The 576,716-nt window shown below is 46.1% G+C and overlaps 3 protein-coding genes across 4 annotated transcripts; 1 reads left to right on the top strand and 2 right to left on the bottom strand.

The window, feature by feature from the left end:
• Nucleotides 1-80,862: 80,862 nt before the first annotated feature.
• LOC147964612 (uncharacterized) lies at nucleotides 80,863-83,527 on the bottom strand. The gene has a single exon (XM_087527286.1). The coding sequence runs from the start codon at nucleotides 82,503-82,505 to the stop codon at nucleotides 80,868-80,870; it is 1,638 nt and encodes a 545-aa protein (XP_087383412.1). The 5' UTR covers nucleotides 82,506-83,527; the 3' UTR covers nucleotides 80,863-80,867.
• Nucleotides 83,528-231,250: 147,723 nt separating this feature from the next.
• Nucleotides 231,251-232,952, top strand: LOC125517561 (zinc finger A20 and AN1 domain-containing stress-associated protein 4). Its single transcript, XM_048682764.2, has 2 exons — nucleotides 231,251-231,406; nucleotides 232,095-232,952. Exon 2 carries the CDS (start codon nucleotides 232,111-232,113, stop codon nucleotides 232,636-232,638), a length of 528 nt encoding a protein of 175 aa, XP_048538721.1. The 5' UTR covers nucleotides 231,251-231,406; nucleotides 232,095-232,110; the 3' UTR covers nucleotides 232,639-232,952.
• An 883-nt stretch (nucleotides 232,953-233,835) lies between these two features.
• On the bottom strand, nucleotides 233,836-239,045 carry LOC125517560 (uncharacterized). 2 transcript variants are annotated; one of them, XM_048682762.2, is made up of 13 exons: nucleotides 238,747-239,045; nucleotides 238,011-238,592; nucleotides 237,713-237,915; nucleotides 237,362-237,559; nucleotides 237,192-237,263; nucleotides 236,761-236,856; nucleotides 236,198-236,277; nucleotides 236,029-236,104; nucleotides 235,741-235,951; nucleotides 235,371-235,564; nucleotides 235,188-235,293; nucleotides 235,008-235,097; nucleotides 233,836-234,761 (listed from the first exon to the last, which is right to left on the bottom strand). In XM_048682762.2, exons 1-13 carry the CDS (start codon nucleotides 238,970-238,972, stop codon nucleotides 234,031-234,033), a joined length of 2,865 nt encoding a protein of 954 aa, XP_048538719.2. In that variant the 5' UTR covers nucleotides 238,973-239,045; the 3' UTR covers nucleotides 233,836-234,030. The 2 variants fall into 2 exon arrangements, with proteins under 2 accessions (XP_048538719.2, XP_087383410.1); XM_087527284.1 differs by having other exon boundaries at nucleotides 238,011-239,045.
• Nucleotides 239,046-576,716: the final 337,671 nt, after the last annotated feature.

The following is a 576,716-nucleotide window of genomic DNA, read 5'->3' as shown; positions in this document are numbered from 1 at the left end:
AAGACAATGATGTGTTGGACCAGTTCCAGTTGCTGTGACAACTGTACATCTGGTTGGAGCGGCTAGGTATTTAAACCTTAGGACACACAGTCCCGGACACCCAGTCCTGAACACGCAGCTCAGGACACCAAGTCCTCACCGTATTCTCCTTGAGCTAAGGTCACAAAGTCCTCGCCCAATCACTCTGGTAAGTCTTCAAGGTAGACTCCCAAACCTTCACAGACTTCGTTCACTAGCAATCCACAATGTCTTTTGGATGCTCTAAACGCGACACCTAACCGTCTGGAGGATTCACAGTCCTCAAGTGTAATAAGTCTTCAGATCACACAGACAAGAAGACTTAAGTGATGCCCAATTTACTCTGGCTCTGGGTGGTTAGGGCTTTTGTCCTCGCTGGGAATTTTCTCTCAAAGGCTTCGAGGTGGGTTGCTCTCAAACGACAAAAGCCGTGCACTGAATTTTGAGCAGCCAACCGTTTATGGTTGTAGGGGGTGGGCTATTTATAGCCACTTGGCAACCCGACCTGATTTGTCCGAAATGACCCTGGGTCACTAAGGAACTGACACGTGTCGCAACGGTCAGATTTCAAACTCTCATGGCAACTTTACTTGGGCTACAAGCAAATCTGATTTGTCCGGCTCTGGACAAGATTCTCTCTCATTGTCTTCACTCGAAGACATTGGTTTTTGGTTTAGGCATCACTTCAGTCATTCTGACTGGTTCTCCTGGACCCCACTTAACAGTACGGTGGTTCCTATGACTCAACACAAAAAGAAAAGGAACTACGAAAGATCTAAGTCTTCGAGCTCATAGGCTTCATAACGTGTCTTCTTTTGTCATAGTCTTCAATGTGAATATCTTCATATACCACCTTTGGCTTCAATGTCTTCATACATTTTTAGGGGTCATCTCTGGTAGTAAAACCGAATCAATGAGGGACTTCTACCTGTGTTATCCTGCAATTCTCACGAACACATTAGTCCCTCAACTAGGTTTGTCGTCAATACTCCAAAACCAACTAGGGGTGGCACTAGATGCACTTACAATCTCCCCCTTTTTGGTGATTGATGACAAACTAGTTGAAGTTTTCAACGGGGAATATAGTCTGTGAAATTGTAAAGGATAAGGAATTGTCTTCATAAGTTGCAAGGGCTCCCCCTGAAGATGTGCATATAAGTTAATTTGCTTTTGGAATGCAAATGCACATGGCAGGTTGTACTTGGAGATCCACTTCAGCTTATGATGACAATCCACTATGCATGTGAAAGTATATGAAGATAATGACATGCATAATGGAAAATGGACGTCTGCAGAATGAGCTAAGTGCGGAATTTATCGTCGCACATGCGGAATTTATCTTCGCAAAACAGGGTGGCAAACAAGTAGCAGACGACCATCTGGTTTAAGTGTTACAACTCATAAGAACCAAATGAAGCAAAAACGAGAGTTGTAAGCACGAAGCAAAATATAGCAAAACATAAAGCACCCGCCCATATGGACCTGCTTGAAGACTATCAACCCATATGCTTCTGCCCCTTTTGTCAGCAAGGACCAAAAAGGTTTGAAGACATAGAGTGTCTACTCGTTCCCAGGAGCAGCAGGATCGTTGGAGGTGTGTGGCGGTGCAGAAGAGCTTGGAGGTGCTGAAGCAGGTGGCGGTGATGTAGCATCGTCTTCTTCATCAATGATTCTGGCAGTGACTGTGGCAGCAGATGAAGAAAACTCAGAGTCTTCAAGTGATGGTGTGTTGCGCATCACAGCCCTTCTAGGAGGTGTGGTGTCAAACTTGAATCGCTCTGTGAAGCCATCCTCTTCAAGTTCAGCTTCAGTACATATCATTGAGAGCCCTTTCCAGGTACGACGACAGGTTTCATGAGTGACGAAAGCATTCTTGGTGGCAAGATTTCGAAGTCGATTAACATCCACCAAGAGGCTTTTCATCTGACGCTTTAGCCAGTCGTGATGCCTATCTTGTTTTTGATGAAGGGCCACAAGAAGCTCTCGGTCAGTGAGAACACGAGTCCGCTTCTTGGGTCTTGAAGCAGGTGCACTATCAGTGGCTTCAGTTGAAGCAGGGTGTGGCGCACGTGTAGTGCCAGCCAAAGGATACACCCTGGAGATGGCTTCAACACCTTCATCGTTCTGAGTGAAGCTCTGGTGTTCTGCATTCTGAAGACTCAACGGTTGCTTGGCAGGCTCTGGATATATAGCTTCAATAGAGGTATCCACATCTGGCAGGAAGATTCGATGGTTTCGGGCTGAGGGCTGATACGAGATCGCAGAGTGCAGTTTGATCAGCCTCATCACCCAAGGAGCATAGAACTTAAAACCAAATAAATCTGAGCCTGACGCTGCAAGTTGGCGTATGAAGAAATCCTGTGCGTTGAACCATTTGCCATGAAGGATACAGAATATCGTAGTCTTCATTGCACCTTCGATCTTGGCAGTTGGAGAGTGCCCTTTAATAGGCCAGAGAGTCCGCCGGATGATGTGATATATGGTCCTGGGCAGGAACTCAAAGTCTTCAACAAAGAACTCTGTTGGATAAGGAGCATCGTGGGGCAATGGCTTCATCATTGAGAGCATCTGACTCATATTTGGTTCAGGCCTCTGGAATATGCTCTCAATAGCTTCAACATGTAGTTGACAGCCTTCCTCGTAGAATTCGCCAGGAGTGGGCAGGACGGTAAGCTCAATGATATCAAATGCATTGGCTTCATGATGGACATTGCCGGTCATCCACTCCAGGACCCAAGTCTTCGGATCTTTGTTGTATCCTTTAATATGGAGGGTGGCATAGAATTGAAGCAGAAGCTCTTCATTCCAGTGCTCTTCATCTGTGACAAACGGCAGCAGACCCACTTGCTTAAAGCAATCCAAAGCTTCCTCTAGACATGGCAGACCAGCAATGGCTTCAACCTCAAGGCGCTTGTGCGGGAAGATGCGACCTTGGTTGTATAGGATGCTTGAGTAGTAGCTGCGCTGAGGATAGCTCCAGAACCTATCTGATACAATCCTTTTCCTTGAATAGGGGTTCTTGGAGCTGTTGAAGAACGTGTTATCTGCCTTGAAGCTATTGATATCAAAGGAGCCAGGTGCTGATGCAGGACCTGGGAACCTTGGAAGCCTTGGGACTGGCTTCTGGACATGAGGCCTGTGCTCAACATGATAATCAAATTGAGGACCAGCAGCAGACTCAGGAACAGAAGTGTCTGGATCAGTAGCTTCGCTGTCTGCTGAAGCTTTTGGTGGGGAGGGCTCCACATTTGCTTCAGTGTGTGTTGTGGTAGCCTCATTTTCAGCCGCCACTTGTGTAGTTGGAGGGTCAGACTTAGGCACGTTCTCCTGGAGAACTGCTTCTTGGTGTAGCGGGGGAGTAGGATCTTGTGGTACTTCTTCATTTTCTTTGGCTGATGCAGCCGGAATGTCTTCAGCACGGACTTGAGGCCTTGGACCTTTGCGAAGCCTGCGGAACGCAGACGACGCCTGTGGTGTTGGAGCGGGCTGGGCCTCAAAGTCTTCCTCCTCTTGAGGGCGATCCGCCCATGACGCATCTTGTGCAATTGGCGTCAGGGGATGACCAATGCTGATGAGTTCGCTTTGTTCATACTGAGGAAGGGCTGCATCATCTTGTACATTGTCCTGATGACCAATGTCTTCAGCAGCAATTGGGTCGGCTGCTGGTATGTCTTCAGCTTCAGGAGCCTCTGTGGAAGCAGGCTCATGAACTGTCAATTGTCTTTCTGCGTTGGGGTGAACCATAGAGATAGGTTCAACTATCAGGGGCTCTGTGGGAGCAGCCCGAGATTTCTTGATCTTGCGCTTCTTCTTGCTGGGGGCAGTAGGAGAGGCTTCAGAGCTTTTCCTTTTCCTAGCTTCAGCCTCAGCAGTTCTTGTCTTCTTCAGTTCTGAAGCAGTTGACCGGCTCTTTGGCTTCGAGCCAGTCGTTGCAGTTTGGAAGACGATTGGAACTGCTTCTTGCCTAGGTGCCTCTGGTTCAGCCATAGCAGGCTTCTTCTTCTTCTTCGCGGCCATCTTGGGGTTGATGCCAGGACGCCCAAGTGCCTTGCGCTTCTCGGCCTCATTGTAGGCCTGCACACATCGTTCTGCCAGAGACTTCATCCGCTCACGTGAACCTTGAGCTTCTGCACGCTTCTTCAGAAAATTTTCCTTTAGCTCATGCAGCATGGTCTTGAAGCTCTTCACTTCTTGCACGCTGAGCTTGGCCATATTCTTCTTGAACTGAGCCTTTTCATGATCAATTTTCTGCTTCAGCTCAACAATGCGCTGAGCAATGGCAAGTTCTGAAGCGATTGCGCCTTGAAAGGCGACGCTGAGGCCAACAGGCAGCTGCAGATCTTCGAAGCTTATGTCTGGTGTGGCAAACCATTCGTCGATGAAGCTGTGGATGATGGCGACATCAAAGAGAGGCAAATTGTTGAAGATTTCAGCTTCCTCTTTGCTTTTGATGAGCTGCTCTAGAGCGTCATCTCCAAGATCTTCATCACTTGATAGATCAATGGCTTCGCTTCACAGAATGGCAGCAACTGTGAGTTCTTTGCCGGTGTGTGGCTGAGGCACCTTGTCCTTTTGGGGCTTGGAGACGCGGGATACGTCTTCAGACTGCACACTGTCTTCAGGAGGTGCAGTTGCCAATGGCTTCGCCCTTGAGACTTTTGAGGAAGGGGCCGGCTTTGAAGCTTTTGGCTTCTTCGACTGCTTTGGCTTCGGTTCAGCAGGAGCTTCATCAGACTCAGAGTCAGCTGGAGGGTCATTCACGGCAGTCCCTTGGACTAAGATGTGGGTGATGAGGCCCTCAAGGTTGGCAAACGGACCGATGACATTGGGTTCTGCGTAGCGTGTGCCATCTGCCCTTGGTGCGGAGGGGCCAGGGTTGAAGTCTAACCCAAATTTCTTCTTGTTCAGCTTCGCAGATTGTTGGGCAAACTGGAAGTTGCGCTTGAAAAGATTGTCGTCACGACACCAGAGGAGTGACGACAGATGCGCATCATCAGGCTGTGGTCCTCGAACCATGCATGGGTAGAAGCCTTGAGCAATGGCTTCATCTCTGGTCCTGGGTATGAGATTCTTGTAAATGATGTCCCCCCATGGTTTCTTGATGGCACATTTCTCAGCATACTCCTGAGTGACGAAGCGGTATTTGAACCACTGTTCTGCCCAATAGCGTCGAATCCATTGGATTCGGGTCTTGCGCTGCCCATAACTCTCTTCTGGATCTGTTTTATACATTTCTGCCAGGTCTTCAGGTAGATCTTTGGAAGTACCCTCACGTCTCTGTCTGCCCCCTTCCTTGCTGCTGCTTCTGAAGCCATAAACTTTAACTTGAAAGGCTTCAAAACTTTCAAAGGCTTCAAAGGCTTTCTTTTGCTGGACCAACAGGAACTGGCTTCAGGAGAGTTTATGTGATGCTTTAGGAATTCTGCAAATGAATGCAGACTATGAAAACCGAAGGATTCTCCCACGAACATGTACCTGTGACAGCATTAAGGTGCGAGGGAAGGGGAAGAGGTCATATGCATTCTCAGAAGGTTTTGAAGATTAATCAGTTTATAAGACATTGACCTCATCGTGCGAAGACATTCACTCATAGATAAGAAGTTGGTTCCAGATTTGTACGAACCCATAGATCAGTACAAGTGAGGAATCTAACTACTTTATGAAGCACAAGTGAATATACTAGGCATGTTATGAGATGCAGATAGAGAGATCTAACTTGTGTGAAGAGAAACTTCTTATGGTATAAAGTGACAGAACCATGAGATCAAAAGGGGCTGTAAAAAGAGGTTTTATTTACCACACTTGGAACTGCTAGACGGAGTGGGAGATGATGCCGAGTAGTTCAGTCCTCCGTGCCCTAACTTGGCGATGGAAGACACCTACGGCGACGGCGGAGAGAACGATGTCCGCGATCGGCGTGAAGACGGCGTCGGAGAAGTTGCGGCAGCGAAGCGCTTCGTCGCCGGCGTCGTCGAGTGCTAGCGGTGGCGCTAGGGTTCGTGCTAGGGTGGAAGAAGGAGATAATGACCGCGGTAAGTGTGAATTTATAGGCTCAAGGGCGGCACTGTGCTATTACACAGGTGCCCCTGGCGATTCGCATCTGAGGAACGCGTGGCCAGTTTGCGGAAGTTTTGGGTTTGTTCCACGTCCCACGCACGCCTGAATTATCGGGCGGTCGTTCCTGCTTCTCCGGATTTTATGTGGAGGAATGAGCATTGAAAACGGACTTTATGGTTATCTCTTTATCTTCTGCTGACAAGGACACAGTGAAGACATTCAACAGTTTCAATAGAATGCATATGACTTGGAGAGATAGAATTTGAGATAGAAAGCATAGAGAGATTAGGGTCCGATCACATTCACTTAGTTCAAAAGATTCAACCAAGAAGACATAGCTATAAGTGAATGTTGTAGAGGACAGAACACTAGTATGTATATATCTATATAATCAACGTAGTGAAGATAATAATGAAGACATGTTGAGTTCGAAGCCAAACCAAATGTGAAGATATTGCAAGGTAACGCCATGAGTGAAACACTTCAAAATAGAATGTTTGGTGGTGGTGTTACCCACCGTATAGGAAGTATTAGACCCAGACACGGCGCACAATTATCGTGGCGCTCCAAAGTCAAATTCCGCATTAATGTATTCACACTTAGAATGTATGTCTTCATTGATTGAAGATATACTTTACTTTATGTGTTGCACATCTAAGTCATCATATGCATAAGTGTTAGGATGTGTGCCTGATCACAGGACATTTGAGGATTCCAGGATATTTAGCTCACACCGTAACTTGCGAAATCTCTTCTCACCCAAGGGCTTGGTGAAGATATCTGCCAATTGCTCTTCAGTGTTGACGTGTATGATATCAATGTCTTCCTTCACAACATGATCTCTGAGAAAGTGATGACGAATTTCAATGTGCTTTGTCTTCGAGTGCTGAACTGGGTTGTTGGCAATCTTGATGGCGCTTTCGTTGTCGCAGTAAAGTGGCACTTGCTTCAAATGAATGCCATAGTCCTTGAGTGTTTGCTTCATCCACAGAAGCTGAGCGCAGCAAGATCCAGCAGCAATGTATTTAGATTCAGCAGTGGAGAGAGATACACAGTTCTGCTTCTTTGAAGACCAACATACAAGTGATCGTCCCAGAAAGTGACATGTGCCTGAGGTAGACTTGCGATCAACTTTGTCACCAGCATAATCAGCATCCGAAAATCCAACCAAATCAAACTCTGAGCCCTTGGGATACCATAATCCTAGAGTTGGGGTGTGAGCCAAATATCGAAGAATTCGCTTCACAGCTAAGTGATGCGACTCCTTTGGTGCCGCTTGAAATCGAGCACACATGCAAACACTAAGCATAATATCTGGCCTAGATGCACATAAATAAAGCAAAGAACCAATCATGGAGCGGTATACCTTTTGATCGAACTCTTTACCATTGTCGTCAGGACCCAGATGATGTTTGGCTGGCATTGGTGTTGTGAAGCCTTTGCAGTCTTGCATACCGAACTTCTTCAGGCAATCTTTGAGATACTTCTCTTGAGATATGAAGATGCCATTGCGTTGTTGTCGTATTTGAAGACCAAGGAAGAACTTCAGCTCCCCCATCATGGACATCTGATATTTCTCTTGCATCATATATCCAAACTCTTCACTATACTTCTGATTGGTGCAGCCGAAGATAATGTCATCCACATATATTTGGCACACAAAAAGTTCACCATCATATGTCTTCGTGAAAAGAGTGGGATCCAGGGAGCCAGGTATGAAGCCTTTGCTCTTCAGGAAGTATTTGAGTGTGTCATACCAAGCCCTAGGGGCTTGTTTGAGGCCATACAGTGCCTTGTTGAGCTTGTATACCATGTCAGGATGTTTTGGATTTTCAAAGCCAGGCGGTTGTGCAACATAAACTTCTTCTTCAATCTTGCCATTGAGAAAGGCACTTTTCACATCCATTTGATATAGAAGTATGTTATGATGATTTGCATAGGCCAGCAGTATGCGTATGGCTTCAAGCCTTGCCACAGGAGCGAATGTTTCATCGAAGTCAATGCCCTCCACTTGAGTATATCCTTGAGCAACGAGACGAGCTTTGTTTCTGACAACTTGACCATGCTCATCTTGCTTGTTGCGGTATATCCATTTGGTGCCTATTATGTTGTGCTTCCGTGAATCAGGACGCTTGACCAGTTCCCATACATTATTCAGCTCAAACTGTTGAAGCTCTTCTTGCATAGCTTGAATCCATTCAGGTTCCATGAAGGCTTCTTCTACTTTCTTGGGTTCTGATATTGATACGAATGCGAAGTGCCCACAGAAATTTGCTAGCTGAGTTGCCCTTGAACGAGTGAGTGGACCAGGTGCATTGATGCTGTCAATTATTCTGTCAATCTGCACTTCATTGGCAACACGAGGATGTACAGGGCGAAGACTTTGCTCTTGCTGATCTGTGTTGTTGTTGGGAGGAATGTCTTCAGGCTGAGCATTGTCTTCATGTTGATCAGGTGCTGAGATGATAAGTTCTTCTTCAGGATGAGCTTTAGAAGGCATAATCTCTCCAGTTCCCATAAGCTTGATTGATTCACTAGCTGGAACTTCATCTAGCACATTTGGCAGTTGCTCTCTTTGTGAACCATTTGTCTCATCGAACCGCACATCCACTGTTTCAACTATTTTGTAATGAAAGAGATTGAAGACTCTGTAGGAGTGCGAATCCTTTCCATATCCAAGCATAAAGCCCTCATGTGCTTTTGGTGCAAACTTTGAGGTGTGGTGTGGGTCCTTGATCCAGCACCTTGCGCCAAATACTCTGAAGTAACTGACATTTGGCTTCTTGCCAGTTAGGAGTTCATACGATGTCTTGTTCAGAAGCTTGTGAAGATAAACACGATTGATTGTATGGCATGCAATGTCAATGGCTTCAGTCCAGAATTTTCTTGGAGTCTTGTATTCATCTAGCATTGTTCTGGCCATCTCAATGAGTGTTCTGTTCTTGCGTTCGACGACGCTATTCTGCTGTGGCGTGTACGGAGCTGAGAATTCATGTGTGATGCCCAAGGTATCAAGATATGTATCAAGTCCAGTGTTCTTGAATTCAGTGCCATTGTCACTTCTGATGTGCTTTATCTTGGCGCCAAAATTGTTCATAGCTCGATTGGTGAATCGTCTGAAGACATCCTGCACTTCAGTCTTGTAAAGGATTATGTGCACCCAAGTATATCTAGAGTAATCATCAACAATGACGAAGCCATAGAGGCAAGCAGTAGTAGTAAAAGTTGAGTAGTGAGTGGGACCAAAAAGATCCATGTGGAGTAGTTCGAAGGGTTGTGTAGTAGTCATGATTGTCTTCGAAGGATGTTTTGCCCTTGTCATCTTCCCTGCTTCACAGGCACCGCATAAGTGATCTTTCTTGAACTTGACGCCCTCGATGCCTATGACATGCTTCTTCTTCGCAAGGGTGTGGAGGTTCCTCATGCCAGCATGCCCAAGCCTTCGATGCCAAAGCCAGCATTCTGAAGCTTTTGCAAGAAGACATACTGCAAGTTGTGGCCCTGCTGAGAAATCTACCACATACAAATCATCTTTCCTATACCCTTCAAACACCAGAGACTTGTCAGATTCCATTAGTACTAGGCAACGATATTTTCCAAACATTACGATCATGTTCAAATCGCAAAGCATTGAGACAGACATTAAGTTGAAGCCAAGGGATTTAACAAGCATGACTTTATCCATGTGTTGATCCTTTGAGATTGCAACTCTACCTAGACCCAATACCTTACTTTTACCAGTGTCAGCAAATGTGATGTGGCTCTTGTCGGATGGACGTAAGGTTGAGTCCATAAGAAGGCTTCTTTTGCCAGTCATGTGATTTGTACACCCACTGTCAATAATCCATTCTGAAGACTTTGAAGTCGCTGGTGTCGTACCCTACAGTGCAGTTAGGGGGATAGGCTTCACGAAGAGAATTGTGAAGCAAAAACATTTGAGGAACCAGTGGGTTATGAAAACTTAGATCCAGATTAGGACTAATAGGGAAAGTAGCATGCGATTCAGGAACGAAGTACATAATGATGCCATTCGGGCATTTTATCTTGCGCCCTACAAGATTTTTAAGGTCCCCAGCAATAGCGTCAGAAGATTTTGTTTTTCTGCTGGAGACCTTTCCCTGCAAAAGAGAGTTAAGCTTTCTTAACCACCCACATCTTCAAGGGTGGCTTAGAAGCAATAAGTCTAAGTGCAGCATCTGAGAATTTTGGCTTTGAAGCCTTAGCAAACAGTCTTGCAGGTGGACAATAATACTCATGAGAATAAGCAGAATAATTTTTGGTCATATGAACATGACGGTTCGATGAATCGCTCTCATATTCATATGCCTGAGTATGGTTTCCCTGCAAAACATTTGTGTTAGTGTGACTCAGGTGAGTCCTTTGTTTGTATGAAGCCTTTGGACCGTATGAAGCCTTTGGTCTGAGGTTTGTCTTCTTCAAGTGAGGTGTCATGAAGACATTCATAGGAAGATTTTCCAGACACTTTTTCGGAGCCCAGATCTTCTTCATAGGTGGTCCATTCCTGCAGTTAGTACCAATGTACCTGGCAAACACTTCACCATTCTGATTCTTAAACAGTTTATAGTTTGCATCAAAGGATTCATCAATGATAATGGGGTTAGCACAAGTGAAGCCAGATAAATTGGATGGATCTGCTGAAAGTTCCTTTGCAGCAACCCATGTGGTTTTGGGGTACTGCTCAGGTTTCCAGTAAGAGCCATCTGCATTCATTTTCCTTACGAACCCAACACCCTCTTTCCTAGGGTTTCGGTTCAGAATCTGCTTCTTGAGGACATCACATAATGTCTGATGTCTTTTAAGACTTTTGTACATCCCTGTTTCAAGCAATGTCTTCAACCTAGCATTCTCATCAGCAATAGCAGTGGTATCCTCAGCAGAGGGGTTAGTTACCACATCAACAGTTGAAGATATTGCAACAGCAGTAGCAGTGGAACATTCAGCAACAGAAGTAGCATTATCACGCTCAATGCATTTAAGACATGGTGGTTCAAATCCTTCCTGAGCGGAACTGATCTGTTCGGCGCGAAGTGACTCATTTTCCTTTTGAAGATCTTCATGAGCCGCTCTCAATTTCTCAAGTTCTTGCTTCCTTTGAAGATAATCATAGGAAAGCTTTTCATGAGTTGTTGAGAGAGTATCAAGACGATCTTCAAGTTCCTGATACTTAATGTGAAGATTTTTTATGTCTTCAATTAAGGATTCAGATCGAGTCATTTCAGCACCCAACAGATCATCGCTTCTGTCTAACAGTTTTTGAATATGTTCCATAGCTTTCTGTTGTTCAGTTGCAATTTTAGCAAGTGTTTTGTAGCTGGGTTTTGAATCACAGTCAGAGTCATCGTCACTAGATGTTTGATAGCGAGTAGTGCATGTGTTTACCTTGGCACCGCGTGCCATGAAGCAGTAGGTAGGAGTGGAGTCGTTCTTGTCATTTGCGTCGGTGTCGGTGATACAGTCATTGTCTTCAGTGTTGAAGATGGACTTGGCGACATATGCTGTAGCCAGACTCGCAATGCCAGAATCAGACTCCTCCTCAGACTCCACCTCTGCCTCCTCAGAAGCGGACTCCTCCTCTGAATCCATTTCCTTGCCAACAAACGCACGTGCCTTGCCAGATGAGCTCTTCTTGTGTGATGAAGACTTTGAGGAAGACTTGGAAGAAGACTTTGAGTATTTCTTCTTCTTCTTGTCGTCAGACTCATATTCCTTGCTCTTCTTCTTCCTTCTGTTCTCATTGTCCCACTGTGGACACTCAGAGATGAAGTGTCCAGTTTTCTTGCACTTGTGACATGTTTTCTTCTTGTAGTCATGAGCAGAAGCTTCATCATTCCTTGAGCTTGATCGTGAAGATTTTCTGAAGCCTTTCTTCTTGGTGAATTTTTGGAACTTCTTCACTAGCATTGCAAGTTCCCTTCCAATGTCTTCAGGATCATCAGAACTGCTGTCAGATTCTTCTTCAGATGAGGAAACAGCTTTTGCCTTCAAGGCACGAGTTCGCCCATAGTTTGGACCGTAGATATCTCTTTTCTCAGAAAGCTGAAACTCATGTGTGTTGAGCCTCTCAAGTATGTCAGACGGATCGAGTGTCTTGAAATCAGGACGTTCTTGAATCATCAGGGCTAGGATGTCAAACGAACTATCAAGTGATCTCAGCAGCGTCTTGACGATTTCATGTTTGGTGATTTCAGTGGCGCCGAGGGCCTGAAGCTCATTTGTGATGTCAGTGAGCCGGTCAAATGTGTGCTGGACATTCTCATTGTCATTTCGCTTGAAGCGGTTGAAGAGGTTGCGAAGAACACTGATTCTTTGATCTCTCTGGGTTGATATGCCTTCATTGACCTTGGAGAGCCAGTCCCAGATCAGCTTGGATGTCTTCAAGGCACTCACACGGCCATACTGTCCTTTTGTCAGATGACCACAGATGATATTTTTGGCAGTAGAGTCCAGTTGAGTGAACTTCTTGACATCAGCAGCAGTGACACCTTCTCCAGCCTTGGGAATGCCGTTCTCGACGACATACTATAGGTCGACGTCAATGGCTTCAAGATGCATGCGCATCTTATTCTTCCAGTAGGGATATCCAGTTCCATCGAAGACGGGACACGCAGCGGAGACTTTGATTATCCCTGCAGTCGACATAGCTAAAACTCCAGGTGGTTAAACCGAATCACACAGAACAAGGGAGCACCTTGCTCTGATACCAATTGAAAGTGCGTTATATCGACTAGAGGGGGGGGGGTGAATAGGCGATTTTTATGAACGTCTTCAAAACATGGGAGTTATGAAGACAAACAGTGAAGATTATGCCTATCACTATGCAGCGGAAGTTAGATTACACTAGGCTAGCCATGGTCAAGTATTCAATAGAGTGAAAGCACAATGACAAACAGCTGCAGTGTAATAAGGATCAGGTAGGAAGAAGTTATGAAGCCAAACAGATCATACATTCACGTTGTGAAGACAAAAGATAGAGCAGGCATGCAATGGCTTCACAATGAGTAACAGTAAGAAAAGGAAGTGAAGATGAAACCAGTGACTCGTTGAAGACAATGATGTGTTGGACCAGTTCCAGTTGCTGTGACAACTGTACATCTGGTTGGAGCGGCTAGGTATTTAAACCTTAGGACACACAGTCCCGGACACCCAGTCCTGAACACGCAGCTCAGGACACCAAGTCCTCACCATATTCTCCTTGAGCTAAGGTCACAAAGTCCTCGCCCAATCACTCTGGTAAGTCTTCAAGGTAGACTCCCAAACCTTCACAGACTTCGTTCACTAGCAATCCACAATGTCTTTTGGATGCTCTGAACGCGACGCCTAACCGTCTGGAGGATTCACAGTCCTCAAGTGTAATAAGTCTTCAGATCACACAGACAAGAAGACTTAAGTGATGCCCAATTTACTCTGGCTCTGGGTGGTTAGGGCTTTTGTCCTCGCTGGGAATTTTCTCTCAAAGGCTTCGAGGTGGGTTGCTCTCAAACGACAAAAGCCGTGCACTGAATTTTGAGCAGCCAACCGTTTATGGTTGTAGGGGGTGGGCTATTTATAGCCACTTGGCAACCCGACCTGATTTGTCCGAAATGACCCTGGGTCACTAAGGAACTGACACGTGTCGCAACGGTCAGATTTCAAACTCTCATGGCAACTTTACTTGGGCTACAAGCAAAGCTGACTTGTCCGGCTCTGGACAAGATTCTCTCTCATTGTCTTCACTCGAAGACATTGGTTTTTGGTTTAGGCATCACTTCAGTCATTCTGACTGGTTCTCCTGGACCCCACTTAACAGTACGGTGGTTCCTATGACTCAACACAAAAATAAAAGGAACTACGAAAGATCTAAGTCTTCGAGCTCCATAGGCTTCATAACGTGTCTTCTTTTGTCATAGTCTTCAATGTGAATATCTTCATATACCACCTTTGGCTTCAATGTCTTCATACATTTTTAGGGGTCATCTCTGGTAGTAAAACCGAATCAATGAGGGACTTCTACCTGTGTTATCCTGCAATTCTCACGAACACATTAGTCCCTCAACTAGGTTTGTCGTCAATACTCCAAAACCAACTAGGGGTGGCACTAGATGCACTTACAATCTCCCCCTTTTTGGTGATTGATGACAAACTAGTTGAAGTTTTCAACGGGGAATATAGTCTGTGAAATTGTAAAGGATAAGGAATTGTCTTCATAAGTTGCAAGGGCTCCCCCTGAAGATGTGCATATAAGTTAATTTGCTTTTGGAATGCAAATGCACATGGCAGGTTGTACTTGGAGATCCACTTCAGCTTATGATGACAATCCACTATGCATGTGAAAGTATATGAAGATAATGACATGCATAATGGAAAATGGACGTCTGCAGAATGAGCTAAGTGCGGAATTTATCGTCGCACATGCGGAATTTATCTTCGCAAAACAGGGTGGCAAACAAGTAGCAGACGACCATCTGGTTTAAGTGTTACAACTCATAAGAACCAAATGAAGCAAAAACGAGAGTTGTAAGCACGAAGCAAAATATAGCAAAACATAAAGCACCCGCCCATATGGACCCGCTTGAAGACTATCAACCCATATGCTTCTGCCCCTTTTGTCAGCAAGGACCAAAAAGGTTTGAAGACATAGAGTGTTGACAAGCAGCAGTAACAGGCAGACGCACGCGCACGAGAGGTCGAGGGTGCAATGCGCGAGGCCGCGATTGGACGGGAGCAGCTAGCGCGCGGTGCAGGTGCAGTCGGGCACCACCAAGCGAGGTAGGGACTCGCGGGTGCGACCAAAAGGTCAATCGGGAGCACGACCACGACGAACTCGTGTCCAAGGCGGACGACGGCTTCAACCTCGAGTAGGGGAACGACTACGGTGGTGGATACGCGCGGGAAAGAGAGAGGGGAAGGGATTAGATGCTCACAACGAGCCTGTAGACGTGCAAAGCGGGCTCGGGGAGGGCTCGACGGCGCCGTAATCAAAGACGAACGCCGGCGGTGATCCAAGGTAAACGGAGCTCGATCCCGACGAGGTAGGGGCTCCCGGCTTGAGCTCGTGGTCGAGGAGGACGTAGCTGTCGCTTGCAGAGCTTCTGGACACCTTGGCGCGGCGAGTGGAGGCCGGTGACCGCGGGATCGACGAAGAGCTTGGCGGTGGTGGTTCGACCATGTATACGTAAGAGGAAAGCGGCGCGAGGGGGAGAGGGAAAGAATGCTAGGGTTCGGCCTGGGTGGTCAGGGGAGGAATTGTAGGCTTCGGGGGAGGAGCTGGATGGCCGGCACGTGGCCATCCATGGCCATGGACGTGTGAGGGGAAGCCACCCAACCTCCTGTGAACAGGAGGTGGAAGATGAGAGGGGGAGTTGGGCTGGTTTCAGTTAGATGGGCCAAGTAGGGTAGATTTGGTTTGTTGTTTTGTTTCTCTTATCTTTTATTCATGCTTTATACTGTTATGTTTTATTTTCTATTTAATATAGTTTTATAAAATATAAAATTAGTTCCTAAAATAGTATTACTACTTATTCTAATGCCACAATAACTTGCTACCCAAACTAAGATAGTTTCGTAATTATTTAATATTTGAAAGTATTTAGATAATAGTTTTCGCTACTGTTTTATTCATCTAATAGTTTAAATATTTTATAAAGGTGAGGTTTCTACACCATAATTAACTATGCATTATTTGGCTCACTCCGAACATTTTAGTTTTATTGTTTGAAAAAATTTGATGTTTGACAAAAATTCAAATTCAAATTTGAACACTTTTGATCCAATGCGAGATTAGCAATAGTAACCACGGTGACGTGGCATCGTTAACGTGGGATTACTGCCGCCTAATTATCTGGGCGTCACATCTGCTTAGCTGAGATGGCATGCCAAGGCCGATTAGTTGCTATAATATCCTGCCATATATTTATTGTGACGTAGATTGCCATGGTCTAGTAGCCAATCTGTTAGGTGAAATAGCTCTACACCGTTTTATACTAGATCTTTGTTGCTGCGATGGCCTTCGATAGTTTGATGGCTGTGTGCTCGGCCTCATTGACTGCTGAAACAGCCTGCCATAATTTGGCACTCAAATCTGTTTGCTGAATTAGCTTTACATATATTTCGTTACTTAGATCTGCTCGTCCAAATATCTTGCCATAGCTTTAGACATCGACCTAGGTATTTTTTTCTGGACTTCATAAAAAAGCATATATATTTTTATTGTAATATCTAGTAGAAGAACTAATTTGTATTTCTAACAGATGGACAGGACTTGGATAACTTCTGCTCGAAGATTCTCCGCTGCATATGTTGAGGGGTTGAAAACTCCATGAACTTTATCAGAGCTGAGTACGGTGGTCCGGAATCAGACGTGCTCTGCTCGTGTAGCAGTTGTATGAATTCAGTTACAAGACCCCAGTCAACTATGCAAAATCATCTACACTTGTATGGGATGTCGGTCACATATACTAGGTGGGTTCATCATGGTGAAGCTGTGAACGCCAATGTTATTGACTACGTGGAAGCAGCAGATCACCATCTTGGTCTGCCTGATGCTCAGGTGGAAGAGGAGGAGGAGGTGGTGGTGGCGGAGCCAGTGAGTTTGACCAACATTGAAACAATGCTACGAAATGCTCGTGCATTCCGTGAACTTTCACCTGCAGAAGAAAAATGGTGGGCCCGCATGTTGGATCAATGCAATGTTGCTGTCACCCCAGGAAATAAGCTGTCAGTATTCTCAGCTGTGGTCACCTTTCTTCAGGTGAAGACGTCTGAGCGGATGACCAACAAATCATTCGATGCGATGTTGGCTGCTTATCGCAAATCTTTCCCAGATGCGTCTGAGCTTCCACACACCTATAGTAAAATGAAGAATTTCCTTCGTGTAGTTGGAATTGGATATGATATGATCCATGTTTGTAAGAATAATTGTGTTCTGTTCCGGAAGGATTATGCCAACTTAAGTGAATGCCCGAAATGCGAATCATCAAGATGGAAAGATGGCAATGTTGTGAAGAGGATTCCTCATAATGTTCTGAGACATTTTCCAATTACACCAAGATTGTAGAGGTTGTTTCATGATGCTGAAACAAGAGAGGATGTACTGTGGCATTCTAGGAACCAGGAGTACAGAGATCAGAATGTAATGAGCCATCCATCTCATGGTAGTGAGTGGAAAAGCTTCAATGATAAACACAAAGAGTTTGCTGCTGACCCGAGAAACATTAGACTTGGCTTAGCTTCAGATGGATTTAACCCATTTGGCCACCAGAGCGCCACATATAGCATGTGGCCAGTGCTTGTTATCCCTTACAACATGCCTCCAAATGTCTACACCAAAGAATCAAACTACATGATGGCCTTGCTCATCCCAGGTCCAAAAAGTCTTGGAAAGGATTTTGATTTTTTCATGGAGCCTCTTGTGGAGGAACTTCAACAGCTATGGAAGGGTGTTCTCACTCGAGACCTATATAGCAGCCCACCAGCTGATTTCTTTCTGCGTGCTGTTATAATTTAGTGCGTCCATGATTATCCGGCTTTGGGCACTATGTCAAGGCGAACGACACATGATTACAATGCATGTGTTCGCTGTGACAGGAATCCTCTATCATACGCAATACTTAGCAAGATCTGTTACATTGGACACCGTCGTTTCCTTGCCAAGGACAAGCCGCATCCTAGAAAATATTGAAGACATGTGTTCAATGCAAAGCATGAAAACCGTGATGCACCAAAGAGGCTCACCGCCGATGAGTTGCAAGTGGAATTAGAGAAGGTCAGGCATATTACACCAGGAAACCATCCTGGTAATGGTAGCGGGAAAAGGAAGTGTGGCAGGGTAGAAGAGAGATTGTTGTTTACCCGCAGGTCCACTTTGTGGGACTTGGAGTATTGGAAAGATTTGGATCTGCGTCATAATCTTGATGTGATGCACATCGAGAAAAATATATGTGACAGCATTATCGGCACACTTCTTAATATTGAAGGCAAGACGAAAGATACCCTAAAATCTAGGATTGATTTGACACACCTAGGTATCAGAAAGGATTTGCAGGTGCAAGATGAAGGTAAACCACGGGATATGGCACCAGCTGTGTACGTCTTGGACAAGGTAAAAAGAAAAGAATTCTGTGAGGTCCTGTCACGTGTGAGATTCCCACATGGATTTGCTTCCAACCCTGAAAGGAGAGTCAGTGCAGATGGAAACAAGGTACAAGGGTTGAAAACTCATGGCTGCCACGTCCTACTTCAAAGGGTTTTACTTGTTATCCTTAGAGGATTGGGCCGCCCTGACTTATACAGAGAAGTTGCAGAGTTGGGACAATTCTTCAGGGAACTCTGCAGTAGGAATATCAGGATAGATGCTTTGGAGTGTCTTACAGACAAGATACCAACTATCCTATGCGACCTTGAGAAGATATATCCTCCAGCCTTCTTTGATGTGATGGTGCATTTGGCTGTTCATCTACCTGATGAGGCACTACTTAGAGGTCCAGTACAGTATGGCTGGATGTACCCTATTGAAAGGCGGCTAGGCACTTTCAAGGGCTATGTTAGGAACAGAGCTAGACCCGAGGGTTCCATTGCAGAGGCCTACATTGCTACAGAAGCGTTGACATTCTGCTCAAAATACATTGAAACAGCTGATCAGCTTAGCACAGAGGTGGGTGAAGACAATCCCGGGCTCAATGTTTTCGATTATTCTGTTCGAGTTACAGGGAAGAGTCAACAAGAGGACAAACCTAAAGATTTGGACAAAATGGTTTGGTATGTGTTGAATAACTGTCCTGAGATACTACCTTATATCAAGTAAGTGCAGTACTGCAGCTTATACATCGTAATCTACTAAACTTGCAGCACATTCTTATATATTTAGATGTTTGACGCGATCACTATGTTGTGCAGCATCTACAAAGAGGAGTTACTGTCGCAAAATCCAAGAAACATTGACAAACTGGTTATGGCAGGATTTGTGAAATGGTTCAAGAACCATGTAAGCTTTTGAAGTGCACTGTCAGTTTTTTTTAATATATTGAGTACATAAGATGATCAGCTTGTCTATTTTCTAACCATAGGTTAAGAAGATGCGGGAGGATGGGCAGGCAGTTGATGATGCCCTTTACTCACTAGCAATGGGTCCTGATACTCGGGTAAGACATTATGAATCTTGCGTTGTTGGAGATGTGCGCTACAACACCCTTGCACGAGACGAAGGCAGGAAGACACAAAATAGTTCCATCATGAGCACGGATACGTGTGACAAAGAGACAACTGAAATGTATGCTAACATAACAGACATTGTTCAGTCGCAGTATATCTCCAGTTTCGAGGATCATCGGTGTGTGGTTCTGTTGTGCTGTCGTTGGTATAACCTGTTTTCCAGGATCGCAAAACCTAGAGCTGATGATTATTTCAAATCCATCAATGTCAAGGCGGCGTACCAGACCAACGAGCCTTTTATTTTGGCAAATCAAGCAACACAGATATTTTTTCTTGGAAGACACATTTGCACATAGCGATGACTGGAGAGTATTGCAAAGGTTTGAGAAGAGGAATTCGTTTAATGAAGTTGCACAACAAGATGATGCTTACACTGCTCCTGATGTACAAGATAACACAGATGTTCCTAATATCTTTGAGAACCATCACGTCAATGACGCCGGCGAAAAGATTGCCTGTCGTGCTGTGGACATACAAGAGTTGATCAAGAAGAAGCCAACGTTCGAGGACATTGAGGACGAAGAAGAAGATGACACCGTGGGGAATTACGATTCAGACTGATACACATGGCAAAGATGTTGACACTGCTGCTGCGGATGATGATTACATTGCTTTTGTCGTATTTGCCTGTCAGAAGACGTTTTTTTATCTACTATGTGAAATTGTGTTTGCTATGATAACTGAAACCTGATGAACATGTTGTTTAGTATTTTGCTGTGAGAACATCACTTGTTATGTGTGCTGATTTGTGTTTGGTGATTGTATGACAACTAAAACATGATGACATTGTCGTTTAGTTGTACTCATCTTTGGCTGTGAAACTTGAATTTGATGACATAGTTTGCTGTTGGACTGCAATTTGCTCGACGTCTTCGAATGAGAACAAAGCTGACCCGACAGGGCCTCTGCTATTTATTTATTTATATGAGAAAAAGGGGTACCCCTGATTTTCGTTAATAGAAACCATTAGATGTTCACAACACTACGCCCAGCCTACTACACAGGTTTCATTCATTACTAGTTTCAGCAAAGTGCTCATGTCATAGCCACTGAATACATCACGAGTGCTACATACACTGCAAATAAAGAGACAATCATCCTACAGAGCACATCGATTTTTCCCATTATCTTCACAAGCTCTTACATCTCCTCATTGTTGTCAAGGCCGTTCAGCAGCTGTTGCTTGGCCATGATCAGAGGAACTGCATCTTTAACCTTCTGCTCTGCATCTTCCTCTTCTGTCATTCCTTCAGTTACTTGTCCAACACCCCAACCTGCTGGTATTGGGATTCCTCGGCTAACCAAATAATCAGCGTAGTTGCATTCCCCCACATCAGCAACTTCCCAGAAATACAAATCACACGAATCTTCCCTTTTCTGCACGAATCAAATTGGAAGATCATCAACCAAACTATTAAAAAAATCAGCAACTGAAAGCAGCAGAACAACACTTAAACATATTATTACCCCATGATTCGGGCATTTGTAGAAGACTCGGCCAGGGTTGCGGATTGTGGTTGATATGTGACGGATGACTCTGCGTGATTTGCAGCAGTGGCACCACACCAACGGCAGCGGGTTGCCATGAGCAATCGGCTGCGGTGCGCGTGCCGGCGGGGGTGTGATGAGACCCACAGGCGATGGTATGGGTGGCGACTTGGCGCATATCTGGTTGTTGCCTGCTGAAGAGCAGGTGGACGAGCAGCCAGCGGACATGGTTGCTACGACCAGAGCTTCTGATGCTAGGCAGAGTAAGTAGAGAAGAGGAGAAGCGAACGTTGGATATGTCAGTTTCATTACTTGCAGAGTAGCATAGCACCATATATAGTCATAGTCTAGGTTTGGATTCAAACCAGCTACAGGAGCACGTCTTTCTTTTTTCTAAAACTCGGCAACGTCTCTTTACTGGTACACTAGCTTGTTCTGTACACCTTCCCAAGTCTTTGATTTTCTTTCTATATATAAAAAAGTATGCTACTTGGTGTTCGCTTAGTCAACAAACGATTGTGCCAACCTTGACCGTTGGATTGACATTCAACGTCTGTCGCGTTTCTTCAGTCTCTTCTTCCTCGAGCCGCCAAAGCCAAACCAGCGCCGGCGGGACCGCCTGCTCCCGCCTCCCACGGCTGGCTGTGATCTTCCCCGACTCCTGTTCGTTCCCGTCCGAGGCCTCACCATCGTCCTTGAGGGAGTCCTGGATTAGGGGGTGTTCGGGTAGCCGGACTATACCTTCAGCCGAACTCCAGGACTATGAAGGTACAAGATTGAAGACTCCGTCCCATGTCTGGATGGGACTTTCCTTGGTGTGGAAGGCAAGCTTGGCGATGTGGATATTCAAGATCTCCTACCATTGTAACCGACTTTGTGTAACCCTAACCCTCTCCGGTGTCTATATAAACCGGAGGGTTTTAGTCTGTAGGACAACTTCATCATACAACAATCATACCATAGGCTAGCTTCTAGGGTTTAGCCTCCTTGATCTCGTGGTAGATCTACTCTTATACTACCCATATCATCAATATTAATCAAGCAGGACGTAGGGTTTTACCTCCATCAAGAGGGCCCGAACCTGGGTAAAACATTGTGTCCCTTGTCTCCTGTTACCATCCGGCCTAGACGCACAGTTCGGGACCCCCTACCCGAGATCCGCCGGTTTTGACACCGACATTGGTGCTTTCATTGAGAGTTCCTCTGTGTCGTCGCTTTCAGGCCCGATGGCTTCTTTGATCATCAACCACGATGCAGTCCAGGGTGAGACTTTTCTCCCCGGACAGATCTTCGTCTTCGGCAGCTTCGCACTGCGGGCCAACTCGCTTGGTCACCTTGAGCAGATCGAAAGTTACGCCCCTGGCCATCAGGTCAGGTTTGGAAGCCTAAACTACACGGCTGACATCCGCGGGGACTCGATCTTCGACGGATTCGAGCCACAGCCAAGCGTGCCGCACTGTCTCGATGGGCATGATATAGCTCTACCGCCGAACAACGCCTTGGAGGCCGCACACGCATCGGTTCCGACCATTGAATCGGAGCCCACTGCGCCAATCGAGGATCAGCGGTTGGACGCTGCCTCAGGGACTGCGATCTCAGAGGCGATCGAGCCGAACTCCAGCCCCGCACTTCGCATGGCCCGTGACTCCGAGGAGCCGGATTCCTCTCCGAACTCCGAGCCCCCCGCGCCCCCGCCGATCGAATCCGATTGGGCGCCGATAATGGAGTTCACCGCCGCGGACATCTTTCAGCACTCGCCCTTCGGCGACATCCTGAATTCTTAAAGTCTCTCTCTTTATCAGGAGAGCCCTGGCCGGACTACGGTCAGCAAGGTTGGGATACGGACGATGAAGAAATTCAAAACCCACCCACCACCCACTTCATAGCCACTATCGACGACTTAACCGACATGCTTGACTTCGACTCCGAAGACATCGACGGCATGGACGACGATGCCGGAGACGAACAAGAACCAGCACCTGTAGGGCGTTGGAAGGCCACCTCGTCATATGACATATATATGGTGGACACTCCAAAGGATGGAGATGGCGATGGAACAACGATGGATGATACCTCTAAGAAACAGCCCAAGCGCCGGCGTCAGCGGCGCCGCTCTAAATCCCGCCAAAGCAAAAACGGTGATTCCGGCACGGGAGATAATACTACTCCAGATAGCGCCGAAGAACACCCCCTCCAGCAAAATTTGGCACAGGAGGATAGAGAAGCCAGCCCTCACGAGAGGGCGGGGGACCAAGAGGTTGAGGATGATAATTATACGCCTCCCTCCGAAGACGAGGCAAGCCTCAACGACGACGAGTTCGTCGTGCCAGAGGATCTTGCCGAAGAAGAGCGTTTTAAACGCAGGCTCATGGCCACGGCAAGCAGCCTCAAGAAAAAGCGGCAACAACTTAGAGCTGATCAGGATTTGCTAGCTGACAGATGGACTGAAGTCCTTGCGGCCGAAGAGTATGAACTCGAACGCCCCTCCAAGAGCTACCCAAAGTGTAGGCTGCTACCCCGACTAGAGGAGGAAGCACCTACATCACCAGCGCACGACATGGCCGACCGGCCACCTCGTGGCCGCGACAGAGAGGCCTCTTGGCCCTCCACTCAAGCCATGCCCCGGCACCGCGTCAAGCATACTAAGGCACGGGAAAATGCGCCCGACCTGCGCGACATCCTGGAGGATAAGGCAAGGCAAACAAGATCGATCTACGGATCGCGCAGGCGCCCCACGGCACGTGACGGTGATCGTCACTCCGGACGCAATGAATCCGGTCGGGCCGAACTCAACAGACAAAGCTCCTTCGAGCTGCGTCGTGATATAGCCCAATACAGAGGCGCCGCACTATGCTTCACAGATGAAGTAATGGATCATAAAATCCCCGAGGGCTTCAAACCCGTAAACATCGAATCGTACGATGGCACAACAGATCCTGCGGTATGGATCGAGGATTATCTCCTTCATATCCACATGGCCCGCGGTGATGATCTACACGCCATCAAATACCTCCCACTCAAACTTAAGGGACCGGCCCGGCATTGGCTTAACATCTTGCCAGCAAACTCAATCGGTTCTTGGGAGGACCTGGAAGCCGCATTCCTTGACAACTTCCAGGGCACTTATGTGCGACCACCGGACGCCGATGACCTAAGCCACATAATTCAGCAGCCAGAAGAATCGGCCAGGCAATTCTGGACACGGTTCCTAAAAAAGAAAAACCAGACAGTCGACTGTCCGGACGCAGAGGCCTTAGCGGCCTTCAAGCATAATATCCGTGATGAGTGGCTGGCCCGGCACCTAGGACAGGAAAAGCTGAAATCTATGGCAGCCCTCACGACACTCATGACCCGCTTTTGCGCGGGAGAAGACAGCTGGCTAGCTTGCAGTAATAACTTAACCAAGAACACTGGTAATTCGAATACCAAGGACAAAAGTGACAGGTCATGTCGGAACAAACAAAAGCGTCGCGTTAACAGCGACAGCAACGAGGATACGGCGGTTAATGCCGGATTCCGAGGCTACAAATCCGGTCAACGGAAATAGCCATTCAAAAGAAAAACTCAGGGCCCGTCCAGTTTGGACCGAATACTCGACCGCTTGTGCCAGATACATGGCACCCCCGAAAAGCCAGCCAATCACACCAACAGGGATTGTTGGGTGTTCAAGCAGGCAGGTAAGTTAAGAGCCAAAAACAAAGACAAGGGGCTGCATAGCGACGACGAGGAGGAGCCCACGCCGCCGAACAATAGTGGACAGAAGGGATTTCCCCCACAAGTGCGGACGGTGAACATGATATACGCAACCCACATCCCCAAGAGGGAGCGGAGGCGTGCGTTACGGGACGTATATGCGATGGATCCGGTCGCCCCAAAGTTCAACCCATGGTCCTCCTGCCCGATCACCTTTGATCGAAGGGACCACTCCACTAGCATCCGTCACGACGGCTTTGCCGCATTGGTTCTAGACCCAATCATTAACGGATTTCATCTCACAAGAGTCCTCATGGACGGCGGCAGCAGCCTGAACCTGCTTTACCAGGATACAGTGCGAAAGATGGGCATAGATCCCTCGAGGATCAAGCCCACCAAAACGACCTTTAAAGGCGTCATACCAGGTGTAGAAGCCAACTGTACAGGCTCAGTTACACTGGAAGTGGTCTTCGGATCTCCGGATAACTTTCGAAGCGAGGAGTTAATCTTCGACATAGTCCCGTTCCGCAGTGGCTATCACGCACTGCTCGGGCGAACCGCATTCGCAAAATTCAACGCGGTACCGCACTATGCATACCTCAAGCTCAAGATGCCAGGCCCTAGGGGAGTAATCACGATCAATGGGAACACTGAACGCTCCCTCCGAACGGAGGAGCACACGGCAGCGCTCGCAGCAGAAGTACAAAGCAGCCTCTCTAGGCAGTCCCCCAGTTCGGCCTTCAAAAAGCCGGACACTGTCAAGCGCGCCCGGAGTACCCTACAACAAGACCGCCTGGCACGTTCCGAGCTAGCATAGCAATGCGGCCCCAACCCTAGCCCTCGCGATATAGCAAAACCAGCGCTTCGCGTACATAACTACGCTCTTGAAATACCATGGGAACCGGGGAAGGGGCACTATCACGGCACGCCCGAAATACGGCTTAAACCGCACCAGGGGCTGCCGGATTCCTTCTTTTTTTCTCTTACTCTCAGGACTCCATACTTCGGACGACCTGTTCGGCAATTCAACTGCCGCACAAATGATGCAAGATCCAGGGAAGCAGACAAGCCACGCCGCATTATGGAACTCCCAGATGAACGTCATGCTGCGCCCGTCCAGGATACGGCACAACGGAGACACATGCGCAGACATGCAGTAGGGACCTGTTTCAAGGATTCTTTTCAGATTAAGACCCTGCGTAAACCTTTTTTACTGTCTCTTGTTGATACACATCCCCTGGTTCTATGACCAAGGAGGAGGCTGGCGTCTTGGCATGTGGCCACGTCAGAATTCTTGCGCGTACCTGGACACTAGGGGCTTATACCTTAGAGCGTCACTTAGCCCGCTCTCATAAAGACCGAATACCTTAGGGAGTGTTCGGCGTCGCGAGTTTGGCCTTATATGCATCAGCTCCGAGTCATGATTTTGGTCAAATGTTGGGTTGCCTGGCTCCTGTGTTCGGCCGCCTTACGTTCCGCTCTATCGGCTAAGGCGGCACCAGGAGAACTACTGCGATTGTGCCCTGGTTCGGCCAGGCGAGCACCTCAGTAGAGAAAGCTGAAAACCGACTGTCATGATATGGCGTGAGACTGGTCAACCACTCGATGACTCTCCGGAATCTATAGGATTCCCCCGCATTAACGAAGGGCCATTTCCCGGCCAGGCACATACGCGCCCCGAATTCGGGCGAGCGCAGTTGCCACCAGGGGCTACCTAAATAGTCCCATTGTCAAGCTCCTATGGCTAAGTGAAAGTGTTAAAGCATTATAGTCCGGTTGCCTAGCTCGCTGCGCTATCACCTCCTTTGTAGGACCAAGACGTTGGGTTAAGTGTGAAAATGCGCCTTCTGCGAGCACCCCCGCACTATGTGCGTGGGGGCTAAAGCCAACGACTGCCATCTTTCAGATTTTGTATGTATATCTTAAAATGGCCGCACAAGAGGTGTTCCACATACTTGCAGGCACAAGTATAAAAGGATACTACAATTCATCAAAATATTACTTCATAATTACATATGCTATCAGAACATAGCATCCTTCGAGCACTGCATCTCTATTACACGAGCGCCTTCAAGGACTTCCGGAAAATAGTGCTCGGAGGGTACTCGGCTTTGGTCCGAATCTCGGGATGCAACAACGGTGGTCTCCATCTCTGCCCAGTATGTCTTGACACGGGCAAGAGCCACCCGTGCGCCCTCTATGCATGCTGACCTCTTCATCGCATCGATACATGGCACCGCGCCAAGGAATTGCTGCACCAAGCTGAAATAACTCTTCGACTCTAATCTCCCCGGTCACAGATGACCCATGACGTACTTCATGGCGAGTCCAGACAATCTATTCAGTTTGGCCCATTGAGCCAGACGATCGTCCACTGCCAGTGGACGCTCTGGATTGTGGAACTGCGACCAGAAAAGCCTTTCCACCTCGCGATCTTCTTGATCTCGAAAGTGTTCGGTCGCATCAGCAGCACTCGCTGCCAAATCTAGATAGGTGTCCTTCGCACTCCACATCCGGTCCAACGGAGCAAACTTCGGATCGCCAAACTTCCTCCGCAGCATAAAGGGCTTTCCAGCCGCAATCTGTCCGGCCTGACGCAGCTCCTCCTTCGCAGCTGTCATCGCAGAGCGAGCGTCCTTGGCATCAACAACGGCCTTCTCTAAGTCCGTTTGTCTCGCCCGGTCTTCTTTCTCAAGAGACTTGCAACGGTCAGCAGCGCTTTTTAACTTCACGGCCATCTCGGCCATCTCCTTCTTGCTTCGGCAGTGAGCAGCCTGTTCGGCTCTCAGCTCTTCAAGTGCCTTCTCGGCAGCCGCATCACTTGTCCTGGCTTATTCCTTAGCTCGGGCAAGTTCCGCCCGGAGACTCTCCACGGCGGCCGCACCACCTGCGTCAAGCACACACATTGTAATATACTAGCATAAAAGCTTCTCTTACTAGATGCCGCCCGAGGAATTGCATACCTTGAGCATCATCAAGTCGCTCGTTGACGAGCGCGATGTCGGCATCTGCCACGTCAAGTTGCCGCTTTAGTTCGGCAAAATCATCAGTTCGTCTCGATTCCGGACACTTCGCCACCTATATACAAAGGCAAAAATTAGACCTGGGATTATGATCCTCTGTGCGCCGTCAATTTTGACAACGCACAGAGTCTCAGGGGCTACTATCTACACAGGGCGCATCTTGTTTATGCGCAACTGACAAAGAAGTACATTATCGAACGTACCTCAAAACCCGTCAGCAAACTTCTGACGGCCTCGTGCAATCCGCTTTCCGCGGACGAAATCCTTCCAATCACCGTACCCATCAATGCACGGTGCTCCTCTGAGATAGAAGCTCGCCCCAACAGAATCATCAGCTCCTCCGACCACGCACCAGACGGTGCCGGACTCGTCCTTCGACCTCCATCGAAGGCAGGACGCGGAGAACCTTGGGGGGCCATATGGCTACCTTCCACCCCTGCCGGATTCGGAGAAACCCTCCGCGACGACACCTCAGGGTCGCCCGCCTCGCTAGGAGGTACGGCAGGGGGAGGCGTTCCACTCTCCATCATCTCCAGAAGAAGATCCCCCGAAGACGAGCTCTGCTGAGAAGGGCTGAGGTTCGAGCTACAAGGTAAAATTTTGGTTATCTTCTCAGATAAAAAGTAAGGATTTCTCTCATCCCTCTAAAGGAAAATCTTTCTCTACTTACGGCTTGCTGGAGGGCTGATCCCTTTGGGGGGCGTAGTTCCCGAGGATCTCCCCGGCGCCGGACCCTCTGACGAGGACTTCTTCCCCCGCTTTGAGGCCATGGTCTCCGGGTCGTCAGAGGCGGCCCTCTTCTTCCCCCTAGGAGAGGAATTGTCGGTTCCTCCCTTCGGAGCAGCCTCCTTTGAGGAGGCCATAGTTTCCTTGTCCTCCCCCTCACTTCCCTCCAAAGGCACGATCTTCAACATCCTGACTAGCACGGGATCCGGCCTGGTCTCAGGAAGGGGAGCCAGACACCTGATCAGCTTCGCCTTCGCTACCCACTCCTGTTTAAAAGGACAGCTCTTTTAGGGGCGAGTCTATGACAATTTTACGAATAGCGAGTCCGGGCACAAGGTTACTTACTTGAGTATCCGGGAGATTGCAGCTTAAACTTGCGTCCTCGGTCAAATCCGGACACATTGCTTGTGATCGGAAGAACATTTTATACATCTCCACGGGCGTTGCGCCCATAAAATGCTGGAGAGCTCGTGGTCCCTCCGGATTAAACTCCCACAGATGAAGGGAGCGACGTTTGCCGGGCAATGTTCGGCGAATCAGCATGACCTGCGTCACCTTGACCAGGTTGAGGTCTCCTTCTAAGAGATCCCTAATGCGGCCCTGCAATAGGGGCACGTCTTTGGATAACCCCCAATCTAATCCTTTGTTGACCCATGACGCTAGCCGTGGTGGGGGACCCGAGCGAAATGCAGGAGGCGCCACCCACTTGGCGCTCCTGGGAGCGGTGATATAGAGCCACTCTCGTTGCCACAAGCCGAGCTCCTCTTGAAAGGAGCCCTTGGGCCATGGAGCATCGACATTCTTACTTATGACGGCACCTCCACACTCTGCGTGCTGTCCCTCGATCATCTTCGGCTCCACTCCAAAAGTCTTGAGACATAATCCGAAGTGAGGAGTAACACGGAGGAATGCTTCGCACACAACGATGAATGAGGAAATGTGGAGGATGGACTCCGGAGCTAGGTCATGAAATTCCATCCCATAATAGAACATCAGCGCCCTCACGAAGGGATCCATCGGGAAGCCTAAACCCCGAAGGAAGTGAGACATGAACACTACGCTCTCACCAGGCTGGGGACTGGGAATAGCCTGCCTTTGAGCAGGAAACCTATGCGAAATTTCGGCGGTCAAAAACTTAGCCTCTCTCAACCTTAGCACGTCCTCCTCCATGACGGAGGAGGTCATCCATCGGCCTTGAAGGTCAGAACCGGACATTGTCAAAGGTCCGAAGCGCCTGGAATCTGGAGCCTAGGGCATTGGAACTCGAGGCGACAGGCGAACTTGTTTTGAGATTGGAGAAAAGCTTGGTCTCTTTATAAGAGGTTGAATACCAGGAGCCCTCCCCGTAACCGTTTGGGACTCGCCTTTAATCGAGAAAACATGCTAACGAGCACGATTGGGTTACCCACATCCGTATTGATGAGAATCCCATAAATAAAGGGGACACGATCTCTGCTTTGACAAGACGTGCCAAGGAAACCGCCTCGCAAAACACGCTGAGGTGGAAAAGCAAAAACGATTCGAATAAAGGCTTGGCCGTAGTGTGATGTCACGCTGCGGAATACGTCAGCAGATTAGATTTGTGTTAATATTATTCTCTCTATGGCAATACGTGGAAGCTTATTTTGCAGAGCCGGACACTACTCTTGGTGTTTACAAACTTTTATGAAGAATTTGGAGAAGGAACCCGCTTTGCAATGCCGAAGACAATTTGCGCGCCGGACTCGTCGTCATTGAAGCCTGGTTCAGGGGCTACTGAGGGAGTGCTGGATTAGGGGGTGTTCGGGTAGCCGGACTATACCTTCAGCCGAACTCCAGGACTATGAAGATACAAGATTGAAGACTCCGTCCCGTGTCCAGATGGGACTTTCCTTGGCGTGGAAGGCAAGCTTGGCGATGCGGATATTCAAGATCTCCTACCATTGTAACTGACTTTGTGTAACCCTAACCCTCTCCGGTGTCTATATAAACCGGAGGGTTTTAGTCCGTAGGACAACTTCATCATACAACAATCATACCATAGGCTAGCTTCTAGGGTTTAGCCTCCTTGATCTCGTGGTAGATCTACTCTTGTACTACCCATATCATCAATATTAATCAAGCAGGACGTAGGGTTTTACCTCCATCAAGAGGGCCCGAACCTGGGTAAAACATTGTGTCCCTTGTCTCCTATTACCATCCGGCCTAGACGCACAGTTCGGGACCCCCTACCCGAGATCCGCCGGTTTTGACACCAACAGTCCTCCTCCTTGGTTCGCTCGCCGCGGCGCCGCCCTCCGGTGTTGTCAACATGGTCAACAACCGAGAGGAATAAGGAGATGACTGTACATGGTGAGGATGACAGTAGGGACCCAGCAGCGCACGCAGTAATTTTGTTTTTTCGGGACGGAGAAGGGTATCAACTGGGTTGTGCGGGACCCGTGGCCCGTCTAGCCCAGGCTTTTATTTCATATGTTTAGCACATTACCAGCACAGTTTGTTTTTTTTCCTTTCTGAAAATGGCTAGCCAGCTATTTTGTTTTTTGCAGAATAACCAACGTAGGCCTACTTGCTTTTCTACGCCCTGCTGGGCCGGAAATCTTTCAAGACGAGGAGGGATGCATTTTGCCCAGAAAATGGGCTATAAGTAATAAGAAATGGGCTATAAGTAATAATAAATGGGCTGTAAAATGAAAAAATACAGCAAACAGGCAATTAGTTCCAAAATACAGTTTTCTTTCGGATTTTGATATTTTAAATTTCATTGTTTTTGTGCGGGTAAATTTTCATTGAATTTAAATTAAGGTATATTTAGATTTAAAATTAATTTGAATCTGGCTAGAAATTTCGGGTTGTATGCTGTTTGGGACAGATTTGGAGGCTGACTTGTGGGTCTACTAGGTTGACATGTACTTTGGCTTTGTCAACTTAGTCCACAAACGATTCTAGTAGCAGTGACCGTTGGACGTTAATCCAACGACCATGCTGCTTCATCAATATCTGATCTTCTTGCTCCAGCCGCCCAAACCAGCTCCGGTGGGACTCCCTGCTCCCGCCTCCCGTGGCCGGCTGTGCTGCCGCACAGGCCGCACCGCCCCACCCTACTTCATTGCTAGCCAGGCCATTCCTCTACTCACCCACACCTCTTGTTATTTTCCGGTGACGGCAGCCGGACCAGTAAACCCTTGTACTCCCCACCGCGTGGGCAACCATTGCCGAGTCTTCCCCGGCTCCATGTCGTTCCCTTCCTAGGCCTCACCGTCGTCCACCGCCATGGTGCTCTCGACGCGGCCTGGTCAACGTGGTCAACGAACGACATCCATCGGTCGTGGACTATACGCGCAAAATAATGATTCCTCCACCTGACAGCTGGGACCCACCGGAAGGGCCTCTGTATTTCGCAAAAAAAACGTTCCCCCCGCTGACATGTCGGACCCACCAGCTATATCTTCGCACGCAAGGAAGTGCCTCCTTATTACGCACAAAAAATGAATACCCCCGTGCTAGCTGGGACCCACCATTGTGGGAGGCTGACTTGTGGGCCTACTAAGTTGACGGGGACAGAGGGCTTTGTCAACTTAGTCAATATGAACGAATCTAGTTCCAGTGACCGTACGATGTCCATCCAACGGCCGTAGTGCTTCTTCAACCTCTGGTCTTCTTGCTCCAGCCACCCAAAGCAGCGCCGTTCGTGCCGCATGCTCCTGCCTCCCGTGGCCGGCTGTGCTGCTGCGGAGGCCTCACCGCCCCCTACTATTCCCACCGCTGGCCAGGCCCTGCGGCGATGGCAGCCTCACACCGCAGCCGAACTAGGGAACCCTCGTACTCCGCTCCACGCGGGCTTCCACTGCCGCGTCTTCCCCGGCTCCGCGTCGTCCCCTTCCTAGGCCTCGCCGCCGTCCACCGCCGTGGTGCTCTCCGCGTGGCGTGGTCAACGTGGTCAAGGAACGACTTCCATCAGAAGAGTACTGTACATGGAGAGGCTGACAGTTGTGTCCACGGCCACAACCCAGTTTTTTTGTGATTTGCCAAGTAAGTCACTTTGTCAGGCCTGTTGGGCTACAAATCTTTCAAGACGAGGAGAGCTTTCATTCGGCTGGCCAAGAAAATGGCCCATCAGTAATGAGAAATGGGTTGTACATTTTTAAAACACATCAAACCAGCAATTAGTTTCAAATATCTTTTTTTTTATTTCGAGATTTTAAATTACATTAATTTTTATGCGTGGAGAATTTGTTGGATTTTATATTGATATACATTTATTTTTAAAATCAGTTTGAATGTGAGTCGAAATTTCGGGATTAAAAATAGTTCGGACCGCACCGAAATATGCAAAATTTCGTATAATTTTTTAACCGTGGCCACAATATGGGCTGTAATGCTAACAAAAAGAATATGGGCTCCAAAAAAACCTTAAGAATTAGCAAATGGGCTGTAAATTATTAGAAATAATGGCAGATGGGTTGTATGCTATTTTCCACAGATTTGAGGCTTTCCTAAAAAAAAGGTTGACGCACAAGCAGTGATTGTTGGATGTCCATCGAACGGCCGTCGTGCTTCTTCAATCTCTGCTCTTCCTGCTCCAGCCGCTCAAACAAGCGCCGGCAGGACTGCCTGCTCCCTCCTCCCCGCGGCCGGCTGTGCTGCCGCGCAGGCCTCACCGCCCCACCGTACTCCCATCGCTGGCCTAGCCATCCCTCTACTCACCCACACCTGCTGTTATTATCCGGCGACGGCAGACGAACTAGTAAACCCTCGTACAGTCGTACTCTCCTCCGCGTGGGAAACAACTACCGAGTCTTCCCTGCCTCCGTGTCGTTCCCTTCCTAGGCCTCGCCCTCGTCCACCGCCCTAGTGCTCTCGGCGCGGCCTGGTCAACGTGGTCAACGACCGACATGCATCTGAAGTGGACTGTACATGGAGAGGCCGACAGCTGGGTCCACGGCCGCATGCAAGGAAATGCCTCCTTATTACGCGCAAAATAATGATTCCTCCACCTGACATCAGGGACCCACCGAAAGGGCCTCTGTATTTCGCGAAAAAACGTTACCGCCGCTGATAGCTCGGACCCACCAGCTATGTCTTCGCACGCAAGGAAGTGCCTCCTTATTACGCACAAAAAAATGAATACTCCCCCTGTTAGCTGGGACCCAGTATAGTGGCAGGCTGACTTGTGGGCCTACTAAGTTGACGGGGACGGAGGGCTTTGTCAACTTAGTCAATATGCACGATTCTAGCTCTAGTGACCGTACGATGTCCATCCAACGGCCGTAGTGCTTCTTCAACCTCTGGTCTTCTTGCTCCAGCCGCCCAAACTAGCACCGGTCGTGCCTCATGCTCCTGCCTCCCGTGGCCGGCTGCGATGCGGCGGAGGCCTCACCGCCCCCTACTACTCCCACCGCTGGCCAGGCCATCCCTCTACTCACCCACACCCCCTATTATTCTGCGGCGACAGCAGCCTCACACCGCAGCGAACCAGTGAACCCTCGTACTCCTCTACGCGTGGGCATCCACTGCCGCGTCTTCCCCGGCTCCGCGTCGTCCCCTTCCTAGGCCTCGCCGTCGTCCACCGCCCTGGTGCTCTTGGTGCGGCATGGTCAACATGGTCAACGAACGGCTTCCATCGGACGTGGACTGTACGTGGAGAGGCTGACAACTGGGTCCACGGCTGCAGCAAGGAAGTGCCTCCTTATTACGTCCAAAATAATTATTCCTCCACCTGACAGGGGGGACCCACCCGACGGGCCACCGTATTTCGCGAAAAAACGTTTGCCCCTGACTGCTGGGACCCACCAGCTACATCTTCGCACGCAAGGAAGTGCGTCCGGGCAAAAAAAATGATTCGCCCCCTGACTGCTGGGACCCACCAGCTACATCTTTGCAGGCAAGGAAGTGCCTGACAGTCGGGACCCACCTGGTCGAAGCGTACGTAGTGTTGTCATTCTGGTCGCAAACGTGTACGTACATATAAACTGGTGGATGTAGAGGCGCGCACGTGTCGTAGTAGAGGCGCGTATGTGTCGTAGTAGAGGCGCAAACGTAGCATGTACATGTACATACATCGGCCAGGGTGCAAGAAAAAGAAAATACGGCCACGTATGTGTACATACGGGCGGGGTCTCGAACGCCTACTCGCGCATACGTACGGCCAGGGCTCGTGTACATGGCTGGGTCAGAACGGAGAAACAGCGTCGTCGTCGTGTTCATGGGGAGGCAACGGAATGCGTCGTGTTCATCGGGAGGCAACGGAACGCGTGGGAGCCAACCGGCTGGGTCGGAATGGAATTCCTGGTCGTGTTCATTGGGAGGGCTTGGACGAAACAGGCGATGGAAACGAGGCCTGGCGTACCGCACAATGGAGGAAACGGACCTCCTATGTTCGGAACAAGGTCCTGTTGATTGGGAGGGGTCTGGCGTACCGCAAAATGGAGGAAACAAACCTCCTACGGTCAAAACGGGGGTCCTGTTGATCGGGAGGGGTGTGGCATACCGCAAAACGGACGAAACGGACCTCCTACGGTCGAAACGGGGTCCTGTTGATCGGGAGGGATGTGGCGTACCGCAAAACGGACGAAACAGACTTTTGTTGGAGCACTACGGTCAAAACGGGGGTCCTGTTCATCGGGAGGGGTGTGGCGTACCGCAAAACGGGACTCCACGGGATATTGTTCATCTCCACCGTCGACCTCCTCCAGCCTCCACGGGCTACCGTCGACCTCCTCCAGCCTCCACGGGCTCCTGTTCATCCAGCCTCCACCGTGCGCTACTCCACCGGCTACTATTCAACCACCCCTCCACGGGCACCCCTCCACCGTCTACTGTTCATCCAGCCCTCCACACCACGGGGTCCTGTTCAACCACCCCTCCACGGGCACCCCTCCATCGTCTACTGTTCATCCAGCCCTCCACCACACCACGGGGTCTTGTTCATCCAGAGGCAACGCCACTGCTCATTGTTCATCCAACCCCCCCCCTCCCGCAATGCTCACTGTTCATCCCAGAGGCAGCATCGATCGGCTTCAGTTAGCAGCAGTAGCAAAGGAATCGCTCGATCGGGTTCAGTTAACAGCCATCGATCGCTCGGGTTCAGTAACGCGTAGCCTATAGTGCAATCGCTCGGGTTCAGTTAGAGCCCAACGCCTCGCCGTACATGTACGTACAGCGGTCAGGGTGCAAGAAAGAAAATACGGCCACGTATGTGTACATATGGGTGGGGTCTCGAACGCCTACTCGCGCATACGTACGGCGAGGGCTCGTGTACATGGCTGGGTCGGAACGGAGAAACCGCGTCGTCGTCGTGTTCATGGGGAGGCAACGAAATGCGTCGTGTTCATCGGGAGGGCTTGGACGGAATAGGCGATGGAAATGAGGCCTGGCGTACCGAAGAACGGAGGAAACAACCTTGTGTTCGACCGGCCACGTTCGGAACGGGATCCTGTTGATCGGGAGGGGTCTGGCGTACCGCAAAACAGAGGAAACAGACCTCCTACGGTCTAAACGGGGGTCCTATTGATCGGGAGGGGTGTGGCGTACCGCAAAACGGACGAAACGGGCTTGTGTAGGAGCGCTACGGTCGAAACGGGGGTCATGTTCATCAGGAGGAGTGTGGCATACCGCAAAACGGGACTCCACGAGATACTGTTCATCTCCACCGTCGACCCCCTCCAGCCTCCACGAGCTACTGTTCATCCACCGTCGACCTCCTCCAGCCTCCACCTGCGACTGTTCATCCAGCCTCCACCGCGCGCTACTCCACCGGCTACTGTTCAACCAGCCCTCTCCACGGGCTCCTGTTCAACCGCCCCTCCAGCGTCTACTGTTCATCCTACCCTCCAGCGTCTACTGTTCATCCTGCCCTCCACGGGGTGGCCCTGTTCATCCAGCCCTCCACGGGGTCCTGTTCATCCAACCCTCCACGGGGGCCTGTTCATCCAGCCCTCCACGGGGTCCTGTTCATCCAACCCCAACCGGCTCGATCGATCGGGGTCCTGTTCATCCACCCCCACCGGGAACTGTTCATCTACCCCCCCTAACACTCACTGTTCATCCAGAGGCAGCATCGATCGGCTTCAGTTAGCAGCAGTAGCGAAGGAATCACTCGATCGGGTTCAGTTAACAGCCATCGATCGATCGCTCGGGTTCAGTAACGCGTAGCCTACAGTGCAATCGCTCGGGTTCAGTTAGAGCCCAACGCCTCGCTCGGGTTCAGTTAGAGCCAACGCCTTGCACACACGCGCGTACGTGTACGAGAGAAACGCGCATCGCTCGGCTCCCGACCTCCCACCGTAACCGGGAACTCCCCGAAATTTTCCTCCCCCTCGCTTCTACCACGGTTTTTTCCGTCATGGACGACCCAAAGAATGTCATGCAGCTGCGTCTCCGGCCTGCCCAGGACGAAAAGCCCATTTTCTGTCATGATTTTTTGTCATAGAAGTAGGAGCCCACCACATCTATGATGATACCAGGTTTTGTCACAATTATCGCCATAGAAGTGTCATATGTATGACAGAAAAAAATTTCGTTCGGCCCAAAATGTCATGGATGTGTGTTTTTTTGTAGTGCTAGATGCACTTACAATCTCCCCCTTTTTGGTGATTGATGACAATATAGGTTAAGTTTTCAACGGGGATAAACATATGAAGTGTAAATACCGATACTGAGGAATTTGATTGCAAGATATAGAAGAACTCCCCCTGAAGATGTGCATAGTGAGGAATTTTCTTTTGAAGCAATGCACATTTGAAGAGTAGAATCATGGAGATCTCCCCCTATATCTTGTAATTCATACACACATTTAACATATGATATGAAGAATTTGAAATGCATGATGAACTATGGTGACTGATGTGATTCAGCATGCGTGCATTAGCATATATGAGGAAATAGCATGCAGAAGAACATAGCAAAAGTATCAGACCACCATCGGGTTTAAGTTTACAACTCGATCCAATAAATCTTCAGAAGAACGAGAGTTGTAACTTAGAAAAAACACCCATATAAAGATACCCGCTTGAAGACTAACTCAAATTTCCAACCCTTTGTCATCGAATGACCAAAAGGGACGAAAAGTGAGGACTAACGCCCCTGAAGAATATCATCACTGAGTCGATGAAGGAGCGCCAGCATTGTTGGGGTCGGTTGTTGAGGTAGAGCCTTTCGCAGTGTCGTCCAAATCTTCATGCTCATCAGTCTCACGCGATGAAGAATATGAGCTGGCTACCAAGGAAGGAACTTTGGTCTTCTTGAATTTCTTCACTGGTGGTTGAGACCATTCAAAGTCCTACTTGAAACCCATTTGCTTCAGATCTTCATCACCATAGAGATGAGACAAAACAACTCAGGTGCGACTGAATACTTCATGAATGTAGAAGTGGTTTTTCTTCACTGCATTCTGTGTAGCAGTCATGTTGTGAAGAATAGAACCAAAATGACGCTTAACCCATTTCTGGTTGCGATCGACCTTCTGGTGAAGACTAAGGAGAAGCTCACGATCAGTCATCACCCTTGGAGCTATGCCTTGAGGATTTTGCTTTGAGGCATTGGCGGCAGAGTCATGAGTGGCAGAGTCATCATTGGTGGAATAAAATGCAGCTTTGCGAAACTGACCATCCAAAGGACGAATGCCTTCAACAATAATAGCAGTAGCCTTGCCCTTTTCATCAGTTGAGGAAAATGTCCACTTGAGGACTTCTATTGGGGGCAAGTAACTGACGTGATTCTGCAAATCAGCCTTGTAGTTGATTGAAGACCTTGATCTGAGGAATCTCATAATCCAGGGAGCGTAAGGCTTCAATTCAAAAGGAGACAGTGCAACGTTGGCCAGATTCCTCCTGAAGAAATCATGGTAGTTGACAGGGATGCCATGAATGATGTTGAATAGCAGATTCTTCATGATACCAACGACCTCTTCTTCATCTGAGTCGTGGCCCTTAATAGGACCCAGAGTCTTGGACAAGATGCGATATACAGTTCGTGGTACATATAGCAATTCCTTCACGAGGAATTTGGTCCTTGAGGCTTGACCGGGCTTTAGAGGCTTCATCAACACTTGCATATAATAGTCAGTAAGTTCAGGTTCATGATATATACAACACACACCTTCAAGGAGAGGACTGACAGGCAGGGCATGAAGCAATTCAGAGGCCGGTGCTTTGAAGTGAGTATTCTCTGTCATCCGGTCCAATACCCAAGATTTCACATCTTCAGCATTTCCTATGATGTGCAGCGTTGCATAGAACTGAAGAATTAGTTCTTCATTCCAGTCACATATATTAGTGCAGAAGTTGAGCAGTCCAGCATCGTGAAGAACACTGAGGACTGACGTGAAGCAAGGCATTGATTCCATGTCCACATGAGGAATACGCGCATGGTCGAAGACTTTGTCCTTATCAAAAAGTAGTGAAGAATAGAAGTTTGCTTGGCTGGCAGTCCAGAAACACTTCCTTCTAAGATGAGCAGAGTCATATGGGTTATAATCTGTGAAGAATACGTGCACATGGAAGAAGTCAGCAACCTTGATTTTTTTGCTTCTTGGAGAAGGGATTCTTCGGCTTGGGCTAAGGAGTGTCAGTCAAAGTCATCATAGCCTCAGGAATCACATTCTCAGGAACCACAGGCTGAGGAATTTCAGTTTCAGTTGCAGCCTGGTTCTTATTTTCTTCAGTAGCTTTTTCATCATCGCTAGTGTCTGGAATTTCTTCACTAGCATTATCATCAGCGTCGCTAGTGGCTGGAATTGCTTCAACAGTATTTTCATCAGCGCTAGTGGCTGGAGGTCCTTCAGGAACACGAGGTTCTTCAGAGCCCGCAATAACTTCAGTGTGCACAGGGGACTGAGGGATTTGTTGGAGTGGGGTGAAGAGCGGAGAGTTGGGGTGCTGACTATCCCAATAGTCATCATTTAGCACTGGAATGGAGCACCCAATATCCACATCTTCCTCATTCAGTTCTTCAATGCCTGCCTCTTCAGCTGTGAACTGAGGCATAGGCGATGAGATGATTGGAGTTGAAGGGATATCACCCGCTTCAGTTTCTTCGTCTATCTTCTTTGTAGAAGCAGCGGAAGGAACGTCTTATCCGATCCGCTTGGGATCTCATAATCTTCACCAAAAGGAATGAGTTCCTTTGATGGCATGCTTGAAACTGGAATAGCATCAATTGGATTCTCGTAAGAGCTTGTCAATTTCTTCATCTTCTTTGGAGCCGAAGACTGAGATGAGGTAGATGCTTTCCTTTTCTTCACTGTTGCTCGCTCCGCAGCTTTGGTTTTCCTCGCTTCTGATGCAGAAGGAAGAACTGAGCTTGTTGTTGGTGTGGGAGAAGTGGAGGAAATAGGTTCTGTTTCTTCAGGCGCAACTGATGTAGTTGCCCTAGTTGGTTCAGATTCCTCAAGCTTAGCGGTTGATGCCTCAGTTGGCCTGGCTTGTTCTTCAGGTGCAACACTAGTGGTTGCCCTGGCAATGTCATCAGCGGCTGGAATGTAGTCATCAGCCTTAGTACTCAAATTTTCTTCAGCAGCCTAATTGTCATCAGCGGTGCTGGCATTTCCTTCAGTAGGCTGAGTCGATGCTTTAGCCTAAGGAATTTCAATGTGCGTTTGAGTAGCAACATTGGAGGTGAATGTCTTTGCCAATTTCACAAATCTGACTTTTGGCGCCCTTCCAGTCAGCATGGTAGGCATCAAATTAATCACTTAGGTTTTTGATCTCAGCTTGAACAGCCACAAGTTCATCAGTTGTCATCTTGACAATGTTCTTCTTCAGATAGCGCTCTTTCTTGTACTGCGCTTTCTTCAGCTGCCTAACCTTTTCAAACTTCCATTTTTCTTCGCCTATGAAGGTGGTCAACATGTGACTTTGGCCATAAGTCAGCTTGAAGTCTGGCATAGGAGTGCTAGGGTCCTTGTGCTAGAGATCAATGTATTCAAGGATCAACTTTGGATCCAGTAGGAGAGGAATTTCACTTCCTTTGGCTCTAGCGGCCCTCTGTTGTCTGTCTCTGATGCTTTTTTCAAGTTCTTCATCATCAGCTTCGTCATCAGAAGATGGTACCTGAAAGGCGACCTGCTTCTTTTGAGGAATTGGTCTAGTGCCTCGTCCAGCAGTGGCCTTAGTCTTCAGCAATGTGGGGCCAGTTGAGGAATGCAGAGGAGCTGAAGAACTTGCAGAGGCTCCTGAGGCAATAGATTTTCCTGTGGTCCTTTGGCACGAGGCGAGATGCACAGGTGCTGAGGACTTTGCCAGAGGAGCCAAGGGTTTTGGAACTTGAGGAACTGGGGCAGCTTGAGGGATTTGCCATGAGGGCTTAGTGGAAGAGCTTGGCCATGAGGGCATTGAAGAAGAAGTGCCTGGCTTATGTGCGGGCTTCTTAGGCATGGCCTTCTTAGGCTTGCTAGCAGAGGCCTCAGCGGTGGCAACAGTAGAGTCTTCATTGAATTTCATCACTGCTTCTTTAGCCATTTTGGCTAGTTTTGCTTGGCACTTGGCCCATTCATCGGGATAGTCCTCACCGTGCTTGAGGCTGGTGGGATCAGCTTCTTGGCCAGGTGCCAGTGGAGGTCTTGGGAAAGGAGGGTGAAGAGCGAATTTCTTCATGTACTTTGGACTTACATACCTATACTCCCTCCATTCCCGTGCCCATCTCCTCTCTATCCTTTGTATGCGCACCTTGCGCTGATTTTTGTCCTCCTTTCCATGTGCGGTCTCACCAGGAGTGCAATAATCCTTGTAAATGTCATCAAGGATCTCAAAAGTTGTGTTGACTTCCAGCTTCTTTCCTCCCTTCTGAGGTTTCTTTCCATCAGCCATTTTCTTCAGCTGAGGATTTTGAACAGTTGAATTCTCTGAAGAGGTATGCAGTTTTTCTTCGAGGAATGCTGCAAATGAGTTAAGTTGATAAGAACCTAGTGATTCAGCAGCAGACATGTGTACCTGTGAACAGAGTATAGGTGTGAAGAATTTGGAGAGGTCATATGCGTTCTTAGAAGTTTTTGCAAAAAGAACAAGTTTGAGGAATTTGACCAGATGTGTCTTGAGGAATTTCACTAAGCGTTCTTTGACTTAGGTTCCTGAGTTGTGTAGATTGAAAATCCACACAATTGAGGAATCTTGAAGAAAAACATGGCTTAGGAAACAGATCAAGAACAGATGTTTATGTGGGGTGTTTAGAGTGTGAAGATTGAAGAATAAACACATTTTGAAGATTTTGACGAAATCACTAGAATCAATAAAGGGCAGTAAAAGTAACTTTTAATTACCCTTGATGAAGAAGACGATGAACTGGGAATGTAGATTGGAAGTTCATCAGTGCAGATCTTTGACGCCCTAACTTGGCAGAGGAAGACGGCTACGACGGCAGCGGAGTGAAGAAATCCGTGGCCGGCACGAGTACGACGGCGACGAGGTCGAGGTAGCGAAGCTCTTCCTCACCGGCGATGATGAAGTAGCGGAGGTGCTAGGTTTTGAGAGCTCGAGCGAGCGAGTGAGGTCGAGCGGAGTAAAACAGACTGAGGAAGGGAATGGGTATTTATAGCCACGGTGAAAAATTGCTCGTCCGAGGAAAATGGACGAACGTGCCCCTGACCTTTCTCATATGTGCGACATGTGTCACCCACGTACTATGAGGTGGAGATCGTGTGAGATCGTGGGTGAATAGATAAGTATTAACATGGAATGTGGAACGGTTTGAGCGGCAAAAGCCAAAAATTCAGATATGAATTTTTTTAATGTTTCATTCGCAAATTCTTCAGTTGAAAAGGACACAGTGAAGATTTTGAACGGGTTTCAAATAGAACGCACATGAAGAATTTGTGAACAGACTGGGTTGAGTTTAGCATAGAGGGGGAAGGGTCCGATCACATTCACTTAATAGAAGAAGCAACTTGAAAAATAACAATAAGTGAATGTTGTAGAGGACATAAACTCATATATATATAGCCAATGAAGAAAAACGACGGAATCAATGAAGACTTGCAAAGTTGAAGAATTTGAACAACTGAGGAATTTCAAAAATGAAGAAAAACTCAAATTGAAGATTTTCAACTTTTGTTGGTGGCGTGACCCACCGTATAAGAATGATGATTTCAGATGCCGCGTACAATTGTCGTAGGGCTGTGAGAATCAAATTCTTCGTTAATTTCTTCACACTTAGAGGGTTAGTCTTCATTGATTGAATAAAAACGTTACTTCGTGTGTTGCACATCTAAGTCATCAATTTTGCATAAGTGTTAGGATGTGTGTCCTTTTCAAAGGACATTCGAAGATTCTAAGATATTTAGATCACACCGCAACTTGCTAAATCTCTTCTCATCCAAGGGCTTTGTGAAGATATCGGCTAGCTGTTCTTCAGTCTTCACGTGCTCGATGGAGATGTCGCCCTTCAACACATGATCCCGAAGAAAATGATGACGGATCTGAATGTGCTTTGTCTTTGAGTGCTAAACTGGGTTATGCGCAATCTTGATGACACTCTCATTGTCACAATAGAGTGGCACATTCTTCACATTGATGCCGTATTACTTGAGAGTTTGCTTCATCCATAGCAATTGAGCACAACACGATCTAGCAGCAATGTACTCAGCTTCAGCAGTAGAGAGTGATATGCAGTTCTGTTTCTTCGGAGACCAACAGACCAAGGATCCTCCGAGGAAATGGCATGTGTCTGATGTTGACTTGTGGTCCACACAATCACCAGCATAGTCAGAGTCTAAATATCCAATGAGATCAAAATCTGATCCCTTGGGATACCATAATCCCAAGTGTTGGAGTGTGAGCTACATATCAAAGAATATGCTTCACAGCCTTATGGTGTGATTCCTTCGATGTAGCTTGAAAGCGGGCACACATGCAAACACTAAGCATAATATCTGGCCTAGATGCACATAAATACAATAAAGAACCAATCATGGAGCGGTATACCTTTTGATTGAAGTCAATACCGTTTTCATTAGTGCATAGATGGCCATTTGTGGGCATAGGGGTTTTGACGTCTTTGCAATCTTGCATGTCGAATTTCCTCAATACATCCTTGAGGTATTTTTCCTGAGATATGAATATGCCATTGCGCTGTTGATGAATCTGAAGACCTAAGAAGAATTTCAGTTCTCCCATCACAGACATTTGATATTCTTCACTCATCATGTAGGCAAATTCATCACTGTAACGTTGGTCAGTACAGCCAAAGATGATATCATCAACATATATTTGGCACATAGATAATTCATCATCATAAGCTTTGGTGAAAAGAGTTGGGTCAAGTGAACCAGGTTTGAAGACTTTCTTCATGAGGAATCTACTATTCTTAAGAAGTTGATCCCCACTCCAAGCAATTCTCTCTACATGCACATTGTCCACATCATCATGCATGCCACATAAGCTTTTAGTTCCAAACACCAACCAATCCACAGACAATAATTCTCGGTCAGCCTGACCATCCTTTACTTGGGAAGTTAATTGTAAACTCAACCAGCCCATTATCTCCTTCAGGCTGAAGAAAGGAAAAGAAACTATACTGGTTCTTCATATCCCATTATTGAATGTCAATGGCTCTTTGACTTCTCATGGAAACAAATTTAGGAGTAACAGAGGCATGCATCCCATTAGACGAGGGGCTATTCCTGTCCACTGTTGTCCTTAAGATGCCCTCTCCAATTCTTGGATTTGTCCTTTCCTTTCCCATCCCGCAGTCTCTCGCTCGAAACAATGGGTGCGCACATTTAGGCTCCTAGGCCAGCACTGTGAGGAGCGACAACATGGCTGAAGACATTACCCCGGACGTGGACGGCAGCCATGACGTTGAATATGGAGACAGCGAGGTGGGACGAGAGGGTGAGAGGATGCATGTCGGCATCACCGGCCCAGTTAGACAGGAGGCACGATAGCGGGGCGCCACCGCAGCTGAGGATGCCACCAGTGCCACGCTTTGTGAGAGCGCAGGGGAACACCACAGATTGCTTGAGCTGGGCCATCTGGCCAGCCTTCTCCCCCGAAGCTCATGTGGCCTAGCAGGTCATGCGGTTCGCCTCAGTTCTTGCTTCTTTTCTTCACTCATCTACCCGATCTTGGTCCCCTACACGAACACTAATATATTTTGTATCAAGCCTCTTGGTCATGATGTTTTTACATTTATCTTCTCCCTATATTAGTTTTCTCATTTAAATAAATTATGTGATAATATTTTTTTAGTTGATGGTCTCCTTTCCACTGATATGAACAAAGTACTTTTGATCATCTAATAAAATACTATGATCACGTATAAAATTAGATTTTCTAACTTCTCCCCTCTCTTTTGAGCTCTTTGTCACACAGTAACATCCCGCTGCAACACATGGGGTATTATATAGTTCCTTCAAAGTATCATACCACGCCCGAGGGGCCTGCTTGAGGCCATAGAGGGCCTTATTGAGTCTAAAGACTTTGTCGGGATGCTTTGGATCCTCAAAACCTGGGGGTTGAGCAACATATACTTCTTCCTAAAGCTTACCATTGAGGAATGCACTTTTCACATCCATTTGATATAAGATGATATTATGATGGTTAGCATAAGCAAGCAATATACGAATAGCTTCAAGTCTAGCAACAGGTGCAAAAGTTTCATCGAAATCAATTCCTTCAACCTGTGTGTAGCCTTGAGCTACAAGTCGTGCCTTATTCCTCACCACAAGGCCATTTTCATCTTGCTTGTTGCGGTAGATCCATTTTGTGCCGATGATATTGTGCTTGCGAGGGTCTGGTCTCTTGACAAGTTCCCAGACGTTGTTGAGCTCGAACTGATGTAATTCCTCTTGCATAGCTTGAATCCACTTGGGCTCCAGAAATGCTTCATCTACCTTAGTGGGCTCTGGTGCACTGATGTCGCTGATGATTTTCTCAATCTGCACTTCATTAGCGACACGAGGATGAGCTGGTTGATGATGAGGAATTTGCTCAGCATTTTCTTCAAAGCCATTTTCTTCAGGTGCACCAACATGATGTTCTTCATGTTCTGGAATAACTTCTTTAGCAGATTCTTCGGTAGGAATGACATCCTTAGTAGCCTTGAACTTAATAGATTCCTCAGGAGGTATTTCATCTGTCATAGGAGGTAGGTGCTCTCTTTGCGAGCCATTAGTCTCATCGAACCGCACATCTACAGTTTCAACAACCTTGTGGTGATAGGTGTTGAAGACTCTGTAGGTGTGCGAGTCCTTACAATAACCAAGCATAAAACCTTCATGTGCTTTTAGTGCAAATTTAGAACTGTGATGAGGATCTCTAATCTAGCATTTAGCACCTAAGACTTTGAAATAACTCACATTGGGTTTCTTGTTAGTGAGGAGTTCGTATGCAGTCTTCTTGAAGAATTTGTGAAGATATACTCTGTTGATGATGTGGCACGCAGTATCAATTGCCTCAGGCCAGAAGCGAGGAGGCATCTTGTACTCATCGAGCATAGTGTGGGCCATCTCAACAAGAGTCCTGTTCTTGCGCTCCACGACACCATTCTGCTGAGGAGTATAGGGAGCAGATAACTCATGAGTAATACCAAGTTCATCAAGATAGTCATCGAGACCGGTGTTCTTGAACTCAGTTCCATTGTCACTTCTGATGTGCTTGATCTTCACACCAAAGTTGGTTGAAGCCCTCGAGGAAAATGGTTTGAAGACTTCCTGCACTTTAGTTTTGTAAGTGATGATATGCACCCATGTATATTGAGAATAATCATCAACAATGACAAAGCCATATAAAGATGCAACATTAGTAAATGTGGCATAATGAGTAGGGCCAAAGAGATCCATGTGAAGCAATTCAAATGGACGAGTGGTAGTCATGATGGTCTTTGAGGGATGCTTGGCCTTGGTCATCTTTCCAGCTTCACAAGCTCCACACAAATGGTCCTTGAGGAATTTGACACCCTCGATGCCAATGACATGCTTTTTCTTCGCGAGCGTGTGCAAGTTCCTCATCCCAGCATGACCAAGTCGTCTATGCCATGGCCAGCCTTCTGAGGCTTTTGCAAGTAGACATGTAGCAGGTTGTGGTCCTGTAGAGAAATCAACAATATACAAATCTCCTCTCCTAAATCCTTCGAAGACTTTGGAATTGTCAGCTTCCATGATCACAACACAACGATACTTGCCAAAGACGACAACCATATCAAGATCACAAAGCATTGAGACAGACATGACGTTGAACCCTAAGGACTCGACAAGCATGGCTTTGTCCATGTGTCGATCCTTTGAGATTGCAACCTTACCTAGACCCAATACCTTGCTTTTGCCTTTGTCAGCGTAGGTGATATGCTTCAGATGCGATGGAGATAAGGGAGTGTCCATCAATAGATTCTTGTCACCAGTCATGTGATTTGTGCATCCACTATCGAGGACCCACTCAGTGCCTTTGGGTTGATCATCCTACAGATGAATTAGTGTAACTTATGAACTCATATACTTCATTAGGAAGAATATGACATCAACTCATCAGATCAATTTCATCAAGCAATAGAATAGATATAGCAATGTGAGGACATGAGAAATGAAAATTCATTTCTTCATGATTAGCTTGCGTCCTTTCAAGCATATTCAGGTCTCCAGCAAATTCTTCACACGTTTAAGTTCGTCTGGAGACCTGACCCTGCATAAGAGATTAGTTCTTTTTCTTCACCACCCACATCTGAAGGGGTGGCAAAGAGTTCATCATTCTGCGAGCTCCATAAGAGAAAGGTGGCATAGATGCCAGTCCACTTCGTTTCGCATAAGAGGGGTTAGGGTAAGCATACGAGTAAGCATAGAAATTCTTCGAGGATTTATGAACATAATGATTTGAAGAATAGTGCACATATCCATAATCCTTAGCCTTTCCTTGCGAAATAGAGGTGTTAGCACGATGATGTTCATGTGAGGACTTTGATCCTTTTGAGGAATTTGGTCCGTATGAGGACTTGGATCCATATGAAGAATTTGGTACATATGAAGAGTTTGATCTGGGGTTCCTATTCTTCACAGGTGGTGTCATGATGACATTCACCTAAAGAATTTTAAGGCACCTTTTGGGAACCCAGATTTTCTTCATAGGGGGACCGTTCCTGCAGTTAATGCCAACATATCTAGCAAATACTTCACCATTCTGATTTTTGAACAGTTTGTAATTGGAGTCAATGATTCATCAGAAGAATGTGAAGATTCACATGTAAAGCCAGATAAAGTAGATGGATCCGCTGAAGGTCCCTTTGCAGCAACCCATGTGGTTTTAGGATACTACTCAGGTTTCCAGTAGGTCCCATCAGCATTGAGTTTCCTCTCAAAGGCAATACCCTCTTTCCTAGGGTTCCTGTTGAGGATCTGCTTCTTAAGCACATCACAAAGAGCCTGATGCCCTTTGAGGCTTTTGTACATGCCTGTCACATACAATTCCTTCAGCCCTGCATGGTCATGATACTAGTAGCATCCTCAGACGAGGAATTAGTGATAGCAGAGGCATGTGAAGAATTTGCAGCAATAGAAGCATTTGAACATTCAGGTGAAGAATTAGCAGATTCACGTTCAATGCACTTCAAACATGGAGGATTAAACTCTTCCTGAGCAGCGCTGATTTGTTGAGCAAGTAATGAATCATGCTCCTTCTGAAGATCTTCATAACTCACTCTTAACTGCTCAATATCTCGCTTTCTTTGAAGAAATTCATAAGAAAGCTTCTCATGATCAGATAAGAGAGTGTTATGATGACTCTGAATATTGTCAAATTTGGACTAAAGTCCCTGAAGACTTTCAGCCAAAGCTTTAGAATGACCCATTTCTTCACCCAACATATCATCACTTCATCTAGCATGTTTTGAACTTTTTCCAAAGCTCTTTATTGTTTAGTGGCAAGGGAAGCAAGTTTGACATAACTGGGTCCAAATTCATCACCAGATTCATCATCACTGGACTCAGATAAGTAGCATTCAGTTACCTTGTCACCTTTTGCCATAAGGCATGGTGCAGAGGATGAGGATTCTGGATTGAAAGTCATAGCCTTGCGCGATTCCATGAAATCCTCAAACCAGGGTTCATGGTGAGATCGATGGCCTTCATAGACCTCAGAGAGTCGGCCCCAGATGAGCTTCGCATGGCAGAGATGCATAACGTTCCTGAACTGATTTTGTGACAAGCCGGAGCAGATGATGTCCTTCACCGTGAGGTTGAGTAGCGTGTACTTGCGAATATCATCAGCCTCCGCCATCTTGCATAGGCCAGTAAGACCAATCTCAGTGACAGTCCAGAGTTAGCTGTTCATCGCCATGAGGCACTTCTGCATCATGGCCTTCCACTTGGGATAATCATGACCGTCAAAGATGGGGCATGTCACAGTCTTCATTCTTGCGGTCGACATAACTAAAACTCCAGGCGGTTAAACCAAAATCACACAAAACAAGGGAGTACCTTGCTCTGATACCAATTGAAAGTGCGTTAAGTCGACTAGAGGGGGGTGAATAGGCAATTTTTATGAATTCTTCACAAAGGAATTTCAGGGTGAGGAAATTCCTGAGTGAAGAACTACTTGCAGCGGAATAAGTGCTCAGATGCGTACATGACATAACATAAACATGGATATCATGATGAAATAAAAACATGAACAGAGTACAAAAAGCATAAGCACATGATAAAACAGGATGAAGACAAACAGACTGAAGAAATTGAACTGAGGAAATTGAGAAAGTCTTCAGTCAAAGCCTTCAAACAGATATGAACAAGCACACAACACAGTAATGAGGAAATGAAGGGGTTGAGAAAATAGAACCAGTAAGCTTGGTGAAGACAATGATTTGGTAGACCAGTTCCAACTACTGTGACAATTGTACGTCTGGTTAGAGCGGCTAGGTAATTAAACTTGAGGACACACAATCCTCACCATATTCTCCTTGAACTAAGGTCACACAGACCTCGCCCAATCACTCGTGGTAAGTCTTTAGGTGACTTCCAAACCTTCACAAACTTGGTCATGCGACAATCCACAATTTCCTCTTGGATGCTCTAGACCATGACGCCTAACCGTCTAGAGGATGCACAGTCCTCAAAGGTAACAAGCGTCGGTTCCACACAGGAACAATCTCTTCATTGATGCTCAATCACTTTGGTTTGTAGGTGTTTGGTTTGGGGTTTTGGGTTTTTCCTCACTTGATGATTTTCGCTCAAAGTCCTCGGAGGATGGGATGCCCTCAATGACAAGTGTCAATTTCTCGCGGAGCAGACAACCAGCTAGTGGTTGTAGGGGGCGGCTATTTATAGCCTAGGGAGCAACCCGACATGATAAGACATAAATGCCCTTCAATGATATGACCGTTAGGTGGGTAGATATTTTGGGACAGTTGGCGCGTAGCACAACAACGGTCGGAAATTTGACTATCCAATTCCTCAGGGCTATCATGTTCCTCACTTGTAGGTAATACGCACTGGCGAATTCCTAACTCCTCAGTCAGAACAAATTCCTCAGAGACCAGAAGAACTTCGTCTTTGTCACTGAAGAAATTGACTGAACTGTATGAGATTTCTAATGGCTTCACTCGAAGGGATTGGTAGGTGTAGGATTTTGAGATGAGCATCACTTGGAAACTTTTCCTTAGTTTTACCTCGACCCCCTTTAACAGTACGGTGTTTCCTATGACTCAAGAAAGAGAAAATGAAACTACGAAAACAAAAGTCTTCATGCTTTATGTTCCTCATATGAATAACAAGTCTTCACGGTCACACAAATTTCTTCACTTTCAAAGTCTTCAGAAATCCAAAGTCTTCAATTGAAGACATTCATTTTTAGGGGTCGACTTTCTCTGTAAATATCAAACTCCTCATAGACTTATAGACCTGTGTACACTCACAAACGCATTAGTCCCTTAACCTATAAGTCTTCAATACACCAAAATCACTAAGGGGCACTAGATGCACATATAGACTAATGCCCTTAAGATCATCAAGAGTATATCCAATAGCGGCACGGTGCTTCTTGAGAGTTTTCAATAATTTCTTTTCTTCATGCCCTGAAAGGTTAGCACTAATAACAGGATATATCTTCTTTTCATCAAGATAAGCATATTTCAGAGTATCAGGTAATTGTTTAAGCTCAAACACGGGATCACCCTTAGGTGGAGGAGGATCCCCAAGTATTTCAATAGGCACATTGTGTTTCAAAATAGGTCCTTGATTAAAGAATACTTCATCTATTTCCCTTTTTCATTCATAAACATATCATTTTCATGGTCTAGCAAATATTGTTCTAAAGGATCAGCAGGAGGCACGGCACTAGAAGCAAGACCAATAATTCCATCCTTACTAGGCAATTCTTTATCATGGGGTCGTCTATGAAATTTAAAGAAATTAAAATCATGAGACATATCCCCTAAACCAATAGTAACAATATCTTTCTCGCAGTCTATCTTAGCATTAACAGTATTTAAGAAAGGTTTACCAAATATAACGGGACAAAAATTATCTTGTGGGGAACCAAGAACAAGAAAATCAGTAGGGTATTTGATTTTGCCACACAAGACTTCAATACCTCTAACAATCTGAATTGGGGATTGATACGTCTCCAACGTATCTATAATTTTTGATTGCTCCATGCTATATTATCTACTGTTTTGGGCAATATTGAGCTTTATTTTCCACTTTTATATTATTTTTGGGACTACCCTATTAACCGGAGGCCCAGCCCAGATTTGCTGTTTTATGCCTATTTCAGTGTTTTGAAGAAAAGGAATATCAGACAGAGTCGAAACGGAATGAAATCAACTGGAGAAGTTATTTTTGGAAGGAAACATACCTAATGGACTTGGACCCCACGTCAAGGAAGGAACGAGGTGCTCACGAGGGTGGGCCCCCCCTAGGGCACGCCCCCCTGTCTCGTGGGACCCTCATGGCTCCCTTGACGTACCTCCTGCACCATACATACCTACGTGACCTAAAACTACCAGAACGCACAATATAGATCGGGAGTTCCGCCGCTAGAAGCCTCCGTAGCCACCAAAAGTCAATCGGGACCCTATTCCGGCACCCTGTCGGAGGGGGGAACCCTCACTGGTGGCCATCTTCATCATCCCGGTGCTCTCCATGACAAGGAGGGAGTAGTTCTCCCTCAGGGCTGAGGGTATGTACCAATAGCTATGTGTTTGATCTCTCTCTCTCTCTCTCTCTCTCGTGTTCTTGAGATGATACGATCTTGATGTATCGCGAGCTTTGGTATTATATTTGGATCCTATGATGTTTCTTCCCCCCTCTTCTCTCTTATAATGAATCAAGTTTCCCCTTTGAAGTAATCTTATCAGATTGAGTCTTTAAAGACTTGAGAACACTTGATGTATGTCTTGCCATGGATATCTGTGGTGACAATGGGATATCACATGCCACTTGATGTATGTTTTGGTGACCAACTTGCGGGTTCCGCCCATGAACCTATGCATAGGGGTTGGCACACGTTTTTGTTGTGATTCTCCGGTAGGAACTTTGGGGCACTCTTTGAGGTCCTTTGTGTTGGTTGAATAGATGAATCTGAGATTGTGTGATGCATATCGTATAATCATACCCACAGATACTTGAGGTCACATTGGAGTACCTAGGTGACATTAGGGTTTTGGTTGATTTGTATCTTAAGGTGTTATTCTAGTACGAACTCTAGGGCTGTTTGTGACACTTATAGGAATAGCCCAATGGATTGATTGGAAAGAATAACTTTGAGGTGGTTTCGTACCCTACCATAATCTCTTCGTTTGTTCTCCGCTATTAGTGACTTTGTAGTGACTCTTTGTTGCATGTTGAGGGATAGTTATGTGATCCAATTATGTTAGTATTGTTGAGGGAACTTACACTAGCGAAAGTATGAACCCTAGGCCTTGTTTCCACACATTACAATATTGTTTACGCTCACTTTTATCACTTGCTACCTTGCTGTTTTTATATTTTCAGATTACAAAAACTATTATCTACTATCCATATTGCACTTGTATCACCATCTCTTCGCCGAACTAGTGCACCTATACAATTTACCATTGTATTGGGTGTGTTGGGGACACAAGAGACTCTTTGTTATTTGGTTGCAGGGTTTCTTGAGAGAGACCATCTTCATCCTACGCCTCCTACGGATTGATAAACCTTAGGTCATCCACTTGAGGGAAATTTTCTACTGTCCTACAAACCTCTGCACTTGGAGGCCCAACAACGTCTACAAGAAGAAGGTTGTGTAGTAGACATCAAGCTCTTTTCTGGCGCCGTTGCCGGGGAGGTGAGTGCTTGAAGGTATATCTTTAGATCTTGCAATCGAGTCTTTTAGTTTCTTGTTTTATCACTAGTTTAGTTTATAAAATAAAAAAATGGAATTGAGTTTGTCTCATACGCTTCACCTTTTTAATATCTTTCGTGAGTATGATGGAAAGGATAATTGTGCTCAAGTGCTAGAAGAAGAAATCTATAAAATGTTTGGCACTAAATATTTGAATGATGAGCATGATTGCAATGTTTTTAGTGTGAATTCCTTGAATATCCATGATTCTAATGATATGCAAAGCCACAAGCTTGGGGAAGCTATGTTTGATGAAGATGATATTTTTTGTCCCCCAAGCTTTGATGAGCAAATTTACTATGATGAAAGCATGCCTCCTATCTATGATGATTATTGCGATGACACGTACGCTTTAAAGAATAATGATAACCATGAAACTTGTCATCTTGATCTTAATTTTCAATCACGTGATAGTTATTTTGTTGAGTTTGCTCCCACTACTATTCAAGAGAAGAATTTTGCTTGTGTGGAGAGTAGTAAATTTTCTATGCTTGTAGATCATGAAAAGAATGCTTTAGGTGCTTGTTATATTGTTGAATTCATTCATGATGCTACTGAAAATTATTATGAGGGAGGAACATATGCTTGTAGGAATTGCAATAATATCAAGTTTCCTCTCTATGTGCTTAAAGTTTTGAAGTTATGCTTGTTTTACCTTCCTATGCAAGTTGATTCATGTTCCCACAAGTTGTTTGTTCACAAAATCCCTATGCATAGGAAGCATGTTAGACTTAAATGTGCTATTCGTATTCTTCATGATGCTCTCTTTATGTTTCAATTCTTATCCTTTATGTGAGCATCATTGAAATCATCATGCCTAGGTAGGGGCATTAAACGATAGCGCTTGTTGGGATGCAACCCAATTTTATTTTTGTCCCTTGCTTTTTGCTCCTGTTTAGTAATAAATAACTCATATAGCCTCTGTTTAGATTTGGTTTTATATGTTTAATTAGTGTTTGTGCCAAGTAGAACCTTTGGGAAGACTTGGGGGAAGTCTTGTTGATCATGCTGTCAAAAACAGAAACTTTAGCGCTCACGAGAACTGCTGTCATTTTTATTTGAAGAGAGAAATTTAGTTAATTATTTTTTCAGATGATTAATAGATAAATTCCTCAGGTCCAGAAATTTATTTGATAATTTTACGAGTTCTAGAAGTATACGTTTGATCCAGATTACTACAGACTGTTCTGTTTTTGACAGATTCTGTTTTCGATGTGTTGTTTACTTATTTTGATGAATCTATGGCTAGTAAAATAGTTTATAAACCATAGATAAGTTGGAATACAGTAATTATAACACCAATATAAATAAATAATGAGTTCATTACAGTACCTTGAAGTGGTGATTTATTTTCTTATACTAACGGAGGTTACGAGTTTTCTGTTAAGTTTTGTGTTGTGAAGTTTTCAAGTTTTGGGTAAGGATTCGATGGACTATGGAATAAGGAGTGGCAAGAGCCTAATATTGAGGATGCCCAAGGCACCCCAAGGTAATATTCAAGGACAACCAAGAGCCTAAGCTTGGGGATGCCCCGGAAGGCATCCCCTCTTTCGTCTTCGTTCATCGGTAACTTTACTCGGAGCTATATTTTTATTCGCCACATTATATGTGTTTTGCTTGGAGCGTCAATTTATTTTGTTAGGATTTGCTTGCTGTTATTTAGAACAATGTTTTGCATATTTTATTCCAATAAAAGAGGCATTTATGGTCTTTACTATGCCTATGTTACAAGTATACATGTTGCTGTTTGAAAACAGAAAGTTTACCGCTGTTGCAATAATTCCCTAGAAAATTCAGAATGTGATAAAATGTTGAAACCTTTTGCATATTAAGCTCTGATAAATTTACTACAGTTAGAATTTTATTTCATAATTTTTTGAGCTAGGGAAGTATGGATGTTGCTGCTTTCTTTACAGACTATCCTGTTTAGGCAGATTGCTGTTATGTTTGCATTGTTTGCATATGTTTGCTTCTTTAATGATTCTATTTGAGGATAGGACTATTAAATATGTAGAGGAATTTAGTATGCAATGTTTAATAATAATTTTAGTGATTTGCTACAGTATAGTATGATAAGGTTTTTACAATAGTTTATACTAACTTATCTCACGAGTCCTTGTTGAGTTTTGTGTGGATGAAGCTTTTGAGATTTAGGGAGACCGCGATATGAGAGGAATTAAGGAGACACAAAAGCTCAACCTTGGGGATGACCAAGGCACCCAAAGATAATATTTCAAGAAGTCTCAAGCGTCTAAGCTTGGGGATGCCCCGGTTGGCATCCCACCTTTCTTCTTCAACAATTATCGGTTAGTATCGGTTGATCCTAAGTTTTTGCTTCTTCACATGATGTTTGCTATTCTTAGAATGTAATTTTATTTTGCTTTTCTTGCTGTTTGAATAGAATACCAAGATCTGAAATTATTAAATGTTATAGAGTCTTCACATAGCTAAATAATTATTTAACTACTCATTGATCTTCACTTAAATCTTTCGGAGTAGTTTGTCATTTGCTCTAGTGCTTCACTTATACCTTTTAGAGCATGGTGGTAGTTTTATTTTGAAGAAATAGATGAACTCTCATGCTTCACTTATATTATTTTGAGAGTCTTAAATAGCATGGTAATTTGCTTAAAATCCTAATATGCCAGGTATTCAAGAATAATAAAATTCTCTTATGAGTGTGTTGAATACTATGAGAAGTTTGATACTTGATAATTGTTTTGAGATATGGAGATGGTGATATTAGAGTCATGCTAGTTGAGTAGTTGTGAATTTGAGAAATACTTGTGTTGAAGTTTGTGATTCCCGTAGCATGCACGTATGGTGAACCGTTATGTGACGAAGTCGGAGCATGATTTATTTATTGATTGTCTTCCTTATGAGTGGCGGTCGGGGACGAGCGATGGTCTTTTCCTACCAATATATCCCCCTAGGAGCATGCGCGTAATACTTTGCTTTGATAACTTCTAGATTTTTGCAATAAGTATGTGAGTTCTTTATGACTAATGTTGAGTCCATGGATTATACGCACTCTCATCCTTCCACCTTTGCTAGCCTCTCTAGTACCGCGCAACTTTCGCCGGTACCATAAACCCACCATATACCTTCCTCAAAACAGCCACCATACCTACCTATTATGGCATTTCCATAGCCATTCCGAGATATATTGCCATGCAACTTTCCACCGTTCCATTATCATGACACGTTCATCATTGTCATATTGCTTAGCATGATCATGTAGTTGCCATCGTATTTGTGGCAAAGCCACCGTTCATAATTCTTTCATACATGTCACTCATGCATCATTGCACATCCCGATACACCGCCGGAGGCATTCATATAGAGTCATACTTTGTTCTAGTATCGAGTTGTATCATTCAGTTGTAAATAAATAGAAATGTGATGATCATCATTAATAGAGCATTATCCCAAATAAAAAAAGAAAGGCCAAATAAAAAAAGGAAGGACAAATAAAAAAAGGGAGAAAGGCCATAAAAAAGGAAAGGCCAAATAAAAAAATAATGTAAAAAGGGGCAATGCTACTATCCTTTTTCCACACTTGTGCTTCAAAGTAGCACCATGTTCTTCATATAGCGAGTCTCATATATTGTGCTTCAAAGTAGCACCATGTTCTTCATATAGAGAGTCTCATATGTTGTCACTTTCATATACTAGTGGGAATTTTACATTATAGAACTTGGCTTGTATATTCCAATAATGGGCTTCCCCAAATTGCCCTAGGTCTTCGTGAGCAAGCAAGTTGGATGCACACCCAGTAGTTTCGTTTGTTGAGCTTTCATACATTTATAGCTCTAGTGCATCCGTTGCATGGCAATCCCTACTCACTCACATGGATATCTATTGATGGGCATCTCCATAGCCTGTTGATACGCCTAGTTGATGTGATACTATCTTCTCCTTTTTTTCTCCACAACTACCATTCTATTCCACCTATAGTGCTATATCCATGGCTCACGCTCATGTATTGCGTGAAGATTGAAAAAGTTTGAGAACATCAAAAGTATGAAACAATTGCTTGGCTTGTCATCAGGGTTGTGCATGATTTAAAAATGTTGTGTGGTGAAGATGGAGCATAGCCAGACTATATGATTTTGTAGGGATAACTTTCTTTGGCCATGTTATTTTGAGAAGACATAATTGCTTTGTTAGTATGCTTGAAGTATTTTTATTTTTATGTCAATATTAAACTTTTGTCTTGAATCTTATGGATCTGAATATTCATATCACAAGTAGGAAGAATTACATTGAAATTATGCCAACTAGCATTCCACATCAAAAATTATCTTTTTTATCATTTACCTACTCGAGGACGAGCAGGAATTAAGCTTGGGGATGCTTGATACGTCTCCAACGTATCTATAATTTTTGATTGCTCCATGCTATATTATCTACTGTTTTGGGCAATATTGGGCTTTATTTTCCACTTTTATATTATTTTTGGGACTAACCTATTAACCGGAGGCCCAGCCCATTTGCTGTTTTATACTTATTTCAGTGTTTTGAAGAAAAGGAATATCAGACGGAGTCGAAACGGAACGAAATCAACTGGAGAAGTTATTTTTGGAAGGAAACACACCTAATGGACTTGGACCCCACGTCAAGGAAGGATCGAGGTGCTCACGAGGGTGCCCCCCCAGGGCGCGCCCCCTGTCTCGTGGGGCCCTCGTGGCTCCCTTGACGTACCTCCTGCACCCATATATACCTACGTGACCTAAAACTACCAGAACGCACAATCGATCGGGAGTTCCGCCCGCCAGAAGCCTCCGTAGCCACCAAAAGTCAATCGGGACCCTGTTCCGGCACCCTGTCAGAGGGGGGAACCCTCACTGGTGGCCATCTTCATCATCCCGGTGCTCTCCATGACGAGGAGGGAGTAGTTCTCCCTCGGGGCTGAGGGTATGTACCAGTAGCTATGTGTTTGATCTCTCTCTCTCTCTCTCTCTCGTGTTCTTGAGATGATACGATCTTGATGTATCGCGAGCTTTGGTATTATATTTGGATCCTATGATGTTTCTCCCCCCCCCTCTTCTCTCTTGTAATGAATCGAGTTTCCCCTTTGAAGTAATCTTATCGGATTGAGTCTTTAAAGACTTGAGAACACTTGATGTATGTCTTGTCGTGGATATCTGTGGTGACAATGGGATATCACGTGCCACTTGATGTATGTTTTGGTGACCAACTTGCGGGTTCCGCCCATGAACCTATGCATAGGGGTTGGCACACGTTTTCGTCGTGATTCTCCGGTAGGAACTTTGGGGCACTCTTTGAGGTCCTTTGTGTTGGTTGAATAGATGAATCTGAGATTGTGTGATGCATATCATATAATCATACCCACGGATACTTGAGGTGACATTGGAGTATCTAGGTGACATTAGGGTTTTGGTTGATTTGTATCTTAAGGTGTTATTCTAGTACGAACTCTAGGGCTGTTTGTGACACTTATAGGAATAGCCCAACGGATTGATTGGAAAGAATAACTTTGAGGTGGTTTCGTACCCTACCATAATCTCTTCATTTGTTCTCCGCTATTAGTGACTTTGGAGTGACTCTTTGTTGCATGTTGAGGGATAGTTATGTGATCCAATTATGTTAGTATTGTTGAGGGAACTTACACTAGCGAAAGTATGAACCCTAGGCCTTGTTTCCACACATTGCAATACCGTTTACGCTCACTTTTATCACTTGTTACCTTGCTGTTTTTATATTTTCAGATTACAAAAACTATTATCTACTATCCATATTGCACTTGTATCACCATCTCTTCGCCGAACTAGTGCACCTATACAATTTACCATTGTATTGGGTGTGTTGGGGACACAAGAGACTCTTTGTTATTTGGTTGCAGGGTTTCTTGAGAGAGACCATCTTCATCCTACGCCTCCTACGGATTGATAAACCTTAGGTCATCCACTTGAGGGAAATTTGCTACTGTCCTACAAACCTCTGCACTTGGAGGCCCAACAACGTCTACAAGAAGAAGGTTGTGTAGTAGACATCAGGGATATAGTATCTCTATTAGCAAGCTTAATAGTAACATCAATTTCTTCTGTCTTAGCAGGTGCAATATCATTCATGATTTCTTTATATATGGTATGAGGAATTACACTCACACTAGCACCCACATCACATAAGCCATGATAACAATGATCTCCAATTTTAACAGAAACAATAGGCATACCAACAACAGGTCTATGTTTATCTTTAGTATCAGGTTTAGCAATTCTAGCAGCTTCATCACAGAAATAAATTACATGTCCATCAATATTATCCGCCAAGAGATCTTTAACCATAGCAATACTAGGTTCAACTTTAATTTGTTCAAAGGGTGTAGGTGTTTTAGTATAACTCTTACAAACCACAGTTGAAGCTTTAGCATGATCCTTTATTCTAACAGGGAAAGGTGGTTTCTGAATATAAGCAGTAGGAACAATAGGATCAACATTGTAAGTAATAGTTTCTTCTTCAGCTTTAATAGGTTTAACTACTTTAACTTCGATGGGAGGATAATATTTAAACCACTTCTCCTTAGGGAGATCAACATGAGTAGCAAAAGATTCACAAAAAGAAGCTACTATCTTAGAGTCAAGTCCATATTTAGTGCTAAAATCACGAAAGCATTGGTATCCATAAAAGATTTACCACAATCAAACTTAAGGTTTATACCTAACTCTTTACCTTCGTCGACATCCCAATCTTTAGAGTTTCATTTAATTATTTCCAATAAATCCCATTTGAATTCAATATCCTTCTTCATATAGGAACCGGTACAAGAAGTATCGAGCATGGATCGATCATTATGAGACAGCCGAGCATAATTTGTTTGAATAATAACTTATCTTAAGAGCTCATGATTGGGGCATGAATATAACATGGACTTAAGCCTCCCCCAAGCTTGAGCAATACTTTCTCCTTCATGAGGCCAAAAACTATATATATAATTCCGATCACGATGAACCAGATGCATAGGATAAAACTTCTGACGAAATTCCAATTTCAATTGGTTGTAGTTCCATTATCCAATATCATCCAATAGCCTATACCATGTAAAGGCCTTTCCCTTCAAAGATAAAGGGGATACTTTATTCTTGACAACATCCTTGGGCATACCTGCAAGCTTAAATAATCCACAAGCTTCATCCATATAGATTAGGTGCATATCGGGATGTAATGTTCCATCTCCTACATAAGGATTAGCTAGCAGTTTCTCTATCATACCCGAAGGAATTTCATAATAAATATTTTTAGTAGGTGCAGTAGGTTGAGGAGCAACTAATTGTGGTTCTGGTCGAGGTGAAGATACCCTGAACAAACCCCTCAAAGGATTATTTTCCATAGTAACAAGTGACAGTAAATTTCAGCACACTATATAAATGTTTCTTTACCAAATTCCGCTTACCAAAGGCGCTTCACTCCCCGGCAACGGCGCCAGAAAGAGTATTGATGACCCACGAGTATAGGGGATCTATCGTAGTCCTTTTGACAATTAAGTGTGTCGAACCCAACGAGGAGCAGAAGGAAATGACAAGCGGTTTTCAGCAAGGTATTCTCTACAAGCACTAAAATTATCGGTAATAGATAGTTGTGCGATAAGATAATTTGTAACGGGTAACAAGTAACAAAAGTAAACAAGGTGTAGAAAGGTGGCCCAATCCTTTTTGTAGCAAAGGACAAGCCTGGACAAACTCTTATATAAATCAAAGTGCTCCCGAGGACACATGGGAATTGTTGTCAAGCTAGTTTTCATCATGCTCATATGATTCACGTTCGTTACTTTGATAATTTGATATGTGGGTCGACCGGTGCTTGGGGGTTGCCCTTCCTTGGACAAGCCTACCACTTATGATTAACCCCCCTCGCAAGCATCCACAACTATGAAAGAAGTATTAAGGTAAACCTAACCATAGCATGAAACATATGGATCCAAATCAGCCCCTTACAAAGCAACGCATAAACTAGGGTTTAAGCTTCTATCACTCTAGCAACCCGTCATCTAATTATTACTTCCCAATGCCTTCCCCTAGGCCCAAATAATGGTGAAGTGCCATGTAGTCGACGTTCACATAACACCACTAGAGGAAAGACAACATACATCTCATCAAAATATCCAACAAATACTAAATTCACATGATTACTTATAACCAGACTTCTCCCGTGTCCTCAGGAACAAATGTAACTAATCACAAAGCATATTCATAATCATAATCAGAGGAGTATTAAGTATCATTAAGGATCTGAAAATATAATCTTCCACTGGATAAACCAACTAGCATCAACTACAAGGAGTAATCAACACTACTAGCAACCCACAAGTACCAATCCGAGGTTTTGGGACCAAGATCGAATACAAGAGATGAACTAGGGTTTGAGGGGAGATGGTGCTGGTGAGGATGTTGATGGAGATTGACCCTCTCTCGATGATAGGATCAATGGTGATGAAGATGGCGATGATTTCCCCCTCCTGGAGGGATGTTTCCCCGGGAGAACAGCTCCGCTGGAGCCCTAGATTGGTTCTGCCCAGGTTTCGCCTCGAGACGGCGGCGCTTCATCCCGAAAGCTTCTTCTTCCAATTTTTTCCAGGGGCCCACAAGGTCGGGGGGCGCGCCCTCCACCCTTGTGGGTGGCTGGTGGCCCCCCTCTGGTTCTTTCTTTTCCCAATATTTTTTATATATTCCCAAAATAAGCTCCGTGAAGCTTCAGGACTTTTGAAGTTGTGCAGAATAGGTCTATAATATTTGCTCCTTTTCCAGTCCAGAATTCCAGCTGCCGGCATTCTCCCTCTTCATGTAAACCATATAAAATAAGAGAGAAAAGGCATAAGTATTGTGATACAATGTGTAATAACAACCCATAATCAATAAATATTAATATAAAAGCATGATGCAAAATGGACGTATCAACTCCCCCAAGCTTAGACCTCGCTTGTCCTCAAGCAAAAGCTGATATCGATAAATATGTCCACATGTTTAGAGATAGAGGTGTCGATAAAATAAAATACGGACATGAGGGCATCATGATCATCTTCAGAACAACAACATATAATGCCATATAATTTCTTATGCTAAAGTAACAATTCATTCACAAGATAGAGTATGAATCAAAAACTTCATTGAAAACTAACTAACTATGATCTCAGTCCTTGAAGCAATTGCAATTTATCATAACATTGGAAAGAGTCAATTAAAGAGCTTTTCAGCAAGTCCACATACTCAACTATCATTTAGTCTTTCACAATTGCTAACACTCACGCGATACTTATGGGTTCAAAGCACTTATGGGTTCAAAGCTTCAGCCGGACAAAGAGAAAGATATGGGCTTATAGTTTCGCATCCCAACCTTTTACCTCAAGTGTATCAATAATAATACTTTATGAAAACCTACATCCGAGGGGATATATATATATATATCCCGATCTCTCCAACATATAGTGCTTGCCAAAGGAAGGTATAAAAAGGAAAGGTGATGATCGCCATGACTCTTGTATAAGGGTAGAAGATAAAAGTAAAAGATAGGCCCTTAGCAGAGGGAAGCAGATGTTGTCATGCACTTTTATGGTTGGATGTACAAAATCTTAGTGAGATAGAACGTCACTTTATATTGCCGCTTGTGATAAGGACCTTTATTATGCATTCCATCACTTTTATTTCTTCCATATCACAAGTTCGATGAGAGAATCGATGGTGATGACGATGGCAACACTTTCCCCCTCCCAGAGGGATGTTTCCCTGGCAGAACAGCTCCGTCGGAGCCCTAGATTGCTTCTGCCCAGGTTCCGCCTTGAGACGGTGGCGCTTCGTCCCGAAAGCTTCTTCTTCTGATTTTTCTAGGTCAAAACACACCATATAGCCAAAGATGGGCACCGAAGGCCTGCCAGGGGGCCCACAAGGTCGGGGGGCGCACCCTCCACCCTTGTGGTTGGCTGGTGGCCCCCTCTGGTTCTTTCTTCGCCCAATATTTTTTATATATTCCAAAAATAAGCTCCGTGAAGTTTCAGGACTTTTGGAGTTGTGCATAATAGGTCTCTAATATTTGCTCCTTTTCCAGTCCAAAATTCCAGCTGCCGGCATTCTCCCTCTTCATGTAAACCTTATAAAATAAGAGAGAAAAGGCATAAGTATTGTGATATAATGTGTAATAACAACCCATAATGCAATAAATATTAATATAAAAGCATGATGCAAAATGGACGTATCACCTACAAATAATTTCTTCTTATGTCCTCCACTAGATAAGAACTTTGGAGTGACTCTTTGTCGCACGTTGAGGGATTGCCATATGATTCAATTATGTTAGCACTGTTGAGAGATTGCACTAGTGAAAGTATGAACCCTAGGCCTTGTTTTTAAGCATTGCAACACCGTTTGCGCTCCATTTTATCACTTGCTACATTGTTGTTTTTTTATGTTCAGATTACAAAAACCTATATCTACTATCGATACTTGATACGTCCATTTTGCATCATGCTTTTATATCGATATTTATTGCATTATGGGCTGTTATTACACATTATGTCACGATACTTATGCCTTTTCTCTCTTATTTTACAAGGTTTACATGAAGAGGGGGAATGCCGGCAGCTGGAATTCTGGGCTGGAAAAGGAGCAAATATTAGAGACCTATTCTGCACATCTCCAAAAGTCTTGAAACTCCACGGGAATTATTTTCAGAATATATAAAAAATATTGGGCGAAAGAAGTACCGGAGGAGAACCACCCACCGTCCACGAGGGTGGGGGGCACGCCCTACCCCTTCGGCACGCCCCCTACCTCGTGGCCCCTGGTGGCCTTCTGATGCCCATCTTTGGCTATATGGAGTCTTTCGTCGAGGAAAAAATCATAAGCTAGCTCACGGGACGAAGCTCCACCGCCATGAGGCGGAACCAATCTAGGGCTCTGGCGGAGCTGTTCTGCTGGGGAAACTTCCCTCCGGGAGGGGGAAATCATCACCATCGTCATCACCAACGATCCTCTCATCGGGAGGGGGTCAATCTCCATCAACATCTTCACCAGCACCATCTCATCTCAAACCCTAGTTCATCTCTTGTATCCAATCTTTGTATCCAAACCTCAGATTGGTACCTGTGGGTTGCTAGCAGTGTTGATTACACCTCGTAGTTGATGCTAGCTAGTTGGTTTACTTGGTGGAAGATCATATGTTCAGATCCATTATGCATATTAATACCCCTCTGATTATGAACATGAATATGCTTTGTGAGTAGTTATATTTGTTCCTGAGGACATGGGAGAAGTCTTGCTATAAGTAGTCATGTGAATTTGGTATTCGTTCGATATTTTGATGAGATGTAAGTTGTCATCCCTCTAGTGGCGTCATGTGAACGTCGACTACATGACACTTCACCATTGTTTGGGCCTAGAGGGATGCATTGGGAAGTCATAAGTAGATGATGGGTTGCTAGAGTGACAGAAGCTTAAACCCTAGTTTATGCGTTGCTTCGTAAGGGGCTGATTTGGATCCATATGTTTCATGCTATGGTTAGGTTTACCTTAATACTTCTGTTGTAGTTGCGGATGCTTGCAATAGGGGCTAATCATAAGTGGGATGCTTGTCCAAGTAAGGGTAGTACCCAAGCACCAGTCCACCCACATATCAAATTATCAAAGTACCGAACGCGAATCATATGAACGTGATGAAAACTAGCTTGACGATAATTCCCATGTGTCATCGGGAGCACCTTCCTTTATATAAGAGTTTGTCCAGGCTTGTCCTTTGCTACAAAAAGGATTGGGCCATCTTGCTTCACCTTATTTACTTTTATTACTTGCTACTCATTACAAATTACCTTATCACAAAACTATCTGTTACCGTTAATTTCAGTGCTTGCAGAGAAGACCTTACTAAAAACTGCTTATCATTTCCTTCTGCTCCTCGTTGGGTTCGACACTCTTACTTATCGAAAAGGCTATGATAGATCCCCTACACTTGTGGGTCATCAAGACTCTTTTCTGGCGCCGTTGTCGGGGAGTGAAGCGCCTTTGGTAGGTGGAATTTGGTAAGGAAAAATTTATATAGTGTGCTGAAATTTACTGTCACTTGTTACTATGGAACATAATCCTTTGAGGGGCTTGTTCGGGGTATCTTCACCCCGACCAGTAGAGCAAAGAGTTGCTCCTCAACCTACTAAACCTACTGAAAATGTTTACTTTGAAATTCCTTCGGGTATGATAGAGAAACTGCTAGCTAACCCTTTCACAGGTGACGGAACATTACATCCCGATTTGCACCTAATCTATGTGGATGAAGTTTGTGGATTATTTAAGCTTGCAGGTATGCCCGAGGATGTTATCAAGAAGAAAGTCCTCCCTTTATCTTTGAAGGGAGATGCATTGACATGGTTTAGGCTATGTGATGATATTGGATCATGGAACTACCAACGATTGAAATTGGAATTTCATCAAAAGTTTTATCCTATGCATCTTGTTTATCGTGATCGTAATTATATATATAATTTTTGGCCTTGCGAAGGAGAAAGCATCACTCAAGCTTGGGGGAGGCTTAAGTCAATGTTATATTCATGCCCCAATCATGAGCTCTCAAAAGAAATGATTATTCAGAATTTTTATGCTCGGCTTTCTCTCAGTAATCGCTCCATGCTCGATATTTCTTGTACTGGATCTTTTATGATGAAGACTATTGTATTCAAATGGGATTTATTGGAAATAATTAAACACAACTCTGAAGATTGGGACCTCGATGAAGGTAAGGAGTCAGGTATAACACCTAAGTTTGATTGTGTTAAATCTTTTATGGATACCGACACTTTCCATTAATTTAGCACTAAATATGGACTTGACTCTGAGATAGTAGCTTCTTTCTGTGAATCCTTTGCTACTCATGTTGACCTCCCTAAAGAGAAGTGGTTTAAATTTAATCCTCCCATTGAAGTAGAAGTAGTTGCACCTATTAAAGTTGTAGAAAAGACTATCACTTATAATGATCCTGTTGTTCCTACTGCTTATATTGAGAAACCACCTTTCCCTGTTAGAATAAAGGATCATGCTAAAGCCTCAACTGTGGTTCGTAAGAGTAATACTAGAACACCTACTCCCTCTGAGCAAATTAAAGTTGAACCTAGTGTTGCTATGGTTAAAGATCTCTTAACCGATAATATTGATGGGCATGTTATTTACTTCTGCAATGAATCTGCTAGAATTGCTAAACCTGATACTAAAAATAAACATAGACCTGTTGTAGGAATGCTTGTTATTTCTGTTAAAATAGGAGATCATTGCTATCATGGCTTATGTGATATGGGTGCGAGTGCAAGTGCAATACCTCATTCCTTATACAAAGAAATTATGCATGATATTGCACCTGCTGAGATAGAAGAGATAGATGTTACAATTAAGCTTGCCAATAGAGATACTATTTCACCAGTTGGGATTGTTAGAGATGTTGAAGTCTTGTGTGGGAAAGTTAAATATCCTGCTGATTTTGTTGTTCTCGGCTCCCCACAAGATGACTTTTGTCCCATTATATTTGGTAGACCCTTATTGAATATTGTTAATGCTAAGATAGACTGCAATAAGGGTATTGTTTCTGTTGGTTTAGGTGATATGTCTCATGAGTTTAATTTTGCTAAATTTCGTAGACAACCCCATGATAAAGAATTGCCTAGTAAAGATGAAATTATTGGTCTTGCTTCTATTGTCGTGCCTCCTAGTGATCCTTTAGAACAATATTTGCTAGACCATGAAAATGATATGTTTATGAATGAAAGAAGGGAAATAGATGAAGTATTCTTTAAACAGGGACCTATTTTGGAACACAACTTGCCTGTGGAAATCCTAGGGGATCCTCCTCCACCTAAGGGTGATCCTGTATTTGAGCTTAAACCTTTACCAGATACTCTTAAATATGCTTATCTTGATGAGAAAGAGATATATCCTATTATTATTAGTGCTAACCTTTTAGAGCATGAAGAAAAGAAATTATTGAAAACTCTGAAGAAGCACCGTGATGCTATTGGATATACTCTTGATGATCTTAAGTGCATTAGTCCCACTCTATGTCAGCACAAAATAAAGCTGGAGAAAGACGCTAAACCAGTTGTTGATCACCAACGATGGTTGAATCCTAAGATGAAAGAAGTGGTAAGAAAAGAAATACTAAAACTTCTGGAGGCAGGTATAATTTATCCCGTTGCTGATAGTCAGTGGGTAAGTCCTGTCCATTATGTCCCTAAGAAGGGAGGTATTACTGTTGTTCCTAATGATAAATATGAATTGATCGCACAAAGAATTGTTACAGGTTATAGAATGGTAATTGATTTCCGAAAATTAAATAAAGATACTAAAAAGGATCATTACCATTTACCTTTTATTGATCAAATGCTAGAAAGATTATCCAAACACACACATTTTTACTTTCTAGATGGTTATTCTGGTTTCTCTCAAATACCTGTGTCAAAAGAGGATCAAGAAAAGACAACTTTTACTTGCCCTTTCGGTACCTTTGCTTATAGACGTATGCCTTTTGGTTTATGCAATGCACCTGCTACCTTTAAAAGATGTATGACTGCTATATTCTCTGAATTTTGTGAAAAGATTGTTGAGGTATTCATGGATGATTTCTCCGTTTATGGGACTTCTTTTGATGATTGCTTAAGCAACCTTGATCGAGTTTTGTAGAGATGTGAAGAAACTAATCTTGTCTTGAACTGGGAGAAGTGCCACTTTATGGTTAATGAAGGTATTGTCTTGGGGCTTAAAATTTCTGAAAGAGGTATTGAAGTTGATAAAGCTAAAGTTGATGCTACCGAAAAGATGTCGTGTCCTAAGGACATTAAAGGTATAAGAAGTTTCCTTGGTCATGCCGGTTTTTATAGGAGATTCATTAAGGACTTTCCTAAAATTTCTCGGCCTCTGACTAATCTCTTACAAAAAGATGTTCCTTTTGTCTTTGATGATGACTGTGTAGAAGCATTTGAAATACTTAAGAAAGCTTTGGTTTCTGCACCTATTGTGCAGCCTCCTGATTGGAATTTACCATTTGAAATTATGTGTGATGCTAGTGATTATGCTGTAGGGGTTGTTCTAGGACAAAGAGTTGATAAGAAATTAAATGTTATTCAATATGCTAGTAAAACTCTTGACAATGATCAAAGAAATTATGCTACTACCGAAAAAGAATTTTTAGCAGTTGTATTTGCTTATGATAAGTTCAGACCTTACATTGATGATTCTAAGGTGACTGTTCACACTGATCATGCTGCTATTAAATATCTTATGGAAAATAAAGATGCTAAACCTAGACTTATTAGATGGGTTCTCTTACTACAAGAATTTGATTTGCATATTATTGATAGAAAGGGAGCTGAGAACCCCGTTGCAGACAACTTGTCTAGGTTAGAAAATGTTCTTGATGACCCACTACCTATTGATGATAGCTTTATTGATGAACAATTAGCTATCATAAATGCTTCTCGTACTACTCCATGGTATGCTGATTATGCTAATTACATTGTTGCTAAATTTATACCACCTAGTTTCACATACCAGCAAAAGAAAAAGTTATTCTATGATTTAAGACATTACTTCTGGGATGACCCACATCTTTATAAAGAAGGAGTAGATGGTGTTATTAGACGTTGTGTACCTGAGCATGAACAGGAACAGATCCTACGCAAGTGCCACTCCGAGGCTTATGGAGGACACCATGCTGGAGACAGAACTGCACACAAGGTATTGCAATCCAGTTTTTATTGGCCTACTCTCTTCAAGGATGCCCGTAAGTTTGTTTTGTCTTGTGATGAATGTCAAAGAATTGGTAATATTAGTAGACGTCAAGAAATGCCTATGAATTATTCACTTGTTATTGAACCATTTGATGTTTGGGGCTTTGATTATGGGACTGTTTCCTTCCTGTAATGGGTATACACATATTTTAGTTGCTATTGATTACGTTACTAAGTGGGTAGAAGCTATTCCAACTAGTAGTGCTGATCATAACACCTCTATTAAGATGCTTAAAAAAGTTATTTTTCTGAGGTTTGGAGTCCCTATATACTTAATGACTGATGGTGGTTCACATTTTATTCATGGTGCTTTTCATAAAATGCTTGCTAAGTATGATGTTAATCATAGAATTGCATCTCCTTATCACCCACAGTCTAGCGGTCAAGTGGAACTGAACAATAGAGAGCTGAAAATAATTTTGCAAAAGACTGTTAATAGATCTAGAAAGAATTGGTCCAAGAAACTTGATGATGCATTATGGACTTATAGAACTGCATATAAAAACCCTATGGGTATGTCTCCATATAAAATGGTTTATGGTAAAGCTTGTCACTTACCTCTCGAATTAGAGCATAAGGCATATTGGGCTATTAAAGAGCTCAACTATGACTTTAAACTTGCCGGTGAGAAGAGGCTTTTTGACATTAGCTCACTTGATGAATGGAGAACCCAGGCTTATGAGAATGCCAAACTGTTTAAAGAAAAGGTTAAAAGATGGCATGACAAAAGGATACAAAAACATGAGTTTAATGTAGGTGACTATGTATTGTTATACAACTCTTGTTTAAGATTTTTTGTAGGAAAACTCCTCTCTAAATGTGAAGGTCCTTACATCATCGAGGAGGTCTATCGTTCCGGTGCCATAAAAATCAACAACTTCGAAGGCACAAATCTGAGGGTGGTGAACGGTCAAAGGATCAAACATTATATCTCAGGTAATCCCATAAATGTTGAAACTAATGTTATTGAAACTGTAACCCCAGAGAAATACATAAGGGACACTTTCCAGAACGTTTCAGACTTCGAAAAGGAATAGGTACGTGGTACGGTAAGTAAATCGACTCCAAAACAGTTCTAATGGCAATTTTTCTCCGTTTTGGAATATTTAAGAAAATAGGAAAATAAGAAGCAGTCCGGGAAGGACACAAGGCGTCCACGAGGGTGGAGGGCGCGCCCTACCCCCCTGTGCGCGCCCCCTGCCTCGTGGGCACCTCGTGTGCTCTTTGGACTCCATTTTCTTGCACGATACTTCTTTTGGTCGGCAAAAATTCACTATATAATCTCCCGAAGGTTTTGACCACCGTATCATGCAAATATCTCCTGTTTTTGTTTCGAGCTGTTTTCTGCCAGGGTTGTCAAGGCCAGGCATCATGTCATGTCCCTCCTCCTCCAACAATGAGGGAAACGATGCTTGGCTAATGAAGATAGAGCTGAAGAGAGAAGAACCCGGAGAGATCAACAAGGATGATGGGATCAAGAAGGCCATGGGGGATCAAGTTCCGGCAGTAGCAGAAGAAGATATCCTTCAACCTCACCACATTCTCTTTACCCCAATGGAGATTAAAGCTTTCAAGATGATCGAGTTAGCTCGCATTCCAAACAAGTATCTCACAGGTGAGAATACTTTGTTGAAGGAGCATATCATCACACTCAAGGGCATTATCCGCAAATTGGAGGATCTCCTACGCTCGATGTGCGACTATCCATCATCGCCAACACCTTCTTCACCAACAAAGAAGAACTGTGCATCGGGTATGGGCACTCCCCTTGGCAACTGCCAAGCTTGGGGGAGTGCCCCGGTATCGTATCACCATCACACTTTTATCTTTACCGTTTTTCTTAGTTCGATCCTTTTGGTAATATCTTGATCTAGTAGAATAAAGTTTTGATATGATCTAGTTTTTAGTTCTGCTTTATGATCCTTCTATGTAATCGAGTCCGGGAGCTATATATAATAAATATTAGTGTTGAGTCAAGGGCTTGATTATTTTGCTATGATCTTGAGGGAATAAAATAAAAGAAAAAGAAATAAAGAGATCATATGGATCTTATGGAGAGTAATGACTTCACATATAAAGAGTATGAGGAATAAAAGTTGTTGAGAGTTGACAAACATAGTTTTGGTCATTATTGCAATTAATAGGAAGTAATAAGGAAAGAGAGGTTTTCACATATAAATATACTATCTTGGACATCTTTTATGATTGTGAGCACTCATTAAAATATGACATGCTAAAGAGTTGAGGTTGGACAAGGAAGACAACGTAATGGCTTATGTTTTCTTACATCTGAGATAAATTATATTGTCATGGATCATCCAACATGTTGAGCTTGCCTTTCCCTATCATGCTAGCCAAGTTCTTTGCACCAAGTAGAAATACTACTTGTGCTTCCAAATATCCTTAAACCCAGTCTTGCCATGAGAGTCCACCATATCTACCTATGGATTGAGTAAGATCCCTCAAGTAAGTTGTCATTGTTGCCAGCAATAAAAATTACTCTCTAAATATGTATGATTTATTAGTGCGGAGAAAATAAGCTTTATACGATGTTGTGATGTGGAAGAAATAAAAGCGACGGACTTCATAATAAAGGTCCATATCACAAGTGGCAATATAAAGTGATGTTCTTTCACATTAAGATTTTGTGCATCCAACCATAAAAGAACATGACAACCTCTGCTTCCCTCTGCGAAGGGCCTATCTTTTATGCTTGTCTTATATTTCATGCAAGAGTCACGGTGATCTTCACCTTTCCCTTTTACATTTTATCCTTTGGCAAACACAATGTGTTGGAAAGATCCTGATATATATGGCTAATTGGATGTGGATTTTCATGAACTATTATTGTTGAAATTACCCTTGAGGTAAAAAGTTGGGAGGCAAAACTATAAGCCCCTATCTTTCTCTGTGTCCGACTAAAACTTCATAACCATAAATATTGTGTGAGTGTTAGCAATTGTGAAATACTAAATGATAGTTGAGTACGTGGACTTGCTGAAAAGCTCTTATATTGACTATTTCCTATGTTATGATAAATTGCAATTGCTTCAATGACTGAGATTATAGTTTGTTAGTCTTCAATGAAGTTTCTGATTCATACTTGAGTATGTGAATGAATTGTTACTTTAGCATGGGAGATCATATGACAATATTTATATATGTTGCTGTTATAAGAATGATCATGATGCCCTCATGTCCGTATTTTATTTTTATCGACACCTCTATCTCTAAACATGTGGACATATTTTTCAATTTCGGCTTTCGCTTGAGGACAAGCGAGGTCTAAGCTTGGGGGAGTTGATACGTCCATTTTGCATCATGCTTGTATATCGATATTTATTGCATTATGGGCTGTTATTACACATTATGTCACGATAGTTATGCCTTTTATCTCTTATTTTACAAGGTTTACATGAAGAGGGGGAATGCCGACAACTAGAATTCTGGGCTAGAAAAGGAGCAAATATTAGAGACCTATTATGCACATCTCCAAAAGTCCTGAAACTCCACGGGAATTATTTCCAGAATATATAAAAAATATTGGGCGAAAGAAGTACCAGAGGGGGGCCACCCACCGTCCACGGGGGTGGGGGGCGCCCTACCCCCCTAGGCACGCCACCTGCCTCGTGGGCCCCCTGGTGGCCCTCTGATGCCCATCTTTGGCTATATGGAGTCTTTCATCGAGGAAAAAAATCATAAGCTAGCTCACGGGACGAAGCTCCGCCGCCACGAGGTGGAACCAATCTAGGGCTCTGGCGGAGCTGTTCTGCCGGGGAAACTTCCCTCCGGGAGGGGGAAATCATCACCATCGTCATCACCAACGATCCTCTCATCGGGAGAGGGTCAATCTCCATCAACATCTTCACCAGCACCATCTCATCTCAAACCCTAGTTCATCTCTTGTATCCAATCTTTGTATCCAAACCTCAAATTGGTACCTGTGGGTTGCTAGTAGTGTTGATTACTCCTTGTAGTTGATGCTAATTGGTTTACTTGGTGGAAGATCATATGTTCAGATCCATTATGCATATTAATACCCCTTTGATTATGAACATGAATATGCTTTGTGAGTAGTTACGTTTGTTCCTGAGGACATGGGAGAAGTCTTGCTATAAGTAGTCATGTGAATTTGGTATTCGTTCGATATTTTGATGAGATTTATGTTGTCATCCCTCTAGTGGTGTCATGTGAACGTCGACTACATGACACTTCACCATTGTTTGGGCCTAGAGGGAGGCATTGGGAAGTAATAAGTAGATGATGGGTTGCTAGAGTGACAGAAGCTTAAACCCTAGTTTATGCGTTGCTTCGTAAGGGGATGATTTGGATCCATATGTTTCATGCTATGGTTAGGTTTACCTTAATACTTCTGTTGTAGTTGCGGATGCTTGCAATAGGGGTTAATCATAAGTGGGATGCTTGTGCAAGTAAGGGCAGTACCCAAGCATCGGTCCACCCACATATCAAATTATCAAAGTACCAAACGCGAATCATATGAATGTGATGAAAACTAGCTTGACGATAATTCCCATGTGTCCTCGGGAGCGCTTTCCTTTATATAAGAGTTTGTCTAGGCTTGTCCTTTGCTACAAAAAGGATTGGGCCATCTTGCTGCACCTTATTTACTTTTATTACTTGCTACTCATTACAAATTACCTTATCACAAAACTATTTGTTACCGATAATTTCAGTGCTTGCAGAGAATACCTTACTGAAAACTTCTTATCATTTCCTTCTGCTCCTCGTTCGGTTCGACACTCTTACTTATCGAAAAGGCTACGATAGATCCCCTACACTTGTGGGTCATCAATACTACACTTGTATCACCATCTCTTCGCCGAACTAGTGCACCTATACGATTTACCATTGTATTTGGTGTCCTGGGGACACAAGAGATTTATTGTTTTTGGTTGCAGGATTGTTTGAGAGAGACCATCTTTATCCTATGCCTCCCATGGATTGATAAACCTTAGGTCATCCATTTGAGGAAAAATTGCTACTATCCCACAAAACTCGGCGCTTGGAGGCCGAACACGAGTCTACAAGAATAAGTTGTGTAGTAGACATCATAATCCAGCAAAGACAGAGTGGAAGAAGAACGGGAAGGTTCTGCCCTTCTGCAGGGCGGTCGAGTGCGATGTCGGCCAGATCTTCGTCGCCCCGTGCTTGTTGTGGGTGCTAGCCGTCATTGGCCGCACTTTATCCAAGCCCTCATCATTGAGGATGATGAACCTCAGCAGTGCCGGCCCCGGCCCCGGCGGGGCCGACGGTCCCGACATGGCTGCCTTCCCCTTTCCCTTCTTGGCGGCCCTGGGCACAGATACATCTCCAATGTATCTACAATTTTGATTGTTCCATGCTGTTATATTATCAATCTTGAATGTTTTATAATCATTTCATAGTCATTTTATGTCATTTTTGGTACTAACCTATTGACATAGTGCCAAGTGCCAATTGCTGTTTTTTGCATGCTTTTTACATCACATGAAATCAATACCAAACGGAGTCCCAATGCAAAGAAACTTTACGGAGATTTTTTTGGACCAGAAGACACCCAATGGGCCAGGGGATTGGATGATTTGCCCCACTTTACAAGGGGTTGGATGATTTGCCCTGTGATTGTCTCAATGACAGTGGCCCCGGGCCCCACTCGGTAGCCTCTCAGGGGGGGGGGGAAATGATCTTATGGAGAAGTAAAGTGGGGTAAAAGATCCAATTTCTCCAATGGGCCAAGGCATCACCTGGGGGTGCTCCGAAGGGAGCACAACCCACCAGGGCATGCCAGGAGGCCTAGGCGCGCCCTGGTGGGTTGTGCCCACCTCGGGTGCCCCCCGGACCACCTCTTTGCTCTATAAATACCCCAATATTCCATAAACCCTAGGGGATTCGTCGAAAATCAATTCTAGCCGCCGCAGAGTCCAGAACCACCAGATCCAATCTAGACACCATCACGGAGGGGTTCACCACTTCCATTGGTGCCTCTCCGATGATGCATGAGTAGTTCTTTGTAGACCTTCGGATCTGTAGTTAGTAGCTAGATGGCTTCCTCTCTCTCATTTGATTCTCAATACAATGGTCTCTTAGAGATCCATATGATGTAACTCTTTTTGCGGTGTGTTTATTGGGATCCGATGAACTTTGAGTTTATGATCAGATCTCTCTTTTTATATCCATGGAAGTTATTTGAGTTTCTTTGATCTCTTATATGAATGATTGCTTATAGCCTCATATTTCTTCTCTGATATTTGGGTTTTGTTTGGCCAACTTGATCTATTTATCTTGCAACAGGAAGAGGTGCTTTCTAGTGGGTTCGATCTTACGGTGCTTGATCCCAGTGACATAAGGGGAACCGACATGTATGTATCGTTGCTACTAAGGATAAAATGATGGGGTCTATCTCTACATAGATAGATCTTGTATAGATCATGTCATCGTTCTTATTGCATTACTCCGTTTCTCCATGAACTTAATATACTAGATGCATGTTGGATAGTGGTCGATGTGTGGAGTAATAGTAGTAGATGCAGGCAGGAGTCGGTCTACTAATTTTGGACGTGACGCCTATGTAATGCTCATTGCCTGGATATCGTCATGAGTATTTGAAGTTCTATCAATTGCCCAACAGTAATTTGGTTACCCGCCGTTTGCTATTTCTTCTCGAGAGAAGCCACTAGTGAAACCTACGGCCGCCGGGTCTCTTTCTCATATTATTTGCCTTTGCGATCTACTTTTCCTTTGCTTTTATTTTCGGATCTATTAAACCAAAAATACAAAAATACCTTGCTGCAATTTATTTTATTTGGCGTTCGATCTATCATTATTTACAACTCTCTCACGTCCGTTTACAAATTTCTGGCACCGTTACCCGAATGGGATTGACAACCCCTTTTACACGTCGGGTTGCGAGTATTTGTTATTTGTGTGCAGGGGCTGTTTACGTTGTGTTGCTTGGTTCTCCTACTGGTTCAATAACCTTGGTTTCATATCTGAGGGGAATACCTACAGCCGCTGTGCTGCATCATCCCTTCCTCTTTGGGGAAATACCGACATAGCTTCAAGCGACATCAAAAGGAATTTCTGGCGCCGTTGCTGGGGAGGATCTTCAACATATACCAGGTTCCTAATCACAAACCTCATATCCTCGCAATTTACATCATTTTCCATTTGCCTCTCGTTTTTCTCTCCCCCACTTCACAAATATTTGCCGTTTTTATTCGGCCCTCTTTTTCGTTTGCCGTTTTCTCGTTAGATCTATCCTTTGCTTGCAATCATGAGAGATTTCGGTATGGCACCAACAGATGATGGCCTAACTCCTAAGATTGGACGTATGGGCAGTCTGGATGCTAAAACTTTTATCCTGGGGCATGGGAATGTTATGGGAAAAGAACGTATCCAAGAATTTTTCAATTGTGTTGGAATTTAAGTCTTGATGATGCTCCTATACTTAGGACTACTAGATCTTATGCGGATGCTATTTCAGCACTAGTTTTGAAACTTGAAAGCAAATTTATCTGTACTCATCCTACTTTACAAAGATTGTTTTTTGAGCTTCCCATTATAAAGAACTAGCGGAGCTACCCGCGCATTTGCGCGGCTAGACTATTTATTTATGATTACATTGGTTTGGACTTTTGACTTTATTTGTGCATTTAACATTATGGTGTGATATTTTAGCATTCATTACATATTTTAGCATGAAATTATTTTTTCTTTGTATGTGCTAATTTTTTCCATTATATGAAAATTATATATGATAGATTTATTTCGAAAGATTTTTATTATATTTGTGAGTGTGTGTTAGAAGGTATTAAGTATTGTGTTTTTTGTTGCAAACCAGCCTATGGTTATATAGTTAGGAGTGCAGTGGTATTTCCAACTTATTGGCGTTCAAATCCTTGACTTTGACACTATTGCTGATAAGTCGAGTTAGTCTCTTTAATCCACTCGTACGGTGTGCTTGCCTGCCCTCATAGGAGTGAGTGTATATGTACATGTATGAGTGTCTGTGTTTGTATTGTGTTAAAAATATATTTTTTATATAGAATTAAGAATCGAACCATTTAGCTAACATAAAAACTATTGAAAGGAAATGCCCTTTCTATTTATGTATTCATTTTGTTCATTTCATGAAAATTATGCATGATAGATTTAAACTTTTTTGTGACTGTCTTTTACTCCATCCGTTTTTAAATATAAGTCTTTTTTAAAGATTTCAATACGGACTACATACAGATGTATATAGATATATCTTAGAGTGTACATTTACTTATTTTTGCTTTGTATGTAGTCCATATTAAATTTTTTAAAAAGATTTATATTTAGGAACGGAGGGAATAGAAGCTTCGAAATATTCTTTTATATGGAACTGTACGGCTATGTGTGAAGTTGATTCCATTCGTACTCTATTCTTGACTGGACCAAAATATCGTCTAGAAAAAGACTGGACCAAAATATCGTCAAGAAGGCCTCTAGCACAGCTCTTCTCCCCTGCTTTTCAGTGGCAGCACCATCGCATGCGCTCGTCGCTGGCTCGGCTGCGTACCGCCGCCAACCATAGCTTCAGCGGATGGAAGATGTATGCCGCAGCGTCTCTCCCGATCTCTTTTTCCGAATGGATTTGAGGGAGCCTTCAGCCCTTCACAGGTAAAATCCCTAATTTTTGTGCATCTCACATGAGGTAAATGCCATCCCAGATTAGAAATTGTTGGGTAAAATCTCCATGCCACAACCACGCTCAAGATTTAGTAAAGAAGATATTTAAATCTCCTTGCTGCAGGAACTTTTTCTTGGATCTGCTACAAAATAGATTGAGAATTGGGGACTATTCATTAGAGGGATTAGAGTTGGTATCGTGATCTTCTGGAAGTATGTGGTATGAGAGAGATGATGTTATATTCAGTAGAGTTGATATCCATTGCCAAATGAAAAAGGTACGATCTGTATTTTTTGCTCTCAGAGATTACTTCTAAGTTTATATAAATATTAATGTAGAAAGAACTTATGTGTACAAACATGATAGAGTTAGTTCACGGATACAGAACTGATGAACAGAAATTTATATATTTTATTGAAAGATTAAAGATCCATATGTACGCTTACATTTATTCGCTCGAGGAGGCTAATGCCTATGTTTTTAGAGAGGCAAATTGAGGAGATTTGGGGAATCGGAAACTATTTGTGAGAGAGATGTGAGTGTTAGATTGTGAGAGATTAGTAATGGCTATTTAGGGGAATTAATTGGTGAACTTTCTATAGGACGTTTTTAAAAGATTTGGATTTTGAGATTAACCGTGAATATATTTTAGTTGTGGGTCGTGGCTATAATGTGGGAGATTGCGAAAAGCTTATTGTAGGTGGAATCCATTGGTGATTTCATTGTTTCATCTGCTGCGATATTTTTTGTGTTAAAAATATTCAAGGATAAATAACTAATTTTAAATTTAATATTTTACAGAAAGATCAAACATATATATCTATGGATTAATAATTATTTAAAAATTTAACATGCCAACCAAGTAAATGTGTTGTTCAAAATGTATGGTAAGGTTGTCTGTGACTCTATGTAATTATACATGAATTGTCTAATGACTTGAGGAACTGCACTATCAATTAAAAAATCTCTCTGTAAACAATATTCTTTGCGACATCTTCGGTTGGACACTCTTCGTCATCGATCAGCACCTTCAATCCTTCCTTGTTTGTCACTCTTGATAGTGCCACATATAGTTGTCCATGGCAGAACACTTGCTTAGGCAAATATATGCCTACCTTGTTTAAGGACTGACCTTGGCTCTTGTTTATTGTCATTGCGAAGCACACTGATAATGGATATTGCCTTCTTTTCAGCACGAATGGCCATTTTGAGTCGCTTGGTGACATGATGATTCGAGGTATGTATACCTTATCGCCGACATGTGTTCCTGTGATTATTTGTGTCTCGATGTATTTGTTTCCAAGTTGTGTAATTGTCATTCTTGTACCGTTGCATAAGCCTGCTGCTTGGTTGATGTTGCATAGGAGCATGACCGGCAAACCTACCTTCAGTTTTAACTTATGGTCTGGTATTCCTGGGGACGTTAAGGTGTTGAGGAGCTCAGTAGGCTGCATGTTCATCATGATGTTGGTATTTGTCGTTGCCTTGCACACTGTGTCCAGGCTTAGGTATGTCACCTCTTCACCTTGTATTTGGCTCATTATGTGGTCATTTATCTCCTTGACTGTATCATTTCTTGGACATAGTATTGCTCTTTCTTCTAGGTAATCCCGCTCACGGTATTTTTGCAGCAAATTTGGGTATATGCTTTTGACGATTTGTTCTTTACGATTTTCTCCTTTCTCTAGCAGTAGGTCTTTTGGTATTTTTATCCAATCCTCTCCTTCATCAGATGTTGTTTTGCCATCGCCAATCTGTAGTATCCACTCTGCAAATTCAGCGACCTTTTGCTTTTGTATTGGATCATCTGACAAACACTTCAGTCGCATGTTTTGTGTTAACTCAAATATTTCAAAGTGTTTCCACAGATATGACCTTTTGATTGAAGCATTTACTATCTGCTCTGTCCTTCCTTTGGTTATAACTGGCAGGATTTGTCTGAAGTCGCCTCCTAGTATAACTGTCATTCCACCAAATGGATTTTCATCGCTGTTTTCATTAGTGAACCTTAGAATATCTCTCAGGCTTTTGTCTAGTGCCTCGAAGCAGTGTTTGTTTGCCATAGGAGCCTTGTCCCACAATATAAGTGAGGTCTTCTTTAGCAGTTCAGCCAAATGCGAGCCTTGTTTTATTTCACACGTTGATTCTTCAGTGATATTAAGTGGAATATGGAACCTTGAGTGTGCTGTTCTTCCACCTTGGAGAAGCAACGCTGCAATGCCACATGATGCTACCGCAAGCACTACCTTCCCCTCTGATCTTAGATTTGTCGTTATTGCTTTCCATAGATAGGTTTTTCCTGTGCCACCGTAGCCTTCGACAAATATCTGCTTTCCTAGGCCTTTGTCGACTGACTCCATTATTGCATCATAGGCCTTTTTCTGGTCTTGGTTAAGATTGTTTAGTATGATTTTGTGCTCATCCTTGAGTTTGTCCATGTCGTAGTTGACCTTTTCGTTTATTAGTCTGTTCCCAAGTTCTTCTAGCTCTGCGGCATTTGGTAGTTCTATGTCTGGATAGTCCTTTAGTGACTTTCCTACTTGCCTCATCAGTTTTTCTATCTCAATCAGACCATACGCTTTCTTCTGTGTGTTTGTAAGCCAAAGTGTTGGAAAGTTTAGAATAGTCCTTCTTTTGTATTGCATATCTTCACACAACGCCTCCCATGTTGAATCCCACAATACCTTTGGGTTTGTGACTTCGCAATGGGACAATATGGTGGTGAATAACTGATGCAGTTGTGTTCCGGAAGCCCAACTTGATGCTTCATTGATACAGTCAGTCCACTCGGTGTCATCATCGAGAAATCCGAGGGCTTGGCATGCTGATTTGTATGTTGGGTGAATGACTCCATCAACGGTCCTAATGTCCTCAAATGATGTGCATCCTTTCTTGGTGTTTAGAAGCATCCTCATATGATATCTCTCGCCACTTGCGGGATGTGCATAGTAGATTCTTCCAATTGCGCAGTCCCTTTTTCGCTTCTGCCAACATTTTGTTTCGCTTTTCCATACAAACTTTGTAGGGAATTCTGCGTAAATCAATCCTTTTCCTAGATCATATATTTTATTTGCCTCCATCCACTGAGTGAACTTGGTGATTTTAGATCCGTCCCTTGTTAATATCTTTTCAAGATCAGTGGAGTCTGGAAAACAACTTGTTGCTCATTTTCAAGATGGAAAGGTAGCCTCTCAACTGCTGGATCGCGATACTGAAGATCAAACTGAAATATCCTCCAGCATGCTTCTGATGTTGATATGTATCTCATCTCTAGGTATTTCTTGATCTCGTCAGTTTCGTTTGCCGTGCCACTTTCCTTGAGCAAGGCTGTAACATGGTCGTCATCTTTATGGATATACTTAAATAGGTACTTGATTGATCTGGACCTATTGCACCACTCAACATTTATGTGAGCTTGATACTTGACCAGAAGGTTCCGGTTGTATGGCACGACAAATCTGTTGTCGAGCATCACCCCTCCCTTTTTGATCTGCCTTCCGTCATCCCTCCTTTTATATACTGGAAATCCGTCCTCGTCAATGGTAGTGCTGACATTGTATATTTTTGGGAAATGCTTGGTGCATCTATGGTCCACCATGCATGGTGAGTTTTTCTTAGCCTCTCCCGCACGGGCCATGCATCATGAAGTTCTCAACAGCTTCAAATGCCTCTGGATCCTCATCCTTGTTTGGGATCTCAGCGCTTATTATTTTGTCGATTTGCGATGGTTCCGGGTACTTGTCTTTGTCCTTCAAAAATATTAGTATGTGCGCATGCGGGAGTCCTCTCTTCTGGAATTCTATTGTGTAGATGACTGCAGTTGATTAATAGTTTGTCAGATTTAGCTTAAATTGGAATGCATGTTACTAAAGAGCTAGAATCTGACGGAGTATAAGATGATGCATGTTTCTAAAGAGCAACAGTCTGACGGACTATAAGATGATGCAAGAAAGAGTAAAGATTGATAGTCAATGGGACTTACTTGCAACTGTTTCTCCAAAGTATTTCTTTTCTTTTATGTCTCTCATTAGCTCCTTTAGTTTGATCATAAATACTCTGTCCACAATGTCTGGCCGATCGGCTGGCTTTTGGCCACCTCCCACTTCATCTAGCATGTATTGGATCTCAGGCCACTTTGCATTGCATGTGAATGTTATAAATAGGTCTGGGTATCCAGCCCAACGGCATATTGCAAAGGCATCTTGCAAATATTGTGCCTTGTTTCTTCTACCACCTGTAAAAGATGAAGGCACAATTATCCTCTTTCCAACTTGCTCTGTTCTTGTGTCCCCTTGCTCAATCGCATCCTGCAATCCACTGTAAAGTTCAGTTCGTAGCTTTCCTTGATTGTGTCGGATCCAGTTTAGTCTATTTTGCTCGATACATGTGTATACATCCACCCAAAATTGCAGTGACAAATGCCCGGACTTGAGTAGTAACATTCCTTGATCAGGACGTTGCTGTAGGTAGAATGCATAGTAGTCCAACAACGTTACGTATTTCCTGCTGTTTGTACCTCCTTTTGTTTTCTTGTAGGGTATCTCAAGTTTAAAACCATCTTCTCCATATGGGAACAACAACGGATATTGCATGGACATGAATTTCGGGTGGATCTCTGATATCCTTTGCGGCTCCATATTTTTGTACTCAACAACAATGTCACGTCCTTCACTCTCTCCGGTTGGATCTCTTACTACCAATGCTGCAACTTCAGATGCGGATGGAAGGTTGTGTGTTCCGTTCCTTTTGCCTAGTATCCGAAGTGTGTAATCATGGTAGTCTCCTTCTTGGAATCTATCTCTTGCCATTCTGAAGGTTTTTGCGAGGATGTTGTTGTCGTCGAGCATTATTTTCAGTTCTTTGACGATGTTGGGGTCCACTGTTGATTTTTTATCATTGCATCTTGACGCATTTATCCTGTTTTCCACCTCATTTTCGGTATTATAGATGTATAGCTGTGCAAACCGAGGTTTGTCTGTACGTTGAGGCAAAAGAGTTCCGATATGGTGGTAGTTTTGTCCATGCAAACGAAAAACATAAGGTCCTTTGCGAGTGTTTATTTCCTTGTCCACAGCTCCTCCCATCGATGTGAATGAAAACATTGAGTTGTATGACCTTATATTTTCTTTGAAGTTTACCGAATCCTGCCCTTCACTTCTTAAGAGGTTTCCAAGGTATGGTGGAGGTTCTCTTAGTGGCGGCAGATCGATTTTCCATTGTTTGCAGCATATTCCAAAAGAGGGTGCCGTAGTTCCTTTGTTTGAATTTAATCTTTCTTCACACCATAGCAATGCTTTGCAATATTGGCATTTGTATGTTGGCCTTCCGAAGTTCCATGGCTTGCTATTAGCACTTGTCGAGGTTCTGGTTCTGTTGTTGTCTCCAACATTGACTCTAGTGTTGTTTTTGTTGGTTTCGCTTCTGGCGCGCTTCAATTCCCTATCTTCTTCAGAATTAGCCTTTCTCAATCGTTTAGGAGCCTCTGTGTTCGCATTTCTTCTTCCCTCTGCAGTCCTTGTCCGCTTTGTACTCCTTGAGTTTAGAGGTTGTTCTTTCTTTCTTTTTGTCTGGTGAGCTGCTGGGTCTAACGTATGTTGGACTCTCATATCTGCAAATGTGATTTCGTCAGTGGGTATAGTTTCCTTAACATAGTATCATGTAATATGATTTATTTTGTAATCCCTCCGTAAAGAAATATAAGAGCGTTTAGATTACTAAAGTAGTGATCTAAACACTCTTATATCTCTACAGAGAGAGTACTTAATAGTGTTTTGCTTTTGCAGGCATGCAAGTGCATTTGGTGATGACTACTAATGGACGTTGTCACATACAGTACATGTGGAGATTAATGTTGTTTATCTGGTAGGGAACTAAAAATCAATAATTGTTCAACCATGTTGCTCTTTTTGTAGCTTTCACATTATTATCATGGTAGTGTTAGGATGCATGAAAAAAAGAGCTTTATAGTTCAGTATGAGAAGAGTTTTGACGCAATGTTGAGCTGAGATCAAAATGCAGGCACACACATGAAGAATTGCATCGGGATATTACCTGAGGTTGATGGTGCTGATGTTGTGTCTTCAGTTCGTTGGACGTTTCTTTGTGCCTGTGATCGTTTGGGTGTCGCCGGCGTATATTGGATGCAAGTTGCTGGAGTTGTTGCCATACCTTCAATTTGTCGGCCGTCTCGTGTGTTTGATCTTCCCGACATCATGAAAAAGTAGCTATTGAGAAAGTGCATCATGGGTCATTTATGAATGTATGTCTTGTAAAATTATGGTTGAATGATGTTTATGTGATATAAGCAGAGGGATGAGTGTATGTGACCATATACCTCTTGTTTGTTTTCTGAGACTATGATCTAGCAATTTGACTAATGTAGATCACCTGAGGAGAAAGTTTTTGTGAGAATATGTTGGCTGATAAGGAAGCTAAAATAATGCACAGATTAAAGAGAGAAAATATATAATACCCTGGAACCTTTGCCTGCTTAGTCGTCGAGTTGCTTCGAATTTGAGAAGACGGATCAGTCGGCGATGAGGCTTGTTGTGCTAGTAGGACGTGATATGATGCACTTTATATAATGATATGGTTAGATGTTTTCCTAGACGTGTAGGATTAGGAATCATGTAGTGAGTCAAAATCGGACAGTACAATACGGATTGTCTTTAAAGGAAATTTAGCTTGAATAAATAGTAGCTTTTTTTGAGCAACGACTAATAGTTAGTCCTACACCAGCAACTTCTGATTAATGAGCTAATTTGGGCTGGTGCTTGGCTGTCAGAAAGCTGTCTAGCTCCCCTAAAAATGTACTGTATTTTATTCGCACTTCAACTCTCCTGCTGCAGTGCTGTCCAAATAAAATAAAATAAAATTCCTGCTACGCCGCTTATTATCTTCTCACACTTTTTTTTTGAAACGCGGTCCCTTAGAGCCCGATTCATTAAAAAAGGTCGAAGAGAAGTACCCAGTTAATTAACGGAAAACCGGGTGAATACCGTCAACGTGCCCGCAAAAACAAGGCACACAGGGCGACCTGGCAACCCACACAAGAACGCACACACGCCGTCGAAGAGAAAACCACGAACAAGCGTCGAGGCCTGCGTCGGTCGATGCCAAACAGTCCACCGCACACGCCGACGACCAGGCAGCTCCGACTCTGTCTACGAGCATTGTAGGGGGAAAGCGTTGGGCCTGTGTCGAGCCGGCACCGGAGCCGACCACCCGTCTCGTGTCATTTTCGCCGCGGAAGCACCTCCTCTGCAGCTCCGACTTCAGGAAGAAAAATGAGGCCCGACAATCCCTCGAACACGCCGGATGAGACCGACTACCAAAGCTCAGCAGCCGCCCAACTTCGCTTGAAGCCGCCATCGTTGCCACACTAGAAGTCGCGCAACATCCACATTGCCGGACAGACAGCCGCTGACCGCAATGCCGCGAGCGTCCAGCCCAAGGAAAGTGCAAACGGGATCCAATGCTCTTCAAGGCGACGCCCCAAAGGAGGAAGCGACGATGTCGACGCCGTCGCCCGACCTGACTGGGCCTTAGGCTTTCACCCGAAGAGCTGGAACCGAGGATGTGCAGGGGGTGGACTCCACGGCGGCGCCTCCAAGGAGGTGACACGACATCTGCGGACGCCGACGCCGTCGGCCGGTAGAAACCTGGCAAGCCTTCGCCCGGAGCACCGCCCAACACCACATCCTCACGCACTGCACCTCCGCTGACCCGCACACCTCCCACGAAGCCATCGCGCCATGACCAAGCAGAAGCCACCACCACACCACTGGTCTCACCGACCGAAGACACGAGCAGGGCAGACAGCACACCTCGACGACGTCTTCAAGAAGAGCGCGACACCGGAGTGCGTCGCCGTCGCCGGCCCCGGCCAGAAGCCCGAGGCAGAGCTTTCGCCCGGCGCTGCCACACCGTGTGCCGAGCCCAAGCCCGGCCGGACCACCAAACAGCCTCTCGCCGCAACGAAGCAGCCAGATCCGGAGAACCCAGGGCCGGCCAGAGCCAGCCACGCATGCCCGGAGCTGCCGCCCCCCGCCATCCGCCGGATCCACAGCACCAGGAGCTGCCGGAGCACCACCAAGACGCCGCCGGGCCGAGCACCACCATCCCGCGGGGACCGTGGCGCCGCACATCGCCACACCAGGTCCACGCTTGGCCGCGCCCACCCACCACCGGAGCCGCGCTAGCCCGCGCCGGAGCGAGCCCATCGAGCAACACCCGACAGAGCACCAAGTCTGGCCGAGCCGAGCAGCATCACCGCCTGGAGCAGCGGAGCAGCGCCGCCCCCGCTGTCGAGAACGGCGACCGAGGGGTCCCGCTGCCGCCGCGCCGCCAGGGCTTTGCCCGGCGACGCCTCTGGCGGCGGCAAGAGGAGAGGGAGGCGCAGGGGGACCTGCTCGAGCCCACAGGGGCGCCCCGGTGCGGCCCGGCGTGGCCGCACGGGAGCGGGACAGGAAGAGGGGGAGGGCCGGACTCGAACTCCTCCGCGGGGAGAGGGCCGGCGAAGACGGCGCCGGGCTTCGGGATGGATGGAGAGAGGACGCCCGGAGGGTCCCGGATCTATGCTTGGCTGGGCCTGAGGTGGCCGGAGGGAGGAGATCAGCCGGCGGCGGTGGCGCCTGCACCTGCGCGAGCGCGAGACGCCGCGAGCTCGGGAAGTTTCTTGGGAATTATGAAAGCCCTTATCACACTTCGTATCAATGGACTATTCCTCTTCCGCACAGTTCCTTCTAAAAGGATATTCTTTGGATGAGCAAATCGCTTCCGATTAGCTTCTGGCGACCTGCTGGGCTAAGATTCTCACTGGATCCGCTCTTGCGCTAAGGAGGGCATGCGGTGGCGCGGCCGGCGGCTGCACGGAAATGTCGGCACAAGCAAGCTTTCGCGAGGTGAACCAAGTAGCTATCAACCTGCATGGAGCAGCGCCGCGCAGCAGGCACTAAGGAGCGGAACCTGGGTGCATCAGTGGCGCAAGTAGGAGCGCAGGTTTGGCCTTCAACTATCTTGCCTAGTCAGTACCTAGTTCAGCTAGGTGTGCGTCTGGCCCAAATACATTTTGTCTGCAAAATAATTTTGGTCGGATCTTTTGAGGGTTAGTGAGAAAAAAATAAGCTTAAGTCTGTGAGTCCCCATCCATATGCTTGTCCGTGATGTAATAATATACGCCCCGGATAAAAGCTCAATCCATCTTTCTGTCGTTTTAAATTTCATTGTGGCTTCATATGGAACAATTCGCAGTCGATGATTTTGATTACTTTTTTCATAGTATTCTAGATGGATTTCCAACTCAATCTTTTCAAATACAGTTGAGCATTTTTGTTCTCATATATTCTAGGCCATGCTAGTACATTGTAGTTTTAGCAAATGTTGCAGGCACATTAGAGCTTTGACCAACCACACAAATGCCATGCTACATTGATTAAGATCAAAGGAATGTACTGGTCATTCTCTCTTCTGAATAGTATACAATACTTGAATTGTTTGAAAACAAAATGTCATATTGTTCATACATATTGATCATATATAAAAACACACTAAATATTCCAGTCCTCGGATACATTAAAATAATAAATATAGGATAAAGTACTGTCCTAAAAAATTTCTGGAAAAGGTCCTTCCTCTCTTGGGTCTTGTTTGGTGTACTTGATCTTTGAGTTGACGATTACATCGTCTTGATGCTATTAGTCTTCTTGGTCAAACTTCGTGTCATCCTTGTGGAGCCTTCATGTTCAACTTTTGTCTTCTTGTTTTTTGCATGAACACTTCTGGTGCTTTTGGGCGTTGCCTTTTCTAATTTTTCAGATATACTATTTTCCACTTCTTCATCTTCCGAGTCTGATAATACAACAGATCTTCGCCTCCTTTTCCCACCATCGACACTCGTTGATGATTTTTGATGTTGATGCTCCTTCTGATGTACTGTACTCCCATTGCTTTTATCTTCTGGCTCCTCTTTCACAGGGACCAACTCACATATGTTTTTGCTAAGTTCACACTTGCTGATTTGTACCTGCAAAAATCACATAAATGGATGAATTAAGAGATGAATTTATGTAAAGAAAAGCTTGTACAGTGAAGTATTCAATCACCTTTTTGACTGGCTCATTCAGTTTCTTTGTTTCTCGTTTTAACATGTTGTCCACTTCATCATCCATCAAATCCTGTTGAGCACAATGGATTAAGAATTGTAAATACTTGCTTCAATAGTTCCATATAAAAGAGTATAATAATTGGTGTTTAAATAGATTTGATAGTTTAATAGACCACTACCTCTTCAGCTTTATCCTCTAAGTATCGCTTCTCAAGCTTCTCATCAGGCACAAATATTTTCTTTACTGCATAGTTCTGCATGCCTAGAGTGAGGTTCTTATTGTTGAGTTTGAATCAAAAGATAAGTCTTTGTCCACATAATTCTTGTATAATCTTTGGGACTTCTTCAGATTTTCCATCTAAGGAATCCAACAGGAATGAGACTGATGTATTGAGCATTCTTTCAGCCTCTTCATCAAATAAAGTGCAACTTGTAGTAGCAGTGCGATCACTAATTTGAAGCCGAATACGATACCTAGAATCACATTTCATTAGTGTAACACAAATGTGATATTACATAATGATGGTGAAATCAAGAGAATATGCTTACCTAGGTGTTAAACCTTCTGGATACGTATCACAATTCTTGCAATAATAATTATGTGATTCTTTCGTAGCAGTTTTGTTGCAAACATCACATGACATGTACCACCATTGAATATTTTCTTGTAACCGATCAATTGTAGCTATTGTTGTGAACACAAAGTCCTGAAAGTTGATGAAGAAAATATAGCTCTTTAAAGAATATGCGGTCACTCATACAAATATGTCAAATACATCTGTAGGTATTGGAGGCTTCTACAATATCATGTCTTAGAAGAGTTTTGATTCATTACCTCATCTGTTGGGTTATCGTGCCTAATTCCAGTAAGTTCTTTTAAGGTTATCCTTCTATAAAACATTTGATCTTCTAGTGTCCCTTGAGTACTTTTATCTATCTCCATCATTTTTGGTAAAGTTTCTTCGGTGGAGTGGCTATAAAAAAGTTAGTAAATGAAGATATATTATGAAATTCTATATGACCAGAACCTACAAATTGTGCTTAATACCTGCCACGAAGTTCCCAAGTCTCGGGTATATCTAGATTCGTATATAATCTTGTGGCGCTAGTTGACTTCAGGCACAAACCTATTTAATGAACAATAAATCAGTTAGATTTATTATTTTGGTATGAAAAAAGACATGTAAACAGATTCAACTTACCATTGAATTCTTGCACCATTGTTGAGGTAACAATAATAATTGTTTGATTGCCAATTACATCCTCACTTAAATGATGAGCTAATCTTCCCCATAATGATACTCTGATTCTATCACCCCTGAATAATTCATTCCAAAGTAATTAATGGTAATAATAATGTAAGTGGAAGAAAACAGCCTTTACCCTTTAGTGAAAAGTTGATACATGGATATACACTTACTCTGGCATTAGAATTTCAATCTGACGTACATCTGCAGGTGTTTTCTTCTTTGTTATCCTTGATTCTATTGGCTTAATCTTGGTAAGTAACCCAATGACATCTGCAAATTGGAAGATTAAAGACTTCAAAAATTAGAAAGTTATTCATTTGAGTTTATTAATACAACCACCAAGAAATGACATCAAATTTAAATTGTCCACTTGGAAGTAAGAATATGACTGTCAACATACCTGAGCATTGTTGGTCTTTTTCTAGACGTTCTTGTAGGGCATCTTTGCTAGCAAACTCAAAGTAGTAATCTGGAAAATTATCCGATGAACCTTTCATCTCCTTTAATTTTGTGTTGTATAAAAAGTAATTTTAATTTCATTGCTGACTGGTCGATATTTTGTCGAATCTACAACTTTAAAATTGCTAAAAGCATATATAGAACCCTCATTGATCTTTGCTCTGTAAGTGTCTATTAGATTCTTCCAAATAGTAGCATGAACTGTATGGCCCTTCAAAATTCAATGAAAGAAAAATTTAGTAGTAATTTTAACAATAAAACAATCCCCATTGTTAATTATGTGAAGAAAATACCTGCTCATCCATCAAGATCATATCGATGCTTATAAGTTCATCAGTCGAAGGATTGATCGAGTCCCACATTCTCATTAGTTTGGCTTTAATATTCCATGCCTGTCCTCTTGTGGTTAACTCACTCAACTTCGTGTACGCCATGGAGATGTTGCCTTGAAAACAATTTTAGAAGGAGTGGTTCATATGGTAATGCAATAATGAAATTTGGTTAGAAAGAAGCGTTCTAACTAATGGTTAATGAACAGGAAAACATGGTGTTCATAAGGAGGTTGCAAAGACATGCAGGGATGGAAAGATGTAAACAGACCTCAAGATTTAAGCTATATATATTACCCAAACTTGATGTGTCTGTCGTTTCTTCTTTCGTCCTTCGATGTGCTGGGTGTCCCGACGTATGTCGCCCCTTCGATTTGTGTGGATATGTTGTTGTGTGGATCTCCCTTCAATGGGTGTTCTGGCGTCTATTATTCCGTGGGTGTTCTGGGGTGTTTGCCCCAACCTTTATATTAGGCAAAGGTTGCTGAGTTTGAATTCTGTACGGATGACTTTTGCAATAGTATACGACCGTATCCTTGACTAATAACAATCCGTTTCAGAGTCTTCCACGTGCAATAGTATATGTCCGTGTACACTTGCCTAATGTTACATGCAATAGGACATGTCCGTTTCAGTTTTTTTTTCAGGTGCAAAAAAATTCACGTGCAATAGTACACGTCCGTGTGCACTTTCCTAATATCAACTCGTTTTAGATCTTTTCTAGAAAAAAACACTTATAGATCTTCGCCGTTGATACATCTTAGCTTTTACAGTGCCAAATCATCACCGTTGGTATTCTATCGTTTTAATTATATAATAGATAGATATTGGTGTTAAGGTTTGTGATTCCCTATGCAAGCATGAAAGCAAATAATTATGCAATGAAATTATATCCTACTTTTGGTGCATTATTCGGTGTTAATTATGCTTAATGCTCGCTTATGAGATTATTCGTTTTTCGGTTGGTCGCTTCTCGATCTTTTGCTAGCCTTCATTTTGCACTAAGTATGATCACTACTTGTGCATCCAAAAACCTTTAAACCAGTTTTGCCACATGAGTCCACTATATCTACCTATATGCAATATTATTTTGCTGTTCTAAGCAAATTTTTATGTGCCATCTCTAATTTTCAAAATAAACTTCTCTTTTGTGTGTTCGTACCGCTCGTGGAGCGATGAGGGGTGGCTAATATTTTCCATGCTAGATGTGTTATTCTCACGATGAGTGTTTATTCACTTGTCATTGCACGAGAGTAAGGCAAAGGTATCAGGGATGCCCAGTCCCGAAATGAAAAATGAATTTACTTTATGTTGTCAAATAATAAATTCCTTGGGAAGTGTTGGTATGGAAGGCACCCGTGGATACAGTTAGCCATGGAAAGTGAAAGTATGGTGGAAAAAGGAATGAACTTTATTTTCTGTTTGGGAACCGCCTATGATATATCTAGCATGGAAAGTGTTGGTAACTCTAAGTCGTTTTCGTTGGTGGGAAGGATACACCTCCCAAAATGTTTTTATCTCTAAGTTTTTCGCTTTGAGCTCTGGCACCTCTACAAATCCCTACTTCCCTCTACGAAGGGCCTTTCTTTTACTTTATGCAATTTTTATTTTGAATTTGAGTCTCCATCTTCTCTTATAAAGCACCAACTAGGAGGCACTATGATTGCACTTGAGCATTGGGTGTAGTTAATACGCGAGTGTGTTTCATGAATGGATCAATGAGATTGAGCATGATGGGCTAGGGATAGCTTATTTTAGCGTTGATATTTTGAAAGACATGGTTGCTTGTTGATATGCTTGAGTATTTAAGTTATCATGTCAAAACTAGACTATTGCTTTGAATAATATAAAATTCCAAATATCCATGCTATAAAGAAAAGAATATAAGATGACATGTTAGGTAGCATTCCACATCAAAAATTCTGTTTTTATCACTTACCTACTCGAGGACAAGTAGGAGTTAAGCCTGGGGATGCTGATACGTATCCAACGTATCTACAATTTTTGATTGTTCCATGCTGTTATATTATCAATCTTGGATGTTTTATAATCATTTATATCATTTTTTGGTACTAACCTATTGACATAGTGCCAAGTGCCAGTTGTTGTTTTCTGCATGTTTTCTACATCGCAGGAAATCAATAACAAACGGAGTCCAAATGCAACAAAACTTTACAGAGATTTTTTGGGACCAAAAGACACCCAATGGGCCAAGGCAGCACCTGGGGGTGCTCGGAGGGGAGCACAACCCACCAGGGCGCGCTAGGAGGCCCAGGCGCGCCCTGATGGGTTGTGCCCACCTCGGGTGCCCCCCAGACCGCCTCTTTGTTGTATAAATACCCAAATATTCTAGAAACCCTAGGGGAGTCGACGAAAATCAATTCCAGCCGCCGCAGAGTCCAGAACCACCAGATCCAATCTAGACACCATCACGGAGGGGTTCACCACTTCCATTGGTGCCTCTTCGATGATGCGTGAGTAGTTCTTTGTAGACCTTCGGGTCCGTACTTAGTAGCTAGATGGCTTCCTCTCTCTCGTTTGATTCTCAATACAATGGTCTCTTGTAGATCCATATGATGTAACTCTTTTTGCGGTGTGTTTGTTGGGATCCGATGAACTTTGAGTTTATGATCAAATCTATCTTTTTATATCCATGGAAGTTATTTGAGTTTCTTTGATCTCTTATATGCATGATTGCTTATAGCCTCGTATTTCTTCTCCGATATTTGGGTTTTGTTTGGCCAACTTGATCTATTTATCTTGCAACGGGAAGAGGTGCTTTGTAGTGGGTTCGATCTTATGGTGCTTGATCCCAGTGACGGAAGGGGAACCGACACGTATGTATCGTTGCTACTAAGGATAAAACGGTGGGGTCTATCTCTACATAGATAGATCTTGTTTACATCATGTCATTGTTCTTATTGCATTACTCCGTTTCCCCATGAACTTAATACACTAGATGCATGCTGGATAGCAGTCGATGTGTGGAGTAATAGTAGTAGATGCAGGCAGGAGTTGGTCTACTAATCTTGGACGTGATGCCTATGTAATGATCATTGCCTGGATATCGTCATGAGTATTTGAAGTTCTATCAATTGCCCAACATTAATTTGTTTACCCGCCGTTTGCTATTTCTTCTCGAGAGAAGCCACTAGTGAAACCTACGGACGCCGGGTCTCTTTCTCATATTATTTGCCTTTGCGATCTACTTTTCCTTTGCTTTATTTTTAGATCTATTAAACCAAAAATACAAAAATACCTTGCTCCAATTTATTTTATTTGGCGTTCGATCTATCATTATTTACAACTCTCTCACGTTCGTTTGCCAATTTCTAGCACCGTTACCCGAAAGGGATTGACAACCCCTTTTACATGTCGGGTTGTGAGTATTTGTTATTTGTGTGCAGGGGATGTTTACGTTGTGTTGCTTGGTTCTCCTACTGGTTCTATAACCTTGGTTTCATATATGAGGGAAATACCTACCGCTGCTGTGCTGCATCATCACTTCCTCTTTGGGAAAATACCAACGTAGCTTCAAGTGACATCAAACACCATGGCGGTGGAGATATTGGGAGCAGATTGGGCGCAGTAGGAAGGAAGAGAGGAGCAATGCACAGGAAGGCACATTTGTGGAACATTGCATGGAAAACAAAAAATTTCTATGCACATGCAAGATCAATCTATGGAGATGCATAGCTACGAGAGGGGGAGAGTATCTTCATACCCTTGAAGACCGCTAAGCGGAAGCATTTATCAACGCGCGGTTGATGTAGTCATACACCTTCACGTTCCGTCCCGATCAAGTACCAAACATATGGCACCTCCGCGTTCAGCACATGTTCAACTCAATGACGTCCTTGCCTTCTTGATCCAGCAAGAGAGGCGAAGTAGTAGATGAGTTCCGATAGCACAACGGCATGGTGATGGTGGTGGTGAAGAACAATCTCTGCAGAGCTTCGCCAAGCACAACGGAAACTATTACGAAGGATAAACTAGATGGGACGGGATTGCCGGCACACGCCTTCGTGAATCTTGATGTGTCTTGGGTGCTAGCCCTGCCCCTCTATTTATATGTTGAGCCCTGGGGTCGAAACTTGGAGTTAAAGCCCCCTCAAAGTCGGTTTTTCCCGAAAGGCAACAGTCCTTCTCGGACTCCAGGACTAGACACCAGGGTTCCCGCAAAACTTCCTTTTGCACTTACCAAAAGCCTCATGGGATTTACCCCTTGCCCAAAATAAAGTGTTCTCGCACCAGAACATTTTGGGAAAAATCTAAAACCCCTTCTCGTGAATTCCAAAACCCTTCAGGAGACCAAACACTATTATCGCATATATCAATCTTTAACTCCAGACTATTCCGGAGCTCCTTGTCATGTCCGTGATCTCATACGGGACTCCAAACAACATTCGGTCACCAACATAAATAAATCATGTAATACTATATCGTCAACGGACGTTAAGCGTGCGGACCCTACGGGTTCGAGAATGATGTAGACATGACCGAGACGCCTCTCCGGTCAATAACCAATAGCGGGACCTGGATGCCCATATTGGTTCCTACATATTCTATGAAGATCTTTATCGGTCGAACCTTTATGACAACATACATAATTCCCTTTGTCTGTCAGTATGTTACTTGCCCGAGATTCGATCGTCTCTATCTTCATACCTAGTTCAATCTCATTACCGGCAAGTCTCTTTACTTGTTCCATAATACATCATCTCGCAACTAACTCCTTAGTCACTTTGCTTGCAAGCTTATTGTGATGTGTATTACCGAGAGGGCCCAGAGATACCTCTCCGATACATGGAGTGACAAATCCTAATCTCGATCCATGCCAACTCAACAGACACCTTCGGAGATACCTGTAGAGCATCTTTATGATCACACAGTTACGTTGTGATGTTTGATAGCACACAAGGTATTCCTCCGGTATCCAGGACTTGCATGATCTCATAGTCGAAGGAATATGTATTTGACATTAAGAAAGCAATAGCAATAAACTGAACGATCATATGCTAAGCTAACAGATGGGTCTTGTCCATCACATCATTCTCCTAATGATGTGATCCATTATCAAGTGACAACACGTGTCTATGGTTAGGAAATCTTAACCATCTTTGATCAACGAGCTTGTCTAGTAGAGGCTTACTAGGGACACGGTATTTGTTTATGTATCCACACATGTATTTAAGTTTCTGATGAATATAATTCTAGCATGAATAATAAACTTTTATCATTATTAAGGAAATATAATAATAGCCATTTTATTATTGCCTCTAGGGCATATTTCCATCAGGCACGTTCTGCGAGATGGGAAGCAATGATGCGCCTGTGCCCTGCGCGGGCGGGCTTTATGACCAAGACGGCAGTTACAGATGCGCTGCAGGGCAGTGGAGGCGTCTCGTCCCATCATTGCTACCATGCGCCCCTACTTGCACTACTGTAGGATGCTGCTAACACGAAACTACGATCAGAGACCCTTCGAGAAACTATATGCGATGAAATAATCGCAAACGGTGGTGTATGAAAACCGTCAAAAAAGGTGAAAATGTTTGAGATGGAGGATGCATCAAACGCGGTTCATATTTTAGTTGCGTGTGCGATGAAGGGCATACGATTCAGTTCAATTAACTATTTGCGATGAGGAGGAACAAAAGAAACGGGCAGCCAGATGAAGGCATGTGCGATACACAACTTATGGTTCACTCGGATGGACTGTTTGTGATTAGGCAACACAAAAGAAATGGGCAGCCCGGTGAAGGTGTGTGCGATATATAGCATATGGTTCACTCGGATGAACTGTTTGTGATTAGGCAACACAAAAGAAACAGCGAGCTAGATCAAGGTGTGTGCGGTATACGACATGCGGTTCACTCGGATGAACTGTTTGCGTTGACACAAGAGAACAGAAACGGTTCAACTTAACAAGACGTGTGTGTTGTGCGATGGGATTACATGTGGTTCGCTCAGCCGTTGTCGTCAATGTGTGACCTCTGTGGCAACCGTTCGCTCCCCAGGTGCCTCTTCGTGTACTGTGGCAACCGTCCACCGACTCTTCGCCTTTCCCTCTCGATTTGGAACTGCTATCGCACGCTAGCTCTTCCTCCCTCCTCCATTTGCTTTCACCCTTCCTTCTGCCATTGTTGATCCTCTTCTCCATGGAGGGAACAGGCCGGAAATGACCCCATTATTCTTGCCCCGATCTGAATGATGACACAGTGGAGGAACTCATTGATCAGTGCGACGTCATCACCTCGGCTAGCATGGCAAGTTCATTTAAGACCATTCTTGACTCAACTAATAACATCATTACAAGGAACCCAAGGGTTCAGGAGCAGTTTGATCTCCCCTATCTTCTTCGCCGTGACCCTGCTGACTGGCGCGGGGACGAGGGAAGCCTCGCCTTGTGTAAGTTGATGCCGCCTGATTATGATACGTATGATGTTAAGATGCCATCGCTTGAGGGAAAGGCTTGGGCAGGCACAAATGGAGATTGGGTTGTTTATATTGGGTACAACTGCGAGTGGGAACTTGTGAATGTGTACACTCGTCACTGGGTTCCACTTCGAAAAATCTCAGACGATTGCCAGAGGTTGAGTACACCGGTATTCTACATGAGTTCAAATACGATCATGCTGACTGTCGTCTATGGAAGATAGCAATTTGTCGAGTTCCCAACCACTCTTGGGGTTATAGGAATGCTTATGTTGTCGCTATCTTCGACAAGCTTGTTGCCATCCTTCATGGTTCGACTTGATGGATATTGCTCAAAAATCAGTTTCTATACATGGATGAGTACTGTGATGCAATTCAATACGAGGGTGTTGTGTTTGCTGCCACCACTCGAGGCACTGTTTTTGCATGGAATCCTCATGATTTCGGTACGTTTGTCTTCCACTGTAGTTATAATTGTTTCACCCACATGCATGCGGGTTAGCTAGTTTCCCTTTACTAATTAACCTTCTTGTGTTTCCAAGGTCTTGTGAACATTCCACCACCTATACTTGAAAATTTTATTCACGAGCATGAGGACGAGCAGGACCCATATACTCAGTGGCGCCTGGCAACTTATTCCGATGGATCACCTCTTCTTGTCTGTATACGGGGCACTGCTAATGTTACTAATGAAGCAGGTGTTGTCTTGTATGGTCGCACTCTCTGGAACTATTTCAACATACGTTGTAGGGTATTCCGGATGGATACTAGTGTACTAGAGCCAACACCTTCTCCCTGGTTCAGTATTGAAAGTCTTGGAGGAAACTCGCTCTTCTTTGGACAAAACTATCCAATGATGGTGGAAGGCGATCCAGCTGCTATTGACACAACGTTACTACCATTTAGGAGAAGCAACCATATCTATACCTCGGACATTACTATGCTTCCCTACCATCCCAATATGGGTCCCAACATAGGCCGCTTCAGCCTCGATGATCAGTCCTGCGTTGGTCTCGAGATTGACAGTAGCTGGCCCTTCCCAGAGAAGCACTTCTGGTTTAAAGCAAGCGATTCCAATGCTAATGAGTGGTTGAGCTGAAGTTCATTTCATCGCTTTGTTATTTGTTGTGTGAGAAAAACTTTACTAGAATTGAATGTTTTGTTGGAAATGATCTATAATCCAACGTGTATCCTCGTTGTCGTTGTGGGTTGATGATTTGTTGTATGTAATCAATGGTACATTTGCATATGCGTCCATGAACTCACGCCTGCTAGTGGTGTCCATATGAACAGTGCTAGTGATTTTAGTTGCAAAAATTAGATAGTGCTAGTGATTGGTAGCTGCATATTTTGATAAACCGCAGTGTTACAAGGTTGACAAATGGCAATGTTACTAGATAAACAAATGTCAATCTTTCCAGTTTGAGAAATGGCAACATACCCAAAATGACAGATATGCAAATCTTACCCAATTTTTTGTACGTGGTTGCACACGGGTCATGCAAAACAATCGTTTGCGTTGAAGGGATGCAAAAATCCTGCTCGGCACATTTTCCCTTGGCTTCCTGGGGAAGCTGTCGGTTTGCATACGGGTGTTCTAACTAAAACGTTTGCGAGAAGTGTTTTATATTTAAAAACTGTTGATGTTTTTTAAAAGAAAATCATTTGATAAGTCTGTACATTAAGAGAGAGAGAAACACAAGTTCGTTCAAACCATATCTTTCATTCAGTCACACTGCGAATTTATATTCATATGATCGGGAATTCGAGATACAATATTAAACACCAAAAAAACTATTTCCGGCGGCGGCGGAGGCGGCGTGCCGTGCCGTCATTGTCGTTGTCGTCCTCCGGGACGCCGTTGTTGAAGTCTTCAAGGCAGCACAAAATGTTCTTCACTTGTAAATCAAACGTCATGTCGTCGCGTGATCGACGGGCGGGGCGCGGGAGGACGACAACTGGCGTCGCTGAGAGGTAGCGGTCGACAGCAGCGTCCCATGCCGCTGAGGGGGGGGGGAGCGCACGGGCACGGGCATGGGCGCGGCGGGTGCAGCCAAACACACGGGGACCGGCGCCGCCGTGGGTGGAGGGCGCGCACGGGCGCGATAGGTGCAGCCAAACGCACGGGGGTCGGCACCACAGTGGGTGGAGGGGTGCGCATGGGCACGGGCACGGGTGCTGGTGCTGGCATGTACATGAGCTCGCACGGGTCCGCGGAGACCTCGCTAACACCTGCGGCTTCCAGCTCTGCGATAGTGCTCGGCGACCAGCCCGTTAATGCTACGGGGATGGTCGCTGGCGCGGGCGTGGGGATGGGAGCTGGGACGGGAGCGGGAGCAGCAACCGCCGCGGCCAGCTCATTCTGCGCCATGTCCATGAGGCCCCATTCCTCCTTATTTTCTATCTCCTCCGGCTCGGAGTCGACTTCACCAAACTTGAGGACTAGTGGCAGATGATCATTCTGCCCATGGTGGTGGAGGTCTGCGAGGGGGGGAAGGGAATGGGAGGCGAACAGTAAGGCCGTCCGTATTAAACAACGGCTCGGGCGCCATTAATGGAGAGGAAGGCGGGCGGCCATGGAAGTCAAAGGGCTCGCTTCCTAGTGAGCCTATGCGGTGTACAGCTCGCCCGCTTCCCAGTGAGCCTACGCATTGGAGGACAGCTTGCACGCCTCTCGGTCAGCCTGCGCACCGGACTGCGCTCGCACGCCTCCTGTTCAGTCAAGGTCCAGCAGCTGTCCACACGACACCTCCTACAGCCATAAAACCAAGACACGTGGCGTCACGTGAATGGTTAACGGAATGCACACGGTTTGAATTATACAAATGTTTGAGATATTAAAGTGGTAGCTATTTTTTCAAAATGCCTTTGTTGGCTGTCATTATTCGAGTGCACCTTCTCTCCAAATGGACACGAAAAATACCACATCATGCCGGGTGCCATTCCATGATAGCATGCCAAGTTTCATGAATTTCAAACGAGTTTTGGATTTACTAGAATTTAAAAACCAGGCATCTCAATGTTTTGTTGGCAATCAACGGTGCCCTGGTGTTTGAAATTCATTCCCATTTCTTGCATGGGACCTAAGCATGCACCCAAGGACACATATTTGATTTTTCAACCAATTTATATGCACTGGAGCATGTGCATGTAGTTCAAATTTGAATTATGCACATAAATGCATTGAAAAATCAGTTAATGCATAAAAATGTCCAAAAGAACCCCCCAAAATCACAAAAATTGACACAACACTCTTATTCTATGTTGATACGAGAAATTTTTTGGAAGCAATAAGAGGCAGTGGATATCGTTTCGTCCCCAAAGATGGGACATTCCCTACCGAAACCATGATGCTTGTTGTGAGAAGCTCTGGTTTGTGAGAAGCATATACCCAAACGTACCCCAAACGGGACACAAAATTTACCACGACATGTTGATGCCGCTCCATGAAAGCAAGCCAAGTTTCATGAATTTCAGACGAGTTTTGGATTTACTAGAATTTAAAAACGAGGCATCTCAATGTTTTGCTGGCAATCAACGGTGCCCTCGTGTTTGAAATTCGTTCCCATTTCTTGCATGGGACCTAAGCATGCACCCAAGGACATAGATTTGATTTTTCAACCAATTTATATGCACTGGAGCATGTGCATTCAGTTCAAATTTGAATTATTCACATAAATGCATTGAAAACTCAGTTAATGCATACAAATGTCCAAACGAACCCCGAGAAATCCCAAAAAAATTGACACAACACTCCTGTTGTTCTATGTTGACACGAGAAATTTTTTGAAAGCAATAAGAGGCAATGGAAATTGTTTCGTCCCCAAAGGTGGGACGTTCCCTACCGAAACCATCATGCTTGTTGTGAGAAGCTCTGGTTTGTGAGACGGATATACCCGAACCTGCCCCAAATGGGACAAATTTTTTAACACACCATGTTGATGCCGCTCCATGATAGCATGCCAATTTTCATGAATTTCAGACGAGTTTTGGATTTACTAGAATTTAAAAACCAAGCATCTCAACGTTTTGCTGGCAATCAACAGTGCCCTGGTGTTTGAATTTCATTCCCATCTCTTGCATGGGACCTAGAAATTCACCCAAGGACACAGATTAGATTTTTCAACCAACCTTAGTGCATTGGAGCATGTGCATGTAGTTCAAATTTGAATTATGCACATAAATGCATTGAAAACTCAGTTAATGCATAAAAATGTCCAAACGAACCCCAAGAAATCCCAAAAAATTGACACAACACTCCTGTTGTTCTATGTTGACACGAATTTTTTTTTGAAAGCAATAAGAGGCAATGGAAATTGTTTCGTCCCCAAAGGTGGGACGTTCCCTACCGAAACCATCATGCTTGTTGTGAGAAGCTCTGGTTTGTGAGACGCATATACCCGAACCAGCTCCAAATGGGATAATTTTTTAACACACCATGTTGATGCCGCTCCATGATAGCATGCCAATTTTCATGAATTTCAGATGAGTTTTGGATTTACTAGAATTTAAAAACCAGGCATCTCAACGTTTTGCCGGCAATCAACAGTGCCCTGGTGTTTGAATTTCATTCCCATCTCTTGCATGGGACCTAGAAATTCACCCAAGGACACAGATTAGATTTTTCAACCAACCTTAGTGCATTGGAGCATGTGCATGTGCATGTAGTTCAAATTTGAATTATGCACATAAATGTATTGAAAACTCAGTTAATGCATAAAAATGTCCAAACGAACCCCGAAAAATCCCAAAAATTGACACAACACTCCTGTTGTTCTATGTTGACATGAGAATTTTTTGAAAGCAATAAAAGGCAATGGATATCATTTCGTCCACAAAGGTGGGACGTTCCCTACCGAAACCATCATGCTTATTGTGAGAAGCTCTGGTTTGTGAGAAGCATATACCTGAACCTGCCCCAAATGAGATAAATTTTCTAACACGACATGTTGATGCTGCTCCATGATAGCATGCCAAGTTTCATGAATTTCATACGAGTTTTGGATTTACTAGAATTTAAAAACCATGCATCTCAACATTTTGCCGGCAATCAACATTGCCGTGGTGTTTGAATTTCATTCCCATCTCTTGCATGGGACCTAGAAATTCACCCAAGGACACACATGTGATTTTTCAACCAACCTTAGTGCATTGGAGCATGTGCTTGTAGTTCAAATTTGAATTATGCACATAAAATGCCTACAAAACCCAGTTAATGCATAAAAAAGGCCAAACGAACCCCAAAAAATTCCAAGATTGAACACAACACTCCTATTGTTCTATGTTGACACTAGAAATTTTTTGAAAGCAATAAGAGGCAACAGATATCATCCCGTCCCCAAAGGTGGTACATTCCCTATCGAAACCATCATGCTTGTTGTGAGAAGCTCTGGTTTGTGAGAAGCTTATACCTGAACCTGCCCCAAATGGGACAAAATTTTCACTATGGCATGTTGATGCCGCTCCATGATAACATGCCAAGTTTCATGAATTTCATATGAGTTTTGGATTTACTAGAATTTAAAAACTAGGCATCTCAACATTTTGCTGGCAATCAACAGTGCCCTGGTGTTTGAATTTCATTCCCATCTCTTGCATGAGACCTAGAAATTCACCCAAGGACACACATGTGATTTGTCAACCAACTTTGGTGCATTGGAGCATGTGCTTGTAGTTCAAATTTGAATTATGCACATAAAATGCCTAGAAAACCCAGTTAATGTATAAAAAGGCCAAACGAACCCCGAAAAATTCCAAGATTGAACACAACACTCCTGTTTTTCTATGTTAACACTAGATTTTTTTTGAAAGCAATAAGAGGCAACGGATATCGTCCCGTCACCAAAGGTGGTACGTTCCCTATCGAAACCATCATGCTTGTTGTGAGAAGCTCTGGTTTGTGAGAAGCTTATACCTGAACCTGCCCCAAATGGGACAAAATTTTCACCACGGCATGTTGATGCCGCTCCATGATAGCATGCCAAGTTTCATGAATTTCAGACGAGTTTTGGATTTACTAGAATTTAAAAACTAGGCATCTCAACGTTTTGCCAGTAATCAACAGTGCCATGGTGTTTGAATTTCATTCTCATCTCTTGCATGGGACCTAGAAATTCACCCAAGGACACATGTGTTTTTTCAACCAACTTTGGTGCATTGGAGCATGTGCTTGTAGTTCAAATTTGAATTATGCACATAAAATGCCTAGAAAACCCAGTTAATGTATAAAAAGGCCAAACGAACCCCGAAAAATTCATTCACATTTCTTCCATGGGACCTAAGCATGCACTGAAGGACACAAATTTGTTTTTTCAACCAATTTGTATGCATCGGAGCATGTGCATGTAGTTTAGTTTTGAATTGTGCACCTGAAATGGCTAGAAAACCAGCTTAATGTATGAAATGTCCAAACGAACCCTGAATAATTCCAATTCTTTTACGACACACATACAATTGCATGTTTACTGCAGATAAAAGGTTTAGCAATTCAAACACCATCCGTTGCCGCTGTGACCCCATTTTGTAATTCAAATCAAGTAGATCACACACAGTTTATTCTCACCAACCGTGTGAGATGTAGTACAAAATATCTTGGAGCACCGTCGATGTATAGTACACATATGGCTTACGTGAGAAGGTGCGTCGGCTACAGTCCACAACCAGCGTGTCAAGCACACTAGCTCGCTCCCCCAAAACTCCCGCCTCTGCATCCCTCGCAATCTCGAAAATATCTACTGCCTGGAAGGTTTTAATGTTTGATAGCACACGATTAGTATGTGCGGACCGTGTGCGATGTCTGTTACTCCCGCTCTGCTTCAGTCCCTTGATTCAAATTTTCAGTAGCCCCGGCATTTTACTCCCGCCTCTGCATCCCTCGCAATCTCAAAAATATCTGCTCGCCCTTGATCCAAATTTTCAGTAGCCCTGCCTTGTTACTCCCGCCTAGTAAAATTTTCAGTTGCCACAGTATTTCCTCAAACACAACCTCTGCTCACACAGACACACACAATCCTCGAAACCATTGGTAGGTCGCCGCCATCACCGGAGCCTCCATCCTCAACCTATGCCTATGTGTCGGGGAGCTCGAGTAGCCAATGGCCAAAAAGAGGTTTATCGCGGCCTTTTCGCCCGACGACGCCGAGGTGGCCGCCGAGGTGTCCCCGTCGTCCTCCGCTGGCCCGATCCGCCATCGTCGGTCCCCCGATCTGACCGCCGCCACGCCCCTACGCCAGTTCGCGGACTTCCTCGTCCTCCCCTGGACCCGACAGCCGACGAACTCCTACTTCGGGGTCCGGCAGCGCCGGTGGGGGACGTGGGTCGTCGAGATTATAGATCGGGAGACCCACACTCGCCCGTGGCTCAGTAGCTTCCACACGGCCGAGCTCGCGGCCATGGAGTACGACCGCTGGTAGGTCCGCTACCACGGCGCGATGGCTAGTCTCAATTTCCCCTTCGGCACACGTCCGGTCCACCTCATTCCATCGGAGCCAGGGGTGATGAGCTCGGCTATGGCATGGGAGGACCGCGAGGCGTGGGAGCGTCTCAAGGCCGAGGCCGCCGCCGAGGCCTACATGCAAGAGCTCTGCCGCAGCACCCGGAGCTCGTGGAGGCGGAGCGGGCGATCTTTGCCGGAGCGGAGGGCGGCAAGGTTATCGTGCTCTCCTCCGATGACGAGGTCGAAGGCGGCGAGGACGGTGGCGTGGAGGGCGACGAGGTTATCGCGCTCTCCTCTGATGACGAGGACGAAGGCGGCGGCGACGGCGGCGCGGAGGGCGTCGAGGTGGGCCCCAAGGATGAGGAGATCGACGTCGACGAGTGGAGGAGTGCCTTCCCCAATGACCCCGACGACGGTGCTGGCCCGGACACGGCTCGCGGCACACCGTGCGTGACGAGGAAGGATTGGCTCGACCTCTACTTCGACCGAAAGTAGTTTAGCTTAGTTTAAATTTAGGTTTTATGTTCGGTTATGCAAAACTATCCATGTTAATGTTTGAATGCATGCTACTTTCGGTTGAACCTGCTTTGAACTTGATCAAATTGAAGTTTACAACCTTAAGTTTAGGGGATCGACTAGAAAAGACCAAAAATCGCTGGAGTATATATATATATATTATCCACTAAGGGTTTTAGTCCTTTAACTTTTTAATGATCACCTAGAGATGTCCTTATGACTTGTTTATTTTAGTTCTTCACAATGTGATGCTCTATATGTGCAACTATTTGTCGTGCAGTTCAATTTCATCAATAACAGTTTCAACAATACCACAATGAATTACGATATTTGGTTGCTGTGAAGGATATTGCAGTTAACATGCCTTTTCGTTTTTCAATTGTTGTTTAGCAACATGCATTGTACTGAATGATTAAATATGCAATCCCAGGCTACATAGCAACAAGGAAGAGTGTTACCTTAATGTTCTGATGATGTCTAGATATACATGTAATAAAATCTTATATAAAGGGATGGATGGAGTGTTGTACTACATCATTTTTCAATTGCTGTTTAGCTTCTAATATTAACTTGGTGCTTTTAGGTACATATATCATTGCCAAAGATCCACACTTCAACCCTTTCTACATATGGGGCTGATAACCCACAAGTATAGGGGATCAATTGTAGCCTCTTTCGATAAGTAGGAGTGTCGAACCCAACGAGGAGCTAAAGGTAGAAAAATATCCCCTCAAGTTCTATTGAGCACCGATACAACTCTACGCACGCTTAATGTTCACTTTAGCTAGAACAAGTATGAAACTAGAAATACTTTGTAGGTGTAACGGCATAGGTTTGCAAGAATATAAAGAGCACGTAAATAAAAACTAGGGGCTCTTTTAGGTAAAGAAGCAATAAAGTTAGTATAGCGAGTGTGGAAAAGTGGTGGTAGGAGTTGTGAAATTGTCCCTAAGCAATTGACTACTTTACTAGACCGATAGCAAGTTTTATGTCGGAGAGGCCACTGCTACCATGTCACCCTGACTTGGAATTCTATGCACTTATGATTGGAACTATTAGCAAGCATCTGCAACTACTAATGTTCATTAAGGTAAAACCCAACCATAGCATTAAGATATATTGGCCCCCCTTCAATCCCGTATGCATCAATTTCTATGCTAGGTTGAAGCTTTTGTCACTCTTGCCCTACAATACATAGTCCTATCAACATACAGCTAACCCTATGGTGTGATCCACGCGCACGCTCATATGATGGGCACCAAAGGACAGCAACATAACCACAAACAATTTAAACCAATCATAGCAATTCACCAATTACCGGTAGGACAACGAAAATCTACTTAGACGTCATAGGATGGCAACACATCATTGGATAATAATATGAAGCATAAAGCCCCATGTTCAAGTAGAGGGTACAGAGGGTTGCGGGAGAGTGGACCACTGTGGATAGATGGGGGGAGGTGATGAAGATGACGGAGGTGTTGGTGTAGATCGCCATCACACGATGATGGCCCCGACGGCATTCCGACGCCACCGGGAGAGAGGGGGAGAGGGCCCCCCTTCTTCTTCTTCCTTAACCTTCTCCCTAGATGGGAGAAGGGTTTCCCCTCTGGTCCTTGGCTTCCATGGAATGGGAGGGGCGAGAGCCCCTCTGAGATTGGATCTCTCTCTCTCTCTCTCTCTCTCTCTCTCTCTCTCTCTCTCTCTCTCTTCTGCGTTTTCTGATTCTGCCCTTTCACCGTTTCTTAAATTCCTGGAGATCCGTAACTCCAATTGGGCTGAAATTTTCACACGATTTGTATCTGGATATTGACTTTCTTGTGGAGAAATAAGGGCACCAACCGCCTTACGGGGTGGCCACAAGAGCCCAGGGCGCGCCCCTCACCCTCGAAGGCCCCTCAGGCTTCGTCTCGCGTTGATTCCACTTCCCAAAATTCACATATATTCCAAAAAAAATCTCCGTCAGTTTTTATCCCGTTTGGACTCCGTTTGATATGGATTTTCTGCGAAACAAAAAACATGCAACAAACAGGAACTGGCACTAGGCGCTGGATCAATATGTTAGTCCCAAAAATAGTAACAAAAGTTGCCAAAAGTATATGAAAGTTGTATAACATTGGCATGGAACAATAACAAATATAGATACGGCGGAGACGTATCAGCATCCCCAAGCTTAATTCATGCTCGTCCCCGAGTAGGTAAATGATAAAAGCTAATTTTTTATGCGGAATGCTACCTAGCATAATTGTGATCATGTAATCTAATCATGGCATGAATATTAAGACACGAGTGATTCAAAGCAATAGTCTATCCTTTGCCATTAAGACAACAATACTTCAAGCATAATAACCAAGCAATTATGTCCTCTCAAAATAACATAGCCAAAGAAAGCTCATCCCTACAAAATCACATAGTTTGGCCATGCTTCATTTTCGTCACACAAAATGCTCTCATCATGCACAACACCGATGACAAGCCAAGCAATTGTTTCATACTTTAGTATTCTGAGACTTTTTTAACTTTCACGCAATACATGAGCGCGGGCCATGGACATAGCACTATGGGTGGAATAGAATATGATGATGGCGGTTGTGTGGAGAAGAAAAAAAGGGAGAAAGTCTGACATCGACGCGGCTAATCAACGGGCTATGGAGATGCCCATCAATTGATGTCAATGCGAGGAGTAGGGATTGCCATGCAACAGATGCACTAAGAGCTATAAGTGTATGAAAGCTCAAATTGGAAACTAAGTGGGTGTGCATCCAACTTGCTTGCTCATGAAGACCTTGGGCATTCGAGGAAGCCCATCGTTGGAATATACAAGCCAAGTTCTATAATAAAAATTCCCACTAGTATATGAAAGTGATAACTCAAGATACCTCTATATGAAGAACATGGTGCTACTCTGAAGCACAAGTGTGGTAAAAGGATAGTAACATTGCCCCTTCTCTCTTTTTCTCTCATTTTTTTGTTTTTTGGTGGGTTTTTTGGCCTCTTTTTTTATTTGGGCTTATTTGGCCTCTTTTTTTAAGTCCGGAGTCTCATCCCGACTTATGGGGGAATCATAATTTCCATCATCCTTTCCTCACTGGGGCAATGCTCTAATAATGATGATCATCACACTTTTATTTACTTACAACTCAGTATTACAACTCGATGTCTAGAACAAAGTATGACTCTATATGAATGCCTCCGGCGGTGTACCGGGATGTGCAATGATCTAGCGTAGCAATGACATCAAAAAACGGACAATCCATGAAAACATCATGCTAGATATCTTACAGTCATGCAAAGCAATATGACAATGAATGCTCAAGTCATGTATATGATGATGATGGAAGTTGCATGGCAATATATCTCGGAATGGCTATGGAAATGCCATAATAGGTACGTATGGTGGCTGTTTTGAGGAATATATAAGGAGGCTTATGTGATAGAGCATATCATATCACGGGGTTTGGATGCACCGGCGAAGTTTGCACCAACTCTCGAGGTGAGAAAGGGCAATGCACGGCACCGAAGAGGCTAGCAATGATGGAAGGGTGAGAGTGCGTATAATCCATGGACTCAACATTAGTCATAAAGAACTCACATACTTATTGCAAAAATCTACAAGTCATCAAAACCAAGCACTACGTGCATGCTCCTAGGGGCATAGATTGGTAGGAAAAGACCATCGCTCACCCCCGACCGCCACTTATAAGGAAGGCAATCAAAGAAACACCTCATGCTTCAAATTTGTCACACATCGGTTACCATACGTGCATGCTACGGGACTTGTAAACCTCAAAACAAGTATTTCTCAATTTCACAATTAATCAACTAGCACGACTCTAATATCACCACCTTTTTATCGCAAAACTATTACAAGGAATCAAACATATCATATTCAGTGATCTACACGTTTTATGTAGGATTTTATGACTAACCATGTGAATGACCAATTCCTGTCATCTCTCTAAATAGGGTGAAGCAAGATAGTTTAATTCTTTCTACAGAAGATATGCCCATGCTCTAACAAATATAAGTGAAGCAAAAGAGCATTCTACAAATGGCAGTTTTCTATGTGAAGAGAAACAGGCAATCCAAACTTCAAATGATATAAGTGAAGCACATGAAGCATTCTATAAAGCCATACTCAAAAAATATAAGTGGAGTGCAATGAGCATTCTGTAAATCAACCAAGGACTATCTCATACCAGCATGGTGCATAAAAGAAAAGTGAAAACTGAATGCAAAAGACGCTCCAAGATTTGCACATATCACATGAACGAAACGAAGACGAAAACATACCGATACTTGTTGAAGAAAGATGGGATGCCTTCCGGGGCATCCCCAAGCTTATACACTTGAGTCTCCTTGAATATTTACTTGGGGTGCCTTAGGCATCCCCAAGCTTGAGCTCTTTCCTCTCCTCCTTCTCCTCACATCGATACCTCCTCGATCTTCGAACACTTCATCGACACAAAACTCAACAGAAAGCTCGGTAAGATCCGTTAGTATAATAAAGCAAATCACTACTCTAAGTATTGTTGCTAACCAATTCATATTTTGTTTTTGCATTTTAGCTACTGTAATATAACTTTTCCATGGCTTAATCCACTGATAGAAATCGATAGTTTCATCAAAACAAGCAAACTATGCATCAAAAACAGAATATGTCTTAAACATGACAGTCTGTAGTAATCTGAACATTCACCATACTTATGTTACTCCAAAAATTCTTAAAAAATTAGGAAAAATAAACAATTTGTATAGAAAGACAGTGCAAAAAGTTTTAGAACCGTTTGATGTTGCAGTAAAAAAAATGTAAAATCGCGCACTACAGCCCAAGTTTCTATCTTGCACCGCACGAACCAACAAGCAATGTAAACATCCTAAAGGCAAATCTTGACACATTATTCTTGTTTTTAAACTTTATAAAAGCACACAATAGAAATAAATGACTCTCTAAAACTTCCGGGTTGTCTCCCTGGCAGCGCTTCCTTTGAAGCCATTAAGCTAGGCATATAGTTCTCAAGTAATGGATCCACCTGGATCCCAAAGTATATCAAAGCCAATTTTAATTAACAATGATTTGTGATTTAGTAGTGAGCACAAAGTAACATATGTCATGCAATGACGAAGTCTAACTCTCTTCCTATGCATCGGCATGTCATAAAAGAACAATTCATGCACACATAGTAAAGGCCAATGCATAGTATAAACATTTTCTTGCAATTTTATCTTATTGGAAACATGGAGAGGCGGAGATGTAGTTCCTCTCTCATAATAATTGCAAGTGGGAGCATCAAGCACATGCATATTATGTCTATCAAAATCATCATGTGTAGTAGTGAAATGCAACCCATCAATATAATCCTTAATAAGGGCAAACATCTCCGATATAGTGTAGTCGGGAGAATTCAAAAAGATAATAGGACTATCATGCGTGGGTGCAATAGCAACAATTTCATGTTTAACATAAGGAACTATAGCAAGTTCATCTCCGTAAGCATAATTCATATTGGCATCTTGGCCACAAGAATAGCAAGCATCAAGTTCATCAAAAAGGGATATTTCTAACGAATCAACGGAATCATAGCAATTATCATGGCATTCATCCTTCGGTAAGAACGAAGGGACATTAAATAATTTATGAGTTGGAGAGTTACTCTCATTAGAAGGTGGGCACGGGTAGCTAATACTATCTTCCTCCTTTTGTTCTTCGCTCTCCTCATCATCTTTTTCATCCAATGAGCTCACAATTTCATCAATTTCTTCTTCCATAGACTCTTGCAAAATATTAGTCTCTTCTCGGACAGTGGAGAATTTCTCAATAAATTCATCAATATCATAATTGTATTTATAATTCTCATAGAAATATTTAAGGATAGCTAAATTTTCAGGTTTATAAACTGAATCATCAAAATCTTCAAACTCTTTAAACAAAGATTCAATTTCACAAGCACCCTTAAAAGCAACAAATTCTTCTATTCGTTCCACATCATAGTAATCATATATACCATTAGCATGAGAAGATAAGGTTTCATTATCATTAAAATTGCATGAAAATGGAAGGTGTGGAGCCTTCATCCTAGAGTAACAAGTATAATCATATCTCAAGCATAGTTGCCGAGCATACCAATGCAACATATAAATTTGATCCCATAATAGTTTCCCTTTTTGAGTCAAGCAATAATCCCTAAAGTATTCATGTTGATCCAACGTGTCTCCCATTATATAATTGAATGGGGTTTTCTCAGGATTATTGAAGTAGTGCATAATATCTTTCACATAATGAGCATCGAGGGTTTTAGGAGGTTCCCCATCTCCATGAGTAACCTAATTTGTTTTGGTATTTCGTGTTCCATATCCATAACTAAAGATAGAGAAAAACTTAGAACAACAGATAAAAATTACTTAGTGATAAAGCACACAAGTACACACGAGAATATTCACCCCACGCTATAACTCCCCGGCAACGGCGCCAGAAAAAGGTCTTGATAACCCACAAGTATAGGGGATCAATTGTAGCCTCTTTCGATAAGTAGGAGTGTCGAATCCAACGAGGAGCTAAAGGTAGAACAAATATTCCCTCAAGTTCTGTCGACCACCGATACAACTCTACACACGCTTAACGTTCGCTTTACCTAGAATAAGTATGCAACTAGAAATACTTTGTAGGCGTAACGGGATAGGTTTGCAAGCATATAAAGAGCACGTAAAAAAACTAGGGGCTGTTTTAGGTAAAGAATCAATGAAGTTAGTATAGAGAGTGTGGAAAAGTGGTGGTAGGAGTTGCGAAATTGTCCCTAAGAAATTGACTACTTTACTAGACTAATAGCTAGTTTTATGTGGGAGAGGCCACTGCTAGCATGTCATCCCTGACTTGGAATTCTATGCACTTATGATTGGAACTATTAGCAAGCATCCGCAACTACTAACGTTCATTAAGGTAAAACCCAACCATAGCAGTAAGATATATTGGTCCCCCCTCAATCCCGTATGCATCAATTGTTGGGGAACGTAGTAATTTCAAAATTTTTCCTACGCACACGCAAGATCATGGTGATGCATAGCAACGAGGGGAGAGTATGATCTATGTACCCTTGTAGATCGCAACGGAAGCGTTGACACAACGTAGAGGAAGTAGCCGTACGTCTTCTTCCCGATCCGACCGATCCAAGCACCGTTACTCCGGCACCTCCGAGTTCTTAGCACACGTTCAGCTCGATGACGATCCTCGGGCTCCGATCTAGCAAAGCGTCGAGGAAGAGTTCCCTCAGCACGACGGCGTGGTGACGATCTTGATGTACTACCGACGCAGGGCTTCGCCTAAGCACTATAACGGTATGATCGAGGTGGAATTTGGTGGCAGGGGGCACCGCACACGGCTAAGGAACGATCTCAAGGATCAACTTGTGTGTCTTGGGGTGTCCCCTGCCCCCGTATATAAAGGATGAAGGAGGGGAGGCTGGCCGGCCAAGGAGGGAGGCGCAGGAGGAGTTCTACTCCTACCGGGAGTAGGACTCCCCCCCTCAATCCTATTCCTAATAGGATTCCTTAAAGGGGAGAGGGAGAGAGAGGTGGCCGGCCCCTCTACTAGTCCTAATAGGACTAGGGAGAGGGGGGGAGGTGCAGCCCTACGTGGGCTGCCTTCTCACCTTTCCACTAAGGCCCATGTTAGCCCATTTGGCTCCCGGGGAGTTCCGGTAACCCTCCCGGTAATCCGGTAAAATCCCGATTTCACCCGGAACACTTCCGATGTCCAAACATAGGCTTCCAATATATCAATCTTTACGTCTCGACCATTTCGAGACTCCTCGTCATGTCCGTGATCACATCCGGGACTCCGAACAACCTTCGGTACATCAAAATGAATAAACTCATAATAACTGTCATCGTAACGTTAAGCGTGCGGACCCTACGGTTCGAGAACAATGTAGACATGACCGAGACACATCTCCGGTCAATAACCAATAGCGGGACCTGGATGCCCATATTGGCTCCCACATATTCTACGAAGATCTTTATCGGTCAGACCGCATAACAACATACGTTGTTCCCTTTGTCATCGGTATGTTACTTGCCCGAGATTCGATCGTCGGTATCCAATACCTAGTTCAATCTCATTACCAGCAAGTCTCTTTACTCGTTCCGTAATACATCATCCTGCAACTAACTCATTAGTTGCAATGCTTGCAAGGCTTTAAGTGATGTGCATTACCGAGAGGGCCCAGAGATACCTCTCCGACAATCGGAGTGACAAATCCTAATCTCGAAATACGCCAACCCAACATCTACCTTTGGAGCCACCTGTAGTACTCCTTTATAATCACCCAGTTAGGTTGTGACGTTTGGTAGTACCCAAAGTGTTCCTCCGGCAAACGGGAGTTGCATAATCTCATAGTCATAGGAACATGTATAAGTCATGGATAAAGCAATAGCAACATACTAAACGATCGGGTGCTAAGCTAATAGAATGGGTCATGTCAATCAGATCATTCAACCAATTATGTGACCTCATTAATCAAATAACAACTCTTTGTTCATGGTTAGGAAACATAACCATCTTTGATTAACGAGCTAGTCTAGTAGAGGCATACTAGTGACACTCTGTTTGTCTATGTATTCACACATGTATTATGTTTCCGGTTAATACAATTCTAGCATGAATAATAAACCTTTATCATGATATAAGGAAATAAATAATAACTTTATTATTGCCTCTAGGGCATATTTCCTTCAGTCTCCCACTTGCACTAGAGCCAATAATCTAGATTACGCTGTAATGATCCTAACACCCATGGAGTCTTGGTGTTGATCATGTTTTGCTCGTGGAAGAGGCTTAGTCAACGGGTCTGCAACATTCAGATCCGTATGTATCTTGAAAATCTCTATGTCTCCCACCTGGACTAGATCCCGGATGGAGTTGAAGCGTCTCTTGATGTGTTTGGTCCTTTTGTGAAATCTGGATTCCTTTGCCAAGGCAATTGCACCAGTATTGTCACAAAAGATTTTCATTGGACCCGATGCACTAGGTATGACACCTAGATCGGATATGAACTCCTTCATCCAGACTCCTTCGTTCGCTGCTTCCGAAGCAGCTATATACTCCGCTTCACATGTAGATCCCGCTACGACGCTTTGTTTAGAACTGCACCAACTGACAGCTCCACCGTTTAATGTAAATACGTATCCGGTTTGCGATTTAGAATCGTCCGGATCAGTGTCAAAGCTTGCATCAACGTAACCTCTTACGTTGAGCTCTTTGTCACCTCCATATATGAGAAACATATCCTTAGTCCTTTTCAGGTATTTCAGGATGTTCTTGACCGCTGTCCAGTGATCCACTCCTGGATTACTTTGGTACCTCCCTACTAAACTTATAGCAAGGCACACATCAGGTCTGGTACACAGCATTGCATACATGATAGAGCCTATGGCTGAAGCATAGGGAACATCTTTCATTTTCTCTCTATCTTCTGCAGTGGTCGGGCTTTGAGTCTTACTCAATCTCACACCTTGTAACACAGGCAAGAACCCTTTCTTTGCTTGATCCATTTTGAACTTCTTCAAAATCTTGTCAAGGTATGTGCTTTGTGAAAGTCCAATTAAGCGTCTTGATCTATCTCTATAGATCTTTATGCCTAATATGTAAGCAGCTTCGCCGAGGTCTTTCATTGAAAAACTTTTATTCAAGTATCCCTTTATGCTATCCAGAAATTCTATATCATTTCCAATCAGTAATATGTCATCCACATATAATATTAGAAATGCTACAGAGCTCCCACTCACTTTCTTGTAAATACAGGCTTCTCCGAAAGTCTGTATAAAACCAAATGCTTTGATCACACTATCAAAGCGTTTATTCCAACTCCGAGAGGCTTGCACCAGTCCATAAATGGATCGCTGGAGCTTGCATACTTTGTTAGCTCCCTTTGGATCAACAAAACCTTCCGGTTGCATCATATACAACTCTTCTTCCAGAAATCCATTCAGGAATGCAGTTTTGACATCCATCTGCCAAATTTCATAATCATAAAATGCGGCAATTGCTAACATGATTCGGACAGACTTAAGCATCACTACGGGTGAGAAAGTCTCATCGTAGTCAATCCCTTGAACTTGTTGAAAACCTTTTGCGACAAGTCGAGCTTTGTAGACAGTAACATTACCATCAGCGTCAGTCTTCTTCTTAAAGATCCATTTATTCTCAATTGCTTGCCGATCATCGGGCAAGTCAACCAAAGTCCATACTTTGTTCTCATACATGGATCCCATCTCAGATTTCATGGCTTCAAGCCACTTTGCGGAATCTGGGCTCATCATCGCTTCTTCATAGTTCGTAGGTTCATCATGATCTAGTAGCATGACTTCCAGAACAGGATTTCCGTACCACTCTGGTGCGGATCTCACTCTGGTTGATCTACGAGGTTCAATAGTATCTTGATCTAAAGCTTCATGATCATCATCATTAGCTTCCTCACTTATTGGTGTAGGTGTCGCAGAAACAGTTTTCTGTGATGTTCTACTTTCTAATAAGGGAGTAGGTACAATTACCTCGCCAAGTTCTACTTTCCTCCCACTCACTTCTTTCGAGAGAAACTCCTTCTCTAGGAAGTTTCTGAACTTAGCAACAAAAGTTTTGCCTTCGGATCTGTGATAGAAGGTGTATCCAATAGTTTCCTTTGGATATCCTATGAAGACACATTTCTCCGATTTGGGTTCGAGCTTATCAGGTTGAAGTTTTTTCACATAAGCATCGCAGCCCCAAACTTTAAGAAACGACAACTTTGGTTTCTTGCCAAACCATAGTTCATAAGGCGTCGTCTCAACGGATTTTGATGGTGCCCTATTTAACGTGAATGTGGCCGTCTCTAGAGCGTATCCCCAAAACGATAGCGGTAAATCAGTAAGAGACATCATAGATCGCACCATATCTAGTAAAGTACGATTACGACGTTCGGACACACCATTACGCTGGGGTGTTCCGGGTGGCGTGAGTTGCGAAACTATTCCACAATTTTTCAAATGTACACCAAACTCGTAACTCAAATATTCTCCTCCATGATCAGATCGTAGAAATTTTATTTTCTTGTTACGATGATTTTCAACTTCACTCTGAAATTCTTTGAACTTTTCAAATGTTTCAGACTTGTGTTTCATTAAGTAGATATACCCATATCTGCTTAAGTCATCTGTGAAGGTGAGAAAATAACGATATCCGCCACGAGCCTCAATATTCATCGGTCCACATACATCGGTATGTATGATTTCCAACAAATTTGTTGCTCTCTCCATAGTACCGGAGAACGGTGTTTTAGTCATCTTGCCCATGAGACACGGTTCGCAAGTACCAAGTGATTCATAATCAAGTGGTTCCAAAAGTCCATCAGCATGGAGTTTCTTCATGCGCTTTACACCGATATGACCTAAACGGCAGTGCCACAAATAAGTTGCACTTTCATTATCAACTCTGCATCTTTTGGTTTCAACATTATGAATATGTGTACTACTACTGTCGAGATTCATCAAAAATAGACCACTCTTCAAGGGTGCATGACCATAAAAGATATTACTCATATAAATAGAACAACCATTATTCTCTGATTTAAATGAATAACCGTCTCGCATTAAACAAGATCCAGATATAATGTTCATGCTCAACGCTGGCACCAAATAACAATTATTTAGGTCTAATATTAATCCCGAAGGTAGATGTAGAGGTAGCGTGCCGACCGCGATCACATCGACTTTGGAACCGTTTCCCACGCGCATCGTCACCTCGTCCTTTGCTAGTGTCCGCTTATTCTGTAGTCCCTGTTTCGAGTTGCAAATATTAGCAACAGAACCAGTATCAAATACCCAGGTGCTACTGCGAGCATTAGTAAGGTACACATCAATAACATGTATATCACATATACCTTTGTTCACCTTGCCATCCTTCTTATCCGCCAAATACTTGAGGCAGTTCCGCTTCCAGTGACCAGACTGCTTGCAGTAGAAGCACTCAGTTTCAGGCTTAGGTCCAGACTTGGGTTTCTTCTCTTGAGCAGCAACTTGCTTGCTGTTCTTCTTGAAGTTCCCCTTCTTCTTCCCTTTGCCCTTTTTCTTGAAACTAGTGGTTTTGTTAACCATCAACACTTGATGCTCCTTCTTGATTTCTACCTCCGCAGCTTTCAGCATTGCGAAGAGCTCGGGAATAGTCTTGTTCATCCCTTGCATATTATAGTTCATCACGAAGCTTTTGTAGCTTGGTGGCAGTGATTGGAGAATTCTGTCAATGACGCAATCATCCGGAAGAGTAACTCCCAATTGAATCAAGTGATTATTATACCCAGACATTTTGAGTATATGCTCACTGACAGAACTGTTCTCCTCCATCTTAAAGCTATAGAACTTATTGGAGACTTCATATCTCTCAATCCGGGCATTTGCTTGAAATATTAACTTCAACTCCTGGAACATCTCATATGCTCCATGACGTTCAAAACGTTGTTGAAGTCCCGATTCTAAGCCATAAAGCATGGCACACTGAACTATCGAGTAGTCATCAGCTTTGCTTTGCCAGACGTTCATAACTTCTGGTGTTGCTCTAGCAGCAGGCCTGGCACCCAGCGGTGCTTCCAGGACGTAATTCTTCTGTGCAGCAATGAGGATAATCCTCAAGTTACGGACCCAGTCCGTGTAATTGCTACCATCATCTTTCAACTTTGCTTTCTCAAGGAACGCATTAAAATTCAACGGAACAACAGCACGAGCCATCTATCTACAATCAACATAAACAAGCAAGATACTATCAGGTACTAAGTTCATGATAAGTTTTATGTTCAGTTAATCAAATTAATTAAGAACTCCCACTTAGATAGACATCCCTCTAATCCTCTAAGTGATCACGTGATCCAAATCAACTAAACCATACCTGATCATCACGTGATATGGAGTAGTTTTCAATGGTGAACATCGTTATGTTGATCATATCTACTATATGATTCACGCTCGACCTTTCGGTCTCTGTGTTCCGAGGCCATATCTGCATATGCTTGGCTCGTCAAGTATAACCTGAGTACTCCGCGTGTGCAACTGTTTTGCACCCGTTGTATTTGAACGTGGAGCCTATCACACCCGATCATCACGTGGTGTCTCAGCACGAAGAACTTTTGCAACGGTGCATACTCAGGGAGAACACTTCTTGATAATTTAGTGAGAGATCATCTTATAATGCTACCGTCAATCAAAGCAAGATAATATGCATAAAAGGATAAACATCACATGCAATCAATATAAGTGATATGATATGGCCATCATCATCTTGTGCTTGTGATCTCCATCTCCGAAGCACCGTCATGATCACCATCGTCACCGGCGCGACACCTTGATCTCCATCGTAGCATCGTTGTCGTCTCGCCAATCTTATGCTTCCACGACTATCACTACCGCTTAGTAATAAAGTAAAGCATTACATCGCGATTGCATTGCATACAATAAAGCGACAACCATATGGCTCCTGCCAGTTGCCGATAACTCGGTTACAAAACATGATCATCTCATACAATAAAATTTAGTATCATGCCTTGACCATATCACATCACAACATGCCCTGCAAAAACAAGTTAGACGTCCTCTACTTTGTTGTTGCATGTTTTACGTGGCTGCTACGGGCTTAAGCAAGAACTCATCTCACCTACGCATCAAAACCACAACGATAGTTTGTCAAATAGACTCCATTTTAACCTTCTCAAGGACCGGGCGTAGCCACACTTGGTTCAACTAAAGTTGGAGAGACAGTCTTCCGCAAGCCATCTATGTGCAAAGCACGTCGAGGGAACCGGTCTCGCATAAGAGTATGCGTAAGGTTGGTCAGGATCGTCTCGTCCAACAATACCGCCGAACCAAAGTATGACATGCTGGTAGGCAGTATGACTTGTATCGCCCACAACTCACTTGTGTTCTACTCGTGCAAATAACATCAAACCATAAAACCAGGCTCGGATGCCACTGTTGGGGAGCGTAGTAATTTCAAAATTTTTCCTACGCACACGCAAGATCATGGTGATGCATAGCAACGAGGGGAGAGTATGATCTACGTACCCTTGTAGATCGCAACGGAAGCGTTGACACAACGTAGAGGAAGTAGTCGTACGTCTTCTGCCCGATCCGACCGATCCAAGCACCGTTACTCCGGCACCTCCGAGTTCTTAGCACACGTTCAGCTCGATGACGATCCTCGGGCTCCGATCCAGCAAAGCGTCGAGGAAGAGTTCCGTCAGCACGACGGCGTGGTGACGATCTTGATGTACTACCGACGCAGGGCTTCGCCTAAGCACTGTAACGGTATGATCGAGGTGGAATTTGGTGGCAGGGGGCACCGCACACGGCTAAGGAACGATCTCAAGGATCAACTTGTGTGTCTTGGGGTGTCCCCTGCCCCCGTATATAAAGGATGAAGGAGGGGAGGCTGGCCGGCCAAGGAGGGAGGCGCAGGAGGAGTCCTACTCCTACCGGGAGTAGGACTCCCCCCCTCAATCCTATTCCTAATAGGATTCCTTAAAGGGGAGAGGGAGAGAGAGGTGGCCGGCCCCTCTCCTAGTCCTAATAGGACTAGGGAGAGGGGGGAGGCGCAGCCCTATGTGGGCTGCCTTCTCACCTTTCCACTAAGGCCCATGTTAGCCCATTTGGCTCCCGGGGGGTTCCGGTAACCCTCCCGGTAATCCGGTAAAATCCCGATTTCACCCGGAACACTTCCGATGTCCAAACATAGGCTTCCAATATATCAATCTTTACGTCTCGACCATTTCGAGACTCCTCGTCATGTCCGTGATCACATCCGGGACTCCGAACAACCTTCGGTACATCAAAATGCATAAACTCATAATAACTGTCATCGTAACGTTAAGCGTGCGGACCCTACGGTTTGAGAACAATGTAGACATGACCGAGACACATCTCCGGTCAATAACCAATAGCGGGACCTGGATGCCCATATTGGCTCCCACATATTCTACGAAGATCTTTATCGGTCAGACCGCATAACAACATACGTTGTTCCCTTTGTCATCGGTATGTTACTTGCCCGAGATTCGATCGTCGGTATCCAATACCTAGTTCAATCTCGTTACCAGCAAGTCTCTTTACTCGTTCCATAATACATCATCCTGCAACTAACTCATTAGTTGCAATGCTTGCAAGGCTTTAAGTGATGTGCATTACCGAGAGGGCCCAGAGATACCTCTCCGACAATCGGAGTGACAAATCCTAATCTCGAAATACGCCAACCCAACATCTACCTTTGGACCCACCTGTAGTACTCCTTTATAATCACCCAGTTACGTTGTGACGTTTGGTAGTACCCAAAGTGTTCCTCCGGCAAACGGGAGTTGCATAATCTCATAGTCATAGGAACATGTATAAGTCATGGATAAAGCAATAGCAACATACTAAACGATCGGGTGCTAAGCTAATAGAATGGGTCATGTCAATCAGATCATTCAACCAATGATGTGACCTCGTTAATCAAATAACAACTCTTTGTTCATGGTTAGGAAACATAACCATCTTTGATTAACGAGCTAGTCTAGTAGAGGCATACTAGTGACACTCTGTTTGTCTATGTATTCACACATGTATTATGTTTCCGGTTAATACAATTCTAGCATGAATAATAAACCTTTATCATGATATAAGGAAATAAATAATAACTTTGTTATTGCCTCTAGGGCATATTTCCTTCATCAATTTCTATGCTAGGTTGAAGCTTCTGCCACTCTTGCCCTCCAATACATAGTCCTATCAACATACAACTAACCCTATGGTGTGATCCACACGCGCGCTCATATGATGGGCACCAAAGGACAGCAACATAACCACAAGAAATTTAAACCAATCATAGCAATTCACCAATTACCGATAGGACAACGAAAATCTACTCACACATCATAGGATGGCAACACATCATTGGATAATAATATGAAGCATAAAGCACCATGTTCAAGTAGAGAGTACAGCGGGTTGTGGGAGAGTGGACCGCTGTAGATAGATGGGGGAAGGTGATGAAGATGTTGGTGAAGATGACAGAGGTGTTGGTGTAGATCGCCGTCACACAATGATGGCCCCGGCGGCATTCCGGCGCCACCGGTAGAGAGGGGGAGAGGGTCCCCTTCTTCTTCTTCTTCCTTAACCTTCTCCCTAGATGGGAGAAGGGTTTCCCCTCTGGTCCTTGGCTTCCATGGCATGGGAGGGGCGAGAGCCCCTCCGAGATTGGATCTGTCTCTCTGTCTCTCTCTGTTCTACGTTTTCTGATTCTGCCCTTTCACCGTTTCTTAAATTCCCGGAGATCCGTAACTCTGATTGGGCTGAAATTTTAACACGATTTGTATCCGGATATTGGCTTTCTTGCGGAGAAACAAGGGCACGAACCGCCTTACGGGGTGGCCACGAGGGCCCAGGGCACGCCTGACCCCCTAGGGCGCGCCCCTCACCCTCGTGGGCCCCTCGGGCATCGTCTTGCATTGATTCCACTTCCCAAAATTCACATATATTCCAAAAAAATCTCCATCAGTTTTTATCCCGTTTGGACTCCGTTTGATATGGATTTTCTGCAAAACAAAAAACATGCAACAAACAGGAACTGACACTGGGCACTGGATCAATAAGTTAGTCCCCAAAATAGTATAAAAAGTTGCCAAAAGTATATGAAAGTTGTATAATATTGGCATGGAACAATCAAAAATTATAGATACGACGGAGACGTATCAGGGGCAATGAGATATTCATGAACTAGCATCAAGTGAGTAAACTGATAAAGATTGTTACTAAAATGGGTCAAAAGATGTCAATCGAACTATTTGTTTACACTTTATGCAAGACAACAGTGAACTGCAGGATGGTAAGTAAGAACCCTGTAGCCTTCTTTTTACTGCCCGTAATGAGTTGTGTTAGATGACAATATCTGAATCTTTTTTCTTTTCAGTGGATCCTGAAGCAGTTTACTCAAGATTACCTCTCAAACTACATGATTGGCGGCCGGCCATCACAAGGGGTTGGACTAGAGTCCTGCATGCCTTCTGCATCCAGGAGAGCACAATAGAGGGCCATTCCTCTTCACCTTGTTCAATAACTGGAATGTCTGTCGCCTCTTTCTTTACCATCTGTAATAGTACAAGTATAGAACCCTGGTACATCATTCTTTATTTGGTGCTTCTGTAATTCTTCAACACATGTACCTGTGAATCGAATAATGCATTGGTTGTTTGAACCTAATGGATATGAATAAAGCTATAGCCTACTTTCAAGTTTAAATTAGGTACAATTTTAAATAGCATCAATTAAATTAGGGCGAAATTACATTGTGCAGGCCATTACGGCACACATGGTTGGTAAAACACAAACGTTTGCGATATATGCTACCTCTTGAGCACTGCATTGGTTTTCCCTTGAAGAGGAAAGGGTGATGCAGCAAAGTAGCATAAGTATTTCCCTCAGTTTTTGAGTACCTAGGTATGAATCCAGTAGGAGATCACGCTCAAGTCCCACGCACCTACACAAACAAATAAGAACCTCGCAACCAACGCAATAAAGGGGTTGTCAAGCCCTTCACGGCCACTTACGAGAGTGAGATCTGATAGATATGATAAGATAATATTTTTGGTATTTTTATGATAAAGAGAAATAAAGATGCAAAGTAAAATAAACGGCAAAGGAAATAACTAAGTGTTGGAAGATTAATATGATGGAAGATAGACCCGAGGGCCATTGGTTTCACTAGTGGCTTCTCTCAAGAGCATAAGTATTACGGTGGGTAAACGGATTACTGTCGAGCAATTGATAGAATTGAGCATAGTTATGAGAATATCTAGGTATGATCATGTATATAGGCATCACTTCTGCGACAAGTAGACCGAAATGATTCTGCATCTACTACTATTACTCCACACATCAACCACTATCCAGCATGCATCTAGAGTATTAAGTTCCTAAGAACAGTGTAATGCTTTAAGGAAGATGACATGATGTAGAGGGATAAACTCATGCAATATGATATAAATCCCATCTTTTTATCCTCGATGGAAATAATACAATACATGTCGGTTCCCTTTCTGTCACTGGGATCAAGCACCGCAAGATTGAACCCAAAGTTAAGCACTTCTCCCATTGCAAGAAAGATCAATCTAGTAGGCCAAACCAAACTGATAATTCAAAGAGACTTGCAAAGATAAACCAATCATACATAAAAGAATTCAGAGGAGAATCAAATATTGTTCATAGATAATCTGGATCATAAACCCACAATTCACCGGATCTCGACAAACACACCGCAAAATAAGATTACATCGAATAGATCTCCAAGAAGATCGAGGAGAACTTTGTATTGAGATCCAAAGAGAGAGAAGAAGCCATCTAGCTAATAACTATGGACCTGTAGGTCTGAATTAAACTCCTCACACATCACCGGAGAGGCCATGGAGTTGATGTAGAGGCCCTCCGTGATCGGTGCCCCCTCCGGCGGAGCTCCAGAAAAGGCCCCAAGATGGGATCTCTCAGGTACAGAAGGTTGCGGCGGTGGAATTAGGTTTTCGTGGTGCTTTGATACGTCTCCATCATATCTATAATTTTTGATTGTTCCATGCCAATATTATTCAACTTTCATATACTTTTTGGCAACTTTATATATTATTTTTGGGACTAACATATTGATCCAGTGCCCAGTGCCAGTTCCTGTCTGTTGCATGTTTTTGGTTTCGCAGAATATCCATATCAAACGGAGTCCAAACGGGATAAAAACGGACGGAGCTTATTTTTGGAAAATATGGAAAATTCGGAAGGAAAATCAACGCAAACCAGTGCCCGAGGTGGTCACGAGGCAGGGGCGCCCCCCCCCTAGGGCGCGCCCCTACCCTCGTGAGCCCACCGTAAGGCGGTTGACGCTCTTCTTTTGCACACTTGTGCTTCGAAGTAGCACCATGTTCTTCATATAGAGAGTCTCTTGAGTTATCACTTTCATATACTAGTGGGAATTTTCATTATAGAGCTTGGCTTGTATATTCCGATGGTGGGCTTCCTCAAATGCCCGAGGTCTTCATGAGCAAGCAAGTTGGATGCACACCCACTTAGTTTCAGTTAGAGATTTCATACACTTATAGCTCTAGTGCATCCGTTGCATGGCAATCCCTAGTCACTCACATTGATATCTATTGATGGGCATCTCCATAGCCCGTTGATACGCCTAGTTGATGTGAGACTATCTTCTCCTTTTTGTCTTCTCCACCATCATATTCTATTCCACCTATAGTGTTATGTCCATGGCTCACGCTCATGTATTGTGTGAAAGTTGAAAAGGTTTGAGAACGTCAAAAGTATGAAACAATTGCTTGGCTTGTCATCGGGGTTGTGCATGATGTGAATATTTTGTGTGGTGAAGATGGAGCATAGCCAGACTATATGATTTTGTAGGGATAACTTTCTTTGGCCATGTTATTTTGAAAATACATGATTGCTTTATTAGTATGCTTGAAGTATTATTGTCTTAATGTCAAAGGATAGACTATTGCTTTGAATCACTCGTGTCTTAATATTCATGCCATGATTAGACATATGATCAAGATTATGCTAGGTAGCATTCCACATCAACAGTTATCTTTTTTATCATTTACCTACTCGAGGACGAGCAGGAATTAAGCTTGGGGATGCTGATATGTCTCCATCGTATCTATAATTTTTGATTGTTCCATGCCAATATTATTCAAATTTCATATACTTTTTGGCAACTTTTTATATTATTTTTGGGACTAACATATTGATCCAGTGCCCAGTGCCAGTTCCTGTCTGTTGCATTTTTTTGGTTTCGCAGAATATCCATATCAAACGGAGTCCAAACGGGATAAAAACAGACGAATCTTATTTTTGGAAATATGGAAAATTCGGAAGGAAAATCAACGCGAACCAGTGCCCGAGGTGGTCACGAGGCAGGGGGCGCCCCCCCTAGGGCGCGCCCCTACCCTTGTGAGCCCACCGTAAGGCGGTTGACGCTCTTGTTTTGCCGCAAGAAAGCTAATATTCGGAAAAAAATCACGGCGAAGGTTTTAGGCCAATCAGAGTTTCGGATCTCCATATATATACGAAATGGTGAAACAGAGCCAGAACAGAACGCAGAACCAGAGAGAAACAGAGAGATAGATACAATCTCGGAGGGGCTCTCGCCCCTCCCATGCCATGGAGGCCAAGGACCAGAGGGGAAACCCTTGTCCCATCTAGGGAGGAGGTCAAGGAAGAAGAGGAAGAAGGGGGCCCCTCTCTCCCTCTCCTTCGGTGGCGCCGGAACGCCGCCGTGGCCATCATCATCATCACCGCGATCTTCACCAACACCTCCACCATCTTCACCAACATCTCCATCACCTTCCCCCCTCTATCTACAGCGGTCCACTCTCCCGCAACCCGCTCTACCCTCTACTTGAACATGGTGCTTTATGCTTCATATTATTATCCAATGATGTGTTGCCATCCTATGATGTCTGAGTAGATTTTCGTTGTCCTATCGGTGGTTGATGAATTGCTATGATTGATTTAATTTGCTTGTGGTTATGTTGCTGTCCTTTGGTGCCCATCATATGAGTTGCGCGTGGATCACACCATAGGGTTAGTTGTATGTTGATAGGACTATGTATTGGAGGGCAAGAGTGACAGAAGCTTCAACCTAGCATAGAAATTGATGCATACGGGATTGAAGGGGGACCAATATATCTTAATGCTATGGTTGGGTTTTACCTTAATGAACATTAGTAGTTGCGGATGCTTGCTAATAGTTCCAATCATAAGTACATAGAATTCCAAGTAAGGGATGACATGCTAGCAGTGGCCTCTCCCACATAATACTTGCTATCGGTCTAGTAAAGTAGTCAATTGCTTAGGGAAAATTTCACAACTCCTACCACCACTTTTCCACACTCGCTATATTTACTTTATCGTTTCTTTATCTAAACAACCCCTACTTTTTATTTACGTACACTTTATTATCTTGCAAACCTATCCAACAACACCTACAAAGTACTTCTAGTTTCATACTTATTCTAGGTAAAGCGAACGTCAAGCGTGCGTAGAGTTGTATCGGTGGTCGATAGAACTTGAGGGAATATTTGTTCTACCTTTAGCTCCTCGTTGGGTTTGACACTCTTACTTATCGAAAACTGTTGCGTTCCCCTATACCTGTGGGTTATCATGCTCCTGGATGTTTGGGGGGTACGTGGATATATATAGGAGGAAGAAGTACGTCGGTGGAGCAACGGAGGGCCCACAAGGGTGGAGGGCGCGCCCAGTGGGGTAGGAGCGCCCCCTGCCTCGTGCCTTCCTCCCTTGTTTCTTGACGGCCACTCCAAGTCTCCTGGATCACGTTTGTTGAGAAAATCACGTTCCCGAAGGTTTCATTCCGTTTGGACCCCGTTTGATATTCCTTTTCTTCGAAACTCTAGAATAGGAAAAAAACAACAATTTGGGCTGGGCCTCCGGTTAGTAGGTTAGTCCCAAAAATGATTTAAAAGTGTAAAATAAAGCCCATTAACATCCAAAATAGATAATATAATAGCATGGAGAAATCAAAAATTATATATACGTTGGAGACATATCAATATACACCATAATCCAAGACGGTTCACAGAGAGGAAACGTGTGCAAGCAGGCACACAATTGCCGTTTGCAAAGCGTGTGTGATGTCAGACACTATTGCATACGGTGCGGCAAAACTAAATGTGTGTGATTGTCGACCTATCATACACGGTTGATAATCATGAACTGTTTGTGATGTGCCAGACATCGTAAATCTCCCGTGCCTAGAATCTGCCGAGAAAGCCGCCGTACCTGGAATCTGCCTGGTTTTTGGCAAAACCACAAAACTCCGACTGCGATGGCAATGGGAGCACAAACGAGTGGCAAGGATGAAGCATTTGGGATATTCGAGATATCGGAAACGGTTATACAGGGACAACTATATGCATCAAGGCTCCATATCCCCGATGGTTTCTGGGTCGTGTGGGAAGGACCCCCCTATCGCCCACACTCACTTGGAGACAGTTCCATATGTCGTCACGGAAAGGGGTTAAAAACCGCTTGTTTAGGACCGACGCGCACCAGTGTTGGGCTTGGCAGTTTTAGGCCCAACGTTGTTTCGTCCCCCAACGGGCGGAACATGCACTCCGCATGTCTGGGGGCTATTGTCTGCCTGGTGGGAACCAGGGTACCACGGGCCTTATGCCTACGACCCAGGAAGGGCCCCTTGACCCAACTCAAGAAGACAGCCCACCAGTGGGCACCGTGAAGCCAGCAGCCTCGCGAGGGCCTCGCCATGCGAGGGGCTTCTCCGACGAAGGACTTCCCCAAGACTACCACCACAGTAAGCAGCCCCGCAAGGCTCCCTTGCGAGGCGCCTCCCCGCAAGGCTTCTCAAGGAGCCCACGTTGCGCGGGTCACATGCCCATCACATGGGTGACATCGCCACGACAAGGCACCCGCCTGTGCGGCTAGGGCAGTTTCCCCTTTCGTGCTAAGCCAACACCTGCGCCTACCTTCCCCAAAGCAAGTCCCAAAGGTTTCCCCTTTGGTAAAAGAAGACCAAGACAATGGCGCGGCAGGAGGGAGGTCATTGTGGAGCCCCTGGCGCGTCATGGATAAAAGCTTTGGCAGGCGAAGACCACCTTGTTGGGTTTCGTAGTAATTTCAAAAAATTTCCTACGCACACGCAAGATCATGTGATGCATAGCAACGAGGGGGAGAGTGTTGTCTACATACCCAACGCAGACCGACTGCGGAAGCGATGACACAACGTAGAGGAAGTAGTCGTACGTCTTCACGATCCAACCGATCAAGCACCGAAACTACGGCACCTCCGAGTCCGAGCACACGTTCAGCTCGATGACGATCCCCGGACTCCGATCCAGCAAAGTGTCGGGGAAGAGTTCCGTCAGCACGACGGCGTGGTGACGATCTTGATGTACTACAGCAGCAGGGCTTCGCCTAAACTCCGCTACAGTATTATCGAGGTATATGGTGGCAGGGGGCACCGCACACGGCTAAGGAATAGATCACGTGGGTCAAATTGTGTGTCTAGAGGTGTCCCCTGCCTCCGTATATAAAGGAGTAGAGGGGGGGAGGCTGGCCGGCCAAGGAGGGAGGCGCAGGAGGAGTCCTACTCCTTCCGAGAGTAGGACTCCCCTCCAATCCTATTCCAACTAGGATTCCCCAAAGGGGGAAAGAGGGAGAGGGGGCCGGCCACCTTCTCCTAGTCCTAATAGGACTAGGGGAGGGGGAAGTGGCGCAGCCACCTTAGGCTGCCCCTTTCTCCTTTCCACTAAGGCCCATGAAGGCCCATATGGCTCCCGGGGGGTTCCGGCAACCTCCCGGTAACCCGGTAAAATCCCGATTTCACCCGGAACACTTCCGATGTCCAAACATAGGCTTACAATATATCAATCTTTACGTCTCGACCATTTCGAGACTCCTCGTCATGTCCGTGATCACATCCGGGACTCCAAACAACCTTCGGTACATCAAAATGCATAAACTCATAATATAACTGTCATCGTAACCTTAAGCGTGCGGACCCTACGGGTTCAAGAACAATGTAGACATGACCGAGACATGTCTCCGGTCAATAACCAATAGCGGGACCTGGATGCCCATATTGGCTCCTACATATTCTACGAAGATCTTTATCGGTCAGACCGCATAACAACATATGTTGTTCCCTTTGTCATCGGTATGTTACTTGCCCGAGATTCGATCGTCGGTATCCAATACCTAGTTCAATCTCGTTACCGGCAAGTCTCTTTACTCGTTCCGTAATACATCATCTCACAACTAACATATTAGTTGTAATGCTTGCAAGGCTTATGTGATGTGTATTACCAAGAGGGCCCAGAGATACCTCTCCGACAATCGGAGTGACAAATCCTAATCTCGAAATACGCCAACCCAACATCTACCTTTGGAGACACCTGTAATGCTCCTTTATAATCACCCAGTTACGTTGTGACGTTTGGTAGCACCCAAAGTGTTCCTCCGGCAAACGGGAGTTGCATAATCTCATAGTCATAGGAACATGTATAAGTCATGAAGAAAAGCAATAGCAACATACTAAACGATCGGGTGCTAAGCTAATGGAATGGGTCATGTCAATCAGATCATTCAACTAATGATGTGACCTCGTTAATCATATAACAACTTATTGTTCATGGTTAGGAAACATAACCATCTTTGATTAACGAGCTAGTCAAGTAGAGGCATACTAGTGACACTTTGTTTGTCTATGTATTCACACATGTATTATGTTTCTGGTTAATACAATTCTAGCATGAATAATAAACATTTATCATGATTATAAGGAAATAAATAATAACTTTATTATTGCCTCTAGGGCATATTTCCTTCAGTCTCCCACTTGCACTAGAGTCAATAATCTAGATTACACTGTAATGATTCTAACACCCATGGAGCCTTGGTGCTGATCATGTTTTGCTCGTGGAAGAGGCTTAGTCAACGGGTCTGCAACATTCAGATCCATATGTATCTTGCAAATCTCTATGTCTCCCACCTGGACTAGATCCCGGATGGAATTGAAGCGTCTCTTGATGTGTTTGGTCCTTTTGTGAAATCTGGATTCCTTTGCCAAGGCAATTGCACCAGTATTGTCACAAAAGATTTTCATTGGACCCGATGCACTAGGTATGACACCTAGATCGGATATGAACTCCTTCATCCAGACTCCTTCGTTCGCTGCTTCCGAAGCAGCTATGTACTCCGCTTCACATGTAGATCCCGCTACGACGCTTTGTTTAGAACTGCTCCAACTGACAGCTCCACCGTTTAATGTAAACACGTATCCGGTTTGCGATTTAGAATCGTCCGGATCAGTGTCAAAGCTTGCATCAATGTAACCTTTTACGGTGAGCTCTTTGTCACCTCCATATACGAGAAACATATCCTTAGTCCTTTTCAGGTATTTCAGGATGTTCTTGACCGCTGTCCAGTGATCCACTCCTGGATTACTTTGGTACCTCCCTGCTAAACTTATAGCAAGGCACACATCAGGTCTGGTACACAGCATTGCATACATGATAGAGCCTATGGCTGATGCATAGGGAACATCTTTCATATTCTCTCTATCTTCTGCAGTGGTCAGGAATTGAGTCTTACTCAACTTCACACCTTGTAACACAGGCAAGAATCCTTTCTTTGCTTGATCCATTTTGAATTTCTTCAAAATCTTGTCAAGGTATGTGCTTTGTGAAAGTCCAATTAAGCGTCTTGATCTATCTCTATAGATCTTAATGCCTAATATGTAAGCAGCTTCACCGAGGTCTTTCATTGAAAAACTTTTATTCAAGTATCCTTTTATGCTATCCAGAAATTCTATATCATTTCCAATCAGCAATATGTCATCCACATATAATATTAGAAATGCTACAGAGCTCCCACTCACTTTCTTATAAATACAGGCTTCTCCGAAAGTCTGTATAAAACCAAATGCTTTGATCACACTATCAAAGCATTTATTCCAACTCCGAGAGGCTTGCACCAGTCCATAAATGGATCGCTGGAGCTTGCACACTTTGTTAGCTCCCTTTGGATCGACAAAACCTTCCGGTTGCATCATATACAACTCTTCTTCCAGAAATCCATTCAGGAATGCAGTTTTGACATCCATCTGCCAAATTTCATAATCATAAAATGCGGCAATCGCTAACATGATTCGGACGGACTTAAGCATCGCTACGGGTGAGAAGGTCTCATCGTAGTCAATCCCTTGAACTTGTCGAAAACCTTTTGCGACAAGTCGAGCTTTGTAGACAGTAACATTACCATCAGCGTCAGTCTTCTTCTTAAAGATCCATTTATTCTCAATTGCTTGCCGATCATCGGGCAAGTCAACCAAAGTCCATACTTTGTTCTCATACATGGATCCCATCTCAGATTTCATGGCTTCAAGCCACTTTGCTGAATCTGGGCTCACCATCGCTTCTTCATAGTTCGTAGGTTCATCATGATCTAGTAGCATGACTTCCAGAACTGGATTACCGTACCACTCTGGTGCGGATCTTACTCTGGTTGATCTACGAGGTTCAGTAGTATCTTGTTCTGAAGTTTCATGATCATTATCATTAGCTTCCTCACTTATTGGTGTAGGTGTCACAGAAACAGTTTTCTGTGATGTACTACTTTCCAACAAGGGAGCAGGTATAGTTACCTCGTCAAGTTCTACTTTTCTCCCACTCACTTCTTTCGAGAGAAACTCCTTCTCAAGAAAGTTTCCGAATTTAGCAACAAAAGTCTTGCCTTCGGATCTGTGATAGAAGGTGTATCCAATAGTTTCCTTTGGATATCCTATGAAGACACATTTCTCCGATTTGGGTTCGAGCTTATCAGGTTGAAGCTTTTTCACATAAGCATCGCAGCCCCAAACTTTCAGAAACGACAACTTTGGTTTCTTGCCAAACCATAGTTCATAAGGCGTCGTCTCAACGGATTTTGATGGTGCCCTGTTTAACGTGAATGCGGCCGTCTCTAGAGCGTATCCCCAAAATGATAGCGGTAAATCAGTAAGAGACATCATAGATCGCACCATATCTAGTAAAGTACGATTACGACGTTCGGACACACCATTACGCTGTGGTGTTCCGGGTGGCGTGAGTTGCGAAACTATTCCACAGTTTTTCAAATGTACACCAAACTCATAACTCAAATATTCTCCTCCATGATCAGATCGTAGAAACTTTATTTTCTTGTTACGATGATTTTCAACTTCACTCTGAAATTCTTTGAACTTTTCAAATGTTTCAGACTTATGTTTCATTAAGTAGATATATCCATATCTGCTTAAATCATCTGTGAAGGTGAGAAAATAACGGTATCCGCCACGAGCCTCAATATTCATCAGACCACATACATCGGTATGTATGATTTCCAACAAATCTATTGCTCTCTCCATAGTACCGGAGAACGGTGTTTTAGTCATCTTGCCCATGAGGCACGGTTCGCAAGTACCAAGTGATTCATAATCAAGTGGTTCCAAAAGTCCATCAGTATGGAGTTTCTTCATGCGCTTTACACCGATATGACCTAAACGACAGTGCCACAAATAAGTTGCACTTTCATTATCAACTCTGCATCTTTTGCTTCAACATTATGAATATGTGTATTACTACTATCGAGATTCAATAAAAATAGACCACTCTTCAAGGGTGCATGACCATAAAAGATATTACTCATATAAATAGAACAACCATTATTCTCTGATTTAAATGAATAACCGTCTCGCATTAAACAAGATCCAGATATAATGTTCATGCTCAACGCTGGCACCAAATAACAATTATTTAGGTCTAATACTAATCCCGAAGGTAGATGTAGAGGTAGCGTGCCGACCGCGATCACATCGACTTTGGAACCGTTTCCCACGCGCATCGTCACCTCGTCCTTAGCCAATCTTCGCTTAATCCGTAGCCCCTGTTTCGAGTTGCAAATATTAGCAACAGAACAAGTATCAAATACCCAGGTGCTACTGCGATCATTAGTAAGGTACACATCAATAACATGTATATCACATATACCTTTGTTCACCTTGCCATCCTTCTTATCCGCCAAATACTTGGGGCAGTTCCGCTTCCAGTGACCAGTCTGCTTGCAGTAGAAGCACTCAGTTTCAGGCTTAGGTCCAGACTTGGGTTTCTTCTCTTGAGCAGCAACTTGCTTGCCGTTCTTTTTGAAGTTCCCCTTCTTCTTCCCTTTGCCCTTTTTCTTGAAACTAGTGGTTTTGTTAACCATCAACACTTGATGCTCCTTTTTGATTTCTACCTCCGCAGCTTTCAGCATTGCGAAGAGCTCGAGAATAGTCTTGTTCATCCCTTGCATATTATAGTTCATCACGAAGCTCTTGTAGCTTGGTGGCAGTGATTGGAGAATTCTGTCAATGACGCAATCATCTGGAAGATTAACTCCCAATTGAATCAAGTGATTATTATACCCAGACATTTTGAGTATATGCTCACTGACAGAACTGTTCTCCTCCATCTTGCAGCTATAGAACTTATTGGAGACTTCATATCTCTCAATCCGGGCATTTGCTTGAAATATCAACTTCAACTCCTGGAACATCTCATATGCTCCATGACGTTCAAAACGTCGTTGAAGTCCCGATTCTAAGCCGTAAAGCATGGCACACTGAACTATCGAGTAGTCATCAGCTTTGCTCTGCCAGACGTTCATAACATCTGGTGTTGCTCCAGCAGCAGGCCTGGCACCCAGCGGTGCTTCCAGGACGTAATTCTTCTGTGCAGCAATGAGGATAATCCTCCAGTTACGGACCCAGTCCGTGTAATTGCTACCATCATCTTTCAACTTTGCTTTCTCAAGGAACGCATTAAAATTCAATGGAACAACAGCACGAGCCATCTATCTACAATCAACATAAACAAGCAAGTGACTATCAAGTACTAAGTTCATGACAAATTTAAGTTCAATTAATCATATTACTGAAGAACCCCCACTTAGATAGACATCCCTCTAATCCTCTAAGTGATCACGTGATCCAAATCAACTAAACCATGTCCGATCATCACGTGAGATGGAGTAGTTTCATCGGTGAACATCATTATGTGTTGGAAATATGCCCTAGAGGCAATAATAAATTGGTTATTATTATATTTCCTTGTTCATGATAATCGTTTATTATCCATGCTATAATTGTATTGATAGGAAACTCAGATACATGTGTGGATACATAGACAACACCATGTCCCTAGTAAGCCTCTAGTTGACTAGCTCGTTGATCAATAGATGGTTACGGTTTCCTGACCATGGACATTGGATGTCGTTGATAACGGGATCACATCATTAGGAGAATCATGTGATGGACAAGACCCAATCCTAAGCATAGCACTAGATCGTGTAGTTCATATGCTATAGCTTTTCTAATGTCAAGTATCATTTCCTTAGACCATGAGATTGTGCAACTCCCGGATACCGTAGGAATGCTTTGGGTGTATCAAACGTCACAACGTAACTGGGTGACTATAAAGGTGCATTACAGGTATCTCTGAAAGTGTCTGTTGGGTTGGCACGAATCGAGACTGGGATTTGTCACTCCGTGTAAACGGAGAGGTATCTCTGGGCCCACTCGGTAGGACATCATCATATGCGCAATGTGACCAAGGAGTTGATCACGGGATGATGTGTTACGGAACGAGTAAAGAGACTTGCCGGTAACGAGATTGAACAAGGTATTGGATACCGACGATCGAATCTCGGGCAAGTAACATACCGATAGACAAAGGGAATTGTATACGGGATTGATTAAGTCCTTGACATCGTGGTTCATCCGATGAGATCATCGTGGAACATGTGGGAGCCATCATGGGTATCCAGATCCCGCTGTTGGTTATTGACCGGAGAACGTCTCGGTCATGTCTGCATGTCTCCCGAACCCGTAGGGTCTACACACTTAAGGTTCGGTGACGCTAGGGTTATGAAGATATGTGTATGCAGTAACCCGAATGTTGTTCGGAGTCCCGGATGAGATCCCGGACGTCACGAGGAGTTCCGGAATGGTCCGGAGGTAAAGAATTATATATAGGAAGTGCTGTTTCGTCCATCGGGACAAGTTTCGGGGTTATCGGTATTGTACCGGGACCACCGGAGGGGTCCCGGGGGCCCACCGGGTGGGGCCACCTGTCCCGGGGGGGGCACATGGGCTGTAGGGGGTGCGCCTTGGCCTACATGGGCCAAGGGCACCAGCCCTACTAGGCCCATGCGCCTAGGGTTTCCATGGGGGAGGAGTCCCACTAGTGGAAGGCACCCCTAGGTGCCTTGGGGGGGAGGGAAACCTCCCTTGGGCAGCCGCACCTAGGAGATTGGATCTCCTAGGCTGGCGCACCACCCCCCTTGGCCCTCCTATATATAGTGGGGGAGAGGAGGAACTTCATACACCAGCCCCCGGCGCCTCCCTCTCTCCCCGTTACGTCTCTCTCTCGTAGTATAGGCGAAGCCCTGCTACTGTGACGCCCTGCATCCACCACCACGCCGTCGTGTTGCTGGATCTCCATCAACCTCTCCCTCCTCCTTGCTGGATCAAGGCATGGGAGACGTCTCCGTTCCGTACATGTGTTGAACGCGGAGGTGCCGTCCGTTCGGCGCTAGGATCATCGGTGATTTGAATCACGACGAGTACGACTCCATCAACCCCGTTCTCTTGAACGCTTCCGCTTAGCGATCTACAAGGGTATGTAGATGCACTCTCCCTCCCCTCGTTGCTAGTCTCTCCATAGATAGATCTTGGTGATACGTAGGAAAATTTTGAATTTATGCTACGTTCCCCAACAGTGGCATCATGAGCTAGGTCTATGCGTAGTTTCTATGCACGAGTAGAACACAAAGTAGTTGTGGGCGTTGATTTTGTTCAATATGCTTGCCGTTACTAGTCTTATCTTGATTCAGCGGCATCGTGGGATGAAGCGGCCCGGACCAACCTTACACGTACTCTTACGTGAGACCGGTTCCACCGACAAACATGCACTAATTGCATAAGGTGGCTGGCGGGTGTCTGTCTCTCCCACTTTAGTCGGATCGGATTCGATGAAAAGGGTCCTTATGAAGGGTAAATAGCAATTGGCATATCACGTTGTGGTCTTTGCGTAGGTAAGAAACGTTCTTGCTAGAAACCCATAGCATCCACGTAAAACATGCAAACAACAATTAGAGGACGTCTAACTTGTTTTTGCAGGGTATGCTATGTGATATGGCCAAAAGGATGTGATGAATGATATATGTGATGTATGAGATTGATCATGTTCTTGTCAAAGGAATCACAACTTACATGTCGATGAGTATGCCGGTGACAAGATGATCATGGAGCCCCAAGATGAAGATCAAAGGAGCTATATGATATTGGCCATATCATGTCACTATTTGATTGCATGTGATGTTTATCCTGTTTATACATCTTATTTGCTTAGAACGACGGTAGTAAATAAGATGATCCCTCATTAAAATTTCAAGAAGTGTTCTCCCCTAACTGTGCACCGTTGCTACAGTTCGTCGTTTCGAAGCACCACGTGATGATCGGGTGTGATAGATTCTTTCGTTCACATACAACGGGTGTAAGAAGTTTTACACATGCAAAAACACTTAGGGTTAACTTGACGAGCCTAGCATGTGAAGACATGGCCTCGGAACACAGAGACCGAAAGGTCGAGCATGAGTCGTATAGAAGATACGATCAACATGAAGATGTTCACCGACGTTGACTAGTCCGTCTCACATGATGATCGGACACGGCCTAGTTCACTCGAATCATGTAATCACTTAGATGACTAGAGGGATGTCTATCTAAGTGGGAGTTCATAAGATGAACTTAATTATCCTGAACATAGTCAAAAGGATTTTGCAAATTATGTCGTAGCTCACGCTATAGTTCTACTGTTTAGATATGATCCTAGAGAAAAAAAATTAGTTGAAAGTTGATAGTAGCAATTATGCGGACTAGGTCCGTAAACTGAGGATTGTCCTCATTGCTTCATAGAAGGCTTATGTCCTTAATGCACCGCTCAGTGTGCTGAACCTCGAACGTTGTCTATGGATGTTGCGAACATCTGACATACACATTTTGATAACTACATGATAGTTCAGTTAAACGGTTTAGAGTTGAGGCACCAAAGACGTTTTGAAACGTCACGAAACATATGAGATGTTTTGAGGGCTGAAATTGGAATTTCAGGCTCGTGCCCACGTCAAGAGGTATAAGACCTCCGACGATTTTCTTAACCTGCAAACTAAGGAGAAAATCTCAATTGTTGAGCTTGTGCTCGGATTGTCTGAGTACAACAATCATTTGAATCAAGTGGGAGTTGATCTTCCAGATAAGATAGTGATGTTTCTCCGAAGTCATTACCACCAAGCTGCTAGAGCTTCGTGATGAACTATAATATATCGAGGACATATATGATGATCCGTGAGATATTCGCGATGTTTGACACTGCAAAAGTAGAAATCAAGAAGGAGCATCAATTGTTGATGGTTGGTGAAACCACTAGTTTCAAGGAGGGCAAGGGCACGAAGGGATACTTCATGAAACGGCAATTCAGCTGCTGCTCTAGTGAAGAAACCCAAGGTTGAACCCAAACCCGAGACTAAGTGCTTCTGTAATAAGGGGAACAGCCACTGGAGCATAATTACCCTAGATACTTGGTAGATAAGAAGGCTGGCAAGGTCGATAGAAGTATATTGGATATACATTGTGTTGATGTGTACTTTACTAGTACTCCTAGTAGCACCAGGGTATTAGATACCGGTTCGGTTGCTAAGTGTTAGTAACTCGAAATAAAAGCTACGGAATAAACGGAGACTAGCTAAAGGTGAGCTGACGATATGTGTTGGAAGTATTTCCAATGTTGATATGATAAAGCATCGCACGCTCCCTCTACCATCGAGATTGGTGTTAAACCTAAATAATTGTTATTTGGTGTTTGCGTTGAGCATAGACATGATTGGATTATGTCTACCGCAATACGGTTATTCATTTAAGGAGAATAATGGTTACTCTGTTTATTTGAATAATACCTTCAATGGTCTTGCACCTAAAATGAATGGTTTATTGAATCTCGATCATAGTGATACACATGTTCATGCCAAAAGATAGTAATGATAGTACCACCTACTTGTGGCACTGCCACGTAAGTCATATAGGTATAAAACGCATGAAGAAGCTCCATGTTGATGGATCTTTTGGACTCACTCATTTTTGAAAAGTTTGAGACATGCGAACCATGTCTATTGGTGTGTATGCATGAAGAAACTCCATGCAAATGGACCGTTTTGTACTCGCTTGATTTTGAATCACTTGAGACATGCAAATCATACCACATGGGCAAGATGACTGAAAGCCTCGTTTTCAGTAAAATGGAACCAGAAAGTTACTTGCTGGAAGTAATACATTTTGATGTGTGCAGTCCAATGAGTGCTGAGGCATGTAGTGAATATCGTTATGTTCTTTCTTCACAGATGATTTGAGTAGATGTTGAGTACATTTACTTGATGAATCACGAGTCTGAATTATTGAAAGGTTCAAGTAATTTCAGTGTGAAGTTGAAAGATCGTCGTGACAAGAGGATAAAAGATCTATGATATGATCATAGAGATGAATATCTGAATTACGAGTTTGGCACAGAATTAAGACATTGTGGAAATTGTTTCACAATTAATACAGCCTGGAACACCATAGTGTGATGGTGTGTCCTAACATCATAACTGCACCCTATTGGATATGATGCATACCATGATGTCTCTTATCAAATTACCACAATAGTTTATGGGTTAGGCATTAGAGACAACCACATTCGCTTTAAATAGGGCACCACATAATTCCGATGAGATGACACCGTATGAACTATGGTTTAGAGAAACCTAAGCTGTCATTTCTTAAAAGTTTGGGGCTGCGATGCTTATGTGAAAAGTTTCAGGCTGATAAGCTCGAACCCAAAGCGGATAAATGCATCTTCATAGGACAACCCAAAATAGTTGGGTATACCTCCTGTCTCAGATCCGAAAGCAATAAGGGATTGTTTCTTGAATCAGGTCCTTTCTCGAGGAAAAGTTTCTCTCGAAAGAATTGAGTGGGAGGATGGTGGAGACTTGATGAGGTTATTAAACCGTTACTTCAACTAGTGTATAGCAGGGCACAAAGAGTTGTTCCTGTGGCACCTACACCAATTGAAGTGGAAGCTTATGATATTGATCATGAGACTTAGGATCAAGTCACTCCCAAACCTCGTAGGATGACAAGGATGCGTACTACTTCGGAGTGGTACGTAATCCTGTCTTGGAAGTCATGTTGCTAGACAACAACGAACCTACGAGCTATGGAGAAGCGATGGTGGGCCCGGATTCCGATAAATGGCTTGAGGCCATATAATCCGAGAGAGGATCCATGTATGAAAACAAAGTGTAGACTTTGGAAGAACTACTTGATGGTCGTAAGGCTGTTGAGTGTAGATGGATTTTAAAAGGAAGACGGACAATGATGGTAAATGTCACCATTAAGAAAGCTCGACTTGTCGTTAAGATGTTTTCCGACAAGTTCAAGGAGTTGACTGCGGTGAGACTTTCTCGCTCGTAGCGATGCTAAGAGTCTGTTGGAATTATATTAGCGATTACTGCATTATTTATGAAATCTTGCAGATAGGATGTCAAAACATTGTTTCCTCGACGATTTTCTTGAGGAAAGGTTGTATGTGATACAACCAGAAGGTTTTGTCAATCCTGAAAGATGCTAATAAGTATGCAAAGCTCCAGCAATCCTTCTGAGGACTGGAGTAAGCATCTCGGAGTTGGAATGTATGCTTTGATGAGATGATCAAAGATTTTGGGTGTATACAAAGTTTATGAGAAACTGGTATTTCCAAAGAAGTGAGTGGGAGCACTATAGAATTTCTGATGAATATATGTTGTTGATCGGAAATGACGTAGAATTTCTGGGAAGCATATAGGGTTATTTGGAAAGTGTTTTTCAATGGAAAGCCTGGATTAAGCTACTTGAGCATTGAGCATCAAGATCTATAAGGATAGATCAAAACGCTTAATAGTACTTTCAAATGAGCACATGCCTTGACGTGATCTTGAAGGTGTTCAAGATGGATCAGTCAAAGAAGGAGTTCTTACCTGAGTTGTAAGGTATGAAGTTAAGACTTAAAGCTCGACCGCGGCAGAATAGAGAGAAAGGACGAAGGTCGTCCCCTATGCTTAAGACGTAGGCTCTACAGTATGCTATGCTGTGTACCGCACCTGAAGTGTGCCTTGCCATGAGTCAGTCAAGGGGTACAAGAGTGATCCATGAATGGATCACAGGACAGCGGTCAAATTATCCTTAGTAACTAGTGGACTAAGGAATTTTCTCGATTATGGAGGTGGTAAAAGAGTTCGTCGTAAAGAGTTACGTCGATGCAAGCTTAACACCTATCCGGATAGCTCTGAGTAGAGATACCGGATACGTATAATGGAGCAACAATTTAGAATAGCTCCAAGTAGAACAGTTATTTGGATTAGCTCCAAATAGAGCGTGATAGCTGCATCTAGGAGATGACATAGAGATTTGTAAAGCACACACGGATCTGAAAGGTTCAGACCCGTTGACTAAAACCTCTCTCACAAGCAACATGATCAAACCTAAAACTCATTGAGTGTTAATCACATAGTGATGTGAACTAGACTACTGACTCTAGTAAACTCTTGGGTGTTAGTCACATGGCGATGTGACCTGTGAATGTTAATCACATTGCGATGTGAACTAGATTATTGACTCTAGTGCAAGTGGGAGACTGTTGGAAATATGCCCTAGAGGCAATAATAAATTGGTTATTATTATATTTCCTTGTTCATGATAATCGTTTATTATCCATGCTATAATTGTATTGATAGGAAACTCAGATACATGTGTGGATACATAGACAACACCATGTCCCTAGTAAGCCTCTAGTTGACTAGCTCGTTGATCAATAGATGGTTACGGTTTCCTGACCATGGACATTGGATGTCGTTGATAACGGGATCACATCATTAGGAGAATCATGTGATGGACAAGACCCAATCCTAAGCATAGCACTAGATCGTGTAGTTCATATGCTATAGCTTTTCTAATGTCAAGTATCATTTCCTTAGACCATGAGATTGTGCAACTCCCGGATACCGTAGGAATGCTTTGGGTGTATCAAACGTCACAACGTAACTGGGTGACTATAAAGGTGCATTACAGGTATCTCTGAAAGTGTCTGTTGGGTTGGCACGAATCGAGACTGGGATTTGTCACTCCGTGTAAACGGAGAGGTATCTCTGGGCCCACTCGGTAGGACATCATCATATGCGCAATGTGACCAAGGAGTTGATCACGGGATGATGTGTTATGGAACGAGTAAAGAGACTTGCCGGTAACGAGATTGAACAAGGTATTGGATACCGACGATCGAATCTCGGGCAAGTAACATACCGATAGACAAAGGGAATTGTATACGGGATTGATTAAGTCCTTGACATCGTGGTTCATCCGATGAGATCATCGTGGAACATGTGGGAGCCATCATGGGTATCCAGATCCCGCTGTTGGTTATTGACCGGAGAACGTCTCGGTCATGTCTGCATGTCTCCCGAACCCGTAGGGTCTACACACTTAAGGTTCGGTGACGCTAGGGTTATGAAGATATGTGTATGCAGTAACCCGAATGTTGTTCGGAGTCCCGGATGAGATCCCGGACGTCACGAGGAGTTCCGGAATGGTCCGGAGGCAAAGAATTATATATAGGAAGTGTTGTTTCGTCCATCGGGACAAGTTTCGGGGTTATCGGTATTGTACCGGGACCACCGGAGGGGTCCCGGGGGCCCACCGGGTGGGGCCACCTGTCCCGGGGGGCTACATGGGCTGTAGGGGGTGCGCCTTGGCCTACATGGGCCAAGGGCACCAGCCCTACTAGGCCCATGCGCCTAGGGTTTCCATGGGGGAGGAGTCCCACTAGTGGAAGGCACCCCTAGGTGCCTTGGGGGGGAGGGAAACCTCCCTTGGGCAGCCGCACCTAGGAGATTGGATCTCCTAGGCTGGTGCACCACCCCCCTTGGCCCTCCTATATATAGTGGGGGAGAGGAGGAACTTCATACACCAGCCCCTGGCGCCTCCCTCTCTCCCCGTTACGTCTCTCTCTCGTAGTATAGGCGAAGCCCTGCTACTGTGACGCCCTGCATCCACCACCACGCCGTCGTGCTGCTGGATCTCCATCAACCTCTCCCTCCTCCTTGCTGGATCAAGGCATGGGAGATGTCTCCGTTCCGTACGTGTGTTGAACGCGGAGGTGCCGTCCGTTCGGCGCTAGGATCATCGGTGATTTGAATCACGACGAGTACGACTCCATCAACCCCGTTCTCTTGAACGCTTCCGCTTAGCGATCTACAAGGGTATGTAGATGCACTCTCCCTCCCCTCGTTGCTAGTCTCTCCATAGATAGATCTTGGTGATACGTAGGAAAATTTTGAATTTATGCTACGTTCCCCAACATTATGTTGATCATATCTACTATATGATTCACGCTCGACCTTTCGGTCTCCGTGTTCCGAGGCCATATCTGTATATGCTTGGCTTGTCAAGTATAACTTGAGTATTCCACGTGTGCAACTGTTTTGCACCCGTTGTATTTGAACGTAGAGCCTATCACACCCGATCATCACGTGGTGTCTCAGCACGAAGAACTTTCGCAACGGTGCATACTCAGGGAGAACACTTCTTGATAATTTAGTGAGAGATCATCTTATAATGCTACCGTCAATCAAAGCAAGATAAGATGCATAAAAAGATAAACATCACATGCAATCAATATAAGTGATATGATATGGCCATCATCATCTTGTGCTTGTGATCTCCATCTCTGAAGCACCGTCATGATCACCAACGTCACCGGCGCGACACCTTGATCTCCATCGTAGCATCGTTGTCGTCTCGCCAATCTTATGCTTCCACGAGTATCATTACCGTTTAGTAATAAAGTAAAGCATTACATCGCGATTGCATTGCATACAATAAAGCGACAACCATATGGCTCCTGCCAGTTGCCGATAACTTGGTTACAAAACATGATCATCTCATACAATAAAATTCAGCATCATGCCTTGACCATATCACATCACAACATGCCCTGCAAAAACAAGTTAGACGTCCTCTACTTTGTTGTTGCAAGTTTTACGTGGCTGCTACGGGCTTAAGTAAGAACCAATCTCACCTACGCATCAAAACCACAACGATAGTTTGTCAAATAGACTCCGTTTTAACCTTCGCAAGGAACGGGCGTAGCCATACTTGGTTCAACTAAAGTTGGAGAGACAGTCGCCCGCAAGCCACTTGTGTGCAAAGCACGTCGGGAGAACCGGTCTCGCGTAAGCGTACGCGTAATGTTGGTCCGGGTCGTCTCGTCCAACAATACCGCCGAACCAAAGTATGACATGCTGGTAGGTAGTATGACTTGTATCGTCCACAACTCACTTGTGTTCTACTCATGCATATAACATCAACATAAATAACCAGGCTCGGATGCCACAGTTGGGTTTCGTAGTAATTTCAAAAAATTTCCTACGCACACGCAAGATCATGTGATGCATAGCAACGAGGGGGAGAGTGTTGTCTACGTACCCAACGCAGACCGACTGCGGAAGCGATGACACGACGTAGAGGAAGTAGTCGTACGTCTTCACGATCCAACCGATCAAGCACCAAAACTACGGCATCTCCGAGTTCGAGCACACGTTCAGCTCGATGACGATCCCCGGATTCCGATCCAGCAAAGTGTCGGGGAAGAGTTCCGTCAGCACGACGGCGTGGTGACGATCTTGATGTACTACAGCAGCAGGGCTTCGCCTAAACTCCGCTACAGTATTATCGAGGTATATGGTGGCAGGGGGCACCGCACACGGCTAAGGAATAGATCACGTGGATCAACTTGTGTGTCTAGAGGTGTCCCCTGCCTCCGTATATAAAGGAGTAGAGGGGGGAGGCTGGCCGGCCAAGGAGGGAGGCGCAGGAGGAGTCCTACTCCTTTCGGGAGTAGGACTCCCCTCCAATCCTATTCCAACTAGGATTCCCCAAAGGGGGAAAGAGGGAGAGGGGGCCGGCCACCTTCTCCTAGTCCTAATAGGACTAGGGGAGGGGGAAGTGGCGCAGCCACCTTGGGCTGCCCCTTTCTCCTTTCCACTAAGGCCCATGAAGGCCCATATGGCTCCCGGGGGGTTCCGGCAACCTCCCGGTAACCCGGTAAAATCCCGATTTCACCCGGAACACTTCCGATGTCCAAACATAGGCTTCCAATATATCAATCTTTACGTCTCAACCATTTCGAGACTCCTCGTCATGTCCGTGATCACATCCGGGACTCCGAACAACCTTCGGTACATCAAAATGCATAAACTCATAATATAACTGTCATCGTAACCTTAAGCGTGCGGACCCTACGGGTTCGAGAACAATGTAGACATGACCGAGACATGTCTCCGGTCAATAACCAATAGCGGGACCTGGATGCCCATATTGGCTCCTACATATTCTACGAAGATCTTTATCGGTCAGACCGCATAACAACATACGTTGTTCCCTTTGTCATCGGTATGTTACTTGCCCGAGATTCGATCGTCGGTATCCAATACCTAGTTCAATCTCGTTACCGGCAAGTCTCTTTACTCGTTCCGTAATACATCATCTCACAACTAACATATTAGTTGTAATGCTTGCAAGGCTTATGTGATGTGTATTACCGAGAGGGCCCAGAGATACCTCTCCGACAATCGGAGTGACAAATCCTAATCTCGAAATACGCCAACCCAACATCTACCTTTGGAGACACCTGTAATGCTCCTTTATAATCACCCAGTTACGTTGTGACGTTTGGTAGCACCCAAAGTGTTCCTCCGGCAAACGGGAGTTGCATAATCTCATAGTCATAGGAACATGTATAAGTCATGAAGAAAAGCAATAGCAACATACTAAACGATCGGGTGCTAAGCTAATGGAATGGGACATGTCAATCAGATCATTCAACTAATGATGTGACCTCGTTAATCATATAACAACTTATTGTTCATGGTTAGGAAACATAACCATCTTTGATTAACGAGCTAGTCAAGTAGAGGCATACTAGTGACACTTTGTTTGTCTATGTATTCACACATGTATTATGTTTCTAGTTAATACAATTCTAGCATGAATAATAAACATTTATCATGATTATAAGGAAATAAATAATAACTTTATTATTGCCTCTAGGGCATATTTCCTTCACACCTTTTGTTAGGATAAGCACCGACGTGTGTCCCCTTTTAAATTTCCGCCCTATGAAAGCCCTTTCCTGCTCATATTTTCAGGAAAGAGGCTCGAGGCACCTGTAAAAGGGGCAGAGAAACCACTGTAGCATCGAGTCCTGATCAAACTCTAGCGCCATTGCTAACTCCCAAAGAGCTCTGGCTCATCTTGTAGCTCCAAGAGCTCCGTCCGCAAGCAATACAACCAAGCAGGAGTTGGGCTTTACACTGCACGGTGGCGCGAACCTGGGTAGCTCATTGTGTCCTTGTCGTGCCTAGCTCATAGCCACGTAGACGCAAACCAAGCCCCTCGAACCAGGGTTTTGGAGGATTTCCCGTGGTTCAGAATCATTCCTTCGATAATTTTGAGCACTGCAAATTGTAACGTCCCGGATGTAACATTCCATAATTGTAACTCCAACTCTTGCCCTCTGCAGTTGGGTTTTGTCTTTGTTTTGCATTTTGTTCAAGGCATGCATTTCATCTCATGCCATCATGTGCATCTCTTTTGCATTCGTGTTCGTCCATGCATCCGGTCATTTTCCCCGTTGTCCGTTTCGGAATCCGACACTCACACATGCACTTGTTGCACCTCTCAGATCTCGTTTTGTGAGCGACAGAAAAACGTTCTTGGAACGGGCCGAGATTTTTCGAGTGGCCTTGGTACATCACCGATAGGCCGCCTGTCAAATTTCGTTCCATTTGGAGATCATTTGATGCCCCAACGGTTAACCGTGTAACCACCGAAACCCCTCTCTCTTTGCAGCCCAGCACCCCCCCCCACAACAGCCCACTAGCCCATCTAAACCCCCTTCATGCTCTCCGTCCTTGGATCATGATCGTGTGGGCGAAAACCGCACCTCAATAGCCCTCTCCTAGCTCCCAGAATCTATAAATAGGCCTCCCCTCCGAAATTTCAGGCGAAACCCTAGACCTTCCCCTTCCTCGCGCCGCCGGACACGTCCGTCCGCTAGCCCGGACCAATCAGAAGCCGCCACCTCACCTCCCCCACGCCCAATTCGCCACCAACTGCCCGGGGCCCAGATCCGGCCCGCCTCGGGCCGAACCGAGCCGCAACGGGCCTGCAACCGCCGCCTCCGTGCGCTGCTGCCTCCGTCACGTCAGCCACCACCACCACCTCCGCCGCCGTTGTGCGCCTTTCCCGCCACCGTGCTCTGCACGCGGCCACCACCTCCCGCTCCGGCCGCTGCACCTTCTCGAGCTCGCTGCCCCATCGCCACCAACCATCGCCCGGGCGCCTCCTCGTTGTCGGCCCCCGTCTCCGGCCAGATTCGGGCAGGAGCCGCCCGGATCCGGCGCTCCGCGCTCGTCCCCGACCTCCTGCGCGCTCGCCGGAGCCGTGCGTCCGCCGCCATTGCCGGCCTAGCCTCGACCTCGCGCTAGGACATCCCCGTCCCAGATCCACCGGATCTCGCAAACCATACACCGTCTCCGTGCCGTAACGCTTTGTCCCAGGTCCTCCGCGTCCACTTCTCCACGAGGTTGAATTTCTTCTAAGTCCTGAGATTCCAGTATCATGTGTGCCCCTTTGCCATGTCATAACCCCATGCTCGTAACTCAGTTTCACGTGCATGATATATCAAAATGTTCTTCTCGTGTTGCTCTACATGCTAGTGTCATTTGCATGCATGTTACTGTCCATATTGACACCCTAATCTTTGTTGCAAAAGTGCTAAATGGTGTTATCTGCTGGAAACTATCATAACTTGCTGACTTGTCTTTTTCATAGCATTTTGTGTGTTTATCTTTTGAGCATCATGTCAACATGTTTTAGGAGCATCTTCATGCCATCTTTACAGTGGTGCAATCCTTGTATTTTTATGTGCCCTATGGTGACTAGCACAAGCATGCCAAGTAGGCCACTTGATGTTGCTGATTTCAGTGACCTAGTTTTCCTGCTAAGTCTTTTCCTGTTACATTAGGTTGCCATGTTAATTTGTTGCTACAAGTGAATCCATGCATGTTTTGATGAAGTTCAGTAAGGATGTTTTGAAGATATGGTTATTCTCTATTGATACGTCTCCAACGTATCTATAATTTTTTATTGCTCCATGCTATTATATTATCTATTTTGGATGTTAATGGGCTTTATTTTACACTTTTATATCATTTTTGGGACTAACCTACTAACCGGAGGCCCAGCCCAAATTGTTGTTTTTGCCTATTTTAGGGTTTCGAAGAAAAGGAATATCAAATGGAGTCCAAACGGAATGAAACCTTTGGGAATGTGATTTTCTCAACAAATGTGATCCAGGAGACTTGGAGTGGGCGTCAAGAAACAACGGAGGAAGCCACAAGGCAAGGGGCGCGCCTACCCCACTGGGTGCGCCCTCCACCCTCGTGGGCCCTCCGTTGCTCCACCGATGTACTTCTTCCTCCTATATATATCCACGTACCCCCCAAACATCCAGGAGCACCACGAAAACCTAATTCCACCGCCGCAACCTTCTGTACCCGAGAGATCCCATCTTGGGGCCTTTTCCGGAGCTCCGCCGGAGGGGGCATTGATCATGGAGGGCCTCTATGTCAACTCCATGGCCTCTCCGGTGGTGTGTGAGTAGTTTATTTCAGACCTACGGGTCCATAGTTATTAGCTAGATGGCTTCTTCTCTCTCTTTGGATCTCAATACAAAGTTCTCCTCGATTCTCTTGGAGATCTATTCGATGTAATCTTCTTTTGCAGTGTGTTTGTCGAGACCCGATGAATTGTGGGTTTATGATCCAGATTATCTATGAACAATATTTTATTCGCCTCTGAATTCTTTTATGTATGATTGGTTAATCTTTGCAAGTCTCTTCGAATTATCAGTTTGATTTGGCCTACTAGATTGATCTTTCTTGCATTGGGAGAAGTGCTTGGCTTTGGGTTCAATCTTGCGGTGTCTTTTCCAGTGACAGCAGGGGCAACAAGGCACGTATTATATTGTTGCCATCGAGGATAGAAAGATGGGTTTTATATCATATTGCATGAGTTTATCCCTCTACATCATGTCATCTTCCTTAAAGCATTACTCTGTTCTTATGAACTTTATACTCTAGATGCATGCTGGATAGTGGTTGATGTGTGGAGTAATAGTAGTAGATGCAGAATCGTTTCGGTCTACTTGTCGCGGACGTGATGCCTATATACATGCTCATACCTAGATATTCTCATAACTATGCTCAATTCTATCAATTGCTCGACAGTAATTCGTTTACCCACCGTAATACTTATGCTCTTGAGAGAAGCCACTAGCGAAACCTATGGCCCCCGGGTCTATCTTCCATCATATTAATCTTCCAACACTTAGTTATTTTCTTTCTCGTTTATTTTACTTTGCATCTTTATTTCTCTATATCATAAAAATACCAAAAATATTATCTTATCATATCTATCAGATCTCACTCTCGTAAGTGACCGTGAAGGGATTGACAACCCCTTTATTGTGTTGGTTGTGAGGTTCTTATTTGTTTGTGTAGGTGCGTGGGACTTGAGCGTGATCTCCTACTCGATTGATACCTTGGTTCTCAAAAACTGAGGGGAAATACTTACGCTACTTTGTTGCATCACCGTTTCCTCTTCAAGGGAAAACCAATGCAGTGCTCAAGAGGTAGCAAGAAGGATTTATTGATGTGTCTCCTATTAAATCTTTGTTTTGCAATATGAATCTTGATAATGATGGGACTGAAGATGAGCCACCTTTACCTAGAAGGCATTCCAAAAATTCGGAGTTTTTAGATCTTGATGCAAAAATTGTTAAAAGTGGGATTAAAGAGGTCAAAACTTTAAATATCAATGAACCCACTATTTTGGATTTCAAGGAATTTAATTATGATAATTTCTCTTTGATAGATTGTATTTCCTTGTTGTAATCCGTGCTAAATTCTCGTCATGCTTATAGTCAAAATAAAGCTTTTACTAAACATATCGTTGATGCTTTGATGCAATCTTATGAAGAAAAACTTGAGTTGGAAGTTTCTATCCCTAGAAAACTTTATGATGAGTGGGAACCTACAATAAAAATTAAAATTAAAGATCATGAGTGCTATGCTTTGTGTGATTTGGGTGCTAGTGTTTCCACGATTCCAAAAACTTTGTGTGATTTGCTAGGTTTACGTGATTTTGATGATTGTTCTTTAAACTTGAACCTTGCGGATTCCACTATTAAGAAACCCATGGGAAGAATTAATGATGTTCTTATTGTTGAAAATAGGAACTATGTGCCCGTAGATTTCATTGTTCTTGATATAGATTGCAATCCTTCATGTCCTATTATTCTTGGTAGACCTTTCCTTAGAACGATTGGTGTAATAATTGATATGAGGGAAGGGAATATTAGATTCCAATTTCCATCAAGGAAAGGCATGAAACATTTCCCTATAAAGAAAATTAAATTACCATATGAATCTATTATGAGATCCACTTATGGATTGCCTACCAAAGATGGCAATACCTAGATCTATCTTCGCTTTTATGCCTAGGTTGGGGCGTGAAACGATAGCGCTTGTTGGGAGGCAACCCAATTTTATTTTTATTTTTTTCTTTGCTTTTTTCTAATGTTTAGTAATAAATAATTTATCTAGCCTCTGTTTTGGTTGTGTTTTTTGTGCTTAATTAGTGTTTGTGCCAAGTAGAACCGTTGGAAAGACTTGGGGAAAGTCTTTTTGATCTTGCTGTAAAAACAGAAACTTTAGCGCTCACGCTGCCATTTTTATTTGGAAGGTGCTATTTATTTAATTATTTTTTCAGATGATTAATATATAAATTCCTCACGTCCATAAATTTATTTTAGAATTTATGGGGTTCCAGAAGTTGCGTTAGCTACAGATTACTACAGACCGTTCTGTTTTTGACAGATTCTGTTTTTCTTGTGTTGTTTGCTTATTTTGATGAATCTATGGCTAGTAAAAGATCTTATAAACCATAGAGAAGTTGGAATACAGTAGGTTTAACACCAATATAAAAAAATAATGAGTTCATTACAGTACCTTGAAGTGGTGTTTTGTTTTCTTTTGCTAACGGAGCTCACGAGATTTTCTATTTTGAGTTTTGTGTTGTGAAGTTTTCAAGTTTTGGGTAAAGATTTGATGGATTATGTAACAAAGAGTGGCAAGAGCCTAAGCTTGGGGATGCCCATGGCACCCCAAGGTAAAATTCAAGTACACCAAAAAGCCTAAGTTTGGTGATGCCCCGGAAGGCATCCCCTCTTTCGTCTTCGTCTATCGGTAACTTTACTTGGAGCTATATTTTTATTCACCACATGATATGTGTTTTGCTTGGAGTGTCTTGTATGATTTGAGTATTTGCCTTTTAGTTTACCACAATTATCCTTGCAGTACACACCTTTTGAGAGAGACTCACATGATTTGAAATTTATTAGAATACTCTGTGTGCTTCACTTATATCTTTTGAGCTATATAGTTTCTGCTCTAGTGCTTCACTTATATCGTTTAGAGCATGGTGGTGGATTTGTTTCACAGAAACTATTGTTCTCTCATGATTCACTTATATTATTTTAAGAATCCTTTAGAAAAACATGGAAATTTGCTATAATATAAAAACTTTCATACAAGTGCATTGAATACTATGAGAAGTTTGATACTTGATAATTGTTTTGAGATACGGAGATGGTGATATTAGAGTCATGCAAGTTGAGTAGTTGTGAATTTGAGAAATACTTGTGTTGAAGTTTGTGATTCCCGTAGCATGCACGTATGGTGAACCGTTATGTGATGAAGTCGGAGCATGATTTATTTATTGATTGTCTTCCTTATGAGTGGCGGTCGGGGATGAGCGATGGTCTTTTCCTACCAATATGTCCCCCTAGGAGCATGCGCGTAATACTTTGTTTGAATAACTAATAGATTTTTGCAATAAGTACATGAGTTCTTTATGACTAATGTTGAGTCCATGGATTATACGCACTCTCACCCTTCCACCATTGCTAGCCTCTCTAGTATCGTGCAACTTTCGCCGGTACCATACACCCACCATATACCTTCCTCAAAACAGCCACCATACCTACCTATTATGGCATTCCCATAGGCATTCCGAGATATATTGCCATGCAACTTTCCACCATTCCGTTATTATGACACGCTTCATCATTGTCATATTGCTTGCATGATCATGTAGTTTACATCGTACTTGTGGCAAAGCCACCATTCATAATTCTGCATACATGTCACTCATGCATCATTGCACATCCCGGTACACTGCCGGAGGCATTCACATAGAGTCATATTTTGTTCTAAGTATCGAGTTGTAATTCTTGAGTTGTAAGTAAATAAAGTGTGATGATCATCATTAGAGCATTGTCCCAAGTGAGGAAAGGATGATGGAGACTATGATTCCCCCACAAGTCGGGATGAGACTCCGGATGAAAAAAAAGAACAGAAAAGAGGCCAAAAAAAGAAGGCCCAAATAAAAAAATGAGAGAAAAAGAGAGAAGGGACAATGCTACTATCCTTTTTCCACTCTTGTGCTTCAAAGTAGCACCATGTTCTTCATAAAGAGACTCTCCTATGATATCACTTTCATATACTAGTGGGCATTTTTCATTATAGAACTTGGCTTGTATATTCCAATGACGGGCTTCCACAAAATGCCCTAGGTCTTCGTGAGCAAGCAAGTTGGATGCACACCCACTTAGTTTCTTTTGTTGAGCTTTCATATACTTATAGCTCTAGTGCATCCGTTGCATGGCAATCCCTACTCACTCACATTGATATCTATTGATGGGCATCTCCATAGCCCGTTGATACGCCTAGTTGATGTGAGACTATCTTCTCCTTTTTGTCTTCTCCACAACCACCATTCTATTCCACCATAGTGCTATATCCATGGCTCACGCTCATATATTGCGTGAAGATTGAAAAAGTTTGAGCACATCAAAGGTATGAAATAATTTCTTGGCTTGTCATCGGGGTTGTGCATGATTTAAATATTTTGTGTGGTGAAGATAGAGCATAGCCAGACTATATGATTTTGTAGGGATAACTTTCTTTGGCCATGTTATTTTGAGAAGACACAATTTCTTAGTTAGTATGCTTGAAGTATTATTATTTTTATGTCAATATTAAACTTTTATCTTGAATCTTTCGGATTTTAACATTCATGCCTCAATAAAGAAAAAATACATCGAGAAATTTGTTAGAATGCATTCCCCATAAAAAATTCTTCTTTTATCATTTACCCACTCGAGGACGAGCAGGAATTAAGCTTGGGGATGCTTGATACGTCTCCAACGTATCTATAGTTTTTGATTGCTCCATGCTATTATATTATCTATTTTGGATGTTAATGGGCTTTATTTTACACTTTTATATCATTTTTGGGACTAACCTACTAATCGGAGGCCCAGCCCAAATTGTTGTTTTTGCCTATTTTAGGGTTTCGAAGAAAAGGAATATCAAATGGAGTCCAAACGGAATGAAACCTTTGGGAATGTGATTTTCTCAACAAACGTGATCCAGGAGACTTGGAGTGGGCGTCAAGAAACAACGGAGGAAGCCACAAGGCAGGGGGCACGCCTACCCCACTGGGTGCGCCCTCCACCCTCGTGGGCCCTCCGTTGCTCCACCGATGTACTTCTTACTCCTATATATATCCACGTACCCCCCAAACATCCAGGAGCACCACAAAAACCTAATTCCACCGCCGCAACCTTCTGTACCAGAGAGATCCCATCTTGGGGCCTTTTCCGGAGCTCCGCCGGAGGGGGCATTGATCATGGAGGGCCTCTATGTCAACTCCATGGCCTCTCCGGTGGTGTGTGAGTAGTTTATTTCAGACCTACGGGTCCATAGTTATTAGCTAGATGGCTTCTTCTGTCTCTTTGGATCTCAATACAAAGTTCTCCTCGATTCTCTTGGAGATCTATTCGATGTAATCTTCTTTTGCAGTGTGTTTGTCGAGACCCGATGAATTGTGGGTTTATGATCCAGATTATCTATGAACAATATTTTATTCGCCTCTGAATTCTTTTATGTATGATTGGTTTATCTTTGCAAGTCTCTTCGAATTATCAGTTTGATTTGGCCTACTAGATTGATCTTTCTTGCATTGGGAGAAGTGCTTAGCTTTGGGTTCAATCTTGCGGTGTCCTTTCCAGTGACAGCAGGGGCAACAAGGCACGTATTGTATTGTTGCCATCGAGGATAGAAAGATGGGTTTTATATCATATTGCATGAGTTTATCCCTCTACATCATGTCATCTTCCTTAAAGCATTACTCTGTTCTTATGAACTTTATACTCTAGATGCATGCTGGATAGCGGTTGATGTGTGGAGTAATAGTAGTAGATGCAGAATCGTTTCGGTCTACTTGTCGTGGACGTGATGCCTATATACATGCTCATACCTAGATATTCTCATAACTATGCCCAATTCTATCAATTGCTCGACAGTAATTTATTTACCCACCGTAATACTTATGCTCTTGAGAGAAGCCACTAGCGAAACCTATGGCCCCCGGGTCTATCTTCCATCATATTAATCTTCCAACACTTAGTTATTTTCTTTGCCGTTTATTTTACTTTGCATCTTTATTTCTCTGTATCATAAAAATATCAAAAATATTATCTTATCATATCTATCAGATCTCACTCTCGTAAGTGACCGTGAAGGGATTGACAACCCCTTTATCGTGTTGTTTGTGAGGTTCTTATTTGTTTGTGTAGGTGCGTGGGACTTGAGCGTGATCTCCTACTGGATTGATACCTTGGTTCTCAAAAACCGAGGGGAAATACTTATGCTACTTTGCTGCATCACCCTTTCCTCTTCAAGGGAAAACCAACGCAGTGCTCAAGAGGTAGCAAGAAGGATTTCTGGCGCCGTTGCCAGGGAGATTCGCGCCAAGTCAAGTCAAGATTTTACTCCCAACAACGAGTCATTTCTGGCGCCATTACCAAGTCAAACATACCAAGTACCCATCACAAACTCTTATCCCTCGCATTACATTATTTTCCATTTGCCTCTCATTTTCCTCTCCCCCACTTCACCCTTGCCGTTTTATTCACCCTCTCTCTCCGTTACCCTTCTCTTTCCGTATTTGCCACTTTTGCACGTTTCTTGTTTGCTTGTGTGTTGGATTGCTTGCTTGTCACGATGGCTCAAGATAATACTAAATTGTGTGACTTTACCAATACCAACAACAATGATTCTCTTAGCACTTCGATTGCTCCTCTTACCGATGCTGAATCTTGTGAAATTAATGTTGCTTTGTTGAATCTTATCATGAAATATCAATTCGCCGGCCTTCCTAGTGAAGATGCCGCTACCCATCTAAACAACTTTGTCAATTTGTGTGATATGCAAAAGAAGAAAGATGTGGATAATGATATTGTTAAACTTTAGATATTTCCGTTTTCGCTTAGAGATCGTGCTAAAGCTTGGTTTTTGTCTTTGCCTAAAAATAGTATTGATTCATGGAATAAGTGCAAAGATGCTTTTATCTCTAAGTATTTTCCTCCCGCTAAGATCATCTCTCTTAGAAACGATATTATGAATTTTAAGAAACTTTATCATGAACATGTTGCACAATCTTGGGAGAGGATGAAATTAGTGATACGTAATTTCCCTACACATGGTTTGAATCTTTGGAGGATTATACAAAACTTTTATGCCAGGTTGAATTTTTGCCTCTAGAAATCTTTTAGATTCGGCCGCGGGAGGAACTTTTATGGAAATCAATTTAGGAGAAGCTACTAAACTCCTAGATAATATTATGGTTAATTATTCTCAATGGCACACCGAAAGATCTACTAATAAAAAAGTGCATGCAATTGAAGAGATTAATGTTTTGAGTGCAAAGATGGATGAACTTATGAAATTGTTTGCTAATAAGAGTGCTCCTACTGATCCTAATGATATGCCTTTGTCTACTTTGATTGAGAATAATAATGAATCTATGGATGTGAATTTTGTTGGTAGGAACAATTTTGGTAACAACGCGTATAGAGGTAATTTTAATTCTAGGCCGTTTCCTAGTAATTCCTCTAATAATTATGGTAATTCCTATAAATATTCCTATAGAAATTATAATAAGATGCTCTCTGATTTTGAATCTAGTATTAAAGAATTTATTGCCTCGCAAAAGAGTTTCAATGCTTTGATTGAAGAAAAATTGCTTAAGATTGATGAGTTGGCTTGGAACATTGATAGAATTTCTCTTGATGTTGATTCCTTGAAACTTAGATCTATTCCACCTAAGCATGATATCAATGAGTCTCTCAAAGCCATGAGAATTTCCATTGATGAGTGCAAAGAAAGAACCGCTAGGATGCCTGCTATGAAAGATTGCTTTGTGAAAGCATGTTCTTCTAGTTTTCATGATAATAAAGATGAAGATCTAAAATTTATTGATGTGTCTCCTATTAAATCTTTGTTTTGCAATATGAATCTTGATAATGATGGGACTGAAGATGAGCCACCTTTACCTAGAAGGCATTCCAAAAATTCGGAGTTTTTAGATCTTGATGCAAAAATTGTTAAAAGTGGGATTAAAGAGGTGAAAACTTTAAATATCAATGAACCCACTATTTTGGATTTCAAGGAATTTAATTATGATAATTTCTCTTTGATAGATTGTATTTCCTTGTTGTAATCCGTGCTAAATTCTCGTCATGCTTATAGTCAAAATAAAGCTTTTACTAAACATATCGTTGATGCTTTGATGCAATCTTATGAAGAAAAACTTGAGTTGGAAGTTTCTATCCCTAGAAAACTTTATGATGAGTGGGAACCTACAATAAAAATTAAAATTAAAGATCATGAGTGCTATGCTCTGTGTGATTTGGGTGCTAGTGTTTCCACGATTCCAAAAACTTTGTGTGATTTGCTAGGTTTACGTGATTTTGATGATTGTTCTTTAAACTTGCACCTTGCGGATTCCACTATTAAGAAACCCATGGGAAGAATTAATGATGTTCTTATTGTTTAAAATAGGAACTATGTGCCCGTAGATTTCATTGTTCTTGATATAGATTGCAATCCTTCATGTCCTATTATTCTTGGTAGACCTTTCCTTAGAACGATTGGTGTAATAATTGATATGAGGGAAGGGAATATTAGATTCCAATTTCCATTAAGGAAAGGCATGAAACATTTCCCTATAAATAAAATTAAATTACCATATGAATCTATTATGAGATCCACTTATGGATTGCCTACCAAAGATGGCAATACCTAGATCTATCTTCGCTTTTATGCCTAGGTTGGGGCGTGAAACGATAGCACTTGTTGGGAGGCAACCCAATTTTATTTTTATTTTTTCCTTGATTTTTTATCATGTTTATTAATAAATAATTTATCTAGCCTCTGTTTTGGTTGTGTTTTTTGTGCTTAATTAGTGTTTGTGCCAAGTAGAACCGTTGGGAAGACTTGGGGAAAGTCTTTTTGATCTTGCTGTAAAAACAGAAACTTTAGCGCTCATGATAATCGCTGCCATTTTTATTTGGAAGGTGTTATTTATTTAATTATTTTTGCAGATGATTAATAGATAAATTCCTCACGTCCAGAAATTTATTTTATAATTTATGGGGTTCCAGAAGTTGCGTTAGCTACAGATTACTACAAATCGTTCTGTTTTTGACAGATTCTGTTTTTCTTGTGTTGTTTGCTTATTTTGATGAATCTATGGCTAGTAAAAGAGCTTATAAACCATAGAGAAGTTGGAATACAGTAGGTTTAAGACCAATATAAATAAAGAATGAGTTCATTACAGTTCCTTGAAGTGGTGTTTTGTTTTCTTTCGCTAACGGAGCTCACGAGATTTTCTATTTTGAGTTTTGTGTTGTGAAGTTTTCAAGTTTTGGGTAAAGATTTGATGCATTATGGAACAAAGAGTGGCAAGAGCCTAAGCTTGGGTATGCCCATGGCAACCCAAGGTAAAATTCAAGTACACCAAAAAGCCTAAGTTTGGTGATGCCCCGGAAGGCATCCCCTCTTTCGTCTTTGTCTATCGGTAACTTTACTTGGAGCTATATTTTTATTCACCACATGATATGTGTTTTGCTTGGAGTGTCTTGTATGATTTGAGTCTTTGCTTTTTAGTTTACCATAATCATCCTTGCTGTACACACCTTTTGAGAGAGACTCACATGATTTGAAATTTATTAGAATACTCTGTGTGCTTCACTTATATCTTTTGAGCTATATAGTTTCTGCTCTAGTGCTTCACTTATATCTTTTAGAGCATGGTGGTGGATTTGTTTCATAGAAACTATTTTTCTCTCATGCTTCACTTATATTATTTTAAGAATCCTTTAGAAAAACATGGAAATTTGCTATAATATAAAAACTTTCATACAAGTGCATTGAATACTATGAGAAGTTTGATACTTGATAATTGTTTTGAGATACGGAGATAGTGATATTAGAGTCATGCAAGTTGAGTAGTTTTGAATTTGAGAAATACTTGTGTTTAAGTTTGTGATTCCCGAAGCATGCACGTATGGTGAACCGTTATGTGATGAAGTCGGAGCATGATTTATTTATTGATTGTCTTCCTTATGAGTGGCGGTCGGGGACGAGCGATGGTCTTTTCCTACCAATATGTCCCCCTAGGAGCATGCGCGTAATACTTTGTTTCGATAACTAATAGATTTTTGCAATAAGTACGTGAGTTCTTTATGACTAATGTTGAGTCCATGGATTATACGCACTCTCACCCTTCCACCATTGCTAGCCTCTCTAGTATCGTGCAACTTTCGCCGGTACCATACACCCACCATATACCTTCCTCAAAACAGCCACCATACCTACCTATTATGGCATTCCCATAGGCATTCCGAGATATATTGCCATGCAACTTTCCACCATTCCGTTATTATGACATGCTTCATCATTGTCATATTGCTTGCATGATCATGTAGTTGACATCATATTTGTGGCAAAGCCACCATTCATAATTCTTCATACATGTCACTCATGCATCATTGCACATCCCGGTACACTGCCAGAGGCATTCACACAGAGTCATATTTTGTTCTAAGTATCGAGTTGTAATTCTTGAGTTGTAAGTAAATAAAGTGTGATGATCATCATTAGAGCATTGTCCCAAGTGAGGAAAGGATGATGGAGACTATGATTCCCCCACAAGTCGGGATGAGACTCCGGACAAAAAAAAAGAATAGAAAAGAGGCAAAAAAAAGAAGGCCCAAATAAAAAAAGAGAGAAAAAGAGAGAAGGGACAATGCTACTATCCTTTTTCCAAACTTGTGCTTCAAAGTAGCACCATGTTCTTCATATAGAGAGTCTCCTATGATATCACATTCATATACTAGTGGGAATTTTTCGTTATAGAACTTGGCTTGTATATTCCAATGACGGGCTTCCACAAAATGCCCTAGGTCTTCGTGAGCAAGCAAGTTGGATGCACACCCACTTAGTTTCTTTTGTTGAGCTTCCATATACTTATAGCTCTAGTGCATCCGTTGCATGGAAATCCCTACTCACTCACATTGATATCTATTGATGGGCATCTCCATAGCCCGTTGATACGCCTAGTTGATGTGAGACTATCTTCACTTTTTGTCTTCTCCACAACCACCATTCTATTCCACCATAGTGCTATATCCATGGCTCACGCTCATATATTGCGTGAAGATTGAAAAAGTTTGAGAACATCAAAGGTATGAAACAATTTCTTGGCTTATCATCGGGGTTGTGCATGATTTAAATATTTTGTGTGGTGAAGATAGAGCATAGCCAGACTATATGATTTTGTAGGGATAACTTTCTTTGGCCATGTTATTTTGAGAAGACATAATTTCTTAGTTAGTATGCTTGAATTATTATTATTTTTATGTCAATATTAAACTTTTATCTTGAATCTTTCGGATTTTAACATGCATGCCTCAATAAAGAAAAAATACATTGAGAAATATGTTAGAATGCATTCCCCATCAAAAATTCTTCTTTTATCATTTACCCACTCGAGGACGAGCAGGAATTAAGCTTGGGGATGCTTGATATGTCTCCAACGTATCTATAGTTTTTGATTGCTCCATGCTATTATATTATCTATTTTGGATGTTAATGGGCTTTATTTTACACTTTTATATCATTTTTGGGACTAACCTACTAACTGGAGGCCCAGCCCAAATTGTTGTTTTTTGCCTATTTTAGGGTTTCGAAGAAAAGGAATATCAAACAGAGTCCAAACAGAATGAAACCTTCGGGAACGTGATTTTCTCAACAAACGTGATCCAGGAGACTTGGAGTGGGCGTCAAGAAACAACGGAGGAAGCCATGAGGCAGGGGGGCGTGCCTACCCCCCTGGGCGCTCCCTCCACCCTCATGGGCCCTCCTTTGCTCCACCGACGTACTTCTTCCTCCTATATATATCCACGTACCCCCCAAACATCCAGGAGCACCACGAAAACCTAATTCCACCGCCACAACCTTCTGTACCCGAGAGATCCCATCTTGGGGCCTTTTCCGGAGCTCCGCCGGAGGGGGCATTGATCACGGAGGGCCTCTACATCAACTCCATGGCCTCTCCGGTGATGTGTGAGTAGTTTATTTCAGACCTACGGGTCCATAGTTATTAGCTAGATGGCTTATTCTCTCTCTTTGGATCTCAATACAAAGTTCTCCTCGATTCTCTTGGAGATCTATTCGATGTAATCTTCTTTTGCAGTGTGTTTGTCGAGACCCAATGAATTGTGGGTTTATGATCCAGATTATCTATGAACAATATTTTATTCGCCTCTGAATTCTTTTATGTATGATTGGTTTATCTTTGCAAGTCTCTTCGAATTATCAGTTTGGTTTGGCCTACTAGATTGATCTTTCTTGCATTGGGAGAAGTGCTTAGCTTTGGGTTCAATCTTGCGGTGTTGTCGGATTTCGGGTTCCGGTAAACCCTTGAGGTTCGAACACTGGGGTGCGCGCGGAGATTTCGCCTCCTACCTACCTGCGCCCCTCCGCCTCGCTAAGATCTAAGCTATGGGAAGAACAACACGAGAGACACAGGGTTTATACTGGTTCGGGCCACCATTGTGGTGTAATACCCTACTCCAGTGTGTGGCATGGTGGATTGCCTCTTGGGCTGATGATGATGAACAATACAAGGAAGAACAGCCTCGCGAAGGTCTGTTCTTGGCTGGGGCGATGAACTGCTGGGAGGAGTTCAGTCACCCTTCTCTCTCTCCCTGATTCTCATTCTCTCTCTCTCTCTGATTCTCTCTTGTTCCTCTCGATCCTGTGGGGGGCTGGTCCTATTTATAGAGGCCCTGGTCCTTTTCCCAAATATCGAGTGGGAAGGGAGCCAACAATAGCGGGCTAATTTGAAGGGGGACAGCTAGTACCAGCTATCCTGACAAAAGTAGTCTTCGCCTGCACAAAGCTCTGGTGGTGACGCCGTCTTGGGCTCCACGATGACCTCCGTCTTGCAGTCCTCCTGGTCCTGGTCTTGTTGCACCGAAATGGCAACCTTTGCCTGATTCCTCGGTACTCCGCGACTGCGCTTGGCCCCTTTGCACCAAAGAGGAAAGGAGGACACTACACGGCACCCGCCTGGCGCCCTTGGTCGAAATGGCTTGCGTCACGGGCACCTCGTGAGGTACCCCGCCTTGATCTCTCCGCCTCCTCGCGAGCCAGCCTCGTGAGGCCGTGCCTGAGGAAGCTCCGCATCGTTCGCCCTGCGAGGCTTGGCCCCTCGCGAGGGTCTTGGGTCTGTGTTGGTGAAGATGGGCCGTGCTGGGTCCCCCTTTGAGCCACGCCGCAGGCTGCAGGCAGGCAAGTCTGGGGACCGCCGTTCCCAGAACTCCGACAGTAGCCCCTGGGCCCAAGGCGCGCCTGGACTTGGCCGTGCAGGGAGGCGGAAGGGCAAGAGCGAAGCGACCGGGCCCTAACAGCCTGCGGCCTTGGGCGCCGTGTGGCGGTTGATTGGACGTGAGCGCCTTAGCAACCGTGCGAGTTGATAAAGGAGCGGCATCTACCTAGGCTTTGCTTTTTGCTTTCTCCGGTTTCTGCTCAGATCCCCTTTCTTGCGCCTCTCTTTCCTTCCTCCAAAATTTCCAGATCTACTCTGACCGCGTGACCTAGGAAGCCATGGCGCCTCGTCAGCCCCCGACCGTAGCTTGGTACTCGTCTGCCCTGGATTCGCCGAACGTGTCGGAGGCGAGCCTCGCCCGGTTGCGCCGGATGGCGGCGGCGCGGGGCATCGACGGGGCGAAGGTGTTCAAGGCCGGCTCCGCCACCCCTGAGGGTCAAGGGAGCACCTTCTATCCGTTCTTCGTAAGTGCCATTGCTGCTGGCCTGGTGCCTCCCTTCTCCGAGTTCTTCTTCTCTGTCCTCCACCATCATAAGCTACGGGCTCTGCATCTCCACCCCAACTCTGTCCTTCTCCTGGCAATCTTCGCCTATTACTGCGAGGCTCACGTAGGGGTGCAGCCCTCAGTGGCCTTGCTGCGCCACTACTTCTACCTCCGGACCTCTCGCGGTCCTGCTTCCGCGTGCGCGAGCTTCATCGCGTACGGTGGCGCCATTGCCATCTCGAACCCCGGGAAAAGGATTGAGGGCTTCAGGAGAAAGTGGGTCTTGGCGGATGCTGGGCGCATCCACCCTCGGCTGATCTTGCCCACGGAGCAGCCCACGAGCTCCAGCGATTGGGGTCGAGCGAAGCTCGTGGACCCCTGCGCGAAGCTGGTGTTGGAGAAGATGGACGCAGATTTGAGGCCGGCCAACATGGCGGCGGCGAAGCTGACCGGCGCGTCGCTGCTGAGGGAATTCCTGGAGCACCAACTGGCTCCGCTTCGGCAGTACTCACTTCCGATGTGGAGGCCCCATCCGAGCCCAGCGGCCTTGGCCGACGGAGATCTGGCTGCGGTCCCCCAATCTCTGGTCGGGGGCGATGTGGCGAGGTTGGAGGGCGCTCCTACGCCCTTGTTCCTCCGCGACGACTGGGAGCAGGTAGTGGAGTCCATGCCCGTTTCAACGGGGACGGGCCCGTGCCCATGGAAGCTCCCGAGGAACCGGTGGACGTACCCTCCAACGACTCCAGTGAAGAGGAGGAGGGAGGGGAGCGGGAAAAAGGGCCTGACTCCGAAGCGACTGACGGAGAGTCGAGGGCTCCCCTCCCCCGGCGCAGGTCCCGCATTCTCCGCCTCTCTCCGAGCGATGACGACGAGGATGACGACGAGGATGATGACGAGCATGATGGTGGGAGCTTGCCCCCGATCCCGAAGAAGGACAGGACCGAGCTGATCTCCCGCGGGTCTGCCCCGTCCCCGAGGCGGACCGCAGACGCACCTTCCGCTTCCAAGCTTCCCGAGGTTGACCCTTCCAGCCGGCTTTCAGGCTTCAAATTTGGTCGGAGGCCGCTCGAGCTCACTGGCGACGACCCATAAGTGTTTGATTCTTGTCTTTATTTCTTGTTCTACTTCTGAGGCTTGTCGTCCGCATCTTTTGGATAGGCTGGCGCCCGCAGCAAAGAAGCTGAAGGGAGCTCCTGAGGTTCCATCCATGGCAGCGCCTCTGTCCGTGAAGGAGGGTGACTGCGACGCACGGGCTTCTCCTGCCCGGTCGTCCTCGCGAGGCCTGGCTGAGCTGGCTGGGGCGAGCTCGGCCCCCACGGTCCAAGTGACTCCCGAGGTGTCCTTGCCTGCCGCCGCCACTATAGCCGTTGGGGCACAGCAGACCCGCCTCAGGATGCTGTGGCCGCGCAGCCGCCTTCTCCTCCTACTCCACCGGCTGCTGTCTCTCCGACTCCTTCTGCCGTTCTGGATCGTGCTGTTGCTGAGCTGGACTGACTGCGGCAGGATCTTCTTGGCGCCGACCCTCGCTTGGTGGCCGGGCGGTTGGAGCTGGCTTCAGGATGGGTTCGCTCCGACGCTTCGATTCGGGCGGCGCTGGTCCAGGCCTTGACGGCTTGCGATGAGGAGAAGCAGGCCGTCCTTAAGGCGAAGGCTGCTCGTGACGTAGCCCTGGGGGAGGTGGTCGACGTCCGTGGTCGCTGCAAGGCACTGGAGGACGAGCTGCAAGGCCTGCGGGACCAGCTCGCGAAAGAGGCCCGCCTTCGCCAAGAGCAGGAAGAAGGCGTGAAGGCTCGCAAGGCGGTCATCAAGGAGAGGGAGGTCAAGCTCAGGAAGCGCCGCGACCACCTAGGCGCGCTGGAGCAGGAGTTGGGGGCGAGGAAGGCCGAGCTGGACGACAAGGCCCTGGTTCTTGCCGAGGACCACGTGGCCTTCACGGAGATGGAGGCGAAGGCTCGCTCCTCGCTGAGGACTCTTTACGACAGCGGCCTGGAGAGCCCGCTGGCTGGCACCGAGGACGGCCCCGCCAAGCTTCTTCCCTTCCTGGTTCGCGCTCCTGAAGATGTCGCCCTTGGCCTTGGCCCCACGGCCGAGGCCGAGGCGCGTGTCCTGTCTTCTGCAGCGCTGACGCGGGTCCTCACCCACATCTACCTTCGTGATCCCGGCGTCGACCTCGAGGGCCTGCTGGAGCCAATAAGCGGCGAGCGTGCCGCTGTCGCTGGGTCGTGTGGAGGCTCTACTGGGGAAGTTCCGGGCCTTCAGCACCAAGCCGAAGCAAGGCGCTGCCGACCCCACTTCTCCATGAGGCGCACCCACTCCGCGCTGCTCCACCGCCGACAAGTGACTCCGTTGTGGCTCATGTCCTGCCTTTAATTCCTGCACATGTATCATGCCTCGGGGAGGCATTTAAACTTGCGTTTGGCATTGAGACAACAGTGTGGACTGTGATATTTGCTTTTGAATTCCTTGAAATTTGCGCTTTTCCTTCCTACTTGCTTATGTTCTATGCCGGCAGAGCCCGGCCCCGCGCATACCTCACCCAGCGTTAGTCCCGACCGGAAACCAGGACGGGGCCAAGGAGTGAGGGTCTACGTGACAAGTTAGGCTCCTGAGTTGCGATGCTCAGGACTCCCCCTTGGCGCACGAACAGCAAGTAGGGAGGTGTGATGTGGGTGGATCTACCGTTCTACGTCTGCAGAGCCCGGCCGCGCGCATACCTCAACCGCCGTTAGCCTTTCGGAACTAAGGAGTGAGGGGCTACGCGACCAGTTAGGCTCCTGAGTCGCGATGCTCAGGAGTCCCCCTTGACGCTCAAACGGCCTTCGTACCTTGGCTCCTCTCGGGGAGAGACGCGTGACGAACCAGGCCCTGGGGGGGCCTGGCTGGGCGGCATGCGTCTGGGCGTGACCCAGGCGCAGCCCCCGTGCCCAGCCCCCTCGCGCGCCACTCCCGAGGGGAGGCGTTACGATGAGGCTAGACACTGAGCTCTGGGCTCCCTGAGGTTGATGCGGCCCGGGGGCCACCCTCAGTTGTTTATCACCAGCGCGGAGCATAGCGCTTCCGTATGTGTACGGGCATAGCCGCTCCTCGGCAGTGTCGTCAGCCAGCGCGGAGCATGGTACTTCCACTGGTACGTGGGAGGGGGCCCCCTCCGGGAGGAGCCCCCGGGGCATGTACAGCCCCGCCCTGACACGTGGCTGGCACGGTAGGGCTTGGCGAGGTGTATCTGGGCACCCGTGGGCCAGCGCGGGACCCACGGGGCCCTACCTCTAGGCGGGTTGCGCCTGGCACTGGGCCTTATCTTGTGATGTGTCCCTGCAAATTTGGTTAGATGCCGGCACTCTACGTCCTCGGGTCCCGGCCCTCGAGCTGGTCTCAGCCGTCGCTGGTATGCCAGGTCGCGATGCCGTGGACAAGGCCAGAGGGTGAGGGCTGGAGAGCCAGTAAGAGCCCTGAGTCACGATGCTCAGGTACCCCCCCCTTTAACGTGCAAGTGGTCGGCATGGAGAAGAAGAGGTGCCGTGGACCGGCATCAAATAATCAAGCATGGTGGGTATAACGCATAACCGGAAATAAATGCAAATGAGATACATGCCGCTGGGTCTGGCCTGAGCGACTTGGGGATGATGCAGCCCGAGGGGCGCCCCCAACAAGGTAAGCTAACAACATGAAATAAAAGGGATACATGCCGCAGGGACGGACCCATGCGGCCTGGGAATAATGCAGCCCTGGGGGGCGCTCCCAGCTGGAAGTGAAACTTGAAAGATGTCACCTGATGACGTTGAGGACGAAGGGGTGTTGGTGTAGCAGACTCGGTGGGCTGCGGAAGCCGATCCTCACGAGCCCCCAGGCCCGGGGGCCTCGGGAGGCTCCGGAGGTGCTGGCGGCTCCCCACGGACCATCTCCATCTCTGCCAGGGCTGCGGAACGCCTGGCCTCTTGTGCCTCCATGATGCCCCTCATGAGGCGCTGGTACGTGGCAGCCGCCTTCGGCAAGCCGTAAGGCATGCGAAGGTAGCTGTGGGGTGGACCTCCGCAGCGCCCCACTCACGAGGGCCAGAGGCGCTCCAGAGAGGCGACTCGGTTGAGCCCTGGTATGTCGATGCAGACGCGCAGCCCACCATCCTCGCCTGGATGGGGAGCCACTGCTGGTAGACGGCGGCCGCCTTTCATGACCCTTGACTCCTGTAGCTCCTGAATGGCCTTGCTGACGAACTCCTGAGGGTCTGGCTCTCCTTGCCTTACTCCTTCTTGAGGGAAACGTGCTTCGAAACATGCCTCCATGTGGTGCCCAAGCGCCTCCCTCGTGACCCTAGCCAGGTCGGTGGCCCTCCAGGGGAGAGCCCCCGAGCCCTGCCTGAGGAGGGCGCCGGGCGCACTTTCCTATGCGATGGAAGGAGGTTCCCCCTGGGCAGGCACGGGCCCAGAGGGGCCTGCCTCCTGAGGGGCCGGGCCGGACGATGTCTTCTTCTTCTTGGGGGCGGTCTCGGGAAGCCTCCTGCTTCCGCGATCCGGGTCTTCCAGTGACGCGGCCTGAAAGGCTCGTTCTAGGGAACACACTGCGTCCTTCTCTTCACAGGGCACCGTGATGACTCCGCCACTTCCTGGCATCTTGAGGACGTTGTAGCCGTGGTGAGTTACGGCCATGAACTTGGCCAGCGCTGGGTACCCAAGGATGGCGTTGTACGGCAGGCGAATGTGAGCAACGTCGAAGTCGATGAGCTCGGTGCGGTAGTTGTTGCGTGCCCCAAAGGTGACAGGGAGGCGGACCTGCCCAATCGGGACCGTGGAGCCGTCGGTGATTCCGGAGAAGGGCTTGGTTGGCAGAAGCTGGCTGTAGGGCACTTGGAGATTGTTGAATGTTTCCACAGACAGGACGTTGAGCCCTGCCCCGCCATCGATGAGGGTCCTGGTGACCACCACATTGCTGATGATTGGGGAACAAAGCATTGGGAGGACTCCGGCTGTAGCCGCACACTTGAGCTGATCTACTGAGCTGAATGTGATGGCGCACGCCGACCACCTGAGAGGGCGTGTGGCTTCAAGCCTGGGGAGGACTGCATTCACTTCGCGGGCGAACTGCTTGAAGATGCGTTGAGAGGCTGGGGCCTGAGCCCCGCCCAGGATGCAGGCGATCGCGCGCGGCTCCTGGAAGCCCCCAGCCCCCTCATCTTGGTGGCGGTCCTCGTTTCTCCTTGGCTGCGGCGGCAGCGGAGGGAGGCCTGCGTTGCCTTGCGGGCGATCCTCGCGAGGCTGATCCCTCCAGTCTCCCTCGCGAGGCAGGTCTTGCCAGCGATCCTCGCGAGGTTGATCGCGCCACCCTTGGCGCGGGCCACGGTCTTCCCAGCGTCCTGCGTTCCTTCCTCCTCCTCGACCGTAGCCCCGGTCACCGCGGTCGGGGCAACGGCCGATCCTTCCTTCCCGCACGGCTCGGAGCTCTTGACATTCGTTGGTGTTGTGGGTGTGGAGGTCATGGTACACACAGTACCGGCTGCCCTTGGAAGGTTCGGGCTGATCACTGCCCCGCTTGGTGTCTGGTTCTGCCACGAGCACGGCAGCCCCCTTGCGCTTCACATCCTTGGCCTTGGGCTTCTTCTCTTCTGGGTCTGCGGCAGGCAACTCGAGGAGGGAGAGACGCCCTTCCTCAGCCCTGGCGCACTTGGTTGCCAAGTTGAACAGCTCCAAGGAAGTGCACAGGTCTTCATGCATCGCCAGCTCCTCCTTCATCTTGACATCACGCACGCCGTCGGAGAAGGCTGAGATGATGGCCTCCTCAGTCACCTTGGGAATCTTGAGGCGTGCGTTGTTGAAGCGCTGGATGTACTTCTGCAGGGTCTCCCCGGGTTGTTTCTTGATGCGGCGCATGTCGCTCACGGCGGGTGGCCGGTCGCGAGTACCTTGGAAGTTGGCAATGAAGCGGGTGCGCATCTCGTCCCAGGAGGAGATCGTGCCTGGAGCCAGGTTCAGGAGCCAGGTGCGGGCCCCGTCCTTGAGTGCCATGGGAAACTAGTTTGCCATGACCTTCTCGTCTCCGTTGGCAGCTTCGATGCCCAGCTCGTAGAGCTTGAGGAACTCCGCAGGGTCAGTCGTGCCGTCGTAACGAGGAGGCAGGTCTGGCTTGAACTTGCCGGGCCATGCGACGCGGCGTAGCTCGGTGGTGAAGGCACGGCAGCCTGCTGTGGCCACGGGAGGCCTTGGGTGACGGAGAGCTTGGTCTTGCATGTCCCCACGCGCTGCAGCTAGGTCTTGACGTGCGGGAGCAGGAGCATGGTCACGACGTGCTGGAGCAGGGAGCACCCGGGCAGCTTCTTGCGGGCGAGGGACTTCCTGGCACCTCTGCTCTTGCTGTGCTGGCACTTGACAGAGCGGGTTCCGCCCAGGGGCCACGCGCCTTGGAGCCATGGCGCCTTCTTGAGGAGGAGGCGGCCGGGGCGCCGCCGGAGCTTCATCGCCCGCGCGGGGCGGGGTGCGGTGCAGCGGAACGGACGGTGCAGGAGAGCCCCCTGCGGCGCGGACGAGCTCGGCGACGCGGTCGAGCCATTCTTCGTAGACGTCGTCGACGGGACGGTAGCGCAGGAGCTCGTTTGCCGCGATAAGCGCAGCTCGAGCCTCCATGGGTGCGCAGAGCGCGCGGGACGAAGAACCAGCTGGGGTGAGCGAGGGAGTTGCGGTGCGGCCGTCCTGCCGCACGGACGGATGCTGAGACGATGCTTGCTGCTCGTCCCCCGTCGGGCCGGTGGCGGCGTTGATGGCAGGTGACGGGGAACGGCGAGGACGCCCGCCGACAGGAGCCGTCTGGGCGACGCGGGAAGCGAGGGCGGCCCGGCGCTCGGCGCGGGCCCGACGAGCGTCAGACATGGGCGTGATGGTCGGAGGAGAACGGGGTGGTGGAAGATGAATTCTGGCGCACCCCTACCTGGCGCGCCAAATGTCAGATTTCGGGTTCCGGCAGACCCTTGAGGTTCGAACACTGGGGTGCGCGCGGAGATTTCTCCTCCTACCTACCTGCGCCCCTTCGCCTCGCTAAGATCTAAGCTATGGGAAGAACAACACGAGAGACACATGGTTTATACTAGTTCGGGCCACCGTTGTGGTGTAATACCCTACTCCAGTGTGTGGCGTGGTGGATTGCCTCTTGGGCTGATGATAATGAACAATACAAGGAAGAACAACCTCGCGAGGGTCTGTTCTTGGCTGGGGCGATGAACTGCTGGGAGGAGTTCAATCACCCTTCTCTCTCTCCCTGATTCTCATTCTCTCTCTCTCTCTCTCTGATTCTCTCTTGTTCCTCTCGATCCTGTGGGGGGCTGGTCCTATTTATAGAGGCCCTGGTCCTCTTCCCAAATATCGAGCGGGAAGGGAGCCAACAATGGCGAGCTAATTTGAAGGGGGACAGCTAGTACCAGCTATCCTGACAAAAGTAGTCTTCGCCTGCACAAAGCTCTGGTGGTGACGTAGTCTTGGGCTCCACGATGACCTCCGTCTTGCAGTCCTCCTGGTCCTGGTCTTGTTGCACCGAAATGGCAACCTTTGCCTGATGCCTCGGTACTCCGCGGCTGCGCTTGCCCCCTTTGCACCAAAGAGGAAAGGAGGACACTGCGCGGGCTGGCACCCGCCTGGCGCCCTTGGTCGTCATGGCTAGCGTCACGGGCACCTTGTGAGGTACCCCGCCTTGATCTCTCCGCCTCCTCGCGAGCCAGCCTGGTGAGGCCGTGCCTGAGGAAGCTCCGCGTCGTCCGCCCTGCGAGGCTTGGCCCCTCGCGAGGGTCTTGGGGGTCTGTGTTGGTGAAGATGGGCCGTGCTGGGCCCCCCTTTGAGCCACGCCGCAGGCAGGCAAGTCTGGGGACCCCCGTTCCCAGAACACCGACAGGTGTCCTTTCCAGTGACAGCAGGGGCAGCAAGGCACGTATTGTATTGTTGCCATCGAGGATAGAAAGATGGGGTTTATATCATATTGCATGAGTTTATCCCTCTACATCATGTCATCTTCCTTAAAGCATTACTCTGTTCTTATGAACTTTATACTCTAGATGCATGCTGGATAGTGGTTGATGTGTGGAGTAATAGTAGTAGATGCAGAATCGTTTCGGTCTACTTGCCGCGGACGTGATGCCTATATACATGCTCATACCTAGATATTCTCATAACTATGCTCAATTCTATCAATTGCTCGACAGTAATTCGTTTACCCACCGTAATACTTATGCTCTTGAGAGAAGCCACTAGTGAAACCTATGGCCCCCAGGTCTATGTTCCATCATATTAATCTTCCAACACTTAGTTATTTTCTTTGCCATTTATTTTACTTTGCATCTTTATTTCTCTGTATCATAAAAATACCAAAAATATTATCTTATCATATATATCAGATCTCACTCTCGTAAGTGACTGTAAAGGGATTGACAACCCCTTTATCGCGTTGGTTGCGAGGTTCTTATTTGTTTGTGTAGGTGCGTTGGACTTGAGCGTGATCTCCTACTGGATTGATACCTTGATTCTCAAAAACGGAGGGAAATACTTACGCTACTTTGCTGCATCACCCTTTCCTCTTCAAGGGAAAACCAACGCAATGCTCAAGAGGTAGCATCTATCCATCCATGCCTTTGTTTGCAATTATGGGGTGCTTTAGCTTGTCATTACCATGTGATCATTTTGCCCAATAATATTGTCGTCGGTCTGTTAACAGGAAGTTCATTTTTTCCATGTGCCTTGCTAGTGATCCATGCACCCTATGGCCATGCTCTTGCCATGTTTAGCTTCATAAATGTGTCTTCTTACTGTTGGTTGCTTTGTTATGCCATGAAATGCTTTGTGGTGAGTTGCACAAGCTTGCAAAGTTGCTATCATGAGTCTATTTCTGCCATGCATGATTTTCCTCTTAAGTCTGAAACATGTCCATATCACTTGCCATGTTTGCATTGATGCTACCATCTTTTCTGTGGATCTTTGGCTCAAGTTCAGTAAGGGAGTTTTGTTATTTGCCTTTAGTAGTAGCATGCCATGGTCAAGTTTGCCATGATAGATTCCTGTAGCATGTAGTTTACTAGCTCTAAACATTGCTACCTAATGTTGTTTCTGCCATGTTCAGTGTTTTCACTAAGTCTGTTAAACTATTGTCATTTGCATTTTTGCCATGCTGTTTAAGACTTGTTCTATTGAGTTCTAACAGTAGTTTAGTGTTCATGATTTATAGAGATTCACATGTACTCCACTGCCATGTGTTTTGTTTTTATGTAGGAGTGTTTTAGCATATTTTCATGATGCATCTTAAGTGCTATGTTGCTATTAAGCGCGGTTTTGCATTGTTCTTGTTTTGCTCGTCATTTGCAAACCATGCATCCGTTTCCAGTGATCTTTATATCGATTTCAACCGAAATCTCCCAACCTATCCAGTGTCATTCTTGGTTTGCCGTGTTAATGCCATGATCATCCTTTCCCTTCCGGAGTACCCATATGCATTGCACATCATACCTTGCATTCCATGCCATGTCTTGCATCATGTTGCTTGCGCATTGAACCGTGATTGATTGTTGTTCCGTTGCTTGTGTTCTTGCTTTGAGTAGAGCCGGGAGACGAGTTCGTGAACGAGGATCCTGTCGAGTACGTTTACGAGGAGCAAGCTTTCGACAACCCTGAGAACTTTGCAGGCAAGATGATCACTACCCCCGATATCACTTCTATCTTTGCTTGCTAGTTGTTTGCTCTATCGCTATGTCGCGCTACCTACCACTTGTTTATCAAGCCTCCCACATTGACATGTCAAGCCTCTAACCCACCTTCCTAGCAAACCATTGTTTGGCTATGTTACCACTTTTGCTCAGTCCCTCTTATAGCGTTGCTAGTTGCAGGTGCAGTGCAGGTTGTTCCATGTTGGAACATGGATATGTTGGGATATCACAATATCTCTCATATTTAATTAATGCATATATATATACTTGGTAAAGGGTGGAAGGCTTGGCCTTTTGCTCAGTGTTTTGTTCCACTCTTGCCGCCTTAGTTTCCGTCATACCGGTGTTATGTTCCTTGATTTTGCATCCCTAACATGGTGAGGGTTTATTGGCCCCTCTTGACAGTTCGCTTTGAATAAAACTCTTCCAGCAAGGCCCAACATTGGTTTTACCTTTTGCCTAATAACAACTAAAATATGCATAGGGAGTAATTAAACCGAGGATTCTTAATCAACAACCCGGGCCAGTGTTCCTCTGAGTGCTGGTCCAACCTGGGCGATGTCCGGCGCCCCCTGGGCAACCAGGGTCTCAGCCAACCAGACGTCTTGCCCATCCGGTGTGCCCTGATAACGAGATATGTGCGACTCCTATTGGGATTTGTCGGCACATCGGGCGGTCTTGCTGGACTTATTTTACCATTGTCGAAATGTCTTGTGCACCGGGATTCCGAGTCTGATCGGAGGGTCCCGTGATGGAGTATTGTCTCCGCGGATCGTGAGCTTGTCATGGGCTAAGTTGGGACACCCCTGCAGGGTTTAAACTTTAGAGAGCCGTGCCCGCGGTTATGTGGCAGATGGGAATTTGTTAATATCCGGTTGTAGAGAACTTGAAACTTGATGTAACACCCACGATGCGGCTATATCTCCCACGTGTCAGAGCACGACTTAGAGGCATAACCGCATAGTAGGCATGTCGCAAGAGGGGTAATCTTTACACATCCCATGTACTGAATAAGAAGGGGATAAAGAGTTGGCTTACAATCACCACTTCACACAATACATAAATATATCATTACATCATCTAGAATACAATCAAGGTCCGACTACGGAACCAAATAAAGAAAGACAACCCCAAATGCTAGATCCCCGATCGCCCCAACTGGGCTCCTCTACTGATCGTCCGGAAAGGAAACATAGTAACGTCACGAATCCTCGTCGAACTCCCACTTGATTTCGGTCGCGTCCCCTGTACTGGCATCATTGGCACCTGCATCTGTTTGGGAAGTAATCTGTGAGTCACGGAGACTCAACAATCTCACACCCTCGCGATCAAGACTATGTAAGCTTATGGGTAGGAAAAGGTAGTGAGGTGGAGCTGCAGCAAGTACTAGCATATATGTGGCTAACTTACGCAAATGAGAGCGAGAGGAGAAGCAAAGCACGGTCGAGAAGCTATAAAGATCAAGAAGTGATCCTGAAACTACTTACGTTCAAGCATAACACGAGACCGTGTTCTCTTCCCGGTCTCCGCCGAAAAGAGACCATCACGGCGACACACGCGGTTGATTCATTTTAAATTAAGTTAAGTGTCAGGTTTTCTACAACCGGATATTAACAAATTCCCATCTGCCCATACCACGGGCACGACTTTCGAAAGTTCAAAACCCTGCAGGGGTGTCCCAACTTAGCCCATCACAAGCTCTCACAGTCAACGAAGGATATTCCTTCTCCCAAGAAGACCCGATCAGACTCGGAATCCCGGTTACAAGACATTTCGACAATGGTAAAACAAGACCAGCAAAGCCACCCGAATGTGCCGACAAATCCCGATAGGAGCTGCACATATCTCGTTCTCAGGGCACACCGGATCGTCCAAACTTCCGGTAGGCCAGCCCAGAGTTGCCCCTGTTGGCCACCGGTGGCTGACAAGTTGGACCAACACTTAGAGGAGCACTGACCTGGGGGTTTAAAATAAAGATGACCCTTGAGTCTGCGGAACCCAAGGGAAAAGGGCTTAGGTGGAAAATGCTAAAACCAAGGTTGGGCCTTGCTGGAGGAGTTTTATTCAAGGCGAACTGTCAAGGGGTTCCCATTATAACCCAACCGCGTAAGGAACGCAAAATCAAGGAACATAACACCGGTATGACGGAAACTAGGGCGGCAAGAGTGGAACAAAACACCAGGCATAAGGCCGAGCCTTCCACCCTTTACCAAGTGTATAGATGCATTAAAGTAAACAAGATATAATAATGATATCCCAATAATAAACATGTTCCAACAAGGAACAAACTCCATCTTCACCTGTAACTAGCAATGCTATAAGAGGGGCTGAGCAAAGCGGTAACATAGCCAAACAACGGTTTGCTAGGAAAGGTGGGTTAGAGGCTTGACATGGCAATATGGGAGGCATGATATAGCAACTGGTAGGTATCGTGGCATAGCAAAAGAGCGAGCATCTAGCAAGCAAAGATAGAAGTGACCTCGAGGGTATGGTCATCTTGCCTGCAAAGTTCTCCGAGTTGACGAAAGCTTGATCCTCGTAAGCGTAGTCAACGGGTTCCTCGATCACGAACTCGTCTCCCGGCTCTACCCAAGACAAGCACACAAGCAAAAGACCAACAATCAATCACGGTGCAATGCGCAAGCAACATGATGCAAAACAAGGCATGATATGTGGGATGTGATATGCAATGCATATGCGTGCTTCGGAAAGGAAAGATTGAACCAGGCATCAACTTGGCAAACCAAGTGCACCGCTAGAAAGATGAGTTGATTTCGGTCGAAATCGATATAAAGATCACCGGAATCGGATGCACGGTTTGCAAATGGCAAGCAAAACAATAAGGGCACAATTCTGCGATTAACAGCACGATGCCATCTAGAGTGCAACAAGAAACTAAGCTATTGCACTCCAACATAACAACAAAGCACATGGAAGTGATCTACTCAAGATGCTTGATAAAAGATGAACACTGAGTTGTGGCTAAATCACACAAGAACAAGTTCAAACAAGCATGGCAAAAGTGCAAAAGATATCAGCTTCACAGACTTAGTGAAAATACTAACATGCCAGGAATTTACATCAGGAAGCAATGTTTAGAGCAAGCAAACAACAAGCTACAGGAACATATCATGTCAATACAAGGAATGGCATGAATCTACAAAAAGCATAGCACAAAAGTCCCTTACTGACCATAAGCCAAAAAGGATAAGAAGATATTATGGCACCCATGTAAACATAGCAAGTTTCGTTCACCGATTCAGACTTAGCAGAAAACTGAGCATGGCAAAAACAGAGTTATGAAGGCATCTTTGCGAGCTCGATTCACTCAACACAAGGCATTTCATGACAAGATAAGCATAGCATCAGCAAGATGGCATGTTCAAGAAGCTAACCAAGGCAAAAACAAGTTTATAGCATGCTTGGATGAACTACAACAACCATGGCAAAATTGATCAACATGTAACAAATCTGCCAGGAACATTTTATAGCAAAAGTAGAGCAAGATTGAAACATGCTAGGTCACTCCATAATTGCAAACAGGGGCATGGATAGATAGAGCATAACCATATGTCAAAATCATCCTTACTGAAGATACTCAAAACAAGCATGAATCGCTCTATAGCAACATGAATACATGGCATAAAAATAATAGCAGAGCAAAGACTTAGTGAAATTATGAGTCCCTGAAATCAGCAATATCACGAGAGCTACTTTGAATGCTTGTTCTAGTCACCACAAAGATCAAAAAATGCATGGCATACACCCCTGTAAAGATGGCATGGCATAGACCAAAACACATGTAGATCTCATGACCATATGCAGCACACAATAAATGTAGCAAAAATGACAAATCCTCATACTCATATAAGAATCAGCACCTAACATTTTATAGCACTCTTGCATCAACTATTTAGGCATCAATATGGACTCAAACAAACATGTCACAATATAACGAAATGAAGAACACATCATGGTGAACACTTTGATATATCATGCGCATGAAACAGAGCTACAGTGATGAAGTTATGATGCGTTGAACAGAGCAATAAAATATGAGGGGGAAAAGACTTCGGGAAAATTAGACCTCCAAAAAGTGGATCTAGGGTTTGCACGTCCTTCGAGGATGACCGGGGAGCTCGCCGGAGTAGGAGGTCACGGAGGCCGGAGTAGGAGGGGAAGGACGTCGACGGATCGGGGCGGCGAGATCCGGCCGGATTCGACGCGGCGCGGCAGCGGGCGACCGGAGCGGCGACCAGCAACGCGTGGGAGGCGGCGGGCGGTGGAGTGGAGCGGCAGCCGGCGACGGCGTGGAGCGGCGGCCGGTGAGGAAGTGCGGCGGCGGCGCGGGGCGGCGCGTGGCGGGAGGAGAGGCGGCGTTGGGGACGACTGGGCCTCGGGGGCCTGTGGCGGGCCGGCGGCGCTGGGGCAGCTCGGGGCCACGTGGCGCGCTCTGAGTGGCTCGGGGCGGCGGCACATTTTGTCCGGCCGGACCGGACGTGTCCGGCGGCGCGGGGTGGAAGAAGGCTAGGGTTTCGCCCGAATTTTGGAGGGGGTGCACATATTTATACCTAGAAGGAGGTAGGAGTGTCCAAATGAGGTGTAGTTTTCGCCCACGCGATCGTGTTCGAATGGCCGAGAGGATGGAGGGGGTTTGGATGGGTTATTGGGCCACTTTGGAGTGGTGTTGGGATACAACACACACGAGGCCTTTACGGTTCCCCGGTTAACCGTTGGAGTATCAAATGGACTCCAAATGGCACGAAACTTGACAGGCGGTCTACCGGTGGTATACCAAGGCCGCTTGGCAAATCTCGGTACACTCCGAGAAAGTTTAACAACCCACTCACGAAAAGACGCAAGAGGGGGACGCCGGATGACATAGGAGTGTCGGATTGCAAAACGGACAACGGGGAAAATGCTCGGATGCAAGAGACGAACACGTATGCAAATGAGATGCACATGATGGTGATGACCCACAAGTATAGGGGATCTATCATAGTCCTTTCAATAAGGAAGAGTGTCGAACCCAACGAGGAGCAGAAGGAAATGATAAGCGGTTTTCAGCAAGGTATTCTCTGCAAGTACTGAAATAAGTGGTAACAGATAGTTTTGTGATAAGATAGGTTGTAACGAGCAACAAGTAACAAAAGTAAATAAAGTGCAGCAAGATGGCCCAACCCTTTTGTAGCAAAGGACAAGCCGGAACAAACTCTTATAATAGTAAAAGCGCTCCCGAGGACACATGGGAATATCGTCAAGCTAGTTTTCATCACGTTCACATGATTCGCGTTCGATACTTTGATAATTTGATATGTGGGTGGACCGGTGCTTGGGTGCTGTTCTTACTTGAACAAGCATCCCACTTATGATTAACCTCTATTGCAAGCATCCGCAACTACAACAAAAGTATTAAGGTAAACCTAACCATAGCATGAAACATATGGATCCAAATCAGCCCCTTACGAAGCAACGCATAAACTGGGGTTTAAGCTTCTGTCACTCTAGCAACCCATCATCTACTTATTACTTCCCAATGCCTTCCTCTAGGCCCAAATAATGGTGAAGTGTTATGTAGTCGACGTTCACATAACACCACTATAGGCTAGACAACATACATCTTATCAAAATATCAAACGAATACCAAATTCACATGACTACTCATAGCAAGACTTCTCCCTTGTCCTCAGGAACGAACGTAATTACTCACAAAGCATATTCATGTTCATAATCAGAGGGGTAACAATATGCATATAGGATCTGAACATATGATCTTCCACCAATTAAACCAATTAGCATCAACTACAAAGAGTAATCAACACTACTAACCTACTAGCACCAATCCCGGACTTTGAGACAAGAATTGGATACAAGAGATGAACTAGGGTTTGGAGATGAGATGGTGCTGGTGAAGATGTTGATGGAGATTGCCCTCTCCCGATGAGAGGAGCGTTGGTGATGACGATGGTGATGATTTCCCCCTCCCGGAGGGAAGTATCCCTGGCAGAACAGCTCTGTCGGAGCTCTAGATTGGATCCGCCAAGGTTCTGCCTCGTGGCGGCTGAGTCTCGTCCTGAAAAGTTCCTCCTTATTTTTTTCTCGTCGAAAGACCTCATATAGGAGAAGATGGGCGTCAGAGAGCCACCAGGGGGCCCACGAGGTAGGGGGCGCGCCCCCACCCTCGTGAGCAGGGTGTGGGCCCCCTGGTCTTCATCTTTGGCGTGGATTTTTCTTTATTTCTTTTAAGACGTTCCGTGGAGTTTCAGGACTTTTGGAGTTACGCAGAATAGGTCTCTAATATTTTCTCCTTTTCTAGAGCAAAATTCCAGCTGCCGGCATTCTCCCTCCTTATGTAAACCTTGTAAAATAAGAGAGAATAGCCATAAATATTGTGACATAAAGTGAAATAACAGTCCATAATGGAATAAATATCGATATAAAAGCATGATGCAAAATGGACGAATCAACTCCCCCAAGCTTAGACCTCGCTTGTCCTCAAGCGAAAAGCCGATAACAATAAATATGTCCTCATGTTTAGAGGTAGAGGCGTCGATAAAAATAAAATACGGACATGAAGGCATCATGATTATTCTCATAACAGCAACATATATAGATTTTGTCATATGATTACTTATGTTCAAGTGATGATCTATTCACAATGCAAAAGTATAAATCATAAACCTTATTAGGCTCCGGCAAACTATAATCTCAGTCATTGGAGCAATTGCAATTTATCATAACATCGGAAAGAGTCTATGTCAGAGCTAAAAAGCAAGTCCACATACTCAACTATCATTTAGTCCTCCATAATTGCTAACACTCACGCGATACTTGTGGTTACAGAGTTTTAATCGGACACAGAGAAAGATAGGGGCTTATAGTTTTGCCCCACAACCTTTTACCTCAAGGGTAATGTCAACAATAATGGTTCATGCTCCCCTACATCCAATTAGATATATATATATATATATCATGTTCTTTCCAACATGCTGAGCTTGCCAAAGGATAAAATGAAAAAGAATAGGTGAAGATCACCATGACTCTAGCATAAGGTAGAAGATAATAATAAAGGACAGGCCCTTCGCAGAGGGAAGCAGAGGTTGCCATGCACTTTTAGGGTTGGATATATAAAATCTCAATGCGAAAGAACGTCACTTTATATTGCCCCTTGTGATATGAACCTTTATTATGCAGTCCGTCGCTTTTATTACTTTCACATAACAAGATCGTATAAAGCTTATTTCTCCCACACCAATCAATCATACATATTTAGAGCAATTTTTATTGCTTTGCACCGATGACAACTTACTTGAAGGATCTTACTCAATCCATAGGTAGATATGGTGGACTCTCATGGCAAAACTGGTTTAAGGGTATTTGGAAGCACAAGTAGTATTTCTACTTGGTTCTGAGAATTTGGCTAGCATGAGGCGGAAAGGCAAGCTCAACAAGTTAGAGGATCCATGACAACATACTTTATCTCAGATATAAGAAATACATAACTCATTACGTTGTCTTCCTTGTCCAACATCAACTCTTTAGCATGTCATATTTTAATGAGTGCTCCCAATCATAAAATATGTCAATGATAATATATCTATATGTGAAAACCTCTCTTTCCTTATTACTTCCTATTAATTGCAACAATGACCAAAGCTATGTCTGCCAACTCCCAACAACTTTTAATCATCATACTCTTTCTATGTGAAGTCATTACTCTCAATAAGATCAATATGAACTTTTTGTTTCTTTTTATTCTTTTTCTCTTTTCTTTTATTCACCCAAGATCATGGAAAAATAATCAAGCCCTTGACTCAACACTAATCTTTATTATATATAGCTCACAGACTCGATTACATAGAGAGATCATAAAGCAAAACTCAGAACTAGATCATGCCATAAACTTTATTCTACTAGATCAAGACACTACTAATAGGATCGAACTAAGAAAAACGGTAAAGATAAGAGTTGTGATTGTGATACGATACCGGGGCACCTCCCCCAAGCTTGGCAGTTGCCAAGGGGAGTGCCCATACCCATGTGATTATGTCTCCTTTGTCGGTGAAGAAGGTGGAGGTGACGGATAATCGCACATCGAGCGTAAGAGGTCCTCCAGCTTGCGAATAATGCCCTTGAGTGCGACAATATGTTCCTTCAACAAAATATTTTCTTGTGAGAGATACTTGTTTTGAACACGAGCTAACTCAATCATCTTGAAAGCTTCGATCTCAGTTGGGGTAAGAAGGTTATGATCAATTTGAAGGGTGTCTTTTACTGCTGGAGCTTGATCCTCCGTGGCCTTCTTGATCCTTTCATCCTTGTTGACCTTCGTGGGTTCTTCCCTCTTCAGATCTAGCTTCATTAGCCAAGCATCGTTGTCATCATTGTTGGAGGAGGGAGACGACATGATGCCTAGCCTGGAAAACCCTGACAGAAAACATCTCGAAACGAAAACAGAGGAGGTTTGCGTGATACGGGAGTCAAAAACTTCGGGAGAATATATAATGAATTTTTACCGACCAAAATACGTAACGTGTAAGAAAACGGAGTCCGGAAGGCACACGAGGTGATCACGAGGTAGGGGGCGCGCCCAGGGGGGTAGGGCACGCCCACCACCCTCGTGGGGCCCTCGTGTCCTTCCCGGACTGCTACTTATTTTTCTATTTTTCTAAATATTCCAAAACGGAGAAATATTGCCTTAAAATTGTTTTGGAGTCGGTTTACTTACCGTACCACATACCTATTCCTTTTCAGAGTCTGAAACGTTTCGGAAAGTGTCCCTTATGTATTCCTCCAGGGTTACGGTTTCAATAATATTGGTTTCAACATTTATGGGATTACCTGAGATATAATGTTTAATTCTTTGACCGTTTACCACCTTCGGATTTGTGCCCTCGAAGTTGTTGATTTTTATGGCACCGGAATGATAGACCTCTTCGATAAAATAGGGGCCTTCCCATTTAGAGAGAAGTTTTCCTACAAAAAATCTTAAACGAGAGTTGTATAGCAATACATAATCACCTACATTAAACTCGCGCTTTTGTATCCTTTTGTCGTGCCATCTTTTAACTTTTTCTTTAAACAACTTGGCATTTTCATAAGCTTGGGTTCTCCATTCATCAAGTGAGCTAATATCAAATAATCTCTTTTCACCAGCAAGTTTAAAATCATAGTTAAGCTCTTTAATAGCCCAATATGCCTTATGTTCTAGTTCGAGAGGTAAGTGACATGCTTTTCCATAGACCATTTTATACGGAGACATACCCATAGGATTTTTGTATGCAGTTCTATAAGCCCATAATGCATCATCAAGTTTCTTGGACCAATTCTTTCTAGACCTATTAACAGTCTTTTGCAAAATTAATTTGAGCTCTCTATTGCTCAACTCTACTTGACCACTGGACTGTGGGTGATAAGGAGATGCAATTCTATGATTAACATCATATTTAGCAAGCATTTTACGGAAAGCACCATGAATAAAGTGTGAACCACCATCAGTCATTAAATATCTAGGGACTCCAAACCTTGGGAAAATAACTTCCTTGAGCATTTTAATAGAAGTGTTATGATCAGCACCACTAGTTGGAATAGCTTCTACCCACTTAGTAACGTAATCAACAGCAACTAGAATATGTGTGTATCCATTAGAGGCAGGAAAAGGTCCCATATAATCAAATCCCCAAACATCAAACGGTTCAATAACAAGAGAATAATTCATAGGCATTTCTTGACGTCTACTAATATTACCAATTCTTTGACATTCATCACAAGACAAGACAAACTTACGGACATACTTGAAGAGAGTAGGCCAATAAAAACCAGATTGCAATACCTTATGTGCAGTCCTATCTCTAGCGTGGTGTCCTCCATAAGACTCGGAATGACACTTGCGTAGGATTTGTTCCTGTTCATGCTCAGGTACACAACGTCTAATAACACCATCTACTCCTTCTTTATAAAGATGTGGGTCATCCCAAAAGTAATGTCTTAAACCATAGAAAAACTTTTTCTTTTGTTGGTATGTGAAGCTAGGTGGTATAAAATTAGCAACAATATAATTACCATAATCAGCATACCATGGAGTACTATGAGAAGTACTTATAACATTTAATTGTTCATCAGGAAAGTTATCATTAATAGGTAGTGGGTCATCAAGAATATTTTCTAACCTAGACGGGTTGTCTGCAACGGGGTTCTCAGCTCCCTTTCTATCAACAATATGCAAATCAAATTCTTGTAGCAAGAGAACCCATCTAATAAGTCTAGGTTTAGCATCTTTCTTTTCCATAAGATATTTAATAGCAGCATGATCAGTTTGAATAGTTACTTTAGAATCAACAATATAAGATCTGAACTTATCACAAGCAAATACAACTGCTAAAAGCTCTTTTTCAGTAGTAGCATAATTTCTTTGAGCATTGTCTAGAGTCTTACTAGCATAATGAATAACATTTAATTTCTTATCAACTCTTTGCCCTAGAACAGCACCTACAGCATAATCACTAGCATCACACATAATTTCAAAGGGTAGGTTCCAATCAGGTGGCTGAACAATAGGTGCAGAGACTAATGCTTTCTTAAGCATTTCAAATGCTTCTACACAATCATCATCAAAGACAAATGGTATATCTTTTTGCAATATATTAGTCAGAGGCCGAGAAATTTTTGAGAAGTCCTTAATGAACCTCCTATAAAATCTAGCATGACCAAGGAAACTTCTTATACCTTTGATGTCCTTGGGACACGGCATCTTTTCAATAGCATCAACCTTGGCTTTATCAACGTCAATACCTCTTTCAGAAACTTTGTGCCCCAAGACAATACCTTCATTAACCATAAAGTGGCACTTTTCCCAATTCAAGACAATATTAGTTTCTTCACATCTCTGCAAAACTCGATCAAGATTGCTCAAGCAATCATCAAAAGAGGAACCATAGACGGAAAAGTCGTCCATGAAAACCTCACAAATCTTTTCACAAAAGTCAGAGAATATAGCCATCATGCATCTTTGAAAGGTAGCAGGTGCATTACATAAACCAAAAGGCATACGTCTATAAGCAAAAGTACCAAAAGGGCATGTAAAAGTAGTCTTTGATTGATCTCTAGCCGACACAGGTATTTGAGAGAAACCAGAATAACCATCTAGAAAGCAATAGTGTGTATGTATGCATAATATTTCTAGCATTTGATCAATAAAAGGTAAGGGGTAATGATCTTTCTTAGTAGCTTTATTTAATTTGCGGAAATCAATTACCATTCTATAACCTGTGATAATTCTTTGTGGAATCAATTCATCTTTATCATTAGGAACAACAGTAATACCTCCCTTCTTAGGGACACAATGGACAGGACTTACCCACTCACTATTAGCAATGGGGTAGATTATACCTGCCTCCAGAAGCTTTAGTATTTCTTTTCTTACCACTTCTTTCATTTTAGGATTCAGACGTCGTTGAGGATCACGAACTGGTTTGGCATCTGCTTCCAAATTTATTTTATGTTGACATAGAGTGGGACTAATGCCCTTAAGATCATCAAGAGTATATCCAACAGCAGTACGGTGCTTCTTCAGAGTTTTCAATAATATTTCTTCTTCATGCTCTAAAAGGTTAGCACTAATAATAACAGTATATATCTTCTTTTCATCAAGATAAGCATATTTAAGATTATCAGGCAAGGGTTTGAGCTCAAACACGGGATCACCCTTGGGTGGAGGAGGATCCCCTAAAATTTCAACAGGCAAGTTGTGATGCAGAATAGGTTCCTGTTTAAAGAATACTTCATCTATTTCCCTTCTTTCATTCATGAATATATCATTTTCATGGTCTAGCAAATAGTGTTCTAAAGGATCACTAGGAGGTATGGAAATAGAAGAAAGAACAATAATTTCATCCTTACTAGGTAATTCTTCCTCACGATGTTGTTTACTAAATTTAGAGAAATTAAACTCATGAACCATATCATCCAAACCAACAGTAACAATATTCTTAGTGCAGTCTATGGTAGCATTGACAGTATTTAAGAAGGGTCTACCAAATATAATTGGACAAAAGCTATCTTGCGGAGAAGTAAGAACAAGAAAATCAGCAGGATATTTAGTTTTCCCACACAAAACTTCAACATCTCTAACAATTCCAATTGGTGCAATAGTATCTCTATTAGCAAGTTTAATAGTAACATCAATATCTTCTAACTCAACAGGTGCAATTTCATTCTTAATTTCTTCGTATAAAGCATGCGGTATAACACTAGCACTAGCACCCATATCACATAAGCCATGATAACAATGATCTCCTATTTTAACAGAAATAACATGCACGCCTACCACATGTCTATGTTTATCCTTATCACCAGGTTTAGCAATTCTAGCAGTTTCACCTTCGAACTGAATAACATGCCCATCAATATTATCTGACAAGAGATCTTTAACAATAGCAATATTAGGTTCTACTTTAACTTGCTCGGGAGGTGTATAAGTTCTAATATTGCTTTTACGAACAACAGTTGAAGCTTTAGCATGATCCTTTATTCTAACAAGGAAAGGTGGTTTCTCAATGTAAGATGTAGGAACAATAGGATCATTATAAGTGACAGTCTTTTCTTCAACTTTAATAGGTGCAGCTACTTTTACTTCTATGGGAGGATGATATTTAAACCACTTCTCCTTAGGGAGATCAACATAAGTAGCAAAAGATTCACAGAAAGAGGCTACTATCTCAGAGTCAAGTCCATATTTAGTGCTAAACTTACGGAAAATATCGGTGTCCATAAAAGATTTAACACAATCAAACTTAGGTGTCATACCTGACTCCTTACCTTCGTCGAGGTCCCAATCTTCAGAGTTGCGTTTAATTCTATCCAATAAATTCCATCTGAATTCAATAGTCTTCATCATAAAAGAGCCAGCACAAGAAGTATCGAGCATGGTGCGATTGTTTTCAGAAAGCCGAGCATAAAAACTTTGCATAATTATTTCTCTCGAGAGATCATGATTGGGGCATGAATATGACATTGATTTAAGCCTCCCCCAAACTTGAGCGATGCATTCTCCTTCGCGAGGCCAGAAATTATATATATATAATTGCGATCATGATGAACAAGATGCATAGGGTAATACTTTTGATGAAATTCCAGCTTCAATCTTTTATAGTCCCACGATCTCATATCATCACATAGCCTATACCATATCAACGCGTCTCCCTTCAAAGATAAAGGGAAGACCTTCTTCTTAGCAACATAATCAGGTATACCTGCAAGCTTAAATAATCCACAAACTTCATCCACATATATTAAGTGCTCATCAGGATGCTTTGTTCCATCTCTTGTAAAAGGATTAGCTAGCAGTTTTTCTATCATACCCGAAGGATACTCATAAGGAATTTCATTTTCAATAGGTTCAGTAGGTTGAGGAGCAACTCTTTTCTCTACTGGACGGGGTGAAGATACCCCGAACAAGCCCCTCAGATAATTACTTTCTATGGTTACAAGTGATAGTAGCAGCACACTATATAAATTTTTCCTTACCAAATTCCACCTACCAAAGGCGCTACACTCCCCGGCAACGTCGCCAGAAAATAGTCTTGATGACCCACAAGTATAGGGTATCTATCGTAGTCCTTTCGATAAGTAATAGTGTCGAACCCAACGTGGAGCAGAAGGAAATGATAAGCGGTTTTCAGCAAGGTATTCTCTGCAAGTACTGAAATAAGTGGTAACAGATAGTTTTGTGATAAGATAGGTTGTAACGAGCAACAAGTAACAAAAGTAAATAAAGTGCAGCAAGATGGCCCAATCCTTTTATAGCAAAGGACAAGCCGGAACAAACTCTTATAATAGGAAAAGCGCTCCCGAGGACACATGGGAATATCGTCAAGCTAGTTTTCATCACGTTCACATGATTCGCGTTTGATACTTTGATAATTTGATATGTGGGTGGACCGGTGCTTGGGTGCTGTTCTTACTTGAACAAGCATCCCACTTATGATTAACCTCTATTGCAAGCATCCGCAACTACAACAAAAGTATTAAGGTAAACCTAACCATAGCATGAAACATATGGATCCAAATCAGCCCCTTACGAAGCAACGCATAAACTAGGGTTTAAGCTTCTGTCACTCTAGCAACCCATCATCTACTTATTACTTCCCAATGCCTTCCTCTAGGCCCAAATAATGGTGAAGTTATATGTAGTCGACGTTCACATAACACCACTAGAGGCTAGACAACATACATCTTATCAAAATATCAAACGAATACCAAATTCACATGACTACTCATAGCAAGACTTCTCCCTTGTCCTCAGGAACGAACATAATTACTCACAAAGCATATTCATGTTCATAATCAGAGGGGTAATAATATGCATATAGGATCTGAACATATGATCTTCCACCAATTAAACCAATTAGCATCAACTACAAAGAGTAATCAACACTACTAGCAACCTACTAGCACCAATCCCGGACTTTGAGACAAGAATTGGATACGAGAGATGAACTAGGGTTTGGAGATGAGATGGTGCTGGTGAAGATGTTGATGGAGATTGCCCTCTCCCATTGAGAGGAGCGTTGGTGATGATGATGGTGATGATTTCCCCCTCCCGGAGGGAAGTATCCCCAGCAGAACAGCTCTGCTGGAGCTCTAGATTGGATCCGCCAAGGTTCCGCCTCGTGGCGGCTGAGTCTCGTCCCGAAAAGTTCCTCCTTATTTTTTTCTCATCGAAAGACCTCATATAGGAGAAGATGGACGTCGGAGAGCCACCAGGGGGGCCCACGAGGTAGGGGGGGCGCGCCCTAGGGGGGGTGCGCCCCCCACCCTCGTGAGCAGGGTGTGGCCCCCCTGGCCTTCATCTTTGGCGTGGATTTTTCTTTATTTCTTTTAAGACGTTCTGTGGAGTTTCAGGACTTTTGGAGTTACGCAGAATAGGTCTCTAATATTTGCTCCTTTTCCAGACCAGAATTCCAGCTGCCTGCATTCTCCCTCCTTATGTAAACCTTGTAAAATAAGAGAGAATAGCCATAAGTATTGTGACATAAAGTGAAATAACAGTCCATAATGCAATAAATATCGATATAAAAGCATGGTGAAAAATGGACGTATCAATGGCATGATATGAAATGCATGACATGAACAAAATGCAAAACAAAGACAAGAACCCAACCACGAATCTCATAACTTATAGCCAAAAATGGCAAGAGTCAGAGTACAAATATGGTAAGTTACATCCGGGGCGTTCAACACTCCACCACTACGAAAGGATCTCGTCCCGAGATCTAGGACTGAAAGAACTCCGGATATTCGAAACGGAGGTGGTCCTCGCGTTCCCAGGTGGCTTCTCGGTCGGAAAGGTGTGACCACTTCACTTTTAGGAATTTGATAGACTTGTTGCGAGTCCTGCGCTTGGTTTCTTCAAGAATTGCAACCGGCTGCTCATGATAAGACAGGTCTTCTTGGAGATCAATCTCTTCGAAGTTGATGGTGCGGTCAGGAGTCTTGAAACACTTGCGAAGCTGTGACACGTGAAACACGTCGTGCACGTTTGCGAAGTTGGATGGAAGCTCAAGTTGATAGGCGAGGTCGCCTCTTTTTCCAATGATCTGGAAAGGACCCACGTATCTAGGGGCAAGCTTCCCTTTGATACCGAAGCGACGAGTACCTTTCATTGGAGAGATGCGGAGGTAGACATGGTCTCCTATCTCGAAAGCCAAGTCACGATGCTTGCTATCATAGTAACTTTTCTGGCGCGATTGCTCGGCTTTGAGATTTTCTCGAATGACTTTGCACATTTCTTCAGCTTCTGTGATTAAGTCATTGCCAAGAAGTTGGCGTTCACCAGTCTCTGACCAGTTAAGAGGGGTACGGAACTTTCTGCCATAGAGAATCTCGAATGGGGCCTTGCCCGAACTCGCTTGGAAGCTGTTGTTGTAGGAGAACTCGGCATATGGAAGACAATCTTCCCACTTCATACCGAAAGAAATGACACAAGCCCTGAGCATATCTTCAAGAATTTGATTGACTCGCTCGACTTGTCCACTATTTTGAGGATGAAAGGTTGTGCTGAAGCGAATGTTGGTGCCCATGGCCTTCTGGAAGGAATCCCAGAACTTAGAAGTAAAGATGCTTCCACGATCTGAAGATATCAACTGCGGAATGCCGTGCAAGGAGACAATCCTGGAGGTATATAGCTCTGCCAACTGAGCTGCTATGATAGATTCTTTGATAGGAAGAAAATGAGCCACTTTTGTAAGCTTGTCGATGACAACAAAGATAGCATCATTTCCACGTTTGGACTTGGGAAAACCCGTCACGAAGTCCATCTCAATATGGTCAAACTTCCATTCCGGAATGGCAAGAGGTTGTAGGAGACCAGCTGGCCGTTGGTGTTCTGCTTTGACTCTTCTGCACACATCACATTCATTAATGAACTGAGCAATTTCTCGCTTCATTCGAGTCCACCAATACGACTGCTTGAGGTCATGGTACATCTTCGTACTTCCAGGATGAATGGATAGAAGGGAATTGTGAGCCTCATTCATAATGACTTTATGAAGGTCACCTTTAGGAACAACAATTCGATCCTCGAAGAATAGAGTATCTTTGTCATCAAGGCGATAGCACTTGTACTTGGGTTGGCTCTTGGCAATCCCATTTTTCACCTTCTTCACCATTGCATCAAGAAGTTGTGCCTCACGAATTTGATCTTCCAAAGTAGGAGAGACTTGGAGATTGGCAAGGAAACCTTGAGGAACAACTTGGAGGTTCAATTTGCGGAAAGTTTCACAAAGATCCGGTTGGAAGGGCTTGAGAATTAAGCTATTGCAGTAAGCCTTCCTGCTCAACGCGTCTGTAATGACATTGGCCTTGCCTGGAGTATATTCAATACTCGGATTATACTCTTGAATCATTTCGACCCAACGAGTCTGTTTGAGGTTGATGTTGGGTTGAGTGAAGATGTACTTGAGGATCTTATGATCAGTTAAGATGTCCACTTTCCTTCCCAACAAGAGATGTCTCCATGTTAAAAAGCATGGACAACTGCCGCCAACTCGAGGTCGTGAGTGGGGTAGTTCTTTTCGTTGGGCTTCAACTGGCGAGAGGTATAGGCCACAACTTTCTTCTCTTGCATTAACACAGCACCGAGACCTTGCAGGGAGGCATCACAGAAAACTTCGAATGGTTTGGATTCATCAGGAGGAGTCAAAACAGGAGCTGTGATTAACTTCTCTTTTAGAGTGTTGAAAGCCACGTCACATTCAGACGTCCAGACATACTTCACATGCTTCTGGAGGAGGTTGGAAAGAGGCTTTGCAATCTTAGAGAAATTCTCAACGAATCTTCGACAATAGCTTGCAAGCCCAAGGAAACTGCGGAGCTGCTTGACATTCTGAGGCGGTTCCCAATTCACAATTGCGGACACCTTCTCAGGATTAATAGTTATGCTCTTGGAGGAGATGATATGGCCAAGGTAGAGAACCTCATCGAGCCAAAACTCACACTTTGAAAACTTCGCATAGAACTGATGTTCTCTGAGTTTTTCCGGCACCAATCTCAAGTGCTTGGCATGATCCTCCTTGTTGTTGGAAAAGACCAAAATATCATCGAGATACACCAAGACGAGATCATCTGTGTAAGGGTTGAAGATGAAGTTCATCATGCGAGAGAACATTGGAGGAGCATTGACAAGGCCGAAAGACATGACAGTATATTCATAAGAACCATAGCTTGTTCTAAATGTTGTCTTGGGGATATCTTGTTCACGAATGTGAATCTGATGATAGCCCATATGGAGGTCAAGCTTGGATAATGCTTGAGCACCTTTAAGTTGCTCGAAAAGTTCATTGATGTTGGGAAGTGGGTACTTGTTCTTTATTGTCTTCTTGTTCAATGGGCGATAGTCGACACAAAGTCGGTCCGTGCCATCCTTCTTCTTGACAAAAAGAACACCACACCCCCATGGAGATGAACTCGGTCGGATCAGACCCATACGCTCTTGTTCATCGAGTTGTTTCTTCAGCTCCTTCAACTCTTCTGGTCCAAGCTTGTAAGGACGTTCAGTTGAGACCCGCCCAGGAGGGGCCGGGTCAGCCCCAATGGTGGGTTACGCAAGAAGCCCAGTAAACATTCAAGATTGTAGTTTATTAAGACTTATAGAAGGCCCAAAGGCGGTTCAAGGCCTGATATTATGAACCGCCATATGTAAGGAAAGACTTGTAAAGAAAGGCATGTAAAGGAAGTCACCGAGCCGGACATGATTATAAGCCGGCCGGTACTCTGTAGGCCACTAGGCGTCAACCCATGTATATAAGGGGACGACCCGGTGGCGGCTTGGGGCAAGAAACAACAAGTCGATAACCAAGCCGGCGAGTTGAGCCTCTTGGAGATCGTAACCTCAGCAATACCAATCCCAACTAGACGTAGGCTTTTACCTTCATCGTAAGGGGCCGAACTAGTATAAAACTCTCTCGTGTCCTTTGTCCCGATTAACCCCTTTAAGCTTCCTAGTGCGATGGCCCTACGACTAAGTCCTTGTTCTAGGACATCTGCCGTGACAATTCCATGACAGTTGGCGCCCACCGTGGGGCCAGCGCACGGTGGATTTGAGTTCTTGAAGGGCAACTTCGAAGGGCTCAAGGGATACGTTGTGGGCTGGATGACCAAGAGTCGTCGCGGCAAGCTCTACATCGACGACAAAGGCTGGGGCCCCGAGGCCGGCTCAATTGAGTACGGGTACCGGGTCCCCTTCGGCGGAATTCACGTCTTCATCGGCCGGATCGGCGAGTCAGGCCCTGAGCCGGACGTCCACACCAATCTCATCGAAACGGCTCAGCGCGCAAGAACCACCCGTGTTCAATCTGTCGTGAAGCATGCCTTCGTAGGCTGCGTCCACGGTGGTGAATACTCTAAAGGATCGATGGAGGGCGGTGAGACGGTCGTCTGTTCTGACACTGCATCATCAACGGGCGAGACAGACTCTTTGTACCAGCTGCAAGACGGCATGCTCGGGGGCTGTTCCGATGGCAGCAGTATTTCGGACCCTCTTGAGCCGCCGAATTGGGCCGGAGTCTTCATGGCAGGGACACAGCCTGGGCAGAACTCTACAGCAGCGGCAGCAACAACTACCGGGTCGGCTGCAGCCGGGTCAGGAGACCCCGCGCGCCCCCCGGCTCAGATTCTAATGGAACTCATGGATAAACTGACGACCCAGTTGACCGCCATGGTAGAGCCGGTGGATAAAGCCCAGCATGACGCAGAGGTGGCACGCGAACGTGAAGAGATGGTGCAAGCTAAGGAAAATCTAGCCGTAGAGGAAGTCAGGATGGCAGCAGAGCGGGCGGCTTTGGATGTTCGTGCTCAACAGCTCCAAGCGGAGACCTTCCGGCTCTCGGTGGATCTTAACGCGTCAAACGAGGTCTTGAGGAGGAGGCATCAGAAAACTCAGTCACGTCTACCTCTGACGCTTGATCCTAGGAACCTATTCCATACACCCGGGGCTAGGGGAAGCAACCCTCCAGAGGCAAACCGGATCACGGCACCCGGCACACCGGTTCAACCGCGTGCCATGGAACCACCTCATGTAATTACCGCTCCACCTCATTATGTACCAACACCGCCGGGTCACTTCTCCAGCCCTTTGGAAAACCTCATCGCAGCATCGGCTCGTTTGGCGGCTCTCCCGATGGAAGGCGACTCACCGGCGGCGGTTGAAACGCGGAGTGAGGGAGTCCTGGATTAGGGGGTCTCCGGACAGCCGGACTATATCCTTTGGCCGGACTGTTGGACTCTGAAGATACAAGATTGCAGACTTTGTCCCGTGTCCGAATAGGACTCTACTTGGCGTGGAAGGCAAGCTAGGCAGTACGGATATGGATATCTCCTCCTTTGTAACCGACCTTGTGTAACCCTAGCCCCCTCCGGTGTCTATATAAACCGGAGGGTTTTAGTCCGTAGGACAACATACAATCATACCATAGGCTAGCTTCTAGGGTTTAGCCTCTCCGATCTTGTGGTAGATCAACTCTTGTAATACTCATATCATCAAGAATAAATCAAGCAGGACGTAGGGTTTTACCTCCATCAAGAGGGCCCAAACCTGGGTAAAACATCGTGTCCCCTGCCTCCTGTTACCATCCGCCTTAGACGCACAGCTCGGGACCCCCTACCCGAGATCCGCCGGTTTTGACACTGACATTGGTGCTTTCATTGAGAGTTCCTATGTGTCATCGCCGTTGGGCTTGATGGATCCTACGATCATCGATAGCGATGCAGTCCAGGGTGAGACTTTTCTCCCCGGACAGATCTTTGTGTTCGGCGACTTCGCACTGCGGGCCAACTCGCTTGGCCATCTGGAGCAGATCGAAAGTTACGCCCCTGGCCACCAGGTCAGGTTTGGAAGCTTAAACTACACGGCTAATATCCGCGGAGACTTGATCTTCGACGGATTTGAGCCCCTGGCTTGTGCGCCACGCGGTCACGATGAGTACGATCTAGCCCTACCATCGGACAGTGTTCAAGAAATCGCACCGGCAGCCGCTCCGACCCTAAATTCGGAGCCAGTTGCGCCATCCATGGACGGGTGGATAGACCCCGCCACGGAGGCCATATCCTCTGTGGCGATCAAGCCGAATATCGACCTTACCCTTCATGAGAGCCGTGTTGCTAAACTGCCGGATCCTTCTCCAGCCACGGACTCTGAACCGCCTGCGCCCATTCCTGTCGAATCTGATTGGGCGCTGATCATGGAGTTTACCTCCGCGGATATTTTTCAGCACTCGCCCTTTGGCGACATACTGAACTCATTAAGGTCCCTCTCCTTGTCAGGAGAGTCCTGGCTGAACTACGTCCGGCAGGAATGGGATGCGGATGATGAAGAAATTCGCCGCCCACCCACCACCCACTTAGTAGCCACTTTCGACGACTTAACTGACATGCTCGACTTCGACTCCGAAGACATCGACGGTATGGACGACTGTCGGCGTTTTGGGAACAGGGGTCCCCAGACTTCCCTGCCTGCGGCGTGGCTCAAGTGGGGGCCCAGCGCGGCCCATCTTCATCAGCTCAAGCTCAAGACCCTCGCGAGGGGCCAAGCCTCGCGGGGCGGACGACAGAAAGCTTCCTTAGAGGCAGCCTCATCAGGCAGGCTCGCGAGGAGGTGGAGAGATCAAGGCAGGGGCACCTCGCGAGGAGCCCATGACGCAAGCCATGACGATCGAGACCAGGCAGGCGCCAGGCGGGTGCTGGCCTGCGCAGTGTCCTTGTTTCCCCTTTGGTGCAAAGGGGGCAAGCACAGGCCAAGGCATCGGGCAAAGGTTACCATTCTGGTGCAACGAGACCAAGACCAACAGAGCGGCAGGACGGAGGTCGCCGTGGATCCCAAGACGGCGTCATCACCAGTGCTTTTGGCAGCCGAAGACCACCTTTGGTCAGGATAACTTGGACTAGATGTTCCCCTTCAAAATGGCCAATTGTTGGCGCCCTTCCCGCTCATTATTTGGGGAGAGGCCCAGGGCCTCTATAAAGAGAGCTAGCCACCACAGAATAGAGAGAGATGGATGGATAGAGAGAGATGGATGGATAGAGAGAGATGGATGGACAGAGAGAGGGGGAGGACATCTAGAGATCTGATAGAGCCCTAGCATAGAGAGAGGCGACTGAACTCACCCAAGCAGTTCATCGCACCAGCTCAAGAACACCTCTCGCGAGGCTGTTCTTCCCTTGTACTATTCATCATCAGCCCCTGAGGCAATCCACCACACCACACACTGGAGTAGGGTATTACACCACAACGGTGGCCCGAACCAGTATAAACCTCGTGTCCCTTGTGTCGTTCGTTGTTTCTAGCTTAGATCACGCGAGGAGATTGGATGTAGATCGGTAGGGGAGAGATCTCCGCGCGCACCCCAGTGTTCGAACCTCAAGGGTCTGCCGAAACCCGAAATCCGACATTTGGCGCGCCAGGTAGGGGTGCGCCGGAATCTTTCTTCCGCTGTTCGCGTGTGATCTTCCGTCGTGTCCATGGCTGACGCTCGTCGGGCTCGCGCCGAGCGTCGGGCTGCTCTCGCCACCCGCGTCGCCCATACGGCGCCCGTCGGTGGACGCCCTCGTCGTTCCCCGTCGCCTGCCACCAACGCCGCCACCAGACCGGCGGGGAACGAGTAGCAGGCCTCGTCCCAGCATCCTTCGGTACGGCGGGAGGGCCGCACCGCTACACCATCGCTGACTCCAGCCGCTTCATCGTCCCACGCATGACGTGCCCCCACGGACGCGCATGCCGCGCTGATCCTGGTAAGGGAGCTCTTGCACTACCACCCCGTCGACGACCTCTACGAGGACTGGCTCGCCCGCATCACCGAGCTCGTCAGCACCGCAGGGGGCTCCCCTTGCCGTCCTTCTCGCTGCCTCGCCCTCCATTCCGCGCAGGAGGCGAGGATCAGGAGGTGCCTCCACCACCTCCTCCCCAAGAAGGCACCCTGGCTCCAAGGCGTGTAGCCCCAGAGCGAGACCCTCCACATCCGGCGCCTGCGCAGCAAGAAAGGAGCTGCCAAGAGATCCCTCGTCCCCAAGAAGGTGCTCGCACGCTCCCAGCACCGGCGCGCCAAGATCGCGTCCCTGCACCTCCACGCCAAGACCCCGTGCTGCTCCAAGCGGCGGCGCGCGGTAATCCCCAGGAGCAAGCCCAGTACTAGCAAAAGGCACCGGTGGCCACAGCAGGCTGCCGCGCTCTCACCTCCGAGCTACGCAGTGTCGCATGACCAGGCAAGTTCAAGCCTGACCTGCCCCCTAGCTGCTCGGGCCAGGCCCAGCGGCGTTTGATTTTCCCGTGTCTACTTAAAATGAATTTGCTCTTTCGCGCTTAATTGTCACCTGCTGCTTATCATGGACTTCTCCGCTTTCATGCAAAGCGCTTGCACATTAAAAGGGGGGGTACCTGAGCATCGCGACTCATGGGCTCCTGCTGGCTCTCCAGCCCTCACCCCCTGGCCTTGACCCACGGCATTGCGACCTGTCATGCCAGCGGAGGCTGAGCTCGCTCGAGGGCCGGGACCTGAGGACGTAGAGCATTTGCATTCTAACCACCCTGCAGGAACACACCATTGACAGGCCCAGAGCCAGGCGCAACCTGCCTCGAGGTAGGGCCTCGTGAGTCCCGCGCTGGCTCACGAGTGCCCAGATACACCTCTCCTAGCCCTACCATGCCGTCCACGTGTCAGGGCGGGGCTGTACACGCCCCGGGGGCTCCTCCCGGAGGGGAGCCCCCTCCCACGTACCAGTGGAAGCACCATGCTCCGCGCTGGCTGATGAGACTGCCGAGGAGCGGCTATGCCCGTACACATACGAAAGCGCTATGCTCCGCGCTGGTGATAAACAACTGAGGGCGGCCTACGGCCGTACCAACCTCAGGGGGCCCATAGCTCAGTGTCCGGCACCATCACAACGCCTCCCCTCGGGAGCGCCGCACGAGGGGGCTGGACACGGGGGCTACGCCCGGGCCTTGCCCGAGCGCACGCCACCCAGCCAGGTCCTCGGACCTAGTCGTCATGCGCCCCTCCCTGAGCGGAGCCAAGGTATGGAAACCCGTTTGAACGTCAAGGGGGACTCCTGAGAATCGCGACTCAGGAGTCTAACTTGCCCCGTAGCCCCTCACTCCTTAGTCCCATCCTGGTTTCTGGTCGGGGCTAACGTTGGGTGAGGTATGCGCGGGGCCGGGCCCTGCCGACGCAGAACGACCAATCCACTCCTTATTCCCCCTTTCCTACTTGTTGCTTGCGCGTCATGGGGGACTCCTGAGCATCGCGACTCAGGAGCCTAACTTGCCACGTAGCCCCTCACTCCTTAGTCCCGTCCTGGTTTCCGGTCGGGGCTAACGCTGGGTGAGGTACGCACGGGGCCGGGCCCTGCCGACGTAGAGCGCGAGCAAGTAGGAAATAAAAATGCAAAATCTAGGAAATCCAAAGCAAATATTACAAGCCATAGATTGTTGTATGATGCCAAACACAAGTTTAAACACCTCTGCGAGGCATGGTGCATGTTGCGGGAATAAAAACAGGACAAAAGCCGTGAAGGGATCACTCTCAGTGGTGCTGCCGCCTGTGGTGGAGTCGCGCTGGGCGACCCTGCCTCCTGGGGCCGCGGAGCTGGCAGCACCGCGCCCGGGCAAGATGCTGAAGGCACGGAACCTCCCCAGCAAAGCTTCGGCTTGGCCTTTCACGGCCTCAGCGGCAGCGGCGGCAAGGTCGCCGCTCACGGGTTCCAGCAGGCTGTCGAAGTCGATGTCGGAGTCGCGCAGGTAGACGTGGCTGAGGACATGCGTCAGCGCCGCAGAAGACAGGGCACGCGCCTCGGCCTCGGCCGTGGGGCCAAGGCCGTCTACGACATCTTCAAGCGCATGGACCAGGAAGGGAAGCAGCTTGGCGGGGCCGTCCTCCGCATCGGCCAACAGCTCCTCCAAGCCGCTCTCATAAAGCGTCTTCAGCGCGGCATGAGCCTTCTTCTCCATCTTCGCGAAGGCCACCCGATCCTCCGCCAGGACCTTCGCCTTGGCGTCTAGCTCGGTCCTCTCCACCTGCAGTGACCGCTCCAGCGTCTCCAATCGATCGTGGCGGTCATCAAGCTTGGCGTCCCAGTCCTTGATGGCAGCCTCCCGAGCCTTCATCTCCTTCTCTTTCTCCTGGCGGCCGTGGACCTCCTTGGCAAGCTCGCCGCGCAGGCCTTGCAGCTCGTCCTCCAGCGCCTTGCAGCGAGCCTGGGCGGCCGTAGCGTCGCCCAGGGCAGCGTCGCGAGTGTCCTTGGCTTGGTTGGCGGCCTGCTTCTCCCCATCGGAGGCCGATGCGGCCTGGCTCAGCGCTGCTCAGACGGAGGTAGCGGAACGGGCCTAGCCAGAAGCTAGCTCCAGGCGCCCGGCCACTAGGCGAGGGTCCGCGCTTAGAAGATCATCCCGCAGTTGGCTCAGCTCGCTGGCGACCTGGTCCAGGACGGCGGCAGAAGGAGCAGAAGAAGCAAGAACTGGTGGAGCGGGCGAAGAGGATGGCAGCGTGATCACGGTTTGGTAGGAAGGAACCCCCTGGGCCTTGGTTGCCCCGGCTGCGGCATCGAGCGCAGTCGACTCCAGGGTCAGCGGGGCCACGGGGGCTGACTCCTCACCAAGGCGTCCCAGTCAGCCTCGCGAAGACGATCGGACGGGGGAGGCGCGAGCCTCGCCGTCATCCTCCCCAGTGGACGAAGGCGCCGTCCCGGCAGATGGACTCGCCCGAAGCAGGGCCGCAGAAGCCCCTCTCAACCTCTTCGCCGCAGGCGCCAGCCTGACAAAAGAATATGGACGTCAAGACTCGGTGGCAGAAACCAAGCAAAGCACGAATCGAGCACTTACTGGTCGTCGCTCGCGGACTCAAGCAACCTCCGGCCAAACTTGAAGCCCGAGAGCCTACAGCTGGGGTCAGCCTCGGAAGGCCCGGAAGCAGAAGGCACGTCGGGAGGGCTGGGGCTGGCCTCAGACTGCCCAGGGACCAGAGCGGACCCTGGGGGAACCATCCCCGACCTGCCCTTCCTTGTGAACAAGGGAGAGTCCTCCCCTCCTCGCCTGGCGCCGGCATCGTCGTCGTCCGGCATGGAGCGGAGGGCCCGAGACCTGCGCCGAGGGGAGGACTCTCCCGACTCCTCGCCAGTCGCCTCAGAGTCAGACTCTTCCTCCTCCACCTCTTCTTCCCCCTCACTCCCGCTGGAGCTGCCGGAGGACACATTCACCATCGCCAGCGCCGCAAGACCCTTGGGAGCTTTCGTGGGCACCAGCCCCTCACCATTGAAGGTGGGCATGGCATTCACCACCTGCTCCCAGTCGTCACGAAGGAACAGGGGGACGGGGACGCCCACCGGGCTCGCCACGTCTCCCCCAACCAAGGAATGGAGGGCCGCGACCAGATTCTCGTCGGTCAGGGCCTCAGAGCTTAGGCGCAAGGCGGTGTCCGCTTCCCCAAACCTCCACAACGGGAGCGAGTGCTCCTGGAGTGGAGCCACCCGGTGCTCCAAGAACTCCCTCAAGAGCGTGGCCCTGGTCAGCTTCGTCGCCCCCAAGTTGCTTGGCCTTAGGTCCGCGTTCATCCTCTTCAGCACCGCCCTCGCATGGGGGTCGACGAGCTCCGCGCGGGACCACGCGTCAACAGCCTTGGGCTGCCCTGTAGGCAACACCAGACGGGGGTGGATGCGCCCGACGTCCACCATGATCCACTTGCTCCAGAAGCCTTCGATCCTCTTCCCAGGCTTCGAGATAGCATTGGAATTGGAGTATGCGATGAAGCTCGCACATGCAGAGATATGGCCACCAGAAACCCGGAGGGAAAAATAGTGACGCAACAAGGCCACCGAGGGCTTTACCCCGACGTGAGCCTCACATAAGTAAGCAAAAATCGCCAGGAGAAGAACAGAGTTGGGGTGGAGATGCAGAGCCTGCAGGTTGTACTGGCGGAGAACAGCAAAGAAGAACTTAGAGAAAGGAGGCACCAGACCAGCGATGATGGAGCTCACGAAGAATGGATAGAAGGTGCTCCCCTTGCCTTCAGGCTGGTCGGAGACGGCCTTGAGCACGGTCGCCCCCTTGCTGCCCTACGCCACCGTCATCAGGCGTGTGAGGGCGAGGTTCTTCTCCGGCAGGTTCGGGGAATCCAGAGCCGGCGAGTACCAGGCCTCGATCGGGGACTTGCGAGGTGCCATGGTGTGCCGGATGAGGAGGATTCAGACAGATCTGGAGGATTTCGGGAGCAAGAAGGAGGAGAGTGAGAAAGGGGATCTAGGGCGAGGCGAACAAGAACAAGGCAAGTAAGTCTGGCCCGGGCACCCCTTTTGTCAGATGGACAGTTGCCGAGGCATTGTGGGGAAGCGCAGACGCCCACATCCAATCAATCGCCAAGTGGCGCCCAAGGCCGCAGGCTGTTGGGGCCCGCGGCGCTTCACGCTCGCCCCTTCGCTTCCCTGCTAGGCCAAGCCCGGGCGCGCCTTGGGCCCGGGGGCTACTGTCGGCGTTCTGGGAACGGGGGTCCCCAAACTTGCCTGCATGATGAAGAAATTTGCCACCCACCCACCACCCACTTAGTAGCCACTTTCGACGACTTAACCGACATGCTCGACTTCGACTCCGAAGACATCGACGGTATGGACGACTGTCGGTGTTCTGGGAACGGGGGTCCCCAGACTTCCCTGTCTGCGGCCTGCGGCGTGGCTCAAGTGGGGGCCCAGCGCGGCCCATCTTCATCAGCTCAAGCTCAAGACCCTCGTGAGGGGTCAAGCCTCATGGGGCGGACGATAGAAAGCTTCCTCAGAGGCAGCCTCATCAGGCAGGCTCGCGAGGAGGCGGAGAGATCAAGGCAGGGGCACCTCGCGAGGAGCCCGTGACGCAAGCCATGACGATCGAGACCAAGCGGGAGCCAGGCGGGCGCCGGCCTGCGCAGTGTCCTTGTTTCCCCTTTGGTGCAAAGAGGGCAAGCATAGGCCAAGGCATCGGGCAAAGGTTACCATTCTGGTGCAACGAGACCAAGACCAACAGAGCGGCAGGACGGAGGTCGCCGTGGATCCCAAGACGGCGTCATCACCAGTGCTTTTGGCAGCCGAAGACCACCTTTGGTCAGGATAACTTGGACTAGATGTTCCCCTTCAAAATGGCCAATTGTTGGCGCCCTTCCCGCTCATTATTTGGGGAGAGGCCCAGGGCCTCTATAAAGAGAGCTAGCCACCACAGAATAGAGAGAGATGGATGGATAGAGAGAGATGGATGGATAGAGAGAGATGGATGGACAGAGAGAGGGGGAGGACATCTAGAGATCTGATAGAGCCCTAGCATAGAGAGAGGCGACTGAACTCACCCAAGCAGTTCATCGCACCAGCTCAAGAACACCTCTCGCGAGGCTGTTCTTCCCTTGTACTATTCATCATCAGCCCCTGAGGCAATCCACCACACCACACACTAGAGTAGGGTATTACACCACAACGGTGGCCCGAACCAGTATAAACCTCGTGTCCCTTGTGTCATTCGTTGTTTCCAGCTTAGATCACGCGAGGAGATTGGACGTAGATGGGTAGGGGAGAGATCTCCACGCGCACCCCAGTGTTCGAACCTCAAGGGTCTCCCGGAACCCAAAATCCGACAACGACAATGCGGGAGACGAAGAGGAACCACTGCCCACAGGGCACTCGACAGCCACCTCATCATACGATATATACATGGTGGACACACCCAAAGAAGGCAATGGCGACAAGACAACGGAGGATGACCCCTCCAAGAAGCAAGCCAAGCGCCGGCGTCAGCGGCGCCGCTCTAAGTCCCGCCAAGGCAAAAGCGGTGATACCGGCACAGGAGATAATAGCACTACGGACAGTGCCAAAGACGGCAACAATCCCCTCCAGCAAGATTTAGGGCAGGAGGATGGAGAAGCCAGCCCTCCAGACAGAGCGGCAGATGGAGAGGCGGAGGATGATAATTACATGCCTCCCTCCGAAGATGAGGCAAGCCTCGACGATGATGAATTCGTCGTGCCTGAGGATCCCGTCGAACAAGAGCGCTTCAAGCGTCGGCTTATAGCCACGGCAAATAGCCTTAAGAAAAAGCTACAACAGATTCAAGCTGATCAAGATTTGCTAGCCGACAGATGGACCGAAGTCCTGGCGGCCGAGGAATATAAACTCAAACGCCCCTCCAAGAGTTACCCAAAGTGCAGGTTGCTACCCCGACTGGAGGAGGAAGCACCATCCCCGGTGTATGACGCGGTTGATCGGCCACCTCGTGGCCGCAACAGAGAGGCATTCCAGCCAAAAGCTCGGCCCGCACCCCAACGCCATTCAAATAAAAAGGCATGGGGAAATACGCCAGACCTGCGGGACGTATTGGAGGACAAAGCAAAACACGCAAGATTGATATATGGATCACGAGGGCGCGCCACTATGCGAGACGATAATCGTCACGCCGGATATAGTAAAAGTAAGTCCGGCCGGGCCAAACACAGCGGGCAGGACTCATTTGAGCTGCGTCGCGATATAGCCCAGTACAAAGGCGCCGCACACCCCTTATGCTTCACAGACGAAGTAATGGATCATCAAATTCCAGAGGGTTTCAAACCCGTAAATATAGAATCATAGGACGGCACAACAGATCCTGCCGTATGGATCGAGGATTTCCTCCTGCACATCCACATGGCCCGCGGTGATGACCTACACGCCATCAAATACCTCCCACTCAAACTCAAAGGACCAGCTCGGCATTGGCTCAACAGCTTGCCAACAGAGTCCATTGGCTGTTGGGAAGATCTGGAAGCCGCATTCCTCGACAACTTTCAGGGCACTTATGTGCGACCACCAGATGCCGATGACTTGAGCCACATAATTCAGCAGCCAGAGGAATCAGCCAGGCAATTCTGGACACGGTTCCTAACAAAGAAATATCAAATTGTTGACTGTCCGGATGCAGAGGCCCTAGCAGCTTTCAAGCACAACATCCGCGACGAATGGCTCGCCCGGCACCTTGGCCAGGAAAATCCAAAATCTATGGCAGCCCTCACGACACTCATGACCCGCTTTTGTGCGGGAGAAGACAGCTGGCTGGCTCGCAGAAATAACATATCAAAAAACCATGGTACTTCGGATACCAAGGATGGCAATGGCAGGTCACATCGCAACAAACATAAGCACTGCATTAATAGCGACAATACCGAGGATACGACAGTTAATGCCGGATTCAAAGGCTCTAAACCCGGTCAGCGGAAAAAGCCATTCAAAAGAAGCACTCCGGGCCCGTCCAGTTTGGATCGTATACTCGATCGCTCGTGCCAAATACACGGCACCCCCGACAAGCCAGCCAACCACACCAACAGGGATTGTTGGGTGTTCAAGCAGGCCGGCAAGATAAATGCCGAAAACAAAGATAAGGGGTCACATAGCGATGACGAGGAGGAGCCCCGGCAGCCGAACACCGGAGGACAGAAGAGGTTCCCCCCACAAGTGCGGACGGTGAACATGATATATGCAACCCACATCCCCAAGAGGGAGCGGAAGCGTGCGCTCAGGGATGTATATGCATTGGAGCCAGTCGCCCCAAAGTTCAACCCATGGTCTTCCTGCCAGATCACCTTCGACCGCAGGGACCACTCCACTAGTATCCGTCATGGCGGATTCGCCGCATTGGTCTTAGACCCAATCATTGACGGATTTCACCTCACTCAAGTCCTTATGGATGGCGGCAGCAGCCTGAACCTGCTTTATCAGGACACAGTGCGCAAAATGGGTATAGACCCCTCAAGGATCAAACCCACTAAAACGACCTTTAAAGGCATCATACCAGGTGTAGAGGCCCATTGCACAGGCTCAGTAACACTGGAAGTGGTCTTCAGATCTCCGGATAACTTCCGAAGCGAAGAGTTAATCTTCGACATAGTCCCGTTCCACAGTGGCTACCATGCACTGCTCAGGCGAACCGCATTTGTGAGATTCAATGTGGTGCCGCATTATGCATATCTCAAGCTCAAGATGCCAGGATCTCAGGGGGTCATCACAGTTAATGGAAACACAGAGCGCTCTCTCCGCACGGAGGAGCACACTGCGGCCCTCGCAGCAGAAGCGCAAAGTTGCCTCTTAAGGCAATCCACTAGTTCGGCGATTAAGGACCCGGACACCTTCAAGCGCGCCCGGAGTAATCGGCAACAGGACCGCCTGGCACGTTCCGAGCTCGCATAGCAATGCGGCCCCCACCCCGGTCCCAGCCAAACGGCGAAATCTGTGCCACGCGTACATAATTACGCTTTAAAAATACCATGGGCACAGGTGGGGAGGGGCACGACTACGGCACGCCCCAAGACACGACTTAAACCGCACTAGGGGCTTCCCGCTTTGTTATTTTTCTCTTTCAGGACTTCAATCCTGGAAACCCCGTCCGGCAGCATGATTGTCGAACACATGATGCAGCAACCAAGGAGGCAGAGAGCTACGTCACACCACGGAACTCCCGGGTGGATTATGATAACAAGTGAAATACTTGCTTTAATACTATTCCTCGGCTCGCCCTTGGAAGGGACATGTCAAATAGTCCTACTTTTTGCTTATCGCACTACTTGTATCATTCTGCTCTAACGCACCTTTTTGAATAAACAATGCATAACATTAAGACTATTATTGCATTCTTCCTTTACATACATATGTTAATTCATGACATCTAGCACCCGTACACTCTGGTACGGCCAATACGCCAAGGGCTTAAGCATACCCCATAATGCGGCGTGAGAAGTCTGAACACTTTCGACAGTGTGGCACCCCGAACTTATAGCATTATATGCATCAGCTCCGAATCATGTCTTGGGTCAATAGTTGGGTTTGCCCGGCTCCCATGTTTTGGTACCTTACGTTCCGCTATATCGGCTAAGGTAGCACTGGGAGAACTACTGCGATTGTGCCCTGGTTCTGCTGGGCTAAGCACCTCAGTAGAGAAAGCTAAAACTGACTGTCATGATAAGGCGAGAGACTGGTCGCTGTTCGAGAGGTTTCAAGTCCCTAAAGACTTATGCCGCTTAGAGCGAGGAGTCAGCCCTGTCCGTCTTAAGGCGTGTATCGCGCCCTGAATTCGGCCTTCCGAATACTAGGGGCTTCGCCGAAATTTAAAATTATAGAATTCTATGGCTAAGTGAGAGTGATAACGCATTATAGTCCGATTGCCTTGTTCGTTGTGCTGAGCACCTCCCTCGAAGGACCCAACAATGGGAACAAGAGTGCTCAGGTTTATCCCGAACACCCCAGCACTCGTGGCGTGGGGGCAGAAGCCGACGACTAGCCATCTCTCAGATTTGATAAACAGCCGAACAGAAGGCAATATTTTAAATTCAAAGAAGTGTTGCATATCGCATATGAACAAGTTTTCATAATACAGGATTACACGAGCAAGTTTACTCAAATATTACATCTTTCACACACTCATCCGCTACAAGACGGGCACCCTTCAGGACACCCTCATAGTACATCTCGGGGTGGCGATGCTCCTTGCCCTCCGGCAGCCCTTCCTTCACCAGCTTCACGGCGTCCATCTTGGCCCAGTGCACCTTCACACGGGCGAAAGCCCGGCGTGCACCCTCGATGCAGACGGACCGTTTGATGACTTCCAGCCGTGGGCAGGCATCCACAAGCCACCTCCCCAGGCCGAAGTAGTTGTGGGGAAGGGTGTCACCAGGCCACATCCGGACTATAAAGCCCTTCATGGCCTGTTCAGCCGCCTTATGCAGCTCGACCAGTTGCTTCAGCTGGTCGCCCAGAGGCATTGGGTGTTCGGTCTCAGTATACTGAGACCAGAACAGCTTCTCCGTTGAGCTTCCCTCCTCGGCCTAGTAAAACTGTGCGGCATCCGACACGCTGCAGGACAAATCTGCGAATGCTCCTGGAGAGCTCCGGATTCGGGCAAGTAACAAGTAATTTACTTTCACATGATTTCTTTGCATATTGAATACCTTACCCGCCGCTATCTTCTTCATCGCATCAATCTCCTGGCGGGCCTTTTGGGCCTCAGCCTTGGCATTCTTTGCGCTCTCGAGGGCCGTGGCAAGCTCGGACTCTCACGTCTTCAAGTCAAGCTCCAAGGCCACGTGCTTCGTCACGAGAATGTGGAGCTCTTGCTGCACCTCACCCACCCGTGCCTCCTGCCTTTCCCGCTTGGTGCGCTCCTTGGCTGCTTTGTTTTCGGCCTTGGATAGCGCTTGCTTCAGGGTCGCCACCTCGTTTGTGGCCCCTGGCAAATTTACGATGATCCTGTCATTTTCCAATCTCATTCTTTTTATATATATCCATAGACTAGGTACTACTTACCTTTGTTCTCCTCGAGCTGCCTCTTGGCAAGGCCGAGCTCTTCCTTGGACCCTTTGAGTCCTGCTTCAGTGCGGCGACCTCCGCAGTCAGTGCGGCAGAGGCCAGCAGCGAAGCCTGCATACGCATATAGACATACTTCTATTCGACTCCTGCGATATTGTTTGATCCTCTATTCAGCTTTTCTTTGTGAACACCGAACAGAGCATCAGGGGCTATTGTCTATGCGGTAATATTTTTCCTATATTTCAAATACTTACCTCAAAGCCTGTTAGAAGGCTGGCACAGGCTTCAGTCAGTCCGCTCTTGGCGGACTGAACCTTCTGGATCACCGCACTCATAATAGTGCGGTGCTCTTCGTCGATGGAAGCGTTGCGAAGCGCTCCCAGCAGATTGTCCGGTGCCCCTAGATGGGCAGAGGTCACCGGCACAGGCGTCTTGCCCCTTTTGGAAGGAGGCCGCCTGCCCGAGTCCGGAACCACTGGGGGTTCCGGCATGGTGTTCGACTGAGGGCCGAACTCGGAGCCCTCGGGAGCCTTACTCCCTCTGCTCCTGGAGTCCGGAAGGTCGCCTTGAGGCGCCTCCGGGATTGTCTCCCCTCGACCTGGTGCCTCTTGAGACAATACCTCGGCATTGTCCGTAGGGCAAGGGGAGGTGGCGGTCGGAAGTGGATCGCTATCCATATCTGACGAGTCCAAGGAGCCGCCAGACGAAGATACGTCGATACGAGCTTGGGGCGGTCTGCATAATCATATTCGGCGTTAGGGGAAGCAGTGCGACAAAGGTATGCTATGAGTTACTCTGGTATCTGAATACTTACCACTTCGCCAGGGGCTTGGCCCTGAGTAGCCACTCGTCTTCGCCTTCGGCGGCTGTGGTGGAGTAGTCCGGAAGGAGGGTCCTACCCTTCTTGGACCCTTCGGCCCCCCGGTCGGGGCGGCCTTCCTTTTCTTGTCTCCCCCGACTGAAGGGGGAGCATCTTCATGTTCCTCCTCATCTTCGGGGGAGGAGTACATCGCGGAGTTATCGGACGATGAGTCCGATAACACCTGGCGTCGGGAACTCTTTCGGGTTCCCTTGGCCTTCTTGGTCTTCTCCGGCACCTTGTAAGGAGCCGGAGTCAGCATCTCCGTCAGGAGAGCATCCGCAGTGTCTTCGGGCAGAGGGGCCAGACAGTTAATCTGCCCCGACGTCTCCACCCAGTCCTGTCAAAGGCATGGAGCTCAGACCCCGCACATGGTTAAGCTAGGGGAAATAAATATCCTACCGGATGTATAGAACTCACCGAATGCGCTAGGCGCTTCGCGCTTAGCCCATGGTCCTCGGTGAGAGAGGGAGGGACCTCGACGCCCTTGAACAGCACCCTCCAGACGTCCTTGTGCATCGTATCGAAGAGCTCGCTCAGAGTCTGGAGCTGGGCCGGGTCGAACTCCCACAAGTTGAAATCCCGTTGTTGACATGGGAGGATCCGGAGGATGAGCATGACCTGGACTATGTTGACAAGCTTGAGCTTCTTGCTTGCCATATTCTGGATACATTTCTGGAGTCCGTCCAGCTCCACCGATGAACCCCAAGATAAGTCCTTCTCTTTCTAGAAGGTGAGCCGCGTGGGGATTCCGGATCAAAACTCGGGGGCCGCCACCCAGTTGGTGTCGCGTGGCTCGGTGATGTAGAACCACGCCGATTGCCACCCCTTTATGGTCTCCACGAAGGAGCCTTCAAGCCATATAACATTGGGCATCTTGCCCACCATGGCTCCGCCGCATTCTGCTTGTTGGCCTCCCACCACCTTCGGCTTGATATTGAAGGTCTTTAACCACAGGCCGAAGTGGGGCCGGATGCAGAGGAAAGCCTCACACACGACGATGAACGCCGAAATGTTGAGGATGAAGTTCGGGGCCAGATCATGGAAGTCCAGCCCGTAGTAGAACATGAGACCACGGACGAATGGATGGAGGGGAAACCCCAGTTCGCGGAGGAAGTGGTGGAGGAAAACCACCCTCTCGTGAGGTTCCGGGGTAGGAACTATCTGCCCCGCACCGGGCAGCCGGTGCGCGATATTCGCGGCTAAGTATCCGGCTCCGTGCAGCTTCTTGATGTGTCCCTCCGTAACGGAGGAATCCATCCATTTGCCTCCCGCTCTGGACATGTTTGGAGAAGGTTGAGGGGAAGGATGTGGACTTGGGCGTTGGAGCTCGAGTGCGCAAGAATGAATGAGCAAGGAGGAAGAAGGCGTGGGTAGAGAAAGGTTAAGCCTTATCCCCTTATAAGGGCGGCCAAAACTATGTGCCCCCACTAGCCTGGTAAAACTCGCTTATCCCCCAAGCACCGTAATTGATGGCGCGGTTAGGTTACCCACACCCGTATTGATGAGAATCCTGTAATAAGGGGGACACGATCTCTGCTTTGACAAGGCGTGTCAAGAAATTGCCTCGCGTTATGTGCGGGACTAGTTAAAGAAAAATGGTTCGAATAATCACCGAGCCATGGCGTGATGTCATGTTGCCAAAATGCGTCAGCAGATTAGATTTGTGAAAATATTATTCTCTCTACAGTGGTATGTGGAACTTATTTTGCAGGGTCGGACACTATCCTTTTATTCGAACTCTTCTGTGGTGTATCCGAGGGGGGAAACCGCCTTGCAATGCCGAAGACAACACTGCGCGCCGGACTCATCGTCATTGAAGCCTGGTTCAGGGGCTACTGAGGGAGTCCTAGATTAGGGGGTCTCCGGACAGCCGAACTATATCCTTTGGCCGGACTGTTGGACTATGAAGATACAAGATTGAAGGCTTCGTCCCGTGTCCGGATAGGACTCTACTTGGTGTGGAAGGCAAGCTAGGCAGTACGGATATCGATATCTCCTCCCTTGTAACCGACCTTGTGTAACCCTATCCCCCTCTGGTGTCTATATAAACCGAAGGGTTTTAGTCCGTAGGACAACATACAATCATACCATAGGCTAGCTTCTAGGGTTTAGCCTCTCCGATCTCGTGGTAGATCAACTCTTGTAATACTCATATCATCAAGAATAAATCAAGCAGGACGTAGGGTTTTACCTCCATCAAGAGGTCCCGAACCTGGGTAAAACATCATGTCCCCTGCCTCCTGTTACCATCCGCCTTAGACGCACAGTTCGGAACCCCCTACCCGAGATCCGCCGGTTTTGACACCGACACGGAGGGTAAGAGAACTTCTTCAAACTGCTTTGGCACAGCAGGATGCGTACTCCTACAGTCGAGACAGGATCCATTCGACTCCTCGCCCAAGCCGGGGCCCAAGTTATAGTAGGAATATGGAGTCCGCAGATATGTCAAGCTATGCTCAACGCCACAACCGGCCATACAGGCATGAGCCGGTGCGGGCTGGAGCCATTAACTTGGCGGATCAGGAGAGGATTCGTCAAGAGGCGGAACGAGCAGCTCAAATGGTAGCAGATCAGGCGGCTCATCAAACTTTTTCGGCTTATCCAGCAACCTCGGTCGAGGCAGGAGTGGCCACAAGAACCGGAGGCGTGCCTTTCTTGGTGCCGGCCATACGTAATGAGCGGTTGCCAAAGGACTTCAAGGGGCCTCGTAAAGTGCCTAATTACACAGCTGACCTACAGCCTGGGGCTTGGATTGAGAGTTATGAGATGGCTATGGAGTTATTGGAGGTCAGCGGTGCTGCAATGCCCAAGTATTTCACCATGATGTTAGATGGAACAGCTCGTACTTGGTTGAAGGGATTGCCACCCAATTCTATCGGCTCATGGGCGGAGTTGAAGGCCCGGTTCATCCAGAACTTTAAGGACATGTGTAAGCAGCCTATGTCGATTGTGGACCTAACCAATTGCAAGCAAGAGGATGGTGAATCCACAACCCATTAGGTGCGCCAGGTCAAGGAGATAATACATTCATCTGATAAGATGGATGCCGGCTCAGTAGTCTTGATGTTGGAGAAAAATTGCCATTTTGAACCTCTAAAGCAGAAGCTGGGGCGGCTCAAGCGTGACTGTAATGACATGGGAACGTTGATGGCGGCTCTCGTCAAGTATGCTGATTCTGATACTACCAAGGACCCGGTGTCTGACGAAGAAAAGGCAATGAAGAGAAATAAGAACGGCAATGGCAAGGGTCACCAGCATCACCCGGCAAATCAGGGAGGTAATAAATGTAAGGCTGATGAGTTTGTTGCTAACACCAATGCACATGGCGGTAATCAACGGCGCAAGGGCAGACAGCCCCCTCGGTCGGGCGGGTCAGGTTCCACCCTTGAGCAGTTATTAAATGAACCTTGTCCAAAGCACGGCAACCGGGAGAAGCCAGCCACCCACCTGTGGAAAGATTGTACGATCATGAAGGCGTTTAAAAAATCAAACGCGTTTGATGGAGGTCACGGCCCAAGTGGTGGTTCAGGAGGAGGCGGGTTTTACGGCCCGGGTGCCGGTTCAGGTGGAGGAGGATTTCACGGTCAGGGCCATCCTGGTAACCAAGGAGGATATAATCAACAACCCGGCCAAGGTAATCAACAGCAAGAATCCGGTTATCAGAGCAACCCAAAACAGCTGAGTAGTGGACAATACCATGTATTTACCACTAGTTTATGTAAGAGGGGCCAGAAGCTTCACAAGAGGGTCGTCAATGCCATTGAGCCGGCGATTCCACGTTATCTACGTTGGTCAGAGCAGCCTATTGTATGGAGCAGAGAGGATCACCCGTCTCGGGTTGATAATCCGGGTCACTTGGCCTTGGTAGTGGCACCTCAGGTTGGTGGATACAAATTCACTAAGGTGCTCATGGATGGAGGCAGCAACATCAACATCCTCTACTATGAGACGTTCCGCCGGATGGGTTTGACTGATAAAAATATTAAACAATCCAACACTGTTTTTCATGGTGTGGTACCTGGTAAATCGGCATACCCAGTTGGTAAGATTGAACTGGAAGTAACCTCTGGGGATGAGTATGACTCCATAGCATAAAAATTAACCTTTGAGGTGGTTAAAATCAAAAGCCCATATCATGCTCTGTTTGGGCGGCCGGCTTATGCTAAGTTCATGGCTCGGCCGTGTTATGTGTATTTACAGCTCAAGATGCCGGGTCATAAGGGCACCATTACAGTACATGGGAGCCGGAAGATAGCCTTGGAGTGTGAAGAAGGTGATGTCGCCTATGCTGAATCTGTTTGTGCAACAGAGGAGTTAAAGTTTTATAAGGATCATGTTGACCCGGCAGACATGACGTCATTAAAGAAACCAACAACAGATGACACCAAGATGGTTGACTTTGTGCCTGGCGACTCATCCAAGCAGTTCATCATCAGTGCAAACTTGGATCCGAAATAGGAAAGCGCGCTCATCGAGTTCATCCATGAGAACCGGGACATCTTTGCATGGAAACCTTCAGACATGCCGGGTGTCCCGAGGGAACTCGCTGAGCACACTCTTAATATTGATCCAAAATTCAAACCCGTCAAACAGTTCCTCCGACGGTTCAATGAAGAAAGGCGCAAGGCCATTGGAGAAGAGGTGGCCCGGCTCTTGGCGGCCGGGTTCATTATAGAGGTCTTTCACCCAGAGTGGTTAGCTAACCCGGTGCTTGTACTCAAAAAGAATGGCACCTGGCGTATGTGTGTAGATTACACTGATCTGAACAAGGCTTGTCCGGCTGATCCTTTTGCTCTCCCCCGTATTGATCAGATCATTGATGCTACGCCGAGTTGCGCATGTTTGAGTTTCTTGGATGCTTATTCAGGTTATCATCAGATTAAGATGGCGGTCAAGGATCAAGAGAAGACAACTTTTATTACTCCTTTTGGAGCTTTCTGCTATGTGTCTATGCCTTTTGGGCTTAAGAGTGCCCAGGCGACTTACCAATGGTGTGTGCAGAATTGTCTTCATGATCAAATTGGGCGTAATGTTCATGCTTATGTGGATGATATAGTGGTAAAATCCAGGAAAGAGGAAACCTTGGTCACAGATCTGAAAGAGACTTTTGATAATCTCCGGGTCTACAAAATGATGCTAAATCCGGCCAAGTGTGTCTTGGGAGTCCCAGCCGGCAAGCTCTTGGGTTTTTTGGTATCTAGCCGAGGTATTGAGGCTAACCCGGAGAAAATCAAGGCAATTACATCCCTGACCAAACCAACATGCATCAATGATGTTCAACGACTGGCGGGCCATGTTGCTGCTTTGAGCCGGTTCATAAGCTGGTTAGGGGAGAAGGCAATGCCTCTGTATCAGATGATGAAGAAAATAGATGATTTTGTTTGGAGCAATGCTGCGAACTCTGCTTTTGAGGATCTGAAGACACAGCTTGCTGAGCCACCGGTCCTGGCTGCTCCAATTGAGAAAGAGCCGCTGTTGTTATATGTGGCCGCCAACTCACGAGCTGTTAGTGTGGCTATTGTGGTGGAGCGCAAGGAGACTGGCAAGGAGCATCCGGCTCAACGGCCGGTTTATTACGTCAGTGAAGTGCTAATTGAATCCAAGCAACGATATCCACATTGGCAGAAACTCGTATATGGGGTGTTCATGGCAAGCCAGAAGCTTAAGCATTATTTTCAGGGACATCCAATCACCGTGGTTAGCTCTGCTCCTTTGGGAGACATCATTCAAAACAGAGAAGCCACTGGGCGAGTCGCCAAGTGGGCAATTGAGCTTGGGTCTCATGGGTTGAAGTATGTGCCACGTACTGCGATCAAATCTCAAGCACTGGTTGACTTCATTAATGACTGGACAGAGATGCAGATGCCAGAAGAGAAACCAGACAACACGTATTGGAATATTCATTTTGATGGGTCCAGACAGTTGGAAGGCTCGGGGCTGGAGTTGTGTTAACTTCTCCGCGAGGTGACAAATTTTGTTATGTGTTATGGTTGGTGTTTCCTTGCACTAACAATGCAGCAGAGTATGAAGCCTTGCTCCATGGTCTTCGAGTGGCAAAAGAGATGAGTTTGAGCCGGGTCAGATGTCTTGGCGACTCAGATCTAGTGGCTCAACAGGTATCTGGCAAGTGGGATTCCAAGGACCCTCTCATGGCGGCTTATCGCCGGGAGGTTGATGCCGTTGCAGGGCATTTTAAAGGTTATCAGGTGGAGCACATTGACCGTCGAAAGAACGAAGCGGCTGATGCCTTAAGCCGGTTGGGGTCTCAGCGTAAGCCGGTACCACCTAACACCTTTTTGGATATTTTGCATAACCCCTCTGTCAAGTTGCCCATAGAAGAAGATTTAGCTGTTCCTGACACGGAGGCGCAGTTGGTGGCGGCTCTTCATGTCATCCCAGATTGGACAGTACCATTCTTGGCTTACATGACCCGGGGAGAGTTGCCAGCGGATGAGACCCTGGCTCAACAGATAACCCGGTGTTCTAAGTCAATGACGATTTTGGATGGAGAGTTATATCATCGCAGTGTTTCCGGAGCGTTTTAGCGGTGTGTTTCCCCCGAAGAAGGTCAAGAAATCCTTCGTGAGATCCATGAAGGCGATTGTGGTCATCACGCCGGGTCAAAATCTTTGGTGGCCAAGGCATTTCGTCACGGTTTTTACTGGTTGATGGCTCACGCCGATGCAGAAGATCTGGTCAGTAGATGTGATGGATGTCAAAAGTTTGCACGACGAGCGCATGTGCCGGCTCAAGAGCTCCGGATGATTCCAATCACTTGGCCGTTTGCGGTCTGGGGGCTTGACATGGTGGGACCTTTCAAAAGGTCTAAGGATAAAAAGACACATCTCTTGGTGGCATTTGATAAATTCACCAAGTGGGTTGAGGCGGAGCCTGTGAGTAAGTGTGACGCGGCCACGGCGGTTCAGTTCATGAAAAAGGTGATCTTCCGTTTTGGTTTTCCACACAGCATTATCACTAACAATGGCACTAATCTGTCCCAAGGGGCTATGGAGGAGTTTTGTCAACGAGAGCACATCCGACTTGATGTTTCTTCTGTAGCTCATCCTCAATCCAATGGTCAAGCTGAGAGAGCCAATCAGGAAATTTTGAAAGGGATCAAACCCCGGCTTATGGTTCCTTTACAGCGAACGCCGGGTTGTTGGATAGAAGAATTACCCTCGGTGTTGTGGAGTATCAACACCACACCTAACAGGTCTACAGGTTACACACCTTTCTTCATGGTTTATGGTGCAGAAGCAGTGTTGCCTAGTGACATCCGTCATGACTCGCCCCGTGTGGCGGCTTATGTTGAAGCTAATAATGAACAAGCCAGACAGGATGCACTTATGTTGTTGGATGAAGAAAGAGACTTAGCAGCGGCCCAGTCAGCAATTTATCAATAGGACATGCGCCGTTATCACAGCCGCCAGGTTAAGTCCAGGACTTTTCAGGAAGGCGACTTGGTGCTCCGGCTCATCCAGGATCTATCAGATGCACACAAGTTATCCCCACCTTGGGAAGGACCCTTTATGGTCAGTAAGAACTTAAACAATGGGTCATATTACCTCATTGACGTTCGAGAGCACAAAGACTCACGTAAGTCGGAGGAGGAGACCCGCCGGCCGTGAAACATTGCTCAACTTCGGCCATACTACACCTGAGCCACCGGCTCTCATCATGTACATACTTTAACATTGTGTATACCATGACAAGCAATAAAGTAAGACCATCGGTCTCTTTTCTTTTCAAATATTATGCATCTTTGTTATTTGTTATTTTCAAATGACTATTAAGGAACTGATCATATTTGAATCAAGTTTAACCTTTTTAGTCCAGCTTATGATCGTATCCGAATCTAGCTGCAAAACTCATGGTCACTTGGGGGCTTCCTGTTCAAACATAGGTCGTATTCGAACCAAAGAGAACATAGCTGTCATAACCCTCTTGATCGGCTCAAGGCCAAACTCACTTGGGGGCTTCTTGATCGTATCCGAATCATAGCTTAACCCCTTTTGGGTCCGACTTGGATCATATTCGAATCAGGGTCGTTAAAAACCTCTCAAGGTCATTAGGGGGCTTCCTGTTCAAACATAGGTCGTATTCGAACCAAAGAGAACATAGTTGTCGGTACCCTCTTGATCGGCGCAACGCCAAAGCCACTGGGGGGTATATGGTCATATTCGAACCTTAGCTTAACCCCTTTGGTCCGGTTTACTGATCGTATTCGAATCAGAAACCCCCAACCTTTTTAATACAGGGTTAAATTATGCTTATTATTTGTTGCTTGCCTTTTAGTTTTTTGTTGTTTCAATATTACAAACGATTAGCCTGGTCTTCTTCACCGGCTCGACTATTTGACAACATAGCCGCCCGGGTCATTCAAACCAGTGGTTTAAGGATGAAAAGGTGCAACCTACCAAGGTATAATGATCATTGAGTATTCGAAAAAGCATTGGCTTCTCATAAAGATTGAATTATCAAATTCATCACCCGGGTTATTTAAACCGACGGTCTAAGGATCAAAAGGTACAAGGTATGGTTATTACTTATACACAATTACCTGCTGCATTAACTAAAAGAGTTAGTTTCAGCCCTTGTCCTTTATTTATATCTGTCTTTGGTTCCTATTGTGGTAAACGTATTGGCTATAAATTGGGTGTTTTAACCCGTTTGGTTCTAAGCCGCCAAGCCAGTCTTTTCTTTGTATCTACAGGAACAGAGTTCAAACGTTGCAGAAACAAACGTTAAATACGATGCATACATTGGCATCAGGAAACACAAACTCACATAAAAGTGTTTTATGCGCAATGGCATAAGCAAAGCATACAGTGTTTTCACAGCTAAACTATTACAAGGCTTTATAAGCCCACGAAGATGATCATTGTTCCTCCCTTGCCGGTTCACCACCTTCTGTTGGCTGGAAGTTGGGTTTTGACCAATCAAAACCGTTCACGGCTACAAATTCGGCTTCGTCGTCGATCAGGCCGACCGGGTCAACTTCTGGGGCAAATGTGTCTTCTCTTACTGGTGGGATCAAATCTGTTACCTTGTACGAGGGAGTGGCCATCTTCTTATTCTCACTATCAAAACCCGACAGGTATTTATCAACATTGGTATCATCTCTAAGGGTAGTTGCCTGAGGCCGGACTCCGCGCACGCAAGCCATGAAGTCATCCTGATCAAAAGGAGATATGTATTCCTTCACGGTGGGATAACCTCTGGCCACGTCCGCCGGGTCTAGGTCTGGCACCCAAGCTTTGGAGCGGCTCAGGGCAGTCAAAGCTCCGTCTCGCACGTAGGAGCGTTTCACTTCTTGAAACCTGGCAGGCAGGATTGACAGTTTCTTCAGGACATCGCTGAGCCGGTTGGGTCCTTGATTACCAGGAGAGATGGCGGCAAGAGCCCGCTGTGCGCCAATGTACAGTTGTTCTACCAAAGTATACACTGCCTTCAGCTTAATCAATGGGTCTTGGCTCATATTTTTGCTTCGAGGGCCTGCATAAATTTTACACAAAGTCAGTTGGCAGCTTATACTCCGGATCAGCAAAAAGCACACACAGTTAAAATCGGACGGCTTACCAAAGATGGCAGCTACCATTTGAGACACCCAGCCCTTTAACCCGTTCATCTCTGTTGAAATCTCTTCAAGGGCTATTTCGGCCTTCTCAGCACGTTGGGTCAGAAGCATTTTTTCCTCTCCCCGAGTTTTCTTTTTGACAGCAAAGCTGGTCTTTAAATTTTCCGTCTCAGACAGACTTATTTGCAGTTTGGAGTTAGCAGATTTAATTTCTGCCTCTTGACTCGCTAGCCGGGTCTTCGCATCAGTTAATTGCGAGTTCAATTCAGATAAGGCATTCTGCAAAACATTCAGATGAGTCAAGATTTTGTTTCAAAGTTCAAACAATCAAGATTCAAGTCTCAAGTACTTTACAAACAAACAACTTGACACTTGGGGGCTAATGTATGCCAAAACAAATTTTTATGAATCTAAAGACATACTTGAAGTCCCAAGTACTTTACAAAGTAACAACACTTGGTACTTGGGGACTAATGTATGCAATTCAGCAAGGTTCTCTAGGTTAAGCCGGAGTATTAAGTTCTTTCAAAATGGTACAAATCGATTTAAAGTACCGACTCATTTATGATAAAAAAGAACCGGCCCTTGGGGACTACAGGTGAAGCTTTGTTCTATTGGATTCAAGGAAAATTTTAAAGGTAAAGGTTTTGGCCTATATTTTAAAGTCTACAAATCATTCCATTTATTTCATAATCCGAAGACTTGGGGGCTGAAGGAATATAGATAAGCCGGAAGAGCGTACCTCGTATTTTAACTGCAGCTGCTTGACCATTTCAATCTCAGAATCGCGACTGGAGTGTACATGGCTAAGATAGCCGGATAAAATATCATTGGCATTTAGATGGTCATAGTTGGCAACGTCAAAGCGAACTTTCTGCCTCTCCAAAGCCTCTTGTTTTGTTGTACACCGAGCCAGCACGGTTGGGTTCCCCGATTCAATAAAGCGGCTCCCGGTAATCTGAACATCTTGTGCATATGGAGATGGCGGGTTGGCTGAGCTTGATGGTCCAGTTCTGGAAGGGTTCACAGTGGTCTCGTCAAATGACGGCTCAGGAGGATTTGCTTCGGTGTCAACAGGCGGGTCTTCTGGAGCGTCAGTTAATGGAGAAGATGGCCTAGCCGGGTCAGATGCCAGCACCAACGGGTCTTCCGCTGGCTTAGCTGCCTTCGCTTTCTTGGATTTAGCTTGGCCACTATGAAAAAATGTTGTAGAATTGTCAGTATAAAGATACAATTTGAACAACCCAGGAAATATGAGGATTTTTCATTACCCAGGGGCAGTCTTGAAAGCTGGAAATTGCGTCTGCGATGAGTCGACACAAGAGCGAGACACCTCCTGAAAGGATAAAATAGAGTTAAAAGAAATACAAAGGGAAGGATCCATTAAATAGAGTTAAAGACAGAAAGAGGTAAACCTCATGCGGATGTTTCTGAGGAGTTTGTTGAAGAACGACAGCCGGCTCATCTTCAGTCCAAGCTTGACGGCGGCTTTCATGTTGCTGTTTTTTCAAAACGAAAGTTGGGATCCAAGTGAGCTAAAGGGTTAGAAAACCTTACTTTACGGATCACTCGTCGAACTTTTTGTCTTGGCAAGGGCTTTGAGTCGGAGGAAATGATAGTTACCTCTGCTTCCCCAGCCTAACTAGCCCCAGTGTCATCCTGGTAATGATCAGTGTCAATAAGATTGTTAAATTTTTTGCCAAGGGAATCAAGGGCTACCTCCGAGTCAAATGTATCATCAAGCTTCATCAAGTCTTCAGCAGTACTCTTTTTCTTCTTTTTCGACCTCCAGGTCGTTTTCTTGGCGTTTATGGCGGCGGCTTTCGCTTTCTTGCCCGCCTCGTGGTCATACTTAACTTTCCAGAAGTCAGAATTGGCCTGCAGACAGGTAAAAACAAGGTAAAGAGTCAGGCGAGTATTAAAATAATACGGCTGGAAAAATACAAAAGAGAGAAATAATGACATCCTTACTTCTGGAACCGGGTTAAGTTGGCAGAAGGGATTTAACCCGACGACACTGCAATCTTCATATTTCCCGTTCACCAAAAGAGTTGACATTGAGAAAATATCTTCTTCTTTCAATTGAACGGGGTTGTGACGAAGAGAGTCATCCGGGCCTCCACCATACTCATACATCAGCTTTGACCGGCGGCTCAAAGGGATGACCCGCCATGAGATCCAGCGGCGGGTCAGATCAACTCCAGTTAACCCGTTTCCCAACAAAGCGTTAATCCTTTTGATGGATGGTATCAGCCTTTTGCGTTCAGCGACAGTCAGCTTATCAGGAAGCGCGAACTTGGAGTCAAGATGATCGGGGCGGTAACCCGGCAGGGGCTTCTCGTTTGCTGGTGAAGTGTCCTGACAGTAGAACCAAGCCTGGTTCCAGTCCTTTGGGTGACTTGGTAAGACAATAAGGGGGAAGACGGCACCCTGCCGGTGCTAAATTTATGTGCCTCCAAGCTCTAAACTAAGGCCGTTGGTGCACTCATTCTGCCGGTTCAGATAAAAGTATTCTCTAAATAACTCCACGGTCGGCTCTTGTTGAAGATATACTTCACAAAGTACTTGGAAGTTACAAATGTTAGATATGGAATTAGGCCCGATATCTTGAGGATGGAGCTTGAAAAAATGGAGAACCTCTCTGAAGAACTTTGAGCCGGGCGGTGAGAAGCCACGGTTCATGTGGTTAGTAAAAACGATCACCTCACCATCTCTCAGATTGGGCCGTTCTTCTTCCGGATCAGGGGCACGGTAAGACATGATGGTTTTCGCTGGCAGAAATCATATGATGAAGAACTCTTTTAAATGTTCCTCAGTTATGGTTGAGGGAACCCAGTTACAGATGGTTGGTGCTTTCGACGGCATGATGTGCAAGGAACTGAAAAGAAAAGCAACATGCCGGTTCAGTTTAATGGTGAGATTAACAGTTAAGGGATGAAATTGCAAAACAAGTAATGGCGGCTTAACTAAGGGCTAATGACATATAAGGAAAAGAAAGTCGGTGCGGTAAGCCGCCATGACTATAGATTCTTTTAGAAAGCGGATTCAGCTAAGTGTTGGGACAAAACAAGTTTCCCAAAATGCTTGATATTATTTCAGATCAAATGGATGTTCAAAATGAAAAAATTTCTAGACCTAAAAATACAGCCCACATGAGTTCATCAGATCTAAATATAGCTCTTGTACCAGAAAAAGGAGTCTGCTAGTATCAAAAGGAGGCACCAAACAACTACTGCCTGAACATACATCTCTTTTGGATCAAAAAGAGGAGGCAGTGGACGAACTACGAAGAAGCCATGACGAACTACGAAGAACACATAGAAACCCTAAACATGGATCTGAGGAGCAGGAAAGTGAGAACTTACAGCTATGGATCTTCTGCGGAGGTTGCCGCCGTTTCTATGAACCAACTCGGGTTGATGCAGCGGCCAAGGTTGACGGAGATGGAGGTGGAGCGCGGTGGCGGTGAAGCTCGAGCAGTAGCAGGGTCGCGAGAGGAAGAAGACGGAGAGAGAGAGAAGAATGAGGAAGGCCGGGGCGAGCCTATTTATAAGGGAAAAGGTGAACAGACAGGTGCGAAGATCAAGGAAGAGACAAATAAATGGTTATCCAGCTATACAGGTGCCTTGATTCTCGGGAAACATTAAAGATAAAAGATCCGTTGGAGGATGACGTCATGAAAGTTTTTTGCATTTCCAAGAGATGATGTCACAGAGGGTTACAAGGAAATTTCAGTAAAGATAAGAAGATGGATTTTTTGCTAAGTATGGAAGATTGACAAAGAACAAAGTTCAAAGTCAACCTGGGGCCTAATGTTGGGGATATTACTATCAGTTGAGACCCGCCCAGGAGGGGCCGGGTCAGCCCCAATAGCGGGTTACGCAAGAAGCCCAGTAAATATTCAAGATTGTAGTTTATTAAGACTTATAGAAGGCGCAAAGGCCTGAAGGCGTTTTAAGGCCTGATATTATGAACCGCCATATGTAAGGAAAGACTTGTAAAGAAAGGCATGTAAAGGAAGTCACCGAGTCGGACACAATTATAAGCTGGCCGGGACTCTGTAGGCCACCAGGCGTCAACCCATGTATATAAGGGGACGACCCGGTGGCGGCTTGGGGCAAGAAACAACAAGTCGATAACCAAGCCGGCGAGTTGAGCCTCTTGGCGATCGAAACCTCAGCAATACCAATCCCAACTAGACGTAGGCTTTTACCTTCATCGTAAGGGGCCGAACTAGTATAAAACTCTCTCATGTCCTTTGTCCCGATTAACCCCTTTAAGCTTCCTAGTGCGATGGCCCTACGACTAAGTCCTTGTTCTAGGACATCTGCCATGACAATTCCACGACAGGTTCCCAATTCATAATTGCAGACACCTTCTCAGGATTAACAGCTATGCCCTTGGCAGAGATGATATGGCCAAGGTAGAGAACCTCATCGAGCCAAAACTCACACTTTGAAAACTTTGCATAGAACTGATGTTCTCTGAGTTTGTCCAGCACCAATCTCAAGTGCTTGGCATGATCCTCCTTGTTTTCAGAAAAGACCAAAATATCATCGAGATACACCAGGACGAAATCATTTGTGTAAGGGTTGAAGATGAAGTTCATCATGCGAGAGAACATTGGAGGAGCATTGACAAGGCCGAAAGACATGACAGTATATTCATAAGAACCATAGCTTTTTCTGAATGCTGTCTTGGGGATATCTTGTTCATGAATGTGAATCTGATGATAGCCCATATGGAGGTCAAGCTTGGAGAATACTTGAGCACCTTTAAGTTGCTCGAAAAGTTCATTGATGTTGGAAAGTGGGTACTTGTTCTTTATTGTCTTCTTGTTCAATGGGCGGTAGTCGACACAAAGTCGGTCCGTGCCATCCTTCTTCTTCACAAAAAGAACACCACAACCCCATGGAGATGAACTCGGTCGGATCAGAACCATACGCTCTTGTTCATCGAGTTGTTTCTTCAGCTCCTTCAACTCTTCTGGTCCAAGCTTGTAAGGACGTTTGCAAACAGGTTCCGTGCCAGGCTCAAGATCGATGACGAATTCAACTGGCCGGTGAGGAGGCATTCCTGGAAGCTCTTCTGGAAAGACGTCTTGATATTCACAAATGACTGGAATCTCAGAGATGGCATTCAACTCACCCTTCTCATTAAGAGAAAATAGTCGAATGGTATCATCACGAGTGGCATAGATGATCACATCCTCAGACGAGTGTGTCAATTGAATCTGCCTAGCAGCACAATCAAGCTGAGCCTTGTGCTTAGAAAGCCAGTCCATGCCAAGAATTAGATCAATATCCGAGTTACCCAGAACAATCGGAGATGACAGCAACTTATAGTCACCCATCTTGATAGAAACATCCGGAACCATGTAGCTTGCGTACAAGCATTTACCCGGTGAGACAACTGCTAACGGACTAGGAAAATCTTGGAAAACCCACTCATGCTTAGATGCAAATGGTCTTGAGATGAAACTAAGCGATGCACCAGTGTCAAAAAGAACTTTTGCAGGAATATCATTAAAAGGAAGATTATCCATGATCACTTCTGAAGAGTCCTCTGCCTGAGCTGCATTCATCATGTTGACCTTTGCAAACTTGGAATTATGCTTGACCACTGCATTGCTGGTAGATCTCACAGGAGGAGGAGGCGGAAGGCGCCTTTGGTTGAAGCATTTGTTTGCATAGTGCCCTTTCTGCTGACACTTGTTGCAAGTAACCTATGAGAGCGGCCGGTGATAAGGAGAACTTGACCTTGGAGCATGAGACGGAGCTTTGTTCTGATAGCCTCGGTTGGGTGGGTGGGAAGATCCATTGCAACCTTTACTCTTCTTCTGGTAAGGCTGACAGAACGGAGGAGGAGGAGGCAACCAGAACTTCTGTTGCTTAGCTTCCACTTGAGTTGAAGAAGACGATTGAGTTGCATCCCTGACTCTCTTCTTAGAAGCATCGCACTTGAGCTGAGAGGCTTCTTGCTTTAGTGCCATGTTGTAGAATTCATCATACTTGGTCGGTTCAAAAAGCACGAGAGCTAATTGTAGATCTTCTCTGAGGCCACCTCTGAATTGATAAATCATGCTCTTCTCGTCAGGGACGTCTTGTTTAGCGAAGCGAGCGAGCCTCTGAAACAGGATGTTGTATTGGTAAACAGACATGTTGCCTTGCTTGAGGTTGTGGAACTCCTCACACTTACTCTCAGCAACACTTTGAGGAATGTGGTGAGCTTTGAAGTCTTGGTGGAAATCATCTCAGGTAATCACACGACCTCCTCTGGAATCTTTGTATTGTTGATACCACTCAGTAGCTTGGTCTTTGAGTTGGAACGAAGCAAACTTGACAAAGTCCTCAGGCCTGACATTGCTACACTCAAAATGTTTGCAGATATCCACGAGCCAGTCGTCGGCGCCTGTGGCCTCGACACAGTTACTGAAGGACTTCAGCTGGTTTGCGAGGAACTGATTGAGGGTAGCAAACTGAGCTTGATTGTTGCCTTGGCCTTGATTTCCTTGGTTGCGCTCTTGCAAGAGATGCAAAAGCATCTGCGTGTTGGCGTTGGTGGCGGCCATGATAGCTTGCCATGCCTCCGGAGGTGGAGGTTCCGGATTCTGACGCGTTGGAGGAGCCATCCTGAAGAGGTTGACATCCGTTAGCATCTTGGAAGACATATATTCAAGCTGAATCAATGGATCGAAATTGCAACATATAGCCTTAACATTCGAACAAGAATGGACGAATGCATTCCAAAGTAAATCATCACACTTCCATAAGGTTGAGAAGCCACTTAGATAGAGATAGATGAATAAAGCAACAAGGTACGGATATGAACAAATAATTGGTAAGGATTACCCAATCACAAACCAAATATCTGCGGGAAGAAATACTAGAGCTACATGAATTCCCACCTATGAAACTCCCGACACTTTCTGGTTATGCAATCAGGTGTTGGGGATACAGGGGAAGCATAATATCTCACCCAAAACTAGCAAATCCTACATCCAGCTATATCCATCCTTCAACATATAACCAAGAAACCTTCGGAAATCATTTACCTCAACCTTCGAAAAGCATCCGTTATACGAGTTATGGCAATACTCCCGAACTCCCGCCCCAGTACTGGGTGGCGTCAAGGTTATCTCACCAACAACTGCATAAAGGAGATTTTCGATGTCGGCGAACTCAGGTATTCCAGAACTGCAACGATAAAATTGTGACGACAACACCTCGGAGCTCAACTCCCCGAGACACTGCCATAACCCCTAAATGTCAGGAGGCACCAAGAACAATGTTCTCGTCACAAAACCATCAAAACAATTTCAAGATACCCGCGTGATCCTAAAAAAAATTCGTGAAATTTGAGAAGAGAAGAGTCAAAACTCTACGTCAGGATGCCTCACCAGAGCGACAAAGGGACTGAGGAGTAAAAAGAATCCTACTCTCCGATATATATAATCCTATAAGACTCAAAACATTTTTCTAGACTCAACAACGTCAGCGATTCGATCAAGCAGGGGGCTCCTAAGTCGGGGAAGGCTCTGATTACCAACTTGTAACACCCACGATGCGGCTATATCTCCCACGTGTCGAAGCATGACTTAGAGGCATAACCGCATAGTAGGCATGTCACAAGAGGGATAATCTTTACACATCCCATGTACTGAATAAGAAGGGGATAAAGAGTTGGCTTACAATCGCCACTTCACACAATACATAAATATAGCATTACATCATCTAGAATACAATCAAGGTCCAACTACGGAACCAAATAAAGAAAGACAACCCCAAATGCTAGATCCCCGATCGCCCCAACTGGGCTCCTCTACTGATCGTCAGGAAAGGAAACATAGTAACGTCTCGAATCCTCGTTGAACTCCCACTTGAGTTCAGTCGTGTCCCCTGTACTAGCACCATCGGCACCTGCATCTGTTTGGGAAGTAATCTGTGAGTCACGGGGACTCAGCAATCTCACACCCTCGCGATCAAGACTATGTAAGCTTATGGGTAGGAAAAGGTAGTGAGGTGGAGCTACAGCAAGTACTAGCATATATGTGGCTAACTTACGCAAATGAGAGTGAGAAGAGAAGCAAAGCATGGTCGAGAAGCTATAAAGATCAAGAAGTGATCCTGAAACTACTTACGTTCAAGCATAACACGAGACCGTGTTCTCTTCCCGGTCTCCGCCGAAAAGAGACCATCACGGCTACACATGCGGTTGATTCATTTTAAATTAAGTTAAGTGTCAGGTTTTCTACAACCGGATATTAACAAATTCCCATCTTCCCATAACCGCGGGTACGGCTTTCGAAAGTTCAAAACCCTGCAGGGGTGTCCCAACTTAGCCCATCACAAGCTCTCACGGTCAACAAAGGATATTCCTTCTCCCAGGAAGACCCGATCAGACTCAGAATCCCGGTTACAAGACATTTCGACAATGGTAAAACAAGAACAGCAAAGCCACCGGAATGTGCCGACAAATCTCGATAGGAGCTGCACATATCTCGTTCTCAGGGCACACCGGATCGTCCAAACTTCTGGTAGGCCAGCCCAGAGTTGCCCCTGGTGGCCACCGGCGGCTGACAAGTTGGACCAACACACAGAGGAGCACTGGCCCGAGGGTTTAAAATAAAGATGACCCTTGAGTTCACGGAACCCAAGGGAAAAAGGCTTAGGTGGCAAATGGTAAAACCAAGGTTGGGCCTTGCTGGAGGAGTTTTATTCAAGGCAAACTGTCAAGGGGTTCCCATTATAACCCAACCGCGTAAGGAACGCAAAATCAAGGAACATAACACCAGTATGACGGAAACTAGGGCGGCAAGAGTGGAACAAAACACCAGGCATAAGGCCGAGCCTTCCACCCTTTACCAAGTGTATAGATGCATTAAAGTAAACAAGATATAATAATGATATCCCAATAATAAACATGTTCCAACAAGGAACAAACTCCATCTTCACCTACAACTAGCAATGCTATAAGAGGGGCTGAGCAAAGCGGTAACATAGCCAAACAACAGTTTGCTAGGAAAGGTGGGTTAGAGGCTTGACATGGAAATATGGGAGGCATGATATAGCAAGTGGTAGGTATCGCGGCATAGCAAAAGAGCGAGCATCTAGCAAGCAAAGATAGAAGTAACTTCGAGGGTATGGTCCTCTTGCCTACAAAGTTCTCCGAGTTGACGAAAGCTTGATCCTCGTAAGCGTACTCAACGGGTTCCTCGATCACGAACTCGTCTACCGGCTCTACCCAAGACAAGCACACAAGCAAAAGACCAACAATCAATCACGGTGCAATGCGCAAGCAACATGATGCAAAACATGGCATGATATGCAGGATGTGATATGCAATGCATATGCGTGCTTCGGAAAGGAAAGATTGAACCAGGCATCAACTTGGCAAACAAAGTATGCCGCTGGAAAGATGAGTTGATTTCGGTCGAAATCGATATAAAGATCACCAGAATTGGATGCACGGTTTGCAAATGGCAAGCAAAACAATAAGGGCACAATTCTGCGATTAACAGCACGATGCCATCTAGAGTGCAACACGAAACTAAGCTATTGCACTCCAACATAACACAAAGCACATGGTAGTGATCTACTCAAGATGCTTGATAAAATATGAACACTGAGCTACGGCTAAATCACATAAGAGCAGGTTCAAACAAGCATGGCAAAAGTGCAAAAGATATCAGCTTCATAGACTTAGTGAAAATACTAGCATGCCAGGAATTTACATCAGGAAGCAATGTTTAGAGCAAGCAAACAACAAGCTACAGGAACATATCATGTCAATACAAGGCGTGGCATGAATCTACTCAAAGCATAGCACAAAAGTCCCTTACTGACCATAAGCCAAAAAGGATCAGAAGATATTATGGCACCCATGTAAACATAGCAAGTTTCGTTAACAGATTCAGAGTTAGCAGAAAATTGAGCATGGCAAAAACAGAGTTATGAAGGCATCTTTGCAAGCTCGATTCACTCAACACAAGGCATTTCATGACAAGATAAGCATAGCATCAGCAAGATGGCATGTTCAAGAAGCTAACCAAGGCAAGAACAAGTTTATAGCATGCTTGGATGAACTACAACAACCATGGCAAAATTGATTAACATGTAACCAATCTGCCAAGAACATTTTATAGCAAAAGTAGAGCAAGATTGAGACATGCTAGGGCACTCCATAATTGCAAACAGGGGCATGGATAGATAGAGCATAACCATATATCAAAATTATCCTTACTGAAGATATTCAAAACAAGCATGAATCACTCTATAGCAACATGAACACGGCATAAAAATAACAGCAGAGCAATGACTTAGTGAAATTCTAAGTCCCTGAAATCAGCAATATCACGAGAGCTACTTTGCATGCTTGTTCTAGTCACCACAAATATCACAAAAATGCATGGCATATACCCCTGTAAAGATGGCATGGCATAGACCAAAACACATGTAGATCTCATGACCATATGCAACACACAATAAATGTAGCAAAAATGACAAATCCTCATACTCAGATAAGAATCAGCACCTAACATTTTATAGCACTCTTTCATCAACTATTTGGGCATCAAGATGGACTCAAACAAACATGTCACAATGGAACAAAATGAAGAACACATCATGATGAACACTTTGATATATCATGCGCATGAAACAGAGCTACGGTGATGAAGTTATGATGCGCTGAACAGAGCAATAAAATATGAGGGGGAAAAGACTTAGGGAACATTAGACCTCCGAAAATTAGATCTAGGGTTTGCACGTCCTTCGAGGATGACCGGGGAGCTCGCCGGAGTAGGAGGTCGCGGTGGCCGGAGTAGGAGGGGGAGGACGTCGGCGGGTCGGGGCGGCGAGATCCGGCCGGATCCGGCACGGCGCGGCAGCGGGCGACCGGAGTGGCGACCGGCGACGCGTGGGAGGCGGCGGGCGCGGAGTGGAGCGGCGGCCGGCGACGGCGTGGAGCGGCTGTCGGCGAGGAAGTGCGGCGGCGGCATGGGCGGCGAAAGGCGCGGGGCGGCGCGCGGCGGGAGGAGAGGCGGAGGCGGGGACGACCGGGCCTCGGGGGCCCGCGGTGGGCCTGCGGCGCTGGGGCGGCTTGGGGCCACGTGGAGCGCTCTGAGTAGCTCGGGGCGGCGGCGCATTTTGTCCGGCCGGACCGGACGTGTCCGGCGGCACGGGGTGGAAGAAGGCTAGGGTTTCGCCCAAATTTTGGAGCGGGTGCACATATTTATACCTAGAAGGAGGTAGGAGTGTCCAAATGAGGTGTAGTTTTCGCCCACGCGATCGTGATCGAATGGCCGATAGGATGGAGGGGGTTTGGATGGGTTATTGGGCCACTTTGGAGGGGTGTTGGGCTACAACACACACAAGGCCTTTACGGTTCCCCGGTTAACCGTTGGAGTATCAAACGGACTCCAAATGGCACGAAACTTGACAGGCGGTCTACCGGTGGTACACCAAGGCCGCTTGGCAAATCTCGATCCATTCCGAGAAAGTTTAACACCCGCTCACGAAAAGAGACAAGAGGGGGACGCCGGATGACATAGGAGTATCAGATTGCAAATCGGACAACGGGGAAAATGCTCGGATGCAAGAGACGAACACGTATGCAAATGAGATGCACATGATGGCATGATATGAAATGCATGACATGAACAAAATGCAAAACAAAGACAAGAACCCAAGCACGAATCTCATAACTTATAGCCAAAAATGGCAAGAGTCGGAGTACAAATATGGTAAGTTACATCCGGGGTGTTACACTTGACTTAATTAAAATGCACCAACCGTGTGTTTAACCGTGATGGTCTCTTTTCGACGGAGTTTTGGAAGTGAACACGGTTGGGTTATGTATGAACATAAGTTGTTCAGGATAACTTCTTGATCACTTCTAGCTCTGCGTCCGTTGTGTAGCTTCCCATCTTACTCTTGTACTCGTATGTTAGCCACCATATTTGCTTAGTGCTTGCTGCAATTCCACCTTATAAACACATCCTACCTTTAAGCTTAAATAGTCTTGATCTCGCGGGTTTTGAGATTGTCGAGTCCTCGTGACTCACAGATACTACAAACACACTTGCAAGTGCCAATGATACCAATGCAGGTGCTGCCACCGAGCTCAAGTGGGAGTTCGACGAAGACCTTGGCCATTACTATGTTTCCTTTCCGGATGATCAGTAGTAGTGCCCAGTAGGGACGATCGGGACTTAGCATGGGGGTTGTCTTCTTTTCATTTGGACCCGTCTGTAGTCGGACCTTGGTGTACTCTTAATGATGTGTGAATAATTTGATCATTGTGTGATGTGGCGATTGTAAGCCAACTATTTACTTCCTTGTTCATTTACATGGGAATGTGTGAAGATGACCCTTCTTGCGATCATACCAAAATGCGGTTATGCCTCTAAGTTGTGCCTCGACACATGGGAGATATAGCTGCATCTTGGGCGTTACACAAATCCTATACCAAGCATCTTTTAAACTCTATCCACCTTTTTTAAAAATTAAGCACTTCTAACTCGGGCTTAGAGACAACAAGTGAAGAACTATCCCTGATAGCAAGCAAAGACAATGACACAAATATTTTTGGTATTTTTGAATTGGAAACAAAAATAAGAAGGCAAATAAAGAGGCAAAAGGGAAAGAAGAGAAAAACAAGTAAATTGATAAGTTTGTGCGAAGGCACTTGGTTTGTTTGGTGAAGCCTCCCCGACAACAGCGCCAAAAATTCTTCTACTACTCATGATGGAGTTTTTGGATTTCCCGAAGAGGAAGGGTGAACTGGTATAGTAGCAAATAGTATTTCCCTTAGTAAAGAACCAAGGTTATCAAACCAGAAGGAGACGGCACACAAACAACATGAATGGTACCTGCACACACACAAAGCAAATTCTTGCACCCAACAATGGCAAGGGGGTCGTTACTCCCCTTGTTCTTGCCGGTTGCAAGTATCAAATCTGGTGGTGATAGGTTGCTACCTCTTGAGCATGCGTTGGTTTTCCCTTGAAGAGGAAAGGGTGATGCAGCAAAGTAGCGTAAGTATTTCCCTCAGTTTTGAGAACCAAGGTATCAATCCAGTAGGAGACAACACACAAGTCACCTAGTACCCGCGCAAACAATCAAGAACCTTGCAACCAACGCGATAAAGGGGTTGTCAATCCCTTCACGGTCACTCACAAAAGTGAGATCGGATAAAGATAGTAAAGTAAATTTTTTTGGTATTTTTGTTGTATAGATTGGAAAGTAAAGATTGCAAAATAGTAAACGAGATGCGATGTAAATAAAAGAGATGCAATATAATAAGAAAGAGACCCGGGGGCCATAGGTTTCACTAGTGGCTTGTCTCAAGATAGCAAGTATTACGGTGGGTGAACAAATTACTGTCGAGCAATTGATAGAAAAGCGCATAGTTATGAAGATATCTAAGGCAATGATCATGAATATAGGCATCACGCCCGTGTCAAGTAGATCGAAACAATTCTGCATCTACTACTATTAATCACATCGACCGCTATCCAGCATGCATCTAGAGTATTAAGTTCATAAGAACAGAGTAACGCATTAAGCAAGATGACATGATGTAGAGGGATAAACTCAAACAATATGATATAAACCCCATCTTTTTATCCTCGATGGCAACAATACAATACGTGCCTTTCTGCCCCTACTGTCACTGGGAAAGGACACCACAAGATTGAACCCAAAGCTAAGCACTTCTCCCATTGCAAGAAAGATCAATCTAGTAGGCCAAACTAAACCGATAATTCAAAGAGACTTGCAAAGATATCAAATCATGCATATAAGAATTCAGAGAACAACCAAATAATATGCATAGATAATCTTGTTCATAAACCCACAATTCATCGGATCTCGGCAAACACACCGCAAAAGAATATTACATCGAATAGATCTCCAAGAACATCGAGGAGAACTTTGTATTGAGAATCAAAGAGAGAGAAGAAGCCATCTAGCTAATAACTATTAACCCGAAGGTCTGTGATAAACTATTGACGCTTCATCGGAGAGGCAATGGTGTTGATGTAGAAGCCCTCCGTGATCGATTCCCCCTTTGGCAGATCGCTGAAAGAGGCCCCAAGATGGGATCTCACGGGTACAAAAGGTTGCGGCGGTGGAAAAGTGGTTCCGTGGCTCTTTGCGATCGATATAGGGTATAAGAGTATATATAGGCGAAAGAAGTACGTCGGTGGAGCTACAAAGGGCCCACGAGGGTGGGGGCGCGCCTACCCCCCTGGGCGTGCCCTCCTGCCTCGTGGCCGCCTCGTGGAGTTCCAGACTTCGAATCCAAGTCTTCTGGATTGCTTTCGGTCCAAGAAAGATCATCGCAAAGGTTTCATTCCGTTTGGACTCCGCTTGGTATTCCTTTTCTACAAAACTCTGAAATAGGAAAAAAAACAGAAACTGGCACTGGGCCTCCGGTTAATAGGCAGTCCCAAAAATAATATAAAAGAGCATATTAAAGCCCATTAAACATCCAAAACAGATAATATAATAGCATGGAACAATAAAAATTTATAGATACATTGGAGACGTATCATAGGCAAACAAATAAAATAAAATAAAACTAAACAACAAGGTAATTTTAGGATTTCTTATTAATTGGCTAGAATGGATATGGGGGCCATAGGTTCACTAGAGGCATCTCTCCCATGACCATAGCAACGATGGGTAAACAAATTAATAGGTACCTGTAGGGATGAAGAACTCAAACGAGACAAGAGACAACTTCCGAAATAATTTTATGTTACAGATACGAGACATTAATTCAAAGTCCTTCCATTGACCCCTCCAACAAATACATCGGGTTGCAAGGTCCTTGCCTCGGCCATACCTTACCGGACCACTCACACATGACGATCATATCACACGAAGAACACATCAAAGAACAGATCATGAAGATAGATTGATTGATAATATGTCTTACAATGGATGTCATGTGTAATACACGATTGCAAGTATGACTAAATTGTTGAGAACTATGGTGGAGATGAAGGTGGTGGCTATGGAGATGGAAATGGCGGCGGCTAGGGTTGATGGAGATGAGGATGATCATGACTGGTTGTTCTGCGCTCCCCCACAATGTTCTGTTATCCATTTAGCATCGACCCCTTTATAAAGGTTGTTCATGTGGACGAGGAGCATCAGTTTCCACGCCATATGGTTGCTCATATGAGCGGGCCTGGTCGAATGAAACATCATCTTTTGCTTTGTTTCCTCTGGTGCACCTCCCACTTGATCCCCTCTATCTCCACTTACTCCTTCTGAAGAATTGGCTTGATTTCATCCATAATAGCCCATTTCCTTAGGAAACAAAATAAATAAAGTATTTTTTGAATCCTATGCGTTCACTAGTCATTTCAGGAAGTATTGGAGCGAACATCTCGGTTTTAATGAAATATATCGGTTTCAAGTCAAGTTAGAGGAGAATAACACTCATCATTTGTGAGTATACATAGGATAACACAAATAGAAGTCCCTGGATATTTGGTTTAACTGTCGAAGACGACCCCCGGAAAATGTCCGAAGACATTGAAGATAGTGGTGGTGCGCAAAGACTTTCGCTTGAAGACAATGGAGCCGAAGACATAGTCTTTTGGTAGTTTCATTTTCTTATTTCTTGAATCATAGGAATCATTGCACTATTAAGTGGGCTCAAGGTGAAACGAAGTTAGAAACTGACGTGATGCTCAATCTAAAATCCTACCAGTGAAGAGAATGAGAAAAAAAAATATTCCACCGTTGTTTGAGTCAGTTTGCTTGTAGCCCAAGTAAAGTTGCCACATATGTTTGAAATTCGACCATTAGGACACATGTCGATTGGTCATTGACCCAGGGTCAGATCGATCATACCATGTCAGGTTGTCCCCTTGCTATAAATAGCCACCCCCTCCACCATAAGTCGGTGGTTGCTATGAGTTATTGCATGGATTTTGTCGATTGAGAGCAACCCACCTCCAAAGCTTTTGAGAGAGATTTCCTTCAAGGAAAAACCCAAATACCCAGAGCCCAAAGTGATTGAGCATCACTAAAAACATTCTGTTCTGAGTGAACTGAAGACTTGTTACACTTTAAGGCTGCGATCTTCTAGATGGTTAGGTGTCATGTTCTGAGCATCCAAGAGTCATTGTGGATCACTAGTGAATGAGTTTGTTAAGGTTTCGGAAGTGTACCTTGAAGACTTAGCTGAGTGATTGGGCAAGTCCTAGGTGACCTTAGGTCAAGGGGAATAAGGTGCAGACTTGGTCTTCTGAGTTAAATCCCAACCTCCCTAACCTAACCAGACGTACATTTGTCACAACAACTGGAACCGGTCGAACAAATCCTTTGTCTTCACCGAGCAACTGGTTCTATCTCTTCATTATTTTACTTTCTGTTTTGCCTTGTTTAGTTTCTATTTAGCTTCTACATCTTCGAAGACATTGTCTGTTTTGAAGACTTCCATAAAAATCTCCCATTCACCTCCTCTGGTCAATAGCTATCACTTTCACTAGATATGTAGGGTGGGGTGTGTTTTGAAGACTTTCATAAAAATCTCCCATTCACCCCCTCTGGTTGATAGCTATCACTTTCACTAACTATGTAGGGTGGAGTGTGGTGTCCAGTTTCATGCAACACCCACAGGTAGACTATGTCCGCCTTTTCTTTTATATTAAATGGTACACACGCTATGTGTATTCGAGAAAAAAGGTTTCTTATTTTGGCTGTCAAATTTGCATAGAACTTTCGATTGAGATGATGTCAGATATGTTAATGCATTTAGATGAGCACCAGAGCAATTATGTTTTGAATATTTGTATCAATTGTGGAACCTTATAATACATGATACTCAAAGTTTCCCATAATCGTAACTTTTCTAGGTCATTCCCAACTTGGCTATAGTCATCATGCTAATTAGGTTTGAGTTTCATTCCACCCTCAAAATACAAAGAAACAGTGAATGCACTCACAAATTATAAATAGCATGGGAGACACTCGGTTCTGCGCTGGGAGGCGCGACTAGCGGGTGGAGTATGGTGGCTCAACGCTGCTCGTCTTTGGCTGGCCATGGTGGCAAGGATGCTCCAGGGGGATTGACAGGGGTGCCTTCGGGTCTTGTCGTCTCCGGGGGTGGTGACGGCGACCGACCCCGGTTTGGGAAATGGCGTGGTGGATGCGGTGTGGCCGGCAGCCGTCGGTGGCCTTCCCCTGCCCTGCTTCAGTCGGCTGGGCCCGATTCTTACCCAAAGGTTTTGTTTTTTTCCTGGCGTCAGCGTCGGTGGACCTTGGTGAGGGTGGTGGGGTAATCTCCGATGCCGGGGCGGCGACTCTGGTGGTGGGAGCGCGGTGCTCGTGGGCGGAGCCCATGGCTCAGGTGCCGCCTGGTGGCCATGGCCATGTGAGTGGCGTGGTAGCCAGGGTGTGACGTACGGTGGCAGTGCCCGGGGTGAAAACTTGTTTTGTCTTCGGGCGGACCGACAGCGACGATGTTTCGTCCTCTTCTTGAAGGCATCGTTGCAATGTTCACTGCCCCTCGTGTAGCTGCTGGGGAAACCCTGATCCCGGATCAGGCGGTGGCGGCGCTACGATGCCGTAACCTTCCTGAAGGCGCCGCTTGAAGCTCACGTTTCGTCGTATGCGGCTTCATCTCTTTGCTGTGGCGTTTCATGGTCGAGGACCCTAGTAGTTTGTCGTGCTATGGGGTGGTGTTGCTACGCTCAGCTCCTATGTATCCTGCCTTGGGGTGTGTGCCTATGTTGTGGTGGCGTGAGTTTGTATCGGGTTGTTGATGATCATTCCTTTATATATATATAGCGGGGTAAAATCCTTTTTGGGTAATTATAATACTATCATGTGAAACAGAAAATGTTGATAATTATGCAAAAGAGATAAAACAGTCCAATGGAACATGGCAATACCAGAAAATTTGGTACGCGGATATACAAACGAATAATGGTTTTTCATGCATTAAGGGGTGTGTACATGTCAAAATTTTCGCATACTAACAATAAGGTTAGATTCTTGACGTTGTTCGAGACATGGCACAAAGTTTGATCACATTTAGTTTAGACGTGGCATATGATGACAAAATCGGTTCGTCGAAGATAAGAAGACATAAAGGTGATTATAGTCCGTTGTCAGCTCAAAACATGTGGATTCGACTTAACGAAAACAAAAGATGACACAAGAGATAACGGCTCCGTCGCCGGATGCCAGCAAGGGTCCAGCTGAATGCCACTAGTAACAGACACACGAGGCGATTTCGTGTAGCAATAAAACGCATGGTTTTCATTAAAAAAGACTAGTATTAACCGACACACGAGGCGATTCCGTGTAGGAACAAAACGCGCCGGTTTCTATTATCAAAATACCAGGAGCAGATTAATACCTTCCTGTTAGAATCAAATTCAGCTGGTAGTTGCTCTACTCACAACATGACCTTCATTCCTCTCACATGTACACTATCAATCACGTATTCAAGTATATATAGTAAGCAACAAAATGGATTCTTGAATTCAAAAAGGAAAGGCAACGAACGACAGCACCGCCATCGGCGAGAGAAAGAGGGGAGTATCCATTCATCCATTCACACCATAAAGATGAGAAAGCGACGCGATCCTTCTTCTTCCCCAGCAAGAAAGAAAAGCCCCACTTTAGAAGCCGGCCATCTCCCGAGGACCCATCCGCGAAACCGCGCCAAACCCAATCCCAGCCGTCCACCTGCCAACCCCGCGCAGATCCGACGGCCCGGGCGGACGAAGTCCCAGCGGCCGGGAGGGGCAAACCGGTACTTCCCCACCGGTGGCTCCGCCCACCCCCCTTTATCTCCCCCTCCCCCACCTCCCGGTCCTCGTCCCTGGTGACGCCCCCAATCGAGCCGAGCTCCTCGCGATTCCCAATCCCCGCACGCCTCCTCGCCCTCCTCCTCCGGCCCCGCCGCCGCCGCCGCCTCGCCACAGGGTTAGGGTTCGCTCGCCCCCTCCTCCACCCTCCCCGGTTTGATCTGTTCCGTTCGGCGCTCGATTCGGCGTCTCCTCTGTCGATCCGCGTGGGTTTTGTTCTCGACGAAGGAGTTCTGTGTGGCTCTTCCGCCCTGTGCGGCGATCGACGGAAGGGGGCCGTGTTCTGTGATGCTCGCGGCGCCGTTCGGTGGTTGGTCCGTTTTGGGTAGAAGTCTTTGCGTGTTGTTTTCTCCTTTTCTGTTCCTTCTGGGTGGAAATGATTAGATTTACCTTTTTTTTCAAATTAAAGCCGTCCGGATTAGATGAATCACGCGGTGCGGCTGGCGCACGTTGTGTTCGATTTACCATCTCTCGGGAGAAATTTTCGGTTTTCGAGATTTGAATTCGGTGCCCTGTTCCTCGTCTGGACCGTCGGCGAAATGGAAGTAATAAGTGGCTCTTGGTAGCGGTGGTTGGGGAGAAGTCGCTTTTGACATGTTGATTTCCTAGAAATCAGGATCTTGTTTCTGAAAGCGGTGCGCTCCTCCCCGCAACTACGATTGTTTGTGCCTGGAAGTTACAATTCGTATTATAGTACGATTCGGATTCTTGTTGCGTGGCTCGATTTGGTCGCTTGCTCTTGGAAGATTGCAATTGATTCTTCCTCTTTCGATGCTGATGTTTACCGTTGTCTGTTCTGTGTGCAGCTCACGGTTATTCAAGATGGAACACAAGGAGGCGGGTTGCCAGCAGCCGGAGGGCCCAATCCTATGCGTTAATAACTGTGGCTTCTTTGGCAGTGCCGCGACCATGAACATGTGCTCCAAGTGCCACAAGGAGATGGTCATGAAGGAGGAACAGGCCAAGCTGGCTGCCTCCTCCTTCGATAGCATCGTCAACGGTGGCGACGGTGGGAAAGCACCTGTTGTTGCGGCTGTAGCCGCGAACGCAGAGGTGGCGGTTGCTCAAGTTGACGTGAAGGCGCTCGTTGTGCAGCCTGCTGCTGATGTTGCAGGCACCAGCGAAGCTGTTGCCGTGAGCCCCAAGAGGAAGGAGGGGCCGAATCGGTGCTCAACTTGCAGGAAGAGGGTTGGGCTGACGGGATTCAACTGCCGCTGCGGTAACATGTACTGTTCGCTGCATCGCTATTCCGACAAGCATGACTGCCAGTTCGACTACCGGACTGCAGCTAGGGATGCCATCGCCAAGGCCAACCCAGTGGTGAAGGCAGAGAAGCTCGACAAGATTTAGGTGTCCCACAGGGAAGAAATGGTTGCAATCTGCCAAGGTTCATCATCCGTCTTTGCTGTGCCATCCTTGCACCTCCCTTTCTTGTTGGCTGCCGCATTTCCTAAATTGTACGGCATTGTGATGCACACTGCGTCGTGGCAGCTGCAAGAACTCAATCCTCAGTCATTCCGAATGGTTTGCGTGTTGTGTAACTTTATTCATGGTGGTTTTTTCGGTCAGTATTGTGGCTTCTCATTTTAGCTAGCTCTGTTATGTACTATTGTCCCATGTGTGTTAAATTCTGATCAGTAATAGTAGCCAGCAATGGTTCATCATATTGCGTGTGGGTTCATTTTCCATGTTTGAGTATGTTCAATTCAATTATGTTTATGGTTGTATAGTTGGTGTTCTCATTGTTGTTAGTTTGGAAAATTGTACTTGGCTAGTTCTCCACTCTCAAATATACATCCAAATCGAAGAGCAGTGAGAAACATGGTTCTGGTTCTCAAGTTTTAGTTCTAGAACACGCGAGAGCAATGGCAAACATGGTTACAGTTCTTCTTATATGTCATTGCTCTAATCTGATGATATGTGGATTATGATGAAGTAATCCAGGATGAAAAGAATGGAGGCCTTGTGGTTGATCACCAGTTAAAAACTATGCCTTAGAAAAGCTGAAGTTTAAATCAGGATTCAGCGTATGATTGGGAATGCGGACTGGCTCTGCCTTGTTGCTGTATTCATTTAGCTTGCGCATTCTGATCCAAGGGGAACAATTACAACACATGGGTTGAAATCTGTATGAGCTGTTTTGGCATGATTGTCTCTTGGAAAGAAGCCAATTGGTTGTGCCAAACTATCCTTTCCAGGAGATAGGATTTTCTTTTGCTTAATTTGTGGTCAGGCCCCTCTAGACATATGATGTGCACATTGATCAACTCTTTTGCCGGGTGTTGAGCAGCGATGTGTTAAACAAATGCAGGCACTGATTCCTCCCTCATTTGTTTATGAGAGTGGATATGATCCCAGGCTTTGCCCTCCTCCCAGTAGCTGGAGATGTATTTTAATTCGGAAGATTAGGTGCTGTTACTTGCCCTGACTACTTATCCATTACCAGGATAAACAGCAGCATATATGCTGAAGGATGCAGTTAACCTTTTAGAAGCATTTTCAACATATATATGCACATCATGGTTTGTTCATCTGAAAACAATAAAATTCACACAACCAGAAGTAACTTTACTCAGCAAAGAAACCATACTATCGCATTTAGCTGTAATTTCATAGTATTCCAGAAGAAACAAACTCATTTCCTCTTCTATTGCCTGTTGTAAACTACAGTATACATGAGAAAAAAAGGGGCGTGTATTATTCTGGGTTTGTTTGTGCCAAGGCGCAAGTGATCTTGCGGCGTCAGGCCCCAAGGTTGAAGTAAACCGTGTAGAATTCGTCCCTCAGGCTGTACAACGGCTCCAGGAGGAAGTTCCTCTTTACCCCCCTGGCGACGAAGCTTATTGGGTGGTACTGCCTCAGCGGAGCGGCCTGTGCAAAGCTTGCCGCCTGCTCGAGTATCTCGCCGATGCTCTGGACAGAACTCTTGCAGCTGACCTGGATCTTTGTCCCGGCAGAGTAATCTGCCCCAGACACCAAGAAGCACCCTGGTTTGGTCCCGAGCTCGAGCGAAACCGAGTTTGGCTTCCCATCGAGCCCGGGTACTATGTTGAAGAAGGAACCGGCGCTCTTTTGTGCGGACAAGGTGAGGTCGTTGGTGATCACCGTTCCTGGCATGTCGAATGGCTCGATCTGCACAGAGGTGTCTTTCAGGGCTGCGCCGTAGGTGCCGTGCAGCCTTGCTGCGTCCTGAGGATGCACCCTGAATGTCGCGTGGACGGCGGTGTCTGTACCATCGACTGCAGGCCGTTCTTGCATTGTCAGGGAGCCGTTTGAGCTAGACAGGACGAATGTCTTCCCACTTGATTCTTGTGTGAAGGTCATCAGCTGTGAGTTGTGTGATGAAGGTACTGCAGTGATCCAGTCCGAAACTGCACTGCCGGTTTTTGCATCCCAATCACCGGAGGAGAGACCCGCAAGAACGAATGGCCCGAATAGAATTGCTTGAAGAGATGCATACTCCGGCCGGTCATCTGAGGCATAGTTATGAATTAATAGCTTAGTTGACATTCTAGCTAGAATAACAGTATTTAGGATTAGTAAGGCAGCAAAAAATCATGTCCACTATTAACTTGCTTATTTTTTAATCTAATCATGGCTGGCATCACAAATTATTGTGTCTGAATTGTGAACTCAACAAATTGGCTATGTGCTACTTCAAGCTTAGATATATCAATGCATATATTTCGGCAGCAGTTGAAATTTCCAAAATTGTTTACCTTTGATTGCTTCGGTCCTTAGGGCAACTGGGAATTGCAGTGATAGGTGATCGTTTGAGCTCCACTGTTTGGTGACTGAGAGTAAAGAGCCTGGCCACACAATAAGATCAAATAAAACACTTGCTTCCACAAAATTGACGGCTATAGCTGAAATGGTACCATACATTCAAACGATTATACCTGGAGTTACTGATCCCAAATCTTTGTCATTTAAAGTTGCTTTTGCGCCACTGGCAGATGTCCATGTTGGTATTCTCACATTCAATGTAGCAGACTGACCATTTGTCTGCGCAAAAATATGGAGGCTAACTTTGCATGCTCTGATATGAATTTCATGCCAAAAAAAAACTCAAGAAGAATTACCTTCCCGGAAACAGAGAGTGAAACTCGAAAGTTCATATCCGAGGAGCTGAGGGGCTCCAGTTGTTGGGTAACAGTAACCCCAGCTGTTTTCCAGTTGAAAGTGCTTGGTATGTACTGAATGATGCTGAGTGCTGGTGTGTCTCCTTTCTCCTCAAAGTAAATAGAATCGCCAAGTTTCGAAAAGGATTCTATCCCTGCAAATGCAAAAGCAGAACATTCACAATAACTTTCTAATTTAGAACTACAACCTTCACAACGTAGAGCAGAAAGCAAGAATTGCAAGGAAAATGCTGCAGTTGCTTGATTTTAATATGAAGGCGGCAATGCCATATACAGTAGTAAACAGTACTCAGCAGGCTTCAAAAATTACCTGTTCCATAACAGCACCAGAACGAATCATACTTGGTTCCCCAACCATGATAGCTTACTGCTTTAGACCGTCCAGGTGCCTGGGGTAGCATGTAAATCATCACCCCGGGATCCGTCCCTCTCTGGATGCCTAACACACCATTTATCAGTGCCCTTTCATAATAGTCCGCATATGCTATTTCCTTTGTCCATCTGAATAAGTTGCGGGAAACCTGCATACCGCTTGCATTTGACACAATTCTGGAGGAGAAAATAAATGTTTCAGAGAAATGGTTTCATAATTGTATACCTTGAGCATATTGTAGGTAGTGCAAGATTCCGCGTTTTCAGTACTCAGAGTCGCAGCTAAACGCTTTGGATCGGCCCTGGAAAGAGATTGAGGGTATAAGCTTCCACCCGAAAGGTAACTATGGCCATTCATTATCGATATTAGGCATCCAGAGTTATATATATGTTACCAGAATTCGCCGGCAGATGTCCCACCAGTTGCATAGCTATGAGAAGAATTTATCATGTCCATAAAGGATGTTGCAATTTGCTGTTTCAGGAATTAGGATTACGGTCAGCTTTGATGCAGCTTCACTTGCATGGAGTCAAAATGAGAAAAGAAGGAAGCGACACAACTTCAGTAAAATACCAATCACAATCTTCGGCATGAGGAGGTCAGAAGAAAAACTGAAGTAAACAAAGCAGCATAACTCCCACAAAATGAGCACCCTAGTTTAGCATTCCTTTCTCCGCACCAAAAAATGATACCAAGAGAACACAGTTTTTGCATTAAATGTCTTCTTTGCCCCAGACAAAGCTATACCAACTTCCAAATATCTTTGGATGTTTACCAATATTGCTGAAAAGCCTACACTAGAAGCGAAATACTAATGCCAATGTTTTCTGTTTGTAAGAGTAGCCAATATGGTAATCTGACCTGCTAACTTTTATGCTTGCACTCATATCCCCTCATATAATTTTCTCCATCAATGAGTGAGTAGTTCAACTCTCCAGAAAGCATGATTTGCTTTACCTTGTAAAGAGCATCACCGGTGACTTCATATCTCATTTGGGCACCAACGACAACTGGAATATGCGTATTGGAATGGAAACCTGAAATACTATCAGCCTGAAAAGGAAACACCATAAAGTAATTACTCCCAAGGAACTCCTGCGATAGGAATGCTGTTCTTGTAGGTATGCATTGTAAAGCTGTGAGTTTAATAATTGTGCATATTACAATGCACATTCAATTGTAGTAGTGACATAATTTATATTGTATTTGGTATATAGAAACGAATAAATTAAACTGAACACAAACTCATAAAATATACGACATAGTAGTATGAGGTGTTAACCAGACAAGAGGTCTCATTCACTGGATTATAATGAACTACTATCATGCATTACGTGATGATGCTGAATTATCATAGGAGCCAGGGCTAGGGAATCAAGTGAGTACACCTGAACTGCAAGCAGACCGAGAAAGCACGGTTTGTCAAAGAGGTGGGCCAGTGTCAAATGCTTCAGATCATCCTGTCCAAGTTAGAGAAATAAGCAACTCTGAACTCCATTCAAAACATACTTTTAAAACAGCAAAGCAGATGACAAACTACACATAATCAGTGAAGCACCGTTATTGTGTAGAGCTGGTATAGCACATCATTCATGCCACCAGTCTCCTCATTGAGCGATGCCCAGTGCCTCTCGATGCTGTATTTCTGAATGACATTCTTCACCCGGTCACTGAAGTAGTTAGCCATCCCCACAACCATCTCAAGGGCCTTGGAGTTTCCAGCCACTGTATACTGATCAAGAAGACCTTGCATAATCTACAAACCAAAAATCACACACGCAGCAAGACAATTTGTTAGAGAATCACACGAAATAGAAGTATAGAACACGGGATACGGATCACGGAATCCAGATCACAACTCAACATAATGATCCACATGTTGTTGAAGGAGGAGTAAAAGATTGTATACCTTGTGGATTGTGTAGTAAGGAGCCCAAACAGTAGTGAGGGCTTCAGTGCGGTCGAAGAACTCTGATGGGAAGGCTGACAGGTACCCTGTGCCCATCTTCTTCTGGCAATCGTTTAGCACGTCGACGACGGACGACATCTTGGCACGGAGGGTGTCATTGTGCGTGCTCGCCCACATCTTGGCCGTGGCGCTCAGGTAGTGCCCTGCAATGCAGAGACGAGCGTCAGGCCAACAAAAGTTCAGTTCAGATGAGTAACTGGTATGTGTGAATAAGCAGGGCAAGATTGTGGCGGCGCACCGACGAAGTGTCCCCGGAGCTCGACGTTGGGCCCCTCCCACCCGCCGTAGGGCGTCCCGGTCGCCGTCAGGCCGGCCTGCGTGCGGAAGCTCCAGACGAGGCGGTCGGTGTCCAGGAGGAGCAGGTACTCCAGGTTGGTCTGCTGGGCCTGCCAGTACAGGGTCCCCGGCTGGAGCCGCACGTCGTGCAGCGACGCCTCCCAGAGGAACGGACCCGCGGGGCCGTCCACGGCGGCAGCGCCGCCCCGGAGCTTGCGGTAGAGCATCAGCCAGTCGAACGCCTCGCGTGGCGGGGTGCCGCCGCCGCCGCCGCCTAGGAGCCTCCGTGGCATGAGCTCCATCCAGGCAGACTCGTCGGTCGGGGTGAGGTGCTGCTCGTGGGCGTGCCCGTGACCGTGGCCACGGCCGGCGAGCCCGGCAGGCAGCCGCAGCTGCCCCGCGGCGCGCTCCGCGTGGGTCGCCACCGAATCCGACGACGGGAACGTGTTCGTGCAGACCTTCGCCGCGGCGGCGGTCAAGAGCACCGCCACGACCCCCAACGCCGACACCGCCGCCGCCACGCCTCGCGCCATTCCTCTTCCCCCTAAAAATTCACTCACCAGTCACTCCTTAGCCGTCAACGCCCGACTGCCACCGCACCCCGGGCGCATAATAAATATAGGGGAAGGAACAAGAAAGCCTCCAAGAACCGCCAATTATAGCCGGAGCAAGGCGAGATGGTTAAGCAACAGGCTTACAAGCGACGCGACGGCGACAACGCACTCCGAGAGCTCGGAGACGACAGAAGGTGGGTGAGTGGTGATTTTGGCCGGCGAAGAACAGGAAGGGGGATTCTTTTCTGAGAAAAATCGCGGCTCTTTTTTGGTTTGCTGCGGTGCGTGCGCGGGGACGGATCGGCGCGGAGGAGACGCAAGAAACGCGCGTGGAGGGGAGGCAATCTTGCACCCAAAGGGCCGCAACCATGGACGGGAATGGACCGGGTGAGTGGTGACGGCAGCGTCGCTTGCTTACACGTCGGAGCGTTCGTTGGAAAACGATGTGATCTAGGAGTAGTACCACCGTCTGGATCAGCAACGGCGGCAGTTGGCGCGTCCATGTACCTCAGCGCCGCGCCAGGAAGCATCATCTATTTCTGTTCTTGGATTTCCAGACTGAGCCAAGACCAGAGTGGCAGGCAGGCAAGGAGGAACCCTGCCGAGCTAACTCCACTGCTCGCTTACCATTATAGATGCAGGAGAGCGTGTAGAACACAGCTATTTAAGCATCTTTGTGTATGACCTCAGCTCGCCGGAACTAGCTCGTATGGTGGTTGCACTTGCAGTTACCTCAGCTCGCCGGAACTAGCTCGTATGGTGGTTGCACTTGCAGTTAGGCTTTGGTTCCAAACAAATCACCAACTTATAAGTCAAAAAGTGAAAAAGTGACTTATTTTGTCAAACAGACTCAATTTATAAGTCACCCCAACTTATAAGTCATAAGTTGCTCCACCCCAACTTAAAACTTATAAGTCACCCCTTTTACGTGAGTCACACCACCTTTACATTAAAAAACAAGGTGGGAAGGTATGGTCAGGTGACAACCAAATAGGCGTGACTTATAAGTCACTGGTTTTAAGTCACCTGACTTATAAGTCAGGTGACTTATTGGAACCAAACATGCCCTTAAGATCGATCGGCACACGATGCAACTAGGACCGCATCCACACCGCGATTTTCGTTCTCAAATTTCCAACCGACCAGGCATGAACCAAACTTCCGTTCGGAATGGAGGGCATTTCTAGCCCATGTAACACCCCGGATGTAACTTTCCCAATTTGTACTCCAACTCTTGCCGTTTCCGGCGTTAAGTTATTTTATTATCTCGGGTTCGGGTTTTTGCCTCCGTGTGTTGTTGTCGTTGTCATGCATCTCATATCATGTCATCATGTGCATTGCATTTGCATACGTGTTCATCTCATGCATTCGAGCATTTTCCTCGTTGTCCGTTTTGCATTCCGGCGTTTCGTTCTCCTCCGGTGGTCATTCCTAGCTTTCTTTCGTGTGTGGGGATTAAACATTTTCGGATTGGACCGAGACTTGCCAAGCGGCCTTGGTTTACTACCGGTAGACCGCCTGTCAAGTTTCGTATCATTTGGACTTCGTTTGATACTCCAACGGTTAACCGAGGGACCGAAAAGGCCTCGTGTGTGTTGCAGCCCAACACCCCTCCAATTTGGCCCAAAACCCACCAAACTCTGCTCCATGTCCTAGAGCGTTCGATCACGATCGCGTGGCCGAAAACCGCACCTCATTTGGACTCTCCTAACTCCCTCTATGCCTATATATACCTCCCCCTTCTAAAAATCCCGGATCCCCTCTCCCCGAAACCCTAAATCTCAGATCCGCCGCCGCCGAACACGTCCGACAGCGCCGGACACATCCGACTTACCCGCCGCCGCCACGTGTCGCCGCCCGGTTGGCCGCGCCGCCGCCCCACATCCCCGCCGGCCCGAGAGCCCAAGGCCGGCCCCCGCGGCCCGCTACCGCCCGCCGCCACCTGCCGCGCCCCGCTGCCGTCGCGTTCGTCCCGCCGCCGCCGCCTCCTTCCACCCCGGTGACCGGAGCCGCCGCGCGCCGCCGACGCCGGCCGGAGCCGCGCCTCGCCTCCCGGTGCAGTGCCCCGCCGCCTTCCCTCGTCGCCTCGCCGCCCCGCGGCCGGGACCGGCGACCCCGCCGCCCTCCGCCGTCCTCTCCGCCAAGACCGGAGCTCGCCGCGCTACCCAACACCATCGCCGGCGACCTCCAACTCCGTCGTGAACAGTGCAGCGCCGCGCCTCGGTTTCCGTGCAACCCTAGGTCTGAGGGTTGTTTTTTTCTCTAAGTCCGAGGATTTTCAGTCCATATGCTCCTGTTCGAGGCCCGTAACTTTGCATCCATAGCTCCGATTCATGCATATAGCATATCAAAATGTTCATCTCAGAGGGTACATCATTTCATTCCATTGCATCATTTTCATTTGAGCTCATCTTGATGCCCGAAATGCTGTTAGAAGAGGGCTACTTGAGTTAATTGTCAGATCTGTTACTCCGTTTAGCACTTTTGTCATTTTTGCCATGATTAATGTGTGCATGATATGCCCGTGAGTTCTTCATATGTTTTGTTAAGGGTTTTGTCATCTTTCCATAGGTGCAACCCATGTATTTTTAGGATGTGTGTGGTGACTTGTGCAAGCTTGCAAAGAGGTGCACTTGCTAATTCTTTTTTCAGGGACTTAGTGATTTCACTAAGTCCTGGGATTGTTTACTTCATGATGCCATATGTTCTTGTTGTTTCCTAGTGATCCGTGCCTCTTTTGAGGATGATCAGTAAGGAGGTTTTGTTAATATTGTAGTGCTCTATCCATCCATGTCTTTGTTTGCAATTATGGAGCACCCTAGCTTGATTCAATCGAGCTCTACTTTTGCTTCATTGCGAATCTGGGCAGATCGTCAACTTGTTTGCGATTTTGCCGATGTTATTGTAGTTGATCCGTGCATGCTATGCCATTGTTCTTGCCATGTCTAGCTTGCATTTTGTGACTTCTTAAGGGATGTATGCTTGTCTTGCCATGACTTGCACCGTGGTGAGTGCATCGAGCTCGTAAACATGCCTTCGTGAGTTATGTTTCAGCATGTCCCAGTTTTCACTAAGTCTGAAAACTGATTATGTTTTTGCTATGTTCGTGTGCTTGTTAGTATATTTTGTGATCCCTTTTGGCTCAAGGTCACTAAGGGACTTTTGTTAATTTTGTTGAGTAGCTCCATGCCATGTCTTTCTTTGTCATGTTCAGGTCCTGTAGCATGTTGTTTTGTTGCTCCGAAGAGGGCTATATGATCTGAAATTCCAGACAAGTGTTGATTTCACTAAGTCTGAGATCTGTTTGCCATTTGCGTTTTTGCCATGCTTGTTTGAACCTGTTAATGGATGAATTGGCCGTAGATCAGTGCTATACTTTTGTTAAGCATCTTTAATGCTTCCCTGCCATGTATTTTGTTGTCATGTTTGGGTGCTGTAGCATGTTCATCTCATTGCATTTAGATGCCTACTTGCTGTAAATCGTAGACCGGTGTCATATTTGAATCGCTTGCCATTTCCAAACCGTAACTCCGATTCCGGCGTTCTTTATATCGTTTTCAAACGATTTCATCTCATCTTTCTAGTGGTACACTTGGATTTCCAAGTTGAGGCCAGGTTCATGCTTTTCCTGTCATATCTTGCATTTTGCATCCCGCATCGCATTCCGCATAGCATATCATCATTTCATCATATTGCTTGTTCTTGCACGTGGTTGATTGTATCCTTGTTGCTTGTTTGTCTTGTTTGGGTAGAGCCGGGAGACGAGTTCGCTAATGAGGAGCCCGTTGAGTTTGCTTTCGAGGATCCAGTCAACTCTGACAACTGTGCAGGCAAGATGATCATACCCTCGAAATCACTACTATCTTTGCTATGCTAGTTTGCTCGCTCTTTTGCTATGCCATTGCTATGATGCCTACCACTTGCTTGCAAGCCTCCAAAATTTCCATTTCAAACCTCTAATCCACCATTGTCCTAGCAAACCGTTGATTGGCTATGTTACCACTTTGCTCAGCCCCTCTTATAGCGTTGCTAGTTGCAGGTGAAGATTGGAGGCCGTTCCTTGTTGGAACATTTATTTACTTGTTGGGATATCATTATATTGCTATGTTATCTTAATGCATCTATATACTTGGTAAAGGGTGGAAGGCTCGGCCTCTCGCCTAGTGTTTTGTTCCACTCTTGCCGCCCTAGTTTCCGTCATATCGGTGTTATGTTCCCGAATTTTATGTTCCTTATGCGGTTGGGTTATAATGGGAACCCCTTGACTGTCCGCCTTGAATAAAACTCCTCCAGCAATGCCCAACCTTGGTTTTACCATTTGCCACCTAGCCTTTTCCCTTGGGTTTCGCGGACTCAAGGGTCATCTTATTTTAACCCCCCCGGGCCAGTGCTCCTCTAAGTGTTGGTCCAACCTAGAGCACCGTGCGGGGCCGTCCCTTGGCAACTTGGGTTACGTTGGCTCCCGTACGTTTAGCTTATCCGGTGTTCCCTGAGAATGAGATATGTGCAGCTCCTATCGGGATTTGTCGGCACAGCGGGCGGTGTTGCTGGACTTGTTTTACCATTGTCGGAGTTGTCTTGAATTACTGAGATACCGAGTCTGATCGGAACGTCTTGGGAGGAGGTCTATTCCTTCGTTGACCGTGAGAGCTTGTCATGGGCTAAGTTGGGACTCCCCTGCAGGGATTGAACTTTCGAAAGCCGTGCCCGCGGTTATGGGCAGATGGGAATTTGTTAATGTCCGGTTGTAGATAACTTGAACCTTAACTTAATGAAAATGAATCAACTGAGTGTGTTACCGTGATGGCCTCTTCTCGGCGGAGTTCGGGAAGTGGACACGGTGTTGGAGTAATGTTTGCGGAGGTTGTTCTCTAGCTTCTCGCTCGTGCTTTGCCTCCTCTTCTCACTCTCTTTTGCGAATAAGTTAGCCACCATACTTGCTAGTCGCTTGCTGCAGCTCCACTCATATTTTACCTTGCCATACCTATAAGCTCAAATAGTCTTGATCGCGAGGGTGCGAGATTGCTAAGTCCATGTGGCTCACAGATTACTATTACACCAGATGCAGGGCCTGATGATTCCGCTCCAGGAGACGCGTACGAGCTCAAGTGGGAGTTCGACGAAGACTCTCAACGTTACTATGTTTCCTTTCCCGATGATCAGTAGTGGTGCCCAGTTGGGGGTGAACGGGACCGTTGTCGCATGTTGGGTTCTCTTTTATTTTGGCGCCATAGTCAGGCCATGAGTGTTTGGATGATGTAATGTTATTTATGTACTTGATTGACGTGGCGAGTGTAAGCCAACTATGTTTTCTCCCCTTTATTATTCATATTACATGGGATGTTGTGAAGATTGCCTAACTTGCGACATATGCCTTCAATGCGATTATGTCTCTAAGTCGTGCCTCGACACGTGGGAGCTATAGTCGCATCGAGGGTGTAACAAGTTGGTATCAGAGCCTTCCCCGACCTTAGGAGCCCCATTGCTTGATCGTTTTTAGTGGCCGAGTTGTGTCTAGAAAAAAAATGTTTTGAGTCTTTTAGGAATTATATATCGGAGAGTTTAGGAATTCTTTTTACTTCCCAGTCTCCTCATCGCTCTGGTAAGGCATCCTGACGTAGAGTTTTGACTCTTCTCTTCTCAAATTTCACTAAATTTTTTTTTAGGATCACGCGGGTATCTTGGAATCGTTCCGATGGTTTTATGATGAGAACATTGACTTGGTGCCTCCTGTCAGGGGTTTAGTGGAAGTGTCCCGGGGAGTTGAGCTCTGAGGTGTTGTCATCATAATTTTATCGTTACATTTCTGCAATACCTTAGTCTAGTACGCCGACATCGAAAACCTCTTTTATGCAGTTCGTTGGTGAGATAACCTCGACGCCACCCAGTACTGGGGCGGGAGTTCGGGAGTATCGCCATAACTTGTATAACGGATGCTTTTCGAAGGTTGAGGTAGATGGTTTCCGAAGGTTTCTTGGTTATGTGTTGAAGGATGGATACAGCTGGATGTAGGATTTGCTAGTTTGGGTGAGATATTATGCTTCCCCTGTATCCCCAACACCTGATTGCATAACCGGAAAGGTTCGGGAGTTTCATAGATGGGAATTCTAGTAGCTCTAGTTCTTCTTCTACGGATATTGGTTTGAGATTGGGATTTCTTGCCGATTATTTGTTCTTGATCCGTACCTTGTTGATTTATTTCTCTACCTTAATTCTACGTGGCTTCTCAATTTATGGATATGTGACCATTTCAAGAGGAATGCATTCGTTCATTTTGTTCGGATGTGAAGACTATATGTTGCAATTTTCATTCCGTTGGATTCAGCTTTTATCTATCAATGTGCTAATGGTGGTCAACCTCTTCAGGATGGCTCCTCCAACGCGCACGACTCCGAATCCTGATCCGCCACCACCTCCACCTCCTCCAGAGGCATGGCAAGCTGTGATGGCCGCAACCAATGCAAACACACAGTTGATCATGCAAATTCTTCAAGAGCGCAATCAAGGCAGTCAAGGGAATCAAGGCAGCAATCAGAGTCACTTTGCTACACTCAACCAGTTCCTTGCTAATGGGCCAAAGACTTTCAGCAATTGTGTTGAGGCAACCGATGCTGACGATTGGCTTGTGGATCTGTGCAAGCATTTCGAGTGCAGTAACGTCAGGCCTGAGGACTTTGTCAAGTTCGCTTCCTTCCAACTCAAAGATCAAGCTGCAGAATGGTTCCAGCAGTACAAGGACTCCAGAGGTGGACGTGTTATCACTTGGGATGATTTCCGTCGAGATTTCCGAGCTCATCATATTCCGCAGAGCGTGGTTGAAAGCAAGCGTGAGGAATTCCGCAATCTGAAGCAAGGCTCTTTGTCTGTCTATGACTACAACAAGTTGTTCCAGAAGCTAGCCCGCTTTGCCAAGCAGGACGTCCCTGATGAGAAGAGCATGATATATCAGTTCAGGGGTGGTCTCAGATAAGATATCCAGCTCGCTCTTGTTCTCTTTGAGCCCTTGAGATACGATGAGTTCTACAACATGGCACTGAAGCAAGAGGCTGCTCAGTTGAGGTGTGATGCTTCCAAGAAGCAAGTCAGAGATGTTACTCCTTCTTCCTCTACTCAAGTGGCCAAGCAGCAGGAGTTTTGGCTTCCTCCTCCTCCGTTCCGTCAGCCGTATCAGCAGAAGAGCAAAGGTGGCAGTGGTTCTTCCCACCCACCCAACCCTGGCTTTCAAAACAAGACTTCATCTCAAGCTCCAAGATCGAGTGCTCCGTATCACCGTCCGCTTTCAGAGGTCACGTGCAACAAGTGCCAACAGAAGGGTCACTATGACAACAAGTGTCTCAACCAGAGGCGTCTTCCTCCTCCTCCTGTCAGATCGACAAGTACAGCTGTGGTCAAGCATAACCCCAAGCATGCCAAGGTCAATTTGATGAATGCAGCTCAGGCAGAGGACTCGTCAGATGTCATCATGGGTAACTTTCCAGTTAACTCTTTTCCAGCAAAAGTTCTTTTTGACACTGGTGCATCGCATTGTTTCATGTCAAGATCATTTGTTTCCAAGCATGACTTCGTTTCACAAATGTTGGGTAAACCTATGGGAGTGGTTTCTCCGGCTAAGTCTATGAGGGCTACTTCAATAGTCCCGGATGTTTCTATCATGATGGGCGATTTCAAGTTTCTGGCTTCTCCAATGGTTCTTGGTAACTCGGATATTGATCTTATTCTCTGGATGGATTGGCTTTCTAAGCACAAGGCTCAGCTTGATTGTGCAGCCAGGCAGATTCAATCGACTCATTCATCTGAGGATGTAATTGTCTTTGCCGCTCGTGATGATACTATCCCTCTGTTTTCTCTCAATGAGAAGGGTGAATTGGATGCCATCTCTCAAATTCCAGTCGTTTGCGAATACCAAGACGTTTTTCCAGAAGAGCTCCCAGGAATGCCTCCGCACCGGCCAGTTGAATTCGTTATTGAACTTGAGCCTGGCACGGAACCTGTGTGCAAGCGTCCTTATAAGCTCGGACCTGAAGAGTTGAAGGAGCTGAAGAAGCAACTCGATGAGCAAGAAAGAATGGGTCTCATCCGGCCTAGTTCTTCTCCGTGGGGTTGTGGTGTTCTTTTTGTGAAGAAGAAGGATGGAACGGACCGACTTTGTGTTGATTACCGTCCAGTGAACAAGAAGACCATCAAGAACAAATACCCACTTCCCAACATCAATGAGCTGTTCGAACAACTCAAAGGTGCCCAAGTATTCTCCAAGCTTGATCTCCGTATGGGTTATCACCAAATTCGCATTCGTGAAGAAGATATTCCCAAGACAGCATTCAGAACAAGCTTTGGTTCATATGAATACACTGTCATGTATTTTGGCCTCGCCAACGCTCCTCCGACGTTCTCTCGCATGATGAACTTCATCTTCAATGCCTACACCAATGACTTCGTTTTGGTCTATCTCGACGACATTCTGGTTTTCTCGAAGAACAAGGAAGATCATGCCAAGCACTTGCGTTTGGTTCTCGATAAGCTCAGGGAACATCAGTTCTATGCCAAGTTCTCCAAGTGTGAATTTTGGCTCGATGAGGTTCTTTATCTTGGTCATATCATTTCTGCCAAGGGCATTGCCGTGAATCCTGAGAAGGTGTCTGCAATTGTGAATTGGGAACCTCCTCAGAACGTGAAGCAACTGCACAGTTTTCTCGGTCTCGCAAGCTATTGCCGAAGATTCGTTGAAAACTTTTCTAAGATCGCGAAGCCTCTCTCAAATCTTCTCCAGAAGCACGTCAAGTACGTTTGGTCTCCGGAGTGTGATATTGCTTTCAACACTTTGAAAGAGATTGATCACTGCTCCAGTTCTGACTCCGCCTGATGAATCCAAGCCGTACGAGGTCTTTTGTGATGCCTCTCTCCAAGGTCTTGGCGTAGTATTGATGCAAGAGAAGAAAGTTGTTGCTTATACATCTCGCCAGTTGAAGCCTAATGAGAAGAACTTCCTCACTCATGATCTCGAGTTGGCGGCAGTTGTGCATGCTCTTTTGACTTGGAGACATCTTCTATTGGGAAGAAAAGTGGACATTTTCACTGATCACAAGAGTCTCAAGTACATCTTCACGCAGCCTAATCTCAACCTCAGGCAAACTCGTTGGGTCGAAATGATTCAAGAGTATAATCCGAGTATTGAGTATACTCCAGGCAAGGCCAATGTGATTGCTGACGCTTTGAGCAGAAAGGCCTACTGCAACAGTCTGATTCTCAAGCCTTATCAACCCGAGCTTTGTGAAGCTTTCCGAAAACTTAATCTGCAAGTTGTTCCTCAAGGTTTCCTCGCCAACCTTCAAGTCTCTCCTACCTTAGAAGACCAGATTCGCCAAGCTCAGCTTCTTGATGCTATGGTGAAAAAGGTGAAGATTGGGATTGCCAAGAGTCAGTCCAAGTACAAGTGCTACCGCCTTGATGACAAGGACACTCTCTTCTTCGAGGATCGTATTGTTGTGCCCAAAGGTGACCTCCGTAGAGTGATCATGAACGAGGCTCACAATTCTCTCCTCTCCATCCACCCTGGGAGCACGAAGATGTATCAGGACCTTAAGCAAGCTTATTGGTGGACTCGAATGAAGCGCGAGATCGCTCAATTCGTGAATGAATGTGATGTCTGCAGAAGAGTGAAGGCAGAACACCAAAGGCCAGCTGGTCTCCTCCAACCTCTTGCCATTCCAGAATGGAAGTTTGACCACATTGAAATGGACTTCGTGACTGGGTTTCCAAAGTCCAAGCGTGGCAATGATGCTATATTTGTTGTCATCGACAAACTCACCAAAGTGGCTCATTTTCTGCCTATCAAAGAGTCGATCACTACAGCTCAATTGGCGGAACTCTATACCTCTCGAATTGTCTCTCTGCACGGTATTCCTCAAGTGATCTCTTCAGACCGTGGCAACATCTTTACCTCGAAGTTTTGGGATTCTTTTCAGAAGGCCATGGGCACTAACATCCGCTTCAGCACAACTTTCCATCCTCAAACAAGCGGTCAAGTCGAGCGTGTCAACCAGATTCTTGAAGATATGCTCAGGGCTTGTGTGATCTCCTTCGGCATGAAGTGGGAGGATTGTCTTCCTTATGCTGAATTCTCCTACAACAACAGTTTTCAAGAAAGTTCGGGCAAGGCCCCTTTTGAAATTCTGTATGGCAGGAAGTGCCGTACCCCTCTCAACTGGTCTGAAACCGGTGAACGTCAGCTTTTGGGTAATGACTTAATCACAGAAGCAGAAGAAATGTGCAAAGTCATTTGAGATAACCTCAAAGCAGCCCAATCCCGCCAGAAGAGCTACTATGATAGTAAGCACCGTGATTTGGCTTTCGAGATCGGAGATCATGTTTACCTCCGTGTCTCTCCTATGAAAGGTACTCGTCGCTTCGGTATCAAAGGGAAGCTTGCCCCTAGATACGTGAGACCTTTCAAGATTGTCAGCAAGAGAGGCGACCTCGCCTATCAACTCAAGCTTCCTTCAAACTTTGCAAATGTTCATGACGTGTTCCATGTCTCTCAGCTTCGAAAGTGCTTCAAGACTCCTGACCGCACCATCAACTTCGAGGACATTGAGCTCCAAGAAGATCTCTCTTATCGTGAGCACCCACTTGCTATTCTTGAAGAGACTGAACGCAAGACTCGCAACAAGTCGATCAAATTTCTCAAAGTCAAGTGGTCACACCATTCCGACCGTGAAGCTACCTGGGAACGCGAGAATCACCTCCGTTCTGAGTACCCGGCGTTCTTTCAGTCCTAGATCTCGGGACGAGATCCTTTCGTAGTGGTGGAGTGTTGTAACACCCCGGATGTAACTTTCCCAATTTGTACTCCAACTCTTGCCGTTTCTGGCGTTAAGTTATTTTATTTCCTCGGGTTCGGGTTTTGTGTCTCCATGTGTTGTTGTCATTGTCATGCATCTCATATCATGTCGTCATGTGCATTGCATTTGCATACGTGTTCATCTCATGCATTCGAGCAATTTCCCCGTTGTCCGTTTTGCATTCCGGCGCTTCGTTCTCCTCCGGTGGTCATTTCTAGCTTTCTTTCGTGTGTGGGGATTAAACATTTCCGGATTGGACCGAGACTTGCCAAGCAGCCTTGGTTTACTACCGGTAGACCGCCTGTCAAGTTTCGTACCATTTGGACTTCGTTTGGTACTCCAACGGTTAACCGGGGGACCGAAAAGGCCTCGTGTGTGTTGCAGCCCAACACCCCTCCAATTTGGCCCAAAACCCACCAAACTCTGCTCCATGTCCTAGAGCGTTCGATCACGATCGCGTGGCCGAAAACCGCACCTCGATTGGACTCTCCTAGCTTCCTCTAGGCCTATATATACACCCCTCCGTTTTCGGATCGTCTTCCTCCCCGAAACCCTAAAACTGCACCTCCTGCCGACGGAAACGTCCGATTCGGGCCGGACGTGTCCGCCACCGCCCGCCGCCGCCACGTGTCGCCGCCCCGTTGGCTGCGCCCGCCGTCCCCGCCGCCGGCCCGAGGAAGCCCAGGGCAGGCCCTCCGCCGCTCCCGCCCAGGCCGACCTCGCCCGCATCGAGGGTGTTACACACGTCAAGTACGTTTGGTCTCCGGAGTGTGATATTGCTTTCAACACTTTGAAAGAGAAATTGATCACTGCTCCAGTTCTGACTCCGCCTGATGAATCCAAGCCGTACGAGGTCTTTTGTGATGCCTCTCTCCAAGGTCTTGGCACAGTATTGATGCAAGAGAAGAAAGTTGTTGCTTATACATCTCGCCAGTTGAAGCCTAATGAGAAGAACTACCCCACTCATGATCTCGAGTTGGCGGCAGTTGTACATGCTCTTTTGACTTGGAGACATCTTCTATTGGGAAGAAAAGTGGACATTTTCACTGATCACAAGAGTCTCAAGTACATCTTCACTCAGCCTAATCTCAACCTCAGGCAAACTCGATGGGTCGAAATGATTCAAGAGTATAATCCGAGTATCGAGTATACTCCAGGCAAGGCTAATGTGATTGCTGACGCATTGAGCAGAAAGGCCTACCGCAACAGTCTGATTCTCAAGCCTTATCAACCCGAACTTTGTGAAGCTTTCCGCAAACTTAATCTGCAAGTTGTTCCTCAAGGTTTCCTTGCCAACCTTCAAGTCTCTCCTACCTTAGAAGACCAGATTCTCCAAGCTCAGCTTCTTGATGCTATGGTGAAAAAGGTGAAGATTGGGATTGCCAAGAGTCAGTCCAAGTATAAGTGCTACCGCCTTGATGACAAGGACACTCTTTTCTTTGAGGATCGTATTGTTGTGCCCAAAGGTGACCTCCGTAAAGTGATCATGAACGAGGCTCACAATTCTCTCCTCTCCATCCACCCTGGGAGCACGAAGATGTATCAGGACCTTAAGCAAGCTTATTGGTGGACTCGAATGAAGCGCGAGATCGCTCAATTCATGAATGAATGTGATGTCTGCAGAAGAGTGAAGGCAGAACACCAAAGGCCAGCAGGTCTCCTCCAACCTCTTGCCATTCCAGAATGGAAGTTTGACCACATTGAGATGAACTTCGTGACTGGGTTTCCAAAGTCCAAGCGTGGCAATGATGCTATATTTGTTGTCATCGATAAACTCACCAAAGTGGCTCACTTGCTGCCTATCAAAGAGTCGATCACTGCAGCTCAATTGGCGGAACTCTATACCTCTCGAATTGTCTCTCTGCACGGTATTCCTCAAGTGATCTCTTCAGACCGTGGCAGCATCTTTACCTCAAAGTTTTTGGATTCTTTCCAGAAGGCCATGGGCACTAATATCCGCTTCAGCACAGCTTTCCATCCTCAAACTAGCGGTCAAGTCGAGCGTGTCAACCAGATTCTTGAAGATATGCTCAGGGCTTGTGTGATCTCCTTTGGCATGAAGTGGGAGGATTGTCTTCCTTATGCTGAATTCTCCTACAACAACAGTTTTCAAGCAAGTTCAGGCAAGGCCCCTTTTGAAATTCTGTATGGCAGGAAGTGCCGTACCCCTCTCAACTGGTCTGAAACCGGTGAACGTCAGCTTTTGGGTAATGACTTAATCACAGAAGCAGAAGAAATGTGCAAAGTCATTCGTGATAACCTTAAAGCAGCCCAATCCCGCCAGAAGAGCTACTATGATAGTAAGCACCGTGATTTGGCTTTCGAGATCAGAGACCATGTTTACCTCCGTGTCTCTCCTATGAAAGGTACTCGTTGCTTCGGTATTAAAGGGAAGCTTGCCCCTAGATACGTGGGACCTTTCAAGATTGTCAGCAAGAGAGGCGACCTCGCCTATCAACTCGAGCTTCCTTCAAACTTTGCAAATGTTCATGACGTGTTCCATGTCTCTCAGCTTCGAAAGTGCTTCAAGACTCCTGACCGCACCGTCAACTTCGAGGACATCGAGCTCGAAGAAGATCTCTCTTATCGTGAGCACCCAGTTGCTATTCTTGAAGAGACTGAACGCAAGACTCGCAACAAGTCAATCAAATTTCTCAAAGTCAAGTGGTCACACCATTCCGACCGTGAAGCTACCTGGGAACGCGAGGATCACCTCCGTTCTGAGTACCCGGCGTTCTTTCAGTCCTAGATCTCGGGACGAGATCCTTTCGTAGTGGTGGAGTGTTGTAACACCCCGGATGTAACTTTCCCAATTTGTACTCCAACTCTTGCCGTTTCCGGCGTTAAGTTATTTTATTATCTCGGGTTTGGTTTTTTGCCTCCGTGTGTTGTTGTCGTTGTCATGCATCTCATATCATGTCATCATGTGCATTGCATTTGCATACGTGTTCATCTCATGCATTCGAGCATTTTCCCCGTTGTCCGTTTTGCATTCCGGCGCTTCGTTCTCCTCCGGTGGTCATTTCTAGCTTTCTTTCGTGTGTGGGGATTAAACATTTACGGATTGGACCGAGACTTGCCAAGCGGCCTTGGTTTACTACCGGTAGACCGCCTGTCAAGTTTCGTATCATTTGGACTTCGTTTGAAACTCCAACGGTTAACCGAGGGACCGAAAAGGCCTCGTGTGTGTTGCAGCCCAACACCCCTCCAATTTGGCCCAAAACTCACCAAACTCTGCTCCATGTCCTAGAGCGTTCGATCATGATCGCGTGGCCGAAAACCGCACCTCATTTAGACTCTTCTAGCTCCCTCTATGCCTATATATACCTCCCCCTTCTAAAAATCCCGGATCCCCTCTCCCCGAAACCCTAAATCTTAGATCCGACGGCGCCGGACACGTCCGACGGCACCGGACACGTCCGACTTACCCCGCCGCCGCCACGTGTCACCGCCCCGTTTGCCGCGCCGCCGCCCCACATCCCAGCCGGCCCGGGAGCCCAAGGCCGGCCCCCGCGGCCCGCTACAGCCCGCCGCCGCCTGCCGCGCCCCGCTGCCGCCGCTTTCGTCCCGCCGCCGCCGCCTCCTTTCGCCCCGGCGACCGGAGCCGCTGCGCGCCGCCGACGCCGGCCGGAGCCGCGCCTCGCCTCCCGGTGCAGTGCCCCGCCGCCTTCCCTCGTCGCCTCGCCGTCCCGCGGCCGGGACCGGCGACCCCGCCGCCCTCCGCCGTCCTCTCCGCCAAGACCGGAGCTCGCCGCGCCGCCCAACACCATCGCCGGCGACCTCCAACTCCGTCGTGAACAGTGCAGCGCCTCGATTTCCGTGCAACCCTAGATCTGAGGGTTGTTTTTTTCTCTAAGTCCCAGGATTTTCAGTCCATATGCTCCTGTTCGAGGCCCCATAACTTTGCATCCGTAGCTCCGATTCATGCATATAGCATATCAAAATGTTCATCTCAGAGGGTACATCATTTCATTCCATTGCATCATTTTCATTTGAGCTCATCTTGATGCCCGAAATGCTATTAGAAGAGGGCTACTTGAGTTAATTGTCAGATCTGTTACTCCGTTTAGCACTTTTGTCATTTTTGCCATGATTAATGTGTGCATGATATGCCCGTGAGTTCTTCATATGTTTTGTTAAGGGTTTTGTCATCTTTCCATAGGTGCAACCCATGTATTTTTAGGATGTGTGTGGTGACTTGTCCAAGCTTGCAAAGAGGTGCACTTGCTAATTCTGTTTTCAGGGACTTAGTGATTTCACTAAGTCCTGGGATTGTTTAGTTCATGATGCCATATGTTCTTGTTGTTTCCTAGTGATCCGTGCCTCTTTTGAGGATGATCAGTATGGGAGTTTTGTTAATATTGTAGTGCTTTATCCATCCATGTCTTTGTTTGCAATTATGGAGCACTCTAGCTTGAGTCAATCGAGCTCTACTTTTGCTTCGTTGTGAATCTGGGCAGATCGTCAACTTGTTTGCGATTTTACCGATGTTATTGTAGTTGATCCGTGCATGCTATGCCATTGTTCTTACCATTTCTAGCTTGCATTTTGTGCCTTCTTAAGGGATGTATGCTTGTCTTGCCATGACTTGCACCGTGGTGAGTGCATCGAGCTCGTAAACATGCCTTCGTGAGTTATGTTTCAGCATGTCCCAGTTTTCACTACAGCTCAATTGGCGGAACTCTATACCTCTCGAATTGTCTCTCTGCACGGTATTCCTCAAGTGATCTCTTCAGACCGTGGCAACATCTTTACCTCGAAGTTTTGGGATTCTTTTCAGAAGGCCATGGGCACTAACATCCGCTTCAGCACAACTTTCCATCCTCAAACAAGCGGTCAAGTCGAGCGTGTCAACCAGATTCTTGAAGATATGCTCAGGGCTTGTGTGATCTCCTTCGGCATGAAGTGGGAGGATTGTCTTCCTTATGCTGAATTCTCCTACAACAACAGTTTTCAAGAAAGTTCGGGCAAGGCCCCTTTTGAAATTCTGTATGGCAGGAAGTGCCGTACCCCTCTCAACTGGTCTGAAACCGGTGAACGTCAGCTTTTGGGTAATGACTTAATCACAGAAGCAGAAGAAATGTGCAAAGTCATTTGAGATAACCTCAAAGCAGCCCAATCCCGCCAGAAGAGCTACTATGATAGTAAGCACCGTGATTTGGCTTTCGAGATCGGAGATCATGTTTACCTCCGTGTCTCTCCTATGAAAGGTACTCGTCGCTTCGGTATCAAAGGGAAGCTTGCCCCTAGATACGTGAGACCTTTCAAGATTGTCAGCAAGAGAGGCGACCTCGCCTATCAACTCAAGCTTCCTTCAAACTTTGCAAATGTTCATGACGTGTTCCATGTCTCTCAGCTTCGAAAGTGCTTCAAGACTCCTGACCGCACCATCAACTTCGAGGACATTGAGCTCCAAGAAGATCTCTCTTATCGTGAGCACCCACTTGCTATTCTTGAAGAGACTGAACGCAAGACTCGCAACAAGTCGATCAAATTTCTCAAAGTCAAGTGGTCACACCATTCCGACCGTGAAGCTACCTGGGAACGCGAGAATCACCTCCGTTCTGAGTACCCGGCGTTCTTTCAGTCCTAGATCTCGGGACGAGATCCTTTCGTAGTGGTGGAGTGTTGTAACACCCCGGATGTAACTTTCCCAATTTGTACTCCAACTCTTGCCGTTTCTGGCGTTAAGTTATTTTATTTCCTCGGGTTCGGGTTTTGTGTCTCCATGTGTTGTTGTCATTGTCATGCATCTCATATCATGTCGTCATGTGCATTGCATTTGCATACGTGTTCATCTCATGCATTCGAGCAATTTCCCCGTTGTCCGTTTTGCATTCCGGCGCTTCGTTCTCCTCCGGTGGTCATTTCTAGCTTTCTTTCGTGTGTGGGGATTAAACATTTCCGGATTGGACCGAGACTTGCCAAGCAGCCTTGGTTTACTACCGGTAGACCGCCTGTCAAGTTTCGTACCATTTGGACTTCGTTTGGTACTCCAACGGTTAACCGGGGGACCGAAAAGGCCTCGTGTGTGTTGCAGCCCAACACCCCTCCAATTTGGCCCAAAACCCACCAAACTCTGCTCCATGTCCTAGAGCGTTCGATCACGATCGCGTGGCCGAAAACCGCACCTCGATTGGACTCTCCTAGCTTCCTCTAGGCCTATATATACACCCCTCCGTTTTCGGATCGTCTTCCTCCCCGAAACCCTAAAACTGCACCTCCTGCCGACGGAAACGTCCGATTCGGGCCGGACGTGTCCGCCACCGCCCGCCGCCGCCACGTGTCGCCGCCCCGTTGGCTGCGCCCGCCGTCCCCGCCGCCGGCCCGAGGAAGCCCAGGGCAGGCCCTCCGCCGCTCCCGCCCAGGCCGACCTCGCCCGCATCGAGGGTGTTACACACGTCAAGTACGTTTGGTCTCCGGAGTGTGATATTGCTTTCAACACTTTGAAAGAGAAATTGATCACTGCTCCAGTTCTGACTCCGCCTGATGAATCCAAGCCGTACGAGGTCTTTTGTGATGCCTCTCTCCAAGGTCTTGGCACAGTATTGATGCAAGAGAAGAAAGTTGTTGCTTATACATCTCGCCAGTTGAAGCCTAATGAGAAGAACTACCCCACTCATGATCTCGAGTTGGCGGCAGTTGTACATGCTCTTTTGACTTGGAGACATCTTCTATTGGGAAGAAAAGTGGACATTTTCACTGATCACAAGAGTCTCAAGTACATCTTCACTCAGCCTAATCTCAACCTCAGGCAAACTCGATGGGTCGAAATGATTCAAGAGTATAATCCGAGTATCGAGTATACTCCAGGCAAGGCTAATGTGATTGCTGACGCATTGAGCAGAAAGGCCTACCGCAACAGTCTGATTCTCAAGCCTTATCAACCCGAACTTTGTGAAGCTTTCCGCAAACTTAATCTGCAAGTTGTTCCTCAAGGTTTCCTTGCCAACCTTCAAGTCTCTCCTACCTTAGAAGACCAGATTCTCCAAGCTCAGCTTCTTGATGCTATGGTGAAAAAGGTGAAGATTGGGATTGCCAAGAGTCAGTCCAAGTATAAGTGCTACCGCCTTGATGACAAGGACACTCTTTTCTTTGAGGATCGTATTGTTGTGCCCAAAGGTGACCTCCGTAAAGTGATCATGAACGAGGCTCACAATTCTCTCCTCTCCATCCACCCTGGGAGCACGAAGATGTATCAGGACCTTAAGCAAGCTTATTGGTGGACTCGAATGAAGCGCGAGATCGCTCAATTCATGAATGAATGTGATGTCTGCAGAAGAGTGAAGGCAGAACACCAAAGGCCAGCAGGTCTCCTCCAACCTCTTGCCATTCCAGAATGGAAGTTTGACCACATTGAGATGAACTTCGTGACTGGGTTTCCAAAGTCCAAGCGTGGCAATGATGCTATATTTGTTGTCATCGATAAACTCACCAAAGTGGCTCACTTGCTGCCTATCAAAGAGTCGATCACTGCAGCTCAATTGGCGGAACTCTATACCTCTCGAATTGTCTCTCTGCACGGTATTCCTCAAGTGATCTCTTCAGACCGTGGCAGCATCTTTACCTCAAAGTTTTTGGATTCTTTCCAGAAGGCCATGGGCACTAATATCCGCTTCAGCACAGCTTTCCATCCTCAAACTAGCGGTCAAGTCGAGCGTGTCAACCAGATTCTTGAAGATATGCTCAGGGCTTGTGTGATCTCCTTTGGCATGAAGTGGGAGGATTGTCTTCCTTATGCTGAATTCTCCTACAACAACAGTTTTCAAGCAAGTTCAGGCAAGGCCCCTTTTGAAATTCTGTATGGCAGGAAGTGCCGTACCCCTCTCAACTGGTCTGAAACCGGTGAACGTCAGCTTTTGGGTAATGACTTAATCACAGAAGCAGAAGAAATGTGCAAAGTCATTCGTGATAACCTTAAAGCAGCCCAATCCCGCCAGAAGAGCTACTATGATAGTAAGCACCGTGATTTGGCTTTCGAGATCAGAGACCATGTTTACCTCCGTGTCTCTCCTATGAAAGGTACTCGTTGCTTCGGTATTAAAGGGAAGCTTGCCCCTAGATACGTGGGACCTTTCAAGATTGTCAGCAAGAGAGGCGACCTCGCCTATCAACTCGAGCTTCCTTCAAACTTTGCAAATGTTCATGACGTGTTCCATGTCTCTCAGCTTCGAAAGTGCTTCAAGACTCCTGACCGCACCGTCAACTTCGAGGACATCGAGCTCGAAGAAGATCTCTCTTATCGTGAGCACCCAGTTGCTATTCTTGAAGAGACTGAACGCAAGACTCGCAACAAGTCAATCAAATTTCTCAAAGTCAAGTGGTCACACCATTCCGACCGTGAAGCTACCTGGGAACGCGAGGATCACCTCCGTTCTGAGTACCCGGCGTTCTTTCAGTCCTAGATCTCGGGACGAGATCCTTTCGTAGTGGTGGAGTGTTGTAACACCCCGGATGTAACTTTCCCAATTTGTACTCCAACTCTTGCCGTTTCCGGCGTTAAGTTATTTTATTATCTCGGGTTTGGTTTTTTGCCTCCGTGTGTTGTTGTCGTTGTCATGCATCTCATATCATGTCATCATGTGCATTGCATTTGCATACGTGTTCATCTCATGCATTCGAGCATTTTCCCCGTTGTCCGTTTTGCATTCCGGCGCTTCGTTCTCCTCCGGTGGTCATTTCTAGCTTTCTTTCGTGTGTGGGGATTAAACATTTACGGATTGGACCGAGACTTGCCAAGCGGCCTTGGTTTACTACCGGTAGACCGCCTGTCAAGTTTCGTATCATTTGGACTTCGTTTGAAACTCCAACGGTTAACCGAGGGACCGAAAAGGCCTCGTGTGTGTTGCAGCCCAACACCCCTCCAATTTGGCCCAAAACTCACCAAACTCTGCTCCATGTCCTAGAGCGTTCGATCATGATCGCGTGGCCGAAAACCGCACCTCATTTAGACTCTTCTAGCTCCCTCTATGCCTATATATACCTCCCCCTTCTAAAAATCCCGGATCCCCTCTCCCCGAAACCCTAAATCTTAGATCCGACGGCGCCGGACACGTCTGACGGCACCGGACACGTCCGACTTACCCCGCCGCCGCCACGTGTCACCGCCCCGTTTGCCGCGCCGCCGCCCCACATCCCAGCCGGCCCGGGAGCCCAAGGCCGGCCCCCGCGGCCCGCTACAGCCCGCCGCCGCCTGCCGCGCCCCGCTGCCGCCGCTTTCGTCCCGCCGCCGCCGCCTCCTTTCGCCCCGGCGACCGGAGCCGCTGCGCGCCGCCGACGCCGGCCGGAGCCGCGCCTCGCCTCCCGGTGCAGTGCCCCGCCGCCTTCCCTCGTCGCCTCGCCGCCCCGCGGCCGGGACCGGCGACCCCGCCGCCCTCCGCCGTCCTCTCCGCCAAGACCGGAGCTCGCCGCGCCGCCCAACACCATCGCCGGCGACCTCCAACTCCGTCGTGAACAGTGCAGCGCCTCGATTTCCGTGCAACCCTAGATCTGAGGGTTGTTTTTTTCTCTAAGTCCCAGGATTTTCAGTCCATATGCTCCTGTTCGAGGCCCCATAACTTTGCATCCGTAGCTCCGATTCATGCATATAGCATATCAAAATGTTCATCTCAGAGGGTACATCATTTCATTCCATTGCATCATTTTCATTTGAGCTCATCTTGATGCCCGAAATGCTATTAGAAGAGGGCTACTTGAGTTAATTGTCAGATCTGTTACTCCGTTTAGCACTTTTGTCATTTTTGCCATGATTAATGTGTGCATGATATGCCCGTGAGTTCTTCATATGTTTTGTTAAGGGTTTTGTCATCTTTCCATAGGTGCAACCCATGTATTTTTAGGATGTGTGTGGTGACTTGTCCAAGCTTGCAAAGAGGTGCACTTGCTAATTCTGTTTTCAGGGACTTAGTGATTTCACTAAGTCCTGGGATTGTTTAGTTCATGATGCCATATGTTCTTGTTGTTTCCTAGTGATCCGTGCCTCTTTTGAGGATGATCAGTATGGGAGTTTTGTTAATATTGTAGTGCTTTATCCATCCATGTCTTTGTTTGCAATTATGGAGCACTCTAGCTTGAGTCAATCGAGCTCTACTTTTGCTTCGTTGTGAATCTGGGCAGATCGTCAACTTGTTTGCGATTTTACCGATGTTATTGTAGTTGATCCGTGCATGCTATGCCATTGTTCTTACCATTTCTAGCTTGCATTTTGTGCCTTCTTAAGGGATGTATGCTTGTCTTGCCATGACTTGCACCGTGGTGAGTGCATCGAGCTCGTAAACATGCCTTCGTGAGTTATGTTTCAGCATGTCCCATTTTTCACTAAGTCTGAAAACTGAAATTCCAGACAAGTGTTGATTTCACTAAGTCTGAGATCTGTTTGCCATTTGCGTTTTTGCCATGCTTGTTTGAACCTGTTAATGGATGAATTGGCCGTAGCTCAGTGCTAGACTTTTGTTAAGCATCTTGAATGCTTCCCTGCCATGTATTTTTTTTGTCATGTTTGGGTGCTGTAGCATGTTCATCTCATTGCATTTAGATGCCTACTTGCTGTAAATCGCAGACCGGTGTCATATTTGAATCGCTTGCCATTTCCAAACCGTAACTCCGATTCCGGCGTTCTTTATATCGTTTTCAAGCGATTTCATCTCATATTTCCAGTGGCACACTTGGATTTCCAAGTTGAGGCCAGGTTCATGATTTTCCTTTCATATCTTGCATTTTGCATCCCGCATCGCATTCCGCATAGCATATCATCATTTCATCATATTGCTTGTTCTTGCACGTGGTTGATTGTATCCTTGTTGCTTGTTTGTCTTGTTTGGGTAGAGCCGGGAGACGAGTTCGCTAACGAGGATCCCGTTGAGTTTGCTTTCGAGGATCCAGTCAACTCTGACAACTGTGCAGGCAAGATGATCATACCCTCGAAATCACTACTATCTTTGCTATGCTAGTTTGCTCGCTCTTTTGCTATGCCATTGCTACGATGCCTACCACTTTCTTGCAAGCCTCCCAAATTGCCATGTCAAACCTCTAACCCACCATTGTCCTAGCAAACCGTTGATTGGCTATGTTACCGCTTTGCTCAGCCCCTCTTATAGCGTTGCTAGTTGCAGGTGAAGATTGGAGGCCTTTCCTTGTTGGAACATTTATTTACTTGTTGGGATATCATTATATTGCTATGTTATATTAATGCATCTATATACTTGGTAAAGGGTGGAAGGCTCGGCCTCTCGCCTAGTGTTCTGTTCCACTCTTGCCGCCCTAGTTTCCGTCATATCGGTGTTATGTTCCCGGATTTTGCGTTCCTTACGCGGTTGTGTTATAATGGGAACCCCTTGACTGTCCGCCTTGAATAAAACTCCTCCAGCAATGCCCAACCTTGGTTTTACCATTTGCCACCTAGCCTTTTCCCTTGGGTTTCGCGGACTCAAGGGTCATCTTATTTTAACCCCCCCGGGCCAGTGCTCCTCTAAGTGTTGGTCCAACCTAGAGCACCGTGCGGGGCCGTCCCTTGGCAACTTGGGTTACGTTGGCTCCCGTACGCTTAGCTTATCCGGTGTGCCCTGAGAACAAGATATGTGCAGCTCCTATCGGGATTTGTCGGCACAGTGGGCGGTGTTGCTGGACTTGTTTTACCATTGTCGGAGTTGTCTTGAATTACCGAGATACCGAGTCTGATCAGAACGTCTTGGGAGGAGGTCTATTCCTTCGTTGACCGTGAGAGCTTGTCATGGGCTAAGTTGGGACTCCCCTGCAGGGATTGAACTTTCGAAAGCCGTGCCCGCGGTTATGGGCAGATGGGAATTTGTTAATGTCCGGTTGTATATAACTTGAACCTTAACTTAATGAAAATGAATCAACTGAGTGTGTTACCGTGATGGCCTCTTCTCGGCGGAGTTCGGGAAGTGGACACGGTGTTGGAGTAATGTTTGCGGAGGTTGTTCTCTAGCTTCTCGCTCGTGCTTTGCCTCCTCTTCTCGCTCTCTTTTGCGAATAAGTTAGCCACCATACTTGCTAGTCGCTTGCTGCAGCTCCACTCATATTTTACCTTGCCATACCTATAAGCTCAAATAGTGTTGATCGCGAGGGTGCGAGATTGCTGAGTCCCTGTGGCTCACAGATTACTATTACACCAGATGAAGGGCCTGATGATTCCGCTCCAGGAGACGCGTACGAGCTCAAGTGGGAGTTTGACGAAGACTCTCAACGTTACTATGTTTCCTTTCCCGATGATCAGTAGTGGTGCCCAGTTGGGGGTGAACGGGACCGTTGTCGCATGTTGGGTTCTCTTTTATTTTGGCGCCGTAGTCGGGCCATGAGTGTTTGGATGATGTAATGTTATTTATGTACTTGATTGACGTGGCGAGTGTAAGCCAACTATGTTATCTCCCCTTTATTATTCATATTACATGGGATGTTGTGAAGATTGCCTAACTTGCGACATATGCCTTCAATGCGATTATGTCTCTAAGTCGTGCCTCAACACGTGGGAGCTATAGTCGCATCGAGGGTGTAACAGCCCATATCCGTAATTTAATGGGTCTGTCTACTTCCTCCTTTTCGGTTTATAGAGCTCAATTCAAAAATCTCACCAACCAAGGTAGATGATGAGTGGTGGAATACTTTTTATAGTTTGGAAAAATACTCAATTAATGCTCTTGTTTAAAAAAATGTTTACCAATGCACTTTATACTTGCATGCAATAGGTCAATTTCCTCTTAATACTTGCATGCAATGATTTAATGCATCTTGGAATCTGAAGATGTGATAGAGAACAACCAAATTAAGTCTTATAAAATGGAAAAACTAAAATTTTAAGATAAGCCCTATAAACCGAAAAGGATGGAGTATATCACATCTAGACGTGAGATAATATCTCACATTTAACATGACATCATCCTACATCAGCACATAAACAAAAGTACCGCAGTTGGATTTTTTCGAAAAAGAATGTTTTATTACATAAAAGATTTAAGCATTACACCCGACCTCTGCATAAATAAGACGCACATAGCCAAATAAGGTCTTCTCACACAAAATAAAAAACAAAAAAGTGAAATACAAAAACATTCACAGTCCATATAATGCCTAAAGCGGAGGGGGCCAATCCTAAGATCATGCTGCCACCCATGTTGGGTAAAAGTATCCCTCGTCGTAGCCTCCAATCGTGTACACACCTTCGTAAACAGGTCTCGATTCTCCACACGTTGTAGAGAGGACCATAAATGAAGATTCCCGGTACATCTGTAGATAACCTGCATCAGAGAAGTACTTTTATCGTTAAAAACCTTATCATTTCTACATAGCCAAAGCGACCAAATAACGGTAAGCCTCCCACCTTGAGAAAAGGTCTAAACATGTGATCAATCACATGTAACCAGTTGCCAAATACATTAGCAACACTACAAGGAGAATACAAGCCAGAATCTATTTGGATGGCTGGCCATATAGAACGAGTCAATTTGCATTGGAAGAATAAATGTTTTATTGTCTCATCATTGTGACGAAAGACACATTGCGGACTTCCATGCCAATTCCTCTTAATAAGGTTATTATCTTTAGTAAGAATGACTCAGCGACGAAGATACCATGCAAACATTTTATTCCTAAGAGGTATCTTCATCTTTCATATCTTCTTATTATTATCAACTGGCACATCAGACTGGATTAACGCTCTATACATAGACTATCGGAGTTATTGGCCATGGCTAGCCTCATCTGCCCCCCATGGCATTTCAAGACATCGGGGCCGACTGCACCCCTCAGGCATCAGAGAGTGACCGCCGCCTTCTTGTGGCCGGCTGCGAGGGGGGCCGGCACCTAGCAGGCGTCCCCCAGAGGGGCCGACTTCTAGCAGGCGGCCCCCAATCGCCCTCAAAGTCTGAGCCACCATGAATGTGATTAGACGACGCGTGGCTACAGAGAAGCATGACACCCTCGAATCCAGGGCGAGTCATGGCTACAGTGCGCCGTACCGGCTGGCGATCGCCCGCACGGCGCAACACCGTAGCCCCTCCGCCCATGACATTACCCAAGACAAGAGGGACCCAGTTCCCATAACAGGCTGTCGGTACGACCCACAAGCAGCGGGTCCTACCAGCCCATGGAAAGCCAGAAGGCGGCAAGCTCAGCTAGCCGGCAAGGGAGAGGCCAGCTTCCAGCAGGCGGCCCTCCCCTTCCTAAGAGATTGTGCACCATCAGCCGGGAGAAAACGGGGAGTGGCTATAGTGAACGGCCGCCGGGCGGCGGGACTGTAGCCACGCCCCCTCCCCGACCAAGCAAGCGTCATTAGAAGCACGGCTATAGTAATAAGCCATCAGCAAGGCCCGCAAGCGGCGGGCGCGGCCTGTCGGCCAAGTACAAGACAGCCGGCGGGCCCCAGCTACCAGCGGAGAAGCCGGCCACAAGAGACACTGACGGCCTGGGCCCACACCCGGCCAGATCACCATTGTACCCCTGGGGGGCAGGCCTATATAAACCCACCAGGGCACCCATGCAAAGGGTTCAGATTCTTAGAGAAACACACACATAGAAAGGGAGTTAGGGCTAGCCTTGTTCTTCTTCCTCCTCTAGAGAAACAGCTCAAGCCACTCTTGTTGAGCTAGTGATCATGCGGAGACCCCGCAGAGCAGGACTAGGGGTGTTATCTCCTAGGAGAGCCCCGAACCTGGGTAAGATTCGCCGGCGTGCATGTCTTCGCCTCATCCCATTTCCTGGCACTGGCAACGTCTTATTAGCCCCCTCCATGATAAGCCATCCTTTGGCATATGTCGCACGACACCCCCGACATTTGGCGCCCACCGTGGGGCTAGGTGCATCGTTGTCTGGAGATCTATTCTGGACGGGAACCCTTTTCCTCTCCAGCGAGCGTAGCCAGCCTGGCACGCCAGACGGCGTTTGCCCCGACGCGCTGCACGGCGTGGAGGTCGCATGCGCTGCATGCTGCCTCGCCGACCTTATTGGCGAGGTCCGCCTTTCCGACGAGCCTGTGTCCGACGCAGACACTGATGGCCTCGAGAGCCACCTCGTCAACCTCCTCGACCAGCTCCACATCGCCAATGAGCCGGCTTTCGACCTGGAGTCGATTGGCTCCACCAATCCGATGCTTGTCGATTCCGATATGGCTTCCCTCGACGCCTTTCCCACCAATGTGGTGGTCATCGACGATCCGCTTCTGCGCGCGGAGAGCGGTGGCAGCACCGTCACGGAGGTGCTTGTCATCAGCCACACTGGGGGCTCCGGAGGAGCCGGTCAGGACCCATTGCAGGCGGCAATGCGGGGATCTGTCCACACCCATTGCCGCAGACGCGGACGCCGAGACGCTGGAAGCCTGCCGTGTCTCGCTTGTGGAGAACGCGAATAAATTGGCTACCATGCGCCGCCTTTCCGAAGCCTTCCAGCGCGAAGTGGAATGCGCTGTCGACGGCACTCCGACTGCTGCTGGGCCTAGCCGAGTTGGCACGGTCAAGCAGTGAGGAGGAGCCGTCGCCAGCATGTTTGGAGTGGACCACCCAGTGTACACCACGCCCATGAAGAACATACATGCTGCCCAGGCGGCAGCAGATGAGCTGGACCACCTGGAGGGCGACGAGCATCGCTATATGACAGAGCGTGTTCAACAACTTATTGATGCGGCTGCTGCCCAACAAGAAGCTGGCTGTCGCGCTGAAGAGCTTCACCAACATGTTGAAAACCCACCCCCTCGCCAAGAGCATGGCGCGACCTCCCGGATGCCGACTGGCGGCGCCCGCGACAGACGAGACAAGGAGCCGGCTGCCAGTCGCAGCCGGACTCGCATCACCATCAAGCGCGACCAAGACGGCCGCCCTCGAGCAGTCGAACAACGGGATGATGATCCGTTACCGCCTCCTCCTCGAAGGGAGAGGCGTGCCTCCCCGCTGCCTATTAATCATCCGACTCTTGGCGACCGGTTAGGCCGCCGAGAAGGAGTCGGTGAGAACGATGCCCGCCATCGAATCGACCGGCTGGCTCAGTCCTTGGCGCTAGAATAAGAAGACGCGATGGGTCCATCTTGTTTTGGCCCCCACATCCGTGACGAGCCTTTTCCCAAGGGGTTCTCACTCCCAAAGGACACGCCCAAGTACAACGGCTTCGTGAAGCCGGAGGATTGGCTGGTGGATTATTCCACGGCAGTCAGCATAGAAAATGACAACAAGCGTGTTGCCGTGAAGTACGTCCCGCTCATGCTCCAGGGCACGGCCCGGACATGGCTGAATAGCCTCAAGCCCTACAACGTCAACAGTTGGGTGGACTTCACCGAGGTGTTTATCCGGAACTTCACCAGCACCTACAAGCGGCCTCCCAAGCCTCGCCAACTCTCCCCGTGTGTCCAAGGCCCCAATGAGTCCACTCGCGACTACCTGATGCGGTGGGCAGAACTGCGCAACTCCTGCGAGGGAGTGCATGAGGTCCAAGCTATCGAGTACTTCACCGCTGGGTGCCGAGAAAGCACCTTACTCAAGCACTGACTTCTCTGCGACAAGCCGGCGACCCTCGACGAGCTGCTGATCATAGTAGATAAATACGCCACGGCCGACTCCTTCATGAAGTCGGAGCTCCGAGTGAATACTTCTGGAAAGGTGCTCCCCCCGGCTCCTCGAACACCGGCTGGAGACAATAGTCGGCGCCAGCAGCCGAACGACAACAAGCGCAAAGCCCCCCAGCCGGCAGGTGGCAACTGTTGAAGATCAACAACCCGAAGGGCAGCCACCCCCAACCGTCAGAAAGGCAGCAAGTCGACTTGGTTGCCCGTCTTCTCCTTCGAGCAGACTCTCGATGCCCCCTGCAAGTTCCACAGCGGTGCGAAGCCGTCCAACCACACAACCCTGAAGTGTCATTGGCTTGCCCGAATTGCCAAGGGAGAAGGACTGCCTCCTCCGCCTGCTGGCCCGCCGGCTCCGCCTCCGCAGCAGTCGGCCGCTCGTCCAGCAGTCGGCCAAGTCCAAGATGATTACCCTGAAGAGCATGGCGCTTATGTCGTCTTCACCAATATGGCCGGCGATAAGCACAGCCGGCGCCAGCAACACCACGAAGTAAATGCGGTTGTTTCCACTAATCCGGAGTTCATGCATTGGTCTGAAAAGCCCATCAGTTGGAGCCAGGCCGACCATCTAGAAGTAATGCCCTCCCCGGGTTCCTATGCCCTGGTTTTGGATGCCACCCTTGCAATAGAAAGGTGAGCTGCTCGTTTCTCCCGGATCCTAATAGATGGCGGCAGCAGCATCAACATCCTTTATCGGGATGCTATGGAGAAACTGAAGATCAAAGAGAAGCAGTTGCTGCCCAGTCGGACTGTGTTTCATGGCATTGTGCCCGGCTTGTCCTGCTCACCAATCGACAAGATCAAGATAGATGTCCTCTTCGGAGACAAGGATCATTTCCGTCGCGAAGCCATTTGGTTCAAGGTGGTTGACCTAGAGAGCCCGTACCATGTGCTCCTAGGACGACCGGCTTTAGCCAAATTCATGGCCGTGCTGCATTATGCTTACCTCAAAATGAAGATGCCAGGGACTAAGGGCATTATCACAATCAGTGGTGACTACGAGAAGTCAGCCACCTGCGCTATAGCCAGCAGACGGCTGGCCGAGTACCTTGTGATTGCGGATGAGAAGAAGCTCCTGGACCGGGTGGTGGCCATGGCCGGCAAGCAGCCGAACATGTCCCCAGAAGCCCAAGAGTCGGAGACCCAGGGCTCTTTCAAGCCGGCCAAAGAAACCAAGAAGATCCCATTGGACCCTGAGCACCCAGAGAGGTACGCTGTCATAGGTGCAAACCTTGACAGCAAATAGGAAATCGAGCTCGTCGATTTTCTCCGTGAGAATCGGGACATCTTTGCATGGTCCCCTAAAGACATGCCGGGTGCTCCGACGGATTTCGCCGAGCACAAGCTACATGTAAGAGCAGATGCCAAACCAGTCAGACAGCCCCTCCACCGACTGTCAGAGGAGAAGAGGAGAATTGTTGGGGAAGAGATCGCCCGCCTGTTGGCAGCCGACTTCATCATGGAAGTTTTCTTCCTAGAATGGCTTGCCAATCCAGTCCTTGTGCTGAAGAAAAATAACAAGTGGCATATGTGTATCGGTTACACCAGTCTCAACAAAGCCCACCCCAAGGATCCGTTTGCCTTACCACGGATTGATCAAGTGATAGACTCCACAGCCGGATGCGAGCTATTGAGTTTCTTGGATGCCTACTCAGGTTATCATCAAATTAAGCTGAACCCGGTAGACCGCCTGAGGACCGCCTTCATCACACCATTCGGAGCCTTATGTTACCTGACGATGACATTCGGCTTGAGAAATGCCGGCACCACCTTTCAGCGTTGCATGCAAAAGTGCCTCCTCAAGCAACTTGGCAGAAACGCCCACGTCTATGTGGACGATATTGTGGTGAAGATGGAGAAGCGCAGAAACCTGTTGGGAGATCTCAAGGAGACCTTTGAAAATCTATGCCGGTTTCAAATCGAGCTCAACCCAGAAAAATGCGTGTTCGGAGTACCAGCAGGCCAGCTCCTCGGCTTGCTGGTCTCAAAACGCGGCATTGAGTGCAACCCGGCCAAGATCAAAGCCATCGAGAGGATGGAAGTACCCACCCGACTGCGAGATGTCCAAAAATTCACCGGCTGCCTGGCATCCATCAGCCGCTTCATCAGTCGGCTGGATGAAAAGGCCCTTCCCCTGTACCAGCTCCTGAAGAAAACCACTCATTTCGAGTGGAATGACAAGGCGGATGATGCTTTCCTCTAGCTCAAGAAGATGTTGACCATGCCGCCTGTCCTGGCCACGCCGACTGATAAGGAGCCCATGCTCCTCTACATCGCCGCCACCAGTCGGGTGGTCAGCACGGTCATGGTGGTTGAACGCAAGGAAGACGGCAAGGTTCTGCCGGTCCAGAGACAGGTGTATTATTTAAGTGAAGTATTGTCGGCTTCCAAGTAGAACTACCCCCACTACTAGAAGATGTGCTACGATGTACATTTTACTGCCAAGAAATTGAAATCGTATTTTCAAGAGCACCCTATCACTGTTGTCTACACTGCTCCGCTTGCCGAGATCATAGGCAGCCGAGACGCCTCAGGCCGAGTGGCCAAATGGGCCATAGAGTTGGCCCCCTACACCATCTTCTACCAGCCTCGCACCACCAACAAGTCCTAAGTACTGGCCGACTTCCTTGCCGACTGGGCCGAGACCCAGTACCTGCCGCCAGCACTGGACTCCACCCATTGGCGGATGCACTTCGACGGATCAAAAATGCGTACCGGTTTGGGAGCCGGCATCGTCATCACCTCTCCCAAAGGCGACAAGCTCAGATACACATTGCAAATCCACTTTGCCGCCTCCAACAATGTGGCCGAGTATGAGGCACTAATACACGGACTCCGGCTTGCCAAAGAGCTCGGCATTCACCGGATTCTGTGTTACGGCGACTCCAACTTGGTGGTCTAGCAGTCGTCCGGCGACTAGGACGCCAAGGATGCAAACATGACAAGTTACCGCTTCCTCATTCAGCAACTCAACGAATATTTTGAAGGATGCAAATTCCTCCATGTGCCACGAAGCGACAACGAGCAAGCAGATGCTCTGGCGCAGGTTGGCTCCACCCGGCAAGCCATACCAGCCGGCGTGTCCCTCCAACGACTCCTCAAGCCGTCCATCAAGGCTTCACCAGAATCAGATTCTATCTTCGTGCCGGCTGCTTCTGAAACAGTCGGATCCGGCTCGGGGACTTCGGCAGGCGGCCCGGGGATTGCAGCAGTCGCACCCGGCCCAGGGACTTCAGATCTCGACCTGGGGACTTCGGCAGTCAACTCGAGGACTTCGACAACACAGCAAGCGGCGGCCAACTCCAGCCCACCACCTCCCAACCCAGCCGCCCCAGTGCAAGTGGCAGTATTCACAGTAGAGGAAGTCTTGGCACCATCATGGGCCCAACCCATCCTCAACTTTCTGGTGAACAAGGAGTTGCCAAATGATGAGATCTCGGCACGACAGGTGCAACGTCGGGCAGCAGCATACACCATCATCAACAGAGAACTCGTAAGGCGTAGCATCACTAGTGTATACCAGCGCTGTGTAGAGCCGAAAGAAGGCCAAGTGATGTCTACTACACAACCTTCTTCTTGTAGACGCTGTTGGGCCTCCAAGTGCAAAGGTTTGTAGGACAGTAGCAAATTTCCCTCAAGTGGATGACCTAGGGCTTATCAATCCGTGGGAGGCGTAGGATGAAGATGGTCCCTCTCAAGCAACCCTGCAATCAAATAACAAAGAATCTCTTGTGTCCCCAACACACCCAATACAATGGTAAATTGTATAGGTGCACTAGTTCGGCGAAGAGATGGTGATACAAGTGCAATATGGATGGTAGATATAGGTTTTTGTAATCTGAAAATATAAAAACAGCAAGGTAACTAATGATAAAAGTGAGCACAAACGGTATTGCAATGTGTTGAAACAAGGCCTAGGGTTCATACTTTCACTAGTGCAAGTTCTCTCAACAATAATAACATAATTGGATCATATAACTATCCCTCAACATGCAACAAAGAGTCACTCCAAAGTCACTAATACCGGAGAACAAACGAAGAGATTATGGTAGGGTACGAAACCACCTCAAAGTTATCCTTTCTGATCGATCTATTCAAGAGTCCGTAGTAAAATAACATGAAGCTATTCTTTCCGTTCGATCTATCATAGAGTTCGTACTAGAATAACACCTTAAGACACAAATCAACCAAAACCCTAATGTCACCTAGATACTCCAATGTCACCTCAAGTATCCATGGGTATGATTATACGATATGCATCACACAATCTTAGATTCATCTATTCAACCAACACAAAGAACTTCAAAGAGTGCCCCAAAGTTTCTACCGGAGAGTCAAGACGAAAACATGTGCCAACCCCTATGCATAAGTTCACGAGGTCACGAAACTCGCAAGTTGATCACCAAAACATACATCAAGTGGATCACATGATATCCCGTTGTCACCACAGATAAGCACGTGCAAGACATACATCAAGTGTTCTCAAATCCTTAAAGACTCAATCCGATAAGATAACTTCAAAGGGAAAAATCAATCCATTACAAGAGAGTAGAGGGGGAGAAACATCATAACATCCAGCTATAATAGCAAAGCTCGCGATACACCAAGATCGTATCACCTCAAGAACAGAGAGAGAGAGAGATCAAACACATAGCTACTGGTACATACCCTCAGCCCTGAGGGAGAACTACTCCCTCCTCGTCAAGGAGAGCGCCGAGATGATGAAGATGTCCACCGGAGAGGGATTCCCCCCTCCAGCAGGGTGTCGGAACGGGTCTAGATTGGTTTTCGGTGGCTACGGAGGCTTCTGGTGGCGGAACTCCCGATCTATTGTGCCCTGTGATGTTTCTAGGGTATGTGGATATATATAGGCGAAAGAAGTCGGTCAGGGGGCCACGAGGCGGCCACGAGGTAGGGGGGCGCGCCCCCCACCCTCGTGGTGGCCTCGGGACTCTTCTGGCCCACCTCCGGTACTCCGTGGGCTTCTTCTGGTCCAAAAATGATCTCCGTGAAGTTTCAGGTCAATTGGACTCCGTTTGATTTTCTTTTCCGCAATACTCTAAAACAAGGAAAAAACGGAAACTGGCACTGGGCTCTGGGTTAATAGGTTAGTCCCAAAAATATAATAAAAGTGCATAATAAAGCCCATAAACATCCAAAACAGATAATATAATAGCATGGAACAATCAAAAATTATAGATACATTGGAGACGTATCAGCATCCCCAAGCTTAATTCCTGCTCGTCCTCGGGTAGGTAAATGATATAAAAATAGAATTTTTGATGTGGAATGCTACCTAACATATTTATCAATGCAATCTTCTTTATTGTGGCATGCATGTTCAGATCCATAAGATTCACGACAAAAGTTTAATATTGACATAAAAATAATAATACTTCAAGCATACTAATAAAGCAATCATGTCTCCTCAAAATAACATGGCCAAAGCAAGCTATCCCTACAAAATCATATAGTCTGGCTATGCTCCATCTTCACCACACAAAGTATTTAAATCATGCACAACCCCGATGACAAGCCAAGCAATTGTTTCATACTTTTGATGTTCTCAAACTTTTTCAATCTTCATGCAATATATGAGCGTGAGCCATGGACATAGCACTATATGTGGAATAGAATGGTGGTTGTGGAGAAGACAAAAAGGAGAAGATAGTCTCACATCAACTAGGCGTATCAACGGGCTTATGGAGATGCCCATCAATAGATATCAATGTGAGTGAGTAGGGATTGCCATGCAACGGATGCACTAGAGCTATAAGTGTATGAAAGCTCAAAAAGAAACTAAGTGGGTGTGCATCCAACTTGCTTGCTCATGAAGACCTAGGGAATTTTGAGGAAGCCCATCATTGGAATATACAAGCCAAGTTCTATAATGAAAGATTCCCACTAGTATATGAAAGTGACAACATAGGAGACTCTCTATCATGAAGATCATGGTGCTACTTTGAAGCACACGTGTGGTAAAAGGATAGTAGCATTGCCCCTTCTCTCATTTTTTTCATTTCATTTTTTATTTTTTTATTTGGGCCGTTTCTCTTTTTTTTCCCTTTTTCCGTCCGGAGTCTCATCTCGACTTGTGGGGAAATCATAGTCTCCATCATCCTTTCCTCACATGCGATAATGCTCTAATAATGATGATCATCACACTTTTATTTACTTATAACTCAAGAATTACAACTCAATACTTAGAACAAGATATGACTCTATATGAATGCCTCCGGTGGTGTACTGGGATGTGCAATGACTCATGAGTGACATGTATGAAAGAATTATGAATGGTGACTTTGTCACAAATACAATGTCAACTACATGATCATGCATAGCAATATGACAATGATGAAGCATATCATAATAAACGGAACGGTGGAAAGTTGCATGGAAATATATCTCGGAGTGGCTATGGAAATGCCATAATAGGTAGGTATGGTGGCTGTTTTGAGGAAGGTATATGGTGGGTTTATGGTACCGGCGAAAGTTGTGCGGTACTAGAGAGGCTAGTAATGATGGAAGGGTGAGAGTGCGTATAATCCATGGACTCAACATTAGTCATAAAGAACTCACATGCTTATTGAAAAAATCTATTAGTTATCAAAACAAAGTATTATGTGCATGCTCCTAGGGGGATAGATTGGTAGGAAAAGACCATCGCTCATCCCCGACCGCCAATCATAAGGAAGACAATCAATAAATAAATCATGCTCCGACTTCATCACATAACGGTTCACCATACGTGCATGCTACGTGAATCACAAACTTTAACACAAGTATTTCTCAAATTCACAACTACTCAACTAGCATGACTCTAATATCACCATCTTCATATCTCAAAACAATCATCAAGTATCAAACTTCTCATAGTATTCAATGCACTTTATATGAAAGTTTTTATTATACCCATCTTGGATGCCTATCATATTAGGACTAATTTCATAACCAAAGCAAATTACCATGCTGTTCTAAAGACTCCCAAAATAATATAAGTGAAGCATTAGAGTTCATCTATTTCTTCAAAATAAAACCACCGCCGTGCTCTAAAAAGATATAAGTGAAGCACTAGAGCAAATGACAAACTACTCCAAAAGATATAAGTGAAGGTCAATGAGTGGTCGAATAATTATGCAACTATGTGAAGACTCTCTAACCTTTAATAATTTCAGATCTTGGTATTTTATTCAAACAGCAAGCAAAACAAAAGAAAATAAAATGACGCTCCAAGCAAAACACATATCATGTGGTGAATAAAAATATAGCTCCAAGTAAAGTTACCGATGAACGAAGACGAAAGAGGGGATGCCGGGGCATCCCCAAGCTTAGGCTTTTGGTTGTCCTTGAATATTACCTTGGGGTGCCTTTTTCATCCCCAAGCTTAGGCTCTTGCCACTCCTTATTCCATAGTCCACCAAATCTTTACCCAAAACTTGAAAATTTCACAACACAAAACTTAACAGAGAACTCGTAAGCTCCGTTAGTATAAGAAAATAAATCACCACTTAGGTACTGTTGTGAAATCATTCTAAATTCATATTGGTATAATATCTACTGCATTACAACCTCTCTATGGTTCATACCCTCCGATACTACTCATAGATTCATCAAAATAAGCAAACAACACACAGAAAACATAATCTGTCAAAAACAGAACAATCTGTAGTAATCTGGATCAAACATATACTTCTGTAACTCCAAAAATCGTGAGAAATTAGGAAGTCCTAGGCAATTTGTTTATAAATCTACTGCAAGTGGAATTGGTATTTTATCGCTCTCTGGTAAAAAATTAAAATTATTCTCATGAGCACATACTTTCTGTTTTTTACAGCAAGATCAAATAACAATCACCCAATAAGGTCCTAAAGGCTTTACTTGGCACACAATAATTAAAACATAAAAAACACAATCATAACAGAAGCTATATGAATTATTTATTACTAAACATGAGCAAAAATAAAGTTGGGTTGCCTCCCAACAAGCGCTATCGTTTAACGCCCCTAGCTAGGCATGATGATTTCAATGATGCACACATAAAAGATAAGAATTATAGCATAAAGAGAGCATCATGAGGAATATGACTAGCACATTTAAGTCTAACCCTATTCCTATGCATAGGGATTTTGTGAGCAAACTTGTGGGAACAAGAATCAACTTGCATAGGAAGGTAGAACAAGCATAACTTCAAGACTTTAAGCACATAGAGAGGAAACTTGATATTATTGCAATTCCTACAAGCATATGTTCCTCCCTCATAATAATTTTTAGTAGCATAATGAATTAATTCAACAATATAACTATCACATAAAGCATTCTTTTCATGATCTACAAGCATAGAAATTTTATTACTCTCTGCATAAGCAAAATTCTTCTCGTTCGGAATAGTGGGAGTATCATAAGAAACTCGAATACTATAAATTGTTTCCATATTGAAAGAGTAATGTTCATAAAAAGGGTAATCATAATCATGAAAAGTTTTATAAATATAATCATCACTACTTTTTATAGCATAAGTGTCATCATAATAATCATCATAAGTAGCAACTTTGTTCTCATCATAATCAATTGAAACCTCTTCCAAGATAGTGGAATCATTACTAAATAAAGTCATGACCTCTCCAAATCCAATTTCATAATTATCACAATAATATTCAACACCCTCCAAAATAGTGGATCATTACTTCCTAAAGTTGACACTCTTCCAAACCCACTTTCATCAATATAATCATCATAAGTAGGAGCCATGCTATCATCATTATAAATTTGCATATCAAAACTTGGGAGACTAAAAATATCATCTTCATTAAAAGTAGCACCCCCAAGCTTGGGACAAATATTAATTGCAGCAAATATATTCTCAAAAACATCATCTTCATCAAACATAGCATCCCCAAGCTTGGGCCTTTTCATATCATAAGCATAATCACTCTCATCATTAATAGTATGGATGGCACCAATAGTATAGCAATTATCATCATCACAATGAGTAATAGGAGCAACATCATTTGGGAGAGATACCTTTCTACCTTTGCTTCTCCGTCTTTTCTTTTTCTTCTTCACATCATGTGTGGGTTCAATCCTATTTTTGGAGCTCCTTATTAATGAGATTGGTTGAATAGAAGGCTCCTCCTCATTACCTGATTCATCATAAGAAATAATAGGAGGATATTGGGAAGCCTCTTCCCTTTCATTAGTATTCTCTTCATCCTCTATTTGTTTTCTTTTCTTTATGTAATTGGCAATATAAGGATTTTCAATGCAATTCACCGCAAAATACATACAACTTTCTTCTAGATCAATATCGAGGAATTTCTTGAGGTTATATTCTGGAATAAGCTTAGTTTGACGTTTCATTTCTTCATAACCCAAAAGCAAACTAAGTTCATTATGATGTGCAAGGGAAATCAAGTCATCACAATTTTTGGACATGATTCGATCATGAAACAATTTGCATTTGATATTTAAATGACCATGTTCATTGCAAAGTTCACAAGTATGGCTAAGATATTTTAAATTTTCAGCACTAACATTTAGCCTTTTTTGCAACCATTTAGTTTCCAAATACTTATGCCTCTTACAAAATCTATCTTCCCTTTTTGGTATGTATTTGCAGACTCTATGCACTCCACAGAAATCGACATGCTTATAAGAGATATTTTCATCATGACTAGTGCAATCATCATTAGTACTATGGATATTCAAAGAGTTCATACTAATAACATTACAATCATGCTCATCATTCAAAGATTTAGTGCCGAACATTTTATAGACTTCTTATCCTAGCACTTGAGCACAATTTTCCTTTCCATCATTCTCACGAAAGATATTAAAAAGATGAAGCATATGAGACAAACTCAATTCCATTTTTTGTAGTTTTCTTTTATAGACTAAACTAGTGATAAACCAAGAAACTAAAAGATTCGATTGCAAGATCTAAAGATATACCTTCAAGCGCTAACCTCCCCGGAAACGGCCCCAGAAAAGAGCTTGATGTCTACTACACAACCTTCTTCTTGTAGACGTTGTTGGGCCTCCAAGTGCAGAGGTTTGTAGGACAGTAGCAAATTTCCCTCAAGTGGATGAACTAAGGTTTATCAATCCGTGGGAGGCGTAGGATGAAGATGGTCTCTCTCAAGCAACCCTGCAATCAAATAACAAAGAATCTCTTGTGTCCCCAACACACCCAATACAATGGTAAATTGTATAGGTGCACTAGTTCGGCGAAGAGATGGTGATACAAGTGCAATATGGATGGTAGATATAGGTTTTTGTAATCTGAAAATATAAAAACAGCAAGGTAACTAATGATAAAAGTGAGCACAAATGGTATTGCAATGCGTTGAAACAAGGCCTAGGGTTCATACTTTCACTAGTGCAAGTTCTCAATAATAATAACATAATTGGATCATATAACTATCCCTCAACATGCAACAAAGAGTCACTCCAAAGTCACTAATAGCGGAGAACAAACGAAGAGATTATGGTAGGGTACGAAACCACCTCAAAGTTATCCTTTCTGATCGATCTATTCAAGAGTTCGTAGTAAAATAACATGAAGCTATTCTTTCCGTTCGATCTATCATAGAGTTCGTACTAGAATAACACCTTAAGACACAAATCAACCAAAACCCTAATGTCACCTAGATAGTCCAATGGCACCTCAAGTATCCGTGGGTATGATTATATGATATGCATCACACAATCTTAGATTCATCTATTCAACCAACACAACGAACTTCAAAGAGTGCCCCAAAGTTTCTACCGGAGAGTCAAGACGAAAACGTGTGCCAACCCCTATGCATAAGTTCACGAGGTCACGTAACTCGCAAGTTGATCACCAAAACATACATCAAGTGGATCACATGATATCCCTTGTCACCACAGATAAGCACGTGCAAGACATACATCAAGTGTTCTCAAATCCTTAAAGACTCAATCCGATAAGATAACTTCAAAGGGAAAACTCAATCCATTACAAGAGAGTAGAGGGGGAGAAACATCATAACATCCAGCTATAATAGCAAAGCTCGCGATACACCAAGATCGTATCACCTCAAGAACAGAGAGAGAGAGAGATCAAACACATAGCTACTGGTACATACCCTCAGCCCCGGGGGAGAACTACTCCCTCCTCGTCATGGAGAGCGCCGGGATGATGAAGATGGCCACCGAAGAGGGATTCCCCCCTCCGGCAGGGTGCCGGAACGGGTCTAGATTGGTTTTAGGTGGCTACGGAGGCTTCTGGCGGCGGAATTCCCGATCTATTGTGCTCTGCGATGTTTCTAGGGTACGTATGTTGATATATATAGGCGAAAGAAGTCGGTCAGGGGGGCCACGAGGCAGGGGGCGTGCCCAGGGGGGTAGGGCGCGCCCCCACCCTCGTGGTGGCCTTGGGACTCTTCTGGCCCACCTCCGGTACTCCGTGGGCTTCTTCTGGTCCAAAAATGATCTCTGTGAAGTTTCAGGTCAATTGGACTCCGTTTGATTTTCCTTTTCTGCGATACTCTAAAACAAGGAAAAACAGAAACTAGCACTAGGCTCTGGGTTAATAGGTTACTCCCAAAAATATAATAAAAGTGCATAATAAAGCCCATAAACATCCAAAACAGATAATATAATAGCATGGAACAATCAAAAATTATAGATACGTTGGAGACGTATCAGGCGTAGCTATCGATCTACTCCAGGTGACCAAGCGAGTTATCCCGCAGTACGAAGCCGCTGAACACGAAGATCTGTCTGGGGAGGAAAGTTTCTCCTTGGACAACGACACTATAGACGATTGAATGGGCCATCGAACCTTTCGTTGATGACAGAGTGGAACTCTCTATGAAAGCACCAATATCGGTGTCAAAACCGGCGGATCTCGGGTAGGGGGTCCCGAACTGTGCGTCTAGGATCGATGGTAATAGGAGACAGGGGACATGATGTTTACCCAGGTTCGGGCCCTCTCTATGGTGGTAATACCATACTTCCTACTTGATTGATCTTGATGAATATGAGTATTACAAGAGTTGATCTACCACGAGATCGTAATGGCTAAACCCTAGAAGTCTAGCCTGTATGACTATGGTAATGAGTATATCCTTTCCGGACTAACCCCTCCGGTTTATATAGACACGGGGGGGGGGGGGATCTAGGGTTACATAGAGTCGGTTACATAAGAAGGAATCTTCATAGTCGGTCACCAAGCTTGCCTTCCACGCCAAAGAGAGTCCAATCCGGACACATGTACAGTCTTCGGCCTTCATGTCTTCACAGCCCATCAGTCCGGCCCATGGACAACAGGCCGGACGCCCGAGGACCCTTAGTCCAGGACTCCCTCAGGCGCCTCCTCCAAGTTGGCCTCCCCCCTTCCATATCCATCGGAGGGGGAAGGAAAGTGAGGGGGAAGGGGAAGGAAAGGGGGAGGCCGAATCCTCCCCTTTCCTTCTCCCTTCCCTTCCTTTCCTTCTCCTCCTATTCGGCCTATAGGGGGCGCACTGATACGTCTCCAACGTATCTAAATTTTTGATTGTTCCATGCTGTTATATTATCAATCTTGGATGTTTTATAATATTTTTATAGTCATTTTATATCATTTTTTGGTACTAACCTATTGACATAGTGCCAAGTGCAGTTCCTGTTTTTCCTTGTTTTTACATCGCAGAAAATCAATATCAGACGGAGTCCAAATGCCACGAAACTTTACGGAGATTTTTGATGGACCAGAAGGAACATGTTGAGCCCTGGTTGCTCCTAGGGGGAGTCCCGAGGAGGGGACAACCCACCAGGGCACGCCAGGAGGCCCAGGCACGCCCTGGTGGGTTGTGCGCACCTCGGGTGCCCCCCCGGACCGCCTCTTTGCACTATAAGTACCCCAAAAGTAACAGAACCCTAGGGGAGTCAATGAAATATTCATCTAGCCGCCGCAGAGTCCAGAACCACAAGATCCAATCTAGACACCATCTCGGATGGGGTTCACCACCTCCATTGGTGCCTCTCCGATGATGCGTGAGTAGTTCTTTGTAGACCTTTGGGTCTGTAGTTAGTAGCTAGAAGGCTTCATCTCTCTCTCTCTCTCTTGATTCTCAATACAATGGTCTCTTGGAGATCCATATGATGGAACTCTTTTTGCGATGTGTTTGTTGGGATCTGATGAATTTTGAGTTTATGATCAGTCATATCTTTTTATATCCATGAAAGTTATTTGAGTTTCTTTGATCCCTTATATGCATGATCTCTTATAGCCTCGTATTTCTTCTCCGATATTTGGGTTTTGTTTGGCCAACTTGATCTATTTGTCTTGCAATGGGAAGAGGTGCCTGGTAGTGGGTTCGATCTTACGGTACTTGATCCGAGTGACAGAAAGGGAACCGACACATATGTATCATTGCTACTAAGGATAAAAAGATGGGATATATATCTACGCAATAGATAAATGGATCTTGTCTACATCATGTCATCATTCTTATTGCATTACTCCATTTTTGCATGAACTTAATACACTAGATGCATGCAAGATAGCGGTCGATGCGTGGAGCAATAGTAGTAGATGCAGGCAGGAGTCGGTCTACTAATCTTGGACGTGATGCCTATGTAATGATCATTGCTTGGATATCGTCATAATTATTTGAGGTTCTATCAATTGCCCAATAGTAATTTGTTTACCCACCGTTTGCTATCTTTCTCGAGAGAAGCCACTAGTGAAACCTATGGTCCCTGGGTCTTCTTTCTCATATATTTGCTTGCGATCTACTTTTCCTTTGCATTTTTATTCAGATCTATTAAACCGAAAATACAAAAATACTCTGCTGCACTTTATTTTATTTGCGTTCTATTGTTTAAATCTACTACAAATTTCTGGGGTCGTTACCCGAAAGGGATTGACAACCCCTTTAACACGTCGGGTTGCGAGGTGTTGTTATCTGTGTGCAGGTGTTGTTTACGTTGTGTTGCTGGGTTCTCCTAGTGGTTCCATAACCTTGGTTTCTTCACTGAGGGAAATACCAACCGCTGCTGTGCTGCATCATCCCTTCCTCTTTGGGGAAATACCGACGTAGTCCTAGCAGACATGAGCTTTTCTGGCGCTATAGTCAGAGAGCAATCAAAAGGAATTTCTGGTGCCGTTGCCGGGGAGGATCTTCAGCATAACCAGGTTCCTAATCACAAATCTCATCTCCTCGCATTTTAAATTATTTGCCATTTGCCTCTCGTTTTCCTCTCCCCCACTTCCCAAAATTTACAGTTTTATTCGCCTCTCTTTTTCCGTTTTCCGTTTTCTTGCCAGATCTATTTTTGTGTGTTTCCTTGCTTGCGTAGTCATGATGCCTCAAAGAAAATATTATGATATTACTTACCCGAATATTTTGCTTGAAATTGAGAAAAGTACTAAGGAATATATGACTACATGATACGTCTCCATCGTATCTACTTTTCCAAACACTTTTGACCTTGTTTTGGACTCTAACTTGCATGATTTGAATGGAACTAACCAGGACTGACGCTGTTTTCAGCAGAATTGCCATGGTGTTATTTTTGTGCAGAAACAAAATTTCTCAGAATGACCTGAAACTTCATGGAGAATATTTTTGGAATATATAAGAAATACTGGCGACACAATCAACGTCAGGGGGCCCACACCCTGTCCACGAGGGTGGGGGGCGCGCCCACCCCCCCTATCTCATGGACCCCTGATGCTCCACCGACCTCAACTCCAACTCTATATATTCACGTTCGGGGAGAAAAAAATAGAGATAAGGATTCATCATGTTTTACGATACAGAGCCGCCGCCAAGCCCAAATCTCTCCCGGGAGGGCTGATCTGGAGTCCGTTAGGGGCTCCGGAGAGGGGAATCCGTCACCATCGTCATCATCAACCTTCCTCCATCACCAATTTCATGATGCTCACCGCCGTGCATGAGTAATTCCATCGTAGGCTTGCAGGACAGTGATGGGTTGGATGAGATTTATCATGTAATCGGTTTAGTTTTGTTAGGGTTTGATCCCTAGTATCCATTATGTTCTAAAATTGATGTTGCTATGACTTTGCTATGCTTAATGCTTGTTACTAGGGCCCGAGTGCCATGATTTCAGATCTGAACCTATTATGTTTCCATGAATATATGTGACTTCTTGACCCTATTTTGCAAGTCAATAGTCACCTACTATGTGTTATGATCCGGTAACCCCGAAGTGACAATAATCGGGACCACTCCCGGTGATGACTATAGTTTGAGGAGTTCATGTATTCACTAAGTGTTAATGCTTTGTTCCAGTACTCTATTAAAAGGAGGCCTTAATATCCCTTAGTTTCCGATAGGACCCCGCTGCCACGGGAGGGTAGGACAAAAGATGTCATGCAAGTTCTTTTCCATAAGCACGTATGACTATATTCGGAATACATGCCTACATTACATTGATGAACTGGAGCTAGTTCTATGTCACCCAATGTTATAACTGTTACATGAGGAATCGCATCCGGCATAATTATCCATCACTGATCCAATGCCTATGAGATTTTCACATATTGATCTTTGCTTATTTACTTTTCCATTGCCACTGTTACAATCACTACAAAACCAATACCGTTACTTTTGCCACCGTTACCGTTACTTCCATATTACTTTTCTACTAAATACTTTGCTACAGATATTAAGTCTTTTAGGTGCGGTTGAATTGACAACTCAACTGTTAATACTTGAGAATATTCTTTGGCTCCCCTTGTGTCGAATCAATAATTTTGGGTTGAATACTCTACCCTCGAAAACTCTTGTGATCCCCTATACTTGTGGGTTATCAAGACTATTTTCTGGCGCCGTTGCCGGGGAGCATAGCTCTATTCTTTGAGTCACTTGGGATTTATATCAGTTGATCACTATGAGGAACTTGAAAGATGAAAGAACCAAGATTTTTCCCTCAACTACGAGGGGAGGTAAGAAACTGCCATCTAGCTCTGCACTTGATTCACCATCTGTTATGAGTAAACTTGCGACACCTACTCCTGCTATTCATTCTGATATGTCGCATGTTATTGATGATGCCACTTCTGTCATGCATGATGCTTATGATGGAACTACTTCTATGCTTGATAATACTATGCCATTAGGTGAATTTCTTGATGAACAACTTGCTAGGGTTAGAGAGAATGAAATTATTGAAACTAATAATATTGATGAAAGTGATGATGAAGATTCTCCCCCCAGATATGAATTGCCTGTTGTGCTTGAGGGTTATGTTATGGATGAAGAAAATGCTAGAGACTTTTTAGCTTGCAATGATAGATATGATCTTAAGAAACTGTTAGCTAAGCTGAAAGAAAAATCCTTGAATGCTAGAATGAAACATGACCCTGCTTTTGCTACTTCACCTATCTGTATCTCTGATAAGGATTATGATTTCTTTGTTGATCCTGAGTTAATTACTTTGGTTGAGTCTGATCCTTTTTATGGCTATGAATCTGAAACTGTTGTGGCACATCTTACTATATTAAATGATATAGCCACCCTGTTCACTAATGATGAGAAAACTCGCTATTACTTTATCCTTAAGTTATTTCCATTCTCATTAAAGGGTGATGCTAAAATATGGTTTAATTCTCTTGATCCTGGTTGTATGCGTAGTCCCCAGGATATGATTGATTACTTCTCTGCTAAATATTTCCCCGCTCATAAGAAACAAGCTACCTTAAGGGAAATATATAACTTTGTGCAAATTGAAGAAGAGAGTCTCCCACAAGCTTGGGGGAGGCTTCTCCGATTACTTAATGCTTTGCCTGATCATCCTCTCAAGAAAAATGAAATACTTGATATCTTTTATAATGGACTAACTGATGCTTCCAGAGACCACTTGGATAGTTGTGCTGGTTGTGTTTTCAGGGAAAGAACTGTTGATCAAGCTGAATTGCTATTGAATAATATGTTGAGTAATGAAAATGACTGGACACTTCCTGAACCAACTCCTAAGCCAACTCCGAAGAAAAGGGGTATTCTATTTCTCAGTCCTGAAGATATGCAAGAGGCAAATAAATCTATGAAAGAAAAAGGTATTAAAACTGAAAATGTTAAGAGTTTACCACCTATTGAAGAGATACATGGTCTTGATAACCCGACACAGGTAGTAAATGTAAATTCTCTCTATAGATTTGATGAAGGTGATATTCCTCGTAATAAGTCTGCTAGCCAATGCTTGGATGAGTTTGATAATTTTATTGTTAAACAAGAAAACTTCAATGCTTATGTTGGTAGACAATTGAAACACAATGCTTATATGATTGAACACTTGAGTGATTATATGTCTAGAGTTAAAGGTGAACTTAAACTTATTAGTAAACATGCTTCTATGGTTACCACTTAAGTAGAACAAGTGCTTAAAGCTCAGAATGATTTGCTCAATGAATTAAATAATAAGAAAAATGATAATGTTGTTAGATTTGTGACTAGAGGAGGTAAAATGACTCAGGAACCTTTGTATCTTGAGGGCCACCCTTAGAGAATTGAGAAGGAGTCTCAGAGAACTAATGTTGATGCACCTAGTTCTTCTAAGAAGAAGAAAAAGAAAAATGATAGGACTTTTCATGCTTCTAGTGAACCCGTTGTTGACACACCTGAGAATCCCAATGATATTTCTATTTCTGATGCTGAAACACAATCTGGTAATGAACATGAACCTAGTGACAACGTTAATGATGATGTTCATGTTGATGCTCAACCTAGCAATGACAATGATGTAGAGATTGAACCTGCTGTTGATCTTGATAACCCACAATCAAAGAATCAATGTTATGATAAGAGAGAATTCGTTGCTAGGAAGCACAATAAAGAAAGAGAACCATGGGTTCAGAAACCCATGCCTTTTCCTCCTAAACCATCCAAGAAAAAAGATGATGAGGATTTTGAGCGCTTTGCTGAAATGATTAGACCTATATTTTTGCGTATGCGTTTGACTGATATGCTTAAAATGAATCCTTATGCTAAGTATATGAAAGATATTGTTACAAATAAAAGAAAGATACCGGAAGCTGAAATTTCCACCATGCTTGCTAATTATACTTTTAAGGGTGGAATACCAAACAAACCAGGAGATCTCGGAGTACCAACTATACCATGCTCCATTAAGAGAAACTATGTTAAAACTGCTTTATGTGATCTTGGAGCCGGTGTTAGTGTTATGCTTCTCTCTTTATATCGTAGACTTGATTTGAATAAGTTGACACCTACTAAAATATCTTTGCAAATGGCTGATAAATCAACTGCTATACCTGTGGGTATTTGTGAGGATGTGCCTGTTGTGGTTGCAAACGTTACTATTTTAACGGACTTTGTTATTGTTGATATTCCCGAGGACGACGATATGTCTATTATTCTTGGTAGACCCTTTTTGAATACTGCAGGGGCTGTTATTGATTGCAACAAAGGCAATGTTACTTTTAATGTTAATGGTAATGAGCATACGGTACACTTTCCGAGGAAACAACCTCAAGTCCACATTATCAATTCTATTGGAAAAACTTCAACGATTATTATTGGAGGTTTTGAATTTCCTCTTCCTACTGTCAAGAAGAAATATGATATTCTTATTGTTGGGGACATGCATATCCCCGTTGAGGTAACCTAGTGTTATTCAAAAATTCTCCGGTTTCATGCGATTCGAAAAGAGTTTGTTAACAAGACTTGATCAACCTTGTTAGTGGATTCCTTTTGATGAGCATGAGATGGATGAAGTTAGAAAGCACAACTCTCTGTACCCTCTTTTTACTTTCTGTTATTTAGATGAAATAAAGCAAAAATAGTATTTTCTGTCTGTTTTCTGAATTATCCTTGCAATAAAAAATACCTAGAAAATAAAAGTTCTCCAAATGTCCTGAAAATTTTATATGATTTTTTCTAGAATATTTAAGAATTATTGGCGCTGAGAACACACCAGGGGGGCCCACCACCTGGCCACGAGGGTCCAGGGCGCACCCACCCCCCTGGGGCGCCCCCTGCCTCGTGGACCCCACGTGGGCCCCCTCCACTTATTCTTGCACCCACACACTTCGTCTTCCTTCAGAAAAAAAATCCTCCACCAGCTCAAACCCGAGTTCTAGCTCATCTTGCTGCCATTTTCGATCTCCTTGCTCAAAGCTCCATTCACAAAACTGCTTTGGGGGATTGTTCTTCGGTATGTGACTCCTCCAATGGCCCAATTAGTTTTTGTTCTAGTGCTTTATTTATTGCAAATTTTTGCTGCTTAGGTGACCCTGTTCTTGAGCTTGCATGTCAAATTTATGTGGTCAAAAGTAGTTTTAATGCATGATATGGCCTCTAGGCACTTGTGGGAGTAGTTGCTATCAATCTTGTTGAGTTTGATTCACTTTTATTTTGAGTCACTAAAATTTTTAGAAAATTTTCAGAGGAAGAAAAATGTTTAGGAAAATGTACCAAGGTGGTTCCTCAAGGAAGCAAGGACCGAGGCTCGCGATACGTGAGCCGCACAATGAACTACCAAGGGAAGCTCAAGTGCGGCCCTGTGAATGGCCGTCAGAAGAGTTCATGGTCCGGGCAGGCATCAAGGATGAATTTGAAACATATGTGCGTAATGCTGATCTTGAGAGCTTCGTATCAGATAAGTACCGGCAATACGTCTATCTAACTGATTCATTTATGAGAAGGTTTAAATTTACATCCTCGTGCAATTCTCACACTGTTTTATTCGATCTTTATGATAAATCATATACCATGGACCCAGAAGATTTTAATATCGCTTGTAAACTCCTGCAGTGGGGCAATGTTAGTGAACCTCGCAAATCTGAATATAAAGACTTTCTTGCTAGTATTACTGTGGGGGAATCTAGGGAGATCACACAAGCTACCATAGGAAGAATTCATTTCCCTTCCATACATTATTTTGCTCTCTTCGTTGGTAGATGCATTAATGGTAAAGATGAGGCTTGTCACATGTGTGTTCCATATCTTAGTGTCCTCAAGAGTGCGGTATTAGGTGATAAACACTATAACTTGGGGGCTATTGTTGCACGTAGGTTGCATCACAACAATATAAGTGGAGATTTGTTTGGTGGAATTTATGCAACTCGTGTAGCTAACTATCTTGATATACCCATACGTGGAAATGATATTAAGTTGCCTCCTGCTTATCTAGATTATGATGCTATGGTTCACCACCAGTTTGTTGAGAGGAATGAACAATTCCTCCAGTACCGACTAATCTTTGACAGACGGTGCACCGTCCATGTTACTCTCACTGCTCCTACTTTCTTTGACTTTCAGGTAAAAAGGATATATGTTATAACCAGAGAGGAGGCGAACGAGTACGAGAGGAGGACGGAGGCAGCTCGCCTCCAAGCTGCAGCTCATTAGGCAGTAGCTTCTGCATCTCAGTACGACCCCACCTGCAACTTTGGATATCCACCAGGCCAGCCGTGGCCATATTCCAACTTAGGCCAAAAGCCTAAGCTTGGGGGAGTACGTATTTCTCACCGACATTACATTCATGTTCACACACTCATTCCAGTTGTCGGTGCTCATACTTTTTCATTGTACTATCCATGCTAGTTTATTTTCTTTTCCAGCTTTCTTCTTGTGTGTTTGAAAAAACCCTTAAGAAAAACCGAAAAAATTAGTTGTAGCTTTTTAGCTAGCTTACTTTCCATGCTTGTAGTAGTAGTAATTAAAAAGAAAACCCAAAAAGCTTTCTCGTTCTTCTTTTGCTTGTTGGGAGCTTTCTCGTGTAAATAGTTTTGTTTCTTTTCTTTTCTTTGGGGGTCGAGAGGAGAAAACCATGATGAAAATGTTGAGTGCCTCTCATATGCATTATTGTTGATCTAACCAAGAGCCCATATTACCTAGTCTTCTCCCATGTATTAAATGCTTGCAGATTCTAGCTTAGTCCAATGCACGTGCACTATTATTTTTATCCACACCATTCGGTCATGCAAGTGAAAGGCAATAATGACGATATATGATGAACTGATTGAGATGAGAAAAGCTGGTATGAACTCGACCTATCTTGTTTTCGTAAATATGATTAGTTCATCGTTCTTGATTCAGCCTATTATGAATGAAACATGTTTGCAATGACAATTAGAGATTATAGTTGCTCATGACATGCTTAAGTAGCTAGGAGTTTATAATGGTTTACCTTGCGTGCCAACATGCTATTAAAATGGTTGTGATGTGGTATGATAGGGTGGTATCCTCCTTTGAACGATTCGAGTGGCTTGACTTGGCACATGTTCACACATGTAGTTCAAAAAGAATCAACATGGCCTCCACGATATTTATGTTCATGGTGAATTATATCCTACTCATACTTGCATTCATTGTTGATTAATTTTAATGCATGTTCATGACTATTGTCGCTCTCTAGTTGGTCGCTTCCCAGTCTCTTTCTACCCTTCACTTGTACTAAACGGGAATACTGCTTGTGCATCCACTTCCATAAACCCCAAAGTTATTCCATACGAGTCCACCATACCTTCCTATATGCGGTATCTACCTACCGTTCCAAGTAAATTTGTATGTGCCAAACTCTAAACTTTCAAATGAAATTCTGTTTTGTATGTTCGAATAGCTCATGTATCAACTAGGGCTGTCTATATCTTCCATGCTAGGTGGGTTATTCTCACGAGGAGTGGACTCCGCTCCCCATTCACGAGAAAATGGCTGGTAACCGGGATGCCCATTCCCATGCTTAAATTAAAATAATGGCAAACAAAACTCCCCCCATGATTGTTGTTAGTTGGAGGCACCTGTTGTTTCGGACAAGCCATGGATTGATGTTTGTTGGTGGTGGGGGAGTATAAACTTTACCATTCTATTTGGGAACCGCCTATAATGTATGTAGCATGGAAGATATCGAGATCTCTCAGTTGTTATGTTGACAATGAAAGTATACCACTCAAAATATTATTCATCTCTATTTCAAAATCGAGCTCTGGCACCTCTACAAATCCCTACTTCCCTCTGAGAAGGGCCTATATATTTACTTTTATGTTGAGTCATCATCCTCTTATTAAAAAGCACCAGTTGGAGAGCACCGCTGTCATTTGCATGCATTACTATTAGTTTACATTGAGTATGACTGGATCTTTTTTACCATGAATTACAATGTTTAGTCAGTCCTTGATCTTCAGAGGTGCGCTGTGGCACCCCGGCTCAGAGAAAACCGGAACGCCCTGTATTCTAGCCCAGAGATCGAGGAGAAGTCTTTTGGAATACAGAACTGCTTAAAAAACTAGCTTTCTATTATTACACGAATATGATTACAAGGTCTCCGATATTACAATGAATAACATCGGCACGACGACACTACGCCATCCTCAGTTGCTCTATGCAAGCAGCAGAACAACTCGAAGCAGCGGAAAAACTACTGGCAGTGGAACAACGACGACGGTGGTGAACTCCACTGCGCAGGGACTCTGGCTGGAACACTTATCCTAGCTCGCGAACACAGGAACAACACCAAACAGGCAAGCAATCCAGGCATGACCTGCAAGCTAGCATGACACGCCTGGTCAGTAAATTGAATGTACTTGCAAGCTCACAATTAACTAGAAGCATTCAAGACAAACAACAGCATGTCAATTACAGATTTAAGCAGAAATTATCATGAGATCACCAGGATAACATGGCATGAACAACATGAACATAATACTGCTAGAACAATATGAGCATGACATGAACAACATGAACATAATACTGCTAGAACAATATGAGCATGGCATGAACATGATACAGCTAGAACAACATGAGCATAGCATGAACATATGAATTCGACGATACTAGCATGCAATATGATGACACTATATGCACTATTTATTCTGCTCGGGTTACTATCGGGTTACTACGTAACCATCACATGCATCACTTACCATCCTCGGACATCACACGATCATCTCAGGATCAAATCAAGCTTGGTATAAACAATACTGTAGTAATCATTAAATGACCACAAGGAGCTTGATCCTTATCCATGATTCTCGCACAACATCACGAATATCCAACAACTCGATATCCTTGATACCATGGTGATCAGTCCGGCGATCACAACCATGAACAACACTTGGTCTCAAACGGTGATCATTCCGGCGATCACAACCAACTTATCTCATCATCGAACCGGGGTTGTCATTAATCAAGTTATTATTAATACTGTTGACTCATGGTGGGACCGACACGAACTGGGCCCTATCGATAGGTTTAATATACACTCTGCAGAGGTAGCACAATGTACCCACACCACGGAACCCATGGACTCGCACTCCCAATCGGGTGGACCAACGGCGTTCTGACAAAACCGATATACTGCCACGACACCCTCCCAGCCACTCCGACTCACTCCCAACTGGGCTAGTCCTGGGTGGCCCCATGTCTACCAAAGACACACCGACCACCGTCGTGGCCAAACATCCCTCACGGGGACCGGATCCATAAAAATAAAAACAACGGGCACGCAAGGTTATGTCCGCCTACCTGATCAGGGTAAGCACGCCCATAACCTTCCCTAGTGGGAGGCACCGGCGAGAGTCACGACAATAGACCCAGTTAGGACCTTCCCACGAAGGTGAGCGTGGTTGCACTGGTCAGTTTCGATATGGTGGCACCATGACTCGGCCAACAGTTTTTCAAGTTCAATTTAATCCCGTTAAACTTGAATCAAAATGCTGAGCCATGATAAAATAACATGATGCAATTACAATGCATGAGCATGATATCAACATAAGCACGAGATGCAACATAACTGTCCATCATATCAACTATGAAATAATCTCCAATTGAACATGGCATAATGACGAGCATAAATATTACAAGTGTAGCACTACTCATAGTATAACATGACCACTAGCATCAACCATAAATAACATGCAAGAACTCATCAATAACGTTACCGAGTAAACACTTAACCAACTAGTAGTAAAGGAACAATGCATATTAACAATACTTGGTAACCGATGTTAGTCATGCACTGAAGAACATGACCAACCCAACATGTACTACTATCAAGCATGGCAATATGAAAGTAATACTAGCAACTAGCAGGGCATGATAACTAGGTGCATCACAACATAGTAAGCAAGTAAGCACTAACCCAGAAACATTACCGAAACAACGATAACCATATTTTAAACAAGCAATCATTTAATAAACATTCAAGTTGAAGACCATGGTTACTGCATGACTATCATGCAAGTGGGTATTGTAGTTTGCCTGGGGGTGAAGAAGGCACCGGGGAGAAGTGCGGAAAGATCGCAGAAAGACTTGCCGGAAAACATTCTCTCTCGGAGGGGCTGATTTAGCGCAAGGGCAAAAAAGGTCATTTTCACAGTGTCAAACCATAGTGAAAATGAAAGCAATAGAACGGGCTCGACGAAACGAAGAAGTGGGCTTTGGAATCACCTCATTTGGAGTTGTGGTTAAAAAGATATGAAGGGTTGAAGTTCAGGGACTTTTCTGCAAAAATATCATCACAAACAAGTCCCTGAGTGGATAAGGCAGAAGCGCAAAGTTAGAAATACGCTTTCTATTTAAGAAAACGTATTCCGGGCTGAAACAGAGAGGAAATACGCTTTCTGGAAACGTAAACGTACTCACGAGTTTACGCCTCCACTTAAACACGTGGCACAAGCAGGGCAGGGGTTTGAGCAACTGACGTGCGGGTCCCACGGGTGGGGCCCGTCACTTATCCAGGTTAGTCGCCCTGGTCAACGCGTGCAGGGGCGGGACCGGCCGCCTGGGTCGCTGCCAGGTGGGGTCCGCGGGGAGGAGGGGCCAGCCTGGCCTGGCTCCTTCTTCCTCCTCGCTGCGCCCCGACGGAGCAGAGCAGGGGCGCGGCTCCGGCGACGAGCCCCGGCGACTCCAGCCACCGTTGCCGACGCTCCGGGCACCGACGAGCTCGGGGAAGAGTGCCGCGTCCATCTAGGCTGGACACGGATGCCGAGGAGGACCGGAGCGACGAGGGCGCGGACTCCGGCGGAGATGGCTTCGGGTGGGGTTGGGCATCGTGGCCAGGGTGGCTACGAAGAGGGGTCGAGGGAACGGGGAGGTTCATGGAGGTCCAAGGAGTCCTCTGGTGGCGACAGAAAGGAGGGAGAGGACTCGGATGGGGTGAATTTAAGAGGGAGGCCGCGGCGGCCATGGCGGCAGAGGGAGGCGAGGGGCGGCTCTGGAGCTCGAGCGAGTGGACGAGGAGGAAGCTGGGAGTGAGGCGAGGCTACTGGTGAGCTCAAACGCCTCCGAGGAGGGCTATATATAGCCGGGCGAGGGAGGCAGTGGCCGAGTGCCGCCGCTCGAGCTCAGCCAAAGCTCTGGCGAGGCTCAGCGATCAGGGGAGGGTGCTGGATCACGACGAGGGAGAAGAGGACGTGCTACAGAGGTGCACAGGGACGAGCAGAGCTCGGGGACAAGGGGGGAAACGGCCACGACGCCATAAATGCCCGGTCGGCTACAGACTTCCCGTGGGCGCGCGGCGACGAGAGCTGATGGAGGGGCTGACAGAGGGGGAAAGGGCTCCAGGAGAACGGCGACAACGTGGGCTAGCTGCTGGACATGCCCGTGCTCGCTGAGACGCCGAGCAGAGAAGGGGCCCAAGCAAGAAGCCATTCTGGGCGCGGCCATTGCACGCCAAAATGGTGGTCACCGCGTGCACTGGTGCACATAGTGGCACACGGCCGGCAAATCAATGTCTGTGGGCTTGTCCTTCTTGGTTAGGTTGCAACTACAGTGGTAGATTTGTTAAAAGTGACATGGTTAAATGGCAGTTAACACCTGAAGTTTACTGCAGTAAACTTGATCGTGTACTGCTGCTCAACAGGGAGATGATTGGGTCAAATCGAGTTGTCTGGGAGGTTGAGATAAAGAAGTACTTACATCGTGGTAACTATGGAGGGGTTTGGATCAAGATTTAACAGGGTTGCTTTGCAACTGCCAAATATGGTCCAGAATGAAGATCATGATGATGCTCTCAAATGGAGAAGCCACTTGAGCTAAACTTTAGCAAGGCAGGCTTATTTTTCCATATGAAAATGCTACAAAAGGTTTCATACCAATTGGATAAACCAAAATGGTACTTCCTTCACAAACATTTCCACTGACCAGAAACTTGCAAAAATTCTAGAGGACAAATGGCTTGATGAAACATGCCTAAAATGGGTGGAGGTAGGTTATATGGATAATAGAAGGCCTAGAAAAATTGGCAGCCATAATGGAGCAAGATAAAATATACTTGCTCCACAATATGAATTTTTTGACAGAATCAAAGAATTGAAGGTGAGCTCACATGGAGGCATGACACGAGCTCTACTTTGGTGGAGAGTGATGATTTGGTTATATGAGGGATCATGCAAAATGGCAACTCATTTGGGTATGCCTAGCTTGTACTTCCTTCACAACCACTTCCCTCAGACGGGAACTTTGGAAAATCATAATTAAATAATTACTTGGCAAATGAGGTTGCACTTTGTCATGTGGCAATGATATGGACAGGAAAAGGTGTCCAAGGAGTTTGAGGTCAATTGGGAAAATGAAAATAGCACTTGCTTCACATTCTGCCATTTAGGACAGAATAGGAAATGAATTAATTGAGCATGATGGGGAACATGGAAAATGAAATATTTTGCCATATTTGATGAATTTAGGACCCACACAATTTATAAGAATTATTTGGGAATTTTAGGAGTGATAGAAATATAGGTTGCTTCACAACCTAGGGAAATTTGCGTTATTCCTTTCATAAAAAAGGAGTATTCCCAATAAAAAGAATATTGGGATTTGGGCTAGGATGAAAATGACAGGGTCTAGGGAAGGAGTTGGGTATGACAAGCCACACTGAAAGCAAAGAATAGGACATCTTCTTCAGTTTCCAGACCACAAAGCCATGGGAAAAGAAATCTCAGGCAAAAACCTCAGAAAAATAAAAGAAAAAGAAAGGGCCAAATATCAGGCTGTCACATGCTCTGCATTTATGTTTTGCGGTCTCAGAAAGGGCTAGCGAGATACCATCTTGTTATATCATATTATGATTGTTTTGAGAAAGTGTTGTCATCCAAAATTCATTATTATTGCTCGCTACTTGATTATGCCATTGATATGAGTAAACATGAGACCTAAATATTATTGTGAATATGGTTAGTTCATAATCTTTGCTGAAAACTTGAATGCTGGCTTTGCATATTTACAACAACAAGATCAAACAGAGTTTGTAAAAGTTTTTATTTATCACTTTCAGTTTGTCAACTGAATTTCTTGAGGACAAGCAAAGGTTTAAGCTTGGGGAAGTTGATACGTCTCCATCGTATCTACTTTTCCAAACACTTTTGACCTTGTTTTGGACTCTAACTTGCATGATTTCAATGAACTAACCCGGACTGACGCTGTTTTCAGCAGAATTGCCATGGTGTTATTCTTGTGCAGAAACAAAAGTTCTCGGAATGACCCGAAACTTCACGGAGAATATTTTTGGAATATATAAAAAATACTGGCAAAAGAATCAACGTCAGGGGGCCCACACCCTGTCCACGTGGGTGGGGGGCGCGCCCCTATCTCGTGGGCCCCCTGATGCTCCACCGACCTCAACTCCAACTCTATATATTCACGTTTGGAGAGAAAAAATCAGAGAGAAGGATTCATCACGTTTTACGATACGGAGCCGCCGCCAAGCCCTAATCTCTCTCGGGAGGGCTAATCTGGAGTCTATTCGGGGCTCAGGAGAGGGGAATCCGTCGCCATCGTCATCATCAACCTTCCTCCATCACCAATTTCATGATGCTAACCGTCGTGCGTGAGTAATTCCATCGTAGGCTTGCTGGACGGTGATGGGTTGGATGAGATTTATCATGTAATCGAGTTAGTTTTGTTAGGGTTTGATCCCTAGTATCCATTATGTTCTGAGATTGATGTTGCTATGACTTTTCTATGCTTAATGCTTGTCACTAGGGCCTGAGTGCCATGATTTCAGATCTGAACCTATTATTTTTCCATGAATATATGTGAGCTCTTGATCCTATTTTACAAGTCAATAGTCGCCTACTATGTGTTATGATCCGGTAACCCCGAAGTGACAATAATTGGGATCACTCCCGGTGATGACTATAGTTTGAGGAGTTCATGTATTCACTAAGTGTTAATGCTTTGTTCCGGTACTCTATTAAAAGGAGGCCTTAATATCCCTTAGTTTCCGATAGGACCCCGCTGCCACGGGAGGGTAGGACAAAAGATGCCATGCAAGTTCTTTTCCATAAGCACGCATGACTATATTCGAAATACGTGCCTACATTACATTGATGAACTGGAGCTAGTTCTATGTCACCCTATGTTATAAGTGTTACATGAGGAATCGCATCTGGCATAATTATCCATCACTGATCCAATGCCTACGAGCTTTTCACATATTGATCTTTTCTTATTTACTTTTCCGTTGCCATTGTTAAAATCACTACAAAACCAATACTGTTATTTTTTCCACCGTTACCGCTACTTCCATATTACTTTTCTACTAAATACTTTGCTGCAGATATTAAGTCTTTCAGGTGCGGTTGAATTGACAACTCAACTGTTAATACTTGAGAATATTCTTTGGCTCCCCTTGTGTCGAATCAATAAATTGGGGTTGAATACTCTAGCCTCAAAAACTATTGCGATCACCTATACTTCTGGGTTATCACTACACAATTTGAGTATAATAAGTATTTTACTGAAGATCTTAAGGAACACTCCATTGTGCTAGATGCTATCACAAAACAACTTGATGATATTAGTAGAGAAGTTTGCAATCTCGAATCCAAGTATGCTTTTGCTGAAAGTTTGCTAGGAAAAATATCCGATGCACAAGCTACCTTAGTAAATCAAATGGCTGCTAAACTAATCTCATTAGAAGATAAAAGTGATGAAGATCTTAAAATGATTGGTGTTTCTTCTATTGATTCCTTGTTTAGTGATGTTAATATTGATGAAAAAGGGATTGGAGAAGAGTCAACTTTAGGTAGAAGGCATCCCAATATTTCAGAGGGTGAAAATCTTGTTGAGAAAATGATGAAAGTGGGTTTGGAGAGGTCAAAACTTTAGTTAGTGATGTGCCCACTCTTTTGGATTACAAAGACTTTAATTATGATAGTTGCTATTTGATTGATTGTATTTCTTTGTTGCAATCCATGATAAACTTACCCCATGCCTATGAACAAAATAAAGCTTTTACTAAACATATTGTTGATGCTATGATGAAAGTGTTGGGGAACGTAGTAATTTCAAAAAATTTCCTACGCACACGCAAGATCATGGTGATGCATATCAACGAGGGGAGAGTGTGATCTACATACCTTGTAGATCGACAACGGAAGCGTTTGGTTGATGTAGTCGTACGTCTCCACGGCCCGACCGATCAAGCACCGAAACTACGGCACCTCCGAGTTCTAGCACACGTTCAGCTCGATTACGATCCCCGGACTCCGATCCAGCAAAGTGTCAGGGAAGAGTTCCGTTAGCACGACGGCGTGGTGACGATCTTGATGTACTACCGTCGCAGGGCTTCGCCTAAGCACCGCTACAATATTATCGAGGACTATGGTGGAAGGGGGCACCGCACACGGCTAAGAATATGATCACGTGGATCAACTTGTGTCTCTGGGGTGCCCCTTGCCTCAGTATATAAAGGATGGAGGAGGAGGAGGCCGGCCAAGGCAATTGGTGCGGCCAGGATGTGGAGTCATACTAGGACTCCAAGTCCTAGTAGGAGTCCACCAAGAGGGGAGGAAGGGAGAAGGAAGTGGAGGAGAAGGAGAGGTGGCCGGCCCCCTTTTCCCTAGTCCAATTCGGACCAGAGGGGAGGGGGGTGCAGCAGCCCCTTGGCCCTTTCTCCTCTTCCCACTAAAGCCCATCAAGGCCCATTGCTTCTCCCGTAACTACCCGGTACTCCGAAAAATACCCGAATCACTCGGAACCTTTCCGATGTCCGAATATAGTCGTCCAATATATCAATCTTTACGTCTCGACCATTTTGAGACTCCTCGTCATGTCCCCGATCTCATCCAGGACTCTGAACTCCTTCGGTACATCAAAACTCATAAACTCATAATATAACTGTCATCGAAACCTTAAGCGTGCGGACCCTACGGGTTCGAGAACAATGTAGACATGACCGAGACACGTCTCCGGTCAATAACCAATAGCGGGACCTGGATGCCCATATTGGCTCCTACATATTCTACGAAGATCTTTATCGGTCAGACCGCATAACAACATGCGTTGTTCCCTTTGTCATCGGTATGTTACTTGCCCGAGATTCGATCGTCGGTATCCAATACCTAGTTCAATATCGTTACCGGCAAGTCTCTTTACTCGTTCTGTAATACATCATCCCGCAACTAACTCATTAGTTGCAATGCTTGCAAGGCTTAAGTGATGTGCATTACCGAGATGGCCCAGAGATACCTCTCCGACAATCGGAGTGACAAATCCTAATCTCGAAATACGCCAACCCAACATGTACCTTTGGAGACACCTGTAGAGCTCCTTTATAATCACCCAGTTACGTTGTGACGTTTGGTAGCACACAAAGTGTTCCTCCGGCAAACGGGAGTTGCATAATCTCATAGTCATAGGAACATGTATAAGTCATGAAGAAAGCAATAGCAACATACTAAACGATCGGGTGCTAAGCTAATGGAATGGGTCATGCCAATCACATCATTCTCCTAATGATGTGATCTCGTTAATCAAATAACAATTATTTTGTTTATGGTTAGGAAACATAATCATCTTCGGTTAACGAGCTAGTCAAGTAGAGGCATACTAGTGACACTTTGTTTGTCTATGTATTCACACAAGTATTATGTTTCCGGTTAATACAATTCTAGCATGAATAATAAACATTTATCATGATATAAGGAAATAAATAATAACTTTATTATTGCCTCTAGGGCATATTTCCTTCAGTCTCCCACTTGCACTAGAGTCAATAATCTAGTTCACATCGCCATGTGATTTAACAGCAATAGTTCACATCACCATGTGATTAACACCCATAGTTCACATCGATATGTGATCAACACCCAAAGGATTTACTAGAGTCAGTAATCTAGTTCACATCGCTATGTGATTAACACCCAAAGAGTACTAATGTGTGATCATGTTTTGCTTGTGAGATAATTTTAGTCAACGGGTCTGTCACATTCAGATCCGTAAGTATTTTGTGAATTTCTATGTCAACAATGCTCTGCACGGAGCTACTCTAGCTTATTGCTCCCACTTTCAATATGTATCTAGATCGAGACTTAGAGTCATCCAGATCTGTTTCAAAACTTGCATCGACGTAACCTTTTACGACGAACCTCTTTGTCACCTCCATAATTGAGAAATATTTCCTTATTCCACTAAGGATAATTTTGACCGCTGTCCAGTGATCTATTCTTAGATCACTATTGTACTCCCTTGCTTAACATAGTGTAGGGTATACAATAGATCTGGTACACAGCATGGCATACTTTATAGAACCTATGGCTGAGGCATAGGGAATGACTTTCATTCTATTTCTATCTTCTGCCGTGGTCGGGCTTTGAGTCTTACTCAATTTCACACCTTGCAACACATGCAAGAACTTTTTCTTTGACTGTTCCATTTTGAACTACTTAAAAATCTTGTCAAGGTATGTACTCATTGAAAAACTTATCAAGCGTCTTGATCTATCTCTATAGATCTTGATCCTCAATATGTAAGCAGCTTTACCGAGGTGTTTCTTTGAAAAACTCCTTTCAAATATTCCTTTATGCTTTCCAGAAAATTATACATTATTTCTGATCAACAATATGTTGCTCACATATACTTATCAGAAATGTTGTAGTGCTCCCACTCACTTTCTTGTAAATACAGGCTTCACCGTAAGTTTGTATAAAACTATATGCTTTGATCAACTTATCAAAGCGTATATTCCAACTCCGAGATGCTTGCACCAGTCCATAGATGGATCGTTGGAGCTTGCATTTTTGTTAACACCTTTAGGATTGACAAAACCTTCTGGTTGCATCATATACAACTCTTCTTTAAGAAATCCATTAAGGAATGCAGTTTTGTTTATCCATTTGCCAGATTTCATAAAATGCGACAATTGCTAACATGATTCGGACAGACTTAAGCATATATATGAGTGAGAAAATCTCATCGTAGTCAACACCTTGAACTTGTCGAAAACCTTTTTGCGACAATTCTAGCTTTGTAGATAGTAACACTACTATCAGCGTCCGTCTTCCTCTTGAAGATCCATTTATTTTCTATGGCTTGCCGATCATGGGGCAAATCCATCAAAGTCCATACTTTGTTCTCATACATGGATCATATCTCAGATTTTTATGGCCTCAAACCATTTCGCGGAATCTGGGCTCATCATCGCTTCCTCATAGTTCGCAAGTTCGTCATGGTCTAGTAACATGACTTCCAGAACAGGATTACTGTACCACTCTGGTGCGGATCTCACTCTGGTTTACCTACGAGATTCGGTAGTAACTTGATCTGAAGTTACATGATCATCATCATTAGCTTCCTCACTAATTGGTGTAGTAGTCATAGGAACAGATTTCTGTGATGAACTACTTTCCAATAAGGGAGCAGGTACCGTTACCTCATCAAGTTCTACTTTCCTCCCACTCACTTCTTTCGAGAGAAACTCCTATAGAAAAACTCCGAATTTAGCAACAAAAAGTCTTGCCTTCGGATTTGTGATAGAAGGTGTACCCAACAGTCTCCTTTGGGTATCCTATGAAGACATATTTCTACGATTTGGGTTTGAGCTTATCAGGATGAAACCTTTTCATATAAGCATCACAATCCCAAATTTTAAGAAACGACAACTTTGGTTTCTTGCCAAACCACAGTTCAGATTGTGTCGTCTCAACGGACTTAGATGGTGCCTTTTTAAACGTGAATGCAGCTGTCTTTAATGCATAACCCCAAAACGGTAGTGGTAGATCGAAAAGAGACATCATAGATCGCACCATATGTAATAAAGTACGGTTATAATGTTCAGACACACCATTATGCTGTGGTGTTCCAGGTGGCGTGAGTAGTAAAACTATTTCACATTGTTTTAACTGAAGGCCAAAACTCGTAACTCAAATATTTTACCTCTGCGATCATATCGTAGAAACTTTTATTTTCTTGTTACGATGATTCTCCACTTCACTCTGAAATTCTTTGAACTTTTCAAATATTTCAGACTTGTGTTTCATTAAGTAGATATACCCATATCTGCTCAAATCATCTGTGAAGGTCAGAAAATAATGATACCCGCCGCGAGCCTTAACACTCATCGGATCTCATACATCAGTACTTATTTCCAATAAGTCAGTTGCTCGCTCCATAGTTCCGGAGAACTGCGTTTTAGTCATCTTGCCCATGAGGCATGGTTCACAAGCATCAACTGATTCATAATCAAGTGATTCCAAAAACCCATTAGCATGGAGTTTCTTCATGCGCTTTACACCAATATGACCTAAACGGTAGTGCCACAAATAAGTTGCACTATCATTATTAACTTTGCATCTTTTGGTTTCAATATTATGATTATGTGTATCACTACGATCGAGATCCAACGAACTATTTTCATTGGGTGTGTAACCATATAAGGTTTTATTCATGTAAACAGAACAACAATTTATTCTCTTACTTAAATGAATAACCGTATTACAATAAACATGATCAAATCATATTCATGCTCAACGCAAACACCAAATAACACTTATTCAGGTTCAACACTAATCCCAAAAGTATAGGGAGTGTGCGATGATGATCATATCAATCTTGGAACCACTTCCAACACACATCGTCACTTCACCCTTAACTAGTCTCTGTTTATTCTGCAACTCCCGTTTCGAGTTACTAATCTTAGCAACTGAACTAGTATCAAATACTGAGGGGTTGCTATAAACACTAGTAAATTACACATCAATAACATGTATATCAAATATACTTATGTTCACTTTGCCATCCTTCTTATCTGCCAATCACTTGGGGTAGTTCCACTTCCAGTGACCAGTCCCTTTGCAGTAGAAACACTTAGTCTCAGGCTTAGGACCAGACTTGGGCTTCTTCACTTGAGTAGCAACTTGCTTGCTGTTCTTCTTGAAGTTCCCCTTCTTCCCTCTGCCCTTTTCTTGAAACTAGTGGTCTTGTCTACCATCAACACTTGATGTTTTTCTCGATTTCTACCTTCGTCAATTTCTGCATTACGAAGAGCTTGGGAATCGTTTCCGTTATCCCTTGCATATCATAGTTCATCACGAAGTTCTACTAACTTGGTGATGGTGACTAGAGAATTCTGTCAATCACTATCTTATCTGGAAGATTAACTCCCACTTGATTCAAGCGATTGTAGTACTCAGACAATCTGAGCACATGCTCACTAGTTGAGCGATTCTCCTCCATCTTTTAGCTATAGAACTTGTTGGAGAATTCATATCTCTCAACTCGGGTATTTGCTTGAAATATTAACTTCAACTCTTGGAACATCTCATATGCTCCATGACGTTCAAAACGTCTTTGAAGTTCCGATTCTAAGCCATTAAGCATGGTGCACTAATATTGAGCTAGCCAAACGTTCATAACGTCTGCATCTGCTCCTGCCATAGGTCCGTCACCTAGCGGTGCATCAAGGACATAATTCTTCTGTGCAGCAATGAGGATAAACCTCAGATCACGGATCCAATCCGCATCATTGCTACTAACATCTTTCAACACAATTTTCTCTAGGAACATATCAAAATAAACACAGAGAAGCAACAACGCGAGCTATTGATCTACAACATAATTTGCAAAATACTACCAGGACTAAGTTCATGATAAATTTAAGTTCAATTAATCATATTACTTAAGAACTCCCACTTAGATAGACATCCCTCTAATCCTCTAAGTGATTACGTGATCCAAATCAACTAAACCATGTCCGATCATCACGTGAGATGGAGTAGTTTCATTGGTGAACATCGCTATGTTGATCATATCTGCTATATGATTCACGCTCGACCTTTCGGTCTCCGTGTTCCGAGGCCATATCTGTATATGCTTGGCTCGTCAAGTATAACCTGAGTATTCTGCGTGTGCAACTGTTTTGCACCCGTTGTATTTGAACGTAGAGCCTATCACACCCGATCATCACGCGGTGTCTCAGCACGAAGAACTTTCACAATGGTGCATACTCAGGGAGAACACTTCTTGATAATTAGTGAGAGATCATCTTATAATGCTACCGTCAATCAAAGAAAGATAAGATGCATAAAAGGTAAACATCACATGCAATCAATATAAATGATATGATATGGCCATCATAATCTTGTGCTTGTGATCTCCATCTCCGAAGCACCGTCGTGATCACCATCGTCACCGGCGTGACACCTTGATCTCCATGGTAGCATCGTTGTCGTCTCGCCAAGCTTGTGCTTCCACGACTATCGCTACCGTTTAGTGATAAAGTAAAGCATTACAGCGCGATTGCATTGCATACAAGAAAGCGACAACCATATGGCTCCTGCCAGTTGCCGATAACTCGGTTACAAAACATGATCATCTCATACAATAAAATTTAGCATCATGTCTTGACCATATCACCTCACAACATGCCCTGCAAAAACAAGTTAGACGTCCTCTACTTTGTTGTTGCAAGTTTTACGTGGGTGCTACGGGCTTAAGCAAGAACCAATCTTACCTACGCATCAAAACCACAATGATAGTTTGTCAAGTTGGTGTTGTTTTAACCTTCGCAAGGACCGGGCGTAGCCACACTCGATTCAACTAAGTTGGAGAAACTTTCACCCGCAAGCCACCTATGTGCAAAGCACGTCGGGAGAACCGGTCTCGCGTAAGCGTACGCGTAATGTCGGTCCGGGCCGCTTCGTCCAACAATACCGCCGAACCAAAGTATGACATGCTGGTAAGCAGTATGACTTATATCGCCCACAACTCACTTGTGTTCTACTCGTGCATATAACATTAACATATTAAACCTAGGCTCGGATGCCACTGTTGGGGAACGTAGTAATTTCAAAAAATTTCCTGCGCACACGCTACAATATTATCGAGGACTATGGTGGAAGGGGGCACTGCACACGGCTATGAATATGATCACGTGGATCAACTTGTGTCTCTGGGGTGCCCCTTGCCTCAGTATATAAAGGATGGAGGAGGAGGAGGCCGGCCAAGGCAATTGGTGCGGCCAGGATGTGGAGTCCTACTAGGACTCCAAGTCCTAGTAGGAGTCCACCAAGAGGGGAGGAAGGGAGAAGGAAGTGGAGGAGAAGGAGAGGTGGCCGGCCCCCTTTTCCCTAGTCCAATTCGGACCAGAGGGGAGGGGGGGGAGCAGCAGCCCCTTGGCCCTTTCTCCTCTTCCCACTAAAGCCCATCAAGGCCCATTGCTTCTCCCGTAACTACCCGGTACTCCGAAAAATACCCGAATCACTCGGAACCTTTCCGATGTCCGAATATAGTCGTCCAATATATCAATCTTTACGTCTCGACCATTTCGAGACTCCTCGTCATGTCCCCGATCTCATCCGGGACTCCAAACTCCTTCGGTACATCAAAACTCATAAACTCATAATATAACTGTCATCGAAACCTTAAGCGTGCGGACCCTACGGGTTCGAGAACAATGTAGACATGACCGAGACACGTCTCCGGTCAATAACCAATAGCGGGACCTGGATGCCCATATTGGCTCCTACATATTCTACGAAGATCTTTATCGGTCAGACCGCATAACAACATACGTTGTTCCCTTTGTCATCGGTATGTTACTTGCCCGAGATTCGATCGTCGGTATCCAATACCTAGTTCAATCTCGTTACCGGCAAGTCTCTTTACTCGTTCTGTAATACATCATCCCGCAACTAACTCATTAGTTGCAATGCTTGCAAGGCTTAAGTGATGTGCATTACCGAGATGGCCCAGAGATACCTCTCTGACAATCGGAGTGACAAATCCTAATCTCGAAATACACCAACCCAACATGTACCTTTGGAGACACCTGTAGAGCTCCTTTATAATCACCCAGTTACGTTGTGACGTTTGGTAGCACACAAAGTGTTCCTCCGGCAAACGGGAGTTGCATAATCTCATAGTCATAGGAACATGTATAAGTCATGAAGAAAGCAATAGTAACATACTAAACGATCGGGTGCTAATCTAATGGAATGGGTCATGTCAATCACATCATTCTCCTAATGATGTGATCCCGTTAATCAAATAACAATTCTTTTGTTTATGGTTAGGAAACATAATCATCTTCGATTAACGAGCTAGTCAAGTAGAGGCATACTAGTGACACTTTGTTTGTCTATGTATTCACACAAGTATTATGTTTCCGGTTAATACAATTCTAGCATGAATAATAAACATTTATCATGATATAAGGAAATAAATAATAACTTTATTATTGCCTCTAGGGCATATTTCCTTCAGAAAGCTCTTGAAGAAAAAATGGAATTAGAAGCTTCAATTCCTAGAAAATTGCATGATGAATGGGAACCTACTATCAAAGTTAAGATTAAAATTTTTGAGTGTTTTGCTTTGTGTGACTTCGGTGCTAGTGTTTCTACAATTCCGAAATCTTTATGCGATGTGCTTGGTCTTACTAATCTTGAAGAATGTTCTTCGAATTTGCACTTGACGGATCCTACTATTAAAAAGCCTATGAGAAGAATTAGTGATGTTCTTATTCTTGCAAATATGGATTATGTGCCCATAGATTTTATTGTTCTTGATATTGAATGCAATCCATCTTGTCCAATTATTCTTGGTAGACCGTTTTTACACACTATCGGTGCCGTGATTGATATGAAAGAAGGCAATATTAAGTTCCAAATTCCTTTGAGGAAGGGTATGAAACACTTTCCTAGAACTAGAATTAAGCCACCTTATGAATCAATCATGAGGGTATCTTATGGATCTCGAACCAAAGATGACAAAACTTAGATCCTTGCTTTATGCCTAGCTAAGGGCGTAAAACTATAGCGCTTGTTGGGAGGCAACCCAATGAATAAAATTTATTTTTGCTTTGTGCTTTCCGTTTTTGTGTGTTCGCACAATTATGATACTGTTATGATTGTGTGTTTCATGTTTTAATTAGTATTTGTTCCAAGTGAAGCCTTTAGGATCTTCTTGGGTGATTGTTGTTTATCTTGCTAAAAAACAGAAACTTTTACGCTCACGAAATTAATTTTAAGTTTTTACGAGAGAGCGATAAAATACCCATTCCACTTGTAGTTGATCAATATACAAATTTCTCAGGCCTTCCTAATTTTTCAGAATTTTTGGAGTTACATAAGTATTCAAAATAGTCAGATTGCTACAAACTGTTATGTTTTGACAGATTCTGTTTCTTTGTGTTGTGTGCTTATTTTGATGGCTCTATGGTTTTCTTTGATGGGTTTTTGACATAGAAAAGTTGGAATATAGTAGATATAATACAAAAACAAAATATGAATTGGTTTTATACAACACTTATAGTAGTGATTTATTATTCTTATACTAACGGATCTCACGAAGGTTTTGTTGAGATTTGTGTGATTGAAGTTTTCAATTTTTGGTTATCTTACGATGGATGAAGGAAGGATGGAAGAGCCTAAGCTTGGGGATGCCCCGGCATCCCAAGATATTATCCAAGAATGAGAAACCAACTAGGATTGGGGATGCTCCTGAGTGGCATCCCCGCTTTCTTCCAACAACTATCGGTATTTTACTCGAGACTATATTTTTATTCATCATATGATATGTGTTTTTCTTGGAGCGTCTTGTATGATATGAGTCTTTGCTTGTTTTATTTTCTGTTTTAAGTAATCAATCCTTGCTGGACACACCTATTTGAGAGAGGCAAATTTATGTCAAGACTTGATAGAATTTCTCTCTATGCTTCACTTAAATTTTTATGAGCAATGGACTTGCTCTAGTGCTTCACTTATATCTTTTTTGAGCATGGTGTGCTTTAGTATTTTTGAAGAAATACTCTCTTGCTTCACTTAGATTTATTTGAGAGTTAGTAAAATTTTCAAGAAATTCTCTCTTTCTTCACTTAAATTAATTTGAGAGAAATAAAAATATATTATGCTCATGATCTTCACTTATATTTGTTGGAGCTTGTCAAAAAGGCAACATATGAAAATTAGTCCCAAAGTGATAGATATCCAAGAAGGATATAATAAAAACTTTCAGGAAGATCATTGGACAAAATAAATTTGATTCTTAGTAATAGTTTTGAGATATGATGATGTGATATGTGAGTCATCTTGATGAGTAATTATGCTTTAGTAAGAATATTGGTGTTAAGGTTTGTGATTCCCTATGCAAGTACGAAAGTCAATAGTCATGCAATGAAATTATATCCTACTTGTGGTGCATTATTAGGTGTTATTTATGCTTAATGCTTGCTTATGAGATTATTCGTTTCTTAGTTGGTCGCTTCCCAATCTTTTGCTAGCGTTCATTTTGCACTAAGTATGATCACTACTTGTGCATCCAAAAACCTTTAACCCAGTTTTGCCACACGAGTCCACTATATCTACCTATATGCGGTATTCTTTTGCCGTGATAAGCAAATTTGCATGTTCCATCTCTAATTTTCAAAATAAACTTCTCTTTTGTGTGTTTGTTTCGCTCGCGGAGTGGTGAGGGGTGGCTAATATTTTCCATGCTAGACATGTTATTCTCAAGATGAGTGTTTATTCACTTGTCATTGCACGACAGTAAGGCAAAGGTATTAGCGATGTCCAGTCCCGAAATTCAAAAAAATTGAATTTACTTTATGTTGTCAAATAATAAATTCCTTGGAAAGTGTTGGTATGGAGGGCAACCATGGATACGTCTAGCCATGGAAAGTGAAAGTATGGTGGAAAAAGGAATAAACTTTATTTCCTATTTCAGAACCGCCTATGATATATCTATGCATGTAAAGTATTGGGAACTCTCTAAGTCGTCATCGTTGGTGGGATGGATAGACCTACCAAAATGTTTTTATCTCTAAGTTTTTCACTTTGAGCTCTGACACCTCTACAAATCCCTACTTCCCTCTTCGAATGGCCTTTCTTTTACTTTATGCAATTTTTATTTTGAGTCTCCATCTTCTCTTATAAAAGCACCAACTAGGAGGCAATATGATCATACTTAAGTATTGGGTGTAGCTAATATTCGAGTGTGTTTCATGAATGGATCAATGTTTGAGCATGATGGACTAGGAATAGCTTATTTTAGCGTTAAGATTTTGAAAGACTTGGTTGCTTGTTGATATGCTTGAGTATCTAAATTATTATGTCAAAACTAGACTATTGCTTTGAATCACATAAAAGTCCAAATGTCCATGCTATAAATAAAGAATATGATATGACATGTTAAACAACACTCCACATAAAAAATTCTGTTTTTATCACTTACCTACTCGAGGACGAGTAAGAGTTAAGCTTGGGGATGCTGATACGTCTCCAACATATCTATAATTTTTGATTGTTCCATGTTGTTATATTATCAATCTTGGATGTTTTATAATCATTTTATAGTCATTTTATATCATTTTTGGGTACTAACCTATTGACATAGTGCCAAGTGCCAGTTCCGGTTTTTTCTGTGTTTTTTACATCACAGAAAATTAATATCAGACGGAGTCCAAATTCCATGAAACTTTACGGAGATTTTTTATGGACAAGAAGGAACATGTTGGGCCCTGGTTGCACCTGGCGGGAGTCCCGAGGAGGGGACAACCCACCAGGGTGCGCCAGGAGGCCCAGGCGTGCCCTGGTGGGTTGTGCCCACCTTGGGTGCCCCCGGACCACCTCTTTGCTCTATAAATACCCCAAAAATACCAGAACACTAGGGGAGTCGATGAAATATTCATCCAGCCGCAGCAGAGTCCAGAACCACCAGATCCAATCTAGACACCATCTCGGATGGGGTTCACCACCTCCATTGGTGCCTCTCCGATGATGCGTGAGTAGTTCTTTGTAGACCTTCGGGTCTGTAGTTAGTAGCTAGATGGCTTCATCTCTCTCTCTCTTTATTCTCAATACAATGGTCTCTTAGAGATCCATATGATGTAACTCTTTTTGCGGTGTGTTTGTTGGGATCTGATGAACTTTGAGTTTATGACCAGTCATATCTTTTTATATCCATGAAAGTTATTTGAGTTTCTTTGATCACTTATATGCATGATCTCTTATAGCCTCGTATTTCTTCTCTGATATTTGGGTTTTGCTTGGCCAATTTGATCTATTTATATTGCAATGGGGAGAGGTGCCCGGTAGTGGGTTCGATCTTACGGTGCTTGATCCCAGTGAAAGAAAGGGAACCGACACATATGTATCGTTGCTACTATGGATAAAAAGATGGGATCTATATCTATGCAATAGATAAATGGATCTTGTCTACATCATGTCATCGTACTTATTGCATTACTCCGTTTTTCCATGAACTTAATACACTAGATGCATGCTGGATAGTGGTCGATGTGTGGAGTAATAGTAGTAGATGCAGGAAGGAGTCGGTCTACTAATCTTGGACGTGATGCCTATGTAATGATCATTGCCTGGATATCGTCATAATTATTTGAGGTTCTATCAATTGCCCAACAGTAATTTGTTTACCCACCCTTTGCTATCTTTCTCGAGAGAAGCCACTAGTGAAACCTATGGCCCCTGGGTCTTCTTTCTCATATATTTGCTTGCAATCTACTTTTCCTTTGAATTTTTATTCAGATCTATTAAACCAAAAATACAAAAATACTTTGCTGCACTTTACTTTATTTGCGTTTTATTATTTCAATCTACTACAAATTTCTGGCATCGTTACCCGAAAGGGATTGACAACCCCTTTAACACGTCGGGTTGCGAGGTGTTGTTATTTGTGTGCAGGTGCTGTTTACGTTGTGTTGCTTGGTTCTCCTACTGGTTCGATAACCTTGGTTTCTTCACTGAGAGAAATACCTACCGTCACTGTGCTGCATCATCCCTTCCTCTTTGGGGAAATACCGAAGTAGTCCTAGCAGACAGGAGCTTTTCTGGTGCTATAGTCAGAGAGCAATCACGCACCAACCCCTTTTGGGGCTGGTCCGTCCCTCTCTTGGCCCATTAGGCCCATATACAGGGCCGACCCTAGGGCGGCGAACGGGGCGGCCGCCCCGGGCCCCCCAAAGTCAGGGCCCCCTCCCAGGTATGTGTACGTAGCATATAGGAGCTATACGTCCAGGGTTCGAGTGATTTATTTTTTCAATCAAAGCCCACCAGCGCCTCAGCCTCTCGCCTCGCCTGCTGCTAGGGCCTAGGAAAGAAAAGTTAGAGATAATGGGCCGGCCCATGTGTGTGCGTACAGGAAAAGGACGTGGAGAGGAAAGGAATCTATCAATACCTGATTTCCTCCTGTTGGTTCGGATTGGTCGTTCCCTACCCTTTCGCCTGTTCGTCTATGCCTCTGGAGTCCCGATGAACGACTACGCCAGGTACGTTTGCTCGCCCCTCTGCCCCTGCTGCTTCTTCTTTCTGACTATTTTTTCTAATGCCAATTCCCCAATTCTATCTCGATCGGACAGGTCAACACGAAATTTTTGTCGGGCGCTCGAATCATTGCGCACACATAGTCAGATTTACAAAGAAAGAGAAGGTACTATACTACTATGCGTCTATTGCCTAGCAGTTTTTTTCATGATATGAGATGAAAATCTTCTGTAATTAATCTAATATCTCCATAGCTTTGTGCTAATTTTAAAAGTTAATTCCTCATTTCAATTGCAGCATGACCATGTCCGATTCAGGTAGAAAGTATCCATCCAAAAGTGAAAAAAGGAAGAAGGTAGATTAGATGAAAGGAGCATTGAGAGGGTCCCTTTTAAATATTATAAGAGCGATACGAGCACTTCAAGAAATCCGGACGAGTTGCCAATTATTCTTGCAGAAGACCGAACTAATGCCGATTAGGAGGATGCTGGTCATACTCCTATAGAAGACAATGTTGACATCAACATGGATGATACCAATGTGAGTGATCATGAGCCCATATTTAATTCATCTACGACATAATCTGTTAATGTTGATGAGGAACCGATTATTACTGTGGATATCTATGATCCAAGTAATTGGGGTAATCTTGATAACAAAGCAAGGGACATATTAGTGGAAAAGGGGCCTAAAAGGAAAGAAGAAAACACTAAATATCATTTGGATGAAAATTCAAGACATTTTTCGTATAGCGATTACTCAAGAAAAATGAGTAACTGTGAGGTGCGTGATAGAAAATGGTTAGTTTTTCCAAAGCACGCAAAACATTTTTTGTATAGCTAGAAGTTTTTCAAAGTTGAAATTGTTGAAGAACTACCTGAGATCGACAATGTCGCAAGAGAGGTTAAATGGTTTGGCAACTTTATGCGCCAAGAAGAAGTTGGTTGAATAAACTGATATTTATACTACCATTAGCGATTCTGCATCACAAAATGTTAGGAGAAAATTTTGAACCTAATATATAATACATTATTTGATATACACACTGATTTGGAATGCACTTAATAGTTTTCTTTGATACAAATTTACATCTTCCACGAAGGTCCCCAGATTGTAGTTTTGCCCTGGGCCCCTGAAATCTCAGGACCGGCCCTCCCATATAGCTTGCCGGGGGTTGCCCGGAACCCCTTTCGGTGATCCGATACCTACCCGGTACCCCCGGAACACTTCCGGTGTCCAAATACTATCATCCTATATATATGAATCTTTACCTCTCGACCATTTCGAGACTCCTCGTCATGTCCGTGATCTCATCCGGGACTCTGAACAACATTCGGTCACCAAATCACATAACTCATATAATACAAAATCGTCATCGAATGTTAAGCGTGTGGACCCTACAGGTTCGAGAACTATGTAGACATGGCCGAGACACCTCTCCGATCAATAACTAACAGCGGAACATGGATGCTCATATTGGTTCCCACATATTCTACGAAGATCTTTATCGGTCGTACCGTAATGACAACATACGTTATTCCCTTTGTAATCGGTATGTTACTTGCCCGAGATTCAATCGTCGGTATCTTCATACCTAGTTGATAACCCACAAGTATAGGGCATCACAACAGTTTTCGAGGGTAGAGTATTCAACCCAAATTTATTGATTCGACACAAGGGGAGCCAAAGAATATTCTCAAGTATTAGCAGGTGAGTTGTCAATTTAACCACAGCAGGAAAACTTAATATATGCAACAAAGTATTTAGTAGCAAAGTAATATGGAAGTAGCGGTAACGGTGGCAAAGGTAATAGTAGTAGTTTTGTAGTAATCGTAACAGTGGCAACGGAAAAGTAACTAAGAGAAGATCAATATATGAAAAGCTCGTAGGCAATGGATCAGTGATGGATAATTATGTCGGATGCGATTCCTCATGCAACAGTTATAACATAGGGTGACACAGAACTAGCTCCAGTTCATCAATGTAATGTAGGCATGTATTCTGAATATAGTCATACGTGCTTATGGAAAAGAACTTGCATGACATCTTTTGTCCTACCCTCCCGTGGCAGTGGGGTCCTATTGGAAACTAAGGGATATTAAGCCCTCCTTTTAATAGAGTATCGGACCAAAGCATTAACACTTAGTGAATACATGAACTCCTCAAACTACGGTCATCACCGGTAAGTATCCCGATTACTGTCACTTCGGGGTTAACAGATCATAACACATAATAGGTGACTATTGACTTGCAAGATAGGATCAAGAACTCACATATATTCATGAAAACATAATTGGTTCAGATCTGAAATCATGGCACTTGGGCCCTAGCGACAAGCATTAAGCATATCAAAGTCATAGCAACATCAATCTCAGAACATAATGGATACTAGGGATCAAACCCTAACGAAACTAACTCAATTACATGATAAATCTCATCCAACCCATCACCGTCCAGCAAGCCTACAATAGAATTACTCACGCACGACGGTGAGCATCATGAAATTGGTGATGGAGGAAGGTCGATGATGATGATGGCGACGGATTCCCCTCTCCGGATCCCCGAACGGACTCCAGATCAGCCCTCCAGAGAGAGATTAGGGCTTGGCGGTGGCTCCATATCGTAAAACGCGATGAATCCTTCTCTCTGATTTTTTTTCTCTCCGAACATGAATATATAGAGTTGGAGTTGAGGTCGGTGGAGCCTCAGGGGGCCCACGAGACAGGGGGCACGCCCTAGGGGGTGGGCGCCCCCACCCTCATGGACAGGGTGTGGGCCCCCTTGCGTTGATTCTTTCGCCAGTATTTTTTATATATTCCAAAAATATTCTCCATTGATTTTCAGGTCATTCCGAGAACTTTTATTTCTGCACAAAAATAACACCATGCCACTTCTGCAGAAAACAGCGTCAGTCCGGGTTAGTTCCATTTAAATCATGCAAGTTAGAGTCCAAAACAAGGGCAAAAGTGTTTGGAAAAGTAGATACGATGGAGACGTATCAACTCCCCGAAGCTTAAACCTTTGCTTGTCTTCAAGCAATTCAGTTGACAGACTGAAAGTGATAAGGAAAAACTTTTACAAACTCTGTTGGCTCTTGTTGTTGTAAATATGTAAAGCCAGCATTCAAGTTTTCAGCAAAGATTATGAACTAACCATATTCACAATAACATTTAGGTCTCATGTTTACTCATATCAACGCCATAATCAACTAGCGAGCAATAATAAATCTCGGATGACAACACTTTCTCAAAACAATCATAATATGATATAACAAGATGGTATCTCGCTAGCCCTTTCCGAGACCGCAAAACATAAATGCAGAGCATCTCTGAAGATCAAGGGCTGTCTGGAAATTGTAATTCATGGTAAAATAGATCCAGTCACTGTCATACTCAATGTAAACTAATAGTAATGCTTGCAAATGACAGCGGTGCTCTCCAACTGATGCTTTTTAATAACAGGATGATGACTCAACATAAAAATAAATGGATAGGCCCTTCTCAAAGGGAAGCATGGATTTGTAGATGTGCCAGAGCTTCATTTTTGAAATAGAGATGAATACTATTTTGAGTGGTATACTTTTATTGTCAACATAACAATTGAGAGATATCGATATCTTCCATGCTACACACATTATAGGCGGTTCCCAAGCAGAATGGTAAAGTTTATACTCCCCCACCACCAACAAGCATCAATCCATGGCTTGCCCGAAACAACGGGTGCCTCCAACTAACAACAATCCTGGGAGAGTTTTGTTTGCAATTATTTTGATTTGGTTTGATCACGGGACTGGGCATCTTGATTGTCGGTGGAAACGACACCTATGGAATCACTGGGATCCCTTCTACGGTTGGCGGGTGCGGGGTTGTGCAAAGAGCGGGTCTGGCGGTTAGCACAAGGATCGTTTACCCAGGTTCGGGCGGCAGAGACGCGTAATACCCTAGTCCTGCTTTGATGTATATTTGAGTGTTCTTGAGTTCTTGAACTAGCTACGGTGTGTGTCTAGTTCCAAAGATCTGACCCCCCCTCCAGTACGCCTTGGGCCTCCTTTTATAGACAAAAGGGGTTGCCACAGTGGCACATAGGAGGTGGAAAGGTGTATAGTGGCTGAGTCTATCCTCTGGCACCGTCGGACAAACACATTTAATGCGCTGTCGATGTGCTCCTCTTACTTTATCGGGGACGACAAGGAATCTCATCCCAGCTGTCGCTGCCTCGCCTGGCTCTGACGCGCGTCCGAGCTGACGGGGTGTTGTAGCGCCACGTTTGCTGGCTGCTTGTAACGCCCTCGATGCGACTATATCTCCCACGTGTCGAAGCACGACTTAGAGGCATAACCGCATTGAAAGCAATATTGCAAGTGAGGTAATCTTCACACAACTCATGTAATACATAAGGGAAAAGATACATAGTTGGCTTACAATCGCCACTTCACACAATACATGAATAAAGCATTACATCATCCCAATACAATCAAGGTCCGACTATGGAACCAAAATAAAAGAAGACTACCCCAAATGCTACACAGATCCCCGATCGACCCCAACTGGGCTCCACTACTGATCAACTGGAACGAAACAACACAAAGGACAAGATCTTCATCGAGCTCCTCCTGAGCTTGGTTGCGTCACCTGCTCGGTTCAATGGCACCTGCAAGCTGGTTTTGGAAGTATCTGTGAGTCACGGGGACTCAGCAATCTCACACCCTCGTGATCAAGACTATTTAAGCTTATGGGTAAGGTAAAGGTATGAGGTGGAGCTGCAGCAAGCGACTAGCATATATGGTGGCTAACATACGCAAATGAGAGCGAGAAGAGAAGGCAAAAGCACGATCGAACAACTATGATCAAGAAGTGATCCTAGAACAACCTACGTCAAGCATTACTCCAACACCGTATTCACTTCCCGGACCCCGCCGAGAAGAGACCATCACGGTAACACACGCGGTTGATGTATTTTAATTACAGTCAACTTCAGGTTTTCTACAACCAAACATTAACAAATTCCCATCTGCCCATAACCGCGGGCACGGCTTTCGAAAGTTCAAATCCCTGCAGGGGTGTCCCAACGTAGCCCATCACAAGCTCTCATGGTCAACGAAGGATATTATTTCTAGCGGGAAGACCCGATCAGACTCGGAATCCCGGTTACAAGACATTTCGACAAGGTAAAACAAGACCAGCAAAGCCGCCCGAATGTGCCGACAAATCCCGATAGGAGCTGCACATATCTCGTTCTCAGGGCACACTCAGATGAGACTAGCTACGAGTAAAACCAACCCTCAAGTTTCCCCGAGGTGGCCCCGCAGGCAGCTCAGTTTGTACCAACACTCAGAGGAGCACTGGCCCCGGGGGGGGGGGGGGTATAATAAAGATGACCCTTGGGCAGGCCTACCCAAGGGAAAGAAAAGGCTAGGTGGCAAATGGTAAAACCAATGTTGGGCCTTGCTGGAGGAGTTTTATTCAAGGCGAATTGTCAAGGGGTTCCCATTATAACCCAACCGCGTAAGGAACGCAAAATCCGGGAACATAACACCGATGTGATGGAAAACTAGGGCAGCAAGAGTGGAACAAAACACCAGGCATAAGGCCGAGCCTTCCACCCTTTACCAAGTATATAGATGCATTAATTAAATAAGAGATATTGTGATATCCTAAGAAATAAACATGTTCCAACAAGGAACAACATATCCATGTTCCAACAAGGAACAAACTTCATCTTCACCTGCAACTAACAATGCTATAAGAGGGTCTGAGCAAAGCGGTAACATAGCCAAACAACGGTTTGCTAGGACAAGGTGGGTTAGAGGCTTGGCTTAACAATATGGGAGGCATGATAAGAAAGTGGTAGGTATTGCAGCATAGGCCAAGCAAAAGAGCGAGCAACTAGCAAGCAAAGATAGAAGTGATTTCGAGGGTATGGTCATCTTGCCTGAGATCCCGCAAGGAAGAAGAACGAGTCCATGAAGAAGACAAACAAACGTAGTCGAATGAATCCTCACAACACGACGTTATCGGAACCAACCCGAAGAAGCAACATCGGAAAGAAGCACACAACATAGTAAACAAACATCACATAATCATGGCACGATGCGCAAACAAGTATGATGCATGTCCGGTTTAAAGAGGCATGGCATGGCAAAATGCACAAACAACCCTACAAATTAAGTGGAGCTCAATATGCAACTCCATTGCATATTGATGAAACACCACGTGACTTATTTAGTTCGATCTCGTTTATGTACTCAACAATATTAAATGTTGGTAAACATGGCAAGAGGTGGAGCATATGAAAACTACCTATCTAGGCAAATTTAAATGAGGCTGGAACAACAAAACAACAAATCCGGAAACTCCTCATGTGCATATTTTAGGTTTGGTACTGTTCTGCCCTAAACATAATTTTAGAGTTGTTAAACATGCTAGATGAGTGCATCATGTTAAACTAGGCATTTTTCTACCCCAAATGCATATAAAATTTATTAAATTTGGAGCTACGGTTATTTAGTTATGAATTAAAGCATTTTAACATGACATAGGAGCAAATTAATGCAAACAGCAGTTTAAACATTCTAAACATGCATGAAAAGGCATAATGTGAAACTAGATGAAATTCTAAGCATTTTACATATATAAAACATTTTAATCCGATGCACGGTTATTTAAATATGAGCAATGCAAGATGATGGCATTCCCTGTAAATATGCAAAAGAAAATTAAAACAACATGGAACACAAGCTGGTCCAACAACTCTCATTGACGAGAGGGCCCATGGTGCTGAGATGGCAGGAGTGTGGGTGTGGAGAGGGGTGTGTGTGGACAGAGAGAATGACGAGTGGGGTCCCACTGTCATAGAGGCCAAAATGGTAAAAATTGGGCAGTTCACAACTGGCCCGATGGGGATTCGAACCTGGGTCTATAAGGTAACTGGGAGAGGTTTCAACCACTGCGCTAGGATCAGGTGGGTTAGATAAGGGTGCGGCCGAGCTGCTCTTAAACAGTTAGGTGCCCTGGCTTGGCTTCTTCTATGGAAACAGAGGAGACGTCATCGTTGCCGGCGAGCAACGGCGGCACGGCAGGACTCCGTATGCGGCGGAGGGCGTGCAGGAAAGGAGTAGCAGTGCTGATCCAAGGGCGCGTGAAGGCTAGGAGCGGCGGGGCGCTCAAGTTCGAGCTCGACTCGGCTCGGACATGCGGTCGCGCGTAGTGGCAGGGAAGGGAAACGCGACGAGGCGGCGGGTTCTTGCGTTCGAGCGCGGGCGTAGGTACGGTGACAACGCGACACGGGGCAAAGAGGGGGTTGTGCTCGAGTTCGGGCATGCGTGTGCAAAGCTGCGGTTGCGGGAGCCCGAGGACGAGCTAGTGCTTGACTCGGGCCGTCTCGACGCTGCCGAACTGAGGCGATGGCGAGCAGGAATGCAGGATTGCGGGCGAGGCATGTGGATGCGCGTGCGTGCGAGGAAACTGGCAAGGGCGCGAGCATAGCGTGGAGTGCGTGTGCAAGAACAAGAGCGCGCAAGACAGAATACTTCAACTACACCCAAAAATTCAGAGATCGTCGGAGCATCGAGATCATGGCGGAGGCGCGACCCTAGCATCTCCTACGGGGATCATCCAGCATCGAGAAGGATAAGGGAGGAAGCCGGGTATACCTCCTTACCCTAGGACGAGAAAACGTGGCCGGCGATGGAGGGAGGCATCGACAGTGGGTCGACGAACTTGGCGCGACCTTCTGTCCGAGATGCAGAGGAAGAAGGGGACATCGTGGAAGGAGTTCTCGTCCACGGATCGGCGTTAGGACGGAACCAGGGCGACATTCACGATCGCTTGGACGAAGGAGGGGAGGCCGCGGAGGAGGGTTAGGCCGGCGGTGAGGTCGTGACCGAACCGGCCATGGCGTGGGCGGCGGTGGAAGCGACGCATGTGTGTCCCCTTACCTGTGGCGGCGGCGCGGAGGAGAGGGAGGAGAGGAAGGGGAAACCCTAGGGCGTGGTTGGGGTCTTATGGAAGGGGGAGAAGACGGCGCGACCTCGGTGTCCGTGAAGCTCACGGCGCGAGCGCGAGTGCTCTGTCTCTGGAACAGAGACGGCGACGCAACGGGGCAGGTGGCCGTGAACAGAGTTGGGCCAGGTAGGCTGTGCTAGAGCTGCTGCTAGGCTTGGTTGGGCTGCGGGTGATTGGAAAAGGCCCAAGTGGCTGCACTGGGAGGGCTTTCCCTTTTCTTCTTAATTCTGTAAATTTGAAATTTGCAGCTGAAGAAAAGGAAAAGGCCAGGGAGGTAGGAGATGAATTTGGCAGATATAAGAGTATCCTCATGCTCCAGGAATTATTCTCCATTGGGTAAAATTCCTTTGGACATTTTTAGAGGTAGAAAAATAATTCAAGTTTGATTTAAATTCAAACTTGAGCCATTTTTGAACCCAACCAAAACACTTCCAAAAGACCTAAAAATTGGAGTAGGTGGTCTTGGCATTATTTAGGAACTATAGGGAAAGGTCGAACATTTCCCGAATAGGAAAAATGTCACAAGAGAAAAAGATGGAATAAGAAGAAAGGAGAACTAGAGGATCATGCAATAGTTCATGGGTGGAGAAGAAGATGAAGAGAAGGAGTTGCAATGAACATGATGCTCATGGCAACAACATGAATGACCAAATGCAATATGACAAGAGGTAGACATGGCAATGCAATATAACCAATGATGAACATGATGCAAGAAGCAAAATAAATAATATGACAAAGCACTCAACAGCGAATAACTGGAGGACACCTGGCACATCGGTCTCGGGGCGTTACATTGCTGGGCTGGCGTGGTGGTGGAGCCTTCACGAAGATCTGCATGCCACCATGCAGGTGCTTGTTGAGTCGGTGTGGAGGCCGCACGCTGCCACGTAGATGCCTGCCCAACTGGTTGAGCTAGCAGCTGCATGGGAGCGGCGGTGGGGTCTTGGCAGACGTGGGCCTGGCTGCGGCCCCGCAGATGTCCCCGGCAAGGGTCTTGCCGGGGCCTGACGAGGGTCTTGCCGTGGCACCGCGGTTGTCCCCAGCAAGGATCTTTCCGGGGGTCTCATGGATTTCCTTGGCAAGGATCTTGCGAAGGATCATCGTCTTCTGGTTCTCATCTGATCTTGTGTATTTGTGATCTCCACAAAGATCTACATGCCACCATGGAGGTGCCTCCCGAGCCTTGGTTCCGATGTGGTTGATGGCGTTGGAACCCCTTGGCTCAAGGGCGGCACGCTTTGCTGGCATTGGGCAAGTTGCCCCGGCAAGGCTATTGCCGGGGCTGCGGAGGCTACCCCGGCAAGGGTCTTGTCGGGGGAGTCCACTTTGCTCCCTTGCTCTTTGTGTCTCTGGTCTTGGCGTTGCTTCGGTTGTCTTGTGCTCTGATAACCCACAAGTATAGCTGATCGCAACAGTTTTCGATAAGTAAGAGTGTCGAACCCAACGAGGAACTAAAGGTAGAACAAATATTCCCTCAAGTTCTATCGACCACCGATACAACTCTACGCACGCTTGACGTTTGCTTTACCTAGAACAAGTATGAAACTAGAAGTACTTTGTAGGTGTTGTTGGATAGGTTTGCAAGATAATAAAGAGTACGTAAATAAAAAGTAGGGGCTGTTTAGATAAAGAAACAATAAAGTAAATATAGTGAGTGTGGAAAAGTAGTGGTAGGAGTTGCGAAATTGCCCCTAAGCAATTGACTACTTTACTAGACTGATAGCAAGTATTATGTGGGAGAGGCCACTGCTAGCATGACATCCCTGACTTGGAATTCTATGCACTTATGATTGGAACTATTAGCAAGCATCCGCAACTACTAATGTTCATTAAGGTAAAACCCAACCATAGCATTAAGATATATTGGGCCCCCTTCAATCCCGTATGCATCCATTTCTATGCTAGGTTGAAGCTTCTGTCACTCTTGCCCTCCAATACATAGTCCTATCAACATACAACTAACCCTATGGTGTGATCCACGCGCGCGCTCATATGATGGGCACCAAAGGACAGCAACATAACCACAAGCAAATTAAATCAATCATAGCAATTCATCAACCACCAATAGGACAACGAAAATCTACTCAGACATCATAGGATGGCAACACATCATTGGATAATAATATGAAGCATAAAGCACCATGTTCAAGTAGAGGGTACAGCGGGTTGCGGGAGAGTGGACCGCTGTAGATAGAGGGGGGAAGGTGATGGATATGTTGGTGAAGATGGCAGAGGTGTTGGTGTAGATCGCGGTGATGATGATGATGGCCACAACAGCGTTCCGGTGCCACCGGAAGAGAAGGGGAGAGGGGGCCCCTTCGTCTTCTTCTTCCTTGACCTCCTCCCTAGATGGGAGAAGGGTTTCCCCTCTGGTCCTTGGCCTCCATGGCATGGGAGGGGCGAGAGCCCCTCCGAGATTGGATCTGTCTCTCTGTCTCTCTCTGTTTCTGCGTTCTGTTCTGGCTCTGTTTCACCGTTTCGTATATATATGGAGATCCGTAACTCTGATTGGCCTGAAACCTTCGCCGTGATTTTTTTTCCGAATATTAGCTTTCTTGCAGAAAAAGAAGAGCGTCAACCGCCTTACGGTGGGCTCACGAGGGTAGGGGCATGCCCTAGGGGGGGGGCGCCCCCTGCCTCGTGACCACCTCGGGCACTGGTTCGCGTTGATTTTCCTTCCGAATTTTCCATATTTTCCAAAAATAAGCTTCGTTCGTTTTTATCCCATTTGGACTCCGTCTGATATGGATATTCTGAGAAACCAAAAACATGCAACAGACAGGAACTGGCACTGGGCACTGGATCAATATGTTAGTCCCAAAAATAATATAAAAAATTGCCAAAAACTATATGAAAGTTGAATAATATTGGCATGGAACAATAAAAAATTATAGATACGACGGAGACGTATCAGCATCCCCAAGCTTAATTCCTGCTCGTCCTCGAGTAGGTAAATGATAAAAAAGATAATTTTTGATGTGGAATGCTACCCAACATAATCTTGATCAAATGTCTAATCATGGCATGAATATTAAGACACGAGTGATTCAAAGCAATAATCTATCCTTTGACATAAAAAAAAATACTTCAAGCCTACTAATAAAGCAATCATGTCTTTTCAAAATAACATGGCCAAAGAAAGTTATCCCTACAAAATCATATAGTCTGGCTATGCTCCATCTTCACCACACAAAATATTCACATCAGGCACAACCCCGATGACAAGCAAAGCAATTGTTTCATACTTTTGATGTTCTCAAACCTTTTCAACTTTCACGCAATACATGAGCGTGAGCCATGGACATAGCACTATAGGTGGAATATAATGGTGGTTGTGGAGAAGACAAAAAGGAGAAGATAGTCTCACATCAACTAGGCGTATCAACGGGCTATGGAGATGCCCATCAATAGATATCAATGTGGGTGAGTAGGGATTTCCATGCAACGGATGCACTAGAGCTATAAGTGTATGAAAGCTCAAACTGAAACTAAGTGGGTGTGCATCCAACTTGCTTGCTCATGAAGACCTCGGGCATTTGAGGAAGCCCACCATCGGAATATACAAGCCAAGTTCTATAATGAAAACTCCCACTAGTATATGAAAGTGATAACTCAAGAGACTCTCTATATGAAGAACATGGTGCTACTTTGAAGAACAAGTGTGGTAAAAGGATAGTAGCACTGCCCCTTCTCTCTTTTTCTCTCATTTTTTTGTTTTCTCTTTTTTGGGGCCTTCTCTTTTTTTTGGCCTTTCTCTTTTTTTTATTATTTTATTTTATTTTTTCGTCCGTAGTCTCATCCTGACTTGTGGGGGAATCATAGTCTCCATCATCCTTTCCTCATTGGGGCAATGCTCTAATAATGATGATCATCACACTTTTATTTACTTACAACTCGTATCTAGAACAAAGATATGACTCTATATGAATGCCTCCGGCGGTGTACCGGGATGTGCAATGATCTAGCGTAGCAATGACATCAAAAACGGACAAGCCATGAAAACATCATGCTAGCTATATTATGATCATGCAAAGCAATATGACAATAAATGCTCAAGTCATGTATATGATGGTGATGGAAGTTGCATGGAAATATATCTCAGAATGGCTATGGAAATGCCATGATAGGTAGGTATGGTGGCTGTTTTGAGGAAGATATAATGAGGTTTATGTGTGATAGAGCGTATCGTATCACGGGGTTTGGATGCACCGGCGAAGTTTGCACCAACTCTCGAGATGAGAAAGGGCAATGCACGGTATCGAAGAGGCTAGCAATGATGGAAGGGTGAGAGTGCGTATAATCCATGGACTCAACATTAGTCATAAAGAACTCACATACTTATTGCAAAAATCTATTAGTCATCGAAACAAAGTACTACACACATGCTCCTAGGGGGATAGATTGGTAGGAAAAGACCATCTCTCGTCCCCGACCGCCACTCATAAGGAAGACAATCAATAAACACCTCATGCTCCGACTTCGTTACATAACGGTTCACCATACGTGCATGCTACGGGACTTCCAAACCTCAACACAAGTATTTCTCAATTTCACAATTACTCAACTAGCACGACTCTAATATCACCATCTTTATATCGCAAAAACTATTGCAAGGAATCAAACATATCATATTCAGCGATCTACAAGTTTATGTAGGATTTTATGACTAACCATGTAAATGACCAGTTCCTGTCATCTCTCTAAATAGATATAAGTGAAGCAAGAGAGTTTAATTCTTTCTAAAAATATATGCCCTTACTCTAACAAATCTAAGTGAAGCAAAAGAGCATTCTACAAATGGCGGTTGTCTATGTAAAGAGAAACAGGCAATCCAAACTTCAAATGATATAAGTGAAGCACATGAAGCATTCTATAAAGCCATACTCAAAAGATATAAGTGAAGTGCAAAGGGCATTCTATAAATCAACCAAGGACTATCTCATACCAGCATGGTGCATAAAATAAAAATGGAAACTAAATGCAAAAGATGCTCCAAGATTGCACATATCGCATGAACGAAACGAATCTGAAAACATAGCGATACTTGTTGAAGAAAGAGGGGATGCCTTCCCAGCATCCCCAAGCTTAGATGCTTGATTCTCCTTGAATATTTACTTGGGGTGCCTCGGGCATCCCCAAGCTTGAGCTCTTGCCTCTCTTCCTTCTTCTCAAATCGAGACCTTCTCAATCATCGAACACTTCATCCACACAAAACTTCAACAGAAAACTCGGTAAGATCCGTTAGTATAATAAAGCAAATCACTACTCTAAGTACTGTTGCAAACCAATTCATTTTTTTGCATTGTGTCTACTGTAATATAACTTTTTCATGGCTTAATCTACTGATATAAATTGACAGTTTCATCAAAACAAGCAAACTATGCATCAAAAACAGAATCTGTCTAAAACAGAACAGTCTGTAATAATCTGAACATTCAACATACTTATGATACTTGAAAAATTCTACCAAAATTAGGAAAAATAAAAAATTTGTATAGGAATACAGTGCAAAAATAATCAGAACCATTTGATGTTCCAGCTAAAAAAGTAAAATCGCGCACTACAACCAAAGTTTCTGTCCTGCACCGTACAAACCATCAAGCAAATGTAAACATCCTAAAGGCAAACCTTGGCACATTATTTTTATAATACAATGGAATTGTACAAGGGGATAATTATTTTTATTGAAAAGTTTCTGTAATCAAGATTCACAAAGTTCCCGTGAGCATGAACAAAGTCCAAGGTTAGCTCCCACTTCAACAATGCTTGTCTCTCTCACTTTCACTTTCCTTTTAGAAAAAGTTTTGGGTTCCCCTCTTTATTTTTGTTGTTTTAAAACTATATGAAAGCACTCAACAGAAATAAATGACTCTCTAAAACTTCCGGGTTGTCTCCCTGGCAGCGCTTTCTTTAAAGCCATTAAGCTAGGCATATAGTGCTCAAGTAATGGTTCAACCCGGATCCCAAGGTATATCAAAGCCAATTTTAATTAACAATGATTTGTAATTTAGTGGTGAGCACAAGGTAACATATATCATGTAATGACAAAGTCTAAGTCTCTTCCTATGCATCGGCATGTCATAAAAGAACAATTCATGCACACAAAGTAAAGGCCAATGCATAGTATAAATAGTTTCTTGCAATTTTACCGTGTTGGAAACATAGAGAGGTGGAGATATAGTTCCTCTCTCATAATAATTGCAAGTAGGAGCAGCAAGCACATGCATATTATAGTCATCAAAATCATCATGTGCAACGGTAGAAGGCAACCCATCAATGTAATCTTTAATAAGTGCAAACTTCTCCGATATAGTGTAATCGGGAGAATTCAAAAAGATAATAGGACTATCATGTGTGGGTGCAATAGCAACAATTTCATGTTTAACATAAGGAACTATAGCAAGTTCATCTCCATAAGCATAATTCATATTGGCATCTTGTCCACAAGCATAGCAAGCATCATCAAAAAGGGATATTTCAAGAGAATCAACGGGATCATAACTGTCATCATAGCAATCATCCTTCGGTAAGCACGAAGGGGAATTAAACAATGTATGACTTGAAGAGTTACTCTCATTATAAGGTGGGCACGGGTGATCAATCCGCTCTTCCTCCTTTTGTTCTTCGCTCTCCTCATCATCTTTTTCATCCAATGAGCTCATAGTTTCATCAATTTCTTCTTCCATAGACTCCTGCAAAATATTAATCTCTTCTTGGACAGCTGAGCATTCCTTAATATATTGTTTAACATAGGTATTAGAAGCATAGTTATCATAGCAATATTTAAGTATAGCAAAATTTTCAGATTTGTGAAAAGTAGCATCATACTTTTCAATCAAAGAAGCAATTTCATAAGCACCCTCAAAAGCAACAAATTCTTCAATTTGTTGAACATCATAGTAACTATAAACACCTTTAGCATAAGAATATAAGATTCCATTATCGATAAACTCACATTGGTAGGGAAGGTGTTTCTTAGGGTTTTCAGAACAACAAGTAAAATCATATAATTCACATAAATTCCAAGCATAACCTTGCAAACATTGAATTTGACTCCATAATAATTTCCCTTTTTCAGATATACGGTGTCGCACATAACAAGCATGCTCATCTAAAGATTTGCCCTCAACTAATCTAGTTGGGGTTTCGGCACGAGCACAAAGGGATCGAAGATGATCCAAGTAAAAAGCTTCAGCAGTGTGATAGATTTTGAGTGGTTCTTCAACCATTGGTTCAGTAGGTACAACTAATTTTTTTTTTGGTATTTTGCGTTTCCTACCCATAAATAAAGATAGAAAACAACTAAGAACAACAAATAAAAATTACTTAGTGATAAAGCAAACAAGCACACACGAGAATATTCACCCCACGCTATTGCTCCCCGGCAACGGCGCCAGAAAAAGGTCTTGATAACCCACAAGTATAGGGGATCGCAACAGTTTTCTATAAGTAAGAGTATCGAACCCAACGAGGAGCTAAAGGTAGAACAAATATTCCCTCAAGTTCTATCGACCACCGATATAACTCTACGCACGCTTGACGTTCGCTTTACCTAGAACAAGTATGAAACTAAAAGTACTTTGTAGGTGTTGTTGGATAGGTATGCAAGATAATAAAGAGTACGTAAAAAAAGTAGGGGCTGTTTAGATAAAGAAACAATAAAGTAAATATAGAGAGTGTGGAAAAGTGGTGGTAGGATTTGCGAAATTGCCCCTAAGCAATTGACTACTTTACTAGACTGATAGCAAGTATTACGTGGGAGAGGCCACTGCTAGCATATCATCCCTGACTTGGAATTCTATGCACTTATGATTGGAACTATTAGCAAGCATCCGCAACTACTAATGTTCATTAAGGTAAAACCCAACCATAGCATTAAGATATATTGGTCCCCCTTCAATCCCGTATGCATCCATTTCTATGCTAGGTTGAAGCTTCTGTCACTCTTGCCCTCCAATACATAGTCCTATCAACATACAACTAACCCTATGGTGTGATCCACGCGTGCGCTCATATGATGAGCACCAAAGGACAGCAACATAACCACAAGCAAATTAAATCAATCATAGCAATTCATCAACCACCAATAGGACAACGAAAATCTACTCAGACATCATAGGATGGCAACACATCATTGGATAATAATATGAAGCATAAAGCACCATGTTCAAGTAGAGGGTATAGCGGGTTGCGGGAGAGTGGACCGCTGTAGATAGAGGGGGGAAGGTGATGGATATGTTGGTGAAGATGGCGGAGGTGTTGGTGTAGATCGCGATGATGATGATGATGGCCACAACAATGTTCCGGCGCCATCGGAAGAGAAGGGGAGATGGGGCCCCTTCATCTTCTTCTTCCTTGACCTCCTCCCTAGATGGGAGAAGGGTTTCCCCTCTAGTCCTTGGCCTCCATGCCATGGGAGGGGCGAGATCCCCTCCGAGATTGGATCTGTCTCTCTGTCTCTCTCTGTTTCTGCGTTCTGTTCTCGCTCTGTTTCACCGTTTCGTATATATATATATATATGGAGATCCGTAACTCCGATTGGCCTGAAACCTTCGCCGTGATTTTTTTTTCTGAATATTAGCTTTCTTGCGGCAAAAGAAGAGCGTCAACCGCCTTATGGTGGGCTCACAAGGGTAGGTGCGCACCCTAGGGGGGGCCCTACCTCGTGACCACCTCGGGCACTGGTTCGCGTTGATTTTCCTTCCAAATTTTCCATATTTTCCAAAAATAAGCTCCGTCCATTTTTATGCTGTTTGGACTCCGTTTGATATGGATATTCTGAGAAACCAAAAACATGCAACAGACAGGAACTGGCACTGGGCACTGGATCAATATGTTAGTCCCAAAAATAATATAAAAATTGCCAAAAAGTATATGAAAGTTGAATAATATTGGCATAGAACAATCAAAAATTATAGATACGACGGAGACGTATCATGCTCCAGCTTCCCTCCTCTGCCCTGCTCAGTGCGGCCGCAGGTGCGGCTCTGACTGCCCGTGCACAAGTAAAGGGGTGCAAAGGAGAGCCCCTACTTTGTACACCGACACCGGTTACCAGCCATTTTCTCGTGAGTGAGGAGCGGAGTCCACTCCTCTTGAGAATAACCCGCCTAGCATGGAAGATATAGACAGCCCTAGTTGATACATGAGCTATTCGAGCATATAAAACAAAATTTCATTTGAAGGTTTAGAGTTTGGCACATACAAATTTACTTGGAACGGCAGGTAAATACCGCATATAGGAAGGTATGGTGGACTCATATGGAATAACTTTGGGGTTTATGGAATTGGATGCACAAGCAGTATTCCCACTTAGTACAAGTGAAGGCTAGAAAGAGACTCGGAAGCGACCAGCTAGAGAGCGACAACAGTCATGAACATGCATTAAAATTAACCAACACTGAATGCAAGCATGAGTAGGATATAATTCACCATGAACATAAATATCATGGAGGCTATGTTGATTTTGTTTCAACTACATGCGTGAAAATGTGCCAGGTCAAGCCACTCGAATCGTTCAAAGGAGGATACCACCCTATCATACCACATCACAACCATTTTAATAGCATGTTGGCACGCAAGGTAAACCATTATAAACTCCTAGCTACTTAAGCATGGCATGAGCAACTATAATCTCTAATTGTCATTGCAAACATGTTTCATTCATAATAGGCTGAATCAGGAATGATGAACTAATCATATTTACAAAAACAAGAGAGGTTGAGTTCATACCAACTTTTCTCATCTCAATATCCATCATATATTGTCATTATTGCCTTTCACTTGCACAACCGAATAGTGTGGATAATAATAATAGTGCATGTGCATTGGACTAAGCTGGAATCTGCAAGCATTCAATATATAGGAGAAGACAAGGTAATATGCGCTTTTGGTTAGATCAACAATAATGCATATGCACTACAAAAAAAATACACTTCCGTGATGATACGTGTTTATCACAGTAGGTCGCGCTTTTTGTCATGCATGTACATCCATGACGATTTTATGAAAGAATCAAGATAGTCATACCTGTGCTGCCATAGAAGTGTTCCATGACATTACCAAAATTATCATCACGGAAGTGTCCACTTCCATGACGATAAATCGCGCGTCACAGAAGTGCCTTCGTCAAGGGTGACCGACACGTGGCATCCACCGTAACGGAACACCGTTAAGCTATCGGGCCGGGTTTTGGATCCGATAACCCGTTAATAGCCCCGACCAATGGGGATTTTCCACGTGTAAAATCATCATTGGCTGGAGGAGACACGTGTCAGGTCCACGTTGGCACATGTGTCACTCATCCAATGGGCGAGACGCGCCTATGATATGTTGACACGTGGACCGGCCCATCAAGTTTAAATGGGCCGGCCCAACCGAAGGCCCACAAGATTTTGCGGACCATAATGGGCCGGCCCAGCTAAAGGTCCACGAGATTTTGCGGACCATAATGGGCTGGCATAGCTAAAGGCCCACAAGATTTTGTGGGACATAATGGGCCGGCCCAGATAAAGGCCCACAAGATTTTTGTGTGCCATAATGGGCCGGCCCAGGTAAAGGCCCACAAGATTCTTGCGGATCATAATGGGCCGGCCCAGCTAAAGGCCCACGAGATTTCGCCGACATTAATGGGCCGGCCCAGCTGTAGGCCCACAAGATTTTGAGGACCCTAGTAGGCCGGCCCATTAACTGGCTGCCATGTTTTGGGCCAAATACCGGCCCATATTTGATCCGGTCCATTAATGTCCTGCCATGCTTCGGGCCTAATAGTGGCCCATATGAGATCCGACCTGTTAAAAGCCTACCACGTTCTGGGCCAAATTACGGCCCAGATCAGGTCCGGCCCTTTAAGAGGCTTTGGGCTCAATTATGGCCCATATCTGATTCGGCCCGTCAACTAGACACTATGCTTTTGGGCCCACTTGCTAAAGACCCACTTAGTAATTCAGCCTGATATTAGTTTTCGCCTGTTAAGGGCCCATTTAACATTTCGACCCTATATTAATTTCGGCCTGTTAAAAGCCCGTCATATAGTTGGGCCTAAGTACGACCCGGTTTGCATCTGGCCTGCTCGCAGCCGATATCTGATTGGGCCAAACAAGGACCGAGACAATTTTGGCCTGTTAAAAGCCGTGATTTGATTCGCACAATCATGGGCCGGGGTTCATTTCAGGCTGCTGCCGGCCCGTCAGGGTGTCGGGTCAGGCTCGGGGTCGGGGTGTTGGGTCAGGCTCGGGGGGTCGGGGTGTCGGGGTCGGGGTCGGGGTGTCGGGGTCGGGGTGTCGGGGTCAGGGTCGGGCTCGGGGTGTCGGGGTCGGGGTCTCGGGGTCGGGGTGTCATGTCGGGGTGCCGGGTCGGGGTCGGGGTGTCGGGTCAGGCTCGGGGGGTCGGGGTGTCGGGGTCGGGGTCGGGGTGTCGGGGTCGGGGTGTCGGGGTCGGGCTCGGGGTGTCGGGGTCGGGGTCTCGGGGTCAGGGTGTCGTGTCGGGGTGCCGGGTCGGGGTCTTTTTTCCTTTTCTTCTTCTTCCTCTTCTTCCTTTTCTTCCTTTTCTTCCTTTTTTTCCTTCTTCTTCTTCTTCTTCTTCTTCTTCTTCTTCTTCTTCTTCTTCTTCTTCTTCTTCTTCTTCTTCTTCTTCTTCTTCTTCTTCTTCTTCTTCTTCTTCTTCTTCTTCTTCTTCCTCCTCCTCCTTTCCTTTTTCCTCTTCTTCTTCTCCTCCTCTCCTGTTTTTTTCTTCTTCTTCTTCTTCCTCTTCTTCTTTTTTCTTCTCCTCCTCCTCTTCTTCTTCTTCTCCTCCTCTCCTGTTTTTTTCTTCTTCTTCTCCCTCTTCTTCTTTTTTCTCCTCCTCCTCCTCCTCTTCTTCCTCCTTTCCTTTTTCCTCTTCTTCTTCTCCTCCTCTCCTGTTTTTTTCTTCTTCTTCTTTTTCTTTCCTAAAACTGAACTAAACCTAAAACTAAACCTAAAACTAAACCTAAATCTAATCTAAACATAAACCTAAAACTAAAAAAACAGAAAAAAGGAAAAAAACTAAATCTAAACCTAAAACTAAACTAAGACTAAACCTAAACCTAAAACTAAACCTAAAACTAAAACTGAAACTAAATCTAAACTAAACATAAACCTAAAACTAAAAAAACAGAAAAAAGGAAAAATAGAGGAGAGGTAGAGCTCACCTGGGCCGGTGGAGGAGGTGGCCGGTGGAGGAGGGGGGCGGGGCGGCCTAGGGCGGCGGCGCCGGGCCCAGGGCGGTGGGGCGCGGGGGGCGGGGGGCCGGGGCGCGGCGGTGCTGAGACGGGGGGCCGGTGGAGGAGGAGGGGTGGGGCGGCGGCAGTGGCGACGAGGCGGGGGCCGATGGAGGAGGGGGGGCGGCGGCGCCGGGCCCGGGGCGGTGGGGCGCGGGGGGGCCGGGGCGCGGCGGCGGCGAGTGGTGGCGGCGGCGGCGCGCGTATGGGAGGAGAGAAACATAGAGAGAGGGCGCGGGGTGGGGGCGGGCCGTTAGATATGTTAAATCTTTGCCGTCCGCCCCCCTTTGCCGTCCGCTTATTTGCTCTTTGCCGTCTGCTAGCATACGGCAAAGAGGGGGCCCGTTAAGTTTTTTTTAACCAGCTCCTCAGTGGGGCCCCCTCCCTCTTTGCCGTCCGCTAGCGAACGGCAAAGAACTGGCTGATGGCAAAGGCTTTCTTTGCCATCAGCCAGTTCTTTGCCGTCTGCTTTTGGGTAGCTGATGGCAAAGGGCTTCTTTGCCGTCTGCTAGTAGACGACAAAGAGCTGGCAGATGGCAAAGTAGCTGATTCCAGTAGTGATATGGTGCGATCTATGATGTCTCTTACTGATTTACCGCTATCATTTTGGGGATATGCTCTAGAGACGGCCACATTCACGTTAAATAGGGCACCATCAAAATCCGTTGAGACGACGCCTTATGAACTGTGGTTTGGCAAGAAACCAAAGTTGTCGTTTCTGAAAGTTTGGGGCTGCGATGCTTATGTGAAAAAGCTTCAACCTGATAAGCTCGAACCCAAATCGGAGAAATGTGTCTTCATAGGATATCCAAAGGAAACTATTGGATACACCCTCTATCACAGATCTGAAGGCAAGACTTTTGTTGCTAAATTCGGAAACTTTCTAGAGAAGGAGTTTCTCTCGAAAGAAGTGAGTGGGAGGAAAGTAGAACTTGATGAGGTAACTGTACTTGCTCCCTTATTGGAAAGTAGTACATCACAAAAACCAGTTTCTATGACACCTACACCAATTAGTGAGGAAGCTAATGATGACGATCATGAAACTTCAGAACAAGATACTACTGAACCTCGTAGATCAACCAGAGTAAGATCCGCACCAGAGTGGTACGGTAATCCTGTTCTGGAAGTCATGCTACTAGATCATGATGAACCTACGAACTATGAAGAAGCGATGGTGAGCCCAGATTCCGCAAAATGGCTTGAAACCATGAAATCTGAGATGGGATCCATGTATGAGAACAAAGTATGGACTTTGGTTGACTTGCCCAATGATCGGCAAGCAATTGAGAATAAATGGATCTTCAAGAAGAAGACTGACGCTGACAGTAATATTACTGTCTATAAAGCTCGACTTGTCGCAAAAGGTTTTCGACAAGTTCAAGGGATTGACTACGATGAGACCTTCTCACCCGTAGCGATGCTTAAGTCTGTCCGAATCATGTTAGCAATTACCGCATTTTATAATTATGAAATTTGGCAAATGGATGTCAAAATTGCATTCCTGAATGGATTTCTGGAAGAAGAGTTGTATATGATGCAACCGGAAGGTTTTGTTGATCCAAAGGGAGCTAACAAAGTGTGCAAGCTCCAGCGATCCATTTATGGACTGGTGCAAGCTTCTCGGAGTTGGAATAAATGCTTTGATAGTGTGATCAAAGCATTTGGTTTTGTACAGACTTTTGGAGAAGCCTGTATTTACAAGAAAGTGAGTGGGAGCTCTGTAGCATTTCTGATATTATATGTAGATGACATATTACTAATCGGGAATGATATAGAATTTGTGAATAGCATAAAGGGATACTTGAATAAAAGTTTTTCAATGAAAGACCTCGGTGAAGCTGCTTACATATTGGGCATTAAGATCTATAGAGATAGATCAAGACGCTTAATTGGACTTTCACAAAGCACATACCTTGACAAAATTTTGAAGAAGTTCAAAATGGATCAAGCAAAGAAAGGATTCTTGCCTGTGTTACAAGGTGTGAAATTGAGTAAGACTCAATGCCCGACCAATGCAGAAGATAGAGAGAAAATGAAAGATGTTCCCTATGCTTCAGCCATAGGCTCTATCATGTATGCAATGCTGTGTACCAGACCTGATGTGTGTCTTGCTATAAGTCTAGCAGGGAGGTACCAAAGTAATCCAGGAATGGATCACTGGACAGCGGTCAAGAACATCCTGAAATACCTGAAAAGGACTAAGGATATGTTTCTTATATATGGAGGTGACAAAGAGCTCATCGTAAATGGTTACGTTGATGCAAGCTTTGACACTGATCCGGACGATTCTAAATCGCAAACCGGATACATGTTTGAATTAAACGGTGGAGCTGTCAGTTGGTGTAGTTCTAAACAAAGCATTGTGGCGGGATCTACATGTGAAGCAGAGTACATAGCTGCTTTGGAAGCAGCAAATGAAGGAGTCTGGATGAAGGAGTTCATATCCGATCTAGGTGTCATACCTAGTGCATCGGGTCCAATGAAAATCTTTTGTGACAATACTGGTGCAATTGCCTTGGCAAAGGAATCCAGATTTCACAAGAGAACCAAGCACATCAAGAGACGCTTTAATTCCATCCGGGATCTAGTCCAGGTGGGAGACATAGAGATTTGCAAGATACATATGGATCTGAATGTTGCAGACCCGTTGACTAAGCCTCTTCCACGAGCAAAACATGATCAGCACCAAAGCTCCATGGGTGTTAGAATCATTACTGTGTAATCTAGATTATTGACTCTAGTGCAAGTGGGAGACTGAAGGAAATATGCCCTAGAGGCAATAATAATGTTATTATTTTATTTCCTTATATCATGATAAATGTTTATTATTCATGCTAGAATTGTATTATCCGGAAACATAATACTTGTGTGAATACATAGACAAACTAAACGTCACTAGTATGCCTCTACTTGACTAGCTCGTTAATCAAAGATGGTTATGTTTCCTAACCATAGACATATGTTGTCATTTGATCAATGGGATCACATTATTAGAAGAATGATGTGATTGACATGACCCATTCCATTAGCTTAGCACCCGATCGTTTAGTATGTTGCTATTGCTTTCTTCATGACTTATACATGTTCCTATGACTATGAGATTATGCAACTCCCGTTTGCCGGAGGAACACTTTTTTTGCTACCAAACGTCACAACATAACTGGGTGATTATAAAGGAGCTCTACAGGTGTCTCCAAAGGTAAATGTTGGGTTGGCGTATTTTGAGATTAGGATTTGTCACTCCGATTGTCGGTGAGGTATCGCTGGGCCCTCTCGGTAATGCACATTACATAAGCCTTGCAAGGATTGCAACTAATGAGTTAGTTGCGAGATGATGTATTACGGAACGAGTAAAGAGACTTGCCGGTAATGAGATTGAACTAGGTCTTGAGATACCGACGATCGAATCTCGGGCAAGTAACATACCGATGACAAAGGGAACAACGTATGTTGTTATGCAGTCTGACCGATAAAGATCTTCGTAGAATATGTAGGAGCCAATATGAGCATCCAGGTTCCGCTATTGGTTATTGACCGGAGACATGTCTCGGTCATGTCTACATTGTTCTCGAACCCGTAGGGTCCGCATGCTTAAGGTTTCGATGACAGTTATATTATGAGTTTATGAGTTTTGATGTACCGAAGTTAGTTAGGAGTCCCGGATGTGATCACGGACATAACGAGGAGTCTCAAAATGGTCGAGACATAAAGATTGATATATTGGACGGCTATATTCGGACACCGGAAGTGTTCCGGGTGATTTTGGAGAAAACCGGAGTACCGGAGGGTTACCGGAACCCCCCGGGAGAAGTAATGGGCCATATGGGCCTTAGTGGAGAGAGAGAAGGGCAGCCAGGGTGGGCCGCACGCCTCCTCCCCCCTAGTCCAAATTGGACTAGGAGAGGGGGGGGGGGGGCGGCGCCCCCCTTTCCTTCTCCCTCCCCACTTCCTTCCCCCTCCTAGTAGGAGTCCTACTCCTACTAGGAGGAGGACTCCTCCTTGGCGCGCCTATAGGGCCGGCCGGCCTCCTCCCGTTGCTCCTTTATATACGGGGGTAGGGGGCACCCCTAGACACACAAGTTGATCCACGTGATCGTTTTCTTAGCCGTGTGCAGTGCCCCCTTCCACCATAATCCTCGATAATATTGTAGCGGTGCTTAGGCGAAGCCCTGCGACGGTAGAACATCAAGATCGTCACCACGCCGTCATGCTGACGGAACTCTTCCCCGACACTTTGCTGGATCGGAGTTCGGGGATCGTCATCGAGCTGAATGTGTGCTAAAACTTGGTGGTGCCGTAGTTTCGGTGCTTGATCGGTCGGGCCGTGAAGACGTACGACTACATCAACCGCGTTGTGCTAACGCTTCCACTATCGGTCTACAAGGGCACGTAGATCACACTCTCCCCTCTCGTTGCTATGCATCACCATGATCTTGCGTGTGCGTAGGATTTTTTTGAAATTACTACGTTCCCCAACAGTAGAGTCCCATCCGGACACGAGATGAAGTCTTCAATCCTATATCTTCATAGTCTAACAGTCCGGCCAATCGATATAGTCCGGCTGTCCGGAGACCCCCTAATCCAGGACTCCCACACTCGCATACACCGAATATTTGCTGACGAGAGTTTGTTTTTGGCGCCCATCGTGTATGAATATGAATCAGGGAGGGAGTCGATTTCGGCCGAGGACACACTGTGTTTTGGCGCCCACCGTGTATGAATCCGGGTGAGAGGCGGTTATGTCACGTTTGGGTGAAATTACAAACCTACCCCTATCGAAACCTATAGAAATCCAGCAGATAGGCTTTGCGTGGCAGGGATAGGTAGTAGTGATTTCCATCTCGCAGATTTTGGTTTCGGGCGGTTACTTCAACTTTCCCTGCTTCGTTCAAATTTTGCAGAGTGCACGTTTACCGTGCCAACTCAATTCGAATCCCGTTTGTATTTTTTTTGGGCGGGATCCATTTTCAATTGGAATTACATTCTACATACATCATTTTTTATATATACTTTCAAAAGCACAACACCATTTATACATAAATATGGTTTACAAATGGCATGATCTCAGATTCATAAGGTTGTATCCATCAATTTGGATTTTCAAATATTTGAAACCACTTTATGTTGAAATCCAATGTATGCATTCCTCGCTAACTGTCTCCAATTAATGTGTGTTTCATGCGGTTTTTTTTTACTTCTCAAACATGTATAATGTGTTTCACACACGCAACATATAGTGTAATCCCGTTTAGACATTAATTGCATATAAACCATGCATTGTTTGTAATTGAAGAATCTACGGATCACCAATATTGATAAACTATATAACATTACACGTGTGCCCAAATTCAAATGAATATGCATGTTTGATACACCAATTTGCGTTATGATATTATCGATGTCGTGATCTCCAGTTTAAATATTTGAATCCCCTTTAATCCAGATATTCGTCTCATATAGCTATCACTCATGCTTATATAGGACTATCTCTCTGGACCTATACGCGTTCATCGTCTCTCAGGTATCTCTCGTGCTACCTGTATGTCGACAATGATCTTTTATCTTCGTAATACACTGCCGGTACTCTCTCCCTCGACCTTCATCACTCTATCTCTCTCTAAGTATATCTCGCTCCCTGCTATGTGTCTCTAACTATGATTCTCCATGTGGAATCTCTTTCTCTCACACAAACACAAAACTTTGTCTCCTGGGGTCTCATTTCTCTCTACTATTCCCATGTGTGCCACTCGCACACCCCTCATACAGAGATGTCTTTCGCTCCTTAGATATGAGAACCTATGACTCTTCCTCTTCAATATCTCTTTCTCACACACAAACACAAAATCTGTCTCCCAGGGTCTCATATTTCTCCATTGTTCTCTTGTATGTCGCTCACACACACCCTCTCTCTCTAGAGATATCTTGCGTTCCCTCGTATGTCTCTCTAGCTATCACTCTCATTGTGAAATATCTTTCTCTCTCGCAGACACAAAACTCCATCTCTCTGGATCTCATTTCTCTCTGATATCTGTTTGTATGTGACTCACATGCACCCTCTCTCTATCTCTCTCACACCCACACACATAACCCAGCCTTCTGATCCACTCGACTCCTATCTCTAACGCACACTAGCTAGCATCTTTATCTTTCTATTTATCTGTTTCTCCATCAACCTTCTTTCTCGCCCTCACTCTTGATTCCTATCACGCACACTACATATGTTTCTATCTACATGCAGTCAAGTGCCCTCTCACACACATATATAACTTCACCCTTTGAACCACCCGACGGTCATCTCCAACACCCAAACTAGCGGATGTCCCTCTAGCTAGCATCTCCATCTCTGTATCTATCTGTAGTTTCTCCGTCAACATTTCTTTCTCGCACGGAGTCTTGCTTCCTATCACCCACACTATATATGTCTCTCCATACATATGCATTTATAGGTTGGTCTCTTTTGCATAATCGTTGTGCCTCACTCCCTCTGCTTGCCATAGATGCATGCTCCAGCCCACGCCACTATCTCTTAAAGACAAAAACACATGCTCAATTGTCGGGCCTTCTTCCCTGCATTCTCACATGCATGCATATTGTCATACCGATCCGTCTCTCCCATGTCGTTGATCTTATGACTTATGTCTTCTTTCTTTTATCTCGATCATGCCCGCGCGCACACACACATCCCACGTATACATGTATACCTCTCACACATGCACGTTCAAGGTCTCTATGTCTCCATACGTAGTTAATTACCCTCAATCCTAACACCACACCGAATCATTCTCCTCTTTTGTGCACATAACTTCCGCCTGGATGGGTAAAACACACACTCACACTTAACAATCTCCTTCTAGCTACCCCCCGCCTCTCACTCTTCCCCTATATCCCCGACACCAATAAGACCATCCCTTTGTTTAATTCCCGCCTACATGCACCATTGTAGGATCAAAAGTATGTCTAGAGGGGGGGTGATTAGACTACTTGACCAAATAAAAACTTAACCTTTTCCCAATTTCAGTTCTTGGCAGATTTTAGCTATTTTAGGACAAGTCAAGCAATCATCACTCAATTCAAGCAAGCATGCAAAGAGTATATTGGCAGCGGAAAGTAAAGCATGCAACTTGCAAGAATGTAAAGGGAAGGGTTTGGAGAATTCAAACGCAATTGGAGACACGGATGTTTTTCCCGTGGTTCGGATAGGTGGTGCTATCCTACATCCACGTTGATGGAGACTTCAACCCACAAAGGGTAACGGTTGCGAGAGTCCACGGAGGGCTCCACCCACAAAGGGTAACGGTTGCGCGAGTCCACACAGGGCTCCACCCACGAAGGGTCCACGAAGAAGCAACCACCCACAAAGGGTCCACGAAGAAGCAACCTTGTCTATCCCACCATGGCCATCGCCCACACAGGACTTGCCTCACTAGCGGTAGATCTTCACGAAGTAGGCGATCTCCTTGCCCTTACAAACTTCTTGGTTCAACTCCACAATCTTGTCGGAGGCTCCCAAGTGACACCTAGCCAATCTAGGAGACACCACTCTCCAAGAAGTAACAAATGGTGTGTAGGTAATGAACTCCTTGCTCTTGTGCTTCAAATGATAGTCTCCCCAACACTCAACTCTCTCTCATAGGATTTGGATTTTGTGGAAAGAATATTTGAGTGGAAAGCAACTTGGAGAGGCTAGATATCAAGATTCATATGGTAGGAATGGAATATCTTGGTCTCAACACATGAGTAGGTGGTTCTCTCTCAGAACATATGAGTTGGAATGGTGTATGTGTTCTGATGGCTCTCTCTTTGAATGAAGAGGGGGTGGAGGGGTATATATAGCCTCCACACAAAATCCAACCGTTACACACAGTTTTCCAATCTCGGTGGGACCGAATCAACAAACTCGGTCGGACCGAAAATGTAAACCTAGTGACCGTTAGAGATTTTCGGTGGGACTGACATGCAACTCGGTAGGACCGATATGGTTAGGGTTTGGGCATAACACCGATTACACAAACTCGGCGAGACTGAATTTGGTAATTAGCTAACCAGAGAGTTGGTCAGGCAAACTCGGTGGGACCGATTTGCTCTTTCGGTGAGACCGAAAAGTTACAAAGGGGAAACACTGAATTTACATTGCAATCTCGGTGGGACCGATTTGCTATTTCGGTGAGACCGAAAAGTTACAAAGGGGAAACACTGAATTTACATTGCAATCTCGGTGGGACCGATTCGCTCTTTTGGTGAGACCGAAAAGTTACGAAAGGGAAACAGAGAGTTTGCAATCCCATCTCGGTGAGACCGAGATCCCTATCGGTAGAACCGAATTGCTAGGGTTTGGCAGTGGCTAATAACAAGTGAAACTCGGTGGCGCCGGATAGGAAGAATCGGTAGGACCGAGTTTGGCTTAGGGTTTAGGTCAAATGTGGATATGGGAAAGTAGTTGAGGGTTTTTGGAGCATATCACTAAGCACATGAAGCAAGAGGCTCATTAAGCAACACCTCATCCCTCCTTGATAGTATTGGCTTTTCCTAAAGACTCAATGTGATCTTGGATCACTAAATATAAAATGAAGAGTCTTGAGCTTTTGAGCTTGAGCCAATCCTTTTTCCTTAGCATTTTGAGGGTTCCACTTTCACATCCATGCCATGCCAATCATTGAGCTTTCCTGAAATAATCATCTTGGAATAGCATTAGCTCAATGAGCTATATGTTGTTATGAATTACCAAAACCACCTAGGGATAGTTGCACTTTCAATCTCCCCCTTTTTGGTAATTGATGACAACATATAGATCAAAGCTTCGACAAATGGTAATAAGCATGAAATATATCGTCGCTTTGAGAAGTATGTGATAAGTAAGAGCTCCCTCTAAGTTTGTGCATATTTAAAATTTGCTTTGGACTGCAAATGCACAAGGAGTTAGAGTCATGGGTTACTCTTCCATGTCACATACATCTTGGTGGAGCGCTTAAAATGATAAGAATGAAATACATGCACTCATCACCAAGAATAGTGAATAATCACATAAGATAGATAAGATAATAGCATTAAGCAAGCATTAAGTGTAGCTTATGATCAAACACATGATCATCAATGTCTCACAAGCAATGACGTAGTATCTCAAGCACTCAAAAGCAAACAAGTTTGAAGAACCACCACATAAAGCAAGAGAGAAAAGCAACACTCTCTCTCTCTCGAAGCCTATGATCTATACATTTTTCTCCCCCTTTGGCAACAAGTTACCAAAAAGTTCCTAGAAAATGCATAGTACTAGATCGACGCTCAGGCTTGATCTTCTGGTGGTGGTGGAGTCCGGATCACTCCAAGGATGAAGGCTTCTGTAGACGCTGAAGTAGACGCTGGAGTTGGAGCTGAAGTAGATGCTGGAGCTGGTGGAACTGAGGCTGTAGCTGGTGCTGAGGTGGTGGCTCTTGTGTCAGCAACTGGCACGGCAGACGACCTCGGACCTCGTGGCACTCTGGCAAAGGCATGAGTGGTAGTCCTGCCTCTCCTCTCCTGCATGTCATCTTGGAGCTGCTCCACTGCAGACTGAATCTCCGTTACCTTGACATCCAAGTCATAGAACTTTTGTTCCATGATTCTCTCTAGGCTTGCCTGGTTTTGAATTAGGGTGGCTAGTCCTTGCTCAATCCGCAGGGTGGATGCAATCAGGTAACCAAGCTGCTCTTGTTTGGTCTTCAAGAAATACTCAGATGCCTCCTCTTGAGTTGGCATCTTGGCAGCTTTCTCCTTCCTTGCCTTCTCCTTCTTTGCGTATGCTTGGGCAGATGATGGCTCGTTCTCAGTCATGACAACTTGATTGTCCTCAAAATCTGGACGGATGGGCAGGTGTTCCTTGTCCAATAAATATATGTCCATGCCCATTTTGGAGTTAATGAGCTCCTGGATCCGAGGGGCATATCCGCAACTCCTCTTCTGATCTGCTGCAGTCCTTTTGATAGTTTCCACTATGAGGCTCATCACCTTGAACTTCTGAGGCACATCAAATACATGTAGCAAGTTGATAGCATGGCCTCTGATCATCTTGTGATCTCCAGACTTGGGCAATAAGGTGTGCCTCAAGATCCAATTGATAGTTGGCAGCCCTGACAGAAGGTAATGCACAGACCCAAATTTGAACGTGTCAAGTGCTTCATTTGGACTTTCCTTGTACATATTTGACATAGAGTTATGGTCCATCTTCTTCTTGGCATATATGTCCAAATCATCATCATGCTCCTCTGGGGCATTAATGATCTGTGCCCACTCAGCAACTGTGGATTGGTACCTTGTACCCTCAGACATCCATGTGATCCTCCCATCTGAATAAAAATGTGCTGTGGAGTAGAACTGCATTATAAGCTCCTCATTCCACTTTGTGAGCTTCTGCCCAACAAAGTCAGCTACTCCACAAGCTATGAAGCTGTCTTGCACTCCAGGATAGTGCTCCTCATTGTCCTTGATGTACTGCCAGTCAACCCATCTCATGTCACAAACAATGGGCTTCTTATCTAGCAGCACTGTCTCATAGAAGTCCTGCTGTTCCTTGGTGTGAAATCTGTAATCCACAGCAGTCCTTCTCCTTGAAGCATACGGGTCTGCTTCTCTCCACTTCCTCAGCCCTGAATCTCTCCTGAGCTTCATGTCCTCAGCCACAGGATGCGCATCGTTGTGGTCTGGGATCTTGGGCTTGAGCTTTCTCAGAACTTGCTCTTCATCCTCTTCTTCAGCAACACTCTCAGGCACTGGGGCCTTGTTCTTCTTAGCTGCAGGAATGCTCCTTGTATTCCTCTTTGGTTTTGGCTTGGAGGCAGCTTTGGGCTTAGATGCAGTAGCCCCTGATCTTATGGCATCACCCATCAGCTTGGGTGCCTTGGGTGCTGGTGCAGCTACCTCTTCTTCCTCTTCCTCTTCCATGATGGAAGCCTTTCCTAGCACTCTGGCTACGGTCTTCTTGACCCTTTCCTTTCTTTTCTTTCCCTCAGCAGCAACTGGCTCTTTGGGTGCAGGCTTCTCAGTTGAAGCTCTTGCCTTTGACATGGGCTGCCTGCCTACTGGCCTTTTGATCTTTAGACCTGGCTTTGTGCCTTGAGCCAGCTCAACTCTCTTTGATGTGGCCTCTTCCTCTGCCGCATAATCTTCATCTTTGGAGTCTGAAGTTCTCTTCTTCTTCTGTCTGGTGGCAGCTTTTGGCAAGTTGCTAGGGGTGCTCCTGCTGCCCTCATCTGAAGAGCTGGAGGGACTAGTGCCCTCACTCATGTGCACCTACTGCTCTGGCAAGTTCTGGCTGTCACTCTGATCAGACATGCTGCAAGCTCTAACTTCTGACCCTGTGAACAGTTTATAGATGAGGTAGAATAGATGAGCGTCACAAAATGCAGAGATTTTTGCAAAAGAATGATCCAAAAACTTAGTTTTAGTTTCCCACTGAAATCATCTCGGATCTACCGATTTTTAAACTCGGTGATACCGAAGCAGTTTTGGAACCTAAACTAGTGAACTCGGTAGGACCGAGTCACAGTTGGTGGCACCGAGACTGCTAGGGTTTCACAGAGTTCCAAAATCGGTCACACTGATAAGTAATTCTCGGTCAGACCGAGTCTCACTTGTGCAATGGCATAAGCCAAATCGGTGGGACCGAGTTTTTCAACTCGGTGGGTCCGAGATGGTTTCGGCGGAAACCTAACCCTAAAATTTTCGAATCAAAGCTAATATATGGGTGTATTGACTGGATAGGAGTGTTTTAATCGTGGCAAGAATCATGAAGAACACAATGTGCTAGGAATCGGACGGGGAATAGCACTGTGATCGAGTCCATACCCTAGTTCGGCGGAGACTCGCTACGGCGGCAACGGCGGGGCAGAATTCCCGTTGACAGCGACGGAGACCAGCGACTGGAGGCGGCTGGCGGCGAGAAGACGATCCGGAGACCACGTTGGCAGAGCAGGCTCTGAAACTCGGTGGGACTGAAATGTTCAAATCGGTTGCACCGAGATCGAAAACCTAGATCAACTTAATGATCTCGGTAGGACCGAAAGTGGGGTATCAGTCAGACCGAGAATCATAAAGAGGTTTTGGAAGTTTAAGTCTATGACGAATCGGGGACTCCGAGCGCTCCTCACACAGAGTGGTTCGAATCTGACTTGATCAAATTTTGTGATGCAGCATGAATAGAGTTTGAGACGAGAAAAGCATAGATAGCTAGAGGAGGTACTTAGGCATTCTTGTGGTGAGGAACTCGGCGTGGCGGCGAGGAACTCGGCGTGGTGGGATGCCATCGCTGCCTTACCGGTTAGTGTGCGGCGCGGTGGCATGAATGACGCTTGGTGAGAGCTCTGGGGTGGAGTGGCCGGAAAATCGTATAGTGCATTGGTTTGTCAAGAGCTCAAGGACAGAAGACAAAGCAAATTTGGATACCCCTTCAATCCTGGTCATTTATTACCGAGTAAAATGCATTGGCGGTCATCGAACTTGTCTTGATAGCTCACTTTGATCATTGTATACGAGATATGGTGATTATATGGTCACTGGCTCAGCGTATAGCTCCGTATTTGTCTGGTTGACCAGTCAAACAGTCCGCATGCGCCTCATCAACTCGTGTTCTTTATCTATCTATGCGGGCCTACCTGTCAATGGAGAAAGAAATACTGTAAAAACCAAAATTATGCGTATGTGGGGAATCAAACCACGGACTCGTCGCTGCAACGCACCCTCGTCAGCCAAATGAAAATGAAATACTTCACGTCAGACACTCACGCTCACGCTGTCAAAGCATGCTAATGCATGCATGTCGCCCTCTAAATCAAAGTCCTGCTCATGGCGCAACGCAAATGGCGAGCCCATCACCTGCGTGCCCCGGCGGTGCCTGACATTACTGTTTAGACGTTTGATGGAGGCCTACGCGAACACCGAGCATGTATTCACCTGGCTCAACACCAACGGTCATACTCGGACCGCCTTGCTCATGTATATCGTCCATCACAATGACAATCTATAAAACAACCTAAGCTAGAGAGGGTACTATGGTAGTATGGTACGGAGTATGTACTATCATGAGCGACCGATCTTAGTGGCACTACACACCGAAACCCCTTCCATCGCTAGCGCGCGCTTCCTACCTGAAACGGTCACCGTCTTTCCAGAATGTCAATGCCGCATTCACCGGACTTAACTGCAGGTGCAATTGGTGTGTCACTGACATGCGGGCCAGATGCCTGTTGGGCCCACATGTCAGTAACCCAAACACATCTACAGTTAAGTCACTGAAGCAGCGTCCACATTCACGCCCGACGAACCTACTCCGGCGCTAGTGGTCCATCCGTCTGCCGCGGCTCATTGCCATTCACCCGCTATATTAACTTGAGCCCCCGCTCCCAGCCATAGCCAAAGACCCACACTTATTCTCCTCCGGTCCCTTCCTTCTGTCGGCACCACTTCAACTATGGCCTCCTAGCACTCCGAAGCTTTCTTGGACGTACTGTTGCAAGAGCAGACGAGGGACATCAGCGGCTCCGCTCTGGGCGTGCTCCAAAGCTCTCTTCAATGTATTGTCGCAGGAGCAAACGAAGGAGATCGCCGCCACCCCCCCGGCCGCCCTCTGCCGCCATGACCACGAAGCCGGTGCGCGTGCGTGGGCGCAGCCGGCAGCGAGGAAGAGTAGTACACGGTAGGTCGCCGCCGCTCTGGTCCCGGGAAGGCCACCGCTACTCCACTCAATCGACGCCAAGATTGGTGGGGTAAACATCGGCGGCCGATTAGCCGCTTGACGGCAAGTGGAGGCGGAAATCTTCATAACCTTGTGCTCCGGAGGAGGAGGTTATCGAGTCGGATGGGGAGGAGGCAAAGGCAATGGCCGGCTTTCTCGGGTTCATGGCCGAACGTGGTGGTCGGGCGCCGGCGATCGTTTAGATTAGGTTTACAGTAGGTTTTAGTACGGTTTGTGTGAAATATGTAATGAATTTCGTCCAGCTTGTAGGAAAAGTTTTCGAAATGTAATGAATTTCATCCGATTAATTTGAAATTTGCTTTATTTGCACGAATTTTGTCCGGTTAGTTCATATAGTTGTCGAAAGGTATGCGGGCAGCATCAGATGGCATCCATCAGTGTCCTCGGACAGATGCCGGTGTAAATTTGTGGGCCAGTGCTGGATATGCCCTAACTATCATGCTATAATCGCTAACAATCCTCCATTATTTGGCAGGGAACAGTTATCCCTCGATCAAAATAAGATCCGCGGTGTTTCACACTCCTCCCGCGTAAGAGTGTAAACTCTTGCTTACATAAAAATGGAGCAAGTGGACGGCACTGTAGCACGTCATATCACTCGAACTAGCCCGCCTAACGAGCGGGAATGCACCACCCTCGTCATTTTGTTCTGGATTTCTATCGATCGATCACGCAAAAATGTTACACTTCGCAAGTTCTAAAGGAAAAGGCGGCACACTTACGACTCGTACGCGTCGCAACCCCGACAGTCCAGCTCGCACGCCGCTCACCAGAGGGGACACGCGTTGTCTTACAGTTTCACTGACATGTGGGACCGTAATTGAATAAACCGTCGATAGCAGAAATCTAATCGCTCGGCGGGCGTCGGCTGAGAAGAGAGAAACGGGGGAGGGAGAAGAGATCGCCCGCCCGCCGTGCATGGACTCCAAGAAATATTTGGTGATAATGTGAGGTGGGCCATGCTGGAGTCCGGAGCCCGCTCTCACTGCCCTGGCCCCTCAAGACGCCAGCTGCCCGCCGCATGCATGCATAGCAAGTAGTACTCCTTATGTGGAGGAGAGAGAGGCATTGACAAAGTCAAGGAGTGGGCTCTGCAAGAGCCCGTCTCTACACGTGCTCCTAGGTATAAAAAAATAATTCTAAAAAAGGCATAAAAACAATTGTGTCTTAAAAAAAGAAAGGTAAAAAATATTTGAGAGGAAATAGATAGAGATAAAGTGAGAAAAAGTTGTAACCTGGGCATTACATGAGGAAGGAGGGAGTGGTGCACATGCCAAGTTCACTAGGCTTCCGTGTTTCACACTCCTCCGTCGTAACAGTGGAGACAATAGCTTTCATCAAAAATAAACAATGAATACTCGTTGCTCGTCCTCTATATCGGAAAGAATACTTTCATTCGCTGACATGTGGGACGTCGACCATCCTGGTCCACCTGCCATGCACAAAATTATCCTGGTCTACCCCGATCGTATCGCAGGCCCAACCTTTCCCAATGTAAGTTGTTCGGACGAAGGAACCATCATGACTTCGTTGAATTCCGCTTCTTCAAGAAAACTTACTGTACCCGCAATACTGCTACCACACGCGAAGACTTGATGGCACTATACTACGTCATATCACTGAAACCCACTAGGCCAAACTAGCCCGCCTAGGTCATCTATTTTGGAACGGAGGGAGTACGTCTCTGCACTGCTATGATTTTGTGTTGCATGTTCTCTGTACTTTTGCTATGATTTTCATACCCTATGAACCAAATGAGGCCTGAATGTATGTCGACTATTGTCTGATCGATCGCTAAGCCTACAATTTTAGGAGCTAGGGCTATTGGTCGATCGACGAGGGATAAGTATAAGCGTACCACGAGCTCATCAGCCCCAACATTTCTCTTCGGTGAGTGTTTTGCAAGTACTATAGCTCGCGCAATAGCTAGCCTACTAACACCAAGAATCATCAAACAAGCCCTGCTGATATGATAAACAGTTCAAACTTACATCTAAGCATGCCATATATTACATCAAAAGCTGGTGAGGATACATGTATTTCCATAACTCGGAGAGGGTTCGCATGATTCATCGCATGATTCACTATCAAAAAAAAGTAGCAAGATCCGCCCACACAAGACAGTGCACTAGCCCTAAGATGGTTTGATAACACGCATCATTTTGGTAATTAAATACAGGGAAATGCAAACTACCCTGAAGGATTGGCGCGACCAACTATTTCTTGTCATCGATCTCTCGGGCAATGACCACAGCACGGACAGCGGCATGGGAATCGATTTCTGGGGCGATGTCCGCAGGACTGATCGCGACATCGGAATTGATCTCTGGGGCGATGTCCACAGGATGGATAGTGGCATCGGAATCGATCTCCGGGGAAATGCCAATAGGACAGGCCACGACATCGGAATCATCAAGGACGTCTACCAGCACCTGCACAACCCTAACATATTAGCAAGCACATTGCAAATAATCAAAAACCACAACTATGGTAATAAGCCATTATTTTTTACCTTGTGCAGCTCACCGGGGGATCTCATCCCTCCGGGGGCCATCTCCTCGTCCTCGATGGGGGCCATCACCTTGCTAGGGGAATACTGCTTCTCAACGGTGACTATCTGCTCAAACTCGGTCTTGAGCCTCACATAGGTGGCAATCAGAGTTCCTGGGGTAGGCACGGTGGGGCCCTTGCTGTTCTTCCAACTTCCTTTGAGGAGTTCGTCTGCCAACGTCCTCAACTCTTTGGCCAGTGCTTGTTTCTTGGAGTTCTTCCTCTCCATGGGTTGGCCCGCCAACATGGTCAACTCATTGGTAGGTGCTCGCTTCCTGGAGATTGCTGTCTCCAGTGGGTTGTCCGCTGGAAACTCTTTGCCTAGTGCTCCAGGATCCATCAATGAACTGACAAACAAAAAGCAATCGAAAGGAAACCACAATCGCAATGAAAACGGGAAAAGAATAGGATGTGAGAATCGGTCGGTGCTTCACAAAAAGAGGATTCTTGGAATGAAAATATAGCAGCATAACTGATTCGCCCACCTTTCCTTCGTCGGTACAGAAGAAAAATGGCAGAAGTGAGTAGCCTGGAGTGAGGTTTTATTCAAGAAAGGGAAGAAAGGGCTTGAACGAGCATTCAAGTGAAATGATGGTTGCTTTGTCCAGTTCAACTTGGAGGCCACCTTACCACTGCTGGTAAAGGTGTGGGTTTTGTGATATGACGGGTCATGACGGCCACACCGGGGTGACAGGTGAGTCTCGACTGTAGCACCTCGCTGTGATTTGGTGGATGGTACATGGGCCCGGATGCTTTGAAATGTCCCGCATGTAGATAGAGCGGCTAGTCATATAGGAGTGCTCAATATTGTGCACCGCGACCAAGGCGGCGAGGAAAACAAGAGAACTACGTAATTAATGCATGAGTTTAATTAGGTTAGTTTTGTAAAGTACGAGATACATTCCTCCAATCGCAAAATGCCTTGGTTCATGAGATTTGAGATCTGAGCCCTATAAACCAGAAGGGAGGGAGTACTGCACACGGTGTAGTCTAGTCACTTGTTGAAATCTCTAGAAAGGCAAATACTCCTTTCCGGTTTACAGGGCTATACTACTCCCTCCGTCTAGGTGTGTAAGTCATCCTACGAAAACCAAATAGTCCCAAAACACTTAGGCGCGATGCATTAACTTCTACCTTGTTTCTTGTTTCTTGACATATCAACCAATAAGAGATGAGAGGTGTGCATGCTTTTAATGACTTGCAATGGCTAGTTCACTGCATGCCAAGCTATTAATTAGCAAATAAACATTGGTGACCCCAGGAGGAAACGGTGCTAAGCGCGTGGACCTATGCAGAATGAGTATCAACCAATGGATAATGGAGTTTAATTTTTAAACAATAGCAATTTTGTCTCATGCAAGAGCCTGGCTAGTACTCCAAGGAACCGCACCACGTGAGCGTTCGCAACTGCCACGTTTGGGTTGCGCTTGGATCTTCACCTCTTCTAGAAGACGACCAATGATGTTACTCCTACTTCTACAGTATCAAATCCACTGCTGCATGTCCATCCACCTCGTGCGGGAGGGATAGCGTGTAGCGAAAGCTTCTACTTACTGCTCATGCCTTTGCGTCTATGACAGGTGGGCCCAAAAGGTGGTTGGCCCTCCTGTCATGCAGCCAAAGGCAGGTGCAGTTAAGGCACCAGAGCTCAGTCCGCGAGGGAGAGGGCGTTGTAGTAATCAAATTTCTCGGTCTTGTACGAGTTGACGCGACACATCAAAGCACTTCACTCGATATAAATCTTTTTACACATTTCAAATGGGCTACTTCGTATGTAGGAGTAGACATAATCTGCTTCGTATGTAGTCACTTGTTGCAATCTCTAAAAAGACTTATATTTGGAAATGGAGGGAGTACAATGCATGCATGCATGCCGTGACTTTCCTTTTGATACTTGCATGTGTTGATTTGATGCACCTTGCCAAATTTTGACTACAAATTTAACTAACCAAATTTTCATGCATGTCACAAAAAATTACGGGGCTGTTTGGATTGTGACTATGTTTGTCTTATGTTGCCACATTATTTTTCCCACACTTGCCACACTTGCCTAACCTGAGTTGCTCAAATTGTTAGACACACTTTGGCTTGCCTAAGGGAATCTTGCCACAATTTTTGTGTCTATGACATGTGGGGTTCACTACTAATAAAAAAAATTCTTGTCTTAGGTGTGGCTAACAAAAAAGACTTATATTTAGGAACAGAGGGAGTAGAAAATATAAATAATAATGCATGTCGGGGCAACCCACGTTTCCGCTAATTTTAGCCGTGGGCTTGTTCACAATTTTTACGAGGGGGTGGTTGTTCATTTAATGGAGGTACTTGTAGTACCAGACTTGAACGATACAAAGTGTGACCTGGCACACCATAACACCACTTGGAACAAGCGGGTAGCTATCTCAAAAAACAATCAACAACTAAAAAAACCCGCGACCTGGCATGTAGTAGTACACAATTTTAAACGATTGTTTTGATGGAGTGAAAAAGGAAAACTACCCCACTACGTATATATAGGCCGGAGCCTCCGCGCTTGCTTGCTAGGGTTGCTCTATTTACACACTCTCATCCTCTCCAGATCTAAACAAGATAGGGGTAGTAACACTGTCTTTCTCCCTTCAAAAAACACTGGCTTTCTATCCTCACCGCTGGTTACAGATCCGGACGTATCCCCCTCGGCCGGTGAAGGGGAGGAGGGGCAGCGTTTAGGCCATCGTCGAAAGCGAGGGAGGAGACCCACTGCCGGCCGCACCGTTATCTCTGGCCGAGCGCCGGCGCGGGAGGTCCTCCGATCCCTTCGTTGTTGCCTGTGGGCGGATCCGGCCTCCCGCCGCCCACCTATCCACATCCCGACGACCTTCAGGTATATCTTCGTTTGAAACCGCCTTAGCTCTACTTCCCCAGCTCACTACATCACTGCATGTGCATCATTTTCTATCTCTCAGCCCCTCTCGATCGGATGGTCTACGTCACATATTTTTTTTCTTCTATTGTTAGAGGTAAAGCTACTTCATGGAGTCGAATCTTGTATACTTGGTTCAAACAAGAAATAAAGTGGGGGTGGGGGACTTTAGTATGTACATCGGACTTGGTACAAACAGGAAGGAAAGGGGTGAAAGTAGTACAGACTGGTCATCCAACCGGTCTCTTGGTCGAAAAGGGAAATATAGGGGTAACGCTGTACACAGTGGTATGACCAGGACTATATTTGCTATCCACACATAGGAGTAGGTGGCTAGAGTGAACAAAAATGGGACCAACCCAGATATGTTTCTTGGATGTTTGTTTCTCGGGGCAACAAACTATGAATCACCACTTTATGCCCCTGTTTATGTACATGGTGCTGGACTGCTGGTGCACCCACTGTTCTTAATCTAATGTCCCTGGTAAAAATGAAGCCATGCCACTGTTATAAGCCATGACTAGTTTAGCCAAATGTTTTTGCCTATAATTGTTTGAGACTCTGACTGTTTCCGCTGTGCCTTTTTGTGCAAACAGGGATATCCAATTCACCTAGTTGCTGTTGTGACCTTTTGGTGCACTGCACAAAACTCTTCTTAAAAGAAGTGACTTTTGTGCTGTTTAACTGGAATGTCAGAATAGAACAGTTGGTTCATTTTAGTGGAACTGCACAGAGGGAGATCTGTGTTTCAATCCTCATCATCCATATTTGCGCCATAACCTTCCTTTAGGTAAGAATGATATTTAATGCATGTGTTCATCTCTATTTTCCGACTGCCATGAGAAAATAATGTTGTTTTTACTAGTACACTTGTACTCCCTCACTGACAAAACCAATTCTGAATTAGAAGGCCAATCATGTACTTGGTTTCACCAACTGGTGTGGAGAAAGAGAAACAGAGCATGAAGAGGAAGAAGAAGAAGAATAAACAGTGCCAAGGCGATCTTGCTGAAGCCAGAGGCCTCAGTCGAGGCCATTCAAGGGCTCCGGTAATGACTACCTTACATGTGAGACGATCCTCCAGGGAGCCCTTCCACTTCTGATGTCTCACTTAATTAATTAGGAGTACTTAAGTACCACTAATTTATTACTGCCTAATTTTTCTGTTGGAGTTAAACAAATCTTTAGTAGGACCCTCTGAATCATGTACATGTGTATGTTTGTTTTTGGAGGTGAATCATGTGGTGGAGCAGGGAGGGAATATTATTAGTGTCATGACATAATAGTGCTATTGTTTTGCATGTCAATTTATTGCCATTGGTTCAATGAGGCAATGTTTTGCGTATTGTCCATCATGAATTTGATGCTACTGTTTGAGTAATATGCTAACGTCTTCCTATCATTTCTCACTAAGCTAATGAAGGTTTCACCTTATTCCTACTTGTGCAAACATGGATCATGTTGTGCCAATCATACATTTTAGTGGAACTACACAAGACAATACAATGAACTATATCCCAGCCAGTGCTTTAACTCTGCTGGAAGTTCTTGATAATCTTTCGATATAATCTCAGCACTGGTAAACAAGAGTGATTTCAACCATACATTTGAAGTGCACAAAAAATATATACTATTGTGTGATTCCAGTGAGTGCTTTATCATCTCTTATGGGACTACATGAATAAGCTTTTTTCTCAGGTTGGTACGGGCCTAAGGACTTCATCCATACTAGTTTTCTATCATCTCTATTTGTATCGTGCTACTGTCATGAGAAACTCCTTTATCTTTGCACGTTAAAGTTTTGCAACCTATGATAAATGGCAATGCTTTGAGTGTTGAGTTGAGCTAATTGGCACTGATTAAATAAACTAATACCTCTCTTTAAGCAAGACTACTATGTTGCTAACTTTACCCATTAAGATAATGAGGGTGCTTCTATTTGTTAGTGTATGTTTCATCAACTAGTCCCACTATTATAGTAATCTCACTCTCTCAATATATGTGCCAACAGGGATGCTCGATTTTGGTGGAACTGCACACATTTTTTTGGTGCTTCATTGTCTCGACAGCTTCCGTCCTTTCCTGTCAGTCGCTAATCTCCGCTTTCTTTCTTCCTTTGCTATCAGTCGCTTGGCTTATCTCGGCTTCCAGTCAAAGGAAATAGTAATTGATATGCTACCTCACATAGGTTGGTACTGGTCTTTATCCTGATTATTGTGCCTGTCATATGTATTGGTAATTTGGTATTGTGCTACTGTTTGCTGATTTCATAAAGGAGTAATTTGGAGCCTGAACTCACAGGCAAATCATTACATCGGGTGATTTCAGTAGAACTGCACAAAATGATCAGATGGACAGGTACTTATGCTGCTGCTATGTACTCCAAAGTTCACTCAGACAAGCATCGATGTTGACAAGAAGTGCCTATATTCATTCGAGTATCAACCGGCGTCAACCAATTGTCAAACTCCAAGTATTAGGAGAGTGAACGCCAAAAATATTGCTTGCTGCATAGCCCAGAAAAACGCAGTCCAGTCTTTGGTCCCAACTTGTGCCTTTTGGTTATCGGCACATATGGTAGCGAACTATATGGCATGGAGTCTAAATATTCCAGACAAGTTGGTTGACACGTATATTCATCTGGCACTTAATCAGTCTGCACGCCAAGGATGCTCCATTTTAGTTGAACTGCACAAAAAATTTGGGTGGTTCATTTTCTCAACCGCCTCCTTTCTCGTCTGCAATGTAGAATTTTGGCGAGATACAGGACCAAGATGAGCCAGTAAACTAGTTGGATGAAAGTAGTGGCCAAGTTGCTCAAACATCCCTCATCACAAGGACACTATTTGAGGATAAACCTAAAAGCAAAGTTCAAATTGTCTATGCTGCCTCTTATGTACTCGAAAGTTTACTCGTACAAGAACTAATTTTAGCAAGAAGTACCTCCGATCGAACACCATTTACCAGTCTGTACCCTAGGTAATTAAAGTTCGTCCATGGATCATATTGGCTGTGATCTCAATCATTTGGATGCATAAACATACTGAACATGTGTATATATGAATCTTTTTGTGAATTATGTATGAATATTGTCATGTGATCTATCAATCATTTGGATGCATAGATATGCTGAGCTTGTGTATTTATGAATATTTTGAGTTGTTGATAGTGAATGTTGTCTATGAATATGAACGTGTCCTGTGGACCTGAGTTTGATATGAATGTTTACCTTTTCTGTTGTATTTGTGTGTTAACTTGTTAGCATACCTACTTGGGGTATAAAACGCAGGTCTCTTATAAAAGTAATGCTGTTTCCAATTTATGTTTTCCCTTCTAACCACATTATATATACTAGCAAAAGGGCCCATGCGTTGCAACGGGAAAAAATATGGCACACACTTACGTTCTATTCTTCTTTACCGGGTCTGTCATTACACGTGCTCCGGTGTAATAACATCATAAATTACCAAACTTCCTTAGGAGTTTTTGTCTCAGGCACCACAGTGAGAATGATTGACAATATGAGCATCACCAGCCTGAAGAAAGTTGTTTCTGTTATGACCGGCATGGCCAAGAGGATATATGATGCGCACTGATGTCCAACAACAACATTTCTCATGGTTTCGGTTTTTTATGAACCAGTGCTATATTTGATTATTTGGCACAAAAAAGTTGTAATTCTTTCACTCCAACTACGGCCAACATGGCTCATCATTCTTCCAAAAGATGTCCCTTATGATATTTTTTCAGAAAAAAGGAGTGCATTATCTCCTTGCTGTCGTCTAACTGAAGGAAACTGAATATGAAAATTTAATTGTATATAGACTGTCCTACTCGGAGTGCATACAAAAATATTTTTATCCAAGTCGTCAGTGCCAACACTGTACCTCCAATGTCCATCTGCATCTACACGACTAGGTATAATCTTAAGCAAGAATGGAACTACCAAGCAAACTGAGATAACAACATGTAGCCGACCCCGGGCACCAGGTGGTCAGGGATCATCAGCAGAGAAACACGAAGTCGGCTGATGACTGCCGAGCATGGCCAGGCCCATATCGCTCTCGTGGCTGCCGTGGTGGCTCCCGGGCCTCTCCGTGGCTCCTCCACTCTGAGTCCACAGCCTGACCTCGGCATTCTGCCTCCATCCTCCTCCGCCCTCTGTCCCACGTGCTCCTCCACACCTCCCTCTCCAAGCCGACGGATCCGACCTTCCCCTCGCTGGATCTAGTCCACCATGAGCCTCAAGCCACCCTGCCGCCGCGCTCGTGTCCATGTCGTGCGTGGTGTAGAGGTGGCCAGAGTGTGGAACAGGCTGCGTCGCAGGCGTCTGCGTGCTGCGCCTCCGCTTCCTCACCCCAGCGAGCGCCAGACTGAACAGCTTCGCGCCAGACTGCCATTTTGTTGTACAATTTCCCTTCGTTCTCATTCTGTGTTTGTTGATTCAAGAGGCTCGTTGTTGATATGCAATTTTCCTAGGTATATAAATTGGTAGACTTTCATGTAAGCAATAGAGGTGGGATTACTCCGAGTACATGTGTGAAAATCAGGTATGGTATAGATACAGAAGCGTGCATGCAGGCCGAAACATGCGTGTAGGCCCAATAAGAGAATGTGGACATGGACCAATTGGATGGACAAAGTTTTTAGTACTGCCTTGCAGCAATTGGACGGACTGTCGATCAAAACTAACGGAAAAAAAACTGAAAGCGTAAATTCACGGAAAGAAGCGTATTGTGACGGTGAACCTAAAGAGTCAATCCGTGCTTTATTATTAGGGAAAGATTTATATTACAACTATTATCGTATATTTTATAGAGACTTATATATACATTATAAAAACATCCCACGTGTTAGTAACTTATAAAAGTAAATGTTTAACGGAAGTTGGCAAGGAAAATCCTTGTTGTTTTTGACTCACAGACAAGGAAAATCCTGGTGATTGCGTACAAAAGCTTGCGAATATTTTAAGGACCAATTTAATAATAACACTCTCATTTTTATTTTGAGTAATAACTCGCCAATTTCTTAATTATATATATAAAAAATGTGCCTCTCCGGTTTATTCTTTGATATTAATTGCTCCTTCTAACATAACATTATATATATAACGAGCCCACCTAATACATGTATTTCAAGGAAGTGCAAATGGGCTGGGATTTCTTAGAAAATATAAATGGGCCTGATTGACGCGAAATTATTTGTTCACCCAGCCCAACAAATGGACTGTACATTCTAGAAAACATGGGTTAAATATATGCCACATTTTTGCAGGCTGACATGTGGGCCAATAGGTCGAAGCCTACGCAGGGCGTTGTCAACTTGGTCAACAAATGATTGTGTCATCCACAGCCATTGAATTTATATCCAACGGCCGGCATGCACCTTCAATCTCTCATCTTCTTCCTCCAGCGTCGCCGGGACCGCCTGGTCTGGCCTCCGACGGCTAGCGGCTCTGCTTAGCACGCATCGCTGCGAAGGGCTACCCCACCGCCGGCCAGGCTATCCTTCCACCCCTCGACACCTCCTGTTATTGTCCACAGACTACAGCCCCATGCCGCAACAGAACCAGTTATAACCCTTCTCCTCCTCGCAATCTGTGACTCCACTGCCGTGTTTTCCCATCTCCGAGTCGTTCCCGTCCGGGGCCTCGCCGTCGTCCACCGCCTCGCTGCGTTCGGTGTGGCGTGGTCAACACACGAGAGTCATTGGAAGAGGACTGTACATGGAGAGCCTGACGGCTGGGACCCATGAGGTCCATGGTCGCACGCAAGGAAAGTTCCTCCTTATTAAGCTGAAAAAATGTTTCCTCCACCTGACAGCTGGGACCCACCGGCTGTATCTTCGCACAGAAGGAAGTGCCTCTTTGTTTTGCGAAAAAATTATTCATCCCGTTGACAGCTGGGACCCGTCAGATTTGGTGACTGACTTGTGGGCCTACTAAGCGGACGTGTATGCATGGCTTTGTCAACTTAATCAACAAATGATTCTAGCAGCTGGACCGTTGGATGTTAATCCAACAGCCGTGCTCCTTCTTCAACCTCTGTTCTTGCTCCTGTCTCCCGTGGGCGGCACCGCGGCTGTGCTGCCACGCACCGGAACCAGTGAAGTTTCCCACTCCTCTACATCTGCGACTCCACTGCCCCGTCTTCCCCATCTCCGGGTCGTTCCAGTCTGGGTGCGCTCGGCACGGTGTGGTCAATAACCGAGAGTCATCGGAAGATGACTGTACGTGAGAGGCTGATAGTGGGGACGCACCATGCCCATGGACGCATGCATGCAACGGAACGCAACAAGGTCAACGTGGTCAAGGAACGACTTCCGTCGGAAGTATACTGTATGTGGAGAGTCTCAGCTGGGTCCACGGTCGCAGCAAGTAAGTGCCTCCTTATTAAGCGGAAAATAATGATTCCTCCAACTATCAGCAGGGACCCACTGGACGGGCCACCGTATTTTGCGAAAAAAACGTTTGCCCCCTGACTGCTGGGACCCAACCGACGGGCCACCGTATTTCGCGAAAAAATGTCCCCCCCGCTGTCAGCTCGGACCCACCGGAAGTGCCTCCTTATTACGCGCAAAAAAATGAATACTCCCCCAGCTAGCTGGGACCCACCTTGGTGGGAAGCTGACTTGCGGGCCTACTAAGTTGACGAGGACGAAGGGCTTTGTCAACTTAGTCAATATGAACGATTCTAGCTCCAGTGACCGTACGATGTCCATCCAACGGCCGTAGTGCTTCTTCAACCTCTGGTCTTCTTGCTCCAGCCGCCCAAAGCAGTGCGGGTCGTGCCGCATGCTCCTGCCTCCCATGGCTGGCTGTGCTACCGCGGAGGCCTCACCGCCCCCTACTATTCCCACCGCTGGCCAGGCCCTATGGCGACGGCAGCCTCACACCACAGCCGAACCAGTGAACCCTCGTACTCCTCTCCGCGCGGGCTTCCACTGCCGTGTCTTCCCCGGCTCCGTGTCGTCCCCTTCCTAGGCCTCGCCGTCATCCACCACCATGGTTCTCTCTGCGCGGCGTGGTCAATGTGGTCAAGGAACGACTTCCATCAGAAGAGTACTGTACATGGAGAGGCTGACAGCTGGGTCCATGGCCACAACCCAGTTTTTTTGTGATTTGCCAAGTAAGTCGCTTTGTCAAGCCTGTTGGGCTGCAAATCTTTCAAGACGAGGAGAGCTTTCATTCGGCTGGCCAGGAAAATGGCCCATCAGTAATGAGAAATGGGTTGTACATTTTTTAAAACACATCAAACCGGCAATTAGTTTCAAATATCTTTTTTTCATTTCGAGATTTTAAATTACATTAATTTTTGTGCATGGAGAATTTGTTGGATTTTATATTGATATACATTTGTTTTTAAAATCAGTTTGAATGTGAGTCGAAATTTCATGATTAAAAACAGTTCGTACCGCACCGAAATATGCAAAATTTCGTATAATTTTTTAACCGTGGCCACAATATGGGCTGTAATGCTAACAAAAAGAATATGGGCTCCAAAAAAACCTTAAGAATTAGCAAATGGGATGTAAATTATAAGAAATAATGGCAGATGGGCTGTATGCTGTTTTCCACAGATTTGAGGCTTTCCTAAAAAAGGTTGACGCACAAGCAGTGACTGTTGGATGTCCATCGAACGGTCGTCGTGCTTCTTCAATCTCTGCTCTTCCTGCTCCAGCCGCTCAAACAAGCGCCGGCGGGATTGCCTACTCCCTCCTCCCCGCGGCCGGCTGTGCTGCCACGCTGGCCTCACCGCCCCACCGTACTCCCACCGCTGGCCTAGCCATCCCTCTACTCACCCACACCTGCTGTTATTCTCCAGCGACGACAGACAAACCAGTAAACCCTCGTACAATCGTACTCCCCTCCGCGTGGGAAACAACTGCCGAGTCTTCCCTGCCTCCGTGTCGTTCCCTTCCTAGGCCTCGCCGTCGTCCACCGCCCTGGTGCTCTCGGCGTGGCCTGGTCAACATGGCCAACGACCGACACACCCTGTTATTCTGCGGTGACGGCAGCCTCACACTGCAGCGAACCAGTCCACCGCCCTGGTGCTCTCGGCGCGGCGTGGTCAACGTGGTCAAGGAACGGCTTCCATCGGACATGGACTGTACGTGGAGAGGCTGATAGCTGGGTCCACGGCCGCACCAAGGAAGTACCTCCTTATTACGTGCAAAATAATTATTCCTCCACCTGACAGCGGGGACCCACCGGACAGGCCACCGTATTTCGTGAAAAAATGTTTGCCCCTGACTTCTGGGACCCACCAGCTACATCTTCGCACGCAAGGAAGTGCGTCCGGGCAAAAAAAACTATTCGCCCCCTTGACTGCTTGGACCCACCAGCTACATCTTCGCAGGCAAGGAAGTGCCTGACAGTCAGGACCCACCTGGTCGAAGCGTACGTAGCGTTGTCATTCTGGTCGTGAACGTGTACGTACATATATACAGGTGGATGTAGAGGCGCGCACGTGTCGTAGTAGAGGCGCGTACGTGTCGTAGTAGAGGCGCGCACGTAGCATGTACACGTACGTACAACAGCCAGGGTGCAAGAAAGAAAATACGACCACGTATGTGTACATACGGGCGGGGTCTCGAACGCCTACTCGCGCATACGTACGGCCAGGGCTCGTGTACATGGCTGGGTTGGAACGGAGAAACAACATCGTCGTCTTGTTCATGGGGAGGCAACGGAATGCGTCATGTTCATGGGGAGGCAACGGAATGCGTCGTGTTCATCGGGAGGCAACGGAACGCGTGGGAGCCAACCGGCTGGGTCAGAACGGAATGCGTGGTTGTGTTCATCGGGAGGGCTTAGATGGAATAGGTGATGGAAACGAAGCCTGGCATACCGCACAACGGAGGAAACAGACCTCCTATGTTCGGAACGGGGTCATGTTGATCGGGAGGGGTCTGGCATACCGCAAAACGGAGGAAACAGACCTCCTACGGTTGAAATGGGGGTCCTATTGATCGGGAGGGGTGTGGCGTACCGCAAAACAGAGGAAACAGACCTCCTACGGTCGAAACGGGGGTCCTGTTGATCGGGAGGGGTGTGGGTACCGCAAAACGGACGAAACGGACCTCCTACGGTCGAAACGAACCTCCTACGGTCGAAACGGGGGTCCTATTCAGCGGGAGGGGTGTGGCGTACCACAAAACGGGACTCCACGGGATACTGTTCATCTCCACCGTCGACCTCCTCCAGCCTCCACGGCCTACCGTCGACCTCCTCCAGCCTCCACGGGCTCCTGTTCATCCAGCCTCCACCGCGCGCTACTCCACCGGCTACTGTTCAACCACCCCTCCACGGGCACCCCTCCACCGTCTACTGTTCATCCAGCCCTCCACACCACGGGGTCCTGTTCAACCACCCCTCCACGGGCAGCCCTCCACCATCTACTGTTCATCCAGCCCTCCACCACACCACGGGGTCCTGTTCATCCAGAGGCAACGCCACCGCTCATCGTTCATCCAATCGACCGGCTTCAGTTAGCAGCAGTAGCGAAGGAATCACTCGATCAGGTTCAGTTAACCTTCATCAGTCGATCGCTGGGGTTCAGTAACGCGTAGCCTGCAGTGCAATCGCTCAGGTTCAGTTAGAGCCCAACGCCTCGCTCGGGTTCAGTTAGAGCCAACGCCTCGCACACACGCGCGTACGTGTACGAGAGAAACACGCATCGCTCGGCCCCGACCTCCCACCGTAACCGGGAACTCCCCGAAATTTTCCTCCTCCTCGCTTCTACCACGGTTTTTCCATCATGGACGGCCCAAAGAATGTCATGCAGCTGCATCTCCGGCCCGCCCAGGATGAAAAGCCCATTTTCTGTCATGATTTTTTGTCATAGAAGTAGGAGCCCACCACATCTATGATGATACCGGGTTTTGTCACAATTATCGTCATAGAAGTGTCATATGTATGACAGAAATTTTTTTCGTTCGGCCCAAAATTTCACGGATGTGTCTTTTTTTGTAGTGATGAGAGCCACTCAACATTTTCATCATGGTCTTCTCCACTCGACCCACAAAGAAAAGAAACAAAACTATTTACATGGGAAAGCTCCCAGCAAGCAAAAGAAGAACATGAAATATTTTCGGGTTTTCTTTTAATTACTACTACTACAACCATGGAAAGTAAACTAGCTAAAAGCTACAACTAATTTTTTTGTTTTTCTTAAGGGTTTTCAACACACAAGAAGAAAGCTTAAAACGGAAAATAAACTAGCATGGATGATACAATGAAAAAGTATGAGCACCAACAACTGGCATGAGTGTGTGAACATGAATGTAATGTCGGTGAGAAATACATACTCCCCCAAGCTTAGGCTTCTGGCCTAAGTTGGTCTATGGCCATGGCTCAAAGTGACCCTCTCCGGTGTGTGGAGGAGTGTCATCTGGGTGCCACTGGTTGGCGATATCATCCGGATTCCACTGATAAACAAACAGTAGATAAGGGTCAAGTGGTGGTTCCGGCTCAGGCTCTGGAGCTGGTGCGAGGCTCCAGTATGCATAAATGGCCTCCGGCAAGATGAGGTACGTTCCTGAAAATATGTCAAACAAAGAGGGCGCAGGCAAGGTAATAATCTCAAAGTAATTTTTATTAAATATCAATCTATATTTGAGCATCTTCTTCTTATCCTTAACAATAAAATCATGTGCTACCATACTCTTATAATCTAGAAAAACGGGAGGCAGCAACTTTTCCTCTTTCTCATAATGCCTAACAGGTATGTTAAAGTGTGCAGCAAGGCGCGAGGCAAAGATGCCCCCAAAGATGGCACCCTTTGTACGGTTCAGATTTAGCCGTTTAGCAACAATAGCGCCTAAACTAAAAGTAGCATCATGAAACAAGGCATGGCGCATAATAACAATATCAGGGGCACTAAGGTTTCCACTGTTCCCTTGACCAATCAAGCATCTACTAGCAAATATTGCAAAGTAACGTAGAACAGGAAAATGTATGCAAGTAATTCTTGCCTCGGAAACTTTCGTCGTTTCCCCTACAACAATCATATCAATAAACCCTTCCACATCATTACGATGTGGTTCCTCTATGCTGCCCTCAAAGGGCAACTTGCAAACCACACATAAGTCATAAAGTGACATCTCCTTATACTCATCATATAAATAAAAAATCCACCGAAGGTGGCGATCTCCTAGCATTGAAATGAAAATTTTGCACAAAAATATTAGTGAGTAGGAGATACTGTTCACGCTGGTCGCGGAAGAAGTCGATGAGGCCCACATTCTCAGCCAAATAGTTAAAGTCATCATGAATCCCGGCTGCTCTCAAGAATTCATCACAAGGCCATTCACATGGCCGAACCTCCGCAGTGCGAGGGAGATTATGTTTGGGCTTCTTATTTTCATCACTTTGCTTATCCTTCGAGTTTCGGCTCGAAGATCCCCTCAACAATCTTTTCATCATTTTCTTTCTCTGAAAAATTTCTGAAATTTTTAGTAACTCAAAATAAAAGTGAGCCAAACTCAACAAAATTGATAGCAACTACTCATACAAGTGCCTAGAGGCCATATCATGCATTAAAACTACTTTTGACCACATAAATTTGACATGCAAGCTCAAGAACAGGGTGACCTAAGCAATAAAAATTTGCAATAAATAAAGCACTAGAACAAAAACTAATTGGACCATTGGAGGAGTCACATACCGAAGAACAACCCCCCAAAGCAGTTTTGTGATTGGAGCTTTGAGCAAGGAGATCGAAAATGGCAGCAAGATGAGCTAGAACTCGGGTTTGAGCTGGTGGAGGATTTTTTCTGGAGGAAGACAAAGTGTGTGTGTGTGCAAGAATAAGTGGAGGGGGTCCATGAGGGGCCCACGAGGCAGGGGGCGCCCAGGGGGGTAGGGCACACCCTGCACCCTCGTGGCCAGGTGGTTGCCCCCTCTGTTGTGTTGTCAGTGCCAATAATTCTTAAATATTCTAGAAAAAACATATTTCATTTTTGGAGCATTTGGAGTACTTTTATTTTCGGGGTATTTTTTATTGCATGGATAATTCAGAAAACAGACAGAAAATACTATTTTTGCTTTATTAAATCTAAATAACAGAAAGTAAAAGGAGGGTACAGAGAGTTGTGCTTTCTAACTTCATCCATCTCATGCTCATCAAAAGGAATCCACTAACAAGGTTGATCAAGTATTGTTAACAAACTCATTCCGAATCGCATGAAACCAGAGAATTTTCAAATAACACTAGGTTACCTCAACGGGGATATGCACGTCCCCAACAATAAGAATATCGTATTTCTTCTTGACACTAGGAAGAGGAAATTCAAAATCTCCAATAGTAATTGTTGAAGTTTTTCCAGTAGAATTAATACTGTGGACTTGTGGTTGTTTCCTCGAAAAGTGTACCATATGCTCATTACCATTAACATGAAAAGTGACATTGCCTTTGTTGCAATCGATAACAGCCCCTGCAATATTCAAAAAGGGTCTGCCAAGAATAATAGACATACTATCGTCCTCGGGAATATCAAGAATAACAAAGTCCGTTAAGATAGTAACGTTTGCAACCACAACAGGCACATCCTCACAAATACCGACATGTATAGCGGTTGATTTATCGGCCATTTGCAATCTCAGTAGGTGTCAACTTATTCAATTCAAGTCTACGATATAAAGAGAGAGGCATAACACTAACACCGTCTCCAAGATCACATAAAGCAGTTTTAACATAGTTTCTTTTAATGGAGCATGGTATAGTTGGCACTCCTGGATCTCCTAGTTTCTTAGGTATTCCTCCCTTAAAAGTATAATTAGCAAGCATGGTGGAGATTTCAGCTTCCGGTATCTTTCTTTTATTTGTAACAATATCCTTATGTACTTAGCATAATGATTCATTTTAAGCATATCAGTCAAACGCATATGCAAAAAGATAGGTCTAATCATTTTAGCAAAGCGCTCAAAATCCTCATCATCCTTTTTCCTGGATGGTTCAGGAGGAAAAGGCATGGGTTTCTGAACTCATGGTTCTCTTTCTTTACCATGCTTCCTCGCAACGAAGTCTCTCTTATCATAACATTGATTCTTTGATTGTGGGTTATCAAGATCAACAGCAGGTTCAATCTCTACATCATTATCATTGCTAGGTTGAGCATGAACATGAACATCATCATTAACATTATCACTAGGTTCATGTTCATTTTGTGTTTTAGCATCAGAAATAGAAATATCATTGGGATTCTCAGGTGTGTCAACAACAGGTTCACTAGAAGCATGCAAAGTTCTATCATTTTTCTTTTTCTTCTTCTTAGAAGAACTAGGTGCATCAATATTAGTTCTCTGAGAATCTTGCTCAATTCTCTTAGGGTGGCCCTCAGGATACAAAGGTTCCTGAGTCATTTTACCCCCTCTAGTCACAACTCTAACATCATTATCATTTTTCTTATTATTTAATTCATTGAGAAAATCATTCTAAGCTTTAAGTACTTGTTCTACTTGAGTGGTAACTGTCGGTGTCAAAACCGGCGGATCTCGTGTAGGGGGTCCCGAACTGTGCGTCTAAGGCGGATGGTAACAGGAGGTAGGGGACACGATGTTTACCCAGGTTTGGGTCCTCTTGATGGAGGTAATACCCTACATCCTGCTTGATTGTTCTTGATGATATGAGTATTACAAGAGTTGATCTACCACGAGATCAGAGAGGCTAAACCCTAGAAGCTAGCCTATGGTATGATTGTCCCTTGTCCTGCGGACTAAAACCCTCCGGTTTATATAGACACTGGAGGGGGCTAGGGTTACACAAGGTCGGTTACAAAGGAGGAGATATACATATCCGTATTGCCTAGCTTGCCTTCCACGCCAAGTAGAGTCCCATCCGGACACGGGACGAAGTCTTCAATCCTGTATCTTCATAGTCCAATAGTCCGGCCAAAGGATATAGTCCGGCTGTCCGGAGACCCCCTAATCCAGGCCTCCCTCAGTAGCCCCTGAACCAGGCTTCAATGACGATGAGTCCGGTGCGCAGTGTTGTTTTCGGCATTGCCAGGCGGGTTCCTCCTCCGAATACACCATGGAAGATTCTGAATGCAAGGATAGTGTCCGACCCTGCAAAATAAGTTCCACATACCATCGTAGAGAGAATAATACTTCCACAAATCTAATCTGCTGACACTTTTTGACAGTATGACATCACTTCATGGCCCGATTATTATTCGAACCGCTTTTCTTAACCAGCTTCGCACATATCGTGAGGCTGTTTTCTTGACACGTCTTGTCAAAGCAGAGATTGTGTTCCCATTATCACGGGATTCTCATCAATACGGACGTGGGTAACCCAACTACGCCATCTATTACGGCGCCTGGGGAACAAGCGGTTTTGCCAGGTAAGTGGCGAGACTCATCGCCTCCTCCGCCCTTATAAAGGGACAAAGATTTAACTTTTTCACCCACACCTTCTTCCTTCTCGCTTACCCATTCCCGCACACCCGAGCTCTAGCGCCCAAGCTCGCGTTCTTCTTCTCGAACCACTCCAATCATGTCCGGAGCAGGAGGCAAGTGGATGGTCTCCTCCGTCACGGAGGAGAACATCAAAAAGTTACGAGAAGCCGGATACCTAGCTGCGAATATCATGCACCGGCTGCCGAATGCAGGGCAGATCGTCCCAACGCCCGAACCCCATGAGAGGGTAGTTTTTCTTACCCATTTCATCTGCGGACTGGGATTTCCTCTCCACCCGTTTGTCCACGGGCTCATGTTCTACTATGGGCTGGATTTTCATGATCTGGCCCCCAACTTCATCCTCAACATCTCGACATTTATCGTCGTGTGCGAGGCCTTCCTCCGCATCAGGCCCCACTTTAGCCTATGGCTGAAAACCTTCAATGTCAAACCGAAGGTGATGGGTGGCCAGCAAGCAGAGTGTGGAGGCGCCATGGTGGGCAGGATGCCTAATGTCACCTGGCTGGAGGGTACCTACATGGATACCATAAAGGGGTGGCAATCGGGGTGGTTCTACATCACCGAGCCGCGCGACTCCAACTGGGTGGCGGCTCCCTAATTTCGATCCGGAATCCCCACGCGGCTCATCTCCTGGAAAAAGAAGGGCCTGTCCTGGGGTTCTTCGGTAGAGCTAACCGGACTCCAGACCTGCATCTAGAACATGACGAACAAGAAAATCAAGCTCGTCAATGTGGTCCAGGTTATGGTCTTCCGCCAGATCCTTCCGTGCCAACGACGGCATTTCGTTTTGTGGGAGTTCGACTCGGCCCAGCACCAGACACTGCGAGAGCTCTATGACACGACGCACGAGGACGTTTGGAGGGTGCTGTTCAAGGGCGCCGAGATGCCTCCCTCCCTCACCGAGGACCACGAACTCAGTGCAAAGCGCCGGGCCCATCCGATAGGCTTTTATATCTCTCAGGGTATTTATTTGCCCTAGTTTAGTTATGTGCTGGATCTAAGCTTTCATGTCATTAACAGGACTGGATAAGGACAGCGGAGTAGCTTGATTGCCCAGCCCCCCTGCCCGAAGATCCTGCAGACGCTCTTCTAACGAAGATGCTGACTCCGGCACCTTACGAGGTACCGGAAAAGAAGGCCAAGAAGAAGGCCGCGGGGGCCCGAAAGGGTCTCCGACCCAAGGTTCTATCGGACTCATCGTCCGATGAGTCCGACGCGCACTCCTCCGACGGAAACAAGGAGGAGGAGAAAATTTGTCCCCCCCCCAAGTCGGGGGAGACAAGAAAAGGAAGGCTGACCCATCCGGGGAGGCCGGAGGGTCCAAGAAGGGAAAGATCCTCCCTCCGGACTGTGCCACGACGGCCGCCGACAGCGACGACGAGTGGCTACCCAGGGACAAGCCCATGGCGAAGTCGTAAGTGTCCGGACACCATAGTACTTCATGATATGTTTTATTGTACCTCCTTTGCTCATGCCGAACATGATTATGCAGTCCGGCCCGAGCTCATCTCGACGTTCGCCAAGAAAAGCCGAATAGAGTATCAAATGATAACTCAGGAGTCTAATTAGAGTATGTCTATGTGTATGTGCAGGCTTCCCTGCTGGCCACTGCCGCATGTACTAGGAGGTCTCTGCGCTGAAGCAGGCCCTGAAGTGGTCCGAGGACGAGCTCGGACTTACCAAGGGGCAGCTCGAAGAGAGCAAAGGTAAGATATACCCCGGTTTATATAGTTAAAAAAGAAGTTCGGTGTAAAGTAATAGGATCATCATTAATTTGTCAGGGGCCACGACCGAGGTGGAGACCCTGAGGAAGGCGTTGTCCGAGGCTGAAGACAAAGCGGCCAAAGAACGCATTGAACGGGAGAAACAAGAAGCCCGAGTGGGCGAGGTGCAGCAAGAGCTCGAGGCTCTTGCCAAAAAGCATGAGTCCTTGGAGCTTGACTCGAAGACGCGAGAGTCCAAGCTCGAGCAGGCGCTTGAAAGCGTCCGGAGCGCCAAGGCCGAAGCCCACAAGGCCCTCCAGGAGATTGATGCGGCGAAGAAGATAGCAGCGGGTAAGGCATTCAATATGCAAAGCAAGCATGTGAAGGAGACTTTCCTTTTTCTTACCCGAGTTCGGAGCTCTCCAGGACCGTTTGCAGATCTTCCCCGCAGCGTGCTGGATGCCGCGGAGTTTTACCGGGCTGAGGAGGGGAGCTCAACGGAGAAGTTGTTCTGGTCTCAGTATACTGGGACCGAACACCCCGTGTCCTTGAGCGACCAGCTGAAGCAGTTGGTCGAACTTCACAAGGCATCCGAACAGGCCATGAGGGGCCTTATAGTCCGGATGTGGCCTGGCGAGCCCCTGTTCGGTAGCTACTTCGGTCTGGTGAGGCGGCTGGTGGAAGCCTGCCCACGGCTTGAAGTCATCAAGCGGTCCGTTTGCATCGAAGTTGCACGCAGGGCTTTTGCCCGAGCGATGGTGCACTGGGAGAAGCTGGACGCCGTGAAGCTTGTGAAGGAGGGGCCGCCGGAGGGCAAGGAACATCGCTGCCCCGAGAATTACTATGAGAGCGTCCTGAAGGGTTCCCGCTTAGTGGCGGATGAGTGTGCCAAGGATGTAATTTTTGAATGAGCATGCCCATGTGATCCTGTAATATGAAACAAGTTCTTTTGCGCCATGCGACGCTTTCTTAATTTAAAATATTACCTTCTGTGCGGCCGTTTATAAAATCTGAGAGTTGGCCAGTCGTCGGCTTCTACCCCCATGTAACTAGTACTAGGGTGTTCGGGGTAAATCTGAACACTCTTTACCCCAATTTTGGGTCCTTCGAGGGAGGTGTTCAGCGCAATGAACCAGGCAATCGGACTATAATGCTTTATCACTCTCACTTAGCCATAGAAGTCTATGATTTTAAATTTTTTGCGAAGCCCCTGGTATTCGGAGTGCCGGATTTGGGGCGCTATACACGCCTAAGCCGGACAAGGCCGACTCCTCGCCCGAAGCGGAAAAAGTCTTTAATTACTTGAGACCTCTCGAGCAACGACCTGTCTCTTGCCTTATCATGATAGTCTGTTTTTGGCTTTCTCTACTGAGGTGCTCGTCCGGAAGAACCGGGACTCAATCACAGTAGTTCTCCCATCGCTACCTTAGCCGATATAGCGGAACTTTAAGGTACCAAAGCATGGGAGCCGGGCGACCCAACATTTGACCAAAGACATGATTCGGAGATGATGCATATAATGCTATAAGTTCGGGGTGCCGCACTGTCGAAAGTGTTCGGACTTCTTGCACCGTATTGTGGGGTAAACGAGAGCCTCTGGCGTACTGACCGTACCCGAACATGCGGGTGCGGATTGTCATAAATGGACATGTAAGAGAAAGAGAAAAACTTAAATAATGCAATGACAGATTAATGATATGCATTGTTATTTGAATAATACGTCGAAGCGTACTGGTACAAGTAGTGCAATAAGCATAAAGTAGGACAATTCGAAATGTCCTATCCCAAGGCAAGTTACGCATAAATAGCGAAAAGCGGGTATATCAAGTATTACTAGAGACCACCTGGTGGTTCCCATGTTCATCTTAGCTTCTTGCCGCCTTGGTTGTTGCTTCCGGAATGTGTCCGAACATCGGACTGCCGGAAAGGGCTTCCGAAGAGTTAGGCCATGAAAGAGAAAAGGAATGTCAAAGGTATACAGCCCCTGGTGTGGTTAAGCCACAATGTGGGGTGTGTCCTGATTGTGCCCCCGCCTATGTCCATGGTATTTTCAATGCGTAGTTATGTACGCGCGACACGAATTTCGTCGCTGCACTGGGACTGGGACGGGGGCCGGATTGCTAGGCGAGCGCCGATCGCGTCAGGCGATCCTGTTGTAGATTGTTCCAGACTCGCTTGAAGGTGTCCGGGGGCTGGAACACCGAATGAGTGGTCTGCTTGAACAGACTGCTTTGTGCCTCTGCTGCAAGGGCCCTAGTGTGCTCTTCCGTACGGAGCGAGCGTTCTGTGTTTCCATTTATTATTATGACCCCGCAGGGTCCTGGCATCTTGAGCTTGAGGTATGCGTAATGCGGCACTGCATTGAATTTTGCAAATGCTGTCTGTTCGAGCAGTGCATGATAGCCACTACGAAACGGGATGATGTCGAAGATTAACTCTTCGCTTCGGAAGTTATCCGGTGATCCGAAGACCACTTCCAATGTGATTGAGCCTGTGCAATTGGCCTCTACACCTGGGATGACGCCTTTAAAGGTGGTTTTGCTGGGTTTGATTCTCGAGGGATCGATACCCATTTTTCGCACTGTATCCTGATAAAGCAGGTTCAGGCTGCTGCCGCCGTCCATAAGGACTTGAGTGAGGTGAAATCCGTCAATGATGGGGTCTAGGACCAGTGCGGCGGATCCGCCATGACAGATGCTAGTGGGGTGGTCCCTGCGATCGAAGGTGATTAGACAAGCAGACCATGGGTTGAACTTCGGGGCGACGGGCTCCATCGCATAGACGTCCCTTAGTGCACGCTTCCGCTCCCTCTTGGGAATGTGGGTTGCGTATATCATGTTCACCGTCTTCACTTGTGGGGGAAACCCCTTCTGTCCTCCTGGGTTCGGCAGCCGGGGCTCCTCCTCGTCATCGCTATGTAGCCCCTTGTCCTTGTTTTCGGCATTTAACTTGCCAGCCTGCTTGAACACCCAACATTCTTTGTAGGTGTGATTGGCTAGCTTGTCAGGGGTGCCGTGGATTTGACACAAGCGATCCAGTATGCGATCCAGACTGGACGGAGCCTGAGTATTTCTTTTAAATGGCTTTTTTCGCTGAGCGGATCTAGAGCCTCTGAATCCGGTATTGACTATCGTATCTTCGGTGTTATCGCCGTTATTGCGGCGCTTTGGTCTATTACGACGCTGCCTACCGTTAACGTCTTTGGTATCCGAGGTATCCAGATTCCTTGATGTGTTGTTGCTGCGAGCTAGTCAGCTGTCCTCGCCCGCGCAAAAGCGGGTCATGAGTGTTGTGAGGGCTGCTATAGATTTTGTCTTCTCCTGGCCAAGGTGGCGGCGAGCCACTCGTCGCGGATGTTATGCTTGAATGCCGCTAGGGCTTCTGCATCCGGACAGTCTACAATTTGATTTTTCTTAGTCAGGAACCGTGTCCAGAATTGTCTGGCCGATTCCCCTGGCTGCTGAGTTATGTGGCTCAAGTCATCAGCATCCGGTGGCCGCACATAAGTGCCCTGGAAGTTTTCAAGAAATGCATCTTCCAAATCCTCCCAACTGCCAACGGAATCTGCTGGCAAGCTATTCAGCCAATGCCGAGCTGGTCCTTTGAGTTTTAGTGGGAGGTACTTGATGGCATGTAGATCGTCACCGCGAGCCATGTGGATATGAAGGAGGAAATCCTCAATCCATACAACGGGATCTATTGTGCGATCGTATGATTCAATATTTACAGGTTTGAAACCTTCCGGGAATTCATGATTCATAACTTCATCAGTGAAGCATATATGATGAGGTGGCGGTCCAGTGCCCCGAGGGTGGTGGATCCTGTTCGTTTCCGGCTTTGTCGTCCATACTGTCGAAGTCTTCGGAGCCGAAGTCGAGCATGTCGGTTAAGTCATCGACAGTGGCTACTAAGTGGGTGGGCAGTGAATTTCTTCGTCGTCCGCATCCCATTCTAGCCGGACATAGTTCGGCCAAGGTTCTCCTAACAGGGAGAGAGACCTTAATGAATTTAGCACATCTCCAAAAGGTGAGTGCTGAAAGATATCCGCGGAGGTGAACTCCATGATCAGCGCCCAGTCGCACTCGACGGGCACGGATATGAGCGGCTCGGAGTCCGTGGCCGGAGATGAATCCAGTGGTTCGGTGACATGGCTCTTGTAAGGGGTGAAGTCAGTATCCGACTCTATCGCCACTGAGAGTGCGGCGTCCATGGCGGGGTCCATCCCTCCGCTCTCGGATGGCGCGACTTGCTCTGGATTGATGGACAGAGTAGCTACGGATGTGATCTCCCGAACACTGTCCGACGGCAGAGTTACGTCTTGCTCGTCGTGACTGTGCGGCGCGTCCGGCATGGGCTCAAATCCGTCGAAGATCAAGTCTCCGCGGATATCGGCCGTGTAGTTCAAGTTTCCAAATCTGACCTGATGGCCAGGGGCGTAGCTTTCGATCTGCTCCAGATGGCCAAGCAAATTGGCCCGCAGTGCGAAGCCGCCGAATACGAAGATCTGTCCGGGGAGGAAAGCCTCACCCTGGACCGCATCTCTAGCGATGATCGAAGGAGCCATCAAGCCTTATGGTGACGACACAGTGGAACTCTCAGTGAAAGCACCAATGTTCGTGTCAAAACCTGCGGATCTCGGGTAGGGGGTCCCGAACTATGCGTCTAAGGCGGATGGTAACAGGAGGCAGGGGACACGATGTTTACCCAGGTTCGGGCCCTCTTGATGGAGGTAATACCCTACGTCCTATTTGATTGTTCTTGATGATATGAGTATTACAAGAGTTGATCTACCACGAGATCAGAGAGGCTAAACCCTAGAAGCTAGCCTATGGTATGATTGTCCCTTGTCCTGCAGACAAAAACCCTCCGGTTTATATAGACACCGGAGGGGGCTAGGGTTACACAAGGTCGGTTACAAAGGAGGAGATATACATATCCGTATTGCCTAGCTTGCCTTCCACGCCAAGTAGAGTCCCATCCGAACACGGGACGAAGTCTTCAATCCTGTATCTTCATAGTCCAACAGTCCGGCCAAAGGATATAGTCCGGCTGTCCGGAGACCCCCTAATCCAGGACTCCCTCAGGAACCATAGAAGCATGTTTACTAATAAGTTTAAGTTCACCTTTAACTCTAGACATATAATCACTCAAGTGTTGAATCATATAAGCATTGTGTTTCAATTGTCTACCAACATAAGCATTGAAGTTTTCTTGCTTAAGAATAAAATTATCAAACTCATCCAAGCATTGGCTAGTAGACTTATTACGAGGAATATCACCTTCATCAAATCTATAGAGAGAATTTACCTTTACTACCTGTGTCGGGTTATCAAGAGCATTTATTTCTTCAATAGGTGGTAAAATCTTAACATCTTCAGCTTTAATACCTTTTTCTTTCATAGATTTCTTTGCCTCTTGCATATCTTCAGGACTGAGAAATAGAATACCCCTTTTCTTTAGAGTTGTCTTAGTAGTTGGTTCAGGAAGTGTTCAATCATTTTCATTACTCAACATATTATTCAATAGCAATTCAGCTTGATCAACAGTTCTTTCCCTGAAAACACAACCAACACAACTATCCAGGTAGTCTCTGGAAGCATCGGTTAGTCCATTATAAAAGATATCAAGTATTTCATTTTTATTGAGAGGATGATCAGGCAAAGCATTAAGTAATTGGAGAAGCCTCCCCCAAGTTTGTGGGAGACTCTCTACTTCAATTTGCACAAACTTATATATTTCCCTTAAGGCAACTTGTTTCTTATGAGCGGGGAAATATTTAGCAGAGAAGTAATAAATCATATCCTGGGGACTACGCACACAACCAGGACCAAGAGAATTAAACCATGTTTTAGCATCACCCTTTAATGAGAACGAAAACAACTTAAGGATAAAGTAATAGCGAGTTATCTCATCATTAGTGAATAGGGTGGCTATATCATTTAATTTAGTAAGATGTGCCACAACAGTTTCAGATTCATAGCCATAAAAAGGATCAGATTCAACCAAAGTAATTAACTCAGGATCGACAAAGAAATCATAATCCTTATCAGAAATACAGATAGGTGAAGTAGCAAAAGCAGGGTCATATTTCATTCTAGCATTCAAAGACTTCTGTTTCAGCTTAGCTAATAGTTTCTTCAGATCATATCTATCATTGCAAGCTAAAAAGTCTCTAGCAGTTTCTTCATCCATAACATAACTCTCAGGCACAACAGGCAATTCATACCTAGGGGGAGAATCTTCATCATCACTTTCATCAATATTATCAGTTTCAATAATTTCATTCTCTCTAACCCTAGCAAGTTGTTCATCAAGAAATTCACCTAGTGGCACAGTATTATCAAGCATAGAAGTAGTTTCATCATAAGTATCATGTAAATCAGAAGTGGCATCATCAATAACATGCAACATATCAGAATGAATAGCTGGAGTAGGTGTCACAAGTTTACTCAAAACAAAAGGTGAATCAAGTGCAGAGCTAGATGGAAGTTCCTTACCTCCCCTCGTACTTGAGGGAAAAATCTTGGTTCTTTTATCTTTCAAGTTCTTCATAGTGATCAACAGATATAAATCCAAAGTAACTCAAAGAATAGAGCTATGCTCCCCGGCAACGGGGCTAGAAAATAGTCTTGATAACCCACAAGTACAGGGGATCGCAGCAGTTTTCGAGGATAGAGTATTCAACCCAAATTTATTGATTCGACACAAGGGAAGCCAAAGAATATTCTCAAGTATTAGCAGCTGAGTTTTCAATTCAACCACACCTGAAAAACTTAATATCTGCAGCAAAGTATTTAGTAGCAAAGTAATATGGAAGTAGCAGTAACGGTGGCAAAGGTAATAGTAGCAGTTTTGTAGTAATTGTAACAGTGGCAACGAAAAAGTAACTAAGCGAAGATCAATATATGAAAAGCTCATAGGCAATGGATCAGTGATGGATAATTATGTTAGATGCGATCCCTCATGCAACAATTATAACATAGGGTGACATAGAACTAGCTCCAGTTCATCAATGTAATGTAGGCATGTATTCTGAATATAGTCATACGTGCTTATGGAAAAGAACTTGCATGACATCTTTTGTCCTACCCTCCCATGGCAGCGGGGTCCTATTGGAAACTAAGGGATATTGAGGCCTCCTTTTAATAGAGTATCGGACCAAAGCATTAACACTTAGTGAATACATGAACTCCTCAAACTACGGTCATCACCGGTAAGTATACCAATTATTGTCACTTCGGGGTTAACGGATCATAACACATAATAGGTGACTATTGACTTGCAATATAGGATCAAGAAATCACATATATTCATGAAAAAAATAGGTTCAGATCTGAAATCATGGCACTTGGGCCCTAGTGACAAGCATTAAGCATAGCAAAGTCATAGCAACATCAGTCTCAGAACGTAATGGATACTAGGGATCAAACCCTAACAAAACTAACTCGATTACATGATAAATCTCATCCAACCCATCACTTTCCAGCAAGCCTATGATGGAATTACTCACTCACGGTGGTGCGCATCATGAAATTGGTGATGGAGGAAGGTTGATGATGACGATGGCGACGGATTCCCCTCTCCGGAGCCCCGAACGGACTCCAGATTAGCCCTCCCGAGAGAGATTAGGGCTTGCCGGCAGCTCCGTATCGTAAAACGTGATGAATCCTTCTCTTTGATTTTTCTCTCCCCGAACATGAATATATAGAGTTGGAGTTGAGGTTGGTGGAGCCATAGGGGGCCCACGAGACAGGGGCGCGCCCCAGGGGGGTGGGCGCGCCCCCACCCTCATGGACAGGGTGTGGGCCCCCTTGCGTTGATTCTTTCGCCAATATTTTTACATATTCCAAAAATATTCTTCGTTGATTTTCAGGTCATTCCGAGAACTTTTATTTCTGCACAAAAATAACACCATGGCACTTCTACTGAAAATATCGTCAGTTCGGGTTAGTTCCATTTAAATCATGCAAGTTAGAGTCCAAAACAAGGGCAAAAGTGTTTGGAAAATTAGATACGATGTAGATGTACCACTAGTTCAATCTCGTTACCGACAAGTCTCTTTACTCATTCCGTAATGCATCACCCCGCAACCAACTCATTAGTCACATTGCTTGCAAGGATTATTATGATGTGCATTACCAGAGATACCTCTCTGATACTCGGAGTGAGAAATCCTAATCTCGATCTATGCCAACCCAACAAATACCTTCGGGGATACCTGTAGAGCATCTTTATAATCACCCAGTTACGTTGTGACGTTTGATACACACAAGGTATTCCTCCGGTATGCGGGAGTTGCATAATCTCATAGTCAAAGGAATATGTATATGTCATGAAGAAAGCAATAGCAATAAAACTGAACGATCAACATGCTAAGCTAAAGGATGAGTCTTGTCCATCACATCATTCTCCTAATGATGTGATATCGTTCATCAAATTACAACACATGTCTATGGTTATGAAACTTAACCATCTTTGATTAACGAGCTAGTCTAGTAGAGGCTTACTAGGGACACAATGTTTTGTCTATGTATTCACACATGTATAAAGTTTCTCGTTAATATAATTCTAGCATGAATAATAAACATTTATCATGATATAAGGAAATATAAAATAACAAATTTATTATATATGTGATGGGCTCCTACTTCTATGACAAAAAATCATGACAGAAAATGGGCTTTTCGTCCTGGGCGGGCCGGAGACGCAGCTGCATGACATTCTTTGGGCCATCCATGATGGAAAACCCGTGGTAGAAGCGAGGGTGAGGAAAATATCGGGGAGTTCCCGGTTACAGTGGGTGGTCGGGGCCGAGCGATGCACAGAGGTTTGCGTGTTTCTCTCGTACACGTACGCGCGTATGTGTGAGGCGTTGCACTCTAACTAAACCCGAGCGAGGAGTTCGCCTACTGAACCCGAGTGATTGCACTGCAGGCTACGCGTTACTGAAGCCGATCGAGCGATTCCTTTGCTAGTGCTGCTAACTGAAGCCGATCAAACCTCCCGCCTCTTGATGAACAGTGAGTGTTGTTGGGGAGGTTGGATGAATATTTCCCGGTGGGGGGCTGGATGAACAAGACCCCATGGTAGTATAGGCCATTGCCGCTGGATGAATAGGACCCCGATCAATCGAGTCGGTTGAGGGTGAATGAACAGGACCCCATGGAGGGCTGGATGAACAGGACACCGTGGAGGGCTGGTTGAGCAGTAGCAGGTGGAGGGCTGGATGAATAGTAGCCCGTGGAGGGGTGGTTGAACAGGACCCCGTGGAGAGGGATAGTTGAACAGTAGCCGGTGGAGGAGCAATGGAGGCTGGATGAATAGGATCCCATGGATGAATAGTCATAGGTGGAGGCTGGAGGGGGTCGACGGTGGATGAACAGTAGCCCGTGGAGGCTGGAGGAGGTCTACGGTGGAGATGAACAATAGCCCGTCACTGGTACGCGTCGGTGCTATACAAACGGTTTTTAACCCCTTTCCACGAAGGCATTTGGAACCGTCGCCTAGTGAGTGACAGCGATAGGGGGTCCTTCCCACACGACCAAAAAACCGTCGAGGATATGCCCTCTTGGCACACACGCTCGGCAAAATGAGGTCTTGTGCGACCGACGAGCGCTCAAATACGGTAATACGTATAGTAGAGCTAAAAAAATACAATTATACAGGCGAAATTGTTTCCGCTCGCAAGTACATCCTACACAGTCAGTCCTCGCTAAATGTTTCCATTTGTATGTACGTCCCACACAGTCGCTCCACAGAAAATGTTTCCGTTCACAGGTACATCACACACAATTTCCCCCCTTAAATCATTTGTGATAGCGTTGCCATTGAACACGATATTAACAATTTTATCGTTTGCGTTATTGAATGCATCACACATGGTGCATAGAAGAAACTGTGTGGCAAAGGTTGTCCATCACACATAGTTTTTATGTGGTAAACGTTTGCGCAAGGTGGCCTAACGCAAACAGTTTTCAAGAGAAGGCCGTGTGTGATTGTTCATTGATCCAACACGGTTTATTCCTAGAAACTGTGTGCGTTGCCTGAGGTCATCGCCCATGGTATTTTCTGAATAACCATTTGCAATAGCAAAACCCAATCAGTAGGCTAATTCTCCATTAGCAGGCTAATTACCCTATTACTAATAATCCATTTATTAATCTAATTGACATTCATATTAAGATATATTTCATTTCCATATTAAGGAAGCAAGATTTCATAATTGAAATACATCAGAGTACAACATGATATAGCTTCAGCACTCAGCTACCCCATTACACAACTGCACCAGCACCAAGTTTCATATGCAACATGTAGAACCTTTCGAAATTAGCATCATAGACGGTATATAGACTGATGCATATCATGTGGAAAACTGCTGAAGCGGAAGGTGAATATTGAGCCTTCATTCATGTTGAAGGTCTTTGCAACTTTAGGCCAGTGCCTGTGGATGATTGACCGTCCGTCCTTCGTCTTCTTCACGAACACTTCAATATTGAACCGTGGGTGTTGTATGAAAACCTTCCTCACCTCCTGACCATAGAGGTGGTTTGAGAGGTAATCATCAGTGAACTGCTTTAGAAAGGCCTGAAAACAAGGATGTGCATAAATACCTTCTCTATATTGGAAATTGGGCAAAGGAATAAAAAAGGCAAGGTATAATAGTTAGTACCATCTTGTAGTGAACTGATGTCTTCTTCATTGCGCAGACAAAGATCTTGTTATTTTTTGTTGCTAATTTCTTTATCCTAACAATCTTTCTGAGTTTCTTGAATTGATTGATATTCATGGACAACTCATTTCCCCATATGTAAAAAGGGTCGAACAGTGGGTCAAAACCTCTGACAGCAGGACCAACATGTGCAAGAACAAATTGTTAAAAATCTAAATATTAGAATGGTTCCTGCAATTGCACAATAATGTGCTATTAGACAATGGACCATGCATGTGCTAACCTCGATTGTAAACCTCAGTGCTTCCCATTGTTTCCTTGTAACACATATAAGGTAGTTAGTCATCAGGTTAAGTAAGGGTTCGCATGCTATTAGTAAAATATGTTGATGAAAAATAAGCACATTGTAGATTCATCAGATTAATTCAAGCCACATGGAAAACCCATTTATCCAAACCAAGCATGATTAAGAACTAGGAAATATAGCAGTTGTATATGTTTCTCATGTATTAAGTGCAGCCAAATTCGATTTATTCCTCACATGCACAACAATACAAAATTCTACCAACGACAATTGGACATCGCATTGCAGAATTGAACCAAGCAGTTAACTAAACACCACAACAAATGAACCAAACATCAACTAAGCACCACATTGCACAATATAACATACTCCTAATAGAATAACAGACAGTTAACCAAACCGAGCATGCTTAACAACTTGGAAATATAGAAATTGTATTTGTTTCTCATGTATTTACTACAGCCAAATTCGATTTATGCCTCACATGGTATACAATAATATAATGCACCCACAACTATTAAACATCGCATTGCATAATTGAACCAAAAAGTTAACTAAACACCACAACAAAATGTACCAAACGTTAAGCAAGGAGTGAAAATTTGGGTGGAAGGTGTTGCAAAATGTACCAAACGTTAAGCAAAATGTACCAAACGTTAAGAAAAATGTACCAAACGTTAAGCAAAATGTACCGAACGTCAACAAAGTGCACCCTGGCTTAGGGCGGCGCTTATTTGGTGGAGGGGTCGGTGATTTGGGTGGAAGGTGTCGCGCCGACAGTCAGGGCATGTGGGATGTGGAAGAAGGAGAAGGATGGGGTCGGGTGTGGATCACCTGCCTAGATAGATGAGGCCGAGCAGAATGAAGGAGGGTCGCTGGCGAGGAGGCAACACTGCAAGCAAGGAGTGAAGGTTTCAACTTGGAAAGGAAGGCAGAAATAGGGGAAATGTGGCTTTTGGTAACGGGGAGGGGGAGGGGAGGTAGATACTTCCGCGAAAGCCGAAAATTTGGAATCGCTTCAGCGAAAAAACTGGTTCACAAAGTGTCATCACACACGGTCCCTTATTCAGAACTGTGTATGATATGTGAACATCACAAATGATTCAGATAGATTAACCTGTGTGTGATGAGTTTGAACACCAAAATATTTGGTTCAAATTTCCTTGGTTATAGTGGTCATCCACGTCATTGCACAATTTGGGTACACAAAGGAGACTACAATACGCCCACACTTCTTAATCGAGCAAGTTCAGCAATTAAACAGAGCTAGCTGACCTAAACATTACTCTAACAAATTAAAGACCAACACTCTTAATTAAACAAAACAAAGAGTACTATTGTGGCTAGTGCTCGTCTTTCTCCGCTGCCGCCTCCATGTCCAGCTCGCGCCCGACGGTCTTCTGGGAAGGGGCTCCATGGCATCCATCGCACCATACTCGGCAAGCATCTCGCCATGTGCATCCGCCATCTCTTTGGAAAAGGCCGCCACGAGCTGGGCATGGGTGACCGTGATCTGGGCTTGGATGGGCTCCGTCGTCGCAAGGAATGCGGCGGAGGAACGGACGGCTGCTCGAACGCTCTCGGCGATTGCCACCCCTTCGGCTGTGGGTTGCCGGCCGTTGTCGGAGAAGCTTCATTCGATTTGTGCGGTGACCGCCATGAGCTGGGCGTGGGCGGCCTCCATCAGCGTTAAGGCCGCCACTTCGGAACGAACTACTGCTATGCCGCTCTCACCAGTTGCTATCCCCGAGGCAGATGTTGCTGCCGCCACCTGAGAAGCAACATTGGCCGTTTGGGCTGCCTTGGCCACTCGGTCGCATATTGTGGCCGCGCTCATGCACCTTGTTAGCACGCACATGGCGGTTGCGGCCGCGCTCTCGCCGGAGTGGGCCACCGAAGTTGCCCTCATGATGCGGGTCCACGTGCCCATCTTTGTCCGGCGACGATTGAACAATGAAATGATATTTGGAGAACGAGCTAGTGTGCTTGAGATGCCGGCTATGGAGTATAGCCGACGCACCTTCTCGCGTAAGCCATAGGTGTACTATACACTAACGGTGCTCCAGGATATTTTGTGCTGCATCTCACACGGTTGGTGATAATAAACTGTGTGGGATCTACTTGATTTTTCATCTTGATTTGAATTACATAATGGGGTCACAGTGGCAATGGACGGTGTTTGAATTGCTAGACCTTTTATCTGCAGTGAACATGCAGCTATATGTGTGTCGTAAAAGAATCCAAATTATTCAGGGTTAGTTTGAACATTTTACACATTAAATTGGTTTTCTAGCCATTTCAGGTGGACAATTCAAAATTAAACTACATGCACATGCTCCGGTGCACCAACAATGGGTTGTAAAATCATATATGTGTCCATGGGTTTATGTTTATGTCCCATGCAAGAAATGGGGATGAAATTCGAACACCATGACACCGTGGCTCTTCGGCAAACATCGACGTACTTGCTTTTATAATTCTAGTAAATCCAAAATTCGTCCGAAATTCATGAAACTTGGCATGCTATCATGGAGCGGCATCAACATGTCGTGGTAAAACTTTTGTCCCATATGGGGCAGGTTTGGGTATAATCTTCCCATAAACCAGAGCTTCTCACAACAAGTGTGATGGTTTCGGTAGGGAACGTTTCACCTTTCAGGACGAAACGATATCCGTTGCCTCTTCTCGATTTCAATTTTTTCCTAGTGTCAACATAGAACAACAGGAGTGCTGTGTCAATTTTTGGGGTTCGCTTGGACATTTTTATACATTAACTGAGTTTTCTATACATTCATGTGCATAATTCAAATTTGAACTACAGGCACATGCTCTAATGCATATAAATTAGTTGAAAATTCGAATCTATGTCCTTGGTTGCATGCTTAGGTCCCATTCAAGAAATGGGAATGAATGTCAAACTCCCTGTCATCGTCACTTGGACGCAAACATTGAGATACCTGGTTTTTAAATTCTAGTAAATCCAAAGATCGTCTGAACTTCATGAAACTTGGAATGCTGTCATGGAGCGGCATCAACATGCCGCGGTAAGTTTTTTGTCCCATTGGGGGCTGGTTTGGGGATATGCTTCTCACAAACCAGAGCTTCTCACAACAAGCATGATGGTTTCGGTAGGGAACATTTCACCTTTCTGGACGAAACGATATCCATTGCCTCTTCTCGATTTCAAAATTTTCCTAGTGTCAACATAGAACAACACGAGTGTTGTGTCAATTTTTTGGGATTTTTCGAGATTCGTTTGGACATTTTTATGCATTAATTAAGTTTTCAATGCATTTATGTGCATAATTCAAATTTGAACTACATGCACATGCTCTAATGCATATAAATTGGTAGAAAATTCAAATCAGTGTCCTTGGTTACATGCTTAGGTCCCATGCAAGAAATGTGAATGAATGTCAAACACCCTGCCACCGCCACTCGACCGCAAACATTGAAATACCTGGTTTTTAAATTCCAGTAAATCCAAAACTCGTCTAAAATTCATGCAAAGGTTTCCATATCGGTGCAACAAGACCAAGACCAGCAGGACGGCAAGACGGAGGTCATCGTGGAGCCCAAGACGGCATCACCACCAGAGCCTTTGGCAGGCGAAGACCACTTTTGTCAGGATAGCTTGTACTAGTTGTCTCCCTTCGAATTTGGCCATTGTCGGATCCCTTCCTGCTCAATATTTGGGAAGAGGACCGGGGCCTCTATAAATAGGGCTACCCACCACCATAGCCAAAGATGGGAGGAGAGGAGGTCATTAGGAGACGAACTCATCTCATCAGCGGATCTGATCTAATCCCGATCCTCAACCACGCAAGCACACCAAACACAAGAACACCTCTCCTCGCGAGGCTGTTCTTCCCTTGTACTGTTCATCCCAAGCCCAAGAGGCAATCCACCACACCACACTAGAGTAGGGTATTACACCACAACGGTGGTCTGAACCAGTATAAATCTTGTGTCTCATGTTCTTTGGGTTCATCGAGCTAGGCCGTGAGATCGTAGAGTGCGTGAGCTAGAGAGGGGGAGAGATCTTCGTGCGCACCCCAGAATTCGAACCTCAAGGGTTTTGCCGGAACCCGAAATCCGACATTTGGCGCGCCAGGTAGGGGGTGCACTGAAGCTTTCCTCTTCGTCGATCCGCGCTTCACCGCTTCGCCAAGTTCATGGCCGATGCTCGCCGGGCCCACAATGAGCGCCGGGCCGCCCTCGCCACCCGTGTCGCTCAGACCGCCCCTGTCGGTGGACCTCCCCACCATTCTCCGTCACCTGCCGCCACCGGCCCGGCGTCAAACAAGCAACAAGCCTCTTCACTTCACCTCTCTGTGCGGCGAGATGGTCGCACCGCCACCCCGTCGCTGACTCCGGCCGTCTCATCGTCCCACGCTCGCCGCGCCCTCACGGACGCGCAGGCCGCTCTGCTCATGGCACACGAGCTCCTGCGCTACCGCCCGGTTGACGACCTCTATGAGGACTGGCTGGACCGCATCGCCGAGCTCATCAGCGCCGCGGGGGGCTCTCCAGCACCATCCCTCTCGCTGCCTCGCCCGCCCCCGGCTGCGGGGGATGTGGCTCATGGAGCGCGTCCACCCCCTCAGCACCAAGATGGCGTCCTCGCGCCGAGGCGCGCGGCTCAGGGAGCGCGTCAGCCTCCCCCACATCAACACGGCGTCCTCTCTCCAAGATGTGCGGCCCAGCGGCGTGATCCTCCACGCCGTGTGCCCGCGCACGAAGAAAGAAGTTGCCAGGAGGTTCCCCGTTCGCAAGAAGACGCTCCACCGCTTCCAGCACCACCACGTCAGGATCGCTTGCTGTGGAAGGGCCATGCACCACTTGCCGTGGCAGCATAGGGACGCCAAGGTCAAGCTCCACCTCCACGACGGGCCCCGGTGGCCACGGCGGGCTGCCGTGCCATCATCCCTGAGCTGCGTAGCGACGTCTGGCCGGGCAAGTTCAAGCCGGATCTGCCTCCTCGCTACGATGGCACCCCCGACCCTACAGAGTTTCTGCAGCTCTACGAGCTGAGCATCGAGGCGGCCAATGGCGACGAAAAGGTCATGGCGAACTAGTTTCCCATGGCTCTCAAGGACGGCGCCCGCTCATGGCTCCTTGACCTGCCCCCAGGCTCGATTTCCTCCTGGGATGAGATGCGTAGCCGCTTCATCGCCAACTTCCAGGGAACTCGCGACCGCCACCCGATCGCGGGTGACCTGCGCTGCATCAAGCAACAACCAGGAGAAACCCTGCAGAAATACATCCAGCGCTTCAACATCGCGCGTATCAAGATCCCCAAGGTGACGGACGAGGCCATCATCTCGATGTTTTCCGACGGCGTCCGCGACGTCAAGATGAAGGAGGAACTCGCCATCTATGAGGAGCTGTGCACGACCTTGGAGCTGTTCAACATAGAAACCAATTGTGCAAGGGCTGAGGAGGGGCGTCTCTCCCTCCTCGAGCTTCCAGCTACGGATCCAGAGGAGAAGAAGGCCAAGGTCAAGGATGTGAAGCGCAAAGGGGTAGCCGTACTCGCAGCAGAACCGGACACCAAGCATGGCCGAGATCTTCCCGAGTCGGCTAAGGGCAGCCGTACGTTCCGCGTCTGCCACAACATGCGCACGCACAACACCAACGACTGTCAAGAGCTCAGGGCCATTCGAGATGGATGCTTCGGTCGACGCCCCGAGCTCAATGACCGGGGCTACGGCCGAGGAGGTGGACGAGGTGGAGGACATTGGGACGACCATGGGACCAGCCAAGAGTGGAGCGACCAGGCTCGCGAGGATCGTTGGCAGGACCAGCCTCGTGAGGGCGCCTGGAGGGACCAGCCTCGTGAGGACCGCCCTCAGGGCAACCCTGGTCTCCCTCCACTGCTGCCGCCAAGAAGGAGCGACGACCATTAACCAGACGAAGGGGCTAGGGGCTTTCAGGAGCCGCGCACCATCGCTTGCATCTTGGGTGGCACTCAAGCCCCAGCCTCCCAACGCATCTTCAAGCAGTTCTCTCAAGAAGTGAATGTGGCGCTCCCAAAGCTCGAGGCTACGCGCCCGCTCGGGTGGTCCAAGTATGCCATCACCTTTAGCTTGGCGGACCAGCTCAAATGTGCGGCAACCGCCAGTGTCCTCCCGATGCTCTGCTCACCCATCATCAACAATGTCCAAGTCACCAAGACCCTCATCGACGGCGGCGCAGGACTCAGTATCTTGTCCGTCGAAACATTCGACAGGCTTCATGTGCCATACGGCTCCACCACCCCGATAGGGAAAGTTCGCCTCCTTGTCACCTTCGGTCAGCGCGACAACTACCACACAGAGCTCATCGACTTTGATGTCGCCCACATCCGCCTGCCATACAATGCCATCCTTGGGTACCCAGCACTGGCCAAATTCATGACAGTCACCCACCATGGCTACAACGTCCTCACGATTCCGGGAAGCGGTGGAATCATCACGGTCCCTTGTGAAGAAAGAGATGCAGTGTACTCCCTCGAGCGCGCCTTCCAAGCTGCATCTATCGAAGACCCTAACAGCGCAGGTGTGCAGTACCCTCCTGAGGCCAACCCCAAGAAGAAGAAGCAGCTACTTTGCGATGGGCCTCTCGGGAGCGGCACCTCTAGTGGCACCACTTCAGGATATGCACCAGCTCTAGGGGTGCCTCCCTCCCTCACATAGGGAGGCGCGCCTAGCGCCCTCCTCGGGCAAGGCTCGGGGGCTCTCTTCTGGAGGGCCTCAGACCTGGCCAACATCATGAGGGAGGCGCTCGGGCACCACGTGGAGGCGTGCTTCGTGACATGTTTCCCTCAGGAGGACACCGGGCGAAGAGCGCCCGATGCTCAGGAGTTCATCACCAAGGCATCTCAGGATCGTTAGGAAGCAAGAGCAATACGTGGCGACCGCCGCCCACCTGGCGTCGCTCCCCACCCAGGCGAGGGTGGTGAGCTGCGCGTCTGCATCGACATCTCAGGGCTCAATAGGGCCGCATCTCAGGAGCGCTTCTAGCCTTCGCGTGCTGGCAGGTGTGAGGGCCCGCCTCACAGCTACGTTCGCATGCCGTTCGACCTGCCGAGCATGGCTGCCGCCTTCCAGCGCAATCTGCGGAGCATCATGGCAGGGCAGGAGGCCAGGCATCATGCGGTCCTGGCGGAGATGGAGACGATCCTCCGGAGGCCACTTGAGCCTCTAGAGCCTCCCGAGGCTCAGGGCCCCATCGGCTCGTGAGAAGCAGCTTCTTCGCTATGTGTCTTCAGCTACCCCAACCCTCCTTCGGCAACCGAACTAGGTAACACTTTTCCAAGTTCATTCAGCTGGGAGTGCCCCCTGTGTTGCATCATCCCCAGGCCACGTGGGTCTATCCTTGCGGCACGTACCCGCTTGCATCTTCAGTTCACTCTGCTGGGAGTGCCCCTTGGGCTACATTAACCCCAGGCCGCTCGGGTCCAACCCAGTGGCATGTGTTGTCCTCGCATTTACCTAAGCTAGTTGCTTTTCATGCGTAATCTATATATAGATATCACCTACTCGATTGGCACCTACCATGCGAGCCGCGCGCCGATTGTCTTTCTTCAGGATCCTTCGCAGTAGAAGGCTAGGCACGACGTCTATGCTTGGGCCCATCCCTGCAGCGTAGATAAATCCAACGGCTGAGCTCTGTCTGGCGGGCCGGCCACATTCACGTCACCTCCTGGGGTCATTGGTGCTTGGCCTTCTCATGTGATAGCCTCAGGAAATCCACTCGGCGCAGGTTGTCTAACCATCTCGCAGGAATGCCACAACCATCAAGAATCAAGACTAGGGGCAACCCGCCTTGAGGTAGGGCCTCGTGAGTCCTGCGCTGGCTCACCAGTGCCCAGATACACCTCGTCTAGCCCTGCTGTGCAAGCCAGGTGTCAGGGTGGGGCTGTACACGCCCCGGGGGCTCCACTCAGAGGGAGCCCCCTCCCACGTACTAGTGGAAGCACCATGCTCCGCGCTGGCAGTCGACATTGCCGAGGAGCGGCTATGCCCGTGCAAGTGCGGAAGCGCCATGGTTCGTCCTGGTGATAAACAACTGAGGGCGGCCTCACGGCCATATCAACCTCAGGAAGCCTCCGGGCTCGGTGTCTGGCCTCATCGCAACGCCTCCCCCCGGGAGAGCCGCGTGAGGGGGCTGAGCACGGGGGTTGCGCTCGGGTCACGCCCAAGCATACGCCACCCGGCCAGGTCCCGTGGACCTGATTGTCGCACGCTCTCCCAAGTGGAGCTAAGGTACGAAGGTCGTTTGAAGGTCAACGGGGACTCCTGAGCATCGCGACTCAGGAGCCTAACTGACCACGTAGCCCCTCACTCCTTGGTCCGTCCTAGTGATCTGGTCGGCCCAATGGCGGCTGAGGTATGCGTAGGGTCGGGCCCTGCCGACGTAGAACACTAGACCTACTCCCGGATCTCCTTCTTATAAGTTGTTTGCGCGCCAAGGGGGATTCCTGAGCATCGTGACTCAGGAGCCTAACTGATCAAGTAGCCCCTCACTCCTTGGTCCATCCTGGTGATTCGGTCGGCCCAATGGCGGCTGAGGTATGCGCGGGGTCGGGCCCTGCCGACATAGAACATAAAGCAAATAGAAAGGAAATCACAGAATTTCAAAGCAAATATTATAGGACATACCATTCCCCTGAAATCAAAAGAGAGTTTAACGCCTCCACGAGGCATGGTGCATATTGCGGAAGTTAAAACAGGAAAGGAGCCGCCAGCACGTCGCCTCGTCATCCCTGGACGCCTCCGTCGCCCGCAAGGGATGCTTCTTCTCCAACGGCGTCGCCTTCACCTGCACCACCATCCCGAGTTGCAGGATCGGTAGCGCCGCTGGTTGGCAGTGCGGGAGCGAAGGCGCGAAACCTCTTCAGCAGGGCCTCCACCCGACCCTTCACAGCCGCAGCGGCGGCCTCGTAATGCTCGTCTTTCACAGGCTCCAGCAGCTCGTCAAGGCGGGCGGCAGGATCACAAAGGTAGAGGTGACTGAAGACGCGCGTCAGCGCAGCTGAGGAGAGAACGCGGGCTTCTCCCTCTACCATGGGACCGATGCCGCTCACGACGTCCTCAAGCACATCAACCAGGAAAGGAACCAGCTAGTTGGGGCCCTCGTCGCCGGTAACCAGCGGCTCCTCCAAGACCTTCTCGTAGAGCGACTTCAGCGCCGTCCGAGCCTTCTCTTCAAGGAGCTGGAAGGCCGCGCGGTCCTCAGTCAGGACCTTCACCTTGGCGTCAAGCTCGACCTTCTCCGCCTTCAGCTTCTGCTCCAACTCCTCCAGCCGGCCGCACTCTGTGGCCTACGCCTTCGCCGACTGCTCTAGTTCGGTGCCGCGTTCCTTGACAGCGTCCTCTCGGGCTTTCATCTTCTCCTCCTCCGCCTTGCGGCCTCGGGCTTCCTCTACGTGCTCCCTTCGCATGGTGTCCAGCTCGGCTGCCAGCGACCAGTAGCGGTCCTGGGCGGCCTTGGCGTCCTTCAGTGCCACCTCGCAGGTGGCCAAAGCCTGGGTAACGACCTCCCTGTCCTTCTCGGAGTCAGCGGCAGCTTGGCTCAGTGTCGCCCGGACGGACGCATCGGAATGCAGCCAGCCGGAGACCAATTCCAGCCGTCTGGCCACCAGGCGACGGTTGGCGCCCTGAAAGTCTTCTCCCAGCAGGGCCACCACAGAAAGAGCCCGCTCCAGGACGTCAGGAGAAGCGGAGGAACTTGGCACCAGCAGCACAACAGAAGGAGGAGGAAGAGGCATCGTCATCACCATGGCCTGGGAGGCTGGAGGCTCCCGAGCCTCTGGGACCCCAGCACCTGAGCCGGACGCTGGCACCTCCGGAACTAGCGGGGCCTCGGGGGCTAACTCCTCTAGAGGATGGTCCATCCAGCCTCGCGAGGATGATCGGGCTAGAGAAGCACGAGCGCCGTCTCCACCTTTACTCATGGAGAGGGGCGCGGCCGCAGGAGGCGATCTAGGCTCAAGCAGCACCACCTCGCCCTCCCTTCTCCTCTTCGCCGCAAGCGTCGGCCTGGTTGCACAACAAGGAAGAAGAGTCAGAAGCAAGCATCAGAAGTAAGAACAAGGCAGGACGAGGACACTTACTGGTCCATCACGGCATAGTTCCTCCACTTCGGGAGCTTGAACCCAGAGAGCTTTGCAGCCCGAGGCGCGGGCGCACCAGCTCCGGGAGCAGAAGCAGGGGCAGCGGCTGGGCCGGAAGCAGCTCCAGGCGCCGGTGAGGTAGGAGCGTCATCCCAGGAGAGCAGCGCCGACCTTCCCTTCGTCCGAACCACGGGCGGCTCCCCCTTCTCTGGGAGGATGTCGGCCTCGCCATCGTCGTTAGGCAGGAGGCGAAGGATGTTAGCCTTGCGCAAGGGGAAGGTCTCCCCATCTCCTCGGGGGCTGCCTCCGAGTCCCGCCCCTCGTCCCCCTCCTCCTCCTCCTCTCCATCCCTGCGGGAATCACCAGAAGACATGTCCACCGTCACCGACGCCACAGGAACCTCAGAAGGCGCTGGCGGCACCAGGCCGCGCCCGTCAAAGGTGGGCATGGCGGCCACGACCTGTGCCCCGTCCTTCCGTAGGAACAAGGGAGTGTGGGGATTCGGCGGATACTCTTGGTCGTCTCTGACCAGGAGACGGAGGGCCACGGCCAGCTCCTCATCGGACAAGGCGTTCTGACTCAAGCGGAGCTTGTCTTCTTCATCCACAAGCGTCCACAGGGGGCGCGTGCGCGCCTGGAGATGAGCCACCCGCTACGCCAGGAATTCCTTCAGGAACATAGCCCCGTCAGTTTTGCCGCCTTCGCATTTCCCGGCCTTAGATCGGCGTTCATCTTCTCCAGCACCAGCTTCACCCGGTCGTCAGTAAGCTTCACGTAGGACCACCCCTCATCAGGCCGAGGCATCCCCGTCGGCAACTTCAGCCGTGGGTGGACACACTTGGCATCCATCATAACCTACTTGCTCCTGAAGCCCTCGGCCTTCTTCCCTGTCTTCGAAATTGCATTGGCCTTGCCGGCTGCGATGAAGTTGGCGCACCCCGTGGTGTGGCCCTTGTTGATCCGGAGGTAGAAGAAGTGGCGCAGGAGTGCCACGGATGGCATCACCCCGACGTATGCCTCACAGTAGAAGGCAAAGATGGACAAGAGAAGAATAGAGTTGGGATGGAGATGAAGAGCCTGCAACCCATAGTGTCGAAGGACCGCGTAGAAGAAGTCAGAGAAGGGGGGAACGAGGCTGGCAGCGACGCTGCTCATGAAGAAGGGGTAGAAGGAGCTCTTCGGAGCTTCGGGCACGGTGGAGCCAGCCTGAAGCTTGGTCTCCCCCTTCTCGTTGTTCTCCCCCGCCGTCAGCAGGCGCGTGGCGGCGAGGTTCTTCACCGAGACATTAGGCGTCTCCAGAGTCGGCTCGTACCAGGCGGGCGGCGAATCAACCTTGGGCTTTCGAGGCGCCATTGGTCGGAAGCTCGTAAGGAAATCAGAGTAGATCTGGAGATTTCGTAAGTAAGGAGCAAGAAGGGGGATCTAGAGCAAGGCGAAGGAACGCAATGAAGGAAAGCGGTCCCCACACCGGCCTTTTGTCAGTCGGGCAGTTGCGAGGCTGCGTGGGGAAGCGAAGACGCCGACGTCCAATCAGTCGCCACGCGCCAACCGTAGCCGCAGGCTGATAGGGCCCACGGCGCTCCGCGCTTGCCATTTGGCTTCGCCTCGAAGCCAAGACCGAGCGTGCCTTGGTCTCGGGGGCTACTGTCGGCGTTCTGGGAATGGGGGTCCCCAGACTTGCCTACCTACGGCCTGCAGCATGGCTCCATCGGCGGCCCCGTACGGTCCATCTTCACCAGGAAACATTCAAGACCCTCGCGAGGGGCCAAGCCTCACGAGGCAGACGACGCAAGACCTCCTCAGGGGCGGCCTCACCAGGCTGGCTCGCGAGGGGCAGAGAGATCAAGGAGAGGGGCACCTCGCGAGGTTCCTGTGATGCAAGCCATGACGACTGGAAGCAGGCATGCGCCAGCGCGCAGTGTCCTGGTTTCCTCTTTGGTGCTAAAGGGGCAAGCGCAGGCGAGGAGTCCCGAGGCATCAGGCAAAGGTTTCTATATCGGTGCAACAAGACCAAGACCAGCAGGACGGCAAGATAGAGGTCACTGTGGAGCCCAAGACGGCGTCATCACCAGAGCCTTTGGCAGGAAAATACCACTTTTGTCAGAATAGCTTGTACTAGTTGTCTCCCTTCGAATTTGGCCGTTGTGGGATCCCTTCCCGCTCAATATTTGGGAAGAGGACCCGGGCCTCTATAAATAGGGCTAGCCACCATCATAGCCAAAGATGGGAGGAGAGTAGGTCATTAGGAGACGAACTCATCTCATCAGAGGATCTGATCTGATCCCTATCCTCAACCACGCAAGCACACCAAACACAAGAACACCTCTCCTCGCGAGGCTGTTCTTCCCTTGTACTGTTCATCCTCAGCCCAAGAGGCAATCCACCACACCACACTGGAGTAGGCTATTACACCACAACGGTGGCCCGAACCAGTATAAATCTTGTGTCTCGTGTTATTTGGGTTCGTCAAGCTAGGCCGTGAGATCATAGAGTGCGTGAGCTAGAGAGGGGGAGAGATCTTCGTCCGCACCCCAGAGTTCGAACCTCAAGGGTTTTGCCGGAACCCGAAATCCGACAATGCTATCATGGAGCGGCATCAACATGCCGTGGTAAATTTTTTGTCCCATTTGGGGAAGGTTTGGGTATATGCTTCTCACAAACCAGAGCTTCTCACAACAAGGATGATGGTTTCGGTAGGGAACGTCCCACCTTTGGGAATGAAACGATATCCATTGCCTCTTATTGCTTTCAAAAAATTTCTCGTGTCAACGTAGAACAACAGGAGTGTTGTGTCATTTTTTGTGATTTTTCGGGGTTCATTTGGACATTTTTATGCATTAACTGAGTTTTTAATGCATTCACGTGCATAATTCAAATCTGAACTACATGCACATGTTCTGATGCATATAAATTGGTTGAAAATTCAAATCTGTGTTCTTGGTTGCATGATTAGGTCCCATGCAAGAAATGGGAATGAATGTCGAACACCCTACCACTGTCACTCAGTCGCAAACATTGAGATACCTGGTTTTCAAATTCTAGTAAATCCAAAGCTCGTCTGAAATTCATGAAACTTGGCATGCTGTCATGGAGCCGCATCAACATGTCATGGTAATTTTTTTTCCCATTTGGAGCAGGTTTGGGGATATGCTTCTCACAAACCAGAGCTTCTCACAATAAGGCTGATGGTTTCGGAAGGGAACGTTTCACCTTTCTGTACGAAATGATGTCCATTGCCTCTTCTCGATCTCAATTTTTTCCTAGTGTCAGCATAGAACAACAGGAGTGTTGTGTCAATTTTTGGGATTTTTCGGGGTTCGTTTAGACATTTTTATGCATTAATTGAGTTTCCAATGCATTTATGTGCATATTGAACTACATGCACATGCTCTAATGGATATAAATTGGTTGAAAATTCAAATATGTGTCCTTGGTTGCATGCTTAGGTCCCATGCTAGAAATGGGAATGAATGTCAAACACCCTGCCACCATCACTCGGCCGCAAACATTGAGATACCTTGTTTTTAAATTCTAGTAAATCCGGAACTCGTCTGAAATCCATGAAACTTGGGATGCTATCCTGGAGCGGCATCAACATGCCGTGGCAAATTTTTTGTCCCATTTGGGGCCGGTTTGGGTATATGCTTCTCACAAACCAGATCTTCTCACAACAAGCATGATGGTTTCGGTAGGGAATGTCCCACCTTTGGGGACGAAACGATATCCATGGCCTCTTATTGCTTTCAAAAAATTTATCATGTCAACATAGAACAACAGGAGTGTTGTGTCAATTTTTGTGATTTTTCGGGGTTTATTCGGACATTTTTATGCATTAACTCAGTTTTCAATGCATTCATGTGCATAATTCAAATTTGAACTACATGCACATGCTCTAATGCATATAGATTGGTTGAAAATTCAAATATGTGTTCTTGGTTGCATGCTTAGGTCCCATGCAAGAAATGGGAATGAATGTCAAACACCCTGCCACCGTCACTCGGCCGCAAACATTGAGATGCCTAGTTTTTAAATTCTAGTAAATCCAAAACTCGTCTGAAATTCTTGAAACTTGGTATGCTATCATGGAGCGGCATCAACATGTCGTGGTAATTGTTTTGTCCCATTTGGCGCAGGTTTGGGTATATGCTTCTCACAAACCAGAGCTTCTCACAACAAGCATGATGGTTTCGGTAGGGAACGTCCCACATTTGGGGATGAAACGATATTCATTGCTTATTATTGCTTTCAAAATTTTTCTTGTGTCAACATAGAACAATAGGAGTGTTGTGTCAGTTTTTGTGATTTTTCGGGGTTCGTTTGGACATTTTTATGCATTAACTGAGTTTTCAATGCATATATGTGCATAATTCAAATTTGAACTACATGCACATGCTCCAGTGCATATAAATTGGTTGAAAAATCAAATCTTTATCCTTGGGCGCATGCTTAGGTCCAATGCAAGAAATGAGAATGAATTTCAAACAGCAAGGCACCATTGATTGCCGGCAAAACATTGAGATACTTTGTTTTTAAATTCTAGTAAATCCAAAACTCGTCTGAAATTCATGAAACTTGGCATGCTATCATGGAATGGCACCCGACATGTTGTGGTATTTTTCGTGTCCATTTTGAGAGAAGGCACACTCGAATAACAACCAATAAAGGCATTTTGAAAAAAATAGCTGCCATTTTAATATCTCAAACGTTTGTATAATTCAAACAGTGTGCGTTCTGTTAACCATTCACGTGACGCCACATGTCTTGGTTTTGATGGCTATAGGAGGTTCCGTGCAGACAGCTACTTGACCTTGACTTAACGGGAGGCGTGTGAGCGTAGTCCAATGCGCAGGCTGACCGAGAGGCGTGCAAGCTATCCTCCAACGCACAGGCTCACTGGGAAGCGTGCGAGTTGTACGCTGCGCAGGCTCAGTGGGATGTGAGCCCTTTGATTCCATGTCCGCCCGCCTTCCTCTCCATTAATGGCGCCCGAGCCGCTACTTAATACGGGTGGCCTTACTGTTTGCCTCCCATTCCCCTCCCTCCAGCAGACCTCCACTAACGCCATGGCACAGAAGGATCATCTGCCACTAGTCTTCATGTGTGGTGAAGTCGACTCCGAGCCAGAGGAGATAGAAAATAAGGAGGAATTGGGACTCATGGACATGACCCAGAATGAGCTGGCCGCGGCGGTTGCTGCCCCTGCTCCCGTCCCAGCTCCCATCCCCACGCCCACGCCCACCCCGTAGCATTGACGGTCTGGTCGCCGAGCACTATCGTAGAGCTGGAAGCCGCGGGCGTCAACGAGTTCTCTACGGACCCGCGCGAGCTCGTGTACATGCCAGTGCCAGCGCCCGTGCCTGTGCGCGCCCCTCCACCCACTGCGGCGCCGATCCCCGTGCGTCTGGCTGCACCCTCCGCGCCCATGCCCGTGCGCGCGCCCCGCTCAGCGGCATGGGGCGCCGGCATCAACCGCTACCTCTCAGCGCCGCCAGCTGCCGTCCTCCCGCGCCCCACCCGTTGATCGCGCGATGACATGATGTTTGATTTACAAGTGAAGAACATTCTGTGTTGCATTGAAGACTTCAACAACGGCGTCCCGGAGGACGACAACGACGGCGCGACACGCCACCTCCGCAGCCGCCAGAAATAGTTTTTTTCTTGGGTTTAATATTGTATCTCGATCATATGAATATAAATTCTCAATATGACTGAATGAAAGATATGGTTTGAGCGAACTTGCGTTTTTCTCTCTTAATGTACAGACTTATCAAACAATTTTCTATTGAAACAAACGTCAATGGTTTTTAAATATAAAACACTCATCGCAAACATTTTAGTTAGAACACCCATATGCAAACCGACAGCTTCCCCAGGAAGCCAAGGGAAAATGTGCTGAGCAGGATTTGTGCAGCACTTGGTCGCAAATGTTTTAGATAGAACACCCGTATGCAAAGCGAGAGCAGGATTTGTGCATCTCTTTAATGCAAACAGTTCTTTTGGATGAACCATGTGCAACCACTTACAAACAATTTGGGTACGTTTCCATTTGTCAAACTGGAAAGATTGACATTTGTTGATCTAGTAACATTACCATTTGTCAACCATGTAACACTGCGATTTGTCAAAATATGAAGCTAAAAATCACTAGCAGTATCTATTTTTTCAACTAAAATTTAGTAATTGAAGATAGATTTCATTCATAATTAAGCAGTCGTTCTTAATTTATACAAACAGTTCAACTGGACAGCTGAACCGACCAAACTTTTCCCCAATTGTTGCCAACCACGTACTGAAATAGCTAGTTCAACTATATATACTAGATTTTGAAGTACGTTGTACAGTTCCACCACATCTATAGTCAGATGAACTGAACAAAATAGCCCCTAAATACTACTACTACTACTACTACTACTACTACTACTACTACTACTACTACTACTATGGAGGGGCTTTGTACTACTTCCGGCTGCCTCTCCTCTGCCGAGCACACTAAGTAAGAGGCAGAGGAGGAGGAGCCTACTGATGAGCTGGACAACTGCAATATGATGCCTGCTACTGCTGCAGCTTCAACGATGCTCACCTCGAACGCCCTCTGCCGCTCCAGACGACCCCTCTCAAAGCGGTGGTTCTCCTCGTAGATCTCCTGATTCCTCGCCCCTAAGGCGGCGTGTGCCATGGCCATGGCGGCGGTAAGGCTCTTTGCATGCTTGACGAGGCGCTCCACCTCCTCCTGCAGGAACTCGATGTAGCACGCAAGGTCGCTGACGCACATGCGGGCATCCACCCTCCGCCTCCCGCCTTTGGGCGGCGGTGGCGGAGCGGGTGATGACCCCGGCGGTCGACGGTGGGCTGGTGGCCACAGCGGCCGACGATGGGGTTGAGGCCACGACCACCACCTCCCGCCTTCTGGCCACGGTGGCGGAGCGGGTGATGGCCACGATGGCCGGCAGTGGGTTGGCGGCCACGACGACCACCTCCTGCCTTCGGACCGCGGTGGTGTAGCGGACGATGGCCCAGGATTTCGATGATGGTGTGGCGGCAATGATGGCCGACAACAGCTGCCAATGGGCAGCGGCGATGGAGTGTGTGGTGGGTGTTCCGCGCACTACACTATGCCGGGGACTGCGCCACCACCGCGGTGTAGCCTCCTAGATGGAGCTGTCCTCTGATGACGACAGAGTGGCTGAGTGACGACGACAGACCGGTGCCATTGGCGATTGTGGGAGAAGCAGATGAGATAAGTTACAGGGAGGGAGGGGAAAATGCGACGCCGGACTCGCCGGCCGTGAGGGTTTATATAGCAGGCCGGTAAGCATTGGGATTTTGTGGGATTTCACTGAGTCGGGTGGGAAGCTTGTGCGGGAACCTGTGAGGTTGCGCGGGAACGGGCTCACCGACGATACATTGACGCCACGTTTGGTAAAAAGAACACCCCCGCACTGCGCAAGCTTGCGCTGTAAGCTGTCTGCGGCAGCGGGGTGACAAGACATGCGAGAGGAGGATGAAAGGCCACGTACACATACGGTTAATACAAAAAAAGTTATTGGTTTAATTACCTACTATACCCCATCCTAGTTTATAAGTAGGATTTAACTAATAAAATACGAATGCATGTCGCCAAACATTATATTGTTGGATTCGTATTTGAACATAGTTTCCAATTATATAATTTTTATAACAAGCATTAACATTTTGTTGGCTAAATTTAAGGGCAAAGTATTGCACATAATATAAAGGGGACTATAGACCAATACGGAGGTACTAACACACTGCCGCTCTCTACGCAGCGACGCTACTGTCGGCCGGCTTGTTGGCGACCATTTCCTGTGTGTTCAACGGCTCTATACATGTGGTTGCTTGTGGTTGATGCGGCCGCGGCGCGCTCTGCTCGTGTCCCGCCGCGCGCGCTCTGCTCTCGCGTCCCTCCAGGTGCTCTGCCCTCGTCCCTCCACGCGCGCTGCCAGTGTGGGGCCGACGCACGTTCATGCATGTTTGTGTGCATGCGGTTGCGCCGGGCGCGGCGCGACAATGCATTTACCTGTTGCAAAAACTACCATGCGGACGCGTCGGGAATCCAGGGCGCCCAATCCCCTTTCATTCCTGTGGCCATTTACCTTCATCTCTCATGTCACATGACACAATAAGCAGACCCACGAGGACACATACAGAGAGGACATCCAGCGGTTCCAATGGCGCTCCCCGTGGCTCCAATGGTGCTCCCAGCGGCCGACGATGACAACGGCGGGCAATTCACCATGCAAGACGTCATGGACACCCACGTGAGGGGGAAGGCTCTCTCGGTGGTGTACACGAACGATTCGGTCTCACTGGAGAGGTCCATCAAAACTATGGAGCAGTTCCTTGCCGAGGACAAGTACCAAGTGGTCGGCTTCGACCTCGAGTACACCATGGGTCATTCCGGGCACGATCAAAAGGTTGCCGTCGCCCAGTTATGCGTGCGACATGACGTCCTTGTCTACCACTACCACCTGGCCACAAGGCCTTGCGAGCGTTTCTCCAGGTTTATCAACAGCTCCAACTACAGTTTCGCTACGGTGGACACCACCAATGATCTAAAAGCGCTCAAGGTTTCGATCTTGAAATGTCCGAATCTTGTCAACATCCAGCACTACTACAAGGTCTGGGGGAGCGACAACAACAAACTGAACTCCCTGGTTGACCTCGCCTGGGCCATCATCGACCCTACTACGCGAAGATGAAGAAGAGAGCAAGAAGGACAAGAATGCCTGGCATAGTGTTTGGCATGAGACACTTGATGAACAACATGTCAAGTATGCGGCCAAGGACGCGTACACAAGCTACAAGATGTACAGGAGGATCGTTGACATGAGGAACTGTCTTCTTCCTGCCCCAGACGAGAGATCGAGCCACATAGTAGTGGCGGGAGCATCACAAGAAGTAGATGACTAGACGACCGTTTCTCCTACTTTAGAATGCATGCAATTGTTTATTGAGGTGTGTGAGAGTGATCTGTATAGTCACTTATGTAATTGGATTTTTATTTCAGTTATATATATACATGTTATTCTTCTGTAGACGGAGCAAATCACACGACTTATGAGCAGCAAACGTCTGTGTTATTATTGGTCTTTGCACACATTTCTGATTACGGACCTGTATGCCGCGTATCACACACATCTTGTTCAGTTGAACCGTTTCCATTGTGTTTCCTAATCACACACAGTTCATCCTAGTGAACCGTATGCTGTATATCGCACACACCTTCATCTGGATGCCCATTTCTTTTGTTCCTCCTCATCCCAAACAGTTAATTGAACTGAACCGCATGCCTTGCATCGCACACGTGACTAAAATCTGAACCGTGTTTGATGCATTTGTCATCGCAAAACGTTTTGCACCTTTTTGACGGGTTTTTATACCACTATTTGCGATTATGGCATCGCACACAGTTTCATCGAAGGGTCTCTGATCGTAGTGTCGCGTTTAGACCATCCTGTAGTAGTGCGTGGAGTCCCGTCTTGCGGTACGCCACACCCCTGCCGATGAACAGGACCCCCATTTCGACCGTAACGCTCCAACACAAGTTCGTTTCCTCCATTTTGCGGCATGCCACACCCTTCCCGATCAACAATACCCCATTTCGACCATAGGCACTCGAACACAAGTCCGTTTCCTCTGTTTTGCGGTACGCCAGACCCCTCCCGATGAACAGGATCCTGTTTTGACTGCGGCCGGTCGAATAGAAGGCCGTTTCCTCCGTTCTACGGTATGCCATGCCTCATTTCGATCGGCTGTTCCGTCCAAGCTGGTTGGCTCCCAATGAACACGACGCATTTTGTTGCCTCTCGATGAACACGACGACGCAATTTCTCTGTTTCGACCCAGCCATGTACACGAGCCCTGGCCGTACGTATGCGTGAGTAGGCATTCGAGACCCCGCCCGTATGTACGTACGTGGCCGTATTTACCTTCTTGCACCCTGGTTGTACGTACGTGTACACGATATTAACGAGACTGCATGACATGCTACGTGCACGCCTCTACTATGACACGTGTGCGCCTTTACTATGACACGTGCCCTTCCTTACTCGGCCACGGTTCATCGCTGTAGCCTGCAGACAGAATGACAATGCTACGTACGCTTCGTACACGTTCGTGACCAGAATGACAATGCTACGTATGCTTCGACCAGGTGGGTCCTGACTGTCAGGGAGGATAAGGAGGCACTTCCTTGCGTGCGAAGATGTAGCTGGTGGGTCCCAGTAGTCAGGGGGAAACATTTTTTTAGCAAAATACGGGGCCCATCCGGTGGGTCCGTGCTGTCAGGTGGAGGAATAATTATTTTTCGTGTAATAAGGAGGCACTTCCTTGCTGCGGCTGTGGACCCACCTGTCAGCCTCTCCACGTACAGTATGTTGGGATCTATGGTTGGGTGCGTCAACTACAAATTAAAATTTTCCTACCCGCAGAACAACCAAGAACATGCTACGGGAGATGGATCACAGTTCGTTACCACCAGATGTGCAATGCCATGCAGCGGAAGAAGAGTTGGGGCAGCGCGTCCGTGTGGATCGTCTCCTCCTCGTCTGATCTCCCTCGTACAACCGGTAGTCGGTTCCCACGTACAGGTTCGTCAGAGTGGCGCAAGTGCACCACCTCTAACAGTATCCGCGCATGCAGGAGGAACGTCGTGCGGCGGACTGCTAGGTCCGATCACACAACCGGCGGCAAGTGGAGGTGTCTATTGCAACACATGCAAACCCTAGTGACTGCACCGAAGCGATCAACCTCGTGAGTGTGTGGTACCTCCACTTTATATAGGCGTCCGTCGCGGGCTCAACACTTGGGCCTCACACGGACCCTAAAGCCCATAAGTCTACTCGGCCACAATCTGAATACAGCTTGGATCACATCCGACCAGTGTCCTCGGAGCCGACCTCTTAGGTTCCTTCCCTTAAGCGCGCGACCCCTTAGGTTCAAGTCGGCTTGTTCGCAGTTCAGATCACCTCCGAAATGCACAGTTGGTAGCGGCCTCTAGCAAGGCATGCCGAACACCAAACAGACTATGAAGCTGGTTGTCGGGCTCAAGGCGAGTTTGTCATCCTTGTGCTAGCCCGACCTCTTTCTCATTCCAGTGATGCCGACCACAAACCGTATTATCTCATAACCCTTGTCACACGGCCATGCTTATCCTGGTCGGATCACACGAGGGCCCCAGAGTATATCTCTCCTGATCGGAGGGGCAAATCCCACCTTGCTCGATCATGTCTCACAGCATGGGTCTGGACAAACCCGAAACCTACCTTTATAACTACCCAGTTATGGAGTCGTGTTTGGTCGGCCCAAAGCAAGTCTCTCACCATCCCGAGCACATGCGTCAGCTCAGGTCTTAGGATATAGAACATATGTTATACTAGAGACTCACACATGACATATCGCTGCGTCTCATAGTTGGGTCTGTCTGACTCGGACCTTATCTCAACTCGGATCCGACTACGTCGAATCTGACCAGATCCTTCCGAGTCCATATTATCTGGTTTGCATCCAATGCCTCATGGCTAGTGAGACCAAGCCATCGACCATGTCATATGCTAGTCTAGTTGGCTGCGCGTCCACACGGCCCTTTCAACTAGGGACCTTTTAGGACATTCATCATACAATGCATAGTCCCACAAACAAGTCACCCACTTGCTGATACACATAATTGATAATGTCCAAGGACTATCTTTATTCATAAACACATAGGAAATATCGTCATACATGATTGCCTCTAGGGCATATCTCCAACAGTCTCCCACTTGCACTAGAGTCAATCAAATAGACATCGAATGCCCATAGCTCTAACGTGCCCCTCATGCTTGGGTTGTGGAGCTTCACAAGTCGCAATGTATTCGGCTTCTGTAGTAGAATCGGCCACCGTATCTTGCTTGGAACTCATTCGAATCACTGCTCCTCCGTTCATGACGTACACGAATCCGAACTGTGATCGACAATCATCTTTGTCGATTTGGAAACTAGCATCGGCATAACCCCTTACGACGAACTCTTCCTCACCTCCATAAACTAGGAACATCTCTTTAGTCCTTTTAAGGTACTTCAAAATAGTCTTTACCGCTGCCCAGTGACAATCACTTGAGTTGGCAGGTATCTACTTGTTAGGCTTATTGCAAAAGCAACATTGGGTTGCGTACATATCATGGCATACATGATGGATCTGATTGCCGAGGCATACGGAATCCTACTCATCCTGCTTCGCTCATCAGATGTCGAAGGACTCTGAGTCTCGCTTAGCCTTGTACCATGTGAGAGTGGCAAGAACCATTTCTTTGCCTCACTCATGTTGAACTGCTTCAACACTTTATCTATGTACGTGCTCTGGGTTAAGCCGAGCAGCCTCCTTGATCTATCTCTATAGATCTTAATTCCTAAAATGTACATTGCCTCACCAAGGTCCTTCATCGAAAACTTGCCATTCAATGACTCCTTGACTGAATTCAGCATCGAAATATCATTTCCGATCAGTAGTATGTCATCCACATACAAGATCAAAAACACTATCGAGCTCCCACTTAACTTCTTGTATAAACAAGAGTCCTCTTAGCTTTTGATGAAGCCGAAACTAGTGACGACCTCATCAAAATGAATGTTCCAGCTCCGAGATGCTTGCCTCAACCCATAAATGGATCTCTTGAGCTTGCATACGTTACTAGTGCTAGTCGGATCGACAAAACCCTCGGGCTGTATAATATACACATCCTTGGTTAAATTTCCGTGAAGGAAAGCCGTCTTGACATTGTGACAGCCTGATTTTTGGCCCTTTCTTTTTCTTTTGTTTTTCTGAGGTTTTTGCTTGAGTTTTCTTTTTAAGTGGCTTTGTGGTCTGGAAACTGAAGAAGATGCCCTCTTCTTTCCTTTCAGAGTGGCTTGTCATACCCAACTCCTTCCCTAGACCCTGTCATTTTCATCCTAGACCAAATCCCAATACTATTTTTATTGGGAATATTCCTTTTCTATTAAAGGAATAACCCAATTTACCCTAGGTTGTGAAGCAACCTATATTTCTATCACTCCTAAAATTCCCAAGTAATTCTCATAAATTGTTTGGGTCATATCTTTCTCAAATATGGCAAAATATTTCATTTGCCATGATCCCCATCATGCTCAAATAATTCATTTCCTATTCTGTCCTAAATGGCAGAATGTGAAGCAAGTGCCATTTATCTTTTCCCAGTTGACCTCAAACTCCTTGGACACCTTTTCCTGTCCATATCATTGCCACATGCCAAAGTGCAACCTCATTTGCCTAGTAATTATTTAATTATGATTTTCCAAAGTTCCTGTGTAAGGGAACTGGTTGTGAAGGAAGTACAAGCTAGGCATATCCAAATGAGTTGCAATTTTGCGTGGCCCTTCATATAACCTAATAATCACTCTCCACCGAAGTAGAGCTCATGTCATGCCTCCATATGAGCTCACCATCAATTCTTTGATTCTGTCCAAAATTTCAGTTTGTGAAGCAAGTATATTGTACCTTGCTCCATTATGGCTGCCAATTTTTCTAGGCCTTCTGTTATCCATATAACCTACTTCCACTCATTTTGGGCATGTTTCATCAAGCCATTTGTCCTCTAGAATTATTGCAAGTTTCTGGTCAGTGGAAATGTTTGTGAAGGAAGTACCATTTTGGTTTATCCAATTGGTATGAAACCTTTTGCAGCATCTTCATATGGTCAAATAAGCAGACCTTGCCAAAGTTCAGCTCAAGTGGCTCCTCCATTTGAGAGCATCATCATGATCTTCATTCTGGACCAGATTACTTAGTTGTAAAGCAACTATATTAATTGTGGTCCAATTCTTCTCAAAATTACGAGGATGTAAGTCCTTCTTACCCTAAATCTACTAGACAACTCCATTGCTTCCAATCCCTCTCCTGTGGATCGCGAGTGCTCCTCAAAGTTTACTACAGTAAACTTCAGAGGTTAACTGCCATTTAACCATGTCACTTTTAACCAATCTACCACATCAGATGCAACCTCCCCAGGAAGGACAAGCCCCCAGAAATTGTTTGGCCGGTCTTGTGCCACTGTGTGCACCAATGCACGCAGTGACCACCGCTTTGGCATGCAGTGTGCGCGGCCAGAATGTCGTTTCTGCTTGGGCCCCTTCCCCTCTTGTCGGCTTCGCGCGCGTGAGCATGTCCTTTGTCTTCCTCTCGTCGTCGCCGATCACCTGGACCCCGCTCCCCCTCCGGCAGCATCCTCACCGACGCAAAACGCCGCGTGCCCATGGACGCACAGTGCCGACAAGGCATTAATGGCGTTCGGATCCTTCTCTCTGCGCTCCCTTGGTCGCCTCTGCCCCCCGAAGCTCTCCCCTGTGCCTCCCCTATCGTCTACCTTCAAGCTCGAGCGCGTGCACACGCGTCCGTGGCACCGGCCGCGTGTCCGCGGTGACGCTAGCAAGGCAAGTCCTCCCCCCGCCTATAAATAGGCCTTCCTCGAGCCGTTCGGGCACACCACTGGCCTCCCCGCACTCCACTCCCCTCCCCATCCACTCGCCTGAGCTTCTAAAGCTCTTTGTGCCCACCATCGCCGCCATGGCCGCCGCCTCTGATCACTCCGATTCCGGTGACCCCAAGCCCCGTTCTCTCTTCCACCACCTCTAGTAGATCACCCAGCCACCAGAGCCTCTCCCTCGACTCTCCGTTCGTCGCTGGAGTCGCCATGACCTCGTCCTCAACTTCCGGCCGAAGCCCCGTCCGCTGCAACCGCGGCTCTCCTCGACGCCGACCCTCTCCGGATGACTGGATGGTCCAGGGTGGCTCGGCTCCGCCTGCTGATCACGCCGGTAGGTGGCACGGCCCGAACGGTGGCCGGAGTCGCCGTCTATCGCCGTCGGGGCCGACACCGCTCTCTGCCGCGCGGGGTCAGGGGAGGTTGAAGACGAAGAACCTGCCAGGCGGGCCCCGCGTCGCCCCGGCCCACCCATCAGCCGCACGAGGGGTTGACCCCGGGCTCTGACGTGGATAAGTGGCCACGCATTTCGGTAAATACGCTTTCACCAATTCGAAAGCGTATTTTCCCTCTGCTTCAGCTCAGAGTACGTTTTCGTTATTCTGAAAGCGTATTCCTCTCTGTTTCAGCCCAAACTATGTTTCCTTAGTCAGAAAGTGTATTTCTAATTTTACGCCTCTGTCTTATCCACTCAGGGACTTGTTTGTGACGATATTTTTTCAGAAAAGTCCCTAAACTTCAACCCTTCATATCTTTTTACTCACAACTCCAAATGAGGTGAATCCAAAGCCCACTTCTTCGTCTCGTCGAGCCTGTTCTGTTCGTTTCATTTTCACTTTGGTTTGACACTGTAAAAATGACCTTTTTGCCCTTGCATGTAAACAGCCCCTCTGAGAGAGAACTGTTTCCGGCAAATCTTTCCGCGGCTTCACCGCACTTCTTCCCGGTGCCTTCTTCACCCCCAGGCAAGCCACAAAACCCACTTGCATGATGGTCATGCAGTAGCCATGGTTTTCAACTTGAATATTTATTAAATGATTTCTTGTTTAAAATATGGTTATCTTTGTTTCAGAAATGATCCTGGGATTGTGCTTACTTGTTTGCTATGTTGTTATGCACCTGGTTATCATGCCCTGCTAGTTGCTAGTATTACTTTCATATTGCCATGCATGATAGTAGTACATGTTGGGTTGGTCATGCTCTTCGGTGCATGACTAACGTCGGTTACCGAGTACTGTTAATAGGCATTGTTCCGTTGCTGTTAGTTGGTTAAGTGTTACTCGGTGATGTTATTGATATGTTCTTGCATGTTATTTATGGTTGATGCTAGTGGTCATGTTATGTTATACTATGAGTAGTGTTGCACTTGTAATATTTATGCTCGTCATTATGCCATGTTCAGTTGGAGATTATTTCATAGTTGATGTGGTGGATAGTTATGTTGCATCCCGTGATTATGTTGATATCATGCTCATGCATTGTAATTGCATCATGTTATTTTATCATGGCTCAGCATTTTGCATTCAAGTTTAACCGGATTTAATTGAACTTGAACAACTGTTGGCTCAGTCATGGTGCCACCATATCGAAACTGACCAGTGCAACCACACTTACCATATGGGTAAGGTCCTAACTGGGTCTATTGTCATGCATCTTGCCAGTGCCTCTCACGAGGGAAGGTTATGGGTGTGATTACCCTGATCAGGTAGGCAGACATAACCTTGTGTGCCCGTTGTCTTTAGTTTTATGGATCCGGTCCCAGTGAGGGAGTTTTGACCACGACGGTGGTCGGGGTGTCTTTGGTAGACACAGGGCCACCCAGGACTAGCCCAGTTGGGAGTGGGTCGGAGCGGCCGGGAAAGTGTCATGGCAGTAGATCGGTTTTGTCAGAACGCTGTTGGTCCACCCGAATGGGAGTGCGAGGCCATGGGTTCCGTGGTGTGGGTACAGTGTGCTACCTCTGCAGAGTGTATATTAAATCTATCGATAGCCGCACCTGCGGATAAGGGCCCAGTTCGTGTTGGTCCCACCGTGAGTCAACAGTATTAATAATAAGTTGATTAATGACAACCCCGGTTCGGTGATGAAATAAGTTGGTGGTGATCGCCGTAAGGATCATGAGTTACTTTGGTGGTGATCGCCGTAAGGATCACGAGTTACTTTGGTGATGATCACCGTAAAGATCATGAGTTACTTTGGTTGTGATCGCCAGAATGATCACCGGGGTATCGAGAATACCGAGTTGTTGGATATTCGTGATGTTGTGCGAGAATCATGGGTAACGATCAAGCTCCATGTGGTCATTTAATGATTACTACGGTATTGTTTATACCAAGCTTGATTTGATCCTGAGATGATCGTGTGATGTCCGAGGTTGGTAAGTGAGGCATGTGATGGTTACGAGGTAAACCGAACAGTATAAATAGTGCATATAGTGTCATCATGTTGCATGCTAGTATCGTCATATTCATATGTCCATGCCATGCTCATATTGTTCTAGTTGTATCAGGTTCATGTTGCCTTTGGATTCTTAGTGGCTATTATGATTATTTCATGATGGTATCTAGTATTATTTTTGGGAGTACTACTCTGGATATCATGTTGCACATGTCTTGTTGTTATGAGGATCTCATGTTAATTCCTGCTTAACCTGTAATTGCCACCCTGTTGTTTGTCTTGAATGCTTCTGGTTAATTGTGAGCTTGCAAGAACATTCAAAGTACTGACCTAGAGTGTCATGCCAGCTTGCAGGTCGTGCCTGGATTGCTTGCTTGTTTGGCGTTGTTCCTGTGTTCGCGAGCTAGGATAAGCGTTCCAGCCAGAGTCCCTGCGGATTGGAGTTCACCACCGTCGTCGTTGTTCTGCTGCCAATAGTTTTTTCCGCTGCTAGAGTTATTCCGCTGCTTCGAGTTGTTCTGCTGCTTGCATAGAGAAACTGAGGATGGTGTAAGTATCGTTGTGCCCATGTCATTCATTGTAATATCGGAGACCTTGTAATCATATTCGTGTAATAATAGAAACTGGTTTGTTCTATACTAAGCAGTGTCGTATTCCAGAAGACTTCTCCTCGATCTCTGGGCTGGAATACGGGGCGTTCCGGTTTTCTCTGAGACGGGGTGCCATAGACATCCATCTGCCATATCTCATAATCGAAATATGCAGCTATAGCTAGTACGATCCTCACCGACTTCAGCATCAGTACCGGCGAGTAAGTTTCGTCATAGTCAATTCCTTGAACTTATCCATAACCCTTACCAACAAGCCGAGCTTTATGGATCTAAACATTTCCATCCACATTGGTTTTCTTCTTAAAGACCCATTTCCAGCCAATGGCTATTATACAAGGCGGCAGATCAACCAAGTCCCAGACTTGATTCTCATCCATGGACTTAAACTCAGATCTAATGGCCTCCAGCCATGCCTCAGAATATAGGCTCACCATCGCTTCCGGATACATGGCCGTCTCGTCACTTTCTAGCAACAATACATCATGCACTCTGCGTAATCTTTCTGACCTCCGTGGTTCCGGTGCCGCTTCCACTACGGGTTCCCTGACTGACTCCGGTATGATCTCATCACCAACCGAGCCGTCCCCGATTGGTCCTTGAATTTCTTCGAGTCGGACCGTCCTCCCACTGGCCTCCCGACTGAGAAACTCTTTCTCAAGGAAAACCCCATTCCGAGCAACAAACACTTTGTTCTCTTCCCGGTTGTAGATGCTATATCCCAAGGTTTCCCTCGGATATCCCATGAATATGCATTTGTCTGACTTGGGTGTAAGCTTGTTTGACATAAGTCGCTTGACAAATGCTTCACAACCCCAAATCTTTAGAAAAGACAAACTAGGAGCCTTCCCGGTCCACATCTCATGTGTTGTCTTATCTACAGATTTTGATGGTACCCTGTTAAGTGTGAAAGCTGCAGTTTCTAGAGCGTATCCCCAGAATGACAAGGGTAAATCTGATTTGCTCATCATAGACCGGACCATGTCCAACAAGGTCCTATTCCTCCATTCCGACACGCCATTTATCTGTGGCGTACCCGGAGGTGTGAGCTGAGGTACTATACCTCAGCTTTTCAGATGATCATCAAACTCCTGGCACATGTATTCACCTGCACGATCAGATCATAGAAACTTTATAGTCTTGCCGAGCTGATTCTCAACCTCGTTTTGAAACTCTTTGAACTTTTCAAAAGTTTCCGACTTGTGCCTCATCAAATAGATATATCCATATCTACTCAAGTCGTCGGTAAAAGTCACAAAGTACTGATAGCCACCTCTGGCACTTGTGCTCATTGGTCCACGCACATCACTGTGTATCAGTTCCAACAGCTCGGATGCCCTCTCACAACTCATTGCGAAAGGGGACTTAGTCATCTTGCCGAGCAAGCATGATTCACATGTCTCGAACGACCCAAAGTCGGTCGAAGTCAGGAGTCCATCATCATGGAGCTTCTTCATGCGTTTCAGACTAATGTGTCCAAGCCGGCAATGCCAGAAGTATGTCAGATTTATCTCATTAGGCTTATGCCTCTTGACATTCAAGTTATAGACCGGTTCCTGTTCTAGATTCAATATAAATAACCCATCAACAATGGGTGCATAGCCGTGGAACATACCATTCAAATAAATCGAACAACCATTGTCCTTTAAATTGAATTCATAACCCTGACTCATCAAGCATGAGGAAGAAATAATGTTCCGACTAAGTGCAGGAATGTAATAACAATTATTAAATTCCAAAATAAATATAGAAGGAAGCTGGAGCTGCATCGTGCCGACCTCCATCACAGCAACTCTTGCTTTGTTGCTGACCTTGATGTCGATCTCCCCTTGTGTCGTGGAATTGTCACGGTAGATGTCCTAGTGTGAGGACTTAGTCGTGAGACCAACGCATCTATGTAGTAGCTTGAAGGGGTTGGTCGGAATCGAGAGACACAAGGTTTTACCCAGGTTCGGCCCGTCACGGTGGAGGTAAAAACCTACATCCTGCTTCATTGATATTGATAATGATCATGATTACAAAGGCGCTCGAAGGAGGGCTCTTGAGTTGTCTGTCTAAACCTAACTTGTCTCACTTGTGGAACCTGTCCCTCTTGGGGTGCCCTGCCCCTCCTTATATTTGTTGAAGGGGCGGCTTACATGACTAGTCCTATTAGGATTAGGATTACTCTATCACAAGTGGAGTCCTAGTCTTGCTTCCTTTGTAAGGGAATATTCCTTATGCTTTCCGCTTAAGCCGGCCTACCATAACATAAGCCGACCTTGCTTGAACCGCCTACTGGGCCTCCGGGTCTTGTCGCTCCTCTAACCCGCTGGCCGGGTCATCAATGAGTCACCTGGTTCGGCCAGGTCATCAGTGAGTGGAGAGATCCGGGAGGGTCACTTAGTGAGTCGCCAAGTCAGGGCGGGTCACCAGTGAGTCGCAAAGTCTGGCCGGGTCATACATCCGGCCGGGTCATACCGCGGGGTATATCCCCGATATTAGCCCCTGTTTAATTTGGATTTATCCATGTTAAACTAATCATGTAAAATAAACACAAGAACAAATTTGACAGGTTGTGCTCTGGGCTAAAAAATTCTTGTAAGCCGGCACCTGATCATCGTTAAGTCATTGTCATTTCCTTGTTGATATCTACATGTCCATGATCTCATAGCAAATCTCCCTTAGCAGATATGTTTCGACTTTGTCAATGTAAAAAATCCAGATACTTCTTTTCAGAAATCCGGGTCAATATGCCAGCTTCATAGTCAATTTGCTGACATTGGTCTAGGGTAGAGAAATATTGTAAGAAATAATCCACTTGAATCGGCTTCCAAAGCGCTGGCTTAAAAAATATTGGTCTTGAAATACTCATCTGACTTTCAGCCAGCTTATAGAACTTGCCGGTTTGTCATTGCCAAAATATCCGGTTTGTAAATATTGATAGCACCGGGTCATAATTGTTGCCGACGCCGGGTCGTAGTTAATGGTGATACCGGGTCAATCTGGTTTACTCAAAACTGCGAATTTGAAGATTTTCTCCCTTATATCCATATTACCTGTAGCCCCAAAGTCTTGAGCAGAAACAAAGTGATGACTTAAGACTTGCTTCAATATAAATACTGCCACTTTGAAGAAATCCATGTTGTTCATCTTAGTCACTAGTAAAGACTGAATACTCCATATATGTAGCCCCCATGTGCCGGGTTGTCATGCTTGCAGCAACCTGGGACTCGTAATTGCCTTATACTCATAAAAACTTCAACAAGTTTAGACCCCAAGGGCCGGGTCATTATGCAATAATGAGTAGGGACTTTATAAATATGATCATATAGACTTGAACAACAACGTGTAGCCCCCAAGGGTCGGCTCAGTAAGATAATATTGAGCTAGGACTTTATATATACTTCTTTGAAAAGAACATCATATGATGTAACCCCCATAGTGGGGCTTGAACCCATGTCCACAAGGTTAAGAGCTTTGTGCTTTACCAACTAAGCAATGGACCCTTCAATATAATGAAATAAAACTTGTGTACCTTGAATTGTTGATAGGAGAAATTGGTAGCCCCCAAGTTCCAGCTCATTATGATGTGATGAATCGGGTCTTCAATAAGGCCAGTAAAAATGTCTTTGCATTAGCCCCCAAGTGTCATGGTGCATGCTTGCAACAACATGAGACTTGCATTTTTGATGTAATCTCAACTTGAATAACGTAACCCCCAAGTGCCGGGTCATAAGCCTGCAGCGACTCGGGACTATTCCTTCCATTGTAGAATAAATTATATCCATTGATAAAATAATAGCCATTGCGCTGAAGCGACTTTGAAAACCTCAGTTATAATACTGGTTATTGAAAACTATAATAAAAATCGAGCCATGTTGGCTATTAAAGATTTGAATAATATAATCCGGTTTGGAAAACCGGTTCCTGTGATATTGAATCGTACTGCCGGTTTAGGACACCTGTGCAGTAAGGGTGATAACCCAATCTTTAGAAACCAAAACTTCCAAATGTTTATGATTGTCATATGATGGCGAGTTATCATCCAAAGTCAAGTTGGGTTAAATTTAAACCACACTTATACTTAGATCTGAACAAAAGCCTCAAGACAAAAACAAAGATTGTTTGCAAAAAAACTTGAGCAAAATAGAAAGAAAAAATTGGAGGCTTCTGATTCGAATACGATCAGTAAACCGGACCAAAGGGGTTAAGCTAGGATTCGAATACGATCATGTAGCCGCCAGTGGATTTGGCATTGCGCCAATCAACAGGGTACTTACAGCCATGTTCTCTTTGGTTCGAATACGACCTACGTTTGAACAGGAAGCCCCCAAATGACCATGAGAGTTTTTTAACGACTCTGATTCGAATACGATCAAAGTCGGACCCAAAAGGGGTTAAGCTATGATTCAAATACGATCAAGAAGCCCCCAAGTGGGTTTGGCATTGTGCCGATCAAGAGGGTACCGACATCTATGTTCTGTTTGGTTCGAATACGGCCTATGTTTGAACAGGAAGCCCCCAAATGACCTATTTGTGAGTTGTGCTCGCTGGGTACCTATGTTTGAGTTGTGGTGTGTAATAGACTCTCTTTGGTCCCTTTAACCTGGGTAGTAAGCCCCCAAGCTTATTGTAAGCATGACGTATAAGCCGGATCAAGAGGGATATTCACAGCTATGCTCAATGAGCAGGAAGCCCCCAAGTGATCAATAATATGATGATCCAATAAAGCAGGATAACCTATGTTTGAACCGCGCATTATGGCAGCAAATTCTCTTTGGCAACCTTTAATTTTTCCCGAAAACTCGAACTTTGTGAGAGATGATTCTTTTTGAACCGGATCTTTAACCCGGATATTTAAGAGCTCCAGAGCTTTGTGGGAGACAGATTTTCCCTTGAGACGGATCTTGAATCGAATATTTTGAGAGCTTCAGTGAGACTAATTTACCTTGAGCCGGATTTTAAACTAGCTACTGAGAGCTTCAATGCTTTGTGATTTTTTTTTCTCTTGAACCAGATTTTGAACCGGAATCTTCATTTTGAGCCGGAAGTTTTCTGATGGCTTTTAAATTTTTATCAATATGGTGGCAGCCTCCGGGACCGGGTTATCTTTCCCTTCAATGTCCTGGGGTTTTTGAATTTTTCTGAAACAAGCCCCTAAGTCTTAAGGTGACTCGAGGAGTTGGCTTGAGATTCTCCATGTTTGACCATAGCATAGGGAGTATATCATTGGTGTTGATAACGCAATGTGAATCCACAGAAGGTTGAGGTGACTGCGGCGTACTATGGGAGACAGCTAATTTGCCGTCAGGGGATGTCTTTGCCGTCAGCTTTTCGTTGGGCAGACGGCAAAGAAAGGGTTTGCCATCATCAACAGACGGGGAAGAAAACCTAACGACAAAATAGACTTTGCCGTCTGAAAAAAAATACAGACGACAAAGAGCTCACTTTGCTGTCTGCTAACGAAAACACAGACGGCAAATATTCTTTGCCGTCTGTATTTGTTTTCGCACACGACAAAGAATCTTTGCCGTCTGTGTTTGTTTTGGTAGACGGAAAAATGAGCTCTTTGTCGTCTGTCTTTTATTACAGACGGCAAAGAGAAAGCACACCACACGGATCGATGACACGGATAGATGACTTGGCAAAATCTGAGACGCACAACCCACAACCATCAGACGCACGCCCGCACCCACCCACTAACCCACAACGCACGCGCCCCCATGATCCTACCCGCTCCCACCCATGACTGTACCTGCCACCACCCACGACTCCCATCTCCTCTTTCCTTCTCCCCCGAGCACCCTCTCTCTCGTACGCATATCTCTCTCTCTCAGTCTCTCGTACGCAGCCTCTCTCCCGATATAGGGCCAGTTCTTTTCAACGATTCTCCCAGAATCGCCCCCCTCCCCAGCTTCTCCCAGAATCGCCACTTCATATTTTTTTACAATCCTATCTAGTTAAGGTCTAATTAGTTAGGATTGTAAAAAACATATGGAGTGGTGATTCTGGGAGAAGCTGGGGAGAGGGGCGATTCTGGTAGAATCGCCCAAAAGAACTGGCCCATAGAGCACCCCGGTGCGGTTGACTCGACCTCCACCTGCTTCTCCCCCAGCGCCGGCGGCCACGGCCCCGCGCCCCTGCAGGCCTCCTCGGCCCGAAGCCCCCACATGCAGGCATCTGCGCCCCGTCGCCCCCCAGCACCGCCGGGCCTGGCCCTGGCTCCGTCGCTCCCGCACGCAGGCAGCGCCGGCGGCCCCGGCCCCGCGCCACTGCAGGCCTCCTCGCCCCGTCGCCCCCCGGCGCTGCCGGGCCCGGCCCTGGCTCCGTCGCCCCCCGCACGCAGGCTTCTGCAGGCCTCCGCCACCCCTGCCCCGCCCGTCCCCCGCCGGCCCCGCCCATCGCCTCGCTGGACCCGACCTCGTCCCTGGTCGGCCCCGCGCACGGCGCATCGTGTCTCAACGGCCTCCGCGGCCCGTGCTGCATCGGCCACCCACTACTGGTCGCGCCGGCAATGGCGTGGCTCTGCCATGCCACGCGGGCACCCACTGCAATATGTTTTTTTGTTTGACCCCCTCTGTAATCTCTCTGTAATGAAACCTTTTTTATTGTATATACATAAAGATGATTGTAATAAGACTACTAAGCCACGTCATAAACGAACGAATATCAGAAAATAAAACCTCGCATGTGAGGATTTTGTCTAAGCGTTTGACCATCTGGCATGTGCAATTGGTCTGTTTGTACAATTTTTTATAAATAAAAAAATATGCTTTGCCGTCTGTGATCTTCCTGGCTCACGGCAAAGATGTATTTTTGACTGACGGCAAAGACGATTTTGTTCTCCGTCTGTTATTTTTTAGGCTGATGGCAAAGACACATTGGCTGATGGCAAAATCTTTGCCGTCTGCCCCATAAAAAGCTGACGGCAAAGTGCTCTTTGCCAACTTATCTTTGCTGTTTGACTTTGCCGTCAGCTTGCAGACGGCAAACTCTTTGCCGTCTGTTTTTTGGTCTTTGCCCTCTGTAGGGCACAGACGGCAAATTATCTGATTCCTGTAGTGGCGGGTTATAAATGATCCGTATGAGCCGTGTAAGCAACTCGGCCAATGGTTCCTTCCAGCTGGCTATTTGAAGTTAACCAACACTGTAGTGGCAGCGACTTGCGTGCCTGCCCATTGAGCCATCCAGTGCAGACGGTGGTTGATGATAATTTGCCTCCAATTTGAAAGAAAATCAGGCTACCCGAACAGTGACTGGCTTTATACTCAATAAACAACTCATGCCGACAGGTGTGGACGGCGGCTGATAATATAGACCGGACCACATGGCGGCGGTTTGTATACGTCCATTAGATAGCTTGCATGAACGAGTGTGACCCTGATATGCTGATATAGATTGGTCCGCAAGAGCGGGCAATTTAGGCGCTTCTATTGAGCGGCACGGCAAGAACAATCATCTGCGATATAACGCCACTTTGAAATAATTGTCCTGTATATAAAAAAGATACAAACCAACCTAATTGTTCTTTGACAAAAACAATATGTGTCCAAACTAGATTTAGATGGATTTCACCTGATATGTTAGGCTGGAAATTATCCGTCACGGACTTGATGATCACCGGATGAAACTGAAATCAATCATGGGTCAACCGGCCGCAGTGTAGTAAGCCGGTGCAGACGGGTGAGTCAGCCATGACGTTTGTAAGCTGGCGCGGACAACGAGTCGACCGCATGCGTGGACGGATGTAAACCAAATAGCGGGGGCAACGATTTGCAAGTGTATCCGTCGAGCAGCATGGCCCGGAGGAACGCCAGTGCAAAATTATGCTGGTACGCTCTCCATGTCTGCGGTATAACAATACCTTTGTCATAAATAATGATCCTCATAAAAACATTGCAGACCACGGTGAAGATAAATTGTTTTTTGACAAAAACAATATGTGTTAAAAATAAACTCAGATGAATATCATCTGATTTGCCTGGACGACAAATGATCCATGCGCAGGCTAGAATTTGATCCGTACCAAATATCAGTGTACACGTGCCAGTATTTTAGTCTTCATGGAGTACTACCAGTACATCTAATCGATTCCTTGACCGTGTGATCCTTCTAGCGTCATGCTGTACTAGTATTGTAATACCAGTTGCTTTTGCTTCTGTCTTCTTGTGAGAAAGTGGAAGTGGCAGTAGCATAGCATTTTCCTTTGATCTCTGTTCGTTTCCAACATCAGTTTTGAGACTCTAGTTTTGACAATGTAGTCCAACGAGCTACGGCAGAAGCACGCACGACACCAGCGACTCAGAAGTGAAAACGAGCAACGGCACAGACGGCTCAGAGGCAGCGACTCAAGGCCACGATAGCGTCTCAAGGCGTCATGGCCGCGGCAGTGGAGAGGCGTCGGCGAACCGGCGGGTTGAGGCAAACACCTTGGATGCATCAGACCGCTCATCACTGCGGACACGAGTTCGCGTGATGGCGGCGCGGAGTAGAACTTGGCGACCGACTCGATGGCGCGGGAGGCAACCAGGGCTGGAGCAGGCGAGGCATGAAGGCGACTCAGGAGCAGTGAGGCTCGATGGCGACTCTCCAGCGGCAGCTTGACGCAAAATGGTCCAGAGGGCGACCGGGCGGCTCACAGCGCTGCGCGGAAGTGAAGGCCAAGGCGGCGGCAGAGGCAGACGACCGCGAGGTCGTGTGGGCGGCTCCAGAGCTGCGGCGGAGGCGGCTCATCCCCGGCGGAGGAAGGACGGCTGTGGCCTTGGCAGCAACAACGGACGCCGGCGGCTTTATCGCACGGCCGCGAGGACCGGGGCGCGGCAACAGAGGTGGCTGCTCGAGTCCGGCCACAGCAGAAACGGCGTGACCCCGGGGCGACTCGACGCATCGGCGAGGCAACTTGGTGGCGGCGACTTGTGGCGGAAGAAACGGCTCAAAGCGCGGTGGTAGCGACTAGCGGCCGGAGGCGAGGTCGGCGACTCGGCGGCTCAGGATCATCGGTTCGAGACGAGGCGGCGGCGGCCTCGGAAGTGAAGACGGCAGCCTGCGGCGGGGCCATGTAGACGGCAGCTCAACGGTGACCGGCTTGCCAGTGAGGCCGCGGCCGTCGGGGGCAAAAGAGACCGGGTTGTGGTCGTGCCCGTTCCTGGGTCGTGACCTAATCCGGTTGTAGCGAGCCAATCCAGCAATTTCCTTTTGTTCCTTTCCCAATCTACTAGTACTCACTAGTATTATCCTTTGTTATGTACTAGTACTAGCCCTTGAGGATTCTTCGGATGTGATTCGGCCTTTAGGTGAGAAAAATTAGCAGCCGCAAAGATAGTTGCTTCCCTTAATATTTGAAACATGAGACTGAGCACATGAAGTAGCGGCGAAAAACTTGATTGATGCGCCCATAAAAGTCAAACTGGTTTAATTGGTCTCAGCAGAGATTTGTCCCTGATGAAAACTTAGGACTGGACAGATCGCTTGACGCACGGCCCGACGTGTAATCAAAGGAAGGCTTCTGAACTCATGTCGGACTCGCGACTTGCGGCAGAGCAATGAACAAAATTAAATCTTCTATTGGATTCGACGGATCGTCAAGGTGTCTGCTACGGACAGATGATGAATCTGCCAGCTCTTCTTCGTTCAACGAGAAGCGAGCTTCTTGATCCTTGAAGAGCTCCCTTCAAGAACTCAACACCGCCGTGCGCTTGGCTCCATGGTGGGCGTCAACTGTCATGGAATTGTTACAACAGATGTCCTAGTGTGAGGACTTAGTCGTGAGACCAACGCATCTATGTAGTAGCTTGAAGGGGTTGGTCGGAATCGAGAGACGCAAGATTTTACCCAGGTTCGGCCACTCACGGTAGAGGTAAAAGCCTACATCCTTCTTAATTAATATTGATGATGATCATTATTACAAAGGCGCTCGAAGGAGAGCTCTTGAGTTGTCTGTCTAAACCTGACTTGTCTCACCTGTGGAACCTGTCCCTCTTGGGGTGCCCTGCCTCTCCTCATATATGTTGAAGGGGCGCCTTACATGACTAGTCCTATTAGGATTAGGATTACTCTATTACAAGTGGAGTCCTAGTCTTGCTTCCTTTGTAAGGGAATATTCCTTATGCTTTCCTCTTAAGCCGACCTACCATAACGTAAGCCGACCTTCCTTGAACCGCCTACTGGGCCTCCGGGTCTTGTCGCTCCTCTAACCCGCAGGCCGAGTCATCAACGAGTCACCTGGCTCGGCCGGGTCATCAGTGAGTGGAGAGATCCGGGTGGGTCACTTAGTGAGTCGCCAAGTCAGGACGGGTCACCAGTTAGTCTCCAAGTCCGGCCGGGTCATACATCCGGCTGGGTCATACCGTGGGGTATATCCCCGACATTAGCCCCCAGTTTAATTTGGATTTATCCATGTTAAACTGATCCTGCAAAATAAACACACGAACAAATTTGACAGGTTGTGCTCCGGGTTAAAAATTTCTTGTAAGCCGCCACCTGATCATCGTTAAGTCCTTGTCATTTCCTTGTTAATATCTACATGTCCATGATCTCACAGCAAATCTCCCTTAGCAGATATGTTTCGACTTTGTCAATGTAAAAAATCCAGATACTTTTTTTGAGAAATCCGAGTCAATAGGCCAGCTTTAGAGTCAATTTGCTGACATTGGTCTCTTGTAGAGAAATATTGTAAGAAATAATCCACTTGAATCGGCTTCCAAAGCGCCGACTTAAAAAATATTGGTCTTGAAATACTCATCTGACTTTTAGTCGGCTTGTAGAACTAGCCGGTTTATCATTGCGAAAATATCCGGTTTGTAAATATTGATAGCACCGGGTCATAATTGTTGCCGACGCCGGGTCATAGTTATTGGTGACGCCGGGTCAATCTGGTTTACTCAAAACTGAGAATTTGAAGATTTTTCTCCCTTATATCCATATTACCTGTAGCCCCAAGTCTTGAGCAGAAACAAAGTGATGACTTAAGACTTGCTTCAATATAAATACTTTCACTTTGAAGAAATCCATGTTGTTCATCTTAGTCACTAGTAAAGACTGAATACTCCATATATGTAGGCCCCATGTGCCGGGTTGTCATGCTTGTAGCAACCTGGGACTTGTAATTGCCTTATACTCATAAAACATCAACCAGTGTAGCCCCCAAGGGCCGGGTCATTATGCAATAATGAGTAGGGACTTTATAAATATGATCATATAGACTTGAACAACAACATGTAGCCCCCAAGGGCCGGCTCAGTAAGATAATATTGAGCCGGCACTTTATATATACTTCTTGGAAAAGAACATCATATGATGTAACCCCCATCATGGGGCTTGAACCCACATCCACAAGGTTAAGAGCTTTGTGCTTTACCAACTGAGCAGTGGACCCTTCAATATAATGAAATAAAACTTGTGTACCTTGAATTGTTGACAGGAGCAATTGGTAGCCCCCAAGGGCCGGCTCATTATGATGTGATGAGTCGGGTCTTCAATAAGGCCAGTAAAATTGTCTTTGCATTAGCTCCCAAGTGTCATGGTGCATGCTTGCAGCAACATGAGACTTGCATTTTTGATGTAATCTCAACTTGAATAATGTAACCCCCAAGTGCCGGGTCATAAGCCTGCAGTGACTCGGGACTATTCCTTCCATCGTAGAATAAATTATATCCATTGATAAAATAATAGCCATTGCGCTGAAGCGACTTTCAAAACCTCAGTCATAATACTGGTCATTGATAACCATAATGAAAATCTAGCCATGTTGGCTATTAAAGATTTGAATCATACAATTCGGTTTGGAAAAACCGGTTCTTGTGATATTGAATCATACTGCCGGTTTAGGACACCCGTGCAGTAAGGGTGATAACCCAATCTTTAGAAGCCAAAACTTCCAAATGTTTATGATTGTCATATGATGGCGACTTATCATCCAAAGTCAAGTCGGGTTAAATTTAAACGACACTTATACTTAGATCTGGACAAAAGGCTCAAGACAAAAACAAAGATTGTTTGCAAAAAACTTAAGCAAAATAGAAAGAAAAAATTTTGAGCCTTCTGATTCGAATACGATCAGTAAACCGGACCAAAGGAGTTAAGCTAGGATTCGAATACGATCATGTAGCTCCCAGTGGATTTGGCGTTGCGCCGATCAACAGGGTACCGACAGCTATGTTCTCTTTGGTTCGAATACGACCTACGTTTGAACAGGAAGCCCCCAAATGACCTTGAGAGTTTTTTAAAGACTCTGATTCGAATACAATCAAAGTCGGACCCAAAAGGGGTTAAGCTATGATTCAAATATGATCAAGAAGCCCCCTAGTGGGTTTGGCATTGTGCCGATCAAGAGGGTACCGACAACTATGTTCTCTTTGGTACAAATACGACCTATGTTTGAATAGGAAGCCCCCAAATGACCTATTTGTGAGCTGTGCTCGCTGGGTACCTATGTTTGAGTTGTGCTGTGTAACAGACTCTCTTTGGTCCTTTTAACTTGGGTAGTAAGCCCCCAATCTTATTGTAAGCATGGTGTATAAGTCGGATCAAGAGGGATATTCACAGCTATGCTCAATGAGCAGGAAGCCCCCAAGTGATCAATAATATGATGAGCCAATAAGGCAGGATAACCCATGTTTGAACCGCGCATTATGGTAGCAAATTCTCTTTGGCAACCTTTAATTTTTCCTGAAAACTCGAACTTTGCGATAGATGATTCTTTTTGAACCGGATCTTTAACCCGGATATTTAAGAGCTCTAGAGCTTTGTGGGAGACAGATTTTACCTTGAGCCGGATCTTGAATCGGATATTTTGAGAGATTCCATGAGACTAATTTCCCTTGTGCCGGATTTTAAACCAGCTACTAAGAGCTTCAATGCTTTGTGAAAAACAAATTTCTCTTGAACCAGATTTTGAACCGGAATCCTCATTTTGAGCCGGAAGTTTTCTGATGGCTTTTAAATTTTCATCAATATGACGGCAGCCTTTGGGACCAGGTTATCTTTCCCTTCAATGTCTTGGGGTTTTTGAATTTTGCTGAAACTTGCAAGATTTGCTGAGTTATGTCATTGTAGCCCCCGAGTCTTAAGGCGATTCGAGGAGTTGGCTTGAGATTCTCCATGTTTGACCATAGCACAGGGAGTATTGTTGGAAATATGCCCTAGAGGCAATAATAAATTGGTTATTATTATATTTCCTTGTTCATGATAATCGTTTATTATCCATGCTAGAGTTGTATTGATAGGAAACTCAGATACATGTGTGGATACATAGACAACAACATGTCCCTAGTAAGCCTCTAGTTGACTAGCTCGTTGATCAATAGATGGTTACGGTTTCCTGACCATGGACATTGGATGTCGTTGATAACGGGATCACATCATTAGGAGAATGATGTCATGGACAAGACCCAATCCTAAGCCTAGCACAAAGATCGTGTAGTTCGTATGCTAAAGCTTTTCTAATGTCAAGTGTCATTTCCTTAGACCATGAGATTGTGCAACTCCCGGATACCGTAGGAGTGCTTTGGGTGTGCCAAACGTCACAACGTAACTGGGTGGCTATAAAGCTACACTACAGGTATCTCCGAAAGTGTCTGTTGGGTTGGCACGAATGAGACTGGGATTTGTCACTCCGTGTAACGGAGAGGTATCTCTGGGCCCACTCGGTAGGACATCATCATAATGTGCACAATGTGACCAAGGAGTTGATCATGGGATGATGTGTTACGGAACGAGTAAAGAGACTTGCCGGTAACGAGATTGAACAAGGTATTGGGATACCGATGATCGAATCTCGGGCAAGTATCGTACCGCTAGACAGAGGGAATTGTATACGGGATTGATTGAATCCTTGACATCGTGGTTCATCCGATGAGATCATCGTGGAACATGTGGGAGCCAACATGGGTATCCAGATCCCGCTATTGGTTATTGACCGGAGAGTTGTCTCGGTCATGTCTGCATGGTTCCCGAACCCGTAGGGTCTACACAGTTAAGGTTCGATGACGCTAGGGTTATAGGGAATAGATATACGTGGTTGCCGAATGTTGTTCGGAGTCCCGGATGAGATCTCGGACGTCACGAGGAGTTCCGGAATGGTCCGGAGGTAAAGATTTATATATGGGAAGTCCTGTTTTGGTCACCGGAAAAGTTTCGGGTTTTATCGGTAATGTACCAGGACCACCGGGAGGGTCCCGATGGTCCACCAAGTGGGGCCACCAGCCCCGGAGGGCTGCATGGGCCGTGTGTGGGAGGGGACCAGCCCCAGGTGGGCTGGTGCGCCCCCCCACCAGGGCCCAAGGCGAAGAGAGAAGGGAAAAGGGGGAAACCCTAGGCTCAGATGGGCCTAAGGCCCACCTAGTGGTGCGCCCCCCCTCTCTCCCCCCTTGGCCGCTGTGATGCCCCGAGACCGTTGTGCCAGGTGTCTTCGAGTTATTCGCTGCTGTTGCCAGGTCATTTGCTTGCGTGTTGCATTTCATCATGTCATCATGTGCATTGCATCATCATGTTTTAAAACTTGCATCCGTCCCGGTCCCCTCGTTCTCTCCGTTGTCCGTTCTGAACCCAGACACACTTGCACGCGCCCGCGGCATGTCCAAAATATTATTTTTTTTATGTGGCGGGAAAATGTTCTCGGAATTAGATGAGATTTGACGTGTGGTCTTATTATAGTGTAGATAGAATGCCTGTCAAGTTTCATCGCATTCGGAGATCGTTTGATGCCCCAACAGATAACTATAGCGGTAGTATAGCCGGTCTAACGTCGGACGTTTTCGGCCTCCGAAAACTGTTGCCGGGCCTCCCTCTCTTCTCTTCTCTCAGCTCGAGACCGTCTACACAGCTCACTACCTACCGCCAGGTCCAACCCAACCTCTCTCGTCAGCCCGCAGCCCCCCTCGCGCGCATCCGAAAGTTGTCCCTAACCCGACCCAGACTGGCGCCACCGTTGTGTCTGGATCATCCCCAAACATCTACAAAACGTCTCCATTTTCTTAATTGGGCTCCCTAACCTATTTATCCGAGACCGTCCGATTTTAATCGGAGGGTCCAAACCTAATCTGATTATCCCTATATATATAGTCCACCACCTACCCAATCAAGCCAACCCTAAAATCTAGGGGATTTGTCCCTGCCACCGCCGCCGCACTATCTCCCACCTCAGGATCTCTCCAAGTCCAAAAATCCCCCCTTGTTTTTTCCCACCGGACCAATCCTTCCCAGCCATCCCGATCCCCACCAAATCCTCCTCCTTGCCTCGATCAAGCCCAAAAGAGAGGAGCTCCTCCTCTGCTTTCTCCTCGAGCCCGCAGCAACAGCGCAGCGCCCAAGCGCTCCTCACCTTGCCGCTGCACCCTGCCTCCATTCCGGCACCGGGAACGAAACCCCCGCGCCCGGATCTCACCGTCGTGTCAACCGTCCGAGCTCCGGTGAACCCAACCGCCTGAACCACGTCCCGTCTTCCTTGTCGACCACTGCAGCAGGATCGGGTCCAGCGCCATGGCTGCAGCCCGAGTCCTCCTGCCTCGCTCGATCTGGACCAGGAGGGACCCGAGCATCTCCACCGTCGCCGTCTCAGTTGAGCGCAGCCCTGATTCCCTTTCTCTCCTTCCTCCGGTCCCCTCATCTCATCTCTCTCTGATTTGTGTTGCAACGCCGCCGTTTCTGCAGAGCCACTTCCGCCATGGAGCTCCAACTCCGGCCACCTCATCTCCGCGGTGATCTGACGCCTCGGGTTCCGTCCGACCGCCGGCGTCCCGTCCTAGCCTCTGCTTCGATCACACGCGCGTGCCTGCCACCCTCGTCTCGCAAGCGTCGTCGCGGGTCAACCGCGTCCGCCGCCATGGGCTTCCTCATGGAGCACCACCACCGCACCTCCTCGGATCCGTCGGGTCCCGACCATCCCCGTCATTGCCGGAGCCCCAAGACATCGCGCCCAAGTCCCACGTCGCCGGCAGCCGTTCTCGCCGTCCGTCGCCCTGAACCTGATGTTGGTTCTGTTCTTCAGAAACGAGCAGCAACAGCTCGCCCGCCCCTTCGCCTGTTGACCGATTCGGCTGTTCACATGGGCTGCAACTGCGGGTCGGCCTCCTCCGCGCCAAGGCCCAGCGCGCCCCTTCGTGGCCTACCCATCCTCCTCCCCACCGAACTGGGCTTGGCCCATGGTGAGAAACCCCCAGCGCCCATGTCCTGTTTTGGCCTGTAGCTCTAATTCGGCCCGATATGTTTTTTTTCGGGTCCTCCGAATTTGCTAATTATCCAGAGTTGACAGAATTGCAGAAAAGCCCTTCAAGTTCATGCATTTAATAACTAATTAACCGTGCACCAGATTAAAATGATCTCTATATGTAATATGTCTAGAATCTTGTCTAGTTTAATAATATCCAACTTTCATCCATGTTTAACATGTTTAAAATGCTGTTTGTTTAAATTTACTTAAATAAGTTGCTAAAATGATTTATTTCATAACTAAATAACCGTAACTCCGAATTTAATAAACTTTATATGTAAATGGGGTAGAATTTTGCCTTTTTTAACATGGTGGCCTTATTTTGCATGCTTAACAACTCTAAAATTATGTTTAGGGCAGAACAGTACCGAACCTAATATATGCACATGAGGAGTTTCCGGATTTGTTGTTCGTTGCTTCTGGCCTCATTTAACCTTGACTAGTTAGGTAGTTTGACTTTGCTTCACCCTCTTGCCATGTTTGACAACATTTAATATTGTTGGGTACATAAACAAGATCGAACAAAATAACTTGAATGTGGTGTTTCGTCAATATGCAACCCGTTGCATATTGAGCTCCACTTAATTTGTAGGATTGTTTGTGCACTTTGCCATGCCATGACTCTTTAAACCGGACATGCATCATAATTGTTTGTGCATCATGCCATGTCTATGTGGTGGTTGTTTACTATGTTGTTTGCTTCTTTCCGGTGTTGCTTCTTCGGGTTGGTTCCGATAACGTCGTGATTGTGAGGAACCGTTCGTCTACATCCGTTTGTCATCTTCATGGACTCATTCTTCTTCCTTGCGGTATTTCAGGCAAGATGACCATACTTCTATCTTTGCTTGCTTAGATGCTCGCTCTTTTGCTATGCCTATGCTGCGATACCTACCACTTGCTTATCATGCCTCCCATATTGTTGAACCAAGCCTCTAACCCACCTTGTCCTAGCAAACCGTTGATTGGCTATGTTACCGCTTTGCTCAGCCCCTCTTATAGCGTTGTTAGTTGCAGGTGAAGATTGAAGTTTGTTCCTCATTGGAACATGGAGATGTTGTTCCTTGTTGGAACATGTTTACTTGTTGGGATATGACAATATATCTTATTTAATTAATGCATCTATATACTTGGTAAAGGGTGGAAGGCTCGGCCCTATGCTTGGTGTTTTTTTCCACTCTTGCCGCCCTAGTTTCCGTCATATCGGTGTTATGTTCCCGGATTTTGCGTTCCTTACGCGGTTGGGTAATAATGGGAACCCCTTGACAGTTCGCCTTAAGTAAAGCTCTTCCAGCAATGCCCAACATTGGTTTTAACATTTGCCACCTAGCCTTTTCTTTTCCCTTGGGAGTCGCGCTCCTGAGGGTCATCATTATTTTACCCCCCCGGGCCAGTGCTCCTCTGAGTGTTGGTCCAACTGAGCGATGTCCGGGGCTACCAGGGGCAATTCTGGGCTGGCCTACCCGACGTCTGGCTCATCTGAGTGTGCCCTGAGAAAGAGATATGTGCAGCTCCTATCGGGATTTGTCGGAACATTCGGGTGGTGTTGCTGGTTTAGTTTTACCCTGTCGAAATGTCTTGTAGAACCGGGATACTGAGTCTGATTAGAATGTCTCGGGAGGAGGTCTATTCCTTCGTTGACCGTGAGAGCTTGTGATGGGCTAAGTTGGGACACCCCGGCAGGGATTTGAACTTTCGAAAGCCGTGCCCGCGATTATGGGCAGATGGGAATTTGTTAACGTCCAGTTGTAGAAAACCTGAAGTTGACCTTAATTAAAATGCATCAACCGCATGTGTAACCGTGATGGTCTCTTCTCGGCGGAGTCCGGGAAGTGAACACGGTGTTGGAGTTATGCTTGACGTAGGTTGTTCTAGGATCACTTTTTGATCATAGATTCTCGACCGTGCTTTGCCTTCTCTTCTCGCTCTCTTTTGCATATGTTAGCCACCATATATGCTAGTCTCTTGCTGCAGCTCCACCTCATACCTTTTACCTTACCCATAAGCTTAAATAGTCTTGATCGCGAGGGTGCGAGATTGCTGAGTCCCCGTGGCTCACATATACTTCCAAAACCAGCTTGCAGGTGCCGATGAGTCCGTGCAGATGACGCAACCAAGCTCAGGAGGAGCTCGTTGAAGATCTTTTCCTTTGTGTTGTTTCGTTCTAGTTGGTCAGTAGTGGAGCCCAGTTGGGGTCGATCGGGGACCTTGTCGCATTTGGGGTTCTTCTTTTATTTTGGTTCCGTAGTCGGACCTTGATTGTATTTGGATGATGTAATGCTTTATTCATGTATTGTGTGAAGTGGCGATTGTAAGCCAACTATGTATCTCTTTCCCTTATGTATTACATGGGTTGTGTGAAGATTACCTCACTTGCGACATTGCTTTCAATGCGGTTATGCCTCTAAGTCGTGCTTCGACACGTGGGAGATATAGCCGCATCGAGGGCGTTACAGCCGCCCCCTAGATGGGATCTAGGGCTGGCCGCCACCCCTAGGGGTGGAAACCTAGGTGGGGGCGCAGCCCCTCCCTTTCCCCTATATATAGTGGGGGTTTTCGGCTGCCAGAAACACGAGAACATCTCCTTCTTGGCGCAGCCCTACCCCTCTCCCTCCTCGTCTCTTGCGGTGCTTGGCGAAGCCCTGCTGGAGTACCACGCTCCTCCACCACCACCACGCCATCGTGCTGCTGCTAGATGGAGTCTTCCCCAACCTCTCCTTCTCTCCTTGCTGGATCAAGGCGTAGGAGACATCACCGGGCTATACGTGTGTTGAACACGGAAGTGCCGTCCGTTCAGCACTAGGATCATCGGTGATTTGGATCATGACGAGTACGACTCCATCAACCCCGTTCACTTGAACGCTTCCGCTTAGCGATCTACAAGGGTATGTAGATGCACTCTCCTTCCCCTTGTTGCTAGATTACTCCATGGATTGATCTTGGTGATGCGTAGATTTTTTTTGAATTTCTGCTATGATCCCCAACAGCGGCATCATGAGCTAGGTCTATGCGTAGTTTCTATGCACGAGTAGAACACAAGTTGTTGTGGGCGTCGATTTTGTAAATTTGCTTGCCGTTACTAGTCTTATCTTGATTCGGCAGCATCGTGGGATGAAGCGGCCCGGACCGACCTTACACGTACTCTTGCGTGAGACTGGTTCCACCGACTGACATGCACTAGTTGCATAAGGTGGCTAGCGGGTGTCTGTCTATCCCACTTTAGTCGGATCGGATTCGATGAAAAGGGTCCTTATGAAGGGTAAATAGAAATTGGCATATCACGTTGTGGTTTTCGCGTAGGTAAGAAACGTTCTTGCTAGAAACCTATAGCAGCCACGTAAAAACTTGCAACAACAATTAGAGGATGTCTAACTTGTTTTTGCAGCATATGCCTTGTGATGTGATATGGCCAAAAGGATGTGATGAATGATATATGTGATGTATGAGATTGATCATGTTCTTGTAATAGGAATCACGACTTGCATGTCGATGAGTATGACAACCGGCAGGAGCCATAGGAGCTGTCTTAATTTATTTATGACCTGCGTGTCAACTTAAACATCATGTAATTACTTTACTTTATTGCTAAAGCGTTAGCCATAGTAGTAGAAGTAATAGATGACGAGACAACTTCAAGAAGACACGATGATGGAGATCATGGTGTCATGCCGGTGACAACGATGATCATGGAGCCCCGAAGATGGAGATCAAAAGGAGCAAAATGATATTGGCCATATCATGTTACTATTTGATTGCATGTGATGTTTATCATCTTTTACATCTTATTTGCTTAGAACGACGGTAGCTTAAATAAGATGATCCCTCACTAAAATTTCAAGAAAGGTGTTCCCCCTAACTGTGCACCGTTGCGAAGGTTCGTTGTTTCGAAGCACCACGTGATGATCGGGTGTGATAGATTCTAACGTTCGAATACAATGGGTGTAAGCCAGATTTACACAGCAAAAACACTTAGGTTGACTTGACCAGCCTAGCATGTACAAACATGGCCTCGGAACACGGAAGACCGAAAGGTCGAGCATGAGTCGTATAGAAGATACGATCAACATGAAGATGTTCACCAATGTTGACTAGTCCGTCTCATGTGATGATCGGACACGACCTAGTTGACTCGGATCATGTTTCACTTAGATGACTAGAGGGATGTCTATCTGAGTGGGAGTTCATTAGATGAACTCAACTATCATGAACATAGTCTAAATTGTCTTTGCAAATATGTTGTAGATAAATAGCTCACATTGTAGCTCCCTGTTTCAATACGTTCCTAGAGAAAGATTAAGTTGAAAGATATTGTAAGCAATGATGCGGACTGGGTCCGTAGTCCGAGGAGTGTCCTCAATGCTACACAGAAGGCTGCCGTCTTTGATGCACCGCTCGATGTGCAAACCCCTACAACTTCGTCTGTGGATGTTGTGAACACCTGACAGACACATCTTGATGACTACTTGATAGTTTAGTGCACCATACTTTATGGCTTAGAATCGGGATTCCAATGACGTTTTGAATGCCATAGAACATATGAGATGTTCCAAGAGTTGAAATAGGGATTTCAGGCTCATGCCCGTGTTGAGAGGTGTGAGACCTCTGACAAGTTCTTTTGCCAACAAGATGGAGGAGAATAGCTCAGCTAGTGAGCATGTGCTACAATCACTTAAATCAAGTGGGAGTTAAACTTCCAGATAAGATAGTGATTGATAGAGTTCTCTAAACACTATCACTAAGCTACTAGATCTTCGTGATGAACTATGACATGCAAGGGATGGAGTTGATCCTGGAGCTGTTCGCGGTGCTTAAGACCGCAAAAGGTAGAAATCAAGAAGGAGCATCAAGTGTTGATGGTTTAATAAGACCACTGGTTTCAAGAAGGGCAAGGGCTAGAAGGGAAACTTCATGGATGGAAAACCAGTTGCTGCTCCAGTAGAGGAACCCAAGGTTGAACCCAAACCCGAGACTAAGTGCTTCTATTATAAAGGGGACGGTCACTGGTAGCGGAATTACCCCAAATGCATGGTAGATAAGAAGGCTGGCAACTTCAACAAAGTATATACGTGTTATTAATGTGTACCTCGCTAGTACTCCTGGTCGCACCTGGGTATTGGATACCGGTTCAGTTGCTATTACTGGTGACTTGAAGCAAAAGCTACAGACTAAACGGAGACTGGCTAAGGGCGAGGTGACGATGTGTGTTGGAAGTATTTCCAAAGTTGATGAGATCACCATAGCACGCTCCATCTGCCTTCGGGATTAGTATTGAACCTAGATAAATGTTATCAGGTGTCTACGTTGAGCATGAATATGATTAGATCATGTTCATTGCAATACGGTCATTCATTTAAGTTAGAGAATAATGGTTATTCTGTTTACATGAATGATACCTTTCATGGTCATGCACCCTATGTGAATGGTTCATTGAATCTCGTCGTGGTAATACACATGTTCATGCCAAAAGATGTAGAGTTAATAATGATAGTACCACTTTATCGTGGCACTGCCGCTTAAGTCATATTGGCGTAAGATGCATGAAGAAACTCCATGGATGTTTGGAGTCACTTGATTTCGAATCGCTTGACACATGCGAGCCATGCCTCATGGGCAGGATGACTAAGACCCCGTTTTCAGGTACAATGAAACGGGCAAGTGACTTGTTGGAGATCATGCATGCTGATGCGTGTGATCCAATGAGAATTGAAGCGTGCAGTGGATATCGCTATTTTCTCATCTTCATTAACGATTTGAGTAGATATAGGTATATCTACTTAATGAAGCACAAAGTCTGAAATGTTTGAAGAGTTCAAGCGATTTCAGAGTGAAGTTAAGAATCATCATAACAAAGAAGATCATGTTCCTACGATCTGATCAAAAGGGGATTTTCTGAGTTATGAGTTTGGCAATCACTTAAGACATTGTGGAATTGTTTCGCAGTTGAAGCCACCTGAACACCACAAGGTAATGGTGTGTCCGGACGTCGTAATCGAACCTTATGAGATATGGTGCGATCTATGATGTCTCTTACCAATCTACCGTTTTTATTTTGAGGTTATGCGTTAGAGACAACTACATTCACTTTAGATAGGACACCATCTAAGTCCGTTGAGACGACGTCGTATGAACATTGGTTTGGCAAGAAACCAAAGTTGTCGTTTCTTAATGTTTGGGGCTGCGATGCTTAAGGCTTTAGCAGGAGAAGCTCGAACCCAAAAGCGGACAAACACATCTTCATAGGATACCCAAAGGTGACAGTTGGGTATACCTTCTATCTCATATCCGAGGGCAAATTGTTTGTCGCTAAGAACGGGTCCTTTCTCGAGAAGGAGTTTCTCTCGAAAGAATTGAGTGGGAGGAAGATAGAACTTGATGAGGTTGTCAAACCTTTACTTCAACCAGAGAGTGATGCAACACAGAAAGATGTTTTCTGCGGCGCCTATGTCTGTTGAATAGGAAGTTAATGATAGTGATCATGAAGCTTCACATCAAGTTGCTATCGAACATCGTAGGTCGACAAGGATATGTACTACTCCTGAGTGGTACGGTATTCCTGTCTTAGATATCATGTTGTTAGACAACAATGAACCTACGAGCTATGGAGAAGCGATGGTGGGCCCGTATTCTGACAAATGGTTAGAAGCCATGAAATCCGAGATAGGATCCATGTATGGACTTTGGTGGACTTGCCCGATGATCAGCAAGCCATTGAGATCAATGGATCTTTAAGAAGAAGACAGACGTGGGCGGTAATGTTACCGTCTATGAAGCTCGACTTGTGGGAAAGAGTCTTTTCACAAGTTCAAGGAGTTGACTACGATGAGAATTTCTCACCCATAGCGATGCTTAAGTCCGTCAGAATCATGTTAGCATTAGCTGTATTTTTCGATTATGAAATCTTACAGATGGATGTCAAAACAAGTTTTCTTACCAAGTTTTCATAAGAAAAGTTGTATGTGATACAATAAAAGTTTTTGACGATCCTAAGGATGCTAAAAGGTATGCTGGCTCAAGCAATCCTTCTATGGACTAGAGCAAGCATCTCGGAGTCGGAATATATGCTTTGATGGAGTAATCAAAGCTTTTAGGTTTATACAATATTTGTTAGAAACTTGTATTTACAAGAAAGTGAGTGGGAGCACTACAACATTTCTGATAAGTATATGTGGATGACATATTGTTGATCCAAAATAATGTAGAATTTCTGGAAAGCATAAACGGTTTGTTTGAAGAGTGATTTTCAAAGGAAGACCTGGATAAAGCTGCTTACATATTGGGCATCAAGATCTATAGAGATAGATCAAGACGCCTGATGATACTTTCAAAGAACGCACACCTTGACATGTTTTTGAAGGAGTTCAAAATAGATCAGTCAAGGAAGGGGTTCTTACCTGAGTTTTAAGGTGTGAAGTTGAGTAAGACTCAAACATTGACCACGGCAGAAGAAAGAGGAAGGACGAAGGTCGTCCCCTATGATCTTGTCATAGGCTCCATACGGTATGCCATACTGAGTACCACACCTGATGTGTGCCTTGCCACATGTCTGGCAAGAGGGTACAAAGGTGATCTAGGAGTAGATCACCAGATAGCGGTCAAAATTATCCTTAGAGGAATAAGGAAATGTTTCTCGGTTATGGAGGTGATAAAGAGTTCGACGTAAAGAGTTACATCGATGCAAGCTTAACACCTATCCGGATAGCCCTGAGTAGAGATACCGAATACGTATAATGGAGCAACAATTTGGAATAGCTCCAAGTGGAACGTGGTAGCAGCATCTACGATATAAAGTTTTGCAAAATACATAGGGATCTGAATATGGCAAGACCTGTTGACTACAACCTCTCTCACAAGCATAACATGATCAAACCCAGAACTCTTTGAGTGTTTATCACATAGTGATGTGAACTAGATCATTGAGTCTAGTAGACTCTTGGATGTTGGTCACATGGCGATGTGACCTGTGAGTGTTAATCACATGGCGATGTGAACTAGATTATTGACTCTAGTGCAAGTGGGAGACTGTTGGAAATATGCCCTAGTGGCAATAATAAATTGGTTATTATTATATTTCCTTGTTCATGATAATCGTTTATTATCCATGCTAGAATTGTATTGATAGGAAACTCAGATACATGTGTGGATACATAGACAACAACATGTCCCTAGTAAGCCTCTAGTTGACTAGCTCGTTGATCAATAGATGGTTACGGTTTCCTGACCATGGACATTGGATGTCGTTGATAACGGGATCACATCATTGGGAGAATGATGTGATGGACAAGACCCAATCCTAAGCCTAGCACAAAGATCGTGTAGTTCGTATGCTAAAGCTTTTCTAATGTCAAGTGTCATTTCCTTAGACCATGAGATTGTGCAACTCCCGGATACCGTAGGAGTGCTTTGGGTGTGCCAAACGTCACAACGTAACTGGGTGGCTATAAAGGTACACTATAGGTATCTCCGAAAGTGTCTATTGGGTTGGCACGAATGAGACTGGGATTTGTCACTCCGTGTAACGGAGAGGTATCTCTGGGCCCACTCGGCAGGACATCATCATAATGTGCACAATGTGACCAAGGAGTTGATCATGGGATGATGTGTTACGGAACGAGTAAAGAGACTTGCCGGTAACGAGATTGAACAAGGTATCGGGATACCGACGATCGAATCTCGGGCAAGTATCGTACCGCTAGACAAAGGGAATTGTATACGGGATTGATTGAATCCTTGACATCGTGGTTCATCCGATGAGATCATCGTGGAACATGTGGGAGCCAACATGGGTATCCAGATCCCGCTGTTGGTTATTGATAGGAGAGTTATCTCGGTCATGTCTGCATGGTTCCCGAACCCGTAGGGTCTACACACTTAAGGTTCGATGACGCTAGGGTTATAGGGAATAGATATACGTGGTTACCGAATGTTTATCGGAGTCCCGGATGAGATCCCGAACGTCACGAGGAGTTCCGGAATGGTCCGGAGGTAAAGATTTATATATGGGAAGTCCTGTTTTGGTCGCCGGAAAAGTTTCGGGTTTTATCGGTAATGTACCGGGACCACCGGGAGGGTCCCGGTGGTCCACCAAGTGGGGCCACCAGCCCCGGAGGGCTGCATGGGCCAAGTGTGGGAGGGGACCAGCCCCAGGTGGGCTGGTGCGCCCCCCCACCAGGGACCAAGGCGAAGAGAGAAGGGAAAGGGGGGAAACCCTAGGCTCAGATGGGCCTAAGGCCCAACTAGTGGTGCGCCCCCCCTCTCTCCCCCCTTGGCCGCCCCCTAGATGGGATCTAGGGCTGGCCGCCACCCCTAGGGGTGGAAACCTAGGTGGGGGCGCAGCCCCTCCCTTTCCCCTATATATAGTGGGGGTTTTGGGCTGCCAGAAACACGAGAACATCTCCTTCTTGGCTTAGCCCTACCCCTCTCCCTCCTCGTCTCTTGCGGTGCTTGGCGAAGCCCTGCTGGAGTACCACGCTCCTCCACCACCACCACGCCGTCGTGCTGCTGCTGGATGGAGTCTTCCCCAATCTCTCCTTCTCCCTTTGCTGGATCAAGGATAGGAGACGTCACCGGGCTGTACGTGTGTTGAACACGGAGGTGCCGTCCGTTCGGCACTAGGATCATCGGTGATTTGGATCACGACGAGTACGACTCCATCAACCCCGTTCACTTGAACGCTTCCGCTTAGCGATCTATAAGGGTATGTAGATGCACTCTCCTTCCCCTCGTTGCTAGATTACTCCATAGATTGATCTTGGTGATGCGTAGAAATTTTTTGAATTTCTGCTACGATCCCCGACAAGTATATCATTGGTGTTGATAGCGCAATGTGAATCCACAGAAGGTTGAGGTGACTGCGGCGGGTTATAAATGATCCGTATGAGCCGTGTCAACAACTCGGCCAATGGTTCCTTCCAACTGGCTATTTGAAGTTAACCAAAACTGTAGTGGCGGCGACTTGTGTGCCTGCCCATTGATCCATCCAGTGCAGACGGAGGTTGATGATAATTTGCCTCCAATTTGAAAGAAAACCGGGCTACCCGAACAATGACTGGCTTTATACTCAATAAACAACTCATGCCGACAGGTGTGGACAGCGGCTGATAATATAGACTGGACCACATGCCTAGTTCTTACCAGCCCCTGCATCGAGTTACAAATATGAACAACCGATCCTGTATCAAATACCCAAGAGCTGCTAGGTATGTCAGCAAGGTAAATGTCTATAACATATGCAACAAGTGTACATTTGCCTGAAGCAGCACTACCGGCCTTCTTGGCATGCTCTGCAAGCCACTTGCTACAGTTCGCCTTCCAGTGACCAGTTTCCTTGCAATGATAGCAAATGGTCTTTGAGTCCGGTTGTAACACCCCGGATGTAACTTTCCCAATTTGTACTCCAACTCTTGCCGTTTCGGCGTTAAGTTATTTTATTTTCTCGGGTTCGGGTTTTTGTCTCCGTGTGTTGTTATCGTTGTCATGCATCTCATATCATGTCATCATGTGCATTGCATTTGCATACATGTTCGTCTCATGCATTCGAGCATTTCCCCGTTGTCCATTTTGCATTCCGGTGCTTCGTTCTCCTCCGGTGGTCATTTCTACTTTTCTTTCGTGTGTGGGGATTAAACATTTCCGGATTGGACCGAGACTTGCCAAGCGGCCATGGTTTACTACCGGTAGACCGCCTGTCAAGTTTCGTATCATTTGGACTTCGTTTGATACTCCAACGGTTAACTGAGGGACCGGAAAGGCCTCGTGTGTGTTGCAGCCCAACACCCCTCCAATTTGGCCCAAAACCCACCTAAGCCCTCTCCATCATCTAGATCGTTCGATCACGATCGCGTGGCCGAAAACCGCACCTCATTTGGACTCTCCTAGCTCCCCCTATGCCTATAAATATCTCCCCCATTCGAAATCACGGGTAAAACCCTAGTCGCTTCCCACCTCTCGCCGCCGGACGCGTCCGCTCAAGCCAGACACGTCTAACCCAGCAGCCACCGCCGCCGCCACGTGTCCGCCTCCGATTCGCCCACGCGCAGCCCCACTTCGTCGCCGACCGCGCCGGCCCGCGGGGCCCGACCGCGGCCCTCCCGGCCCATCTTCGCCGTGCCCGCCGCCCGCCTCGTCCCGGGTGCCCCGCTGCCCGATCCACCGCGACGCCCGTCGCCGCGCCGCCGTGGGACGCCGTCGCCGCCGCCACCAACCCTCGTCGCCGGCCGCCCGAGACGCCGCGCGCGCCAACCGCGGCCACCTCGGCGCCCGGAGCCGCGCCCCGAAGCTCCACGCGCGCCATCGCCGCCCCGCGGCCGGGTCCGCCGCCCGGCCTCCTCTCCTCACCGGCAAGCCCCCGCCCGACCTCCTCTCCTCGCCGGCGACCTCGGTTTCGTCGCAGATGAACAGTAGATCGCGCGGGTGAACAGTAAACCCTAGATCTGAGAGAGGTGTTTTTTTTCTCTAAGTCCAAAAAATTCCAGATCCAAGTGCCCATGTTCATAGCCTCGTAACTTTGCATCCATAGCTCCGATTCATGCATATAGCATATCAAAATGTTCAACTCAGAGAGTACATCATTTCATTCCATTGCATCATTTTCATTTGAGTTCATCTTGATGCCCGAAATGCTGTTAGAAGAGGGCTACTTGAGTTAATTGTCAGATCTGCTACTCCATTTAGCTTTTTGTCATTTTTGCCATGATTATTCTGTGCATGTTATGCCCTGATGCTCTACATATGTTTTGTTAAGGGTTTTGTCATCTTTCCAGAGGTGCAACCCATGTATTTTTGTGATGTGTGTGGTGACTAGCACAAGCTTGCAAAGTGGTGCACTTGGTAATTCTGTTTTCAGGGACTTAGCAATTCCACTAAGTCTTTGAGCTGTTTATCTCATGATGCCTTATGTTCATGTTGTTTCCTTGTGATCCGTGCCTCTTTTGAGGATGATCAGTAAGGATGTTTTGTTAATATTGTAGTGCTCTATCCATACATGTCTTTGTTTGCAATTATGGAGAACCCTGGCTTGAGTCAATTGAGCTCTACTTTTGCTACTTTGTGAATCTGGGCAGATTGTCAACTTGTTTGCAATTTTGCCGATGATGTTGTAGTTGAGCCGTGCATGCTATGCTATTTTTCTTGCTATGTCTAGATTGCATTTTGTGTGTTCTTGATGGATGTATGCTTAGCTTTTCATGACTTGCACCGTAGTGAGTGCATCGAGCTCGTAAACATGCCTACTTGAGTTATATTTCAGCATGTGGCAGTTTTTACTAAGTCTGAAAACTGATTATGTTTTTGCTATGTTCACATGCTTGCAATTGTATTTTCTGATCCCTTTTGGCTCAAGGTCACTAAGGGACTCTTGTTAAACTCTTTGAGTAGCTCCATGCCATGCTTTACTTTGCCATGTTCAGGTCCGGTAGCATGTAGTTTTGTTGCTCCGAAGAGGGCTACCTGATCTGAAATTCCAGACAAGTGTTAATTTCACTAAGTCTGAGATATGTTTGTCATATGCATTTTTGCCATGCTTGTTTGAACCGGTTAATGGATGAATTGGCCGTAGCTTAGTGCTAGACTTTGGTTAAGCATCTTGAATGCATCCCTGCCATGTATTTTGTTGTCATGTTTGAGTGTTGTAGCATGTTCATCTCATTGCATTTAGGTGGCTACTTGCTGTAAAACGTAGACCGGTGTCATTTTTGAATCGCTTGCCATTTCCAAACCGTAACTCCGATTCCGGCGTTGTTTATATCGTTTTCAAGCGATTTCATCTCATCTTTCCAGGTTCATGCTTTCCTTGTCAAATCTTGCATACACATCCCACATCGCATCCCGCATAGCATATCATCATTGCACCTTTTTGTTTGAGTGTTGCACATGGTTGATTGTGTCCTTGTTGCTTGTTTGTCTTGTTTGGGTAGAGCCGGGATACGAGTTCACTAACGACGAGCCCGTTGAGTTTGCTTTCGAGGATCCAGTCAACTCTGGCAACTGTGCATGCAAGATGATCATACCCTCGAAATCACTACTATCTTTGCGATGCTAGTTTGCTCGCTCTTTTGCTATGCCAATGCTACGATGCCTACCTTTTGCTTTCAAGCCTCCCAAATTTCCATGTCAAACCTCCAACCCATCTTGTCCTAGAAAACTGTTGATTGGCTATGTTACCGCTTTGCTCAGCCCCTCTTATAGCGTTGCTAGTTGCAGGTGAAGATTGAAGGCCGTTCCTTGTTGGAACATTTATTTACTTGTTGGGATATCATTATATTATCTTGTTATCTTAATGCATCTATATACTTGGTAAAGGGTGGAAGGCTCGGCCTCTCGCCTAGTGTTTTGTTCCACTCTTGCCGCCCTAGTTTCCGTCATATCGGTGTTATGTTTGCGGATTTTGCGTTCCTTACGCGGTTGGGTTATAATGGGAACCCCATGATAGTTCGCCTTGATTAAAGCTTTTCCAGCAATGCCCAACCTTGGTTTTACCATTCGCCACCTAGCCTCTTTTCCCTTGGGTTTCCGGAGCCCGAGGGTCATCTTATTTTAAACCCCCCGCCCCCCCCGGGCCAGTGCTCCTCTGAGTGTTGGTCCACCTGTCAGCTACCGGTGGCCACCAGGGGCAACTCTGGGTTGGCCTACCCATACCTAGGACAATCTGAGTGTGCCCTGAGAAAGAGATATGTGCAGCTCCTATCGGGATTTGTCAGCACATTCGGGCGGTGTTGCTGGTCTTGTTTTAACCTGTCGAAGTGTCTTGAAGAACCGAGATACTGAGTCTGATCGGAACGTCTTGGGAGGAGGTCTATTCCTTCATTGACTGTGAGAGCTTGTCATGGGCTAAGTTGGGACTCCCATGAAGGGTTTTGAACTTTCAAAAGTTGTGCCCGCGGTTATGGGCAGATGGGAATTTGTTAATGTCCGGTTGTAGATAACTTGAACCTTAACTTAATTAAAATGAATCAACAGTGTGAGTTACCGTGATGGCCTCTTCTCGGCGGAGTCCGGGAAGTGGACACGGTGTTGGAGTAATGTTTGCGCAGGCTGTTCTCTAGTTTCTCACTCGCGCTTTGCCTCTTCTTCTCGCTCTGTTTTGCGAATAAGTTAGGCACCATATTTGCTAGTCGCTTGCTGCAGCTCCACATATATTAACCTTGTCATACCTATAAGCTTAAATAGTCTTGATCGTGAGGGTGCGAGATTGCTGAGTCCCTGTGGCTCACAGATTACTATTACACCAGATGCAGGGCCTGATGATTCCGCTCTAGGAGACGCGTTGAGCTCAAGTGGGAGTTCGACGAAGACTCTCAACATTACTATGTTTCCTTTCCTGATGATCAGTAGTGGTGCCCAGTTGGGGGTGATTGGGAGCGTGTCGCATGTTGGGTTATCTTTTATTTTGGCGCCGTAGTCGGGCCATGAGTGTTTGGTTGATGTAATGTTATTTATGTACTTGATTGTCGTGGCGAGTGTAAGCCAACTATGTTATCTCCCCTTTTATTATCATATTACATGGGATGTTGTGAAGATTGCCTAACTTGCGACATATGCCTTCAATGCGATTATGCCTCTATGTCGTGCCTCGACACGTGGGAGATATAGTCGCATCGAGGGTGTTACAAGTTGGTAATCAGAGCCTTCCCCGACCTTAGGAGCCCCATTCCTTGATCGTTTTTAGCGGCCGAGTTGTGTCTAGAAAAATGTTTTGAGTCATTTAGGAATTATATATCGGAGAATTTAGGAATTCTTTTTACTTCCTAGTCTCCTCATCGCTCTGGTAAGGCATCCTGCCGTAGAGTTTTGACTCTTCTCTTCTCAAATTTCACTAAAAAAATTTTTAGGATCATGCGGGTATCTTGGAATCGTTCCGATGGTTTTATGATGAGAACATTGTCTTGGTGCCTCCTGTCAGGGGTTTAGTGGAAGTGTCCCGGGGAGTTGAGCTCTAAGGTGTTGTCATCATAATTTTATCGTTGCAGTTCTGGAATACCTGAGTTTAGTACGCCGACATCGAAAATCTCTTTTATGCAGTTCGTTGGTGAGATAACCTCGACGCCACCCAGTACTGGGGCGGGAGTTCGGGAGTATCGCCATAACTTGTATAACGGATGCTTTTCGAAGGTTGAGGTAGATGGTTTCTGAAGTTTTTCTTGGTTATGTGTTGAAGGATGGATACAGCTGGATGTAGGATTTGCTAGTTTGGGTGAGATATTATGCTTCCCCTGTATCCCCAACACCTGATTGCATAACCGAAAAGGTTCGGGAGTTTCATAGGTGGGAATTCAAGTAGCTCTTAGGATATCTTTCCGACGGATGTATGATTGGAAATTGGGGTTCAATGTCTAGTGGTCCGCCTATTCACGGTCTGTTTTACAGTGGTCTCGTTGTGTCTTAAAGAGTCCTTGGCTATGCCGACTCGGGGACGCTTCGTATGTCATGTGCACTGCCTTGTACATGATGGTGCTGTACAATCGAGCCCGTGTAGGCCCCACCACGAAAACTTCGAACGAAATCTCTATCATATGTTTGTTCCGGCTTATTCCGCAAGCCAATCCTTGTTTTGTTTTGAGTTGTGGTATTCGAGTTGCTTCGAAGTCAAATGTTGATTCCATACCTTTTCCAAGTGGTGTCCTCATATTCCTATGTGAATACTAATCCTTCTTGATCATCAAGATTGTTTTGTCAATCCTTTTCACCGGCGTGTTTTCTCTTCAAGTGGATCCGACCATTTCAACATTAGCAAGATCAATTATCATTTCTTCTCAACGGTGTTTGTTTCATCTGGTCCAAGTTGTCTTTGTTTTTCCCACCCACCCACCCTTCTTCTTCGAGGACTCAGATTTCTTATTCAAGTATCCTTTTATTCTTGTGAAGTCTCTCCATTCCTTTCTGTCAATGTTCTTACCCGGTGGTTCTCATGAAGATGCTCTACTAGTTCAATATTCTCCATTCTTTTCTTCTGCGGTCGAACCAATTCAAGCTTTCGGTGTTGATCATATTATTTTCCGTATTTCAATGTTTCGTCATGCCGGTGCACCTCTCAATCATTAACTTTTCATTATTCATTTGTTCCGGAGTGCTCAAGATATCTCGAAGACTCGTGTTTCCACTCTGCATTCGTTCAAGATCTTTCGAGGAGGTTCTCTCTTTCAAGCCATTTATTCCAACCGATTCAATCTCTCCTTCAAATCATTCAACGGTGTTTTCTTTTGAGTGGGCCCTAACCCACAGGTCTTTTCCCAGGATCTTACCTGACTCCTCTTATTTCTACCGGAGTTATTCTCAAATCCATTTCGAAGTTTGACGTAAGAATGAAGTTTTCATCAGTCAAATGTTTTCTCCAAGATCTGTCCAATTCTTTTCATCATTGGCTCAACCTCTTTGTTTTGATTTTCCCGGGGTGTCTAAATTATTCATGGTGGTGTCTCTCGTCGACATTCTCAACATTTGATATCCGAAGAAGAGTTTCTCTCAAATCTTGCCCCATTCTCTGCCATCCTCTCATAATTGTTTTCGATTGTGAGAATTCTTTTCACCCATCCAGAGCAATTCAGGAGTCTTTTCAGTTTGATTCTCCACAGCCCATCATCTCAGAATTATTCTTTCTAGTTTTCAGTTCTCGTTCTTTAAATCTTACCAGTGTTTCGTTCAAGTGATCTCTAATCGGCTCGTGATCTCTTCGTTCTCATGTATCTAAATCCTCTCAAGCATCTTCGTTCATTTTATAATTCTTCCCGGTGTTTCTTTATTTTTCTTCTTCGTTCATTTTCAATTCTTATGATGGTTCGCTCAAGATTCTTCTTACCTTGTTATCATATCAATTCATTCATTGTTTTCAATCCTACCGGTGGATTCATCGAATACCTTTCCAAGTTTATGTTATATCTCTCTTGATCTTTTACGAGAATAAGTGATATGCCAAATCCGTTGATTGTCATCAATTTAATTGGTGAAGGATAAGCATAATGTAATTCTTATTCTTGTTTCATCCAAATGATTAATTCTTATTCTGGAGGCCCTTCTAACTCTCGGTTTAATTTATTTCATCTTCTCTTTTGCCCAGAGTTCCAACCTCTTTCAATTATATTATCACGGAGTTCTCTATCTAAACCATTGCGAAGCTTAAATCTTATTCTTTTCATCATTCAATTATTTTGGATCATTCTTTTATTACCGGAGTTCTTCATGAAGGTTCTACATGATGGATTCATCAAGGATTTAATTCCTTCTCGAAGTTTTCATCGACATTCTTTTCTAAGGAGCTCAAGCTTTCTTCATCTTGATATCCGGAGTGCTGTTCGAATTTGTTCTTCCATGTTTCTTTTTCCTAACGGAATGTTTTCAACTTCGTTCATCCCCGTCTATTCTATTAAAGGAAATGGCTTAACCTTTCAAGGTTCTTTGGTTTCACTCATTTGTCAAAGAAGCAATTTAGTTTTACCTCTCCTCTTTCTCTTCCGTTGTTCCTCCGGTGCCATTCTAGATCTCGGGACGAGATCCTTTCGTAGTGGTGGAGTGTTGTAACACCCCGGATGTAACTTTCCCAATTTGTACTCCAACTCTTGCCGTTTCGGCGTTAAGTTATTTTATTTTCTCGGGTTCGGGTCTTTGTCTCCGTGTGTTGTTATCGTTGTCATGCATTTCATATCATGTCATCATGTGCATTGCATTTGCATACGTGTTCGTCTCATGCATTCGAGCATTTTCCCCGTTGTCCGTTTTGCATTCCGGCGCTTCGTTCTCCTCTGGTGGTCATTTCTAATTTTCTTTCGTGTGTGGGGATTAACCATTTCCGGATTGGACCGAGACTTTCCAAGCGGCCTTGGTTTACTACCGGTAGACCGCCTGTCAAGTTTCGTGTCATTTGGACTTCGTTTGATACTCCAACGGTTAACCAAGGGACCGAAAAGGCCTCATGTGTGTTGCAGCCCAACACCCCTCCAATTTGGCCCAAAACCCACCTAAGCCCTCTCCATCATCTAGATCGTTCGATCACAATCGCGTGGCCGAAAACCACACCTCATTTGGACTCTCCTAGCTCCCCCTATGCCTATAAATATCTCCCCCATTCGAAATCACGGGTAAAACCCTAGTCGCCTCCCACCTCTCGCCGCCGGACGCGTCCGCTCCAGCCGAACACGTCCGACCCAGTAGCCGCCGCCACGTGTCCGCCTCCGATTCGCCCGCGCGCAGCCCCACTTCGTCGCCGACCGCGCCGGCCCGCGGGGCCCGACCGCGGCCCTCCCGGCCATCTTCGCCGCGCGCGCCGCCCGCCTCGTCCCGGGTGCCCCACCGCCCGATCCACCGCGACGCCCGTCACTGCGCCGCCGTGGGACGCCGTCGCCGCCTCCACCAACCCTCATCACCGGCCGCCCGAGACGCCGCCCGCGCCAACCGCGGCCACCTCGGCGCCCGGAGCCGCGCCCCAAAGCTCCACGCGCGCCATCGCCGCCCCGCGGCCGGGTCCGCCGCCCGGCCTCCTCTCCTCGCCGGCAAGCCGCCGCCCGGCCTCCTCTCCTCGCCGGCGACCTCGGTTTCGTCACGGATGAACAGTAGATCGCGCGGGTGAACAGTAAACCCTAGATCTGAGAGAGGTGGTTTTTTTTCTCTAAGTCCAAAAAATTCCAGATCCAAGTGCCCATGTTCATAGCCTCGTAACTTTGCATCCATAGCTTCGATTCATGCATATAGCATATCAAAATGTTCATCTTAGAAAGTACATCATTTCATTCCATTGCGTCATTTTCAATTGAGTTCATCTTGATGCCTGAAATGCTGTTAGAATAGGGATACTTGAGTTAATTGTCAGATCTGCTACTCCATTTAGCTTTTTGTCATTTTTGCCATGATTATTGTGTGCATGTTATGCCCTGATGCTCTACATATGTTTTGTTAAGGGTTTTGTCATCTTTCCAGAGGTGAAACCCATGTATTTTTTTGATGTGTGTGGTGACTATCACAAGCTTGCAAAGTGGTGCACTTGGTAATTCTGTTTTCAGGGACTTAGCAATTCCACTAAGTCCTTGAGCTGTTTATCTCATGATGCCTTATGTTCAAGTTGTTTCCTAGTGATCCGTGCCTCTTTTGAGGATGATCAGTAAGGATGTTTTGTTACTCTTGTAGTGCTCTATCCATACATGTCTTTGTTTGCAATTATGGAGCACCCTAGCTTGAGTCAATCGAGCTCTACTTTTGCTACTTTGTGAATCTGGGCAGATTGTCAACTTGTTTGAAATTTTGCCGATGATGTTGTAGTTGATCCGTGCATGCTATGCTATTGTTCTTGCCATGTATAGCTTGCATTTTGTGTATTATTGATGGATGTATGCTTAGCTTTTCATGACTTGCACTGTAGTGAGTGCATCGAGCTCGTAAACATGCCTACTTGAGTTATATTTCAGCATGTGCCAGTTTTCACTAAGTCTGAAAACTGATTATGTTTTTGCTATGTTCACATGCTTGCAATTGTATTTTTTGATCCCTTTTGGCTCAAGGTCACTAAGGGACTCTTGTTAAGCTCTTTGAGTAGCTCCATGCCATGCTTTACTTTGCCATGTTCAGGTCCTGTAGCATGTAGTTTTGTTGCTCCGAAGAGGGCTACCTGATCTGAAATTCCAAACAAGTGTTAATTTCACTAAGTCTGAGATATGTTTGTCATATGCATTTTTGCCATGCTTGTTTGAACCGGTTAATGGATGAATTGGCCGTAGCTCAGTGCTAGAATTTGGTTAAGCATCATGAATGCATCCATGCCATGTATTTTGTTGTCATGTTTGAGTGCTGTAGCATGTTCATCTCATTGCATTTAGATGGCTACTTGCTGTAAATCGCAGACCGGTGTCATTTTTGAATCGCCTGCCATTTCCAAACCGTAACTCCGATTCTGGCGTTCTTTATATCTTTTTCAAGCGATTTCATCTCATATTTCCAGTGGCATACTTGGATTTCCAAGTTGAGGCCAGGTTCATGCTTTCCTTGTCAAATCTTGCATACGCATCCCGCATCGCATCCCGCATAGCATATCATCATTGCACCTTTTTGTTTGAGTCTTGCACGTGGTTGATTGTGTACTTGTTGCTTGTTTGTCTTGTCTGGGTAGAGTCGGGAGACGAGTTCTCTAACGAGGAGCCCATTGAGTTTGCTTTCGAGGATCTAGTCAACTCTGACAACTGTGCAGGCAAGATGATCATACCCTCGAAATCACTACTATCTTTGCTATGCTAGTTTGCTCGCTCTTTTGCTATGCCAATGCTACGATGCCTACCTTTTGCTTTCAAGCCTCCCAAATTTCCATGTCAAATCTATAAGCCACCTTTTCCTAGCAAACCGTTGATTGGCTATGTTACCGCTTTGCTCAGCCCCTCTTATAGCGTTGCTAGTTGCAGGTGAAGATTGAAGGCCGTTCCTTGGTGGAACATTTATTTACTTGTTGGGATATCATTATATTATCTTGTTATCTTAATGCATCTATATACTTGGTAAAGGGTGGAAGGCTCGGCCTCTCGCCTAGTGTTTTGTTCCACTCTTGCCGCCCTAGTTTCCGTCATATCGGTGTTATGTTCCCGGATTTTGCGTTCCTTACGCGGTTGGGTTATAATGGGAACCCCATGATAGTTCGCCTTGATTAAAGCTTTTCCAGCAATGCCCAACCTTGGTTTTACCATTCGCCACCTAGCCTCTTTTCCCTTGGGTTTTCGGAGCCCTAGGGTCATCTTATTTTAACCCCCCCGGGCCAGTGCTCCTCTGAGTGTTGGTCCACCTGTCAGCTACCGGTGGCCACCAGGGGCAACTCTGGGCTGGCCTACCCGTACCTAGGACAATCTGAGTGTGCCCTGAGAAAGAGATATGTGCAGGTCCTATCGGGATTTGTCGGCACATTCGGGCGGTGTTGCTGGTCTTGTTTTAACCTGTCGAAGTGTCTTGAAGAACCGAGATACCGAGTCTGATCGGAATATCTTGGGAGGAGGTCTATTCCTTCGTTTACCATGAGAGCTTGTCATGGGCTAAGTTGGGACTCCCTTGCGGGGTTTTGAACTTTCGAAAGCCGTGCCCGCGGTTATGGCCAGATGGGAATTTGTTAATGTCCGGTTGTAGATAACTTGAACCTTTACTTAATTAAAATGAATCAACCATGTGAGTTACCGTGATGGCCTCTTCTCGGCGGAGTCCGGGAAGTGGACACGGTGTTGGAGTAATGTTTGCGCAGGTTGTTCTCTAGTTTCTCGCTCGCGCTTTGCCTCCTCTTCTCGCTCTCTTTTCCGAATAAGTTAGCCACCATATTTGCTAGTCGCTTGCTGCGGCTCCACATATATTAACCTTGTCATACCTATAAGCTTAAATAGTCTTGATCGCGAGGGTGCGAGATTGCTGAGTCCCTGTGGCTCACAGATTACTATTACACCAGATGCAGGGCCTGATGATTCCGCTCCAGGAGACGCGCTTGAGCTCAAGTGGGAGTTCGACGAAGACTCTCAACGTTACTATGTTTCCTTTCCTGATGATCAGTAGTGGTGCCCAGTTGGGGGTGATTGGGACCGTGTCGCATGTTGGGTTATCTTTTATTTTGGCGCTTTAGTCGGGCCATGAGTGTTTGGTTGATGTAATGTTATTTATGTACTTGATTGACGTGGCAAGTGTAAGCCAACTATGTTATCTCCCCTTTTATTATCATATTACATGGGATGTTGTGAAGATTGCCTAACTTGCGACATATGCCTTCAGTGCGATTATGCCTCTAAGTTGTGCCTCGACACGTGGGAGATATAGTCGCATCGAGGGTGTTACACCGGTCCAGACTTCGGCGCAGCGACGGAGGTTACCGTCTCCGTGCCCTTTGCCTTAGCCTTTTTCTTGGACCAACACTTCTTGAACTTAGAGGATTTCTGGACCATCAACACTTGATGCGTGCCTTTCTTAATATCCTACTCTGCCACTTTGAGCATCCCATGCAATTCAGTGAGCTTCTTATCCATGCCATGCATATGATAGTTCAAGATGAACGTCCCATAGCTGGGCGGAAGAGAATCCAGAACTGCATCAGTAGCCAGCTCATCCTAGAGCGGGAAGCCCAACCGATCCAAAGCTTGCACATATCCGGTCATCTTGATCACATGCGGGCTTAGTGGATCACCTTCCTTCAGCTTACAATCCATCAAGGATCGCCAGACATTGAACCTTTCGGTCCTAGCCTGCACTTGGAACATGCTCTTGAGACTCCCAATCATATAGAAAGCCCCAACGTCTTTGAAATGCTGCTGCAAATCGGTCTCCATACAAGCCAGCATGAGGCAGCTGATCTCATTTGATTCATGAACGAGTTTTTGTTAGGCATTCTTGGTTGTGGTACTAGCATTATCGATAGGTTCCTTTGGAAGCGGATCTTCTAGAACATGTTCCCTTTTATCATGCTTGAGAACAATTCTCTCTATACCAGGTAGTAAAGTTTGTTCCATTCAATTTATCCTTTTCCAGAATTGATTTCAATGCAAAGTTGGGTTGAGCAGGTGGTGCCATTGATCTACAATAGAAAAATATGTAATCACTAAGCAATGTGTTTATCTAGAGTAATTCTAGCCTTAAACAGAAATACTCCCACTGAAATCAGCATCCCTCCGCAAACTCTCAGTGATCCAGGATCCGACTAGCACATGCGACTAGTGAGCTTTAGCATCACTGCTAGAAAACATGCCTATCCGGTAAGCAACTCCTTGCTAATCGTATCTCTATACGAATCCTGTCGGTGTCGGTCGGGTAGGTATCTCATACCCCGGCTCCCGACCTCTTTTGCCACAAGGCCCAAAACTGTTGCCTTGTCAAGTTAACCTAATGCAGTGCATGTCCATGTCCGACACGAACACTTGCACGCGTCCGCGGCACGTCCAAAATATTATTTTATAATTGGCCGGAAAATGTTCTCGGAATGGGATGAGAGTTGGCGTGCGGTCTTGTTATGTTGTAGGTAGGCCGCCTGCCAAGTTTCATCGCATTCGGAGTCCGTTTGATGCCCCAACGGATAACTATAGCGGCATTATAGTCGGTCAATCGTGAGACGTTTTCGGTGTCCGAAAACTGTTGTCGGGCTTTCCCTCTCTTTCCTCCCTAGACCATCTACACAGTCCACTACCAACCGCCAGGCCCAACCTAACCCTCCTCGCATCCGGAGCCGTCCGATTGTTATCGAAGGGCCCCGAAACCCCTCCTAACCACCTGACCCCTCCTTGCACAGTGCATCGAACCCCTCGCGCGCGTCCGAAAGTTGTCCCGAACCCAAACCGCTCAGTCATCACCGTTGCATTCAGATCTTCTACTAACATCCCTAAAACATCCCCATTTTCTTTTTTGGACCCCCTTCCCTATTTATCCAGGAACGTGCGATTAAGATCGAAGGGACCAAATGCCCTATCCAAAAATACACTTGCTATATATAAGACCACCACCTACCAAATCAACCCAACCCTAATTTCTAGGAGGTTTGTCCCCATCGCCGCCGCCGCCCGGTCTCGCTCCACCTCGGGATCCCCTTCTCCTTGTTTTCCTCCACCCACCAACAGGAGCCCGAGCTCCTTCTCCCCGACCCCGAGCACTTGATCCTCCTCACCGGTGCCTCCTCCTCCAAATTCGATCGGGAGAGGAGCTCCCGATCTGAAGCTTCCATGCACCCGCGGTCCAGCGCGCCCATGACAAGGCCTCGCCTCTTCCTCCTCTGCCCGACACCCACCGTCCTCGCAGTCTCCTACAGCCTCCCGCTGCCGCGAAACCGTTCGCCTCATCAGGCTGAAGCTCGCTACCACCGGCGACAGCAACATCGTCGTCGCCCTCCTCCTCTCCTCTCGTGCGCGCGTCCACTCAACCCCGTCGCCCTCCGTCTTCATCATCGCGCCGCCCGTGCTTCTCCACACTGTCCAACAGCAGCAGCGTACCCCAGTGCTCGCTCCTTTTCTCCGCTCACGGCACCAAGCCCGAGCCTCCCGTCGCCAAACGCCACCGTGGCCAGGCGCCGGAGCCCGACTGGACCATGCCGTAGCTCCTCTGCCTCCTTCCTTTCTCTCTTTCTCCTTCTTCTCTGTCGCTTCTCTCTCCCTCCCTCACGCTTCGCTCTCTGTCTCTCAATGCAGGAAGCCCTCCATGGACAGCGTCTCTCCAGCGGTTCGCGTCGCCTACTTTGCTCCGGGTCTAACTCCCTCCGCCTCGATCCGGCCGCAGCCGTCGCGCCAAGCTCCGCCGTCGCCTGCACCGGCGCCCATCGTCGCTTCCCGCACCAACAGCTCCTCCCGAGTTCCTCCGTTGACCGCTCCGTGCCTCACGTTGTTCCCAAGTCCCTCGCGGCTCCACCGAAGACTGGTCCTCGCTGGCCTTCCCTGCACGCCCTCTGTCGTCGTCCTGTTTCTTCCTGGCGAGAACCTCGCCTCTGCTTCGTCCGGTTTGAGCGAGCGCTTCCGTTCCCCCTGCGTTGACCGGCGCCAAGTTCCCCCGCGCCTGGATCCGCTCGATCCCATTGACCATGCCCTTGCTTCGTCCATCGCCTGGACCTCCTATGATGAACCGGGCCAAGGCCCATGGTGAGCTGCCTCCCCCCACCGCCTGTTCCTGTTGGCCCGACTACAGTTTCAGCCCGACTGTGTTATTTTCTAGTCCATCGAATTTCCAAATTATCCAGAGAACATCAGTTTTGCAGATTGGCCCCTCATATTCATGCATTAACAACTCCACAACCGTGCACCGAATTAAAATGATTTATATATGCTAAATGACTAGAATTTCTTCTAGTTTCATAATATCCAACTTTCATGCATGTTTAAAATGTTTAAAATGCTGGTTGCTTTTATTTTGCATAATGCCATGTTAAAATGTTTTATTTCATAACTAATTAACCGTAGCTCCATTTTAAATAATCTTTATATGTAAATGGTGCAGAAAAATGCATAGTTTAACCTGGTGGCATTATTTTGCATGTTTAACAACTCTAAAATATGGTTTAGGGCATAACAGTACCAAATCCATAAATTGCATATGAGGATTTTCCGGAATTGTTGTTTGTTATTTCCAGCGTCATTTAAACTTGCCTAGATAGGTAGTTTTCATATGCTTCACCCCTTGCCATGTTTAATAACATTTAATATTGTTGGGTACATAAAAGGGAGAGAACTAAATAAGTCATGTGGTGTTTCGTCAATATGCAACTCATTGCATATTGAGCTCCACTTAATTTGTAGTATTGTTTGTGCACTTTGCCATGCCATGCCTCATTAAACCGGACATGCATCATACTTGGTTGTGCATCATGCCATGATTATGTGATGATTGTTTACTATGTTGTTTCTTCTTTCCGGGTTGCTTCTCTCGTTAGCTTCGGTTTCGGTCCGGAGTTGTGAGGATTCGTTTGACTACGTCCGTTTGTCTTCTTCATGGACTCGTTCTTCTTCCTTGCGGGATCTCAGGCAAGATGAACATACCCTCAAAATCACTTCTATCTTTGCTTGCTAGTTGTTCGCTCTATCGCTATGTCGCGCTACCTACCACTTGTTATATCATGCCTCCCATATTGCCATGTCAAGCCTCTAACCCACCATCCTAGAAAACCGTTGTTTGGCTATGTTACCGCTTTTGCTCAGCCCCTCTTATAGGGTTGCTAGTTGAAGGTGAAGTTGAAGTTTGTCCCATGTTGGAACATGGATATGTTGGGATATCACAATATCTCTTATTTAATTAATGCATCTATATACTTGGTAAAGGGTGGAAGGCTCGGCCTTATGCCTAGTGTTTTGTTCCACTCTTGCCGCCCTAGTTTCCGTTATACTGGTGTTATGTTCCTTGATTTTGCGTTCCTTACGCGGTTGGGTGTTATGGGAACCCCTTGACAGTTCACTTTGAATAAAACTCCGAAAGCAAGGCCCAACCTTGGTTTTACCATTTGCCTCACCACCACCTATACTTTTCCCTTGGGAGTCGCGCTCCCGAGGGTCATCTTTATTTTAACCCCCCCGGGCCAGTGCTTCTCTAAGTGTTGGTCTGAACCAGATCCACTTGCAGCGCCACCTCGGGGAAACTTGAGGGCTGGTTTTAGTTGTATGTAGTGTTCATCCGGTGTTGCCCTGAGAACGAGATATGCACAACTCCTATCGGGATGTCGGCATATCGGGCGGTCTTGTTGGTCTTGTTTTACCATTGTCGAAATGTCTTGTAACCGGGATTCTGAGACTGATCGGGTCTTCCCGGGAGAAGGAATATCCTTCGTTGACCGTGAGAGCTTGTGATGGGCTAAGTTGGGACACCCCTGCAGGGTTTGAACTTTTGAAAGCCGTGCCTGCGGTTATGTGGCAGATGGGAATTTGTTAATGTCCGGTTGTAGAGAACTTGACACTTAACTTAATTAAAATGAACCAACTGCGTGTGTAGCCGTGATGGTATCTTTTCAGTAGAGTCCGGGAGGAGAACACGGTCTTGTGTTATGCCTGAACGTAAGTAGCTTCAGGTTCACTTCTTGATCACTTCTTGCTTCTCGACCGTTGCGTTGCTTCTCTTCTCGCTCTTATTTGTGTATGTTAGCCACCATATATGCTTAGTGCTTGCTGCAACTCCACCTCACTGCCCTTTCCTACCCATAAGCTTAAATAGTATTGATCTCGCGGGTGTGAGATTGCTGAGTCCTCGTGACTCATGGATACTTCCATACAGTTGCAGGTGCCGATGATACCAGTGCAGATGATGCAACCGAGCTCAAGTGGGAGCTCGATGAAGATCTTTTTGTTGTTGTGTTTCGTTTCCTATTGATCAGTAGTGGAGCCCAGTTGGGACGACCGGGGATCTAGCATTTGGGGTTGTCGTCTTTTATTTTGGTTCCGTAGTCAGACCTTGTTTGTAATTTGGATGATGTATGTTTCACTTGTATTTCTATGAAGTGGTGATTGTAAGCCAACTCTTTATCCCTTTCTTATTGAGTACATGGGATGTGTAAAGATTACCCCTCTTGCGCCAAGCTTACCATGCGGCTATGCCTCTAAGTCATGCCCCGACACGTGGGAGATATAGCCGCATTGTGGGTGTTACAGTCGGCTCTGACTCCGATGACCATCTAGGAACTCCATCTTGTTTGTCATGCCGGGATGCCAAGCCACCAACCTGATCTCTGTTATACAACTACTAGAACTAGTAATGAATCTTACATAGAGTCACAGGTCGACACGCGGGTCGTTATAGAATATTGTCGATGTTCTGGGAACGGGGGTCCCCAGACTTGCCTACCTGCGGCCCACGACGTGGCTTTGCTGGGAGGCCTGTATGGCCCATCTTCATCAACAAGGAATCAAGACCCTCGCGAGGGGCCAAGCCTCGCGAGGCGGACGATGCAAGACCACCTCAGGAGCAGCCTCACCATGCTGGCTCGAGAGGGGCGGAGAGCTCAAGGCCGGGCAAACCTCGCGAGGTTTTCATGACGTAAGCCATGACAATAGAGGCCAGGCGGGTGCCAGTCGGGCGCCAGCGCACGCAACGTCCTTGTTTCCTCTTTGGTGCTAAGGGGGCAGGCGTAGGCGGGGAGTGCCGAGGCATGAAGCAAAGGTTGCCATATTGGTGCAGTGAGACCAAGACCAGAAGGACGACAAGACGGAGGTTACCGTGGAGCCCAAGACGGCGTCACCACCAGAGCCTTTGGCAAGCGAAGAATACTTTTGTCAGGATAGCTTGCACTAGTTGTCCCCTTTCAAATTGGCTATTGTTGGCTTCCTTCCCGCTCAATATTTGGGGAGAGGACCAGGGCCTCTATAAATAGAACTAGCCACCACCGTAGCTAGAGGGGCGAGAGAAAAGACAAGAGGAGACGGGTCAAGAACAAAACCATAGACCGCATCCTCACACACACAAGAACACCTCAACCTCAGGAGGCTGTTCTTCCCCTTGTACTGTTCATCCTCAGCCCAAGAGGCAATCCACCACCACACTGGAGTAGGGTATTACACCACAACGGTGTCCCGAACCAGTATAAATCTTGTGTCCTTGTGTTGCTAGTTCGTCGAGTTAGTTCGTGAGATCTAGGATAAGTTAGGACGCGGATCGATAGGGGTGGGGGAGATCATCGCGCGCCCCCAGTGTTAGAACCTCAAGGGTTTTGCCGGAACCCATGATCCGACATTTGGCATGCCAGGTAGGGGTGCGCCTAAGCTTCCTTCCTGTCTTTACGCATCATGTCGCTTCATCGTCTCCATGGAGGACGCACGTCGCGCCCGTGCCGAGCGTCGGGCTACCCTCCCCACCCGCGTTGCTCAGATGGCCCCTGTCGGTAGGCCACCTCGTCGCTCTACGTCGCCTGCTACCAACGCTGCCACCGGCCCGGTGGGGAACGAGCAGCAAGCATCCTCGCAGCACCCCTCGGTGCGGCAGGACGGCCGCACCACCACTCCATCGCTTACTCCCGTGGGTTCGTCGTCTCATGCTCATCGCGTTCCCACCGACGCACGGGCCATGCTCCTCATGGCGCACGAGCTCCTGCGCTACCACCCGGTCGACAACCTGTACGAGGACTGGCTTGACCACATCGCCGAGCTTGTCCGCGCCGCAGGGGGCGCCCCTGCACCGTCCCACTCTCTGCCTCGCCCTCCGCCAGCCACGGGTGACGCAGTTCAAGAAGCACCTCCGCCACCTCTGCCCCAAGACGGTGCCCTAGCGCCAAGGCACGTGGCTCCACAGCATGACCCACCGTGCTCGGCGCCCGCGCGTGAAGAAAGAAGCTGTCAAGATGTCCCTTGACCGCAAGCGAATGCTCCACCACTCCTCGCTCCGCCGCACCAGGATCATTTAATGCGGCAAGGCCCCGCGCCGCTGGCCGTGGCGGCGTGCGGGCGCCAAGGCCAAGCTCCACCTCCGAGGCGGGCCCCGGTGACCACGGCCGGCTGTCGCGCCTTCACCCCCGAGCCGTGCAGCGTCGCCTTGTCGGGCAAGTTCAAGACGGATCTGCCTCCTCACTACGACGGCACACCCGACCCCGCGGAGTTCCTGCAGCTCTACGAGCTGAGCATCGAGGCGGCCAACGGTGACGAGAAAGTCATAGTGAATTGGTTTCCCATGGCTCTCAAGGATGGCCCCTGCTCCTGGCTCTTGAACCTGCCTCGAGGCTCAATTTCCTCTTGGGACGAGATGCATAACCGCTTCATTGCCAACTTCCAGGGCACTCGCGACCGCCCCCCGGTCACGGGTGACCTATGCCGCACCAAGAAACAACCTGGAGAGACCCTGCAGAAGTACATTCAATGCTTCAATAGCACGTGAATCAAGATCCCCAAGGTAACCGACGAGGCCATCATCTCGACGTTCTCTGACGGCGTCCGCGACGTCAAGATGAAGGAGGAGCTCGCCATCCACGAGGAGCTATGCACGACCTTGGAGCTATTCAACATCGCGACCAAGTGTGCAAGAGCCGAGGAGGGGCGCCTCTCCCTCCTCGAGCTCCCTGCTGCGGACCCGGAGGAGAAGAAGACCAAGGCCAAGGACGTGAAGCGCAAGGGAGCAGCCGTGCTCGCGGCGGAGCCACCAAGCACGACAGAGACCAGCCCGAGTCATCCAAGGGCAACCGACCGTTCTGCGCCGTCCATAACCTGCATACCGACAACACCAACGACTGTCAAGAGCTCAAAGCCATCCGAGAAGGACGCTTCAGCCGACGCCCCGAGCGCAGTGACCGGGGCTACGGCCGAGGAGGAGGACGTGGCAACGGATGCTGGGACAACCGTGGCCTACGCTAGGAGTGGCACGACCGGCCTCGTGAGGACCGCTGGCAGGATCAGCCTCGTGAGGGCGCCTGGAGGGACCAGCCTCATGAGGCTCGTCCTCAAGGCAATGCTGGCCTTCCTCCGCTACCACCACCACCTAGAAGGAATGACGACCACCAGCAAGACGAGGGGGCTGGGGTCTTCCAGGAGCCACGCGCTATCGCCTGCATCTTGGGCGGAGCTCAAGCCCCAGCCTCACAGCGTATCTTCAAACAATTTGATCGTGAAGTGAATGCAGTTCTCCCCAAGCCCGAGGCCACACGCCCGCTCAGATGGTCTAGGTGCCCCATCACATTTAGTTAGGCAGATCATCTCAAGTGCGCGGCTACTACAGGCGTTCTCCCAATGCTCTGTTCGCCAGTCATCAGCAACGTGCAAGTTACCAAGACCCTCATCGACGGCGGCGCATGGCTCAATGTCCTGTCTGTCGACACGTTTGACAACCTTCAAGTGCCATATGACCAGCTTCAGCCCACCAAGCCTTTCTCAGCGGTGACCGATGGCTCAACTACTCCAATCGGGCAGGTCCGCCTCCCTGTCACCTTCGGAGAATGCAACAACTACCACACCGATCTCATCGACTTCGACGTCGCCTACATCCACCTACCGTACAACGCCATCCTCGGGTATCTGGCCCTGGCCAAGTTCATGGCGGTGACCCATCACGGTTACAATGTCCTCAAGATGTCGGGAAGCGGCGGAATCATCACAGTACCATGTGAAGAAAGAGACGCGGTGTCTCCCTCGAGCATGCCTTCCAAGCTCCAGCAATCGACGACCCCGATAGCCAGGGAGATCGCCCCCCTGAGGCCACCACCAAGAAGAAGAAGCAGCTGTGCCACGAAGGGCCTTAGGGAAGTGGCGCCTCCTCAGGATCGGTGCCCGCGCCTGGGGTGCCTCCCTCTATCACATAGGAAGGCGCGCCTAGCGCCACTCTCGGGCAGGGCTTGGGGCTCTCTTCTAGAGGGCCTCAGACTTTGCCAACATCACGAGGGAGGCGCTTGGGCACCACTTGGAGGCGTGCTTCGTGACACGTTTCCCTCAGGAGAACACAGGGCAAGGAGTGCCCACTGCTCAAGAGTTCATCACCAAGATCGCTCAGGAACTGCAAGACGCAAGGGCCATGCGCGGTGGCCGCCGCTCACCAGGCGCAGCTCCCCATCCAGGCGAGGATACCGGGCCGCGTGTCTACATCGACGTTCCAGGGCTCAATCGGGCAGCTTCTTAGGAGCTTCTCTGGCCTTCACGTGTGGTACACTGCGAGGGCCTACCTCACAGCTACGTTCGCATGCCCTTTGGCCTGCCGAGCACGGCGGCCGCCTGTCAACGCAACCTGCGGAGCATCCTGGCGTCTCAGGAGGACAGGCACCATGCTGTGCTGACAGAGATGAAGACGGTCCTCAGGGAACCCCCTGGAACCCCAAAGCCTCCCGAGGCTCAGGGCCCCGGTGGCTTATGAGGGGCAGCCCCTTCACCGCACGCCTTCAGCTACCCCAACTCTCCTTCATCGACAAGACCAGGTGACATTTTCCAAGTTCATTCAGCTGGGAGCACCCCCAGGGCTGCATCATTCCCAGGCCGCGTGGGTCCATCCATGTGGCATGTATCTTTCCTTTTATGTCTTTAGCTTACTCTGTTGGGGGCGCCCCTCGGGCTGCATCATCCCCAAGCCGCTCGGGCCGGACATAGTGGCATGCATCTTCCCTGCATTTACATGAGCTAGGTTGCTTTCCATGCTTAATCTATCTATGACTATCGCCTGCTTGATTGTCACCCACCATGGGAACCGTGCGCAGGCCGTCTTTCTTCAGGACCCTTCGTGTTGTCTAACCATTTTCGCAGGACCAAGACAGCGAACAAGAATCAAGACCAGGCGCAACCCGCCTTGTGGTAGGGCCTCATGAGTCCCGCGCTGGCTCACGAGTGCCCAGATACACCTCGTCTAGCCCTGCCGTGCAAGCCATGTGTCAGGGCGGGGCTGTACACGCCCCGGGGACTCTCTGCAGTAGGGAGTCCCCCTCCCACGCCCCAGTGGAAGCACCATGCTCCGCGCTGGCCGTCGACACTGCCGAGGAGCGGCTATGCCCATGCACAAGCGGAAGCACTATGCTTCGCACTGGTGATAAACTACTGGGGGCGGCCCCATGGCCGTACCAACCTTAGGGAGCCCGAGAGCTCAATGTCCGGCCTCACCGCAACGCCTCCCCTCGAGAGAGCCGCGCGAGGGGGCTGGGCATGGAGGCTGCGCTTGGGTCACGCCCAAGCGTACGCCACCCAACCAGGCCTCCCGGACCTAGTCGTCGCACACCCCTCCCGAGCCGAGCCTTGGCAAGGGCAAAGGTATGGAGAATTTTTGCACGTCAAGGGGGACTCATGAGCATCGCAACTCAGGAGCCTAACTAGTCACGTAGCCCCTCGCTCCTTGGTCCGTCCTGGTTTCCGGTCGGCCCAATGGCGGTTGAGGTATGCGTGGGGCCGGGCTCTGCCGACATAGAACACTAACCTATCCTCGCGTATCCTTCTTATAGGCTGTTTGCGCGTCAAGGGGGACTCCTGAGCATCGCGACCAGGAGCCTAACTGGTCATGTAGCCCCTCACTCCTTGGTCCGTCCTGGCTTCCGGTTGGCCCAACGGCGGTTGAGGTATGCATGGGGCCAGGCTCTGCCGACGCAGAAAACAAAGCAAATAGGAAGAAAATCGCAAAATCTCAAGCAAATATTACAATACATATTGTTCTCACAATATCAAACACAAGTTTAACGCCTCCACGAGGCATGGCGCATGTTGCAGGACTAAAGTAGAAAAGTAGCCGCAAGTCACCCCTGGACACCGCTGGCACCTGCAAAAGGTGCCTCCTTCTGGGTAGCGTCAACGTCACCTACATCACCGGTCGAGGGCGCGAGGGCGAAGGCATCGAACTTCTTCAGCAAGGCTTCCACTTGGCCCTTCATGGCCGTGGCGGTAGCCGCACAGTGTTCGTCAGCTACAGGTTCCAGCAGCTCGTCAAGACGAGCGCTGGGGTCGTGAAGTTGCAGGTGGCTGAAGACCCGTGTCAGCGCGGCTGAGGAAAGGACGCGAGCCTCTGCCTGCTCCATAGGACCGATGGCCTCCACGACTTCCTCGAGCGCCTTCACTAGGAAGGGAAGCAGCTGAGCAGGGCCATCCTCGTCGGTGGCCAGTGGCTTCTCCAAGCCCTTCTCGTACAGTTTCTTCAGCGCGATGTGGGACCTCTCCACGAAGGTTGAGAAGGCCACGCGGTCTTCGGCAAGGACCCTCGCCTTGGCATCAAGGTCGGCCTCCTTCGCAATCGTCTCCCGCTCCAACTCCTCCAGCCGGTTGCGCTCCGCTGCCTGCGCCTTCGCCAGCTCCCCCAGCTCGGTGTCGCGGCCCTTGATGGCGTCATCCCGGGCCTTCATCTCCTCCTCCTTCGCTTGGCGGCCACGTGCTTATTCCGCGTGACGGTCACGCAGGCCCTTCAGCTCGTCCTCCAGCTCTCGGCAGCAGCCGCGGGCGGCCTTGGCGTCCTTCAATGACGCCTCGCGATCGGCCGCAGCTTTGCCGGCGGGCTGCTTCTCCTTCTCGGAGGCCGCCGCAGCCTGGCTCCGCGACGCCCGAACCGCCGAGTCGGAGTGAAGCCAGCCAGAGACCAGCTCCAAGCGCTCGGCCACCATGCGCGAGTCCGTGCCCTGGAAATCTTCCCGCAGCTGAGCCATCTCCGAAAGGGCGCGCTCCAAGACGGCTGAGGAAGTAGAAGAACCTGGGGCCAGGGGCGCACCTGGAGAAGGGGGCGACATTGTCACCAGAGCCTGGGAGATCAAGGCCTCCTGAGCTTTCGGAACCTCTCCAGCTGTGCCGGACACCGGCACCTCCTGAGCCTGCGGTGCTTCGGGTGCTGACTCCTCCTGAGGGTCCTCCACCGGGCCTCACGAGTACGACCGGGCTGGAGAAGCATGAGCACCACCCCCACCTTTGCTCATGGAGAGGGGCGCGGTCGCAGGAGGCGACATGGAATCAAGCGGCACCAACTCGCTCTCCCTCCTCCTCTTCACCGCAGATGACAGCCTGGTTACGCAGGAGGGAAAGGGAGTTGGAAATGGGCATCGACAGCTGGAACAAGATGAGGCGGGGCACTTACTGGTCTATGACAAAATAGTCCACCTTCCGCTTGGTTAGCTTGAAGCCGGAGAGCGTCATGGCTCGAGGCGTGGGCGCACCAGCCCCCGAAGCTGAAGCAGGAGCATTAGTTGAACCAGAGGCGGCCCCAGCCAGCACCAGAGCAGCAGCAGAGACTCGGGGGATCAGCGCCGACCGGCTCCTCGTCGGGATCACGGCCAGTCCCTCCTTCTCCCGGGAAGCGTCAGCCTCGTCATCATCGGGGAAGGCACGGAGGATGTCAGCCTTACTCAGGGGGGAGGTCTCCCTCGTCCCTTCAGGGGTCACCTCCGAGTCTTCCTCCTCCTCTTCTTCCTCCCCGCGGGACTTGTCAGATTTTGGGTTCCGGCAGACCCTTGAGGTTCGAACACTTGGGTGCACGCGGAGATTTCGCCTCCTACCTACCTGCACCCCTCCGCCATGCTAGGATCTGAACTAAGGAAAGAACAACACAAGAGACGCAGGGTTTATACTGGTTCGGGCCACCGTTGTGGTGTAATACCCTACTCCAGTGTGTGGTGTGTGGATTGCCTCTTGGGCTGATGATGATGAACAATACAAGGAAGAACAGCCTCGCGAGGGTCTGTTCTTAGCTGAGGCGATGAACTGCTGGGAGGAGTTCAGCCACCTTTCTCTCTCTCTCTGCTCTCCTTTTTCCGACCCCTTGCTGTGTGGGTGGCTGGTCCTATTTATAGAGGCCCTGGTCCTCTCCCCAAATATGGAGCGGGAAGGGAGCCAACAATGGCAGGCTAATTTGAAGGGGGACAGCAAGTATCAGCTATCCTGACAAAAGTAGTCTTCGCCTACGCAAAGCTCTGGTGATGACGCCGTCTTGGGCTCCACGGTGACCTCCGTCTCGTAGTCCTCCTGGTCTTGGTCTCGTTGCACGAAAATGGCAACCTTTGCCTGATACCTCGGTACTCCGCGGCTACGCTTGCCCCCTTTGCACGAAAGAGGAAAGGAGGACGCTGCGTGGGCTAGCACCCGCCTGGTGCCCTGAGTTGTCATGGCTTGCGTCATGGGCACCTCGTGAGGAACCCCGCCTTGATCCCTCCGCCTCCTCGTGAGCCGGCCTGACGAGGCTGTGCCTGAGGAAGCTTCGCGTCATCCGCCCCGCGAGGCTTGGCCCCTCACGAGGGTCTTGGGTTTGTGTTGGTGAAGATGGGCCGTGCTGGGCCCTCCTTTGAGCCACGCCGCAGGCCACAGGCAGGCAAGTCTGGGGACCCCCATTCCTAGAACGCCGACAGTAGCCCCCGGGCCCAAGGCGCGCCCGGACTTGGCCGTGCAGGGAGGCAGAAGGGAAAGAGCGAAGCGCCGCGGGCCCTAACAGCTTGCAGCCTTGGGCGCCGCGTGGCGGTTGATTGGACGTGGGCGCCTCCACTTCCCCATGGTGCCTCAGCAACTGCACTTACTGGACAAGTCCCTGCATGCAAAACGGGTCATGATTACCTGCGATCGTGGAGGTCGGCGGTTGGCCTTCGTTGGATATAAGTACGGGACGGCGTGCGCCCTTCCGGTTCATCTCCCCTTGCTTCTCCTTCTTCTTCATGGCCCCGTCGAGGAGGTTCTCGGCCACGGAGAAGGGGAAGGCTTTCCAGGTAGAGCATGCCTCTCCCCTGCCCAAGCGCGGCTGAGGGCGCCCCCGCAAACATCCTGTGGCCACCACGGCAGCTCCCCGCGGCCGCGGAGACGCTTTCCAGCGCGGTGGCGGGAGGATTGCTGCGGCCGGGGGTGCGCTCCGGCTGCGCGTCCCCCTATGCCGCGCTTTCGCGCTGCAGAGGTGCTGCCGGAGTTCGTCGTGTGGTTGGCGAAGCCGACTAGCACCCGGCTCCCACTTCCTCGCTTCCTCCTCGGCGAGCTCCCGGGTGGCCTCTGGCTTCAGGCCGACGGCTGCTGCAGCCGGGCCTCATGGGTCTCACTGGAGGTCTCCACAGCCGGGAGCCTGGCCCTGGCCCGCGGTTGGCAAACGTTCGCTCGCGTGCGTGGCCTGGGCCGTCGGTGCACCCTATACTTCAGGTTCGACGGCGATGCCACCCTCTATGTGAGGGTGTTTGGGGAAGATGGTCGCCGCACAGGGTGTTGCCCCGAGGGCGACGACCGCGGCTGGGAACCCGGCTCCGGTGATGATGGAGAGGACGGCGCTCGCGGGGCTGGCGGCGCTCAGGGTTCCCCAAGCTTCTCCGGTTCTTCTTCTGGCGGCGACTCTCCTAGTGGTGGCCGCAGCCAGCCCCCACGCCGTCGTATCTGCTTGGGGGGTGGTGGCGCGTCCGCCCACCATCGCGCCCTGGTGAAGTGCGAGAGGGAGTCCGCCTGAGCTCCGGAGGCAGCTCGGGCTTCCCTGCGGGCCGGTGCGAGGCGAGCCGCACCAGATTTGTTCTTTCTCTTCCCTTTTCCTGCATAAAGAAGGACAGTAGTGTGGTGCCCCGCGGGGGCGTGTATGGGTTATTTCTGTTAATTATCGTTTTGCTTTCTTCGTCGTACCTTCCGACTATCTGCCCGCGTGTGGATGGTTCCCGGCCCCAGCCGTGGGGGCGACCGACCCAGGCCCTGTGTTTGTGTCGCGGTGCCCGAGGGGCACGGACTGGAGGGGTGCTCCTGCAAGGGGCCCAGGTCTCGAACCCTTTGAGTGACTAGGATAGGAACACTCGCGAGGGCGCTTGGCTCTCCCCCTCGCGAGGCCTTGCACAAGAGAAATCGAGGCAGGAGTGTGAAAAGCCGAAGAACCGCAAGCCAAAGACGGCAACAACTTCAATAAAACTTCAAATGAAGAAGAACAAGCCAACTGCGGAAAGCAAATGAAAAGCCGCGTCCGGCACCTAGTCTTGTCTTTGACGTCTTCTCACCAGCGCGGAGCTAAGTGCTGCCACTTGGCGTGGGAGGGAGCCCCAGGGCCTGAGGTCGGCGCTCCTGAGACTCCGGGGCATGTACAGCCCCAACTCATTATTACGTGAGAGTGTCACGGGCGGCGAGCTTCACAGGCGTTCGCCTTGCTTCACAGGCTCCGGGCCTTTCCGAAACGCGATAGCTTCACAGGCATTCGCCTTGCTTCACAGGCTCCAAGCCTTTTCCAAAATGCGATAGCTTCATAGGCATTCGCCTTGCTTCACAGGCTCCGGGCCTTTTCCAAAACGCGATAGCTTCACAGGCATTCGCCTTGCTTCACAGGCTCCGGGCCTTTTCCAAAACGCGATAGCTTCACAGGCTCTGGGCCTTTTCCAAAAAACGATAGCTTCACAGGCATTCGCCTTGCTTCACAGGCTCCGGGCCTTTTCCAAAACGTGATAGCTTCACAGGCATTCACCTTGCTTCACAGGCTCCGGGCCTTTTTAGGGGTAGAACCTCCAGAGGTGCTGGATGTTCCATGCATTCTGGACCGGCACTCCCTCCTGAGTCTCCAAGCACGCTGAGCCGGGCGTGGAAACATGAACAACCTTGAACAGGCCCTCCCACATGGGAGAGAGCTTGTGCAGCCCCTCCCTGGAGAGGACCCGCCTGAGCACAAGGTCTCCTACCTCGAGTGTCCTGGGGCGGATGTTGCGGCAGTGATATCGCCGCAGCGCTTTTTGGTACCTCGCCGCTCGTAGCGCGGCTTTTCGGCGACGTTCCTCCCCCAGCACGAGGTCCATCCCCTGCATGGCGTCCTGTTGCGCCTCGTTGAACGCCAGGACCCGTGCGGAGCGACGTCTGACCTTGTGAGGGAGGACCGCTTCGGCTCTGTAGACCAGGAAGAACGGGGTCTCCCCAGTCGGCTTGGTCGTGGTCGTGCGAATGGACCACAACACGGACTGAAGCTCGTCGTACCAACCTCTACAGCAGGCCTCCAGCTTCTTCTTGAACGTCCTGGTCTTGAGGCCCCTCAGGACCTTCGCATTGGCTCGCTCGGCCTGGCCGTTGCTTCGGGGGTGCACCACCGAAGCATAGCATATCTGCGTTCCAAGGTTAGCACAGTATGTTTTGAAGAGGTTACTTGTGAACTGCGAACCGTTGTCCGTGATGATGCGATTCGGCACCCCGAACCGGCTCACGATGCCGTTGATGAACTTGACCGCGGAACCCGCAGGAATGGTGCGGACAGCCTCCACTTTAGCCCACTTGGTGAACTTGTCTACAGCAATGTAAAGGTAGCGGTAGCCCCCTGGCGCCTGAGGAAACGGACCCAAGATGTCGAGCCCCCAGACTGCGAATGGCCACGAAAGGGGGATAGTCTGCAAGCCCCCTGCCGGCTGATGGATCTGCTTGGCGTGGAACTGGCAGGCCTCACAAGCTTTCACTAGTTCAACAGTGTCATTGAGCGCGGTGGGCCAATAAAACCCACTGCGGAACACCTTGCCGATGAGGGTCCGTGACGATGAATGATGTCCGCAGTCCCCGCCGTGTATATCTTCAAGTAGTTCCTTCCCTTGCTCCCTGGAGATGCAGCGCAGGGATACATCGTTTGGTTGCTTCCGGTAGAGCTCTCCATCTCTGATGCAGTATGCCGTGGCCTGGCGTGCCACTCGCTCTGCTTCCTCCTCCTTCTCCGGCAGGGTCCCTTGCGTCAAGTAGCTCCAGAGCTCCATGATCCAACATCCCTCCTGAGGTTCCATCGCCAGGAGCAGGCGTGCTCCTGAGGCCGGGCCACGGGCCGGAGCTCCGAAGGCAGGTGGCTGGGGGAGCTCCTCCCGGGGCTGGGCCGTGTTTGATAGTGACGGCAAGGCTGAAGGCTTGAAGAGCGTTCCTCGAAAACGCCAGGCTCCTAAGGTAACCGCCTGGACGCGCATTTGGCGATGTCATCGGCCTCTTGATTGGTGCCACGGGGCACATGCTGCAACTCCAACCCCCAGAACTGCTTCTCCATCCTGCGTACCTCTGCAAGGTAGGCCTCCATGTGCTCATCCTTCGGCTCGTACACCTTGTTGGGGAAATTGACAAGGAGCTACGAATCGCCCTTGATGGTGAGGCGTTTCACCCCCAGGGCAGTTGCGGCCTTCAAGCCTGCTAATAAACCTTCATACTCTGCTATGTTGTTGGAGACCTTTTCGCCTTGCTGGAAACAAAGCTGCACGGCGTAATAGAGTTTGTCCTGGGTGGGCGTTATAAGCACCGCCCCAGCCCCTGCGCCGTATCTGGAGAACGCCCCATCGAAGTACATGACCCAGCCTTCTGGCGCCTCGCTTCCCGGGGACAGGGACCGATCCTCGTCGGCCTTGAGGCCGGGCACCTCCGTCCATTCTGCCACAAAATCCACCAACGCTGCTCCCTTGATGACTCTGGTCGTGCTGAATTCGAGCTGAAACGCTTGCAGCTCTATGTTCCACTCAGCGACTCTCCCAGCTGAATTGGGGCTCCTGAGCACCCTCTCCAGGGGGTATGACGAGATGACCTTGATGGGGTGACCCTGAAAATAGTGCCGCAGCTTGCGCGAGGCCACCAGTAGCGCGAGGAGGAGCTTCTAGGGCATAGGGTACCGCGCCCTCGCATCCCGCAACACTGTGCTGATGAAGTACACTGGGTGCTCAACGAGGTGGAGTGCGTCAGTGCTGGCGGCTCCCTTTGGAGACCATGGCGCCTCTCGAGACAATGAGGCCTCCTGAGACTGGCCATCTAGGAGAGGGGCCTCTGGTGCGCCCCTCTGCCCCTCTGTGGCGGCTGCTGTGGGCCTTCCTCGTACCAGCTCCGCCTTGTCCCGGGATGCTGCCGCGGTTTTGATTCGATGCTCCTCTCTGACTGCCACCAGGGCTGCGCTGGCAGAGTAGGGAGTGGCGGCGAGGTAAAGCACCAGGGGCTCTTGAGGGCGCGGAGCCACCATGACCGGTGGGCTGGTCAGGTATTTCTTGAGATCCTGGAATGCCTTGTCGGCCTCTTCAGTCCACTCGAAGGGCCCCTTTTTCTTCATTAGCTGGAAGGAGGGTAGCGCTCCCTCCCCCAACTTGGAGATGAAGCCCCCTAGCGCGGTCACGCGCCCCGTGAGCTTCTGCATTTCTCTGAGGGTCTTTGGCGGGCTCATGTCTTCCACTGCCTTGACCTTCTCTGGGTTAGCCTCGATGCCTCGGTGAGACACGAGGAAACCCAAGAGCTTGCCAGAGGGGACTCCGAACACACATTTCTCTGGATTGAGCCGTAGGTTCACTGCGTTGAGGCTCGCGAAGGTTTCCTCCAGGTCTTGTATCAAGGTCCTGGCCTCCCGAGATTTTACCACGATGTCATCGACATAAGCTTCAACATTCTTCCCGAGCTGCGGGCCCAAGGTGATATGCATCAGCCGCTGAAAGGTCGCCCCTGCGTTACGCAGCCCGAATAGCATGCAGGTGTAGCAGTACACCCCACACGGGGTTAGGAAGGCTGTCTTCTCGACGTCTTCAACCGCCATCTTGATCTGGTGATACCCAGAGAAGGCATCCAGGAAGCATAGCAGGTCGCATTCCGTAGTGGAATCGACGATCTGGTCGATGCGGGGGAGCGGGAACGGATCTTGCAGGCACGCTTTGTTGAGGTTGGTGAAGTCGACACACATGCGTTCCTTCCCTCCCTTCTTTGGCACAACGACAGGGTTGGCCAACCAATCTGGGTATCGGACCTCACGAATGACCCCAGCGGCCTCTAATTTGCGGGTCTCTTGGACGATGAAGGCCTGCTTTTCTGTGGACTACCGCCGGCCTTCTGCTTCACAGGGCGCACATTGGGGCACATGTTGAGGCGATGCTCGATTACACTCCTGGGGATCCCTGCCAACTGGTCTGGCTCCCAAGCGAATACCTTCTTGTTCGCGCGTAGGAACCCGACCAGGGCCTCCTCCTGCTCGGGTTTGAGGTGGGCGCCTATGGTGAAAATGGCGTTGGTGGATCCGTCCTCATCGACGGGTATTTGCTTGGTTTCTGCCTTGTCTTGGGTGAACAACTCTTTCTTCTTGGCAGGCGCAGCCCCCTTGGGCTCGGGGGCCTCCAAGGCGGTGGGCTGTGCCGACGCTGCTGTCTTGAAGACGAGCTTGAGCACCCGCAGAGCGTCGCCCGTGTCCCCGTGCACGCTTAGGACACCACTGCTCCCGCGCATCTTCATGAGGTTGTACGCCGGGTGTGTCGCGGCCATGAACTGGGCCAACACTGGGTAGCCAAGGATGGCGTTGTAGGGGAGGCCGATGGGGGCGATGTCGAAGTCGACCAGCTCCGTGCGGAAGTTGTCGTAGGTGCCGAAGGTCACTGGGAGCCGGATCTGTCCCAAGGAACCGGACGACCTGCCCCCAATGCCTGAGAAGGGCCGGCTGGGCTGCAGCCGTTCCAGGGGTATGCAGAGGAGGTTGAAGGCCTCGACGGAGAGCACGCTGAGGCCTGCCCCGCCATCGATGAGAGTTCTGGTGACGGCCACCTGGCAGATGGTGGGGGTGCTCAGCATGGGAAGCGCGCCCAAGCAGGCCGAGTTGGAGGGGTGGTCCTTTGAGCTGAAGCTCAGGCCGGTCTCGGGCGCCGCCCGGTCCAAGGGAGCCCCCTGCCGCGTGGAAGCGGCGCTGACCCGGCGGATGAACGGCTTGATGTGGTAACTTGTAGGCGGCGCCTGCGAGCCGCCCAAGAGGGCCGCGATGACTGGGGGTGTCGGTGCAGCGCGATAGGCGGGGGAGAGGTCGCGGGGCTCCATGGGCGCGCGGAGCGCATGGGACGAAGAACCAGCTGGGGCGAGCGAGGGAGTTGCGGTGCGGCCGTCTTGGCGCATGGATGGATGCTGAGATGATGCTTGCTGCTCGTCCCCCGCCGGGCCAGTGGCGGCGTTGACGGCAGGTGACGGGGAACGGCGAGGACGCCCGTCGACAGGGGCCGTCTGGGCGACACGGGTAGCGAGGGCGGCCCGGCGCTTCGCGCGGGCCCGTCGAGCGTCAGACATGAGCGCGGTGGTCGGAGGAGAACGGGGTGATGGAAGACGAATTCCTGCGCACCCCTACCTGGCGCGCCAAATGTCGGATTTCGGGTTCCGGCAGACCCTTGAGGTTCGAACACTGGGGTGCGCGCGGAGATTTCACCTCCTACCTACCTGCACCCCTCCGCCATGCTAGGATCTGAACTAAGGAAAGAACAACACAAGAGACCCAGGGTTTATACTGGTTCGGGCCACTGTTGTGGTGTAATACCCTACTCCAGTGTGTGGTGTGTGGATTGCCTCTTGGGCTGATGATGATGAACAATACAAGGAAGAACAGCCTCGCGAGGGTCTGTTCTTGGCTGAGGCGATGAACTGCTGGGAGGAGTTCAGCCACCTTTCTCTCTCTCTCTGCTCTCCTTTTTTCCGACCCCTTGCTGTGTGGGTGGCTGGTCCTATTTATAGAGGCCCTGGTCCTCTCCCCAAATATTGAGCGGGAAGGGAGCCAACAATGGCGGGCTAATTTGAAGGGGGACAATAAGTATCAGCTATCTTGACAAAAGTAGTCTTCGCCTGCGCAAAGCTCTGGTGATGACGCTGTCTTGGGCTCCACAGTGACATCCGTCTCGTAGTCCTCCTGGTCTTGGTCTCGTTACACCGAAATGGCAACCTTTGCTTGATGCCTCGGTACTCCGCGGTTGCGCTTGCCCCCTTTGCACCAAAGAGGAAAGGAGGACGCTGCGCGGGCTGGCACCCGCCCGGTGCCCTGAGTTGTCATGCCTTGCGTCATGGGCACCTCGTGAGGTACCCCGCCTTGATCTCTCCGCCTCCTCGTGAGCCGGCCTGACGAGGCCATGCCTGAGGAAGCTTCGCGTCATCCACCCCACGAGGCTTGGCCCCTCGTGAGGGTCGGCCGTGCTGGGCCCCCCTTTGAGCCACGCCGCAGGCCGCAGGCAGGCAAGTCTGGGGACCCCCGTTCCCAGAACGCCGACAGGACTCACCAGAAGACAGTTCCACCGGTGCTGGCGTCGTTCGGGCCCCGGTGAGCACAGGCAGCACCAGTCCACGCCCATCAAAGGTCGGCTTGGAGGCCATGATCAGCGCACTGTCCTTTTGGCAGAACAAGGGAGTAAAGACATTCGGAGGTTACTCCTGATCATCCCCAACCAGGAGGAGGAGAGCTACGGTCAGCTCCTCATCGAACAAGGCCTCCGAGCTCAAGTGAACCTTGTCCTCTTCATCCCCGAGTTTCCACAAGGGGTGCGAGAGGGCCTGGAGCGAAGCCACGCGTAGCGCCAGGAACTTCCTCAGGAGCATGGCCCTTGTAATCCTCGCCGCCTTCATGTTGTCAGGCTTTAGGTCGGACTTCATCTGCTCCAGCACCAACGTCGCCCGCTCGTCTGTGAGCTTCACGCAGGACCATGCCTTATCGGCCTGGGGCTTCTTCGTTGGCAGTACCAAGCGCGGGTGGACACGCTTGGCACTCATCATGACCCATTTAGCCCTGAGATTGTCGGCCTTCTTCCTAGTGTTTGAGATGGAGTTGGCCTTGCCGGCCATGATGAAGATAGACACGGAGGAAGAAGTGGCACAGTAGGGCCACGGATGGCATCACGCCCATATACGCCTCACAATAGTAGGTGAAGATAGACAAGAGAAGGACAGAGTTGGGATGGATATGCAGCGCCTACATCCCGTAGTGGTCCAGGACCTCATAGAAGAAATCGGAGAAGGGAGGAACCAACCCGGCAGCGATGCTGCTCGTGAAGAAGGGGAAGAACGCGCTCCTCTCGGGCTCCGGCACGTCAGAGGCAACCCAGAGCTCCGTCTTCCCCCCTTCATTACTCTCCCCCGCCGATAGCAGGCGCATGGTGGCGAGGTTTTTCTCCGAGACATTGGGCGAGTCGAGGGTTGGTTCGTACCAAGCCTTCGCCGCAGACAGCACCGGCGCTGAGGCGGGCTTGACCCTCCGAGGCGCCATTGGTCGCCGATGCAGGAAAGGATGGGAGCGGATCTGAAGATTTCGGAAGCGGGAAGCAAGAAAGGGGATCTGAGCAAGGCGGAAGGAAACAGTGAAGGCGAACGCTGTCTACACCAGCCTTTTGACAGGTGGGCAGTTGCCGAGGCAGCATGAGGAAGCGGAGATGCCCACGTCCTATCAACCTCCACGTGTCGACCGAGGCCGCAGTCTATTGGGGCCCGCGGCGCTCCGCACTTGATTCTTGGCTTCGCCTCGAAGCCAAGCCCGAGCATGCCTTGGGCCCGGGGGCTACTGTCGGCGTTCAGGGAACGAGGGTCCCCAGACTTGCCTGCCTGAGGCCCACAGCGTGGCTTTGCTGGCAGGCCTGTACAGCCCATCTTCATCAACAAGGAATCAAGACCCTCGCGAGGCAGACGACGCAAGACCTCCTCTGGAGCAGCCTCACCAGGCTGGCTCCTGAGGGGCGGAGAGTTCAAGGCCGGGCAAACCTCACGAGGTTTTCGTGACGTAAGCCTTGACGATCGAGACCAGGTGGGTGCCAGGCGGGCGCCAGCGCGCGCAGCGTCCTTGTTTCCTCTTTGGTGCTTAGGGGGCAGGCGTAGGCGCGGAGTACCGAGGCATCAAGAAAAGGTTGTCATATTGGTGCAAGGAGACCAAGACCGCAAGGACGGCAAGACGGAGGTCACCATGGAGCCCAAGACGGCGTCACCACCAAAGCCTTTGGCAGGCGAAGACTGCTTTTGACAGGATAGCTTGTACTAGATGACACTTTCAAATTGGCCGTTGTTGGCTCCCTTCCCACTCAATATTTGGGGAGAGGACCAGGGCCTCTATAAATAAAACTAGCCACCACCATAGCTAGAGGGGCGGGAGAAAAGAAAAGAGGAAACAGGTTAAGAACAAAACACTAGACCGCATCCTCACACACACAAGAACACCTCAAGCTCAGGAGGCTGTTCTTCCCCTTGTACTGTTCATCCTCAGCCCAAGAGGCAATCCACCACCACACTGGAGTAGGGTATTACACCACAATGGTGGCTCGAACCAGTATAAATCTTGTGTCCTTGTGTTGCGAGTTCGTCGAATTAGTTTGTGAGATCTAGGCTAAGTTAGGACGCGGATCGATAGGGGGGAGATCTTTGCATGCACCCCAGTGTTTGAACCTTAAGGGTTTTGCCGGAACCCGTGATCCAACAAATATAATGACAGCACTTTGGCTCCTGCCGGCTGACAAACATGACACGCAGGCCATGTATAATTTACACACATGCATCACATACACATGAGCCATACTATTCACATCAAACCTGCAAGAAAAAGTTACGCATAGAATCGCATTCTATCGGTTTGAGTGATCGTGTACGAAATACAAGGCGCTACGCACACGGCGGTCCCACTTTTAACCCCGATGGTGGATACCGACCAGTAGGGGTAGGTTGTGTCACGACCTCATCGACTTCGATCATCAGAAAACATAGCCACATCAATCCCCATGTGAAGTTGATCTCATCAACCGTGCACATAGCCGATCTCCTCAACGACAACAGATCTCATCTATTGCCTCCACATATCTAATATGCATATGATCTGAATCCAAATCCTATAGAAGAGGCTCTGATACCACTATTGGGATCTACGGTAGGGTGCGTCAACTGCAAATTAAAATTTTCCAACGCGTAGAACAACCAAGAACATGCTACGGGAGATGGATCACATTTCGTTACCACTAGACGTGCAGTGCCGTGCGGCGGAAGAAGAGTTGGGGCAGCGCGTCCGTGTGGATCGTCTCCTCCTCGTCCGATCTCCCTCGTACAACCGGTAGTCAGTTCCCACATACAGGTTCATCGGAGCAGCGCAAGTGCACCTCCTCTAAAGGTATTCGCACGTGCAGGAGGAATGTCGTGCAGTGGACTACTAGGTCCGATCACACAACCGGCGGCGAGTGGAGGTGTCTATTGCAACACATGCAAACCCTAGAGACTGCGCCGAAGCGATCAACCGCGTGAGTGTGCGGTACCTCCACTTTATATAGGTGTCTGTCGCGGGATTAACACTTGGGCCTCGCACGGACCCTAAAGCCCATAAGTCTACTCGGCCACAATACGAATACAGCTCGAATCACATCCGACCAGTGTCCTCGGATCCGACCTTGTAGGTTCCTTCCCTTAAGCGCGCGACCCCTTAGGTTCAAGTCGGCTTGGTCGCAGTTCGGATCACCTCCAAACTGCACAGTTGGTAGCGGCCTCTAGAAAGGCATGCTGAACACCAAACAGAATATGAAGCTGGTTAGGCGAACCTGTACATCATACTTCCATTCCTTTTGCCACACGATATATATTGTCGGGCTCAAGGCGAGTCTGTCATCCTTGTGCTAGCCCGACCTCTTTCTTGTTCCAGTGATGCCGACCACAAACCGGATTATCTCGTAACCCTTGTCACACGGCCGTGCTTATCTTGGTCAGATCACACGAGGGGCCCAGAGTATATATGTCCTGACCGGACGGGAAAATCCCATCTTGCTCGACCACGTCTTGCAGCATGGGTCTGGACAAACCCGAAACCTACCTTTATAACTACCCAGTTACGGAGTAGCGTTTGGTCGGCCCAAAGCAAGTCTGTCACCATCCCGAGCACATGCTTCAGCTCAGGTCTTAGGAGATAGAACATATGTTATACTAGAGACCCACAGATGACATATCGTTGTGTCTCATAGTCAGGTCTGTCCGACTCGGACCTTATCTCAACTCGGATCCGACTACGTCGAATCCGACCAGATCCTTCCGAGTCCATATTATCCAGTTAGCATCCAATGCCTCATGGCTAGTGAGACCAAGCCATCGACCGTGTCATATGCTAGTCTAGTTGGCTGCGCGTCCACACAACCCTTTCGACTAGGGACCTTCTAGGACGTTCATCATACAATGCATAGTCCCACAAACAAGTCACGTACTTGCTGATACACATCTTTGATAATGTCCAAGGACTATCTTTATTCATAAACACATGATTGCCTCTAGGGCATATCTCCAACACAGTACTCTTCCGATGATTACCTCTAGGGCATATCTCCAACACAGTACTCTTCCGATGGAAGTCGTTCCTTGACCACATTGACCATGCCGCGCCGAGAGCACCAAGGTGGTGGACGACGGTGAGGCCTAGGAAGGGGACGAAGCAGAGCCGGGGAACACACGGTAGTGGATGCCCACGTGGAGAGGAGTATGTGGGTTCACTGGTTCGGCTGCGGTGTGAGGTTGCCGTCGTCACAGAATAACATGGGGTGTGGGTGAGTAGAGGGATGGCCTGGCCAGTGGCGGGAGTAGTAGGGGGCGGTGAGGCCTCCACGTCAGCACATCCAACCACGAGAGGCAGGAGCAGGCGGCACGACTGACGCTGGTTTGGGCGGCTAGAGCAAGAAGACCAGAGGTTGAAGAAGCACCACGACCATTGGATGGACATCGTACAGCCACTGGAGCTAGAACCGTTCATTATTGACTAAGTTGACAAAGCCCTTCGTCCGCGTCATTAGGACCACAATTTAGCCTCGAACTACAGTGGGTCCCAGCTAGCAGGGGGTATTCATTTTTTTGTGCGTAATAAGGACGCACTTCCTTGCATGGGAAGATATAGTTGGTGGGTCCGACCTGTCAGCGGGAGGAACGTTTTTTCGCAAACTATAGAGGCCCTTCCGGTGGGTCCTAGCTATCAGGTGGAGGAATCATTATTTTGCGTGTAATAAGGAGGCATTTCCTTGTGTGCGGCCGTGGACCCAGCTCTCAGCCTCTCAACATACAGTCCACTTCCGATGGATGTCGTTCGTTGACCACGCCACGCCGAGAGCACCAGGGTGGTGGACGTCTGCGAGGCCTAGGAAGGGAACAACAGGGAGCCAGGGAAGACTCGACAGTTGTTTCTCACGCTGAGGGGAGTATGAGGGTTTACTGGTTCGTCTGCCCTCGTCGGAGAATAACATCAGGTATGGGTGAGTAGAGGGATGACTAGGCCATCGATGGGAGTACGGTGGGGCGGTGAGGCCTGCGCCGCAGCACAGCCGACCGTGGGAATGGAGCAGGAAGAGCAGAGATTGAAGAAGCACGATGGCCGTTAGATGGACATCCAACAGTCACTACTCTCGTGTGTTGACTAAGTTGACACGGTGTTGCGTGTGCGTCAACCTTTTTTAGGGAAGCGTACGCGTCAACCTAAAGTAGGCACACAAGTTAGCCTCAAATCTGTGGAAAACAGCATACAACCCATCTGCCATTATTTCTAATAATTTACAGGCCATTTACTAATTTTAAGGATTTTTTGGAGCCCATCTTCTTTTTGTTAGCATTACAGTCCATACTGTAGCCACGGTTAAAAATTATACGAAATTTTGCATATTTCAGTGCGGTCAACTATTTTTAATCCCGAAATATCGAGGCACATTCAAACTATTTTGAAAAATAATTTATATAAATATAAAATCCAAATAATTGTCCACGCATAAAAATCAATGGAATTTAAAATCTTGCGATGAAAAAAAAATTGAAACTAATTCCCAGTTTGATATGTTTTAAAAATGTACAACCCATTTCTCATTACTGATAGCCAATTTTCTGGGCAAACCGAATGAAGCTCTCCTCATCTTGAAAGATTTGCAGCGCACCATGGCAGATAAAGCAAGTAGGCCTTGTTTGGGTATTTCTTTAAAAAAATTAGAACTGGGCTAGCCATTTTCAGCAAGAAAAAACACAACTGGGCTCATGATGTGGTAAACATAAATAAAACCCTGTCTAGACGGGCCACAGCCCCCGCACAACCCCGTTGTTACCCTGATCCGTAACTAAAACTAGTATAAATAACAACTATTGTTCCTCAAAAAAGTAAATAACAAGTGCGTGACCTGCTAGGTCCCTGGTGTCAGCCGCTCGTTGTGTAATTCCCTCGTTTATTGACTACGTTGACAATGGCGTGAGCCCCAGATGTCCAACCATTAGGAGGAACCATTTTTTTGGGCTTGTAATAATGAGGCACTTGCTTGCGTACTGCCATGACGCTGGTGGGTCCCTAATGTCATCCTCTCGACATACAGTCATCCCCTTGTTCCTCTCGGTTGTTGACATTGAAAAACCAAGATGGTGGCGCACCATGCATGCCGAGCGAACCAAGGCGGAGGACGACGGCGATGCCTTGGACGGAACGAACAAGAGCCGTGGAAGATGCGCCGGTCTAGTCGCATGTGGAGGGGAGTATGAGGGTTGACTGGTTCGGGTGCGGGTCCGTGTTGGGGCTAACATCGCTGGATAAAAACAAGACGTGTGGGGGAATAGAGGGAGGGACTGGCCAACGTTGGAGGGTACGATAGGGTGGCGGAGGCGCAACCAGCCATGGGAGGCGGGAGAAGGCAGAGCCGACGGGGTGGTTTTGTTTGGGTGGCTGGAGGAAGAAGACAAGAGATAGAAGATACACGATAGATGTTGGATGTCAATCCAACAGCTGGTAGGCAGAATCGTTTGTTGACTAGCTAGTAAGTCGACACCACGTTGGATAGGCTATTTCCTTGTGGGTACCAAATGTCAGAATCCAAATCTGTCACGGTCATGCAACCTTTCTTATGAAAATTTAGAGCCCATTTGGTGTGCTAGTTCAAAATAAGTTTGTGGGTGCTGGTGGGGGCTAATCACTTGGCTTCTGTAATGCACAGTGAGCTCAAGAAGCCAGCGAGAGTGATGTTATTTCCCTTGGTTGGGATTTTTTTTTACAATATTTCACTCTAAATTAAATGAATGACAAGCCATTTGCCTTGTTTCAAAGAAAATATGATAGTCACAGCCGAGTTGAAAAGGGCAAGAACATCTAACTCCAGCTTACAAACTATACAAAAGCACGAGGGTTAATTGTTCATCAGGTTTAGACAAAACCTAGATTGAAAAGGGCAACAACATCTAACTCCAGCACTGTTTTCAACAGTAACAGTCAAATGGATTGGTCAGGTCCATAGAATGAACATCCCGGGTTGTAAAATTTACTGGATTATGACCACAATATGTTGTAAATAGAAGCCCGCCATGTTCAGAAGCTCTTTTGTCCACCTAAAACTCCTTCTTTTGCTCTTCTACATACCCATCCGTCAAAACCATGCTGCTGATAAACTTAATCCTGATGGACAATAGTAACCTCGCATTCAGTAGGAAGAATGTGAAAAATATAGTGTTTGCATGGTTGGCTACATATCGTTCTAGCGTTATTGTCTTCAATCGAATGTCATGAGAAGTGAGAAAATCCCGGTGCATACGTATTCACCGATTGGTTATAACTTTCTTACTCCATCCTGTTGCCTAAATAGACATGAAGATTGAAAACAGTTCAGGTCTAAAAAAGAGTGTCGAAGGAGCAACAACTGAACGGTTAATTCTAGTACACTATATGCGTGAAATTATCACCTTTATATACAACTTCTCCAGACATGGAAAGCATTGCAGGAAGCCAATAATCTTGTTCAGATCAAAACTATTCATTTGGATATATAAGATCTTGACAGAATCTAGCACCATTGATAGACTATCCATGGAGAAACTCTTCATTGAGCATGGAACATAATATTAGTACAAAATGTGTACTCCAAGATGATATATAACTTATGCGCAGCAATTTAGAATGCAGCTTATGGTTACAAGTGTAGATGATAATATAAAGTACGTACCTGAAGAACTGTGGAGCCAAACACCATCTTGAAATGAGCACAGAGATCATGTATTACACCCAAGGTCCCCATCTTAGGCGCAGAGAGGACGGTTATTTGTGATAGTGAATAACTAGAATCAAGGATCAACCTTTGAAGTGAAGGGGCATCTTGGATGATGAGCTGCCTTCCGTCAAAAGAAATTCCAATTCTTACAAGGTTAGGCGACATTATTTGGAGACAACCGATTCTATCTATGAAAACAGGCACCAAGCACTCCAGGGCAGGGCAACTGGAGTGGATGATGGTGTGCGATGAGGCCTATGATATACGAACCTGCACAAGTGAAAGTTTTGTGAGAAATGGGAGTCAAAGGTTTTGTACCAGTTTGTCTGGTAGGTAGCACAACACAAAGGTGGCGGTGTGGAGAGAGGAGGCAAACCGCAAGATGGACATCGGTGTTGAGGGAACAAGTACATGGCGTTGGGTATCTGGTAGGTGATTTCTTGGGGAATAGTAGAACTCAAGCAACTGTAGTTCTGTGAATTCAGGGGATTTTAGCAAGGCATCAATCGTGCAGGGCATGGTATGCTTGCTTAGGTAGCATGACGGGATGTAGAGGATTTGAAAAGAGCCCTGGTGGGAGGAGATGATGGCTCTGGGGAGTTCAAAATCATTGAAGAGAGATAGCCGACGACAGTCGAGATTAAGGGGCATGACGCGCCATAGAGGGCACCACCGAATTGAGAGGACTTGGGTGCGGCAGCAATCCTTGGTGGGGAGAAGCGAGATGATCTCCCCAAGGATGGCGTCTGGGAGATCGCTGATGCGGTCCACCCGAGATTCTATGGGTTCCTGGGATCCGATGATGGCGGGCTCGCCGCTTGTCCCCACGCTGCCGGGTGCGAGATCTACAATATGGGTCGCAGCTGGCGGGAGCCTCATCTTCTTGGCGCTGGGGTCAACCGATTCCATTTTCCTCGAGGGCGCCGCGTTGAGCTCACGGATTCGAGCAGAGTAACGAATGATGAGCCTAGTTGTAGTGCGTGTGAAGAAGAAGGGGAGCTAGGGTTTTTCTGTAGTAGTGAGGAAGAAGGGGAGCTGGGGTTTTCTTTAGGAATGAGGTGAGGAATTTTGGGGGTACGAGTGGAGCGAGCTGATATGAGGTGGGTGGGAGTGAGGAGGAAGAAGAGCACCCATGTTTTTTTGGGGGCGGTGTGCTGGGTGTGGGTAGCGCCTCTCATTAAGTAAATATATGGGCATTTGAATTGATTTTATTATTTACTAGGGTGGATGGGCTGTTTTGTCTTGGGCCGAGAGAAACAATTACTACTAGTATAGTGGAGACACTCTACAGCTACCTACAAAAACAATTACTACTAGTATAGTGGATACACTACTGCTTCTGGCTCCTCGAGGTCATCGAAACATCTCCCTCTACTGAATGCCATTTTACTTCTGTTCACCGAAATGTGGGCCATGCAGCACGTGGGCCCAAATGCCATCCACCAAATTAGAAGGAAGTATGCAGGTGGAGAGTCACCCTGGTCGTAGCGTGGCAGTAACGAGCCGTCGTATCACAAAACCCCACCTCCCCGTAGTCAAAGTTTGATGGACGAGGCAACCATCATTTCACTATTCACTAAATCCCCTTCTCCCTCACCATCTTCAAGAAAGCCAACACTTGCATCTGCCACTGTTCTTCTCTCCCAAAGAAGGGAAGCTAAGCGGATGCATGATGTTGGTATATTTTCGTTCAGAAAAAAAGAACTTTTGCAAAGCAATAACCGATCCTCACTCTCTTTTTTGTTTCATTGTCATTGCGATTGTGTTTTCCTTTTAGTGGTCTCCTAGTATTCGTCAGTTTCATGATGGACCAAGGAGAACCAGGCAAAGATCTGCCGATATTGGAGCATAAGCGGAAGGCTGATTCCCACGAGACAGAGAGCTCCAAGAAGATGGAGCCAGCCACCGAGCCGACCCCAGATACGCTCACGGCCACTACTGAGATGGTCAACACCCCATTTGAGGTTACATCCCCCGTGGCCCTACAGGAGCAGGTTCCCCCCTTTGAGGATGTGCCCCCCCCCTGAGCTGCCCAAGGTGATTTTCTTCTTTGCCGATCTCGATTGTGATTTTTCATCTAAGTATGTGGTGATGAATAATGCAAAATTTTATTAGCTTCGATGCCATGCTATACATAGTGGTTAAAATAACTTATGTTTCTTATACTGAAAGTGATTTAGAATTTTTTTGTTTCAATTAGAGCCCTGATGCAAACAAGGATTGTGTGGTTGTACATGTCACTCGCTATGAGGCGGATGACCTGAATATACGCACTAGGAAAACATAATTCTTAGGCTGTTGGATCCTGGAAGCCATTTGCACTTATACCAATGTCGAGTTGTATTCCAGCTTCACTGTTGTCAGGCATGTTGTCCAGGGTGTACGGAAGCACAAAAAGTTCAAAGCTACACCTTCGTTTGTGAGGCATACTGTTCTTGTCAAGCTTACGCAGGAAGATGACGTGGCATGCCTCCACAAACAAGTTGATGAGTGGCAAGGCCACAAGGTTATCTTTAGGAAGGTTCACATGATTGAGCTGCTGCCGGACGTCCTCGGTGATGTTCATGGCAAGGTCCGTCTTGTGTCCAACCCAAATTAGATCGAGGCATGAAATAGTTGCCCCAGCTAGTGTTTAATAGTAGTTTGGATTGTGTCTAATTATCCAAACCTTGCCTATTATCGAGCCCTCTGGGGCTAGTACTCTGTTTGAATCTGTCTATGGGAACTGCTGCTACTTTTGTGTGCCTGTGAATCATGTGAGAACCATCGTAATTGTTGCCGAAACAGATGTGTCCTCACTAGTTTTTTCATGAGTATGGCATGGTAAGACATAAGTTGTCACGGTTTATCATACGAGCAGTGTGTGTTTGATGAAATAGAGGACTCGTTCGAGGACTATGCGCCACGTATACATAAGTACTTGTAAACACTATTAGTGCTACCCCACTTGTAAGCAGTTGTGCAAAACATGGCACATTGGCTCAGCTCGCTTCAACACTAGGCAATCGACCAGCTAACAATCAATAATCTGTTGTCTGACATATAAGCAACTACGTATCTTGTTACAATGGTTCATGCAATTAACCGAGGCCACAATGTAAATTCTAAACGTTCACATGCTAGTCCAGCATTCATGTGGAACACTCACATTAAACTCGGCTTCATAAAAAACTTAAAAAGCATAAGATAAGCAATTTTATACATCTCAATGATTCATAGAACATAACAAACAAATACTAGTTCACAGCAAAAGACAAACTTGTGAGAAGGTTTAAAAATCAAGAAAAATCAAGCAAGGCTTCTCTAAGCAAAGGGCCTCCCTAGGCAGGCTTTGATTTCCTGGAGTTCACTCGGGTTTTTCCTGGAGTTCACTCTGGAATGCTGAACTGAACCATGTAGTGTACTGACCATCTGAAATTCTTGTGCATTCCACTAAATTTAAGCACCGCTATTTGCACAAATAAGTAGACCACAATGCCTTTTGTCCGCACACCTGTCCCAAAAACCTCCGTGAAGCCGTGCCAACTAGTCCTTGGTCCATGCATGAAATGGAAGAAAGTGCATTCCGGACTAGGATGCAGTTGTTTTCGCTCATCCCTGCACTACAATCAGGAAGTAAAACGTACGAATCATCTTATTTTAGATTATGTTGGTCATTCTACCTAGTTACTACCAATGTAGGAATACCTGGAAGATGGGTGGTTAGAGGACGATAGCTAGGAATATCCATCTCATTTTGTGAAGTTCTACTAAAACTTAGGTGTGTACTTTTGATTGCGTAGATAGAAAAGATATGGAGACAGACATCCCTATTTGCGCAAATATGAAATACAGTTATTTAAACAATGACAATTATTTGTAGTGGCATATGATTAACAACAACATCTATTGTGTTATAATCGGCAATACATTGACAGTATGAAAGTGCCCTTAAGTAAGTAGCATCACATCACATCAACACTGCCACTAGATTAATTAACAAGCAGAACAATAGCGTTAGTATTACTATCATGAGAGTAGCACATGGTCAGTAAATGTGCAATCAAATTTGTGCACTTCCACTGGGATGAAGCAACATTAGCAATGTGATATTTAAGTGTAACTGCAAAAACACAATTCATGGGAAATAAAGCAAGATAGAAGCACTTCATAAAATGGTGGTGGCATTGCTTCAATTTATCCACGACACTAGACCATTACTTATAGTGACATTAGGTGGCATTGCTTAATGCTTCATGTGATTTTACATTAACGGTAGCGATGTGGGCGTAGGGACAGCAGGGGCATAAAGTGGTGAGGAAGATGTGGTTACCGAGAGAGGCAAACACTCAGGCAGCATGTCTGCATTTGTCCCATTTTTTTATCTCCTCGGCAACATTTTCCTATGTGAGCATAGGAAATCTAGACCTGCTCATTCTCATTTGCTTTGTCCCCCAACACCCCTCACGTTCTTTCCTTTTTCGACCAAGAGACAGGTCCACTTCCCCCACCCTTCGCCATCCAGCATGCTTTCTTTGCCTTTTCAACCAAGAGACATGTTGGGTAGCCAGTATGTACTACTTTCCCCCGTTTACTCTTAGAACCAAGTCCTAGATTCATGCTACAACTTTCCCACTTTCTTCCCTATTTGAACCAACTCTTAGATTCGACTGTATGAACTAGCTTTACCTCTAATAATAGTAAAAGTCTAGGTGGCTTTCGAACAGCTGATGGAAGTAGAAAAAGATCCACAAGCAACCACGTGGGGAGCTGGGGCAGTAGAGCAAGGCAGGTTCCCAAGGAATATATACCCGAGGGTCGTTGACATGTGGCAAAGACGGCGTCGGGAGGCCGCATCTTAGCCACAATACCGCAGGGAGGAAGAAGGGATCGGAGGCCCTCCCGAGCCAGCTCTCTCTCGGAGAGAATGGCACGGCTGCCGATCGGGACGAGCGGGCAGCCGTTGGTCTCCTCCCTCGCCGGCGATGACAGCGTGAGCGATGCACCTACACCCCTGCCCCAGTCGAGGTGGTCTGGCCGGATTTGTGACCAGCCGTGAGCAGAGAGAGAGAGAGTGTGGCCACCTATTTCTTGCTTAGATCTAGAGAGCATGAGAGAGTGAAAGAGAGGAACCCTAGTAAAGCAAGTGCTAAGGCTCCTGCTTATATATAGTGGAGTTATTTTGTTGTACCAGCTTCAAAAAATGCACTCCTACGTGTAGCCGCCAGTGGGTGTGTGAGAACTAGTGCGTACATGCACTGCTTCTCTTCATGAGAATACAATGTACTATGCCCAAAGAACGTTCGCCACAGGAGTAATAATATAAGTGTGTGACATGTGAGTTAAAATAAAAGGTGCACAACGTCTTTTGTTTTTTAGAAGTTCTGAGGGTAGGGTGTGAAGAGCACAAATGTGTGTGACATCTACCTGCAGATAGACCGCGGGTGCGAGAGGACTCAGGAGAGTCGTGAGTCAATGGAAACCTCTGAGGAAAGGATGTATAGGAAATCCTACGCCTCTCAAGAGGAAGGAAACAAAGCACACCCGCTACTCTTTAGAAGGATTGGGGAAATTCTCCACCAGGGCTTCACCATTGATGGAAGTTAATCTAGCCCAAACGGAGACCAGCTCCGTGGGAGGAAGATATCCCTGCGTCTGAAGTTTATTCAGCTGGGCACGGGATATTGAGCAGCTTTCCCAGTCGCCTTTTTGAGGGCCGAAGGGGCGTGAGGAAGAGCTTGGAGTGCCAACCATGTCTGGACAATTTCCTATGGCGAGCTTTAAGGATTTCTGCGTGGTGTGGAATGGCATCTAAGATCTAATCTCCATAAATAGACGCCTTCCCTGCATGGTCGATGGGTTATTTGTAAAAGAAGCACCTAGAACGTTCACATGCACCCGACACGTGGAAGTCGAGGCGACGGCGACAAAGAATCAATAAAGACGGATTATCATCAAATCTGAAGTGTAATGGAGAACTCACCTTGCAAAGCCGAAGACATAAAGATGCATACTACGTCATCATTGAAGGCAAGTTCGGGGGCTACTGAGGGAGTCCTGGATAAGGTCCTCGGGCGTCTGGGCTATGTGATTTGGGCCGGACTGATGGGCCATGAAGATACAAGATAGAAGACTTTCCCCCGTGTCTGGATGAGACTCTCTGTTGCATGGACGACAAGCTTGGCGGCCAGATGTGTAGTTTCTTTTCTCTATAAACCAACTCTGTGCAACCCTAGCCACCTCTGGTGTCTATGTAAACCGGAGGGTTTCCCATAGAGGCTAAGACAAATCATACGGGCTAGACATCTAGGGTTTAGCCATTACGATCTCGAGGTAGATCAACTCTTGTAACCCCTATACTCATCAAAGTCAATCAAGCAGGAAGTAGGGTATTACCTCCATCAAGAGGGCCCGAAACTAGGTAAACATCACGTCCCCCACCTCCTGTTACCTTCGGTCCTCAGACGCATAGTTCGGGACCCTCCTACCCGAGATCTGTCGGTTTTGACACCGACATTGGTGCTTGCATTGAGAGTTCCTCTGTGTCGGCAACTGAAGGATCGATGGCTTGCCCTGTCATCAATGAAAAAATCACCTCTGGAAGGGCCCTAGCTCCTGGGCAGATCCCCAGATCAACATTTTTACCGTGGGTGCCCGCTCGGCCGTTAAGCCAAAGGCGGTCCTCCAAATTGCCAAAAATCATCTCTACATCGGCCTCGAACACTCCGAAAAGATGGATCCGGCAGCTATGTCATCTTTGAACGAACTTGTACATCACATCGCCGCCCTGGGGGTCGCAACAGACTATGATCGGATCAGGCTTAAACCTGATCAGAGGGAAATCAGGTCCCCGCCGATCACCCATCTAGTTGCGGTTCTTGAGGAGCAGGCAAAGGATAACTCTCCTCCTATGCTGAGAACGAGCTATGTTTGGATTTCAGAGCCCTACGAGCCGGATACACATCTTCGGGAAGGAACTTCCTGCCCTCCGAACATAGAACCAGGCGTCGAGCCTGAAGACTCCCAGGACACTCCGAATCCTGGGCCAGTGACCTCAAAAATTCTTAAAACTCCGGATCCCACAGTGGGTCAAGGTTTGGATTTAAGCACGCCCACCCACCACAATCAATATTCTCCAAGCATTTCCGGTCCTCCGGACATATGCGACCTAATGTATGTACGGCAACAACCTCAGGAAACAGTCCATCACTTTTGGGCCAGATTCCTCCTTGTTAAAATAAAGATCAAAGATTGCTGCGACGACGACGCGGTTTTAGTATTTTGCTGCAACTGTACGGACGAGGGTATTCTCAATGCCCTCAACCGACACTGCATACTGCACTTTGCAGATTTGGCACACATAGTACGGAAATATTGCGCCATGTAAAGCGCCTGGAAAGCCCAGACAGCTCGGTGGGAACCGCCGGCCTTTAAGCCACCCACCGGACGGGCAAAAAAGATACACCCTCATGGTGCATCTGATCATCTCCCTATGGTCAAGAAGATTAAGCCCTCAATGGGATACATGACCGTCCTTGATGAATGGCTCGATAAGCCCTATCGGATACACTCGACGCCGAATTCCGAACCAACACACAGCGTGCGCGCATGTTGGGTACTCTGGCAGGTGGCCAAGAGCGGTGAGGCTATCCTCACCAATACGTCCTCCGAGAAATACCCCCCGGAGGACGACGATCTCAACGTCTTTACGGTCTTCGAGACCTTTTCTTCAAATAATCGGCGTAAAATGGCACTCCACGACCTTGCCGAAGTCAACCAAGTAGCTGCAGTAAACCCTTGGAATGATACGATGATAACTTTCACCGCCAACGACGAACCAAGGGCTCGATCAGTCCATGCACCAGCCGCTTTGGTCTTAAATCCAATCGTCGACGGCTTTCGGCTCACTAAAGTACTCATGGACGGCGACAGCGGACTAAACCTCATCTACAAGGACACGCTCGATAAAATGCAAATAGACAAGAGCCGCATCGAGCAGAGCAGTACAACCTTTTGAGGCATTATCCCCAGTCGAGAAGCGCGTTGCTCGGGGAAAATTAAACTTGATGTGGTATTCGGCACGCCAGAGAACTACAGGTCCGAAGAGTTAATCTTCCATGTGGCACCTTTCAACAGCGGATATCACGCCCTGCTAGGGCGAGACACATTCACATGCTTTCAAGCCATACCCCATTATGGGTACATGAAGCTCAAAATGCCCGGGCCCATTGGAGTTATCACTATCACCAGTGATCCGGACATAGCACTCCACGCCGAAAACAAAACCGCATCCCTGGCCCTCGAGGCATTATCCGAGGCCCTTGCGGCCGAGGATCTCACCCCTCTGCATTCCAAAGTGGATAGAGACAACGTAATCCTTGATAAAAGGCCTAAGTCCACTTCTTTCAAGCCAGCAGACGAAATAGTCAAATTCCAAGTTCACCCGACGGATCCTAATAAAATAGCAGCCATTGGAGCACAGCTGGATCCGATGGTCGACGCCGCTCTAAGAGCATTCCTGCGTGAGAATTGGGACATCTTTGCCTGGCATCCTTTGGATATGTCAGGAATCCCATGCAGATTAGCCGAACACAGCCTCAACATAATAAAGGGGTTCAAGCCAGTTAAGCTAATGCTACGGTGATTTTCCGAACCCAAGCGACAAGCTATGCGGGAGGAGCTAGCCAAATTACTTGAAGCCAGGTTCATTAGAGAGATCAAACACCTAGATTGGCTAGCCAACCTGGTCAGGGTGTCAAAGAAGGACAAAATCAGGCGCCTTTGTGTCGATTTCAAAGACCTCAAGAAGGCCTGCCCTAAGGACCCCTTCTCACTACCCTGCATTGACCAAATCATTGATGCAACGACAGGACACGATTCATTGTGTTTCCTTGATGCATACTGCGGATACTATCAGATTAAGATGAAGGAATCTGACCAGGCGGCAACGACATTCATTACTCCGTACGGGCCTTTTTGTTTTAACACTATGCCTTTCGGACTCAAAAACACCGGCGCCACTTACCAACGCATGATTCAAACATGCCTGAAAAAACAAATTGGCAAGACGGTGGAGGCATATGTAGATGATGTAGTCATCAAAACCAAACATGTCAAATCATTGGTGAATGACTTATGCCTTACAATTGACAACCTCCAAACATATGACATACGGCTCAATCCAGAAAAATGCATTTTTGGCATTCCGGCTAGAAAGTTGCTCAGGTTCATTGTTTTCAATAGAGGAATTGAAGCAAATCCGGCCAAAATCCAAGCCCCGTCATAGTTGGCAGCACCAACAGACCTAAAACAGGTCCGAAAACTAGCTGGATGCGTGGCATCCGTGAGCCGCTTTATCTCCAGATTGGGTGAGAAGGCGCTGCCGCTATATCGCCTTCCCCGACGTACTGACCACTTTGAGTGGATGGACGCGACAACAGCCGGGTTGGAATAAATAAAAACTTTGTTAGCACACAACCCAATCCTTGCCGCACCTAACGTCGGCGAACCTATGCTACTGTACATATCTGCAACTCACCAGGTGGTGAGCGCGGTGCTCGTCGTTGAATGAGAGGAAGAGGGACATAAATTCCCACTCCAAAAACCAATATAATATGTATCGGCGGTTCTCACACCATGCAAATCCCGATACCCACACTATCAAAATATAGCATATGCGGTTTTTATGGCATCTCGGAAGCTGCGAGACTACTTTCAAGATTGCTCGATCACGGTGGCCTCCGAGGTAGCACTCAATGACATCATAAATAATCGAGACGCCACTGGCTGCATTGCAAAATGGGCTATGGAGCTCTTACCATTTGAAATAACATACAAGCCATGCCGAGCTATTAAATCTTAGGTGTTGGCCGACTTTGTCACTAAGTGGACAGAAGCCAAAATCCCTAAAGAGTACGACACATACTCGAACTGGGTGATGTACTTTGAAGACTCTAAATTGTTAGCCGGACTGGGGGCTGGTGTCATCCTAACATCCCCTACAGGGGACATTGTCTATTATGTATTACAAATTATGTATACGGACTCTAATAAGGCAACCGAATATGAGGCACTACTACATGGTCTCCGGATGGCTATTTCTATGGGCATACAATGCCTCGAGGTGCGCAAGGACTCGAATCTCGCAATATCCCAAATAAACGGAGAATTCAATGCAAAAGATCCAAAAATGGTGGCCTACCGCAACACCGTACTCAAAATATCAGCTCGGTTTGAGGGGCTCGACTTTCATCATGTGGCCCAAGACAACAATCAAGCAGCGGACATCCTTGCTCAAATGGGTGCTAAACGCGACCCCGTCCCGCCTAACACCTTCATGGAAAGGCTTTTCAAGCCATCCGTGGCATGGCAGGACAAGAGCGGAAATACCAGTCCAGCGCCGATCACACCCACGGATGCCGAACACGATTCGGATATCATCAGGGCTCGAGCACCGAACCAACTCCCTCCGCCCACATAATCATGGCCATGATCGCCCCATGGACCGAACCCTTCTTAGCCTACCTCAATAGGCAGGAGCACCCTGATGACCAGAACGAGGCCCGTCGCATGCTTCGACGCTCCAAAGCCTACAAAGTTCATGAGGGAGAACTCTACAAGAGAAGTACTACCGGTGTCCTTCAAAGATGTATCTCCGAAGAGGAGGGACGACAACTCTTGGCTGAAATACATGCTGGTCTTGGCGGCCATCACGCCGCAGCTCGGGCCCTTGTAAGTAAGGCCTTCCGTACGGGTTTCTTTTGGCCCACGGCCCGAGCAGATGCACATGACCTCATACAATGCTATGTCGGATGCCAGCTCTTTCCTAATCAAAGCCATATGCCGCCCACTGCCCTACGAACAATCCCCATTACTTGGCCTTTTGCGGTCTGGGGCTAGACATGGTCAGACCCCTTAAAGGGGGAAGCCATAAGAAGAAATATCTACTGGTTATGGTGGATAAATTCACTAAGTGGATAGAGGCCAAACCAGTAAAAATGGCTGAAGTCGGACCAGTGATAGATTTTATCTCCGGCATTGTACACCGTTATGGTGTCCCATATAGCATTATCACGGATAATGGCTCTAACTACATAGCCTATGAGGTGAAAAATTGGTGTGCAAATCGAGGTATTAAACTCGATTGCACCTCCGTGTATCACCCCAAAAAAAACGGTCAAGTTGAACGGGCTAATGGCCAGATAATGAGCGTCATCAAACCCAGACTAGTGCGATCCCTAAAGGAGTCGGATAAGCACTGGGTCGAGGAGCTCCACTCCATACTCTGGGGGCTAGGGACCACGCCTAACCGCACGACCGGATACACACCGTTCTTCATGGTGTACGGCGCAGAGGCTGTGTTGCCCTGCGATATTATTCATGATTCACCTCGAGTGCGCATGTGTGAGGAGAGAGAGGTTGAGCTCGATCGGCAGGATGACTTAGATGCCCTGGAGGAGGAGCGCGATGTCGCAAAAGACTGTTCTCATTCTACCAACAACAAGCTCGAAGATACCAAAGCAGAGAAGTACGTGCGAAGACTTATAATGTCGGTGAACTCGTCCTATGCCTGCCAGAGAAGAAAAAGGACAAGCTCAACCACAAATGGGAGGGTCCCTTCATTATAGATGAAGTTCTCACTGGAGGAGCCTATTGCCTTCGCAATGCATAGAATAATCGCTGAGAGTCGAACCCATGGAACACTGCCAGGCTCCAAAGATTCTACGCCTAAGTCTGAACACATACCTTTGTTCGTTCCCTTTCTTCCTCCTTTTCAATTTTTCCTTTTTTCTTATCGTTTTTATATGATTTCTAGCGTGTGTTCGGGTAAGCCGCACACTTGAGGGGTATACATCCTTAAATGTACATTCCCCACCATAACTGGGGGCTTCTCTCAATAGAAGCTTATTATTATTCTGAGCACAAAGCTCATCACATATGTGTGTTACTTGCTCATATGCGTCCTGTCTTCGCCATTATATGCACCTCTATGACTTAAGTTTTTGCCAAGCTAGGTTGCCTGGCTCCTGTGCTTACGCCCTACGTTCCCGCTTGTTTGGCTGGGGCATAAAGGGAGCACCTCTGCGATTTTTACAACCGGGTCATCCGGACATGTTCCTTAGACGGGTGAAGCCGAAAGTTAGCGTTCTTAAGGGAATAATTGGTCGGCGGACAACCGACAAACTGCCTTCGTTGCAATATAAACTATCAGAATACAAAGACTCATATGATTCTTTCGCATCACGGCCTAGGCATGCATACATAAAGCATGCTGACCTAGGGAGAGGAACCCTTAATGGAACTATTCTCTCTGGAAGATGTTTCTTACATTAAAAAGTAATATAACATAACTCCCCGAATAAAGTTTTTCTGTTCAAGCACTATGACCGGATTGCCTGGTTTTCGAACATACTTGGTGTTTCCCACAAGTATATTATTCGGAAACACTCCAACCCTTGGGTTTCGGAGGTCAAAGCGGAATCTTTGCCATGACAATCTTTTATAATTCGGCTGGAGATAAGTTTGATGATAAAGTGTATTGTTACATGAAATCACACGCCTACTCTTTAACTATGCCATCTATCAGGCTGTCTAGTTTAAAGTCCTATTGTGAGAATTTGGCAGCTATCTTTACTTGGTTGTACACCAAACTAACTAGAATTTCTTGTCCGTCTGGTCCCCGAGGTCTGACCCAGGCCATATGATTCAGATCAAGTTTGGTATACCATGTTTTCACCATTGCCCAGGCTTCTCGTGCACCTTCTCGACATGCTGAAGCCTTCCATAGCTCAAAGAGAAGACGAGCTCCCTTGAATAAATTTGCGAGCTCCTCCATCATTCCCGGAGGAGAATCGGAGGGCCATAAGGCCTTAGCCATGTTCCACATTGCTTTTTGAGCTCGCTTGTGCACTTTGGACAGCTCTTGCAGCAAGTCACCTTGAAATCCGGACACTTCTCCCTCAGGCCGCCCAGTTAACAAATCTACAGGAACAATTCTTGTAAGACCTTTCCATCAGAGAACTGTATGAAAGTTAGGTTAAGGGACATATTGAATGTGCCGCCTTTCAGCTTTCTATTCTCCTTCAAGGGATCTGACAGTTGGTCTTGTACGCCCTTTAGCTCTTCGGCTTGCTTGATGTTGGCATCCTGTAGCTTGTTCCTTTCATTAATGGTCCATGTTAATACACGTTGACCAGCGGCTTCTTTTCCTTCAGCATGTTGTTTGTCCGCCTAAGCAGCCTTGAACATCTCCTCTAATTGATCGGTCGATCCTGCAGTTTTAAACAAACCAATGCATATTTAAGAATCATTGTTGGCGCAAAATCATATTTTCCGGACACTGTTGTGCTTACCATACGGTGCCTTCTTGGATTTCTTCATATTTTCCAGTTCGGCGGTGACAACAGTTAGCTTGGTCCGACATTCTTCAAGCTCCTTGGATAGCATGTTATTTTTCTCCATGAGTACCTGATGATATAACGACCCTTAAATCAGTTGGGCCAACTGCTTCAAGTCTCAGGGGCTACTGGCACATGATCATTGAATCCACACAAAGTTCTTACCCGCATATCCTTTGAAAGCTGGTGAGTGGCTCCGGCAAGTCCACCCCGAGCAGCTCAGATATATGCATCTGCAGAGCTGAGGGCATTGAACGCCTCTTCGGTGAAACTTGGGTCGCGCATGGCCTCTTATCACCGCCGATGATTCATCACGCTCTCCACTTTGGAATTGGTGACAGATACATTATCTGAATCCTCTTGGAGGTGACAATCCGACATTTTGCCCGTATCAACCCTAGTCCTTATAGCAGGGTTCGCGGGCGGATTGGTCGATGCATGGCCGGCAAGGTCCCCGGATATTGTCTAGCATATGCTCTTCCTGAAAAATGGCCCGGTGGAAAACATCACAATTTGGTCTATCCACCGAGTGCATGATAAAAACTATACCTCTTTGGTGAAGGCGGGGGCTCGGTAGTATCACTGCTTGCCCTTCTTTTCAAAGACTCGCCTTGCTTGGGCATCGCCTTCTTAGAGGACGCCTTTGATACAGCTCGGTGAGACGAGCGTCGCCCCTTTGGAGCATGAGACAATGTGGTGGGTGAGGCACGATGGGAAAAATCTTTTGGAGGAGACTTTTCCTGGGTACTTACCTGGGAGGATGGGAGAAGACTGGGGTAATCAGCTATAATGGCCACTTTCGTGCCGTCGTAGCTTGCCTGATAGAAGACCACCTCATTAAGTTCTATGAATATATCCGGATCTTCTTCATATCCGGGATCCAGGTCTCGAACATGGTCCTCTGGCTATGAAGCGGGGCTGTAGACCCCCTCGATGACCTTTCTCCATTCCTATTAAAAGTAGCCGCATTAAATTTGACTAGCATAACTCTGGAAAAAGGTTGAGTAAGGCCAATAATTAAAAAACATACCCAGTCGATGGGGTTATACATGGAAAAACCTTCCCGGCATTTCAAGCGAGTGAAGTCTTCCTTCTCCCCTTTGTAAAGGTCAACTAGGATGGTGGCCAGTGCGGCAAAATTGTCTGGACCCTTGCGTAGACAACGGGACGTATTGTACTCCCCATTGTAATTCCACATAGGAAAACCTCTAGATTGGGGCGGCTGAACGCATAGTGTTATTGAAATCGCCATTACCTTGATTATAGATAGGCCGGAGTTGGCAAGTACTCTAATCTTGCTTGCCATCTTCTCGACCTCCGGTCTGTCTCCTTCCTCGAGGCTTCGGGGACGCCAGCTGGCGCGCTTCTTTAAAGGAGCGCTAGAGAATTTGGCAAGACTGCGCCGGATTGGGTCCGAAGAACGACATCTTCGATATAAAACCATTCCGAGGGCCACTCTTCGGATGCCTTCTTCAGAGTGACGGACAGGTATCCTGTCCCAGCTATGTGCCATACTTCGGCGCCACCCACCTCGAATATAGGTCCCTTTTGGGAGCGAGGGACGAGGCAGAAAAATTTCTGCCATAGCTCGAAATGAGCCTCACAGCCTAGGAACAGCTCGCAAAGGGCAACGAAGCCCGCGATGTGCAGGATGTAGCCTGGCGTCAGATTGTGCAGTTGGAGGCCGTAATACTCCAGGAGACCTCTAAGGCAAGGATGGATAGGAAATCCTACACCTCTCAAGAGAAAGGAAACGAAGCACAACCACTCCTCTTTAGAAGGATTGGGGAAATTCTCCGCCAGGGCTTTGCTATTGATGGAACTTAATCCATCCCGAACGGAGACTAGATCTGCGGGAGGAAGATATCCCTGCGTCTGAAGTTTATTCAGATGGGCGTGGGATACTGAGCAGCTTTCCCAGTCGCCTTTTTGAGGGCCAAGGGGGCGTGAGGAAGAGCTAGGAGCGTCGCCATGTTTGAACAATTTCCTATGGCGAGTTTTAAGGATTTCTGTGTGGTGTGGAATGGCATCTAAGATCTAATCTCCTTAAATAGACGCCTTCCTTGCGTGGTCGAGGGGTTATTTGTAAAAGAAGCACCTAGACCGTTCGCGTTCACCCGACACGTGGAAGCCGATGCGACGGTGGCAAAGAATCAATATTTAGCATGGAGCTGAATTATTGTCAAATCTGAAGTGTAATGGAGAACTCACCTGGCAAAGCCAAAGACATAAAGCTGGATACTACATCGTCATTGAAGGCAAGTTCAGGGGCTTCTAAGGGAGTCATGGATAAGGGGGTCCTTGGGCGTCCGGGCTATGTGATTTGGGCTGGACTGATTGGCCATGAAGATACAAGACAGAAGACTTTCTCCCGTGTCCGGATGAGACTCTCCGTTGCATGGACGACAAGGTTGGTGGCCAGACATGTAGTTTCTTTTCTCTGTAAACACTACTAGAGGATGCTGCTAACGCGACACTATGATCAGAGACCTTTTCACGAAACTGTGTGCGATGCACTAATGGCAAACGGGGATGTAAAAAAACCCGTCAAAAAAGGTGCAAAACATTTGCGATGGAGGATGCATCAAACACGTTTCAGATTTTAGTTGCATGTGCGATGCAGGGCATACAGTTCAGTTGAATGAACTATTTGTGATGATGAGGAACAAAATAAACGGGCAGCCAGATGAAGGTGTGTGTGATATACAGCATACGGTTCACTCGGATGAACTGTTTGTGATTAGGCAACACAAAAGAAACGGTCAGCCAGATGAAGGTGTTTGCGATATACGGCATGCAGTTCACTCGGATGAACTGTTTGCTTTGAGCCAAGAGAATAGAAATGGTTCAATATAACAAGATGTGTGTGATACGCGGCAAATAGGTCTGTAATCAGAAACGTGTGCGAAGATCGATAATAACTCAAACGATTGCTGCTAATAAGCCATGTGTGTTGTGGGCAAACGCTTGGTGGTATACAAATGTTAGCGATTGATGAAATCATCACCGACGGGTTCCCCAGTATGGTCCGTGTGCGATGTCATTGCACACAGAACAACATCATATGTACTTATAACTTATAAGGATTTGATTCCATAAACACATTGAACATCGAATTACATATGTGGCTAGTACACACATGACCATTGGCCCAGTATGAAAGAAATATGGGTCAAATTGAACATCAGGTTTAGACAAGATCCAAATTGAACAGGACAATGACATCTAACTCAACCAAAGTTTTCGGTAGTCACAATCAAATGGACCTGTCTGATCCATAAAATCAAGATCCCCGGCCAGAAATTCTACTGGTACATGATGACAATCTGTTGTAAATAGAACCCGAGCACGATCAGAAGCCCTTAGGTCCACCTAAAACTTCTTTTTATGTTGTTCAACACTTGCAGCCGTAAGAAATTTCCTGTCGAAAAACTTAATCCTCATGGACAATAGTGCTCTTGCATTCAACATGAAGAATGTGACAAAGCTAGTGTTTGCATTGTTGGATGCATATCCTTCTAGTGTTAGTATCTTCTAATGAATGTCATGAGACCTGAGAAAATCCCGGTGCTTCTTGAATCATCGATTGGTTATACCTTTTTCTCCATGTGTTAGTGCCTAAATAGAGATGAATATTGAAAACAGTTAATGTCTAAAAAGATTATGTTGAAAGAGTGACAACTCAATGATTAATTATAGTACATTATATATGGGCTTTAAATGTGCGTGAAATCATCACCTTTATATACAAATTCTCCAGACATGGAAAGCATTATAGCAAGCCAATAATCGTGTTCAGATCAAAACACCACATACTGATATGTAAGGTCTTGACAGAATCCACCACCACTGATAGGATGGACAAGCTCTTCATTGAGCATAGAACATAATATTAGTACCAAAAGTGTACTCCAAGATGATACTTAACTTATGTGCACAAAAGAAAAAGGCAAATTACAAAAGTTTATGTGAATAATATACAGTAGCTCAATAGGTGTGGAGCCAAACACCATCTTGATCCATCTGAAAGGATCACGAATTGCACCCAAGGTCTCCAGTTTAGGCGCAGAGACTGTAGTTATTTGTGAAGGTACTATACCAGAATCAAGGAGCGACCTTTGAAGTGAAGGGGCATCTTCGATGATGAGATCATGTCCAAAACAAATTCCCATTCTTACAAGGTGGGGCGACTTTATTTTGAGACAACAGATACAAATTTCCATTGCAAAAACAAATAGTAAGCGCTCCGGGGCAGGGCAGCTGGAGTGGATGATGTTGTGCAGTGCGGCCTCCGACAGATCAACCACCAGAAGCGCAAGTTTTTTTTAGCAGTGGGAGTCGAAGCATTTGTACCAGATTTTCTACTAGATGGCACCGGGCAAAGGTGGCGGTGTGGAGAGAGAGGAGGAAACCACATGATGGACATCGGTGGTGAGGGCACAGATACATCGGTTCATGGTATGTTACATACATAGTCAAGGTAGAACTCAAGCTGCTGGAGTTTATCGAATTGACGGGATGTCAGCCAGGCGGCCACCGTGCAGGGTATGTCCAGCAGGTAGCATGCCGGGATGCAGATGCGTTGAACGAAGCCCTCATGGGAGGAGATGATGGCTCTAGGGAGTTCAGAATCATCATCGACAGATAGCTGACGACAGTCGAGATTAAGAGGCGGGGTGCGCCACAGAGTGCGCCACCGAGATGCAAGGACTTGTGTGCGGCAGCCATCCTTGGTATGGAGAAGGGAGATGATCTCCCCAAGGATTCCGTCCGGGAGATTGCTTATGCGGTCCGCCGGAGATTCTAGTGGTTCCTCAGGTCCAAGGGGCGCTTCTGGCCGCACAACCGGGTCCAAGATCTACATCCGGCGGCGGCGCTGGTCGGAGCCTCATCTGTGTACATACCAATTTGAAAGAAAAAAATTCCATAACATGTAGGACATTCGAAATCAACTCTCAAGATCAGGAAGAAAAAAGGCACAAACATATATGTAGGACATTCAAAATCAATTCTCAAGATCTGGCCACAAATTATTACCATGCAAGCTAACCCTAGTCAGAGTATTAGCAAAAATCATTTGTATAGAACAAAAAATTAATCACTAACTCTATATGGATAACATTCAAACAATCAATACACTACGTGCATCTAACAGATCTTAATTACTCTGATTTCATGGACTGAGAGAACATAACCATAGGATTTGTATTCCAGAAAAATTATAGAGGGGCGGGTTGGGGGGGGGGGGTTAACCAGAGAAAACATTTGATATGTTTGCCGCACAAATGGGTATATAGATGACTAACCAGTTTTCCGTCGGAGTCGCAGTTGTTGCCGGAGTTGCTGTTGACCTCCGGCTCAGGCTGGGGGGCACGACGGCGCCGACGAAGTCAAGGTCGTGTTGCTTCCTGCGCGAGACCTCGTCGGCAGCGACAGAAACCTCTATGGCCAGCTTCACGCGTTGTGCGGGTGCTTCACTAGCCCCGGCGTCGCCACTCCCTCCGATGGTGCGCTTCGGCGGCATCGTCATACACTCTAGAGTCCAGATGTTGGTGACCACTGTGGACCGGGGGTGCGGCCTCCTATTATGGCCGGCGGCTCAGGCACGCAATTAATACGGACCAGTGGGAGCGGGGTAGGCTGCGGCCAAAAGTTGTCCCGCCTCCCGGTGAGTCTGCGCGGCAGATGTCTGCCATTCCTACCATCATTTCACACAGCTACTCGCATGCCTCCCGGTCAATTCACAAACCTGCACGCATGCCACCCTGTCTGCCTGCGCGGCGGACTGCTCGCATGTGTCCCATCAACTCACGCCTGCTCACACGACACATGAGGCGTGTGGCAGCACATATATTTTTTGGTTTATTTTCTGCCGCTTTACTACTACATTGAACCATTTGCATTGAAGAGATGCACAAATCCCGCGTTGAACATCTCGCACGCTTCCTGGTGAACCTGCGCACCGAACGATTTTTGGATTTACTAGAATTTAAAAACCAGGTATCTCAATGTTTTGCCGGAAATCAATGGTGCCCGGGTGTTTGAAATCCATTCCCATTTCTTGCATGGGACCTAAGTAGACACCCAATGACAAGGATTTGATTTCTCAACCAATTTATATGCACTAGAGCATGTGCATGTAGTTCAAATTTGAATTATGCACATAAATGCATTGAAAACTCAGTTAATGCATAAAAATGTCCAAACGAACCCGGAAAAATTAGAAAAATTGACACAACACTCCTGTTGTTCTATGTTGACACGAGAATTTTTTTTGAAAACAATAAGAGGCAATGGGTATCGTTTTGTCCCCAAAGGTGGGACGTTCCCTGCTCAAACCATCGTGCTTGTTGTGAGAAGCTCTGGTTTATGAGAAGCATATACCCAAACCTACCCCAAATGGGACAAAAATGTTACCATGGCATGTTAATGCCGCTCCATGATAGCATGCCAAGTTTCATGACTTTCAGACGAGTTTGGGATTTACTAGAATTAAAAAACCAGGCATCTCACTGTTTTGCGGGCAATCAACGGTGCCCTGGTGTTTGAAATTCATTCCCATTTCTTGCATGGGACCTAAGCATGCACCCAAGGACACATATTTGATTTTTCAACCAATTTATATGCATTGGAGCATGTGTATGTAGTTCAAATTTGAACTATGAACATAAATGCCTTGAAAACTCAGTTAATGCATAAAAATGTCAAAACAAACCCCGAGAAATCACAAAAATTGACACAACACTCCTGTTGTTCTATGTTGACACGAGAAAAAATTTGAAAGCAATAAGAGGCAATGGATATCGTTTCGTCCCCAAAGGTGGGACGTTCCCTACTGAAACCATCATGCTTGTTGTGAGAAGCTCTAGTTTGTGAGAAGCATATACCCAAACCTGCCCCAAATGGGGCAAAAAATTACCATGGCATGCTGATGCCTCTCCACGATAGCATGCCAAGTTTCATGAATTTCAGACGAGTTTTGGATTTAGTAGAATTTAAAAACCAGGCATCTCAATGTTTTACCGACAATCAACGGTGCCCTGGTGTTTGAAATTCAATCCCATTTGTTGCATGGGACCTAAGAATGCACCCACGGACACAGATTTGATTTTTCAACCAATTTATATGAAGTGGAGCATGTGCATGTAGTTCAAATTTCAATTATGCACATAAATGCATTGAAAACTCAGTTAAAGCATAAAAATGTCCAAACGAACCACGAAAAATCACAAAAATTGACACAACACTCCTATTGTTCTATGTTGACATGAGAAAGATTTGAAAGCAATAAGAGGCAATGGATATCATTTCGTCCCGAAAGGTGGGACGTTCCCTACTGAAACCATCATGCTTGTTGTGAGAAGCTCTGGTTTGTGAGAAGCATATACCCAAACCTGCCCCAAATGGGACAAAAATTTTACCACGACATGTTGATGCCGTTCCATGATAGCATCCTAAGTTTCATGAATTTCAAACGAGTTTTGGATTTACTAGAATTTTAAAAACCAGACATCTCAATGTTTTACCAGCAATCAACGGTGCCCTGGTGTTTGAAATTCATTTCCATTTCTTGCATGGGACCTAAGCATGCTCCCAAGGAAACAAATTTGATTTTTCAACCAATTTGTATGCACTAGAGCATGTGCATGTAGTTCAAATTTGAATTATGCACATAAATCCATTGAAAACTCAGTTAATGCATAAAAATGTCGAAACGAACCCCCAAAAATCACAAAAATTGACACAACACTCCTGTTGTTCTATGTTGACACGAGAAAGTTTTTGGAAGCAATAAGGGGCAATGGATATCGTTTCATCCCCAAAGGTGGTACGTTCCCTACTAAAACCATCATGCTTGTTGTGAGAAGCTCTGGTTTGTGAGAAGCATATACCCGAACCTGCCCCAAATGGGACAAAATTTTTACCATGGCATGTTGATGCCGCTCCATGACATCATGCCAAGTTTCATGAATTTCAAACAAGTTTTGGATTTACTAGAATTTAAAAATCAGGTATCTCAATGTTTGCGGCCAAGTGACGGTGGCAGGGTTTTTGACATTCATTCCCATTTCTTGCATGAGACCTAAGCAGGCAACCAAGGACACATATTTGAATTTTCAACTAATTTATATGTATTAGAGCATGTGCCTGTATTTCAAATTTTAATTATGCACATAAATGCATTGAAAACTCAGTTAATGCATAAAAATGTCCAAACGAACCTGAAAAAATCACAAAAATTGACACAACACACCTGTTGTTCTATGTTGACACGAGAAATTTTTTGAAAGCAATAAGAGGCAATGGATATCATTTCGTCTCCAAAGGTGGGACGTTCCCTACCGAAACCATCATGCTTGTTGTGAGAAGCTCTGGTTTATGAGAGGCATATACCCAAACCTGCCCCAAATGGGACAAAAAATTTACCACGGCATGTTGATGCCGCTCCATGATAGCATGCCAAGTTTCATGAATTTCAGACGAGTTTTGGATTTACTAGAATTTAAAAACCAGGCATCTTAATGTTTTGCCGGCAATCAACGGTGCCCTAGTGTTTGAAATTCATTCCCATTTCTTGCATGGGACCTAAGCATGCTCCCAAGGACACATATTTGATTTTTCAACCAATTTATATGCACTCGAGCATGTGGATGTAGTTCAAATTTGAACTATGAACATAAATGCCTCGAAAACTCAGTTAATGCATAAAAATGTCCAAACGAACCCTGAAAAATCACAAAAATTGACACAACACTCCTGTTGTTCTATGTTGACACGAGAAAAAATTTGAAAGCAATAAGAGGCAACGGATATCATTTCGTCCCCAAAGGTGGGACGTTCCGTACCGAAACCATCATGCTTGTTGTGAGAAGCTCTGGTTTGTGAGAAGCATATACTCAAACCTGCCCTAAGTGGGACAAATTTTTTACCACTGCATGCTGATGCCGCTCCCTGATAGCATGCCAAGTTTCATGAATTTCAGACGAGTTTGGATTTAGTAGAATTTAAAAACCAGGCACATCAAAATCTCAATGTTTTGCCGGCAATCAACGGTGCCCTGGTGTTTGAAATTCATTCCCATTTCTTTCATGGGACCTAAGCATGCACCCAAGGACACAAATTTGATTTTTCAACCAATTTATATGCACTGGAGCATGTGCATGTAGTTCAAATTTGAATTATGCACATAAATGCATCGAAAACTCAGTTAAAGCATAAAAATGTCAAAACGAACCCTGAAAAATCAAAAAAATTGACACAACACTCCTGTTGTTCTATGTTGACACAAGAAAAATTTGAAAGCAATAAGAGGCAATGGATATAATTTCGTCCCCAAAGGTGGGACGTTCCCTACCGAAACCATCACGCTTGTTGTGAGAAGCTCTGGTTTGTGAGAAGCATATACCCAAAACTGCCCCAAATGGGATAAATTTTTTACCACGGCTTGTTGATGCCATTCCATGATAGCATCCCAAGTTTCATGAATTTCAAACGAGTTTTGGATTTACTAGAATTTAAAAACCAGACATCTCAATGTTTTGCCAGCAATCAACATTACCCTGGTGTTTGAAATTCATTCCCATTTCTTGCATGGGACCTAAGCATGCACCCAAGGACACAGATTTGATTTTTCAACCAATTTGTATGCATTGGAGCATGTGCATGTAGTTCAAATTTGAATTATGCACATAAATGCATTGAAAACTCAGTTAATGCATAAAAATGTCCAAACGAACCCCGAAAAATCAAAAAAATTGACACAACACTCCTGTTGTTCTATGTTGACACAACAAAAAATTTGGAAGCAATAAGAGGCAATGGACATTGTTTCATCCCCAAAGGTGGGACGTTCCCTACCGGAACCATCATGCTTGTTGTGAGAAGCTCTGGTTTGTGAGAAGCATATACCCAAACCTGCCCCAAATGGGACAAAAAATTTACCACGGCATGTTGATGCCGCTCCATGATAGCATGCCAAGTTTCATGAATTTCAAACGAGTTTTGGATTTACTAAGATTTAAAAAATCAGGTATCTCAATGTTTGCGGCCGAGTGACGGTGGAAGGGTTTTTGACATTCATTCCTATTTCTTGCATGGGACCTAAGAAGGCAACCAAGGACACATATTTGAATTTTCAACTAATTTATATGCATTAGAGCATGTGCTTGTAGTTCAAATTTGAAATATGGACATTAATGCATAGAAAGCTCAGTTAATGTATAAAAATGTCGAAGCGAACGTCGAAAAAGCCCAAAAAATTGACACATCACTCCTGTTGTTCTATGTTGACACTAGGAAAATAATTGAAATCAATAAGAGGCAACGGATATCGTTTTGTCGAGAAAGGTGAAATGTTCCCTATCGAAACCATCACACTTTCTATGAGAAGCTCTAGTTTATGAGAAGCTTATACCCAAACCTGCCCCAAATGGGGCAAAAAATTTACCACGACATATTGATGCCGCTCCATGATAGCATGCCAAGTTTCATGAATTTCGAACGAATTTTGGATTTAATAGAATTATAAAAGCAAGTACATCGATGTTTGCCGGAGAGCCACGATGTTGTGGTGTTCGAATTTCATCCCCATTTCTTGCATGGGAGATAAACATAAACCCATGGACACATATATGATTTTACAACCTAATTTGGTTCACCGGACCATGTGCATGTAGTTTAATATTGAACTGTGCACCTGAAATGGCTTGAAAACCAATTTAATGTATAAAATGTTCAAACGAACCCTGAATAATTCCAATTATTTTATGACACACATATAGTTGCATGTTCACTACAAATAAAAGGTCTAGGAATTCGAACACTGTCCATTTCCGCTGTGACCCAATTATGTAATTCAAATCAAGATGAAAAATCAAGTAGATCGCACACAGTTTAGAAGGTGAGATGCAGCACAAAATATCCCGGACCACCATCGGTGTATAATACGCCTATGGCTTACGTGAGAAGGTGCGTTGGCTACAGTCCATAGCCGACGTCTCAAGCACACTAGCTCGCTCCCCAAATATCATTTCACTATCCAATCGTCGCCGGTGAAAGATGGGCACGTGGAACCGTGTCGTGAGGGCAACTTCGGTGGCCCACTCCTGCGAGAGCGCGGCCGCAGCCGCCATGCGCATGCTAATAAGGTGCATGAGCGCGGCCGCAATCTGCGACCGGGCGGCCATGGCAGCCCAAACAGCCGTTGTTGCTTCTCAGGTGGCGGCAGCAACATCTGGCTAAGATACAACTACTGGCAAGAGCGGCACAGTAGCTGTCCGTTCCGCAACGGCGGCCTTAGCCCTGATGGAGGCTGCCCACGACCATGTCGAGGCCTCCCACGCCTGATAACCCACAAGTATAGGGGATCAATTGTAGCCTCTTTCGATAAGTAAGAGTGTTGAACCCAAGGAGGAGCTAAAGGTAGAACAAATATTCCCCCAAGTTCTATCGACCACCGATACAACTCTACGCACGCTTGACGTTCGCTTTACCTAGAACAAGTATAAAACTAGAAGTACTTTGTAGGTGTTTTTGGATAGGTTTGCAAGATAATAAAGAGCACGTAAATAAAAAGTAGGGGCTGTTTATATGAAGACACAACTAAGTTAATTTTACTAGGGAGCTTTTTGTCACACAAGAAGTTATTTCTGCCTACGCAATCGATAAGTAGACCGGTAATCATTATTGCAATTTTATTTGAGGGAGAGGCATAAGTTAACATACTTTCTCTTCTTGGATCATATGCACTTATGATTGGAACTCTAGCAAGCATCCACAACTACTAAAGATCATTAAGGTAAAACCCAACCATAGCATTATAAGGTATCAAGTCCTCTCTATTCCCATACGCAAACAACCTACTTACTCGGGGGCTGTGTTTCTATCACTCATGCCACCCACCATAAGCAAATCATGAACACATTGCAAGCCCTACAGCGGGGATCCCTCACGCTTGCGCGACATGGAGAGCACCATAGGACAACACCAATAATAAAACATGCAACTCAAACTAATCATGATCATCAATTAACCCATAGGACAAAACGGATCTACTCAAACATCATAGGATAGCCATACATCATTGGGAAATAATATATAGCATTGAGCACCATGTTTAAGTAGAGATTACAGCGGGTAAAAGAGGGGTTACACCGCTTCATAGAGGGGGGAAGAGTTGGTGATGATGGCGGTGAAGTTACTGGTGTAGATTGTGGTGATGATGATGGCCCCGGCGGTGTTCCAGCACCACCAGAAGAGAGGGGGAGAGAGCTTATTCTTTGAACTTGACCTTCCCCCTCGATGGGAGAATGGTTTCCCCTCTGGTCCATGGTCTCCATGGCATGGGGGGGGGGGGCGAGAGCCCCTCCGAGATTGGATCTGTCTCTCTCTGTTTCTGTGTTCCCTCATTCTGCCATTTCACTGTTTCTTAAATTCCTGAAGATTCGTAACTCCGATTGGGCTGAATTTTGGAGACGATCTCTATCCAGATATTTGCTATCTTGCGGAGAAAGAAGGGCATCAACTGCCTTACGGGGTGGCCACGAGGGCCCAGGGCGCGCCTGACCCCTAGGGTGCGCCCCCTGCCTCGTGCCCCCCTCGGGCATCCTCTCGCGTTGGTTCTTCTTCCCAAAAATCACATATATTCCAAAAAAATCCCCGTCAGTTTTTATCCCGTTTGGACTCTGTTTGATATCGATTTTCCGTGAAACAAAAAACATGCAACAAATAGGAACTGGCACTGGGCACTGGATCAGTATGTTAGTCCCAAAAATAGTATAAGAATTTGCCAAAATATATGAATGTTGTATAATATTGGCATGGAACAATCAAAAATTATAGATACGACAGAGACGTATCAGCATCCCCAAGTTTAATTCCTGCTCGTCCTCGAGTAGGTAAGTGATAAAAAAGATAATCTTTGATGTGGAATGCTACCTAGCATAATCTTGATCATGTAATCTAATCATGGCATGAATATTAAGACACGAGTGATTCAAAGCAATAGTCTATAGTTTGACATTAAGACAATAATACTTCAAGCGTACTAATAAAGCAATCATGTCCTCTCAAAATAACATAGCCAAAGAAAGCTCATCCCTACAAAATAACAAAGTTTGTCCATGCTTCATTTTCGTCACACAAAATGCTCCCATCTTGCACAACCCCGATGACAAGCCAAGCAATTGGTTCATACTTTTTAACACACTTCAGCCTTTTCAACCCTCATGCAATATATGAGCGTGAGCCATGGACATAGCACTATAGGTGGAATAGAATATGATGGTGGAGTTTGTGTGGAGAAGAGAAAAAAGGAGAAAGTCTCACATCGACGCGGCTAATCAATGGGCTATGGAGATGCCCATCAATTGATGTCAATGTGAGGAGTAGGGATTGCCACGCAACGGATGCACTAGAGCTATAAGTATATGAAAGCTCAAACTGAAACTAAGTGGGTGTGCATCCAACTTGCTTGCTCATGAAGAGCTCGGGCATTTGAGGAAGCCCATCATCAAAATATACAAGCCAAGTTCTATAATGAAAATTCTCACTAGTATATGAAAGTGATAACTCAATGAGACTCTCTATATGAAGAACATGGTGCTACTTTGAAGCACAAGTGTGGTAAAAGTATAGTAACATTTTCCCTTCTCTCTTTTTCTCTCATTTTTTTTGTTTTTTATCTTTTTTTGGTGGGCTTCTTTGGCCTCTTTTTTTATTTGGGCTTCTTTGGCCTCTTTTATTTTGATAACCTCACATGGGACAATGTTCTAATAATGATGATCATCACACTTTTATTTACTTACAACTCAATATTAAAACTCGATACTAGAACAAAGATATGACTCTATATGAATGCCTCAAGCGGTGTATCGGGATGTGCAATGATCTGGTGTAGCAATGACATCAAAAAACGGACAAGCCATGAAAACATCATGCTAGCTATCTTACGATCATGCAAAGCAATATGACAATAAATACTCAAGTCATGTATATGATGATGATGGAAGTTGCATGGCAATATATCTCGGAATGGCTATGGAAATGCCATGATAGGTAGGTACGGTGGCTGTTTTGAGGAAAATATAAGGAGGCTTATGTGTGATAGAGCATATCGTATCATGAGGTTTGGATGCACCGGCGAAGTTTGCACCAACTCTCGAGGTGAGAAAGGGCAATACATGGTATCGAAGAGGCTAGCGATGATGGAAGGGTGAGAGTGCGTATAATCCATGGACTCAACATTAGGCATAAAGAACTCACATACTTATTGCAAAAGTCTATTAGCTATCGAAACAAAGTACCACACGCATGCTCCTAGGGGGATAGATTGGTAGGAAAAGACCATCGCTCGTCCCCTACTGCCACTCATAAGGAAGACAATCAATAAATAAATCATGCTCCGACTTCATCACATAACGGTTCACCATACGTACATGCTACGGGAATCACAAACTTCAACATAAGTATTTCTACAATCCACAACTACCCACTAGCATGACTCTAATATCACCATCTTTATATCGCAAAACTATTGCAAGGAATCAAACATATCATATTCAGTGATCTACAAGTTTTATGTAGGATTTTATGACTAACCATGTGAATGACCAATTCCTGACATCTCTCTAAATAGATATAAGTGAAGCAAGAGAGTTTAATTCTTTCTACAAAAGATATGCCCACGCTCTAACAAATATAAGTGAAGCAAAAGAGCATTCTACAAATGGCGGTTTTCTATGTGAAGAGAAATAGGCAATCCAAACTTCAAAAGATATAAGTGAAGCACATGAAGCATTCTATAAAGCAATACTCAAAAGATATAAGTGAAGTGCAATGGGCATTCTATAAATCAACCAAGGACTATCTCATACCAGCATGGTGCATCAAAGAAAAGTGAAAACTAAATGCAAAAGACGCTCCAAGATTTACGCATATCATGTGACGAATAGAAATATAGCTCTAAGTGAAATTACCGATGATCGTTAGAAGAAAGAGGGGATGCCTTCCGGGGCATCCCCAAGCTTGGTTGCTTGGGAGTCCTTGAATATTTCCTTGGGGTGCCTCGGGCATCCCCAAGCTTAGGCTCTTTCCACTCCTTATTCCTTCATCCGTCGTGATCTCTCCCAAAACTTGAAAACTTCAATCACACAAAACTTAACAGAAAGTTCGGTAAGATCCGTTAGTATAATAAAGCAAATCACTACTCTAAGTACTGTTGCAAACCAATTCATATTTATGGCTTACTCCACTGATAGAAATTGATAGTTTCATCAAAACAAGCAAACTATGCATCAAAAACAGAATATGTCTTAAACAGGATAGTCTGTAGTAATCTGAACATTCACCATACTTCTGGTACTCCAAAAATCCTGAAATAATTAGGAAAATAAAAAATTTGTATAGAAAGACAGTGCAAAAAGTTTCAGAACTGTTTGACGTTCCAGTGAAAAATGTAAAATCGCGCACTATAGCCAAAGTTTTTGTTCTGCACCGCACAAACCAACAAGCAATGTAAACATCCTAAAGGAAAATCTTAGCACATTATTTTTATAATACAATGGAAATGTACAAGGGGATAATTATTTTTGTTGAAAATTTTTGGGTTCCCCTCTTTATTTTTTTAAACTATATAAAAGCACTCAACAGAAATAAATGACTATCTAAAACTTCCAGGTTGTCTCCCTAGCAGCGCTTTCTTTAAAGCCATTAAGCTAGGCATAGAGTGCTCAAGTAATGAATCCACCCGGATCCCAAGGTATATCAAAGCCAATTTGAATCAACAATGATTTGTAATTTAGTAGTGAGGACAAAGTAACATATATCATGTAAGACGAATTCTAACTCTCTTCCTATGCATCAGCATGTCATAAAAGAACAATTCATGCACACATAGTAAAGGCCAATGCATAGTATAAACAGTTTCTTGCAATTTTATCATATTGGAAACTTGGAGAGGCGGAGATGTAGTTCCTCTCTCATAATAATTGCAAGTAGGAGCAGCAAGCACATGCATATTATATCTATCAAAATCATCATGTGTAGCGGTAAAATGCAACCCACCAGCTTAATCCTTAATAAGAGCAAACTTCTCCGATATAGTGTAGTTTGGAGAATTCAAAAAGATAATAGGACTATTATGTGTGGGTGAAATAGCAACAATTTCATGTTTAACATAAGGAACTATAGCAATTTCATCACCATAAGCATCATTCATATTGGCATCATGGCCACAAGCATAGAAAGCATCAAGTTCATCAAAAAGGGGTAGTTCAAAAGAATCAACGGGATCAAAACAATCATCATAGCAATCATCCTTCGGTAAGAATGAAGGGACATTAAATAATGCATGAGTTGGAGAGTTACTCTCATTAGAAGGTGGGCACGGGTAGCTAATCCGCTCTTCCTCCTTTTGTTCTTCGCTCTCCTCATCATCTTTTTCATCCAACGAGCTCACAGTTTCATCAATTTCTTCTTCCATAGACTCCTGCAAAATATTAGTCTCTTCTTGGACAGTGGAGAAGTCCTCAATATATGGTTTAACATAGGCGTTACAAGCATAATTATCATAACAATATTTAAGTATGGCAAACTTTTCAGATTTGTAAAGAGTAGCATCATACTTTCCAATCAAAGAAGCAATTTCATAAGCACCCTTAAAAGCAACAAATTCTTCAATTTGTTGAACATCATCGTAATTATAAACACCCTTAGCATACGAAGATACGATTCCATTATCACTAAACTCACATTGGTAGGGAAGGTGCTTCTTAGGGTCTTTAGAACAACAAGTAAAATCATATATTTCACATAAATTCCAAGCATAGCATTGCAAACGATGAATTTGATCCAGTAAAAGTTTCCCTTTTTGAGATAAGTGGTGTCGCACATAACAAGCATGCTCATCTAAAGATTTTCCCTCAACTAAGCTAGTTGCGGTTTCAGCATGAGCACATATGGATCGAAGTGATCCAAGTAAAAAGCTTCAGGAGTGTGATAGAGTTTGAGTGGTTCTTCAACCATTTGTTCAGTAGGTACCACTAATTTTTTGGTATTTTGCGTTTCCTACCCATAAATAAAGATAGAAAACAAGAGCACAAAATAAAAACTACTTAGTGATAAAGTAAACAAGCACACACGAGAATATTCACCCCACACTATAACTCCCCCGCAACGGCGCCAGAAAAAGGTCTTGATAACCCACAAGTATAGGGGATCAATTGTAGCCTCTTTTGATAAGTAAGAGTGTCGAACCCAACAAGGAGCTAAAGGTAGAAAAAATATTCTCTTAAGTTCTATCGACCACTGATACAACTCTACGCACGCTTGACGTTCGCTTTACCTAGAACAGGTATAAAACTAGAAGTACTTTGTAGGTGTTTTTGGATAGGTTTGGAAGATAATAAAGAGCGCGTAAATAAAAGGTAGGGGCTGTTTTGATGAAGACACAACTAAGTTAATTTTAGTAGGGAGCTTTTTGTCATACAAGGAGTTATTTATCCCTAGGCAATAGATAACTAGACCGGTAATCATTATTGCAATTTTATTTGAGGGAGAGGTATAAGCTAACATACTTTTTCTTCTTGGATCATGTGCACTTATCATTGGAACTCTAGCAAGAATCCGCAACTACTAAAGATCATTAAGGTAAAACCCAACCATAGCATTATAAGGCATCAAGTCCTCTCTATTCCCATACGCAAACAACCTACTTACTCGGGGTCTGTGTTTCTATCACTCACGCCACCCACCATAAGCAAATCATGAACATATTGCAAACCCTACAGCGGGGATCCCTCACGCTTGAGCGACACAGCGAGCACCATAGGACAGCACCAATAATAAAACATGCAACTAAAACCAATCACGATCATCAATTAACCCATAGGACAAAACAGATCTACTCATACATCATATGATAGCCATACATCATTGGGAAATAATATATAGCATTGTGCACCATGTTGAAGTAGATATTACAGCGGGTAAAAGAGGGGTTACACCGCTGCATAGAGGGGGGAAGAGTTGGTGATGTTGGCGGTGAAGTTTTTGGTGTAGATTGCAGTGATGATGATGGCCCCGACGGTGTTCTAGCGCCAGCGGAAGAGAGGGGGGGAGAGTCCCCCCCCCTTCTTCTTCTTCTTCTTCTTCTTCCTTGACCTTCCCCCTAGATGGGAGAAGGGTTTCCCTGTGGTCCATGCTCTCCATCGCTTGGGAGGGGCGAGAGCCCCTCAGAGATTGGATCTGTCTCTCTGTCTCTCTCTGTTTCTGCGTTCCCTGATTCTGCCCTTTCACTGTTTCTTAAATTCCTGGAGATCTGTAACTCCGATTAGGCTGAATTTTGGACACGATCTCTATCCAGATATTAGCTTTCTTGCAGCGAAAGAAGGGCACAAACCTCCTTACGAGGTGGCCACAAGGGCCCAGGGTGCGCCTGACCCCCTGGGGCGCGCCCCCTGCCTCGGGGCATCCTCGGGCATCTTCTCGCGTTGATTCTTCTTACCAAAAATCACATATATTCCAAAAAATCTCCGTCAGTTTTTATCCCGTTTGGACTCCGTTTGATATGGATTTTCTCCGAAACAAAAAAACATGCAACAAACAGGAACTGGCACTGCGCACTAGATGAATATGTTAGTCCCAAAAATGGTATAAAAAGTTGCCAAAAGTATATGAAAGTTCTATAATATTGGCATGAAATAATCAAAAATTATAGATACGACGGCGATGTACCAACGCCCACCTCCTGGCGGTCACCACACAAATCGAACGAAGCTTCTCCGACAACGGTCGTCAACCCATGGCCGAAGAGCTGGCAATCACCGATAGCGTTCGAGCAGCCGTCCGTTCCTCCGCCGCATACCTTGCGACGACGGAGCCCGTCCAAGCCCAGATCGCGTGCGCCCATGCCCATCTCATGGCGGCCTCTTCCAAAGAGATGGATGACGCGGATGGCGAGATGCTTGCCCAGTATGGTGTGATGGATGCCATGGAGTCCCTTCCCCAGGAGACCGTCGGGCACGAGCTGGACATGGAGGCGGCGGTGGAGATCGACGAGCACTAGCCGTATTAGTACTCTTTGTTTTCTTAATTAATAGTGTCGATATTTAATTTGATAGAGTAATATTTAGATCAACTAGCTCTATTTAATTGCTGAACTTGCTCGATTAAGAAGTCTGGGTGTGCTGTAGTCTCCTTTGTGTACCCAAGTTATGCAATGACGTGGATGACCACTGTAACCATGGAAATTCGAACCAAAATTTTTGATGTTCAAACTCATCACACACAGGTTAAGCTATCTGAATCGTTTGTTATGTTCACATATCATACACAGTTCTGAATAAGGGACCATGTCTAAAGACACTTTGCACGCCAGTTTTTTTGCTGAAGCGTTTCCAAATTTTCGGCTTCCACGGAAATATCTACCTCCCCGCCCCTTCCCCCTTACCAAAAGCCACATTTCCCATGTTTTCGTCTTCCTTTCCAAGTTGAAACCTTCACTCCTTGCTTGCAGCGCCGCCTCCTCGTCGGCGACCCTCCTTCACGCTGCTCGGCCTCACCTATCCAGGCATGTAATCCACACCTGACCGCCATCCTCCTCCTCCTTCCACATCCCACATGACCCGACCACCGGCGCGAGCGCGACACCTTCCACCCAAATCACTGAACCCTCCACCAAATAAGCGTCGGCCTAAGCCATGGTGCATGCAGTATAGCTAGGATCTCAAGGAGCATTTAACAGCGGAGAAGCAAATCACGGCCACACGCGCGGATGAGGTCGCGATGGCTGCCATTCGTGCCGACCCCCAGATCTTGGAGGAGCACCTCATTGTCGAGGCCGCCGTTGACGCCTCGCACACCGGCGCCGCGATGCGGTTGGCTGCGTTAAACAACAGTTCATGGCATTTTCTCGAGGCCGCCGTCGGTGCCTTCAACAAAGACTACGAGGTGTTTCTTAGCGTGCACGTGCTTACCTCATCTCGACAGCCAGCAGGTTGGTGCCCGGAGCGGCTCAGGCAACTCACCACTACAACGAGGGCACCCACGATGCGGAGGACTCACCCTCTTCCATGTCCAAGGAGCCAATCGTCATCGATATCTCCAACAATGAGGAGTAGCTTGTCTTATTAGGTCACTATAAGGACCCATGTTCAGTTTGCTAGCTACTGCCTTTCCTTAACAAATTCTAGTGAATTGTGCTATCTACTTTTAACATGCAATCTTCTGCTATAGTGTATATGTTTTATATGTCGTGCAATGTGGTGTTCAGTTAACTACTTGGTTCAATTATGCAAATGTGATGTTCAATTCTTCAGGCTGCAATATTTCCAAGTTGTTAAGCATGCTTGGTTTGGTTAACTGTCTGATCTTCTATTACGAGTATGTTATATTGTGCAATGTGGTGCTCAGTTAATGTTTGGTTCATTTGTTTTGGTGTTTAGTTAACTGCTTGGTTGAATTCTACAATGCGGTGTTCAATTGTTGTGGCTGCATTCTGTTATTGTATACCATGTAAGTAATAAATCGAATTTGGTTGTACTAAATACATGAGAAACAAATACAATTGCCCTATTTCCAAGTTGTTAAGCATGCTTGGCTTGGTTAACTATCTGATCTTCTATTAGGAGTATGTTATATTGTGCAATGTGGTGCTCAGTTAAAGTTTGGTTCATTTGTTGTGGTGTTTAGTTAACTGCTTGGTTCAATTCTGCAATGCGATGTTCAATTCTTGTGGCTGCATTCTGTTATTGTATACCATGTGAGGAATAAATCGAATTTGGCTGCACTTAGTACATGAGAAACATATACAAGTGCTATATTTCCTAGTTCTTAATCATGCTTGGTTTGGATAAATGGGTTTTCCATGTGGCTTGAATTAATCTGATGAATCTGCAATGTGCTTCTTTTTCATCAACATATTTTACTGATAGCATGCTTACCCTTACTTAACCTGATGACTAACTACCTTATATGTGTTGCAGGGAAACAATGGGAAGCACTAAGGTTTACAATCGAGGTTAGCACGTGCATGGTCTGTTGTCTAATAGCACATTATTGTGCAATTGCAAGAACCATTCTAATATTTTGGTTTTTAACAATTTGGTCTTCCACATGTAGGTCCTGTTGTCAAAGGTTTTAACCCACTGTTTGACCCCTTTTGCATATGGGGAAATGAGTTGTCCATGAATATCAATGAAATCAAGAAACTCAAAAAGATTGCTAGGATAAAGAAATTAGCGACAAAAAACAACAAGATCCTTGTCTACATAATGAGGAAGACATCAGTTCACTACAAGATGGTACTAACTATTATACCTTGCCTTTTTTATTCCTTTGCCCCATTTCCAATATAGAGAAGATATTTATGCACATCCTTGTTTTCAGGACTTTCCAAAGTAGTTCACTGATGATTACCTCTCAAACTACCTCTATGGTCAGGAGGCGAGGAAGGTTTTCATACAACACCCACGGTTCAATATTGCAGTGTTCCTGAAGAGGACAAAGGACAGACATTCAATCATCCACAGGCACTGGCGTAAAGTTGCAAAGACCTTCAACATGAATGAAGGCTCAATATTCGCCTTCCACTTCAGTAGTTTTCCAGATGAGATGCATCTATCTATATACCGTCTATAATGCTAATTCGAAAGGTTCTATATGTTGCATGTGAAACTTGGAGCTGGTGCAGTTGTGTAATGGGGTAGCTGAGTGCTGAAGATATATCATGTTGTACTCTGATGTATTTCAATTAGGAAATTCTGCTTCCTTAATATGGAAATGAAATATATTATGTGCTTAATATGGAAATGAAATATATTATGTGCTTAATATGAATGCCAATTATAATAATAAATGGATTATTAATAATAGAGCAATTAGCCTGCTAATGGCGAATTAGCCTGCTAACTGGGTTTTGCTATTGCAAACGGTTGTTGAAAAAATATCGCGGGCGATGACCTCAAGCAACGCACACAGTGTTTAGGAATAAACCGTGTTGGATCAATGAACAATCACACATGAATTTCTCTTGAAAACTGTTTGCGTTAGGACACCTTGCGCAAACGTTTACCACATAAAAACCGTGTGTGATGGACAGCCTTTGCCACACAGTTTCTTCTACGGACCATGTGTGTGATACATTCAATAACGCAAACGATTTAATGGGAAAAATGATGTATGATGTACCTGTGAACGGAAACGTTTTCCTTGGAGCGACTGCGTGGGATGTACATACGAACGGAAAAGTTTAGCGTGGACTGACTGTGTGGGGTGTACTTGCGACCGGAAACAATTTCACCATATAATTGTATTTTTGAGCTCTACTATACGTAATTCCATATTTGAGCACTCGCCGGTCGCACACAACCTCATTTTGCCGAGCATGTGTGCCAGGAGGGCATATCCCCAACGGTTTCTGGGTTGTGTGGAAGGACCCCCCCCTATCGCCCACACTCACTAGGCGATGGTTCCAAATGCCGTCGCGAAAGGGGTTAAAAACTGTTTGTATAGGACCGACGCGTACCAGTGAAACTGACTCTGTGCAACCCTAGGCACCTTTGGTGTCTATATAAACCGGAGGGTTTAGTCCGTAGAGGCTAAGACAAATCATACAGGCTAGACATCTAGGGATTAGCCATTACGATCTCGAGGTAGATCAACTCTTGTAACCCCTATACTCATCAAAGCCAATCAAGCAGGAAGTAGGGTATTACCTCCATCAAGAGGGCCCGAACTTGGGTAAACATCTCATCCCCCGCCTCCTGTTACCTTCAATCCTAAGACACACATTTCAGGACCCCCTACCTGATATCTACCGGTTTTGACACTGACAGCCACCTATGTCTTGCTTAGATCTGGAGAGCATGAGAGAGTGAAAGAGAGGAACCCTAGTAAAGCAAGCGCTAAGGCTCCTGCTTATATATATAGTGGAGTGATTTTGTTGTACCAGCTTCAAAAAAATGCGTTCATACGTGTACCCGCAAGTGGGTGTGACAGAATTAGTGCACGCGTGCACCGCTTCTCTTCATGAGAGTACAATATACTATGCCCAAAGAACGTTCGCCACAAGAGTAATAGTATAACTGTGTGACGTGTGAGTTAAAATAAAAGGTGCGCGACGTATTTTGTTTTTTAGAAGTTCCGAGGGTAGGGTGTGAACAGCACATATGTGTGTGACGTCTACCTATAGATAGACGACGGGTGCGAGAGGACTCGGGAGAGTCGTGAGTCGTGAGGGTGCGTGTGTGCATGAGAGAGAGGGAGCACGTATCAATGCAATGCATGTGTCCGTAAATCATACTCCCTCCGTCCCACAATTCTTGATTTATCTAGATACGGATGTATCTAACACTAAAATGTGAATAAATACATCCGTATATAGACGAATCAAAGTTAAGAATTTTGGGACAGAGGGAGTATCTGACAAACGTTCGCCACAAGCCGTTTCCCGACAAACGCCGTAAGAACCGTTAGATCAACATCCGACAGTGTCAGTTTTGCCATGTCATTTAACAGAACAACCACTCCTCCGACACACAAATCTTCCACATGAGTGTTAGCAACTGTCGTATGCTACTCCCTCCGTTCCAAAATGCAGTGCATATAGCTTTATTGAAAATTCGAACCTCGCAAACTTTTACCGAGTTTTCGTGTACGAAAATGTACATATAGAATACCCAGTATATATCATTTCATTCATCTTCGAGAGGTAACTATAAAGATGGGGGAGGAGTCTACAAAGAAAGACTGTCGTATCACCTGCAACAATTTCAACCATCCTTTGGTGTGAAGGAATATCATAGGAACTCTATATGATATGATTTTTATACGATTTTTCCTTTAGAGCCAATTGGTTCGTAGGAATAGATTCATATACTCCACATTTCAAAGGAAAATAAACATGATATCATTTTTATAGCTTTAGAGCCACTTGGTTCATATGAATGGATTCCTATACACCCACAATTTCAAAGGAAAAAAACATTAACGTATATTCAATAGAAAAGTTCCTATGATGTGAACCAAATGACATCTCTTTTCTAATCCCTCCTCATAGGAATTGAGAAACATGTCATCTCTAGATTCAATAGAAAAGTTCCTATGATGTGAACCAAATGACATCTCTTTTCCAATCCCTACTCATAGGAATTGAGATGCTCCATGTCATCTCTTTCCCTACAACTTCCATGTATACATCTTCTATTCCTAAATAGCTAGTACAACCCACTAGTAGTTTTTTTCCTAGACATGCAACTATGGCACAAGAACATATCATGCATGCACGTCATAAATCACATTTTTTTGTACTCTATGCATGCAAGCACCACATCATCAATTCGTGCATGTTACTCAGAAGTTATTTCTTGCATTAGATTTTGTATTGACAATGTGTGTGTTGGTCACATGCACACATATGTAGTTCACATTCACATTTTTGTTAGAAATGTCATTCTTTTAACTGCAATTCATTTTTTCTCTTTGTACTCCCTCCGTCTAGGTGTGTAGGTCATCTTCCAAAAACCAAAATAATCCCAAAACACTTTGGCACGGTACATTAACTCCCTCCTCGTTTCTTGTTTCGTGACATATCGACCAATAAGAGATGTGGGCCGTGCATGCTTTCATTGGCTTGAGACTTCAAACATGACATGGAGTGGTTAATTCATTGCATGGAATGCTGTTAACTAGCAAAAAAAAAACCTAAGAGACTTATACAACTAGATGGAGGGAGTATTACATTTTCATTTTAAGCATACATTCACTTCCCATTAGTTATAGATGTTTTTGGAGGAACTTTTATGAATTATTTTGTGTAGAGTAGCAAATTTCACGCGGCCGTGGGTATATCAAAATGCAGGGCCCATGCATCATTTCCTTTCGGTCGAACCTACGTCCACAATTTTTTGTACGTATATCTCCACTGGTCCCCGAACCCAAAATGTTGCCTCATTCCTGTAAAACCAAGCAGCCCACACATATTAAGGCGTCGACTCGAAGTCAATCCCTCTCCCGTTTACTATGACGTGGCCCCGCACGCCGTAGTACTCCTACAAACCCTACCGCCGCACACATCATCAGTTTTCTTCAAGAGGACGAGGGAGAAGCGGATTTTTAGTGGAGGCTCCTACCCTAGGGTGCCCTAGGTAGCTGCCAAAGGTTGAAATGATGGTTGCTTCGTCCGTCCAGCTTAATGCGGGAAAGGTGGGGTTTTGTGATTTGACCCCTCGTCGCTCATTTACTACTACTACGGCGCTACGACCGAGGTGCCTCCAAGTCCAACTGCTGCTCCGAACTGTAATTTGGTGCACCACACGTGGAATAAGACGATGGATGAGCCACATGTTGGCCAAATGGGTCCTGTTAAGTGTGTCGCCATTTTGTGTGCGGACTGACCCTGCTTGAGTTGCTACCCCAACATGACAGGAGCAGACCGCCACTTGGTTTTGCTCCTTGGTGAATCCCAACTATATTGATCTAAAAAGATACTACTCCCTCCATCTCGGTTTATAGGGCGTGCATGTAGTTTTAGGTCATCCATTTGACCAACTAAATATGAGTTACTATGCCACAGAAAGTATATCATTGGATTCTTAAGAGAATGTAGTTTCTAAACATATACTCTATTCATCACATATATAGCCAGTTAAATTCTCAACCTACAATGATGTGCATGCCCTATAAACCGATACAGAGGAAGTAGTAAAAATGAGGTGATTTTACCGAGTGGTGGGCGGGGGAGCAAGGCTTGTCATGCGGTCCCACGTGTCATGATGTACCAAGGCGATGCGCGTCCCTCTTGAGGGAAAACAATGGCAGAAACAATACGTGCGTTTCTTGAAGGAGATGATGGCGAAGAGGATTCAGCGAAGTGTGAAATAATGGTTGCTTCGTCCATCTGGAAAGGTGCGGCATTGTGATTTGACGTCTCATTGCTCACTACTACTACTGGGGCGGTACAACTGGGTGATGCGGCTTGAAGCTACGTTGGTATTTCCCCAAAGAGGAAGGGATGATGCAACACAGCGACGGTAGGTATTTCCCTCAGTGATCAAACCTTGGTTATCGAACCAGTAGGAGAACCAAGCAACAACACGTAAGCGGCACGGTTGTCAATCCCTTCCGGGTAACGGCGCCAGAAATTGGCAAATAGACGTGAATAAATTGTAGTAGATTGATAGATCGAAAGCCAAATAAAATAAATAAGAACAAATTGCAGAAAGGTATTTTGTATTTTTTGTTTAATAGATCTGAAAATAAAAGGCAAATAAAATAGACCGTGAAGGCAAATATATTAAAGAAGAGACCCGGGGGCCGTAGGTTTCACTAGTGGCTTCTCTTGAAAAAATAGCAAACGTTGGGTAAACAAATTACTGTTGGGCAATTGATAGAACTTCAAATAAATTAACATGACAATATCCAGGCAATGATCATTATATAGGCATCACGTCCAAGATTAGTAGACCGACTCCTGCCTCCATATGCTACTATTACTCCACACATCGACCGCTATCTAGCATGCATCTAGCGTATTAAGTTCATGGGGAAACGGAGTAATGCAATAAGAACAATGACATGATGTAGACAAGATCTATCTATGTAGAGATAAACCCCATCATTTTATCCTTAGTAGCAACGATGCATACGTGTCTGTTCCCCTTCTGTCACTGGGATCAAGCACCGTAAGATCGAACCCACTACAAAGCACCTCTTCCCATTGCAAGATAAATAGATCAAGTTGGCCAAACAGAACCCAATTATTGGAGAAGAGATACGTGGCTATAAGCAATCATGCATATAAGAGATCAAAGAAGATTCAAATAACTTTCATGGATAAAAATATATATCTGATCATAAACTCAAACTTCATCCGATCCCAACAAACACAACGCAAAAAGAGTTACATCATATGGATCTCCAAGAGACCATTTTATTGAGAATCTGTAGCGACCTGAACCGAATGGATCAAGTCTTTATGCTTAAGTGTGACCCCTGGATCGGTATGCTGACACACACAATAATCGAGGATTTATAACAGAGGTAAACCGCATGTATAAAGTAACATGAAAACTATTACCTCAATCCAAATAGCAGAAGTAACAACAAGGTTGTGGATTCCCATCAACACCAACGACAAAGTTGAGTGTAGAAATCGTAACCCTAACATATCACTTACTCGTCGTAAGAATCCTGCAACATGAGACATTGCAGCCACAAAGGGTCAGTACATTGAATGTACTGGCAAATTCATACCATAGGATAATGATGAATAATAGCTATCACTACATGCATATATGGCCGGTGGAAAGCTCTAAGTTTTTTTTTGCATAAAGCCAATAATTCCCTACAACAAAGGAATATATTTTATTTAACTACAAATTTTGTTGAAAACATTGAGAATGGTAAATCCCCATCTCAATCCCAATTAAAAGTTAACAGCCCAACAAATTAATTAAGTAGAGTGATGAGATCAACATGATAATCCAAGAACTAGATACTCAAAATGTCCATAACCGGGGAAACAACTAATCATGATTAGTTTGTACACTCTGCAGAGGTTTGCGCACTTTTCCCCATAAGACTCGATCGCCTCTGTTGTATTTCTTGCACTGCATGGTGTAAGAGAAAACGAATGACCGAGACACAGTCTTTCCGCAGAGGTCCCCTTAACCGCTATATAGGCCGGTACACCTACAATCCCCTACATCTGCTAGCCCATCATGGAAAGGTTTCCCACAACTTACTCAACTATGCTAGAGCCCATAATGGCTTGTGGCTACACATGGAAGTTTCTAGCCTGAATAATCTTATGATCCCTTTAAGCCTGGGTGGCGAACCACAGGATGATCACATGGATTCCCCGGGATCTCCTAGGACAACACTGGTATGTCCCCAGGTGTCCGGGCAAGTCCACTGGTATATCCCCAGGGTGCCCCAACGAATCCACCCAGATGTGCATTAAAGTAACCACCTTAAGTTAACCATTAATTAATAATCTCACATCTGTCATGGATACACTCAAACCCAATCCACGTCTACGAGCATAGCATAGTAGTATAAGCATAACGTAGAAGTAACTCCCAAGGGTTTGATAATAAAAGGGCAATAGGTTCTACCTCATCAACTACTTCCCAATACCCACATTTTATCAATCCTACTCATGCAATGTTTGAGGGTGAAACTGAGGCATAAAAACTAGGTATGAAAGGGATATGATCAAAGTGTGAACTTGCCTTGTACAGTTGACGAAGATGATTCGTACTCATAACTCTTGATAGATCTACTCATCACACTCCGATGAATCTATCGTAAGCAAGCAATAGTAACCACACATAAGCGATCACTCAAAAGATCGGAAAGAACGAAGAAGATAATTCAGAAAACATCAAAACCAAGCAAATAACTCGTGCAACATAAAACAATTTCTAACCATACCAAAATTATGTAAATTTGGCCTTATCGGAAAGTTTAGGTCAAGAGCTTTGATTTTGCAAAAAGAATAAATTAAATCGGAGTTATAAAACTCAAGTTATGATGAAAAGAAGTTTGAATTCAAATCTATTTGAAATCAAATTTTAAGTTTTCAAAAACACGTTCAAGTTGATTATCTGGATAGAGGGGATCATAAAGAAGAAGTGGGCATTGGTTTCATTGGATTTGGACAAACGAGTAGAAAGTTGTAGTCGTTTGAAAACCAGGGGCTAATTTGTAAATAAAATTATTCACAGTTGGGTCCGTGGACAAAAATAAAAAGAAAAAGAAAAAAACTAAATAACGAACGTTCGCTACCGAACTCTAAAGAACAAAAAATGTTCGGTAAAGAGGCTAACTAATGAACATTCACTAAATAAATAGGCTGAAAAAGAAAAATCGGGTTTTTACAGAAAAACCAAAAAAACCGATCTAGGGTTCGGCGGTTTTACCGGTTTGGTGCGAAAAACCAACGACGGCTCCGGTGAGGCGGCAAGATCCAGCGGCACGGGGTTAGCGGCAACACGGGCAGCGGCTTCGTCCTCGGCGGCGGGGCAAGGCACGGGCGGCTCCGACGCACGGCGCGATAGCGGATCGGCGGAGGCGGCGCGGCTAAGCAACGGCGGCGGAGTCCAGCGATGGCGGTGGCGGCGAGATGCGGGGAGGAGAGGAGAGCAGAGGAGAGGTGGCAGGGCTTCGACTTTTAAGGAGAGGAGGGGACCTTGGGTGTGTGGAGGAGAGGGCAAGGGAGGAGGAGTCCGGGCGGATTCAGCGGCGGTCGCCGGCGTGCGGCAGAGGGACTCCTGCCCGGGGTCGGTGATGAGCTTGGCTGGGTTGGGTCGCGTCCCGTTGGGCCGGTCCAGTTCGTCGGCGAGACTTCTCTTCCTTTTTTTAAACAAACAGTAAAATAAAATAAAATTGAATAAAATAAAAATATATTATAGGCATATAATATGTCAAAAATTTCAGAAAAAGATTTTCTTCAACATGAACATTTTTCTAACATCAAATAAAATCCACAAAAATTAATAAATCGAAGAGTGCTACTGGTCTAATAAAACCCAGTAAAAATCATTTTAAAAAACTAAAATAATTTCAAATTTATTTCTCTCCGATTTTCTATTGTAGGGAATCATGTTACCCTATTTTCCATATATTTAATTTTCGGAGAAAAATAATTTGAAGAAAAACCAAATAACTCCAAACTCTAAATTTGATTCTTTGGAACTCCCAACTCATATTTCATATGTTTTGAAGAAGTCATTTTATCTTCTCTCATGAAAATCCGTGAGTTGCATAAAGTTTCGGAATTTGAAATATTTCCCAATGAAATTCAAATATTTTCAAAAACCCTTTTCATTTATTTAAATGGAAGAAGCCATGTCATCTTCTCTCTAGGGTTTTGTATTTGAGAAGAATTTGAATTTATGGAGATCCTTAAAGCAAAATGAAAGTTTGGGAAAGTCCTTTTATTCCCTCTCATTTAACTTTCAAAAAGTTTTCAAATTTCACTCCATCAATCACACAACAATCAAACAAACAAACAATCTATTTATTTAATATAACATTCCAAAATTTAGGATTTTGGGATGTTACAAACCTACCCCCCTTAAAATGAATTTCGTCCTCGAGATTCGGAGGGGCTAGCAAGAAATAGGTTAGGGTTTGGGGGTCTTCTCAAAATCCATCGATCAACCCAGGGGGTCTGGGATGCTACCACCCTTAGAAGCATGGTTACTGTTCCATCAAAACTCATATACTTCATCCTTATTGTTGACGGTGTTGATCCTCTCAGATGTTCAGGATAATTTCTTCTCTGGGACCTTCCGGTAGTGGCTTAACCTTTTTCCTCAATTCTTGTGTCCGTTCATCTTGGTAAGGTTCTTCTGTGACTGGGTCTTCTTAGCTGACGGGTCTGGCGCCAATACTAAACAACTATCGATATCTCATGGTGGTAAACCATTTATGGTTTCTCCTGTAGGAAATGGGTCTGGGTCGAACCTCACCGTATATCCTACGATTGGCAATAGCTGCCTTGTACAAGGGGAAAAATTGTCATACCATTCTAAGGTTCAAACAAGGTTTTGATCGTCGTCTCTCTACTATGGGTAAGTCACTCAGCTTTACCATCCCGTACAGTAAGGCGAATAAAAAGAGTAAGTCAGTATGGTGATCAATCCATCCCGCACCCAAATCATTACCTTGTATATGGTTTAGCGAATCTCGCATTCTAAAACTCAGTCATCCTCACAAGCATTGCAGAATTTCTCTTGTCCACGAACTGCATTCGGAATAATCCATTGATTCTGCAGGCCAAACAAACATCTATCGTTTCTTCAAAACTCTCAGGTTTTTGCGTTACTCCTATGAAATCATCGGTGGGTAAGGTCATAATCTCTTCCAGGGTTTTTCCTTCAGGAAGAGTGTGCTTGCTTCTTTGCAGGTCCTGGGGCCTATGGGTTATGGCCCATCTCATCACTGTATTGAACTCATCATCGGGGCAACTGATCCTTATTCCAACATCTAGCTTCCTAGCATACTTAATTCCATCCAATTGTACTGCCTCCCTTCCTTCTACTGGCACCAAAGTACTCATCATGGAGTTACAATTGCTCCATATTACCAACATTATACCTCCTTTATATCCAATAATACTTCATCCCTTCATATTCTTGGGATATCCCACATATCGAGACAAAACCCATACTTATTTTGTCCGAAATCCACTCCGTGGCATATCATTCTCCTTTCCATGGGTCAAGTGTCCTCACAGGGTACTACCACCCTTAAAATGCACAACTTCTTCCATAGACCACATTTCTCATATCCTCGAAAATGGTCAAAATCTCTCTTCATAGAGTAACTACTCATAAAATCCAAATCACTACCAATGATGCTCACTTCATTGATTCTCAAATGACTACAATCTCTTGCATTTCCATTACATGCCTCAACTTCTCAATATAAGAGAATTGTACCCACTACTACTACTACTACTACTACTACTACTACTACTACTACTACTACTACTACTACTACTACTACTACTACTACTACTACTACTACTACTACTATATTTCTTTTTCAACTCAACTATTTAGCACAAGCCTCATTCTCTTTGGGACAATCTCTGGCAAAGTGCCCTGCTTCATTACAACGAAAACATATTACTTCTGACAAGTCTCAAGGTTTTCTTTTTGGGCAACCGCTGAAGTAGTATCCCGACTCCTTGCACCTAAAACAGGTGATATGACTCAGGCCCTTCCTGGAATCCAGTCTACTTCTCTTCCTGGACTTTTCCGTTCCAATAAGGGCTTCTATTTCTTGTGGGTCATACTCTACTTCCAATGTCGGGAATTCTACTAGATCTCCCTTCAGGCAATTCTGGGAGATGTGTCCTTCTTTTCCACATGAATAGCACGACTTGGTGCGAGGTTTAATTGGGTCTGCTTCGGGTGTGTCCTCCACCTCTTCTTTCATCACTAGTTCTTCTAAAATTTCCATGAGGGCTCCTTTCATTGCTTCTTTCTTCTGCTGGATGGTTCTTTGTACCATGAGGTAAATGTGACACTGAGCAGGGTAGTGGGTAGTCCCTTCACACAAGAAAAAGGTAATCTTCCTAGTTGGGCATTCTTCATCTAGGTGACTTTCTTCACAATGGGCGCATTCATCCTTGTGTTCTTTATGGTTGTGTCATATTTCTCCACAGAGATTGCATGCAAACGTTTCTTCATACCATTTCCATAAAGCTCAATTTCTGGGACAAAAGACGAGACTTTAGTATAGTCAACTTAAATTCTTTCCAAGTGGTCACTCCTTGCCATCCATTGATGGTTTGGTACATCCTCCACCAAGTAGCAGCACCTCTTTCAAAGCACTTAAGAGCATCCTGGCCATATCCTTTCCGGCTATAGTGTTATTCTCCATATGATCTTCCATGTTCTGAATCCATCGGTCTATCTCCAATTGACTTATCGGTCTCGGGAATGTGAGTTCATCTCCATTCATCCTCTATTGGGTCCATGGGTTTTGGGGTGGGATAAGGGAGATAGAGAGGGATGCAAACAATACAAACAATGGTTTTGAAAAGAACGATTTTATCTGTGGCTGTCGGAAAAACATCAAACAAATGACATCTCACAAACACCGCATCTAACATAGGCATATAATAGGGGTTGGGTCTTCTAATGGTCAATAAATCTTCAATGTCGTCAAACTCTTCGGCCTTGTTCATGTTTCCAATGTCTTCTTCCGATCGTGCTTGTTCTTCTCAAGTTCTCTTGCCAGATCATCTCTGTTGACGTGAAGTCTCTAGTGACGTCCTTTAAGAGTTGCGTTCCAAACTTCTGGATTTCAACATCCATGGCATGAACCATGGTCCTATTGTCCTTCAGTTCCTGACGAATCTCTGGTATCTCGAGGTTTTGCTCCTCCAACTTCGCTACTTTTAAATTTTGGGTCCCGTTCTTCACGAAATGCTTCCTTGTCAAATACGGTTTCCTGGAGGTCCATCTTAAAATTCTTGATGTAATACTCCAGATCCTGGCGATACACTGGCTAAGGTTAAATCCGCATCCTTTGCTGACAGATGCTCCATCAGCCTTCTACCATCCAATCATTCCAAAGAAATGTATGTTTAACTCAGCACGGTGACCATAGTATCAGTGGTGATGACATCACGGATAACTGTGTTTCTGCCCTTGTCATTGCCATGAGCTATCTTCCATAATTGATATCTCTTGCCTTAGGTTTTTCTTGACAAAAACTTCGAGTTTTTAACTCTCCATGTTCCGGTCTTTCTCCGACACACCTTGATCTCGGGTATTGACAGCTTCAATAGTCTTCCAAGTTCCATAAGGGTAATCTTCCTAGGTCATACAAATCTAGGAATTCTTCAGATCCTTCAAATTCTCCTAGTATTCGGAGTCTCCAACCGTTGTAGTTTCCATTATTATAATGCACGGTAAAATCCTCTTCATTCCGAAATGGTCTTAGTTGTCTGATATCTTGTACTTCTTGGAGTGGTCTCATCAGTCAAATCCTCGTTTGGTCAAAAGGGGAAAGGGGTATAGTCTAACTAAAAGGAAATATTTGATAAAGTTTGGAGAGAAGAGAGGTAAAAGATACTTTTGAAAATAAAGTTTTGGAAAAAAAAGATCTTTCCTATGGGCATGCCATTTTCTAGGGTTCACATCCTACAGTCAACATGTGCTCTGATACCATCTTGTAGCGACCCGACCCGAACGTATCAAGTCTCTATGCTTAAGTGTCATCCCTGGATCGGTATGCTGACACACATAGTACTCGAGGATTTATAACAGAGGTAAATCACATGTATAAAGTAACATAAAAACTATTACCTCAATCCAAATAGCGGAAGTAACAACAAGGTTGTGGATTCCCATCAACACCAACAGCAAAGTTGAGTGTAGAAATCGTAACCCTAACATATCACTTACTCGTCGTAAGAATCCTGCAACATGAGACGTTGCATCCATAAAGGGTCAGTACATTGAATGTACTAGCAAATTTACACCATAGGATAATGATGAATAATAGCTATCACTACATGCATATATGGCTGGTGGAAAGCTCTAAGTTTATTTTTGCATAAAGCCAATTTTTCCCTACAACAAAGGAATATATTTTATTTAACTACAAAGTTTGTTGAAAACATTGAGAATGGTAAATCCCCATCTCAATCCCAATTAAAAGTTAACAACCCAACAAATTAATAAGTAGAGTGATGAGATCAACATGATAATCCAAGAACCAGATACTCAAAATGTCCATAACCGAGGACATGGCTAATCATGATTAGTTTGTACACTCTGCAGAGGTTTGCGCACTTTTCCCCACAAGACTTGATCTCCTCCATTGTATTTCTCGCACTACATGGTGTTTGAGAAACGGATGACCGAGACACAGTCTTTCCGAAGAGGTCCCCTTAACCGATAGACAGGCTGGTACACCTACAATCCCCTACATCTGCTAGCCCATCATGGAAAGGTTTCGCACAACTTACTCAACTATCCCAGAGCCCATAATGGCTTGTGGCTGTACACGAAAGTTTCTACCCTGAATAATCTTATGATCCCTTTGAGCCTGGGTGGCGAACCATAGGATGATCACACGGGTCCCCCGGGATCTCCTAGGACAACACTAGTATATCCCCAGGTTTCCGGGCAAGTCCACTGGTATATCCCAGGGTGCCCCAACCAATCCACCCAGATGTGTATTAAAGTAGCCACCTTAAGTTAACCATTAATTAATAATCTCACATATGTCATGGATACACTCAAACCCAATCCACGTCTACGAGCATAGCATAGTAGTATAAGCATAACGTAGAAGTAACTCCCAAGGGTTTGATAATAAAAGGGCAATAGATTCTACCTCATCAACTACTTCCCAATACCCACATATTATCAATCCTACTCATGCAATGTTTGAGTGTGAAACTGATGCATAAAAATTGGGTATGAAAAGGATATAATTAAAGTGTGAACTTGCCTTATATAGTTGATGAAGATGATTTGCACTCATAACTCTTGATAGATCTACTCGTCACTCTCCGATGAATCTATCGTAAGCAAGCAATAGTAACCACACATAAGCAATCAATCAAAAGATCAGAAAGAACGAAGAAGACAATTCGGAAAACATCAAAACCAAGCAAATAACTCATGAAACATAAAAAAATTTCTAACATTACCAAAATTATGTGAATTTGGCCTTACATAAAGTTTAGGTCAAGAGCTTCGATTTTGCAAAAAGAATCAATTAAATCAGAGTTATAAAACTCAAGTTATGATCAAAAGAAGTTTGAATTCAAATCTGTTTGAAATCAAATTTTAAATTTTCAAAAACATGTTCAAGTGGATTATCTGGATAGAGGGGATCATATAGAAGAAGTGGGCGTTGGTTTTTTTGGATTTGGACAAACGAGTAGAAAGTTGTAGTCGTTTGAAAACCAAGTGCTAATCTGTAAATAAAAATATTCATGGTTGGGTCCCTGGCCGAAAATAAAAAGAAAAAGAAAAAAAAACTAAATAACGAACGTTCACTACCGAACTCTAAAGAACGAAAAAATGTTCGCTAAAGAGGCTAACTAATGCACGTTCACTAAATAAATAGGCTGAAAAAGAAAAACCTGGTTTTGAAGAAAAACCAAAAAAAAACCGATCTAGGGTTCGGCGGTTTTACCGGTTCGAATGGTTTGGTGTGAAAAACCAAAGGCGGCTCCGGCGAGGCCGCATGCTCCGGCGGCGCGGGGCTAGCAGCGACGCGGGCAGCGGCGGGCGGCGGCTTCTTCCTCGGCGGCGGGGCAAGGCGTGGCGCGACAGCGAATCGGCAGAAGTGGCGCGGCTAAGCAGCGGCGGCGGAGTCCGGCGATGGCGGCGGCTGCGGCGGCGACGTGTAGCGCGGGCCGGCGGCGAGATGCAGAGAGGAGAGGAGAGGCGGCGGGGCTTCAGCTTTTAACGAGAGGAGGGGGCCTCGGGTGCGTGGAGGAGGGGCAAGGAAGGAGGAGTCCGGGCGGACTCGGCGGCGGTCGTTGGCGTGCGGCAGAGGGACTCCTTCCCGGGGTCGGTGACGAGCGCGGCTGGGCTGGGCCGCGTCCTGTTGGGCCGGCCCAGGTCGACGGCGGGACTTCTCTTCCTTTTTTTCAAACAAACAGTAAAACAAAATAAAATCGAATAAATAAAAATATATTATAGGCATATAATGTATCAAAATTTCTAGAATTTTTTTTCTTCAACATGAACATTTTTCTAACGTCAAATAAAATCCAAAAAAATTTAAATAAATCGAAGAGTGCTACTGGTCTAATAAAACCCAATAAAAATCATTTAAAAAAACAAAATAATTTCAAATTTATTTCTCTCCAATTTTCTATTGTAGGGAATCATGTTACCCTATTTTCCATATATATTTTTTGGAGAAAAATAATTTGAAAAAACCCAAATAACTCCAAATTGAAAATAATCCCCAAAGGGACTCTAAATTTGATTCTTTGAAACTCCCAACTCATATTTCATATGTTTTGAAGAAGTCATTTTATCTTCTCTCATGAAAATCATTGAGTTGCATAAAGTTTCTGAATTTGAAATATTTCCCAATGAAATTCAAATATTTTCCAAAACCCTTTTAATTTATTTAAATTAAAGAAGTCATGTCATCTTCGCTTTAGGGTTTGTATTTGAAAAGAATTTGAATTCACGGAGATCATAAAAGCAAAATGAAGTATTGGGAAAGTCCTTTTATTCCCTCTCAATCACACAACAACAAACAAACAATCAATCTATTTATTTAATATAACAGTCCAAAATTTAGGATTTTGGGATGTTACAGAATCAAACGAGAGAGAGTAAGCCATCTAGATACTAATTACGGACCCGAAGGTCTACAAAGAACTACTCACGCAATATCGGAGAGGCACCAATGGAAGTGGTGAACCCCTACGTGATGGTGTCTAGATTGGATCTAGTGGTTCTAGACTCTGCGGCGGCTGGAATTGATTTTTGTCGACTCCCCTAGGGTTTCTGGAATATTGATGTATTTATAGAGCAAAGAGGCGGTCTGGGGGGTACCTGAGGTGGGCACAACCCCCACCAGGGCGTGCCTGGGCCTCCTGGCGCGACCTGGTGGGTTTTGCTCCCCTCGGAGCACCCCCGAGGTGCTACCTTGGCCCATTGCGTGTCTTATGGTCAAAAAAATCTCCAAAAAGTTTCGTTGCATTTGGGCTCCATTTGGTATTGATTTCTTGCGAGGTAAAAAATAGCAACTAGCAGTTGGCACTATGTCAATAGGCTAGTACCAAAAAATGATATAAAATTGACTATAAAACATCCAAGATTGATAAGATAACATCATGGAACAATAAAAAATTATAGATATGTTGGAGACGTATCAACATCCCCAAGCTTAATTCCTGCTCATCCTCGAGTAGGTAAATGATAAAAATGGAATTTTTGATGTGGAATGCTGCCTAACATGTTATATCATATTCTTTTCTTTATAGCATGGACATTTGGACTTTTATATTGTTCCAAACAATAGTCTAGTTTTGACATGATAACTTAAATACTCAAGCATATCAAAAAGCAGCCATGTCTTTCAAAATATCAACGCTAAAATAAGTTATCCCTAGCCCATTATGCTTAATCATTGATCCTCATGAAACACACTCGCGTATTAACTACACCCAATGTTCAAGTACGATCATAGTGCCCCCTAGTTGGTACTTTATAAGAGAAGATGGAGACTCAAATTCAAAATAAAAATTACATAAAGTAAAAGAAAGGCCCTTCGGAGAGGAAAGTAGGGATTTGTAGAGGTGCCAGTGCTCAAAGCGAAAATTGAGAGATAAAAACATTTTGAGAGGCATACTTTTCCCACCAATGAAAACGACTTAGAGTTGCCAACAGTTTCCATGCTATATATATCATAGGCGGTTCCCAAACATAAATTAAATTTTATTCCTTTTTCCACCATACTTTCACTTTCCATGGCTAACCGTATCCATGGGTGCCTTCCATACCAACACTTTCCAAGGAATTTATTATTTGAAAACATAAAGTAAATTCAATTTTGATTTCGGGACTGGGCATCCCTAATACCTTTGCCTTACTCTCGTGCAATGACAAGTGAATAAACACTCATCATGAGAATAACACATCTAGCACTAAAAATATTAGCCAACCCTCACTGCCTCGTGAGCAGTACGAGCACACAAAAGAGAAATTTATTTTGAATATTAGAGATGGCACATACAAATTTGCTTAGAACGGCAAAAGAATACCCCATATAGGTAGGTATAGTGGACTCAGATGGAAAAACTGGTTTAAAGGTTTTTGGATGCACAAGTAGTGATCATACTTAGTGCATAATGAAGGCTAGCAAAAGATTGAGAAGCGACCAACCAAGAAATGAATAAACTCATAAGCATAATTAACACCGAATAATGCACCACAAGTAGGATATAATTTCATTGCATAATGATTGACTTTCGCGCTTGCATAGGGAATCACAAACCTTAACACCAATATTCTTACTAAAGCATAATTACTCATCAAGATACTCACATATCACATCATCATATCTCAAAACTATTACTAGGAGTCAAGTTTATTTTTTCCAATGATCTTCATGAATGTTTTTATTATATCCTTCTTAGATATCTATCACTTTGGGACTAATTTTCATATGTTGCTTTTGATAAGCTCAAACAAATATAAGTGAAGATCATGAGCACAGTTTATCTTTCTCTCAAATTAATTGAAGTGAAGCAAGAGAGAATTTGTTGAAAATTTTACTAACTCTCAAATAAATCTAAGTGAAGCAAGAGATCATTTCTTCAAAATTACTAAAGCACACCATGCTCAAAAAGATATAGGTGAAGCACTAGAGCAAATCCATAGCTCATAAAAATTTAAGTGAAGCATAGAGAGCAATTCTAACAAATCATGACATAATTTTGGCTCTCTCAAATAGGTGTGTCTAGCAAGGGATCAAGACTAAAAACACAAAATGAAACAAACAAAGACTCTTATCATACAAGACACACCAAGCAAAACACATAGTATGTGACGAATAAAAATATAGCTTCGAGTAAAATACCGATGGTCGTTAGAAGAAAGAGGGGATGCCACTTGGGGCATCCCCAAGCTTAGTTGCTTGCTCACTTTTGGAGAATATCTTGGGATGTCGGGGCATCCCAAAGCTTAGGCTCTTCTTACTCCTTATTCCTTCATCCATCATAAGATAACCCAAAACTTGAAAACTTCAATCACACAAAACTCCAACAAAACCTTCGTGAGATCCGTTAGTATAAGAAAACAAATCACTACCATAAGTGTTGTCGCAAACCAATTCAAATTTTGTTCTTGCATTATATCTACTGTATTCCAACTTTGCTATGGCAAAAACTTATCAAAGAAAACAATAGAGCCATCAAAACAAGCACACAACGCAAGGAAAATAGAACCTGTCAAAAACAGAATAGTCTATAGCAATCTGGATATTTCGAATACTTCTGTACCTCCAAAAACTCTGAGAAATTAGGGTGACCTGTTCAATTTGTATATTAATCTACTTCAAAAGGAATTGCTATTTTATTGCTCTCTGGTTAAAACCGAAAATTATTTTCGTGAGCGCAAAAGTTTCTGTTTTTGCAGCAAGATCAAACAACTATCACCCAAGAAGATCCTAAAGGGTTTACTTGGCACAAACACTAACTAAAACACAAAAAACACAATCATAACACTAATTGTGATAACACTCAAGAACAGAAAGCAAAAACCAAAAATAAATTTTATTCATTGGGTTGCTTCCCAACAAGCGCTATAGTTTTACGCCCTTAGCTAGGCATAAATCAAGGATCTAAGTTTTGTCTTCCACAGTTATCGCACTTTTGTAAGGGTTTCGTCAAACCCGGGAGGCTTCTTTATGCTTCCCTAAATTTTCCAGACAAGAAACCATCTTTAGATCCAAAATATCCAATCGCTTATTGCAAAGAGTAATCGAGGGATTCATGTGATTGATAGTACCATTGAGATGTTTGAGGGGTTCATTATATTTTTGTAATTCAACCATATGTTTATGCAAATCACCAAGTTTATCTAACATTTGAACTCCCTCTGGGGTGAAAGAAAACCCCTTCTTTTGAGGCAGAACCCCCAAAATTCCTTCTAAAATTTCATAGGCAGCATTGGCATCAAGCTCAATAAAATTCCCTTTGGCGGCAAAACTAAAAGTTGTCTATGATGCAAAGCCAATCCTATGTAAAATTTACGAAGCAAAATCTTAGCATCCCCCTTAAAATTGCAAATACGATTGGATTCCATAAGCCTATACCAAGCATCTTTAAAATTTTCTCCTTGTCTTTGCTTGAACTATAGAACTTCAAAATCTGGTGCCAAAGGAGGAGTAGACACGCTAGCCATGAGGACTAGAAAGCAAGAGAACGACGAACGAAAAAGAGGGCGGATAAAATAACAATTTTTTGTGAAATGGTCAAGAAGAAAACGAGAGGCAAATGGAAAATAATCTAAATTGTGAGGAGATGATAATTGTGATCAGGAACCTGGTATATGTTAAAGATCCTCCCCGGCAACGACGCCTGAAATTCCTTTTGATGCGGCTTGAAGCTACGTCGGTATTTCCCCAAACAGGAAGGGATGATGCAACACAGCGATGGTAGGTATTTCCCTCAGTGATGAAACCAAGGTTATCGAACAAGTAGGAGAACCAAGCAACAACACGTAAGCAACACCTGGACACAAATAACAAATACTTGCAACCCGACGTATTAAAGGGGTTGTCAATCCCTTTCGGGTAACGGCGCCAGAAATTGGCAAACGGGCGTGAATAAATTGTAGTAGATTGATAGATCGAACGCCAAATAAAATAAATAAGAATAAATTGCAGCAAGGTATTTTTGTATTTTTGGTTTAATTGATCAAAAAATAAAAGGCAAATAAAATAGACCGCGAAGGCAAATATATTAAAGAAGAGACCCAGGGGCCGTAGGTTTCACTAGTGGCTTCTCTCGAGAAAAATAGCAAATGGTGGGTAAAAAAATTATTGTTGGGCAATTGATAGAACTTCAAATAAACATGATGATATCCATGCAATGATCATTATATAGGCATCACGTCCAAGATTTGTAGACTGACTCCTGCCTCCATCTGCTACTATTACTCCACACATCGACCGCTATCCAGCATGCATCTAGTGTATTAAGTTCATGGGGAAACAGAATAATGCAATAAGAACGATGACATGATGTAGACAAGATCTATCTATGTAGAGATATACCCCATCGTTTTATCCTTAGTAGCAGCGATACATACGTGTCGCTTCCCCTTTTGTCACTGGATCAAGCATCGTAAGATCGAACCCACTACAAAGCACCTCTTCCCATTGCAAGATAAATAGATCAAGTTCACCAAACAAAACCCAAATATCGGAGAAGAAATACGAGGCTATAAGCAATCATGCATATAGGAGATCAAAGAAGATTGAAATAACTTTCATGGATAAAAAGATAGATCTGATCATAAACTCAAAGTTCACCGATCCCAACAAACACACCGCAAAAAGAGTTACATCATATGGATCTCCAAGAGACCATTGTATTGAGAATCAGACGAGAGAGAGGAATCCCTATAGCTACTAACTACGGACCCAAAGTCTACGAAGAACTACTCACGCATCATCAGAGAGACGCCAATGGAAGTGGTGAACCCCTCCGTGATGGTGTCTAGATTGGATCTGGTAGTTATGGGCTCTGCGGCGGCTGGAATTAATTTTTGTCGACTCCCCTAGGGTTTCTGGAATATTAGTGTATTTATAGAGCATAGAGGTGGTCCGGGGGGCAACCGAGGTGGGCACAACCCACTAGGGCATGCCTGGGCCTTGTGGCGGGCCCTGGTGGGTTGTGCCCCCCTCGGAGCACGCCCTAGGTGATGCCTTGGCCCATTGGTTGTCTTCTGGTACAAAAAAATCTCCAAAAAGTTTCGCTGCATTTGGACTCTGTTTGGTATTGATTTCCTGCAATGTAAAGAACATGCAAAAAACAACAACCGGCACTTGGCACTATCACAACTGCAGGATGCTGCTAATGCGACATTACGATTAGAGACCCTTCGACGAAACTGTGTGCAATGCCATAATCGCAAACGGTGGTGTAAAAACCGTCAAAAAGGTACAAAACATTTGCGATGGCGGAGCCATCAAACACGGTTCAAATTTTAGTTGTGTGTGCGATGCAGGACATACTGTTCAGTTGAATTAACTGTTTGCGATGAGGAGGAACAAAAGAAACGGGCAGCCAGATGGAGGTGTGTGCGATATACAGCATACGGTTTATTCAAATGAACTGTTTGTGATTAGGCAACACAAAAGAAACAGTTAGCCGGATCAATGTGTGTGCGATATACGGCATGCGGTTCACTCAGATGAACTGTTTGCATTGAAACATGAGAATAGAAACAGTTCAACTTAACAAGATGTGTATGATACGCGACAAACAGGTCTTTAATCAGAAATGTGTGTGAATACCGATAATAACACAGACGGTTGCTACTAATAAGACGTGTGTGTTGTGCGATGGGATTGCATACAGAACACACACACACACACACACACACACACACATATATATAGGGAAAATCCATCCTACCACCCGATGGTAGTTACCCCACATATCTCATATACTACCAAGTGGTACTATATATACTATTTTATTATTTTAAATATGTTCGTATACTATATCTAAGATATTTCAAAGCAAGTTATGTGAAAAAATTGCATATGAGCCCATACTTTTTGTTATATTTATGAAATACGTACATATTTGTATGTAAAAAAGAGCATACTCAATAAATGGTACATAGTACATAAAAATTAGTATATATATACTACCTAATCATTGTTATATACTACATACTACACGTACATACTCTCGGTTTCGACAGATACTACATACAACATCTGTCGAAACCGAGAATATGTACGTGTAGTATGTAGTATATGACAATGATTAGGTAGGATGGATTTTCCCTATATATATATATATATAGACACACACACACACGCACTTATAAGGACATGCTTGCATAACCAAATTAAACATCCACTTACATAGGTGGCTACTACAACCATGGCATTTGCACACGCCAAAGTAAACTATTACATGCATAATTACATAGGTGGCTACTACACACATGACATTTCCACACACCAAGAAAGTAAACTATATATTACATGCATGATTAACTAGCCTAAATGATCATCTGATCATCATCTACTTCTTGTGACGCTTGGTTTGCTTGTGGCTCGATCCGGGCTCGTCGATTTGGGTAACGAGGCACTTCCTCATGTCAACGATCCGCCTGTGCATCTTGTATCATGTGTACACGCTCTTGGCCGCGAACCTGAGGTGAGGTTCATCCAATTGCCACATCTAGGCCCTGTGCCAGGATAGGGGGCTTGTTCTCTGGGCATCATGCTTCATCTTTTTGTAGTAGGGGTTGATGATGGCCGAGGCGAGTTCGACCAGGGAGTCCTTCATGTTGCCCCCGACCCTGTAGTGGTCACGGATTTCGACAAGGTTCTTGCAGGCCAAGCCCGTAACACTGAGCGCTTTACATCGTCTTTGGTTTCCACCGTGGCGAAATTGTAGTCGGTGCAGTTTACAAACCTGTTGAAACGGTCGCAAGGCTCCGTGGCCATGAAGTAGTGGTAGATGAGGACATGATGGCACACGCACAACTGGGCAACGACAACATTCTAATCTATGCCGGGACGACCGGCGGTGTACTCGAGGTCGATGTGGACCACCTTGTACTTGTCTCCAGCAAGCAACTGGTCAACGATGTTGATGTAGTCGTCCACCACGGCCAGGTCGATGGTGTACACCACGGAGAGATCTGTCTCCCTCGCGTGGGTCTCCACTCTATGCTCGCCGAACTCCATTGGAGCACCGCTGGACATCCCCTCTCTATGTGTCGTCGTGGGTGCGCTTGTTGTGTGGTGGGGCGCGATCGAAAGGTTGAAGAGACTAAGGTTATAATGGCCCCAGAAATTAAAGGGGAAGCCAGACGGCCAGGAATATCGGTAGGCCCTGATGCCAGTTCTAATTTGCAGCGCGTAACTCCATCGTGCCGCACATAACTGCAACGCGTGGCAACGCGCGCGGCACAATCATATGCATATGGGGCCCCTGACGTGATCGTGCGCACGCCTAACCGCTGGCAGAGCGCGCGCGGAGGGACGCGAGAAGAGTGCTCCACGGTTGCCTCAACAATGATCAACCATATATATATATAGCAGTTGAACGCGCAAGGAAAAACTGTCCACAAGCGGAGTGCACCGACGGACGCGAGCAGAGCGTGCCAACGGATGCGACAATGCGCGCTGTGGCGCCTAACGACGAGCAGAGCGCGCTGCGGTGCCTAACGGCGAGCAGAGCGCGCTGTGGTGCCTAACGGCAAGCAGAGCTTGCCGAGGGACGCGAGCAGAGGACGGCACAGTGATACATGGCAAATAAGACAAACTGTGCGAGCGATGTCGGAGACATCAAGCACGAATCCGATTAGAGTTGCGTGTGCGATACGTGGCATATAGTTGATCCATCCGAGCTGTTTGTGATGGAATAAACCGTGTGTGTTGCGGGAAAATGCTTTCTAGTATATAACCTTAAATTTAACCAAAAAAGTGTTAATGCATGTTACAAAAATTGTATAGCTGGAAACTATGTTCAAATACGACTCCAACGATATAATCTTTGGCGATATGCATTCGTATTTTATTAGTTAAATCCTACTTATAAACCAGGACGGGGGTACAGTAGGTAATTAAATCGCAAATGTTTTTTTTATTAACTGTATGTGTACGTGTCCTCTCGTCCTCCTCACGTCTTGTCACCCCGCTGCCGCAGACGGCTTACAACGCAAGCTTGCGCAACGCGCGGGGGTGTTCTTTTGGCTAAACGGTGGCGCCAATGAATCGTGGGTGAGCCCGTTACCACAGAACCTCGCAGGTTCCCGCGCAAGCTTCCCTCCCGACTCGGTGAAATCCCCCCAAATCCCAATGCTTACTGGCTTGCTATAAAAAGCCTCATAGCCAGCGAGTCATGTGTCGCATTTTCCCCTCCCTCCCTGTAGCTTATGTCGTCTGCTTCTCCCACAATCGCCAATGGCACTGGTCTGTTATCGTCGCTCATCCACTCCGTCGTCATCAGAGGACAACTCTAGCTAGGAGGCTACACCACGGCGGCGCAGTCCCTGGAGTAGTGTAGTGCGTGTGCGTCCATATTGGGTGTGCGTGGAACACCCACCACATGCTCCGCCGTCGCTACCCGTCGGCAGCTGTTGCCGGCCGCCGTTGCCGTCACACCACCGCCGAAAGCCTGGGCCATCTCCCGCTCTGCCGCCGTGGCCCGAAGGCGAGATGTGGCCGTCATGGCCGCCACCCCACTGCCGGCCACCGTGGCCATCAGCCGCTCTGCCACCGCGGCCATCACCCGCTCCGCCACCGCGGCCCGAAGGCGGGAGGTGGTGGTCATGGCCGCCACCCCATCATCGGCCGCCGTGGCTGCCAGCCCACCGTCGACCGTCGGGATTATCACCTGCTCCGCCGCTGTGGCCCAAAGGCGGGAGGCGAAGGTGGAGGCCCGCATGTGCGTCAGTGACCTTGCGGGCTACATCGAGTTCCTACAAGAGGAGGAGGAGCGCCTCGTCGAGCATGCAAAGAGCCTTACCGCAGCCGTGGTTGGCAACAATTAGGGAGAAGTTTGGTCGGTTCAGCCGTCGAGTTGAATTGTTTGTATAAATGAAGAATGACTGCTTAATCTATGAATGAAATCTATGCTTAATTCCTGAATTTTAGTTGCAAAAATTAGATAGTGCTAATGATTTCTAGCTGCATATTTTGACAAATCGCAGTGTTACAGTGATTGACAAATGGCGATGTTACTAGATCAAAAAATGTAAATCGTTCTAGTTTGACAAATGGCAACATACCCAATAATTGTTTGTGCGTAGTTCCACATGGGTCATCCAAAACAACCGTTTGCGTTGAAGGGATGCACAAATCCTGCGCTGCTCTCACTTTGCATACGAGTGTTCTATCTAAAACGTTTGCGATCAAGAGCTGCACAAATCCTGCTTGACACAGTTTTCCTTGGCTTCCTGGGGAAGCTGTCAGTTTACCTACGGGTGTTCTAACTAAAACTTTTGCGATCAGTGTGTTATATTTAGAAACTGAATTAAACTAGGGAAACCGAATTAAACCTCGGGAATCTGACATTTTTTTTTACCATGGCATGTTGATGCTGCTCCATGATAGCATGCCAAGTTTCATGAATTTCAGACGAGTTTTGGATTTACTAGAATTTAAAAACCAGGTATCTCAATGTTTGCGGCTGAGTGACGGTGACAGGGTGTTTGAAATTCATTCCCATTTCTTGCATGGACCTAAGCATGCACCCAAGGACAAATATTTGATTGTTCAACCAGTTTATATGCACTTGAGAATGTGTATGTCGTTCAAATTTGAATTATGCGCATAAAATGCCTGGAAAACCCAGTTAATGTATAAAAATGTCCAAATGAACCCCGACAAATTCCAAAATTGAACGCAACACTCCTGTTGTTCTATGTTGACACTCTAAAATTTTGAAAGCAGTAAGAGGCAATGGATATCGTTTCGTCCCCAAAGGTGGCACGTTCCCTACCGAAACCATCACGCTTGTTGTGAGAAGCTCTTGTTTGTGAGAAGCTTATACCCAAACCTGCCCCAAATGGGACAAATTATTTACCACGACAAGTTGATGCCGCTCCATGATAGCATGCCAAGTTTCATGAATTTCAGACAAGTTTTAGTTTACTAGAATTTAAAAGCCATGTATCTCAATGTTTACGGCTGAGTGACAGTGGCAGGGTGTTTGAAATTCATGCCCATTTCTTGCATGGGACCTAAGCATGCAACCAAGGACATATATTTGTTTTTTCAACCAGTTTATATGCATTGGAGCATGTGCATGTAGTTCAAATTTGAATTATGCGCATAAAAATGCCTGGAAAACCCAGTTAATGTATAAAAATGTCCAAACGAACCCTGAAAAATTCCAAAATTGAACACAACACTCCTGTTGTTCTATGTTGACACTCTAAAATTTTGAAAGCAGTAAGAGGCAATGGATATCGTTTCGTCCCCAAAGGTGGCACATTCCCTACCGAAACCATCACGCTTGTTGTGAGAAGCTCTTGTTTGTGAGAAGCTTATACCCAAACCTGCCCCAAATGGGACAAATTATTTACCATGACAAGTTGATGCCGCTCCATGATAGCATGCCAAGTTTCATGAATTTCAGACAAGTTTTAGTTTACTAGAATTTAAAAGCGATGTATCTCAATGTTTACGGCTGAGTGACGGTGGCAGGGTGTTTGAAATTCATGCCCATTTCTTGCATGGGACCTAAGCATTCAACCAAGGACATATATTTGTTTTTTCAACCACTTTATATGCATTGGAGCATGTGCATGTAGTTCAAATTGGAATTATGCGCATAAAATGCCTGGAAAACCCAGTTAATGTATAAAAATGTCCAAACGAACCCGGAAAAATTCCAAAATTGAACACAACACTCCTGTTTTTCCATGTTGACACTCTGAAATTTTTGAAAGCAATAAGAGGCAACAGATATCGTTTCGTCCCCAAAGGTGGCACGTTCCCTACCGAAACCATCACGCTTGTTGTGAGAAGCTCTGATTTGTGAGAAGCTTATACCCAAACCTGCCCCAAATGGGACAAATTTTTACCACAGCATGTTGATGTCGCTCCATGATAGCATGCCAAGTTTCATGAATTTCACACGATTTTTGCATTTACTAGAATTTAAAAACCAGGTATCTCAATGTTTGCGGCCGAGTGACGGTGGCAGGCTGTGTGACATTCATTCCCATTTCTTGCATGGGACCTAAGCATGCAACCCAGGACACATATTTGATTTTTCAACCAGTTTATATGCACATTAGCATGTGGATGTAGTTCAAATTTGAATAATGCGCATAAAATGCCTGGAAAACCCAGTTAATGTATAAAAATATCCAAACGAACCTCGAAAAATTCCAAAAATTAACACAACACTCCTGTTCTTCTATGTTGACACTCGAATTTTTTTGAAAGCAATAAGAGGCAACGGATATTGTTTTGTCACCAAAGGTGTCACATTCCCTACCGAAACCATCACGCTTGTTTTGAGAAGCTCTGGTTTGTAAGAAGCTTATACCCAAACCTGCCCCAAATGGGACTAATTTTTTACCACGACATGTTGATGCTGCTCCATGATAGCATGCCAAGTTTCATGAATTTCAGACGAGTTTTGGATTACTAGAATATTAAAACCAGGTATCTCAATGTTTGCGGCCGAGTGACGGTGGCAGGGTGTTTGAAATTCATTCCCATTTTTTGCATGGGACCTAAGCATGCAACCAAGGACACGTATTTGATTTTTCAACCATTTTATATGAATTGGAGCATGTGCATGTTGTTGAAATTTGAATTATGCACATAAAATATTAGGGAAATCCTGTTAATGTATAAAAATATCAAAACGAACCCCGAAAAATTCCAAAATTGAACACAACACTCCTGTTGTTCTATGTTGACACTCTAAAATTTTTGAAAGCAATAAGAGGAAATGAATATCATTTCGTCCCCAAAGGTGGCATGTTCCCTACTGAAACCATCACGCTTGTTGTAAGAAGCTCTGGTTTGTGAGAAGCTTATACCCAAACCGGACCCAAATGGGACAAATTTTTTACCACGACATCTTGATGCTGCTCCATGATAGCATGCCAAGTTTCATAAATTTCAAACGAGTTTTGGATTTACTAGAATTTAAAAACTAGGTATCTCACTGTTTGCGGGCGAGTGACGGTGGCAGGGTGTTTGAAATTCATTCCTATTTCTTGCATGGGACCTAAGCATGCAACCAAGGACACATATTTGATTTTTCAACCAGTTTACACGCACTGGAGCATGTGCATGTAGTTCAAATTTGAATTATGCACATAAAATACCTGGAAAACCCAGTTAATGTATAAAAATGTCCGAATGAACCCCGAAAAATTCCAAAATTGAACACAGCACTCATGTTGCTCGATGTTGACACTCTAAAAATTTTGAAAGCAGTAAGAGGCAACATATATCGTTTTGTCCCCAAAGGTGACACATTCCCTACCGAAACCATCACGCTTGTTGTGAGAAGCCGTGGTTTGTGAGAAGCTTATACCCAAACCTGCCCTAAATGGGACAAAATTTTTAGCACGACATGTTGATGCCGCTCCACGATAGCATGCCAAGTTTCATGAATTTCAGATGAGTTTTAGACTTACTAGAATTTAAAAACCAGGTATCTCAATATTTGCGTCCGACTGACGGTGGCAGGGTGTTTGAAATTCATCCCATTTCTTGCATGGAACCTAAGCATTCAACCAAGGATACATAATTGATTTTTCAACCAGTTTATAGGCATTGGAGCATGTCCATGTAGTTCAAATTTGAATTATGCGCATAAAATGCTTGGAAAACCCATTTAATGTATAAAAATGTACAAACGAACCCCGAAAAATTCCAAAATTGAACACAACACTCCTGTTGTTCTATGTTGACACTCTAAATTTTTTGAAAGCAATAGGAGGTATAGTTTCGTCCCAAAGGTGGAAGGTTCCATACAGAAACCATCACGCTTGTTGTGAGAAGCTTATACCCAAACCTGCCCCAAATCTGACAAATTTTTTACCACGACATGTTGATGCCGCTCCATGATAGCATGCCAAGTTTCATGAATTTCAAACAAGTTTTGCTTTACTAGAATTTAAAAGCCATGTATCTCAATGTTTACGGCTGAGTGACGGTGGCATGGTGTTTGAAATTCATTCCCATTTCTTGCATGGGACCTAAGCATGCAACCAAGGACACATATTTGATTTTTCAACCAGTTTACACGCACTGGAGCATGTGCATGTAGTTCGAAATTGAATTATGCGCATAAAATGCCTGGAAAACCCAGTTAATGTATAAAAATGTCCCAATGAACCCCGAAAAATTCCAAAATTGAACACAACACTCCTGTTGTTCTATGTTGACACTCTAAAATTTTTGAAAGCAGTAAGAGGCAACATATATCGTTTCGTCCCCAAAGGTGGCACATTCCCTACCGAAACCATCACGCTTGTTGTGAGAAGCTGTGGTTTGTGAGAAGCTTATACCCAAACCTGCCCCAAATGGGACAAATTTTTTACCACGGCATGTTGATGCGGCTCCATGATAGCATGCCAAGTTCCATGAATTTCAGATGAGTTTTGGATTGACTAGAATTTAAAAACCAGGTATCTCAATATTTGCGTCCGACTGACGATGGCAGGGTGTTTGATATTCATACCCATTTCTCGCATGGGACCTAAGCATGCAACCAGGGACACAATTTGATTTTTCAACCAGTTTATAGGCATTGGAGCATGTGCATGTAGTTCAAATTTGAATTATGCGCATAAAATGCTTGGAAAACCCATTTAATGTATAAAAATGTACAAACGAACCCCGAAAAATTCCAAAATTGAACACAACACTCCTGTTGTTCTATGTTGACACTCTAAATTTTTTGAAAGCGATAAGAGGCAACAAATATCGTTTCGTCCCCAAAGGTGGAAGGTTCCCTACCGAAACCATCACGCTTGTTGTGAGAAGCTCTAGTTTGTGAGAAGCTTATACCCAAACCTGCCCTAAATGGGACAAATTTTTTACCACGGCATGTTGATGCCGCTCCATGATAGCATGCCAAGTTTCATGAATTTCAAACGAGTTTTGGATTTACTTGAATTTAAAAAACATGTATCTCAATGTTTGCGACCAAGTGACGGTGGCAGGGTGTGTGACATTAATTCCCATTTCTAGCATGGGACCTAAGCATGCAACCAAGGACACGTATTTGATTTTTCAACTAGTTTATATGCACTGCAACATGTGCATGTAGTTCAAATTTGAATTATGAGCATAAAATACCTAGAAAACCTAGTAATGTATAAAAATGTCCAAAAGAACCCCGAAAAATTCCAAAATTTAACACAACACTCCTTTTGTTCTATGTTGACACTCAAAATATTTTTAAAGCAATAAGAGGCAATGGATATCGTTTCATCCCCAAAGGTGGCACGTTCCCTACCGAAACCATCACGCTTGTTGTGAGAAGCTCTGGTTTGTGAGAAGCTTATACCCGAACCTGCCCCAAATGGGACAATTTTTTTACCACGGCATGTTGATGCCGCTCCATGATAGCATGCCAAGTTTCATGAATTTCAAACGAGTTTTGGATTTACTAGAATTTAAAAATCAGGTATCTCAATGTTTGCAGCCTTGTGACGGTGGTAGGGTGTGTGACATTCATTCCCATTTCTTGCATGGGGCCTAAGCATGCAACCGAGGAAACATATTTGATTTTTCAACCCGTTTATATGCACTGGAGCATGTGCATGTAATTGGAATTAAAATTATGCACCTGAAATGCCTACAAAACCAAGTTAATATATAAAAACGTCCAAACGAACCCTGAATAATTCCAATTTTTTGACGACACACCTATATTTGCATGTTCACTGCAGATAAAAGTTCTAACAATTCAAACACCATCCTTTGTAACTGTGACCCCATTACGTAATTCAAATCAAGACGATAAATCTTGTAGATCGCACACAGTTTATTATCACCAACCGTATGAGATGCAACACAAAATATCTTGGAGCATCGTCGGTGTATAGTATGCCTATGGATTACGAGAGAGGTTGCGTCGGCTACAGTCCACAACATCCTCGCCGGCGACCCTTCTTCACATATCGTACACAGTTCTGAATAAGGGACCGTGTTTGATGACACTCTGCACGCCAATTTTTTCGCTGAAGCGATTCCAAATTTTCGGCTTCCGCGGAAATATCTACCTCTCCGCTCCCTCCCCCTTACCAAAAGCAACATTTCCCCTGTTCCCGCCTTCCTTTCCAAGTTGAAACCTTCACTCCTTGCTTGCAGCACCGCCGCCTCCTCGCCGACGACCCTCCTTCACGCTCCTCGGCCTCGCCTATCCAGACATGTAATCCACACCTGACCCCCATCCTCCTCCTCCTTCCACATCCCACATGCCCTGTCCGCCGGCGCGAGCATGGCACCTTCCACCCAAATCACTGACCCCTCCACCAAATAGTGCTGCCCTAAGCCATGGTGCATGCAGTATAGCCAGGATCTCAAGGAGCATTTGGCAGCAGAGAAGCAAATCACGGCCGCACGCGCGAATGAGGTCGCGATGGCAGTCATTCATGCCGACCCCCAGATCTTGAAGGAGCACCTTGCCATTTGCTAGCTATGCCGGTTAAGCATGCTCATTTTACCCGTTGCGTGTGCTGCTCCTGCCTTTCCTTCACAAATTCTAGTGAATTATGCTATCTAATTTTACCATGCAATCTGTTGCTCTAGTGTATATGTTCTATATGTCGTGTAGTGTGGTGCTCACTTATTAACTGTTTTGTTAATTAGTTGTCGTCTTCAGTTAAATATTTGGTTCAATTCTGTAAATGTGATGTTAAATTCTTCAGGCTGCAATTTTGTATTGTCTTCCATGTGATAAATAAATCGAATTTATCTTTACAAAATGCATGAGAAACGAATATAATTGTTATATTTCCACGTTGTCAAGCATGCTTGGTTTGGTTATACATTGTGCAATGTGGTGCTCAGTTAATGTTTGGTTCATTTGCATTGTGGTGTTTAGTTAACTGTTTGGTTCAATTCTGCAATGCGTTGTTCAATAGTTATGGGTGCATTTTGTTATTGTATACCATGTGAGGAATAAATTGAATTTGGCTGTAGTAAATACTTAACCTGATGACTAACTACCTTATATGTGTTACAGGGAAACAAAGGGAAGGAATGAGGTTTACAATCAAGGTTAGCAGTGCATTGTCCGTTGTCTAATAGCACATTTATTGCGCAATTGCAGGAACCATTCTAATATTTTGGTTTTTAAAAATTTGGTCTTGCATATATAGGTCCTGCTGTTAGAGGTTTGGACCCACTGTTCGACCCTTTTTGCATATGGGGAAATGAGTTGTCCATGAATATCAGTCAAGTCAAGAAACTCAGAAAGATTGTTAGGATAAAGAAATTAGCGACAAAAAACAACAAGATCTTTGTTTACACAATGACGAAGGCATCAGTTCACTACAGGATGGTACTAACTATTATACCTTGCCTTTTTATTCCTTTGCCCCATTTCCAATATAGAGAAGATATTTATGCACATCCTTGTTTTCAGGCCTTTCCAAAGCAGTTCACTGATGATTACCTCTCAAACCACCTGTATGGTCAGGAGGCGAGGAAGGGATTCGTACAACACCCACGGTTCAATATTGAAGTGTTCCTGAAAAGGACGAAGGATGGACGGTCAGTCATCCACATGCATTGGCGTAAAGTTACAAAGACATTCAACATCAATGAAGGCTCAATATTCGCCTTCTGTTTCAGCAGTTTTCCAGATGAGATACATCTGTCTATGTACCATCTATGATGCTAATTTCAAAAGGTTATATATGTTGCATGCGAAACTTGGTACTGGTGTAGTTGTGTAATGGGGTAGCTGAGTGCTGAAGCTATATGATGTTGTACTCTAATGTATTTCAATTATGAAAATGAAATATATCGTGTGCTTAATATGAAATGTCAATTAGATTAATAAACGGATTATGAATAATCGGATAATTAGCCTGCTAATGACGAATTAGCCTGCTAATTGGGTTTTGCTATTGCAAACAGTTGTTGAAAAAATACCATGGGCGATGACCTCAGGTGACGCACACAGTTTCTTGGAATAAACCGTGTTGGATCAATGAACAATCACACACGACTTTCTCTTGAAAACTGTTTGCATTAGGCCACCTTGCGCAAATGTTTAGCACATAAAAACTGTGTGTGATGGACAACCTTTGCCACATAGTTTCTTCTATGGACAGTGTGTGATACATTCAATAATGCAAATGATTTAACGGGAAAAATTGTGTGTGATGTACCTGTGAACGGAAACGTTTTCCTTGGAGCGACTGTGTGGGATGTACATATGAACGGAAACGTTTAGCGGGGACTGACTGTGTGGGATGTACTTGCGACCGGAAACAATTTCGTCTTATAATTGTATTTTTTGGCTCTATTGTATGTATTTCCGTATTTGAGCGCTCGCCGGGCGCACACGACCTCATTTTGCTGAGTGTGTGTGACAGGAGGGCATATCCCGGATGGTTTCTAGGTCGTGTGGGAAGGACCCCCCTATCGCCCACACTCACATGGCGACGGTTCCAAATGTCGTCTCGGAAAGGGGTTAAAAACCGTTTGTTTACCAGCTTGCTGTACTAGTGTATGTCAATAGGTTAGTACCAAAAAATGATTATAAAACATCCAAGATTCATAATATAACAGCATGGAACAATAAACATTATAGATACGTTGGAGACGTATCACTGGGGTGCGTCCTCCTGCTGTTCTGCATTGTTATTTGGTGCATGACACGTTGACCCGGTTGCTATATGTCCCACATGTCGGCAAGAGGAAGTACAGAATTCATGAAAGCGAGCATCGATGGAGGAGTACAAGACATGGCTTGGTTTTTGCTGCTTCGCGCGATCCATCGATACAAACCCTGACTAAAAAATGCGAGGGCGGGTCTTTTCCCACGTGGTAGGCACGGGAGTTTGGCATAGTCTATTCGAGGCAATGAGGCGGGAAGGGAAACTAGCAAATAAAGGTTGAGCGACTTAGTTTTGGGAAAAATCCGATTTTACACCTTCTTTGGATTGGAGGATTTTCACAGGATTCTCATGGGATATCAATCCTTAGGATTGTTTCCGATGAAACTTATTTGGATCACAGGATTGGGTCATTAAAATTCCTTAGAATTGGGTCGCCAAAGTGCTGATTCCAGAGGAATTTACACATGAGGTCCGAGCTCTGGAAAAAATCTATAGGATTGGCTATGTCATGGCAATCAAATCCTCCATTTTTCCTATTCCTTTGTTTTCCAAATCCTGTGATCCAAAGAGGCCGCTACGGAGTACGTACGCACTATGGAGGTAGTACTACTTACTACTCCCTCTTTTCCGGTTTATAGGGCTCATCCAAAAAAAATCATTTTTTTTGTTTTATAAGTCTCAATTCTACTAGTAGTAGTACCATCACATGTTTGGATTTCTAGGTGCGTTAAATCACCCGAAGCAAGTAGTGTCAAGAGAAAATTCACCAATGCATGTAGAAGTTCATGGAAATTTAGTGGTCATACATGCATTCGTTCTAATTAATGCCTCGGTAAACATAACTTCTTGAGAAAAACGAGCGTACTAATTACTTGTGCAAACTACGAAATTAATTCCACCACTCACCATCTACCTTGGTTGGAAAGATTTTGAAATTGAGCCATAAACCATAAAGGAGGGAGTAGTAACATAGCCTAGGGTAGCTTGCTGCACCACGGACTCCAAGGAAATTGTTATAGTACTACTCCTATGTATACCACTGTACTAATTCTACTACTAAAAGACATATTTCAAACAATATGATAATCTCTCTAACCAAGGTAGGGACAAGGAGTAAATGGAGGAAGTAGTAAATTTTTCTCCTCGTCCTATGAGCCACCGCGTGTGTGGGTGAGGGAGCGAGCGTAAGGCGTAGTAAGAAAGCTTCACCTCGTCCTGCGAGCCACCTCTCCCGTGGGCGAGGGAGACGACATACTAAGCAAGCTTCTCCTCGTTCTGCGAGTTGACGGGAAACATCAAAAGTAATACGTACAGAGCATCTTTAGTGTATATAGCCTTGCCTCTAAGGTAGGCCCCACATGGTTTGCCTCTTATCAAATGAAAAACCTGTGCATGTGAGAAGGTGAACGGAGGGAGTATGATACCATTAGTACCACAGTTCTTTTGGAAGGGTTGTAGTAGTCCCTCCCATTCACATGTTCATATTTCAAGCTTCAATAAAAATGTTGAACGCAAGGATTAAGAGAAACCTCAGCAATGCATGTACTCCCTCAAGCCATATAGGGTATAAAATGCGTTTTGGAGGCTAACTTTGACCACATGTTAGAGCAATAATTAATATGACATCCAACTTACACAAATCATACCATCAAATCCATACGTGGTCATTGTAGTGCTAACACATGAATGTGTTGCAATTAATATGTAGATACAGTAGTAAACACTCACTATCTAGTAGTACTAGTAGTACTCTACACTACTACTACTATGATGCCATTGTAAAGCCCTCGATGCGGCTATATCTCCCACGTGTCGAGGCACGACCTAGAGGCATAACCGCATTGAAAGCAATGTCGCAAGTCGGGAAATCATTACACATTCCATGTACATAAATAATATAAAGGGGAGAAACGTAGTTGGCTTACACTCGCCACGTCACATCAAAGTACATAAATAACATCCATCATACAAATCACTCATGGCCCGACTACGGTGCCAAAATAGAAAAGACCCCCAACGTGCGACAAGGCCCTGAATCGATAACCCCAACTAGGCACCACTACTGATCATCCGGAAAAGACACGTAGTATCGCTGAGAGTCCTCGTCAAACTCCCACTTGAGCTCGTAATCGTCAACTGGAGCAGAAACACCTGGACCTGCATCTGGAGTTGTAGTATCTGTGAGCCACAGGGACTCAGCAATCTCACACCCACGCGATCAAGACTATTTAAGCTTATAGGAAGGTTAAGGCAAGTGTAGGTGGAGCTGCAGCAAGCGACTAGCATATAACTTATACGCAAATGAGAGCGAGAAGAGAAGGCGAAGCACGAGCGAGAAGCTAAAGGAACATCCTGCGCAAGCATAACTCCAACACCGTGTCCACTTCCCGGACTCCGCCGAGAAGGGGCCATCACGGTAACACACACGGTTGATTCATTTTAATTAAGTTTAGTTAAAGTTATCTACAACCGGACATTAACAAATTCCCATCTGCCCATAACCGCGGGCACGGCTTTCGAAAGATCAATCCCTGCAGGGGAGTCCCAACTTAGCCCATAACAAGCTCTCACGGTCAACGAAGGAATAGACCTCCACCCAAGACACACCGATTAGACTCGGTATCTCGGTACAACAAGATGATTCGACAGGTTAAAACAAGTCCAGCAACACCGCCCGAATGTGCCCACAAATCCCGATAGGAGCTACACATATCTCTTTCTCAGGGCACACTCAGATGAGCAATCCGTACAACTAAAACCAGCCCTTGAGTTTCCCCGAGGTGGCGCTGCACAGGGCTCTAGTTCAGACCAACACTCAGAGGAGCACTGGCCCGTGGGGGGCTAAAATAAAGATGACCCTCGGGCTCCGGAAACCCAAGGTAAAAGGGGGTAGGCGGCAAATGATAAAACCAATGTTGGGCATTGCTGGAAAAGCTTTAATCAAGGCGAACTATCAAGGGGTTCCCATTATAGCCCAACCGCATAAGGGACGCAACAATCCGGGAACATAACACCGATATGACGGAAACTAGGGCGGCAAGAGTGGAACAAAACACTAGGCGAGAGGCCGAGCCTTCCACCCTTTACCAAGTATATAGATGCATTAAGATAACATAGCAATATAATGATATCCAACAAGTAAATAAATGTTCCAACAAGGAACGACTCCAATCTTCACCTGCAACTAACAACGCTATAAGAAGGGCTGAGCAAAGCGGTAACATAGCCAATCAACGGTTTGCTAGGAAAATGGTAGGTTAGAGGTTCAATCATGCAATTGGGAGGCTGACAAGCAAGTGGTAGGCATCGTAGGAGTGGCAAAGCAAAAGAGCGAGCAAACTAGCATAGCAAAGATAGTAGTGATTTCGAGGGTATGATCATCTTGCCTGCAAAGCTGTCAGAGTTGACTGGATCCTCAAAAGCACACTGAACGGGCTCCTAGTTAGCGAACTCGTCTCCCGGCTCTACCCAACAACACAAACAAGCAACAAGGATACAATCAACCATGTGCAAGGGCAACAATAATATGCAAAGACGGTATGCTATGCGGGATGCGATGCGGGATGCAAAATGCAAGACGTTACAGAAAATGCATGAACTTGGCCTCAACTTGGAAAACCAAGTGTGCCACTGGATATAGGGGATGAAATCACCTGAAAACGATATAAAGATCATAGGAATCGGAGCTACGGTTTGGAAATGGCGAGCGTTTTACGAAACGAACCGATCTACGATATACAGCAAGTAGGCTCCTAAATGCAACGAGATGAACATGCTACAGCCACCAAACATGAAAAAAAAATACATGGCAGTGATGTACACAAGATGGTTAACAAAACACTAGCACTGAGCCATAGGCAAATTCATCCATTAAGAGGTTCAAACAAGCATGGCAAAAATGAATATGCAAAACAGATTCCAGACTTAGTGAAATTAACACTAGCCTGAAATTTCAGATCACGAAGCCCTCTTCGGAGCAGCAAAACAACATGATACAAAACCTGAAAATGACAAGTAAGAACATGGCATGGAGCTACTCAACAAGCTTAACAAAACACCCAAAGTGACCTGGGACCAAAAGGGTTCACAAAATACTCTACCGAGCTCACGAACATAGCTCGAACACAATCAAATTTCAGACTTAGTGAAAACTGAGACATGCAGAAATTTAAATCACGAAGGCATGTAAACAAGCTCGATGCACTCACTACGGTACAAGTCATGGCAAGGAAAGCATATAAACAGCAAGAAGGCACAATATGCTAGCTACATATGGCAAGAACAAAGGCATAGCATGCATGGAACACTAACGGTAGCATCGGCAAAATCGCAAACAAATTGACGATCTGCCCAGATTAACAACGAAGCAAAAGTTGAGCTCGATTGAGTCAACCTAGAGCACTCCATATATGTAAACAAAGACATGGATGGATAGAGCGTAACATAAATATCAAAACTCCCTTACTGATCTTCCTCAAAAGAGGCACGGATCACTAGGAAACAAGCTGGACATATAGCATCATGAACTAAAATATCCCAGACTTAGTGAAAATCCCTAAGTCCCTGAAATCAGCAATCACAGGTACCTCTCTTTGCAAGATTGCACAAGACAACACACACATCCTAAAAATGCATGGGTGGCACCTCTGAAAAGAAGACAAAATTCTTAACAATTCATCCCAAAGGGGCACAGGCAGATCATGCACGAATTAAACATGGCAAAAATGACAAAAGTGCATGATGAACTAACGGATCTGCAATTTAACTCACGAAGCCTCCTTCTAACAGAATTTTGGGCAACAAGACGACCTCAAATGCAAACGATGCAATGGAATGAAATGATGTACATGTCGAGGAGAAGATTTTGATATATCATATGCCCAAAACGGAGTTACGGTTGCGGAGATACGAGCAGTCAAAGAATGCATAAAAATCTGGGAGTTAGGGTTTCGGGGGAGAGGGGTTCAACCCCAGATCTAGATCCAGCGCACGGATCCCGAGGCGGCGCCGGAGTACTGTTCACGCCGTAGCTCCTGTAGCTCGCCGGCGAGGGGGCCGTGGCCGTGGCGGCTGCCGGCGACGAGGAGGCGGCGAGGAGGCGGCGGAGGGGCGCGGCGCCGGCCGGGCATCGGTGGTGGCGGCCGCGGGCCGCGAGGAGGCCGGCGGAGGGGCGCGGCGCCGGTGGCGGGGCGGCGGCCCACGGCGGCACCGGGAGCCGGAGACGAGGAGGGAGGCGGCGCTGGCGGCGGGAGGCACCAGGCGGCGGGGCGAGGCGGCCGGGCCGCGGGGGCTTCCCGCGGGCCTGGCGGGCCGGCGGCGGCGAAGCGGTCCCCCGGGCCACGCGGCGGCGGCTGAGTGGCGGCGGGGTGGAGCGGACGCTGTCCGGCGTGGGCCGGACACGTCCGTCGGCGGCGGAGGAAGGAGATCTGTTTTTTTAGGAGGAGGACGGGGAGGAAGACGAGATCCGAAATGGGGGGGTGTATATATAGGCATAAGTGGAGCTAGGAGAGTCCAAATGAGGTGCGGTTTTCGCCCACGCGATCGTGATCGAACGATCTAGGACATGGAGCAGAGTTTGGTGGGTTTTGGGACAAATTTGGGGGGTGTTGGGCTGCAACACACACGAGGCCTTTTCGGTCCCTCGGTTAACCGTTGGAGTATCAAACGAAGTCCAAATGACCCGAAACTTGACGGGCGGTCTACCGGTAGTAAACCAAGGCTGCATGACAAGTCTCGGTCCAATCCGGAAATGTTTGAACCCCACACACGAAAGAAAGCTAGAAATGGCCACCGGAGGAGAACGAAGCGCCGGAATGCAAAACGGACAACGGGGAAAATGCTCGAATGCATGAGATGAACATGTATGCAAATGCAATGCACGAGATGACATGATAAGAGATGCATGAAAAAGAAAAAACAACACACCGAGACAAAGACCCGAACCCGAGAAATAAATATAACTTAGCGCCGAAGACGGCAAGAGTTGGATACAAATATGGAAAGTATATCTGGGGCGTTACAACACTCCACCACTACGAAAAGATCTCGTCCCGAGATCTAGGACTGAAAGAACTCCGGGTACTCAGAACGGAGGTGATCCTCGCGTTCCCAGGTAGCTTCACGATCGGAATGGTGTGACCACTTGACTTTGAGAAATTTGATTAACTTGTTGCGAGTTCTGCGTTCAGTTTCTTCAAGAATGGCAACTGGGTGCTCACGGTAAGAGAGATCTTCTTGGAGCTCAATGTCCTCGAAGTTGACGGTGCGTTCAGGCGTCTTGAAGCACTTTCGGAGTTGGGAGACATGGAACACATCATGAACATTGGCAAAGTTTGAAGGAAGCTCGAGCTGATAGGCGAGGTCGCCTCTCTTGCTGACAATCTTGAAAGGCCCGACATATCTGGGGGCAAGCTTCCCTTTGATACCGAAGCGACGAGTACCTTTCATAGGAGAGACGCGGAGGTAAACGTGATCTCCGATCTCGAAAGCCAGATCACGGTGCTTACTGTCATAGTAGCTCTTCTGGCGGGATTGGGCTGCTTTGAGGTTATCACGAATGACCTTGCACATTTCTTCTGCCTCTGTGATCAGGTCATTACCCAGCAGCTGACATTCACCGGTTTCAGACCAGTTGAGAGGGGTACGGCACTTCCTGCCATACAGAATTTCAAAGGGGGCCTTGCCCGAACTTGCTTGAAAGCTGTTGTTGTATGAGAATTCAGCATAAGGAAGACAGTCCTCCCACTTCATGCCGAAAGAAATCACACAAGCCCTGAGCATGTCTTCGAGAATCTGGTTGACACGCTCGACTTGACTGCTCGTTTGAGGATGGAAAGCAGTGCTGAAGCGGATGCTGGTGCCCATGGCCTTCTGAAAAGAATCCCAAAACTTGGAGGTAAAGATGCTGCCACGGTCTGAAGATATCACTTGAGGAATACCGTGCAGAGAGACAATGCGAGAGGTATAGAGTTCCGCCAATTGAGCTGCAGTGACCGACTCTTTGATAGGCAGAAAGTGAGCCACTTTGGTGAGCTTGTCGATGACGACGAATATAGCATCATTGCCACGCTTGGACTTTGGAAACCTAGTCACGAAGTCCATTTCGATGTGGTCAAACTTCCATTCTGGAATGGCAAGAGGTTGGAGGAGACTTGCTGGCCTTTGGTGTTCTGCCTTCACTCTTCTGCAGACATCACACTCATTCACGAATTGAGCGATCTCGCGCTTCATTCGAGTCCACCAATAAGCTTGCCTGAGATCCTGATACATCTTCGTACTACCAGGGTGGATGGAGAGGAGAGAGTTGTGAGCCTCGTTCATGATCACTTTACGAAGTTCACCTTTGGGCACAACAATTCGATCCTCGAAGAAGAGAGTGTCCTTGTCATCAAGTCGGTAACACTTGTACTTGGACTGACTCTTTGCAATACCAATCTTCACCTTTTTCACCATAGCATCAAGAAGCTGGGCTTGGCGAATCTGGTCTTCCAAGGTAGGAGAAACTTGAAGGTTGGCGAGGAAACCTTGAGGAACAATTTGAAGATTCAGCTTGCGGAAAGCTTCACAAAGCTCGGGTTGATAGGGCTTGAGAATCAGACTGTTGCAATATGCTTTTCTGCTCAAAGCGTCAACAATCACATTAGCCTTGCCTGGAGTATACTCAATACTCGGATTGTACTCTTGAATCATTTCGACCCATTGAGTCTGCCTGAGGTTGAGATTAGGCTGGGTGAAGATGTACTTGAGACTCTTGTGATCAGTGAAAATGTCCACTTTTCTTCCCAATAGAAGATGTCTCCAAGTCAACAAAGCGTGCACAACTGCCGCCAACTCGAGATCATGAGTGGGGTAGTTCTTCTCATTAGGCTTCAACTGGCGAGAGGTATAAGCAACAACTTTCTTCTCTTGCATCAGTACAGCACCGAGAGCTTGGAGAGAGGCATCACAAAAGACCTTGTACGGCTTGGTTTCATCAGGCGGAGTCAGAACTGGAGCAGTGATCAACTTCTCTTTCAAAGTGTTGAAAGCAATATCACACTCCGGAGACCAAATGTACTTGACGTTCTTCTGAAGAAGATTTGAGAGAGGCTTGGCAATCTTAGAAAAGTTTTCAACGAATCTTCTGCAATAGCTTGCGAGACCGAGGAAACTGCGAAGTTGCTTCACGTTCTGAGGAGGTTCCCAATTCACAATTGCAGACACCTTCTCAGGATTCACGGAAATGCCCTTGGCAGAGATGATATGACCAAGATAAAGAACTTCATCGAGCCAAAATTCACACTTGGAGAACTTGGCGTAGAACTGATGTTCCCTGAGCTTGTCAAGAACCAAACGCAAGTGCTTGGCATGATCTTCCTTGTTCTTCGAGAAAACCAGAATGTCGTCGAGATAGACCAAAACGAAGTCATTGGTGTAGGGGCTGGAGATGAAGTTCATCATGCGAGAGAACGTCGGAGGAGCGTTGGCGAGTCCAAAAGACATGACGGTGTATTCATATGAACCAAAGCTTGTTCTGAACGCCGTCTTGGGAATATCTTGCTCACGAATACGAATCTGATGATAACCCATACAGAGATCAAGCTTGGAGAATACTTGGGCACCCTTGAGTTGTTCGAACAGCTCATTGATGTTGGGAAGTGGGTATTTGTTCTTGATGGTCTTCTTGTTCACTGGACGGTAATCAACACAAAGTCGAATCGATCCATCCTTCTTCTTCACAAAAAGAACACCACAACCCCACGGAGAAGTACTAGGCCGGATGAGACCCAATCTTTCTTGCTCATCGAGTTGTTTCTTCAACTCCTTCAACTCTTCGGGGCCGAGCTTGTAGGGACGTTTGCACACAGGTTCCGTACCGGGCTCAAGTTCAATAACAAATTCAACCGGCCGGTTTGGAGGCATCCCTGGGAGTTCTTTTGGAAAAACGTCTTGATACTCACAAACAACCGGAATCTGCGAAATAGCATCCAATTCACCCTTCTCATTGAGAGAAAACAACCGGATGGTATTATCCCGAGCAGCAAAGACAATTACATCCTCAGACGAATGAGTCAGTTGAATCTGCCTGGCTGCACAATCGAGGTGAGCCTTGTGTTTAGAGAGCCAGTCCATCCCAAGAATAAGATCAATGTCAGAATTGCCAAGAACCACCGGAGAAGAGAGAAACTTGCAGTCGCCCAAAGTGATAGTAACATCCGGAACACACACTCGAGATGTCAAGAGGCTGGCTGGAGAGTCAATAGACAACGGTCTCGGCAACATTTGAGTAACAAAATCATGCTTGGAAGCAAAAGGTCTCGAGATGAAACAATGCGATGCACCAGTGTCAAAAAGAACTTTTGCAGGAATATCATTAACAGGAAGGTTACCCATGATGACATCTGAAGAATCCTCAGCCTGAGCTGCATTCACCATATTGACCTTGGCGTGCTTGGGGTTGTGCTTGACCATAGCTGTACTTGCCGATCTGACAGGAGGAGGAGGAGGAAGACGCCTCTGGTTGGTACACTTGTTCGCATAGTGACCCTTCTGTTGGCACTTGTTGCACGTGACCTCTGAAAGCGGACGGTGATACGGAGCACTCGGTCTTGGAGCTTGAGACGAAGACTTGTTCTGAAAGCCTGGGTTGGGTGGGTGGGAGAAACCACTGCCACCTTTGCTCTTCTGCTGATACGGCTGACGGAACGGAGGAGGAGGAAGCCAATACTTCTGCTGCTTGGCCACTTGAGTAGAGGAAGACGGAGTAACATCTCTGGCACGCTTCCTGGAAGCATCACACCTCAACTGAGCAGCCTCTTGTTTCAGTGCCATGTTGTAGAACTCATCGTATCTCAATGGCTCGAAGAGGACAAGAGCGAGCTGAATTTCCTCACGAAGACCACCCCTGAACTGATAGATCATGCTCTTCTCATCAGGAACATCCTGCTTGGCAAAACGGGCAAGCTTCTGGAACAACTTGTTGTAGTCATAGACAGACAAAGAGCCTTGCTTCAGATTGCAGAATTCCTGACGCTTACTTTCAACCACACTTTGAGGAATGTGATGAGCGCGGAAATCTTGACGGAAATTATCCCAAGTGATCACACGTCCACCTCTGGAATCCTTGTACTGCTGGAACCACTCTGCAGCCTGATCTTTGAGCTGGAAAGAAGCGAACTTGACGAAATCTTCAGGCCTGACATTGCTGCATTCAAAATGCTTGCCCAGATCCAATAGCTAATCGTCAGCATCGGTAGCCTCAACACAATTGCTGAACGTCTTTGGACTATTTGCGAGGAACTGGTTCAGAGTAGCAAAGTGGTACTGATTGCTGCCTTGATTGCGCTCTTGGAGGATTTGCATGATCAACTGTGTGTTTGCATTAGTAGCGGCCATCATAGCTTGCCATGCTTCCGGAGGAGGCGGAGGTGGAGGCGGGTCAGGATTCGGAGTTGTGCGCGTTGGAGGAGCCATCCTGAACAGGTTGACCACCATTAGCACACAAATAGACAAATATTGAAGCTGAATCCAACGGAATGAAAATTGCAACATAAAGTCTTCACATCCGAACAAAATGAACGAATGCACTTCTCTTGAAGTGGTCACATATTCCTAAATTGCGAAGCCACGAAGAATCAGGTAGAAGGGGTACAACAACGAGGGATGGAATCAACATATGACGTCGAAGCAAAATGAATGCCACAACTCGAAATAAAACCAAGGGTTGGCTTGCGGAATAAGCCGGAACAAATACATGATAGAAATTTCGTCCGAAGTTTTTGTGGTGGGACCTACACAGGCTCGATCGTACAGCACCATCGTGTACAAGGCAGTGCACATGACATACGAAGCGTCCCCGAGTCAGCATAGCCAAGGACTCTTTAAGACACAACGAGACCACTGTAAAATCGACCGTGAATAGGCGAACCACTAGACGTCGAACCCCAATTTCATATCATACATCTGTGGGAAAGATATCCTAAGAGCTACTTGAATTCCCACCTATGAAACTCCCGAAATTTTCCCGGTTATGCAATCAGGTGTTGGGGATACAGGGGAGCATAATATCTCACTCAAGCTAGCAATCCTACATCCAGCTGTATCCATCCTTCAACACATAACCAAGAAACCTTCGGAAACCATCTATATCAACCTTCGAAAAGCATCCGTTATACAAGTTATGGCGATACTCCCGAACTCTCGCCCCAGTACTGGGTGGCGTCGAGGTTATCTCACCAACGAACTGCATAAAGGAGATTTTCGATGTCGCGCACAAATCTCAAGTATACTAGAATTGCAACGATAAAATTGTGACGACAACACCTCGGAGCTCAACTCCCCGGGACACTGCCACAACCCCTAAAGACAGGAGGCACCAAGAACAATGTTCTCGTCACAAAACCATCGGAACAAAACCAAGATACTCACGTGATCCTAAATTTTTTTTTTGTGAAATTTGAGAAGAGAAGAGTCAAAACTCTACGTCAGGATGCCTTACCAAAGCGATGAGGAGACTGGGAAGTAAAAAGAATTCCTAAGCTCTCCGATATATAATTCCTAAGGACTCAAAACATTTTTCTGGACACAACTCGGCTGCTAAAAACGATCAAGCAATGGGGGCTCCTAAGGTCGGGGAAGGCTCTGATTACCAACTTGTAACGCCCTCGATGCGGTTATATCTCCCACGTGTCGAGGCACGACTTAGAGGCATAACCGCATTGAAAGCAATGTCGCAAGTCGGGAAATCATTACACATCCCATGTACATAAATAATATAAAGGGGAGAAACGTAGTTGGCTTACACTCGCCACGTCACATCAAAGTACATAAATAACATCCATCATACAAATCACTCATGGCCCGACTACGGTGCCAAAATAGAAAAGACCCCCAACATGCGACAAGGCCCTGAATCGATAACCCCAACTAGGCACCACTACTGATCATCCGGAAAAGACACGTAGTATCACTGAGAGTCCTCGTCGAACTCCCACTTGAGCTCGTAATCGTCAACTGGAGCAGAAACACCTGGACCTGCATCTGGAGTTGTAGTATCTGTGAGCCACAGGGACTCAGCAATCTCACACCCACGCGATCAAGACTATTTAAGATTATAGGAAGGTTAAGGCAAGTGTAGGTGGAGCTGCAGCAAGCGACTAGCATATATGGTGGCTAACTTATACGCAAATGAGAGCGAGAAGAGAAGGCGAAGCACGAGCGAGAAGCTAAAGGAACATCCTGCGCAAGCATAACTCCAACACCGTGTCCACTTCCCGGACTCCGCCGAGAAGGGGCCATCACGGTAACACACACGGTTGATTCATTTTAATTAAGTTTAGTTAAAGTTATCTACAACCGGACATTAACAAATTCCCATCTGCCCATAACTTAGCCCATAAAAAGCTCTCATGGTCAACGAAGGAATAGACCTCCACCCAAGACACACCGATCAGACTCGGTATCTCGGTACAACAAGATGATTCGACAGGTTAAAACAAGTCCAGCAACACCGCCCGAATGTGCCCACAAATCCCGATAGGAGCTGCACATAGCTCTTTCTCAGGGCACACTCAGATGAGCAATCCGTACAACTAAAACCATCCCTTGAGTTTCCCCGAGGTGGCGCTGCACAGGGCTCTAGTTCGGACCAACACTCAGAGGAGCACTGGCCCGTGGTGGGCTAAAATAAAGATGACCCTCGGGCTCCGGAAACCCAAGGGAAAAGAGGGTAGGTGGCAAATGATAAAACCAATGTTGGGCATTGCTGGAAAAGCTTTAATCAAGGCGAACTATCAAGGGGTTCCCATTATAGCCCAACCGCGTAAGGGACGCAACAATCCGGGAACATAACACCGATATGACGGAAACTAGGGCGGCAAGAGTGGAACAAAACACTAGGCGAGAGGCCGAGCCTTCCACCTTTTACCAAGTATATAGATGCATTAAGATAACATAGCAATATAATGATATCCCAACAAGTAAATAAATGTTCCAACAAGGAACGGCTCCAATCTTCACCTGCAACTAACAACGCTATAAGAAGGGCTGAGCAAAGTGGTAACATAGCCAATCAACGGTTTGCTAGGACAATGGTAGGTTAGAGGTTCAATCATGCAATTGGGAGGCTGACAAGCAAGTGGTAGGCATCGTAGGAGTGGCAAAGCAAAAGAGCGAGCAAACTAGCATAGCAAAGATAGTAGTGATTTCGAGGGTATGATCATCTTGCCTGCAAAGCTGTCAGAGTTGACTGGATCCTCAAAAGCACACTCAACGGGCTCCTCGTTAGCGAACTCGTCTCCCGGCTCTACCCAACAACACAAACAAGCAACAAGGATACAATCAACCACGTGCAAGGGCAACAATAATATGCAAAGACGGTATGCTACGCGGGATGCGATGCGAGATGCAAAATGCAAGACGTTACAGAAAATGCATGAACTTGGCCTCAACTTGGAAAACCAAGTGTTCCACTGGATAGAGGGGATGAAATCACCTGAAAACGATATAAAGATCATAGGAATCGGAGCTACGGTTTGGAAATGGCGAGCGTTTTACGAAACGAACCGATCTGCGATATACAGCAAGTAGGCTCCTAAATGCAACGAAATGAACATGCTACAGCCACCAAACATGAAAACAAATACATGGCTGTGATGTACACAAGATGGTTAACAAAACACTAGCACTGAGCCATAGGCAAATTCATCCATTAAGAGGTTCAAACAAGCATGGCAAAAATGAATATGCAAAACAGAATCCAGACTTAGTGAAATTAACACTAGCCTGAAATTTCAGATCACGAAGCCCTCTTCGGAGCAGCAAAACAACATGATACAAAACCTGAACATGACAAGTAAGAACATGGCATGGAGCTACTCAACAAGCTTAACAAAACACCCAGAGTGACCTGGGGCCAAAAGGGTTCACAAAATACTCTACCGAGCTCACGAACATTGCTCGAACACAAACAGTTTTCAGACTTAGTGAAAACTGAGACATGCAGAAATTTAACTCACGAAGGCATGTAAACGAGCTCGATGCACTCACTACGGTGCAAGTCATGGCAAGGAAAGCATATAACCAGCAAGAAGGCACAATATTCTAGCTACACGTGGCAATAACAAAGGCATAGCATCCATGGAACACTAACGGTAGCATCGGCAAAATCGCAAACAAGTTGACGATCTGCCCAGATTAACAAGGAAGCAAAAGTTGAGCTCGATTGAGTCAACCTACAGCACTCCATATATGCAAACAAAGACATGGATGAATAGAGCGTAACATAAATATCAAAACTCCCTTACTGATGATCCTCAAAAGAGGCACGGATCACTAGGAAACAAGCTGGACATATAGCATCATGAACTAAAATATCCCAGACTTAGTGAAAATCACTAAGTCCCTGAAATCAGCAATCTCAGGTACCTCTCTTCGCAAGCCTGCACAAGACAACGCACACATCCTAAAAATGCATGGGTGGCACCTCTAGAAAGAAGACAAAATGCTTAACAATTCATACCAAAGGGGCACAGGCATATCATGCACGAATTAAACATGGAAAAAATGACAAAAGTGCATGATGAACTAACGGATCTGCAATTTAACTCACGAAGCCTCCTTCTAACAGCATTTTCGGCAACAAGATGACCTCTAATGCAAATGATGCAATGGAAAGAAATGATGTACATGTCGAGGCGAAGATTTTGATATATCATATGCCCAAAACGGAGCTATGGTTGCGGAGATACGAGAAGTCAAAGAATGCATAAAAATCTGGGAGTTAGGGTTTCGGGGGAGAGGGGGTCAACCCCAGATCTAGATCCAGCGCACGGATCCCGAGGCGGCACCGGAGTACTGTTCATGCCGGAGCTCCTGTAGCTCGCCGGCGAGGGGGCCGTGGCCGTGGCGGCTGCCGGCGATGAGGAGGCGGCGAGGAGGCGGCGAAGGGGCGCGGCGCCGGCCGGGCGTCGGTGGTGGCGGCCGCGGGCGGTGAGGAGGCCGGCGGAGGGGCGCGGCGCCGGTGGCGGGGCGGCGGCCTACGGCGACGCCGGGCGCCGGAGACGAGGAGGGAGGCGGTGCTGGCGGCGGGAGGCACCAGGCGGCGGGGCGAGGCGGCTGGGCCGCGGGGGCTTCCCGCGGGCCTGGCGGGCCGGCGGCGGCGAAGCGGTCCCCCGGGCCACGCGGCGGCGGCTGAGTGGCGGCGGGGTGGAGCGGACGCTGTCCGGCGTGGGCCGGACACGTCCGTCGGCGGCGGAGGAAGGAGATCTGTTTTTTTTAGGAGGAGGACGGGGAGGAAGACGAGATCCGAAATGGGGGGGTGTATATATAGGCATAAGTGGAGCTAGGAGAGTCCAAATGAGGTGCGGTTTTCGCCCGCGCGATCGTGATCGAATGATCTAGGACATGGAGCAGAGTTTGGTGGGTTTTGGGACAAATTTGCGGGGTGTTGGGCTGCAACACACACGAGGCCTTTTCGGTGCCTCGGTTAACCGTTGGAGTATCAAACGAAGTCCAAATGACCCGAAACTTGACGGGCGGTCTACCGGTAGTAAACCAAGGCCGCATGACAAGTCTCGGTCCAATCCGGAAATGTTTGAACCCCACACACGAAAGAAAGCTAGAAATGGCCACCGGAGGAGAACGAAGCGCCGGAATGCAAAACGGACAACGGGGAAAATGCTCGAATGCATGAGATGAACATGTATACAAATGCAATGCACGAGATGACATGATAAGAGATGCACGAAAAAGAAAAAACAACACACGGAGACAAAGACCCGAACCCGAGAAATAAATATAACTTAGCGCCGGAGACGGCAAGAGTTGGATACAAATATGGAAAGTATATCTGGGGTGTTACAGCCATCCAACTGTGTCCCGGGCTCTCGGCAGAAGACTGCGGACACTGATTATTCATTCATATTTAAATTTGTTTTCACACAGCGAAATATCTCTATATCTACTCTCTATCTCTACTCTTATAAAAATCCAAGTTGGTGATGATGGTGTGCCTGCCATCTTGTAATATAGATCGTCCGATCTATATCTGACGAATAGAAAGCAAACTTTGACAATATTACAAAAGATACCCGCACCTCTCTCCACATTTACAGATAAGGCCTTGCCTCATTCATCCTCTATCTCCCACAATCTCATTGCTGAGAAATTAAAAAAGGAAGTCTCTTGAACAATCTAGCATGGTGGCCGCTGCCGCCTGTCGGCGCCGTCCATCCCCATGCCTCCGTCCAGTCCGACCACCAGTGACCACCACGCCCCACTCCTCCTCACCTTATCTCTCATCTTTCATTTTTTCGATGAAATTCTCGAGATACCATTTTTACGATAAAATTCTCGAGATATCATTAGTTTTTACACATGGGATTACTCTTGCATGGGTCAATCACAACAGATGTTTTATAAAAAAATGCATCTTGATGTTCCATGCAATGCATGGGCATCTTGCTAGTCCATGAAAACAACACATGGAAAAATTTCACGGTGAACGAGGGATTTGAATGTGCTAGGAGGGGCTGTTTGGATCTTGCCCAGGGTAGCCAAAATATTGGCGACCCTTTTGTCCACTGGTGCCTTTGCCAGCGATAAACGAGGAATAGCTCGGGTGCTCATGCATCCTCCAATGCGCGCGTTGGAGACAAGATCACAAGAGTTGTGCTTTTTTGTCCCACGACGCCGCCCGAGCCGGCCGCAGACCAACCAGTGACCTGCAAATTACGCCATCCAACCATAGCCGCACACATTCTGATAGCAACTCAACCCACCGGACGAAATTCATGCAAACACGACGATATTTCATATAAAATAGCGGATTTTCATACAAACATGATGGATTTCATTACATTCAAATCATCTAAGAGGTGCTAGTTCTGAACATCACATGTATAATAATACCTAGCCTAAATGGTCGCCCGCCAATCCATTTGTCTTCCTCATGTCCGGCAGCACGATCACCGGACTGCCAGTAGCCCCGAAGGTATATGCTTCAGCACAAAGGACGGCTCACTTCCCCACTGCCCAACTGACATCGTTGGCTGATGCCCAAGATGGAGGTGGAAGGGGGCTTCTCCGCTTCCGTGGAGCCCATGCGGGGTCGACGAAAGTCCTCGCAACAAAAGGATCCGGCAAGACAGTTGTTGTGTACGCCGACGTCGCCTCCGCGGTGGCCTTCATGGAACCCAAGCGGTGGCAGCCTCCCGTGTTCTACTTCTCCTCGATGATGGCGGCGGACGCGGAGGCGCTGGCCACCGACTCATCGCTTTCCGCGCACCTGGCTTTTGTCACTACTTGCATGGAGCGGCCGAATGCATGGGAGTCTCGGCCATAGAAATGGGAGACACGGTTGCAGGCACGGGAGGCGTGGTACGAGGTGGCGTGGACGGCAGTGACGACACCCGTGCTCCCCGCCGTGGCGGTATGGAGTAGCTCGCCGCTCCTCATCGAGCTGGCCTGGAGCAGCGAGTTGCTGAACCGTGCGCTGGCTTGGGGTGGCAACTGGCTCCATTGGGCGAGGGAAGGGAGGTGGATCAGTGAGTTGCATAGCTCGTATTCGACGGGCTCGGCGGGCCACCCGGCCGGCTTGGATGCCGGATAAACTACTCTTCGTAATCCATTGTAAGAGTGGAAAAAATGGTGAAGGAGGAGATAGGGGAGCGGCGGAGGTATTCCATGCTTAGTGTCGGCTCTGCATAACGAGCGTTTGCCCAAGGACTTCAAGGGTCCTCACAATGTGACTAATTACACAATAGATCAATCCCCTGAAGCTTGGGTTGAAAGTTATGAGATGGCCATGGAGATGCTGGAGGTTAGTGATGCCGCATGTGCTAAGTATTTCACCATGATGTTGGACAGGCTGGCTCGTACTTGGTTGAGAGGGCTGCCTCCAACTCCATCGGGTCATGGGCGGAGCTGAAGTCCCGTTTTATGTAAAATTGCAAAGACACATGCAAGCAGCCCATGTCAATCCTGGATTTGGATCCTTGTGTCCAAGGTGAGGGCGAGTCAACAACCCACTTGGTGCGTCGGATCTCAACTATTATACAATCATCAGACATCACCAACGTCGGCTCATCGGTTTTGATGTTGGAGAAAAATTGTCGTTTCCTTCCCCTAAAGCAGAAGCTCGGATAGCTTAAGTGCCACTGCAATGACATGGGGAGCTCATGGCGGCTCTTGTCAAGTATGCCGACTCCGACAGTACCAAGGACCCCGAGTCTGATGATGAAAAGCCGGGAAAGGGAAAGAAGAGCGGCAACATGAAAGGGCAACAGTATAACCCGACAAGTCAAGGTGGTAATGGTAAGCGTAAGGATGATGACAACTTAGACTTTGTGGCTAACACCAGAGCGCAGAATAATAATCAGCATTGCAAAGGAAGGCCGGCCCAGCCTGGAGGATCAAAATTTGACCTCGAAGCGGAGATGAATCAGCCTTGTCCGAGGCACGGTACATGCCAGAAGCCGACCACTCATTTGTGGAAGGATTGTTTTATCATGAGGGAGTTCAAGGCTTCCAATCTTTTTAAGAAAAACCATGGCCCGAATGGCAGTTCAGGATCCGGCTCTCATGGATCGGGCTTCGGTGGTGGTGGTTCAAACACTGGATTCCTGGGCCAAGGCAATCAAGGTGGTTTCAATCAGCTGTCTGGTCAAGGGAATCAGAAGCAGTCTGGTTATCAGAGTAACCCGAAGAAGTTGAATAGTGGAAAGTACCACATCATACCACAAGTTTATGCAAGCGGGATTAGAAGCTCCATAAGAGGGCAGTGAATGCCGTTGAGCTGGCGGTTCCTCGTTACTTGCGATGGTCTGTGTTGGGGATCGTAGCAGAAATTAAAAAAATTCTACGCATCACCAAGATCAATCTATGGAGTAATCTAGCAACGAGGGGAATAGGAGTGCATCTACATACCCTTGTAGATCGCGAGCGGAAGCGTTCAAGTGAACGGGGATGATGGAGTCGTACTCGCCGTGATCCAAATCACCGATGACCAAGTGCCGAACGGACAGCACCTCCGCGTTCAACACACGTACGGTTGGGAAGACGTCTCCTCCTTCTTGATCCAGCAAGGGGGAAGGAGAGGTTGATGAAGATCCAGTAGCACGACGGCGTGGTGGTGGATGCAGCAGGATCCCGGCAGGGCTTCGCCAAGCACAAGCAGGGAGGAGAGGTGTTACGGAGGGAGAGGGAGGCGCCAAGAGCAAGGTGCGGCTGCCCTCCCTCCCTTCCACTATATATAGGGGCTAAGGGGGGCGCATGCCCCCTTGGAGATCCCATCTAAAAGGGGGGGGCCTGGGGGCAACGGCCCCCTTAGGGTTTCCAACCAGGGGGGCGCATGCACCCTCGGGGGGCAACGGCCCCCTAGGGTTTCCAACCCTAGGCGCCTTGGGCCCTTGGGTGGGGAGCACCAGCCCATCAGGGGCTGGTTCCCACGCCACTTCAGCCCATGGGGCCCTCCGGGATAGGTGGCCCCATCCGGTGGACCCCCGGGACCCTTCCGGTGGTCCCGGTACAATACCGGTAACCCCCGAAACCTTCCCTCTGGCCGAAACTAGACTTCCTATATATAAATCTTTACCTCCAGACCATTCCGAAACTCCTCGTGATGTCCGGGATCATATCCGGGACTCCGAACAACTTTCGGGTTACTACATACTAATATCTCTACAACCGTAGCGTCACCGAACCTTAAGTGTGTAGACCCTACGGGTTCGGGAGACACGCAGACATGACCGAGACGCCTCTCTGGTCAATAACCAATAGCGGGATCTGGATACCCATGGTGGCTCCCACATGCTCCTCGATGATCTCATCGGATGAACCACGATGTCGAGGACATAATCAATCCCGTATTCAATTCCCTTTGTCAATCGGTACGTTACTTGCCCGAGACTCGATCGTCGGTGTCCCAATACCTTGTTCAATCTTGTTACCGGCAAGTCACTTTACTCGTACCATAATGCATGAGACCAACCCCTTGGTCACATTGAGCTCATTATGATGATGCATTACCGAGTGGGCCCAGAGACACCTCTCCGTCATACGGAGTGACAAATCCCAGTCTCGATTCGTGCCAACCCAACAGACACTTTCGGAGACACCCGTAGTGCACCTTTATAGCCACCCAGTTACGTTGTGACGTTTGATACACCCAAAGCACTCCTACAGTATCCGGGAGTTGCACAATCTCATGGTCTAAGGAAATGATACTTGACATTAGAAAAGCTCTCACAAAACGAACTTACACGATCTTTGTGCTATGCTTAGGTTTGGGTCTTGTCCATCACATCATTCTCCTAATGATGTGATCCCGTTATCAATGACATCCCCATGTCCATAGCCAGGAAACCATGACTATCTATTGATCAATGAGCTAGTCAACTAGAGGCTCACTAGGAACACATTGTGGTATATGTATTCACACATGTATTACGATTTCCGGATAATACAATTATAGCATGAATAATAGACAATTATCATGAACAAGGAAATATAATAATCATTTTATTATTGCCTCTAGGGCATATTTCCAACAGTCTGAACACCCAATTCTCTGGAGCCGTGACGATCACCTGCCCCGGGTTGATAATCTGGGCCAGTTGGCTCTAGCGGTGGCGCCTCAGGTTGGAGGGTACAAATTCACTAATGTTCTCATGGATGGAGGCAGCAGCATCTATATCATTTATTATGATACTTTCCGTCGCATGGGGCTAACCGACCAAAATCTTAAACCGTCCAATACTGCTTTCCACGGAGTAGTGCCTGGTAAGTCGGCGTATCTAGAGGGAAAGATTGCTTTGGAAGGCCTTTGGGGATGAACATGACTCTAGAGCAGAGACGTTTACCTTTGAGGTGGTCAAGATCTAGAGCCCGTATCACGCTCTGTTTGGGCGGCCGGCTTATGCCAAATTCATGGCATGGCCTTGTTATGTTTATTTGCAACTTAAGATGTCGGGTCACAAGGGTAGTATTACAGTGCATGGAAGCTGGAAGATAGCCTTGGAATGTGAAGAAGGTGATGCTGCTTATGCTGAGTTTGTCTGCACAACAGAAGAATTGAAAATTTTCAAGGATAATGTTGACCCGGTGGACATGACATCTTTGAAGAAGACAACCACAGTGCATGACCTCCTATTGAAGTTTAAGTCAGCGGATGACACTAAGCTAGTTGATTTCATTCCTGACGATTCATCCAGGAAGTTCAGTATCAGTGCTAATCTGGATCCGAAATAGGAAAGCGCACTCATTGAGTTCATCCATGAGAACTAGGACATCTTTGCATGGAAGCCTTCAGACATGCCAGGTGTACCGTGGGAACTTGCTGAGCACACTCTCAATATTGATCCTAAGTTTAAACCGGTTAACCGTTTCAATGAGGAGAGGCGCAAGGCCATTGGTGAAGAAGTGGCCTGGCTCTTGGCAGCTGGGTTCATTGTTGAAGTTTTTCATCCTGAGTGGTTGGCTAACCCGGTGCTGGTACTTAAGAAAAACGACACTTGGCGCATGTCTGTGGATTATACGGATGTTAACAAGGCCTGTCCGACTGATCCTTTTGCTCTCCCCCGTATTGATCAGATTATTGATGCCACGATAGGTTGTGAGTGTTTGAGATTTTTCGATGCTTATTCTAGTTATCATCAGATCAAGATGGCAGTTAAGGACCAGGAGAAGACAACCTTCATCACTCCCTTCCGAGCCTTCTGTTATGTATCTATGCCTTTTGGTCTCAAGAGTGCCCAAGCGACTTACCAACGGTGTGTGCAAAATTTCCTTCATGATCAAATTGGGTGCAATGTTCATGCTTATGTGGATGATATCATGGTGAAATCCAGGAAGAAGGACACCTTGATAGATGATTTGAAAGAGACCTTTGACAATCTCCAGATCTACAAGAGGATGCTTAACTCAGCCAAATGTGTCTTTGGCGTACCAGCAGGCAAGCAATTAGGTTTTCTTGTTTTTGAACGGGGCATTGAAGCTAACCCGGAGATAATAAAGGCCATCACTCCCCTGGCTAAACCGGTATGTATCAATGATGTTCAGCGTCTGGCGGGTCGTACTGCGGCCCTAAGCCGGTTCATAAGCCGTTTGGATGAGAAGGCTATTGATACGTCTCCAACGTATCTACTTTTCCAAACACTTTTCCCTTGTTTTGGACTCTAACTTGCATGATTTGAATGGAACTAACCTAGACTGACGCTGTTTTCAGTAGCATTGCCATGGTGTTATTTGTGTGCAGAAATAAAAGTTCGCGGAATGACCTGAAAATTCACGGAGACACGTTTTGGAATATATAAAAATACTGGCAAAAGAATCAGCTTAAGGGGCCCCACACCCTATCCACGAGGGTGCAGGACACCCCCCCGGGGCGCACCCCCTACCTCGTGGGCCCCTGAGGCTCCACCGACGTCAACTCCAACTCTATATATTCACGTTCGGGGAGAAAAAAAGGAGAGAAGGATTCGTCACGTTTTACGATACAGAGCCACTGCCAAGCCCTAATCTTCATCGGGAGGGCTGATCTGGAGTCTGTTCGGGGCTTCGGAGAGGGGAATCCGTCGCCACTGTCATCATCAACCTACCTCCATCACCAATTTGATGATGCTCACCATCGTGCGTGAGTAATTCCATCGTGGGCTTGCTGGACGGTGATGGGTTGGATGAGATTTATCATGTATTCAAGTTAGTTTTGTTAGGGTTTGATCCCTAGTATCCAGTATGTTCTAAGATTGATGTTGCTATGACTTTGCCATGCTTAATGCTTGTCACTAGGGCCCGAGTGCCATGATCCCAGATCTGAACCTATTATGATTTCATGAATATATGTGAGTTCTTGATCCTATCTTGGAAGTCAATATTCACCTACTATGTGTTATGATCCGGTAACCCAGAAGTGACAATAACCGGGAGCACTCCCAATGATGACCGTAGTTTGAGGAGTTCATGTATTCACTAAGTGTTATTGGTCCAGTATGCTATTAAAAGGAGGCCTTAATATCCCTTGGTTTCCAATAGGACCCCGCTGCCACGGGAGGGTAGGACAAAAGATGTCATGCAAGTTCTTTTCCATAAGCACGTATGACTATATTCGGAATACATGCCTACATTACATTGATGAACTGGAGCTAGTTTTGTCTCACCCTATGTTATAACTGTTGCATGAGGAATCGCATCTGACATAATTATCCATCATTGATCCATTGCCTACGAGCTTTTCACGTATTGATCTTTGCTTAGTTACTTTTCCGTCACCACCGTTACAATTGCTACAATACTGCTACTGTTACTTTTGCCACCATTACCGTTACCTCCATACTACTTTTATACTAAATACTTTGCTACAGATATTAAGTCTTTCAGGTGCCATTGAATTAACAACTCAACTGTTAATACTTGAGAATATTCTTTGGCTCCCCTTGTGTCGAATCAATAAATTTGGGTTGAATACTCTACCCTCGAAAACAGTTGTTATCCCCTATACTTGCGGGTTATCAAGACTATTTTCTGGCGCCGTTGCCGGAGAGCATAGATCTATTATTTGAGTCACTTGGGATTTATATGTGTTGATCACTATGAGGAACTTGAAAGATGAAAGAACTAAGATTTTTTCCTCAACTATGAGGGGAGGTAAGGAATTGCCATATAGCTCTGCACTTGATTCACCTTCTGTTTTGAGTAAGCTTGCGACACCTAAACCTGCATGTTATTGATGATGCCACTTCTGCAATGCATGATGCTTATGATGAAAGTACTTCTTTGCCTGATAATACTGTGCATTAGGTGAATTTCTTGATGAACAACTTGCTAGGGTTAGAGAAAATGAAATTATTGAAACTGATAATATTGATGAAAGTGATGATGAAGATTCTCCCCCTAGATATGAATTGCCTGATGTGCCTGAGGGTTATGTTATGGATGAAGAAATGCCTAGAGATCTTTTAGCTTGCAAAGATAGATATGATCTTAAGCAACTGTTAGCTAATCTGAAAGAAAAGTCTTTGAATGCTAGAATGAAATATGACCCTGCTTTTGCTACTTCACCTATCTGTATTTCTGATAAGGGTTATGATTTCTCTATCGATCCTGAGTTAATTACTTTGGTTGAATATGATCCTTTTTATGGATATGAATCTAAAACTGTTGTGGCACATCTTACTAAATTGAATGATATAGCCACCCTATTCACTCATGAGAAAAAAATTCGTTACTACTATATCCTGAAGTTATTTCCGTTCTCATTAAAGGGTGATGCTAGAACATGGTTTAATTCTCTTGCTCCTAGTTGTGTGCGTAGTCCCCAGGATATGATTTATTACTTCTCTGCTAAATATTTCCCCGCTCATAAGAAACATGCCGCCTTAAGGAAAATATATAATTTTGTGCAAATTGAAGAAGAGAGTCTCCCACAAGCTTGGGTGAGGCTTCTCCGATTTCTTAATGCTTTGCCTGATCATCCTCTCAAGAAAAATGAAATACTTGATATCTTTTATAATGGACTAACCGATGCTTCCAAAGACCACCTGGATAGTTGTGTTGGTTGTGTTTTCAGGGAAAGAACTATTGAGCAAGCTGAATTGCTATTGAATAATATGTTGAGTAATGATAATGATTGGACACTTCCTGAACCAACTCCTAAGCCAACTCCGAAGAAAAGGGGTATTCTATTTCTTAGTCCTGAAGATATGCAAGAGGCAAGGAAATCTATGAAATAAAAGGGTATTAAAGCTAAAGATATTAAGAATTTACCACCTATTGAAGAAATACATGGTCTTGATAACCCGACACAGGTAGTAAAGGTAAATTCTCTCTATAGATTTGATGAAGGTGATATTCCTTGTAATAAGTCTACTAGCCAATGCTTGGATGAATTTGATAATTTTATTGTTAAACAAGAAAACGTCAATGCTTATGTTGGTAGACAATTAAAACGTAATGCTTATATGATTGAAGACTTGATTGATTATATGCCTAGAGTTAAAGGTGACCTTAAACTTATTAGTAAACATGCTTCTATGGTTACCACTCAAGTAGAACAAGTGCTTAAAGCTCAAGATGATTTGTTCAATGAACTGAATAATAAGGAGAATGAAAATTCTGTTAGAGTTGTGACTAGAGGTGGTAAAATGACTCAGGAACCTCTGTATCCTGAGGTCCACCCTAAGAGAGCTGAGCAAGATTCTCAGAGAACTAAAGTTGATGCACCTAGTTCTTCTAAGAAGAAGAAAAAGAAAAATGATAGGACTTTGCATGCTTCTAGTGAACCTGTTGTTGACACACCTGAGAATCCCAATGAAATTTATATTTCTGATGCTGAAACATAATCTGGTAATGAACATGAACCTAGTAATAATGTTAATGATGATGTTCATGTTGATGCTCAACCTAGCAATAACAATGATGTAGAGATTGAACCCGCTGTTGATCTTGATAACCCACAATCAAAGAGTCAACATTATGATAAGAGGGACTTCGTTGGTAGGAAGCACGATAAAGAAAGAGAACCATGGGTTTAGAAACCTGTGCCTTTTCCTCCTAAGCCATCCAAGAAAAAGGATGATGAGGATTTTGAGCACTTTGATGAAATGATTAGACCTATCTTTTTACGTATGCGTTTGACTGATATGCTTAAAATGAATCCTTATGCTAAGTATATGAAAGATATTGTTACAAATAAAAGAAAGATACCGGAAGTTGAAATTTCCACCATGCTTGCCAATTAAACTTTTGAAGGTGGAATACCTAAGAAACTAGGAGATCCCAGAGTACCAACTATACCATGCTCCATTAAAAGAAACTATGTTAAAACTGCTTTATGTGATCTTGGAGCCGGTGTTAGTGTTATGCCTCTCTCTTTATATCGTAGACTTGATTTCAATAAGTTGACACCTACTGAAATATCTTTGCAAATTGCCGATAAATCAACTGCTATAGCTATCGGTATCTGTGAGGATGTGCCTGTTGTAGTTGCAAACATTACTATTTTAACGGACTTTGTTATTCTTGATATTCCCGAGGATGATAGTATGTAGATTATCCTTGGCAGACCCTTTTTGAATACCGCAGGGGTTGTTATTGATTGCAACAAAGGCAATGTCACTTTTCATGTTAATGGTAATGAGCATACGGTTCACTTTCCGAGGAAACAAACTCAAGTCCACAATATCAATTCTATTGGAACACTATTGGAGGTTTTGAATTTCCTCTCCCTACCATCAAGAAAAAATATGATATTCTTATTGTTCGGGACATGCATATCCCCATTGAGGTAACCTAGTGTTATTCGAAAATTCTCCGGTTTCATGTTATTCGGAAAGAGTTTGTTAACAAGACTTGATCAACCTTGTTAGTGGATTCCTTTTGATGAGCATGAGATGGATGAAGTTAGAAATCATAACTCTCTATACCCTCCTTTTACTTTATGTTATTTAGATTAAATAAGAAAAAATAGTATTTTCTGTCTATTTTCTGAATTATCCTTACAATAAAAATACCCCCAAAATAAGACTTCTCCAAATGTCCTAAAAATGATATATGATTTTTTGTAGAATATTTTAGAATTATTGGCACTGAGAACACACCAGGGGCCCCACAACTTGGCCATGAGGGTGCAGGGCGTGCCTCATGCCTCATGGACCCCATGTGGACCCCCTCCACTTATTCCAGCACCCACACACTTCGTCTTCCTCTAGAAAAAATCATCCCGTAGCTCAAACCCGTGTTCTAGCTCATCTTGCTGCCATTTTCGATCTCCTTGCTCAAAGCTCCATTCACAAAACTGCTTTGGGGGATTGTTCTTTGGTATGTGACTCCTCCAATGGTCCAATTAGTTTTTGTTCTAGTGCTTTTATTTATTGCAATTTTTTGCTGCTTAGGTGACCCTGTTCTTGAGCTTGCATGTCAAATTTATGTGGTCAAAAGTAGTTTTAATGCATGATATAGCCTCTAGGCACTTGTAGGAGTAGTTACTATCAATCTTGTTGAGTTTGGTTCACTTTTATTTTGAGTCAGTAAAAATTTCAGAAAATTTCAGAGGGAGAAAATGTTGAAGAGATTGTTTAGAGGCTCTTCAAGCCGAAGCTCGAAGGATAAGCAGAATGAGGAGAATAGAAAGCCAAAATACAATATTCCTCAAACTGTGGAGGTTCGGCCGTGCGAATGGCCTTGTGATGAGTTATTGACAGCCGCTGGAATTCATGATGACTTTTATTACTTGGCTGAGAATGCAGGCCTCACCGACTCCCTCCACGACTAGCGCGAACAATATCTCCTACTCACTAATATTTTCGTACAATTTTTTTATTTCCATGCTAAGAAATCACCACCTTCAGTGGAGTTTCACTTATATGATGAGGTTAAGGAGATGTCACTCCATGATTTTTGTCGAGTCTGCAAGATACCCTTTGAGGGCAGCATCGAGGAACCACACCGTAGTGATGTGGATGGGTTTATTGATAGAATTCTTGTAGGAGAAACTAGGAAAGTTTCTGATGCAAGAATTACCAGTATACATTTTCCTGTTCTATGTTACTTTGCAATATTTGCTAGTAGATGCTTAATTGGTCGCAGGAATAGTGGAAATCTTAGTGCTCCTAATATTGTCATTTTGCTCCATGCTTTGTTTCGTGATACCACTTTCAGCTTAGGCGCTATTGTTGCTAAACGATTAAATCTGAACCGTACAAAGGGCCCCATATTTGGAGACATTTTTGCTTCACGCCTTGCTGAACATTTTGGGATACCTATTAGGTATTATGAGATACAGGAAAAGTTTCTACCTCCTATTTTTCTAGATTATAAGAGTATGGTAGCACATGATTTTATTGTTAAAGATAAGAAGAAGAGGCTTAAGTATAATTTGGTATTTGATAAAACTCACTGTGAGATTATTACCTTGCCTACACCCTCTTTGTTTAACATACTTTCAGGCACGTACCTCATCTTACCAGAGGCCATTTATGCATACTGGAGGCTGACACAAGTCCTAGAGCCTGAGCCTGAGCCACCACTTGACCCTTATCGCCAGTCTGTTTATCAGTGGGAACCGGAAGAGATCGCCAACCAGTGGCACCCTGAGGATCCTCCTCAGTACACCGGAGGGAGTACCTTCGATCCTGGGCATAGACTATCTTAAGCCCAAAGCCTAAGCTTGGGGGAGTACGTATTTCTCACCAACATTACATTCACGTTCACACACTCACGCCAGTTTTCGGTGCTCATACTTTTTCATTGTACTATCCATGCTAGTTTATTTTCTTTTCCAGCATTCTTCTTGTGTGTTTGAAAAACCTTAAGAAAAAAATTAGTTGTAGCTTTTAGCTGGTTTACTTTCCATGCCTGTAGTAGCAATTAAAAGAAACCCCAAAAAGATTTCTCGTTCTTCTTTTGCTTGTTGGGAGCTTTCCCGCGTAAATAGTTTTATTTCTTTTCTTGTTCTTTGGGGGTCGAGAGGAGAAGACCATGATGAAAAATTTGAGTGGCTCGCATTTGCATTATTGTTGATTTAACTAAGAGCCCATGTTACCTTGTCTTCTCCCTTGTATTAAATGCTTGCAGATTCCAGCTTAGTCCAATGCACGTGCACTATTATTATTATCCACACCGTTCGGTCGTGCAAATGAAAGGCAATAATAACGATATATGATGGACTGATTGAAATGAGTGTAGCGACCTGACCTCAGATGGCCAAGTCTCTGTGCTTCAGTGTCATCCCTAGATCGGTAATGCTGACACACACAGTACTTGAAGGATTTATAACAGAGTGGCAATCACACACTTATTACATCGAATGTCTCAAAAGAGAACTTATAACAATAATATGGCTTAAGGCCATCTAATACGATAACAGCGGAAGGCTTGGAAGATAAAGTGAGTCCATCAACTCCAACGGCATAGCTGAGCTGTACGGCAACGACCTAACGAACCTTACTCCTCGTATGAAAAGTCCGCAACATAATACGTTGCAGCCCGAAAAGGGGTCAGCACATGGAATATGCTGGCAAAATAACACAGTAGAGCAAGAACAGAATAATGCTATCACTACATGCATATTTGAGAAGGTTCCTCCAACTCAATCCCAATTTTTCCCTACAACAAAGGAATAGATTTTAATTTAACTATCATGGTAGTTGAAACATCATTGAGAAGGTTCCTCCAACTCAATCCCAATTAAAGTGATTAACATCCCAACAATATTAATTAAGGATGATGAGATACATGTGATAACTCAAATACTAGATACTCAAGAATTGTCCATAACCGGGGACACGGCTAACCATGATTAGATTATACACTCTGCAGAGGTTTGCGCACTTTTCCCCACAAGACTCGATCGCCTCCATTGGATTTCTCGCACTACAAGGTGTTTGAGAAACGGATGATCGAGACACAGTTTTTCAGAAACATTAACTCTCTACTCCGGACAGACCATACCAAACCTATATCCCACTACCTGCTAATATGCCTCTTCAAGAGCTTCACGTAACTTACTCAACTATGCTAGAGCCCATAATAGCTTGTGGCTGCAAACGGAAGTTTCTAGCATGAATCATCTCAGTTCCCTTTGAGCCTGGGTGGCGGTCCATAGGAAGATCACACGGGTACTCCGGGATTTCCAAAAAAATACAGGCAACACTGGGTACTCCAGGTGCCTCAATCCACCCAGATGTTAATTTAAATTGCCACCTTAAGTTGAACCATTAATTAACAAACTAACATCTGTCATGGATTTCACTCAAACCCAAACCACATCTACGAGCATAGCATAGCATAACAATATAAGCAAGGCGTAGAAGTAACTCCCGAGGGTTTGAATGTAACAGGGTAATAGGTTCTACCTCATCAACTACTTCCCAACTCACATGTTAATGACATCCTAATCATGCAATGTTTGAGGATTGGAACTAATGCATAAAACCTCGGTGATAAAAGGGATATGATCAAAGTGTTACTTGCCTTGCTGACAGTCTGCGATACCTAGGGACTCATAGTAGCACGCTTCGCACTCCGGGTGTTCTATCACAAACAAACAATAACGTACATAAGCAACAAGCAAAGATGCGCAAGCAAAACTCAAATAAAAGAGGTTGACCAGAAGGTTCAACTTAAGAACCTCGGTTCGCAAAAAGAATCAAATCAAATGGAGCAACGAAACTCAAACGGCGAAAGAAAGAAGCTTCATTTACTAATCTGAACCTAGGTCAAAATTTTGCAGTAGAAAAAACTTATTTAAGTTGGTTAAACGGAAAGAGGGTTTCGAGACATAACTCTAGGCGCTTGAATCGCCTGATTCCGACTAACGAGCGAAAAGATAAACAGAAACTAAGATCGGATCAGAAATCACGATTGAGAAAAACTCGCGGAATAAATCCGATAAACGAAAATTGACAAACAGACTAACGAATGAGCGTTCGTTAGCTGTAACTAACGGGCAGAAACCGTTCGTTAAAACAAACGTACGGACGAACGTCCGCTAACGAGAAAAACCGGCGATCCGAAAAAAATGAATCTAGGGTTTTCTAAAAAAACCGAACAGTTTAAAAAAAACCGGCGGCGGATCCGGCGGCTACCTCCGGCGAGGGGCTCCGGCGGGGTGAGGTGCGGGCGGCGGCTCGCGGGCGGTGGGGCTTGGCGGCGGTGACGGCTAGGCGGCGCGGGCGGTGGCTGGCGCTGGCGGCGCAGCTCGGGTGGCGGTGGGGGTGGCGGTTTGGGCGGCGGGGTGGCAGCTTATAAGGAGGGGGGCTTGCTTGGAGGAGCGGGCAAGCAGCGGTGGCGCGGAGTCCGGCTCGGACTTCTAGTCCGAGCAGCGGCGGGGCGGCGTGCACGCGGGGAGGCGGCGGAGGCTGTGGGCCGGCCTGGCTTGGCTAGGCCTTATGCCCAGTAGGGCGCGGGAACCTCTTTTTTTAAATAATTTCGCCGACCGAAATAAAATCCTAGAAAAATAAAAAAAAATCTAAAAATGCCAAAACATATTTTCACTGTCTAAATAAAATATTTAGAACGAGATGAACATTTTCTTGGCCCTAAAATGCAATTTTGAAAACGTGCAATTTTTCTAATGCAAACAAAATTGCAATAAAATCCAAATAAAACAAATATTTGATTTTAATTTTTTTCCTCCAATATTTCAATTATCTTAGAGAAGTCATATTATCTCCTCTCATATATTTTGATATGAAATATTTTCGGAGAGAAAAATAATTAAAACCAAAATCCTCGTTTCAAAATTTGATAAAATCAAATTTGAAAACCGGGAGGAATCCCCAACTCTCTCCGAGGGTCCTTGAGTGCTTAGGATTTCGAGGATCGCGAGACGGAAAACAAATAAAATATGATATGCATGGCTGACTATGTATAACATTCCAAATTGAAAATTTGGGATGTTACAAACCTACCCCCCTTAACATGAATCTCACCCTCGAGATTCGGGTTGGCTAGAAAATAGGTGTGGGTGGTCTTTGCCAAGATCATCCTCTCGTTCCCAGGTGGCTTCGTCCTCGGTATGGTGGCTCCACTGAACTTTGCAAAACTTGATAACCTTACTGCGGGTCACTCTGCTGGCAAACTCAAGAATCTTTACTGACTTCTCCTCGTAAGTAAAATCACTGTCCAACTGAATTGCCTCCAAGGGTACTGTATCTCTTAACGGTATATCGGCCATCTCAGCATGACACCTCTTCAACTGTGAAACGTGAAAGACATCATGAACTCCTGATAATCCCTCGGGTAATTCCAACTTGTAGGCAACTTTTCCCATCCGTTCCAAAACACGATATGGTCCTACAAATCTCGGAGCTAATTTCCCCTGAACTCCAAAACATTTCACTCCTCGCAAGGGATATACTCACAGATATACTATGTCTCCAATTTCATAGGTTACCTCTTTGTGTTTTGAGTCCGCATAACTCTTCTGCCTGGACTGAGAAATCTTCAATCTATCACGAATCAATTTAACCTTCTCCTCGGACTCTTTGATCAAGTCTGGTCCAAACAACTGTCGGTCTCCTACCACATCCCACATCAAGGGTGTTCTGCACCTGCGTCCATACAAGGCTTCAAATGGTGCCATCTTCAAACTGGCTTAGTGGCTATTGTTGTACGAGAACTCTGCGTAATGTAAATTCTCATCCCAACTAGATCCATAATCTAGCGCACAGGCTCTCAACATGTCCTCCAGAATTTGGTTCACTCTCTCAGTCTGTCCATCTGTCTACGGGTGAAAAGCTGTATTGAACTCTAACCTTGTTCCCAAAGTCTAATGTAACTGATGCCAGAACTTTGAAGTAATCTGTGTTCCTCTATCTGATACGATGGTCCTCGGAACTCCATGCAGACATAGGATCCTGGACATATAAATCTTGGCCAACTTCGCACCTGTATAAGTGGTTTTCACTGGGATGAAGTGAGCCACTTTGGTCAAGCGATCAACTACTACCCATATGGAATCATATCCTGCTTTGGTCCTGGGCAATCCGGTGATAAAATCCATGCCCAGTTTATCCCACTTCCATTCGAGTATCGGCATAGGCTGTAACAGTCCTGCTGGCTTTTGATGTTCTGCCTTCACTGGCTGACATACATCCCATGCGGCTACATACTCAGCAATATCCTTCTTCATACCGGTCCACCAGAAATGTTCCTTCAAATCTAGATACATCTTGGTGTTTCCGGGGTGTATCGAGTATGGTGAGTCATGAGCCTCTTGAAGTATTAACTTCCTGATCTCCTAGTTATTGGGAACATAAACTCGGTCCTCAAACCATAGGGTATCATGCTCATCTTCACGAAAACCTTTGGCCTTTCCTTTGCTCATCTTCTCCTTTATCTCGGCAATCTCCTTGTCATCCTTCTGAGCTTCCCGAATCTTGTCCAACAATGTCGACTGTACTTCCATTGTTGCAACGAATCCTCTAGGAACAATCTCCAATCGAAGTTCCATGATATTCTTTTCTAATTCCTTCGGCAATCCCTTACTTTCTAGGATATTAACATAACTCTTCCTGCTCAAGGTGTCTGCTACAACCTTGGCCTTTCCTGGGTGATAGTGTAGCTTCATATCATAATCCTTTATAAGCTCCAACCATCTCCTCTGTCTAAGGTTCAGTTCCTTCTGGGTGAAGATGTACTTCAAACTCTTATGGTCCGTGTATACATCACATCGATTTCCAATAAGGTAATGCCTCCAGGTCTTCAATGCATGCACTACGGCTGCTAACTCCAAATCATGCGTGGCATAGTTTAACTCATGATGTTTTAGTTGTCGTGAGGCATACGAAACAACTCTTCCATCCTGCATAAGTACACATCCAGGTCCTAAGCGAGAGGCATCGCAATACACTTGGAATTCCTTATGTATATCCGGCAGTGTTAGCACTGGTGCTGTAGTCAACCATTCCTTCAACTCCTGGAAACTTGCCTCGCAATCTTCTGTCCATTTAAACTTAGTATCCTTCTTTAACAGTTCAGTCATTGGCTTCGCAATCTTGGAAAAGTTCACAATGAATCTCCGATAGTAACCTGCGAGTCCAAGGAAACTTCGGATCTCGCTAACTGAGGTGGGTGCCAACCATTCAGACTGACTAAATTTTACTGGGGTCTACTGTTATACCTTCTCCCGATATAACATGTCCAAGGAACCCGACTTCCTTCAACCAAAACTCGCATTTGCTAAACTTAGCATACAACTGGTGTTCCCTCAGTTTCTCGAGAACTAAGCGCAAATGCTCCTTGTGTTCCTCCTCGTTCTTCGAGTATACCATAATATCATCAATAAACACCACAACAAACTTGTCCAAATACTCCATGAACACCTTGTTCATCATGCTCATGAAATAAGCATGGGGGTTAGTCAGTCCAAATGACATGACCGTGTACTCGTATAATCCATACCGCATCGTGAACGTTGTCTTTGGTATATCCTTCTCACGTATCTTCAACTAATGGTATCCTGATCGTAGATTGATCTTCGAAAACACCTTAGCTCCTTGCAACTGATCAAACAGATCGTTGATCATCGGCAGTGGGTACTTGTTCTTAATCGTCAACTCATTCAAGGCTTGATAATCAACAACCATCCTTATGGATTTGTCCTTCTTCTCAACCAAAAGCACAGGGCTCCCCAAGGTGATGAACTTCTTCGAATTTATCCTTTTTCCAATAACTCCTTGATCCGTTTCTTAGTTTCCTCCAGATCATTTGCGGGCATCCGATAGGGTCTCTTGGATATTGGTCCTATTCCTGGCAATAGCTCTATCAAAAACTCAATGTCTCTATCCGGTGGCATGCCTGGTAACTCCTCGGGAAAAACATCCGGATAATCCTTCAATACAGGCACTTCCTCCTAAACAACTCCCGTAAGGGCATTCACTTGGCTCCTCCTAGGCACATGCCTAGACACATACTTAATCATTTTTCCCTTCGGGGTGGTAAGATAAATCAACTTACTAGCACGGTCAATACTCCCTCCAAACTTTGACATCCAGTCCATACCTAATATCACATCCAATCCTTGTGACTCCAAGATAATTAGGTCAGACAGAAAAACATGTGTGCCAATAGTTAAGGGTACCTGGTCGCACCATCGGCTAGCCATGTATTCTGCTCCGGGTGAGCTTAGTAACAGAGGGGTCCTAAGGGTTTGGGTTGGTAGTTTAAACTTATCCACAAATCCCCTTGATATGTATGAATGCGATACTCTAGTATCGAAAAGAACAAGAGCGGTAAATGACTTGACCAAAAACTTACCTATTACCGCGTCTGCCTGCTCTTCAACCTCCTCCACGTTAACGTGGTTCACTTGTCCTTTGTTGAATGGATTGGGTTTCCTCCCAGCGCTCCCATTTCCGTTTCCATTCCTTCCTTCAGGGCACTCCATGGCGTAGTGTCCAGTCTTCCCACACTTGAAGCAAGTAACATGACTTAGGTCTATTTTGGTGGGTGTGGCTAGATTGGGGCGGTTTTGATTATTGTTGGCTCCGTTCCCATTCCCATTCTTAGAACCATTGTGGTTATGCAATCCTCCTCCAGTGTGGTTGTGACCTCCATGGTTATGAACAAGTCCTCCCGAATTCGGGGTTAGGCGAGGCCTCTGCTGAGCTCCTGAGTTATACTTCCCTTGTCCATACTTTCTCTTGCGGCTCTCAATCTGCTGCTGCTTCCCTTCAATCATAAGAGCCTTATCTACCAACTCTTGGTAGTTGTTGAAGGTTGCTACCATCAACTGCATGCTCATCTCATCATTCAACCCTTCCATAAACTTCTCCTGCTTCGCGGCATCTATGGCCACATCATCAGGGGCATAGCGTGATAACTTGCTAAAATCATCCACGTACTGAGCCACAGTATGGTTCCCCTGGCGTAGGTTGCGGAACTCCCGCTTCTTTATCTGCATAGCTCCAGTTGATACATGGGCCATGCGGAAAGCTTGCTGAAACTGGTCCCAAGTGACGTTGGCTATGGGGAAAGTGGTTGTGTAATTCTCCCACCATGAGGCTGCGGGTCCATCCAATTGATGTGCGGCAAAGCGCACCCTCTCAGCATCTGTGCAACCTGTAGTGATTAACTCCCTTCCAATACGGTGTAGCCAATCATCAGGAACTATTGGCTCGGTGCTACTGGAAAACACCGGCGGTTGTAACCTTAGAAAACGGGCTAGTTTGTCCACTGGCGGCGGGTTGTTGTTGTTATTGTTGTTGTTGTTGTTGTTATTGTTGTTGTTGTTGTTGTTGTTGTTGCCCTGGTTCTGAACTAGCAATTGCATCAAAGTATTATGCTGCTGGATCAACTAGGTGAGCTCCGGTGGGAAAGCAAAACCAGGGTCACGTCTCGGAGGCATCTGATGGGTTTAGATGGAAGAGATCGGAATAGAAAAGGGGTCTAATGAGAAAACACTACCCATATGCACATGAGACAAACACAAACATTTCACTTAATCAATCAAGCAAGGGCATACAAATGGTCTAGGACTATCGCAAAGTGCTCATCTACTACTAATTGCATGGGGAAATACTACTAATATATGGTGGTCATCTAGAAATTTTGATCAGTGGAAGACTCCATGATGTCTGCTCCAGCTTCGTCTTCAAAGTCATTATCACTAGGATCGGAATCGGTGTCGTCGATGATGATAAGTCCTCGGGGCGTATCTCCTTGGGTTCTTCTTCTTCTATTGGTGTCGGTCCTCCCATGAATACTCCGATCTTCTTGACTAGGTCGTCATTCTTCTCCAGTAGTGTCTTGATTTCCTCCTCATATCCATCACGTGTAAAATTTAGTTCTTCCTCCAGCTCGATGATTCTAGTCTTTGCCTTTTTCAAGTCCATCATGTCCGCGCACATCTGGTTCTCCTGACATCGAATGTGTTGGTTTAACTCCTGGATGAAAGCTGCAATGGATCTATCCTTCCTGGTGCTGATTACTTCCCATTGCTCGTCTGTTGTAGACCTCTCCAATGCGTCCCATGGTAATGTGGGCTACCATGCTCTTGCCTAGACTCCAGGTGGGTGCTTCAAAAGAAAACTCTATGGGTTTAGAAGTTGGCGAGAACGCCCTTCCTAGAACTTGTACTTGAACCATCCAGCGCTCCTCTTCAGGTCAAGTGGCGTTGTACGTTCCGATGAAGCTTGGTATTCCAATGTTCAAGTACCTGGTGACTTCCTTCAAGTGGCATCCAAAAGGTGTGTCTTCATCCGGTTGGGCAAACTTGTTCTTCATCTCCATCATCCTAAAGAGTAGAATTTGAAGAGGAGTCAGAAATGAGAAGAGAAGTGTGACCTATGGTTTATCTTAGTGGTCGTGTCCTACACTCAGCGTGTGCTCTGATACCATCTTGTAGCGACCCGACCTCAGATGGCCAAGTCTCTGTGCTTCAGTGTCATCCCTGGATCGGTAATGCTGACACACACAGTACTCGAAGGATTTATAACAGAGTGGCAATCACACACTTATTACATCGAATGTCTTAAAAGAGAACTTATTACAATAATATGGCTTAAGGCCATCTAATACGATAACAACGGAAGGCTTGGAAGATAAAGTGAGTCCATCAACTCGAACGGCATAGCTGAGCTGTACGAGAATGACCTAATGAACCTTACTCCTCGTCTGAAAAGTCTGCAACATAATACGTTGCAGCCCGAAAATGGGTCAGCACATGGAAAATGCTGGCAAAGTAACACAGTAGAGCAAGAACAGAATAATGCTATCACTACATGCATATTTGGCTGGTGGAAAGCTCTATGGTTATAGTTTTTGCGAAAAGCCAATTTTTCCCTACAACAAAGGAATAGATTTTAATTTAACTATCATGGTAGTTGAAACATCATTGAGAAGGTTCCTCCAACTCAATCCCAATTAAAGTGATTAACGTCCCAACAATATTAATTAAGGATGATGAGATACATGTGATAACCCAAATACTAGATACTCAAGAATTTTCCATAACCGGGGACATGGCTAACCATGATTAGATTATACACTCTGCAGAGGTTTGCACACTTTTCCCCACAAGACTCGATCGCCTCCATTGGATTTATCGCACTACAAGGTGTTTGAGAAACGGATGACCGAGACACAGTTTTTCAGAAACATTAACTCTCTACTCCGGACAGACCATACCAAACCTACATCCCACTACCTGCTGATCTGCCTCTTCAAGAGCTTCACGTAACTTACTCAACTATGCTAGAGCCCATAATAGCTTGTGGCTGCACACGGAAGTTTCTATCATGAATCATCTCAGTTCCCTTTGAGCCTGGGTGGCAGTCCATAGGAAGATCACATGGGTACTCCGGGATTTCCAAATAAATACAAGCAACACTGGGTACTCCAGGTGCCTCAATCCACCGAGATGTTAATTTAAGTTCCCACCTTAAGTTCAACCATTAATTAACAAACTCACATCTGTCATGGATTTCACTCAAACCCAAACCGCGTCTACGAGCATAGCATAGCATAACAATATAAGCAACGCGTAGAAGTAACTCCCAAGGGTTTGAATGTAACAGGGTAATAGGTTCTACCTCATCAACTACTTCCCAACCCACATGTTAATGACATCCTAATCATGCAATGTTTGAGGATTGGGACTAATGCATAAAAACTCGGTGATAAAAGGGATATGATCAAAGTGTTACTTGCCTTCCTGACGGTCTGCGAAACCTAGGGACTCGTAGTAGCACGCTTCGCACTCTGGGTGTTCTATCACCAACAAACAATAACATACATAAGCAACAAGAAAAGATGCGCAAGAAAAACTCAAATAAAAGAGGTTGACCAGAAGGTTCAACTTAAGAACTCCAGTTCGCAAAAAGAATCAAATCAAACGGAGCAACGAAACTCAAACGGCGAAACAAAGAAGCTTCGTTTACTAATCTGAACCTAGGTTAAAATTTTACAGTAGACAAAACTTATTTAAGTTGGTTAAACGGAAAGAGGTTTTCGAGACGAAATTCTAGGCGCTTGAATCACCTGATTCCGACTAACGAGCGAAATGATAAACAGAAACTAAGATCGGATCAGAAATCGCGATTGAGAAAAACTCGCGGAATAAATCTGATAAAACAAAACTGAAGAACATACTAACGAACGAGCGTTCGTTAACTGTAACTAACGGGCAAAAATCGTTCGTTAAAACAAACGTACGGACGAACGTCCGCTAACTAGAAAAACCGGCGATCTGAAAAAAAAACAAATCTAGGGTTTTCTAAAAAAAACCAAACGGTTTAAAAAAACGGCGATGGATCCGGCGGCTACCTCCGGCGAGGGGCTCCGGCGGGGCGAGGTGCGGGTGGCAGGGCGGTGGCTCGTGGGCGGCTAGGCGGCGGCGGCTAGGCGGCGCGGGCGGTGGCTGGCACTGGCGGCGCGGCTCGGGTGGCGGTGGGGGTGGCGGTTTGGGCGGCCGGGTGGCGGCTTATATGGAGGAGGGCTTGCTTGGAGGAGGGGGCAAGCGGCGGCGGTGCGGAGTCCGGCTCGGACTCCTAGTCCGAGCGGCAGCGTGGCGGCGCGCGGGAGGGGAGGCGGCGGCGGCTGCGGGCCGGCCTGGCTTGGCTGGGCCTTAGGCCCAGTCGGGCGCGGGAACCTCTTTTTTTAAAATAATTTCGCCGACCGAAATAAAATCCTAGAAAAATAAATAAAAATCTAAAAATGCCAAAACAAATTTTCACCGTATAAATAAAATATTTAGAACGAGATGAACATTTTCTTGGCACTAAAATGCAATTTTGAAAACGTGCAATTTTTCTAATGCAAACAAAATTGCAATAAAATCCAAATAAAACAAATATTTGATTTTAATATTTTTCCTCCAATATTTCAATTATCTTAAAAAAGTCATATTATCTCCTCTCATATATTTTGAATGAAATATTTTCGGAGAGAAAAATAATTAAAACCAAAATCCTCGTTTCAAAATTTGATAAAATGAAATTTGAAAACCGGGAAGAATCCCCAACTCTCTCCGAGGGTCCTTGAGTTGCTCAAGATTTCGAGGATCGCGAGACGGAAAACAAATAAAATATGATAGGCATGGATGACTATGTATAACATTCCAAATTGAAAATTTGGGATGTTAGAATGAGAGAAGCTAGTATGAACTCGACCTATATGGTTTTTGTAAATATGATTAGTTCATCGTTCCTGATTCAGCCTGTTATGA

This window comes from Triticum urartu, chromosome 6A, assembly GCF_056163025.1.
Source record: "Triticum urartu cultivar PI428250 chromosome 6A, HENAU_Tu73, whole genome shotgun sequence".
In the NCBI taxonomy this organism is placed as follows: domain Eukaryota; kingdom Viridiplantae; phylum Streptophyta; class Magnoliopsida; order Poales; family Poaceae; genus Triticum; species Triticum urartu.
This window is presented reverse-complemented; position numbering and strand designations above follow the sequence as displayed.

Excerpts from the sequence above, each read along its gene's own strand:
- LOC147964612 (XM_087527286.1), bottom strand. The coding sequence starts at position 82,505 with ATGAGAGTCCAACATACGTTAGACCCAGCAGCTCACCAGACAAAAAGA.
- LOC125517561 (XM_048682764.2), top strand. The coding sequence starts at position 232,111 with ATGGAACACAAGGAGGCGGGTTGCCAGCAGCCGGAGGGCCCAATCCTA.
- LOC125517560 (XM_048682762.2), bottom strand. The coding sequence starts at position 238,972 with ATGGTTGCGGCCCTTTGGGTGCAAGATTGCCTCCCCTCCACGCGCGTT. Across the intron at positions 237,916-238,010 it reads GCTCCGGGGACACTTCGTCG|GGCACTACCTGAGCGCCACG; the intron begins GTGCGCCGCCAC and ends TCTGCATTGCAG. Across the intron at positions 236,857-237,191 it reads TCGGTCTGCTTGCAGTTCAG|GCTGATAGTATTTCAGGTTT; the intron begins GTGTACTCACTT and ends TTTCCTTTTCAG.